Source organism: Podarcis vaucheri (assembly GCF_965113315.1).
Source record: "Podarcis vaucheri genome assembly, chromosome: Z".
Classification (NCBI taxonomy): domain Eukaryota; kingdom Metazoa; phylum Chordata; class Lepidosauria; order Squamata; family Lacertidae; genus Podarcis; species Podarcis vaucheri.
In genome coordinates, this window is record NC_138758.1 from 215,001 (window position 1) to 746,942 (window position 531,942).

The 531,942-nt window shown below is 46.9% G+C and overlaps 16 protein-coding genes and 1 pseudogene across 63 annotated transcripts in view; 10 read left to right on the plus strand and 7 right to left on the minus strand.

The window, feature by feature from the left end:
* Positions 1-29,596: 29,596 nt before the first annotated feature.
* LOC309524254 (trypsin-like) lies at positions 29,597-51,524 on the minus strand (annotated as a pseudogene). Its single transcript, XR_014224661.1, has 5 exons — positions 51,443-51,524; positions 32,336-32,486; positions 31,854-32,103; positions 31,336-31,475; positions 29,597-30,305 (listed from the first exon to the last, which is right to left on the minus strand). The product of XR_014224661.1 is annotated as a trypsin-like (transcript).
* Positions 51,525-71,287: 19,763 nt separating this feature from the next.
* Positions 71,288-113,642, minus strand: LOC309524017 (maestro heat-like repeat-containing protein family member 7). Of its 8 annotated transcripts, XR_014215749.1 has the most exons (11): positions 113,396-113,642; positions 113,036-113,183; positions 112,555-112,736; positions 111,613-111,750; positions 110,384-110,498; positions 107,052-107,122; positions 93,168-93,236; positions 77,740-77,964; positions 76,459-76,679; positions 71,923-71,987; positions 71,288-71,465 (listed from the first exon to the last, which is right to left on the minus strand). XR_014215749.1 is itself a non-coding variant. In XM_082208325.1 (6 exons), exons 1-6 carry the CDS (start codon positions 113,542-113,544, stop codon positions 107,084-107,086), a joined length of 771 nt encoding a protein of 256 aa, XP_082064451.1. In that variant the 5' UTR covers positions 113,545-113,642; the 3' UTR covers positions 106,976-107,083. The 8 variants fall into 8 exon arrangements, 1 of the variants encoding a protein (XP_082064451.1); XR_014215747.1 differs by lacking the exon at positions 77,740-77,964; XR_014215748.1 differs by lacking the exon at positions 76,459-76,679.
* A 30,082-nt stretch (positions 113,643-143,724) lies between these two features.
* On the plus strand, positions 143,725-146,456 carry LOC309524074 (uncharacterized protein). 3 transcript variants are annotated; one of them, XR_014215775.1, is made up of 4 exons: positions 143,725-144,079; positions 144,582-144,710; positions 144,896-145,222; positions 145,301-145,323. XR_014215775.1 is itself a non-coding variant. In XM_082208453.1 (4 exons), the coding sequence occupies exons 1-3, from the start codon at positions 143,911-143,913 to the stop codon at positions 145,462-145,464; spliced, it is 315 nt and encodes a 104-aa protein (XP_082064579.1). In that variant the 5' UTR covers positions 143,725-143,910; the 3' UTR covers positions 145,465-145,587; positions 146,016-146,456. The 3 variants fall into 3 exon arrangements, 2 of the variants coding, with proteins under 2 accessions (XP_082064579.1, XP_082064580.1); XM_082208453.1 differs by lacking the exons at positions 144,896-145,222; positions 145,301-145,323 and adding exons at positions 145,448-145,587; positions 146,016-146,456; XM_082208454.1 differs by having other exon boundaries at positions 144,896-145,317.
* A 136-nt stretch (positions 146,457-146,592) lies between these two features.
* Positions 146,593-156,562, plus strand: LOC309524073 (small ribosomal subunit protein eS4). Its single transcript, XM_082208452.1, has 7 exons — positions 146,593-146,683; positions 147,084-147,161; positions 154,380-154,560; positions 154,703-154,800; positions 155,175-155,346; positions 155,619-155,776; positions 156,396-156,562. The coding sequence occupies exons 1-7, from the start codon at positions 146,681-146,683 to the stop codon at positions 156,495-156,497; spliced, it is 792 nt and encodes a 263-aa protein (XP_082064578.1). The 5' UTR covers positions 146,593-146,680; the 3' UTR covers positions 156,498-156,562.
* A 2,115-nt stretch (positions 156,563-158,677) lies between these two features.
* On the plus strand, positions 158,678-186,276 carry LOC309524015 (phosphorylase b kinase regulatory subunit alpha, skeletal muscle isoform-like). Of its 2 annotated transcripts, none has more exons than XM_082208322.1 (30): positions 158,678-158,823; positions 160,671-160,829; positions 162,450-162,497; positions 162,707-162,875; positions 163,489-163,571; positions 164,996-165,076; positions 165,171-165,269; positions 171,663-171,809; positions 172,236-172,289; positions 172,436-172,558; positions 172,639-172,734; positions 172,810-172,917; positions 172,994-173,072; positions 174,551-174,685; positions 175,291-175,400; positions 175,675-175,819; positions 177,987-178,065; positions 178,274-178,353; positions 178,753-178,929; positions 179,009-179,091; positions 179,495-179,631; positions 179,947-180,103; positions 180,226-180,305; positions 182,242-182,320; positions 182,535-182,664; positions 183,460-183,561; positions 183,649-183,878; positions 184,262-184,315; positions 184,757-184,957; positions 185,301-186,276. In XM_082208322.1, the coding sequence occupies exons 1-30, from the start codon at positions 158,746-158,748 to the stop codon at positions 185,472-185,474; spliced, it is 3,477 nt and encodes a 1,158-aa protein (XP_082064448.1). In that variant the 5' UTR covers positions 158,678-158,745; the 3' UTR covers positions 185,475-186,276. The 2 variants fall into 2 exon arrangements, with proteins under 2 accessions (XP_082064448.1, XP_082064449.1); XM_082208323.1 differs by lacking the exon at positions 158,678-158,823 and adding an exon at positions 158,850-158,980.
* Positions 186,277-187,097: 821 nt separating this feature from the next.
* Positions 187,098-195,850, minus strand: LOC309523869 (gamma-aminobutyric acid receptor subunit beta-4-like). 2 transcript variants are annotated; one of them, XM_082208051.1, is made up of 9 exons: positions 195,737-195,850; positions 192,351-192,439; positions 191,617-191,684; positions 191,189-191,409; positions 190,480-190,562; positions 189,841-189,978; positions 189,505-189,657; positions 188,675-188,892; positions 187,098-188,556 (listed from the first exon to the last, which is right to left on the minus strand). In XM_082208051.1, the coding sequence occupies exons 3-9, from the start codon at positions 191,662-191,664 to the stop codon at positions 188,239-188,241; spliced, it is 1,179 nt and encodes a 392-aa protein (XP_082064177.1). In that variant the 5' UTR covers positions 191,665-191,684; positions 192,351-192,439; positions 195,737-195,850; the 3' UTR covers positions 187,098-188,238. The 2 variants fall into 2 exon arrangements, with proteins under 2 accessions (XP_082064177.1, XP_082064176.1); XM_082208050.1 differs by lacking the exon at positions 195,737-195,850 and adding an exon at positions 193,425-193,667.
* Positions 195,851-195,985: 135 nt separating this feature from the next.
* LOC309523867 (FERM and PDZ domain-containing protein 3-like) lies at positions 195,986-212,130 on the plus strand. 9 transcript variants are annotated; one of them, XM_082208038.1, is made up of 15 exons: positions 195,986-196,611; positions 198,526-198,787; positions 198,906-199,008; positions 199,234-199,279; positions 199,410-199,496; positions 199,999-200,127; positions 200,733-200,864; positions 201,242-201,361; positions 201,670-201,806; positions 202,323-202,440; positions 202,541-202,630; positions 203,025-203,204; positions 204,928-205,057; positions 207,206-207,763; positions 210,339-212,130. In XM_082208038.1, exons 1-15 carry the CDS (start codon positions 196,114-196,116, stop codon positions 211,787-211,789), a joined length of 4,041 nt encoding a protein of 1,346 aa, XP_082064164.1. In that variant the 5' UTR covers positions 195,986-196,113; the 3' UTR covers positions 211,790-212,130. The 9 variants fall into 9 exon arrangements, with proteins under 9 accessions (XP_082064164.1, XP_082064165.1, XP_082064169.1 ...); XM_082208039.1 differs by having other exon boundaries at positions 200,020-200,127; XM_082208043.1 differs by having other exon boundaries at positions 196,271-196,552.
* Positions 212,131-215,409: 3,279 nt separating this feature from the next.
* Positions 215,410-222,824, plus strand: LOC309524016 (ribose-phosphate pyrophosphokinase 1). Of its 2 annotated transcripts, none has more exons than XR_014215746.1 (7): positions 215,410-215,693; positions 218,437-218,620; positions 219,314-219,412; positions 219,843-219,967; positions 220,405-220,578; positions 220,816-221,018; positions 221,730-222,824. XR_014215746.1 is itself a non-coding variant. In XM_082208324.1 (7 exons), the coding sequence occupies exons 1-7, from the start codon at positions 215,572-215,574 to the stop codon at positions 221,820-221,822; spliced, it is 957 nt and encodes a 318-aa protein (XP_082064450.1). In that variant the 5' UTR covers positions 215,430-215,571; the 3' UTR covers positions 221,823-222,824. The 2 variants fall into 2 exon arrangements, 1 of the variants encoding a protein (XP_082064450.1); XM_082208324.1 differs by having other exon boundaries at positions 215,430-215,693; positions 220,859-221,018.
* Positions 222,825-225,250: 2,426 nt separating this feature from the next.
* On the minus strand, positions 225,251-232,699 carry LOC309523570 (myelin proteolipid protein-like). 3 transcript variants are annotated; one of them, XM_082207501.1, is made up of 8 exons: positions 232,555-232,699; positions 230,136-230,222; positions 228,794-228,980; positions 228,361-228,517; positions 227,103-227,271; positions 226,469-226,542; positions 226,277-226,342; positions 225,251-225,997 (listed from the first exon to the last, which is right to left on the minus strand). In XM_082207501.1, the coding sequence occupies exons 1-8, from the start codon at positions 232,556-232,558 to the stop codon at positions 225,926-225,928; spliced, it is 816 nt and encodes a 271-aa protein (XP_082063627.1). In that variant the 5' UTR covers positions 232,559-232,699; the 3' UTR covers positions 225,251-225,925. The 3 variants fall into 3 exon arrangements, with proteins under 3 accessions (XP_082063627.1, XP_082063625.1, XP_082063626.1); XM_082207499.1 differs by having other exon boundaries at positions 228,262-228,517; XM_082207500.1 differs by lacking the exon at positions 230,136-230,222 and having other exon boundaries at positions 228,262-228,517.
* Positions 232,700-237,279: 4,580 nt separating this feature from the next.
* LOC309523579 (protein bunched, class 2/F/G isoform-like) lies at positions 237,280-240,954 on the plus strand. Its single transcript, XM_082207517.1, has 3 exons — positions 237,280-237,856; positions 239,861-239,906; positions 240,027-240,954. Exons 1-3 carry the CDS (start codon positions 237,654-237,656, stop codon positions 240,354-240,356), a joined length of 579 nt encoding a protein of 192 aa, XP_082063643.1. The 5' UTR covers positions 237,280-237,653; the 3' UTR covers positions 240,357-240,954.
* Positions 240,807-278,512, minus strand: LOC309523546 (H(+)/Cl(-) exchange transporter 5-like). Of its 6 annotated transcripts, XM_082207418.1 has the most exons (15): positions 278,434-278,512; positions 275,406-275,562; positions 274,768-274,922; positions 273,486-273,585; positions 270,904-271,094; positions 258,633-258,755; positions 253,135-253,341; positions 248,160-248,240; positions 247,403-247,632; positions 246,183-246,492; positions 245,743-245,929; positions 243,859-244,263; positions 243,453-243,669; positions 242,893-243,002; positions 240,807-242,070 (listed from the first exon to the last, which is right to left on the minus strand). In XM_082207418.1, the coding sequence occupies exons 2-14, from the start codon at positions 275,542-275,544 to the stop codon at positions 242,912-242,914; spliced, it is 2,436 nt and encodes an 811-aa protein (XP_082063544.1). In that variant the 5' UTR covers positions 275,545-275,562; positions 278,434-278,512; the 3' UTR covers positions 240,807-242,070; positions 242,893-242,911. The 6 variants fall into 6 exon arrangements, with proteins under 6 accessions (XP_082063544.1, XP_082063545.1, XP_082063543.1 ...); XM_082207419.1 differs by lacking the exon at positions 240,807-242,070 and having other exon boundaries at positions 242,659-243,002; positions 274,768-274,919; XM_082207417.1 differs by lacking the exon at positions 240,807-242,070 and having other exon boundaries at positions 242,659-243,002; positions 278,434-278,503.
* Positions 278,513-278,885: 373 nt separating this feature from the next.
* Positions 278,886-334,135, plus strand: LOC309523569 (ras-related GTP-binding protein A). 2 transcript variants are annotated; one of them, XM_082207497.1, is made up of 11 exons: positions 278,886-278,904; positions 279,524-279,617; positions 283,658-283,691; positions 284,931-285,030; positions 302,677-302,743; positions 313,794-314,016; positions 324,447-324,542; positions 330,574-330,696; positions 331,890-331,981; positions 333,608-333,723; positions 333,895-334,135. In XM_082207497.1, the coding sequence occupies exons 3-11, from the start codon at positions 283,665-283,667 to the stop codon at positions 333,990-333,992; spliced, it is 942 nt and encodes a 313-aa protein (XP_082063623.1). In that variant the 5' UTR covers positions 278,886-278,904; positions 279,524-279,617; positions 283,658-283,664; the 3' UTR covers positions 333,993-334,135. The 2 variants fall into 2 exon arrangements, with proteins under 2 accessions (XP_082063623.1, XP_082063624.1); XM_082207498.1 differs by lacking the exons at positions 278,886-278,904; positions 324,447-324,542 and having other exon boundaries at positions 279,465-279,617.
* Positions 334,136-335,736: 1,601 nt separating this feature from the next.
* On the plus strand, positions 335,737-345,843 carry KLF8 (KLF transcription factor 8). 6 transcript variants are annotated; one of them, XM_082207493.1, is made up of 6 exons: positions 335,737-335,815; positions 338,222-338,539; positions 342,902-343,386; positions 343,754-343,856; positions 344,378-344,517; positions 344,739-345,843. In XM_082207493.1, exons 3-6 carry the CDS (start codon positions 342,924-342,926, stop codon positions 344,918-344,920), a joined length of 888 nt encoding a protein of 295 aa, XP_082063619.1. In that variant the 5' UTR covers positions 335,737-335,815; positions 338,222-338,539; positions 342,902-342,923; the 3' UTR covers positions 344,921-345,843. The 6 variants fall into 6 exon arrangements, with proteins under 6 accessions (XP_082063619.1, XP_082063617.1, XP_082063622.1 ...); XM_082207494.1 differs by lacking the exon at positions 335,737-335,815 and having other exon boundaries at positions 337,294-338,351; positions 338,458-338,539; XM_082207491.1 differs by lacking the exons at positions 335,737-335,815; positions 338,222-338,539 and adding an exon at positions 335,862-336,019.
* Positions 345,844-346,110: 267 nt separating this feature from the next.
* LOC309523574 (Krueppel-like factor 5) lies at positions 346,111-351,927 on the minus strand. Of its 2 annotated transcripts, XM_082207506.1 has the most exons (4): positions 351,207-351,910; positions 349,449-349,989; positions 347,561-347,620; positions 346,111-346,716 (listed from the first exon to the last, which is right to left on the minus strand). In XM_082207506.1, exons 1-4 carry the CDS (start codon positions 351,312-351,314, stop codon positions 346,538-346,540), a joined length of 888 nt encoding a protein of 295 aa, XP_082063632.1. In that variant the 5' UTR covers positions 351,315-351,910; the 3' UTR covers positions 346,111-346,537. The 2 variants fall into 2 exon arrangements, with proteins under 2 accessions (XP_082063632.1, XP_082063633.1); XM_082207507.1 differs by lacking the exon at positions 347,561-347,620 and having other exon boundaries at positions 351,207-351,927.
* Positions 351,928-353,350: 1,423 nt separating this feature from the next.
* LOC309523558 (BTB/POZ domain-containing protein KCTD16-like) lies at positions 353,351-374,701 on the minus strand. 5 transcript variants are annotated; one of them, XM_082207455.1, is made up of 5 exons: positions 373,910-374,701; positions 371,181-371,987; positions 359,149-359,205; positions 354,415-354,549; positions 353,351-353,989 (listed from the first exon to the last, which is right to left on the minus strand). In XM_082207455.1, exons 2-5 carry the CDS (start codon positions 371,974-371,976, stop codon positions 353,454-353,456), a joined length of 1,524 nt encoding a protein of 507 aa, XP_082063581.1. In that variant the 5' UTR covers positions 371,977-371,987; positions 373,910-374,701; the 3' UTR covers positions 353,351-353,453. The 5 variants fall into 5 exon arrangements, with proteins under 5 accessions (XP_082063581.1, XP_082063579.1, XP_082063580.1 ...); XM_082207453.1 differs by having other exon boundaries at positions 373,901-374,701; XM_082207454.1 differs by lacking the exon at positions 373,910-374,701 and adding an exon at positions 373,702-373,880.
* Positions 374,702-377,628: 2,927 nt separating this feature from the next.
* Positions 377,629-457,901, plus strand: LOC309523538 (UDP-N-acetylglucosamine--peptide N-acetylglucosaminyltransferase 110 kDa subunit). 3 transcript variants are annotated; one of them, XM_082207382.1, is made up of 22 exons: positions 377,629-377,916; positions 388,590-388,770; positions 398,982-399,225; positions 402,334-402,402; positions 406,572-406,688; positions 416,394-416,473; positions 418,174-418,369; positions 421,212-421,352; positions 422,118-422,218; positions 425,515-425,668; positions 431,327-431,428; positions 432,271-432,450; positions 434,512-434,670; positions 437,005-437,094; positions 440,063-440,188; positions 442,945-443,115; positions 443,228-443,344; positions 446,585-446,746; positions 450,252-450,404; positions 454,079-454,331; positions 455,006-455,129; positions 455,997-457,901. In XM_082207382.1, exons 1-22 carry the CDS (start codon positions 377,880-377,882, stop codon positions 456,169-456,171), a joined length of 3,132 nt encoding a protein of 1,043 aa, XP_082063508.1. In that variant the 5' UTR covers positions 377,629-377,879; the 3' UTR covers positions 456,172-457,901. The 3 variants fall into 3 exon arrangements, with proteins under 3 accessions (XP_082063508.1, XP_082063509.1, XP_082063510.1); XM_082207383.1 differs by having other exon boundaries at positions 377,630-377,916; positions 388,620-388,770; XM_082207384.1 differs by lacking the exons at positions 377,629-377,916; positions 388,590-388,770; positions 398,982-399,225; positions 402,334-402,402; positions 406,572-406,688 and adding an exon at positions 415,992-416,011 and having other exon boundaries at positions 416,347-416,473.
* Positions 457,902-516,951: 59,050 nt separating this feature from the next.
* LOC309523544 (ensconsin-like) overlaps positions 516,952-531,942 on the plus strand; it is a 90,138-nt gene continuing 75,147 nt past the window's right edge. For 2 of the 7 annotated variants that reach the window (XM_082207408.1, XM_082207409.1), the window contains exons 1-5: positions 516,981-517,318; positions 524,173-524,274; positions 526,634-526,714; positions 527,439-527,602; positions 531,604-531,715. In XM_082207408.1, coding sequence (XP_082063534.1) covers positions 517,096-517,318; positions 524,173-524,274; positions 526,634-526,714; positions 527,439-527,602; positions 531,604-531,715 — 682 coding nt within the window. In that variant the 5' untranslated portion in view covers positions 516,981-517,095. Of the gene's footprint in view, positions 517,319-522,954; positions 523,004-524,172; positions 524,275-526,633; positions 526,715-527,438; positions 527,603-531,603; positions 531,716-531,942 lie in introns of those variants that run through there. The other 5 variants (XM_082207406.1, XM_082207410.1, XM_082207411.1 and 2 more) reach the window with 4 other exon arrangements.

A 531,942-nucleotide genomic window follows, 5' to 3' on the forward strand; every position in this document is an offset into this window, starting at 1 on the left:
AGGGTTAGGGTTAGGGTTAGGGTTAGGATTGGGGTTAGGGTTAGGGTTAGGGTTAGGGTTGGGGTTGGGGTTGGAGTGAGGGTTGGGATTAGGGTTAGGGTTAGGGTAAGGGTTAGGGTTAGCATTTCGGTTAGGGTTAGGGTTAGGGTTAGGGTTAGGGATAGGGATAGGGATAGGGATAGGGATAGGGTTAGGGTTAGGGCTAGGATTAAGGTTACGGTTAGTGTTATGGTAAGGTTTGGGTTTAGGGTTAGGATTGGGGTTAGGGTTAGGGTTAGGGTTAGGGTTGGGGTTAGGGTTGGGGTTTGGGTTAGGGTAAGGGATACGGTTAGGAATAGGGTTAGGGTTAGGGTTAGGGTTAGGGTTAGGGTTAGGATTGTGGTTAGGGTTAGGGTTGGGTTTAGGGTTAGGGTTAGGGTTAGGGTTAGAATGTCGGTTAGGGTTAGGGTTAGGCTTAGGGATGGGGATAGGGATAGTGATAGGGATAGGGTTAGGGTTAGGGTTAGGGTTAGGGTTAGGGTTAGGGTTAGGGTTAAGGTTAGGGTTAGGGTTAGGGTTAGGGTTAGGGTTAGGGTTAGGGTTAGGGTTAGGGTTGGGGTTAGGGTTAGGGTTAGGGTTAGCATTTCGGTTAGGGTTAGGGTTAGGGTTAGGGTTATGGTTAGGGTTAGGGTTAGGGATAGGGATAGGGATAGGGATAGGGATAGGGTTAGGGTTAGGGTTAGGGTTAGGGTTAGGGTTAGGGTTAGGGTTAGGGTTAGGATTGTGGCTAGGGTAAGGGTTGGGTTTAGGGTTAGGGATAGGGTTAGGGTTAGGGTTAGCATTTCGGTTAGGGTTGGGGTTAGGGTTAGGGTTAGGGATAGGGTTAGGGTTAGGGTTAGCATTTCGGTTAGGGTTAGGGTTAGGGTTAGGGTTAGCATTTCGGTTAGGGTTAGGGTTAGTGTTAGGGATAGGGTTACGGTAAGGGTTACGGTTAGAGTTAGGGTTAGGGTTAGCATTTCGGTTAGGGTTAGGGTTAGGGATAGGGTTAGGGTTAGGGTTAGGGTTAGGGTTAGCATTTCGGTTAGGGTTAGGGTTAGGGTTAGGGTTAGGGATAGGGTTAGGGTTAGGGTTAGGGTTAGGATTGGGGTTAAGGTTAGGGTTAGGGTTAGGGTTAGGGTTAGTGTTAGGGATAGGGTTAGGGTTAGGGTTACGGTTAGAGTTAGGGTTACGGTTAGGATTTGGGTTAGGGTTAGGGTTAGGCTTAGCGTTTCGATTATGGTTAGTTTTAGGATTGGGGTTAGGGTTAGGGTTGGGGTTACGGTTAGCGTTAGGATTTGGGTTAGGGTTAGGGTTAGGGTTAGCGTTTCGGTTATAGTTAGTTTTAGGATTGGGGTTAGGGTTAGGGTTAGCGTTTCGATTAGGGTTAGGGTTAGGGATAGGGTTCGGGTTCGGGTTCGGGTTAGGTCTAGGGTTAGCGTTAGGGTTAGGGTTAGGATTAAGGTTACGGTTAGTGTTACGGTAAGGTTTGGGTTTAGGGTTAGGATTCGGGTTAGGGTTAGGGTTAGGGATAGGGATAGGGATAGGGATATGGTTAGGGTTAGGGTTAGGGTTAGGGTTAGGGTTAGCATTTCGGTTAGGGTTAGGGTTAGGGTTAGGGTTAGGGATAGGGATAGGGATAGGGATAGGGATAGGGATAGGGTTAGGGTTAGGGTTAGGGTTAGGGTTAGGGCTAGGATTAAGGTTACAGTTAGTGTTACGGTAAGGTTTGGGTTTAGGGTTAGGATTGGGGTTATGGTTAGGGTTAGGGTTAGGGTTAGGGTTAGGGTTAGGGTTAGGGTTAGGGTTGGAGTTAGGGTTGGGGTTAGGGTTAGGGTTAGGGTTAGCATTTCGGTTAGGGTTAGGGTTAGGGTTATGGTTAAGGTTAGGGTTAGGGATAGGGATAGGGATAGGGATAGGGATAGGGATAGGGTTAGGGTTAGGGTTAGGGTTAGGGTTAGGGTTAGGGTTAGGGTTTGGGTTAGGATTGTGGTTAGGGTAAGGGTTGGGTTTAGGGTTAGGGTTAGGGTTAGGGTTAGGGTTAGCATTTCGGTTAGGGTTAGGGTTAGGGTTAGGGATAGGGATAGGGTTAGGGTTAGGGTTAGGGTTAGCATTTCGGTTAGGGTTAGGGTTAGGGTTAGGGTTAGTGTTAGGGATAGGGTTAGGGTTAGGGTTAGGGTTAGGGTTAGGGTTAGGGTTAGGGTTAGGGTTATGGTTAGCATTTCGGTTAGGGTTAGGGTTAGGGTTAGGGATAGGGTTACGGTAAGGGTTACGGTTAGAGTTAGGGTTAGGGTTAGGGTTAGCATTTCGGTTAGGGTTAGGGTTAGGGATAGGGTTAGGGTTAGGGATAGGGTTAGGGTTAGGGTTAGCATTTCGGTTAGGGTTAGGGTTAGGGTTAGGGTTAGGGTTAGGGTTAGGGTTAGGGTTAGGGTTCGGGTTCGGGTTAGTGTTAGGGATAGGGTTAGGGTTAGGGTTAGGGTTAGGGTTAGGGTTAGGATTGGGGTTAAGGTTAGGGTTAGGGTTAGGGTTATGGTTAGCATTTCGGTTAGGGTTAGGGTTAGTGTTAGGGATAGGGATAGGGTTAGGGTTAGGGTTACGGTTAGAGTTAGGGTTAGGGTTAGGGTTAGGGTTAGGGTTAGGGATAGGGTTAGGGTTAGGGTTAGGGTTAGGGTTAGGTTAAGAGTTACGGTAAGGGTAAGGGCTAGGGCTAGGGCTAGGGTTAGGGTTAGGGCTAGGGTTAGGGTTAGGGATAGGGTTAGAGTTAGGGTAAGGGTTAGGGTTAGGTTTAGCGTTTCGGTTAGGGTTAGGGTTAGGGTTAGGGTTGGGGTTAGGGCTAGGGCTAGGGCTAGGGCTAGGGCTAGGGCTAGGGTTAGGGTTAGGGTTAGGGTTAGGGTTAGGGTTAGGGTTAGGGTTGGTGTTAGGTTTAGGTTTAGGTTTAGGGTTAGAGTTAGGGTTAGGGTTATGGTCAGGGGTCGGTTTAGCATTTCGGTTAGGGTTAGGGTTAGGGTTAGGGTTAGGGTTAGGGTTAGGGTTAGGCTTAGGCTTAGGGTTAGGGTTAGGGTTAAGGTTAAGGTTACGGTTAGGGTTAGGGTTAGGGTTAGGGTTAGGGTTAGGGTTAGGGTTAGGGTTAAGGTTACGGTTAGTTTTACGGTAAGCGTTAGGTTTACGGTTAGGATTCGGGTTAGGGTTAGGGTTAGGGTTAGGGTTAGGATTGTGGTTAGGGTTAGGGATAGGGTTATGGATAGGGTTAGGGTTAGGGTTAGGGTTAGGATTGTGGTTAGGGTTAGGGTTAGGGTTACGGTTAGGGTTAGGATTGGGGTTAGTGTTAGGGTTAGGGTTAGCGTTTCAGTTAGAGTTAGGGTTCGGGTTAGGGTTGAGGTTAGGGTTAGGGATACTGTTCGGGTTAGGGTTAGGGTTAGGGTTAGGGTTAGCGTTAGGGTAGCGTTAGGGTTAGGGTTAGGATTAAGGTTACGGTTAGTGTTACGGTAAGGGTTAGGTTTAGGGTTAGGATTGGGGTTAGTGATAGGGTTAGGGATAGGGTTAGGGTTAGGGTTAGGATTGTGGTTAGGGTTAGGGTTAGCGTTAGGGTTAGGGTTACGATACGGTTACGGTTAGGGTTAGGATTGGGGTTAGGGTTAGGGTTCGGGTTACGGTTACGGTTATAGTTAGGGTTGTTGAATGGTTTCTTTAAATGTAAAGGTTCATCATTGTTCCACTCCATGTGTATGTCTTTAAGGGGCCAGAGCAAGGGCCAGAGCAAGATAACGAGACCCAGCTTTACAGCTGTAAAACATAGCAGGTGCTGCTGTGTTGTATTTGATTAAGGCGTGTCAGCATCTGGGTAGAGTATATAAGGAGCAGCTCCTAGCTCTCCCATAACCCTGGGGGATGGGTTGGTTGTTGGGTCTGGTTTGGTTTGGTTTGTTAATGTATTTAGTGTAAATGGAGTTTTTGTTTTTCTTATTAAAACCTTTAAGTACTTTTTGAGTCCTTTCATTTTAATGCATGATCTCCCCAGCAAGCTCTCTGCAGCGTTACTATACTGCAAAAAGCCAACAAGGGTTAGGGTTAGGGTTAGGGTTAGGGTTAGGGTTAGGGTTAGGGTTAGGGATAGGGTTAGGGTTAGGGTTAGGGTTAGGGTTAGGGTTAGGGTTGGGGTTAGGGTTAGGGTTAGGGTTAGGGTTAGGGTTAGGGTTAAGGTTAGGGTTAGGGTTAGGGTTAGGGTTAGGGTTAGGGTTAGGGTTAGGGTTAGGGACAGGGACAGGGATAGGGTTAGGGTTAGGATTAGCGTTTCGGTTAGGGTTAGAGTTAGGGTTAGGTTAAGAGTTACGGTAAGGGTAAGGGCTAGGGTTCGGGTTACGGTTAGGGTTATAGTTAGGGTTAGGGTTAGGGTTAGGGTTAGTGATAGGGTTAGGGTTAGGGTTAGGGTTAGGTTAAGAGTTACGGTAAGGGTAAGGGCTAGGGTTAGAGTTAGGGTTAGGGTTAGGGTTAGGGTTGGGATTGGGTTTAGGGTTAGGGTTAGGGTTAGGGTTGGAGTTAGGGTTAGGGTTAGGGTTAGGGTTAGGGTTAGGGTTATGATTAGGATTAGGGTTAGGGTTAGGGTTAGGGTTAGGGTTAGGGATAGGGATAGGGATAGGGATAGGGTTAGGGTTAGGGACAGGGATAGGGTTAGCGTTAGGATTAGCGTTTCGGTAAGGGCTAGGGTTAGAGTTAGGGTTAGGGTTAGGGTTGGGATTGGGTTTAGGGTTAGGGTTAGGGTTAGGGTTAGGGTTAGGGTTAGGGATAGGGATAGGGATAGGGTTAGGGTTAGGGTTAGGGTTAGGGTTAGGGACAGGGATAGGGTAAGGGTTAGGATTAGCGTTTCGGTTAGGGTTAGGGTTAGGGATAGGGTTAGGCTTAGGGTTAGGTTAAGAGTTACGGTAAGGGTAAGGGCTAGGGTTAGAGTTAGGGTTAGGGTTTGGGTTAGGATTGGGTTTAGGGTTAGGGTTGGGGTTAGGGTTAGGGTTAGGGTTAGGGTTAGGGATAGGGGTAGGTTTAGCATTTCGGTTAGGGTTAGGGTTAGGGTTAGGGATAGGGATAGGGATAGGGTAAGGGTTGGAGTTAGCTTTAGGGTTAGGGTTAGGGTTAAGTTTAGGGATAGGGATAGGGTTAGGGTTGGGGTTAGGTTTAGGTTTAGGTTTAGGTTTAGGGATAGGGATAGGGATAGGGATAGGGATAGGGATAGGGATAGGGTCAGGGTCAGGGTTAGGGTTAGGATTAGCGTCTCGGATGAGGTTAGGGTTACGGTTAGGGTTAGGATTGGGTTTAGGGATGGGGTTAGGGTTAGGGTTAGGGTTAGCGTTTCGGTTAGGGTTAGATTTAGGGTTGGGGTTAGGGTTAGGGTTAGGGTTAGGGTTAGGGTTAGGCTTAGGGATAGGGATAGGGATAGGGATAGGGACAGGGACAGGGATAGGGATAGGGATAGGGTTAGGGTTAGGGTTAGGGTTAGGGTTAGGGTTAGGGTTAGGGTTAGAGTTAGGGTAAGGGTTAGGGTTAGGTTTAGCGTTGCGGTTAGGGTTAGGGTTAGGGTTAGGGTTAGGGTTGGGGTTAGGGCTAGGGCTAGGGCTAGGGCTAGAGTAAGGGTTAGGGTTAGGGTTAGGGTTAGGGTTAGGGTTGGTGTTAGGGTTAGGTTTAGGGTTAGAGTTAGGGTTAGGGTTAGGGGTAGGTTTAGCATTTCGGTTAGGGTTAGGGTTAGGGTTAGGGTTAGGGTTAGGCTTAGGGTTAGGGTTAAGGTTAGGGTTAGGGTTAGGGTTAAGGTTACGGTTAGTGTTACGGTAAGCGTTAGGTTTACGGTTAGGATTGGGGTTAGGGTTAGGGTTACGGATAGGGTTAGGGATAGGGTTACGGTTAGGGTTAGGGTTAGGGTTAGGGTTAGGGTTAGGATTGTGGTTAGGGTTAGGGTTAGGGTTAGGATTGGGGTTAGGGTTAGCGTTTCGGTTAGAGTTAGGGTTCGGGTTAGGGTTGAGGTTAGGGTTACTGTTCGGGTTAGGGTTAGGGTTAGGGTTAGGGTTAGCCTAAGGGTTAGCGTTAGGGTTAGCGTTAGCGTTAGGGTTAGGGTTAGGGTTAGGATTAAGGTTACGGTTAGTGTTACGGTAAGGGTTAGGGTTAGGGTTAGGATTGGGGTTAGGGATAGGGTTAGGGTTAGGGTTAGGGTTAGGGTTACGGTTACGGTTAGGGTTAGGATTGTGGTTAGCGTTAGGATTAGGGTTAGGGTTGGGGTTAGGGTTAGGGTTAGGGATAGGGATAGGGATAGGGTTAGGGTTAGCCTTAGGGTTAGGGTTAGGGTTAGGATTGTGGTTAGGGTTAGGGTTAGGGTTAGGGTTACGGTTACGGTTAGGGTTAGGATTGTGGTTAGCGTTAGGATTAGGGTTAGGGTTGGGGTTAGGGTTAGGGTTAGGGTTAGGGATAGGGATAGGGTTAGGGTTAGGGTTAGGGTTAGCCTTAGGGTTAGGGTTAGGGTTAGGATTGTGGTTAGGGTTAGGGTTAGGGTTAGGGTTAGGGTTACGGTTAGGGTTAGGGTTAGGATTGGGGTTAGTGTTAGGGTTAGGGTTAGCGTTTCGGTTAGAGTTAGGGTTCGGGTTAGGGTTGAGGTTAGGGTTAGGGTTAGGGTTACTATCCGGGTTAGGGTTAGGGTTAGGGTTAGGGTTAGTTTTAGTTTTAGCATTAGGGTTAGGGTTAGGATTAAGGTTACGGTTAGTGTTACGGTAAGGGTTAGGTTTATGCTTATTCCTGGCATTGACAGAGCCTATTCATTAGCTTTTTGAAGCCTTCTTGTACTGATAAAAAATAACCTTTTGCTTATGCAGCAGCATCTTGTGAGAAAGCAGAGAAGAGCAGAGAAAAGCTGTTGTAGACGAGAGAAAGGGGAAATTTGGTTTTGAGGCCTGGGGTGACTTCGGGCCTAGGGGGGGTCACCTGTCCTCACCTCCTTCACTCCCTGGCTTCTCCCCCCCCCGGAGAAAGGGGAAGGCATGTACCACAGACAGTCACTTCAGGACACCGATCCGCTCTAAAGAAGCCTGCGCATGGGAAGAGCCACACCCCATCAGCTGCAAGCAGTACCTGTTCTGCCTCCAAATAATCATTTGGGCTTCTGTGTATATTCCCAGGTTGTACTTTCAGTTAGTTGGAAAAGGGGAGGGCGGTTCTCTAGCAGATGCAGGAGTGAAACACCATCCCTTTTGTTGTGTTGAAAACAACAACTCATCTGTGGGAGCCTCAGCTTCTGATCCTAAGGATGAGGCTAATGCTTCTGGTCCTATCACTGAAGTTCTTTTATAGGTACTGAAGATTGACTGGATATTCTGTTTATTGGTTTGGTAATGCTGTGTGTCATTTAGAATGTGGTTGAACAACTCACACCGCTCATATGATGGCTCTCTGGGAAGTCAGCCCAAATCACGGCCTGCACCACATCCCAGAGAAAAAGGGTACGTGAGCCTTAAAACCCCTTTTGGATCTCTATCCCAACAGAACAGCTGCATTATTTCTATGGGAAGGTTTTAGTTTAGGTTTTAGGATCCCAGTTGCTTTCCCCCCAAATCAGGTGACCCACCAAATCAGAAATCAGTTAGAGAGATGCCCGAAGTGGCGCGCAAGAAAATACTTAAAGAAATTAAGGCAGGGAGGGTAGCCGGCCCCTTTTCTGTCCCTCCCATAGAGGGTTTGCATATATCCCCATTAGGCATCATCACCAAAAAGGCACCTTGTGAGTTTTGCATGATTCACAACCTATCCTACCCAAAGGGAGGGTCCATCAATGATGCGATACCTCAGGAACTTTGCTCTGTGAGGTATGCCTCCTTTGACCAAGCAGTTAAACTTATTCGCAAATTTGGAAAAGGCGCGTTGCTGGCGAAATGTGATATAGAGTCTGCTTTCTGACTCCTGCCAGTCCACCCGGAAGATTTCCAGTGGCTGGGTTTTAAATTTGACAGGGCATACTTTGTAGACACGGGACGCGGCTGGCGCTGTGGGTAAAACCTCAGCGCCTAGGCCTGTCGATCGTATGGTCGGCGGTTTGAATCCCCGCGGCGGGGTGAGCTCCTGTCATTCGGTCCCAGCTCCTGCCCACCTAGCAATTCGAAAGCACTCTTAAGTGCAAGTAAGTAAATAGGTACCGCTTTATAGCGGGAAGGTAAACGGCGTTTCCGTGTGCTGCGCTGGTGCTGGCTCACCAGAGCAGCTTCGTCACGCTGGCCACATGACCCGGACAGCGCTGGCCCCCAGCCTCTTAAGCGAGATGGGCGCGCAACCCCAGAGTCAGACACGACTGGCCCGTACGGGCAGGGGTACCTTTACCTTTACTTACTTTGTAGACAAAGCAATGCCTATGGGTTGCTCAGTGGCCTGTGCAGCCTTTGAGGCATTTAGTACCTTTTTGGACTGGGCGCTTCGTTTTAGAACAGGGTCTGAGGGTATGTTGCGCTACTTGGACGACTTTATTCTTGTAGCTGATAGTAGGCATAAGTGCTCGGCCCTTCTGGAAGCCTTCACATCTTTAGCAGGAGAGCTGGGAGTACCTTTGGCTGCAGATAAAATGGAGGGCCCAGCTACAACTATGGTTTACCTAGGCATTGAGCTGGACACAGTCGCCCAAACCTCAAAACTTCCTAGTGAAAAAATGGTTGCGCTTAGGGACCTCATTCAGCAACTTCTCCCTCTAAGAAAAGTTACGCTCAGGCAGATTCAGTTGTTGTTAGGCCATTTGAACTTTGCTTGCTGAGTGGTTTCCCCAGGCCGCCCATTTTGCAGCCGCCTCGCGAGGTTGTCAGCAGGCTTGCGGTCACCCCATCACAGGGTTCGCCTATCTAAAGAGGTAAAATCCGATCTGGAAGTCTGGCTGAAGTTCTTGGAAAGGTATAATGGTGAAGAAGCAACCGTTGGAACGCAAAGGCAAAGCGGCCAGTACCAAATGCAAAGGGGTAGCGACAAAGACGTGTCCTTTTAAGCCTCCCTCCTTTTGCTCCACCAAGCCCCCCACAAACGTTAAAGGTGCCCCACCACCCTGCAAATGCGGCTAGAAATAAGAACCCCCAGTCTAACCTGATCCGTCAGGCGAGCTGTGCACTTCCGAGTAAAAGGACTAAACAGCGATGGGCTGGCGCTGAACGTGCAAACCGCGTTCCGCAAAGCTCCGCTGCAGAGAAGCCACCCAGAGAGAAGGGAACACTCGGCCGATGGGGTTTTCCAGCGCGGTTTCAGCCCTGCTGCTCCGGAGCTAAATGGCTCTGGCTGCCGAAGCGGCTGCCTGGAACACGGGTGGGCAATCCAATGGGAGGCACAACACCGATGCGCGGGTAAATCCAAGTGAAAATCGATCACCGAAGGAATTGAGATACACAGCCTAAAGAAAAGGTAAGAGACAAAACAACCTTAATACAAACCAAAGCGGGATGGCTGGCGAGGCGAAAAGAGGGCGAGCCCCGGCCACGCCGGCCCTAAATAGGGCAGGCTATGCCCCCCCCAGCCACCCAACTGGCTGGCTGGGTTGACGACGCGGCCGGGATTCCCTCGGTCTCACGGGGGCTGGAAGCAGCCCCCGAGCACATGGAGTAGGCGTGAAGCCCGCAACCCCAACTTCTCGCCAGGTTCGGAAGTGGCTTTGTTGTGTTGAAAACAACAACTCTCATCTGTGGGAGCCTCAGCTTCTGATCCTAAGGATGAGGCTAATGCTTCTGGTCCTATCCCTGAAGTTCTTTTATAGGTACTGAAGATTGACTGGATATTCTGTTTATTGGTTTGGTAATGCTGTATGTCATTTAGAATGCGGTTGAAAAACTCACACCACTCATGTGATTGTGTGATAGGCGCACGTACATAGATCAGCACAAGAAGACCGACCTGAAGCCATTTTGATTCCTAAACTGAGCAAATGTTTTCTCTGCAAGGTCAAACTGGAAAAGCCTCCCCATTGTCTTTTCCTTCACAAATCCTGTCTTAAGGGTATGTCTGTGTTTGAATAGGGTGTGAGCCTGTGACCTGGCCCAGGAACTAAGTATTTATCATTACAAAAGACTGGCCAGGCTCCCCAGGCAATCCAATCAAGTAACCTGCCAGACAGGAGATAAACAAGGACAAAAACAACATTAAATTTATGTTTAGACCGCCTTGTCTGTGATGTAGGTGTGATGTATCTGAGGGGTGGTCTTAGGTTACACCCCTTCTGTGATGTATGTATGATGTTCCAGGGGGTGGTCTTGGTCTACAGGGTGGCAATTTCAAGAGTCCATATAAGGCCTTGCGCACCATTGTTCTGGGTTCCTCGTCTATCCTGCGGGTGAGGGGAGCACCCTGTTGCAACAGATCAATAAAGATCAAGCTTACTAGCTGCCTTGCTTTTCAATATTCTCTGGTTGGCCTCTGTTATCTTCTCCTACCAATAGGGAACCTATGTAAGGACTCTATATGGGCTCTTGGATACCCCATAAGGGAAAGGGGCAATTTTTATTTACAACAGAGGCTCTCTGGGAAGTCAGCCCAAATCACGGCCTGCACCGCATCCCAGAGAAAAAGGGAACGTGAGCCTAAAACGTACAGGGGAGGGAACCAAGCAAGCTGTTAGGGGCCAATTCTCATTTACTGCACCCTCATGGTAAGACCTTGGGGAAATGCCACCTTTTCCCAGACATGAGCTATATAGAGCATGGTTATTCCTCTTGTGAAATCAGGGAGACATTTAATTAGTAAGGAATTCCATGGGTTGTAATAACACCACCACAAATAGCTCTGAACAGGCCTCTGTCTCCAATTTCTCCATTTTACCCTGGCCAGCTCCTGAAAGAGCTGAATGGTTCTGGCTTTGGAACAAAATTCTGCCTAAAAGGTCCTTCCTGGGTTTTTTTTATTATGTTAGCCGCTCTGAGCCCGGCCTCAGCCGGGGAGGGCAGGATACAAATAAAAAATTCTTATTCTTATTCTTATTCTTATTCTTATTCTTATTCTTATTCAAAGGGAACACAAATGCCAAATTAAAACTAAATATACCACACTGACTTTGGGGAGAAAAAGAAAACACACTCACTCTCTCAGGAGGTCGCTGTGTACCAGCGTTGCTAACGGCCGCCAAGCCCCTGGAGACATGAGGTCACAGCACTATGACAACATGATGGAATGATGATGTCAGTGGAAAGGAGACCTCTTGCTCATCTCTTTTTCTATTTACATTCTATTTGCTGATTTATGATCCGGCAAACCTTCACTGAAGATGAACTAAGAACTTCTTAATGGATTGAATATTTTTAAAATTAATTCTCCATTAGTAACATTCTAATGATAACAAATCAAATCAAATCTTGCCACATCATAATACAAACAATAAAGCCAATTATACATTCCAAACTAAAAATTTTGGGGAGGCCTTTCCATGTTCTGGCTGTCGGGAGAAAGCTTCTTTCACTTGTTCCTGCGTTCTTCTCTCTTGTTTCCCCCCAGATTCAGCTAGGTCAGGGGTCTGCAACCTTTAAGACAAAAAGAGCCACTTGGACCCTTTTTCTGAAGGAAAAAAAACTGGGAGCCGCAAAACCGGGAAGGTGACGTCGGGACAGTGCACTGCCCCCATGCGACGTCACAGCCAGTACAGCACCCGCCACAGTGGGGAGTTTTGGGGCGCACAATGCACCTCCTCCCCTCGCTAGTATCCGCTCCGGAGCCGCGGCAAAGGTGTAAAAGAGCCACATGCAGCTCCCGAGCCGCAGGTTGCAGACCCCTGAGCTAGGTAGACCAACTACCTACCTCTAAGGGGCTACTGTACAATTTTTTAATTTTTTGGAAAGGATTCTTTTAAATACTTTTTTAGGACTTTTTTTTAAAAAAAGACTTGATTCTTTTAAAGGGATTTTTGGAAGAGTTTTTTAAATATATTTTCCCCAAGTTTCCCCCCCATTTCATAATTTACCGGATTTTTCGCTCTATAAGACGCACCAGACCAGAAGACGCATCTAGTTTTTGGAGGAGGAAAAGAAGAAAAAAAATATTCTGAATCTCAGAAGCCAGAACAGCAAGAGGGATCACTGCGCAGTGAAAGCAGCAATCCCTCTTGCTGTTCTGGCTTCTGGGATAGCTGCGTAGCCTGCATTTGCTCCATAAGACGCACAAACATTTCCCCTTATGTTTTAGGAGGGGAAAAGTGAGTCTTATAGAGCAAAAAATACGGTAATTTTCCGGTCTTTTTAAAATATCCTTCTTTCCAGAACGCTCCTGTTTCTTTTCTTTTTTTTAATAGATATTTATTGAAGATTTTCCATTTTAGTAGATTAAAAAGCCAAAAAGAAAAAAGAAAAAGAAAAATTAAAAACATATACAGTTTACAATCCTTATTTTCAATAACATATTTCCCTGACTTCCCCACACCTCCCCTTCTTATATTCCAGTTCAAATTGTTAGTTCAACAAGTTCTTATCCCCAATTTTTTAACCTTTTTATGTTTAATTCATTATAAAAAACCGATTTTACCTTATAAACATCAAAATTTATACATCAGTACTCATTCTTAAATCCTTTTTCTAAAGTCGACCCAAATTCCCTTCCACGAATTCCCCATTTTTCATACAAATAACAAAACAGAATAAAAATAAAAAGACAAATTATAATTATACACCCTTTGGATCCCCAAACCCCACCCCATCCCCTTTCCCGGTTTCAATCCCCAACAAATGTCCATCAGTCTTAATCTACTATAAGCCTGGGGATCTCAAGTCCGAGGCTCTTAATTGTCTCTCAGTTCCCCTCTGCCAGTTTTTTTGATAGTCCTTAATATTGAACACCAGATCTCGGAGAAGCTCTGGCCCAACAGAATCCATGTTTCTTCCAGCCAGACCTTCATGCTTAAAAGTGGAGCCCAAATCACTTCCGGGGTTGACGCGATCTGGGAATGGCGGATTCCCTCCGAGCTCCGGAGGGAATCGGCTCAGCAGGGGACGGGTCTTTGCCGTGCCGGCGACACGGGGACCCTTAAAACCGCAGGCGCGGTGCCTGCGGACTGAAGACTCGGCGGGTGCCTTAAGCGCCCCCCCTGATTCGCGAAGAGCCTTTTTAAAGGCTGCGGAGGGGATACGGGGGGTGGCGCGGCACTGAGAGTCCATCGCTACCTCTGCTGAGCGAAGCCGCGAGCCATGACCGGAGAGCGCTGACTTCCTTCCTTGAAATTCGGCTGAAAAAACAACCCGTGAGTAATTTGGACTTGGCTTTTAAGAAATTTATCCACTGAATTTGAGACGATCGGGGGATGTGCTAAAAGGAAGTCCGCACCCCCTACCTTGCAGACGATCTAGAGCAACGAAAAAAGAACTAAGCTGGAGTGCCTACCCTGTAAAGGGTGAGTTTTAAAAAAAAGACAGTGACTTCCAAGATTTGGAAATTTTGAGCAGGAGAGAGGAGTGTTGGATGTTTTATGCTCTGTTGTAAACAACCCCCCCTCCCGGGCCCGGGAGCGTCCTGCTTTGGAGCTGGTTTAAGAAGTGCAGAGTTTGACAGCTGTCAAAGCTGTCAAACGGACTGTTAATAGTGGAAAATTGCTACCTAAGTTACCTCTGGATTAAAAAGAGTTACAATTGATCTAAAATTGTTGGAAATAAAGAAACAATAACAAGACAGAGGACTGTTGGGGAAAAGAATACTAAGTAACCAGATTCCCTCTAGAGGGAATTCTGTGGAACTACAATGGCTGTGGATGGAAAGATACTGGGAGAAATCGAAAGGATGTTTTATTTGGTTGGAATCTTACAAGAGCAGACTACGGCTATGAGTGAACAATTGATGACCTTGACTTCTGAAACAAGTAGTCCTGCTGAATGTAACGAGGACCTCAATGAGAAAGAATCCACAGCTGAACCAGAAATGATAATAAAAGAAGAGGAGAAGACAAAACAAGAAAGAGAAGAAGTGATGTGGGAAAATACTGAGCAGAAGCTGACGCCTGTGGAATACAAACAAGGAGATTATTGGAGTAAATCTACTATAAATCCACGAAAGATGCAGAAGACGAAAGTGGAGGCCCTGGGAGTCTATGAAATTAAGGAATTTAAAATAAAGAAATATAATCGGGGCCTCCACATAGACTCTGACTTTGATTACCTTCAAGATTCATGCCTTGTGGAAACTCTTCAGCAGCTGTTTGCAAATATGGGAAGAGACTTTGGACTGATGGTGAAAGAACTCTTTCGAGATGTGACGACTGGCATAAAGGATTACCAACAAGACCGGCGGAGAGGGACTGAAAGAGACTGGAGGGCCTCGGACGTGAGGAACCCGGGCTAATAACTGTTATTTTGGACATGCTTTGGGAAGGGACGCAAACCGGGGATGGGAGGGAGGGAAAAATTAAGTTCTAACAACACTCATGATTATGGGATTTGGTTAAAAAGATCATTATTCAAGACAAAATGGGAAATCGATGGAAGGGAATTGAGGTCCAACTTAGAAAAAATTAATTTTGTTTGCTTTTATAAAAGGACTAATATTAAGACAGGGAAATGCCAATTTGCTGACATAAATTTGGAAATGGGGATGCAAGAGAGGGGGTAGGGGGAAGTCAATGACCAGGGTTAGGAAATAACATTTTCGGGAAAGTATATATGTTTGTTGTTGTTGTTTTTTTTCTTTGTTTATGTGTTTATTTGTTTTTTGTGTTTTTGTTTTTGTCTATATAAAATGTGAAAACCCAATAAAAATTTTATAAAAAAAAAAAAGTGGAGCCCAAATCTTGTTTCTTACTCCTTTCAAATCCAAATGTCCCCAAAGCTCCAACTTTCACCTTAATCAAATTTGTAATCCTTGGGTCTTCAGATCTCCACAGAGAGAGATCTCTCCATTCTTCAATCACCAATTCAGACCAGATTTTCATCATCAAGTTCTTATTTTCCTTTATAACCATCATGTCAGGCCTCTGGCTCTCCTTTGCCATCTGCAACATTATATCTCCTCCTTCCTTTTCCTCAAAAACAACATGTGTCTCTTTCTCCACACTCTCAAAGTTCTCAAATTTCTCCTCTTGTCCAGCTGCTTGGGCTTCCTGGATCAAATCCTTATCAGATTCAATGAACTTATTTACTGTTAAGTCCAGAGTTGCAACATTGGTAGCCAAAACATCAATTTGGCCTTGTAACTTTCCCAAGAGAAAGAAAACTCTGTCCAATTTTGCTTGAGTTTTGCCTCCTTCAGCCATTCTTGTAATGTCCCAAAACCCCCTCTAGAGGGATTTTGGTTACTTAGTATTCATTCCAGTTCAAATCCAACAATCAAGTTAGTTTGTGTCAGTTCTTCCTTGCAGAACGCTCCTGTTTCTTAGTCCAAATTCTAATAATTTTTGAAGAGCTGAGTCCAGGGGTTGTACATTGTCCTGGGCAAAGGTGGTTGGCATTGCAGGGTAAATATTAGGCTCAAGTGGCATCGCAAATTTTGCACACAGTGATCTCTAGGATAAGCCAGGCATGTGTTGCACTGGGATCTATAGCACTGTGTTTAGAGATCAACTACAGTTCCCATGATTCTTGGGGGGAAGGAGTCATGTGCTGTAATATTATGGCATGTCCACAGCCACTAACAACAACCAAAGTGAATAGTTTCTGATGAATTTTCCTTAAATTGTCTTGTCTCAATTATATTTTTAGAGTTTATCATTGCAATGGTGAGCTAGATACTGCAGTTTTTGGTTGTGGTGACCTGCTATTCGATATAATTAGTTAAAGATGTGTCTATATGTAACAGCAGCAGGTATGATTCTATATGCGCTGAAATGGAAGGAAAAAGAAGTTCCAAAGAAGGGATAAGTGAGATAATGGACTATGCAGAACTAGCAAAATTAGCAGTTTTGTGGACAAATAGGCCTTTTTCGGATTATAGTACGCTGAACTCGTAAGGAGGATTTGAGCTATGAGCAACATAAATAATTGGATTATAATACTGGAGTTATGATTTGACAAACAGAAGACGGGGTGCAGCAGGAGAGAAACAACAACTCCATGGAAAACAGGGTGGGAAGTTGACGAAAATTAAGAGAAAAGTCAAAATTGTGTTTTGACTGTAAATGATTTTTAAAATATTGAAACAATAAAATATAATTGTAAAAAAAAGAAGAAGTTGTAACCACTTTTGAGCTTCTGGGTAGGCAGCCTCAGAATGGCTTGTAAATGTACTTCGAAGAAGCCAGCTTTGGCAGAGGCCACTGTGACTTCAATGCCAGCCCATAATAGGCCTTACGGCAGATGGAAGCTGGGCTCTCTTCCGGCACCTCGGAATTCAAAGAGGTCAGCTCAAGCCCTGCTGTTTCCTAGCTCAGGGCGCCATATCACCAAAGTCTACCCCTGGGGGGGTTTTGGGGCGGGGGGGGGTATTTTGTTGAGTGCTCTCTTGTTGCCACACCTGCTCCTTGCATTTGCTCCTGACCTGAGCACAAGGAGACCCTTTTGTTTCTGGCGGACCACCCGATACAAGCGTTTCCTCACATGCGCAAGCAGACAAATACCTCTGCGCATGCGAAATGCTTTGCTCTGCCTCCATGCTTCTGAATCGCAGTTGCTGGAAACCTCAGGAGCGGGGAGGGCTCATGCTCTTGGGTGCTGGTTTCCCACGGCCATCCAGTTGGTCACTGTGAGAACAGGAGGCTGGACTAGATGGGTCATTGGCTTGACCCAGCACAGCCTTTTCTTCTGTTCTTAAGCAACCATCATGAGATATAAGGTCTGATTGAAGTGGAAGAAGGTTGCGCTCCATAGACAGAGGGGCATGGAGCTGAGCATGGCTGCGAGGCAAAAGGCTGGGGCAAGGTTTTGGAAAATGCTCCATTCAGTTCTGCCAAGCTCCACCTGGAAACCCAGATCCCCTCTATCGTAGGGCAGCAGTGTTGGGTGTAGTGAAGGGTTAACCTTCTGTGTCTCGAGGCTGAGAGGAGGCGCTTACAAGGGAAGTAAGCCAGGACGTGAAGAAAGCTGCTTGGAATGCTGTGAGCTGAGTGAAAAGTGAAAGCAGTTTTGTTTCAGCTGCTGCACTGAGAGAGAAGGACGCTGAGAAAATGCAGCTACAATCTGATGGTCTTTATGAATGGTAAATATGCTACTTTTGAGCAAATAAAGGGACATTAGGACAGAAGAAACGTGTGGGACTTGCTTTACTGCCCTTTCAACACGACCGCTGGGCAACTTTGCTAATTGCTTTACGACCTGCAGAGGCTCGCAGGGGGAAGCGTGTTGGACGCCGAACAATAAAGCAATAAATCTACCTAACAAGCAGTATTCTGAGGGCATCTTCCATGGGCCAGGGGCCTGATCCAGAAGCCTCTTCTTGTGTTCTTAGTGTAGAACGGTAGCAGAGGAGGGGAATCAAGGTTTCCAGGTGAAGCTGACCTTCTGATCAGCAAGTCCTAGGCTCTGTGGTTTAACCCACAGCGCCACCCGCGTCCCTTTGTAGCAATATAGCAAGTGGGGAAATGAAGAAGGGAGAATCAACAAAGGATCCATGAAAATGTCAATGAATATCAAGCAATACTCATTGGTTAAAATCATGATGCCTGTTTAAGCAAACCAACAAAGTTTTCCAAAGATCTCTGAAGGAAGGGAGGGCTGCTCCTTGACAATATCCGCCCTCCCTTCCCCACAGGTGGGCAGGGTTTGTGGCACCGAGTGAGGCTCACCTGGGCGGGTGCCACCCACCTGCTTGAGCTGGCCTTTGACCCGCCCTCTGCCAGGGAGGAGAATGGACGGTGGGCCTAAGGCCAAAAGAGGCTGACTCCTGGGCTCAAGCCTCTTTTGCTGTTCTTACGCAAAGCCTTATCTGCTTGTGGTGTTAGTCCCCAGGAATATTCCGGGCACTCGTTCCGTATCGGGGCTGCCACTTCAGCGGCAATACAGGGTTGGGGCCCTGCACACATCAAAACACTGGGCTGCTGGCGCTCAACAGCCTACAAAAGTCACATTTGTCCCGGCTCCTCCTCCTTATCACTTGCAATTTAATTGTCTTACAGGTTTGCCCACCATAGAATCATAGAATCATAGAGTTGGAATAGACCACAAGGGCCATCGAGTCCAACCCCCTGCCAAGCAGGAAACACCATCAGAGCTCTCCTGACATATGGTTGTCAAGCCTCTGCTTAAAGACCTCCAAAGTAGGAGACTCCACCACACTCCTTGGCAGCAAATTCCACTGTCAAACAGCTCTTACTGTCAGGAAGTTCTTCCTAATGTTTAGGTGGAATCTTCTTTCTTGTAGTTTGGATCCATTGCTCCGTGTCTGCTTCTCTGGAGCAGCAGAAAACAACCTTTCTCCCTCCTCTATGTGACATCCTTTTATATATTTGAACATGGCTATCATATCACCCCTTAACCTCCTCTTCTCCAGGCTAAACATGCCCAGCTCCCTTAGCCGTTCCTCATAAGGCATCGTTTCCAGGCATTTGACCATTTTGGTTGCCCTCCTCTGGACACGTTTCAGTTTGTCAGTGTCCTTCTTGAACTGTGGTGCCCAGAACTGGACACAGTACTCCAGGTGAGGTCTGACCAGAGCAGAATACAGTGGCACTATTACTTCCCTTGATCTAGATGCTATACTCCTATTGATGCAGCCCAGAATTGCATTGGCTTTTTTAGCTGCCGCGTCACACTGTTGGCTCATTTCAAGTTTGTGGTCAACCAAGACTCCTAGATCCTTTTCACATGTACTGCTCTCAAGTACTGCCCAAGTGCAATACTTTACATTTCTCCCTGTTAAAATTCATCTTGTTTGTTTTGGCCCAGTTCTCTAATCTGTCAAGGTCGTTTTGAAGTGTGATCCTGTCCTCTGGGGTGTTAGCCCAATAAAAATAACAACAAATTGTTACCTTGTTTCATGCGTTTTTCTTTTTTCGTCTAATTATATTTAGATTTAGAGTACTTATTATTATTTCATTTTTCCCCATCATTGGTTTTAAAATAAAGACATTACTCTAAACTTTGGTTCTTTCATAATTATAACCTAATTTCCACCATTCTCAAATTTAATTACTGAAGCTGATTTCACCCAAACTTAGCAAATTTTCAACATTCATATAACTTATGATGTTTTTGTAAGTAGTCCTTAAATTTTTTCCAATCCTCTTCTATTGTTTCTTCTCCCAGATCTTGGATTCTGCCAGTCATTTCAGCCAATTCCATGTAGTCAATCAGTTGCGTCTGCCACTCTTCCAGCGTGGGTAACTCTTGTGTCTTCCAATGTTTAGCTATAAGGATTCTTGCTGCTGTTGTTGCATATAAAAAGAAAGTTCTGTCCTTCTTTGGCACTCTCTGGCCCACAATGCCCAAGAGGAAGGCCTCTGGTTTCTTGTGAAAGGTATACCTAAATACCTTTTTCAACTCATTATATATCATTTCCCAGAAGGCCTTCACCCTCGGGCATGTCCACCAGAGGTGAAAGAACGTTCCTTCAGCCTCTTTACATTTCCAACATTTATTATCAGACAAATGATACATCTTTGCTAACTTGACTGGGGTCATGTACCACCTGTATACCATTTTCATAATATTTTCTTTCAGGGCATTACATGCCGTGAATTTCATGCCGGTGGTCCATAACCTTTCCCAGTCTTCAGACAAAATGTTGTACCCAATGTCTTGTGCCCATTTTATCATGGCTGATTTAACTACCTCATCTTGTGTATTCCATTTAAGCAGCAAGTTATACATTCTCGAGAGCACTCTCGTCTTTGGTTCAAGTAATTCTGTTTCTAGTTTTGATTTTTCCACCTGGAAACCAACCTTCTTATCCTTTTTAAAAACCTCTTGAATTTGGGCATAGTGTAACCAATCTCGCACCTTGTTTTTTAGTTTTTCTAAACTCAACAATCTCCAATTATCTCCGCATTTTTCTATTATCTCACAGTATTTTGCCCAGCCCACCTCCATATTCAGTCTTTTAAAGGCCTTTGCCTCAATTGGTGAAAGCCACCTCGGGGTCTTATTTTCAAGTAAGTCTTTATATTTAGTCCAGACAATAAATAAAGCTTTCCTGACAATATGGTTTTTAAACATTTTGTGACTCTTCGCCTTGTCGTACCACAGGTAAGCATGCCAACCAAAAGCATTGTTAAACCCTTCCAGATCTAGGACATCAGTGTTTTCTAATAAAAACCAATCTTTCATCCAGCAGAAGGATGCAGCCTCATAGTATAACCTTAAGTCCGGCAGGGCAAATCCCCCTCTTTCTTTTGCATCTGTTAGTATTTTAAATTTTATATGGGGCTTTTTGCCCTGCCAGACAAACTTCGAGATATCCCTCTGCCATTTTCCAAAACATTCCACTCTGTCCACGATCTGTAGGGTTTGAAACAGGAATAGCATCTTTGGCAATACATTCATCTTTACAGCTGAAATTCTTCCCAACAAGGAAAGTTTCAATCTTGACCAAATTTCTAGATCCTTTTTAATTTCTGACCAACATTTTATATAGTTATCTTTAAATAAATCCAAGTTTCTACCAGACAAATTAACCCCCAGGTATTTCACTTTTTTAACTACATTTAACTCCGTTTCCTTCTGGAACCCATCAATTTCTGAAGGTGTCAAATTTTTTGCCAAGACCTTAGTTTTTTGTTTGTTCAACTTAAATCCCGCCACCCGACCAAACTCATGGATTAGTTCTAAAACTCTTTTTGTGCTAGACTCTGGCTCCTGTAATGTTAAAATCAAATCATCTGCAAAAGCTTTCAGTCTATATTGTTTTTCTCCGACCTGTATTCCTTCTATCCGCTGGTCCTTCCTAACCAAATTCAGCAACACCTCCAGGACAGAGATAAATAACAGAGGTGATAGGGGGCACCCCTGTCGTGTCCCTTTTTCAATTTTGAACTCTTCTGTCACCACATTGTTCACAGTTTGGCCTTTTGCTCTGAATATATTGCTTCTATACCATTTTGGAACGCCCTTCCCACTCCCATCCCTTCCAAATTTCTCTTCATAAATTTCCAAGATATATTGTCAAAGGCCTTCTCTGCATCTATAAAAATTAATACTGCTTTCGTATTCATGTTTGTCTGCAACAGCTCCAAAACATCAATAATGTTCCTTGTATTATCAGACAAATGTCTACCAGGGAGAAAGCCTGCTTGATCTTTATGAATAACTTCATTTAATACTTTTTTAAATCTGCTTGCCAAAATATCAGCGAAAATTTTATAATCCACATTCAGAAGTGAAATGGGACGGTAGTTCTTTAGTTGGGTCTTTTCAGATTCTACTTTTGGTATCAAAGTGATGAAAGCTTCTTTCCACGATTCTGGTGCCCCCTTCCCCTCCAAAATTTGATTGCACACCTCCAATAGCGGCTGGATCAGATAGTCTTTTAATGTCTTATAGTACTTGGAGGTAAGCCCATCTGGGCCTGGGGACTTGCCTAATTGCATGTTCTGGATGGCACTTTCAATTTCCTGCTGTGTTATTCTATAATTCAGGATTGTTTGTTTGTCTTGGGTTAATTTTTGCAGTCCATTTCTCTTTATAAACTGGTTTATCTCTGTCTCTACCTGGGGCCCTTGGGTAAACAATTTCCTGAAATATCTCTGGAAACACTTTCTAATTTCTTCTGGTTTCTGAATACATTCGCCTTCAACCTCCAGATTGGTAACAAAGTTCAATTTTTGTCTCTTTTTCAGCTGCCATGCCAGCAGCTTCCCACATTTATTCGCCGGTTCAAATGATCTTTGTTTCATTTGTTTAATTTTCCATTCCACTTCTTGGTTTATCAATTTCACATATTGTGCTTGATGGAATTTGATTTCTCTTAAGACTTCTTTTGATTTTGGATTCAATCTCAGCCTTTTCTCTCCATCTCTTATCTTCTCTAATATCTTGTCCTTTTTACCATTCCAGAGTTTTTTCTTAATGATGTTCTGTTGTATCAGAAAACCTCTCATAACTGCTTTACTCGCGTCCCAGATTGTTTTCTTTTTCACAGAAGTGTTCAAATTTATTTCAAAATAATCCTTCACCGTTTTTTGGGCCTTCTTCACAATCTCCTGATCTCTGAACAAAGTGTCATTCATTCTCCATCTGAAGGATCCAGCTGAAGTAAATCTCAAGTCCATTTTCAAGGCATTATGGTCGGAGCAAGTTTTAGGGCAGATCTCTATTTTTTTAATCTTAGGTGCCAGTCCTCTAGATGTCCATATTTGGTCGATTCTTGTCCATGATAGATGGGCCTCAGAAAAGAATGTCCCTTCTTTACCTAATGGGTTTTTTGTCCTCCAAATGTCAATTAAGTCCATATTGTCTGTTAATTCAAAGAAAGTCCTAGGTAGTCTGCCGTCTTTAGTTAAATTTTGATTTTGTGACTTATCCATAAAGGTGGAGACCACCCCATTCATGTCTCCCATCAAAATGATGTTAGTGTAGTCAATATGGTCCAGCATTATCTCATGCAGCTTCTTATAGAATTCCGATTTCCCCTCATTTGGTGCATATATTCCTACTATCAAAAATTTTTCTCCTTGTAGTTAAATTTCAATCGCCAAAATTCTCCCTTGTTCGTCTTTAAACACAAACTTCGGTGCTAGGTTCTCCTTTGCATAGATCACTACTCCTCTTTTCTTGACCTTGTCTGATGAAATAAATTCTTGGCCTAACCTTTTATTGATTAACACTCTCCTGTGGAGCCTAGTCACATGTGTTTCCTGCAGGCAAATAATATCCAGTTGTTCTTTCCTCAATATATGGAAGATCTTTTTCCTTTTCTCAGGGGAATTGGCGCCATGAATAGTCCAACTGAGAAGCTGCAGAGACATCCTGGATCTGTTTGTCAGCCAATGGGGGTGTCTCCCTTGTCGTCTTTGTCTGGAGGTGAAACCGGATTAGAACCAGGCGGAGGTGGTGGCCAAGCTCCTGCTACTCCTTTCCGTAGGTCCTCCCCTTGGTCGTTCAGGAACTTTTCTTGCTCCTCTGCTGTTCTGATTCTTACTTTTTTCCCTTTCAAGTTGAAAGATAGTCCTTGAGGAAATTCCCACCTATAAGGAATTGTGTTGTTTCTCAGTAAGCTTGCGAGGTCTTTGTATGTGGTTCTCAAGTCTAACAGTTGTTTCGGTATATCTCTGAAGATTTCTGCTGTCTTTCCTTGCATCACCAATGGATTTTTGAAGTGTGGGCCGAGTATGTTGTCTCTTTCTTGCTTAGATCTCAAAATGATCAAGCAATCTCTTGGTCTATCCTTTTTAGCCACTCTTCCCAATCTAAAAGCGGTCACAATTTTAAAATCCTTTTCTTCTACCAAACCCCAGAATTTTGATAATTCTGCAGTCAAAAAACTGATCAGATCTTCTTTCTCAATTTCTGGGATATTTCTAAACCTGAGATTGCTTTCCCGGTTCTTCAATTCCGCCATGGACAGATATGCTTGTTGTTCATTGATCTGTCTGCTCAGTGGTCTCACTTCCCCTCTTAATTCCTCTATTTTCTTTTTATTTTCCTCTGTTTTAAGATTTACTTCTTCAGCTAATTTTCGATTTTCTATTGTTGTTGATTGGATATTTCCAATTGCCTGTGTGTTTTGCGAGACTTGATCAGTCAATTTATTAATTGTAGCTGTCACTTGGTCAAATTTCTTGTTTAATGCTGATAGCTGGTCTAATATTTCTTTGGAAACTGGGTCTAGCCCTCCTGCGGCCATATCCCCAGCAGCTGACTGTTTGGATTGTTCTTCTTGCAGGCCTGTCACAATTGGGACCGAAGATCTACGTGGCTGCACAGGCAAAGTTGATTGCAACAGTTCAGTTTGTTTTGCTTTTTTGGCAGCCCTTGTTTTTGGTGCACCACTCATTCCACAGCTGTCCAAGTCTCAAGGTCAAACTGTAAATCCCATGGGAAAGGCAGTCCAGGATGTGAAAGTCCAAACATAAAATTTGCAAAACCACCAGCAGTTCTCAGAGACTAGAAATTCCACAATCCAGTAGGGGGAGCTCCCCAGAAAGTAGGGAGAAAAAAATAAAAAGTTTCCACCATTCAATTCCCAAGTAAAAAAAATTTGTAAAGTCCAGATAAAAGCTAAAACACAGGAGAGAACTTCAGAATTCACTTTAAATTGGAGAGAGTAGAAGTTCTTAACAATGGTGCATGCAACAGTTTCTTATTTGTAACTTCCACAAAAGCCCCAATGCAACTTTGAAAACTTTATATACAGTAACCGCAATCTGATGATTCTCTTGTATCCAGGCAGCCCTGGAGCTGGGTTTCAAAGTTTTGTAATCCACAGAAAGAAGAGAAAAAAGTCACTGTCTATATCCACTTATTTAAGTACAATTTCTTTAATTTTCAGTAATCCAGTCCAAATTTGCAAGGTATACTCCAATTTCTTTAAAACCCCTCTCAGCGCTTCAGCTTTGAAGTCTCTTTGCTTGCTATTTTAAGCAGAGTCGGAAGACGGACTTCCTTTTAACGTCTCCCGCTTTCAGCCGAATTTCAGAAAATTTAGACTTAAAATCCCAAGTTTCTTACTCACGAGTATGTTGTTTCTAACCGGTTGATCAAGAGAAGAAAGGTCAGCGCTCATCGGCAGCAGCCGCGCGGCTTCGCTTCCACGGAAAGAGCGATGAACTCACAGCACCGCTACCCCCTCCACGTTCCGGAGCCCCTTACGAGGTCCCTTCTTCGTTTCCGAGGTCGCTGTTGGTGCCCGCCGAGTCCCACGACCCCAGGCTCACTCTACCTGGGGTTTTACTTAACGGGTCTCCGCTTTGCCGCAGCGGACGACCCTTTTCCACGGAGCCCCTCTTCACCGAGTAAAGAGGACCGCCATTGCCGTTTCGCACCGCCTCCGGAAGTTGCACCCCTCCCAGTTTGGTGTCATCTGCAAATTTGATCAGGATGCCCTTGAGTCCATCATCCAAGTCGTTGATAAAGATGTTGAATAAGACCAGGCCCAAGACAGAACCCTGTGGCACCCCACTAGTCACTCTTCTCCAGGATGAAGAGGAACCATTGATGAGCACCCTTTGGGTTTGGTCAGTCAGCCAGTTACAAATCCACTGAGTGGTAGCATAGTCAATACTGCATTTTACCAGCTTCTTTATAAGAATATCATGGGGCACCTTGTCAAATGCCTTGCTGAAATCAAGGTAGGCTACATCCACTGCGTTCCCTTCATCTACCAGGCTTGTAATTCTGACAAAAAACGATATCAGGTTAGTCTGACATGACTTATTTTTCAGAAATCCATGCTGACTATTGGTGATCACAGCATTCCTTTCTAGGTGCTCACAGACTGTTTGCTTAATGATCTGCTCCAGAATCTTCCCTGGTATTGATGTCAGACTGACTGGGCGGTAATTATTTGGGTCCTCTCTTTTCCCCTTTTTGAAAATAGGGACAAAATTTGCCCTCCTCCAGTCTGCCGGGACTTCGCCTGTTCTCCAGGAATTCTCAAAGACGACTGCCAGTGGTTCTGAGATCACATCTGCCAGTTCTTTTAATACTCTTGGATGCAGTTCATCTGGCCCTGGAGACTTGAATACATCTAAACTAGCCAAGTATTCTTGTACTATCTCCTTAGTTATTTTGGGCTGTGTTTCCTTTGCTGAATCATTTGCTCCAAATTCTTCAGGTCGGGCATTGTTTTCTTTATCGGAGAAGACTGAGGCAAAGAAGGCACTGAGGAGTTCAGCCCTTTCTGTGTCCCCTGTTTGCATTTCACCATCTCCTCTGAGTGACCCCACTGTTTCTTTGTTCTTCCTTTTGCTACGGACATACCCATAAAAGCCTTTTTTGTTGCTTTTATCCTCTCTAGCAAGTCTGAGTTCATTCTGTGCTTTAGCTTTTCTGACTTTGTGTCTACACGTGCTGGCTATTTGTTTTAATTCCTCTTTGGTGGTTTCCCCCTGTCAGGGAACTGACATCAGAGCAGAGGGGAGAGGCGAGGCTCCCAGATTCTGCAGGAGAGGGAACGAGTAAGGGAAGAGAGAGAACATCATCTGGGGAAGGAAGTCCAGGTGACACCAGGAAGAAGGGAGAGGCAGAGAGCATCTCGGAGGTGAGGCTCCGAGACTCTTCCAGTGAAGTCAGTGAGGAGGGTGGAGGACCACCACTCGGCACGCCCACTCTGCGCAGAAGGCTTCCGCGCAGAGAGGCGAGGCGGAGGTTGTCCGTTAAGGAATTCTTATGCTGGAGGAAATTTAGGAGACGCCCACTCACGGATTCTGCTAGCGACTGAGCAGCAGCGCCAAGGGCTGCTCAGTCAGGGGAAGACACAACCACCCCATAAGCAGTTTGGAACAGCTGGAGGTTTACACACAAGCAACCCCAATTCCCCTTGACACCCCCCTTTTCCATTTTTTAAATCCTTTCCATTTTTAAATCCATCCTTTTTAAATCTTAACTCAGTTAAAAGTTCTTTAGATAGCCACCCTGGCTTCTTTAGGCACCTTCCATGTTTCCGTCTCATTGGTATTGCCTGAAGTTGTGCTTTTACTATCTCCCTCTTAACAAACTCCCAGCCATCATGAACTCCCTTTCCTTTTAGTATTACTGTCCATGGGATCTCACCCAGCACTTCCCTAAGTTTTATGAAGTCGGCTTTCTTAAAGTCAAGAAATTGAGTCCTAGTATGCTTGGCTGCTCCTTTCCGCTGTATAGTAAACTTCAGAAGAGCATGATCACTCGCGCCTAATGATCCTTCTACTTCTACCCCACTAACCAGGTCATCAACATTGGTTAGGACCAGATCTAAAATGGCTGTTCCTCTTGTTGCTTCTCCCACTTTCTGGACAATGAAGCTGTCTGCAAGGCCAGTGAGGAATCTGTTTGACCTTATGCTCTTGGCTGAGTTTGACATCCAACAAATATCCGGGTAATTGAAGTCCCCCATTACTACTATCTCCCTTCCTTTTGCATGCTTGGCCATCTGTTCCAGGAAGGCATCATCTATGTCCTCCGTTTGGCTTGGGGATCTATAGTAAACTCCCACAATGAGATCTCTGTTATTCTTCTCTCCCTTAATTTTGACCCAAATGCTCTCACATTGGCTTTGAGGTTCTAAATCTTGGATCTCTTCACAGGTATACACATCCCTGACATATAACGCCACTCCTCCTCCTTTCTTGTCTGGTCTGTTTCTCTGAAATAGATTGTATCCTCCCATTATTACATTCCAATCGTGGGACTTATCCCACCAGGTTTCAGTGATGCCTATTATGTCATATTTAGTTTGCTGTACCAAGAGCTCAAGCTCATCTTGCCATGTCGAATAATTGTTTTGATTGGAAATGATTATTTTAATGACAAGAAGTATTCAGGTTCGATAGTTCTGGGTGATTATGTCGAAAAGGGATCAATTTGAAGCCATAAAACCTCGAAATCTTCCATAAATTGGTGCGGCAAAGCATAAAGTTGGGCGATCAAAACCCCTGGCTCACTCGAGTACACTGAAGGAGAACTATGAAGGGGTGAAGTATGTGCTGGAGAAAATTGGTTATGATCAGCATGATCAGCCTAGCTTCCTTCTGGGCTTGAGAATCTCCGCAGTCAGTTATTTCCTCCCAGCCTAACCTGCCTCGCACCATACAGTTGTGCTGCGCTTGCCTGTGCTTTTGCTGGTTTTGTAAACTGCTTTGAGGTTTTTTGTTCTACAATCAAACAACACATACTTTTCATGAAATAGTGAAATAGAAACATGGCCACCTGCCCAACCTGAGGAGGTGTGTGCAGATCAGGAAATCTCCAAAAACAGATTGGGTTTTCGTTGGAAAGGGACAACACCTGCTTCTGGTACTCGTGAGCAACGGTGAGTGAGTGTCAGTTGCAATCAAAGTGTACTTCCTGCATTGCAGGGGGTGGGCTGGATGACCCTTGGGGATCTCTGAAGCCTACAATTCTCTAGAATCTGAGGCAATCTGACAGAGTGTTTAGCTTGGGTGTTGGTGCCAAATGAAGGCCTTTCTGTGGCAAATAGCCTAGATTGGCATAGATTTTTTCTTTGGGCCTTTCCCTGAACCCATAAATTTGGGACTTGCTTCCAGAAAAATGTGCAGGACAGACCTGCAGCCATTCCATGTAAAGAGAAAAGACAAAAAAAAGAGAGAGAGAGACCTCTATGCCGACTTGCCCGTTTCAGGATAGTTTCATAGTTTCACCTAGGTTCCAAAATGTCACATTGATCTCAACAAAATTCATTTCAAGTTAGTGTGCATATAACCATAGCCTTGTATTATTGTTAAGTTTGCTTCAGATGATTCACTTGGTTTCACTTCTGCCCTGTGTGTTTGCCAAAGGACTGGCAGTGGACTTTTTCGCCTGTTCTTAAAGACCACAAAGACCACAGAGAGCGACCTGCGTAGGGGAAACTTCTGCACCAAACACATCAGCGAACCCAATGCACCCAGGTATCTCTGCCCTGTGTGAGAAAGAGAGTGGTTGCCAGTCAGTGCAGAGCAGCCTTTCTCCACCTTGGGTCACCCAATGTTGTGGGAGTACAAGGCCCATCATCCCTGACCACTGGTCCTGCTAATGGGGTCCTGACCACTGGTGGCTTGGGCATGCTGCAGGCCCTGTGGGGAGTGCCTCCCAGCATTTCGTCACCCTCCTCCGTGGTGACGCCCAGGGTGGCACACACCCACCGCACCCCCTTCCTCTGCCCTTGCCTGCAGAGACAATGGAATGCATCCCTCCTGTCATAACCCTGTTTTTATCAAGGGGCAGAGTTAAGAGCTTTCAGCAGCACTAGCAACCTCCAAGGATGCTGTGTTTTGATCATCAGTTGGTCTTTGTTTCAGGCTGCTTTGGGCACCATTCAGTGCAGTGACATAGCGTATGAGCACACTCAACTAAACTTGCCATTTGTGGGCACTCTCAGTTGGCATCTCTGTGGTTGGCAATGATGGGAAAACAGAACTGAGATGTCTGTAAGAAGCTGGTGAGGTGGGCAAGGGGGCTTGGCTTAGCTCAGGCAAGGGACTGTTGGATGGCTTCCTTAAGTACAACTGATAGCCAGTTTTGACGAAGAGCAAAGAACTGAAGAGGTTGTGCCTCAACCTACCAGGCACTTTCTTGGCAGAAACAGTGACGTCGCAGAGCGGTGTGTGAAATGGGTACCTTAGGGGGTATGGAAATCAGCAGCTCTGCAACTTACATTCGTTGGAGGGGTCGGGCCTCTGAGCACCCCAAGTGCCTCACTTCACAAACAGGCAGACTTCAGAGCCAGCTCTAGGTGGGTGCTGGTGTGGTGGGTTCTTTCATGGAGCTTTGACTGCGTTAGGCCTTGGAAGGCTGGGATGCTAACGAAACTGCTCCATGGAGTAAATATTGTGGGAGTTTAGAAATCAAATCTAAAAATGCATATTCTTACTAGTAAGCAAGTGTGGGGATTAAAATCACAGAGCAGTATTGCTGTTAGGTGGACTCAGATCAATGCAATTGGTAGAGAAGGCTCTGTGTTATTTCATTTCCCCTCCTCTCTTGGTAGGGAAGAAGGAAAAAAGTATTTTCTGTTCCTTCTCTCTCTCTCTCTCTCTCTCTCTCTCTCTCTCTCCAACCAGCCGATGGGAGAAGACTTGCATCTGCTTGCTCCAGCATCAGGCTCATGCCTGAGGCTGCTTTCACTGTAAATACAAGTATTTTACCTGCATTTATTTTTACTGCTGTTGTTGCTAAGGACAGGTGCTTGACTGTGAGTAAACTATATGTTTTAACCATACTTTTCAGTCGGTGGCCTGTTTCTATAATAAACAGGGTAACAGAAGGGGAGATCAGCCTAAAGGCTTTTGTTTTTACTGTTTAAGATGCTTGGCACTGTGCTTCTAAACACAAGCAATAAGCTGATGTTTTGTCTGTTGGTCAGGTTTGTGGAGGAATAAAATATAGTTAACATATTCCCTCACCTACATGGTAAACCCTAACCAACATCTACCATAATGTGAAATCAAGCCATTCCAGGAGGTGTGCCGGAAGCTGAGGAGTGAGGGAGCAAATCATTCGATTCTGCTCCCTTGCCTCAGCCATGACCCCTCTGGTGGTGGGCAGACTGGGGGGTAGACTTCCTAGAAGCCTTCTCTTCCACAGTAGCCAGGCCTGTACAGTCATTGCATTGCTGGTGGTGTCAGATCACAGGGTCTTTCTCAGAGCAGCGAGATACCAGGTCAGATCTCAAACTGGCTTTATTGCTCTTCAGTTGCTGGCAATTGTGTAGTGGATCCAGTCTTCAAAGATGCAGACCTTGGTGTACAGCCCCAGCCGGTTCTCTTCACTGCAGCTTTTCTTCCAGGACAGCAGTCCCTGGAGGGCTTCTTCACACACCAAGGGGCTGCCCACATCTCCCTAAGACATAGACAACAGCTTTGGGACTCTCCAGGGGACAGGATCAAATCATGGCAATTTCTCACTGTCGTTATTTGAACTCTCAGGCCCTGAAGCACTGCCTGCAGCAGGAGAGAGGGAGCTGTGTGAGGCTTTCCCCAGCCACAAGTACCTCCTGAGTGGTCCCAAGAGGTTGGCTCTTGCAGCTGGAGAATTTCCCTTCCCGTTGGGGTGGGTGTGCGCTTGCGCTTACAGCCCCTCTGGCCCTCTCAAGAATGTGGGAATGACATAAATGCTATTTAACTTTGATATGGGGAGGATTTGGCACATGGCTTTTTATTGTACTTTTCAAATATATTATGCTTTGTTGTTTAGTTCTGGTTAATGTTCGGCCAGTAGCTACTAGCCTGCCTATGGAGAATGCTTGTGAGTGATTTGGTTGGAGACAGCTCTAGTCTGAAGGGAAGCATTCATCTATATGGTGTGTGTGGATGCACATAATTAGACCATGTTACTGAACTCAAAGTCAGGGACACCTATACAACCTTACCTCCCACCAAAAAGTGCAGGCTCAGGGGGGCACCAAAACCACACCTCTCACCCATGGCTTGGAGTGGCTAGGAGCACACCTGCCCATCTGGGAGGCCAGGCAAGGCATGCAGGCTCCTCTAGGCACCCATCTCATCAGCCCTGCAGGACCATCTCCCAGGTTGGCCAGTGGTGCTATTGGAACTGTGAGTGGAGCGCCAAGTGGCGCTTGGATAGAAGAAAGATGGAGACAGCAGGTGAGAGTTGCAGGAAGAGAGGGAGGGAGAGAGGAAGAAGAGCAGTCCTGATGGTCATGGAGGAAATCACAGGCAGAGCGTGAAAGGTGACAAAAAGCAAACTTTTGGAGTTTCTGGTCCATGGTCTCTCCCAGCTTCAGATGTACTGATACAGCTTCTGGCCAAGATCACAAGGGAGTCAAGGTATGCCTCTGCTTGTTTGCTCCACCCCCACCCACCCCCCACCCCAATCACTGGACTTGCCAGTAAAAGGAGAAGAGCCTCACCTTGCAGGCATCTTGGCTGCTGTCCAGCTGTCCAGCACAAAGCATCCTGTCAGTGAACCGTCCTGGGTAGACATTGTTGCAAGTGGCATCAGATGTGACTGGAAGGTAGGAGCACTGCAGAAGGTTGTCTGTTCCATCAGCTGTAAGCCCAAAATATGTTGATCCTGAGCAGCTGCCTGGGGCAAGGCAGGAGGGAGACTCTTATGCTCAGGCCTCACCCCTCTCTCCTTGAGCTCTTTCTGCTTCAAGGGGGCACTGCCACCTGCCATGAATCTATCATAGTACAATGAATTGTTGGTGCCTCCCTCCCACCATTTGCCGTTCATCTACCCTTCCCTTTTTTGCATGGTGTCATTTATCCCATGCATCACTAAGGAACTTCAGTGCCCCCTTGCGTGTCCCCACCATAATCCCCCACGGCCATGAAGAGGGGCATCTTCCAGCAGCCCCCTGCTCCAGTCTGTCATAGTTGTTGCTTGTCCTGGTTAGTCTCTCAGCACCACCCTCTCTGTACTCACAGTTGCTGCTGATCCATTATGAAGCCAGGTACTGGGTCCCAGCTATGGCACATTGGCTGGGCAAACTGATGGGCTGCACTAGCTCACCCAGGACAGCTGGTTGTGCAAGCTTGATGATCATGATGTCATAGTCCAGTGTGTAGTTGTTGAACTGCTTATGAGGGACCAGCTTGGCAGCATGACCTGTTGCTTCTCCTTAGGAAGAGTCTCAGGGACTTGTAGGCCAAGCCAGACCTCCATGTGATCTGGGCTGCTGGAAGAAGAGCAGGTGGGTCAGTAGTGTTCTCCCTAGAGTTTTTCTGCCTCAGCCTGGGTTGAAAGATTCCTTGCTCACCCTCAAGGATTCTTGTAGGCAGGCAGGCAAATGCACAAGTTGCCCTCCTGTTTCAAATGAGAACAGAGCAGCCAACAGCAGAGAATGGACTTCATTCCCTGTGGGAAACAGATTGTGTGCAAAGGGTGTGAAGCAGGCTTATACCCACCTCCTGCTGCACTGAGTTGAGGACAACACCCATTCTTGGCTGATGAGGGCCCCACTGCAGACATGGTGCACTGACTGGAGGGAGACTTGCCACGGCACAGAATCTTGTTGGCACTTGGCACTACCAACCAACTTCTCACCAGCTGCAACAGCTCAATATATAATTGGTAGAGGAAAAAATCAAGACTTCTTCAATGGTTAGGAACATGCTAAAATGCAATGTGGCCTCGTGAACTCAGGAAATGGTATCCAGCCTATCCCATGACATCTGTCAGCCAGACTACGGTAGCTAGATGAGGGCACTGCATGCAATCTCTTCCTGCTAGTAAACAAAGGCTCAACTTTTTGCCACCATATCCTGCTTTCCACCTCCATCTCCCTGCATAGGAATCCTTTGAATTATTGGTCTCATATTGCAAGTAAGTGTGGCTGGCAACTGTTCCTGATTAATTTCTGCCAGAGTTCTACATACCATCACTCATACTGCTAAAATAAAAGCCACAGTTTTAAACCACAGGAAAGATCATAATGTATTATTGTAGACTATTCCAAACAGTACTATAACAAGTAACACTGCTGGTTTGCCCCATGTAACAGTGACATTTCCTCTTTGTACAATCAGCCCAAATAACTGACTGCTTTTGATTATTCTGATATGAGCTGTTAATTTATTTTCTTACCACCATATATATGTACTGTATATGTGTATTATTATATATGAGAATAAAATCAGCATGAAAACATCATTAAAATGCCAATAAATACTAATTAGTTAACAGAGCTGAGATTCCTGCATGGCAGGGGATTGAACTAGATGACCCTAGGGGTCCCTACCAACTCTACAATACTATGAAATGAGATACATGTTACAAAGGCTTCTCTAAACATTAAAGTTTTCAAAAGATGTCTGAAGGGAGGGGTGGCTCTTGGTGGCAGGGAGTTCCACAGGGCAGTGGCTGCCACACCAAAGGCTCAATCCCTAATGACGTCCAGCTAAACCTCCGGGTTCATTGGGGTGAGGAGACCAACAGAAGTGCCCCATCAACAGATCTGGGTGGTCAAGTTGGAAAGTAAGTACTTTGGGGTCTCATGGTACTTTGGGACCAAGTTGCTTAGGGATATGTCAGTTTCACACACTGTTACAGAACAAATTCAGTTAATAAAGTGGGGCTGGGTGAATAGTCTGAATGGTCAGTGTAGAGAGTGGGTTTTTGGGTTGTATCCAACTAAGTAATACTCAGAGTAGTCCCACTGAAATCAGTGGACTTAAATTAGGCATGCCCCATTAATATCAGTGGGTTAAATCTGAGTATAACTGACAATGGTGATAGCCCGCCTGCATTTCTGTTTCCTGGCTTAACTGCCTGGTTCTCCTTCCCCTCCTCTGTTGCCAGGACACCTCTACTTGCACCCTGAAATCTTAGCCCTCTTCTGGATTGATGGCCGTGGATTTGCATTCCAGCTTCTGTACTACAGTTTTGTTCATCCTCACCCAACATTTCATGACTATTCTTGGGCAGATAAACTGTCCAGATTTGGGGGGGGGGTTGTACCTGCAAGAGCCGCCAGCAGTAAACTGCAACCCAGCCACAGCATGTTCTCTTCTCTCAAACTGGCCTCACTGAGAATGCGGAGTCCTGTGTGCACCTGGAAGTCGTCTAATCTCCCAGAATGGAGAGAAGAGAAGAAAGAATGTTTGCACAGCTTTCACATTGACTCTTGTCCATGCAGTTAGGCCATTTTTAGTAACATTTCTGAAGGAGATAAGATTGCTGCTCCTTTGGGTTTGTAGGAGGTCTGGGCTGTAGGTTCCCCAAGTTTTCAGAGTGTTTTGTGTTCAGACCCAGCACTGGGGCATTGAGCAGCTCTTTCAGCCTAACAAATCATCAGTAAAAACAATTACAGCCTAGAAAACACAACAGTGGTACCTGAGGCGCGCTTTCCCGCTGGTGCGCGATTTCCATTCTCATCCTGGGGCTAAGTTCTCAACCCAAGGTACTACTTCCAGGTTAGTGGAGTACAAAGTGTTTGTAACCTGAGGTACCAGTGTATTAACAAAGCGGCAACAAAAATATGCTAAACATTACAATTACAGCAAAAGTCATATTATATGATTAACAAAGCATTTATAATCTATAAAACAGTATTAGCAACTAAAAAAATAAGCCAAGCGCTGTTAATACATGCACTCTCCATGCCCCCATTCAGTTCATTGAAATAAACATAATGTCCATTGCTTAGCCAGCCTAGCCAGATGCTGCAGCAGCTGGTATCCTTAGGTGGTGGGCCAGGGAGGAGACGGTGGGACATAGACCAACACCTACCTTTGGGTAGCTCTTCCAGAGGCTGTTGATGTGGAACATGTTCATGTCACCTTCAGAAGGTCAATTCCCACGCAAGGAAGTCCGATGAGCCTGTCCCTCCAGAGCAGCAATCCTGCTGACATGTGCTTGAACAACTTCTTCTAGCGGCAATATAGGTGTTCTATGAATTTGAGAGGGGAACCCCCCCCCAACCCCAAGAAAGTAATAAATGATAGGGGTTTGATTCATAGGGTCATTGTCCAACCCCTTGCGATGCAGGAATCTCAAATAAAGCATCCATTTGGAATATGAAGGGAAAATACAAACTGCAGAGGAATTATGGGCAAGCTTATGCAAAACAACCTGGCTACGCTAGGGCTACTAAGAAGTGATGCAGGGTCACGGGGGGCCATTGGTAATGCAAGAGAACTGTCCTTCCCCCCTGCCCAGATGTACAGAGACAGGAGATTTGGAAGGTTACCGGGGTAGCAGAGCATGATGTCATATGTAGAGTTGGGGGCTGAGAACAAAGGAGAGAACCATTTTGGCAGGATGGCTGAAGCGAGGCTGGGAGAGATGCCTTGGACTCCACTGCTGCACTGCTGTGGGGAACATACCCCTCTTGGATGACCACGTTGTTAGATCTGGACTCCTTCCATCCAAATTCAGGTGTAGATATGTCAATATATCATATTTCTTAAAGCTACAACAGCCTCCTCCATGCCTTCATTCTCAAGGGAACACAGACCCTGGGTAAGTGCCTGGGACTCCTCTGGAATCTTGCCAAACCTCAGCAGAGATTGTGGGTGGCATCCAACCAACAGGTGTTATATAGATGTATTTATTTTGTGGAAAGATAACAAAGCAGTTCTGGTATGTTTCAGGGACTTTCCTCTCTCAGTTATTAAGCTGGCATTAGGGAATGCTACAGGCAAGGTTTTCCAGGCCCCCATATGCATCAGGCATCTTCCATATAAAAGACTGAGAGCCAGTGTGGTGTAGTGGTTAAGAGTGGTAGACTCGTAATCTGGTGAACCAGGTTCGCTTCCCCGCTCCTCCACATGCAGCTGCTGGGTGACCTTGGGCTAGTCACACTTCTCTGAAGTCTCTCAGCCTCACTCACCTCGCAGAAAATTTGCTGTGGGGGGGGAGGGAAAGGAGATTGTACGCCACTTTGAGGCTCCTTACGTAAAGGTAAAGGGACCCCTGACCATTAGGTCCAGTTGTGACCGACTCTGGGGTTGCGGCACTAATCTCACTTTATTGGCCAAGGGAGCCGGCGTACAGCTTCCGGGTCACGTGGCCAGCATGACTAAGCCACTTCTGGTGAACCAAAGCAGCGCACAGAAATGCCGTTTACCTTCCTGCCAGAGCGGTACCTATTTATCTACTTGCACTTTGACGTGCTTTTGAACTGCTAGGTTGGCAGGAGCCAACTCCTTAGGGTAGTGATAAAGTGGGATATCAAATACAAAATCCAATCTCTCTTTTCTTCCTTCCAAAAATAATCTACAGTTTGCAGCCCACTAGAGCTCAGAATTGCTGGCAGTCCGTGAGTGCCATTGGGATGGTCTCATATTCCTGTTGCAACTGCAGTGTGGCTTTGGCACTGGCTGCAGCTGCAAACCTACTTCTCCTCCAGCTGCTGCTTCATTATCTTCATGAGGCACTGTGACACTTCTGTAACCGGGACCAAACCCTGCAGTTTCTGCACACAGAGTAGCAGACCATGGTGGACAGCTTGGAAAAGGGTCTATAGCAGCTCAGGACAGGAGCCCAGCAAGGGGCTCACAAGCTTTTGGTTGAAGGCCACAAGCAGTTAATTGAAATCAGAAGCCCCCAGCTTTGGCATCCTCAGAGGATGCAAGTGCACCGCCTCCTATGCCTCTCTCAGGATTTCCTCATGCACAGAAGTCACAAGCAGAAGGTAGCTTTTCTCCATTATTTCTTTCCTCAACAGGAGGGCCTTTGGGTCCCAACTCCAAGAGTGACATTTAAACAGTTAAAAATTAAACAACTGTCCCATCCATTCCCACTTTCCCATCATTCTCTTCACACTCCCAAGTCTCTTCCTGAAAGGGGAAGGGGTGGCTTTTGTCTCTCCCTTCTGCAAGTACCTGATGAATCTTCTCTTTATTCAGGAAGAACTTTCTGATAGCAAGAGCTATTTGACAGTGGAACACTCTCCCTCAGGAGAATGTGGACTCTCTTTCATTGAAGGTTTTTAAACATTGGTCATCTGTCATGGGTCCCTTGCAACTTTACAATTCTATGATTCTATCATTCTGCCAGAGGTGTACTGGGGAGAAGGGGAGTCCCAGGGCTGCAGGGGGAGGATGCATGGATCTCCTGCCCTTCCCATGTAGGAGAGAACTAAGTCAGGGAGCCAAGGTTCCTCCCTCTCTTCCTCCCTGCAAGGCCTGGGAGGGGGCAAGTTTGCAGGAGGTCTGCAATGATATTCTTCATTTGTATCAATATGCTGCTTGCAGGGGAAAACTAGGCTTTTTTTGTGAGCCAGTGTGGTGTAATAATATAATAATAATAAATTTTATTTATATCCCGCCCTCCCCAGCCAAAGCCGGGCTCAGGGCGGCTAACAACAATCAAATAATCAGTCAAATAATCACACAATCTAAAAATATTTCATTATAAAATTAATTAAATCAAATTGATGGCAACCAATTAAGCAAAATTCTGTGCAGGTTGCCAGAGGAGGGAGTCAGGCTGCGCCCTGACCAAAGGCCTGGCGGAACAACTCTGTCTTGCAGGCCCTGCGGAAAGATGTCAGGCCCCGCAGGGCTCTAGTCTCTTGTGACAGAGCATTCCACCAGTTTGGAGCCGCAGCCGAGAAGGCCCTGGCTCTAGTTGAGGCCAGCCTAACCTCTCTGAGGCCTGGGACCTTGAGGATGTTATTATTTGCAGACCGGAGGTTTCTCTGTGGGGCATACCAGGAGAGGCGGTCCCGTAGGTACGAGGGTCCTAGGCCGTATAGGGCTTTAAAGGTTAAAACCAGCACCTTAAACCTGATCCTGTACTCCACCGGGAGCCAGTGCAGCTGGTATAGTACCGGATGAATGTGCTCTCGCAGCGAAGACCCCATAAGGAGTCTTGCCGCGGCATTCTGCACCCGCTGGAGTTTCTGGGTCAGTCTCAAGGGCAGCCCCACGTAGAGCGAGTTACAATAATCCAGTCTGGAGGTGACCGTCGCATGGATCACAGTGGCTAGGTCAGGACGAGAGAGATAAGGGGCCAACTGCTTAGCTTGGCGGAGATGAACAAATGCCGCCTTTGTTATAGCTGCAATCTGCGCCTCCATGGAAAGGGAGGTGTCGAGGATTACACCCAAACTCTTAAAGGACGGTGCTGGCACTAATTGCACCCCTGCAAGAGATGGGAGTTGCCCCCCCCAACCCCATATCGTCCCGTCCCAGCCAGAGGACCTCTGTCTTCGAAGGATTTAACTTCAACCAGCTCCCACGTAACCATCCAGCCACAGCTTCCAAACATCTGGTCAGTGTGTCTGGGGCCGAGTCAGGATGGCCATCCATCAACAGATAGAGTTGGGTGTCATCGGCATACTGATGGCAACCCAGCCCAAAACTCTGGACAAGCTGGGCGAGGGGGCACATAAAGATGTTAAAAAGCATCGGGGAGAGAATTGCACCCTGAGGCACTCCACACACCAAGGAGTGGCGTGATGACAATTCCCCCCCAAGCGCCACCCTCTGTCCCCGACCAGAGAGAAACGAGCGCAGCCATTGAAGGACTGTGCCCTGGATCCCCACATCGGCAAGGCGGTGGTCCAGGAGTTCGTGATCGACCATGTCAAAGGCTGCTGACAGATCTAGAAGAATCAGCAGCCCCGACCCGCCTCGATCCAGCTGCCTGCGGAGATCATCTGTTAGGGCGACCAGAGCCGTCTCGGTCCCATGACCAGCGCGGAAGCCGGACTGGAATGGATCCAGAGCAGATGTTTCATCCAGAAACCTACCAAGCTGTTCAGCAACCGCTCTCTCAATCACCTTACCCAGGAATGGAAGATTCGAGACCAGGCGGTAATTGGATAGATCTGAGGGATCTAATGATGTTTTCTTTAAGAGCGGACGCACCACCGCCTCCTTCAGTTCCCCTGGGAATATCCCGGTGCCAAGGGACAAATTGATGATATCCCCCAGGGGGCCCCGCACCTCGTCTGGACACGCTCTAATCAGCCATGACGGGCACGGGTCAAGAGGACAGGTGGTGGGCTTTCCAGCTTGGAGGAATCTGTCCACATCGGCTGGAGATATCCGGTCAAAGTGGTACAATACTGGACCCGAGGACAGTTGAGGGGCCTCCAGTTCCTTTATTGTATCCAAATTGGCAGCGAGGTCATGGCGGAGCAACAGGACCTCCGCAAAAAAGCTCACAAATGCCTCACAGCTCTGTGTCAGATTGTTATTTAAATTTGGCTGTCCTTCAAGGGACGTTAAAGACCGAATTATACTAAATAATTGCGCCGGGCGAGAGCTAGCGGATGCAATGGAGGCCGAGAAGTAAGACTTCTTAGCGGCCTTCACTGCCATCTCATAGGTTTTCATAAAAACCCTATAAGATGTTCTTGAGGCTCCATCACGGGCACCCCGCCATACTCGCTCTAGCCGTCTGAGGTCCCGCTTCATTTTCCGAAGCTCCTCGGTAAACCAGGGAGCCCGGTTTCTGCAGGGTCGCAGAGGGCGGTTAGGTGCGATCTCATCGATGGCTGCCAGGAGCTGGGTATTCCAGCCCTCAACAAGCTCAGTCAATGAGTCGCCAGGGGGAGCAAGGTAGTGTAGTGGTTAAGAGTGGTAGTCTTCTAATCTGGGGAACCGGGTTCGCGTCTCCGCTCCTCCACATGCAGCTGCTGGGTGACCTTGGGCCAGTCATACTTCTTTGAAGTCTCTCAGCCCCACTCACCTCACAGAGTGCTTGTTGTGGGGGAGGAAGGGAAAGGAGAATGTTAGCCACTTTGAGAGGCGGGATATCAAATGCAAACTCTTCTTCTTCTTCTTCTTCTTTCTTTCTTTCACCAGGGTAAAAAATGCTTAGGATTCTGGTAAAAGACTGCAAGCCTTTACACAATGACCTGGGAGTAAGCTCCATTGAATTCAGTGGGGCTTACTTCTGAGTAGACATGTTGCAGTGAAAGGCTCAATTTACAATAAATACTCCACAAGTTTCCTTTAAAAATTGCTGGTTGTGCTGAACCATTCCATTTAAAAAATGTGAGGTAGACAGAGTCTTGAAAGGAAGCTTACATTACACTTATACCGAAAACAGAGTCAGAGAAGACACAGCTTAAGAACTACCGCCCCATATCTCTGCTTAATGTGGATTATAAATTTTTTGCAGACATTTTGGCTAAAAGATTTAAAAAGGTATTAGTAGAAGAAATTCATAAAGAATCTGAACTTATTTAAGGACAACTATGAAAAATGTTGGATGGAAGTGAAAAAGTATTTAAAAATATGGTCAAACCTGAAGTTATCATTATTAGGCCGAATTGCTGCAATAAAAATGAATGTATTGCCAAGGATGCTGTTTTTGTTTCAAACATTGCAAATTTTGGATAAAATGGAGTGTTTCAAGAAGTGGCAGAGAGATATTTCCAGATTTGCCTGGCAGGGCAAGAAGCCTCGAATAAAATTTAAGATATTAACTGATGCTAAAGAAAGAGGTGGATTTGCCCTGCCACACTTAAAACTTTATTATGAATCAGCCGCTTTTTGTTGGCTGAAAGAATGGATGCTTCTTGAAAACACTGAAGTGCTGGATTTAGAAGGTTTTAACAATGTATTTGGGTGGCATGCATCTCTGTGGTATGACAAGGTTAAAGCACATAAAGCGTTCAAAAACCATATTGTTAGAAAAGCACTATTTAATGTCTGGATAAGATACAAGGACTTGCTTGAAAATAAAACCCCAAGGTGGTTGTCACCAATGGAAGTGAAGTCTCAGAAAAAGCTCAATATGGAGGCCAAGTGGCCGAAATATTGGGAAATTTTGGAACAAGAGGGAGACATTAAAATTGCAGAGTTTTGAAAAATTAAAAAATAGACTGCAAGATTGGCTTCATTATTACCAGATAATGGAGGCATATAACTTGGACAAAAAAATTGGCTTCCAGGTGGAAAAATCAAAATTGGAAACAGAACTGTTAGCTACTAAAATTAAGAATCTGTCAAGAATGTATAACTTGCAGTCTTCCGGGTTGGCGCCATCGGTAATGGCCGATTCCCTCTGACTCTCTGAGGGACCAGCTCCGCGGGATCGGGTCTTACTGCTGCGGCGAAGCGGGGGCCCTTTAAAAAATCACAGGCGGGCGAAGCCTGTGAATGTGGGACTCGGCGGGCACCCTTTGCGCCCCCCCCCAATTTGCGAAGGAACCCATCTATGGGTTCCGGAGTGAGACGGGGTGAGCGGTGCGGTGCTGAGAGTCGTCTGCTTCTTCCGCACAGTGAAGCCACACAGCCATTATCGGAGAGTGCTGACTTTTTCCTGGGACAATTTGGTTTCAAAAGTAACTACCCGTGAGTAGGATAAAATTGGATTTAAAGGGAGAAAAACAATTAATTTGGCACCGAAGCGGGGAGGCATAAATAGGAAGTCCGCCTTCCATTTCTTGTAAACAGATCAAAGCAAAGAGACTGTAAGCGGAAACTTTGAAAGACGATTGAAAAAGGACTCAAATTCTAACATCAGATAAGCGATCTCCCCTCTGGATTGCAGGAGAGGAAGGGGGAAAGGTTTGAACTGTTTTTTTCTGCAAAAAAAAAGAGAGGATAGGAAGCTAAAACCCACCGCTTAGAGCCTGGGAACGAACTGCCTAGGGACAATAGGAATGCCATTTTGTGAAAGCACCACTGGCAAATAGAGTACTGTTGACAGCTAACTCTGCAAAAGAAATACAGTGTTTCTGGACTTCTCCTGGTTTCAAAGTAACTGGAGATTAAGTGCAATTGAAACTGTCGTCTTTTGGTGAATTGGGGGATTTCAAAAGGTTATTTTCTTCTTAAAGTTACAAGTTTTGACTGTTACTGTGTCCCCCTAGAGGAGGTTTGACATTGTTACAATAACAACTGGGCCAGGGGAATTTTCCACTTCAAAACAAATCCTAGCCGTGGGACTGACCTTGGATTCTAACTAGAGTGTTATGGCAGATGGAAAAGGAAAGTTAGAGTTGCTTCAGGAAAAAATAAAAAAATTCCTTCCAGTAGCACCTTAAAGACCAACTAAGTTAGTTCTTGGTATGAGCTTTCGTGTGCATGCACACTTCTTCAGATAACAAGAAGAAGTGTGCATGCACAAGAAGTGTGCATGCACACGAAAGCTCATACCAAGAACTAACTTAGTTGGTCTTTAAGGTGCTACTGGAAGGAATTTTCTTATTTTGACTATGGCAGACCAACACGGCTACCTATCTGTTTCAGGAAAAAACTACGAGGTCTGGTAGATCCTTTCGTACAGATACTGGGTCGCAGCGGAGAGCATCAACATCTGGTCCTTCTGGACCATCTGGATTATCAGGGGCTGCACCTGTACAAGTTAAACCAAAAGGAATGTCGTCTGAAGACATTCTAGCTTTGGCACTAGGAAAAATTAATGAATCTTTGGAAAACCTAACTAAACAAGTAGCTGAAACAAATAAACAAGTAGCTGAAGAATCAGTTAAAATTGATCAAAATACTACAAGTATTAATAATTTGGGACAGAAGGTGAATACCAACACAGAGACTATTGAGAAATTGTTACAGGAATCTACTTTGACCCGAAAGACAGCTGAAGAAGCAAAGGACATAGCAATTGCTACTGAAGAGAAGACACCACCGATATATAAGCAACTCGAGGACCACAGGTTGATGTTGTAGAATCATAGAATCATAGAATCATAGAATCATAGAGTTGGAAGAGACCACAAGGGCCATCGAGTCCAACCCCCTGCCAAGCAGGAAACACCATCAGAGCACTCCTGACATATGGTTGTCAAGCCTCTGCTTAAAGACCTCCAAAGTAGGAGACTCCACCACACTCCTTGGCAGCTAATTCCACTGTCGAACAGCTCTTACTGTCAGGAAGTTCTTCCTAATGTTTAGGTGGAATCTTCTTTCTTGTAGTTTGGATCCATTGCTCCGTGTCCGCTTCTCTGGAGCAGTAGAAAACAACCTTTCTCCCTCCTCTATGTGACATCCTTTTATATATTTGAACATGGCTATCATATCACCCCTTAACCTCCTCTTCTCCAGGCTAAACATGCCCAGCTCCCTTAGCCGTTCCTCATAAGGCATCGTTTCCAGGCCTTTGACCATTTTGGTTGCCCTCTTCTGGACACGTTCCAGTTTGTCAGTGTCCTTCTTGAATTGTGGTGCCCAGAACTGGACACAGTACTCCAGGTGTGGTCTGACCAGAGCAGAATACAGTGGCACTATTACTTCCCTTGATCTAGATGCTATACTCCTATTGATGCAGCCCAGAATTGCATTGGCTTTTTTAGCTGCCGCGTCACACTGTTGGCTCATGTCAAGTTTGTGGTCAACCAAGACTCCTAGATCCTTTTCACATGTACTGCTCTCAAGCCAGGTGTCACCCATCTTGTATTTGTGCCTCTCATTTTTTTTGCCCAAGTGCAATACTTTACATTTCTCCCTGTTAAAATTCATCTTGTTTGTTTTTGCCAAGTTCTCTAATCTGTCAAGGTCGTTTTGAAGTGTGATCCTGTCCTCTGGGGTGTTAGCCACCCCTCCCAGTTTGGTGTCATCTGCAAATTTGATCAGGATGCCCTTGAGTCCATCATCCAAGTCGTTGATAAAGATGTTGAATAAGACCGGGCCCAAGACAGAACCCTGTGGCACCCCACTAGTCACTCTTCTCCAGGATGAAGAGGAACCATTGATGAGCACCCTTTGGGTTCGGTCAGTCAGCCAGTTACAAATCCACTGAGTGGTAGCATAGTCAAGACCGCATTTTACCAGCTTCTTTACAAGAATATCATGGGGCACCTTGTCAAATGCTTTGCTGAAATCAAGGTAGGCTACATCCACTGCGTTCCCTTCATCTACCAGGCTTGTAATTCTGTCAAAAAACGAGATCAGGTTAGTCTGACATGACTTATTTTTCAGAAATCCATGCTGACTATTGATGATCACAGCATTCCTTTCTAGGTGCTCACAGACTGTTTGCTTAATGATCTGCTCCAGAATCTTCCCTGCTATTGATGTCAGACTGACTGGGCGGTAATTATTTGGGTCCTCTCTTTTCCCCTTTTTGAAAATAGGAACAACATTTGCCCTCCTCCAGTCTGCCGGGACTTCGCCTGTTCTCCAGGAATTCTCAAAGATGACTGCCAGTGGTTCTGAGATCACATCTGCCAGTTCTTTTAATACTCTTGGATGCAGTTCATCTGGCCCTGGAGACTTGAATACATCTAATCTAGCCAAATATTCTTGTACTATCTCCTTAGTTATTCTGGGCTGTGTTTCCTTTGCTGAATCATTTGCTTCAAATTCTTCAGGTCGGGCATTGTCTTCTTTATCGGAGAAGACTGAGGCAAAGAAGGCATTGAGGAGTTCAGCCCTTTCTGTGTCCCCTGTTTGCATTTCACCATCTTCTCCTCTGAGTGACCCCACTGTTTCTTTGTTCTTCCTTTTGCTACGAACATACCCATAAAAGCCTTTTTTGTTGCTTTTAACCTCTCTAGCAAGCGAACTAGCCTCCTTCTCAGGGGAGTCCCCTGTCTCCTCCCTGGTGGAGACGGTGTGCTCTGTTGCTTCCAAGAAGAGCTCCAGCTCTCTAATTCTTTGGAGCGTAGCTACACGTTCCTCCAGTTGCTGGACTTTGTCTTTTAAAAGGGCAATCAACATGCAATTGCTGCAGGTAAAGCTGCCTGCAACCTTTGGCAAGATGGCAAACATTGCGCAGGAATCACAGGCGACTGCAGCTGTTCCCTCCCCTTCCATCTTGAGATCGTGTCGTTGGGGGTGGCTACAGAGGTCCTCCATCATAAAAAGCTTGAGGACAGGACAAATAACTTCTATGATTGAATTGAAGGAGAAACAAACGAATCTGAGAATCAGGGCCGTACCTGAACTTGAGAAAGATAATTTGATTGACTTTCTTACGCAGAATAAAAAAATTCCTTTCAGTAGCACCTTAAAGACCAACTAAGTTAGTTCTTGGTATGAGCTTTCGTGTGCATGCACACTTCTTCAGATACACTGAAACAGAAGTAGCCAGATCCTTCTATATAGTGAGAAAGTGGGAGGGGTATTACTCAGAAGGGTGGTGGGAATGGGAGATTGGCAGATAGCTGAGATGAGCCTGTTGACGACTCTTAACGACTGCAATAGGTCTTACAGGAAAAGGCAGGGGGTGAGAAGGTGAAAAATGGCTTAGTCATGTATAATGAGATAAGAATCCAATGTCTCTGTTCAGACCAGGTCTCTCCATGGTTTTAAGTTTGGTAATGAGTTGCAATTCAGCAGCTTCTCTTTCCAGTCTATTTCTGAAATTCCTTTGTAGTAAAACAGCTACTTTGAGATCTTGTATAGAATGTCCTGGGAGATTGAAGTGTTCTCCTACTGGTTTCTCTGTTTTGTGATTCTTGATGTCAGATTTATGTCCGTTTATTCTTTGGCGTAAGGTTTGGCCTGTTTGTCCAATATAGAGAGCTGAAGGACACTGTTGGCATTTGATGGCATACACAATGTTAGACAATGAGCAATTAAATAGTCCCGAGATGGTAAGTGTGATGTTGTTGGGGCCAGTAATGGTGTTGTCCGGGTGTATGTGGCAGCAAAGTTGGCATCTGGGTTTATTGCAGGCTCTGGTGCCAGTGTCCGCGTTAAGTCTGGTTGTAGTATTATTGTGGGTTAGGAGTTGTTTAAGATGGGGTGGCTGTCTGTAGGCAATGAAAGGTCTTCCTCCCAGATCTATGCAACACTTTCTCTAGGAAGCTGCTCAAACATCTGATCAGCGTTCTCTACTCTAAACAGAAGCTAATAAAGGAGGAACTCCTTGTATTAGATAACTCTATCAGGAACCACCAAGCTTGGCAAGAGTTCCAAAAGGAAAAACAAAACATTTACCACTCTCAATTGGAGCTACTGAAAAAACAGAAAAACAAGAAACTCTCTAACCTTTCCAACCTACAGGCTACTAATCAAAACAAGATCAACAATATTGTCAATCTCTCACAGCAAGCACTCAGCCCAGCCGAGGAATCAGTCCTTTCACGTGGACTGTCATTCTGCCCTGCCAAATCTCCACACATGATTCAGTTCTACGGGGACTTGGAAGCATTTTTCCGCCGTTTACGCCTGAAGGAGTATTTTCAACACACACAACAACAAGACAAATCAGAACAAACAACAACACCTGTCAGCGCTGCCTCAGGTCCTAGCTCACAGAGGACCAACGCCAGTTGCTCTTTATAAACAAAAGTCTTTATTGTGGTTCATTGTTGGTTTGACATCCGTGGCGCTCAGCGCTACGTCTGAGTCCTTAGACCGGCGAAGCTCCGTCTGACTCCTCCCCGCTCATACACCAGTTCAAGAGCCGAGCTTTGCTCCACCTTTTCCTCTCCTCCTTCTGCTCCTTTCTCCTCCGGGTCCTCCTGCCCTCTGGGGTTACCTCCTTCCTACTTTCTTCGGAGGCGGATTCTTCTGACTCCTCCCCACCCTTCCGGCGGGCTTTAGGACCTGGCTCCCAATCCTGGTTTTCTGCTGGCCCGCGCGCCTCCACATTTGAACTTGGCGCGCGCGCCCAGCTGCCTATTTTCCTCCTAACGGCTACACTGCTCCCCTCACTGCTTTCTCCTTCAGGGAGGCTGGCCGGACCTGCTCTTCCCTCCGCCCCTCCACTCTCTGACGGAGGCGTGGTCAGTCCAGCCTCACTCTCTCCTCCTGCAGGAGGCTCTTGTTTTAACCCTTGGGATTCTTCCCCCCCCGCTACGCTCTGGTGGGGAAGCTACCCCTGATTTCCAGCTGCCGCTTGGAGACTCCCCACTGGCCCCCCTTGCCCTGCCTCTGGGGGCCCCCTTCTGGGAATCCTCTGATTCGCTAGAGAGACTCATGGAATCTCTCTGATCACTGGCATACCCTCCTGAACTCCCCTCAGATTGTTCCCCTTCGCTCTCCATCTCCTCCTTCCCCTGTGGCTCAGCCCCTGAGCCCATGACAACACCTCTCAACCCACTGGAGAACAACAACCACCCTCCCAACAGAACACTGACCACCAACTACCACCGAAAAAGTGTTACACAAAAAGGGACTCCACATGGACCCCTCCTGATGGACGCAATACCACACTGGACTTGTACATTGACTGCTTCCGCCACAGAATCCAAACAGATGTGACCAGAAAACACCATCGCTTACAACAAAATCTAAACCATGCTGAAAGGAGAGCCATAGATAATCTCAGAAACAACCCAGACATTATAATTAAAGAAGCAGACAAAGGTGGTGCTTGGAGATGCTAGAGGAATTTGGCAAATTATCCGGTTTTAAATTAAACAAATTAAAGACAAAAATCCTGACCAAGAATGTGGGAAAGGAGGAAAGTGAAAAATTGGAAAGGGAGTATGGAATTAAAGTGGCAAAAAAAGTAAGATATCTGGGAGTTTGGCTAACTACAAAAAATATAAATTTAATCCAGGACAATTATTTTACAACATGGAAGGAGATTAAGAAAGACCTAGAAATATGGAACAGAGTGAAGCTTTCGTGGAGAGGAAGAATGGCAGCGATAAAAATGAACTTACTTCCGAGAATGTTATTTTTGTTCCAAAACATCCCAGTAATTAGAGGTTCCAAAATATTCAAGGAGTGGCAAAGAACCCTTTCGAAATTTATATGGCAAGGTAAAAGGCCAAGATCAGTACAACGCATCATCAGAGATCTACAACCCCTCCTGGACAATGACAGTTCTCTTTCTCAAGCTCTGGGAGGAAGACCTTTCATTGCCTACAAACAGCCACCCCATCTTAAACAACTCCTAACCCACAATAATACTACAACCAGACTTAACGCGGACACTGGCACCAGAGCCTGCAATAAACCCAGATGCCAACTTTGCTGCCACATACACCCAGACAACACCATTACTGGCCCCAACAACATCACACATACCATCTCGGGACTATTTAATTGCTCATCGTCTAACATTGTGTATGCCATCAAATGCCAACAGTGTCCTTCAGCGCTCTATATTGGACAAACAGGCCAAACCTTACGCCAAAGAATAAACGGACATAAATCTGACATCAAGAATCACAAAACAGAGAAACCAGTAGGAGAACACTTCAATCTCCCAGGACATTCTATACAAGATCTCAAAGTAGCTGTTTTACTACAAAGGAATTTCAGAAATAGATTGGAAAGAGAAGCTGCTGAATTGCAACTCATTACCAAACTTAAAATCATGGAGAAACCTGGTCTGAACAAAGACATTGGATTCTTATCCCATTTTACATGACTAAGCCATTTTTCACCTTCTCACCCCCTGCCTTTTCCTGTAAGACCTATTGCAGTTGTTAAAAGTCGTCAACAGGCTCATCTCAGCTATCTGCCAATCTCCCATTCCCACCACCCTTCTGAGTAATACCCCTCCCCACCTTCTCACTATATAGAAGGATCTGGCTGCTACTGTTTCAGTGTATCTGAAGAAGTGTGCATGCACACGAAAGCTCATACCAAGAACTAACTTAGTTGGTCTTTAAGGTGCTACTGGAAGGATTTTTTTTATTTTGACTATGGCAGACCAACACGGCTACCTATCTGTTTCTTACGCAGGAATTTGCAGACTTCTGGCAACTGGATTTGGGGAAGGAAGAATTTAAGATAATGCGTGCATTCAGGCTTGGAAGAGGAGGAAAGAAGAACAAGGTGAGAGACTGTTTGATTACCCTTCGAACAAAAGAGGGGAGAGACAAAATCTTAAATCTGCATTTCTGAAAGACTCTGGAAATACATCAGTCAAGTGTGAGATATTTAAGGACATCCCAAGATATCTTTTGGATTTAAGGTTTAACTACGGAGATCTGGTTGCCCTGTTGAGAAGCAATAGAATCATCTTTAGGTGGGAATTTCCCCAAGGCTTGTCTTTTAAATATAAAGGAAGAAAGATAAAAATAAGATCAGTCGATGACAAAGATAGATTTCTGAAAGATCATGGAGAAGACTTACAGAAAGAAGTGGAATCTGGAGAAGAGCCAAGAACACTGGAAAGAGGAATACTAGACATAGCAAATTTATCGTTTGGATTGCATGGTTTAGAGAAAGTGACACCACCGACAGAACAAGAACAAACACTTGGTGCAGTTGGAGGTAAAGCAAAGTAATTACATCATGGCTCTGCAACTATTAAGTTGGAATTCTAATGGCCTCAACTCTCCTCAGAAAAGGAAAAGTGTTTTTCATTTATTAAAAAAGGAACAATTTGACTTGATTTGCTTACAGGAAACACATGTGATAAGGCTACATAGAAAAGTATTGATTAACAAGAGATTGGGACAGGAGTTTATTTCATCTGACAAAGTTAAAAAAAGAGGAGTAGTGATTTATGCAAAGGAGAGTATCACCGAAATTTATCTTTAAAGACGATCAAGGAAGATTTGTGGCAATTGAAATTCAAATACAAGGAGAGAAATTTTTGAGCCCCATATCATTACTTAATGTGGATTACAAAAATTTTGCAGATATTTTAGCCAAGAGATTGAAAAAAGTGTTGATGGAAGAGATTCATAAAGACCAAGCAGGCTTTCTCCCGGGTAGACAAGTCTGACAATTTGAGGAATATAATTAATATTTTGGAAAAACTAGAAGTGAATATCAACACTAAGGCAGTTTTGATATTTGTGGACGCGGAGAAAGCTTTTGATAATATTTCCTGGAATTTTATGAAGAAGAACTTACAGGGGATGGGGGTGGGTGAAGGATTTGAAAATGGTATAGGTGCAATTTATTCTGAACAAAAGGCCAAGTTAATTGTTAATTATGAGGTGACGGAGGAATTTAAGATAGAAACAGGGACACGACAAGGCTGCCCAATTTCCCCATTGCTTTTTATATCAGTCCTGGAGGTTTTGTTAAATATGATTAGAAGGGACCAGTTGGTTAAAGGTATACAAGTCGGAGCTAGACAGTATAAATTGAGAGCTTTTGCAGATGACTTAGTATTGACATTACAGGAGCCAGAATCTAGTACTAAAAGAGTTTTGGAATTGATTCAAGAATTTGGTCAAGTTGCAGGATTTAAACTGAACAAGTTAAAAACAAAGGTTTTAGAGAAAAATTTAGCAGCGATTGAAAGAGAAAGGTTTTAGAATGAGACAGGTTTAACAGTGGTTAAGAAAGTGAAATACCTTGGGATTAATATGACAGCTAAAAATGGGAACATATTTAAAGACAATTACGAAAAATGTTGGACGGAAGTGAAAAAAGACTTAGAAATTTGGTCAAATTTGAAGCTTTCACTGCTAGGCCGTATTGCTGCGATAAAAATGAATGTATTGCCTAGAATGTTATTTTTGTTTCAAACATTGCAAATTTTGGACAAAATGGACTGTTTCAAGAAGTGGCAGAGAGAGATCTCTAGATTTGTCTGGCAGGGCAAGAAGCCTAGAATATAATTTAAAATATTAATGGATGCAAAGGAAAGAGGCGGTTTTGCCCTGCCAGACCTTAAACTTTATTATGAATCAGCAGCCTTTTGCTGGTTGAAAGAATGGCTGCTTCTTGAAAACACAGACATCTTGGACTTAGAAGGTTATAACAATGTATTTGGATGGCATGCATATTTGTGGTATGATAAGGTCAAAGCACATAAAGCATTTAAAAATCATATTGTCAGGAAAGCATTGTTTAATGTCTGGATAAGATATAAGGTGTCAGCGCTGCCTCAGGTCCTAGCTCACAGAGGACCAACGCCAGTTGCTCTTTATAAACAAAAGTCTTTATTGTGGTTCATTGTTGGTTTGACATCCGTGGCGCGCAGCGCTACGTCTGAGTCCTCCCCGCCCATACACCAGTTCAAGACCCGAGCTTTGCCCCACCTTTTCCTCTCCTCCTTCTGCTCCTTTCTCCTCCGGGTCCTCCTGCCCTCTGGGGTTACCTCCTTCCTACTTTCTTCGGAGGCGGATTCTTCTGACTCCTCCCCACCCTTCCGGCGGGCTTTAGGACCTGGCTCCCAATCCTGGTTTTCTGCTGGCCCGCGCGCCTCCACATTTGAACTTGGCGCGCGCGCCCAGCTGCCTACTTTCCTCCTAATGGCTACACTGCTCCCCCCACTGCTTTCTCCTTCAGGGAGGCTGGCCGGACCTGCTCTTCCCCTCCGCCCCTCCACTCTCTGACGAAGGCGTGGTCAGTCCAGCCTCTCTCTCTCCTCCTGCAGGAGGCTCTTGTGTTAACCCTTGGGATTCTTCCCCCTTGCTACGCTCTGGTGGGGAAGCTACCCCTGATTTCCAGCTGCCGCTTGGAGACTCCCCACTGGCCCCCCTTGCCCTGCCTTTGGGGGCCCCCTTCTGGGAATCCTCTGATTCACTGGAGAGACTCATGGAATCTCTCTGATCGCTGGCATACCCTCCTGAACTCCCCTCAGATTGTTCCCCTTCGCTCTTCCCCTGTGGCTCAGCCCCTGAGCCCATGACATCTATCCCCCCCTCGAAGCCCCCCTTCCCTCCTCCCCCTCTCCGGGCGTGGGTTCCGGGCGCTCCAGTGCGTCGGGGGCGAGAGCTGGATACTGTTCGTTGCCCCTGTCGTGCAGCCCTCCCGCTGGCTCCAGCCAGTCCTTACTGTGTTCATCGACGTCTATCTCCTCCGCTTCCATCTCTTTGCATTCGTGCTCAAACCCCTGTTCCTCACCCCACTCGTCCATGTTTGTCCCACCCTCCAATCCCTCGGGTCACTCTGCGTGCCAAGGTCCCTTCAACCATTTCCGCCTCCATTGCTCCTCCGGTTGATTGTCCCACCAATAGGAGCGGTCAGTGTCGACCCCCAAACAAGATCCCCTTGGTGTGCTCCATCCCGGCTCCGCCTCCTCGTCTGATGAGAACCCCTGGAACGTGCTGGTGGAAAGTGTGGGTGTGAAAAGCCAGTCATCGAAAAAATCAGCTGGCATGGGTTTTTGGGAGAAGAGTGCATGAAACTCGTCCTTGAGATAGCGCTCTTCCAGGGCATAGTCCGGTACCCATCTGTTGGCACTAGCCGGGGTACCCTCCCTGGTGAGGAAATATTCTACTCCCTCTTCCCCCCATCTGGAGTCCAAAATCTCCGTGACCTCTGTGACTCCCCTCGCTCAGGTGATTTTCTGCTTGGGGCTGGTGCTGACCCTTGTGCCTGAAACCTGTGTGGTGCCTTGTAGGGTGTGAGCACCGACCTATGAAAGACCGGTTGCATCCTGGAACCCTCCGGAAGCGCCAACCTGAAGGCTACTGGATTGATTTGTGCCTCCACTTGGTAAGGCCCCAACTGCTTGTGTCCTAGCTTCTGTTTGGCTAACGATTTGGCCGGCACTGCCTGGGCCGCTAGCCATACCCAGTCCCCCACCTGGATGTCTTCCCCTACCCTCCTGTGCTTGTCTGCCTGCACTTTGTAGGCATGTTTGGCTAGTTCCAAATGCCTCTGGAGCTGCTCATGTACCTCCTGTAACTCTGCTGCCAAATGCTCAGCTCCCCCTCGTGACTCCCCCTCCCCCGTCTTCTCAAACCCCGGGAAGGTTCTGGGATGCCGCCCATTGTTGGCGAAGAACGGTGTCACCCCTGTGGACCCGTGCTTCGTGTTGTTGTAGGCAAACTCGGCCAGCGGTAGGTAGTCCACCCAGGTTGAGGGCTGTTGATTCGCGTAGCATCATAGATACTGCTGCATGATGGCGTTGACCCTCTCCACCTGCCTGTTGGTCTGCGGGTGTCGCGCCGACGCTAAGTTGATCTTGACATTCAGGATGCCCAGGAGCTTCCGCCAGAAACTCGAGATGAACTGGCGCCCCCTGTCAGACAGGATGGACCGTGGCAAGCCGTGAACCCTGAACACGTGGTCTATGAACAGCTTGGCAGTTTGTTCCGCCGTGGCTACCTTTGCGCATGGGATGAAGTGCGCCATCTTGGTGAACAGGTCTACGACCACTAGAACCGCTGTCTTGCCTCGCGAGCTGGGCAGATCCGTGACAAAGTCCAGTGCCACCTGCTCCCATGGTTCGAACGGCGTCTGTAGCAGTTCCAGCAGTCCCGCCGGTTTCCTGTGCACTGGTTTGGCTCTTTGGCACGTGTCACACCTGGCGACGTAATCTGCTACCTCCCCTCGCATCTGGGGCCACCAAAAGTCTCTGGCCACCAATTCTGCCATCTTTTCCTTGCCAAAGTGTCCAGCACTGGGCGCGTCGTGCAACTGCTGCAGGACTTTTGCACGGAGGTCATCTCCCGGTATGTAGAGCGCCCCTTTGCGGGTGAGCAGTCCGTCACGTATCTGGAACTCGTCGTCCTTCGCTGTGCCCCTTCGCACCTCTTCCATCTTGGATTACGCGAATGGATCCGTCTGTAGCGCTCGACGCACCGCGTCCAGGTCGACGGTGGCTGCAGAGCACGTCCACACTTCCGGTGTGAAAATGTGTTTAGCTGCCGCCGGGGCCACTTCCTTGAGATACTGCGGTTTCCTGGAAAGTGCATCCGCCATGACGTTGTTGTCTCCCGGGATGTACTCTATCCTGAAGTCGAAATCCGCAAAGAACTCCGCCCATCGGATGTGTCTCTGGTTAAGGAACCTCACCGTGCGCCAGTACTCCAGGTTTTTATGGTCTGTGCGAACTTGCACAGTGTGTCGGGCTCCTACGAGGAAATGCCGCCACGCTTTGAAGGCTGCATGAATGGCCAGCAACTCCCTGTCCCAGATGGTGTAGTTCTGCTCCGACTTGCTGAGCTTCCTGGAGTAAAATGCGCAGGGCCTCCAGTTCTCTTGCGGATCTTGCTGCAACAGGACCGCCCCCACCGCTCTGTCTGATGCGTCAGTCTCAATTCTCAGCGGGTTGCCGGGGTTGACGTGCAGCAGCTGTTCCTCGGACGCGAAAAGACGCTTGAGCCTCTGAAAAGACTGCTCCGCCTGTTCCGTCCAGATGAACTTCTTCTTGGAGCTGAGGGTGTCCGTGATAGCCGCCGTCTCCTTCGCAAATCCCTTGATGAATTTGCGGTAGAAATTGGCGAAGCCGACGAACTTCTGGACTTCCTTCCTGTTACGTGGGCTCTTCCAGTCCAGCACCGAGCGGACTTTGGTGCTGTCCATTGCGAGCCCCTTGTCCGACAACTTGTATCCCAGGAAATCCACTTCCGTCACGTCGAACTGGCACTTTTCCAGCTTGGCGTAGAGCTTGTGCTCCCGTAGTCTCTGCAGGACCTCCCTGACGTCCTTCTCGTGAGCTCCCTGCGATTCCGAGAAGATCAGGATGTCGTCCAGGAAGCAGACGCACATCTTGTAGAGGAGCCCCGCCAACACGTGGTGCATAAATTTTTGGAAAGTGTGAGAGCCATTTTGCAATCCGAAAGGCATGACTCTGTATTCATAGGTGCCTAAGGGTGTAAACATGGCTGTCTTCCACTCATCGCCCTCTCGCATGCGTATCAGATTGTATGCGCTTCGCAGATCCAGCTTAGTGAAGATTCTCCCCTTCCTCACCGCCGTCAGCAGATCGTCTATCTTGGGCATGGGGAATGCAGTGGGCTTTGTCCTCGAGTTTAAAATCCTGAAATCAACTACAAGTCTCCGTTGGGTCGTGTCTCTCTTCTTCACGAAGAACACTAGACTGCCCCCTACTGCTTTGGATTCTTGGATGAATCCCCGCTTCAAATTGAGCTCTGTGAACTCCTTGAGTTCTTGCAGTTCGTCCTCAGACATGGAATACAGCTTCCCCGTTGGCAGCTTCGCTCCTGGTAGGAGGTCAATCGTGCAGTCGTAGGGCCGATGAGGAGGTAGCTTGTCAGCTTCTTTCTCGCAGAACACGTCCAAAAACTCCTTGTATTTGTTGGGTACCGCCTGCACCATGCTGAAATGTAGCTGTTGTGCTTCCTCCTTTCCCTCTTCCTTACCGATCTGGATGCAATGTTCCGCGCAGTAAGAGGAGCAGAAGGTCAGTTGCCTCTGGTACCAGGCTAGCGCTGGGCTGTGCCTATCCAGCCAACTCATGCCCAACACTATGGGCGTTTCGGCTAGGTGGGTGACATTGAAACTGATGACTTCGCGGTGATTCCCAATCTGCATCACCATAGGTGGTGTCTGCTGTACCACTTGCCCCCCCCCAGCAGCTTCCTGCCATCGACTGTGACGACGTTCAGGGGCAGCGTGGCAGGTAGGAGTGCTATGCCGTGCTGCTTGACAAATTCCTCCCCCACAAAGTCTGCATTGCTGCCAGAATCAATTGTAATAGGAACCTCTAAGAGGAATCCATTGGGCAGTTGAAGTGAGGCAGTGAGCTGCACCACTGGTTTGGGCGGGAGGGGTTCCTTGGGCTTCAGAATCTCTGGGGACTGCTTCAAAACCTTGCCTGGCTGGGCCCCAGCGCTTCTGCTTCCAGCCAGGCTTGATCGTTTCCCTGCTGCTCCCCCTCCTGCTGAATTCCCCCTTTAATAATTGTGGAGGCTGCAGTGTGCTTCTGGCTCCTCTGGGGACACTCTTTGACCAAGTGTTGTGCACTGTCGCATAAGAAACACTTCCTGTTCCCTCTAGGATTTTTCGGCTTGACTGCTCCTGGCGTTAGGGCTCTGGCCGCTGTCTGAGCCTTAGCAACACCCAATTCCATTGGTTCTACTCCCTCCCCCAAAGGAGGCGTGGAGTGGGCGCGTCCACTCTCCCTGGGCATGAAAGGAGGTGCTTTGGCCGGTGTGCGTGCTAAGCGACCCTCATCTCTGTTCCATGGGCGTTCCTCCATTCTCACTCCTATTGTGAGTGCTCTCTGGACCACTTCTGCCGTGGTGCTGGGTCTATCGCCCCTGGCCAGCTCATCTTTCACGGAAGCGTTTAGCCCCTCCCAGAAGAGATCTCTTATAACCACAGAGTCCTTTTCCCAACGCAGCGTATTCACCAACGCAAAAAACCTGGCATGGTATTGTCTTACTGTTGCCTTCCCCTGCCGCAAACCGTGCATCTCCTTTCTAGCCATGTCGACATCAGTGGTTGATTGAAAACAAGCGTCCATAGCCTTCATAAAGGCGTCCGCATTCTGGAGGGCTGGATCATTGTCGCGCCATAAATTGCGCAGCCAGGATCTTGCTTCTCCAGAGCCAGTGTGGTGTAGTGGTTAAGAGTGGTAGTCTTCTAATCTGGGGAACCGGGTTCGCGTCTCCGCTCCTCCACATGCAGCTGCTGGGTGACCTTGGGCCAGTCATACTTCTTTGAAGTCTCTCAGCCCCACTCACCTCACAGAGTGTTTGTTGTGGGGGAGGAAGGGAAAGGAGAATGTTAGCCTCTTTGAGACTCCTTAAAGGGAGTGAAAGGCGGGATATCAAATCCAAACTCCTCCTCTTCTTCTTCTTCTTCTTCTTCTTCTTCTTCTTCTTCTCCATGCAAGTGCGTTATGATAAATCCTACTTTCTCCTCCTCATCCCTAAAGTCCTTCCGAAGCAGCCTGAGCGCGTAAACTACATCAGCTCTGAAATTAGGATACTGCTGCAGGTCTCCGTCAAAATGGGCTACTAGGCTGCCCCCCCTCTTTGCAAGAGCAATCCCCTCTGTTGCTCTGGGTCCCGGCAGCCCCTCCTTGCCCAATCTTTCCCACCTGGTCTGCAGATCCTCGCAGAACTTCGCTGCTTCCTCCTCTCTCTTCCTGGAAACTGCCAGTTCTGCGTAAAGCGCCTCAACTGCTTTTTCCAGCTGTTCCATCTTCCCTTCTGAAGTCATCTTTGTCTCTCTTCGTGAGCTCGCAAAACACCAAGTCTTGCCCCTCGCTGCGCCAACTCGCGCTGCTAGGGTTAAATTTTTTGTGAGACGGAGCTTACTGTCAGCGCTGCCTCAGGTCCTAGCTCACAGAGGACCAACGCCAGTTGCTCTTTATAAACAAAAGTCTTTATTGTGGTTCATTGTTGGTTTGACATCCGTGGCGCGCAGCGCTACGTCTGAGTCCTTAGACCGGCGAAGCTCCGTCTGACTCCTCCCCGCCCATACACCAGTTCAAGACCCGAGCTTTGCCCCACCTTGCTCCTGGCTCCCAATCCTGGTTTTCTGCTGGCCCGCGCGCCTCCACATTTGAACTTGGCACGCGCGCCCAGCTGCCTACTTTCCTCCTAATGGCTACACTGCTCCCCCCACTGCTTTCTCCTTCAGGGAGGCTGGCCGGACCTGCTCTTCCCTCCGCCCCTCCACTCTCTGACGGAGGCGTGGTCAGTCCAGCCTCACTCTCTCCTCCTGCAGGAGGCTCTTGTGTTAACCCTTGGGATTCTTCCCCTCCGCTACGCTCTGGTGGGGAAGCTACCCCTGATTTCCAGCTGCCGCTTGGAGACTCCCCACTGGCCCCCCTTGCCCTGCCTTTGGGGGCCCCCTTCTGGGAATCCTCTGATTCGCTGGAGAGACTCATGGAATCTCCCTGATCGCTGGCATACCCTCCTGAACTCCCCTCAGATTGTTCCCCTTCGCTCTCCATCTCCTCCTTCCCCTGTGGCTCAGCCCCTGAGCCCATGACATAAGGATTTATTGGAAAACAAAACCCCAAGGTGGTTGTCACCGATGGAAGCAAAAGCTCAGAAAAAGCTCAATATGGAGGCCAAATGGCCAAAATATTGGAAAATTCTGGAACAAGAGGGAGATAGACTGAAACTGCAGAGTTTTGAGAAACTAAAAAACAGAGACTGGCTTCATTATTATCAGATAATGGAGGCATACAATTTGGACAAGAAAATTGGAAAATTGGTTCAGCAAATTCATAACCCTTGGTTTGTCTATTTATTAATTTAGTCTTAAATTTTATCTTATTGCTAGAGCCCCCACAGTTCATTTCAATGTCATCAACATTCAGAAATTTTACAGTGTTTCTGCAGATAAATTTTAAATTTCCCCCAATCTTCTTCCACTTGCTCTTCTCCCTGGTCTCAAATTCTGCCAGTCATCTCCACCATCTCCAGGTAGTCAATTAGTTGCATCTGCCAGTCTTACACGGTGGTTAGATCTTCTGTCTTCCAATGTTTTGCTATAACAATTCTTGCTGCTGCTGAGGCGTACATAAAGAAAGTTCTATCCTTCTTTAACACCGATTGGTCAACTATGCCCAGGAGAAAAGCCTCTGGTTTCTTCAGGAAGGTATATTTACCCTTTTCAGTTCATTATATATCATTTCCCAGAAAGCCTTGATCCTTGGGCACGTCCACCAAAGGTGGAAAAAAGTACCTTGAATTTCTTTGCACTTCCAACATTTATTATCAGGCAAATGATATATCTTTGCCAGCTTGACTGGGGTCATGTACCACCTATACATCATTTTCATAATATTCTCTCTTAAGACATTACATGCCGTGAATTTAATTCCGGTGGTCCACAACTTCTCCCAGTCAGCGAACATAATGTTATGACCTATGTCTTGTGCCCATTTTATCATTGCCGATCAATCCCTGGCTACCATTTTATCATTGCCGATCAATCCCTGGCTACCAAGTCCGCCGTCTTCTCCTATTGTGAGGGCTCTGCACGATGTCCGCAAGGGTTTGAGGTCTGTCCCCCCTTGCCAATTCATCTTTCACGGAGCCAGAAAGCCCCTCCCAGAACAAATTTCTTACTGCCAAGGAGTCTTTCTCCCAGCCAAGCACATTCAGCAATGCAAAAAAGCGAGAATGGTACTGACGGACTGTAGTCTTTCCTTGGCACAATCCATGCATTTCCCTGCGTGCCAAATCCACGTCCACGGTGGACTGGAAGCAAGCGTCCATGGCTTTGATAAATTCATCAGAATTCCTGCGCGCAGGACCATCTTCGCACCACAAATTGCGTAACCAGGCTCTAGCGTCCCCATGCAAGTGGGACACAATGAAACCCACTTTCTCCTCCTCATCTTTAAAGTCCGCCCGAAGCAAATGCAGCGCATATACGACGTCTGCTCTGAAACTGGGATATTGCTTCAGGTTCCCATCGAAGTGGGCTACTAAATTGCCCCCCCCTCCGTCCAAGAGCAATTCCCTCTGATCTGGACCCCGGGAGCCCCACTTTGCAGGCATGATCCCACCTGGCTTGCAGATCCTGGCATCGCTTTTCTGCGTCGTCAACCTTCCGCTGAGAGACCACTACCGCAGTGGAAAGCTCTGTGACTGCGTTGCGCAGGGCTGTTATCTGCTCCTCCATACTCATGGCTGCCAAACTTCGTGAGCTTTGCAAAAAAATATTTTGCGTACTTTGAGAAGGGACTTACTGTCACGGCTGCCTCAGGTCCCAGCTCACAAAGGACCAACGCCAGTTTCTCTTTATATACAAAGGTCTTTATTGAAGTCCATTAGTTGTTCCACAGTAGCGGCGCGCAGCCGTACGTCTGTTAGCTTAGACCGTAGAAGTCCCTTCTGAGTCGGTGCCCCCACTACACCAGCTTAAGATGCTGGCTTTGCTCCACCTCCTCCTGTCTTTCCTTTTCCGCAGGGTCTTTCTGCCCGCTGGAGTTCCGCCCCTCCTAGATTCTTCTGACGCTGAATCTCCCGACGGCTCTCCCTCCCTCCTGCTGGCTTTGGGACCTGGCTCCTCCCCCGGGCTCTCCGTTTCCCCGTGCACTTGCACATTTGAACTTGGCGCGCGCGCCCAGTTTCCAACCCTTCTCCTGATGGTAACGTCACTCCTCTAATTGCTCCCCTCCCCTTCCGGGAGAGTGGCTTGTTCTGACCTCTCCTCCCTTCCAGCCAATGGAGCTGCTTCTCCTGACACACTGGAACTCCCCCCCCCCCCGCTTCGCTACGCTCTGGAGGGGAAGCCGTCTTTGATCTCCAGCTGCTGCTTCGGGATTCCCTGTTGGCTCTTTCCCCCTGATGAGTCCCGCCTGGGGCTCCTCTCGCCCTGGCTACAGGCGCCCCCTCCTGGGAATCCCCCGATTCGCTGGAAAAGCTCATGGAGTCCCTTGGGCCACAGTCCACCTCCTCCTCGCTGTCCTCGGACTCTGCCCAATGGTCCTCCCTCTCCTGCCTCCCATGTGCCTCTGCCCCTGAACCCCTGACAGTTACTGTCAGAGCTGCTTCCAGATCCGAGCTCACAGAGGATCACGCTAGCCAGCATTCACTGTATAAAAGTCTTTATTGATTTACAGTTTCCATTCTCAAGCTGTAGCGCGCAACTCTACGTCTTATAAGCTAGACCGGCGAAGCTCTGTCTGAGTCTCCGCCTCCTGTACACCAACTTAATACCCTAGCCTTACTCCACCTTTTCCTCCTGACCGTTCTTCTCTGGGTCCCTCTGCCCCCCGTGGTCTCTTCCTTCCGGGACTCTTCTGACGCTGACCCCCCGGACCCTTCTGTCTCCTTGCGGCGGGCTTTAGGACCTGGCTCCCTTTCCGGGCTGCTTACTGTGCCGCCTTCCTGTGCATTTGAACTTGGCGCGCGCGCGCCCAACCTCCCACTTTCCGATTGACCGTTTCTTCTCTCTCCGATGGAGGTGTGGCCACTCCTGACTCATGTCCTCCCCCCTGCGGCGAGCCGCCTGATCCCGATGCCTGGCGCCCTTCTCCCCCACTGCGCTCTGTTGGGGATGTTGGCCCCGATTTCCAACTGCTGCTCTCTGAACCCCCTTTTGTCCCTTCTTCCTGGGGTGTCCCCCTAAGCTCCCCCCTTGCTCTGGTCACTGGCGCTCGTTTCTGTGAATCTTCCGATTCACTGGAAAGACTCGGAGATCTCGGGTCGTCGTCATCGCTCATCTTTCCTTCTGACTCCTCCCCTTCACTCTCTGTTTCCTCCCTTGCCCTCGCCTCTGCTCCTGAACCCCTGACATCCATCCCCCCCTCGAAGCCCCCCCTTTCCCCCTCCCCTCCTTCAGGTGTGGGTGCTGGGTGCTCCATCGTCATGGGGACGAATGCCGGATACAGTTCGCTTCCTGTGGTGGGCATCCAGCTGAAGACTTCCGGTTATTCCTCCCTGCGTTCGTCGACGACGGTCACCTCCTCTTCCATCTCTGTGCCGCCGTGCTCGAACCCAAGATCCTCCCCGAACACGTCCACGTCAGTCTCTGCGTCGGTCGCTCCCGGGTCCGTCGCTCGAGCTGGACCCTCCAGCCACTTCCTGCGCCACTGCTCCTCTGGTCGATCATCCCACCAATACGAGGGTTCTGAGGCAGATCCCGAGGGTGACCCCTCCAGGGAACGCGTTTCCAGTGTCGGTTCCTCGTCCGAGTCGAACCCCATGAACGTGCTGGCGGAAAGCGTTGGTGTGAAAAGCCAGTCGTCGAAAAACTCGGCTGGCATGGGCCTGTGCGGGAAGAGGGCATGAAACTCTTCTTTGAGCAGAGGTTCCTCCAAAGCGTAGCCTGTTGACACTGGCTGGGGTGCCCTCTCTGGCGAGAAGGTATTCTACCCCCTCTTCCCCCCATCTAGAGTCCAAAATCTCTGTGACCTCGTTGAGGGGCTCTTCCTGCGGTACTCCCCCCTGCTCGGTCCCCCTCCGGAGCGGACTCGGTGCCGTTCCCGGTTCCTGAAATCTGTGAGGAGCCTTGTAGGGAGTGAGCACCGATCTGTGAAACACCAGATGCATCCTGGATCCCTCCGGAAGAGTCAGCCGGAAGGCCACCGGGTTGACCTGTGCCTCGACTTGGTAGGGCCCCAGTTGCTTATGCCCAAGCTTCTTCTTTGCCAACGATCTGGCCGGCACTGCGTGGGCTGCCAACCAGACCCAGTCTCCCACTTGGATCTCTTCGCCGACCCGCCTGTGTTTGTCCACTTGCACCTTGTATGCATGCTTAGCTAGCTCCAGCTGCCGCCTGAGCTGATCGTGGACCTCCTGCAACTCCGACGCGAACGCGTCTGCTGCCTGTGGCTCCCCCTCCCCCATTCTTTCCAGTCCCGGGAAGGTTCTGGGGTGCCTTCCATTGTTGGCGAAGAACAGCGTCACCCCTGTGGACACGTGCTTCGTGTTGTTGTAGGCGAACTCGGCGAGTGGCAGGTAATCCACCCACGTTGCAGGTTGTTGGTTTGCATAACATCTCAGGTACTGCTGCATGATGGCATTGACTCGCTCCGCTTGGCCGTTGGTCTGCGGGTGTCTCGCCGACGCCAGGTTGATCTTGACGTTCAGGAAGCCCATCAGCTTCTGCCAGAAGTTCGAGATGAACTGTCGCCCCCGGTCGGACAGTATAGACCGCGGCAGACCGTGAACCTTGAACACGTGATCTATGAACAGTTTAGCGGTTTGTTCCGCCGTGGCCACCTTCGCACACGGAATGAAATGTGCCATCTTGGTGAACAAGTCCACCACCACGAGCACCGCTGTCTTGCCCCTCGAGCTGGGTAGGTCCGTGACAAAGTCCAGGGCCACCCTCTCCCACGGTTCGAACGGGGTTTGCAGCGGTTCCAGCAGTCCGGCCGGCGGTCTGTGCACTGGTTTGGCCCTCTGGCAGGTGTCGCACCTCGCCACGTAGTCCGCGACTTCCCCTCGCATTCTGGGCCACCAGAAGTCTCTAGTGACTAATTCCATCGTCTTCTCCTTGCCAAAGTGCCCGGCAGTGGGCGCGTCGTGCAGCTGCTGCAGTACCTTGGCGCGAAGTTCGTCTCCCGGTACGTAGATGGCCCCTTTACGGATGAGCAATCAATCGCGCACCTGGAACTCGTCGGTTGCCGCCGTGCCCCTGTGCACCTCTGCCATCTTTGCTTGCGCAAAGGAGTCATCCTGCAACGCTCGCCTTACCGCATCCAGGTCTACTGTTGCCGAAGCGCACGCCCACACTGTCGGTGCGAAGATGTGTATGGCCGCCGCTGGCGTCGCCTCCTCCAGATACTGCGGTTTACGGGATAGGGCATCCGCCATGACGTTGGTGTCTCCCGGGACATACTCTATGCAGAAGTCAAAGTTTGCAAAGAACTCAGCCCAACGTATCTGCCTCTGGTTCAGGAACTGCGCCGTGCGCCAGTGCTCCAGATTCTTGTGGTCCGTGCAGACCTGCACCGTGTGCTTGGCGCTGATCAGGAAGTGCCTCCACGCCTTGAATGCTGCATGAATGGCAAGCAACTCCCTGTCCCAGATGGTGTAGTTCTGTTCCGATTTGCTGAGCTTCCTGGAGTAGAACGCTCCCGGCCTCCAAGCCCCCTGCGGGTCTCGCTGCAACAGGACTGCTCCCACGGCTCTGTCTGAAGCGTCCGTCTCCACCCTCATCGGCCTGCTGGGGTTGACATGCAGCAGCTGCTCTTCCGACGCGAAGAGACGCTTGAGTGCCTGAAAGGACTGCTCTGCCTGTTCCGTCCAGATGAACTTCTTCTTCTTGGAGCTGAGAAGTTCGCAAAGCCGACAAACCGCTGGACCTCCTTCCGGTTGCGCGGGCTTTTCCAATCCAACACCGCGCGAACCTTGGCGCTGTCCATGGCGAGCCCCTTGTCGGACAACTTGTAGCCCAGGAACTCCACCTCCGTCACGTCGAACTGGCACTTTTCCAGCTTGGCGTACAGCCTATGCTGCTGTAGCCTGCTCAGCACTTCCTTGACGTCTCTCTCGTGATCCTGTTGCGATTCAGAAAATATCAGGATGTCATCCAAGAAGCAGACACACGTCTTGTAGAGGAGCCCCGCTAACACGTGATGCATGAAAGCTTGAAAACAGTGGGAGCCATTTTGTAGTCCAAAAGGCATAACTCTGTATTCGTAGGTGCCTAGGGGCGTGAACATGGCTGTCTTCCACTCATCTCCTTCCCGCATGCGAATGAGGTTGTACGCCCCTCGCAGGTCCAACTTGGTGAACACGCGGCCCTTGCGCACCGTCGCGAGTAGGTCGTCGATCCTGGGCATGGGGAAGTCCGATGGCTTGGTCATGCTGTTCAAGTCCACTACGAGCCTTTTTTGGGGCGTGTCCTTCTTCTTAACAAAAAATACAGGACTGCCCCCCACTGCCTTGGACTCTCGGATGAAACCGCGCTCCAAATTATGATCTATGAACTCTGAGTTCCTGTAGTTCGTCCTCAGACATGGAATACAGCTTCCCTTTTGGTAGCGCCGCCCCTGGCAGTAGGTCAATTTTGCAGTCATATGGTCTGTGGGGGGGTAGCCTGTCCGCCTCCTTCTCGCAGAAAACCTCTAAAAATCCTGCGTATTTGTGGGGGACTGCTTGCAGCGTCCCCAACTGCAGCTGTGACTCCTCTTCCTCTCCCTCCTGCCGGGGCAGGATGCAGTGTTCAGCACAATAGGAAGAGCCGAAGATCAGCTGCCGCTGGTACCAAGCCAGCGTTGGGCTGTGCCTGTCCAGCAAACTCATGCCCAAGACAATAGGCATGTCCGACAGTCTGGTGACATTAAAACTGATGACTTCCCTGTGATTTCCAAGCCGCATCACCATTGGTGGCGTTTGCTTCACCACCTGCCCCCCTAGCAGCTCCCTGCCATCCACTGTGATGACCTGCAGGGGCAGTGTGGCAGGCAGCAGCTGTATAGCGTGTTTATCGACAAAGTCCTGCCCTACAAAGTCCGCATTGCTTCCTGAGTCAACGGTGATTGGCACGTCCAGAGTGAGGCCATCGGGTAGCTGAAGCGATGCAGTGAGCTGCACTACTGGTTTGGGCGGGAGGGGGTCTGTGGGCTGCAAAATCTCTGGGGACTGCTTCACTGACTCGTCTGGCTGGGCCCCAGTGCCTCTGTCTCCAGCCAGACTCCGTCGTTTCCCTGCTGTGAGTCTCCGTGCTGAGTAGCTGCAGTCACCGTTGCAGAGGCTGCATTGAGCTTGTGGATCCTCTGGGGACACTCTTTCGCCATGTGTTGAGGACCTTCGCAGATGTAACATTTCCGGTTCCCTCTAGGAGGCTTCGCTTTGACTGCTCCCGGCGCTAGGGCTCTGGTTGCTGACTGAGCCCTAGCACCGCCAACCTCCATAGGTTCCGCTCCCCCTCCTGGCGGAGGCGTGGATTGCGCACGCGCTGCTTCTCTGGGAACGAAGGAGAACCCTCTCGCTGGTTCGCGCCCTCCACGCCCTTCGTCCCTGCTCCATGGACGTTCCTCCAGCCGCACCCCAACCGTCAGCGCCCTCTGAACGACCTCCTGCGTGGTCCGGGGTCTCTCCCCCCTCGCAATTTCGTCTTTAACCGCTCCGCTCAAGCCTTCCCAAAACAGGTCTCTGACTGGAGCCGAATCTCTGTCCCATTCCAGGGCACTGACCAGTGCAAAAAAGCGGGCATGATACTGCCTTACACTGGCCCTCCCCTGCTTCAGTCCGTGCACCTCTTTCCGGGCAAGATCCACGTCTATGCTTGATAAAAAGCATGCATCCATCGCTTTAAGGAAGGCATCTGCACTTTGGAGCGCTGGATCCTTATCTCTCCACAAATTGCGCAGCCATACTTTAGCATCTCCATGCAAATGGGACATGATAAACCCCACCTTCTCTTGCTCATCTCTAAAGTCCTTGTCCAGCAGTTGCAGCGCACACTGTACATCTGCTCTAAAGTTGGGGTACTGTTGTAAATTCCCATCGAAGTGAGATACTAGACCGCCTGCTCTTCTCCCCAACCCAATTCCCTCCGGTTTGGGTGTCAGTTGCCCTTGCTTCGTAAGCATTTCCAACCTGACCTGGAGATCTCTGTTTCCTCCCTTGCCCTCGCCTCTGCTCCTGAACCCCTGACAGTTACCCAATTGCATAGTGACCGTGGAGGCGAGTTCATGTCTGAAGCTCTCCACGTCTGGTTGAAAAAGCGTGGTATTAGTCACCGTAAATTGTGTCCTTATTCGCCTGAAGAAAATTCAGTTGCAGAACGCAAGATAAGGTCTTTACAAACAATGCTAGATTCTATGCTATGTGATTCTGGCTTATCCATGAAGTATTGGGGGGAAGGAATTCTGTGTGCTAACTACATACAGAACAGATAGGTAGCCGTGTTGGTCTGCCATAGTCAAAATAAAAAAATTCCTTCCAGTAGCACCTTAAAGACCAACTAAGTTAGTTCTTGGTATGAGCTTTCGTGTGCATGCACACTTCTTCAGATACACTGAAACAGAAGTTGCCAGATCCTTCTATATAGTGAGAAGGTGGGGAGGGGTATTACTCAGAAGGGTGGTGGGAATGGGAGATTGGCAGATAGCTGAGATGAGCCTGTTGACGACTCTTAACGACTGCAATAGGTCTTACAGGAAAAGGCAAGGGGTGAGAAGGTGAAACATGGCTTAGTCATGTATAATGAGATAAGAATCCAATGTCTTTGTTCAGACCAGGTCTCTCCATGGTTTTAAGTTTGGTAATGAGTTGCAATTCAGCAGCTTCTCTTTCCAGTCTATTTCTGAAATTCCTTTGTAGTAAAACAGCTACTTTGAGATCTTGTATAGAATGTCCTGGGAGACTGTTCTCCTACTGTTTTCTGTTTTGTGATTCTTGATGTCAGATTTATGTCAGTTTATTCTTTGGCGTAGGGTTTGGCCTGCTTGTCCAATATAGAGAGCTGAAGGACACTGTTGGCATTTGATGGCATACACAATGTTAGACGATGAGCAATTAAATAGTCCCGAGATGGTATGTGTGATGTTGTTGGGGCCTGTAATGGTGTTGTCCGGGTGTATGTGGCAGCAAAGTTGGCATCTGGGTTTATTGCAGGCTCTGGTGTCAGTATCCGTGTTAAGTCTGGTTGTAGTATTATTGTGGGTTAGTTGTTTAAGATGGGGTGGCTGTCTGTAGGCAATGAAAGGTCTTCCTCCCAGAGCTTGAGAAAGAGAACTGTCATTGTCCAGGAGAGGTTGTAGATCTCTGATGATGCGCTGTACTGTTTTAACTTGGGAGCTGTATGTGATGACTAGAGGTGTTCTGTTGTTTTCTTTTGGGGGTCTGTCTTGCAGCAAGTTCTCTCTGGGTATCAGTCTGGCTCTGTTGGTCTAACTTCATCTGCTGGGTATTTTAGTTCTAAAAAGGTTTGCTGTAGATCTCTTAGGTGAGAGTCTCTGTCTGTAGAATTGGAACAGATGCGGCTGTAACGTAGTGCTTGGCTATATACAATGGACTGTTTGGTATGTTTGGGATGGTAGCTAGAGGCATGTAGATATGTTTGTCGGTCAGTTGGTTTACGGTATAAGGTGGTGTCTATGCGCCCATCCTGTATTTTTATAGTAGTGTCCAAAAAATGTATTTCTTGCATAGATTGATTCATTGTAAGGTTGATTGTGGGGTGAAAATCATTAAATTTCTGGTGAAAGGTGTCCAGGGTCTGTTGACCATGTGTCCAGATGATAAAAATATCGTCAATGTATCGCAGGTACAAGAGAGGTTTGAGTGGGTAGGAATTTAGGAAACATTGTTCTAGAACGTGTTGATCAATCTCATGTTGAGTTTTTGGCAAATTTACAATATGGTGGATAAGTGGAATTGGAGGTGCTTCATTCTTAAAGTACCTTGAGATTCTTATACCACTCGTCTCCAGATGTTCTCTACATTTGTACACTAGTTTTGCCAGTCTCCCCTCGTAGAATGAGACCACCGCTCTGGCAAGGAATCCGTTGAAGTATAGATATTCCACTTGGGCCAAATCAGTAGGGTTATTAAGAATACCCGGCATATAGATCTTTAAAAGGTTCAATAGATGGGCTTTACGCTCTTCTTGTGACAGGAGTCCTGGGGGTTTAGGATAATTTGATAAAACGAGTTTGTTTTGGTACAGCACCAGATTCCAGTTTTTATTTGTTAGATTTGTCAGATTTCTCTTCTTAGAGGGATTGGTTTCATCTACAGATAGAATGTAAGACCATGGATCTTGGATCAAAATGTCTTGCTTGGAGTTAGGTGTTGGGGTAGGTGTTAAGGGTTCCAAGCAATCCATCGCAGCGTCAGGGCAAGGGTTTATAGAACGTTCTTGCTTAGAAGATTTCCTACTTAGAAGTTTCTCAGTGTTCCCACTGGTCTCGGTTATTGGGATACTCTTGAGAAGATTAAAGAGCTTTTTAAAATCCTTTTTTTGTAACGCACTGCCTTAATTTTTTTAACATTTCTGCTCTTTTTTACCCTTATGCGCCTCTTTTTCAAGGCAGTAGCCCTACAAGATCTCTTGGCCTTCCTTGGTGATCTGTTTTTGCAGGTGGTAGGAAGGAAGTTGTTATTACTTTCCAATTCTACAGTCACCCCGCTGGATTCCCTTCAGAGAGTTTTGCAAGTGTCCATTATTATAGTGAGGATTTTTGTACAGGTGGCCAGATGAGATTTTATATTTTCAATATCCTCAGTTAAAAGCACAAGCCATTTGATAACTGATAAATCCTCATCCTCATTTGTCTCAAGTTGGAAGCAGGAGTCTCTTGATGTTTTAGGGTTTCCCGAAGACATCTCTGCAATTTGTTTTAACATCAGTTCTTCCACTTCTCGGACTCGGGATGGTTCAGGAGAAGCTTGGGATTTAAGTCTCTGTTTTGGGAGTACTTCGGTGACTGTACCAGTTATTTTTGGATTTACTTTGGGCTTTATTGGACCTTTGTTGTGGCATTCTTCTACACAATCCTCTCTCTGCACAGCCGGCCCTTCAGTGCAGGAGGGAGAAGTTTCAGTTTCCTGCTGATTCTCACTCGGCTTGACTTTACCCCTATTCTTAAAGGGCCGAGTGTTTTTTGTTTGAGCTCCCTTTAGGGTAGCTCTTTTAGAGAGAGGTCTTAGATCACTCCGATGAAAGCCTGGTGTTCTACCGCCACTCCTGGTCATCACCATTATTTATCTTGTAAAGGTCAAGTTGGTAAAAATCTCACCACGGTTCATTGGCTCCGTCGGGTGTTGCAGGAGGGTTCTCCACGGGACTACTTCCAAGGTAGGCAGGTAATTGAGACCAATTTGCTGAGCTCCTTTGCTGTGGCGGTGGAGGCCGCGGCGGCGTCAGCGGCGCCTTTCTGGGCCGTGTCGCCCTCCAAGCTCAGTGGGAAGGCATCCGAGATAGGGCAGTAAAACAATAAAAGGACCATAAAACTATAAAATGGCGAGAGCAGCTGCCTCACAGATCAGTCGAAAGCTGTGGGAGTGTTTTGAAAGGCATAGCTCAGGTCCTCAGTTGATATACCAGCTGAAAGGGAGCCTCTCCCTGCACTCCTAGAATAACATGACTGCCACTGCAAGGAGAAAACTAGTTTTGTTTGTGAAGGCATATGCTGTTCAGCAAAGGCATCTGAAAGTCCCCACAGTAAGGGCCTTTTTCCCCAAGTGCCAGGTTTTGAGGCAGGCGAACAGAATTCTGTATATAGGCTGAACAAAGCAATTTATGGGCTCAAACAGTTAGCTAGAAATTGGAACGAGTGTCTTGATAATGCTTTAAAAAATCTTGGCTTTAAAAGAAGCTTAGCTGATAACTGCTTGTACACTAAAGGAAAGGGTGATAAACAAGAATTATGTCTGTCTAATGTTGATGATTTGCTTTACTCTACAAAAGGTGACAAGCAAGTGGAAAAGTTTGCAGAACAACTAAGAAAGGAATTTAAAGTAAGAGATTTGGGTCCAGTAAAAAATTATCTCGGTCTAGAAATTCAAAGAACAAACGATGGAAGTTTTTTGTTGAGTCAAAAAGACAAAATAATGGAGTTACTTGAAAGAAACAATATGCAAAACTGCAAGGGAGTAAAACCCCAATGGAAATAGGTTTTTTCAAGGATGAAGGAGAATGCACAGAACCTGTAAGTCCTGAAATGTACCATTCAATAGTTGGAAGTTTACTATACATTTCATTGTGGAGTAGACTAGATTTGAGTTATGCAATTGGAATACTGAGCAGACTAGTAAGCTGTCCCTCAGAAAATGCCTGGAAAGGTTTAAAACGTATTTTCCGGTATTTAAAGCAAACACTTATTGTTTAAGACTACCATCTTCAGGGTCTACAAAATTGCAGTGTTACGTTGACAGCGATTCGGCCAACCTGCCTGATAGAAAATCAATTTCTGGAATGGTATTTCAGTTTGGGGATTCCTTGATCGGTTGGAAGTCCAAAAAGCAAGGTATTGTGGCCACATCTTCAACAGAGGCTGAATACTGTGCTTTATCAGAGTTGTGTAATGAAATAAAATTTTATGTTCAGATCCTCAAGGATTTAGATATACAATGTGATTATCAAGTTCAAATATGGGAAGACAATCAAGCTGTAATAACTTTGGCTGGGTCTGAGCAGTTTAGAAACAAATCCAAACATTTAGAAATTAAATTTCAAAATGTGGCTGAGAATGTGAAGCAAAACCTGATAATGCTGAAGTATTGTTAGAGTATGCAAAATGTGGCTGATGTATTTACAAAAGCACTAACTTTTGAAAAACATGCACAACTGGTGACAAAATTAGGAATTGTTGTGTGTGATGTGTAAATGTGTCTGTATATGTTTAAAGTACTGTTTCTGTTTCTGTTCGAATGAGAGGGGGTGTTAGGGGACATTCGGCACAGAAACATGTGTGTATACCTTTAAGAAGTTTCTGGTATTAATTGGCTGCAGCTGGCCGTTGCTATAAAGGAAAAAAGCTGAGTTTTGTAGCCTGCCTGCAGGAATAACACCCACCAGAGTTTGTGTTTATTATTTTGTAATAAAGTCTTCGTTTTAGTTTGGGTTTTTACACCTATGTCTCCTGGAGTCACTCTGTCCTCTGCCACCAGCTGGAAATCTCCCCCTCCAACATACAATTCAGTCTGTCTCAGATTGAATTGTACGTTCCTGGTAACTTCCCTTGAATTCCTCTTAAAAGTATAAAGATGCCACAGTCTTATTCAAAGATGATGAAAGACGTTTACTCACATCAGTTCACAGTTGGATTCCTGAAGGCAGACTTAGTTACAAATATGTACATGTGGATCTACCCCATATGGGGGAATAATCCCAGTGCTTCTGCTAGCTGACAGCTAGCAGAGCAGTCCTAGCTAGAAGCTGGTCAAACAAAGATGGGAATCGAAAGGACAGAGGTGATTCGTCCTTTCGTTACCTGGACAGGTTTGCTGAAGCCCACCTTTAGTCACATGCAAAGCAAGAATGCTCCAGCCAGGAGGAACAGGAAGTTTCAACTGGCTGGACCAAACATTCCCCTGCATGTCTTCTCTAGCATTAGAATGAACGTTGTACTTGACTGCCTCTCATGGATCACATATCACAGCCTCTCTGGATTCTGCAGCAGCCTCTTGAACCCACTCCTCTGCTCTAGCCTCAGAGTCTGAACTGTCCCCTGTCACAGGTTCTTCCTGCTCACTAAACCCTGTTGCCCCTTCAGCACCCAGCACCACCTCCCAATTCTTTCTTTTAAGGAGACACTTTGCAGCTCAAAAGGATGAGGCATCTAAGCTCCCCACAAACAGATCAGAAGGAAGGCTCCACCAAGAGAGGATCTCGTATTAATTACCCGTGAGCAAATTGGGGGTATTCTCCATGAGCAGAGCAAGCCTGGGTGAGCTTCAAATTTGCCCCCACCCTCCCACTGCTGCCTCTGGGAATAAGGGGAGCCTCTACCCTTAGACACCAGCAAGAGGGAAATGGCAGCCCCTGGCCTCCCATCCCAGCCCACCTCTAAGCCTCTCCCTGGGAGGTACGCTCTTTGGATAGGGGCCTCACCTGTGGCTGCGCAGGATAGAGTACCAGGGCTGCTGCTTCACATACAGGAAGGCGAAGAGCTGGATGGTGAAGGTGAAGAGGACGTTGAGGATGATGCAGAGCAGGAACGGCGGGGAGAGGAGCCGCCCGGGGGGTCGGTAGGGGGCCAGCTTGGGGTAGGCGTGGGTCAGGCTCACTGTGGGGAGGAAGAGATGGCATGGAGAAAGCAAAGAGTTTAGAAAGGTTGCCCTTCCCTTTATTGGCCGAGGGATCCGGCGTACAGCTTCCAGATCATGTGGCCAGCATGACTAAGCTGCTTCTGGTCGAACCAGAGCAGCACACGGAAACGCCATTTACCTTCCCACCGGAGTGGGACCTATTTATCTACTTGCACTTTGACGTGCTTTCGAGCAACAGGAGCTCACCCCGTCACAGGAATTTGAACCGCCAACCTTCTGATCGGCAAGCCCAAGAGGCTCAGTGATTTAACCCACAACGCCACCCGTGTCCCTTGCTCATTCAGGTTGGGGTAAGTCAAATTCAGGCTCCCTTCAGCTCAAGAGGGAATTGGCGTGTTTCACATCTGACTGCGCACCTTCCTTGTAGCAGCTGCCCCAAACCCAAACCCAAACCCCATAACACAGTGATCTGACTTGTTAGGCACACGACTAGGGTGATCTTGAAGGAGGTACTGGATATTCCCAAAGATCTGTATTTGCTAAAAGTGGGGCAGAGAGAGAGAGAGAGAGAGAGAGAGAGAGAATGAGTTCACGGAGGGCTCTCAGTCCTGCCGCTTGTGGACAGCTTGTCACCCAGATTGTTACTTCAGATTGTTACGGAATTAACTCAGACCGAGTGGGAGAGTCTACGGGACTTTGCAATGGTACCCAAAGATGTTTTGCTGGGACTGGATTCACACACGGGTCCATGCTCCATTGCGGCAAAATCACTTCCCTGCCTTACAGGATCCCAGGCAACAAACACGTTGCTCCTTTAGGTGGAGGCTTTTTATAAAGACGGGACCCACTGTGGATCAAGGATCTGGCTGTGACCTGGGGAGAGACCAGGGTTCCAAATCCCTCACTCAGAAATGCAGCTCGCTGTGGGTGAGGAGGAGGAGATAGAAACCACCTTGAGCTCCTTGGAGGGAATGTAATTAATAGTATTAGTATATTAATTAATTACAATAATAAAAATAAAGAAAGGACTCTCTTCAACTGAAGCCATTGTCTACCTCCAAGTTAGAACTACAGTTTAGGGGCACATGCTGTCAGTCACCCACCATTTGGCCTTTGGATGAAGCTACTGTTAGAATTCCCCTTCATGGATCACTGCCTTGCCGTGGCAAAGGGGCTTGAAGAACTCAGAGAAGCTATGAACTACGCCGAGCAGGGCACCCAAGATGGACAGGTCATAGTGGAGAGTTTTGACCAAACGTGATCCACCTGGAGGAGGAACCGGCAAGCCACTCCAGTATCCCTGCCAAGAAAACTCCATGGACAAAGACAACAGGCATATAAAAGTTATGACGCTGGAAGATGAGCCTCTCAGATCGGAAGGCGTCTAACATGCTACTGGGGAAGAGCGGAGGACAAGTACAAGTAGATTCAGAGCTGATGAAGCGGCTGGGCCAAAGCCGAAAGGACGCTCAGTTGCGGATATGCATGGAAGCAAAAGAAAAGTCCAATGCTGTAAAGAAAAATATTGCATAGGAACCTGGAATGTAAGAGCCATGAACCTGGGTAAGTTGGATGTGGTCAAAAATGAGATGGCAAGAATAAATATTGACATCCTGGGCATCAGTGAACTAAAATGGACACGAATGGGCAAATTCAGTTCGGATGACCATCATATCTACTAGTGTGGGCAAGAAACCCATAAAAGAAATGGAGTGGCCCTCATAAGAGGCCACAAAAGAGTGGCAAAAGCTGTACTGGGATGCAATCTCAAAAATGATAGAATGATTTCGATACGAATCCAAGGCAGACCTTATAACATCACAGTAATCTAAGTTTATGCACCAACTACTGGTACTGAAGAAACTGAAATTGACCACTTCTATGAAGACTTACAACACCTTATAGAAGTGATACCAAAGAAGGATGTTCTTCTCATTATAGGGGATTGGAATGCTAAAGTAGGGAGTCAAGAGATAAAAGGAACAACTGGCAAGTTTGGCCTTGGAGATCAAAACGAAGCAGGGCAAAGGCTAATAGTTCTGTCAAGCGAAAAAGCTGGTCATCACAAACACTCTTTTCCAACGACACAAGAGACGACTCTACATATGGACATCACCAGATGGGCAGCATTGAAATCAGATTGATTATATTCTCTGCAGCCAAAGATGGAGAAGCTCTATACAGTCAGCAAAAACAAAACCTGGAGGTGACTGTGGCTCAGATCATCAGCTTCTTGTAGCAAAATTCAGGCTTAAAATGAAGAAAGTAGGAAAAACCACTGGGCCGGTAAGATACAATCTAAATCAAATCCCTTATGAATACACAGTGGAAGTGAGGAACAGGTTTAAGGATTTAGATTTGCTGGACAGAGTGCCTGAAGAACTATGGATGGAGGCTCGCAACATTATACAGGAGGCAGTAACGAAAACTATACCAATGAAAAGGAAATGCAAGAAAGCAAAGTGGCTGTCCAACAAGGCCTTACAAATAGCGGGGGAGAGAATGCAAGCAAAATGTGAGGGAGATAGTGAAAGATACAGGAAATTGAATGCAGATTTCCAAAAAATAGCAAAGAGAAAGGCCTTCTTAAATGAGCAATGCAAAGAAATAGAGGAAAACAACAGAATGGGAAGAACCAGAGATTTGTTCAAGAAAATTGGAGATATGAAAGTAACTGTCAGGGGTTCAGGAGCAGAGGCAAGGGCAAGGGAGGAAACAGAGAGCGAGGGGGAGGAGGCAGAAGAAAGGATGAGTGATGACGACGACCCGAGATCTCCGAGTCTTTCCAGTGAATCAGAAGATTCACAGAAAGGCGCACCAGTGGCCAGGGCAAGGGGGGAGCCTAGGGGAACACCCCAGGAGGAAAGGGCCAGAGGGAGCTCAGAGGGGAGCAGTTGGAAATCGGGACCAGCGTCACCAACAGAGAGCAGGGGAGAGGAAGGGCGTCAGGTATCAAGCGCTGGCAGCTCACAACAGGAGGGAGGGCACGAGTCAGGAGTGGCCACACCTCCATCGGGGAGCGAAGAAACGGTCAGACGGAAAGTGGAAGGTTGGGCGCGCGCGCCAAGTTCAAATGCACAGGAAGGTGGCGCAGTAAGCAGCCCGGAAAGGGAGCCAGGTCCTAAAGCCCGGCGCAAGGAGGCAGGAGGGTCCGGGGGGTCGGCGTCAGAAGAATCCAGGAAGGAAGAGACCCAGGGGGGCAGAGGGACCCAGAGAAGAACAGTCAGGCGGAAAAGGTGGAGTAAGGCTAGGATATTAAGTTGGTGCATAAGGGGCGGAGACTCAGACGGAGCTTCGCCGGTCTAACCCATAAGACGTAGAGTTGCACGCAGCAGCTGGAGAATGGAAACTGTAACTCAATAAAGACTTTTACAAAGTGATTGCTGGCTAGCGTGATCCTCTGTGAGCTAGGATCTGGAAGCAGCTCTGACAGTAACACTTCGCCCAAAGATTACCATAATAAAGGACAAAAGTGGTAAGGACCTAACAGAAGCAGAAGACATCAAAAAGAGGTGGGAAGAATACACAGAGGAATTATACCAGAAGGATATGGATGGCTCGTACACCCCTTGAGGCAGACATCCTGGAGAGTGAAGTCAAATGGGCCTTAGAAAGCACTGCAAATAACAAGGCCAGTGGAAGTGATGGTATTCCAGCTGAACTGTTTAAAATTTTAAAGGATGATGCAGTTAAGGTGCTACACTCAATATGCCAGCAAGTTTGGAAAACCCAGCAGTGGCCAGAGGATTGGAGAAGATCAGTCTACATCCCAATCCCAAAGAAGGGCAGTGCCAAAGAATGCTCCAACTACCGCACAATTGCACTCATTTCACACGCTAGCAAGGTTATGCTTAAAATTCTACAAGGAAGGCTCAAGCAGTATATGGACTGAGAACTCCCAGAAGTTTTTTACTTTCTTGGGCTCCATGATCACTGCAGATGGTGAGAGCAGCCACGAAATTAAAAGGCGCCTGCTTCTTGGGAGAAAAGCAATGACAAACCTAGACAGCATCTTAAAAAGCAGAGACATCGCCTTGCCAACAAAGGTCAGTATAGTTAAAGCTATGGTTTTCCCAGTAGTGATGTATGGAAGTGAGAGCTGGACCATAAAGAAGGCTGATTGCCGAAGAATTGATGCTTTTGAATTATGGTGCTGGAGGAGACTCTTGAGAGTCCCATGGACTGCAAGAAGATCCAACCTCTCCATTCTGAAGGAAATCAGCCCTGAGTGCTCACTGGAAGGACAGATCCTGAAGCTGAGACTCCAACACTTTGGCCACCTCATGAGAAGAGAAGACTCCCTGGAAAAGACCCTGATGTTGGGAAAGATGGAGGATGCAAGGAGAAGGGGACAACAGGACGAGATGGTGGGACAGTGTTCTTGAAGCTACCAGCATTAGTTTGACCAAACTGCGGGAGGCAGTGGAAGACAGGAGGGCCTGGCGTGCTCTGGTCCATAGGGTCACGAAGAGTCGGACACGACTAAATGACTAAACAACAAAAATCCATTAGTCTTTAAAGCAGGAGTTGCGAACCTTTGGCCTGTGAGCCAAATTTAGGCCAGCACAGGTCTCAATTTGACATGTAAGGCTGTTTTCTCCAAACCACACCCACCTGTCCTATAATATGCGACATCAGGTGTGGGGCACACAGAGACGTGGCTCCTGCGGAAAGCAGGGTTGAAATCACCATCCATCACGTGATGGGTGGTAAAGTTCAAGTCCGATGTATCTACTGCAAGATCACAATGTGGTGGTCAAAAAACGTGTTGTCCCTCCTACCGGACAAAAGTGGCCGACAATTCCGGTCCATCTGTCCCCCACATATCCCATGTTCTTTGGTTTTTACGTGAACGGGGCAAACACATGATGAAACAAAACACGACTGCTGCCATCATGTCCATAGCTTAGCCCTCAAACACCTCTGGGTCAGTTCCCATTCTCTTGACCATATGCAGCAAGGGTCCTTTGCATGATGCAAAAAATCACTTTCATGAAACAAGCATCTTACCTGGATGAGCTTGTCTCATGTGGTACGTCACTCGGTATGGGTGGGATTCCCCACACAGTTCACAGATGGTCTCTTTCACCAAAGAGATTTCCATTCAGTCTAGCCTCATTCCGTCTAGCCTTTTCTTTCTTCTTCTTTTCCTTTTTCGACTTCTTGTTATTTTTGTCACTTTCTTTCTTCTTCAACACTGCACAGGACCCGGTGCTTGGATAAATCATGCTCTGAAGAAAAAGAAGAAGAAGAAAAACGAGTTTGGATTTGATATCCCGCTTTATCACTACCCTAAGGGGTCTCAAAGCGGCTCACAACCTCCTTTCCCTTCCTCCCCACAACAAATACCCTGTGAGGTGAGTGAGGCTAAGAGACTTCAGAGAAGTATGACTGGCCCAAGGTCACCCAGCAGCTGCAGGTGGAGGAGCGGGGAAGTGAATCCGGTTCACCAGATTACAAGTCCACCGCTCTTAACCACTACACCACATTGGCTCTCATTCTGAGAAGATGCCTTGATCATTGCCAAAGAAATGTCTTCTCAGAAGGCTACCAGGGGTTGAAGGGTTAATGGAAGAGGAGACTTGGAATTCATAGTATGGTGACAGGTAGTTTCAAAAGAGGTAGCTTCACCTTTTCCATCCTCACACCGTTCATGTAGAGGAGGCTCTTTAAGCATAGAGAGGATCTTGTTTTTGTTTATGCTGCCCCTTTTCGATATGTCAGGCCCACGGCAGGGCTGGGGGGCGGGCTATGTTAAACATATTCAGAGCAGGAGATATTTCCAGGGAATGTCTATTCTCCAGCTTGGTCTGGAGCCACCGCCTTTTCTTTTTGGGGTAGTGTATGCCTATTTGCTATCATATCCTGTGTGCTGTTTGAGAAAAAACCATAGCATAGCATGACACACGACATCCTCAAGCCCATTGCAAGAAGAGACCACCCTAGCATAGTCAACTGCAGGCAACAGCTGAATGAATACCAAGAAATAAGAGTTCTGTTGTATCCCCAAAAATAATTCATTGGTAAACTCTGAAAAATGCATTAAACATAGTCCCTTAATAAACCCACGTTTTAAGCAGGTGTACAAGTTCAATCAATGCCCAATAATGAAATATGTGACCAAGGCAAAAGTGGTTTGCATCAGTTTACAACATAAACCACCTTTAGGAAGTTAACAGCAACCAAGGGTGGAAAAGCAAACCTTGCGTAGGATAGCTGCTTTTCTCACGACTGCTACTATTATAAACCAGTATCTAAGAAGATAAGAACTGAAACGACAAGGATTCATACCTCGCCCACTGCCTTGACTTTGTGTCCCAGAACTAACATTCCATTGGGGATACCTCTAAGGTTGGGACAGCCTCTGATGGCATGACCTAAGGGGCCGGTCTTCACTACCTTGTATATTCCAGGCCCACCACGAATGAACGGCATTTCTGGTCCCTGCATTCCCCCTTCCTGAGGGCAGTGTGAGTTGAGGTCTTTGAAAAAGTCAGCTGTGTTAGATCTAGACTCCTGAAAAATTTAGAGGGGAAAAAACAAACAAAACAAATTCCTCTTAATAATGCCTTTGTACTTTCCAACTAAGCCCACCTCTTTGTTAGGCCTGAAATAACTAAGGTCTAACGCACTTAATAGAGCATATGTTAAGCTATCATTTTCCATATAAGACAGGAACTGAACTTGCAGTATTCACTATATTACTGCTGAATATGAAGAATGAGCGATATGAGTGTATATAAAAAAATAAAAGGCGCACATTTGCAACATGAACATTTGGAGGAATTCTTCAGGTGTGATTAAGAAAGATAATGCAAAGACAGGACCAACACACCAGACTTTGGCCAAGTAAAAGGATTCATGCAGGAGAGTGCAAGAAAGAAGGGGGGATAGAGGCTATTTATGGATCCGGGTTGGCGCCTCTGGCAATGGCGGATTTCCTCTGATTGGGAGGAACCCGGTCCGTGGAAAACAGGGTCTGAACCGCCATGACGAGGCGGAGACCCATCAAAAACCACAGGCGGGAGAAGCCTGTGGACGTGGGATTTGGCTGGCACCTTTGCGAGTTTCCACTTGCGGGGAAACCCAGTTTTGGGGATCCGGAGCGACGTGGGGTGAGTGGCACGGTGCTTTGAATCGACTGCTTCTTTCACGGAGTGAAGCCGCATTGCTGTTGCCGGAGAGCGCTGACTTTTTCCTGTGGACAATTGGATTTCAAACAACTGCCCGTGAGTAGAACGGAAAATTGGACTGCGAAATTTCTTAATTAGGCACCGAAAGCAGGAAGAGCTAAACAGGAAGTCCGTCTTCCGCTTTTGTAGATAGATTGAAGCAAAGACACGGCAAGCTAGAGTTTAGAAAGTCGTTTGTAAAGGACTAACTTTTCATCATTTAAAATTATTGAACCCCCCTTGGAAGCAGGAGAAGAGGGGGGAACCTTTTTTAGACTGTTTAAACCTGCAGAAGAGAGAGTAAAGAAAGGTAACTTTCCACCGTCTTGAACCTGGGAGCGGGGTGTCAAGACAGACGTTTTGGAGAAGCCCATTGACTATGGACAAACGTTTTTGACAGATAGTTAAAAGAACAGAAACATATTGATTCCATTGTTCCCTTTCGCCTTTAAAAGGAACAAAATATTGACAAAATATCCAAAAAAGGAAAACTTTGTTGCTAAATCTGCCTTTTTAAAAAAAGGAAAAAAAGATGGATACAAATAGAAATTGTTCCCCCTAGAGGGAGCTTGTGAAACTGTTTTTAAAGCCGAACTGGGGAGTTTTGCAGCTGTAAAAGATTAAGATCGTGGGACCAGACTTCGACCTTGAACAATAATGTGCTCAGAGGCTCTGGTGCTTGCCTTTTGCAAGACAAGTGCTTTATTGGAATAGTTACATGAGAAAATGGATTTGATGACAGCTGCGATAGGAAATTTTGGACAGGCAGTTGGTATCTATATAGAACCTACTCAGGAATTAATCCAGGAATGTGCTTTGACAGATGAGATGAGGGAGGAGGCTGTTGCTGGACCTTGGGTGGCAGAAATGGAGGGAGCTGTGGCCCAGCAGGAAAATGAGTCGTTGGATTTGATGAATGAACCTGGAAGAAGTCAGGTTTGGAGAGACGGAGATCTGCTTGGTTTGGAGGTGGGGATGGACCCCCCTATGCAGGGGGATGGACCCCCCTATGCAGAGATGTTTTGATTTTTCAAGTCTGGCTTTAGGCCGGGGGGAGCTCGGAGTTGTGGGGGCCCCTAATTTTGGAGGGGCCTTGAAACATGCTTTTAAATACCACATGGATTTAAGTGTTGACTATGGAAAAGGGGCTGACTTGTCGAGAAGGGACAAAAATATTGTCAAGTTGGAGTCTCCCAGAGTGAAAGGAGCAGAAGACAAAGTAAAGTACAGGTATAAACATGAAGAAGACCTGCGGAAGGGACATGGAAAAGACTTAAGAGCCTCGGATATAAGGTCACCAGGTTGATGGACTAGATGGATGGGATAGAAAGGACTGACAAAACCCGAGACCAGGAGAAGAGACGATGGATGAAGATTGAAAGAAAGTTTTTAAAATTTATTTAGAAAAGTATTGTAAAATTAATGAGTATCAGAAAAATGTTGAAATGAAATTAATTGGCTTTAGCAGAAATGTTAAAAAGAATGCTGTTGCTGCTCTAGTGAGTGCTGGGTGGGCCGCTCCCTCTCCTGCCAACTCCATCTGGCCTAGGGGGCGGGGCCTGCACTACCACTACAGTTTAGAGGACTGAGCAGCTACCGGCAGCAATGGACAAAATGGTTTTAAATGTTTTAATTGCTTTTAATTTGCAGCACATTAAATGGTGGTTGTTTTTTATAATATTATATTATTTCATTATTTTATTTTTGCTTGGGGTGAGATAAGCATTTAGTCAGCGCTATTGTTTCTTGCTTTGTTTTGTTTTGTTTTGTTCTGTTCTGTTCTGTTTTGTTTTATTATTATTATTATTCTGTTAAATTATTATATAGTTTGTATTTTGCTTTTTTATAATATTTTTATTACATTTTTTCAGATACAAATATATAGTCGGATATAAGAAGAAAATTACAGAAAAAAGAAGAAAGAATTAAGAAATCCAAGTCCAAAACATTTTTCCATAACCAACCGAACTTCCCCACATCTCCCTCACCCTGCATTCTTTACAATAAAGATATCAGCAAATTATTACCTTGTTTCATACATTTCTTTATAGTTCCAAATAGTTATATTTTAGGTTTAAGATACTTGTTGTCAATTTACTCTTACCGTAAAGTAAATATAATGTTACCTTAAACTTTAGTCCTTTCATAATTGTAACTTAATTTCCCATATCATCAAATCTTATTGCTAGTTTCTCCAATTCATGCAAGTTCTTAGAGTTCATATAACTTATAATATTTTTGTAAATAGTCCTTAAATTTTTTCCAATCCTCCTCCACTGTTTCTTCTCCCAAATCTCGGATTCTGCCAGTCATTTCGGCCAATTCCATATAGTCCATCAATTGCGTATGCCACTCTTCCAGTGTGGGCAAATCTTGTCCCTTCCAATATTTTGCGATGAGAATTCTTGCTGCTGTAGTTGCATACATAAAAAAGGTTCTATCCTTCTTTAACACTTTCTGGCCGACAATGCCCAGAAGGAAGGCCTCTGGTTTCTTGGGAAAGGTATACTTAAATACCATTTTTAACTCATTGTAAATCATTTCCCAGAATGCCTTCACTTTTAGACAAGTCCACCAGAGGTGAAAGAATGTCCCTTCAGCCTCCTTACATTTCCAACATTTATTATCAGACAGGTGATATATTTTGGCAAGCTTGACTGGGGTCATGTACCACCTATATATCATTTTCATAATATTTTCCTTCAAGGCATTACATGCCGTGAATTTTATTCCGGTGGTCCATAACCTTTCCCAGTCTTCAAACATGATGTTATACCCAATATCCTGCGCCCATTTTATCATGGCTGATTTAACTGTCTCATCCTGCGTGTTCCATTTAAGCAGCAAGTTATACATTCTTGAAAGTACCTTAGTTTTTGGTTCCAACAACTCTGTTTCTAACTTCGATTTTTCCACCTGGAATCCTATTTTTTTGTCCATTTTAAAAACCTCTTGAATCTGAGCATAGTGTAACCAATCTTGCACCTTATTCTTTAATTTGTCCCAGCTCTGCAGCCTCCAATTGTCTCCAATTTTTCTATTATCTCCCAATATTTTGGCCAAACGGCCTCCATATTGAGTCTTTTTCGGGCCTTAGCCTCTATTGGTGATAGCCACCTCGGGGTCTTATTTTCTAATAAGTCCTTGTATTTAGTCCAGACAATAAATAATGCTTTTCTGACAATATGGTTTTTGAACAATTTGTGAACCTTTACCTTGTCGTACCACAGATATGCATGCCATCCAAAAGCATTGTTAAACCCTTCCAGATCTAGGACATCAGCGTTTTCTAATAAAAACCAGTCTTTCATCCAGCAGAAAGCTGCAGATTCATAATATAACCTTAAGTCCGGCAGGGCAAATCCCCCTCTTTCTTTTGCATCTGTTAGTATTTTAAATTTTATCCTGGGCTTTTTGCCCTGCCAGACAAACTTAGATATATCTTTCTGCCACTTTCCAAAACATTCCACTCTGTCCACAATCTGTAGGGTTTGAAACAAAAACAACATCTTTGGCAATACATTCATTTTTACAGCTGCAATTCGACCTAACAAGGAAAGTTTCAATCTTGACCAAGTTTCTAAATCTTTTTTGATTTCTGACCAACATTTTTCATAGTTATCTTTAAATAAATTCAAATTTTTAGCAGACAAATTGACCCCTAGGTATTTCACTTTTTTAACCACATTTAACTCTGTCTCCTTCTGAAACCCATCTGTTTCTAAGGGTGTCAAATTTTTCCCCAACACCTTGGTTTTTTGCTTGTTCAACTTAAATCCCGCCACCCGACCAAATTCATGAATTAATTCTAAAGCTCTTTTTGCACTAGATTCTGGCTCCTGTAATGTTAAAACCAAGTCATCTGCAAAGGCTTTCAATTTGTATTGTTTCACTCCGACCTGTATTCCTTGCACCAAACGGTCCTCCCTAATCATGTTCAATAATACCTCCAGGACTGAAATAAATAACAGAGGGGATAAAGGGCACCCTTGTCGTGTTCCTTTTTCAATTTTAAACTCTTCTGTCACCACATTGTTCACTATCAGCTTAGCTTTTTGCTCTGAATAAATTGCCTCTATGCTGTTTTGAAACCCCCGTCCCACTCCCATCCCATCCAAATTTTTCTTCATAAACTTCCAAGAAATGTTGTCAAAGGCCTTCTCCGCATCGATAAAAATTAAAACTGCTTTTGTGTTGATATTAGTTTGCAGAAGCTCCAGAATGTCAATGATTTTCCTAGTATTATCAAACAAATGTCTACCTGGGAGAAAGCCTGCCTGGTCTTTATGAATTACTTCATTTAACACTTTTTTAAATCTGGTTGCCAAAATATCTGCAAAAATTTTGTAATCCACATTAAGGAGTGAGATGGGACGGTAGTTCTTCAGTTGAGTCTTTTCAGATTCCAATTTGGGTATCAATGTGATGAAAGCTTCTTTCCACGATTCCGGTGCCTTCTTCCCCTCCATAATCTGATTACAAACCTCCATTAATGGTTGTATCAATAAATCTTTCAATACCTTGTAGTACTTGGAGGTAAGTCCATCTGGGCCCGGAGATTTACCTAATTGCATGTTCTGAATGGCACCCTCAATTTCTTGTTGTGTTATTCTGTGATTCAGGATTATTCTCTTATCCTGGGGTAATTTTGGTAATTCATTAATTTCTAGAAATTGGTTCATCTCAGTCTCTTCCTGTAGCCCTTGTGTATAAAGTTTCTTAAAATATCTCTGGAAACACTTTCTAATTTCTTCTGGTTTCTGAATGTTTCTCCCCTCAACCTCCAGATTGGTAACAAAGTTCAGCTTTTGTCCCTTTTTCAACTGCCATGCTAGCAGTTTCCCACATTTGTTCGCAGATTCAAATGAACTTTGTTTCATTTGTTTAATTTTCCATTCTACTTCTTGATTTATCAATTTCGCATTGATGGAATTTAATTTCTCTCAATACTTCTTTTGATTTTGGATTTAATCTCAGTTTTTTCTCGCTGTCTCTTATCTTTTCTAATATCTTATCTTTTTTTCCATTCCAGAGTTTTTTCTTGATCGTATTTTGTTGTATCAGAAACCCTCTCATTACTGCTTTGCTTGCGTCCCAGATTGTCCTCTTTTCCACCGAAGTGTCCAAATTTATTTCAAAATAATCTTTTAAAGTTTTTTGGGCCTTCTTCACGATCTCCTGATCTCTCAACAGGGTGTCATTCATTTTCCATCTGAAGGAACCGATTGGAGTTAGTCTCAATTCTACTTCCATGGCATTATGGTCGGAGCAAGTTTTTGGGCAGATTTCCACTTTCTTAGTCTTAGGTGCCAGCCCTCTAGTTGTCCATATTTGGTCGATTCTTGTCCATGACAGGTGGGCCTCAGAGAAGAATGTTCCTTCTTTACCTAAGGGGTTCTTCGTCCTCCAAATGTCAATCAAGTCCATACTGTCAGTTAGTTCAAAGAATGTTTTAGGTAGTCTGCCGTCTTTTGTTAAATTTTGATTTTGTGACTTGTCCATATTTGTAGAGACCACACCATTCATATCTCCCATCATAATGATGTTGGTATAATCTAGGTAGTCCAGCATTATCTCATGCAGCTTCTTGAAGAATTCTGATTTCCCCTCATTTGGTGCATAAATTCCTAATATCAAAAATTTTTCTCCTTGTGTCTGAATTTCAATTGCCAAAATTCTTCCTTGCTCATCTTTAAATAAAAATTTTGGTGACAGGTTCTCCTTTGCATAAATTACCACTCCTCTTTTTTTACTCTATCAGATGAAATAAATTCTTGGCCTAGCCTTTTGTTAATTAACACTTTCCTATGGAGCCTAGTCACATGGGTTTCCTGCAAACAAATAATGTCCAATTGTTCTTTTTTCAATATGTGAAAGATTCTTCTCCTTTTCTCCGGGGAATTTCCGCCATTGATGTTCCAACTAAATAGCTGCAGAGACATCCTGGCAGTTTATTAGTCTTATAGTGTCGTCTCTTCCTTTTCCTCTGAACCCAAGGGTGCAGGTGTTGGTACAGATCCAGGCAAGGGCGGTGGCCAAGCTACTGCTGCTCCCTTCTGAAGGTCCTCTCCGTGGTCATGCAAAAACTTATCTCGGTCTTCTGCTGTTCTAATTCTGACTTTCTTTCCTTTGAAGTTGAAGGATAGTCCTTGAGGGAACTCCCACCTATAAGGAATTGTATTGCCTCTTAATAGTCTTGCAAGATCTTTATATGTGGCCCTAAGGTCCAAAAGTTGTTTCGGTATATCTCTGTAGATTTCTGCTCTTTTGCCTTGAATTTCCAATGCTTTTCCAAAGTGTAGGCCCAATATTTTGTCTCTTTCTTGACTCGATCTCAGGATAATCAAACAGTCTCTGGATCTGTTCTTCCCCACCACTCTTCCCAATCTAAAAGCAGTGACAATTTTAAAGTCTTTATCTTCTTCTATACCCCAGAACTTTGATAGTTCTGATGTCAAATAACCAATCAAATCTCCTTGTTCAAGTTCTGGGATAGCTCTTAATCTGAGGTTTTTTCCCGATTTTTCAATTCCACCATAGACAGATAGGCCTGCTGTTCACTAATTTGCTTGCACAGTGGTCTTACCTCCCCTTTAATTGCTTCGGCCTTCTGATTGGCTTGTTCGGCTTTTTGATTGGCTTCCTCAGCCAGCTTGCGATTTTCTGCAGTTGTTACCTAAAGATTCCCAATTGCTTGTGTATGTTGAGAGACTTGCTCGGTCAATTTATTAATAGTGGCTGTAACTTGATCAAATTTTGTCGACTGTTCATCAGCCTTTTTATTTAAAGCTGCCAGTTGTTCCAAGATTTGTTTTGAGACTGGATCAATCCCTCCTGAAGCCATATCCCCTAGGGCTGGCTGCTCAACTTCTCCTTCTTGCAAGTTTAAAACAGTTGGGACAGATGATCTACGTGGCTGAGAAGTCAAAGTTGTTTGTAACAATTGTTGTACAGATTGTTGTACAGATTGTTTAGCTTTCGATTTGGCCGCCCTTGCTTTTCCACAGCTGTCTATGCGTCAAGGTCAAATTGTAAGCAATCCCATGGGAAAGACAGTCCAAAATGTAAACAACAAGGCAAAAGATAACCAAAATAATATGCAGTTCCCAGAGACTTGTTAGTCCTAAATCCTCTAGGGGGAGCAACCCTGAAGTTCAGGAAAAGAAAGAAACTTTTCCCACCATTAAAATCCCAGCAGTCCAAAATAGATTACAAAGGCACCTTCAATATCCCTTTAGACTTGCGGAGCTTTTCCCAGTAAAAACAAAGTTTCATAGATGGTGCAAGTAACAGTTTCCTTATTTGTATCCAACAATAGCGCTCAAAGTAGCACTTTCAGCATAGAATACAGTTTCCGCAATTTGACAGTTCTCTTGTATCCTGACAGTCCGCAAATTTGGTTTCTCAATCTTTTATAATCCACCAAGAAAAGGGGGGAAATTTCAGTCTGAATCCAATTGATTTGGCACAAAACTTGTCCTTTTAGCTCTCAATAGCAAATTCGAGCATTGCACAATAAAATCAACTTCTTTTATAATCCCTTTCAAGACGCTTCCTGCTTGTCGGGGTCTTCGCTTTGATCTTTAAGCAGAATCGGAAGACGGACTTCCTTTTAACGTCTCCCGTTTTCAGCCGAATTCATAAGTTTTAGTCCCGAAAATCTTATAATCCTTACTCACGAGTATGAAGTTTTAGGGTTCAATGTTCCAGGAAGAAAGGACAGCGCTATCAGCAGCAGCCGCGCAGCTTCACTTCCGCGGAAAGAGCGATGAACTCACAGTACCGCTCCCCCTTCCACGTTCCGGAGCCCCTTACGGGGTTCCTTCTACGTTTCCAGGGTTGCTTCTGGTACCCGCCGAGTCCCACGGCCACAGGCTCGCTCTGCCTGTGGTTTTTCTTGATGGGTCTCCGCTCTGCCGCAGCGGACGACCCTTTTCCGCGGAGCCCCTCTTCACAACGCGAAGAGGACCGCCATTGCCGTTTCGCGCCGCCTCCGGAAATCTGTTTGTATTTTGCTTTTTAAGGGGAAGGGTCATGGCTGCCTGGGAGTGGGCCTCAGCCAATAGATTGGGTGGGGCAGGTTCCACAGGGGGGGATGTATTGGGACACCCGATCTCAGTGATCACGGGCAGGAGGAGGAGTTATGCTAAGACCAGACCATGTCATTACCGAGGAGGCAGGTTTAGTCCTTGTTTGAGGACTATCCCTGCTTCCAGGTCTGGTCCTGACCGGAAGGATACAGGAATCAGCAAGGGAAACCCACATGACCTGAAAGTGTTGCTGTGCAATGCCAGGTCAATGATGAATAAAACCACTGCCATCCACGACCTGATTGTGGATGGAGGATTTGACCTGGCATGTGTGACAGAGACCTGGTTGGATGAAGCAGATGGGCCAGTCCTTGCTGCTGCTTGCCCACCAGGTTTCTCTTGCGCACAGCAACCCAGGTCATGTGGGCGGGGAGGGTCAGTGATTTTTAGTGATTTTTAGGAAGTCATTAGTCTGCACCAGGCGTCCTATTGGGAAGACCCAGTTTTCTGAGTGCATGTTCTGGAAGTTGGGCAATAGGGGCAGTACAGGATTCCTACTGGTGTACCGACCTCCCTGCTACACCAAGGATTCCCTGCCCGAGCTACTTCAGGTCGTGGCGGATGTTCTCCTGGAGACACCTAGTTTGGTTGTCCTAGGGGATTTTAACATCCATGCCAAAAGGACCTTACAAGGGGCCGCTCGGGACTTCGTGGAAAGCATGGCCTCCATGGGGCTGTCCCTGAATAAGTTTGGCCCAACTCATAGCCGTGGACATGCCTTAGACTTGGTGTTCACCTCTATGGATGTTGGTGATCTGACACTAACTAAAAGCGAAACAAAAGAAGTGCCATGGTCAGATCACTTCCTGGTGCAACTAGACTTCTCCGCAACCCTTCCCCTCTGCAGGGAGGTGGGACCGATTCGGATGGTCCGCCCCGCCACTTAATGGATCCAATTGGCTTCCAGAGAGTGGTAGGGGATGCTTTATCCGAAGTTGATGGCCTTTCAGCTGATTCCCTGGTGGCCTGGACAGCCCCGTGGTTCTCCCCGGAGCTGAGGGTGATGAAACAATCGTTGAGACGGCTAGAGCGCCGGTGGCGGAAAACTCATTCTGAATCAGACCGGACACGGGTTAGAGCTCAATGTCGAGCCTACCAAGTGGCAATGGCGACGGCGAAGAGGGCCTTCTTCGCCGCCTCCATTGCATCTGCACAAAACAGCAGCAGGAGACTTTTTCAGGTGGTTCGCAATCTATCGGAACCACCTGTACCACCGGGGCCTGGTAGGGACCCCAAGATCTCCTGCAATGCTTTTGCAAAGTTTTTTGCAGATAAAATCGCTCAGATTCAGAAGGAGGTAGACTCCACTGTGGGAGCAGGGCCAGGACGGGAGAGTGCTAGAGTTCTGTCTGGTCCTGTTACATGGGATCAATTCCAATCTGTTACCTCCGAGGATGTGGACAGGCTGCTTGGACAAGTGAAACCGACCACCTGTCTCCTTGAATCTTGCCCATCCTGGCTGATAAAAGCGAGCCAGGAAGGGCTGGGCGATCGGCTCTGCGGGGTGGTGAATGCTTCCCTCTGTGAGGGAGCCTTCCCAGACCCGCTGAAAGAGGCAGTCATTAAACCGCTTCTTAAAAAAACATCTTTAGACCCGGCCAATTTGGCCAACTATCGGCCAGTCTCGAATCTGCCATTCTTGGGCAAGGTGATTGAGCAGGTGGTTGCCAGACAACTCCAAGCACGCCTGGAGGAAACGGACCATTTGGATCCCTTCCAATCGGGATTCAGTCCTCACCATGGGACTGAAACTGCCTTGGTCGCGCTGGTTGATGATCTCCGGCGGGCTAGGGACAAAGGTGAGAGCTGTTTCCTAGTTCTGCTGGATCTCTCAGCGGCCTTTGACACCATTGACCATAACATCCTTCTGGACCGTCTTGAGGGGCTGGGAGCACTGTCATACAGTGGTACCGCTCCTTCCTCCTGGGCCGTGTCCAGAAAGTGGGGGGGGATGAGTGTTCAGACCCCTGGGCTCTCAGTTATGGGGCACCTCAGGGTTCTGTCCTCTCCCCCATGCTTTTTAATATCTATATGAAGCCGCTGGGAGAGATCATCAGGGGGTTTGGACAGGGTGTTCATCAGTATGCAGATGACACCCAGCTCTACCTCTCCTTTAAATCAGAACCAGTGAAGGCGGTGAAGGTCCTGTGTGAGTGCCTGGAGGCGGTTGGAGGATGGATGGCGGCTAACAGATTGAGGTTGAATCCTGACAAGACAGAAGTACTGTTTTTGGGGGACAGGGAGCGGGTTCGTGTGGGGGATTCCCTGGTCTTGAATGGGGTAACTGTGCCCCTGAAGGACCAGGTGCGCAGCCTGGGAGTCATTTTGGACTCACAGCTGTCCATGGAGGCGCAGGTTAACTCTGTGTCCAGGGCAGCTGTCTACCAGCTCCACCTGGTACGCAGGCTAAGACCCTACCTGCCCGCGAACTGTCTCGCCAGTGGTGCATGCTCTAGTTATCTCACGCTTGGACTACTGCAACGTGCTCTATGTGGGGCTACCTTTGAAGGTGACCCAGAAACTGCAATTAATCCAGAATGCGGCAGCTAGAATGGTGACTGGGAGTGGCCGCCGGGACCACATAACACCGGTTCTGAGAGATCTGCATTGGCTCCCAGTACGTTTCCGAGCACAATTCAAAGTGTTGGTGCTGACCTTTAAAGCCCCAAACAGCCTCGGTCCTGTATACCTGAAGGAGCGTCTCCACCCCCATCGTTCAGCCCGGACACTGAGATCCAGCGCCGAGGGCCTTCTGGCGGTTCCCTCATTGCGAGAAGTGAGGCTACAGGGAACCAGACAGAGGGCCTTCTTGGTAGTGGCGCCCGCCCTGTGGAACGCCCTCCCATCAGATGTCAAAGAGATAAATAATTACCTGACATTCAGAAGACATCTTAAGGGAAGTTCAGGGAAGTTTTTAATATGTAACGCTGTACTGTTTTTAACACTGATTGGGAGCCGCCCAGAGTGGCTGGGGAAACTCAGCCAGATGGGCGGGGTATAAATAATAAATTATTATTATTATTATTATTATTATTATTATTATTATTATTATTATTAAAGAATATGTTATGGTTAAAAGAATTCGGTATAAATAAGATTTAAGTTTTAAGGTTTTTATGGTAAGATAAGGTTAAAATAGATCAAGGTAATTTAATGACAGAATATTGTGAAAGATGGAAAGGATTTGCTGAGATAATTAACAACTAGAATACCAAAAAGGGAGGTGTGAGGAGGTCGATGAAATAAGTTAATAAAAGTTAAGGATTTGGGAAAATTGGATTTGTTTTTAAATATGTTGTATATTTTTGTTTTTTGATTGTTGTATTGTGTGTTTTGTTTTGTCTTTTAGATTTTGGTTTTTATTGATTTGTATTGTTTAATTGTTATTTTTATCTATTGTCAGGGCTGCCTCAGGTTTCAGCTCACAAAAGACCAACGCCAAGCTCTTCTTATATACAAGGATGTTTATTGCAGTTCATTATTGGTTCCACAACCGAGGCGTGCAGCCCCACGTCTCTTTCTCCTAGACATTAGAAGTCCCCTCTGAATCGGTCCCTCCCCTACACCAGTTTAATAAGCTAACGCTGCTCCACCTCTTTCTCTCTCTCCTTTTCCGCAGGGTCTTTCTGCCCGTCGGGGTTCCTCCCCTCCTGCTTTCTCCTGAAGCGGAGTCTCCAGACTGCTCCTGCCCCCTCCTGCGGGCTTTGGGTCCTGGCCCCTCCTCCTCCGGGCTCCCTGTTCTCCCGCGCGCCTCCTCATTTGAACTTGGCGCGCGCGCCCAACTTCTGACCTTCCTTTTGACAGTTATGCTACTCCCCTCACTGCCTTCCTCCCCTTCCGGGAGAACGGCTTGCTCTGATCCCTCCCCTTTCTCTGTCGCCGGAGCTGCTCCCTCTGACACACTGGAACCTCCCCCTCCCTCGCTGCGCTCTGGTGGGGAGGCTGGCCCTGATTCCCAGCTGCCGCTTTGGGGTCCCCTGCCGGCCCCCCGCTCCTGACACTTTCCCCCCGGGGCTCCCCTTGCCCTTACCACAGGCACCCCTTTCTGGGAATCCTCTGATTCGCTGGAGAGACTCATGGAATCCCCTGCGTCATTGCTATCCTCTTCCTCGCTCTCCTGGGATTCCTCTCCATCGCTCTCCATTTCCTGCCTTCCCTGTGCCTCTGTCCCTGTACCCCTGACATCTATTCTTTTCTTTCTTTTTCTCTTTTTCTTATTTTTTCATTCTTTTTTCTTTGTAACTTTAAAATTCTCAATAGATATCATTTTAAAAAAATAGAGGCTATTTATGCAACTGCTGGAGACATTCAGTACCAAGCTATACAGCATCCCATATCAGCCTTCTTCTGCAGAACGTAAATTGATATTACCAGCTAAGTATGGAGACCTAAATGAATGAAGGCTGCATATTCTCTGCACTTTGGCGAACAAAGATGCTACAGTATTCCGAAGTTTGTTAACCAATTCTTCCAGGTAGGCAAGCTTGCCAAAGAATAGCTTGCCAGTCACTGCCAGTTTTCTGCTGCTGTGTGCAGCTCCAGGCAAGTGTGCATGTGTTCTAGGGAGGGGCCCTCAATTCCTGCAGCTCGACGGTGGGATCGAAGAGGATTGGTAAGGAGCAATGCATGCTAAGCGTGAGCGCCAGAACACGTCAGAGTCTCCAGCAGCGCGAAGCAATTGCTCAGCAGATGTCAGTGTGGAAATAGTATCCTTGAAAGGCTGAAAACCACCAATTTGAAGGTTAGATGGCTCATACTCCACAAGGCCCAAAATACTTGTACACAAGAGACTGGTCCTGACTGATCCTATTTGCAACTGGAAAGGTTTAAAACGTAGCTTATCAGTACTCAGAAATCTTTGGAAAGCACAAAACGCCATGTGACCAAAACCACAGCAACAAAATACATCAGCATGTGAAACACAGAGTACTCTAAAAAAAATTATCTATTTTTGAAAATAAAAGAAATGTACTTACCACATTAAGATGGATAAAGGATGCACACATTAAAATATGTTGATTTTGGTACCTTGTGGTGGGTTTTTGTACTAGTCTAATATATTTGGAAGAAAGACTGTTATTTAGATCAGCCATTTCCCCATTTATTTTTAAGGAATGACATTAAACAGACGGGAAAACATACCAAACACTTTAACCAGCTTTAAAAATGAGTAACACATATAATAAGGAATTTGGCAGTTTAAGTCAATCTTCATTTTGTTACAACTGGGGTCATGTTCAGGTCATATATCATTTCTCTCTAAATACATGTTTTTCTAAGGAAAAGTATCCAGATTAGTCTGAAGACCTTTTTTGGCAAAAAAGGAATTGCCCAGCACATACCTTTTGGATGAGATCCTTGTAGATATGCATCATATTCCATGCAGGCACTGAGGTCTCACATCCCCGGGTTTGGGGGGGAAATGCTCTTGAGGTTCAGGGGACCCTTCCGAGCAGGACTGAGAAGGTACAAAGAGTTGAGATTGAAAATAAAAAAATGGGAAATCCCTCTCCCCTACCCATCAGAAGCATTTTCCACTCACAAGTGGGGCTGTTTTGACCTTGTAAATAAATCCAGTACTTACACAAATAAGGTGGCTGATGACCTTTTTGTTCAAATGGGTCAATGAAATATATCAATTTTGTACAGATTTAAAAATACAACATTTGTTAGAGTAAGTTGTGGAAATTTTAGATGAGATTTAATCAAAAAAATGGAATAAGAGCTTATAGAGCAGATTTTCCACACCTAAAACAACATCAAAATATTGTCCCAGTGCTCTTTGCAACATACACTTTTATTATTATTGTGATATATGAATTATGCAAAAAGCAATGAAAATGAAATTAGCAGGTCAGAAGCAAGTGGTGAATGCAATGAGCATTCAAAATGAATGCACTTATTTGTGTAAGCGTTAGGATTATGTTAGAAATAACGCTTATTTGTGTAAGTATTATTTCTAACATATAATCTTCTCCGTCACTTTAAAGAATGTGCATGCATCAATCACAATAGAAAGCTTCCAATATGGAACTGTCATTCCTGCTCATTCAGTGTTAGTATTTGCCAGATACCTTTAAGTTGTCAGTATACCGTATTTTTCGCTCTATAACACGCACCAGACCATAACACGCACGTAGTTTTTAGAGGAGGAAAACAAGAAAAAAATATTCTAAACAAAATAGTGGATATATGATTTTTGTGGTACATGCTGTGGCCACAGACATGTGATCTGACAGTGAGTTTGGAGTAGCCCAATGCAAAAATCCTGAGGATCCATGTGGATCCATGCTTTGTAACCACAGAGGAGGGAAGGAAGGGGAACCATGGATCCTTTGCTCACGACGGCAGGAGATCCCCCTCCATCCGTAGGCATTCGCTCCATAACACGCACAGACATTTCCCCTTACTTTCTAGGAGGAAAAAAGTGAGTGTTATGGTGCAAAAAATACGGTACCTTCTTTACAAACCCAATCTGCAAAGAAGCGCTCCTAGTCATCAATTTCTCACAAATATTTGATGTTATCTAAAAGATAAACAACAGAGATAAACAACAATGTTTGCCTTCAACACAGCATCAATAAACTACAGCACAGTGCTTTTATTTCAGAATTTGCATAGTGCAACCCTGTTTTTACAACAGCTTTCCTCTGAAGAGATCTAGATACAACCACACTTCCAGGTCTGTGTGCCACTAAGGGTTGGTTTTTTTGTACAGAAATCAAGATACCTAGGAGTGCTACAGATCTGTACAACTCTTAACTAAATAGTAGTATAAGTACTGCATTTGAAGCCCTGTATTTCAACATATCATATCTGCCCTGTTTTTGTAACATAACACAGGTAAATGTGTTGTAAGGAGGGCTTACTAGCAATTCAATATTTTCTGCCCGACGATTGGGACTGCTAAGGAAAGATCTCAAATCAATAAAAGTCTCTTGCCCCTGCCCACCTTTTCAAGGATAAAAATCTATACCACGTTCAAGGGCACATATTATGTCCCTGATCAGCAAATATTGGAGTGTTGTGGGTGCAAGTCGCAGGGAGGATTGTGGGAGTTAGCCACATGCACATCCAAAACTCTTACCAGGTTGATTCAGTGGTACCTCGGGTTACATACGCTTCAGGTTACAGACTCCGCTAACACAGAAATAGTGCTTCAGGTTAAGAACTTTGCTTCAGGATGAGAACAGAAATCGTGCTCCAGCGGCGCGGCAGTAGCAGGAGGCCCCATTAGCTAAAGTGGTGCTTCAGGTTAAGAACAATTTCAGGTTAAGAACAGACCTCCGGAACGAATTAAGTACTTAACCCGAGGTACCACTGTACTTTGTATCTGAAGAAGTGTGCATGCACATGAAAGCTCATACCAGTAACAAGCTTAGTTGGTCTCTACGGAGCTACTGGAAGGATTTTTTTTATTTTGTTTCTTACCAGGTTGATAACTGAAGTCTGGAAACTGAAATCTGAAGTTTGAAGCCAGAAGGTGCTGCGGCAACAGCACAGGTCATCGAGCAGAGGAGGCAGAGGCAGCAGCGCAGGTCGTCGAGACTTTGACAGCCAGAAGAGGCAGAGGCAGCAGCACAGGTCATTGAGGCTTTGACAGCCAGAAGGGGCTGCAGCAGCAGAGCAGGTCGTCGAGGCTTTGACAGCCAGAAGGGGCTGCGGCAGCAGAGCAGGTAGTCGAGGCTTTGACAGTCAGAAGGGGCAGAGGTAGCAGCGCAGGTCATCGAGGCTTTGACAGCCAGAAGGGGCTGCAGCAGCAGAGCAGGTCGTCGAGGCTTTGACAGCCAGAAGGGGCTGTGGCAGCTGAGCAGGTAGTCGAGGCTTTGACAGCCAGAAGGGGCAGCGGCAGCAGAGCAGGTCATCGAGGCTTTGACAGCCAGAAGGGGCAGTGGCAGCAGAGCAGGTCATCGAGGCCTTGACAGGCAGAAGGGGCTGCGGCAGCAGAGCAGGTCATCGAGGCTTTGACAGCCAGAAGAGGCAGAGGCAGCAGCGCAGGTCATCGAGGCTTTGACAGCCAGAAGGGGCAGCAGCAGCAGAGCAGGTAGTCGAGGCTTTGACAGCCAGAAGGGGCAGCGGCAGCAGCGCAGGTCATCGAGGCTTAGACAGCCAGAAGGGGCAGCGGCAGCAGCGCAGGTTGTCGAGGCTTTGACAGCCAGAAGGGGCAGAGGCCGCAGAGCAGGTCATCAAGGCTTTGACAGCCAGAAGGGGCAGAGGCAGCATAGCAGGTCATCGAGGCTTTGACAGCCAGAAGAGGCAGAGGCCGCAGCGCAGGTCATCGAGGCTTTGACAGCCAGAAGAGGCAGTGGCAGCAGAGCAGGTCATCGAGGCTTTGACAGTCAGAAGAGGCACAGGCAGCAGCGCAGGTCGTCGAGGCTTTGACAGCCAGAAGGGGCAGCGGAAGCAGCACAGGTCATCAAGGCTTTGACAGCCAGAAGAGGCAGAGGCAGCAGAGCAGGTCATCGAGGCTTTGACAGCCAGAAGGGGCAGAGGCCGCAGAGCAGGTCATCGAGGCTTTGACAGCCAGAAGAGGCAGAGGCAGCAGAGCAGGTAGTCGAGGCTTTGACAGCCAGAAGGGGCAGCGGCAGCAGAGCAGGTCATCGAGGCTTTGACAGCCAGAAGAGGCAGAGGCAGCAGAGCAGGTCATCGAGGCTTTGACAGCCAGAAGGGGCAGAGGCAGCATAGCAGGTCATCGAGGCTTTGACAGCCAGAAGGGGCAGAGGCCGCAGCGCAGGTCATCGAGGCTTTGACAGCCAGAAGAGGCAGAGGCAGCAGAGCAGGTCATCGAGGCTTTGACAGCCAGAAGAGGCAGAGGCAGCAGAGCAGGTCATCAAGGCTTTGACAGCCAGAAGAGGCAGAGGAAGCAGAGCAGGTCATCGAGGCTTTGACAGCCATAAGGGGCAGCGGCAGCAGCGCAGGTCATCGAGGCTTTGACAGCCAGAAGAGGCAGAGGCAGCAGCGTAGGTCGTCGAGGCTTTGACAGCCAGAAGAGGCAGCGGCAGCAGCGCAGGTCATCGAGGCTTTGACAGCCAGAAGAGGCAGAGGCAGCAGAGCAGGTCACCGAGGCTTTGACAGCCAGAAGGGGCAGCGGCAGCAGCGCAGGTTGTCGAGGCTTTGACAGCCAGAAGGAACAGTGAGAGCAGCACAGGTCATCGCGGCTTTGACAGCCAGAAGAGGCAGTGGCAGCAGCACAGGTCATCGAGGCTTTGACAGAGAGAAGGGGCAGCGGCAGCAGCGCAGGTCATCGAGGCTTTGACAGCCAGAAGAGGCAGTGGCAGCAGCACAGGTCATCAAGGCTTTGACAGCCAGAAGGGGCAGTGGCAGCAAAGCAGGTCATTGAGGCTTTGACAGCCAGAAGCGACTGCAGCAGCAGCGCAGGTTGTCGAGGCTTTGACAGCCAGAAGGGGCAGAGGCCGCAGAGCAGGTCATCGAGGCTTTGACAGCCAGAAGGGGCAGAGGCAGCATAGCAGGTCATCGAGGCTTTGACAGCCAGAAGAGGCAGAGGCCGCAGCGCAGGTCATCGAGGCTTTGACAGCCAGAAGAGGCAGTGGCAGCAGAGCAGGTCATCGAGGCTTTGACAGTCAGAAGAGGCACAGGCAGCAGCGCAGGTCGTCGAGGCTTTGACAGCCAGAAGGGGCAGCGGAAGCAGCGCAGGTCATCAAGGCTTTGACAGCCAGAAGAGGCAGAGGCAGCAGAGCAGGTAGTCGAGGCTTTGACAGCCAGAAGGGGCAGCGGCAGCAGAGCAGGTCATCAAGGCTTTGACAGCCAGAAGAGGCAGAGGCAGGAGAACAGGTCATCGAGGCTTTGACAGCCAGAAGGGGCAGAGGCAGCATAGCAGGTCATCGAGGCTTTGACAGCCAGAAGGGGCAGAGGCCGCAGCGCAGGTCATCGAGGCTTTGACAGCCAGAAGAGGCAGAGGCAGCAGAGCAGGTCATCGAGGCTTTGACAGCCAGAAGAGGCAGAGGCAGCAGAGCAGGTCATCAAGGCTTTGACAGCCAGAAGAGGCAGAGGAAGCAGAGCAGGTCATCGAGGCTTTGACAGCCAGAAGGGGCAGCGGCAGCAGCGCAGGTCATCGAGGCTTTGACAGCCAGAAGAGGCAGAGGCAGCAGCGTAGGTCATCGAGGCTTTGACAGCCAGAAGAGGCAGCGGCAGCAGCGCAGGTCATCGAGGCTTTGACAGCCAGAAGAGGCAGCGGCAGCAGAGCAGGTCATCGAGGCTTTGACAGCCAGAAGGGGCAGCGGCAGCAGCGCAGGTCGTCGAGGCTTTGACAGCCAGAAGGAACAGTGAGAGCAGCACAGGTCATCGCGGCTTTGACAGCCAGAAGAGGCAGTGGCAGCAGCACAGGTCATCGAGGCTTTGACAGAGAGAAGGGGCAGTGGCAGCAGCGCAGGTCATCGAGGCTTTGACAGCCAGAAGAGGCAGTGGCAGCAGCACAGGTCATCGAGGCTTTGACAGCCAGAAGGGGCAGTGGCAGCAAAGCAGGTCATTGAGGCTTTGACAGCCAGAAGCGAGAGCTGGTCATCAAGGCTTTGACAGCCAGAAGGGGCTGCGGCAGCATAGCAGGTCATCGAGGCTTTGACAGCCAGAAGAGGCAGAGGCAGCAGAGCAGGTCATCGAGGCTTTGACAGCCAGAAGGGGCAGAGGCAGCATAGCAGGTCATCGAGGCTTTGACAGCCAGAAGGGGCAGAGGCCGCAGCGCAGGTCATCGAGGCTTTGACAGCCAGAAGAGGCAGAGGCAGCAGAGCAGGTCATCGAGGCTTTGACAGCCAGAAGAGGCAGAGGCAGCAGAGCAGGTCATCAAGGCTTTGACAGCCAGAAGAGGCAGAGGAAGCAGAGCAGGTCATCGAGGCTTTGACAGTCAGAAGAGGCACAGGCAGCAGCGCAGGTCGTCGAGGCTTTGACAGCCAGAAGGGGCAGCGGAAGCAGCGCAGGTCATCAAGGCTTTGACAGCCAGAAGAGGCAGAGGCAGCAGAGCAGGTCATCGAGGCTTTGACAGCCAGAAGAGGCAGAGGCAGCAGAGCAGGTAGTCGAGGCTTTGACAGCCAGAAGGGGCAGCGGCAGCAGAGCAGGTCATCGAGGCTTTGACAGCCAGAAGAGGCAGAGGCAGGAGAACAGGTCATCGAGGCTTTGACAGCCAGAAGGGGCAGAGGCAGCATAGCAGGTCATCGAGGCTTTGACAGCCAGAAGGGGCAGAGGCCGCAGCGCAGGTCATCGAGGCTTTGACAGCCAGAAGAGGCAGAGGCAGCAGAGCAGGTCATCGAGGCTTTGACAGCCAGAAGAGGCAGAGGCAGCAGAGCAGGTCATCAAGGCTTTGACAGCCAGAAGAGGCAGAGGAAGCAGAGCAGGTCATCGAGGCTTTGACAGCCAGAAGGGGCAGCGGCAGCAGCGCAGGTCATCGAGGCTTTGACAGCCAGAAGAGGCAGAGGCAGCAGCGTAGGTCATCGAGGCTTTGACAGCCAGAAGAGGCAGCGGCAGCAGCGCAGGTCATCGAGGCTTTGACAGCCAGAAGAGGCAGAGGCAGCAGAGCAGGTCATCGAGGCTTTGACAGCCAGAAGGGGCAGCGGCAGCAGCGCAGGTCGTCGAGGCTTTGACAGCCAGAAGGAACAGTGAGAGCAGCACAGGTCATCGCGGCTTTGACAGCCAGAAGAGGCAGTGGCAGCAGCACAGGTCATCGAGGCTTTGACAGAGAGAAGGGGCAGTGGCAGCAGCGCAGGTCATCGAGGCTTTGACAGCCAGAAGAGGCAGTGGCAGCAGCACAGGTCATCGAGGCTTTGACAGCCAGAAGGGGCAGTGGCAGCAAAGCAGGTCATTGAGGCTTTGACAGCCAGAAGCGAGAGCTGGTCATCAAGGCTTTGACAGCCAGAAGGGGCTGCGGCAGCATAGCAGGTCATCGAGGCTTTGACAGCCAGAAGGGGCAGAGGCAGCATAGCAGGTCATCGAGGCTTTGACAGCCAGAAGGGGCAGAGGCCGCAGCGCAGGTCATCGAGGCTTTGACAGCCAGAAGAGGCAGAGGCAGCAGAGCAGGTCATCGAGGCTTTGACAGCCAGAAGAGGCAGAGGCAGCAGAGCAGGTCATCAAGGCTTTGACAGCCAGAAGAGGCAGAGGAAGCAGAGCAGGTCATCGAGGCTTTGACAGCCAGAAGGGGCTGCGGCAGCAGCACAGGTCACCGAGGCTTTGAAAGCCAGAAGGGGCAGCGGCAGCAGCACAGGTCGTTGAGGCTTTGAGAGCCAGAGAGGCAGCAGCAGCAGGGCAGATCTTTGAGGCTTTGAGAGCCAGAAGAGGCAGGGGCAGCATAGCAGGTCGTGGAGGCTTTGACAGCTAGAAGGGGCAGCGGCAGCAGCACAGGTCTTTGAGGCTTTGAGAGCCAGAGAGGCAGCGGCAGCAGCGCAGATCGTTGAGGCTTTGACAGGCAGAAGAGGCAGTGGCAGCAGCACAGGTCGTTGAGGCTTTGACAGGCAGAAGAGGCAGGGGCAGCAGCGCAGGTCATCGAGGCTTTGACAGCCAGAAGGGGCTGCGGCAGCAGCGCAGGTCATCGAGGCTTTGACAGCCAGAAGGGGCAGTGGCAGGATAGCAGGTCATCAAGACTTTGACAGCCAGAAGGGGCAGCGGCAGCAGCGCAGGTCATCGAGGCTTTGACAGCCAGAAGGGGCTGCAGCAGCAGAGCAGGTCATCGAGGCTTTGACAGCCAGAAGGGGCAGTGGCAGCAGAGCAGGTCATCGAGGCCTTGACAGGCAGAAGGGGCTGCGGCAGCAGAGCAGGTCATCAAGGCCTTGACAGTGAGAAGGGGCTGCGGCAGCAGAGCAGGTAGTCGAGGCTTTGACAACCAGAAGAGGCAGAGGCAGCAGCGCAGGTCGTCGAGGCTTTGACAGCGCGCAGGTCGTCGAGGCTTTGACAGCCAGAAGGGGCTGCAGCAGCAGAGCAGGTCGTCGAGGCCTTGAGAGCCAGAAGGGGCTGCGGCAGCAGAGCAGGTAGTCGAGGCTTTGACAGCCAGAAGGGGCAGTGGCAGCAGCGAAGGTCGTCGAGGCTTTGAGAGCCAGAAGAGGCAGGGGCAGCATAGCAGGTTGTGGAGGCTTTGACAGATAGAAGGGGCAGCGGCAGCAGCACAGGTCTTTGAGGCTTTGAGAGCCAGAGAGGCAGCGGCAGCAGCGCAGATCGTTGAGGCTTTGACAGGCAGAAGAGGCAGTGGCAGCAGCACAGGTCGTTGAGGCTTTGACAGGCAGAAGAGGCAGGGGCAGCAGCGCAGGTCATCGAGGCTTTGACAGCCAGAAGGGGCTGCAGCAGCAGCGCAGGTCATCGAGGCTTTGACAGCCAGAAGGGGCAGCGGCAGGATAGCAGGTCATCGAGACTTTGACAGCCAGAAGGGGCAGCGGCAGCAGCGCAGGTCATCGAGGCTTTAACAGCCAGAAGGGGCTGCAGCAGCAGAGCAGGTCATCGAGGCTTTGACAGCCAGAAGGGGCAGTGGCAGCAGAGCAGGTCATCGAGGCCTTGACAGCCAGAAGGGGCTGCGGCAGCAGAGCAGGTCATCGAGGCCTTGACAGCCAGAAGGGGCTGCGGCAGCAGAGCAGGTAGTCGAGGCTTTGACAACCAGAAGAGGCAGAGGCAGCAGCGCAGGTCGTCGAGGCTTTGACAGCGCGCAGGTCGTCGAGGCTTTGACAGTCAGAAGGGGCTGCAGCAGCAGAGCAGGTCGTCGAGGCCTTGACAGCCAGAAGGGGCTGCGGCAGCAGAGCAGGTAGTCGAGGCTTTGACAGCCAGAAGGGGCAGCGGCAGCAGCGCAGGTCATCGAGGCTTTGACAGCCAGAAGAGGCAGAGGCAGCAGCATAGGTCGTCGAGGCTTTGACAGCCAGAAGAGGCAGCGGCAGCAGCGCAGGTCATCGAGGCTTTGACAGCCAGAAGAGGCAGAGGCAGCAGCGCAGGTCATCGAGGCTTTGACAGCCAGAAGGAACAGTGAGAGCAGCACAGGTCATCGCGGCTTTGACAGCCAGAAGAGGCAGTGGCAGCAGCACAGGTCATCGAGGCTTTGACAGCCAGAAGCGACTGCAGCAGCAGAGCTGGTCATCAAGGCTTTGACAGCCAGAAGGGGCTGCTGCAGCATAGCAGGTCTTGGACGCTTTGACAGCCATAAGGGGCAGTGGCAGCAGAGCAGGTCATCAAGGCTTTGACAGCCAAAAGGGGCAGCGGCAGCAGCGCAGATCGTCGAGGCTTTGACAGCCAGAAGAGGCAGGGGCAGCAGCGCAGGTCATCGAGGCGTTGACAGTGAGAAGGGGCTGTGGCAGCAGTGCAGGTCATTGATGCTTTGACAGCCAAAAGAGGCAGTGGAAGCAGCACAGGTCGTTGAGGCTTTGACAGGCAGAAGAGGCAGGGGCAGCAGCGCAGGTCATCGAGGCTTTGACAGCCAGAAGGGGCTGCGGCAGCAGCGCAGGTCATCAAGGCTTTGACAGCCAGAAGGGGCAGCGGCAGGATAGCAGGTCATCGAGACTTTGTTTTTTGTTTTTTTTATAAAATTTTTATTGGGTTTTCACATTTTATATAGACAAAAACAAAAACACAAAAAACAAATAAACACATAAACAAAGAAAAAAACAGAAAACAACAACAAACATATATACTTTCCCGAAAATGTTATTTCCTAACCCTGGTCATTGACTTCCCCCTACCCCCTCTCTTGCATCCCCATTTCCAAATTTATGTCAGCAAATTGGCATTTCCCTGTCTTAATATTAGTCCTTTTATAAAAACAAACAAAATTAATTTTTTCTAAGTTGGACCTCAATTCCCTTCCATCGATTTCCCATTTTGTCTTGAATAATGATCTTTTTAACCAAATCCCATAATCATGAGTGTTGTTAGAACTTAATTTTTCCCTCCCTCCCATCCCCGGTTTGCGTCCCTTCCCAAAGCATGTCCAAAATAACAGTTATTAGCCCGGGTTCCTCACGTCCGAGGCCCTCCAGTCTCTTTCAGTCCCTCTCCGCCGGTCTTGTTGGTAATCCTTTATGCCAGTCGTCACATCTCGAAAGAGTTCTTTCACCATCAATCCAAAGTCTCTTCCCATATTTGCAAACAGCTGCTGAAGAGTTTCCACAAGGCATGAATCTTGAAGGTAATAAAAGTCAGAGTCTATGTGGAGGCCCCGATTATATTTCTTTATTTTAAATTCCTTAATTTCATAGACTCCCAGGGCCTCCACTTTCGTCTTCTGCATCTTTCGTGGATTTATAGTAGATTTACTCCAATAATCTCCTTGTTTGTATTCCACAGGCGTCAGCTTCTGCTCAGTATTTTCCCACACCACTTCTTCTCTTTCTTGTTTTGTCTTCTCCTCTTCTTTTATTATCATTTCTGATTCAGCTGTGGATTCTTTCTCATTGAGGTCCTCGTTACATTCAGCAGGACTACTTGTTTCAGAAGTCAAGGTCATCAATTGTTCACTCATAGCCGTAGTCTGCTCTTGTAAGATTCCAACCAAATAAAACATCCTTTCGATTTCTCCCAGTATCTTTCCATCCACAGCCATTGTAGTTCCACAGAATTCCCTCTAGAGGGAATCTGGTTACTTAGTATTCTTTTCCCCAACAGTCCTCTGTCTTGTTATTGTTTCTTTATTTCCAACAATTTTAGATCAATTGTAACTCTTTTTAATCCAGAGGTAACTTAGGTAGCAATTTTCCACTATTAACAGTCCGTTTGACAGCTTTGACAGCTGTCAAACTCTGCACTTCTTAAACCAGCTCCAAAGCAGGACGCTCCCGGGCCCGGGAGGGGGGGTTGTTTACAACAGAGCATAAAACATCCAACACTCCTCTCTCCTGCTCAAAATTTCCAAATCTTGGAAGTCACTGTCTTTTTTAAAACTCACCCTTTACAGGGTAGGCACTCCAGCTTAGTTCTTTTTTCGTTGCTCTAGATCGTCTGCAAGGTAGGGGGTGCGGACTTCCTTTTAGCACATCCCCCGATCGTCTTAAATTCAGTGGATAAATTTCTTAAAAGCCAAGTCCAAATTACTCACGGGTTGTTTTTTCAGCCGAATTTCAAGGAAGGAAGTCAGCGCTCTCCGGTCATGGCTCGCGGCTTCGCTCAGCAGAGGTAGCGATGGACTCTCAGTGCCGCGCCACCCCCCGTATCCCCTCCGCAGCCTTTAAAAAGGCTCTTGGCGAATCAGGGGGGGCGCTTAAGGCACCCGCCGAGTCTTCAGTCCGCAGGCACCGCGCCTGCGGTTTTAAGGGTCCCCGTGTCGCCGGCACAGCAAAGACCCGTCCCCTGCTGAGCCGATTCCCTCCGGAGCTCGGAGGGAATCCGCCATTCCCAGATCGCGTCAACCCCGGAAGTCTCACAGGTCATCGAGACTTTGACAGCCAGAAGGGGCAGCGGCAGCAGCGCAGGTCATCGAGGCTTTGACAGCCAGAATGGGCAGCGGCAGCAGCACAGGTCGTTGAGCCTTTGAGAGCCAGAGAGGCAGCGGCAGCAGGGCAGATCTTTGAGGCTTTGACAGCCAGAAGAGGCAGTGGCAGCAGCGAAGGTCGTCGAGGCTTTGAGAGCCAGAAGAGGCAAGGGCAGCATAGCAGGTCGTGGAGGCTTTGACAGCTAGAAGGGGCAGCGGCAGCAGCACAGGTCGTTGAGGCTTTGAGAGCCAGAGAGGCAGCGGCAGCAGCGCAGATCGTTGAGGCTTTGACAGGCAGAAGAGGCAGTGGCAGCAGCACAGGTCGTTGAGGCTTTGAGAGGCAGAAGAGGCAGGGGCAGCAGCGCAGGTCATCGAGGCTTTGACAGCCAGAAGGGGCTGAGGCAGCAGCGCAGGTCATCGAGGCTTTGACAGCCAGAAGGGGCAGCGGCAGCATAGCAGGTCATCGAGACTTTGACAGCCAGAAGGGGCAGCGGCAGCAGAGCAGGTCATCGAGGCTTTGACAGCCAGAAGAGGCAGGGGCAGCAGCGCAGGTTGTTGAGGCTTTGACAGCCAGAAGAGACAGCGGCAGCAGCGCAGGTCGTCGAGGCTTTGACAGCCAGAAGGGGCAGCGGCAACAGCGCAGGTTGTTGAGGCTTTGACAGCCAGAAGGGGCAGTGGCAGCAGCGCAAGTCGTGGAGGCTTTGACAGCCAGAAGAGACAGCGGCAGCAGCGCAGGTTGTCGAGGCTTTGACAGCCAGAACGGGCTGCTGCAGCAGAGCAGATAGTCAAGGCTTTGACAGCCAGAAGGGGCAGAGGTAGCGTGATAACACAAGAAATATAGTTAATATCATCGAATTTCTATCCAGTAGGTGTGATAAACCAGCATGTTTAATTTTTGTAGACGCGGAGAAAGCGTTCAATAATGTGGTCTGGGATTTTATGATGAAAAACTTAGAGGTTATGGAGGTGGGCCAGGAATTTTTGAATGGCATAAGGGCAATCTACACAGAACAAAGAGCAAGATTGATAGTCAATAATGTTATATCTGATGATATTAGAATAGCTAAGGGAACAAGACAGGGGTGCCCGCTTTCGCCACTGCTATTTATAGTAATTCTGGAAACCCTATTAAATGCAATAAGACAAAACAAACAAATTAAAGGGGTGACATTAGGTGCTAATGAATATAAAGTCAAAGCTTATGCAGATGATGTGGTCCTGACGGTGGAAGAACCGATAGAAAGTATAAAGGAGATTTTGGACGAGATGGGGAAATTTGGTAATATAGCAGGATTTAAATTAAACAAAGGGAAAACAAAAATGATTGTTAAGAATTTGGATCAGGATAAGATTGAATTACTGCAGCAAAGAACAGGGATTGAGGTAGTTAGAAAGGTTAAGTACTTGGGAATATGGCTCTCTGGAAAGAATATTGATTTATATCAAAACAACTACACCCCAGTTTGGAATAGAATAAAAAAAGATATGGAGACCTGGGCCAGAATGAAATTATCATTCTGGGGACGAATATCAATGGTTAAGATGATGGTGCTCCCTAAGTTGTTATTTTTATTTCAAACTATACCCATTATAAAAGGTACAAAAGATTTCAGAGATTGGCAAAAGATGATTTCAAGATACGTCTGGGAAGGGAAGAAGCCCAGAATTAAATTTAAATTATTGACAGAAATAAAAGAAAGAGGTGGCTTCTCCCTACCGGACATGAGACTGTATTACGAGGCAGCATGTTTGTGCTGGTTGAAAGAGTGGGTAAAGTTGGAAAATAAAGAACTTCTAGATTTGGAAGGATATAATAACAGATTCGGGTGGCACGCGTACCTATGGTGCGACAAAAAGAAGATCCACAAGGGGTTTGGTGACCATGTTTTCAGAGGCGCGTTAATAGAGGTCTGGGATAGATATAAAAATATACTAGAACCAAAAACCCCCCACTGGCTATCCCCGTTAGAGATAATGGGGGTAAAGAAAATCAATATGAGAGGAAAGTGGGGGAAATACGAAGAAATGGTGACCAACGAAGGAGGAAAGTGGAAAATAAAATCATACGACCAAGTCAAAGGTTTTACATACGATTGGCTGCACTATTTTCAGATTAATGAAATGTTTAAAAAAGAGGTGAAGGAAAGGGGTTATGAGGAAAAAGAATCTAGATACCAAAAAGAGATAATAAATAATGAACATAAAAATCTGTCAAAAATGTATAAAATACTGCTGGAATGGAATACGAAGGACGAAGAAGTGAAATCAGTGATGGTTCAGTGGGCGAGGGACTTTGGATACAGTATCCAATTGGAAGACTGGGTTAGATTATGGAAGGTGAATATAAAATTCACGGCGTGTACCCTACTGAAAGAAAACATGATGAAGATGCTTTACAGGTGGTATATGACACCAGTGAAGCTGGCAAAGATGTATAAGGTAGACAATAAATGTTGGAAGTGTAGACAGAAAGAAGGGACATTCTACCATCAATGGTGGGAATGTAAAAAAATTAAAAGTTTTTGGGAGGAGATTTACAACGAAATGAAAAAGATGCTGAGATACACCTTTGCTAAAAAACCAGAAACCTTCCTACTGGGTATTGTAAGAAAGGATATTGAAAAGAAAGATCGCAAGCTTTTCCAGTATGCGGTAACGGCTGCTAGAATTGTGTTAGCTCAGAGATGGAAGCAGGAGGAAATCCCAACTGTGGAAGAGTGGAGAGAAAAATTGACAGAATATGTAGAACTTGACAGGTTAACAGGGAAAATTAGATATACTAAAGACCAAAAGTTTATTCAAGACTGGGGGAAATTTGTGGGTTATCTGGAAAATAACTGTGATGTAAATACAACGCTAGTGGGTTTTAAAGAGGCACTGTAAAGACTTAATAAGTATTGTCTATTAGAAATAATGAATGAAGGGAGGAAAAATGGCAATATGTAAGAATGGAATGTGTAAGAAAGGATAACTACGAATGATTGTCAGTAACGTTGAAGGAAGTCAAAAATGGATAAGAATGTTGTAACATGGATAAAATGTATAATTGGTTGGAAACCAATAAAATTTTAAAATGCAAAAAAAAAAAAAAAGGGGCAGAGGTAGCAGTGCAGGTCGTCGAGGCTTTGACAGCCAGAAGGGGCAGCGGCAACAGCGCAGGTTGTTGAGGCTTTGACAGCCAGAAGGGGCAGTGGCAGCAGCGCAAGTCGTGGAGGCTTTGACAGCCAGAAGAGACAGCGGCAGCAGCGCAGGTCGTTGAGGCTTTGACAGCCAGAAGGGGCTGCTGCAGCAGCACAGGTCGTTGAGGCTTTGACGGACAGAGAGGCAGAGGCAGCAGCGTAAATAGTTGAGGCTTTGCTGGCCAGAAGAGGCTGTGGCAGCAGCACAGGTTGTCGAGGCTTTGACAGCCAGAGGGGGCTCCAGCAGCAGAGCAGGTCATTGAGGCTTTGACAGCCAGAGAGGCAGCGGCAGCAGCGCAGATTGTTGAGGCTTTGACAGCCAGTAGAGGCAGTGGCAGCAGCGCAGTTCATCGAGGCTTTGATAGCCAGAAGGGGCTGCGGCAGCAGCGCAGGTCGCTGAGGCTTTGGCAGCCAGAAGAGGCAGTGGCAGCAGCACTGGTGGTCTAACTGGCAGAACAGCGGCAGCAGCACAGGTGGTCTAACTGGCAGAACAGCGGCAGCAGCACAGGTGGTCTAACTGGCAGAGCAGCGGCAGCAGCACAGGTGGTCTAACTGGCAGAACAGCGGCAGCAGCACAGGTGGTCTAACTGGCAGAACAGCGGCAGCAGCACAGGTGGTCTAACTGGCAGAACACACAAAAATCAATCTTTAAAGCAGGCAAAAATAAATACATATGAATTTATACCAGCTTTAAGGTGTTTCCAATAGTACATATAAAAATGTAATTTTAAGAAAAATCTTAGCCTTCCAAAGGTGAAGACTTGTCCATCCATTAACGGAATACCTGTATGATTGCTGCCTGCAGTAACTTGCGCACTAGGTCATGGAAGTGTCCGTATCGGAGTCAGACATCCCCTAAGTTGGAGCAAAGCCACTGTAAGTGCATCTTTTATTATGTATGCATTCATCTTCTATCAAAAAAACATTGTCCATATATATTAGACATGATAGCAGTTGTCAGGGGTACAGGGACAGAGGCACAGGGAAGGCAGGAGATGGAGAGCGATGGAGAGGAATCCCAGGACAGCAAGGAAGAGGATGACGATGACGCAAGGGATTCCATGAGTCTCTCCAGCGAATCAGAGGATTCCGAGAAGGGGGCGCCCATGGTCAGGGCAAGGGGAGCCCCAGGGGGAGAGTGTCAGGAGCGGGGGGCCAGCAGGGGACCCCAAAGCAGCAGCTGGGAATCAGGGCCGGCTTCCCCACCAGAGCCCAGCGAAGGGGGGGGAGGTTCCAGTGTGTCAGGGGAAACAGCTCCGGCAGCAGAGAAGGAGGAGGGCTCAGAGCAAGCCATTCTCCCGGAAGGGGAGGAGGGCAGTGAGGAGACTAGCATAACTGTCAAAAGGAAGGTTAGAGGTTGGGCGCGCGTGCCAAGTTCAAATGTAGAGGCGCGCGGAAGTACAGGGAGCCCGGGGGAGGAGCCAGGGCCCAAAGAACGCAGGAGGGGGGGAGAGCAGTCTGAGGATTCAGTGTCAGGAGAATCCCGAAGAAGCGGAACCCCAGCGGGCAGAAGGACCCTGCGGAAAAGGAAAGAGAGAAAGAGGTGGAGCAGCGTAAGCCTCTTAAACTGGTGTAGGGGAGGGACGGATTCAGAGGGGACTTCTGCCGTCTAAGGTTAACAGACGTGGGGGCTGCGCGCCTCGGTGGTGGAACTTACTATGAACTGCAATAAATGTCCTTGTATATAAGAAGAATTTGGCGTTGGTCTTTCGTGAGCTGAGACCTGAGGCAGCCCTGACAGCAGTGAATGCAGCTGAAGTTGTACAATTAAATAAAAAATGTGTAAATGCTAAAGAACATTTGACAGTTAAATTGCGAGGAATAAAGAAACCATAAGAAACATTAGAAATAATTGCCTTTTATATCGGTCCTGGAGGTTTTGCTGAACATGATTAGAAGGGACCAGCTGGTTAAAGGGGTACAGGTCAGAGTTAAACAGTACAAACTGAGAGCATTCGCAGATGACTTGGTACTTACATTACAAGAGCCAGACACTAGTACTAAAAGAGTCTTAGAATTAATTCAAGAGTTTGGTCAAGTCGCAGGATTTAAACTGAATAAATTAAAGACTAAGGTATTAGAGAAAAAATACTGAAAGGGAGAGGTTCAAGAATGAAATGGGTTTAACTGTGGTTAAGAAAGTGAAATACTTGGGGATTAACATGACAGCTAAAAATGTGAATTTATTTAAAGACAATTATGAGAAATGCTGGCCGGAAGTAAAAAAGGATCTCGAAATATGGTCAAATTTGAAGCTTTCACTGTTGGGCCGTATTGCTGTGATCAAAATGAATGTATTGCCTAGAATGTTGTTTTTGTTTCAAACATTGCAAATCGTGGACAAGATGGATTGTTTCAAGAAGTGGCAGAAAGATATCTCGAAATTTGTCTGGCAGGGCAAGAAACCCAGAATAAAACTTAAGATTTTAACTAATGCAAAAGAAAGAGGGGGATTTGCCCTGCCGGACTTTAAACTTTACTATGAATCAGCAGCTTTCTGCTGGTTGAAAGACTGGCTGCTTCTTGAGAACACAGACATTTTGGATTTAGAAGGTTTTAACAATATTTTTGGGTGGCATGCATATTTATGGTATGACAAGGTTAAAGCTCACAAAGCTTTTAAAAATCATATTGTCAGGAAAGCATTATATAATGTCTGGATTAGATATAAAGACCTGTTGGAAAATAAAACCCCAAGGTGGTTGTCACCAATGGAAGCTAAGGCTGTGAAAAAACTCAATATGGAGGCCAAATGGCCGAAATATTGGGAAATTTTGGAACAAGAGGGGGATAAATTTAAATTGCAGAGTTTTGAGAAATTAAAAGACAAAGTGAGAGACTGGCTCCATTATTACCAAATAATGGAGGTTTTTAAGTTGGACAGGAAAATTGGCTTCCAGGTGGAAAAATCAAAATTAGAAACAGAACTGATAGAACCCAATACTAAGAACTTGCCAAGAATGTATAACTTGCTGTTGAAATGGAATACACAAGATGAAACAGTGAAATCAGCTATGATAAAGTGGGCACAAGATATTGGTCATAACATTATGTTTGCTGACTGGGAACAGTTGTGGAACACCGGTATGAAATTTACGGCATGTAATGCCTTAAAGGAAAATATTATGAAAATGATTTATAGGTGGTACATGACCCCAGTCAAGCTTGCAAAAATTTACCACTTGCCTGATAATAAATGTTGGAAATGTAAAGAAACTGAAGATACTTTTTTTCACCTTTGGTGGACATGCCCAAAGATTAAGGCTTTCTGGGAAATGCTATATAATTAAATGAAAATGGTATTTAAATATACCTTCCTTAAGAAACCAGAGGCCTTTCTCCTGGGCATTGTCGGCCAATTGATGCCAAAGAAAGATAGAACATTCTTTATGTATGCTACAACAGCAGCAAGAATACTTTTTTTCACCTTTGGTGGACATGCCCAAAGATTAAGGCTTTCTGGGAAATGCTATATAATTAAATGAAAATGGTATTTAAATATACCTTCCTTAAGAAACCAGAGGCCTTTCTCCTGGGCATTGTCGGCCAATTGGTGCCAAAGAAAGATAGAACATTCTTTATGTATGCTACAACAGCAGCAAGAATACTCATCGCGAAGTATTGGAAGACACAAGATCTACCCACCTTGGAAGAATGGCAGATGAAGGTGATTGACTATATGGGACTAGCAGAAATGACTGGCAGAATCCGGGACCAGGGGAAAGAGACGGCAGAAGAAGATTGGAAGAAATTTAAGAACTATCTTAAGAAACATTGTAAAATTAATGAGTGCTAGAATGATGTGGTTTTAGAAATTAAATGGAGTACAGCAGTAAAGATTAAGTTAAAAGAAAAGAAAGGTCGACAATTAGATAAAATTAAGGGTGAGGATTTGCTGAACTAAATATTTGAAATGGGAATGCAGAAAGGGGAGGTATGAGGAGGTCGGGGAAGTAAGTTTTAAGAAAATAAGGTTTTGAAATTATACTTGTTCTTTTTTGTGTTTGTGTGTATTGTTTTGTTTGATATAATTTGTAAAATCTTAATAAATATTTATATATATATATATATATAAAAGAGACATTAGAACAGGCATTCCCTGTTTCCAGTTCCTACCTCAAAGTAAAACGCCATGCCGATGGCTCTCTTTTTATTGTTTGGACTGCACATATATTCTCTTGCCAATCGGGAAATCCTCCTGTACTCTTTGGTCGAGGAGGTGAACAAGGTCCTGAAACATAAGAGTAAGAGCAAAGGATTCACAAGCCTGAAGCTGGCAGGAAGAACCGCTCAGTGTTCCTGCGCAACAACCACCACCACCAGGTTACTTGAACGCTGAGCAGAGCCTCCCACCTGCATTCGCTCCATAAGACGCACACACATTTCCCCTTACTTTTTAGGAGGGGAAAATTGCGTCTTATAGAGTGAACAATATGGTACTGTCAGCGCTGCCTCAGGTCCTAGCTCACAGAGGACCAACGCCAGTTGCTCTTTATAAACAAAAGTCTTTATTGTGTTTCATTGTTGGTTTGACATCCGTGGCGCGCAGCACTACGTCTGAGTCCTTAGACCGGCGAAGCTCCGTCTGACTCCTCCCCTCCCCTACACCAGTTCAAGACCCGAGCTTTGCTCCACCTTTTCCTCTCCTCCTTCTGCTCCTTTCTCCTCCGGGTCCTCCTGCCCTCTGGGGTTACCTCCTTCCTACTTTCTTCGGAGGCGGATTCTTCTGACTCCTCCCCACCCTTCCGGCGGGCTTTAGGACCTGGCTCCCAATCCGGGTTTTCTGCTGGCCCGCGCGCCTCCACAGTTGAACTTGGCGCGCGCGCCCAGCTGCCTACTTTCCTCCTAACGGCTACACTGCTCCCCTCACTGCTTTCTCCTTCAGGGAGGCTGGCCGGACCTGCTCTTCCCTCCGCCCCTCCACTCTCTGACGGAGGCGTGGTCAGTCCAGCCTCACTCTCTCCTCCTGCAGGAGGCTCTTGTTTTAACCCTTGGGATTCTCCCCCCCCCCCCGCTACGCTCTGGTGGGGAAGCTACCCCTGATTTCCAGCTGCCGCTTGGAGACTCCCCACTGGCCCCCCTTGCCCTGCCTCTGGGGGCCCCCTTCTGGGAATCCTCTGATTCGCTGGAGAGACTCATGGAATCCCTCTGATCACTGGCATACCCTCCTGAACTCCCCTCAGATTGTTCCCCTTCGCTCTCCATCTCCTCCTTCCCCTGTGGCTCAGCCCCTGAGCCCATGACAGGTACATTTTCTGAAATAAATAAGAAGTTTATCCCCATTTCCCCCAGAAAGCAGGCCTTGCTCTTCATGCCTCACCTGCCAGTCCTTTTCACCTTCTTACCTTGCCAGAAGACGAATGCCTTTGAAAAAGCTTTCTGGACTTGACAGCATATCCCAGCAGCTTTGCAACCCCAAAAACTCCAAATCGTCAAGGTATTCAAGACGCCCAATCAGTTGTTTCAGGGCCTGCACAGCGATCCTGAGTCAAGTGAAGGAATTAAGAAGATTATATTTTAAAAATTTGTATACTGCCCTTCACCTGTAGATCTCCGAGCAGTTCACAACATAAAAATGCAAGTTAAAAAGCACAAAATACAGAATAAAAACAAGAACCAAAGCAAACCAATAACTCCTCTCCCTCCAACAAACACAGTTGAAAGGGCATAGGAGGTTAATCAGCCAATGGCCTGATTGAAGAGGACCATTTTTGCCTGGCATCTAAAGGCACCAGGCAAGCCCCTCTGGGGAGAGCAACCCACTAATGGGGAGCCACCACAGAAAAGGCCCCTTCTTGTGTGGAGGAGGCACACGTGAAGAGGGGCTTCCGATGATGAGCACAAGGTCTGGGTATGTTCATCTGGGGAGTTTTAGGTCCTTGACATCTTGCAGTCCAACCCCAACCATCACCCCCTGCAGCCTCCCCCATGTTTCCAGCACAAGCGGCAACCTTTTGGCTGTGATGGAGACTTAAGGTTTCATGACACGTGAGTCCCACCACACCCAAATCAGCCCATCGTGCGGGAGAGCCTCCAGCATCCTCTCCCATCCTAGTGTCCTTGGCTACAACTCCCATCTTCAGCCCAGTTATGCTGGCTGGGGCTGGTGGCAGTTGTGGTCCAAAGCGACTGAAGAGCACAGGGGTTGGGGAAGCCTGGGTCTCCTAGCTATCTAACCTAAGCAGAACCTCCATGTCCAAATGAAGCCTATCTCTTGGGGGAGGGCTGAGCCTATGGGTCAGAGAGAGAAGGGAGGGCCCCCCCAAATACATTAGCAGGTCCCTCACGTCAGCAGATCGAGATGCGAAGAGGGCTCGGGGATTAGACTTGTCGCCCTCGAACCTCTTCTTCTCGCCTCATGGACAAAACAGATCTGAGTGCTTAGTGCAAACAGCAGGTGGTGGAACTTGCTCTTCAGGATACCTGCAGCCTCAGGGAACGACAGGATATGACACAGAGCGTTGGTAGCCTGGAGGGACAAGGAGAGGAGAACGGCATTCAGCAGAGGTCATCATCAGATCAAGATCTCAGACTCAGACGCGACTCAGAGCCTCGGTCCATCTCACTCAGTGTTGTCTACACTGACTAGCAGTGGCTGCCCAGGGTTTCAGGCGAGGGACTCCCCGACATGGAGATGCTGGGGCCCTTCTGCATACAAAGCAGGTGCTCACAGGATGGACCACTTATGAAGATGCACCCCCCTCCCAGCAAGAAGCCCCCAGCCCCATCCAGCTCCCATTCAAAACAATCCAGGAGAGAGAAACTGACCGCCATTGGCATTTGAGAAGTGCTGCGTCGCCTGGAAGTGACTTCCGCTTTGGGGTCTGCATCCTGCAGCCTTTTCAGGAGGGGTCTCAGCAGCTTGACGCTGGAATACGGATTGGCAACCAACGCCTTCCAGATCTCTGCGGCACTTCTGCAATTTTTCAAAACAGAATTTTTCATTTTTCCTTTTCTTAAAAAAAGTCAGGCCTTTGATATTTTCTTTATATTGCACATACATTAGCAAAGAAAGAAACCACAACTTGGAGCACAATTTTTTGCAAGTACGAAATTCAATATAAATAAATATAAATTAAGAAACCCCTTAAATCTAGCCCTCCCCATTTTCACATCACAAAAACTTACTCATCACACTCCATCGAGCAGTCCAACAGGCTGTCTACGACTGGCTGCAGGCGCTTGGTGGCTAGGCTGACAAGAGCCGAAAGCGTCTGATCCTTAGTGTGGGTGTCGAGGATCTGATGGAGATGGTTGTAAATCTCCTTCACAACCATAGGCAGCTGAAAGAAGATAAAAGAAGACCAGCATGAGAAAGTGTGGTGAACCTGTTTCTATTTTGCTTAATGTATGTAGGGTTTGGTGTCAGCGTTACTCGTGCCAGTTCTCTGCTGTTCACTTGTGTGTTTTTTATAATAATTTTTATTGATTTACAACACAGATATACAATTTTATCCAATTTTTAACAAATAAATTCTCTCTTTTTGGACTTCCTTCAGCTTCTCTGACAATCATCCATCATTACCTCTTAATTACACATTCCTTCTCCTTAGTATTGTCTTTAGTCTTCCCTCCCACTTCTATTATTTTTTTATAACAATACATCTCAAATTTCACAGTGCTTCTTGAAATACAGTGGTGCCTCGCAAGACGAAATTAATCCGTTCCGCGAGTCTCTTCGTCTTGCGGTTTTTTTGTCTTGCGAAGCACGGCTATTAGCGGCTTAGCGGCTTAGCGGCTATTAGCGGCTTACCGGCTTTAAGAAAAAGGAAACAAACTCGCAAGAACTCGCAAGACGTTTCGTCTTGCAAAGCAAGCCCATAGGGAAATTCGTCTTGCGGAACGACTCAAAAAATGGAAAACTCTTTCGTCTAGCGAGTTTTTCGTCTTGCGAGGCATTCGTCTTGCGGGGCACCACTGTATCACTAACGTTGTTTGCACATCACATGTATTTTTCAGATATTCTACAAATTTCCCCCAGTCTTCGATGAACTTTTGGTCCTTAAGATATCTAATTTCCCCAGTTAGCTTGTCCAATTCTGCATAGTCTGTCAGTTTCAGTCTCCAATCTTCAATAGTCAGCATTTCCTCTTGTTTCCATTTCTGGGCCAGTAAAATCCTTGCAGCTGTAACTGCATATTGGAAGAGTTTACAGTCATAGAATCATAGAATCATAGAGTTGGAAGAGACCACAAGGGCCATCGAGTCCAACCCCCTGCCAAGCAGGAAACACCATCAGAGCACTCCTGACATATGGTTGTCAAGCCTCTGCTTAAAGACCTCCAAAGTAGGAGACTCCACCACACTCCTTGGCAGCAAATTCCACTGTCAAACAGCTCTTACTGTCAGGAAGTTCTTCCTAATGTTTAGGTGGAATCTTCTTTCTTGTAGTTTGGATCCATTGCTCCGTGTCCGCTTCTCCGGAGCAGCAGAAAACAACCTTTCTCCCTCCTCTATGTGACATCCTTTTATATATTTGAACATGGCTATCATATCACCCCTTAACCTCCTCTTCTCCAGGCTAAACATGCCCAGCTCCCTTAGCCGTTCCTCATAAGGCATCGTTGCCCTCCTCTGGACACGTTCCAGTTTGTCAGTGTCCTTCTTGAACTGTGGTGCCCAGAACTGGACACAGTACTCCAGGTGAGGTCTGACCAGAGCAGAATACAGTGGCACTATTACTTCCCTTGATCTAGATGCTATACTCCTATTGATGCAGCCCAGAATTGCATTGGCTTTTTTAGCTGCCGCGTCACACTGTTGGCTCATGTCAAGTTTGTGGTCAACCAAGACTCCTAGATCCTTTTCACATGTACTGCTCTCAAGCCAGGTGTCACCCATCTTGTATTTGTGCCTCTCATTTTTTTTTGCCCAAGTGCAATACTTTACATTTCTCCCTGTTAAAATTCATCTTGTTTATTTTTGCCCAGTTCTCTAATCTGTCAAGGTCGTTTTGAAGTGTGATCCTGTCCTCTGGGGTGTTAGCCACCCCTCCCAGTTTGGTGTCATCTGCAAATTTGATCAGGATGCCCTTGAGTCCATCATCCAAGTCATTGATAAAGATGTTGAATAAGACCGGGCCCAAGACAGAACCCTGTGGCACCCCACTAGTCACTCTTCTCCAGGATGAAGAGGAACCATTGATGAGCACCCTTTGGGTTCGGTCAGTCAGCCAGTTACAAATCCACTGAGTGGTAGCATAGTCAAGACCACATTTTACCAGCTTCTTTACAAGAATATCATGGGGCACCTTGTCAAATGCCTTGCTGAAATCAAGGTAGGCTACATCCACTGCGTTCCCTTCATCTACCAGGCTTGTAATTCTGTCAAAAAACGAGATCAGGTTAGTCTGACATGACTTATTTTTCAGAAATCCATGCTGACTATTGGTGATCACAGCATTCCTTTCTAGGTGCTCACAGACTGCTTGCTTAATGATCTGCTCCAGAATCTTCCCTGCTATTGATGTCAGACTGACTGGGCGGTAATTATTTGGGTCCTCTCTTTTCCCCTTTTTGAAAATAGGGACAACATTTGCCCTCCTCCAGTCTGCCGGGACTTCGCCTGTTCTCCAGGAATTCTCAAAGATGACTGCCAGTGGTTCTGAGATCACATCTGCCAGTTCTTTTAATACTCTTGGATGCAGTTCATCTGGCCCTGGAGACTTGAATACATCTAAACTAGCCAAGTATTCTTGTACTATCTCCTTAGTTATTCTGGGCTGTGTTTCCTTTGCTGAATCATTTGCTCCAAATTCTTCAGGTCGGGCATTGTTTTCTTTATCGGAGAAGACTGAGGCAAAGAAGGCATTGAGGAGTTCAGCCCTTTCTGTGTCCCCTGTTTGCATTTCACCATCTTCTCCTCTGAGTGACCCCACTGTTTCTTTGTTCTTCCTTCTGCTACAAACATACCCATAAAAGCCTTTTTTGTTGCTTTTAACCTCTCTAGCCAGCCTGAGTTCATTCTGTGCTTTAGCTTTTCTGACTTTGTGTCTACACGTGCTGGCTATTTGTTTTAATTCCTCTTTGGTGGTTTCCCCCCTTTTCCATTTTTTGTACACATCCTTTTTTAATCTTAACTCAGTTAAAAGTTCTTTAGATAGCCACCCTGGCTTCTTTAAGCACCTTCCATGTTTCCGTCTCATTGGTATTGCCTGACGTTGTGCTTTTACTATCTCCCTCTTAACAAACTCCCAGCCATCATGAACTCCCTTTCCTTTTAGTATTACTGTCCATGGGATCTCACCCAGCACTTCCCTAAGTTTTATGAAGTCGGCTTTCTTAAAGTCAAGAAATTGAGTCCTAGTATGCTTGGCTGCTCCTTTCCGCTGTATAGTAAACTTCAGAAGAGCATGATCACTCGCGCCTAATGATCCTTCCACTTCTACCCCACTAACCAGGTCATCAACATTGGTTAGGACCAGATCTAAAATGGCTGTTCCTCTTGTTGCTTCTCCCACTTTCTGGACAATGAAGTTGTCTGCAAGGCCAGTGAGGAATCTGTTTGACCTTATGCTCTTGGCTGAGTTTGACATCCAACAAATATCCGGGTAATTGAAGTCCCCCATTACTACTATCTCCCTTCCTTTTGCATGCTTGGCCATCTGTTCCGGGAAGGCATCATCTATGTCCTCCGTTTGGCTTGGGGATCTATAGTAAACTCCCACAATGAGATCTCTGTTATTCTTCTCTCCCTTAATTTTGACCCAAATGCTCTCACTTTGGCTTTGAGGAGCTAAATCTTGGATCTCTTCACAGGTATACACATCCCTGACATATAACGCCACTCCTCCTCCTTTCTTGTCTGGTCTGTTTCTCTGAAATAGATTGTATCCCCCCCCCCCATTATTACATTCCAATCGTGGGACTTATCCCACCAGGTTTCAGTGATGCCTATTATGTCATATTTAGTTTGCTGTACCAAGAGCTCAAGCTCATCTTGTTTATTTCCCATGCTTTGCGCATTAGTGTACAGACATTGAAGTCCATTAATCATTCCCCCGTGTCTCTTATTTAAGGATTTTTTCCTCCCATCACTAGGTCTGCGTGCTGTTTCCTCCATTTGGTCTATGACATTTGGATGATCATCTTCATCAACTGATAGACTCCTACCTTCAGGAGCACTGTCTCCCTCCCCCACATTAGTCAGTTTAAAGCCCTCCTGATAAGGTTTCTGAGATTTTTGGCAAAAACATTTCTCCCAACCGTTGTGAGGTGCCCATCGCTTGCCAGAAGTCCATCTTCAAGAAACTGCAGTCCATGATCTAAGAATCCAAACCGTTCCTGTTTACACCATTTGCGAAGCCAGCTGTTCACTTCCACGATTTTTTCCTCTCTCCCTGGGCCATGTCGTTCAACTGGGAGGACAGATGAGATGACAATTTGTGCATTTAGTTGCTTCAATTTCCTGCCAAGAGCTTCCTAGTCTCTTTTGATCTTCTGGAGGCTATAGCTTGCAGTGTCATTGGTTCCCACATGAACCAAGAGGAAGGGGTATTCGTCAGTGGGTTTTATGATTCCTTGCAGTCGTTCAGTTACATCTTGGATCTTAGCCCCGGGGAGACAGCACACTTCCCGAGACATCTTGTCAGGCCCACAGATCACTGCTTCTGTTCCCCTCAGTAGGGAATCCCCTATCACCACTACACGCCTCCTCTTAGGTTTGGTCGGGGTTCTTCTGTGAGCTGTCCGTTCCAAGGTCGCCTGCACATTCCCTGAGGACTGACTTTGCTGCTCGTCTTCATATACCTGATCGACTGTAATGAGGGAGAGATCCTCAAATGGAGTCTGCTCTTCGTCTTCCATGCTAGGGGAGAGGACCTCAAAGCGATTGTGTATTTCTAAACAATCAGAGCAAACCCTGGGCCTCCTACGTCTTAGAGTCACGTTTCTCCATATATCTGGCTCCTGTGTTGGTGAATTAGCCTCCTTCTCAGGGGAGTCCCCTGTCTCCTCCTTGGTGGAGACGGTGTGCTCTGTTGCTTCCAAGAAGAGCTCCAGCTCTCTAATTCTTTGGAGCGTAGCTACACGTTCCTCCAGTTGCTGGACTTTGTCTTTTAAGAGGGCAATCAACATGCAATTGCTGCAGGTAAAGCTGCCTGCAACCTTTGGCAAGATGGCAAACATTGCCCAGGAACTGCAGGCGACTGCAGCTGTTCCCTCCCCCTCCATCCTGAGAACGTGTTGTTGGGGGTGGCTACAGCGGTCCTCCATCATAAAAAGCGTGAAGACAGGACAAATAACTCCCCCCACAAGAAAAAAACCTAGGTCTCCCCCAACAAACGTTTGAGACTAGCTCCCCTAAATCTAAAAGATGGATTGAACTGCGCACGCCACTAGGCGCGCGCCACTGCCCTGCTAGGTCTGATAAGCTCCTCCCACAGCTAATCCCCTGCCTTAACAGAAACCCTGCCCCCTCTGACCTTTGCACAGGGAGAACAGCTAATCAGCCACAAAGAAACACACACACACAAGAAAACCTTTTTTGCTCTTTCTTCAACTGCTGCCCTGCTAGGTCTTAAACTGGTGTCTGGGAGGAATGGACTCAGACGGAGTTTCAGCGGTCTAGAGTTTCAGACGTAGGGCTGCGCGCTGCGGCTGTGGAAACGGAAATGAACTCCAATAAAGACTTTTGTACATAACAACGGAGTGGCGTTGGTCCTTTGTGAGCTGGGACCAAGGGCAGCCCTGACCCTAACCCTAACCCTAACCCTAACCCTAACCCCGAACCCTAACCCTAACCCTAACCCTAACCCCAACCCCAACCCCAACCCCAACCCTAACCCTAAACCTAACCCTAAGACTTACCCTAACCCTTACCGTAACACTAACCGTAACCCTAACCCTAACCCTAACCCTAACCCTAAATCCTAACCCTAAACCCTAACCCTAAACCCTAACCCTAACCCTAACCCTAACCCTAAACCCTAACCCTAACCCCTAACCCCTAACCCTAACCCCAACCCCAACCCCAACCCCAACGCCAAGCCCAACCCCAACCCCAACCCCAACCCCTAACCCTAACCATAACCCTAACTGTCAGGGGTTCAGGGACAGAGGCACAGGGGAGGCAGGAGATGGAGAGCGATTGGGAAGAATCCCAGGGCAGCGAGGATGAGGATGGCAGGGACCCGAGGGATTCCATGAGCCGAGGATTCCCAGGAGGGGGCACCTGTGGTCAGGAAAAGGGGGGTCCCAGGGGGACGTATCAGAGACAAGGGGACAGCAGGGAATCCCAAAGCGGCAGCTGGAAATCAGGACCAGCTTCCCCACCAGAACGTGGCGAGGGGGGGGGAGCTCCAGTGTGTCAGGGGAAGAAGCTCCGTCAGCAGGAGTGGAGGGAAGGTCAGAACAGGGCATCCTCCCGGAAGGGGAGGGGAGCAGTGAAGGGAGTAATGTAACGATCAGAAGAAAGGTTGGGAGTTGGGCGCGTGCGCCAAGTTCAAATGTACAGGCGCGCGGGAAAACAGAGAGCCCGGATGAGAAGCCAGGTCCTAAAGCCCGCAGGAGGGAGGGGGAGCAATCCGGGGATTCGGCGTCAGACGAATCCAGGAGGAGCGGAACCTCAGCGGGCAGCAAGACCCTGCGGAAAAGGGAGGAGAGAAGGAGGTGGAGCAGAGCAAGGCTCTTAAGCTGGTGCAGGGGAGGGTCTGATTCAGAGGGGACTTCAATGGTCTAGGGTTACAGACGTAGAGCTGCGCGCCGCGGCTGTGAAACGGACAATGTACTTCAATAAACACTTCTGTATATAAAGAGCAACTGTCGTTGGTCCTTTGTGAGCTGGGACCTGAGGCAGCTCTAACACTAACCCTAACCCTAGCCCTAACACTTACCCTAACCCTTACCGTAACACTAACTGTAACCGTAACCCTAACCCTAACCGAAACGCTAACCCTTACCCTAACCCTAACCCCAACCCCAACCCCAACCCCAGCCCCTAACCCTAACCCTAACCCTTACCCTAACCCTTACCGTAACACTAACCATAACCCTAAGTGTAACCGTAACCCTAACCGTAACCCTAACCCTAACCGAAACGCTAACCGTAACCCGAACCCGAACCCAACCCTAACCATAACCCAACCCTAACCCTAACCCTAACCCTAGCCCCAACCCCAACCCCAACCCCAACCCCAACCCCAACCCTAACCTTAACCCTAACCCTAACCAAAACCCTAACCCTAGCCCTAGTCCTAACCCTAACCCTAACCCTAACCGTAACGCTAACCCTAACCCTAAACCTAAACCAAAACCCAAAACCCTAACCCTAACCCTAGCCCTAGCCCCTAACCCTAAACCTAACCCTAAACCCTAACCCTAGCCCTAACCCTAACCCTAACCCTAACCCCTAACCCTAACCCTAACCCTAACCCTAACCCTAACCCCTAACCCTAACCCTAACCCTAACCCTAAAACCCTAACCCTAACCCTAACCTAACCCTAACATAACCCTAACCTAACCCTAACCCTAACCCTAAACCTAACCCCAACCCTAACCCTAACCCTAACACTAACCCAACTCTAACCCAACCCCAACCCTAACCCTTACGCAACCCTAAGCCTAAGCCTAACCCCTAACCCTAAACCCTAAACCCTAAGCCCTAAGCCCTAAACCTAAACCCTTACCCTAACCCCAACCCCAACCCTAACCCTAACCCTAACCCAACCCTAACCCTAACCCTAACCCTAACCCTAACCCAACCCTAACCCAACCCTAACCCTTACGCAACCCTAAGCCTAACCCTAACCCTAACCCCTAACCCTAACCCCTAACCCTAAACCCTTACCCTAACCCTAACCCTAACCCCAACCCTAACCCTAACCCTAACCCAACCCCAACCCCAACCCCAACCCTAACCCTAAACCTAACCCTAAACCTAACCCCTAACTCTAGCCCAACCCTAACCCAACCCCAACCCTAACCCTTACGCAACCCTAAGCCTAACCCTAACCCTAACCCCTAACCCTAACCCTAATCCTAACCCCAACCCCTAACCCCTAACCCCTAACCCTAACCCTAACCCTAACCCCTAACCCCTAACCCCAACCCCTAACCCTAACCATAACCCTAACTGTCAGGGGTTCAGGGACAGAGGCACAGGGGAGGCAGGAGATGGAGAGCGATTGGGAAGAATCCCAGGGCAGCGAGGATGAGGATGGCAGGGGCCCGAGGGATTCCATGAGCCGAGAATTCCCAGGAGAGGGCGCCTGTGGTCAGGAAAAGGGGGGTCCCAGGGGGACGCATCAGAGACAAGGGGCCAGCAGGGAATCCCAAAGCGGCAGCTGGAAATCAGGACCAGCTTCCCCACCAGAGCGTGGCGAGGGGGGGAATCTCCAGTGTGTCAGGGGAAGAAGCTCCGTCAGCAGGAGTGGAGGGAAGGTCAGAACAGGGCATCCTCCCGGAAGGGGAGGGGAGCAGTGAAGGGAGTAATGTAACGATCAGAAGAAAGGTTGGGAGTTGGGCGCGTGCGCCAAGTTCGAATGTACAGGCGCGCGAGAAGACAGAGAGCCCGGATGAGGAGCCAGGTCCTAAAGCCCGCAGGAGGGAGGGGGAGCAATCCGGGGATTCGGCGTCAGAGGAATCCAGGAGGAGCGGAACCTCAGCGGGCAGCAAGACCCTGCGGAAAAGGGAGGAGAGAAGGAGGTGGAGCAGAGCAAGGCTCTTAAGCTGGTGCAGGGGAGGGTCTGATTCAGAGGGGACTTCAATGGTCTAGGGTTACAGACGTAGAGCTGCGCGCCGCAGCTGTGAAACGGACAATGTACTTCAATAAACACTTCTGTATATAAAGAGCAACTGTCGTTGGTCCTTTGTGAGCTGGGACCCGAGGCAGCTCTGACACTAACCCTAACCCTAACCCTAGCCCTAACACTTACCCTAACCCTTACCGTAACACTAACTGTAACCCTAACCCTAACCCTAACCGAAACGCTAACCCTTACCCTAACCCTAACCCTAACCCTAACCCCTAACCCCAACCCCTAACCCTAACCATAACCCTAACCCTTACCCTAACCCTTACCGTAACACTAACCGTAACCCTAACTGTAACCCTAACCCTAACCGAAACGCTAACCATAACCCGAACCCGAACCCTAAACCTAATCCTAACCCTAACGCAACCCTAACCCAACCCTAACCCTAACCCTAGCCCCAACCCCCACCCCAACCCTAACCTTAACACTAGCCCTAACCAATACCCTAACCCTAACCCTAGCCCTAGTCCTAACCCCTAACCCCTAACCCTAACCCCTAACCCCTAACCCCTAACCCTAAACCTAAACCTAAACCCTAACCCAAAACCCTAACCCTAACCCCTAACCCTAACCTAACCCTAACCTAACCCTAACCTAACCCCTAACCCCTAACCCCTAACCCTAACCCAACCCCAACCCTAACCCTTACGCAACCCTAAGCCTAACCCTAACCCCTAACCCTAAACCCTAAACCCTAAGCCCTAAACCTAAACCCTTACCCTAACCCTAACCCTAACCCTAACCCCAACCCTAACCCTAACCCTAACCCAACCCCAACCCCAACCCTAACCCTAACCCTAACCCTAAACCTAACCCCTAACTCCTAACCCCTAACCCAACCCTAACCCTTACGCAACCCTAACCCTAACCCTAACCCTAACCCTAACCCCAACCCTCGACTTCTCTGTGACCCTTCCCCTCTGCAGGGACCAATTCAGATGGTCCACCCCCGCTACTTAATGGATCCAATTGGCTTCCAGAGAGTGGTAGGGGATGTTTTATCCCAAGCTAATGGCCTTTCAGCTGATTCCCTGGTGGCCCACTGGAATGCGGAGTTAACCAGGGCTATTGACTGTCTGGCTCCGACGCGCCCTCTCCGATTGCATGGAGCCCAGACAGCCCTGTGGTTTTCCCCAATCACTGAGATGGCTAGAGTGCCGGTGGCGGAAAACTCATTCTGAATCAGACTGGACACGGGTTAGAGCTCAATGTCGAGCCTACCAAGTGGCAATGGCGACGGCGAAGAGGGCCTTCTTCACTGCCTCTATTGCATCTGCAGAAAACAGCAGCAAGACTTTTTCAGGTGGTTTCAGAACCACCTGCACCACCGGGGCCTGGTAGGGACCCCAATATTTCCTGCAATGCTTTTGCAAAGTTTTTTGCAGATAAATTCGCTCAGATTCAGAAGGAGGTAGACTCCACTGTGGGAGCAGGGCCAGGGCAGGAGAGTGCTAGCGTTCTGTCTAGTCTTGTTACATGGGATCAATTCCAATTTGTTACCTCTGAGGATGTGGACAGGCTGCTTGGACAAGTGAAACCGACCACCTTGATCCTTGCCCATCCTGGCTAATAAAAGCAAGCCGGGAAGAGCTGGGCGATGGGCTCTGTGGGGTGGTGAATGCTTCCCTCTGTGAGGGAGCCTTCCCAGACCCGCTGAAAGAGGCGGTCATTAAACCGCTTCTTAAAAAAACATCTTTAGACCCGGCCAATTTGGCCAACTATCGGCCAGTCTCAAATCTTCCATTCTTGGGCAAGGTGATTGAGTGAGTGGTTGCTGAACAACTCCAAGCACGCCTGGAGTATGCGGACCATTTGGATCCCTTCCAATCGGGATTCAGGCCTCACCATGGGACTCAACTGCCTTGGTCGCGCTGGTTGGTGATCTCCGGCAGGCTAGGGACAAAGGTGAGAGCTGTTTCCTAGTTCTGCTGGATCTCTCAGCAGACCATAACATCCTTCTGGACCGTCTAGAGTGGCTGGGAGCTGGGGGCACTGTTATACGGTGGTTCCACTCCTTTCTCCTGGGCCGTGTCCAGAAAGTGGTGGGGGGGATGAGTGTTCAGACCCCCGGGCTTTCACTTGTAGGGTGCCTCAGGGTTCTGTCCTATCCCCCATGCTTTTCAACATCTACATGCAGCCGCTGGGAGAGATCATCAGGGGGTTTGGGCCGGGTGTTCATCAGTATGCAGATGACACCCAGCTCTACCTCTCCTTTAAATCAAAACCAGTAAAGGCAGTGAAGGTCCTGTGTGAGTGCCTGGAGGCAGTTGGAGAATGGATGGCGGCTAACAGATTGAGGTTGAATCCTGACAAGACAGAAGTACTGTTCTTGGGGGACACGGGGCGGGTGGGTGTGGCCAACTCCCTGGTCCTGAATGGGGTGCACAGCCTGGAAGTCATTCTGGACTCACAGCTGTCCATGGAGGCACAGGTTAATTCTGTGTCCAGGGCAGCTGTCTACCAGCTCCACCTGGTACGGAGGCTAAAACCCTACCTGCCCGCCGACTGTCTCACCAGAGTGGTGCATGCTCTAGTTATCTCCCGCTTGGACTACTGCAATGCACTCTATGTGGGGCTACCTTTGAAAGTGACCCGAAAACTGCAATTAATCCGGAATGCGGCAGCTACACTGGTGACTGGGAGTGGCTGCCGGGACCACATAACACCAGTCCTGAGAGATCTGCATTGGCTCCCAGTACATTTCCAAGCACAATTCAAAGTGTTGGTGCTGACCTTTAAACCCTTAACGGCCTCGGTCCTGTATACCTGAAGGAGCGTCTCCACCCCATCGATCCAGCACCGAGGGCCTTCTGGCGGTTCCCTCATTGAAAGAAGTGAGGTTACAGGGAACCAGACAGAGGGCCTTCTCGGTAGTGGCGCCCGCCCTATGGAACACTCTCCCTTCAGATGTCAAGGAAATAAGTAGTTATCCTATCTTTAAAAGACATCTGAAGGCAGCCCTGTTTAGGGAAGTTTTTAATATTTAATGCTGTATTGTTTTTAACATGTGATTGGGAGCCACCCAGAGTGGCTGGGGAGACTCAGCCAGATGGGCAGTGTAGAATTTTTATTATTATTATTATTATTATTATTATTATTATTATTATGTCATGTGCCAGTCTGGAAATGGGCTCCAATTGCTCCTTGGAGGATGTGAACAAGGTCCTGAAACATCAGAGTAAGAGACAAAGGATGCACAAGCCTGAAGCTGGCAGGAAGAACAGCTAAGTGTTCCTGCACAACCACCACCACCAGGTTAGTTGCACCCTGCCCCCTGATTGGGTTGCCCCAGTCACTACCCTCTGCTCCTCTCCAATTTCACCCAAGTCGTATCCCAAGTCATATCTAGCTCTCTCTGTCAAGGAAGGGATGCTTGAGAGTGCATTGCTTTGATCTTGCAAATCAATCTCGAAAGCCAGGAGAGATTGCTGAATATGATTTCCAGTGCTCTGCAGAACTCGGAGCTGGCAGGAAACAACCCAGATATAAATTGTGCAAAACAAGAGTTCTTCATTTGCCTTTCTTTTTAGCCAACCCCAGAATCCAGATTTGCTCTTGCGGATTTCATTCCACCCTCCCTGAGCATTATCTGCTCTGCCCTGTTCTTATGAAACAATGATGAATGCAAACAGATTTAGAGAAGAGTGGTAAATTGTAGAATTCGCTCCCCACAGAGGTGTGTTGCATGCTGAAGGTGTACCTCTTTACCCCGGCCTGTGACGCCTGAGATATGTATTTTCAGGACGCAGTCTCTTCCTGCGTTTGCAATTTGTTTCAACTGATTCTGATTCTGAATTTTAAATGGCTGTGATCCACCCCAGGACCTGCTGGAGAGATGCAGCTATAAATTGAATTGTAATAATATTACCATTACCCCATATGCACCCACTCGACCTCTTGGATTGGTGGAATTGGCACTATTTCAGGCACCACATAATACCTGCTCTGCATTTGTAAGAACGTTTAGTGTGTCAGCACCTAAATTTTAGAACTTCCAGCCTATTGATATGAAACAGGTGCCTTTACCTCGGGTTACAGATGTTACACTCCACTAACCCAGAAATAGTACCTCGGGTTAAGAACTTTGCTTCAGGATGAGAACAGAAATCATGCAGCGGCAGCGGGAGGTCCCATTAGCTAAAGTGGTACCTCAGGTTAAGAACAGTTTCAGGTTAAGAACAGACCTCCAGAGCGAGTTCAGTTCTTAACCCAAGGCACCACTACTCTTTTTGGCACCTGCTAAGAACATTCTTGTTTTGACAAGCCTACCCAGGTGTTTGGAAAGCTGGTGCAAATGTTAATCTGGTTTTAGTCTATTGTTATTTTAATTTTTCAAAAGTCTCAAATTATTATTGTTAGCTTTCTAATTGATATTTTATTTTATTTTTAACCGCTTTGAAGTTTGTTTGTTTTATTACAATCAAACAGCATATACCGTATTCTTTGCTCTATAAGATGCACCAGACCATAAGACACATCTTTGGAAGAGGAAAACAAGAAAAATTCTGAATCCCAGAAGCCAGGGCAGCAAGCAGGATCGCTGCGCAGTGATCCCGCTTGCTGTCCTGGCTTATGGGATAGCCGCGCACAGCCTCCCCCGGGCAAGGGGAGCCTTCATCCCCTGCCCGGGAGAGGCTGCACGCGGCTAAGGCTCCCCCATTCCCTTTAAAGAATGTGCGGAGGGCTTTTCCCTCCCCAGGGTCAGAGAGAGAAGGGGAGAGGAAATGATCAGCACCCAGCAGTCCATAAACCTGGTGTCAGAGCTGCCCGAGGTCCCAGCTCACAAAGGACCAACGCTGGTTCATAGAATCATAGAATCATAGAGTTGGAAGAGACCACAAGGGCCATCGAGTCCAACCCCCTGCCAAGCAGGAAACACCATCAGAGCACTCCTGACATATGGTTGTCAAGCCTCTGCTTAAAGACCTCCAAAGTAGGAGACTCCACCACACTCCTTGGCAGCAAATTCCACTGTCGAACAGCTCTTACTGTCAGGAAGTTCTTCCTAATGTTTAGGTGGAATCTTCTTTCTTGTAGTTTGGATCCATTGCTCCGTGTCCGCTTCTCCGGAGCAGCAGAAAACAACCTTTATCCCTCCTCTATGTGACATCCTTTTATATATTTGAACATGGCTATCATATCACCCCTTAACCTCCTCTTCTCCAGGCTAAACATGCCCAGCTCCCTTAGCCGTTCCTCATAAGGCATCGTTTCCAGGCCTTTGACCATTTTGGTTGCCCTCCTCTGGACACGTTCCAGTTTGTCAGTGTCCTTCTTGAATTGTGGTGCCCAGAACTGGACACAGTACTCCAGGTGTGGTCTGACCAGAGCAGAATACAGTGGCACTATTACTTCCCTTGATCTAGATGCTATACTCCTATTGATGCAGCCCAGAATTGCATTGGCTTTTTTAGCTGCCGCGTCACACTGTTGGCTCATGTCAAGTTTGTGGTCAACCAAGACTCCTAGATCCTTTTCACATGTACTGCTCTCAAGCCAGGTGTCACCCATCTTGTATTTGTGCCTCTCATTTTTTTTGCCCAAGTGCAATACTTTACATTTCTCCCTGTTAAAATTCATCTTGTTTATTTTTGCCCAGTTCTCTAATCTGTCAAGGTCGTTTTGAAGTGTGATCCTGTCCTCTGGGGTGTTAGCCACCCCTCCCAGTTTGGTGTCATCTGCAAATTTGATCAGGATGCCCTTGAGTCCATCATCCAAGTCATTGATAAAGATGTTGAATAAGACCGGGCCCAAGACAGAACCCTGTGGCACCCCACTAGTCACTCTTCTCCAGGATGAAGAGGAACCATTGATGAGCACCCTTTGGGTTCGGTCAGTCAGCCAGTTACAAATCCACTGAGTGGTAGCATAGTCAAGACCGCATTTTACCAGCTTCTTTACAAGAATATCATGGGGCACCTTGTCAAATGCCTTGCTGAAATCAAGGTAGTCTACATCCACTGCGTTCCCTTCATCTACCAGGCTTGTAATTCTGTCAAAAAACGAGATCAGGTTAGTCTGACATGACTTATTTTTCAGAAATCCATGCTGACTATTGGTGATCACAGCATTCCTTTCTAGGTGCTCACAGACTGTTTGCTTAATGATCTGCTCCAGAATCTTCCCTGCTATTGATGTCAGACTGACTGGGCGGTAATTATTTGGGTCCTCTCTTTTCCCCTTTTTGAAAATAGGGACAACATTTGCCCTCCTCCAGTCTGCCGGGACTTCGCCTGTTCTCCAGGAATTCTCAAAGATGACTGCCAGTGGTTCTGAGATCACATCTGCCAGTTCTTTTAATACTCTTGGATGCAGTTCATCTGGCCCTGGAGACTTGAATACATCTAAACTAGCCAAGTATTCTTGTACTATCTCCTTAGTTATTCTGGGCTGTGTTTCCTTTGCTGAATCATTTGCTCCAAATTCTTCAGGTCGGGCATTGTTTTCTTTATCGGAGAAGACTGAGGCAAAGAAGGCATTGAGGAGTTCAGCCCTTTCTGTGTCCCCTGTTTGCATTTCACCATCTTCTCCTCTGAGTGACCCCACTGTTTCTTTGTTCTTCCTTCTGCTACAAACATACCCATAAAAGCCTTTTTTGTTGCTTTTAACCTCTCTAGCCAGCCTGAGTTCATTCTGTGCTTTAGCTTTTCTGACTTTGTGTCTACACGTGCTGGCTATTTGTTTTAATTCCTCTTTGGTGGTTTCCCCCCTTTTCCATTTTTTGTACACATCCTTTTTTAATCTTAACTCAGTTAAAAGTTCTTTAGATAGCCACCCTGGCTTCTTTAAGCACCTTCCATGTTTCCGTCTCATTGGTATTGCCTGACGTTGTGCTTTTACTATCTCCCTCTTAACAAACTCCCAGCCATCATGAACTCCCTTTCCTTTTAGTATTACTGTCCATGGGATCTCACCCAGCACTTCCCTAAGTTTTATGAAGTCGGCTTTCTTAAAGTCAAGAAATTGAGTCCTAGTATGCTTGGCTGCTCCTTTCCGCTGTATAGTAAACTTCAGAAGAGCATGATCACTCGCGCCTAATGATCCTTCCACTTCTACCCCACTAACCAGGTCATCAACATTGGTTAGGACCAGATCTAAAATGGCTGTTCCTCTTGTTGCTTCTCCCACTTTCTGGACAATGAAGTTGTCTGCAAGGCCAGTGAGGAATCTGTTTGACCTTATGCTCTTGGCTGAGTTTGACATCCAACAAATATCCGGGTAATTGAAGTCCCCCATTACTACTATCTCCCTTCCTTTTGCATGCTTGGCCATCTGTTCCAGGAAGGCATCATCTATGTCCTCCGTTTGGCTTGGGGATCTATAGTAAACTCCCACAATGAGATCTCTGTTATTCTTCTCTCCCTTAATTTTGACCCAAATGCTCTCACTTTGGCTTTGAGGAGCTAAATCTTGGATCTCTTCACAGGTATACACATCCCTGACATATAACGCCACTCCTCCTCCTTTCTTGTCTGGTCTGTTTCTCTGAAATAGATTGTATCCCCCCCCCCCATTATTACATTCCAATCGTGGGACTTATCCCACCAGGTTTCAGTGATGCCTATTATGTCATATTTAGTTTGCTGTACCAAGAGCTCAAGCTCATCTTGTTTATTTCCCATGCTTTGCGCATTAGTGTACAGACATTGAAGTCCATTAATCATTCCCCCGTGTCTCTTATTTAAGGATTTTTTCCTCCCACCACTAGGTCCGTGTGCTGTTTTCTCCATTTGGTCTATGACATTTGGATGATCATCTTCATTAATTGATAGGCTCCTACCTTCAGGAGCACTGTCTCCCTCCCCCACATTAGTCAGTTTAAAGCCCTCCTGATGAGGTTTCTGAGATTTTTGGCAAAAACATTTCTCCCAACCGTTGTGAGGTGCAGCCCATCACTTGCCAGAAGTCCATCTTCAAGAAACTGCAGTCCGTGATCTAAGAATCCAAACCGTTCCTGTTTACACCATTTGCGAAGCCAGCTGTTCAACTGGTAGGACAGATGAGATGACAATTTGTGCATTTAGTTGCTTCAATTTCCTGCCGAGAGCCTCGTAGTCTCTTTTGATCTTCTGGAGGCTATTGCTTGCAGTGTCATTGGTTCCCACATGAACCAAGAGGAAGGGGTATTTGTCAGTGGGTTTTATGATTCCTTGCAGTCGTTCAGTTACATCTTGGATCTTAGCCCCGGGGAGACAGCACACTTCCCGAGACATCTTGTCAGGCCCACAGATCACTGCTTCTGTTCCCCTCAGTAGGGAATCCCCTATCACCACTACACGCCTCCTCTTGGGTTTGGTCGGGGTTCTTCCGTGAGCTGTCCGTTCCAAGGTCGCCTGCACATTCCCTGAGGACTGACTTTGCTGCTCGTCTTCATATACCTGATCGACTGTAATGAAGGAGAGATCCTCAAATGGAGTCTGCTCTTCGTCTTCCATGCTAGGGGAGAGGACCTCAAAGTGATTGTGTATTTCTAAGCAATCAGAGTGAACCCTGGGCCTCCTACTTCTTTGAGTCACGTTTCTCCATATATCTGGCTCCTGTGTTGGTGAACTAGACTCCTTCTCAGGGGCGTCCCCTGTCTCCTCCTTGGTGGAGACGGTGTGCTCTGTTGCTTCCAAGAAGAGCTCCAGCTCTCTAATTCTTTGGAGCGTAGCTACACGTTCCTCCAGTTGCTGGACTTTGTCTTTTAAGAGAGCAATCAACATGCAATTGCTGCAGGTAAAGCTGCCTGCAACCTTTGGCAAGATGGCAAACATTGCGCAGGAATCGCAGGCGACTGCAGCTGTTCCCTCCCCTTCCATCTTGAGATCGTGTCGTTGGGGTTGGCTACAGAGGTCCTCCATCATAAAAAGCTTGAAGACAGGACAAATAACTTCCCCCACACAAAAAAACACCTAGATCTCCCCCCACAAACGTTTGAGACTAGCTCCCCTAAATCTAAAAGATGGATCTAACTGCCGCTGCCCTGCAAACTCTGATAAGCTCCTCCCACAGCTAATCCCCTGCCTCAACAGAAACCCTGCCCCCTCTGACCTTTACACAGGGAAAACAGCTAATGAGCCACAAAGAAACACACACACACAAGAAAACCCTTTTTGCTCCTTCAAGTGCTGCCCTGCAAACTCTGATAAGCTCCTCCCACAGCTAATCCCCTGCCTCAACAGAAACCCTGCCCCCTCTGACCTTTACACAGGGAAAACAGCTAATGAGCCACAAAGAAACACACACACACAAGAAAACCCTTTTTGCTCCTTCTTCAACTGATGCCCTGCAAACTCTGATAAGTTCCTCCCACAGCTAATCCCCTGCCTCAACAGAAACCCTGCCCCCTCTGACCTTTACACAGGGAAAACAGCTAATGAGCCACAAAGAAACACACACACACAAGAAAACCCTTTTTGCTCCTTCTTCAACTGATGTCCTGCAAACTCTGATAAGCTCCTCCCACAGCTAATCCCCTGCCTCAACAGAAACCCTGCCCCCTCTGACCTTTACACAGGGAAAACAGCTAATGAGCCACAAAGAAACACACACACACAAGAAAACCCTTTTTGCTCCTTCTTCAACTGATGTCCTGCAAACTCTGATAAGCTCCTCCCACAGCTAATCCCCTGCCTCAACAGAAACCCTGCCCCCTCTGACCTTTACACAGGGAAAACAGCTAATGAGCCACAAAGAAACACACACACACAAGAAAACCCTTTTTGCTCCTTCTTCAACTGATGCCCTGCAAACTCTGATAAGCTCCTCCCACAGCTAATCCCCTGCCTCAACAGAAACCCTGCCCCCTCTGACCTTTACACAGGGAAAACAGCTAATGAGCCACAAAGAAACACACACACACAAGAAAACCCTTTTTGCTCCTTCTTCAATTGCTGCCCTGCAAACTCTGATAAGTTCCTCCCACAGCTAATCCCCTGCCTCAACAGAAACCCTGCCCCCTCTGACCTTTACACAGGGAAAACAGCTAATGAGCCACAAAGAAACACACACACACAAGAAAACCCTTTTTGCTCCTTCTTCAACTGATGCCCTGCAAACTCTGATAAGCTCCTCCCACAGCTAATCCCCTGCCTCAACAGAAACCCTGCCCCCTCTGACCTTTACACAGGGAAAACAGCTAATGAGCCACAAAGAAACACACACACACAAGAAAACCCTTTTTGCTCCTTCTTCAATTGCTGCCCTGCAAACTCTGATAAGCTCCTCCCACAGCTAATCCCCTGCCTCAACAGAAACCCTGCCCCCTCTGACCTTTACACAGGGAAAACAGCTAATGAGCCACAAAGAAACACACACACACAAGAAAACCCTTTTTGCTCCTTCTTCAACTGATGCCCTGCAAACTCTGATAAGCTCCTCCCACAGCTAATCCCCTGCCTCAACAGAAACCCTGCCCCCTCTGACCTTTACACAGGGAAAACAGCTAATGAGCCACAAAGAAACACACACACACAAGAAAACCCTTTTTGCTCCTTCTTCAACTGATGCCCTGCAAACTCTGATAAGCTCCTCCCACAGCTAATCCCCTGCCTCAACAGAAACCCTGCCCCCTCTGACCTTTACACAGGGAAAACAGCTAATGAGCCACAAAGAAACACACACACACAAGAAAACCCTTTTTGCTCCTTCTTCAACTGATGTCCTGCAAACTCTGATAAGCTCCTCCCACAGCTAATCCCCTGCCTCAACAGAAACCCTGCCCCCTCTGACCTTTACACAGGGAAAACAGCTAATGAGCCACAAAGAAACACACACACACAAGAAAACCCTTTTTGCTCCTTCTTCAACTGATGCCCTGCAAACTCTGATAAGCTCCTCCCACAGCTAATCCCCTGCCTCAACAGAAACCCTGCCCCCTCTGACCTTTACACAGGGAAAACAGCTAATGAGCCACAAAGAAACACACACACACAAGAAAACCCTTTTTGCTCCTTCTTCAATTGCTGCCCTGCAAACTCTGATAAGCTCCTCCCACAGCTAATCCCCTGCCTCAACAGAAACCCTGCCCCCTCTGACCTTTACACAGGGAAAACAGCTAATGAGCCACAAAGAAACACACACACACAAGAAAACCCTTTTTGCTCCTTCTTCAAGTGCTGCCCTGCAAACTCTGATAAGCTCCTCCCACAGCTAATCCCCTGCCTCAACAGAAACCCTGCCCCCTCTGACCTTTACACAGGGAAAACAGCTAATGAGCCACAAAGAAACACACACACACAAGAAAACCCTTTTTGCTCCTTCTTCAACTGATGTCCTGCAAACTCTGATAAGCTCCTCCCACAGCTAATCCCCTGCCTCAACAGAAACCCTGCCCCCTCTGACCTTTACACAGGGAAAACAGCTAATGAGCCACAAAGAAACACACACACACAAGAAAACCCTTTTTGCTCCTTCTTCAACTGATGCCCTGCAAACTCTGATAAGCTCCTCCCACAGCTAATCCCCTGCCTCAACAGAAACCCTGCCCCCTCTGACCTTTACACAGGGAAAACAGCTAATGAGCCACAAAGAAACACACACACACAAGAAAACCCTTTTTGCTCCTTCTTCAATTGCTGCCCTGCAAACTCTGATAAGCTCCTCCCACAGCTAATCCCCTGCCTCAACAGAAACCCTGCCCCCTCTGACCTTTACACAGGGAAAACAGCTAATGAGCCACAAAGAAACACACACACACAAGAAAACCCTTTTTGCTCCTTCTTCAACTGATGCCCTGCAAACTCTGATAAGCTCCTCCCACAGCTAATCCCCTGCCTCAACAGAAACCCTGCCCCCTCTGACCTTTACACAGGGAAAACAGCTAATGAGCCACAAAGAAACACACACACACAAGAAAACCCTTTTTGCTCCTTCTTCAACTGATGCCCTGCAAACTCTGATAAGCTCCTCCCACAGCTAATCCCCTGCCTCAACAGAAACCCTGCCCCCTCTGACCTTTACACAGGGAAAACAGCTAATGAGCCACAAAGAAACACACACACACAAGAAAACCCTTTTTGCTCCTTCTTCAACTGATGTCCTGCAAACTCTGATAAGCTCCTCCCACAGCTAATCCCCTGCCTCAACAGAAACCCTGCCCCCTCTGACCTTTACACAGGGAAAACAGCTAATGAGCCACAAAGAAACACACACACACAAGAAAACCCTTTTTGCTCCTTCTTCAAGTGCTGCCCTGCAAACTCTGATAAGCTCCTCCCACAGCTAATCCCCTGCCTCAACAGAAACCCTGCCCCCTCTGACCTTTACACAGGGAAAACAGCTAATGAGCCACAAAGAAACACACACACACAAGAAAACCCTTTTTGCTCCTTCTTCAACTGATGTCCTGCAAACTCTGATAAGCTCCTCCCACAGCTAATCCCCTGCCTCAACAGAAACCCTGCCCCCTCTGACCTTTACACAGGGAAAACAGCTAATGAGCCACAAAGAAACACACACACACAAGAAAACCCTTTTTGCTCCTTCTTCAACTGATGCCCTGCAAACTCTGATAAGCTCCTCCCACAGTTAATCCCCTGCCTCAACAGAAACCCTGCCCCCTCTGACCTTTACACAGGGAAAACAGCTAATGAGCCACAAAGAAACACACACACACAAGAAAACCCTTTTTGCTCCTTCTTCAAGTGCTGCCCTGCAAACTCTGATAAGCTCCTCCCACAGCTAATCCCCTGCCTCAACAGAAACCCTGCCCCCTCTGACCTTTACACAGGGAAAACAGCTAATGAGCCACAAAGAAACACACACACACAAGAAAACCCTTTTTGCTCCTTCTTCAACTGATGTCCTGCAAACTCTGATAAGCTCCTCCCACAGCTAATCCCCTGCCTCAACAGAAACCCTGCCCCCTCTGACCTTTACACAGGGAAAACAGCTAATGAGCCACAAAGAAACACACACACACAAGAAAACCCTTTTTGCTCCTTCTTCAACTGATGCCCTGCAAACTCTGATAAGCTCCTCCCACAGCTAATCCCCTGCCTCAACAGAAACCCTGCCCCCTCTGACCTTTACACAGGGAAAACAGCTAATGAGCCACAAAGAAACACACACACACAAGAAAACCCTTTTTGCTCCTTCTTCAATTGCTGCCCTGCAAACTCTGATAAGCTCCTCCCACAGCTAATCCCCTGCCTCAACAGAAACCCTGCCCCCTCTGACCTTTACACAGGGAAAACAGCTAATGAGCCACAAAGAAACACACACACACAAGAAAACCCTTTTTGCTCCTTCTTCAAGTGCTGCCCTGCAAACTCTGATAAGCTCCTCCCACAGCTAATCCCCTGCCTCAACAGAAACCCTGCCCCCTCTGACCTTTACACAGGGAAAACAGCTAATGAGCCACAAAGAAACACACACACACAAGAAAACCCTTTTTGCTCCTTCTTCAACTGATGCCCTGCAAACTCTGATAAGCTCCTCCCACAGCTAATCCCCTGCCTCAACAGAAACCCTGCCCCCTCTGACCTTTACACAGGGAAAACAGCTAATGAGCCACAAAGAAACACACACACACAAGAAAACCCTTTTTGCTCCTTCTTCAACTAATGTCCTGCAAACTCTGATAAGCTCCTCCCACAGCTAATCCCCTGCCTCAACAGAAACCCTGCCCCCTCTGACCTTTACACAGGGAAAACAGCTAATGAGCCACAAAGAAACACACACACACAAGAAAACCCTTTTTGCTCCTTCTTCAAGTGCTGCCCTGCAAACTCTGATAAGCTCCTCCCACAGCTAATCCCCTGCCTCAACAGAAACCCTGCCCCCTCTGACCTTTACACAGGGAAAACAGCTAATGAGCCACAAAGAAACACACACACACAAGAAAACCCTTTTTGCTCCTTCTTCAACTGATGCCCTGCAAACTCTGATAAGCTCCTCCCACAGCTAATCCCCTGCCTCAACAGAAACCCTGCCCCCTCTGACCTTTACACAGGGAAAACAGCTAATGAGCCACAAAGAAACACACACACACAAGAAAACCCTTTTTGCTCCTTCTTCAACTGATGCCCTGCAAACTCTGATAAGCTCCTCCCACAGCTAATCCCCTGCCTCAACAGAAACCCTGCCCCCTCTGACCTTTACACAGGGAAAACAGCTAATGAGCCACAAAGAAACACACACACACAAGAAAACCCTTTTTGCTCCTTCTTCAACTGATGTCCTGCAAACTCTGATAAGCTCCTCCCACAGCTAATCCCCTGCCTCAACAGAAACCCTGCCCCCTCTGACCTTTACACAGGGAAAACAGCTAATGAGCCACAAAGAAACACACACACACAAGAAAACCCTTTTTGCTCCTTCAAGTGCTGCCCTGCAAACTCTGATAAGCTCCTCCCACAGCTAATCCCCTGCCTCAACAGAAACCCTGCCCCCTCTGACCTTTACACAGGGAAAACAGCTAATGAGCCACAAAGAAACACACACACACAAGAAAACCCTTTTTGCTCCTTCTTCAACTGATGTCCTGCAAACTCTGATAAGCTCCTCCCACAGCTAATCCCCTGCCTCAACAGAAACCCTGCCCCCTCTGACCTTTACACAGGGAAAACAGCTAATGAGCCACAAAGAAACACACACACACAAGAAAACCCTTTTTGCTCCTTCTTCAACTGATGCCCTGCAAACTCTGATAAGCTCCTCCCACAGTTAATCCCCTGCCTCAACAGAAACCCTGCCCCCTCTGACCTTTACACAGGGAAAACAGCTAATGAGCCACAAAGAAACACACACACACAAGAAAACCCTTTTTGCTCCTTCTTCAAGTGCTGCCCTGCAAACTCTGATAAGCTCCTCCCACAGCTAATCCCCTGCCTCAACAGAAACCCTGCCCCCTCTGACCTTTACACAGGGAAAACAGCTAATGAGCCACAAAGAAACACACACACACAAGAAAACCCTTTTTGCTCCTTCAAGTGCTGCCCTGCAAACTCTGATAAGCTCCTCCCACAGCTAATCCCCTGCCTCAACAGAAACCCTGCCCCCTCTGACCTTTACACAGGGAAAACAGCTAATGAGCCACAAAGAAACACACACACACAAGAAAACCCTTTTTGCTCCTTCTTCAACTGATGCCCTGCAAACTCTGATAAGCTCCTCCCACAGCTAATCCCCTGCCTCAACAGAAACCCTGCCCCCTCTGACCTTTACACAGGGAAAACAGCTAATGAGCCACAAAGAAACACACACACACAAGAAAACCCTTTTTGCTCCTTCTTCAACTGATGCCCTGCAAACTCTGATAAGCTCCTCCCACAGCTAATCCCCTGCCTCAACAGAAACCCTGCCCCCTCTGACCTTTACACAGGGAAAACAGCTAATGAGCCACAAAGAAACACACACACACAAGAAAACCCTTTTTGCTCCTTCTTCAACTGATGTCCTGCAAACTCTGATAAGCTCCTCCCACAGCTAATCCCCTGCCTCAACAGAAACCCTGCCCCCTCTGACCTTTACACAGGGAAAACAGCTAATGAGCCACAAAGAAACACACACACACAAGAAAACCCTTTTTGCTCCTTCTTCAACTGATGCCCTGCAAACTCTGATAAGCTCCTCCCACAGCTAATCCCCTGCCTCAAGAGAAACCCTGCCCCCTCTGACCTTTACACAAGGAAAACAGCTAATGAGCCACAAAGAAACACACACACACAAGAAAACCCTTTTTGCTCCTTCTTCAACTGATGCCCTGCCCTTCGTTGTTATATACAAAAGTCTTTATTGAAGTTCAGTTTCGCTTTCACAGCCACAGCGCGCAGCTCTACGTCTGAAACTCTAGACCGCCGAAGCTCCGTCTGAATCTCCTCCCCCCAGACTCTAGCCTTGCTCCACCTCTTCCTCTGCTCTTTCCTCCTCTGGTTCCGCCTGTCAGCTGGGGTCTCGCCCTTCCTAGACTCTTCTGACGCTGAGTCCCCTGAGTCTTCCCCCTGCCTCCGGCGGGCTTTAGGACCTGGTTCCCAATCCGGGTTTTCTGCTGTCCCACGCGCCTGTACATTTGAACTTGGCGCGCGCGCCCAGCCAGCAACCTTCCTCCTGACCATTACACTGCTCCTGTCACTGCTTCCCCCTTCGGGGAGGCTAGCTGGACCTGACCTCCCCTCCGTTCCCCCACTCTCCGACAGAGGCATGGTCAGCCCTGACTCATCTTCTTTCCCTGCTGGAGGAGACGCTGGCCCTGACACATGGGACTCTTCCCCCCCATTACGCTCTGGTGGGGAAGCTGGTCCTGATCTCCCGCTGCTGCTTTGGGAGTCCCCGCTGGCCCCTTGTTTCTGTTGTGTCTCCCCTGGGACCCCCCTTGGCCTGACCATTGGCGCCTCCTTCTGGGAATCTTCTGATTCGCTGGAGAAGCTCATGGAATCTCTCGGGCCCCGGGCCACTGTCATACTCCCCTACGCTGCCCTCAGATTCTTCCCCTTCGCTCTCCATTTCCTCTCTCCCCTGTACCTCTGTTCCTGAGCCCGTGACACCAAGTTTTGGTGTATTTATGTTCTTGGGCGTGATCCAAATACCCAGGTATTTCGCTTTTGAGGAGATTTTCAGGCCCAATATTTTTTCTAAATCATCCTTTTCTTCTGTGGTTACATTTTTAACAAGCATTTTTGTTTTTGTTATATTCAGCTTAAAGCCTGCCACTTCTCCAAATTCTTTAATCAATTCCAGCACTCTTTTCAGACTTTCTTTAGGGTTTTCAGTCATAACAAGTAAGTTGTCTGCAAAAGCTTTAATTTTATATGTTTTGCTTCCCAGAGTGATGCCTTTAACAAGCTGATCCTTTCTTATCTGATTGTTCAAGACTTCCATCACCAAGATAAATATCAGTGGTGACAGTGGGCAGCCCTGTCTGGTTCCCTTGTTTATTTTGCACTCTTCAGTAATTCTTCCATTGATGATCAGTTTTGCATATTGTTCCGAATAGATGGCATTTATTCCTTTACAAATATTTTCTCCCAGTCTGATTTCTTCCATTAATTTTTTCATAAACTTCCAGGACACATTATCAAAAGCTTTTTCAGCGTCCACCAACATAATAACTGCTGGTTTGTCAATTTTAATATCCAAATATTCTAATACATTGATCACACATCTAATATTGGATTGCATAAATCGTCTGGGAAGAAATCCAGTTTGATCTTTATGAATTATCTCTTTCAGCACCATTTTTAATCTATTTGCAAGAATGTCTGTGAATATCTTGTAATCGTTATTTAACAGTGCAATGGGTCTGTAATTGGCCATGTTTGAGGCATCTGTTTCCTGTTTGTGGATAAGAGTAATAAAGCTGTCCCTCCAGGTTTTCAGTAGCTTTCCATTTGCCAAAATATTATTCATTAGGTCTTTCATGGGAAGAAATAATGCTTGTTCTAACTTTTTATAGTAATTAGCTGGGAGACCATCTGGGCCCAGTGTCTTTCCTAATTTTGATCTCTGTATAGCTTGTTGCACCTCCATAGCTGTTATTGAAAAGTTCAAGATTTCATTTTTTTCCTTGGGTATTATTGGTAGTTTATTTTTGCCCAAATAATCAATTATTTTTTCTAGAGTCTCTGGACCTTCTTTATATAGTTTTCCGAAAAAACTAGCAAAGTTTTTACTAATTTCCTTCGGTTCTTGAATCCATTTGTCTTCAATTTTAATTTTATTGATAATTCTATCTTCCTTTTTCCTTAGGGCCTGGGACCACTAGGGTGTTGCTATTTATGGACCTTGTCCTCCGTGGGACATACCGGGAGAAGCAGTCCCATAGGTACGAGGGTCCTAGGCCGTGAAGGGCTTTAAAGGTCAAAACCAGCACCTTAAATCTGACCCTGTACTCCACTGGGAGCCAGTGCAGCTGGAAAAGCACTGGGTGAATATGCTCCCATGGCAGAGACCCCGTGAGGAGCCTCGCTGCAGCATTCTGCACCTGCTGGCAGAATTTTAGTGCTGTCCACTACAGCAGGGGCTGATCCCCATTTATTCTTGTGGTGTTCAATTCAGAGTATCTGTTAACTGTATTCTTGTGGTGTTCAATTCAGAGTATCTGTTAACTGTATTTTTACTGTATTTTTACTGTACTGTGCTGTGCTGGTTAGGGGGGTTGGTGTGATATATCAGGACTGGGGTTGTTTAAAAATATTCTTAAGTGTTATATGTCAATTTCTATTTATATTTTCCCCCTTTTACCTTCATGCCTGCAGCTGACTTTTCCTCTACCTCCTCTTCTCCCTTCATCAGACGAAGCTTCCTCCTCCTCCTTTTCAGAGCAGGAATTCAACAGAGCCCATACAGACCTAAGAAATATCAGTAGGGTCTATTTAGATTTAGATAAATTTATTGTCATTGTCCGTATATACACAGTATACACAACAACGAAAATCAAACACCCACCCAAGACCGGGTTCACATATACATTTGCACGTATCTCTGAACTCTCATCCTATTTAGACATAATCTATAAAACATAACATAATCCAGAATATAGCATGACCTATTAAAAACATAACATAACCTAAAACCTATCTCATTCCTTCCACTCCCTACTTACTAAACCTTGCAACTGGCCCTGAGATCATTATTTAGTGCAATCAGAGCTCTTGGATAGAAACTATTCAGAAGGCGTGTGGTTCGTGTTTTCATTGTCCTATATCTTCTGCCCGAAGGCAATAGTTCAAAGAAGTTGTGAGCAGGGTGGGTGGGATCTCTCAGAATATTATGTGACTTCTTCAAGATGCGAGACGTGAAGATCTCATCCAGGGTTGGTAGTCGGAGCCCAATAACGTTCTGGGCAATTTTAATTGTTCGCTGTAAAGCTTTTTTATCCGTTTCAGAGCTGCTCCCATACCACGATAATATACTATAGGTTAGGACACTCTCGATGGTACTATGATAATAGGACAGGAGTAGGTGCTGGGATAGATTCAGTCCCCTGAGCATTCTCAGGAAATACAACCTCCCCTGCACCTTCCTCACAACCATATTAACATTTGCAGTCCATGAGAGGTCCTCTGAGATATAAATGCCCAGGTATTTAAAACTACCAACCCTCTCCACTTCCTCGCCATTTATGTGCAATGGTAACAATACACTTTTCTTTCTCCTAAAGTCAATTATGAGTTCTTTGGTTTTTTTGGTGTTAAGCATAAGATTATTTTCTTTACACCATTGAATTAACCCCTGTACTTCTTTCCTATAAGCAGTCTCATCGTTCTCACTGATGAGCCCCACCACTATTATTTTCACAAGAAGGGAAAGAGGGGGTCCACGTAAAAACAGGCATATAATATGTCAAGCACAGATAGCAGTGTAAGAAATAATAAAGTGGGAAAGGAGCCTCCCTTCCCTATGAGCCATCATACGACTAACTGGAAGAAATGTGGTTTTCCCCAAGAGCCACACACACGCTCCATGCGGCTCTTTAAAGGGGCACGGCTCTTGGGGGCTTTTCTGGTAGGTGGGGGAAGGAACTGATGGGCTGCCCTCTGTCCCTTCCCCCACCTCCCGGAAAAGCCAGCAAGAGCCACACACACGCTCCGAGTGGCTCTTTAAAGCGAGTGCTGAGCAGAGCCTGGGATGCATACAAGCTCTGCTCAGCGCTCCCTTTAAAGAATATTTTTTTCTTGTATTCCCCTCTAAAAACTAGGTGTGTCTTTATGGTCAGGTGCGTCTTATGGAGCGAAAAATATGGTGCCTGGTTACAAAACCACTGCTTAAAGAAGTGCTTCATCTGAACAATACTTTGTTTCAGATACACTTTTTCAATATATTGTTTCAGATACAGTTTTCAATACACTGCTTGGTCACCCTTGGTTAGGCTCACAAAGGCGGCCTGAGGGGGAAAGCAATGGAGATCTGAACAGCCAGTTACTCTGGAGTTGCTGTAGCCAAGGGGAGCTTCCCCGCCCCAATTCAAATAAATAAAAATACTATGCTGTTAAGGCTAAGGGGGGAAGAGGCCATGTCTCACTTGGGTGGGTGTGATTTATAATAATAATAATAATAATTTAACATTTAATGATAATGATAATTTATTTCTATTTCCCAGGCACCAACAGAATACTTAAAAAAACGATAAAACATAATATACTACAAACTTCCCTAACCCTTTTATAAGAATAACAATTATAATAATGATAACAATTTAAAAATTAATGATAATCATAATTTATTATCCTTCCCCAGCCACTGTGGGCTGCTCCCAACAGAATATTAAAAACGCGACTGTCAGGGCCTCAGGAACAGAGGCACAGGGGAGAGAGGAAATGGAGAGCAAAGGGGAAGAATCGGAGGGCAGCGTAGGGGGGTATAGCAGTGACCCGAGAGATTCCATGAGCTCCTCCAGTGAATCAGAAGATTCCCAGAAGGAGGCGCCGATGGTCAGGGCAAGGGGGGCCAGCGGGGACTCCCAAAGCAGCAGCTGGAGATCAGGGCCAGCTTCCCCACCAGAGCGTAGTGGGGGGGAGGAGTCCCAGGTATCAGAGCCAGCGTCTCCTCCAGCAGGGAGAGAAGAGGAGTCGAGACTGACCACACCTCCCCTGGGGAGTGGGGGAAGCAGTGACAGGAGCAGTGTAACGGTCAGGAGGAAGGTAGCCGGCTGGGCGCGCGCGCCAAGTTCAAATGTACAGGCGCGCGGGACAGCAGAAAGCCCGGATCGGGAACCAGATCCTAAAGCCCGCCGGAGGCAGGGGGAAGACTCAGGGGAATCAGCGTCAGAAGAGTCTAGGAAGGGCGAGACCCCAGCGGGCAGGAGGACCCAGAGGAGGAAAGAGCAGAGGAAGAGGTGGAGCAAGGCTAGAGTCTTAAACTGGGGTATGGGGGGAGGAGACTCAGACGGAGCTTCAGCGGTCTAGAGTTTCAGACGTAGAGCTGCACGCTGCGGATGTGAAAGACAAACTGAACGTCAATAAAGACTCTTGTATATAACAACGAAGTGGCGTTGGTCCTTTGTGAGCTGGGACCTAGGGCAGCTCTGACAGCGACAAAATAATATATATTACAAACTCCACTAAGCCTTTTATTATAATAACTAAAAAATAATAATTTAAAAAGTAATGATATTAATAATTTATTACTATTCCCCAGCCAACAGAATACAGTATTAAAAACATGACAAAACTTACCAGCTTCCTTCGCGTGTGAGAAACACTGAGGAGAAAACAGGTGCAGAGAAAAAGCGCCAAATGGCTGGCTCCGCCCACAGCCCGACCTGTGATTGGCCAAAAGGCCAACCTATTGCTGCCGAGATTTTGATTGTTGCTGGGGGAAGAAAGGGCAGAAGACTTGCCATCACCGCCATGTTGGTTGAGGGCAGCGGGGCCTGACCTGACCGTTGGGTGGCGCTGGTCTCCCTCGTTAGTTGGGCCCACCGTTGGGGGTCCCTGCGGAGAAGGAAGGCCGGAGGCCCCCCCCAATCCCCAACAGTGCCTGAGGGGCCTGGTTTCGCCTTATTATTATTAATGATTATCCTCATTATTCGCCTTCTCCTTATTCTCCTCCTCCTCGCAGCGTTTCCCTGAGCGCTGCTTCCAAGCTCCCTCAGGAGCAGCCCAGGTAGACTGCCTCTGGCCCAGGAGGCTCCGCCAGAGCAGAAGAGGCGCCTGGGGTGCCAGGGGAGCCCCACGTCTTTTGGGGTGCAGGGGCCAAAGTCCTGGTTTCTGCCTCCGCCCCGGCGCGCAGGTAAGTTGGGGGCTTATCTGTCCTACTGGGCGCTGCTGGGAGGATGGCGTGCCTGTGGGTGCTGTGGGGTGCCCTGCTGGGCTGCGGTGAGCCGGGGGGGCGAAGGGAAACGGGGGCTGCGAATCCTGTCCCTCTCTCTCTTCCCTCTCTCAGTTTCCAAAGTCCTGGGAATTATAGCTCTGAGCAGCGGGTTGGACTAGATGACCCTTGAGGCCCTTCCATCTCTCCCATTCTAGGATGCTCCCTGTCTCTCTCACGCTTCCTCCCCTTTTAATGGCGCTTTCCCCTCCGCCCCCCCCCCCAGCTGGGCCTCCATTTCCTAGCTGGGGCGCCTATGGGAACTCAAGCGTGAGCACCTGCAACTTTGCCTGCGACCGCTGGGATTGCTCTGACGAGAGCCGTTGCAGTACGTTTTGGCGTCGCCAAAGGAATCGGGGAGACGTGCCTCAATTCCCCTCGTAGAGAGTGATTTAACCCATCTTAGCATCCCTCAAAGCACCCCGGGAACTGTAGTTTCCTATGGAAGGAGACTATTCTGCACAGCCTTTCCAAGGAAACTGGGAGTTATAGCTCTGAGAGGGTCTGCTTGGGAAACTGAACAAGCTACAGTTCCCACAATGTCCCCCAAAGCACCCTGGAAATGATTGCTTGCTCTGGGCATCGAGGGTTGCGATTCCCTTGACAGAACTACAATTCCCAAGCCCATTTCTCTTCCCAGGGAACTCTGGGAACTGTAGCTCATGGAGGGAACAGGGGTCTCCTAAGGGCACTTGGTGCCCAGAATGCTGGGAACTGTAGCTTGCTCGCTGGGCACCGACCAGGGTAAACATGCTTCATTTGAAGGGAGGGGAAGTATGGCTTAGCAGTTAGAGCACCCCTTTGACCTGGTGCCCCCGACCTCCCCTCAGGCTGGTACATGAGCACCTCAGAGCAGCGAGCCAAGCCGCCTGCCGCCCCTGCCCGACTCCGCTCCCCCACCCTGAGCGACGCAGCCTCAACCTGTGAGCTCCGCGCCTGGTACAGCATGGCCGAGACAGGTAAGCTTGGGGCGCTGGCGGTCAGAAATCCAACAGGTGCAGAGCCACCTGCCCGGCCTTTTCCCCGGTGTGGTGGGGGAAATGCCGCCTAGCCCGGTTCTCATAATTCCATATCAATATCACATAATATGTTTCTAAACTGCAGGACATATCGTATCAGATAATTATTATTTATTGATTTCCAGACTACTGACCTGCCTGTTAAGGAAAATAAATACCATCCTGACCATTCTTATCATTTACTGATGCCCACCTTCCTGTCCCCCATTGGGGACTGATAAAAACGAGAGCGGCTGAGACGAGATGGCAATTAGCAATCCTCTCCGGGTTCAGACTCGATGACCCCTGGATTCCTCACCCCTCCGCCCTTCCCCTGCAAGACTCAACGGGAGCTTCTCATTGGAGCTGAGCCACGGCGGCCACATTGTCCCCTGTGGCGAAGCCCCGCCTCGCCCTCTAGTGCTTGGCACCCCCTGCTGGCCTACACTGGAAGAGTCCGCGGCCCTTTCCAGGTGGGTCATGGGCGCCTCGCTCTCCCTGGCCGGCTCCTTCTCTGGAGCATGTCAAGAGCACTGCCTCCCCCTCCACAGGTGACCTTCTCCTCAGTGGCGAGGAGAAGACACGGGAAGACACCCGAAGACACCAAAACCTATATAATATATAATATATACGGATATATACGTCCATAGACAGACGGAAATCAACCATCTTGGGATAAAATGCGTGTGTCTTTATAGATGACACAGAATCATAGAATTCTAGAACTGCAGAGTTGGAAGGGACCCCTCGGGTCATCTAGGCAGGAATCTTTTGCCCAAATTGGGGCTCGAACCCACAACCCTGAGATAAAGAGGAGAAACCCAGCCAGATGGATGGGGTATAAATTTATTATTATTATTATTATTATTATTATTATTATTATTATTATTATTATTATTATTACTACTACTACTACTACTACAGTCTTGTACTCTATCAACTGAGCTATACATATATTTATAGATTTTGTGATTGTATAACAGCTTTGAAAACTTTTACGATGGGTCACAGTGATGAATACATCTTGCCTGCCTCAGCTCCCTCTTTTGTGCTCCTCTCTCACAGGGTACTTCATCTACGTCGCCGCCACCCACCTGGGTCGAGCTGAGCTAATCCCCCGTCCCACCCCCAGCCTCGTCCCCCTTCCACATGCCAGAGGCAGTCTACCTGCCTCCCTGTGATAAGCGCTGGAGTCCCCAGGACCAGACGCAGCCTACCCTTGTGAATTCCATGCCTTGCCATGAACTAACCGCTTTGCATTCGCAGGACCAGGTCCGGATCGTGGAGCTGCCCGTCGGCGCGCCTTTCTCCCCAGAAGGATACCTGCCTTGCTGGTGGGTTGGACTGGATGACCCTCCGATCCCTTTCTGACTGGGCACGATTTCTCAGGACGCGCCGAAGGCGGACGACACAAAACAAAGGAGAAAAGCGTGGTGTTATTTCCGTAGCCGCTCTCGTCTTCCGTGAAATAAAACGGGATTTCATCCCCCGAAAATTGTGTCGGGGTGTCTGTGCACGAACAGGGCTCAGAGAGTTTGGGACGGAGGCGGGGGGGGGGGGGACAGCCTGCTCCCGAGGCCGAGGAAGAGATCCGTCTTGGTCCCTGGTTCGTGGGGGACTGGACTGGATGCCTCTTGGGGTCCCGGCTCTATCTTTTGGGTGAAGATTCCTGCATTTCAGGGGTCAGACTAGATGCCCTTGGGGGATCCCATTTTTCCATTTCAGGGTATCCTAATAGATGCTTCTCGGGATCCCATTTTTCCCCATTTCATTGGCTGCGAAGCCCCCGCGCGGTGCGATGCCTCTCCCATCCACCAGGCGTCGCTGCGGGCTGCGCTATGCTTCGTCACCCCGCCCTTTCCGACCCGGATATATAACCCCCGGCCGGCAGAAGTGCTCCCCTTTTGCGTCGAGAGCGAGAGCCCGCAGCCATGGTGAGTGCTTAGGGTATGGGTCGGTGGAGCGATCTGTCGCCGTCCGAGGCGGTGGGGCTGGGGGCGCGGGAGACGCCGCTCTTCCGTGGGGCGGGGAAACGGAGGCGCCGCGTCTGGGCTCTCTCGGTCTTGGGGGGGGGGTGCGAGCATGCGCAGTGCGGGCCGCAGGCTGGGGAGGTTGCCCTAAGGGAGAAGGGAACCTAAGGATGCTCGACTAGAAACTAAATGGGAATAAATTAAAATGGCGATTACTGAAGAGTTGGGGGTGGATTCATAGAACAGGGGCGGCTGGAAGGGGCCCGAGGGTCATTTAGTGCAACCCACCGCCTTGCGAGAATGATCTGCTTAAACATCTGGGCTGATTCGAACCCATGCCCTTTGCCTGCTTTCGCCCCCTCAGGCTCGAGGACCCAAGAAGCACCTGAAACGGGTGGCAGCCCCCAAACACTGGATGCTGGACAAGCTGACGGGAGTCTTTGCAAGTATCTTTTTGTAATTACCTTTTACAAGCCTTTTTAAAAGGGGAGCCTTGCACTTCAGGCGTTAGTTTGCACCTGGGCTTCTTTGTTTTACCTTATTTATAAAACACCGTACCCTTAATTCCCCCCCTTATTTACATATTCAATTCCTTGTGGTTGTTTATTAAATCTATAAATTTCTTGTAGTTTCTAATTAAATCCTGCCGTTCATCCCAGGATAGTTTATAGCAGAAAAATGCAAAATTAGAACACAATGCATAATAACAAGTTATAGAGAAACTAACACAACATTATAGTTCAAAATAACAATATGTAGAAAAATAAAGGATCTTGGGGAAGGATAAGTTAGTGAGTCGGTCGAACATTCTGACAAAACAATGAAGGGATGTAAAATAACATCTGGGAAAATGCATGAATAAAACACTAAATAAATAAATAGATTATTGAGCTTGCATGCCCAGTGGAAGTCTGTCTATATTTTATAAATAGATTTTTTAAAAAATAATACACATGGAAAAGCTTCCCTAGAGATGGCTGCCTTCAGATATTTTCTCACGGTTGCATCATCATCATAATAATAGCAACAAGGCCAACCGGATTCTGGGAGTTGCAGTTTCAGGCGCTCTAGGTTTTGCCGCTGTCAGGGGTTCAGGAGCAGAGGCAAGGGCAAGGGAGGAAACAGAGAGCGAGGGGGAGGAGGCAGAGGAAAAGATGAGTGATGACGACGACCCGAGATCTCCGAGTCTTTCCAGTGAATCAGAAGATTCACAGAAAGGAGCACCAGTGGCCAGGGCAAGGGGGGAGCCTAGGGGGACACCCCAGGGAGATAGAGCCAGAGGGGACTCAGAGGAGAGCAGTTGGAAATCGGGACCAGCGTCACCGCCAGAGAGCAGGGAAGAGGAAGAGAGCCAGGGATCAAGCGCTGGCAGCTCACAACAGGGGGGAGGGCATGAGTCAGGAGTGGCCACACCTCCATCGGGGAGCGAAGAAACGGTCAGACGGAAAGTGGAAGGTTGGGCGCGCGCGCCAAGTTCAAATGCACAGGGAAGTGACGCAGTAGGCAGCCCTGAAAGAGAGCCAGGTCCTAAAGCCCGGCGCAAGGAGACAGGAGAGTCCGGGGGGTCGGCGTCAGAAGAATCCAGGAAGGAAGAGACCCCGGGGGGCAGAGGGACCCAGAGGAGAACAGTCAGGCGGAAAAGGTGGAGCAGGGCTAGGATATTAAGTTGGTGCGCAAGGGGCGGAGACTCAGACGGGACTTCGCCGATCTAGCCATTAGACGTAGAGTTGCACGCAGCAGCTTGAGAATGGAAACTGTAACTCAATAAAGGCTTTTACTTAATGATCGCTGGCTAGCGTGATCCTCTGTGAGCTAGGATCTGGAAGCAGCTCTGACAGTAAGCTCCGTCTCCAATTGTGGGCATCTACGGCCTCGCGGAGAGGAGAGAAGGCGGGTGCCTACTAGCGAGCTCACGAACGGCAGACAATATGACGGCCGAACAGCAAATAGCGGAACTGAGAGAAGCAGTGTCACAACTGAATGCCGAGGCTCTCGCATCCAGGAAGAGAGAGGAGGACGCAGCTGCCGCCTGCAGGGATCTCCAGATCAGGTTGGACATGCTTACTAAGCAAGGGCAACTGACACCCAAACAGGAGGGAATTGGGTTGGCGAGACGAACAGGCGGTCTGGTCTCTCACTTCGATGGGAATCTGCAACAGTACCCCAACTTTAGAGCAGATGTAATGTGTGCACTGCAACTGCTGAAAAGAGACTTTAGAGATGAGCAAGAGAAAGTGGGATTCATCATGTCTCATTTGCATGGAGATGCTAAAGCATGGCTGCGCAATTTGTGGAGGGATGGGGATCCGGCGCTCCAAAATGCGGATGCCTTTATTAAAGCGATGGATGGATGTTTCTTATCAAGTATTGACGTGGATCTTGCTCGGCAGCAGATACATGGATTGAAACAAGGGAGGGCCAGCGTAAGGCAGTATCATGCACGCTTTTTCGCCTTGGTCAGTGCCCTGGAATGGGACAGAGATTCGGCTCCTGTAAGAGACCTGTTTTGGGAGGGATTGCACAGCTCGGTTAAAGATGAAATTGCGAGGGGGGAGAGACCCCGGACCACGCAGGAGATCGTTCAGAGGGCGCTGGCGGTGGGGGTGCGGCTGGAAGAACGTCCGTGGAGCAGGGACGAAGGGCGTAGCGGGCGCGAACCAGCCAGGGGCTCCTCCTTCCTTCCCAGAGAAGCAGCGCGTGCGCAATCCACGCCTCCAACAGGGGGAGGGGTGGAACCGATGGAGGTTGGAAGTGCAAGGGCTCAGTCAGCAGCCAGAGCCCTAGCACCGGCAGCAGTGAAAGCGAAGCCTCCTAGAGGGAACAGGAAGTGTTATATCTGCGAGGATCCAGGGCATATGGCGAAAGAGTGTCCCCGGAGGCTCCACAAGCACACTGCAGCCTCAGCAATGGTGACTGCAGCAACGCAGCAAGGAGAACCACAGCAGGGAAACGACGATGTCTGGCTGGAGGAAGAGGCACTGGGGCCCAGCCAGACGTGTCAGTGAAGCAGTCCCCAGGGATTTTACCGCCCATGGACCCCCTCCCGCCCAAGCCAGTAGTGAGGCTCACCGCATCGCTCCAGCTACCCAATGGAATCACCATGGATGTGCCAATCACCGTCGACTTGGGAAGCAATGCGGACTTCATAGGGCAGGACTTTGTCGACCGGCACGCTATACAGTTGCTGCCTGCCACGCTGCCCCTGCAGGTTGTCACGGTGGATGGCAGGGAGCTGCTAGGGGGGCAAGTGGTGAAGCAGACGCCACTTATGGTGCTGCGGCTTGGAAATCACAGGGAAATCATCAGCTTCAACGTCACTCAACTGTCGGACACGCCCATTGTATTGGGCATGAGTTGGCTGGACAAGCACAGCCCGACGCTGGCTTGGTACCAGAGGCAGCTGACCTTCGGCTCTTCCTTTTGTGCTGAACACTGCATCGTGCCCCAGCAGGAAGGAGAGGAAGAGGAGTCACAGCTGCTGCTAGGCACGCTGCAAGCGATTCCCCACAAGTACGCAGAATTTTTGGAGGTTTTCTGCGAGAAGGAGGCAGACAAGCTACCCCCCCACAGACCATATGACTGCAAAATTGACCTGCTGCCGGGGGCGGCGCTGCCCAAAGGGAAGCTGTATTCCATGTCTGAAGACGAACTGCAGGAACTCAAAGAGTTCATAGATCATAATTTGGAGCGCGGTTTCATCCGGGAGTCCAAGGCAGCGGGGGGCAGTCCTGTATTCTTTGTTAAGAAGCGGGACACGCCCCAAAAAAGGCTTGTAGTGGACTATCGCATCTTAAACAGTGTGACCAAGCCATCGGACTTCCCCATGCCCCGAATCGACGACCTCCTCGCAAAGGTACGGAAGGGCAGCGTGTTCACCAAGTTGGACCTGCGAGGGGCATACAACCTCATTCGCATGCGGGAGGGAGATGAGTGGAAGACAGCCATGTTCACGCCACTGGGCACCTACGAATATAGAGTTATGCCTTTTGGATTGCAAAATGGCTCCCACGTTTTTCAAGCGTTCATGCATCACGTGTTGGCGGGCCTCCTCTACAAGACGTGCGTCTGTTTCTTAGATGACATCCTGATCTTTTCGGAATCGCAGCAGGAGCATGACAGACACGTCAAGGAAGTGCTGAGCAGGCTGCAGCAGCATAGGCTCTACGCCAAGCTGGAGAAGTGCCAATTCGACGTGACGGAGGTGGATTTTCTGGGCTACAAGTTGTCTGACAAGGGGCTCGCCATGGACAGCGCCAAGGTTCGAGCGGTGTTGGATTGGAAAAGCCCGCGCAACCGGAAGGAGGTCCAACGATTTGTCGGCTTCGCGAATTTCTATCGCAAGTTCATCAAAGGCTTCGCTATGCAGACAGCGGCCATCACGGACACGCTTAGCTCCAAGAAAAAGAAGTTCATCTGGACGGAGCAGGCGGAGCGGTCCTTTCAGGCACTCAAACGTCTCTTCGTGTCGGAAGAGCAGCTGCTGCATGTCGACCCCAGCAGGCCGATGAGGGTCGAGACAGACGCCTCGGAGAGAGCCGTGAGAGCAGTCCTGCTGCAGAGAGACCCGCAGGGGGTTTGGCGGCCGGGGGCGTTTTACTCCAGGAAGCTCAGCAAGTCCGAACAGAACTACACCATCTGGGACAGGGAGTTGCTGGCCATTCATGCAGCATTCAAAGCGTGGAGGCACTTCCTGATCGGCGCCAAGCACACGGTGCAGGTCTGCACGGACCACAAGAATCTGGAGCACTGGCGCACGGCACAGTTCCTGAATCAGAGGCAGATACGTTGGGCTGAGTTCTTTGCGAACTTCGACTTCCGAATAGAGTATGTCCCGGGGGACACCAACATCATGGCGGACGCGCTCTCCCGTAAGCCACAGTATCTGGAGGACGCCACGCCAGCGGCCGCCATGCACATCTTCGCACCAACAGTGTGGGCGTGTGCTGCGGCGACAGTGGACCTGGAGGCGGTGCGACGAGCGTTGCAGAATGACTCCTTCGCGCAAGCAAAGATGGCAGAGGTGCAAAGGGGCACGGCAGCGACCGACGGGTTCCAGCTGAGAGATGGATTGCTCATCCGTAAACGGGCCATCTACGTGCCGGGAGACGAACTTTGCGCCAAGGTACTGCAGCAGCTGCACGACGCGCCCACTGCCGGGCACTTTGGCAAGGAGAAGACGGTGGAATTAGTCGCCAGGGACTTCTGGTGGCCCGGAATGAGAGGGGAGGTCGCGGACTACGTGGCGAGGTGCGACACCTGCCAGAGGGCCAAACCAGTGCACAGACCGCCGGCCGGACTGTTGGAACCGCTGCAAACTCCGGTCGAACCATGGGAGAGAGTGGCCCTGGACTTTGTCACGGATCTGCCCAGCTCGAGGGGCAAGACGGCCGTGCTGGTGGTGGTGGACTTGTTCTCCAAGATGGCACATTTCATCCCGTGTGCGAAGGTGGCCACGGCAGAACAAACCGCCAAACTGTTCATAGACCACGTGTTCAAGGTTCACGGTCTGCCACGGTCTATTCTGTCCGACCGCGGGCGGCAGTTCATCTCGAACTTCTGGCAGAAGCTGATGGGCTTCCTAAACGTCAAGATCAACCTGGCGTCGGCGAGACACCCGCAGACCAACGGGCAAGCGGAGCGGGTCAATGCCATCATGCAGCAGTACCTGAGATGCTATGTGAATCAACAGCCTGCCGCTCGCCGAGTTCGCCTACAACAACACGAAGCACGTGTCCACGGGGGTCACGCCGTTCTTCGCCAACAACGGGAGGCACCCCAGAACCTTCCCGGGACTGGAAAGAATGGGGGAGGGGGAGCCGCAGACAGCAGATGCGTTCGCGTCGGAGTTGCAGGAGGTCCACGATCAGCTGCGGCGGCACCTGGAGCTGGCCAAACACGCATACAAGGTGCAGGCGGACAAACACAGAAGGGTTGGCGAAGAGATCCATGTGGGAGACTGGGTCTGGTTAGCAGCCCACGCAGTGCCGGCCAGGTCGTTGGCGAAGAAGAAACTAGGGCATAAGCAACTGGGGCCCTACCAAGTCGAAGAGCAGGTCAACCCGGTGGCTTTCAGGCTGGCGCTTCCAGAGGGTTCCAGAATGCATCCGGTGTTCCACAGATCGGTGCTCACTCCCTACAAGGCACCGCACAGGTTTCAGGAACCCGGAACGGCGCCGAGTCCGCTCAGGGAAAGAACCGGGCACGCGGGAGTGGCACAGGAGGAGCGCATCAACGAAGTCACGGAAATTTTGGACTCCAGGTGGGGGGAAGAGGGAGTAGAATACCTTCTCGCCAAGGAGGGCACCCCGGCCAGTGCGAACAGCTGGGTGCCGGACTACGCCTTGGACGAACCTCTGCTCAAGGACGAGTTTCATGCCCTCTTCCCACATAGACCAATGCCAGCAGACCTTTTCGACGACTGGCTTTTCACTCCCACACTTTCTGCAAGCACGTTCCGGGGGTTCGACTCGGACGAGGACCCGATACGAGATGCCCGTTCCCCGGAGGGGTCACCCTCGGGATCTGCCTCAGAACCCTCGTATTGGTGGGACGATAGACCAGAGGAGCAGTGGCGCAAGAGGTGGCTGGAAGGTCCCGGACGAGCAACGCCGCCAGGAGGCAGTGAGGGAGAGACTGACATGGACGTTTTCGGGGATGACCTTGGTTTCGAGCATGGCGGCACAGAGATGGACGCGGAGGTGACCGTCGTCGACGAGAGCAGGGAGGAAGAACCGGGAGACTTCAAATGGAGGCCCACCACGGGAAGCGAACGGTATCCGACGTTCGTCCCTCTGCCGCAGCAGCACCCAGCTCCCGCACCGGAAGGAGGGGAGGGGGGAACGGGGGGCTTCGAGGGGGGGATGGATGTCAGTGGTTCAGGAGCAGAGGCAAGGGCAAGGGAGGAAACAGAGAGTGAGGGGGAGGAGGCAGAGGAAAAGATGAGTGATGACGACGACCTGAGATCTCCGAGTCTTTCCAGTGAATCAGAAGATTCACAGAAAGGAGCACCAGTGGCCAGGGCAAGGGGGGAGCCTAGGGGGACACCCCAGGGAGATAGAGCCAGAGGGGACTCAGAGGAGAGCAGTTGGAAATCGGGACCAGCGTCACCGCCAGAGAGCAGGGAAGAGGAAGAGAGCCAGGGATCAAGCGCTGGCAGCTCACAACAGGGGGGAGGGCATGAGTCAGGAGTGGCCACACCTCCATCGGGGAGCGAAGAAACGGTCAGACGGAAAGTGGAAGGTTGGGCGCGCGCGCCAAGTTCAAATGCACAGGGAAGTGACGCAGTAGGCAGCCCTGAAAGAGAGCCAGGTCCTAAAGCCCGGCGCAAGGAGACAGGAGAGTCCGGGGGGTCGGCGTCAGAAGAATCCAGGAAGGAAGAGACCCCGGGGGGCAGAGGGACCCAGAGGAGAACAGTCAGGCGGAAAAGGTGGAGCAGGGCTAGGATATTAAGTTGGTGCGCAAGGGGCGGAGACTCAGACGGGACTTCGCCGATCTAGCCATTAGTCGTAGAGTTGCACGCAGCAGCTTGAGAATGGAAACTGTAACTCAATAAAGGCTTTTACTTAATGATCGCTGGCTAGTGTGATCCTCTGTGAGCTAGGATCTGGAAGCAGCTCTGACAGCCGCCCTGTAACCTTCCCTTTTCTTTTTGGGGTTCTAGGCGCCGCGCCCGTCGACGGGACCCCACAAGTTGCGCGAGTGCCTCCCGCTCGTGATTTTCCTCCGCAACAGGCTGAAATATGCCCTGACGGGCGACGAGGTCAAGAAGATCTGCATGCAGCGCTTCATCAAGATTGATGGCAAGGTTCGCACCGACATCACCTACCCGGCGGGCTTCATGGGTGAGGCCCTAGGTTTCTAGTAGCGGGGTTTGAAATGCTCGATTTCCAGCAGTGGGACATTCTGCAGGGTGGAAAACTGGGTTTACGTGACAGTTGCACCACACTGGCATCCCACTGTAACGACCGCCCTCTCTCCCCGCAGACGTGATCAGCATCGAGAAGACGGGCGAGCACTTCCGCCTGGTTTATGACACCAAGGGGCGCTTTGCCGTGCACCGCATCAGCCCCGAGGAGGCCAAGGTGAGAATCGGGGAACTCGATTTGAATCCTTTTCTTACCGAAAGACTCAGCCTTGCTGGCTTAAGATGGACAACCAGAGGAAGGAATGATCAGTGCTCGGAGTGCTTTTGTGATTTAAATCCCTCATGAGTTAGACCAGATTCAAATCCAGTTTTTACAGAAAGACTCACCTTTCTGGTATCCTCTTAATCAGGCTTCCTCAACTTCTGCCCTCTAGATGTTTTTGGCCTACAACTCCCATGAACACTAGATAGCAGGACCAGTGGTCAGGGGTGATGGGAATTGTAGTCTCAGAAACATCTAGAGGGGCAAGGTTGAGGGAGCCTTTTCTTAATATTGACATAAGGACTGATTTCTCCCATTCCTCCCGGCAGTACAAGCTGTGCAAGGTGCGCCGCATCCTGGTGGGCACCAAGGGCACCCCCCGCCTGGTGACGCACGACGCCCGCACCATCCGCTACCCGGACCCCCTGGTCAAGGTCAACGACACCGTCCAGGTCGACCTGCAGACGGGCAAGATCACCGACTTCATCAAGTTTGACACAGGTAGCGGTTCCTCTGAGCGCGTCAAGAGCGCCAGAATCCTTCCCCAATGGGGGGAGACTGCCTCTGGCCCTGGAGGCTCCCAGAACACCCATATTTTTTGAAGCAGTTTTATTTTATTATTTCCATATACATGCATATGTATGTCTGTCTGTCTATCTATCTATCTATCTATCTATCTATATCTGTCCCCCCTGCCAGTCCCAATTCCGCCTCGCAGGACCATTGTTGCCCAGGCACCTTCTGACCCTTTCCCTCCCTCTTCTCTCTGACAGGCAATCTCTGCATGGTGACGGGGGGTGCCAACTTAGGGCGCATCGGGGTGATCACCAACCGCGAGAGGCACCCTGGTTCCTTTGACGTGGTCCACGTCAAGGACACCAATGGCAACAGCTTCGCCACCAGACTCTCCAACATCTTCGTCATTGGCAAGGTGGGCACTGGCCATATTATTTCCATTTTTGAAATTATTTTAATTCATTCTCTCCTCTGCATTTTTTTATTAAAAAATTATTTCCATTTTAAAAAATTCTTATTTTATTATTCTCCTGTTGTTTTTATTTTTCAAGGATTTGTTTCCACAGCTATTCCAAATAAATCACCACCCAATTGATTCAGTTCAGTGCCATTTCTGTTCTTGCATGTAATTCTTTTTTTTTTTTTAAGCAAGTATACTGTAATGCAAGGATATTTGTGAGGCATGACCTGATATTAACGGGGGGAATGTGATGCGACACCAAGGAGAACCAACTTCATCAAAATAAAAAAAATCCTTCCAGTAGCACCTTAGAGACCAACTAAGTTACTTTTTTTTAATTTTGTTTTGAATACGGCAGACCAACACGGCTACCTACCTGTAACTACGATTTCATCAAGTTCGGGGTTCTCCTGAGCACGTTAAGAGTGCACTGAGCTGGAGTCTCTTTGGGGCGTGAAATTTGGATTTGGTTTAAATTGCACTCAGTTTGTTTCAATGAGAGTGCAGGTTGAAAAAGATTGGTCTAATCAATCCAATAATAATAATAATAAGTGCCTCTTATCGCTCCTTCCAGGGCAACAAACCGTGGATCTCGCTGCCTCGTGGGAAAGGCATCCGCCTCACTATCGCCGAGGAGCGGGACAAGCGGCTGGCGGCCAAACAGAGCAGCGGATGAAGACGTGTGCGGAGGAATGAGGAAAGCAGAATTATTTTTCACCAATAAAAGCATCTTGCAATGTGGCTCTGGGGCTCCTCTTCTCTTGAGTGGCTTTATTCTTATTTCCGCCTGGAAACATTTGGGGCTGGCTCCTACTTGGCCCTTGGAAAAATAATTTCAATTATTATTACAATAACGGTTACAGTTATTACAATAACGGTGGCAGGTATTATTACAAAAAAATAATTGCATACAATAATGATTGCCATTATTATCGCAATAATGATCGCCGTTAGTACTACAATGATGGTTGCCATTATTGCAATAATTGCAGTTATTATTACAATAACTATTGCAGTTATTGCAACAACGAATGCAGTTATTATTGCAATAATGATTGCAGCTATTATCACAAATAACGGTTGCAGTTTTTACAGTAGCAAACGTAATTATTGTCGTTTAGTCATGTCTGACTCTTCATGACCCCATGGACTAGAGCACTGTCTTCCACTGCCTCCCGCAGTTTGGTCAAAATGCAATTATTAGCAGCCAACAAAAAGGCCTTTTGAGTTACAGGGAAGGGAGCTGAATATCAAGTGACAGCTCCAGGGGTGGCCCTTAAAGAGAGAGGAATATCAAGTGACAGCCGCCGATGCCTTTTGGAGGGACTCCTTGCTCTGATCTAAATCCGAACCCGAGACCGAAATATAAGTGGCAGGCTAAATATAAGTGGCATTTCCCGGGCATTTCTCCTGACTAGCTGACTGCCTATTCTATGCTGCAGTTCCTGCATTTCAGCAGGTTGGGATAGATGAACCTTGAGTCCCATCTCTGCCCATCATGGTGGGTTATTGCTTTCTTACTGTTAAGAAGGAAGGAATAAGAAAGCCATACAATACTAAGAAGAAGAAAGGAGCAGTAAGAAGAAAGCATTAATATTATTGCTTTTTTCTTAATAATAATAAAATCAATAATAATAATGCTTTCTTATTGCTCCGTCTTAGTGCTGCTTTCTTATTGCTTCCTTCTTAACAATAAGAAAGCAATAATAAGAAAAAAGTAATAATAAAGCAATGTTATTGCTTATTAAGAAAGCAATAATAGGAAGAAAATTTGAAGGGCTCTTAAAGCACTCCACGGCCTAGGACCCTCGTACCTACGGGACCGCCTCTCCTGGTATGCCCCATGGAGGACCTCAAGGTCCATAAACAGCAACACCCTAGAGGTCCCGGGTCCTAAGGAAGTTAGATTAGCCTCAACCAGAGCCAGGGCCTTCTCAACACTGGCTCCGGCTGGTGGAATGCTCTGTCTCTTGAGACCAGGGCCCTGCGGGATCTGATCTCTTTCCGCAGGGCCTGTAAGACAGAGTGGTTCCGCCTGGCCTTTGGCTCAGAATCAGTTTGATTCCCTCCCCCTTTTTCTTTTTCCTTTCTCCCCCTATGATGAGATTGCTTCCTAATTGTTTTAATGTTGTATCTTAATCTTTTAAATTGTATTTTCATCAACTTGTTTTTATTATTGGTTGTTAGCCTCCCTGAACTCCCAAGACTCTCTTAGTCTTGGCTGGGGAGGGTGGGGTATAAATAAAATTTTATTATTAGTAGTAGTAGTAGTAGTAGTAGTAGTATCAGTAAGAAGGAAAGAATAAGAAGAAAACAAAGCAGCAAAAAGAAAAATTGCTTATTAAGAAGAAAGCAATACTAATAATAAAGCAACTTAAGAAGAAAATAATAAAAAGAGGAAGAAGGCGTTATTATGACTGTTTTCTTATAATTATTAGGAAGAAAGCAATAATAACAAATAAAAACTAGTAAGAAAACGCGAAGGAGTAGACGCAGTTCCTTCTCTGCCCGCAAGGGAGAACGCCTTTCCCGAAACGCTCCAGGCCAAACAGCTCAGTATAATAGGAGCTATCCGGAGACGCCGCGTGCAGGTCCTGGCAGGGCGCTAGTCCACACTCCGAGGGGCGGGGCGGGGCGGAGGTGAGGATTCGGCGCAGAAGCCCCGCTTCTTCTGGTGGAGCGGCTGCTCCCAGGAATCAGTCTGAGCCCCGCTTTTTTTTTTTTTTTGTAAGGGTTTCGGTCTCTTGGGCTACCGCGCTGCCAGGGTCGGCAAGAGGCGGTTTAACCCCTTTTCTGCTGGGCAGCGTCGTATAGAGCGGGTGAATCGGGAGTTCGGTGTCTGCAGAGGAGGGGTTAAGTAGGCGGGGCCAGGAGAGGTTGGTTACGTTGGCGCACCAGCTGGGCTCCAGAGCAGCTCGAGAGTCATGCGGAGCAGGAGCAATTCTGGGGTCCGCTTGGACGGCTATGCCCGCCTCGTTCAGAAAACGATCCTCGGGCACCAGGTCAGGCAGGCGGAGGTTCAACGGATGGAGCGGAGCGTAGGGTTTGGGGTGTAGGCGGGCAGGTGGGAGTTCAACAGGTGGTGCAGCGAACAGAGCTTTTTTGCCTTGATTGCAGGCGTGGAAATGTTCGGCCTGAAAGCCAACGGAAGTTCAACAGGTGGGTGGGTTTTTTGCAGGGAGGCAGGCGGGAATTCAATAGGCGGAGCAGTGGTTGGCTTTTTTGCAGGCAAGAAGGAGTTCAACAGGTAGAGCGGCGGACGGGTCTTTTTTGTATGTCGGGCAGGCATAGAAATAGGCAGGCATAAGTTCAACAGGTGGGTGGGGCTTTTGGGCAAGTGGGAGTTAAACAGGCGGTGCGGCAAACGGGGCTTTTTTGCATTGAATGCAGGCATAGAAATGTTCGGGGTGCAGCAGGTGGGTGGGTTTTTTGCAGGCAGGCGGGAGCCCAACAGATGAAGCAGTGGGTGGGGGTTGGAATGGAAATGTCCAGAACGCAGGCAGGCTGAAGTTCAACAGATGGAACTATGGGTGAGGTTTTTTGCGGTGCATAAAGCCATGGAAATGTTCTGCATGGAGGCAGGCAGAAATTCAACAGGCGGAGCAGCAGATGGGGCATTTTCTAGGACAAGTAGGCGGGCGGGAGTTACAGGTAGAGCAGCGGATGAGGTATTTTTCAGGGTGTGCAGGCAGGTGGGAGTTCAACAGTTGCAGCAACGGATGAGGCTTTTTCAAGTATGGGCAGGCATGGGGATGTTCAGCACACAGGCAGGCAGAAGTTCAAGAGCTGGAGCAGCAGATGGGGCATTTTCTAGGGTGAGTAGGCAGACGGGAGTTAAACAGGTTTAGCAGTGGATGGGTTTTTTTGCTGGGCGTAAACATATGGAAATGTTCAGCACATATGCAGGTGGACGTTTAACAGGTGAAGTGGCATATGAGGGCTTTTTCAGGGTTTGCACACAGACGGGAGTTCAAGAGGTGGAGTGGCGGACAGGGCTTTTTGCATTGTGTGAGGGCAGGTGGGAGGTCATCCGGTGGAGCAGCGGATGGGGCCTTTTTGCACGGCGGGAAGACTTTGGAAATGTTCAGCATGCAGGCAGGTGGATGTTCAACAGGCAGAGCAGTGGGTGACAGGTATGGAAATGCTCAGCGTGCAGGCAGATGGGAGTTTGACAGGTGGAGCGGCAGACTAGGGCTTTTTGCAGTGCATGAAGCCATGGAAATGTTCAACAGGCAGACAGAATTTCAACGGGTGGAGCTGCGGATGGGGCATTTTCAAGGATGAGTAAGCAGGCAGGATTTACAAGTGGAGAGGTGGATGAGGGAAATATCAGGATGTGCAGGCAGATGGGAGTTCAACAGGTGGAGCGACAGATGAGGCTTTTTGCAGGGCTTACAGGCATGGAAATGTTTCGCACATTCAACAGGCGGTGTGGCAAAGACGGGCTTTTTGCAGGATGGGAAGGCATGGGAATGTTCAGCATGGAAGCAGTTGGACAGCACTTTTTGCAGGACATGAAGGCATGGGAATGTTCAGCACCTAGGCAGACAAAAGTTTAACAGGTGGAGCAGGGAACGAACAGCCTTTTGCATTGTGTGAAGGCATGGGAATGTTCAGCAGGCAGGCAGGCAGGAGTTCAAGTCAGAGCAGCAGACGGTGGCTTTTTCTACGACGGGCAGGCATGGAAATGTCCGGCACCCAAGCAGTTGAAGTTCAACAGGCGGAGCAGTAGGTTTTTTTTTTAAGGGTTTGAAGGCATGGAAACGTCTGGTAGGCAGGCAGATATTCAACAGGGCTTTTTACAGGGTGTGCAAGCAGGCAGGCGTTCAAGAGGCCCATCTCTCTGCAGAACCCCGTGACGGGCCTGCTGCCAGCCAGTGCTGACCACCCGGACGCCTGGGTCCGCGACAATGTCTACAGTGTCCTGGCAGTTTGGGCACTGGGATTGGCTTACCGCAAGAATGCTGACCGTGACGAGGACAAGGCCAAGGCGTATGAGCTGGAGCAGGTAACTAGGGCAAAGTTGGAAAATAATATAATATAATATAATATAATATAATATAATATAATATAATATAATATAATATAATATAATATAATATAATATAATATAATATAGGGAGGGAAAGAAATTAAAAGAAAAGAAAAAAAGAAATAAATAAATTGAAAGGAAAGGAAAGAAATTAAGATAAAGGAAATGAAAAGAAAATAACATGGAAAGGAAAGAAATTAAATGAAAAGAAAAAAAAGAAAAGAAACAGAAAAACAGAAAAAAATAGAAATTAAAAGAAAAGAGAAAAATGAAATAATGTAATGTAATAAAGTCCAATAAGATAGAAATGGAATATAATAATTAAGTAAAAATAAAAAATAATAATAGTAAGATAAAATAAAATACAATAAAAAATACAATAATAAATTAAATTAGGAAGAGAGAAATGGAAAGAAAATTAAAAGAAAAGAAAAATACAATACAATAAGATAGAACACAATAACAAAGTGAAAATGAAATGAAATTAAAATAATATTTTCCAAGGCGCCGAGCATATTGCTAGGCTGCCGCCCCTCTGGCCTGAAGGCTTCCTGGCGGGTAAAGAACTTGCACCCACAACCCAAAAACCCATTCCCCAAAAGACTGGCTTTTCCCTCCCTCCCCCCCCCCCGAACCCTGGGGTGGGGAAGCACCCTTCTTGGGAATCCTCTTTTGGGTCCTCCTTGCTGGCAATACATCTCCCTACCTCACGCTGTAACCTGAGAGCCGCAGCGCCTCTCAGATGGGGCAGCTGTTTTCGGCCTGTCCTGACATGACCCCGGGGCGGGGGTGGGGGCGAGATCGAAACCCGATTCCTAGGCCGAATGCCTGAAATGCCAAGTCGAAAAGCAGAGCGGAAAAAACGAGATACAGACAAACAAACTCATAGAATCATAGAATGATAGAGTTGGAAGAGACCACAAGGGCCATCGAGTCCAACCCCCTGCCAAGCAGGAAACACCATCAGAGCACTCCTGACATATGGTTGTCAAGCCTCTGCTTAAAGACCTCCAAAGTAGGAGACTCCACCACACTCCTTGGCAGCAAATTCCACTGTTGAACAGCTCTTACTGTCAGGAAGTTCTTCCTAATGTTTAGGTGGAATCTTCTTTCTTGTAGTTTGGATCCATTGCTCCGTGTCCGCTTCTCTGGAGCAGCAGAAAACAACCTTTCTCCCTCCTCTATGTGACATCCTTTTATATATTTGAACATGGCTATCATATCACCCCTTAACCTCCTCTTCGCCAGGCTAAACATGCCCAGCTCCCTTAGCCGTTCCTCATAAGGCATCGTTTCCAGGCCTTTGACCATTTTGGTTGCCCTCCTCTGGACACGTTCCAGTTTGTCAGTGTCCTTCTTGAATTGTGGTGCCCAGAACTGGACACAGTACTCCAGGTGAGGTCTGACCAGAGCAGAATACAGTGGCACTATTACTTCCCTTGATCTAGATGCTATACTCCTATTGATGCAACTCTATTGGCTGCGGATCTCCAGGTCGACAATTTGAACCCCTGGCCTCGGGTTGGAGGAGCTTTGGGGTAGTTCGTCCCGAGTTCGAGTTTTGAGTTTACAGCGGCGTTTTTCTTCTCCCCGCAGAGCGTGGTCAAGCTGATGCGAGGCCTGCTGCAGTGCATGATGAGACAGGTAGGGGGTCTGGCTTGATGACCGCTAGGTGTACCTTCCCATGTTTTTGCAACATTTCCCGGATCTGATATTTGGGGTCCGGATAAATGACCACTGGGGTGTCCCATCCCTCAATTCCCTGCCATTTTATGGACCACACAGGGAGGTTTTTCCAGCATTTCCCAGAGCTGATATTTGGGGTCATGTTAGATGTCCCATTTTTCTTCCAGGTGGACAAAGTGGAGGCCTTTAAATATACCCAGAGCCCCCGCGATGCTCTGCATGCCAAATTCGCACCCGGAACCTGCGCCACCGTCGTCGGTGACGACCAGTGGGGTCACTTGCAACTGGACGCCACTTCCTTGTACCTCCTAATGCTGGCCCAGATGACGGCATCAGGTGAGATATTTTATTTTATTTTATTCTTTTATTTTAATTATTTATTTTATTTTATTTTATTATTTTATTATTTTATTTTATTATTTTATTATTATTTTTTATTATTATTAATTTATTATTATGATCATTATTATTGCTTGGTTTTGTTTTTATTTTATGTTTTTCTATTATTATTTTATTTATTATTCTGTTTTTATTATTGTTTTTTATTTTTATTATGCTATATATATATATATATTTATATATATAGTATACTATATATATGCTTTCGTAGATTTTCACGGGTATAGGAATGCAGGTTTTGGTGTCTTCGGGTGTCTTCCCGTGTAAGAGTCGGGGTGTCTGTGCGACGTTTCGACGAGGTCTCACTCGTCATCTTCAGGCTGGTGCTTTCGGCTTCTTGTTACTGGAACAGAGAAGTAACAAGAAGCCGAAAGCACCAGCCTGAAGATGACGAGTGAGACCTCGTCGAAACGTCGCACAGACACCCCGACTCTTACACGGGAAGACACCCGAAGACACCAAAACCTGCATACTATATATATATATATATATATTAAAAATGCATTTTTCATTCTTTAATTTTATTCTATTATTACCTTTCTTTTTGCAGGGCTGCATATCATCCACAGCCTGGATGAAGTAAACTTCGTGCAAAACCTGGTTTTCTACATAGAAGCAGCGTATAAAACGGCGGTGGGTTGGGGTGGGTGGCACCGAGTGCAGCCCCTGAGAAAAATAATAACAATAAAAATAGAAACCGATAAGAACCCATTATGATAAGAACCGTTCAGAATAACAAACCCATAATAGGAATCTGTAAAAATAACAACCCCTAACACTAAGCCATATAAAACATAACAACCATGATAATATTAAGCTGTAAGAATAATCCTTAATAAAAATAATAATCCATAAAAATAACCCATAATAACAACCCACAATAAAAATTATAAATAATAATTACCCATTAGAATAAAAGCCCCTAAGAACAACCTATTAGCATAATAAACCATAGTAGGAATCAATGAAAGTAATAACCTTTAATACTAACACATAATAATAATAATCAGCCATAAGAACAACCCATTAAAATAAATTATAATAAAAATAATAGACCCTTAATCCGAGCCCGTGATCATAATAACTCCTAATAATAGCAAGAAAAATAACCCCTAATAAAAATTGTAACCCCTAATAAGAATAATATAAGAATAATACCTCATAAGAATAATAACCCATATTAGTAATCCATAAAAATAATAACCCCTAGTACTAATCCATAATAAAGATAACCCATAATAACCCATGATAATAATAAGACATAAGAATAACCCATAAAATAACCAAAAAAATAATAAAAATAACCCATAAAATAATAACCCCTAATAATAGCAATACTAATTGCCCCTAATAAGAATAATAACCCCACAGAATAAGAAACCCCAAAGAATCACACCTAAGAAGAAGAACCCCTAATAAAAATAATAAACACTTGATCCGAACCCATGACTGTAATAAGTCCCTAATAATAGCAATAATAATATCCCCTAATAAAAACAGTCACTCTTAATAAACCACAATAATAATAACCCCTATGAGTAAGAAACCTAAGAAGAATAAACCCACTAAAAAATAAAAAATTATAGGAACCCATTATCATAATACAGTGGTACCTCAGGTTAAGAACTTAATTCGTTCTGGAGGTCCGTTCTTAACCTGAAACTGTTCTTAAACTGAAGCACCACTTTAGCTAATGGGGCCTCCTGCTGCCACTGCACCGCCAGAGCACGATTTCTGTTCTCATCCTGAAGCAAAATTCTTAACCTGAGGTACTATTTCTGGGTTAGCGGAGTCTGTAACCTGAAGTGTCTGTAACCCGAGGTACTACTGTAACTCCTAATAATATCAATAATAATAACCCCTAATAAAAATGGTCAACCAAATAAGAATAACAAACCCCTAAGAATAACAAACACCCCTCAGAAGAATTCCTCATAAAAATAATAAGCCCATAATTCGAACTCAGGATCATAATAGCTGCTAGTAATAGCAATAATAAAAACAGTAGCCCCTAATACCCCCAATAATAATAATAACCCATGTTTTTTGTGGGGCAGGATTTCGGGATCTGGGAACGTGGCGACAAGACTAACCGGGGCATCACAGAGCTCAATGCCAGCTCAGTCGGCATGGCCAAGGTGAGGTGCACGGGGCAAGGCGGGATCAGGTGCCCACTCAGGGGGGCCTCATCCATGGGTGCCTCATCCACGGGTGCTCTTTCTCCCTCTGCAGGCGGCCCTGGAGGCCTTGGACGAGCTGGACCTCTTTGGCGCCAACGGAAGCCCCCAGTCAGTGATCCATGTGTTGTCGGACGAGGTGCAGCACTGCCTGGTACAGACCTGGGTTCGGTGGGGGGGGCGAGTTACCGAAATACTTTAATTTCTGAAAATTTTGAAAATTTTCAATTTAGAAAATTCCCAAAATTAAAATCCAGAGGGTTCTAGGTAGCCTCCTCCTCAGGGTGTTTGTTTTGAACGCAGAGCTTGGAGGGCCACCCGTCCCGGATGCCCAAGACTTTTAAAATTGAAAATTGAAATTGAATAGAAATGGAAATTTTAAATGGACATTGAAACTTTACAATTTTAAATTAACAAGGAAAATGGAACAATTAACAAAAAAATGGCATCAAACTAAATTATTAACATTAAAATTTTAAATTAACATTTAAAACTTAAAATTAACATTTAAAATTTAAAATAAAGAAAAAATAAATTAACTGTCAGGGGCTCAGGAACAGAGGTACAGGGGAGAGAGGAAATGGAGAGCGAAGGGGAAGAATCTGAGGGCAGCGTAGGGGAGTATGACAGTGACCAGAGAGATTCCATGAGCTTCTCCAGCGGATCGGAAGATTCCCAGAAGGAGGCGCCGATGGTCAGGGCAAGGGGGGCCAGCGGGGACTCCCAAAGCAGCAGCTGGAGATCAGGACCAGCTTCCCCACCAGAGCGTAGTGGGGGGGGGAGAGTCCCAGGTGTCAGGGCCAGCGTCTCCTCCAGCAGGGAAAGAAGATGAGTCAGGGCTGACCACGCCTCTGTCGGAGAGTGGGGGAATGGAGGGGAGGTCAGGTCCAGCCAACCCCCCCTATTAAGTTGTGGGTTGACATAGCAGCCGGCACAGCGATTCCTTCAAGTAGCTCTTTATTAAGGTAAGCTGGAACAGAACTGACTGCGAACAGCTCAGCCGGCTTGTATTTATAGGCAGCCAGCTGTCAACATTGTAACCACAACAGCCCAGAGTTCCCGCCTAAAATAACTGCCACGGACCTGAGTGAAAACTATCTACAGACCTGAGTGAAAACTATATACAATATCCCCCTGTTGGCCCAGGGTGAAACTACACTACATAACACCCCTCCCCACCGAGATAAGGCGTTAGTTACAATCGTAATGGTTTCCTTATATACAGCACTACGCGTAATGGTTCAATTAGGCACAAAAGCATATCGGTTACATTTCCCCTACTTAGACCAACAGTGATACCTGTCCAACAACATAGTCCTTTAAATAAGTTGGGCGCTTGGAAACTCTGCCAGACCGCCGGGGACTGGTAGCCAAGTCCGGAGGGCCACACAGTTCTCGCTGAGGCTGTGGTGCGACCCTAGGTGGCGTTGGAACCAACTCCCCTGGATCCGCTGCTGTGGGTGGAGCCTCCGCAAGTGGAGTGGTCTGAGTCCGTTCTGAAACGGCTTGGTTCGGCTCCACGCTGGCAGTTTGCGAGGGAGGTGTAGGTGGGGCCTCGCCATCTGTACGTGTCTCTTCTGGAGCCGCAAGCGCAGTTGGGGGCACCACGGTAGCGTCCAAGTCGCCAACCCTGCGCCTAAGCTGGTCTATGTGCCGTCGCCACAAACGTCCGTCTTCGAGTGCCACCTGGTACGAGCGAGGTCCAGTGACTCCCACTACTGTGGCTGGCACCCAAGGGATGTCCCCCACATAGTTCCGGGCAAAGACCTGGTTTCCTGGGACAAATGACCGTGGTGCGTTGGCACAGCCTGGGGGTTCAGCCACGGCAAAGTCTGGGTGTAGCCGGTCGAGCGGTGACCTGAGGCGGCGGCCCATAAGCAGTTCAGCAGGACTCCTCCCTGTGGCCGCATGAGGGGTGATGTGTTGCACGAACAAGTATTCGGCGACCCGCTCATGCCAGTCTCCCCGGTCCAGGCGCGCCAGTGCCTCTTTTGTTGAGCGCACCATTCTTTCCGCTTGCCCGTTGCTGGATGGATGAAAAGGTGCCGTTAGGGCATGGCGGATGCCCAGTCCCAAAAGATACCACTCAAACGTGCCTGACGTGAACTGCGGTCCGTTGTCAGAGACAAGGACATCAGGACACCCATGCGTTGCAAACAGGCCTCGCAGCACCCGGATGACAGCTTCGGTAGTGGTGGAGGGCATCAGGGCGACCTCCAGCCATTTGGAATAGGCGTCCACCACTACCATAAAGGTCCGGCCGTGAAAGGGGCCAGCCAGATCGATGTGCACCCTCGACCAGGGTGTCTTTGGCGTCTCCCAGGTGTGTCCCTTAGCTGCCGGTGGTGCAGGCCTCGACTCTTGGCACGCTTGACAGGCGGACACCCAGGCAGTGATGGCATCGTCCATATTAGGCCACCAGACGTAACACCGAGCCAACGCCTTCATTTTGACAATTCCCGGGTGGCCAACGTGCAGAGCCTCCAGGACGCGCTGACGGAGTCCCTGGGGAATCACGACGCGGTCTCCCCACAGCAGACAGCCGCGATGAGCTGAGAGTTCATGTTGTCTGGTTGCGAAGGGCTGGAACTCCGATGCAAAAGGCCCTTGTGGCCACCCCCTCCACACCCAGTTGAGCACCCGGCTGATGGTGCGATCCTGGGCAGACGCGGAGGCCACAGTGGCAGCCGATACAGGCGCTGCCGGAAGATCCTCAATCAGAAGGAGCGATGAAGCTGAAGCCGGGTCTTCCACAAATGCTGGAAGAGGGCAACGGCTGAGGGCGTCGGCATGGCCCATCGATTTCCCCGGGCGATGGATGAGCCGGTAGTGGTAGGCAGCCAGGAAAACAGTCCATCGCAGCATGCGTGGTGAGAGGACCGGTGGAGTTGGACGATCACCGGCGAGGAGGCCCAGGAGTGGCTTGTGGTCAGTGATGAGGTCAAAGGTCCTGCCATAGAGGTATTCATGGAACCTCTTCACTCCAGCCACAAGTGCCAATGCCTCCTTGTCGAGCTGGCTGTAATTCCGTTCCGTCGGAGATAGTGTCCTGGAAAAGTAGGCGAGCGGTGCTTCTCTTCCATCTGGAAAACGGTGACCAAGGACAGCACCGATGCCAAAAGGTGAGGCGTCGCAGGCAAGGACCAGCGGCCTGGATTCACTGTACTGTACCAGCACACTGTCTGAAGAAAGGAGGGCCTTGACCGCGTTGAAGGCCGCCGTCTCTCGATGACCCCAGGCCCAAGGCGTCTTAGTGCTAAGGAGTCGGTGAAGAGGCTCAGCCACTGTGGCTTTGTGGGGCAGGAACATGTTATAAAAGTTCAGCAGCCCCAGGAATGCCTGCAACTCCGTTTTGTTTTTTGGGGTGGGGGCCTGCTGGATAGCGCGGATCTTGGATGTGGTTGGATGAAGGCCGGAGGCATCGATAAGATAGCCCAGGAACTCTACCTGTGGAACGGCAATCTGGCACTTCTCCCTCTTTACCTTGAGCCCGGCCTCCTGGAACCTGGTCAGCACGGCACGGAGGCGCTCGAACAGCTGCTGGTGTGAGTCTGCAGACACCAAGACGTCATCAAAATATGGTACCACGCCAGGAAGCCCTTGCAGGAGACGCTCCATAAGGCTTTGGAAGATGCCAGGAGCCACACTCACCCCAAACTGCAACCGGCGGCAACGGAATGCCCCCCGGTGGGTGACGATCATCTGGGCTTCAGCAGTGGCATCATCGACTGGCAGTTGTTGATAGGCTTGGGCAAGGTCCAGCTTAGCAAAGACCTTACCCTCACTCAGGGAATGCAGCAGGTGTTGGACAACAGGAACCGGATAAGCGTGCTGCGGAAGTGCCTTGTTGATCGTGCACTTGTAGTCAGCACAGATTCTCACCGACCCATCTGGCTTGACAGGTGTGACGATGGGGGTTTCCCACTTTGCGTGGTCAACCGGCTCCAAAACTCCTTGGGCGATCAGTTTGTCCAGTTGTTCGTCCACCTTAGCCTTGAGCGCAAAGGGAACCCAGCGTGGCTTTAGCTTGATGGGGGCGACTTGTGGATCAAGGCTAAAGGAGATGGGCGTACCTGTATATTGTCCCAAGGTGCCGTCAAAAACCTCGGCAAAGTCTTTGACCAGACCCTCAGTCTCTGCGTTAGAGATGCAGTTGATGCCGGTGACTTCCAGGCCGAGGGCATCAAACCAGTCTAGCCCTAGGAGGCTTGGCCGCTGACCTTCGACCACCACCAACCGGAGCAGGCCCGAAAAATCCTTGAAGGCGATCCGGAACCGGCCAACTCCTACCACGGGAACGTCGTTTCCCTGGTAGTCTCTCAGGTGTACGCGGTGAGAGTCGAGTTGCCTTTTGGACACTCTGGGTACCAGTCTTTTGATGGTGCTCCATGACACGATGGACAGGGCAGACCCGGTGTCGATCTCCATGTCACATGGAGCTCCTTCAATGAGCACCGTGACGTTCAGCTTGCGTCGCGTAGGCGAGTTGGTTTGGCCAATCGTGGTTCCAGACGGGCAGCGGCAGTTGGTGAGAGCGAAACAACTTTCCTTGGCAGACTGGAGTGAAGACTTGAACTTGCGAGTCGATGAAGGGGCGGTGTCAGACGGAGCCGATCGGCAGACCTTAGCGATGTGGCCCCTTCTGGAACACTTCCTACAGATGGCGTCTCTGAATCGACACTTGGCACGGGAATGGTTGCCTCCGCAGCCAGCACATTCAGGTTGGCCCTTGGACTTCTGTTGGAACTTCCTGCGCTCCCGCTTTGTCTGGTGCACGTCATCGTCTTCACTGGAGGATGCCTCATCACTGCTGGCCTCTTCATGATGCACCGGAACTGGCTCCCTAGCAAGACGCGGGCTGCTGGACTTGCGGATCTCCTGGGCAGAGCGTTCAGCAGCTTCTGAGGCCACAGCCTCCTCAATGGCTTTCTGTAGCGTGAGGTCTGGCTTGGCTAGGAGACGCCGTTGCAGATGGATGTCCCGGACCCCGCAGACGATTCGATCCATCAGGGCATCGTCTAAGTCTCGGAACTCACAGTGCATTGCAGCCTGTCGCAGGGCGGTGGTGTAGTTGTTGATTGACTCCCCCTCTGCCTGGTTCCGGTGGTAGAACGCATGGCGGGCAGCAATCTTGGACGGCTTCGGTGCGTAGTGGTTGCGGAGCTTCTCTTGGATCATGTCCCATGGTGTTGCCTGGACTGCTTCAGGCGCAACCAATGCTCGGGCCGTCTCAAACACCTCAGGCCCACAGAGGCTGAGGAATAGGCCCCGCTTCCGATCCGTTGATACTGCTGTCAGCTCGTTGGCTTGGAGGTAGCAGTCGAACCGAGCGAGGTAGGAGTCCCATGATTCAGAGGCTGGCGCAAACGGCGGTAGAGGCACAAGTGAAGCCATGATTCCGATGCCGACGTGAAGGGCGATGGATGGAACACAGTGCTCTAGCCAGAACAGTCAGCTCTGAATTGGTTCTGCCCAGTGATTTCGCTCAGTGATTTCGCTCTGTGATTCAGCTCAGTTCAGAGGCTGGCCGCATCTGGCTCTGCTCCATCCATCACATCCTCGTCGCCAGTATTAAGTTGTGGGTTGACATAGCAGCCGGCACAGCGATTCCTTCAAGTAGCTCTTTATTAAGGTAAGCTGGAACAGAACTGACTGCGAACAGCTCAGCCGGCCTGTATTTATAGGCAGCCGGCTGTCAACATTGTAACCACAACAGCCCAGAGTTCCCGCCTAAAATAACTGCCGCGGACCTGAGTGAAAACTATCTACAGACCTGAGTGAAAACTATATACAATATCCCCCTGTTGGCCCAGGGTGAAACTACACTACATAACACCCCCGAAGGGGGAAGCAGTGACAGGAGCAGTGTAACGGTCAGGAGGAAGGTTGTCGGCTGGGCGCGCGCGCCAAGTTCGAATGTACAGGCGTGCGGGACAGCAGAAAACCCGGATGGGGAACCAGGTCCTAAAGCCCGCCGGAAGCAGGGGGAAGACTCAGGGGACTCAGCGTCAGAAGAGTCTAGGAAGGGCGAGACCCCAGCTGACAGGCGGACCCAGAGGAGGAAAGAGCAGAGGAAGAGGTGGAGCCAGGCTAGAGTCTTAAACATGTGTCAGGGGGGAGGAGACTCAGACGGAGCTTCGGCGGTCTAGAGTTTCAGACGTAGAGCTGCACGCTGCGGATGTAAAAGAGAAACTGAACTTCAATAAATACTTTTGTATATAACAACGAACAGGCGTTGGTCCTTTGTGAGCTGGGACCTCGGGCAGCTCTGACATTAACATTTAAAATTAACATTAAAAAATTTAAATTTAAAACTAACATGGGAACTTTGAAATTGAAAACATTTAAAATTTTAAATTAACATTAAAAGTTAAAAATTTTAAACTCACTTTCACAATTTGAAATTAGCCTTGAAATTTGGTGGCTCTCGGGTCTCTTCCGGCTCTATGATTGCATCCTGCTTTCCTGGTCTCCCTTTTCTTGAGGGGGTTAGACCAGATGACCCTTCTAGGATGGTGCTCTATGATTTGTCTTCCTCTCCCCGCAGTCCATCCTCCATTCGATGCTGCCGAGGGCGTCGGCTTCCAAGGAGATTGACGCCAGCCTCCTGTCCATCATCTCGTACCCAGCCTTTGCCGTCGAGGACGCTGAGGTGGTGGAGAAAACCAAGCAGGAAATCATCGACAAGCTGCAGGCAAAAATTTTCAAAAAATATTCCATTTCCTGGGGGGGGGGAAAGATTCAAAGAATTTTCGGGGGGGGGGATTTTTTAAAATTAATTTTCAGAAAAGATTCAGAGTTTTTTTTGGAATGGCCGAAATCATTTGGAAACCATAAGGATTTCTCAAAACAATTAATTCTTTTCAGGCAAAAAAAGCATTCAAAGAAAATGAAATTTCTCCCCCCAAAAATCAAAGAATTTTTCAGGGGGAAAATTGGGGGAAATCAGATTTTTTTGGGGGGGGGAGATGTAATTTTTTAAAGAAAAAAACCAATAAAACAAATATGTTTTTAATTTTTTCTTTAAAAATTAATCATTTTCTCATTTCTTTTTTAAAAAGTCACATTGGGAAAAATCAGTAAAAATTATTTGTAAAGCAGTTTCCCTCCTCTTCCAAAGGGTCGCTACGGTTGTTGCCGGTTCCTCCGCGATGGCTACCGGACTCCCAAAGAGGTGAGTTTTGTTCTGTTTTGTTTTGTTATTTTATATGTTTTTCAATTTTAATTTTGTTTGTTTGTTTTTAATTTTTATTTTATTTGTTCATTTCATTTTTATATTTATTTCTTTACTTTAACTTATTTATTTTCTTATTTTCCCAGGACCCCCAACGCCTCTACTACGAACCCTCCGAGCTGAAGCTTTTTGAGAGTATCGAGTGCGAGTGGCCACTCTTTTGGACCTACCTGCTGATTGATGGAATCTTTCGCGGCAATGACGAGCAGGTGGGGGGGGGGCTTTGATGACCCGGGTTGGGTTCAGGGTTCAAATTCCGATTCCCTGATTGATGCATGTCTGTCCAAAGGTCCAGGAGTACCGGGAAGCCCTGGAAGGCATCCTCATCAAGGGGAAGGACGGGATCCGCTTGATCCCAGAACTCTACAGCGTCCCATCGGACAAGGTGAGTGGTTTTATTTAGGGGGGGTCTGCCGTCTGGGTTCCCATTTCTAGAACCCGCAACCTTCTCTCCCTGCAGGTCGACGAGGAATGCCAAAACCCTCACACGGTGGACCGGGTTCCGATGGGGAAGCTGCCGTTGATGTGGGGCCAGTCCTTGTACATCTTGGGGTGCCTCCTTTCCGAGGTGAGCACCCTTGGGTGCCCGGGGTCCCAGGTTCAGGGTCCTGCTCCGGAATCAAACCCGTCTCCCCCCTCCTTAGGGCTTCCTGGCGCCGGGCGAAATTGATCCTCTCAACCGGCGCTTCTCGACCGTCCCCAAGCCAGACGTGGTGGTCCAAGGTAAGCCCATTCGGGGGGGGGTTAAAAATAAAATTAAATTATTTAATAATTTTTTGATACAAACATCAACCAATTAATTTGAATTAATTTGTTAAAATTTGGATAAAATTGTATAATTTTGCTGGAAAATTAATAAAAATTTATTTGGGGAAAGAAACATCAACCACAAAAGACACATATAACAAAAACCATAATAACAATAATAACACAGTTTGACAATTCAGATTTGGATACATTGATATACCTATGACCACCTTTTTAACAATATTTCCCCGCCTCTCTCTCTTCCCCCTACTTCCCACCACTATCCGCCTTATCGCTTAAATATTCCTTCCAGAGTTATTGATATTTATCCATTCTTAATTTGCACCGACATGCAATTTGTTCGTATGTAGCTAGTCTGTCCATATTATCAATCCATGTGCTCAATGGAAACTTTTTGCGTCTAGTCCAATTCATCAAAACAAGTTGTTTTGCTTCTAACATAGCACGGTACATCCATTTTTTTTGACCCCTTGAAATCTCCCATATTTCTGGAATATAATTTAGAATTTAATTCAGTTCCCCTAAATAACAATTTCTTTTTATTACTCTTGCTATAAATATCCTCATCTCGCACTAAAATGATCTTATCATCGGGCAGTTAATCAACATATGTACTAAGTTCGCATTTTTACTCCCACATCTCCAGCAGTTGTCTGCATTTGTTATTTTCTTCTGGTATAGTTTTGCTGGAGTCCAGTGGACTCTGAATATTACTATTTTCTGCTGAATAAGTCTTAGTCTTAGATCCATGGAGACTATTTCTGTTGACTTGACTCCCATATATTATTTGTTATCTGTACCCCCAACTCTTCACTCCATTTTTGTCTATCATTTTCTAAATCATGTTTCTTCCTGTTGAGTAGGGTTTGATATAGTGCAAGTGTATTTTTGTATATATAGTACAAGAGCTTTTTGTTTTTGTTGCACAAATTGAATCTTGTAGCAGCATGGGTGTTTCCGATGCTGCTATAGCCAAACTGCCTTTCCAACCTATGTTTCAATTGGATGTATTGTCATGGTGTTTCACTGGTTAATCCATACTTTACTTGCAGTCTTATATTCCACAAATTTTTAATTTTCATCAATTAATTGATTCAATGTCAAAATACCTTTTTTCATCCAATTTTGCCAAATTATTACTTGATTTCCAATTTTTAATTTTGAGTTGGCCCATATTGTTAGTTTCTCATGTTGATAGGGGTCATCCTTATTATTTTTATTTATATTCATCCAAATTTTTATTGGTGCTTTAATAGTCTCCAGGATAATAGGATATTTCATAAAATTGGAGCCGAGTTTAGTCCCGGAGGCTTTGACGACCCAGGTTGGGCCAGACTTGGGTTTGGGGTTTGAATTCTGATTCCTTGATTGATGCCTGTTTCGGGGTTTTCCGGGACCGGAGCGGCTCCAGATTAACTCCGGTTTCCCCACAGTTTGCATCTTGGCCGAGACGGAGGGGATCCAATCGGCTTTGAGGAAGGAGGGAATTGAGGCGGAGACGGTTTCTGGCGTCTGTCCGATCCGGGTGCAACCGGCGAGGATCCTCAGCCATATCTACGCCCGATTAGGTGATGTGGAAAGGGAGCCCAGGTCATTTAGTCTGACCCCAAAAAAATTCAAATTGGAGGAACAGTGGAGAAAAGGCATTCGAGTGGGATTATGGGAAATAAAATAAAAATAAAATGAGCAAGATAGAATTGGAAGAGGAGAAAGGGACTCTTGGGTCATTTAGTCTGACCCCAAAACATGTGTGGTAATTGATTCCGTTTAGAAATAAAGGGGAGGAACGGCAGAGAAAAGGTATTCAAGTGGGATTATGGGAAATAAACATAAACTGAGCAGGATAGAATCAGAAGATATGTGGGACGCCTTTAAGGCAACATCTAAGGTGCGGGTTTGAAACCCTATAACATTTCCTTGAATGACATTTTAGGGAAGTTTTAAACAACTGATGCTTTGTTGTTGTTTAGTTGTTTAGTCGTGTCCGACTCTTCATGACCCCATGGACCAGAGCACGCCAGGCACTCCTGTCTTCCACTGCCTTCCGCTGATGTTTTAATGTATTTCTATTTTCTTTTGTTGGAGTGGCTAGGGAAACCCAGCCAGATGGGCAGGGAGTAAATAATATATTATTATTATTATTATTATTATTATTATTATTATTTCTCCACAGGCCGTAACCAGCGCATGACCCTCAGTGGGCGCCCCTTCCGCCACATGGGCGTTCTGGGCACCTCCAAGTTCTACGATATCCGGAGCACCATCTTTGCCTTCACGCCACAGGTGGGAAGTTCCCTGGCTGTCATCCAGTCCAACCCCCTTCAAATTTCTCCACCCCCCGCCCCTCAAATTTGGTGAATCAGGAGAACGCCGCCAATTAGTTTATCCTCTTAACAAAAAATCCCCAATTTGATCATAGCTGTTATTTCCCCCTCTGGGGGGAAAGCACCGTTTTCCATTCTCCTCTTTCATGGATACAACAATCAAAGAAAGGTTTCAATATATCCCCCCTTCCCCTCCCCCCCTTGTTTACCCACCTCTCCCTCCCTCCTCACAGTTCCTTGACCAGCAGCAATTCTTCCTGGCGCTCGATAACAAAATGATCGTTGAAATGCTCCGGACGGATCTCTCTTACCTGTGCAGCCGCTGGAGGATGACAGGGCGTCCCACCATCATCTTCCCCGTCTCGCACATGATGCTTGGTGTGTCTCATGCTGTTTTAAATTTAAAATAAATTTGTAAAAAAAATTAATAAATTGAAATTTCAGAAATTTCAATTGAATTTCAGAAATTTAATTTTGGAATTTTCAACTAAATTTCAATTAAATTTCTGACATTTAAAACCCTTTTGAAATTTCAGAAAGTTCAATTAAATTGCCTGAATTTTAACAAATCAACTTTTGTACACGTTTCCCTTTTAACAATTTTTAACAACTTTGCTTCAACTTTCATACATATTGCCCTTAACAGCTCAAATTGGATCTTTATTAAAAATCAGAAGTTTTGGCTTCCTGTTTCTGGCGGTGGGAAATGGCAGATTCCCACACGATCGGACTCCAGCCGTTCCGATAATTCAGGGCTGATATGGGGGTAATTAGCCCTGGCAGCCTCCCCAGGGCAAGGGAGGACTGTCTCGATTACCCGCGGTTTGCCTCAGGGGCAGGGCCACTGGGTCACGGAGCAAGGGGCGGACGGACACTCCTGTGATGCCACCCCATAGCCAGAGGCATCTGTTTGGGAAAATATAAAGATTTGAAAACCAAACAGACATGCTCTGAATTGATGAAACTGGAAAAAAAACCTGCAGTATGTACAGTCTCTGGTGTAAAAGACCGAAGTTCAAAGAGATCCTCATCATGATGTTTGGGATCTGGAGGGGCTTGGTATGTTTTTTCTTCTTCTTCTAACATTAACAATTCGTTTTGCATGCCAAGCCTCATTAAGAACCTAAATTGCTCTTCAAAAAGTGACTACAGATGGACTTTTATATGTAATTGGGACCTATTCGCAGCCACCTTTCTTTCGAAATGCCCATTAAAGACGAAAACAAAGAACAAAATGGCGTCCACCCACTACGCACTTATGGAATATCTGAAATACCTCCCTGATTAAGAGAAACAGGAGCTAACTGATGGTTGGTCATAAAGACTGGAAACAATATTATATATACAACTGTTTTGCAAAAAGAAGTTTTTTATTATGAGCAAGAGAAAGGGCTAAATGGATGTCTGGCAGCCCCCCTCTAGGGCCCGGAGAGGGGACTGGGTGGATTCCAAAGGCTACATTGCAAACAGTCTGCTTAAGAATAAATCAACAAGGAGTTTTAGAAGGAGGTTTCTCTCTGTTTCTTTGATAACAGCTTGACAGGAAAGATTAACAATTTGGGAGCTGCCAAAATAACAATTCTCAAAGAGTCTGGAATGGATGCAATCAAATGAAGCGGTGTGATGAAAAACAAAAACAGCTGAAAGAATATAATATACGGACAAATCTGCACTCCATAGAAAAAAAAGTGTCTGTTTTCTGACATGAATGAGGATCACAGAGCCAGAGACAAAACGTGGAGGATAAAATCGCGATATGGAATTATGAAAACCACTGATGATGATGAGAGGCAGGACTATGATGTTGAAAACGCTTCAGAATTCAGACCGTGGGAAGCCAAAACAAAAATTATTACAATTTGGAAGACAATTGGAAATTTTTTATTTTAGTTTTTGGGGTTTTTTGGATTTGATATGTTAATTGGATGTTCTTATTGGAAAATTAATAAACACTTTAAAAAAAAGTTAGAAGTTTAAAGAAATTCACTTCAACTTTGATATGTATTTCCCTTAACAGCTTGACTTTAATTCATATTACATTTCAGAAATTTTAACAAATCAACGCATCTTTCCCTTAATCTTTTGACTTCCATATTTTTTGAAATTTCAATTTCAGGAATTAATTAAATGTTATAAATCTTAACAAATTCAACTTTAGTCCGCATTTCCCTTAACAGTTTGTCTTGAATTTTTATGACATTTCAGAAATGTTAACAAATCAATGCGCATTTCACTTAACTTTTGAACCTACTTTTTTTTAACGTTTCAGGAATTTAAATTTCAAAAATGTTTTAAATATCATACTTTTTAACAAATTAACTTGAACTTTCCTTCAACTTTCTCTCAACCTGTTGACTTCCTTTAAAAAATATAATTCAGAAATTCCACTGAATTTCAGGGATTGATTTGACTTGAATTTTCATGGCCACCCTTTTACGCTGCTTATTTCGATCTCGTTCTTCTATTCTGATGGCTGCCATTTCCCATCCTAACTTCTCTCTCCTTCCCTTTCTTCCCTTTTCATTCCTTTCTTCCGCCTGGCCAGATGACAGTGGTGATGGCATCCACCCGGCCGTTTTTGCCATGCTGCGGAAATTGCAGGACGGATATTTCGGAGGAGCGAGGTGAGGATTGCAGGAATCGTTTAATGCTGTCAGATGGGAGGCATCCAAATAATTAAATTATTATTATCGTTATCATTATCAGCCCAACAGAAGAATCTGGCTCTGGGTTGATTTATCTATGGGAAGCTTTTGCCAGGATATCATTCTTAGGATGGTCGATTTCGGAGGGATCCCTCGGGGGTCACCTATGATTCTCTGATCCTTGCAGGATCCAGACCGGTCGCCTGTTGGACTTCCTCACCACCTCGTGCCACTCCCACCTGAGTTTCATGGACGCTGGGCCGGATGGTAAGCCCTTGGTGTGTTCCCATGCCGCAGCTTTTTTGAAGCCATCCTGGCTTGTGATTCAAACCCGGAACGATCAGAGGGCATTGGTGGCTTGAACCCGGAACATACCCTCCGGACGTCCCTCTTTGCAATCGCTCGCTCGGACTGGAGACAAACCTTATTGTTCTGATCGCAGACTTAAAAGCATCCCAGTCGGAGTGCTGTCCCATGTCATCGGAGAAAAGCCGGAGGGGATGGAATAGGACATCCCCATTTTTGGCAAAGGGTTCAAATCCAGACCTTCTGGGCTACACAGACGCTGCCTTAAAGGTGTCCCAGATCCCATCGGAGAGATGTCAGAAGGGATGGTAGGATGTCCCCTCTTTTCACAGAGAAACATAACCCCTCTCTCTTTTCCAGCGGACATCTGTGACGAGGTGGCCCAATACCTGGACCATCTCCTCCAACAGGCGGCTCCCAAGGCCCACCTCCCACCCGTGGGTCAGAAAGCCGGCTTGCACCGCTTCCGGGCGGCGGTGCGCACCACCCAGGACCTGGTGTCTCTGCGGTCGAAGGCGAAGGAGCTCCATGTGGAGAGTAAGTATGGCCTCCCAGAAGTGGGTCAGACTGGATGGCCTCTGGGTTCCAGCCCAACCGTTCCACCTTCTCCTTTCAGACGTCGACATGTACATCCCTTCCAGCCTCTTCCAGGAGTCACGCCACTCAGTCCACCTTCTGGGGTCGCCGCCAGATGGCAAGGTGAGTAGCCAGTTCTGATTGGGTTTGGGGGCGGGAAAAGCCATGCAAGAGGGAGAGCTTTTCAATTCTGCAGAAAACACTCGTTTCTCAAAGCCAACCCATAGAAGGTAAAAATCCCTTTTCCCCTCCCTTTCTTTAAAGCCACGTAAGAGGGAGGGCTTTCCCCTCCTGCCCGAACCTCCCATTTCTTGAAGCCCATTGGGAGCGAGGCTTTTCCCTCGCAATGCCAAACTCCCATTTCTCAAAGCCAAGCCAGAGGGAAGGTTTCTTTCCTTCCCTTTTTTAAAAGCTACATAAGAGGGAGGGCGTTTTCCCATTCCATTTTGAGACCCCTCATAGTGGGTTTTGCTGGGTGACATTTGGGGTGCCTCCTCACTCAACCAGCCTCCCTCCCTGCCCCCAGACGCCTTTCCCCGCCGAGGCAGACCTCCCAAAAGATGCCGACGGGAACGTGGACTGCCGGTCATTGGTGGATCAGCTCCGGGCTTGCGCCACCCTGCAGGATCAGGCCAACTGCCTATCCATATTGTACAGCCTCAAGTAGGAACTAAAGTTTTCTTCCATTGGCGTTTCCTTCATGAGAACTTCGGGCCTCGGTCAATTGATTAAATCTGTATATCGCCCTGCGTTGCGGGGAGTTAGACTGGATGACCCCGGGTCCTTTCTCTGGGATTTAAGACCACTTGCACAGGATCCCTTCTCTCTTCCCTCCTTCCTTATTTTATGTTATTGTTTCCCATAATCTTTCCCATAATCCCACTCAAATGCTATTTCTCTGCCATTCTTGGCTTTTAAGATGGTGTTGGACTGGATGACCTTCTGGGGTCCCCTTCCGACTTGGACACTTCCTTTTAGGGGTCCCGATTGGGAGACGGAGCTATATGGTGAGGCGGGAGCCACCGTGGGTGACCTCCTCACGGAGCTGTATTCGAAAGCTGGCACCGCTCGGCAGTGGGGCTTGATCCGCTACATTTCCGGTGTCCTGAGAAAGAAGGCGGAAGCTTTAGATGAGGTTGGGATATTTTGAAAAAATATTAAAATTTTGAAGAAAAAAATAGGGTTCTGGGCAGCCTCCTTTTGGGAAGAGTTCAAGGGGGTCAATGTAGATGAGAAGGTGCCCTTTTCTCTCCCCAGGCCTGTACCAGCCTCCTGTCACACCAGAAGCACCTCACCGTGGGTCTCCCCCCGGAGCCTCGCGAACGGACCATCTCGGCGTGAGTTTTTGGGGTCACCACTCGATTCCGGCACTGGGCCATCCCAACGGGGAAGGCAATCGGGGGGCAATCCCAACTGGGGAGATAATCGGGGGCAAAATGGGAGGTATCTGGACCTCCAGAAGGGGTCAAACCCATGTCTCTTGCACCAGGGGCACTTTGGCCTTAGTCCCAGTATCCTTACTGGGAGCTGGAGGATGGGCTCAGTTTTAATTTCCTAGGTTAATCAATCAATCAATTAATTAATTTGATTTTCTTGCATTCTCGTACAAAAGTCATCTCTCCTTTCAGAGACTTAATTTAATTTAATTTAATTTAATTTAACTTAAAGCTTTTTAATTTGCTGGTACAGGCCAACTGAAAATGGGCCATGACAGGTAGAATACTAAAGGTATGAATTTATTGTTATTACTGATTGAATTTTTAAATTTAATATTAATTTTAAATTATAAATTATTGTCATTTTTCATTTTCATTTTAATTGATTTAAATTTAATGCTAATTTTGTTTTAAATTACTAATAAAATTTCTAAATTTAAGTACAATCCAAATTCAATTTGCTTAAAATTTTGTAATTTTAATAATAATAATAATAATAATAATATTTTTTATTTATACCCCGCCCTCCCCAGCCAAGGCCGGGCTCAGAGCGGCTTACAAGCAATAATAAAAACAAGCTGAATGATTACAACTTAAAAACAAAATGATTATTATTGAATGTTTACATTTACATTTAATTTGAATTTAAATTCTACATTTAAAATTTCAAATTAAAGTGGTTAGGTATTAAATATTTAAATTCAATTTCAGATTTAAATTAAATGTAAGCTTAAATTTTTTGACTTACCATAATGCCTTATTTTTAAAATTTAAATATTTACTTTCCATAAATTTAAATCATTTAAATTAAATTAATTTTTTTAGATTTGCCAATGTAAGTTCAGATTTAAATTAAATGTAAGCTTAAAATTTTTAACTTACAGTGGTGCCTCGCAAGACGAAATTAATTCGTTCCGCAAGTTTTTTCTTCTTGCGAGTTTTTCGTCTTGCGATGCACGGTTTCCCATAGGAATGCATTGAAAATCAATTAATGCGTTCCTATGGAAACCGCTTGCCAGGCTGGCGGTGCGGAGAAGGGCTTTTCTCCCCACCGCAAGCCTTCAGGACAGGTACGGAAACAGAGGGGAAGGGGCGCAGCGCTTCTCCTCTGTTCCCGGGGCTTGCGGTGGGAGGAGGGTTTTTCCTCCCCACCGCAAACATTCAGAACAGAATTCTGAATGTTGGCGGTGGGAAGGAAAACCCTCCTCCCACCGCAAGTCTTCAGGACAGCCTTCTGAAGGCTGGCGGTGGGGCAGAGAGCCCTCCTCCCGCCGCCAGCCTTCGGAAGGATGCTCCGAAGGCTGGCGGCGAGGTCTTTCCGCCCCACCGCCAGGCTTTGGAGCAGGCTTCCGAAGGCTGGCGGCGGGAGGAGGTCTCTCCGCCCCACCGCCAGCCTTCGGAGGAGGTCCGAGGACAGTGGGGAAGACGCGCTGCGCTTCCCCGCTGTCCCGGAGATTTCCCTATGGGCTTTCGTCTTGCGAAGCAAGCCCATAGGGAAATTCGTTTTGCGAAGCGCCTCCAAAACGGAAAACCCTTTCGTCTAGCGGGTTTTCCGTCTTGCGAGGCGTTCGTCTTGCGGGGTCCCACTGTAGTATTATCACTTTTTAAAAAATTATTCTTAATTTCCGTAAATCTAAATTATTTAAATTTAAATTATGATCCTTATTAAATTTGTCATTGAAATGTTGCATAAAAATGCAAAACAGTTGGTAGAGCTGGTGACTCTCGATCCCAGTGTCCTGGATTCAATTTTCATATCGGGTGAGACATTATTCCCTTCATCGGGGTCAGACTAGATGACTCTCGGCTTCCCAACTCTGCTGTTTTTCCCTGCCAGCCCCCTTCCGTATGAGGAGCTCACGCGCCTGATCGAGGATGCCAGTGAGGGGAACCTTAGCGTCTGCATCTTGACCCAGGTGAGTGCTGGGTGCTGGGGAGAACAGTGGCGGGGACCCCGTTTTCCAGGAACTCTGGGCACCCGGCTTTCCCGGGAACAGTGGTTTGTTCCCCGGAAATTTGCTCCCTGGGAACCATAGTCCTCCAGGAGTCGTAGTTCATTCCCTGGAGATTTACTCTCCAGGAACCGTAATCCTCTGGGAGTCGTAGTTTCTCCCTCTCTTCTGGTTCCAGGAAATTATGGTTTACCTGGCCATGTACATCCGGACGCAGCCAGCCCTCTTTGCTGAAATGTTCCGCCTCCGCATTGGGCTCATCATCCAGGTGATGGCGACCGAACTGGCGCAGTCACTGTCGTGCTCAGGTAGGCAGGAGCCTAGTCACAAGGCCACCAATTCCATAAAATAGGCGAAATTGTCCCATATAATAGGAGAAATACGGTATTTTTATCATATAATGGATATACGGCATTGTGCCATATAATAGGAGAAATACAATATACCCCCTCCCTCGCATAATAGCAGATGTAGGGGATTGCTCCGTATAATAGGAGAAATACTGTATTTTCCCCATATAATAGCAGATATATGGCATTGTCCTTCTCTTTCTTTCTCTGCTTCTTTCTCTTCTTCCTCCCTCTGCTTCTTTTTCTTTCTTTCTTTTTCTTTTTTCTTTCTTTATATTCATTCCTTCTTTCTGCTTTCTCTTCCTTTCTCTTTCTGCTCTTTCTGCCTTTCCATTTTCCTTCTTCCTCTGCTTTGTCTTCTTCCTTCCTTCATCTCCTCTCTCATTCCTTCCTTCTTTCCTTCCTTCCTCTACTTTCTCTTCTTTATCTCTTTCTTTCTCTTTTTTCTCTTTGTAATGTTTTTTTCTTTCTCTGCATTCTCCTTTCTTCCTTTCTCATTCTTCCTTTCTCTGCCTTTTATTTATTCCTCTCTTCTTTCATTCTTCTTTCTCTTCCTTCTTCCTTTCTCTTCATTCTTTGTTCTTTCTTCTTCCTACCTTTCTCTGCATTTTCTTGTTGCTTTCTCTTCTTTCTTCTTCCTTTCTCTGCTTTCTTTGCTTGCTCTTCTTTATTTTCTTTCATTCTCTGCTTCTTCTGCCTTCCTTGCCCTCTTCCCTTCTTTCTTCCTTTCCCCTCTCGCTCCCTATCTCCCAGCCGACGAAGCCACGCAGACCTTGATGAACCTCAGCCCATCAGACGTCAAAAGCCTCCTGCACCACATTCTGAGCGGAAAGGAATTCGGCGTCGAGCGCAGCGGTCAGTCCTTGCAGTGTCAGACTAGATTCCTCTGGTGGCTTCCTTCCACCCTGATCCAGCACTGAGAACCCCGCTGTCTCCCTGCAGTGCGGACCGCTGACTCGGCACCAGGTGTCTCCATCCACGAAATGGCTGGTGCCACCAAAACAGAGCGTGCCGGAATCGCCCAGCTCCGGAGCAAAATCCAGAAGGGGGGTGATTGGCGCCCCACCAAGGAGACGCGTCAAGGTGGGTGGCGACGGCGACGGCGTCTCGACGGCGCCCTCAACCGGGTGCCAGTGGGCTTCTATCCGAAGGTGTGGAAGGTCCTGCAGAAGGTGAGTGCCAAATCTGGTGTGACTCCAGAACAGGATCGAATCTCCCAGATTTGAGTTTTATGAGGCCAAATATGGAATGAATGCGAATCTCCTGGGTTTGGATCTGAAGTGTGCAAGGTCGAATCTGGTGTGTGTGCAAATCTGAGCATGACTCTGGAGCAGGCACACATCTGAGTATGAATCCAAAGTGTGCCAGGCCGAATCTGGAGTGAATGCGGATCTCCTGAATTCAAATCCTAAGTGTATGAGGCTGAATCTGGTGCTTGCGCTAGTCTCTTTGAGTCTGAATCCAGAGCGAGCACAATTCTGAGTGTGACTCTTGAGCAGGTCCTGGGTGCAAATTTGTCAAGAGGGTGACTTCATTTCCACTCTTTTCTTCCTAGTGCCACGGTCTATCCATCGGTGGCTTTGTCCTCCCGTCTTCTGCCACCCAAGAGGTAATGGCAACTCGGTTTCCCTACTGGCGCATAATAGTAATACTGATGATGATGATAGAAAGATGGAAACAGAGAGAGGCAGAGAAATTGAAAGACAGATAAAGAGAGAGAGGGAGAGAATGAGGGAAAGATGGAGACATAGAGAGATGGAGAGATTGAAAGAGAGAGAAAGATGGAAAGATTGAGAGAGGTTGAAAGAGTGAGAAAGAAGGAAAGAGACAAGAGATAAGAGGGAGAGAAAGAGGGAGACAGATGGTGATGTAGAGAGAGAGAGACATCAAGAGAGAGATGGAGAGAGATTGAAACAGAGTTAAAAAAAGAGGGATCGAAACAGAGATGAAAAGAGCAAGAACGAGAGAGAGGAGAGTCTCCCCTGGTTTCTTTACCGTTTCCCGCTGGACACGGGTTCAAATCCTGACGCCCATTTTCCATTTTTGACAGATGACACCGGGTGAGATCAAGTTTGCCGTTGGCGTCGAGTCGGCGCTGAACAAGATCCCGCAGCCAGAATACCGGCAGCTCTGCGTGGAAACCATCTGGGTGTTGACCCTGTTGGCTGAGGTCGACTTTGATGGAGCCGGGAGGTTTGTCAGCATCGATGACATCATCAAGATGGCGGATGAAGCGTTCCGCCAGGAGCAGGTGAGGGCGGGCACCCTTGGGTGGGGCAGTTGATTGATCACCCGGCCCCACAGCACCATTCCCAGGGAAACAGAGCAGCGTTGCTTGCAAAATTGGTGTTAGAAGTGGGATCACGGCGCCGAACGGCGACATCTCACCCGTATTTTTGGCCGATTGTCTTTATTGATTTTCTGCACCTGTTTGGGATGATTTATTGATCGATCACCTGGCCCCACAGCATAGTTCCTGGGGAAACGGAGCAGCTAAGCTGGTGACATTGGTGTCAAAAATGAAATCATGGCACAGATTTCTGCTCTCTGGCCTTGACTCTTGTCTCCTCTTTCCTTTTTTGCACCAAATGCAGAAAGTCCTGGGTGCAGATGACGCCATGCTGGAGAGGGACCCCGCCACAGGCATCTGCACCTTGCTCTATGACAGCGCCCCCAGCGGGCGCTTTGGCACCATGACTTACCTGTCCAAAGTGGCCATCACCTATCTGCAGGAGTTCCTCCCCGAAGCCGGCTGCAGCATGCAGTAGCCAAGAACGAACAAATCTCTCAATAGTCTTTCTATCTTGCCTTTGCCTTGCAAATTATATGCAAATTAGGTTTCCCAACACAATTAAAGGGAGTTTTTTATGCAGGGAGGGAAGATTTTTCAAGGCTGTGTGGCATTGGAAGGCTTGAAATTATGAAAAGTATGGTTTTAATTGTTGAATTTTAAAAATCATTTACCCGGTAATCATTTCAATGATTTTTAAATTTAACAATCATTTAATCATTTCAATTATCAATTTTAAAATGATTTAATCATTTCAATGTTTGTTAAATTTAAAAATTATGTAATCATTTCTATAATTATAAATTTAAAGATTATTTAATAATTTAAATGATTTAAATAAATGCATGGGTTTTTAATTTTTTTTAATTACATCAATCCTTTAATTATTCAAAGTATTTAATCATTTTAATAATTCTTAAGCATAATAATTTAAATGATTATTAAAAATCAAAAATACCATGCGCCAAGGAAGGTGATGGAAAGTCCCAAATAAAATGTATTCCTTTCCTTTTGGTTTTGAAATGATTTTGATAACTTCTATAAAATGTCCTTTTTATGTTGGAAATGATGATTTTGTAGATTGAAAGTCTCCAATTAAATGCCTTAATTCCGTTTTCCGATCTAAAATTATTTTGGTTTTGAAACAATTTTGGCGATCAAAAGTTTCCCAATAAATGCCTTAATTTTGTTTTCTGATTTGAAATGATTTTGGTTTTGAAATGATTTTGGCAATCAAAAGTCTCCAATAAAATGCCTTAATTTCGTTTTTCGATTTGAAATGATTTTGCTTTCAAAACGATTTGGGGGAATGAAATCCTACTATGAAATGCTACTAAATGTGTTGCATATTTAGATATCTTGTATCCATTTCCTGTCCACATCTCCGAGTTCGAATCCTCTCCACAGCCTCTTCATTTCTCTACTCTTCAATGGAAAGTTTATTCACTTATTCGTAATTTTAATGATATTGCCCAATATTGCCCAAAATTTCTCATACAAATCACAATTTTCTCCCCCCCACCCAAAAACCCCACACACTTCCCCTCCTGTTTTCATTTTAGAAGTGAAAAAGTTTGTTGCTTGTAGCTGATTGTAAATATGGGTAGATAGAAAGATGCAAATCAATATAAATTATATAGCTAATTTAGAGATACATTATGATATATTATACATATGATATAAAAGTATACACACATATATACTTAGTGGTCTCAGGGCGGTTCATGGAAAATAATTATAATTAATTATAAATATAAATGGTAAGTAAAAATAATATATATAGAAATATTAAATGATCTATACATCTATATTTCACTGCATAGTGGTTGCATTTCTTCTACCAATATTTATATATTATATATATAAACAAGATAAATAATATTATGCAACACATCATTATATTATTTATATATATCTAATAATATATTGAATATAAATATATATCAATAATATAAGGATATATCAATAATATGTCTAAGCATGTGTGTATATCATATAAATATAAATGAGATCTAATTAATATCTATATATTATAGATGATGTTTTATAATAAAACATAGCCCCGCAGCCCTGTTTTTGAAAGGAAAGAAACGGACACCGGTTGTTGTTTTTCTTCCAAGGCCGTATATTTAAAGTGAAATTCTCCCGATTTTATAAGGGGGAAAAAAAAGACGAGAAAGATTCCCAACCGACGGATATCGAACAGTTTCCAAAATGTGTTTTTTTAAGGTTCATGTACATTGCTTAGGGGGGGGAAAGGAACTCTGCACACGCTCAGGAGCACTTTCCCCAAATCCCTCCCAGAACAACAAGGGGGAAAAAACCCAAAATGTGAGAACGGAGAGATCCCATTGGTCAGTCGGTCGCTAGGTAGAAAACTGTAAACTCGGTTCAAGTCGGTTCCGGAAAAGTCCGTCCACCGGAACCTGTAATGGCAGAAGCAACGGAAGGGAAGTGGCCGGTGGGAAGGAAGCCCAGCCGGTCCGAGGAGGAGGAGGAAGAGAAAGTACTGGAAGTTGGGAGGCGTGGCTTGTTCCTCGTTTCCCGTTACTCGAAACGGTGGGTTCTCCATGGCTGGTTTGGGGACAGGAAGTGGCTGCAGGGGGACAGGAAGTGGGGAGGGAAGGAGAGGGGAAGGGACAGAAAGGTGCTGTGAGGGAACAGGAAGGAACTTTTAAGGGAACAGGAAGGAGCTTTTAAGAGAACAGGAAGGGACTGAGAGAGAATAAGCAGGGACTGTGAGAGAACAGGAAGTCCCTGAGAGGGAACAGGAAGTGGCTGTGAGGGAGAAATGAAAGGGACTTTAAGGGAACAGGAAGGGACTCAGAGAGAATAAGAAGGGACTGGGAGAGAACAGGAAGGGACTGTGAAGGAGATGAAAGGGACTATGAGGAAACAGGAAGTCCCTGAGAGGGAACAGAAGTGGCTGTGATAGAACAGGAAGGTACTCTGAGGGGACTGTGGGGAAACTGGAAGTGCCTGAGAGCAAAGAGGAAGTGAATTGGAGGGAACAGGAAGGGACAGGGGTAAAACTGGAAGGGGCTGTTCAGGAAGGGGCGGTGAGAGAACAGGAGAGGCCTGTAAGGGAACAGGAAGTGCCTGAGAGTGTACAGGAAGTCTCTTAAGGGAAGAGGAAGGGACAGTGAGGGGACAGAACAAATGGGAAGCGGAGAGGAGGCAAGGCTGGGGTAGGAGTGGGGGCAGAACCTGAACCCGGCGCCTGGAGCTCTCCCTGTTGGATGTCAGTTGACATAGTACAACCAGTAGAGAAGGTTGAAGAAGCCGAAGGTGATGGGGAATAGAACCCGGGACCACTTGTCAATGGTGCTGACGTCGGCCAGGTCGGGGATCTTCAGCTTCAGCTTGGAGGACCTCCGGCGCAGGCGGCAGTTGGCCCGGGCAGTGCGGCAGGCGGGTGCCTTCCGGGAGTGTAGGGCGGTGCCTGAAGATTCGAACCCGCGCAGGCCACAGGGGCGTGGGTCTGGCGAGGGTGACGTGGAGAAGAGCGGGCAGTTGCTGTCGGAGACGCCGGCTAGGAGGAGGTTGCTGTATGGGTCGGGCTGGAAGGAGAGAAGGGAGCTCAGGGTCATCTATCGCAACCCACGGGGATCCCGGCCTCAAATACAGGACCCTGAGGTTCACCCATCCCCACCCACTTTTTAGGCAGGAATCTCGCACCTGAGTCCGGGGCTCCAGGCGCCGGGCGCGTCTCTTCTGCTGGCGGGGCCCTCGCCCAAAGAAAATGTAGTTCACCAGGGCATATTCCAGCAGCGCCAGGAAGACGAAGACGAAGCAGCCCATCAGGTAGACATCAATCGCCTTGACGTATGGGATCTTGGGCAGCGTTTCCCGGAGGTGGGTGTTGATGGTTGTCATGGTGAGGACGGTCGTCACCCCTGGGTGCCGCGGCGGGTGGGAGAAGAAACAGGGTTAGTTGGGTGGCCGAGAATTATAGCGCAGGGAAGGCACCATAATTCAAACCTCCGTCACGATCAACAATCAAAATATTTTTGTAATATCCAAAGATGGGACTGATATATTGAAATCAAACGTTTTCATACTCTGAAATCAATCGATATCATGACTGAAGACGGATATATAGAAACGCCTAGTGAAAACAAACCTTTTCATACTAGAAGTCAAGCGATATTGTGACTGAACATGAATATATAAAAACATCCATGGAAATCCAATGATTTCATATTGAATCTGGATTCCATATGACCTTAATGGGTTGGAGAACTGGGCACCACTTCACCAAATGGGATCAAGGTCGGGTCCTGCCTTTAAGGAAAATCAGATGGACCAAGAGAAGGATGGTGGACCTCAGGGTCTTGGTGGACCACCAGCTTGCTACCGGGATATGGGAGAAGGTTCTCAGTGGCTTGGTGGTCCTCCAACTTCACCTGAATCCAACCCAATAAATGTCAAGAGGTTCCTGCATTTAGGGAGGATCACATGGACCCTTGGTAGCAGGACCCCAGAGCAAGATCTCAGGATCTCCTCACCTAGGGCCACCCGGGCGGCTGAAGCATCGTAGTTGATCCAGAAGGAGACCCAGGAGAGGATGGTGATGAGGATGGAGGGCATATAAGTCTGCAGGATGAAGTAGCCGATGTTCCTCTTGATGCGGAAGCTGAGCGACAGGCGGAGGTAGGAGCCTGTTGGAGAAAGAGGAGATGGTCAAGCCGGACAGTACCCCAGGATCCAGCTGAATCAGTGAGGATATCTCTGGTATCTTCAGCAGAGGGTGGACTGGAGGACCGTGGTCTCCCACCCTGTGTCTGACAACCCCAGGATTTCAGGCAGGGGGTTAGACTAGATGACCCGACAGGACAACCCACCAGTGGTGAAGACCACCTCACGGGTGACCAGCTTCTGCTCGATGATGGTGAACTGGGGCAACTCCAAGACCTCCATCCCCGTCACGGCCGAAGAGTTTCCTTGCCAGAAGAAGACAATGTCGTCAACGGTGTAGCCATCTGGGAGGAAAGAAAATAAGAAATAATGAGAATGATTCCTGGTTGAAAACTATTCCCATCTTAAAATTATTCCTGGGTTAAAATTAATCCTGGTGAAAAAGTATTCCTGGTTTTAACATTATTCCCGGATTAACATTATCCCCCAATTAAAATCCTCCTGGTTTAAAATTAACCCTGGTTTAAAATTATTCCTGGATAATACTTTTCCTTGATGAACAAGGAATAATTTTATTTTATTCCTGCCTTAAAATTATTCCTGGTTTAAAATAAACCTGGTTTAAAATTATTCCTGCTTTAAAGTTAAATTCATTTTAATTATCCCTTGATTAACAAGGAATTATTTTATTTTAATTTAGTTTATACTTATTCCTGTTTCAAATTAATCCTGGCTTAAAATTATTCCTGCCTTAAATTATTCCTTGATTTTTCCTGGATAATACTTTTAATTATTCCTTGATTAACAAGCAATAATTGAATTGAACTGAATTGAATGATACACACAGCTCTCAATTTCCAGGGTGCAATTCTGCTGATCCAGGGGGTATCTCCGGAGATCCATCATACAGGCAGCGGTTGTCGTGATCCTGCAGAAAGAGAGAGAGAGAGAGAGGATTCCCAGGATCCATTATGGGGATCCCTGATTGACGGATGCAGGGAATGCTATATATTGATTTTGGGGGGATTTTTCAACCCCTTTTTGGATGATATTCCTGGTCCAATGACTGAACTCGCAAATATTTCTCTAATTTTGCCTATTGATAAGTATTAATTGATAAGTATTAATTGGATGGTTAATTTTATGGACTATTAATGTGTATTAATTGATAAGTATAAGTATTTATGTAAGTATGTAAGTATTTATCGGATGGCTAATTTTTATGGACTATCAAAATATATTGAAATTGATAATATTTAACCGTGATCACTATGCAAGGATGAAAGCCGTCATTAATCATGATCCATCCAGTAATCATGATCTGTCCATTAATAATCATTAATCATGATCCGTCCATTAATAATGACCCGTCCATTAATCGCCCCGCCCTGTTATGATCAACACGCACAATAAAAAACTGATTAGCACCCAGTTTGCGGTGATCATTAGGCGAGAACGAAACCACCCATTAATTGACCGTATTTGCAATAACGAACTGGCAGGAGCGAATCGGTTCTTGATTATTGGTGATTAATATCATTAATATCTGCCCACCTCAGGCCGTAGAGGACGGTGCCATCTGGGTGCAAGCGGATCATGCGGTTCTTGACGGTGACCCCATGCAGGAAGGACTTTTTGTCATTAAGAAAGTAGGTGTCTGGGAGCCAGAGCTGGTCGGCGACTCGGTTGTCGAGTGTCAGGTTGAACGGCAGATCGCCGTAGGCAAGCCGCTTGTCCCGCCAGCTCTGCTGGAAGTACATGGTTATGGTATAGTCCTGGCAGAGGAGAAAAGAAAGAGAGAGATGGGGAAAATTGGAGGAAAGAAGGATAGGAGGAAAGAAGGAAGAAAGGAGGATAGGATAGCCGGAAAGAAGGATAGAAGAGGAAAAGGAAAGAAGGGTAGAAGGAAAGAAGGACAGAAGGAAATCCATCTTTTCCAGCAGGATTCGAATCTGGATCCAGTGGAAGTTCGTCCAACTTACCATGTTGACTTCAGAAATCTGGTCGATGCTTGAGATGTGGATGCTCATCCCCACCACCACAGGGTTCCCTGAAATAATAACAATAACAAAACAACACCAAAGCAACAGATATATTATGTTATTTTATTATATTATATCATATATTACAATAATAGATTATTATATTAAAATGAAGTAATAAAATTATTAATTGCTAATGAAACTCATAATTGGTTAATTTATTGACTTGTGATAAAATGATAAAGATGATCACATGATGAAACCATAAAATCAATTCCTCAATGGGAAGATGAGATAATAAAAGGAAATAATAAAATAGTCATAAAAAATAACCCCATAAAATTAAGAAATTAAATTATAAACAATAATCATAACTTTAGATAATAAATAATAAATAAAGGCTAAAAGTCAATAAGGAATAACAGCAAATCGAACAATAGATTATAAGAAAATGATAAAAGAGATAATAAAAGGGGATAAGAAATAATCATTTATTAATTTATGCCCTAACTTATTATTTATGATTAATTATCTAATTTACTATCAATTAGATTTATGCTCTTTTAGGCGGCATTGCCTTAACTCCGAAATAAAACCAAACCATAGATTAATAATAAAATAATAAAAGTGGATAAAAGGTAATCATTTATTTATTTATGACCCAGCATATTATTGATTACCTGATTTATTATCAATTGGATTCATGCTCTAACCTTTAGGCCACGCTGCCTTACCTCCAAAATCGGGCCGCAGGCGGACATCATAGCCTTTGAGGAGCTTGTCCACAATGTCCTTGACCACCGATATGTTGCCAGTGGAGGGGCTGCAAAACAGGAGAAGACAATGGTTGGTCCTCAAAGCAGTTGAGATAAAATTTTGGGGGGTCCCCATTGAGCCCCACCCCATATGGCACCCTATACATTTTGGGGTCCTTTGTATATTGGGGTGCCCAGCTGGTTTAAAACATGGAGGGTCCCACATGGCATCATTTAAACCTGCCCCCGAATCTATTATATTGGGGTTCCCAGCTGGAATGAAATTTTGGGAGAAGATATTGGGAGCCCCAATAAACTTGGCGGGGCCCATCATATATTCTATTGGGGTGTCTAGCTGGAATAAAATATTGTGGGGCTCATATAGATTTGGGGCAGTTGATATTGGGCATCATGCTTCATGCATCATGCTTCTCACTGCCTCCTTTAAACTTGCCCCCCTGAATTCCAGCTGGGAACCACAATATAATATATTATATGAATTTCATGTAAATTGGGGGGGGGGGTTTGAAATATGGGGACATCATGCTTTTTGTGGCAATTGGAGGGGTCTCTTCCCTATTCTGTGGGGGGCAGCTAGGGGACCCCAGAACCCCCCCACAAGTGAGCCTCTTCAGGTTAGCCTACCTGTGCACCCCCTAAAAAACCCAGATGATCCCCACAGGTTAACCTACCTGTGTGCCCACTAAAACCCCCACAGGTGAACCCTCTGCTACCTTGTCGGCCCCCCCAAACCCCAGGGGAGCCCCCCAAAGTTAACCTACCTGTGCCCCCTTAAAACCCCACAGGTGAGCCCCCACTACCTGTCTGCCCCCCAAACCCTAGGGAAACTCCCGCTACCTGTCCACCCCCCAAAAACCCCAGGGGGGCCCTGCTGCCTGTCCACCCCCTAAAAAAAACCACAGGTGAGTCCTCCGCTACCCGACAGCCCCCCCAGGGGAGCCCCCCACTCCCTGTGCACCGCCCCCAAACCACAAGGGAGAACCCTGCTACGTTTCCACCCTCCAAACCCCCCAGGTGAGCCCCCCAACCTACCTGTGCGCCCAGCAGCAGCAGCAGCAGAGGAGGAGACACAGCGCAACCCATGCGCCGTCGCGCAGTCCCCGCATTTCCGAGGGGTGGGAGGTCGGGGTGGGGTGGGGGGCAGCACCCCCAAATCGGGACAGCGGTGGGGCCGGCCGGTTCACCTGAAGCGAATGGAAATCCGAATCGAAGAGTGGCTCTCAGCAGGCGCTGGAAAAGGCTCCTCCCGGCAGCCTCGCCATGGCGCAAAACGGACGGGAGCCAACGGAGTCTCCGGCGAGCGGGCGCACGTGGAAAAGGCGCTTTGGGAGACGGCGGCGGGACGCGGAAGTTGCGCTCCAGAGGCCGCAATCCGAGACGCTGGGGAATATGGGGAATGCGCTTTGGGGGGCGCAGGCGAGAATCGGCCAACGGGATTGAGCGTGGAGACGAGGAAAGGCTGCGCGCCAACGGAGGGAGATGCGCTTTGGGGGTCGCAGGCAAGGATCGGCCGCCGGCGGAGACTGTCTGAACAGACGAAGAAAGGCTAAGCCCAAATGCAGAAGTGCGCTTTTTAGAGACGGTCAGAAGGAAAATGCGCCGTCGGGCGCGCAGGCGAGGATGAACGGGCGCGCAGACCAACGGGAAGGACTGATGCGAGGAAAGGCTGCGCGCCCAAAGGCGGGAAATGCGCTGTCGGGGCCGCAGGCCGCGAATGGAGACGCTCCGGCCCACGGGAAGGATGCGCTGGGGGGAAAGGCGCCCAAAGGTGGGAAATGCGCAGGCGAGGACGGCGGGACGGATCCGAGGAGGAGAAGCTGCGCGCCAACGTGAAAATGCGCCCAGGAGAAGCCGCCCGAGGGTCCTGCTTTTGGAGGAGGACAGACCCCCAATGGAATCTGCGCGCAAGGTGGGAAATGCGCCTTCGGGGGGTGCAGGCGAGGATGGCGGGACCGGGGCCGGATCCGAGGAGGAGAAGCTGCGCGCCGACGTGGAAATGCGCCAAGGAGAGGATCCCGCCTTTGGAGAGGAGATGCGCCTTTGCAGGAGGAGAGTCTGCGCGTAGCGTGGGAAAATGCGCTTTCAGGGTGGGGGGGGGTGTGCAGGCGAGATTGACGGGACCACGGACGGATCCGACAAAGTGGAAGTTGCGCTCCCGAAGGCTGTAGAGCGGGAAATGCGCCGACCTCCGGGAAAAGGTGGAATCCGGTCTCGGGGGGAGGAGTGGAGGAGGACGAGGACGGATCCCTGGATCCCTCCGGCGGCGAAATGCGCTCTCGGGGGGCGCAGCCAGGCCGCGAAATCCTCACTCGGGCCCAATCCGCAGGGGGTTCCCGATGCCTTTTGGGAGTGGGCACAAATACCCGCACTTGGGGGGCGCCGGTGGACGATGCGCTCCTGGAGGGTGGCGTAGGGCTGGGGTCGCCGCCGGATCCGTCTGGATGCGTAAAAATGCGCGTTTTCGGGGGGAAGGGCGCGCAGGCCTCGAAATCCGCGCTCGGGGGGCGCCGGGGAGGGGGTGGGATCCGCTCCGGGGGGGGGGCGCAGGGAGGCCCTCGCCTCTGTTTGGCCCGGCGGCCGCTGCAGAGGATGCTCCGCGCTCCGCCTTTCCGAGAGGAGGAGGGAGGGAGGGAGAAGGAATCACGTGATAGGAAGAGCAGTTTTGGGGGGGAGAACCCCAAAAATAAAGGAAATGAGAATCCGGAAGAAAAAAGCATTTTTTCCCTCCAAAATAAAGGGAAATCGCCCTCAAAGCGCAGAAAGGGGGGGCGGGGAGACAGAAAGAGAAGGGGGGAAGAGAGAGAGGGAGACGAGAAAGAAAGAGAATGAGAGGGAGAGATGAGGGAGAAGAGAGGGATGGGGAAAGAGAGAGGAGAAAGGAAGAGAAAAGAAAGGAAGGAAGGGAAGAGAGAGAAGAGAGGGATGGAGGAAAGAGGGAAGGAGAAAGAAAGAGAGGAGGGGAAGAGAGAGAGAGAGAGAGAGAAGAAAGAAAGAAAGAAAGAAAGAAAGAAAGAAAGAAAGAAAGAAAGAAAAGAGAGAGAGAAAAAGAAAGGAGAAGAAAGAAAAGAAAGGAAGGAGAAAAAGAAGAGAGAGAGAGAGAGAAGAGAGGGATGGGGAAAGAGACAGATGAATGGAGACGAGAGAAAGATGGGGGAAGAGAGAGAGAGTACAGAAAGAGAAGAAAGAGAGAGGAGAAAAGGGCCGATGGGGTCATCTAGTCTGACCCGCTTCCGCCTCCGCCATTCTAGGGTTATTTCCCGGGTATAGGGTGGTATATTATTATTATTATTATTATTATTATTATTATTATTATTATTATTATCAATCTCTCATGAGATTCATGACTTGCTCGGGGTCCGACTGGATGACCCCTGGGATCCCCTTCCAGCCTGGCCCTTCTAGGATTTTCTCTTCGCTTCTCCAATTCTCCTACGTTCAGACGGGAAAAAAGAGCATCCTCTGCTGCCTCGGTGGTCAGTTGCTAAGCAACCCCGCATTCCAGGGATTCTCCCACAATGCTTCGCTCCATTCTGGCGAGGCCCGAAACTTCCCATTTCCACCCGCCGCCGCCCCCCCCCCAAAAGATGTATAGCGGGAAAATCTGACAGCCGGACTAGATCCGGTTTCATCTAGTTTGACCCCCCCCCCAGCAAGGCAGGAATCTCATCATCATCATATTATTATTATTAGAATCTATATACAACCGGGGGGGTCAGACTGGATGACTTTTGAGGCTCCCTTCTGGGTCCCCCATTCTAGGTCCCTGCATTACAGGAGGGTCATACTGGATGACTTTTGGGGCTCCCTTCCAGCTCCCCATTCGAGATCCCTGCATTGCAGGGGGGTTAGTCTGGATGACTTTTGGGGCTCCCTTCCAGCTCCCCATTCGAGATCCCTGCATTGCAGGGGGGGTCAGACTGGATTACTTTTAGGGCTCCCTTCTAGCTCCCCCATTCTAGGACCCTGCGCTCCGTTTCCCGCCTCGCGGGGGGGGGTCAGTCTGGATGACTTTTGGGGCGCCCCTCCCCCTCTTCGCTTCCCCCCTCCCTTCCCGTGTACTGCAGTGACGACGAGCGCCGCGAGTGCGCAGGCGCGGCCGGAGCTGCCCCCCCCCCCCGCCGTCTTCCCGGCCCGATTTCGGGGGGCCGCAGGGAGTCCCGGTAAGGCCCGCGACCCCCATAAAAAAACCACAACAAGGGGGGGTCTGCTTGCGCCCGAGGTGTACGCCCTCCCCCTTCTGGTTTTGGGGTTCCCGACGGAACAGGTGGAGGGGCCCCCAAGTTCTCCTAATGCCCCCCAAACGGCTCCCTCCCTCTTCCTGCCCCTCTTTTCTCGAAAGATGGGCGGCCCCGTAGCAGTTTGGAGGGTATGTGTCCCCCCCGCCAGGCGGGCAAATCCCTTTGGTTCCCCACCCCGCTTTCACAAAGTGGGATGCAACGGCCCCGGCGCCCCATCTCGCCTCGTGCTTTTGGGGGGCTACGGATGGCGACGGTTGTGGGGCGAATGTGGGACGTGGGAACCCCCATTGGGACAGATGGGGGACAAGATTCCCCCCAAAGTCCTCCTTACACACACACCAAGCGGGTAAGTCCATTTCGATCCTTTCCCCGGCACCAGTGATTGCCTGGCGAATGGAAGGTTCGGATGGGAAGGTACCTGAGGGTCATCCAGTCTGACCCGTTGCTCGTAGCACGTGTGAAAAGGACCTCGGGGTTTGGGGGAACCACGAATGTCACCTCACTGGATTCCAGGCTTCTCTCTTGAGATCCCTGCCGCCGCGAATGGTCCGTTTCCAAGAATCTCCACCCAACCACCCGACCTCCGAGGAAGGAGAGGAAGGTATCAAAGGAGAGAACGACGAAATGAGAGGAGGAGAGGAGAGATGGGGGGGAAGGAGAGAAGAGGAGAATAATAATATGGCGGGAAGGGACCGCCAAGGCTACTTTGGATGGAGTTACAAGCTTGGTGGGTCAGAGGAACGCCTATTATTATTACTGTATTATTATTACTATTATTAGTAATAGTATTAATTGTCAAAAACAGGTCATGCCGATGCCGGATGAATCTCAGGCCTCCTTCTCTTTCTCACCTTCTCCGTCTCTCTCCTCTCTTTCTTTCCCTCCTTCTTTCTCTCCCTCTCCATTCCTCTCTCAAATCTCCCTTCCTCTATCTCTCTTTCCCCCCACCTCTTTTTCTCTTTCCCTCCCTCCCCCTCCCTGGACTCCTTCTTTCTCTTCCCTATCCCCCCCTTCTGCTCTCTTTCTTTCTCCTCTCCCTCCAGTGTCGCATCTCTCTCCCCCCTTCCTTCCTCTCTTCCCCATCTCCCCTTACCCTTTCTCTCCATCTCCTCTCTCTCTCTCTCTCTCTACTTTCTTTCTCTGCCTCTCCATTCCTCTCTCAAATCTCCCTTCCTCTCTCCCTCTCTTCTCTCCCCCCCCCCTCTCTTTTCCCATCCCTTTCTCTGGGACCAGGCCAGCAGCCAATTTCTTTCATATTCTTGATCTGCTGAATTCTTCCCTCCCTCCACCCCCCCCCTCTTTCTGGCAGGAGAAAAGGAGGAGGTGACATGGCCAGAGGGCATCTCTCCCACCCACAGTGAGTAGGGTTCTCCTCCTCTGAGACAGGATCAGGCCCTGCAGCTGCTGCTGGATTTTCCTGGATCTGAAGGCCAACTGCATACGAAAAAGCAATATTTTGAGCTCTATTGTGAATGTTAAAAGAGGTGGTGCCTTAACTGGACATTTACGTTTGCATTATTTGTGGGGCCTTTTTGTGGAGAAGCTGTGTCCCAACGAATAAATAAAATGGTTCTGGTTTAAAAATAAAATAAAAATGCAATCAGTTATTGAATTGCAGATGATTACAAAATGGCAAAGGAAAGCCAAAATGCTGCACCTGGTTGGCGAAAATGCAGTGTGCAAATCGATGCCAACTTTGCAGTTGATGAAGGCTGAAATGCAGGGAAGAGATAAGGGTTAGGGGTTGAGGATAGGAATAGGGGTTGGGGGTTAGGCATGAGGTTGGGGGTTAGGGGTAGGGTTAGGGGTTAGGGGCAGGGCCATCTTAAGCATATCAATAATAATAAAATAATAAAAAATAATAATAAAATAATAATAAAATCCATTTTTTACAGAAAGGTTCAACCTTGCTAGCATCCCAGATTCTGTGCATTAGGATAGAGACCGAGGATAGGATTCTTCCCTCCCTGTGTCCTGGAATCCTGTCTTCTCCCGCCGCTGGAGATGCAATGCCAGAGGAAAGCTGGGATGCTATGGAATGGGGACCGCCGCCTTCCGAGGCCTTCCGACAGGTGACGATCCGGCGCCACCCGGACAGAGGGTTTGGCTTTGTGGCCGGTGGCGAGAGGCCCGTGGTGGTGCGTTCAGTAGTGGCAGGTGAGGATTCCGGGGATAAATCTCAGCATCGGATCATCGAGTTGGAAGGGGGTTGGACTAGATGACGCTGAGGGTCTCTCTCCCCCCGACAGACACCAGCTGCCCCTTCCTTTGGCAGGCGGACCCTCGGAGGACAAACTCTTTCCCAGGGACCAGATCTGGGCCATCGGTGACGAAGACGTGAGTGATGTTGCCCGGGAGAGATTCATCGAAATTGTGAGGTGAGGAAGGAGGAAGCAGGTTCAAGACACGCTGGTCGGACTGGGTGACCCTTCTGAAATTTAAGAGCTGCAGTTCCTGCCTCCTCTACAAATCCACAGATGCTTTTTGGAGGAATTTCAACGCAGGGGAGCTGGGACCCCCGAGGGTCATCCAGTCCAACTCCCTGGAGAGGCAGAAATATCAAGGAAACCCTAAATGTTTCCTTTGTTCCTTTCCTGCCACAGAAGCGCCAAGGAGTCCGCTGTCTTCACCGTGCTGCAAACCCATCAGGTGAGATCCCCGGGGGTCATCCATCTCAACCCTCACCCCCTGGCAAGTCGGGAATCTGCTTTTCCAGCTGAGATTTTGGAAGGCGGCTGACCTCTCCCACAAGGCCCATCTTTTCCTTCTCCCCTTCCAGTCGCCCAAGTCGGCCTTCATCAGTGCTGCGAAGAAGGCCAAGCTGAGGTCCAACCCTGCCAAAGTGCGCTTCTCGGAGCCGGAGCCGGTGAGTTGATGGTGTTTCCTGCTTGGCAGGGGGTTGGACTCGGTGGCCCTTGTGGTCTCTTCCAACTCTATGACTCTATGAGTTCTGGAAAGTTCTGGAAGGGTGGGGATGTGGTCGTCTCCTTTCTTCATGTCTCCGTTGCCTCTTTGGGCTTGTTACAAGATAGCTAATGTGCTGCACAGAGTGAATGGGGAGGCCCGGCCAGGTGGGCGAGGTATAAGTAATAAATAATAATAATAATAATAATAATAATAATAATAATAATAATAATAATAATAAAAAAATAATTTATATTTATATTTATACCTGGCCCATCCAGCTGGGTGATTAAAAACAGATTAAAAACAGAATAAAACATCAAACCTTAAAACTTGCCTAAACAGGGCTACTTTCAGATGTCTTCTAAAAGTCAGGTAGTTGTTTTTTTTTTATTATTATTATTATTATTATTATTATTATTATTATTATTATTATTATTTTATTATTATTATTATTCCGCCAGCCTCTGCTTTTCCGCCCGCAGGAGATGCTGAAGAAGGAAGCCCTCCTCCTCATCCCCAACGTCCTAAAGGTTTTCCTCGAAAACGGGCAGGTCAAGTCCTTCACCTTCGACAGCCGCACCACCGTCAAGGTAGAAAGGGAAGCAGTGTCTAGTGATTAGAGCAAGGGGCTGGGAAGCAGCGCCTAGTGGTTAGTGACTTGTAAAATGCTTTCAGAGGAAAAATATTTCTAGAGATTTTCTATTATGTTACATTCTAGTCCAAAGGATTGTATTGAAGTTACATTCTATTTTATTTCTTTAATTCTATTTAAGTTACATTCTTAATTCTTGATACATTGTAATTCTTAATACATCAGGAAAGAAGGATTTATTTTAAGTTTTTAATGTGTGCTAAAACAGTCCTTTTTTATCAACATCAGTTAACAAACATGGATACATATGCTATCATGTTATTGTTTGAGTTAAATAATTGTTATTAAGGAAATGATTCTTCTTCTCCTTCCAGTAAAGTAGAGCAAAACAGTTGTCCAAATAAAAAGTTAACTTATTAAACCTCAACATCATTTTATAATTATCGGTCTGTGTATTTCTAATAGTAGAACCAAATCAGTCATTTTTGATAGAACTGTAAAAATTGATTATTCCAAAAAGGAAACCTCCCTCCGATTGTCACTATTGTCGCTGAACCTTACTGTCTTATTCTTTCAAAAATGCTTTTCTCTCAACCCTCCCAGGATGTGATGGCAACCCTCCAGGATCGCCTTTCCCTGCAACGGATTGAGCATTTTTCCCTTGTCTTGGAATACCGCAGCCCCGAGCATAGCCACCAGTTCCTCCTCCTACAGGAGAAGCAGCCTTTGGCCCACGTGAGTCAGGAGGGAGCCAGGGGTCATCTAGTCCAACCCCCCCACCAGAGCTTTGAAATCCTTCCTTCCTCCCTCCCTCCCATCCATCCTTCCTACCTTCTTTCCTCACTCCCTTTCTCTGTCCTTCCCTCCTTCTTTCCTGCCTTCTTTCCTTCCTTCGTCCCCCCCTCTCTCTCTTTCCTTCCTTCCTTCCTTCTTTCCTTCTTTCCCTCCCTCCCTTCGACTTTCCCTCCTTTTCTCCTTCCTTCCATCATCCCTCCCACCCTCCCTTCGTCCCTCCCTCCTTTTCTCCCAAATCCCACAAGGATGGACAGGGGAAAGGGACCCCAGGGTCATCTAGCCCACCCCCTTGCCAGAGCTCTCTTTCCTCCCCCCAGGTCGTTCAACGGACCCACTACCAAGGAATGCGGTGCCTTTTTCGGGTCAGCTTCTACCCCAAAGACCCTGCCGAACTGTTGCGGCGAGACGCCGCCGCCTTCGAATACCTCTACATCCAGGTCAGCGGGGGGGGGGGGGTGTGAATGTGTGATTAGAGGGTCCCAATCCTTCCTTCTAGCTGGCTGCTCCACCTAGTGATCCTCACTGCTCCTCAAATGGGCGGAGTATAAATTTATTATTATTATTATTTTGCTGGGGGTAAGCACTAGTTCCAGCTCACTAGTCTTCCTAGTCCCTCGATCTAACCACTAGGGACTGCTTGCAACTCACAAACCACTAGGTGCTGCTTTCTTGTCAATAACAACTAGTCACTGCTTCCCAGTCCCTCGCGGTAACCACTAGGTGGTGCTTATAATTCCCTCTCCAGAGCCGCAACGATGTCATCCGGGAGCGGTTTGGTGCCGACCCCGATCCGGAGTCGCTCCTGGTCCTGACGGCGCTCCACATCTATATCACCGTCTCAGCCACCCGTCCCAGCCACAAGGTGGCGCTCAGAAACGTCGAGTGAGTGAGTTCTGGGGGGAACCCTGAGGGTCATCCTGACCAACCCTTGTTCCCACACCCGGGACAGCCAACCGTCCTTCCTTCCTTCCTTCCTTCGTCCCTCACTCCCTTTCTCTGTTCTTTCTTCCTTCCTTCTTTTTTTCCTCCCTCCTTTTCTCTTAGGAAGGAAGAAAGGAGAAAGGAAGGAAGGGGGAAGGAAAAACAAAAAGGGAGGGAGGGACAGCAGAAAGAAGGGAGGGAGAACAGAGAAAGGAAGGAGGGAAACAAGGAAGAAAGAACAAAGAAAGGGAGGGAAGGAGGATAGAGAAAGGGAAGGAGGAATGAAGAAATGAACAAAGGAAGGAATCAGGGAAGGAAGAGCAAAGGGAGGGAGGGGGAGGGAGGGAGGGAGGGAGGAAGGAAGAACTGAGAAAGGGAGAGAGGGAGGGGGGAGGAAGGAAGGAAGGAAGGAAGAACAGAGAAAGGTAGGCAGGAAGTAAGTAAGTTGGAGTGTGTGCGTTTCCTTTTTCTCCCCAGGAAGGAGTGGGGTCTGGAGCCCTTCTTGCCTCCCTCTCTGTTGCCAGCTACCAAGGACAAGCTCCTGCGCCGGTCGCTCTCACAACAGCTGAAGGCGCACCAGCGGCGTGGCGCCCAGGTGGGACCCTAACCCCGGGATGGGTCCCTAACCCCCGTCTTGAGCCTGGGGTCAGACTGGATGACCCCAAGGACCCCCCCCCCCGATTCTCTCCTCGCAGGTCTCCCCTACCCGGGCCAAGCTCCAGTACCTACGCCTCCTCGACCGGCTGCCCACCTTCTCCGGTGTCATCTTCCAGACCGTTGGGATGGTAGGGCTTCCGGGTTCTGGTTTGGTTTCTGTTTCAGGTTCTGGGCTCAGATTCTGGTGCAAGGTTCTGTTTTCTGGTTCCCAGTTCCGGGCTCTGGGTTCCGGGCTTGTATTCTGGGTTCCAGTTTCTGGTATGGTTTCCAGTTCCTGGTTCTGGTTTCCAGTTCAGTTTGGTTAGGGTTCCCGGCTTTGATTCCGGTTGCGGTTCCTGGTTCAGTTCCAGTTCCTGGATTCTGGTTCCAGGTTATGGGTTTTGGTTTCCGGTTCCTGGTTCTGGTTTCCATTTCAGTTTGGCTAGGGTTCCAGGCTTGGATTCTGGTTCCAGGTTCCGGTTTGGTTCCGGGTCCTTATTCTGGGTTCCAGGTCTGAGTTTGACTACTCTGACTCTCTCGTAGGACGGCCAGGACACGGCCCCCACCCTCCTGGTGGGCCCCCGCCATGGCGTGAGCCACGTCATCGACCTCCGCACCAACCTGACCACTGTCCTGTGCGAATTCAGCCAGATCAGTAGAGTCCAACTCTTCCGGGAGAACCCGGGTGTGGCAAGGGTGGAGACCGGCATTGTGGATGCAAAGGTGGGCGGGCTAGAGGGCCGCCTGGGGGCCATCCCGTTGCTCGGATTTTCTTTGTTTGTTTGTTTTTTCTATCAGATTTTCAAAATTTTAAATCTGAATTTAAAAAATTTAAATCAGATTTTTAAATTTTAAATTTGGTTTTTGATTTAAATCACATTTTTATTTAAATCACATTTTTAATTTAAATCACATTTTTTTCTATTTAAATTAAAAAAATTATTCAAAGAATCAGATTTTTTTATTTAGATCAGATTTTAATTTAAAGCACATTTTTAAAAAAATCTGATTATTTCAATTTATATCGGATTCTTTTGATTCAATTTATATTGTGATTTAAATTAGATTTTTATTACTTAAATCAGATTTTTCATTTAAATAATATTCAGGTTTTATTATGATGAGAACAATAAGAATACAGTGGTACCTCTGGATGCAAATGGGATCTGTTCCTGTAGCGTTCCCAAAGCAAAGAAAGGATTAGACTCTGATTAATAACACACAGAGGCTTCAACCAGCAAGACTCTGGGAGGAGTGCAATATAATAATAATTCCTGTCCACCCTTCAGCCCAGGTCGTTTTATTCACAAAACAACTTTTTACCCAGTTTTCATAAGAACCAATCAGATTTCCTCTGAGCACTTCAAAAAACCCCACGTGGGTACAAAGCTACACTACAAAACTACCGTATTTTTCGCTCTATAAGACGCACCAGACCACAAGACGCACCTAGTTTTTGGAGGAGGAAAACAAGAAAAAAAATATTCTGAATCTCAGAAGCCAGAACAGCAAGAGGGATCACTGCGCAGTGAAAGTAGCAATCCCTCTTGCTGTTCTAGCTTCTGGGATAGCTGCGCAGCCTGCATTCGCTCCATAAGATGCACACACATTTCCCCTTACTTTTTAGGAGGGAAAAAGTGAGTCTTATAGAGCAGAAAATACGGTAAGTTAAGCATGCATACTTCTGGGGTAAATAAAACAGAACTAAAAAGGAAGAATGCATTCAGCAAACTCTGAGGTCATATACAGCAATAAAGGAAGGAAAGACTGGTAGTATTTACCATCTCTTTGTAAACACTCTTCCTGGCCCTTAAGCTCTATCTAAAGATTAAAAAACTACATCAAAAAAGCTACCTACTATCTTTTATGGCTCAGGATGCCTGATGAAGCAACTGGCCTGTGTATTTAGAATGCTGATATGTGCCTGTCAGGCGTAGAAAATGAACAGTAGAGAAAATGGCCAGAAATGCAGAGGCTTGTGGGATTTGATCAGAAATTATTGTCAATGAATCTAACCCAGTCAATGCCATGCTTTCATAGCGGACACAATGGCTTGATGCATATTTTATAATTCCTCATAGTAATCCCATTTGATCCTCACACTCTGGAAATGTGCACTCCTACAGTTCCAGAGCCCCATTCGCATCCTGAAGCGAACACAACCCGTGTCTGCACGTGTCGCGATTTGCCATTTCCGTGCATGCGCATGACGTCATTTTGAGCATCTGAGCATGCGCGAGTGGCGAAACCCGGAAGCGCGTGCTCTGTTACTTCCGGGTCGCCGCGGAGCACAACCTGAAAATATTCATCCTGAAGCTACTTCAACCTGAGGTATGACTGTATAGTAATAGACTAGAATATTGTATGGTCCTATTATTCCAATAATAATAATAATAAAGATCAATATTTTATGATTTTATGATTCCAATACTACTTCTCTCCCCAGCCGCTGGTGCTTCTGATGGAGTGGCCAGAAGCCACCAATTTTGCTGGCCTCATTTCTGGTTACTGCCACCTACTGGCCGACTCCAGAAGGACGCTTTTCCCGGTCGCACCACCTCCCATGACCAAGGCAGGTACGTTTCCAAGCAAGGGAAATTCCAAGCAGCTGAAAGTCAGATTTTTCTGGAGGGGATGAAATCCCAGAATCCCAGATTGAAGGAAGCCAGCCTGGGCCCCTATTATTATTATTATTATTATTATTATTATTATTATTATTATTAAATTTACTCTTACATTTCTTCAACAAAAAGGGACAATCTTAATAATAATAATAATAATAATAATAATAATAATAATAATAGTCTTACATTTCTCCTATGAAAATAGGCATATGCTAAATAACAACAACAAAACAACAATAATGCTTTTACATTTCTCTGTTGAGACGACAACAACAATTTTACATTTCTCCTATGAAAATAGGGACATCCTAAATAACAGCAACAATAACAAGCAACAGCATCAAAACAACAACAATCATGCTTTTACATTTTTCTGCTGAGAATAGAGACATCAATAATAATAATAGAATTATTAATTGAATTTATATACCGCTCAATTCCTGGGTCCCCCTGTTGTTGTTGTTGTTATGTTATGTTATGCCATGCTATGCTATGCTTTTTTATTCTTTTCTTTTCTTTTTAATTAATTGAATGTATCTACCGGCCTACATTCTGGAGTTTCCAGATAAATAATTTACTATATATAGTATTCAAATATTAATATGAATATTAATACTTATATTATTATTAGAATGAGAATGAGAATTTATATACAGTGGTGCCTCGCAAGACGAAATTAATTCGTTCCGCAAGTCTCTTCGTCTTGCGAGTTTTTCGTCTTGCGATGCATGGTTTCCCATAGGAATGCATTGAAAATCAATTAATGCGTTCCTAGGGAAACCGCCTTCAGACCAGGTCCGGGGACAGTTTGTCCCCCGACCTCTTCTGAAGGCTGGGGGGGGGACAAGGGCTTTTCTTCCCACCCCCAGCATTTTAAAAAACCCCGGGACAGCAGAGGACTTCTCTGCTGTCCGGGCGATCTTAAAATGCTGGCGGGCGGCATTTTAAAATCGCCCCGGGACAGCGGAGGACTTCTCTGCTGTCCGGGGCAATTTAAAAGCCCCTGGGAAGGCAGGCAGGGGGGACAAAGACTTTCGCCCCCCGCCCGCCTTCAGAAGGTGTTCCCGCCCCCCCGCCCGGCTTCAGAGCAGCGTTCCGAAGCCCGGCGGCGGCGGGAGGAGGCGTTCCCGCCCCACCGCCCGGCTTCGGAGGAGGTCCGAGGACAGTGGGGAAGACGCGCTGCGCTTCCCCGCTGTCCCGGATATTTCCCTATGGGCTGTCGTCTTGCGAAGCAAGCCCATAGGGAAATTCGTCTTGCGAAGCGCATCCAAAACGGAAAACCCTTTCGTCTAGCGGGTTTTCCGTCTTGCGAGGCGTTCGTCTTGCGAGGTACCACTGTACCAGCTCCCATGACCAAGACAGGTACATTTCCAAGCTCAGAAAATTCCAACCAGCTGAGATGTCTGATTTTTCCAAAGGGAATAAAATCCCAGATTGAGGGAAGCCAGCCTGGGTCCCTGTTAACAAAAACAACAACAATTGATTTATATCCCGCCAATTCGTCCACTCTTATATTTCTCCAATGAGAAAAGGGACAATCATCATCATCATCATCTTACATTTCTCCAATGAAAATAAGCATATCCTAAATAACAACAACAAGAAAAGAACAATAATGCTTTTATGTTTCTTCGCTGAGAATAGAGACGTCAATAATAATGACTACAATAATTTTACATTTTTCCTATGAAAATATGGATGTCATTAACAACAACAACAATTTTACTTTTTCGTTTCTCTAACGAAAATAGGGACAATCTTAATAATAATAATAATTTTACATTTCTCCTATGAAAATAGGGACATCCGAAATAACAGCAACAGCAACAAAACAACAACAATCATGCATTTATATTTCTCTACTGAGAATAGAGACGTCAATAATAATAATAATAGTAATAATAATAATACATTTAGGTGCAGAAAATAATACATTTAGGTGCAGAAAATCTGAATGCCCTACGGACACGCAGGAGGTTCCAGGTTTGAATCAGGCCAATCACGGGTCAAGAGGGTCAAGACCATCACGGGTCAAGACTATACAACGCCGGAGCACTTTCCCTGGCAACCATCCTCACCCTGTGGTCTCTCCTTTTCCAGGCAGAGAGAAGGAGGCTGGGAACCGTAGTGCCTGGAGCATCCGCCGTGCTATGCCACCAGAGCTGCCACGCCGCCGCCACCCCAACCTCAACCAGAACCGGATCTTTGGAGATGGGGAAACGCGGCCCAGGACCAAGTCGGATCCAGTGCTGAAACTCCCGGGTGCCGAGGGCGAGGGCTGCGGTGCCAGGCGCGCCCGAGCCCGCTCGGTGGACGGTCCCGGACGGAGCCTGGGCCGTGCTGGCCTGGACCTGACAGCGCTGCCGCCGCCGGGCAGCGAGGGCGATGAGGACGACCCCACCACCGCCCTGGCCATCGCGGCACCGCCACCTGGCTTCGGAGACAATAGCTCTGATGAGGATGACACCCGATGCCAGTGGGCGGTACCAAGTGAGGATGCCGGGTGCCAGCTACCAGTGACCTTCGTCGAGGCGATGGTGCCGGGGTCCCGGACAGTCCGGGAACGAGCCCAGGATCTCGACGAGGCGCTGGTGTCGACCCTGCAGGCCCTGGAAGCCCTGGCGGAGGCGGAGGATGGACCACCGGCGTCAGCCACGGGTATTGAAGAGGGCGTCGAGCCCACCCCCTGAAATAGGGATTAGGAATAGGGTTATTAGTATTAGTAGTAGTAGTAATAGTAGTATTGAAGAGGGTGTCAAGTCCACCCCCAGATTAGGGATAGAGTTATTATTATTATTATTATTATTAGTAGTAGTAGTAGTACAGTGGTGCCCCGCAAGACGAATGCCTTGCAAGACGGGAAACTCGCTAGACGAAAGAGTTTTCCGTTTTGGAGGGGCTTCGCAAAATGAATCTCCTATGGGCTTGCTTCCCAAGACGAAAATGTCTTGCGAGTTCCTGCGGGTTCCCCCCCCTTTTTCTAAGCCGCTAAGCCGCTTATCAGCTGATCCGATAAGCTGATAAGATGCTAAAAGCCGCTAATAGCGCTAATCCGTCAATGGGCTTGCTTCACAAGACGAAAAAACCACTAGACGAAGAGAATCACAGAACGGATTCTTTTCGTCTTGTGAGGCACCACCGTATTGAAGAGGGTGTCAAGTCCACCCCCAGGGATAGGCATAGATTATTATTATTATTATTATTATTATTATTATTATTATTATTAACATCATCATCAATATCATTATTATTATTAGTGGTAGTAGTATTGTAGGTGCCGAGTGAGGTGTTCTCAAAGTAAAGGAAGAATTGAACTCTGATCAATAAGAATACACACAGATGCAAGACTCTGGGAAGGGTGCGTATAATAATCTGTCTCTCCACCCTCCGGCCCAGGCCCAGGTCGTATTATTCACAAAAGAACTTTTTATAGAGTGTTCGTAAGAACCAATCAGATTTCTTCTGAGCATTTCAACAAATCCCATGTGGGGACAAAGTTAAACTACTAAAACTAATTAAGCACACATATTTCTGGGGTAAACAAAACAGAACTACAAAGGAGTGCATCTGGCAACCCCGGGAGATGATAAACAAGCAATATACATAAGGATGGCCAGGAAGACAGCGATCATCACCTCCTTCAGGTGATATCTGTTTCCAGGCCCTAAGATCAACATCCTGAGATTAACATTTCAGAAAAACTACATCAAAGAAACTTGCCCACTGTCTTTATGGCCCAGGACGCATGCCTGACAAAGCAATTGGGCTGTGTACGTGACTTGTCAAGCAAGAGAAATGGGCAGTAGAGGAAATGGCCAGAGATGCAGAGGGTTGTGGGATTTGGTCAGAAATTATTGTCAATGAATTAAACCCAGTCAACACAATGCATTCATCGTGGACACAATGGCTTGATGCATATTTTATAATTCCTCATGGTAATCCCATCTGATCACTACAGTTAAATCCATCCCTTGGGATAGGGATTAGAGATAGGATTATCATCATCATCATCATCATCAACATTACAGTGGTGCCTCGCAAGACGAAATTAATTCGTTCCGCAAGTTTTTTCTTCTTGCGAGTTTTTCGTCTTGCGAAGCACGGTTTCCCATAGGAATGCATTGAAAATCAATTAATGCGTTCCTAGGGAAACCGCCTTCAGACCAGGTCCGGGGATAGTCTGTCCCCCGACCTCTTCTGAAGGCTGGGGGGGGCAAGGGCTTTTCTTCCCACCCCCAGCCTTCAGAAGGCTGTTCGGAAGGCTGGTGGTGGGAAGAAAAGCCCTTCTTCCCACCTCCCGCCCCGCAAGCTCCGGGGAAAGGAGGGCTTTGCTGCCGACCGCCAGCATTTTAAAATCTCCCCGGGACAGCAGAGAAGTCTCTGCAGTCCCGGGGAGATTTTAAAATGCTGGCGGGCTCCTGCCATAGGCGCGCGTCACCTCTCCAGCCGGGAGAGGGTCGCAGGGGGCTGCTTTAGCCCCGCGCGCGCTCTCCCAGCTGGAGAGGTGACGCGCGCCTATGGAGGCTCCTGCCATAGGCGCGCGTCACCTCCCCAGCCGGGGGAGGGTCGCAGGGGGCTGCTTCTCTGCTGTCCTGGGGAGATTTTAAAATGCTGGCGGGCGGGAACGAACGCTTCGCTCCCGCCCGCCAGCATTTTAAGATCGCCCGGGGCAGCGGAGAAGTCTCCGCTGTCCTGGGAAGGCAGGCGGGGGGAGCAAAGACTTTTGCCCCTCGCCGGCCTTCAGAAGAGGTCCAGGACCTCTTCTGAAGGCCGGCTGTGGGCGAAAGTCTTTGCTCCCGACCGCCAGCAATTTAAAACAGGTCCCCGGAGATTTCCCTATGGGCTTTCGTCTTGCGAAGCAAGCCCATAGGGAAATTCGTCTTGCGAAGCGCCTCCAAAACAGAAAACCCTTTCGTCTTGCGGGTTTTCCGTCTTGCGAGGCATTCGTCTTGCGGGGTACCACTGTATTATTATCATTGTTGTTGATGATTATGTTTATCATCATCATCGTTGTGTTTTGGGAGCTGCCCAGAGTGGCCGGGGAAACCCAGCCAGATGGGCAGAGTAGAAATAATAAGATAATAATAATAATAATAATAATAATAATAATAATAATAATAAGGGTTAGGGATAGGGGTTCAAGATAGGGATAGGAGTTAGGAATAGGGATTAGGGATAGGGTTGTTGTTATTATTCAACATCCTAATGCTCCCGGCCCTTGTGGTTTCTCCAGGTCTCATCGTCCTGGCTGCCCTCGACCCCGACTCCGGCCGTGACGCAGACGCTTCCCCCAACGCCACCTACTTCTTGGCACAACGGGTCGACCCGGATGGCTTCCTGGTCCAGAAGGACCTACCTTTCCGCTTGAGAGGCTGTGGGGCGCCCACTTGGCAGGCGAAGACTGGGAAGTCCTCACCAGCGTGGCTCGCCGAGGCCAAACCAAGTCCCAATGCTCAGCCTTGCCCCTCGAACCCTGAACCAGAGTGTCCCCAGAAGGAGACAGAGAGCTGCCAGGTGCTGGCGGATAGGATCCGGAGAGATACTATGGTTCCCCCACCCCAGGAAGTGTCTGATCTCGAACCCAAGGTGCCACACGGAGAGGATCTGGAGGTCCCGGCGCAGCCGCGGGTGCCCCGGCCGGCGTTCCGCTTCCGGAAGCTCTTCTCAGCGACATTCCCAGCACGGCTCAAACGGGAGACGGATGAGCGCCAGGCGCAACTCCGGAAAGTGAAGCAGTTTGAACTGGAGTTCCTGGAGCAACTCCTGAAGGGTCCGGCGCCGGGGGGCTGTGGTTGCCCACCTGGCACCAGCCCTGTGCCAACAGCGCCCAGTGTGTCGCGGTGGGACTGCAGAGGGAGAGAGAGTTGCCCGCAGCGGGTGGCACAAGGATTCCCGAGTCGACGGGTGCGCTCAGCCAGCCCAGAGCCGAGAGTTGTGGAAAAGAGCGCCTCCTGCCTGGGGACCGAGTGCGTGGTGGCAGCAGCGCCACGCTACGAGAAGCTGCAGCGCCGAGCTAGCGGAGAAGGAGCAGTTCCAGAAGAGGGTGATCCAGCGCCGCGTTTCCCGGATGACGTGTGCCCACAGCAACTGGGGCCGGGTGGAGAGGGCTGCTGCTCAGTGCGCTCCTGTTTCTCAGTGCGGGGAGGTGACGATGAGGCCGATGAGTTGTGCTACTCGGTGCCGCCAATGCCGGATGCAGCAGCCCGGACACAGGAGATTGACCTACGGGCAGCATCGGGCCTCGACCGCATCCGGGAACTGTGCGGGCGGGAGTACGCCTTCCCCGGTGGGTTCTCGGCGGTGAGGCTCGACGCTGAACGGCTGCTGGGTGCCCTGCGGCAATGTGCAGCAGCGGCAGGGAATGGGGCATCGGTGCCAGATGAGGGCCGGCGGGAGCTGGCACTGGCCTTCCGGGAACTGAGGGCTGCCTGCCGGCGGGTGGCAGGCGCCGAGAAGAGCCCGGCACGGCTGCTGCCAGCCGTCGCCGGGAGCTTCCGGGTGCTGGCGCGGTTGGCGGAGATGGCAGCGGTGGTGGGCAAAGAGGCACGGCGGCGGGCACTGCTGGCTCAGGTGGAGGAGGTGGCGAGGAACTACACTGCCCTGGCAAGGGCGGCGGAGGAGTCAGCAGCCAGGCAGACATGCGAGGAGCCAGTGCGCCCATTGACGGCACTGGCGGCAAAGTGAGGCTTGCTGAGAGGACGTTCAGGGAAGTGTGACGAGGCAGCTGTTTTGCGGGGAAGGCGGAGGGCGGCAATTTTCTCGCAGATGGCTGAAGTACCCTGGGCTCCATTGGCGGGAGCCCGGTCATGTAGTCCAACTCCTTGGCTCTGAAAGCCGGGATGCGGTTGGGTGACCCCACCCACTGCAAGAATTGGCACAGGACCGTCCAGTGGAGAGAGGGAGGAAAGAAGGAAGGGAGGACAGAGGAAGGGAGGAAGGAAATGGGGTAGGAAGAACGGATAAAGGGAGGGAGGGATGAAGGAAGGATGGAAAGGAAGGACAGAAAAGGAGGGGGGACGAAGGAAGGAAGGGAGGGAGGAAGGGAGGGAGGGGGGAGGAAGGATAGAGAAAGGGAGGGAGGGAGGAAATGGGGAAGGATTAACGGAGAAAAGGAGGGAGGGAGGGAGGGAGGACAAAAGGAAGGAGGGACGAAGGAAAGAAGGAAGGACAGCGAAAGGGAGAGAGAGACAAAGGAAAGAAGGAAGGAAGGAAGGAAGGACAGAGAAAAGGAAGGAGGGAGAAAGGAAGGAACACAGGAAGGAAACAGGGAAGGAAGAACTGAAGAACAGAAAGGGAGGGGGCAAAGGAAAGAAGGTAGGAAGGACAGAGAAAGGGAAGAAGGAAGGAAGGAAGGTAGGAAGGAAGGAGAAAAGGAAGTAGGGACAAAGGAAGGAAGAATGGAAATATGGAGGGACGAAGGAAAAGAAGGAAGCTGGGAGATGGTTGGATGACTGGCAACCACAATGGTTGGTACCACAATGACTGGCACTGAGGTGGCCTTGCCTGGGGTTGGGCTGGATGGCCTTTGCGGTTCCCTCTGGACACAGAAAACCCCCCTTTTTTACATGCCTGTATATATTATACATAATAAAGACTATATATGTATAGATATATGGAAATTATATCTGTAAATTTGACCTGAGATTGTCTATATAGAAAGATGTGAAACCTATATGCAAATTTATGCCAATACACGAATCTTCATATCGATCTTGTGTTTGTGACATCTCTCCCCCCTAAAAAAATTTGATAATAATATTTATTTTAAAATATGGACTGTTCCTAAAGAATGATATTAATTAATATTAATCCAGAATAATGTTGGCTAAAATTAATATATAATGATATTAATGTGGACTATTAAATAACTAATCAAGTAATAATATTAAGTAATATTAAGTAGCAAATAATAGTAATAATTGATATTAATATTAATAATAATGTTAATTTTGAAAAGCGGACCTAATCCGAGTCCTTTCTTGACTCTTTATTTCTTTATGAAATTTGGGGGAAATAAATAATAATATAAACATAAAAATGTAACAACAATATATACCAATATCCATTTTATTGTTTGTACTAGCCCATCTGAGAGGAATACCTGAAAATAATCATGAAAATTCTTCCTTGATTTATTTCTGTATGAAATGGGTGGGATATAAATAATACAGATCTGGAACGCCATGGAGTTTGGACATTTTGGCTCCTGAATTTAACAACAACAACAAAAATTATTATTTGTCCTGTGTTGCCCCAAAACCATCATATTTTTTCCTTGATTTATTTTTTATTTCTTTATGAAATGGGTGGGATAGAAATAACAGCAATACTCATATAATCATATAATACAAATACTGATAATGATAAAAATGCTAATAATCACTAATAATGATGAGATACAATGAAACAATAACATAAAATTAACAAATAAAGGAATTCACCCAAGATTAGAGAAGGAAGGCCTGGGGAAAAAACTTTTTTTCCTGTTTCCCCCCAAACCTGTCCACCCCAGGGGAATTGGAAAAAAACAGTTTGACATAGTTTGAATATCCCCCTCCCCATTTATAGAAAAAACAGTTTTAAAAAAAGAGGAAAAAACCTGGTTTCCCGCAGGCCTTCCCGTCCCTGCCCAAGATCTCTGGGCGGTTTGGGAAAGCTTCCGAGAATTGCAGCAAGGAGTTCTGAAGGGTTAGAGATGTGGAGGCTGGGGGGGGGGACTGGAAAATTGGGTGGGAGGGGGTTATGGTGGGGGTTTTTAAGCCTTTGCCCACTGGAAAAATGTGGGGGGAACCCAGCCCGATGGGCATTGTATAACTAATAGCATTATTATTAGGGATAGGAGTTAGGGATAGGGATTGGATAGGGTTATTTTTTATTATTATTATTATTAATAATAATAATATTATATTGGGAGCCGCCCAGATGGGCAGTGTATACATACACAAATTATATGTGTGTGTGTGTCTATATGTGTGTGTGTGTGTGTGTGTGTATATATGAACGATATCAATCCATTTATTTCGAACAAAGGAAACCATAATTATAATCATTGTTGCTGGAAATGTAATCGGAAGGGAGGTTTTATGTTTTATCATGTTTTAGATATTCTCTTGGGAGCCGCCCAGAGTGGCTGGGGAAACCTGGCCAGAAGGGTGGGGATATAAGTAATAAATAAATAAATAAATAAAATATTGATACCTGCTCATCTGGCCATGTTTCCCCAGCTACTCTGGGAGGCTCCGAACAGAATAATAATAATAATAATGATAACCCTATCCCTAATAAGAATAACAACAACCTTATCCCTAACTCCTATCCCTAACCCTTATCCCTAACCCTAATAATAATCTCAAGTTTAGAGATGGGAAGGCCTGGAAAAAACCTGGTATTATTATTATTATTATTATTTAGTAATAATAATAACAAGCCTATCTCTAATTCCTATCCCTAATTCCTATCTCTAACCCTAATTATTATTATTATTAATAATAATAATAACTCAATTGGTTACAAAATGACAAGGCTCTATCCGATATTGCAAGTTCCTTTCGCTTCTTCTCACTTTCACTGGCGCTGCGCAGGGGTCCTGCAGAAGAACTAAGGAATGTCAAGGGATCGCTATAGATTATTATTCTTTATAAATAAATAAATAAATAAAAGGCAGGGAATTAAGGCGCTGGTGAGGTTTATTCCTCCGTTGTTTTCCCGGAAAATAACTTTCCCATCCAGGAAAGTCTCCCTAAGAAATGGAAGCTGAGCGCTTTGCAACTGACCGGTTGGACTGCTGCCTGTCTCGAGCCCCTCGAAGCCGCGCAGGGCGGCAGCTTCTGCACTTCGACTCTCGTCGACCAATCACGCGCCTCCTCCGGCAGCGCAAGCGCAAACTTGCACTGGATACTCCTGAAGAGGCTCTCTGCACAGCCGTCCGTCGCCGGTGGGGGCGTGTCTCGCTCGCTGAAGAGGCGCGCGTTGCCTGGCGACCCATTGAGGAGACTCCGTTTCAAGGAGCCGTGTGCGCAGACGTGCTTTTTTAGCGGAGGGGCGTGTTTTGCCCTCTGCGCACCCGCCTCCCGGCCCTTTTCACCGCCTCTTTTCACCCTCGCGAAAGCGGGCCCGTCTCTGCTTCTGCGCAGGCGCGCCTCTCCAAAGTGGGCTTGTCTCAGCATTCACGCAAGCGCCCCTCGCTCGAGTGGGCGTGCCTTTGGCGAGCCGCGCCTGCGCGCGCCGCCCGAGATGATATAAAGGCCCGCTCCCAAGATGGCAGCGCAGTGCGGCTCCGTCGTCTGAGGCGGCGGGCGCGGCCTGCGCTCCCGGACGCGTTCCTCGGCCTGCTGGAGCGGCGCGAGGCGGCCGAGGGCGAGCGGCGAGCCGCCCGCGGCGGGCCTGTCCCCGGGGTGGAGGTGGGCGAGGCCTCGACGTCGCGCTCGGGCACGTCGTTCTCGCCGGCGGCTTCGCTGGCCAGCAGGATGCCCAACATCAAGCTCTTCAGCGGCTCCTCGCACCAGGACCTGTCGCAGAGGATCGCCGACCGGCTGGGCCTGGAGCTGGGCAAGGTGGTCACCAAGAAGTTCTCCAACCAGGAGACGTGGTAGGTTGTGCGCATGCTTGGCCACCGCGGGGCAACCTGGGAAGGGTAGTTCCATGCTGGGTGCGAGGGACGTGATGGGTTTGACGCATGCGCGGCCGCGGAGCAGGCTGGGAAGGGTAGATCTCCGAGACGAGCGAGCCAATGAGTCTGAGGGGAGCGCTGGGGGAATGATGGGAGGTGTGGTTCCCGCAAGGGACGTGGTAGGATGGGCGTATGCGTGGTCGCGGAACAGCCTGGGAAGGGTAGTTTTCCGAGGCCACGGAGCCATTGGGTCTGAGGGGAGTGCGCGGGGCAGGCTGGGAGCTGTAGTTCCTCCAGGCTGTATGTAATGCTGCGTCTCTAGGGGACTGGGGGCATGTCCGCAACTGTAGTTCTCCAAGCAGGAGACGGGGCAGCACTCTGGGAACTGTAGTTTTCCATGAAAGAAATGTGGAGCATCATAGAATCATAGAGTTGGAAGAGACCACAAGGGCCATCGAGTCCAACCCCCTGCCAAGCAGGAAACACCATCAGAGCACTCCTGACATATGGTTGTCAAGCCTCTGCTTAAAGACCTCCAAAGGAGGAGACTCCACCACACTCCTTGGCAGCAAATTCCACTGTCGAACAGCTCTTACTGTCAGGAAGTTCTTCCTAATGTTTAGGTGGAATCTTCTTTCTTGTAGTTTGGATCCATTGCTCCGTGTCCGCTTCTCTGGAGCAGCAGAAAACAACCTTTCTCCCTCCTCTATGTGACATCCTTTTATATATTTGAACATGGCTATCATATCACCCCTTAACCTCCTCTTCTCCAGGCTAAACATGCCCAGCTCCCTTAGCCGTTCCTCATAAGGCATCGTTTCCAGGCCTTTGAGAGCCAGTGTGGTGTAGTGGTTAAGAGCGGTAGTCACGTAATCTGGGGAACCGGGTTCGAGTCTCCGCTCCTCCACCTGCAGCTGCTGGGTGACCTTGGGCCAGTCACACTTCTCTGAAGTCTCTCAGCCCCACTCACCTCACAGAGTGTTTGTTGTGGGGGAGGAAGGGAAAGGAGAATGTTAGCCGCTTTGAGACTCCTGAAGGGGAGTGAAAGGCGGGATATCAAATCCAAACTCTTCTTCTCTTCTTCTTCTTTGACCATTTTGGTTGCCCTCCTCTGGACACGTTCCAGTTTGTCAGTGTCCTTCTTGAATTGTGGTGCCCAGAACTGGACACAGTACTCCAGGTGAGGTCTGACCAGAGCAGAATACAGTGGCACTATTACTTCCCTTGATCTAGATGCTATACTCCTATTGATGCAGCCCAGAATTGCATTGGCTTTTTTAGCTGCTGCGTCACACTGTTGGCTCATGTCAAGTTTGTGGTCAACCAAGACTCCTAGATCCTTTTCACATGTACTGCTCTCAAGCCAGGTGTCACCCATCTTGTATTTGTGCCTCTCATTTTTTTTGCCCAAGTGCAATACTTTACATTTCTCCCTGTTAAAATTCATCTTGTTTGTTTTTGCCCAGTTCTCTAATCTGTCAAGGTCGTTTTGAAGTGTGATTTTGTCCTCTATGAGAACTGTAGTTTTCCATGACAGAGATGGGCATCACTGTGGGAACTGTAGTTTTCTGCAGGGTGGATTTGATTTAAAACAAATCGATTTAAATCCCTAGTCAGTAAGAATTGATTTAAATCATTTTTTAACAGAAATACTCATTCTTGCTTGTGTAATCTTCCTATTGACAACCAGATGAAGTTTTCCATTTAGGAATGATACATTTTCAGAGTCGTTTTTACAGTTATATCAAAAATGACTGATTTTGTTCTACAGTGGTGCCTCGCAAGACGAAATTAATTCATTCCGCGAGTTTTTTCGTCTAGTGAATTTTTCGTCTTGAGAAGCACGGTGTCGGAAAAGTTTTGGAAAAGCTTCAAAAATTGCTAAAAACCTCAAAAAAGGCTACCACACCGTGTTCTATGAGTTGCTCCTCGAAGTCAAGTCGCAACTGTATTAACGGTGTTAAGAAAAAGGAAACAAACTTGCAAAAAACGCAAGACGTTTTCGTCTTGCGAAGCACGCCCATAGGGAAATTCGTCTTGCGAAGCAGCTCAAAACCCGCAAAACCCTTTCGTCTAGCGAGTTTTTCGTCTTGCGAGGCATTCATCTTGCGGGGCACCACTGTACTCTTAGAAATAAACTGACAGATAATTATGAAATTCTGGTGAGTTATATTAAGTTAACGGTTTCTATTTGGACAACTTGATTGATTGGAAGGAGAAAAATAATTGTTTCCTTAATAACAATCAAAACTATTTATTTCACTAAAACAATAACATGATAGTATATGGATCCATGTTTGTTAACTGATGTGATTTAACAAATTTTTTTTAAAAAAAGACTGTGTTTTAGCACACATGATAAACTTATTTCCTGATATTATATTATTATTATTATTATTCCTAATCCCTAGCCCTAAGTCCTATTGTTACTTCTAACCCTTATCCTTAACCACCACCACCACAGCAACAATTATAGGCTACAACTGAACCGGTTCCAAAATAACAGTCAAAATAATAAATCCTAATTTCCTGCTGAATAGCCTTTGGACTGGAATGTACTTTAAAAAGAAAATATTTAGAAAGCATTTTTTTTAAAAAAAAAAAGCCAATTTAAATCAAAATCATCTAATTTGAATCGAAAATATCCCTTTTAAATGGAAAATATCCAATTTAAATCGGGGAAAAAATCTATTTAAATCGGGGGGAAATGCAATCTCCACAGCGTGGAGATCGGTGAGAGCGTGCGCGGCGAGGACGTCTACATTGTCCAGAGCGGCTGCGGCGAGATCAATGACCACCTGATGGAGCTGCTGATCATGATCAACGCCTGCAAGATCGCGTCGGCCAGCAGAGTAACGGCCGTCATTCCCTGCTTTCCCTACGCCCGGCAGGACAAGAAGGACAAGGTTTCCGGGGAGACGGGATTAATAGCACACTTGGGAGGGGGTGAAGCTGCTGGGTTGACTGGACTGAGGGCGGCGATGCCCCGGTCTTGCTAGTTAGGCTGGGTTATAGGTGGAATGAATTGGAGACCTGCCTGCTAGGCATTCTGGGAAGTGGAGTCTTTCGAGCTGGGCATGCTGGGAGTTGGAGTCTGGCTAGCTAGGCTGGATTATAGCTGGGACCCTGGGAGTTGTAGGCCAGCCTGCGAGGCATGATGGGAGTTGGAGCCTTGGTAGCTAGCCTACTTGGGATGCTGCCTGCTAAGCAGGATGGGAATTGGAGTCCTGCCTGGTATGATGGGCAAGGAGTCTTGCTAGCTAGGCTGGAAGGATGGCAGCAGGGATCCTGGCTGCTAGGCAGGATGGGAGTTGTAGGCCGGCTGGCGAGGCATCATAGGAGTTGTAGGAAAGCCGCCCAGGCCTGATTGTAGCTGGGATCCTGGCTGCTAGGCAGGATGGGGAGTGGAGTCTTTTGAGCTAGGCATGCTGGGAGTTGGAGTCTGGCTAGCTAGGCCTGATTGCAGTTGTGATCCTGGCTGCTGGGCAGGATGGGAGTTGGAGTCTGGCTAGCTAGGCTGGGTTATGGGTTACCTGCCTGCTAGGCAGGATGGGAGTTGTAGCGCAGCACCCGATTCAGCGGCCCCCTTTCCATTGCAGAGCCGGGCGCCTATCTCCGCCAAGCTCGTCGCCAACATGCTCTCGGTGGCCGGCGCTGACCACATCATCACCATGGACCTGCATGCCTCTCAGATCCAGGTGGGGCCCCCAGGGCTGATCCTGTCCAGCCTGCATGGCCATGTGTGAACTTTCTGAATATTTTGACTAGTCAACACTTACGTTAATAATGTTGTTTTAAATTTTAATATGTTGTGAAATATTTGAGCGCTTTTTTGAAGGTAAAAAGCGAGGCTTATATTCAGGTCAATATGGTACCATATTGGCCTGAATATAAGCCACCCTTTAACTTTTTACGGTCGGAATTTGGGGGGTGAGTCTTATATTCAGGCCACTACAGTATTATTACGTTGACCATGTTATTATGGTCTGCTTTTTATGCCATTTTCCAACTGCTTTTATCAGATTAATAATAATGATGATTATTGGGAACCACCCAGAGTTGCTGGGGAAACTCAGCCAGACGGATGGGGTTATAAATATATTCTTCTGCTTCTGCTTACTGGCCCAGGGTTTCTTTGACATCCCCGTCGACAACCTGTATGCCGAGCCGGCTGTTCTGAAGTGGATCAAGGAGAACATCGCCGAGTGGAAGAACTGCACTATCGTCTCGCCAGACGCCGGGGGGGCCAAAAGGTGACCCCAGAATTTCCAAAAATTTCTCACAGGTCCCTTCCAGCTCTACCATTCGGGGATTCTGCGTTGAGATTCCTGACTTACTGGACTGGATGACCCCCCCCCCCCCGGGGACCCTCCCAGCTGCTCCATCCTTTTAATCTCCCATTCTACTACTACTACCAGTAGTAGTAGTAGTAGTAATAACAACAAGAACAACAACAACAATTTATTACTTATACCCTGCTCTTCCTCTGCTCGTCAATATTTGTAGGATGCCAGCAAGGTTGAACCTATCTGTAAAAAAGGGATTTTATTATTCCAAAAAGGAAACCTCCTTCCGCTTGTCCATATTAAGAGGATGCCAGCAAGGCTGAACCTTTTCATAAAAAGGGATTTTAATAATAAAAAAAGGATTTTAAATCAAGACATCTCAACCTAGAACCTCCTTCTCCCAGGGTGACATCAATCGCTGACCGCCTGAACGTCGACTTTGCCCTCATCCACAAGGAGCGCAAGAAGGCCAGCGAGGTTGACCGCATGGTCCTGGTGGGCGACGTCAAAGACCGGGCAGCAATCTTGGTGGATGACATGGCCGACACCTGCGGGACAATCTGCCACGCCGCGGACAAGTGAGTCTGATTTAAGTGGGGGGAAGTCCAATTAAATTTTTTTAAAATCCAATTTAAATTTTAACAATCTGATTTAAATTTTTAAAAACCCAATTTAAATTTTAACAATCTGATTTAAATGTTTAAAAAATCTTATTTAAATGTTTGAAAACAATCAGATTTAAATTTTAAAAATCTGATTATTATTGTTATTATTATTTCAAAAAATCATTGATTTTTACCCACCCTGCTTGGAAGGCAACCCCTGTGGTCATCCAGCCCAACCCGCTTTCCCCCGCAGGCTCCTCTCGGCAGGTGCTACCCGGGTCTACGCCATCCTGACGCACGGCATCTTTTCCGGCCCGGCCATCTCCCGGATTAACGGTGCAGGGTTTGAGGCCGTCGTTGTCACTAACACCATCCCGCAGGAGGAGAAGATGAAGCACTGCCCCAAAATCCAGGTAGGGGGGGATTATTATTGTTATTGTTATTATCTCTCTGGCACGTTTCTGACTATTCTCATACCTTCCATCGACATCCTCAGTTGTTGTTATTATTGTTATCATCATCATCATCATCTCTGGCAACTTTCTGATCATTCTCACACCTTCCATTGTCATCATTTATTATTAGTATTGTTGTTGTTATTATCTCTGTGACACGTTTCTGATCGTTCTCACACCTTCCATCGTCATCTATTATTAATATTATTATTATTATCATTATCATTTTATTATCATCTCTCTAGCACGTTTCTGATCATTCTCACACCTTCCACTGTCATTTATTATTATTATTATTATTATTATTATTATTATTATTATTATCTCTATGGCCTGTCCCAGATTATTTGGCCCCCTCCTCGCTCCACCTTGCCGCATCGCATTTCTATTCTTTGTCTATCGTCTTGTTGTTTTATTGTAATGGCAGAGGGCTGGCACAAATCAAGATTCAGTCATTCACAGCTTGACTGGCAGGTGAAGATTGATTGATTGATTGATTCATTGATTCATTCATTCATTCATTCATTCAAAGCTTGACTGGCAGGTGAAGATTTATTCATTCATTCATCTTGTTTTATTGCTATGGCCAAGGGCTGACGCAAATACTAATTCATTCATATAACTCCTGGTGCCCAGTTAACCCTGCCTCTCCCTCTCTCCCCCCCCCAGGTGATTGACATCTCCATGATCCTGGCTGAAGCTATCCGCCGCACCCACAACGGCGAGTCCGTCTCCTACCTGTTCAGCCACGTCCCGCTATAGTTCCCGACCCTGGCGCACAAATTCCCTTTGGGGGAAAACAGTCCTCTGTGCATGTACAGAGTGCTGAGTTGGCTTTATCCCACGATTCCCCCTTTTTCATTTGGGGCGCTGGTGGATGGGAATTCTAGCGCGGGTCTAATTTGGGGCTCATTCTATCCACTCATTTCTCTGGTCCTTTCACTTCCCGAAATCCTTTGAATTGGGGGTGCCTGGCGGCCGGAATTTAAAACACAATTTAAAATGGGGTATTTATTGTTCATATCCGATGGGGCAATCCAATTACTTGGTGTCAGCGCTACAATTCCCTGCCCCTTGATTTGGGGTTTTAAGGCTATCACTCCCAGCCCCAAATCCCATTTGTTCCCCCCTTTTCTCGTACCCCATGCTAGTTTCCTTCCCCAGAAAAAAACAACTTTTTGGGGGAATCGGGGTGCCTCGTGTTGGTGCTAGAATTCCCTCAGGCGCCCAGTGGTGCCACAACTCTCCTAAACCCCATTCATTTTGTTATGTCTCCTATCGCCCCCCCCCCATACACTTAATTTTGAGCTCGGATGCAGGTGCCCGGCAGCACTACAACTCCCCTAAACCCCATTCAAAAATACACTTAATTTTGAGCTTGGATTCCCTTTCTTCGCGTCTATTCATTTCATCCGATCTCAACTTTCGATTCCCATTATTCCCCCCCCCCAAAAAAAATAACCCCAATTTTTTCGGATTCTGGTCTCAGATCCCGGGTGGCAGTATGGGAATTCTAGCGTGCTTTAAATGAAAAAAATATTAACCTGCGGGTTTATATAGGATGTGTCCTGTTCATTTCAGAGGGGGGAATTGCTGCTACAGTTCTCCCCACTCAGAAAAAATCCTGTTTATTTCAACCCTTCGCCCTCGGGCGCCCAGTTGGGAATTATAGACTCCTGAAGCTCCTGTTCCCCACCTCTAGTTCCAGGTTCAACTCCTGATGATGGACGAATGAATAATAAACTCTTATTTAAAAGCCCAAAATCTCCTCTATTGCTTCATTTTCAGGGGGTGGGGGTGGATCGCAGCTTGGCTTGCCACGAGTTGTAGTTTCTTCCTCTTCTACGATTTACTTGAGATAGGGAAGCTCTTTATATTTGATGAGTTATTGTATTAATGAGACCTTCGGGTATAGGGCGGTATAGAAATAATATAATATAATTATAATATAATATAATATAATATAATATAATAATATAAAATATATAATAAAATATAAATAAAATAAAAGTATTTTGCTGGAGAAGGGACGCGGGTGGCGCTGTGGGCTAAAGCCTCAGCGCCTAGGGCTTGCCGATCGAAAGGTCGGCGGTTCGAATCCCCACGGCGGGGTGCGCTCCCGCTGCTCGGTCCCAGCGCCTGCCAACCTAGCAGTTCGAAAGCACCCCCGGGGGCAAGTAGATAAATAGGTACCGCTTACCAGCGGGAAGGTAAACGGCGTTCCGTGTGCGGCTCTGGCTCGCCAGAGCAGCGTTGTCACGCTGGCCACGTGACCCGGAAGTGTCTGCGGACAGCGCTGGCCCCCGGCCAATAGATGTGAGATGGGCGCACAAACCCCAGAGTCTGGCAAGACTGGCCCGTTCGGGCAGGGGTACCTTTACCTTTACCTTTATTTTGCTGGAAGCCAGATAGAGTCGGAAGGGGCTCCAGTGCCATTTTCAATAATAATAATAATAATAATTAATAATTTTATTTCTGTTCTGTTGAAAGCCGCCCAGACTACTACTATCACTACTACTACTACTACTACTACTATTAGGGATAGGGCTGTCTTATAGAGGGATAGGGCTGCGTCTTATAGAGCGAAAAATATGGTAATTGGAATGAAGGTTGATTTCATGAGGAATATTTTAAAACACACAGAGAGAAACAGAGACAGACACAGATGGATCATAATACATATATATAAATATGGATATATACCGTATTTTTCGCTGTATAAGACGCACCAGACCACAAGACGCACCTAGTTTTTGGAGGACGAAAACAAGAAAAAAAATATTCTGAATCTCAGAAGCCAGAACAGCAAGAGGGATCGCTGCGCAGTGAAAGTAGCAATCCCTCTTGCTGTTCTGGCTTCTGTTATAGCTGCTCAAGCTGCATTCGCTCCATAAGACGCACACACATTCCCCTTACTTTTTAGGAGGGAAAAAGTGAGTCTTATAGAGCAAAAAATACAATATATATTATTCCTTCCAGTAGCACCTTAAAGACCAACTAAGTTAGTTCTTGGTATGAGCTTTCGTGTGCATGCACACTTCTTCAGATGCCAAGTGTGCATGCACACGAAAGCTCATACCAAGAACTAACTTAGTTGGTCTTTAAGGTGCTACTGGATGGAATTTTTTTATTTTGACTATGGCAGACCAACACGGCTACCTATCTGTAATTAGTATATATTTATATAAGCTATCATATATATATACAGTGGTCCCTCTGGTTACGAACTTAATTCTTTCTGGAGGTCCATTCTTAACCTGAAACTGTTCTTAACCTGGGGTACCACTTTAGTTAATGGGGCCTCCCGCTGCTGCCGCGCGATTCCTGTTCTCATCCTGAAGCAAAGTTCTTAACCTGAGGTACTATTTCTGGGTTAGCAGAGTCTGTAACCTGAAGCGTATGTAACCCGAGGTACCACTGTGTGTGTATGTATACATATATATGCGTATATTCACCGTATTTTTCGCTCCACAAGATGCATCTGACCATAAGACGCACCCAGTTTTTAGAGGGGGAATGCAAGGAAAAAAATATTCTTTAAAGGGAGCGCTGAGCAGAGCCTGTAAGCATCCCAGGCTCTGCTCAGTACTCCCTTTCACGAGCCGCGTGGAGCGTGTGTTTAGCGCTTGCAGGCTTTTCCCCTAGGAAAAACAGGCTGCCCTTCTCCCTCCTCGGCGAAAAGCCCCCAAGAGCTCTTTAAAGGGAGCGCAGCTCTTGTGGGCTTTTCCGGGAGGTGGGGGAAGGGACTGAGGGGCTAAGCCAGAAGCTAGAACAGCAAGAGGGAGCGCTGCGCAGCGCTCCCTTTCGGTGTTCTGGCTTCTGGGGTAGCCGCGCAGCCTGCATTCACTCCATAAGACACACACACATTTCCCCTTACTTTTTAGGAGGGAAAAAGTATGTCTTGCAGAGCGAAAAATACGGTATATCGGTATGATTTTCCTCCCTTTATTTCGAACCAAGTTAACCAGAATTGTAATATCCTTGTTGCCGGAAATGTAATCATTGTGTTTTCTTTGTTGCGTTTGACAGATTGTTGGATGGGTACCGTATTGGCCTGAATATAAGCCACGCTTTTAACTTTTTCCGGTCAGAATTTGGGGGGAAAGGGAGGCTTTTATTTAAGGCAATATGATAGTTTCATCCCATTTCCCCACTGAAACAAAGTGAAGCATTAAAAAACCGACAAGCTCTTCTCGTGAAATTCACCCTTCGTTTTTATTTCAATATTATCCTTCGTTATTTGTCCTTCGTTATTTATTTTCGACATTATCCTTCGTTATCTCAGCTTTCCACACGCCGTGTTAAGAACAGTCGGTTTTCACATTATATATATATATATATATATATATATATATATATATATATACGTGTATGTTTTTATTAGCCTCTTACAAAAAAATGGTGTCATCCCATTGAATGATTTCCCGCCGTTTGGAGCATAAAACTGCAATTATTTTTTTTCCAAAAAAAGGACTTTCTTTTGGGGATCTTCAAGGGGCTGGAGTGATTTTTCCTCCGAAAAGCAGGACTAACAGGTTGGAGGACCTCCTCTCTCTCGCTCCGACATCGGTTTCCTGCGCCGACGAAATCCCCGGACTGGGAATAATCCCATTTTTGGGTCCGGCTGGGTCGAGTGAGATCATAGAATCATGGTTGCTTTTGAAAAGGGACCCCGGGGTCATCTAGTCCAACCCCGGCAAATGGGGATGAGCCGATTGGCTGGTGGGCAGTTAGAGCAGGAGGTCGGCAGCCGCCTGGTTAGAGCCTCGCGGTTAGAAGACCAGTCCAGGGTGCAAATAATACCGATTGTTATTATTATTATGAAGAGTGAGTGAGGGAGTCTCTCGGCCCGGGCGGGTGCCAGGTTAGAATTTTGTTCCCCGGCCCATCAGCCTCAGGACAGCGAAGTTGTAGGTGGCCGCAATGATGAACGTCACCTACGGTGGAAGGGGAACAGAAGCAGAATTGCTAAAACCCATTCCTCCTGGTTCCCCTGATATCTCAGCAGTTTTGAAGACCATCAACCATGGTCTGCTGCCCATTCCTCCTGGTTTCCCTGACAGCTCGGCAGGTCTACCAGGACCATCGGAAGGAGTCAGCAGCTGAGTCCTGCTGATTTTCCAGGGTTCTGCTGGAGACCTCCATCCCATCCTTTGCCCCATGTGTGGTTCAAACCCTCCACCCAGAGATGAAGAGTTGTGGGAAGCTGTCCTTACCAGAGCCACCAAGGTGATTGCCGCTCCCACGAAGGCCGCGATGAACAGGTGGAACGTCATCTGGAACTGTAGGATGAGGAGAAGAGGGAGGAGGAGGAGGAGAATGTGTCATCCATTGAAGGAACTCAATGTAGAAACAGAATGGTAGAAAGGAACATGAAAGTCCTCTAGTCTGGACCACTGAGAACTCACCTCGGATGTCTTGCAGATGGAGAGAAGGCTCTGGCCACACACTCTTCCCGGGGAGGCATTCCACGGCAGGACACCTGTGGTGGGGCACCAAAACACAGAACAGTTGAGAGCTGAAGGGCCACCTCACCCCACCTCCTTGGCCCCTCTTGAAATGTGAAGATGGAAGCCCACCAAGACCCTGAGAACATCCTCCCATATCCTGATAACAAGTTGGTGGTCTACAAAGACCCTGAGCCCACCATCAGGGTCCATAGGATTCTCCCTAAAGGCAGGACCTGACCTTTCCCCCCCTTGAAAATCCCTTGGGTTGACTCATGTGACGTTGGAGGACCACCAAGCCTCCTGAGTTCCTTCTCCAAGGTCCTGATGGCAAGCTGCTGGTCTACCAAGACTCCAAGATCCTTCCTGACCTTCATCCCTCTGGAAATTCATTGGGTGAGACTCGTGGGAAGATGGGGCTCCCCCAGGACCTTGAGATTCTCTCAGGTCCTGCTACCAACTTGGTGTTCCAACAAGACCTCAAGAACCTTCTCCATGTCCTAGTCCACCAGGACCTTGAGAACCTTCTTCCTGGGAGACCCCTCATGAAATTCTTCCTCCCCAAGGTGGCCCAGGAAACTAGGTTCTTCCTCACCATACATCCGGGCGTCTGTGCAGAGGTTCCCGATGCCGGCGGCCGTCTTGGTGGGGTTGGCGATGGAATTACAGGTGGTCCAGGCCGTAAAGTAGACATAGACAGGGACGGCCGAGCAGGCCAGGACCAGGAGCCAGAGTACGGTCAGGACATAAGTGATGCCCACGAACTGAAAGGGGGAGAAGAAACGAGAGTCAGTGATTCGCCAGGAGCTTCCAGAGGACGGGGCATGAGACTGGAGACCTTTGGGACCTGAGGAACTCCCAGCCACTTGGACCTTCCCTCCAGATATTCCCACGAGGGGTGGGCAGATGATCCATTAAATTCCTATTTTCAGGGGCGGCTTATATTTGGGTAATTCTCAGGTGAAGATGGAGACCTCCTATTCCATCTCCTAAAATGGAAATAGAGACCTCCTATTCTATCCCCTAAAATGAAAACAGAAACCTCTTCCATCCCACAAATATTTATCTGATTAAAACAGGGATCTCCTATTCCATCACCCAAATATTTTATCTAATGAAATAGGGATCTTCTATTCCGTCCCACAAATTCCCACAAATCCATCCATCTATTCCATCCCACAAGTATTAATCTGATTGAAATACAGACCGCCTATTCTGTCCCATAAAATGAAAATAGCGACCTCTTCTTCCACCCCTCCTAAGTCAGATCTGGAACTGGGAAAGCAGGAATATTCGGACGGCCCGGGATTGGGGGGGGGGGGGCTCCATAGGCACAGCAGGTGGTTTTCTGATGGCACCATGTGTCACAAGTGCGAGTCCCTTGGTGCCAGGAGTGTCCTTCCAGGATGGAGGCCCAAAGGCAGGAAGGGGTTAAAAGTGCCCTGCTGGATTCCTTAGACGTGGAATTTCCTCCTTTTTGGCCAAGGACCTTGGAACTAGTAAGTAAAGCCATTCCCAATTACTGCACCTAGAATCAAGCGGAGGAAGGTTTCCATTTTGGAAGGATAAAATCCTTTCTTTACAGAAAGGATCAGCCTTGCTGCCTCCTCTTAATATGGACAACCAGAGGAAGGAAGGACAAGACTTATTCAATATATCCTGGTCATACTCTCCGTAACGCCCCCCACCGTCAGCAGTCTCATGCCCCGGGTTCGAACGGCAGCAGTGCTGGCTGCGAAAGAGGAGAAGATCACCTTATCAGGATGGCCCAGCCATTTTCCCACACAGTGACACACCAGCTCCCAGGAGCGGCCGGGCCGGTGTCCTCGGGGCCCCCTCCCCTTGTGGCCTACCGTGGCGCCCAGGCCCTTGCCGCAGACAGTGGCCCGGTAGTCGCCGAAGACCTGCCGGACAGCGCCAGTGGTGTAGAAGCCTTCAGCCAGCAGGAGGGCACCAAAGAGGAAGAAGAAGCCGGCCACCCCATAGATGGCGTACTGGAAATCGTGGATCCTGTGGGGGAGAAAAGAGAGGGGGCCATCGGTACAGTGGGGGCACCCCGAGGGTCATCCAGTCTGACCCACCAGAGCTAGGAGGAATATACGGTTGAAAAAGGACTGCAGAATATTATTCTGATAGAAGATGGATTGTGTGGTCGCGGTTTAACTTGATGTGGACATGCAGTGAAAAACAGATTGCAGAATATGAATGGGAGAATGTATCGGTAAACGAACAGGGGAACGGGCGAGGGAACGAAGGCGAAGAAAAGGAACGTCGGGAGGTGCTTACACATCGACCAGGTACTCGTAATCCTGGTAGTTTTTGGAGAAGTAGGTCTCGATCAGGTGCTCGGTGCCGGTCAGGGCTTCGTGGCCGCAGCCGCAGAAGAGCGCCACCCCCAGGAAGCACAGGGCCGTGGCCACCAGCGAGGCAAAGGGCGCCCCCACCAGGCAGCGGGCACAGCACTCTAACAGACCTGTAAGGGGGCGGGAAGAAGGAAGAAGGATAGAAACCTATTGAGGAAGAGTTGCCTAACCCCTATCGCTATCATCCAGTCCAGCTAGGCAGGAATCTCGGCGTCGAATTACTGGCGGTGCCAGTGCCAGATTTATGTCTAAGCTCAACAAGCCGTAGCTTGGCGGCCCCCCTCTCTTGGGGGTCCTCCAAAAAATTCAAAGGGGGGGGAACCTGGATGTACATTTCCAAAAGAGAAGATAAAAAAACAAATAAAACCGACATACAGCAACCGTGTTTTGTGTTGTGTAGGCTCCTATGATGTAAGTCATAGGCCCTGCCTGCTCCCCTGCTCCTCAAACTATCACTGCTTTGCTCATTTCTATATATAGGGTGCCGACATTCTGTATGGACTGGTTGTCTGGCAACATGTGCAAATGGCTTGAGATACCTATGAGTTCCATCAATTACCATATAGCATTTATTCAACACAAAAAAGTAGCAATTTGTTGTGGACAAAGGACAGTTGGACATATAAAGGGCCCTGTTACCTTCAGGAGCTGAGGGCCACATCAAACCTCAATCCCCCTGAAACGCATTCGCTGGACCCTGGAATCGGTAAGGAAAGTCTTTTCGACTTGCTTCGCAGCAGGGTGGATTTGATTTGAAATCAAATCAATTTCAGTCACAATTTAAATCACAATTTAAATCACTAGTCAGTAAGACTTGATTGAAATCCATTTTTTACAGGAAGGGTTCAGCCTTTCTGGCATCCTCTGAATATTGACCACCAGAGGAAGGTTTCCTTTTGGGAATCATAAATTCGTTTTTACACGTCCATCAAAAATGACTGATTTGGTTCTATTATTAGAAATACATAGACCGATAATGATGAAATTCTGGTGAGGTTTAAGAAATTCTATTGGGACCACTTTTCTGTTGCATTTGATTGTTAGGAGAAAAACCATCATAACAATTTAAACCATTTATTTCACTAAAACAATAACATGATAGCATATGTATCCACATTAACTGATGTGGTTAAACGATATTATTATTATTATTATTATTATTCAGTCCCACCCCTGAAAGGCGGGAATCTCAGCGTGGCCTTGCATCGGAGGGCAGCCCAGCACTGCTTGGCAGGCTCTGGGTTTCTCAGGCTTCAGATGGCTACCTGGAGAACCGGCTCGGGGAACTGGATCCGGGTTCGAGTTCTGCGGAGCCGTGGTTGGTTGGGGTTCAGGCCCGCCGCTAACATTATCTACATTGCGAAAAATACAAGGGTCAGCAGGACGGGCAGGCCTCCCTGCGGCTCCTTCCTCTCCCATAATAATAATAATAATAATAATAATAATAATAATAATGTTGTTATTTATACCCCACCCATCTGGCTGGGTTTCCTAGAATGCTGAGACACGCCCCCCCTGCCCCAAGGGTCGTTGAATCGGCAGGAATTTCAAAATAGGAGCAGAAATCTGGATTTGACCCCGATGGTCAATTGGTCCAATGTTCTGCTTTATCTCTGCTGGGAACAAGCAGCTCTGAGATGCCAGTAACAGTGTCAGGTTTGGATTCGAACTCTCAGCTCATCCTGAATTGTCCATTGTCCTTGGGACAATGGAGCCTTGATCTCTGAGTCCTGGGAAGAGGGCCTTGGGTTCAAATCCCCGAGACCTACCTGGCCAGGTGAAAATAGGGACCTCCCCAATTCTATCCCCCCAATCTTTTGCTGGTGAAAAGACAGACCTCCTGTTCTATCCTCTAAAATGAAAATAGAGAACTATTCCATCCCCTAAAATGGAAATAGAGACATCCTATTCCATCCCCTAAAATCAATATTTTTTTAAATGATTTATTGGTTTTAAAACTGTATAAGAGAAATAATCAAGAAATGTAAAAGACAAGGTAGAATTTTTTAAAAAATCCTACATTTCTGAATGGATACTTTTGTACATTAATTAACGTGACCTTCGATCTTCCCATTATGTTTCCAAATTAGGTTCTTTAAATATGCACAACTTTCTTTCCTCTCCTTTTATTTCACCTTATATCAAACCTTATTTGATAAGGTTTTCCTTTTTACAAACAGCTCAGTCGAAACCTGATATTTTGAACATGTTCTTTTACGCAGACTCTGTATATTTCCCATTCTCTGGTAAATTTTTTGTCTGTCACCTTGCTGATAGTCTCGCTAGTTCAACATCCTCTCTTAATTTATTTAAATTAATTAATTAATTAATTAATTAATTTAGTTAGTTAGTTAGTTAGTTGGTTTATTTGTTTAATTGATTTTGCTAGCCTGATTTGATTGTGATATCCTCTTCCCAGGACTCTAACTGGACCATTCCTCGCCTCTTCATCTGGGGGGTGGGGGTGGAATGGATGGAGGGGATGTGGGACGAAGCAGAGCGCAGAGATTAAAAGGCTCCTATTGTCCCGAAGACAATGGACAATGAGGGATGGGCTGTGAGTTTGAAACAATGCTCTCCTTCATGCCGCCTCCCAGAGAGTGGTCCCGGCTGGTACAGAAAACACCAGAACTGAAAGGGATCCCCGCGGTCATCCAGTCTGACCCGGGAATTTCAGGGCAGTTTTGTGAAAAGAAACGTGGGTCGTTAGGATTTTCGGGGGCCCATTAATGGACAGCTTTATTTCACAGGAGCATTGTTTTTTACTCTGTATATATGGCACAGATGGGAAGGCCTGGGATAAAACCAGGAAAATTTGAAATAAAAACCAGTTTGATAGTTTTAATATTCCACACTCTTTTTTCCCTTCAGTTTTTTAGGGGGGAAGTGGCTTTGGGGAGAAAAGGGGGGGAAATGGGTTCCCCCCAATTTTCCGGTTTCCCCCCAGGTCTGGGTGAATCTCAGGGTCCCTTTGACTGCCAAGCCGATCTCCTGGGTCCCATTCCCTCTGGTTGGCTACAGCTCCAACTCTCTGGCTGTGTAGCAGTTGGTGTCCTGGGTTCGAACCCCTCCCTTCTCAGCCGAGAGACCTACCTGGCCAGGTCGCAGTGAAAGGGAGGTGAGGAGCTGGAGGGGTCTAGCCCACCTACCCAATATTTCTCTTGTGAGAATACAGACATCCAATTCTACCCCCTAAAATGAAATTTTATTTTCTATACCCCAAATATTCCCCTTATTCAACCCCCCAAATATTTCTCTGGTGAAAACGGGGGAGGTGGGTCCTTTTCTTCCATCCCTCCAACATTTCTTTTGTGAAAATGCGGACCTGCTATTCTATCCCCTAAAATGCAAATAGAGACCCCAATTCTGTCCCCCAAATATTTCTCCAGTGAAAATACAGATCTCCTATTCCATCTCCTAAAATGAAAATACAGACCTCCTCTTCTATCCCCTAAAATGAAGATACAGACCCCCTTCTTCCAGTCCCCCAATATGTCTCTGGTGAAAATAGGGAGGTCCTCTTTCCCACCCCAGAAACACATCACTTTTCAGAGGTCTCAGGACAAGTGGGACAGCCCGGGGTGAGATCAGAACCCGGGACGGCTTCCCAAATCCCTGATATCCGCCATGGCCAAATTAATGGGTGATGGAGATACTGATAAATTTCCCCCTGGTCCAACTCACCCATCGCCTTGGAGTTCAGGTGGAGTGCAACTGGTCTCTTCTTCAGCTAGGACAACCCGGTCTTCTTCTTCTCCTCCTCCTCACTTCGCTGGATTTCTCTCTGCCCCCTCAGATCCTCCAAAGAAAAAGGGATCTGTTGTGTAGAGCCATGCCCCTTAAAGGAGAAGCCGGCCCTGTCTCCTCCTGCTCCTTCTCCTCCCTGTTAACTCTGAGATGGACAAGATCTGCTTGATGGAAAGTCCTAAGATCTGTGGGAGCTTCCAGCTTTGGTGGAAAGTTCTGAGCTCAGGCTAGAGGACCCGTGGCTCATGGTCTCTGTGGACCACCAACTTTTGCTAGCAGGGCAAAGGAGAAGGATCTCAGGGTCTTGGTAGACCCCTCCCCCCATCTTCACCTGAGTCCAACCCAAAGGATTTCAAAAGGAACAAAGGTCATGTTCTGCCTTTATGGAGAATTAGGTGGACCAATAGAAGAATGGTGGAGCTCAGGGTCTTGGTGGACCACCAGATGGCCACCAGGATATGGGAGAAGGTTCTCAGGGGCTTGGTGGAGCTCCGTCTTCACATGAGTACAACTTAATGGGTTTTAAGAGGGACAAAGGCCAGCTCCTGCAGGATCACATGGATTCTGAGGGTGGACTCAGGGTCTCGGTGGACCACCTACTTGCTAGCAGGGCAAAGAGGAAGGTTCTCAGGGTCTTGGTGGTCCTCCATCTTCACCTGAGTCCAACCCAATGGGTTTCAAGAGGGACAAAGGTCAGGTTCTGGAGAATCAAGTGGAGCAACAGAAGGGTGGTTGACATCAGGGTCTGGGTCTTGGTGGACTGCCAGCCTCACATCAGTCTCACCAATTGAATTTCAAGAAGGAGGAAGGTCAGGGTCTGCACTGAGGTAGGAGTTACCAGATCTAAGATAGGGGACATCTAGTTTTCTAGAAAAACAGTGAAGAATCTGCCCTGCTCACCACAATTTCATTGTGATTGGTCGATGTCTTCCTAAGAGCAGAAGTAATTAAGTTACTATTCCAGAAATGAATTTCCCAGATTGGTCAATAGGAAGGTGATGCCAGCATGGCCAAGTATTTGCGTAATGAAAAAAGGGATTTGTCAATAGGAAGGTGATTGGAAACTGGGATGGCTTCTTTAAATCAGAGACTTCTCCAGGAAATATGGATACCTGAAGGGATCTCGCCTATCTCAGAGGAAAATAGGGCTTCTATCCGGGCCAATAAGGTATATTCTTCTATTGGAGAACCGCCTTGACCAAAGGAGTCATGGGCTTTGAAGACACTTGAACTCGGGACGTGAGGGAGAAACGGGTGAAGAGGAAGGAACCTTCACTGGGAAACTCCATTGTGGAAAGAGGTGCGGATCCAGAATTGGCCTCCACAGTCCCTTACGGAATCACCATTAAAGGGAGGAGGAGGAGGAGAAGAAGAAGATTCTATTCTTCTATATCCTATCCTTCCACCCTCCCCAGTTTGGCCCAGTTCCCCCAGCAGGTGCCGCGAGGGATGCCTTTGGCCCTCTATGGCCTCCTTCAGGATTCGGGGACCGCCTGGCAGGGCCGGCGCGGAGAGGAGCTGGCTGGCGGAGCTGCCCAGGGGGGAAAACAAGACCCTCTTTGTCTATTCCCAACAATGGAGAATGGAGAACATCTGAACAATGAGGACCATAGATCCTCCAGCAGGAGGGCAGAGAGGTCTTTGTCCCTCAGCAAAGAAGGAGAGGCATTGTGGGGAGAAGGAAGGGACCCCTGAGGGTAATCCAGACCAACCCCACTTCCAATGCTGCAAGGCGACAGTTCCTTCTCCCTCAGCCTCACTGGCATCCCCTATTTTAGAATGTATTTTTCTTTTTACGTGTTTGATTATGTATTTTTTATTTTTTACATATTTCATTTTATTTTTTGTGTATTTTATCATGCATTTATTTGATTCCATGTTTGAGAATGTATTATCATTTTTACATCTTTTATTGACTGTCACCAGGACATGAACCCGGGGCGGGAATCTCAGGAATGTCAACATTGAAGCATGGAGCTGGAAGGTACACCCAGGGTCATCCAGACCAACCCCCCTTCCGACACTGATTTCTTCCCCCTTTTACACACAAAGGTTCAGCCTTGCTGGTATCCCCTTCATCTTGACCAACCTGGAAGACATAAACTGATAATGATGAAATGAGGGTGAGCAAGACAGGTTTGATTTAAACCCCATTGATTTAAATCCCCCTCTTTTTTGCAGAAGGATTCAGCCTTGCAATTATAATAATCATTAGAATTTATATACCCGGAGGTCTCAGGGCAGCTCACAAATCAATGCTTCATTTGTGACCTTCTCATCAGCTGTATTTTAAATGAATTTCATATTTTTGTTGGGGGGGGGATAAAAAGCAAGAATGCGGAGTTGTATGCAGTCTGGACCCGTTGGGACCCCCAAGGGTCATCCAGTCTGATCCCCTGCAAGGCATATTTTTTTTAAGAAAAATATTTTATAGATAGAATTGGGTGTGGCCATCTTTCAGCAGGAGTTCTATGATTCTCAAGTAGAAATACTAAAAATTAAAAAATAGGTTGTTACATGCCAACCCTTAAAAAATAAAATTAAAAAATGTTAAAATATATATTAAAAAATAAATTAAGAAATTATGAGCATATGAGGTTTAGCATCTTTAAAAAAAAACTTACTTAAAACATAGTGCACTGTGAATAGAGGAATAAAATGGGGTTTGCGTCTGCTACCCTAATGCTAAACATACTGGGAGTGGGGGGACACTATTTTGTTGCAGAAAATGATAACAGATTTTAAATGTAAAAGACCTAAATTTTTCTCCTAGGAGAAAAACACTATTTTGTTTAAAAGAGTGCTTTTGCCCTCGTCAAACATGGCGCCGCCGCCTTCACTCCCCCCTTTTCGCAATCACTTCTGTCCTCTTTTCCTTTCGTTGCCCCCGCGCTTTAATGGACCTCCGCCTGCCCTCGTCGAAGATGGCCGGGCCGGCTTCGCTCATCCGCTACTACGACTCCTTTTGCCCTCACTTCCTCCCACGCCTGCCAGAGTCTTTTTACCAGAGATGATAGGAGGCGAGGGCGACCATGAGCATGTGCAGAAGGCCCTGCCCACGGGAAGCCCCTTCAGCCACTTACCCCAAAGTCCTTCTGCACCCCGCCCTTCTTCCCTCCAAAGGTCCTCCTTTTGGGGGAAGGAGCCTCCATGGCCCAGCGCAGTCGACCTTGGGACCGGCGCTCTGCACGCGCCAGAGGCTTCCCTGGAGGCTTCAGCTGGAAGACTGGATCGTATCCACGAGTTGCAGGGATCCCATGGGTCAGTCATGCTTAGGACAGCATTTTATCCTCTTGTCAATTGTGCCGTTTTCATTGGAAGAAAAAGAAGAGGGAGGTGATTTTTTTTCTGGGGGGACGCATACCCCCAAACATTTTGCGAATCTAAGTTTGGCCTCATGGAGTGGCAGTACAGTATTTCAATAGGAGTAGGAAAAGGAGAGTAGCCCTGATTTATTCTTTTTTTAAGAAAGAAAGAAAAAAAGCACAAATAGTAATAGTTCAACCCGCTGCACCGCACTATCCACGGACCGTCTGCCACTGATATTTATTTCTAGGATAAATGTCTCTCTCGCCTGTCCCTCGGGGTTATTTCCAACTCTCCCATTCTATCCTCTCCTTCCTTGAGCTGGAAATTTGGTAAGAGATTTTCGATGATGATGAAGTTGATGTTGATGTTAATACTACTACTACTACTACTAATACTAATAGGGACGCGGGTGGCGCTGCGGGCTAAAGCCTCAGCGCCTAGGGCTTGCCGATCGAAAGGTCGGCGGTTCGAATCCCCGCGGCGGGGTGCGCTCCCGCTGCTCGGTCCCAGCGCCTGCCCACCTAGCAGTTCGAAAGCACCCCCGGGGGCAAGTAGATAAATAGGTACCGCTTACCAGCGGGAAGGTAAACGGCGTTCCGTGTGCGGCTCTGGCTCGCCAGAGCAGCTTTGTCACGCTGGCCACGTGACCCGGAAGTGTCTGCGGACAGCGCTGGCCCCCGGCCAATAGATATGAGATGGGCGCACAAACCCCACAGTCTGTCAAGACTGGCCCGTTCGGGCAGGGGTACCTTTACCTTTACCTTTACTACTACTAATAATAATAATAACTGATTAGAATAAACTCTCCCATTTTACCCTCTCCTTCCTTGGAGATTTGCGAGGAGAGTTTCGAGGGTCGTCATCATCATCATTATTATTATCATTATCATTATTATTATTATTTATTTATTTATGACCCGCCTATCTGGGGTATCTCGAACTCTACTTCGGGGACTTCAGGGCGACCTCCCCGGCGCACCCAACCCTGCCGAGAGGCCACCACGACCACCAAGTCCTGGCTGCCTTGCCTCTGGGTGGCGCGCGCGGCGGTGGCGCTGGTGGCAGTGGCGTAGCGTGGGGGGTGCAGGGGGGGCCGGCCGCACCGGGCGCAACATCTGGGGGTTAGGGTTAGGGGGCGCAAATCCGCGGGTAAGGGGACGCAAATGACTTGCCTTGCCCCGGGTGCTGACAACCCACGCTACGCCACTGGCTGGTGGCTCCCCCGGGTCCTCCCCTTGGGCCGCCCTCTCCCAGCGAGCAGGGGGCAGCGCCACCGAGATCTGGCTGGATGCCACGGAGGGACAGCTGTTGGGCAGCTCGAGCGAAGGCTTGGTGGTTGGGGTGTGTGCCAAGGAGGAGGTAGCTCCCGAATCACGAAGACAGCGGGTTGGCTGGTTGGAGGGGCGTGGGAAGCGGGCACACCTCGGAGATCTCGGCAGAGTTGGCCGCGCCCAGGAGATCGCTGGGTTCTTCTGGCTCAGAGGAGACCTCTTCTGCTCAGGAGCAGCTGCTGGACTGCTTGGACAAGTGGAAGAGCTTGGTGGTGGACATCTCGGCAGGGTTGGTGGTGGCCAGGTCTTCTGGAACCCTCCGAGATATACTGGTTGGCTCCTTGCGGCCCGGCGCGCTCAGCTGGGAGCAGCGGGACCAGTTTCTCCTGGACCACTGCTATCTCCACTGGTGTCTCCTCACCAGTTCCCCACCTCTCCTGAGTCCTGCCCAGCGCCATGTCGACCTCCTCTGAGGAGGAGTGGAGCCTGGACCCCTTGGCCAGCCCCGAGGACAGCCCGCGGCGGGGCTACCAGCGCGGCCCCAGGGGCAACCTCACCATGACCACCACCAACCAAGCCTTGGTGCAGCTGGTCTGCCAGAAAAACCTCCACCAGCCCGCCGACACGACCCTCCTTTCCATCCTGCTGTTCTTCCGCAGGTGGGTGCTGTTAGGGGGGGGGGCGCGTTAGGTTCCACGCCAGACCAGGGCCACCTGTCCTCCTGGGTGCTGGGGCTGAAAGACGTGGCTTGGGGTTGGATGACCACCACTGATGGCCCCATCCATCTTCTCGGTTCTGCGTCCTCGGCCGTTGCTGGGCGGGCGCTTCCCCAGAACGACAGGAAGCATGCGAGCCGACACGTGTCGTGTAAGCGTGTCTGGGCGTGTCTTGCCGCACGTGTCTCCGCACGTCGGGGGCCCAGAAGCAGCTGGAAGATCCCCCGAGGAATGGGAATGTAGATTCAGAGGGTCCCAGGGGTCATCTAGTCCAACCCCAAGCAAAGCATCATGAAATCATAGAACAGTCGGGTTCGAGGGAGGCGGGGAACCCAGCCAGATAGGCGGGTTGTTGTTGTTGTTGTTGTTATTGTTGTTGTTATTCAGTCATGATTCCAGAAATGAATTCGCCAGGTGATGCCTGCAAGGCTGAGTCTTTGCATAAAACCGGGGAAGAAATCATAGGGTTGCAGCGTCGGAAGCGGGTTAGACTGGATGACCCTGGGTGTACCTCCTAGAAAAGACATCAAAATAAAAATACATTAAAAATACATAAAAATAAAAATGCACAATTGCATGGCAGGGGGTTGGGCTAGATGACCCTGGGTGCCCCTTCCAGCTTCATGCTTCAATGTTGACATTCCTGAGATTCCCGCCCCGGGTTCGTGTCCTGGCGTGCCGGCCAGCAGGGAACTGGGAGTCCTGCCAGGACCAGTATCCGCCCAGCAGCTGGAACTGGGTGCCTGCCAAGCCGGGAGAAATACAAATAGAAATAGAAATAGAAATTTGGATCAGGAGAGGCTGAGAAGAGAACGGCGTGTTCCTCTTCCCAGGAAAGAAGGAGGAGGCGGCGGGTTCGAGGTCCGTGCTCCAGCATTATCTGATGTTCTGGTGCATTGGGTGTGTGTGTGAGGTGGATTTGGTTTTTCTATACTGAGATGCCTGCTTTTGGGGGGTTAGTCGGAATAACCCTGGGTGTCCCTTTTGTATGGAGATTCCTGCATTGCAGGAGTTTGGGCTAGATGCCCCTGGGTGTCCCTTCTATTGCATAAGAAAATACATTAAAATAATTATATATAATAAAATAGATAATAGTAAAATAAAACATCTAAAAATAAAAAATACGTAAGAATATGTAAAAATATGTAAATATAAAAATACATTAAAAATTATATAATAAAAAGGCATAAAAATAAAAACACATGACAAAATACATAAAAATAGAAAGGCATTAAAAATACATAAAAAATAAAAATACATAATGCAATACATCATAAGAAAAGAATGAAATACATATTTAAATGAAATACATAAAAATAAAAATGTACAATTGCATTGCCTAGATGACCCTGGGTGTCCCTTCTCTTGGGGGATTCCTGCTTTTTTGGGGTTGGGCTGGGAGAGGGTGCTAGAAGGGAGGTTTTTGGCGTGGTCTGAGCCACAACATATTTTGCTCCCTCCTTATGTAATCTTGACATGCCCACGAGGTTTTGGCATCTCTCGAACCCTCTTCCTGTTTTTCTAGTCCTGCGTCTGCTGGCAGCCATGCCCGATCTCTTGCCAGGGAGTGAGAAACAGGCATGTAGCGATCCAAGAATGATGGACAAGGGAAGGGGACCCTCAGGGTCATCTAGCCGAACCCCATGCAACGCGGGACCCCCTGGAATGCAGGAATCCCCCAAGAGAAGGGATACCCGGGTCATCTAGCCCAACCAACTGCAATGCAGATACGAGGTTGGCAGTTGGGGCCAAGTGGGCGGAGCTTGTGCTTGGGTGGGCGTGGCCTCCCCCAGGTTAGAACATCAGGTTAGAGCCCCACTTAGTGGCCATTTTTTCCAGCTCTCAAAATTCCCCCTCGATCCAGGTGGGAGACAGGTGCGCCTCGGAAAAAGAGCCGATCTGGGTTTCACTCCACTTTCCCTTCTTCTTTCCCCCCTCTTGCTGCAGCGATCCGGATTCGAGAGCCATCGGCGACAAGATCGAGCAGGCCCTGGTGAGTGTCGCCTTGAGGGGGCCGGCGCCCGCCCGCCCCGCCCCCATCCGTGCCGCCCGCCCCGCCCCCATTCTGGTTGAGATTCCTGTCCTCGACTCAACCCCAATCTCTCCCTGGCAGGACCTGGTGAAGACCCATCTGGTGTACGCTGTGCGAGAGGAGGTGGACCTCCTGAAGGACCAGATCCAGGAGCTTCTGGAGAAGAACGGGCGTCTGCAGCGGGAGAACCACCTGCTCAAGAACTTGGCCAGCCCAGAACAGCTCCAGAACCTCGAGTCCCGTCAGCCCCTGCAGGTCCGGCCACCCTGTCCTGAGGACCCAAGAGCCCGGAAGATGAAGGTCCACCAAGACCTTGAGATCCTTCTCCCAGGCCCTTCTAGAAAACCAAACTCCCATCTTAGATCTGGTTCCTCCTCCCTCAATGCCGAACCTGGCATTCCTCCCACTTGAAATAAACTTGGGGAGATTCAGGTGAAGTTGGTGGTCCAAGAAGACCTCAAGAACCTCTTCACAGGTCCTGCTACTAACTTGGTGGCCCATCATGACCTTAAGATCCCACCCCCAACCGATTAACTCCAACTTGGGGACTCCTTCCCTCTCTCTCAGTCTGCTAGAGATCGGGCTGGACTCAAACTCAGGACCGTCCTGGGACGAGAGGACCTAGTGTGGGGCATCATGATGAAGACCTGGGTTTCTCCACTGACGTCTTCTGGGGAGGGAGATATCGGCTGGCTGGATCAGGGGAACGCTCTGGATGTAATTTATATTGTAATTTATCAAAGCTTCTCTCTTTGAAATTGGAAGTTTGGCATTTACATGGGTAGAGTTTCTATAATCTATCTATCTATCATCTATTAGTGTTCTTGCTAAAAGTTAATAAATAATAATAGGGTTTTGGGGGGGTGGGGGGTGGGGAAAGAGGGCTGATTATTTTTCTTCCATTAATGATTTTTGCATATTCTGCATTTGGAGATTCTGCGTTTTGCGTATTGTGATTTTTATACCTGCAGGGATCAGGTGGCCTAGCAATAAATGGAAAAGGAATCTTCTTCTGTATGCTGCTTTGTTGGGTGAGGGCAAACTGGAGCATGTGCAGAGGGCAGCCAATCAGGAAGCCATCCTTAGCTCCTCCCTTTTCCATAGGGTGGCTCTGGGCAATGGTACTCTGCACGCAGCCAAAGGTGCCTTTGCCACTGCCAGGAGAGTGCCAGTTCAAAGGGGTCTATTGTGGGATCATAGAATTGGCAGGGTGTAATTAACAAATTTAAGAATGAATCATAATGAGGTGAATATAATCTTCATAAAATTTCATAAAAAGAATGATTTTAACATAATCGTTGCAAAATGTAATAACAAATCATAATGATGTGAATATAATCATAAGATTGAATAAAAACAAGAATTTTAATATAATTGTTGCAAAATTTAATAATAACAAGGTGAATATAATCTTCGTAAAGTTTAATAAAAATAATAAATTTACCACAATCGTTGAGAAATTTAATAATAAATAATATGTGAATATAATCTTCATAAAATTTACCAAAGTAATAATGTGAATATCATCATTGCAAAATTTAATAATAAATAGTAATAATTTTAATAGACTATCATAGAACCGTTGTAAAATTTAATGATAAATAATAATAATAATAATATGAATATACTATAAAATAGTCATCATAAGATTTAATGATAAATAATAAGTTTTAATATACTATGATATAATAATCATAATCATTTTATATTACTGTAATTAATTATGTACAAATACATAATCATAAACAAGCAGCATGGGACGCATGGGTTAAACCACAGAGCCTAGGGCTTGCGGATCAGAAGGTTGGTGGTTCGAATCCCCGTGACGGGGTGAGCTCCCATTGCTCAGTCCCTGCTCCTGCCAACCTAGCAGTTCGAAAGCACCTCAAAGTGCAAGTAGATAAATAGGTACTGCTCAGGCGGGAAGGTAAACAGCGTTTCCGTGCGCTGCTCTGGTTCGCCAGAAGTGGCTTAATCATGCTGGCCACATGACCCGGAAGCTGTCTGCGGACAAACGCTGGCTCCCTCGGCCCATAGAGCGAGATGAGCGCTGCAACCACAGAGTCATCCGCAACTGGACTTAATGGTCCGGGGTCCCTTTACCTTTAAACAAGCAGCAGCAGACCTGAGTAGAGGGGCACAGGGAGAGATGTAATAAATAATAAGGGTATAAATAATAAAATCATTATTATTGTTATGGTTATTATTATTACCTACTCCTATTGAACTCCTGCCCCTCCATGAGACCAAACTCCATGAGGCCAAACTGCCATATTGGAAAAGGGAAGGCACCCTTTGGGCAGCAGGCAAAGGAAGTGAGGGCAGAAGCTAAGGCTTTCAAGAGCCGAAGGCACACCTGCCATCTTTGACAAGGGCACTGGGGCCATTTTTGAAGCTGAAGCAAAGGCGCCATTATGATTAGCAGCAAGAGATGAGGGAATTTTCAGAAGTGGGCAGAGGCAATTATGGAACAGGGCGGTTCCTAAGTGGGCAGAGGAGGCACGGGCGCCATTTTGGAAAAGGACAAAGGCACCATATGAGCGGGAATTGCCACGTGAAGTGGGCAGAGGAGGCACGGGTGCCATTTTGGAAGAGGGCAAAGGCGCCATAATATGAGCAGAGAGTGGGCAGAGGAGGCTTGGGCGCCATTTTGGAAAAGGGCAAAGGCACCATATTATGAATATGGATGAAAAGAGAAAGCTGTCAAGATCTATTTCCAGTTTATTTCCTTTATTCCTTCCCAGAATCTCGCTTCCAAAATCTAAATTCAATTAGGTCTCTTCTTCTTCAAGTGAAAGCAAAATCTCTGCCAAATTTTCATAGTGCAATTTTGTAGAAAAAGAAAGAAAGAAAGAAAACATGATTATCATTTGCTTGATCTGGATTTTCCGTAAGAAAAACAAGAGGAATCTTGGCTAGAGGTTCATGTGGGAGACGGCATTTGCACCTGGCTCCCGAATCCGCTTTCAATTGAAAAGGATGGAATCTGGATCCTGATTAGCCAGTTGTGCGATGTGTTTCAAAACATCCTTTTTGGTGATGATTCCCAGGAGTTTCCTAGAAAAGAAAAGAACAGTTAATTTGGAAGAGAATGGTGGTGTAATTCTCAAACTCAAGTCTTCAGCGAGGTCCCTATTCTGGGGTCAGGGTGGGTGAAAACTAATTTTAATAAACTCAATTTAAATCCAATCCACCCTGGTCTGAAAAACCTTCCTCTGCTTGTCCATATCGCACCCAGCACCCACGTTTCTAGCACCCGGCACCCCTCACACCCAGCATTCACATGTCCCGCACCTGGCACCTCTCACACTCAGCACCCGCATCTTTTGCACCCAGCACCCGTGTGTCTCACATCCCTCACATCCAGCACCAATGTATCTTGAACCCAGCACCCCTCACACCCGACACCTGCATGTGTCACACCCATCATCTCTCACACCCAGCACCTGTCTTGCACCTGACACCTCTCGTACCCATTGCACACCCGTCTTGCACCTGGTGCCTCACCCATTGTGCGTCACCAGGCACTGTCGGAGGCCCAGCTTCCGGAAGATGTCCACCACGATTTCCATGGGTGTGTGGTCAGTGACGGTGAAGGGGCTGAGGTCGAGGATGGGGCGCAGATTCAGGATGGGTGGCGAGTTCGGGGGCAGCGGGGGCGAGTGGTCGGAGAAGGAGACCATTGAGGAGGTCACGATCCCCTCTTGGGTCTGGCGGGCGTTTTCTGGAGGTGGGGTAAAGAGAGAGGATTGGTCCGGGTGCAAAACTCAGCCAACTGAAATTCCCCCCTTTTATGGAAACGCCTTGCTGGCGTTTCAATCGATCCCAATGGGGATTCGAACCTGGACCTTGACCAGAAACTGAGAGGAAGAGGATAATGCCAGCGAGGCTTAACCTTTCTCGAACCCCTCACCAATGGAGATGAGCAGGTCCCTCCGTAGCACGAAGCCCACCAGGCGCTGTGACTCCCGGGAGAGCACTACCGGGTACCCGCTGTAGCCGGTGGAACCCAGCACCCCCTCTACGTCTCCCAGGGTCATGGCGTCCTGCGGAAGAGCAGTCAGAGGCGGGTCGGCGGGTCGGCGGGGGCGCATGGCGTCGGCGGCCAGGGTTTTGTGTGTGAATTCCTCCTTAGCCTCGAGGAAGGGGTAGCCGTTGAGGCGGATGTGGGAGTCGTAGATGCCCTGGCGCCCGGCTGCCGCGTCGGCCACCCACTTGCTGGTCACGGTAGCAGCCATGAGGGGGACAATGTACTCCAGGCCGCCGGTCAGCTCAAACATGATGACCACCAGGGAGACGGTCATGCGGGTGACGCCGCCTGGAAGGGGGGAGATGAACCGGCAATTATTTAAAATCAATATTATTATGAAACCAAATTTTTAAAATTAAAATTAAAAATGAAATCAAATTTTTAAAATTTGAATTCTGTTTTAAATTGGACTTTTAAAACATTTATATTAGATTCTTAAATATTTAATTTGGATTTCTTTTTGGGTTTTGTGGGTTTAAATGGTTTTTTAAAATTTAAATTGGGTTTTTTAACATTTAAATTGGGTTTTTTAACATTTAAATTGGATTTTTTTGCTCGATTTAAATGGGATTTTGTTGATTTACTGTATTTTTGCACCATAACACTCACTTTTTTCCTCCAAGAAAGTAAGGGGAAATGTCTGTGCGTGTTATGGAGGGAATGCCTACGGGTGGCGGGGGGGATCTGCTGCAGTCGTGAGCAGAGGATCCATGTTTCCTTCTTTCCCTCCTCCGTGGCTCGCTTTGAAACAGCAAAGCGGGAGAAGAGCCGCTGAGTGGGGAAGAGAGAGGGACAGAGAGCCTGCTTCTTTAAAGGAGCAAAGCAGGCTCCTGTCTGGTTGTTTCCTTTAAAGCAAGCAGGCTCTCTGTCCCTCTCTCCTCCCCACTCAGCTCGCTAAATAGCAGCAAAGTTTTTCAGCTTCTAAGCTGGGGATGAGCGGGGAGGAGGGAGAAAAACAGAGCCTGCTTGCTTTAAAGGAGCAAAGCCCTCTTCTTCATTATTAGCAGCATCCTTCTCCACCCACCCCACACATGCTCCTTGTCCCTTGAGTGCTTTTCCTTCCCTCCCCACTTAAAACGTGGTTACAAAGCACGGATCCACATGGATCCTCAGGATTTTTGCATTGGGCTACTTCAAACTCACTGTCAGATCACATGTCTGTGGCCACAGCATGAACCACAAAAATCATACATCCACTGTTTCGTTTAGAATATTTTTTTTCTTGTTTTCCTCCTCTAAAAACTACGTGCGTATTATGGTCGGGTGCGTGTTATAGAGCGAAAAATACAGGTAAGTTGGATTTCTTTTATTTAAATGGGATTTTTAAAAATTTAAATGGGTTTTTTAAAAAAAATTGATGGGATTTGATATAAATCGGCCTTTTGATTCAAATCTGATATTTCTAATTAAGTCTGGATTTTTCAATTTAAATCAGATTTTTTCAATTTTGGTTTTTCTATTCAAATCAGTTTTTTTTATTTAACACTATTTTTAAAATTTAAATCAGATTGTAAAAAAATTAAATCGGATAAGTTTTTGATTTAAATCTGATTTAACCTCTAGCTGCTTGCCAAAAGAAAGATTGTGCCAACAAGACTGAATCTTTCTGTAAGAAAGGATTTAAATCAAGCCTGACTGATTCAAATCACGACTGAAATGAATTTTATTTAACTAAAAAAAGACAGAAAATTTACAATTCCAAAAAGGAAACCTTCCTTGTCAAAATGAAGAGGATGCCAGCAAGGCATAACTCCAGCCGCCACTCACCCAAGCAGGCGGCCGCACCCACCATGGCATAGAGGCCTGGGGTGATGCAGTCGGCGCCCGGTTGGCACCAGCCTTCGAAGAGCACCCAGTCAGGGTGGTGGAGGGCAAGCTGCTCCATGCCAACGCCCAGCAGGCGCCCCACGATGGCGCCCACCGCCATGCTGGGGATGAAGAGCCCCGAGGGCACCTGAAGGAGAAAGCGGGAGGGGTCAGTGGTCTGGGAAAGGTAGTGCCCAGCTGTACCCACCACCAGCCCACCAGCAGAATCGGGGTTTGGGGGAAGGCAATGTTCACGGCACCCCCCCAGGCATGTGCAGCAGCGCAATATTAGCACAATCAGCACAATATCAACACAATCAGCGCACAACCAGCGAAATATGAGCACAATCAACGCAATCCCAGTGCAATCTCGGCGCCACACCTGCCCGGCCGGCTCTCACCTTCATCCCGAAGGTGAAGACTGTGATGACGCCCTTGAGGGCCAGTGCCAGTGCCAGCTGCCACATGGCGCTTTGCACCCTGGGGCCGGCTAGGCGGTCGGGCCCCCCACCCTCCCCGGGGGTGCCATTGCGGACGTAGTCACAGAGCTGCGAGGAGTCGAGGCGCCCGCAGTCATTGAAGAGCTCCGAAATGAGTTCGCTGGTGCTCATGCGCGTGTACTGGTTAGGGAAGGCCAGGACGGCTGTGGCCGCCGTCACCACCAGGACCTCAGCCACTGGATAGTGGCCTAGCCGGGTGGTCTTACGCCGCCTGCAGGGGGAAAATCCAGGAAAAGTAAATTAATTTTCCAGAATTTTAAATGGAATTTTCAATTAAATTTCCCAGAAATATACACTGCATGTTCACTCAAGAAGAGACATGCAATGGCATGTAGAAGAAATATGACATTATTATTATTAAAATTTATATTATCATAGAATCATAGAATCATAGAGTTGGAAGAGACCACAAGGGCCATCGAGTCCAACCCCCTGCCAAGCAGGAAACACCATCAGAGCACTCCTGACATATGGTTGTCAAGCCTCTGCTTAAAGACCTCCAAAGGAGGAGACTCCACCACACTCCTTGGCAGCAAATTCCACTGTCAAACAGCTCTTACTGTCAGGAAGTTCTTCCTAATGTTTAGGTGGAATCTTCTTTCTTGTAGTTTGGATCCATTGCTCCGTGTCCGCTTCTCTGGAGCAGCAGAAAACAACCTTTCTCCCTCCTCTATGTGCCATCCTTTTATATATTTGAACATGGCTATCATATCACCCCTTAACCTCCTCTTCTCCAGGCTAAACATGCCCAGCTCCCTTCCTCATAAGGCATCGTTTCCAGGCCTTTGACCATTTTGGTTGCCCTCCTGTGGACACGTTCCAGTTTGTCAGTGTCCTTCTTGAATTGTGGTGCCCAGAACTGGACACAGTACTCCAGGTGAGGTCTGACCAGAGCAGAATACAGTGGCACTATTACTTCCCTTGATCTAGATGCTATACTCCTATTGATGCAGCCCAGAATTGCATTGGCTTTTTTAGCTACCGCGTCACACTGTTGGCTCATGTCAAGTTTATCTCAGGGCGCAATCTGAATGCGTGTGCATGTTCACTCGAGACGAGACATGCAATGGCACACAGAAAAAGTGGCATTATTGTTTTTAATTCTGGGGTTTCCCACGCACCTGCACCAGGCGATGTTGGCGCGGATGAAGGCAGCCCCCCAGAGCCCGCCGAAGACGCCCAGCAGGACAAAGGGCGCGAGTTCGAGGAGGTGCCAGGGGGCGTGGAACTCAACATAGAAGAGGACCAGGCGGCTGTTGCCAAAGGGATTGATGGAGCGCAAGGTGAAGGCGGCCACCAGAGCAGCGAAGAAGGAGCGCCAGAGCGTCTTCAAGGGGAAGTAGTAGCTGACCTGGGATCATAGAGTCGTATAAATGAGAATAGTATGTAATTATAATTTAATTTGTCCTTGGTTCTTGTAAACAATGATTATTTTATATAACTATTAATATATTAATATATAATATCGTCATGCCATTGAATAATGAATCATCATAATTTTAACATAATCATATATAAAATAATATAATTATCATACCATTTGATAGAAAAGAATAATGCGAATATTATCATCATACAATTTAATAATGAATAATAATAATAGGAATATAATCATCGTAAAATTTAATAATAAATATGATAATGATAATGTCAATATAATTATCATAACATTTAATAATGAAGAATAATAATGTTAATATAATCATCATACAATTTGAAGATGAAGAAGAAGAAGAAAAGTTGTTGGAAGCTTCTCAGGGTTGCAGTCAGATGGGCAGAGAAAATTTTAGCAACATTTTTAGATTAAATGAAATTTTCCATAAATTTAAATCAGGTTTTACCGTAACAACCTGATTGATTGATTGATTGATTGATTACCTCTTCCAGGCTGAAAAGGACACCTCCTATGGGAGCTCCGAACGCCACGGAGACCCCAGCAGCTGCAGCGGCTGACAGGACCTAAATCAGGAAAGTTGAGAAGGTTAAAAGAGGCCAATGTTCAAAGATATAAAAATGGATCAAAAATTGGTCTTTTGGATTGTATTATAATTAGGAATGGGACGTGGGTGGCGCTGTGAGTAAAACCTCAGCGCCTAGGACTTGCCGATCGCATGGTTGGCGGTTCGAATCCCCGCGGCGGGGTGAGCTCCCGTCGTTCGGTCCCAGCTCCTGCCTACCTAGCAGTTCGAAAGCACCCCTAAGTGCAAGTAGATAAATAGGGACCGCTTTATAGCGGGAAGGTAAATGGCGTTTCCGTGTGCTGCTCTGGTGCCGGTTCGCCGGAGCAGCTTTGTCACACTGGCCACGTGACCCCGGAAGTGTCTGCGGACAACACTGGCTCCCGGCCTCTAGAGTGAGATGAGCGCACAACCCTAGAGTCTGTCAAGACTGGCCCGTACGGGCAGGGGTACCTTTACCTTTACCTATAATTAGGAATATTTTTCATGGGGTTATTATTTGACAGTTAAAATGGAAAATTTAATACATTTTTATTTTTCTTTAAAAAGGGCACATTTTCTTTCCCGGTATATAAGATTGTTTTGCGTATTTACGAGCAGGAATAGATCAGGTTGGATAATGGGAATGGACTGGGTGGATTTGATTGGAATCCAAGTGACTGAAATCAATCTGTCAGACTGGATTCAAGTCCTTTCTTTACAGAAATGTTTCTTTATGGAATATCAACAACCAGGGAAAGCCTTTGGAATCATAATTTTTCAGACTTTTTAAATATTTGAATCATGATTGAAATCATCATTAAATCAGTAGTCTGCCTTGCTGGCATCACCACTGAATCAGATCAGTGTATATCATATCATTGTTTTATTGCTATGGGCGATGGCTGACGCAAATAAAGATTCATTCATTCACTTAATGGATCCAAATGGTTTCCAGAGAGTGGTAGGGGATGTTTTATTCCAAGTTGATGGCCTCTCGGCTGATTCCCTGGTGGCCCGCTGGAATGCGGGGTTAACCAGGGCTATCAACTGCTTGGCTCCGAAGCGCCCTCTCCGATTGCATGCAGCCCGGAGAGCCCCGAGGGCAATGAAACTAAGGAGATAGTACAAGAATATTTGGCTAGTTTAGATGTATTCAAGTCTCCAGGGCCAGATGAACTGCATCCAAGAGTATTAAAAGAACTGGCAGATGTGATCTCAGAACCACTGGCAGTCATCTTTGAGAATTCCTGGAGAACAGGCGAAGTCCCGGCAGACTGGAGGAGGGCAAATGTTGTCCCTATTTTCAAAAAGGGGAAAAGAGAGGACCCAAATAATTACCGCCCAGTCAGTCTGACATCAATAGCAGGGAAGATTCTGGAGCAGATCATTAAGCAAACAGTCTGTGAACACCTACAAAGGAATGCTGTGATCACCAATAGTCAGCATGGATTTCTGAAAAATAAGTCATGTCAGACTAACCTGATCTCGTTTTTTGACAGAATTACAAGCCTGGTAGATGAAGGGAACGCAGTGGATGTAGCCTACCTTGATTTCAGCAAGGCATTTGACAAGGTGCCCCATGATATTCTTGTAAAGAAGCTGGTAAAATGCGGTCTTGACTATGCTACCACTCAGTGGATTTGTAACTGGCTGACTGACCGAACCCAAAGGGTGCTCATCAATGGTTCCTCTTCATCCTGGAGAAGAGTGACTAGTGGGGTGCCACAGGGTTCTGTCTTGGGCCCGGTCTTATTCAACATCTTTATCAACGACTTGGATGATGGACTCAAGGGCATCCTGATCAAATTTGCAGATGACACCAAACTGGGAGGGGTGGCTAACACCCCAGAGGACAGGATCACACTTCAAAATGACCTTGACAGATTAGAGAACTGGGCAAAAATAAACAAGATGAATTTTAACAGGGAGAAATGTAAAGTATTGCACTTGGGCAAAAAAAATGAGAGGCACAAATACAAGATGGGTGACACCTGGCTTGAGAGCAGTACATGTGAAAAGGATCTAGGAGTCTTGGTTGACCACAAACTTGACATGAGCCAACAGTGTGACGCGGCAGCTAAAAAAGCCAATGCAATTCTGGGCTGCATCAATAGGAGTATAGCATCTAGATCAAGGGAAGTAATAGTGCCACTGTATTCTGCTCTGGTCAGACCACACCTGGAGTACTGTGTCCAGTTCTGGGCACCACAATTCAAGAAGGACACTGACAAACTGGAACGTGTCCAGAGGAGGGCAACCAAAATGGTCAAAGGCCTGGAAACGATGCCTTATGAGGAACGGCTAAGGGAGCTGGGCATGTTTAGCCTGGAGAAGAGGAGGTTAAGGGGTGATATGATAGCCATGTTCAAATATATAAAAGGATGTCACATAGAGGAGGGAGAAAGGTTGTTTTCTGCTGCTCCAGAGAAGCGGACACGGAGCAATGGATCCAAACTACAAGAAAGAAGATTCCACCTAAACATTAGGAAGAACTTCCTGACAGTAAGAGCTGTTCGACGGTGGAATTTGCTGCCAAGGAGTGTGGTGGAGTCTCCTACTTTGGAGGTCTTTAAGCAGAGGCTTGACAACCATATGTCAGGAGTGCTCTGATGGTGTTTCCTGCTTGGCAGGGGGTTGGACTCGATGGCCCTTGTGGTCTCTTCCAACTCTATGATTCTATGATTCTATGATTCTATGAAACCATCGCTGAGATGGCTAGAGCGCCGGCGGCAGATAACTCATTCTGAATCTGACCGGACACGCATTAGAGCTCAGTGTTGAGCCTACCAAGTGGCGGTAGCGACGGCAAAGAGGACTTTGCCCAGAATGCGGCAGCTAGCCTGGTGACTGGGAGTGGCTGCCGAGACCACATAACACCGGTCTTGAAAGACCTACACTGGTTCCTAGTACGTTTCCCAGCACAATTCAAAGTGTTGGTGCCTAGCCTGAAAGCCCTAAATGGCATCAGTTCAGTATATCTGAAGGAGCGTCTCCATCCCCATCGTTCAGCCCAGAAACTGAGTTCCAGCACTGAGGGCCTTCTGGCAGTTCCCTCACTGTGAGAAGCCAAGTTACTCAGTAGTGGCACCCTCCCTGTGGAACACCCTCCCACCAGATGTCAAAGAGAAAAACAACTACCAGACTTTTAGAAGACATCTGAAGGCAGCCCTGTTTAGGGAAGCTTTTAATGTTTGATGCATTATTGTATTTTAATATTTTGTTGGAAGCCATTCAGAAGGGCAATAAATAAATAAATAAATAAACAAATAAATAAATAATATTTATTATAATAATAATAATTATTATTACTATTATTATTATTATTATTATTATTATTATTATTATCACAATTCATTCATAGCTTGACTGCAATGTGAAGCTTCATTCCTTCATTCAAATACTGAGCGGAAGGTGAAGCTTCATCCATCCATCCATCCATTCATCACCACTGGAATCACAATAATAATAATAATAATAATAATAATAATAATAATAATAATAATAATTTATTATTTGTACCCCGCCCATCTGGCTGGGTTTCCCCCGACACTCTGGGCGGCTTCCATAGAAACCAAAAATATACTAAAATATCACACATTAAAAACTTCCCTGAACAGGGCTGCCTTAAGATGTCTTCTGAATGTCAGGTAGTTGTTTATTGCTTTGACATCTGATGGGAGGGCGTTCCACAGGGTGGGCGCCACCACCGAGAAGGCCCTCTGCCTGGTTCCCTGTAGCTTTGCTTCTCGCAATGAGGGAACCGCCAGAAGGCCCTCGGCGCTGGACCTCAGTGTCCGGGCAGAACGATGGGGGTGGAGACGCTCCTTCAGGTATACTGGGCCAAGGCCGTTTAGGGCTTTAAAGGTCAACACCAGCACTTTGAATTGTGCTCGGAAACGTACTGGGAGCCAATGTAGGTCTTCCAAGACCAGTGTTATGTGGTCTCGGCGGCCGCCCCCAGTCACCAGTCTAGCTGCTGCATTCTGGATTAGTTGTAGTTTCCGGGTCACCTTCAAAGGTAGCCCCATGTAGAGCGCATTGCAGTAGTCCAAGCTGGAGATAACTAGAGCATGCACCACTCTGGCGAGACAGTCCGCGGGCAGGTAGGGTCTCAGCCTGCGTACCAGCTGGAGTTGGTAGACAGCTGCCCTGGATACAGAATTGACCTGCGCCTCCATGGACAGCTATGAGTCCAAAATGACTCCCAGGCTGCGCACCTGGTCCTTCAGGGGCACAGTTACCCCATTCAGGACCAGGGAGTCCTCCACACCAGCCCGCCCCCTGTCCCCCCAAAATAGTACTTCTGTCTTGTCAGGATTCAACTTTAATCCATTAGCCGCCATCCATCCTCCAACCACCTCCAGGCACTCACACAGGACCTTCACCGCCTTCACTGGTTCTGATTCGAAAGAGAGGTAGAGCTGGGTATCATCTGCATATTGATGGATATCCAGTCCAAACCCCCTGATGATCTCTCCCAGCGGCTTCATATAGATATTAAAAAGCATGGGGGAGAGGACAGAACCCAGAGGCACCCCACAAGTGAGAGCCCAGGGGTCTGAACACTCATTCCCCCCACCACCACTTTCTGAACACGGCCCAGGAGGAAGGAGCGGAACCACTGTACCCCCACCTCCCAGCCCCTCTAGACGGTCCAGAAGGATGTTATGGTCGATTGTATCAAAGGCCGCTGAGAGATCCAGTAGAACTAGGAAACAGCTCTCACCTTTGTCCCTAGCTCGCCGGAGATCATCAACCAGCGCGACCAAGGCAGTTTCAGTCCCATGATGAGGCCTGAATCCCGATTGGATTCAGGAATCCAATCCACTATTTACACAAAGGTTCGGCCCTGCTGGTAACCTGTGAATATTGACAACCAGAGGATTTCTGCACGTGCCCCAGGGGTCCCTCACCTCTCTCCGCTTGGCTTCGTTCTTCCGGTACTTGGTGAAGAGGTGGCAGAGGATGTTCCCGCAGCAGCAGGCCACGTGGACCAGGGGCCCCTCCTTGCCCAGGCTCAGCCCCGAGGCCACGGCCAGGACCAGAGTGACTGTTTTGACCAGCAGAGTCCACTTCCCTAGGTAGCCGCGGATGATGAAGCCACTCAGGATGGTCTTGATCTGGAAAAGGGAGGGGGAGAAATGTCAGTTTGGGGATTTGCACTCGAGGCCTGGAGGAAGGGAGGGGCATTGGCGGCATGGCCAGAGGGACAGGGTGCAAAGAATAAAAGGATTACTGTTTATATTTTTAGGATGATGATTCTTTATGTTATTTATATATTTTTTATTCATCCTTTTTGTTAAGTTGTATCAGACGACACAGTGATTCTTCCAAAGCAGCTCTTTATTTGTAAGCTGTAACTGAACTGAACTTAGGAGCTCAGAGACTTCCGGGGTGGCGCCACCGGCAATGGCGGACTCACTCTGAACTGGAGGGACTGGCTCCGCAGTAAACAGGGTCTTCTCCGCTACGGCGAAGCGGGGACCCTTTTAAAATCACAGGCGGATGAAGCCTGTGACTGTGGGACTCTGCGGGCAGCTCTAGCGCCCCCCAATCCGCTAAGGAGCCCACTAAGGGGCTCCGAAGTGAGGAGGGGGAAGCGGCGCGGTGCTGTGAGTCAATCGCTATTTCCGTGGAACGAATCCGCATAGCTGTTGCCAGAGAGCGTTGCCAGAGAGCGCTGCTTGAGAGCCAGTGTGGTGTAGTGGTTAAGAGCGGTAGTCACGTAATCTGGGAAACCGGGTTTGAGTCTCCGCTCCTCCACATGCAGCTGCTGGGTGACCTTGGGCCAGTCACACTTCTGTGAAGTCTCTCAGCCCCACTCACCTCACAGAGTGTTTGTTGTGGGGGAGGAAGGGAAAGGAGAATGTTAGCCGCTTTGAGACTCCTTAAAGGGAGTGAAAGGCGGGATATCAAATCCAAAACTCTTCTTCTTCTCTCTTTTAAATCAGGTATTAAATCAGGAGTGTGTTTTGACAGAACAGACCCAACAGGAGTATGATCTTTTGGATTGTACAAATGAATTTGGAAAAAGCCAGATCTGGAAAGGAAAAGTTTGGTGTGGTTTGGAAATGGGGGGCTGGATTGACCCCCCCTATGTTGGGATTTCTGGACTTTTTAAATATGGTAATGGGCTGCGAAATGTTTGGGACTACGGGGGCTCTCAATTTTGAAGGGCCCTTGAAACATGCTTTTAAATTCTACATGGAATGCACCGACAAATACGGAAAAGGGTCTGATCTGTCGAGACGGGTTAAAAACATTGCCAAGTTGGACCTACCGCGAGCAAGAGACATTGTCAAGCTGGAGTTACCACGAGCAGGAGATAAGGGAAATTACAGCTACAAATATGAAGAAGAGCCGCGGAAGGGCCATGGAAGTGACTTGAGGGCCTCGGACATAAGGCTACCAGGTTAATGGGCTAGTCTGATGAGAATAAGGACTGACAAAACCCGGAACCAGGAGGAAGGGACGTTGGAAAAAAATGGATTTGTTTGTACCTTTCTTTTTTTCTTATTACTAGAATGTTTTATAAAGTTGATGGATGATAGAAAAAATGTTGGAAGAAATTACCTGGCTTTAGCAAAGATGCTTAAGGAATTATGAAAGAATATTATGATTATAAGAAGCTGGTAAGGTTACGACTTAAGTTTTAAATTTTAAGGTTTATTCTATTATAGAAAGATAAGATCAAAATAGTCTAGGGTAATGTAATGACAGAATTTTATGAAACCTGGAATGGAAAGGATTTGCTGGGATAATTAATAACTAAGATACAAAGGAAGGGAGGAGGAGGAAGTCTAAGAAAGAAGGCTATGACAGTTAAGGGTCTGAAAATAAAGGTTTTTAAAGGTTAGTGTTTTTTGTATTTTTGCCCCTTTTTGTTTTCTTTTTATTGAATTTTTTTCTTCTTTTTTCTTCTTTTTTACACGGTGGGAAGGGGTTTGCTTTTTTCTTTTTCTTTTTACTCTGTTAATTATTATTATTATTTTTATAAAATATTTATTAAATTTTCACAAATTATATAAACAAACAAAACAATTCAAACAAACACACATACAAGAAAAAACAAGCATAATTTCAAATCCTTATTTTCTTAAAACTTACTTCCCCGACCTCCTCGTACCTCCCCTTTCTGCATTCCAATTTCAAATATTCAGTTCAGCAAATCCTCACCCTTAATTTTATCTAATTGTCGACCTTTCTTTTCTTTTAACTTAATCTTTACAGCTGTAATCCATTTAATTTCTAAAACCGCATCATTCTAACACTCATTAATTTTACAATGTTTCTTAAGATAGTTCTTGAATTTCTTCCAATCTTCTTCCGCCGTCTCCTTTCCCTGGTCTCGGATTCTGCCAGTCATTTCTGCCAGTCCCATGTAGTCTATCACCTTCATCTGCCATTCTTCCAAGGTGGGTAGATCCTGTGTCTTCCAATACTTTGTGATGAGTATTCTTGCTGCTGTTGTAGCATACATAAAGAATGTTCTGTCTTTCTTTGGCACCAATTGGCCGACAATGCCCAGGAGAAAAGCCTCTGGTTTCTTAAGGAAGGTACATTTAAATACCTTTTGCATTTCATTATATATCATTTCCCAGAAAGCCTTAATCTTTGGGCATGTCCACCAAAGGTGAAACAGGTACCTTCAGTTTCTTTACATTTCCAACATTTATTATCAGACAAGTGGTAAATTTTTGCAAGCTTGACTGGAGTCATGTACCACCTGTAAATCATTTTCATAATATTATCTCTTAAGGCATTACATGCCGTAAATTTCATACCGGTGGTCTACAACTGTTCCCAGTCAGCAAACATAATGTTATGACCAATATCTTGTGCCCACTTTATCATAGCTGATTTCACTGTTTCATCCTGAGTATTCCATTTCAACAGCAAGTTATACATTCTTGACAAGTTCTTAGTATTGGGTTCTAACAGTTCTGTTTCTAATTTTGACTTTTCCACCTGGAAGCCAATTTTCCTGTCCAATTTAAAAACCTCCATTATCTGATAATAATGGAGCCAATCTCTCACCTTATCTTTCAATCTTTCAAAACTCTGCAATTTCAGTTTGTCTCCTTCTTGTTCCATTACTCTGTTAATTATTTTTATTCTTTGTATTCTCTTTTGATTCTACTTTGTTTGTTTGTTGTTTTTTTGTAATATATTGAAAACTTTAATAAATATCTTATAAAAAAAAAGAACTGAGGAGCTCAGTCAGCCTGCATATATAGAGCTCCAGAACAATGTAACTGTTGCCATTTTCTAAAACTATCCAATCACTGAACGTCACTTTCGATCCTTCATTTGCATACAAACTGTCCAATCACTGAACGTCACTTTCGATCCTTCATTTGCATAACTATCTACAGTATCCCCCTGCTGGCCCAGGGTGAGAACTTCAGTACATAACACTTTTTTATAATTTATCTTTTTAATTACCGTATTTTTCGCACCATAGGGCGCACCGGACCATAGGGCGCACCCAGTTTTTAGGGGGGGAATTCAAGAAAAAAAATCTTCCCCTCCCCCGCAGCCCCAAAGAGCAGCGTACAGGCTGCACACAACCTCTCCCTGCCGGAGGGGTTGCGCGCAGCTATGGAGGAAGCCAAGGCAGCGAGCGGGATGGATTCCGCTCGCTGTTTTGGCTTCCCCTTTAGCCCTGTGCAGCCTCTCCTTGGCGGAGGGGCTGCACAGGGCTTTACTGGGAGGTGGGGGGATTCCCTCACCTCTCCCAAAAGCCCACAGAAGCCGTGCAAACCCTTTAAAGGGATCGCGGCTTCTCCTGGCTTTTGTGAGAGGTGAGGGAATTCCCCCACTTCCCGCAAAACCGGCAGAAGCCGCGCGCCATTTAAAAGGGCTGCACGGCTTCTCCTGGCTTTCCTGGGAGGTGGGGGGATTCCCCCGCCTCCCGCAAAACCGGCAGAAGCCGCGCGCCATTTAAAAGGGCTGCACGGCTTCTCCTGGCTTTCCTGGGAGGTGGGGGGATTCCCCCGCCTCCCGCAAAACCGGCAGAAGCCGCGCGCCATTTAAAAGGGCTGCACGGCTTCTCCTGGCTTTCCTGGGAGGCGGGGGGATTCCCTCACCTCTCGCAAAAGCCCGCAGAAGCTGCGCAATCCCTTTAAAGAGATCGCGGCTTCTCCTGGCTTTTCTGGGAGGTGGGAGAAGGTACTGATGCCGCCAGTCAGTCCCTTCTCCCTCCTGTTGAAAAGCCCGCAAGAGCTCACAGAGCTTGCGTGCGGCTCTTGGGGGCTTTTCCCGCCTGCCTCCCCCCCTGCATTCGTTCCATAGGACGCACACACATTTCCCCTTGCTTTTTAGGAGGGAAAAAGTGCATCCTATGGTGCGAAAAATACGGTATAATTTATACTTATTATTTTTTATTTATCATTTTATTATCATTTACACTCTCTCATTTTTTATCATCATTTCAGTTCTTTCATTATTTTTTATTTATCATTTTATTATAATTTATCATTATTTTTATTTATCATGTTATCATTTATGCCAGGCATAGGCAAACTCCGGCCCTCCAGATGTTTGGGACTGCAATTCCCATCATCACCAAATGTTTGTCTAGAATGTCCCTTCAGAAAAATCCAGAATGTGTTTTCATAGGTGAAGAACTTCTTGCAAAGTCTCCAACATTACCATAATGGGTCAGCTGCCAAATACTAAATATCAAAGTATGAACTGAATAAAACATCCAAACAGATCTATAGAAGACATTGATGATGGGAATTGCAGTCCCAAACATCTGGAGGGCCAGAGTTTGCCTATGCCTGATGTATGCTCTATCATTATTTTCCAATTTATTATGGTTTGTAATTATAAAGAATATAAGTATAAATAAATAAAAATTAATATTGATTATTATTTATTTTATTTATATTAATATTTATCTTCTTCATCGAGGTTGTTATTACTTATTTTATTTATATAATAACTTGTACTAGGCATAATTTTTTATTTCTTATCTTCTCATTATTGAAAGTCATGTTGCTTATAATGATAATAATAATTACTAATTATTATAATGAACCCCAGCCACATTTCTAGTTGAAAAGATCCCGGCGATTTAAATCCCCAATCAGATTTTGAGAGCAGGAGGGAAGGGAATCCCCGCAGCTAGAAATCTAGGGATCCATATTTCTTGTATATTTCAAGTATAATAGTATTATTCATTTTATTTATATTAATATTCATAATAATTTGTACTTATTTAATTTATATAATTATTGCATTATGAGCTATTATTATTTATTAAGTTCATACTGTTGATAGTCATGTTATTTACAACAATTATTCAGATTTTGGGAGCACGAGGAGATGAAATCCCTGCAGCCAGAAATCTAGCATGTGGAAAGTCGCACCAAAGTTGACTTGATACTCGATTAGCTGGCCTTACCTCGGGGATCCCCGACCCACAGGCGTAGGGTGCAAAACCGCGAACGAGAAGCACGGCCAGCAGTGAGAAGAGCAGCGCCCAGGTGGCGTAGATGAAGTAGTTGAGGCTGTAGGCAAGGGCGCCCTAAAATTGGGGGGATAAAAATAAACGATTTTCTTAAAAAATAAAAATAAAATCAGATGCCAGCAAGTTTGACCCTTTCATTAAAGAGATAATCTCAATCAAGTCTGACTGATGGTGGATTTCAACTGATTGGATTGAAATAGATTAAAATATTTATAATTAATATTTATAATATTATAAAATGAAAAATATATAATATAATAATAAAATATGTAATATTATAAAATAAATATTATAGACTAAAATCAAATAAAATATTATATAGTAAACAAAACATAATATAATAATAAAGTAAAATACATATTATAATATAAATAAATAAAACAAAACAAAACAAAAATAAAATCCACCCTGCTCTGAAAACGATACAGTCTGTATTAAGAGGATGACAGCAAGGCTGAATCTTCCTATAAAGAAAGGATGGAAATCCAGTCTGATGGACAAGGGATTTCCATTGAGATTGAAATCACGATAGAAACTGCAACTGAAATAGGATTTAAATCTTTAAAACGTGAATGGCGTTATGTACTGAAGTTCTCCCCCTGGCCACCAGGAGTATTGTGTATATAATTTTCACTGTGGTCCTCATCAGTTAATTTAGGCGGGAAACCCTGGGCTGTTGTTGCTACAGTGTTGACAGCCGTCTGCCTATAAAAGCAGGCCGGCTGAGCTGCTTGCTGTTCAGTTCAGTTCAGTTCCAGCTTACTATAAAGAACCACTTGGAGAAATCTCTGTCGTCTGCTATGTCCACCCACTACTTAATACTGGCAACGAAGGTAGGATTGGATGGACACAGATTCGGACGCTCACTGAGTGGAATCACTGAGCTGAATCACTGAACAGAACCCAATTCAGAGCTGACCGTTCTGGCTAGAGCACTATGTCCCATCCGTCATCGGAACCATGGCTTCACTCGTGCCTCTATTGCTCGGTTCACCTGCTTCCTCCAAGCAAACGAGCTGACAAAGGGTCAGAGGAGCATAAGTGCCTGTTTACCTGCAGCTTTACCTGCAGCAATTGCATGTTGATTGCCCTCTTAAAAGACAAAGTCCAGCAACTGGAGGAACGTGTAGCTACGCTCCAAAGAATTAGAGAGCTGGAGCTCTTCTTGGAAGCAACAGAGCACACAGTCTCCACCAAGTAGGAGACAGGGGACTCCCCTGAGAAGGAGGCTAGTTCACCAACACAGGAGCCAGATATATGGAGAAACGTGACTCAAAGAAGTAGGAGGCCCAGGGTTTGCTCTGATTGTTTAGAAATACACAATCGCTTTGAGGTCCTCTCCCCTAGCATGGAAGACGAAGAGCAGACTCCATTTGAGGATCTCTCCCTCATTACAGTCGATCAGGTATATGAAGACGAGCAGCAAAGTCAGTCCTCAGGGAATGTGCAGGCAACCTTGGAACGGACAGCTCATGGAAGAACCCCGACCAAACCTAAGAAGAGGCGTGTAGTGGTGATAGGGGATTCCCTACTGAGGGGAACAGAAGCAGTGATCTGTGGGCCTGACAAGATGTCTCGGGAAGTGTGCTGTCTCCCCGGGGCTAAGATCCAAGATGTAACTGAACGACTGCAAGGAATCATAAAACCCACTGACAAATACCCCTTCCTCTTGGTTCATGTGGGAACCAATGACACTGCAAGCAATAGCCTCCAAAAGATCAAAAGAGACTATGAGGCTATCGGCAGGAAATTGAAGCAATTAAATGCACAAATTGTCATCTCATCTGTCCTCCCAGTTGAACGACGTGGCCCAGGGAGAGAGGGAAAAATAGTGGAAGTGAACAGCTGGCTTCGCAAATGGTGTAAACAGGAACGGTTTGGATTCTTAGATCACAGACTGCAGTTTATTGAAGATGGACTTCTGGCAAGCGATGGGCTGCACCTCACAACGGTTGGGAGAAATGTTTTTGCCAAAAATCTCAGAAACCTCATCAGGAGGGCTTTAAACTGACTAATGTGGGGGAGGGAGACAGTGCTCCTGAAGGTAGGAGCCTATCAACTGATGAAGATGATCATCCAAATGTCATAGACCAAATGGAGCAAACAGCATGCAGACCTAGTGGTGGGAGGAAAAAATCCTTAAATAAGAGACACGGGGGAATGATTAATGGACTTCAATGTCTGTACACTAATGCGCAAAGCATGGGAAATAAACAAGATGAGCTTGAGCTCTTGGTACAGCAAACTAAATATGACATAATAGGCATCACTGAAACCTGGTGGGATAAGTCCCACGATTGGAATATAATAATGGGGGGATACAATCTATTTCAGAGAAACAGACCAGACAAGAAAGGAGGAGGAGTGGCGTTATATGTCAGGGATGTGTATACCTGTGAAGAGATCCAAGATTTAGAACCTCAAAGCCAAAGTGAGAGCATTTGGGTCAAAATTAAGGGAGAGAAGAATAACAGTGACCTCATTGTGGGAGTTTACTATAGATCCCCAAGCCAAATGGAGGACATTGATGATGCCTTCCTGGAACAGATGGCCAAGCATGCAAAAGGAAGGGAGATAGTAGTAATGGGGGACTTCAATTACCCAGATATTTGTTGGATGTCAAACTCAGCCAAGAGCATAAGGTCAAACAGATTCCTCACTGGCCTTGCAGACAACTTCATTGTCCAGAGAGTGGGAGAAGCAACAAGAGGAACAGCCATTTTAGATCTGGTCCTAACCAATGTTGATGACCTGGTTAGTGGGGTAGAAGTGGAAGGATCATTAGGCGCAAGTGATCATGCTCTTCTGAAGTTTACTATACAGCGGAAAGGAGCAGCCAAGCATACTAGGACTCAATTACTTGACTTTAAGAAAGCCGACTTCATAAAACTTAGGGAAGTGCTGGGTGAGATCCCATGGACAGTAATACTAAAAGGAAAGGGAGTTCATGATGGCTGGGAGTTTGTTAAGAGGGAGATAGTAAAAGCACAACATCAGGCAATACCAATGAGACGGAAACATGGAAGGTGCCTAAAGAAGCCAGGGTGGCTATCTAAAGAACTTTTAACTGAGTTAAGATTAAAAAAGGATGTGTACAAAAAATGGAAAAGGGGGGAAACCACCAAAGAGGAATTCAAACAAATAGCCAGCACGTGTAGACACAAAGTCAGAAAAGCTAAAGCACAGAATGAACTCAGGCTTGCTAGAGAGGTTAAAAGCAACAAAAAAGGCTTTTATGGGTATGTTCGTAGCAAAAGGAAGAACAAAGAAACAGTGGGGTCACTCAGAGGAGAAGATGGTGAAATGCAAACAGGGGACACAGAAAGGGCTGAACTCCTCAATGCCTTCTTTGCCTCAGTCTTCTCCGATAAAGAAAACAATGCCCGACCTGAAGAATTTGGAGCAAATGATTCAGCAAAGGAAACACAGCCCAGAATATCTAAGGAGATAGTACAAGAATATTTGGCTAGTTTAGATGTATTCAAGTCTCCAGGGCCAGATGAACTGCATCCAAGAGTATTAAAAGAACTGGCAGATGTGATCTCAGAACCACTGGCAGTCATCTTTGAGAATTCCTGGAGAACAGGCGAAGTCCCAGCAGACTGGAGGAGGGCAAATGTTGTCCCTATTTTCAAAAAGGGGAAAAGAGAGGACCCAAATAATTACCGCCCAGTCAGTCAGGCATCAATACCAGGGAAGATTCTGGAGCAGATCATTAAGCAAACAGTCTGTGAACACCTACAAAGGAATGCTGTGATCACCAATAGTCAGCATGGATTTCTGAAAAATAAGTCATGTCAGACTAACCTGATCTCGTTTTTTGACAGAATTACAAGCCTGGTAGATGAAGGGAACGCAGTGGATGTAGCCTACCTTGATTTCAGCAAGGCATTTGACAAGGTGCCCCATGATATTCTTGTAAAGAAGCTGGTAAAATGCGGTCTTGATTATGCTACCACTGAGTGGATTTGTAACTGGCTGGCTGACCGAACCCAAAGGGTGCTCATCAATGGTTCCTCTTCATCCTGGAGAAGAGTGACTAGTGGGGTGCCACAGGGTTCTGTCTTGGGCCCGGTCTTATTCAACATCTTTATCAACGACTTGGATGATGGACTCAAGGGCACCCTGATCAAATTTGCAGATGACACCAAACTGGGAGGGGTGGCTAACACCCCAGAGGACAGGATCACACTTCAAAACAACCTTGACAGATTAGAACTGGGCAAAAACAAACAAGATGAATTTTAACAGGGAGAAATGTAAAGTATTGCACTTGGGCAAAAAAAATGAGAGGCACAAATACAAGATGGGTGACACCTGGCTTGAGAGCAGTACATGTGAAAAGGATCTAGGAGTCTTGGTTGACCACAAACTTGACATGAGCCAACAGTGTGATGCGGCAGCTAAAAAGCCAATGCAATTCTGGGCTGCATCAATAGGAGTATAGCATCTAGATCAAGGGAAGTAATAGTGCCACTGTATTCTGCTCTGGTCAGACCTCACCTGGAGTACTGTGTCCAGTTCTGGGCACCACAATTCAAGAAGGACACTGACAAACTGGAACGTGTCCAGAGGAGGGCAACCAAAATGGTCAAAGGCCTGGAAACGATGCCTTATGAGGAACGGCTAAGGGAGCTGGGCATGTTTAGCCTGGAGAAGAGGAGGTTAAGGGGTGATATGATAGCCATGTTCAAATATATAAAAGGATGTCACATAGAGGAGGGAGAAAGGTTGTTTTCTGCTGCTCCAGAGAAGCGGAGACGGAGCAATGGATCCAAACTACAAGAAAGAAGATTCCACCTAAACATTAGGAAGAACTTCCTGGCAGTGAGAGCTGTTCGACAGTGGAATTTGCTGCCAAGGAGTGTGGTGGAGTCTCCTACTTTGGAGGTCTTTAAGCAGAGGCTTGACAACCATATGTCAGGAGTGCTCTGATGGTGTTTCCTGCTTGGCAGGGGGTTGGACTCGATGGCCCTTGTGGTCTCTTCCAACTCTATGATTCTATGAAATCCCTTTTTTCAGAAAGGTTCCGCCTTGCTAGCCCCCTCTGAAATGGCATGAAATTGCCTCAATTGGTTGCCCAGCCTGGAAAATTGATAATAATAAAAAACTTTTATTTGTATCCTGCCCTCCCCGACTGAGACCGGTCAAACCTGTTTAGAATTGGCATAGAATTGAAATTTGAAACTGCTTTTTTAACTGGGATAAAATGATTTAAATCCCCCGGTTTTCTCAGCCAGGACACCTTCATGGAGAACTACTTCACCAGCCAGAGGGACAACATCTTCCGCAACGTCGAGGTTCTGATTTACGTCTTTGACGTCGAGAGTCGGGAGCTTGAGAAGGACATGCACTACTACCAGTCGTGCCTGGAGGCCATCTTGCAGAACTCGCCTGATGCCAAAGTCTTCTGTCTGGTCCACAAGATGGACTTGGTCCAGGAGGATCAGCGCGAGCTGGTGAGCGAAAAGGAGACCCCTGGCTTTAATTCTACCAAAGGTTTCCAGTGTCATGGGGGTTGCCAGCAAGGCTGAACCTCTGTAAAGGAAAGGAAACCTGCCTCCAATTTGCCGTATTGAGAGGGTGTCAGCGAAGCTGGGATGAGGGATAGGGTTATTATTATTATTTTATTTTATTTTATTTTATTTTGGGAGCCGCCCAGAGTGGCTGGAGTATAAAGAATAAATTATTATTATTATTATTAGAAATAGGGATAGAGATAGGGATAGGACTTGGTATTAGGGATAGGGTTCTTCCTCTTCCTCTTCCTCCCCTTCTTCTTCATCATCATCATCATCATCATCATCATCATCTTGTGTTGGGAGCTGCCCAGAGTGCCTGGGAAAAGCCAGCTGGATGGGCAGGTTATTATTATTAGGGATAGGGATAGAGATAGGGGTTAGGGGTATCGGTTTTAGGAGGGTTGCCAGCAAGGCTGAACCTCTGCTTAAAGAAAGGAAAGCTGTTTCTGATTCTATGATTCTATGATTCTATGATTCTATTCCTCAGTCTTTGTGGGCCCGAGGTGTTTAAGACGGCCCGAGTTTTGGTCTCGCCACTAGCAGTCCAGGCAGCGCCATGGGACATGCTAAAAGAAAAGCTAAAAAACCACTACGCTCCAAAGCCGTCCAAAATTGCTGTCCACCATGCGTTCTACCACCGGACCAGGCAGAGGGGGAGTCGATCAACAACTATATCGCTGCCCTCCGAAAAGCTGCGCTACACTGTGAGTTCTGAGACATAGATGATGCCCTGATGGATCAAATTTTCTGCGGTGTTCGGAACAACCATCTGCAACGGCGTCTTCTCGCCAAGCCTGACCTCATACCGCAGAAGACCATCGAGGAGGCTGAGGCCTCAGAAGCTACTGAACTCTCTGCCCAGGAGATTCGCAAGGGCAGCAGCCTGCATCCTGCTAAGAAGCTAATCCCAGTGCACCATGAGGAGGCCAGCAGTAACAAGGCGTCACCCAGCGAAGTCGATGACATGTACCAGACGAAGCGGGAGCGCAAGAAGTTCAAACAATGGTACAAGGACAAATTAGAATGTGCTGGGTGTGGAGGCAATCATTCCCGTGTCAAGTGTTGATTCAGAGACGCCATCTGTCAGTGAGGCTCCAGAAGGGGCCACATTGCTAAGGTCTGCCGATCTGCTCCATCCGACACGCCACCATCACCTTCTCGCAAGTCCAGGTCTTCACCCTGGTCCGCCAACGGAAGCTGTTTCGCCCTCACCAACTGCCACTGCTCGTCCGGATTCACGATTGGCCAAACCAACTCGCCTATGTGTCACCGTGCTCATCGAAGGAGCTCCGTGTGACATGCAGATTGACTGTCTGCCTTGTTTGTCGTATCCTGGAGCACCAACAAAAGACTCATACCCAGAGTGTCCAAGAGGCAACTCAACTCACACCGCATACATTTGAGAGACTACCAGGGAAACAACATTCCTGTGGTAGACGTCGGCCGGTTCCAGGTTGCTTTCTAGGATTTTTCGGGCCTGCTCTGACTGGTGGTGGTCAAAGGCCTGCGGCCTAGCCTCCTAGGGCTAGACTGGTTTGATGTCCTCGGCCTGAAAGTCACTGGCATCAACTGCATCTCTGACGTGGAGGTTGATGGCCTAATCAAAGACTTTGTTGAGGTTTTCAATGGCACTTTGGGCCAATATACAGGAACGCCAATCACCTTTAGCCTTGATAAGCAAGTCGCCCCCATCAAGCTAAAGCCACGCCGGGTCCCATTTGCTCTCAGAGCTAATGTGGACGAACAACTTGACAAGCTGATCGCCCCAGGCGCTTTGGAGCCGATTGACCACACCAAGTGGGAAACCCCCATCGTCACGCCTGTTAAGCCGGATGGGTCGCTGAGAATATGTGCAGTCACCTGCTGCATTCAGTCACCTGCTGCATTCCCTGGGTGATGGCAAGGTCTTTGCTAAACTGGACTTTGCCCAAGCCTATCAACAACTGCCTGTTGACGATGCCACCGCTGAAGCTCAGACGATCGTCACCAACTGAGGGGCATTCCGGTGACGCTGGCTACAGTTCGGGGTGAGTGTCACTCCTGGCATCTTTCAAAGCCTCATGGAGCGTCTCCTGCAGGGGCTTCTGGGCGCGGTGCCATATTTCGATGACGTCTTGGTATCCGCAGACTCAAATCAGCAACTGTTCAAGCACATCCGCACCATGCTGAACCGGTTCTAGGAGGCTGGGCTCAAGGTGAAAAAAGAAAAGTGCCAGATCGCCGTTCTACAGGTGAAGTTCCTGGGCTACCTTATCGACACCTCCGGTCTTTACCCAACGGCATCCAAGATCCGGGCCATTCAGCAGGCCCCGATTCCAAAAAGCATGTCAGAGTTGCAGGTGTTCCTGGGGTTTCTGAACTTGTACAACATGTTTCTGCCCCACAAAGCAACACTAACCGACCCTCTACACCGCCTCCTCAGCACAAAGGTACCGTCGTCCTGGGGTCATCGGGAAACGGCGGCTTTCAATACAGTCAAAGCCCTCCTCTCAGCGGACAGTGTGCTGGTACAGTACAGTGAAGCCAGGCAGCTGGTCCTCGCCTGTGACGCCTCGCCCTTTGGCACTGGCGCTATCCTCAGTCACCAGTTTCCAGATGGTAAGGAAGCACCGCTCACCTACCTCTCCCAGACGCTGTCTCCGAATTTCAGCCAGCTTGACAAGGAGGCACTGGCACTTGTGGCTGGAGTAAAGAGGTTCCATGAGAACCTTCAACCTCAACACTGACCACAAGCCACTCCTGGGCCTCCTCGCTGGTGACTGACCAACTCCACCGGTCCTCTCGCCACACATGCTGTGATGGACTGTCTTTCTGGCAGCTTACAGCTAGCAGCTTGTTCATCGCCTTAGAAAATCGATGGGCCATGCCGAGGCTCTTCAGTCGTTGCCCTTTTCCAGCACTTGTGGAAGACCTGGCTCCTGCTTCATTGCTTCTCCTAATTGAGGACCTCCCAGCAGCTCCAGTATCAGCCGCCAATGTAACCTCCACATCTGCCCAGGACCACACCATCAACCGTGTACTCAACTGGGTGTGGAGGGGATGGCCGGAAGGGTCTTTCGTACCAGAGTTCCAGCTGTTTGCAACCAGACAGTTCCCCAAAGACTCTGCCAACATGTCCTTGAGGCTCTGCACGTTGGCCACCTGGGAATTGTCAAAATGAAGGTGTTGGCTCGGTGTTACGTCTGGTGGCCTAACATGGACGATGCCATCACTTCCTGGGTTGCCTCCTGTGAAGCATGCCAAGAGTTGAGACCTGCACCACCGGCAGCTAAGGGTAACACCTGGGAGATGCCCAACGCACCCTGGTCGAGGGTGTGCATCGATCTTGCCGGCCCCTTTCACGGCCGGACCTTTATGGTAGTGCTGGATGCCTATTCCAAATAGCTGGAGGTGGCCCTGATGCCCTCCACCACTACTGAGGCCGTCATCCGAGTGCTGCAAAGCCTCTTTGGGACACATTGGTGTCCTGATGTCCTTGTCTCAGACAACGAACCTCAGTTCACATCAGGCACCTTTGAAAGGTACCTCTTGGGGCTGAGCATCCACCATGCCCTAACGACACCCTTTCACCCGGCCAGCAATGGGCAGGCCGAGAGAATGGTGCGCTCAGCAAAAGAGGCACTGGCGCGCCTGGAACAGAGGGACTGGCACAAGCGGGTCGCTGAATACTTGCTCATGCAGCACATCACCCCTCATGCAGCCACAGGGCGGAACCCGGCTGAACTGCTAATGGGCTGCCACCTCCGGTCTCTCCTTGACCAGCTGCACCCGGTGTGGCCGAGCCCCCGGGCTGTACTAACGTGCCACGGTCCTTTATTCTAGGGGATCAGGCTTTTTCCCAGAACTTTGTGGGGGGCATTCCTTGGCATAGCTGTCAAGTGTCCCTTATTTGGAGGCACAGTCCCTTATTCCAGCGCCATGTCCCGCTGCTGTCCCTTATTGATGGATGTCCCTTAAATTTCAAAGGAAGAAGGGAGGCTCCAACTGTGTTGCTGGGCTGTGTTGCTGACCCAATAAGAAGTCTAAGAACGACGGGGGGGTGGAGCTTGTATGCCTTGTGCTGATCAAATCGGCTCCGTTGCCTGGGGACTCGCCTTTGCTCAGCGCTTCCCAGCGGAGAGGTGACAGTGGCTTTCCTTGAGGCTTCGTTTGGCTGCTGGCTGGGCTTTCTGCCTTTGGCTCAGAAGTTGAACATACCTTTGCTGAGTGCTCAGATCGGAATCGGATGGACACGTCATCAACGGCCCACTCACCCTTGCTGGTGAAAAGGTCTATCTGGAGCGGGGGCACATGGTGGGGGAAAAGGAAAGGAGATCTTGTGGGGGGGGGCTTTTGAATTTGTTTTGGAGGCTCCTTCAATTGACTTATGGGGGAAAAGAAAGGAGCTGGTTGACTAAAATGGTGGGTGACTGGCAATCTTGTGGCGAGGGGGGGAGGCTGTGTGTGTGTGGCTAGTTACTGCAAGCTGAGGGGTTTTTTGAATGCTGGATGCCATTTTGTTGCACATGCTGCTGCAAACTTTACAGTGCAAAGCCAGGCCGGGGAGCCATCTTAAGTTGAGGCTGCATAGGCCTTGTGCTGCATGTGATTCAGATTCTATTCAGTTGAACCTCTGGTTACAAAGTTGGCTGGACAGTGTTCTTGAAGCTACCAGCATGAGTTTGACCAGATTGCAAGACTACAGGAAGACTGGAGTGCCTGGAACAGGTGAGGCTGCAGGTCCCTTATTTTCGCTGCTGGTCCCTTATTTCAAGGCTACTGGTCCCTTATTTTCAAATCTGTAAGTCGACAGCTATGTTCCTTGGGTGCCAGCCACGGTAGTGGGAGTCACGAGGCCCCGTTTGTACCAGGTGGCACTCAAGAACGGATGCTTGTGGCACTGGCACATAGACCAGCTAAGGTGCAGGGTTGGGGATTTGGACATTACCGCTGTGCCCCCAACTGTGGCCCCAGCTACGGAGCGGATGCTAATGGAAGGCGAGGCTCCACCTACATCTTCCTTACAAACTGAGGGCGTGGAGCCGAACCAAGCCGTTTCAGTGGGTCTGCCTGGCTCCCCAGAGACTCGGCCTCTGACCGTCCACCGAGTCCGCTTGCAGGTTCCTTCGACAGCAGCAAAGCCAGGGAACTTGGGGAACATTTGGTCGCACCACAATCGCAGCCAGAATTGGGTGGCCACCTGGACTCTGGTACTGGCCCTCGGTGGTCCGGCAGGGTTTCCAAGCGACCAGTTTACTTAAAAGACTGTGTTCACTGGACAAACTGCACATGTAAAGCTGTATGGTGAATGGGGTCAATTAATATGTGATAGTGAGTCTTACAGACAATATAGTTGATAGTAAAACAGTTATACCTGCAAATTCGTAAAACTGGAATCGATATGCTTATGTGCCTTATTGAAACCAATAAGGGTACTGCTGTATGTAATGGAACCACTATGATTGTAATGAATGCCTTATCTCAGTGGGGTGGGGTGTTATGTATTGAAGTTCTCACCCTGGCCACCAGGGGGTATTGTGTACAGTCATACCACAAGATAGATACGCTTCAGGATAAGTATTTTTGGGTTGCGCTCCGTGGTGACCCGGAAGTAATGGAGCGTGTTATATCCGGGTTTCACCGTTTGCGCATATGCAGACGCTCAAAATGACGTCACATGCATGTATGAAAGCGGCAAAACCTGACATGCGCAGATGCCCTGTCGCATCTTACGTTCTATTCAGGATGCGAATGGGGCTCCGGAACCGATCCCGTTTGCATCCCAATGTACCACTGTATATAGTTTTCACTCTGGTCCACGTCAGTTAATTTAGGCGGGAAACCTTGGGCTGTTGTTGTTACAATGTTGACAGCCGTCTGCCTATAAAAGCAGGCCGGCTGAGCTGTTTGCTGTTCAGTTCAGTTCCAGCTTACTTATAAAGAACTACTTTGAGAAATCTGTCGTCTGCTATGTCCACCCACTATTTAATAAATTAAATTGTGTATTAAATCATGACTAAAATTGTGACTGAAATCGCGATTGGAATGACTCAAATCTTTAAATTGTGAATTAAATTGTGATTTAAACCTTTAAACCGTGAATTACCGTATTTTTTGATCTATAGGACGCATCCGACCATAGGACACAACTTGTTTTAGAGGGGGAGAACAAGAAAAAAAAAATTCTCCCCCTCTCTGCTCAGCGCACCTCCACCGAAGCGGCAGGAGAAACGGAGCCCCTTCCATTTCTCCTGCTGCTTCGCTGAAGGGGCGCTGCGCAGCTCTCCCTCTCTGCTGAAGCTGGGAGAGTTTTGCTCTCCCAGCTTCAGCAAAAGGAACCCGAATACTCCGGAGCGCAGGGGGAGCTGCCGCTGCGCTCGGGAGGCTTCAGGTGGCTATCCCTGAAGCCTGGAGAGTGAGAGAGGTCAGTGTGCAACGACCCCTCTCGCTCTCCAGGCTTCAGCGAAAGCAACGCGAAGCCTCCGGAGTGAGGAGGGAGCGCTCCCTCTGCGCTTCAGAGGCTTCATGTTGTTATTGCTGAAGGCAAGGAGCCTGCATTCGCTCCACAGGACGCACACACATTTCCCCTCAATTTTTGGAGGAGAAAAAGTGTGTCCTATAGAGTGAAAAATATGGTAAATTGTGAATTAAATCGTGATTTAATTTGCAATTATTTCTGGGGACATTCGGGGGAAGCCACTCACCCCGTTCTTCTTTCTGGTCAGAAGCTCCGCCCATGTCTGCCACTCCGGACATTTGTCCCGGTCCTGGAAGGTGATATTTTGGGAATTCCAGCAGCAATGTTCATGGTTGTACCAAAACCCGTTGAGGCACACACCTTCCTTCAGATCCGTCAGCCAACGGGTGGAGATGTCAATCAAGCCAGCCAAGGCCCCTGTGTATTTTGATTCTTTATTTTAAAAAAACACCACATATCTATTCTATCTATCTATCTATCTATCTATCTATCTATATCACCCAATGGGCCGAAGGGACAATTGAGCCAACCAAAGCCCCTGTGTATTTTCATTTTTAAAAAAAGAATATTGCATTTTAATTTTCAAAAAAATCAAAATTCTCAGTTTTCCCCATTTTCACTTTAAATTTAAATTTTTTAAAAAGTCCTTTAAATTCCTTCAGGTTAATTTTCATTTTTTTTAAAAAAAAGCACCTTGACATCTCTCCATTACTATTTAATTTGGTATTGGAAGTCGTTGCAAGAACAATTAGGGAGGAGGAGAGAATAACGGGCATAATAGACATGGGAAGGCCTGGGGAAAAAACCCGAAAAAATGGAGGGAAACCAGGTTTTTTTTACCGGGAAAATGGGAAAAACCAGTTTGATATAGCTTTAATATTAAATGTACCTCTGGTTTTTTCTGGAAAAAACCTGGTTTCCCCCCTAGGTTTTCCAGTTTCCCCCAGACCTTCCCATATTAAGAGGATGCCAGCAAGGTTGAATCTTTCAGTAGAGAAAACCTAAATTCAGTAAATTCCAGTAAAGTAAATTCTGTAAATCCAGTCTGACGGATGAGGGATTTAAATGGTGATTTAAGTGCTGATTTAAATTGATTTGAATAGTGAAAGTCCGGCTAATGTTCGGGCCAATGCGGATTATTATTATTATTTCACCCAACCAATTTATCCCATATAAAACATCAAGAGCATAGTGTTTTTATATGTATGGCAAGCCGCCTGGAGTTGCTGTAAAAAGATGATTATATCTAATAATAATAATTTATCATTTATACCCTGCCCATCTGGCTGGGCTTCCCCAGCCACTCTGGGCAGCTTCCAACAAAATATTAAAATACAGTAATGCATCAAACATTGAAAGCTTCCCTAAACAGGGCGGCCTTCAGATGTCTTCTAAAAGTCTAGTACAGTGGTACCTCGAGTTAAGTACTTAATTCATTCTGGAGGTCCGTTCTTAACCTGAAACTGTTCTTAACCTGAAGCACCACTTTAGCTAATGGGGCCTCCTGCTGCCGCTGGGTCGCTGGAGCACAATTTCTGTTCTTATCCTGAAGCAAAGTTCTTAACCTGAAGCACTATTTCTGGGTTAGTGGAGTCTGTAACCAGAATTAACTGTAAAATGAAGCGTATGTAACCCAAGGTACCACTGTAGGTGTTTTTCTCTTTGACATCTGCTGGGAGGGCGTTCCACAAGGCAGATGCCACTACCGAGAAGGCCCTCTGCCTGGTTCCTTGTAACTTGGATTCTTGCTGTGAGGGAACCGCTAGAATGCCCTCGGCGCTGGACCTCAGTGTCCGGGCAGAACGATAGGGGTGGAGACGCTCCTTCAGGTCTACTGGACCGGGGCTGTTTAGGGCTTTAAAGGTCAGCACCGACCCTTTGAATTGTGCTCGGAAACGTACTGGGAGCCAATGTAGGTCTTTCAAGACCGGTGTTATGTGGTCTCGGTGACCGCTCCCAGTCACCAGTCCAGCTGCTACATTCTGGATTAGTTGTAGTTTCCGAGTCCCGTTCAAAGTTCTGCTGGATCTCTCCCAGTGGCTTAAAAGCACGGGAGAGAGGACAGAACCCATAATGAGGCCTGAATCCTGACTGGAAGGGATCCAGATGGTCCACATCCTCCAGACGTGCTTGGAGTTGTTCAGCAACCACTTTCTCAATCACCTTGCCCAAGAATGGAAGATTTGAAAGTGGGCGATAGTTGGCCATATTGGCTGCATCTAAAGATGGTTTTTTAAGAAGCAGTTTGATAACCGCCCCTTTTAGCGGGTCTGGGAAGGCTCCCTCACAGAGAGAAGCATTCACGACCTCACAAAGCCCGTCTCCCAGCCCTTCCTGGCTAGCTTTTATCAGCCAGGATGGGCAAGGATCAAGAATACAGGTGGTTGGTTTCACTCATTCAAGCTGCCTGTCCACATCCTTGGAGGTAACAGATTAGAATTGATCCCACACAACTTGACTAGACAGGACACTAGCACTCTCCCGCCCCGGCCCTGCTCCCACAGGGGTCTACCTCTTCCTGAATCTGAGTGACTTTATCTGCAAAAAACTTTGCAAAATCGTTGCAGGAGATCATGTGACCCATACTGGGCCCCGATGTAGCAGGTGGTTCTGCTAAATTGCAGATAAAATTCACCCCATCAATTTATCCCATTTATAACATCAAGAACATAGATTTTTTGTACTTATTGGGTTGATGTAAAAAGATGATTCTATCTAATAACATTATAATTAATAGTAACTTTTAATAACAACAACAACAACAACAACAACTTTATTATTACTCTTTTTGGTTTGTTGTTTTCTCACCTGCCGAGAGTCCGATGAGGAGCATGAGCAGCCACCCTGAAAAGGCATCGCTGATGCTGTGGATGAGGGCGAAAGTCGACTCTTTGCTCCTGTTGGTAATCTGGGCAAGGAAAAAAAATGGGATTAGATTGGCCATAATTGGGAAAAATTGGGAAAATAAAGATAAAAATAACTGTCCCAAAAATGGGCTGTTTCTTCTCCTGATTTGAACCCGTTTCCCAAAGCTTCTGGGCTGATAAATGTCATGGAAGGGGATGCAAAGAATTTATTGTTCCCAAAAGAAAACTTCCCTCCGATTCTCAATATTAAAAGGAGGCTAGCAAGGCTGAGCCTTCCTGTAAAAAAAGAAGTATTTAAATCAAGTCTGGCTGATTTAAATTGGGATTTGAACAGGGATTTAAGTAAAAATTCAATATGAAGAGGATGCCAGCTGGGTTGAATCTTTCTGTAAAAAAAGGATTTAAATCAAGTCTGGCTGATTTACTGTATTTTTCGCCCTATAGGACACACTTTTCCCCCTCCAAAAATGAAGGGGAAATCTGTGTGTGTCCTATGGGGAGAATGCAGGCTTTCACTGAAGCTTGGAGAGCGAGAGGGGCCGGTGCACACCAACCCCTCTCGCTCTCCATGCTTCAGGAAGCTATCAGCAAGCCTGGGGAGCCCGCGGGAGTTCCCGCAGGGCTCCCTAGGGTGCGGATAGCAGCCTGCCACCCGGTGAGTGGGGCGCCCTGAAGCAGAGTGCCCTGCGCTTCCGGCAGATATCCGCAAGCCTGGGGAGCCCTGCAGGAGTTCCCGAAGGCTCCCTAGGCTGTGGATAGCAGCCTGCTGCCCGGAGCGCGCTGAAGCTGCGGCTGGGGGGTGAATAATTCCCCCCCCTTTATTCCCCCCCCCAAAAAACTAGGTACGTCCTATGGGCCAGTGCGTCTTATAGAGCGAAAAATACGGTAAATCAGGATTTACATGGAACATCAATGCCAGCAAGGTTGAATATTTCCTTTAAAAAAACAAGGATTTAATCAAGTCTGCATGATTATGGAAAGATTCAACCTCCCAGACACTGATCTTTAATTTAAATACTGGTTTTGAATCCTGATTTAAATCAGCCAGACTGATTTAAATCGGGATTTAAATGGAACATCAATGCCAGCGAGGTTGAATCTCTTTGTAAAATAGGGAAAAGATTGGAACTGCAAGCCCGACAGGATTTGAATCTGGATCTCAGCTGATTGGAAGAGAGCCATATCCACTCGCGAAGACCTAGATTCAAACCTGGAACCCTCACCTCGCGGTGCCGGTCTCGATCTCGGGATTTTTCTCGCACCCAGTCGATAGTGTTGAAATCTTCGTAAGTCCCGACTCCAGGAAGCGGCTCTTCCAGGAAGTCGCGCATCCGGCTGATTTTGTCAAACCCGTTGCCGGCATACGAGGGGAAACCTGCTGAGAGGATTTAAACTTTATTCTTTCAAAATATTGTCAATATTAAGAGGATGATTTTATTTTTAATTTTTTGTAAAGATTTTTTCCTCCAAAAGCATTTCGTTTTAAATCTCCATTTTAAAGAGAAAAGAAATCCAATTTAAATTTGATTTTTTTTAAAAATCTATTAATTTCCCTTAAAAAAATATTGATTTCTATTAATTTTCACATATAATCACAATAAATTGCTTCGTGTCCTCTTATTAAATCTGTTGGCACAACCCTTCTTCTAGGAGGCAACAGTCCTGGGTTTGAGATCCCACCAGCGGCTCCCTTGCCAGCCAATGCATCACGAGCCTCAAGTGCGAATGGGGTTGAAGGGGCAAAGTCCCGGGAGAGCAAAGTCATTTCGCCAGAGAATGGGTTGATCTTTAAGCAGGTGAGGAAAATGCCAAAAACGTCTGAGGGAAATCAAATGTCAAATGTTGTGTGATACACACACACCTGGCGCCATTTCTTGGTCCAGAGGGGGCACGTCGCCCGCCAGGGAGAAGTCGAGAGTCCCACCGTCGCCGACCTCCACCAGGTCCTTGTCGCTGGTGCTGCTCTGGAAGCTCCCGCACCGGAAATGGCGGCCCTCCATCGGCCACCAGTCCAGGATCTGTGGCGAGAGAGAAGGAGAGGCGAGTCTTTCCTATAGGAAGGTTGGAAGGGACACCGGGTGGTCATCCAGCCCAACCCATGGCCAGGAAGGAATCTGATTGGTGGAGCTGGTCATCTAGTCCCACCCCCCTGCTAGGATGATAGACAGGGAAGGTTCCAGGGTCATCCAGCCCAACCTGCAGCTGGAAAGGTATCTGATTGGTTGAGCTCGCCATCTAGTCCATCCCCCTGCTAGAATGATAGACAGGGAAGAGTTCCAGGGTCATCTACCCCAACTCCGATCCAAATGTGATTGACAGGGGGGATTTTTGAGTTGCCCAAGGGTGGACTAGATGCCTCTCGGCGTCCCTCCCAGCTCTTCCTTCCTTGGAGAGTATTTCAGCTGAGTTCGGAGGGCTCTCGGCCTCCATGCAAGGAGCTCCTTGTGACGATTGTGCAAGGCACCACCCTTCCTTTCTGCAGAACTGTTTTTTTTTCTTCCGCTGTGGCAGCTAAATTGCGCCGAAAAGCAGAAGTCGGGCTGAACATCCACTGTCAACGCCTGGCCAGAGGCACCTTGCCCCCACTGACCTAGCTGAATTGTTGTTGTTGAATTGTTGTTGTTAACAACAACAATAATAATATTTGAATGCTTGCACCAATAAGAATGTGCACGCATGAGTGCCAGAAACACAACTCATGCTTGCCTCTCCCAAAATGCACAAATCAATTGTGCATTTGCAAGGGCGGCCACAGAACCGGAAACGCAAGACAGCTGGCCAAGGCGGGACAGGAAAAGCTTGCGCCACTTCACCGCCGACGCAGCCTTTCCAATGAAACCTGGCCCATGTTTTTCTTGCTTCTGAATCTAATTTAAATTGAATTGGACAAGACAGTCTCTCTCTTGTGAGCATCCAATCTATGGAAGGGACCCGGAGGGTCATCCAGCCCAACCCCCGACAAGGCAGCAATCACGGCTCGTGATGTTAAATTCTCAAGAATAAAAAAGACTCTGAAAATTCATTATTCCATAAATGAAACCTTATTCCGATTGACCATATTCAGAGGATGCCAGCAAGGTTGAACCTTTCCGCAAAAAGGATTGAAAACTAGTCTGGCAAAGGAATGATTTCCATTGTGATTTCAATCTATTTGATTTCAGTCCACCCAGAGTGCAATCCACTGCAATACCCCACACACGTTTCTCACCCCATTGATTGTAACCCGCAGCACATTTTATAAACTTCTCTTCTTCCCTGGGGTAGCAGCGGGGGCCAAAGATGGGGAAGGGGCAATAGGAAACTGGGGTGTGTGTGTCTGGGGAGCAATAGGGAACTGGGGAGTCTGGGGGTAGTGGGAGTCTGGGGGGGCAAGGAACCTGAGGGGTGTAAGAGGCAATAGGAAACTGGGGGCATGTGGGGCAAGAGAAAGCTGGGAGGGTGTGGGGGGCAATAGGGAACTGGGGGGGTCTGGAGGGCATTAGGGATCTGGGGGGTCTGGAGGGCAATAGGAAGCTGGGGGTGTCTGGCGGGCAATAGGGATCTGGGGGGTCTGGAGGGCAATAGGAAGCTGGGGGGGTCTGGAGGGCAATAGGAAGCTTGGAGGGGGCCTGGAGGGCAATAGGGAACTGGGGGGGGGGTCTGGAGGGCAGTGGGGTTCTGTGGGGCAAGGAACCTGGGGGCGTCTGAGGCTATAGGAAACTGGGGGTGTGTGGGGGGCAATAGGGAACTAGGGAGTCTGGGGTGCAGTGGGGTACTGAGGGAGAGGAACTTGGGGTGCAAGGGAACTGGGGGGTTTGTGGGCAGTGGTGGTCTGTGGGGCAAGGAACCTGAGGGGTATACGAGGCAATAGGAAACTGGGGGGGTCTGGGGGCAAAAGGGATCTGGGGGCGTTCTGGGGGACAAGGAACCTGGGGAGTGTATGAGGCAATAGGGAACTGGGGGCATGTGGGGCAATAGGAAGCTGGGCGGTCTGGGGGCAGTGGTGGTCTGTGGGGCAAGGAACCTGCAGGGCGTATGCGGCAATAGGAAACTGGTGGGGTCTGTGGGGCAATAGGGAAATGGGGGGAATCTGTGGGGCAATAGGTAGCTGGAGGGACTGGAGGACAAGGAACCTGAGGGGCATATGAGGAAATAGGAAACTGGGGACATATGGGACAATAGGGAAATGGGGGTTCTGGGGACAGTGGGGGTCTCGGGGCCAAGGAACCTGGGGGCGTATGAGGCAATGGGGAACTGGGGGCAATAGGAAGCTGGTGGGGGTCTGTGGGGCAATAGGGAACTGGGGAGGAGTCTAGGGGGCAATATAAATTTAATAAATGATATTAATATTATTAATAATAGGATACTGGAGGGGGCCTGGGGTGCAATATAACTTTAATAAATGATATTAATATTAGTGGAGGGGGGCAATGGGGAACTGGGGGAGGAGGTTGGGGGCAATATAACTTTAATAGAATATATATATATTAACGTTAATAGGAAACTGGAGGGGGTTTTGAGGGCATTGGGGAATTGGAGGGGGGGTCTGTGGGGCAAAATAAATTAAATAAATTATATTAATAGGAAACTGGAAGGGGTTTGGGGGAAAAGGGAAGTGGAGGGGGTCTGGGGGCAACATTAATAAATATTCTTAATATTAATAAAACGTAATAGGAAACTGAAGGCGCCTTTGGCTTTGGATAGTAATATTAATGTTAGTAGGAAAGTGGAGGGACTTTGGGGGCAATGGGGAACTGGAGGGGGGCTGGGGGGGACATAAATAAAATAAATGATATTAATATTAGTAGGAAAATGGAGGGGTCAGGGGGCAACATAAATCTAATAAATATTCTTAATATTAATAATAATAATAATAATAATAGGAAACTGTGAAGGCGCCTCTGGCTCACCTGCGAGAAATCCCGACTCTCCTCAGCGAGCGGGCGCCGCCATCTTGAACTCTCATGTGATGCGGGGCATCACATGACGCGAAAAAAGAACAGGAGGGCAGGGACAGGGCGGGGTTTGTCACAGGAGGAGAGAGGAGGAGAGGGGATTGGAGAGCGAGAGAGCGCTCCGCTGATGCTGGAGGCGGGAGGGGGCAGAGAAAGGGCGGGGCTTACTTGCTGGGGGGGGCCAGTAAAGAGGCGGGGCTTCCTTTCAGGAGGAGGAGCAACCGCTCAACTGATGCTGGTACTGGGAGCGCTAGAGAGGCGGGGCCAGAGAAGGGGCGGGCCTTCTGTGCAGGAGGAGGAGGAGGTGATAGGGGATGGCGGCTGTTGCTGGAGGGGCGTGATTGATTGATTGATCTTCCCGCTTTTCCTCTCAGGAGCTCCCGGTCCTTCCCTGCCTTGGAACCCTTTTCACAACAGCCCTGCTCGGTAGGCCGTTATAGGCCGAGCGAGTTCACACCACGTGACTGTGATCTGTGACCTGCGTTTATAGGCTCTGAAACGGAGTAATCGAAACGTAGGAGCTCTCATTACTTGTTATTCGTCTTCCATAGCTTTTAAATGATTTATTTCAGATAAGGAAAATAATAATAAAAAAATGGCTATTTCCCATACCGGGAGTCGAACCCGGGCCGCCTGGGTGAAAACCAGGAATCCTAACCGCTAGACCATATGGGAAACTGTAACTCTTTCCTTCTCTCTTACCATCTATGGTTGTGTTTCCCGCGATTTCCTTCGCACGTAACCCGGCGTTTCTCCCTGTCAATTACTCCGTCATTCAAGAGCTGAGATTGGTGCCTGGCAGGTGGTTGGGCTAGATGACCCCTAGGCTCCCTTCTTTGTCCATCAGTCTTGGCATTCGAAGACCTCCTTTTCTCCCTGCCCTTTTTGAACATGGCCGCCTCGGCTTCGGGACGCCGCGACGTCCGCTCTCCTCGCTTGACCCTGCCCTTCCTTCACGTGTCGTCGCGACGCTACGACGTTCGTTCGCCACGCGTGACTCTGCCCTTCCTTTGCGTCCCTTCGTCACGCTGCCGTTCGGCTGAAGTCGCCTGAGCCTCCTGCGACGTCGAGGGAGAGGTCGCTCAGGTCGCTTCGTCTCCTCCGCCGATTCTCCCCCGGGCGCGGCCGTCTGTCGCCGTGTGAGTGGATCACGCGAGGCCGGGGCTTTTGCGGCCCAGTCGGGAAAAGGGAAAAAGAAGGGAGGGTTCGTCTTCCCGAGAAGCGGGAAGCGTTCTGCACTAGCTCAGAGGAACTCTGGTTCCTGAGGGGAATGTGGCGCTGGGGAAGGGCTGGAGGGCCCCGAATACTACTACTACAGTACTACTAATTATTATTATTATTTGTTATTATTATTATCATCATCATTATCATTATTCTAACTCTAGCCAACGTCGGTAATAATTATAATAATATCATTCTATCCAACTTCCCTAATGAAAATACTAATGATAATAATTATACTATTATCACTCTAGCCAACTTCAATAATAATAATGCTATTATCACTTGTTAACAGAGAAATCTGAGGGCTCCCTTGGACAAAAAAACAAGGACACCAGCCAGGAATACCAGAGCAAAACAGCAGCCAGTAGGCTTGGTCTTTATTGAAGACGGTCGTGACAGGACTCCCACCTGCCACCAGGTGAAACAAGATGGAAGCCCCAAACAACAGAGCCCCCGAACTTTTATTAGCTGCTCATCCCCATGTAACACCCCCCCCAAACTACATCACTCATACATCCCGGTTACATCATGAAAGGGAAGGTCTGGTGGCCGTAATCTGAGCATCCTGGACCCTGCCCCATGGTTCCCCTTGCCCTCCACCAAACACCCATCAAGTGTCACAAAACAGATATTCACCTTTCCCACTTTCCCAGCCAAGTGAATCCCACCCTTTTGTCTTCATCTGGGTTTGTTATTTCTGGAATGGCTACCTGTCTGGCACTCAGGTACAGTGGTGCCCCGCAAGACGAATGCCTCGCAAGACGGAAAACTCGCTAGATGAAAAGGTTTTCCATTTTTGAGCTGCTTCGCAAGACGAATTTCCCTATGGGCTTGCTTCGCAAGACGAAAACGTCTTGCAAGTTTGTTTCCTTTTTCTTAACACCGTTAATACAGTTGCGACTTGACTTCGAGGAGCAACTCATAGAACACAGTGTACTTAGTACTGTACTGTTTTAACTTGGGAGCTGTATGTGATGACTAGAGGTGTTCTGTTATAAAAAGCAAACCTTGCTTTTTAGAACTAAAATACCCAGCAGATGAAGTTAGACAACAGATCAACAGAGCCAGACTGATACCCAGAGAGAACTTGCTGCAAGACAGACCCAAAAAAGAAAACAACAGAACACCTCTAGTCATCACATACAGCTCCCAAGTTAAAACAGTACAATGCATCATCAGAGATCTACAACCTCTCTTGGACAATGACAGTTCTCTTTCTCAAGCTCTGGGAGGAAGACCTTTCATTGCCTACAGACAGCCACCCAATCTTAAACAACTCCTAACCCACAATAATACTACAACCAGACTTAACACGGACACTGGCACCAGAGCATGCAATAAACCCAGATGCCAACTTTGCTGCCACATACACCTGGACAATACCATTACTGGCCCCAACAACATCACACATACCATCTCGGGACTATTTAATTGCTCATTGTCTAACATTGTGTATGCCATCAAATGCCAACAGTGTCCTTCAGCTCTCTATATTGGACAAACAGGCCAAACCTTACGCCAAAGAATAAACGGACATAAATCTGACATCAAGAATCACAAAACAAAGAAACCAGTAGGAGAACACTTCAATCTCCCTGGACATTCTATACAAGATCTCAAAGTAGCTGTTTTACTACAAAGGAATTTCAGAAATAGACTGGAAAGAGAAGCTGCTGAATTGCAACTCATTACCAAACTTAAAACCATGGAGAGACCTGGTTTGAACAAAGACATTGGATTCTTATCTCATTATACATGACTAAGCCATGTTTCACCTTCTCACCCCTTGCCTTTTCCTGTAAGACCTATTGCAGTCGTTAAGAGTCGTCAACAGGCTCATCTCAGCTATCTGCCAATCTCCCATTCCCACCACCCTTCTGAGTAATACCCCTCCCCACCTTCTCACTATATAGAAGGATCTGGCAACTTCTGTTTCAGTGTATCTGAAGAAGTGTGCATGCACACGAAAGCTCATCCCAAGAACTAACTTAGTTGGTCTTTAAGGTGCTACTGGAAGGAATTTTTTTTATTTTGAAGTTTTCCAGTGAGCCAGTACATTTATCAGTGAATTCTTACATTTGGTATCGTGCAGAAAAGGCCCTTTGAATAGATAGGAAGAAACTGTGATGCAGTGTTTTGTGGGGACAAATCACAAAAGTCACAAAAGCAATTGTGCTGCTTTGGGTAGTGGTGCCTCGCAAGACGAAAAGAATCTGTTCTGTGATTCTCTTCGTCTAGCGGTTTTTTCATCTTGCGAAGCAAGCCCATTGACGGATTAGCGCTATTAGCGCTTTTAGCAGCTTTTAGCGGCTTATCTGCTGATTGGATCAGCTGATAAGCGGCTTAGCGGCTTAGAAAAGGGGGGGGGAGGAAGAAAAAACAGCAGGAACTCACAAGACATTGTCGTCTTGCGAAGCAAGCCCATAGGAAATTCGTTTTGCGAAGCACCTCCAAAACGGAAAACTCTTTCGTCTAGCGAGTTTTCCGTCTTGCGAGGCATTCGTCTTGCGGGGCACCACTGTAGTGGGCTACATGTGCATGATATCTGCTGGAGGGGCACCCCCCCCCCCACCTATACATAAATTCCTGCAACAAACTCTAACCAACTTGCCTTCTTCTTTTTCTTCTGCTTCTTTTTCTGCTTCTTCTTCTATTATCACTCTAGCCAACTTCAATAATAATAATAATAATATTACCACTGTAGCCAACTTCCCTACTAATGATGATGATGCTAATAATCTAGCCAACTTCACTTATTATTATTATTATTATTCTATTATCACTCTAGCTAACTTCCATAGTAATAATTATATTATTGCTATTATCACTCTAGCTAACTTCCCTTATTTATTATTATTATTATTGTATTATCGCTCTAGCTAACTTCCATAATAATTAGAATTATGCTATTATCACTCTAGCCAACTTCTCTAATAATAATTATTATTATTACTCTTGCCAAATTCCATTATTATTATTATTACTTCTACTACTACAGTATTCCATAATCTCTCTAGCCAACTTCCCAGTAATAATAATTACTATTTTATATAATATGTATAATATATAATGGTATAGTGTTGTACTATATACTAATATACTTATCGTATATACTGTACTCATATGTTGTTGTTGTTGATTAGTCATTTAGTCGTGTCCGTTTAGCCTGAGAGAAGGGACTGAGCTATAAGAGGAAAAAAGCCCCTCTCTTAGCAGCCCCGCCAACAGCTTGAGATTTTAAATCTTGAAATCTTTAAATCAGTCGCTCACATCAGGATAGCTCCTTCGGCCTGCTGACAAGCTGCTGGAGAATAATAATAATAATAACCCTATCCCTAATGTTGTTATTGTTTAGTCGTTTAGTCGTGTCTGACTCTTCATGACCCCATGGACCAGAGCATGCCTGGCACTTCTGTCTTCCACTGCCTCCTGCAGTTTGGTCAGACTCATGTTTGTAGCTTCAAGAACACTGTCCAACCATCTCGTCCTCTGTCGTCCCCTTCTCCTTATGCCCTCCATCTTCTTCTTGCAGTCCATGGGACTCTCAAGAGTCTCCTCCAGCACCATAATTCAAAAGCATCCATTCTTCGGCGATCAGCCTTCTTTATGGTCCAGCTCTCACTTCCATGCATCAATACTGGGAAAACAATATTAGGGATAGGGGTTAGAGATAGGAATAGGAATTAGGGACAGGATTAGGGATTGGGTTGTTGTTATTATTATTATTAGGGTTAAGGGATAGGGTTGTTGTTATTATTATTATTATCATTATTATTATTATCCTCATCCTATTCCAACACTGGCTGAGGGCCTGCTGCTTTTGCCTCACCTTTTCCACACCAGGTGACTTCTATAATAATAATAATAATAATGTTCTAATGGGTGGGGTCATATTATATTATTAGTATTGTATTGTATTGTTATATTATAAAATATATATTTTTTCTCCTTGCAGGCGTGTGATGCCAAACGCAGCCATGAAGAAGAAGGTGAGGGCTATAGTTTCTCTTGGCCTGCTGCTTATACAGTTAAACCTTGGGTCCCAAACACCTCCGTTTTGTAAAGTTTCGGCTCCCAAATGCCGAAAAAACCCGGAAGTAAATGTTCCAGTTTTCGGAAGTTGGATGTCTGATGTGAAGGAAGGATAATAAAACAACAACAAAGAAATCAATTTTTAAAAAATTTAAATCAGATTTTTTTGATTTAAATTGTATTTTTAAAGTGAATTGCTTTTGGAGGAAAAAATCTTCCTCAAGATTTTCTCTTTTCAGTTACTTTGTAGTGAAAAGGCTGTTTATCAGGAAATAAGGATTCATTTAAAGTTTATCAAGTCATAAGTTTTTTTTATTTAAAAAAATTGTTTCAGCACATCAGCTAACAAACATGGATACATATGTGACCATGTTTTTGTTTGGGCGAAATAAATTGTTTCAATTGCTATGAAGGAAATGATTATTTTTTTCCTTCCGATCAAGTACAGCAAAAAAAACTTGTCCAAATATAAGTAGTTGACTTATTAAACCTCACCATCATTTCATAATTATTGGTCTATACATTTCTAAGAGAAGAAGCAAATCAGTCACTTTTGAGATAATATCAAATTCACCCTGGATATACCGTAACTATGAAAACTACACTGAAAATATATTATTCCAAAAAGGAAAGCTTCCTCCGGTTATCAGTATTAGGAGGATACCAGCAAGCCTAAACCAGAAACAGGATTTAAATCCAGTCTTACTGACTTGTGGTTTCAATCCTGATTTAAATCGTGATGCTATAACGTTCTAGTTTTAGTGAAATAAATTGTTGAGTTATGAAGGAAATGATTCTTTTTCTCCTTACAATCAAGTGCAGCAGAAAAGGGGTCCAAACAGAAGCAGCTGAGTGATGAAACCTCTCCATAATTTCATAGGATGCCAGCGAGCCTGAAGCTTTTTTGTAAAAGGGGTTTTTAATCAAATCTTACTGACGAGGTTTTTAAGTTGTGATTTAAATCGATTTGATTGAAATCAAATCCACCCTCAATAATAAATAATGTAATTATTTATACACTGTCTATCCAGATGGGTTTCCCCAGCCACGCAGGGTGGTTCCCAACAGAATAATAATAATAATAATAATAATAATAATAATAATAATAATAACAACCCTATCTCTAACCCCTAACCCTAACAACAACAACAACAATTTTATTAATAATTTTATGATTTATTCTTTATTCGCCCCAGGTTCTCCTTATGGGCAAGAGCGGCTCTGGCAAAACCAGCATGAGGTCCATCATCTTTGCCAACTACATCGCCCGCGACACCCGCCGACTGGGCGCCACAAGTAAGAGGAAGGGTGCTGGGTAGAGATGGGGAAAAAATAAAATAAAAATGGAGGGGGGACTTTCCCCCCAAATTCATTTGATTTCATTCAAGTTAATTTAATAGCACAAATTCATTGGATTTCAATCAAGTTACGTAATTCAATTTCTTCTTGTTATTATTACTACTACTGCTGAGAACCTTGCAACCTTTGCTGTCGCTTGCTCATTTTTTTATTATTATTAGGGAAAGAACCGTGCCAGAATAATAAAAAGAATGAACTTTTTCTGCTTTTTCAGCTCATTCTTATTATTCATGCTCATTCTTTTTCTGGTGCTGCTGTTCTTGGCCAGATGATGATAATAATAGGAATAATAATGGGAATAATAATAATAATAGGAATAATAATCTCATTTTCTTCTTCAGTTCGTTCTTATTCAAGCTCCTTCTTCTTCTTCTGGTTCTGCTGTTCTTGGCCTGATGATGATGATGATGATGATGTCAGGGAAGAGTTAGAGTTAGAAGATTCCAGTTTCCCTGGGGGAAAAAGCATTCCCCAAGGGGGCGAGGAGAGCAGTGAATTGAAGAGAAGAGAGCAAGAGGAACAACAGGGAGGGACCGGCTGTTCCCAGGAAAGGCAAGGGTTCAGTTCTAGCTCAGATTGGGAGGAGGGGAGATACAAGCCAGCTCTAGCCAGGAGGGTAGGAAAAAGAGCAGGAAAGCGAAGGGAAGGGCGCCTTCGCCATTTTGAGAGTGGCTGGTCATGGAGAAGCAGAGCTCAGAAGGTAGCTGAAAGAAGTGACGCTGAGGAATTGAGGAAGAAGAGTTAAAGATAAGGAGCATTTAAAAGTTTGTTTGTTAATACGCAATAAAAAGTTTTATAAAAGAACAAGAAGCGTTTGTGTGGTGATCTGAAGAGGACAACGACCAGTCCTGACAGAATACCTTCTGCTCTGCGCCTCTTCACTATAAGTAAAGAAGGAGAAGCCAAAATGGAGGGAGCTGTGGCACCAGTTGGGCAAGGAGAAACCCCAGCACTCCAGCTAACATTACAGGACTTATGGCAACAGAACTTACAGTTGAAAAGTCAAGTCGGCATACTATCAGCAGCATTGGGAGAACATAGAGCCATGTTGCAAGCGACGCAGGGAGATAGAGTGAGTAAAACATTTACTGTACATCAGCGTAGCTTCAAGGGAGAAAGCTCTGAATACATGGCTTTCAAGACAGAAATTTCTTACATAATTGAGATAAAGGATATAGAGTTTCAATCTGAGCAAGAGAAGGTTGCTTGCCTTATGTGATTAATTTCTTGGAAGGGAGGGCTAAGGACTGTGTTATACCCCTAATATCTAGGAGGGATGCCACCCTAGGAAATCTTCGAATTTTTCTGCACTATCTAGACGCGATTTTCTTTGACCCTGCGCATAAAACAACCACAGCTAGGCAGCTGCTGAGAATGAGACAAGGAAAAGACACTGTGGGAGTTTATTGGTCCAACTTTAGTTTGCTGGTGCAGAAATTAAAATGGGATCTGAATTCCCCAACAGTTGCAGCCCTTTTTAGGGAAGGACTGAATAATGAGATTTTAGACCAATTGACCCAAATGCCAGAACCTAGTTCCTTGGACTCTCTGGTCCGAACGTGCCTGCAATTGAGCCTATGCGTGGAACGGAGGGCTAGTGAAAAGAAGGAACAATGGCGAGCACGGTGGCGGGAAAACAATCTTACCGAAAGTACAGAGAGCAACGTGCCAGGACGAGAGCTGCCAGAGCCCATGGATGTGGGGCAGCCAGACCCCTCCCAGTGACTACCACTTCCATAGTAAGAGGAAATGCAGGGAGAGGAAGAGACACAAGACGTTGCTTCGTCTGTGGAAAACCAGGGCATCTAGCACGACAATGTCGCAATCGTAAAGGATGGGAGTCTATCTGGAGCAGACATGAGAGAAGAAAATTGCCCGAAGGAACTGCATCAGGGAAACGAATGTCCCCGGCTGGAAATGGGAGCTTGCAGCTGGGTGGAGAAGCAATAGAAGGCTCTCACGCGGAACCACCTATCCCAGGACTAACGGTGAAGGTGCAACTACAACTATCCAATGGACATAAGGTCCAGGTAGAGGCGCTGTTAGACTCAGGAGCATCAGCAGATTTCATAGACCAGAAATTTGTACAGGAACACAAAATCGCTTTGTTACCTTTGAATTTCCCACTGCGAGTGAAAACAATCGACGGCAGACCGCTACTGTCAGGAGAAGTGACTTACGAGATGCCACCAATGAGAATGGATATGGGTCATCACTCAGAGACCAGGGCATTTCATGTGACCAAACTAGCTGGGCACCCGATGGTGCTGGGCATGAGTTGGCTCAATCGTCACAATCTGGTGATTGCCTGGCATCAAAGGTCTTTGGTTTTTGGTTCGATCTATTGTATGACACATTGTTTGGGGGGAAAGGGAAAAATTTCAGTGGAAGTAATGGGAACAGAGGTGGAAGGGAAGTTGATGGGGAATGAAAGTGAGATTCCGTCACAATATATTGCTTATCGGGATTTTTTTGTGTGAAAAAGAAGCGGATAAACTTCCGCCACATAGGCCCTATGATTGCAAGATAGATCTGGTCCCTGGGGCACAGTTGCCACCAAGCAAAATATATGCCATGCCGGAAGTAGAATCTGCAGCATTGAGGGAGTTCCTGCAAAAGAATTTGCAGAGAGGTTTTATTAGAGAGTCCACGGCCTCTGGGGGTGCTCCTGTCTTTTTTGTCAAAAAGAAAGGGGAGGAAGGGGCACCGAGATTAGTATGTGACTTCAGAATCCTTAACAGCCAAATGAAGCCTCGTGTGTGCCCACTGCCACGTATTGATGACCTCTTAGAAAGAGTAAGGTCAGCCAAAGTCTTTACCAAGCTTGATCTATGAGGAGCATATAATCTGATAAGGGTGAGAGATGAGTGGAAAACCAGTTTTTGTACTAAGTATGGTGCATTTGAATTCTTGGTAATGCCTTTTGGCTTACAAAATGGCTCAGGGGTATTTCAAACCTTCATCAATCACGTCTTAGCAGGTATACTGGATCAGTTCTGTGTCTCTTATTTAGATGACCTCTTAATATATAGTGAAAGTATGGAGGAACAAGTAAAACATGTCACACAGGTGTTAGAGAGATTGAGGACCAACAGGTTATATGTGAAGTTAGAAAAGTGTAAGTTCCACACACAAAATTTGCTGCCAAGGAGTGTGGTGGAGTCTCCTTCTTTGGAGGTCTTTAAGAAGAGGCTTGACAACCATATGTCAGGAGTGCTCTGATGGTGTCTCCTGCTTGGCAGGGGGTTGGACTCGATGGCCCTTGTGGTCTCTTCCAACTCTATGATTCTATGAAAAGGTGGAGTTCCTGGGATATTGCATTTCCCACAAAGGAGTGCACATGGTCCCCAGTAAAGTTCAGGCAGTGGTGGAATGGGAGGCACCTAAAAATAAGAAAGATCTACAGAGGTTTTTAGGATTTGCTAATTTCTATCGTAAATTCGTAGGTAATTACTCCAAAATCACAATGCCACTGACTGATTGTCTAAGAGGCAGGGGGCCATTCAGATGGTCTGAGGAAGCACAGAAGGCCTTTGATAAATTAAAGGCGTTGTTTGCTTCAGAAAAATAACTTATGCACCTAGATCCAAGTAAACGTATGAAGGTAGAAACTGATGCCTCTGATAGGGCTATTGGGGCTATTCTGCTGCAACAGGACAAGGAAGGGGACTGGAGACCCTGTGCATTCTACTCTAGAAAATTAAATCAATCAGAACAAAACTACACCATATTTGATAAGGAACTTTTAGCTGTGCATGCTGCCTTTAAAGTGTGGAGACATTTTTTGGAAGGGGCGTCACATCAGATGGTGGTACAAACAGATCATAAGAATTTAGAGTATTGGAGAACTGCTAGACAGCTAAACCAAAGGCAAATTAGGTGGGCGGAGTTTTTTGCTGGGTTTAATTTTAGGATTGAGTACATACCTGGGCATAAAAACATTCATGCAGACGCGCTATCGCGCAAACCTGAGTATATGGAAGGGGAAGCACCTCCCAAGTTGCGAGAAATGCTGAGATTGGATCAGTGGGGGTGTGCAGCCGTAGTAGTGGACGGCAGGGAATTCCAGCAATTGACAGTAACAGATGAGTTTGCACAAATGAAAATGGAGGAACTGAGAAAAGGTAGAGGGGAAGAGGAAGGTTTCAAGGAAAAAGGTGGATTGTTGTACAGGAGAGGGGTGCTGTATGTACCTGCAGGTGAATTAAGAGGTAAAGTGTTGAGGCAACATCATGATAACCCGACTGCAGGACATTTTGGTAAAGAAAAAACCCTGTATCAGATAACACGGCAGTTCTGGTGGCCAAAGTTGAGGGAGGAGGTAATGCAATATGTAAGAGCTTGTGAAGTATGTCAACGAGCTAAGGCACCTAGAGCAGCTCCCGCAGGGTTGTTGCAACCTATGCCCACGCCGGGAAGGCCTTGGGATGTGGTGTCTATGGATTTTATAACAGATCTACCATCATCGCATAGGCAAACAGTGATATTTGTGGTGGTTGACATGCTAACCAAGATGGTGCATTTCATACCATGTGCCAAAATTCCACGCAGGAAACTGCAAAGATGTTTTTAGATAATATTTTTAGGTTGCATGGTATGCCATCACAAATCATTTCAGATAGAGGGGCCCAATTTACATCACAATTTTGGAGAAGGTTAATGCAGTTACTAGATGTGGAGCTAAGCCTCACGTCGGTGAGACACCCGCAAACCAATGGGGAAGCTGAAAGAACGAATGCAACACTACAACAATATCTGAGGTGTTATGCTAGTTATCAGCAGAGCGGGTGGTTAGAGAAGTTGAGTCTAGCAGAGTTTGCGTATAATAATGCAATGCATGTGTCTACGGGCAGAGCCCCATTTGTGGCAAACTATGGCTTGCACCCAAGGGCATTCCCAGGTCAAGAGGAGCAGTTAGCAGTACCAGCAGCAGAACAAATGATAGAGGAGTTGAGGTGCATTCATGAGATATTAAAAGAGGATTTGGAAGAAGGTAAAGAGGCTTACAAGAGAGCTGCAGACAAGAACTGGCGAGTTCGGGAAGAAATCCAAGTAAGGAGCTGGGTATGGCTGTCTACCAAGGGACTACCAATACGAGGGAGGTGTTAAAAGCTAGAACCAAGGATATTGGGACCTTTCCAAGTAAAGGCTCAAATTAACCCAGTAGCTTTCAAGCTTCATTTACCTGAAAATATGAGAATACACCCTGTATTTCATAGATCTTTATTGTCAGTGTTTGTACCAGCGCATAAGTATCAAATTTCAAGGGAACCATCTCCTTTTCCCACCATGATGGGGGAAGAGGAGGCTGAAGTGGAAGAGATATTAGACTCGAGAATAAGTAGGAGGAAATTACAGTATTTGGTTGCATGGAAAGGGTTAGATGAGTCTGAGAACTCATGGGAACCAACAGAAAAAAATTAACCTTCCGGAATTGCAGAGAGAATTTCATAGAAAATATCCCCACAAGCCAAAACCCCATAACTGGCATCTTCAAGAAATTTTTGAAGAGACAGCGAGGAAGAATTTGTGATTCTATGATTCTATGAAGAGGAGTTCATAGGGTTCGGTCCTTCAGAAACAGAGGAGAGCGAGGAGGAGGAAGGGGGGCTTAGGGGAGGGGGTGATGTCAGGGAAGAGTTAGAAGTTTCCAGTTTCTCAGAGGAAGAAAGCATTCCCCAAGGGGGGGAAGAGAGCAGTGAATCGAAGAGAAGAGAGCAAGAGGAACAACAGGGAGGGACCGGCTGTTCCCAGGAAAGGCAAGGGTTCAGTTCTAGCTCAGATTGGGAGGAGGGGAGATACAAGCCAGCTCTAGCCAGGAGGGTAGGAAAAAGAGCGGGAAAGCGAAGGGAAGGGCACTGTAATGGTTTTAGGGGTTGCTCGTTCATAAGTTGCTGCCACTCTTGGCGAGGTTACCTGGTTAACCCTTTTTGACTGAACAGCCTCCAGCATCGTGACTGTCTCAGTCGCTGGCAGAATCCGTCAGTGGGCGTTTCTTGAACCTTTTCCAGCATAAAAGTTGTTTGACGCCAAGTCTCCTCCTACTCTCCCTGCGCGGAAGTATTCTGTGCAGGGAGGGGTTTGGCAGCGGAGTACCCATACTCTCTCCGCTGGTCTCCGGCGAGGAGTCTTGGAGCCTCCTCTCCGATTCCCCCACCTGCCCCCCTTCTCCACTGGTGTTACGCTGATTTCCTTCCCCAGCGGACGGGCTGCCTCTCTCCCTACTGGGACCCTCTCCGCCATCACTCTGGAGCCTTCCCTCCGCCTCTAGCTCCGATGGCAGTTCCCTGACAGGCGCGTTCAACATTTTGAGGGTGGCTGGTCATGGAGAAGCAGAGCTCAGAAGGTATCTGAAAGAAGTGACTCTGAGGAATAATATTTAAGAACCGTTTATAAGATTGTTTTGTTAATACGGAATAAAAAGTTAGAAAAGAACAAGAAGCGTTTGTGTGGTGATCTGAAGAGGACAACGACCAGTCCTGACAGATGATAGGAATAATAATCTCATTTTCTTCTTCTTCAGCTCGTTCTACTTATTCAAGCTCATTTTCATTCTTATTTTGTTGCTGCTGTTCTTTGCCAAATGATGATGAAAATAACGATAATAATAGTAATAATAATTTCTTCTTTTTCTTCTTCATCATCTTCATTTTCAGTTCATTTTTCTTATTCAATCTCATTCTTCTCATTCTGGTGCTGCTGTTCTTGGCCAAATGAAGATGATGATGATGATGATAATAATAATAATAGGAATAATAATTTCTTCTTCCTCCTCCTCCTCCTCCTGCTCTTTTTCAGCTCATTCTCATTCAAGATCCTTCTTATTCTGGCACTGTTGTTCTTTGATAAATGAGGATCATAGGCGCCGACTCCATGGGGCCTGAGGGGGCCTGAGCCCCCTCAAAAATTCGTTTGGGGGGCTCTGCCCCCCCAATAATCTTGGGCGCCCCGCCAGCAGAGCGCCACCGCCGCCCCTCCCCCAGCCCAAAATGCACAGGGTCGGGCTGCATGCCTCCTGCCCTCCCTCCCGAGCAAAAGCTCCACCCAATTTCCTTCGGAGCTGATTAATAGGCGCAGCACGCTCTCCTGTAATCGCTCACGAGGCGGAGGCGCCACTTTATCTGCATATTCATGAGCTTATTTATTATTCATGAGCTTTCGCGGGCTCCCCCAATATTTTTTATAAGTCGGCACCCCTGATGAGGATGAAAATAATGAGAATAGTAGGAATAATTATCTCAATTTCTATTTCTTTTTCTTCTTCAAGCTCATTCTTCTGCTGCTGTTCTTTGGCAAACGATAATAATTCTTCTTTGGAAATCACTTGTAGCCGAGTAAGATTGTCTTCCATAAACATGGTTTTAACAATGAGTCCGTAAGTGACTGTGGAGGCCAATTCTGGATCTACACGTCCTTCCTCAGTGGGGACATTGGCTTTCGGGTGAGAGCTGACCACGGTGAGGGCTTGCCAAGCATGCCTTCCTCTTAGCACGTTTCTCCCTTGCGTCCTGAGTTTGAGTGTCTTCAAAGCCCATGACACCTTTGGTCAAGGCTGTTCACTGGAGTGCTCACAGGCCAGTGTTTCCCAGTTGTCAGTGTTTATACTACATTTTTAAAGATTTGCCTTGAGACAGTCTTTAAACCTCTTTTGCTGACCACCAGCATTATGCTTTCATTTTTTAAGTTCGGAATACAGTAGTTGCTTTGGAGGATGGTAATCAGGCATCCCCACAACATGACCAATTGTTGAAGAATCATTGCTTCAACACTGGTGACCTTTGCTTCTTCCAGTACACTGATATTAGTTTGCCTGTCTTCCCAAGTGATGTGTAAATTTTTTTGGATATACTGTTGATGGAATCTTTTGAGAAGCTGGAGGTGGCATTTATAAGTGGTCCATGTTTCACAAGCATATAGTAAGGTTGGTAGCACAATAGCTTTGTAAACAAGCATTTTGGTTTCTCTGCCAATGTCCCAATCCTCAAACACTTGGCACTTCATTTGGGAGAAAGCCGCACTCGCAGAGCTCAGGTGATTCTGGATTTTGGAATCAATGTCAGCCCTTGTGGAAAGATAACTCTCTAGGTAGGAGAAGTGATTGACATTTTCCAACGTTACACCACTGAGTTGGATTTGTGGCACTGCAGAGGGGTTATTTTGTACTTGTTGGTGCAGCACTTTGGTTTTTTGGATATTGAGTGACAGGCCAAGCTTTTTGTAAGCTTCTGCAAAGGTATTTAGGATGGTTTGGAGGTCATCCTCTGAGCGTGCGCACACTACATTGTCACCAGCATATTGAAGCTCTATGATGGAAGTTATGGTAACCTTACTTTTTGCTTTCAGCCTGCTCAGATTGAAGAGCTTTCCATCTGTTCGATATATTATTTCTACTCCAGTGGGGAGTTTCCCTTAAACAAAGTGTAGGATCATGGCAATGAAAATAATGAATAGAGTTGGGGCGATAACACAACCCTGTTTAATACCTGATCCCACTGTGAATGGTTCACTTTGAGAGGCATTGTTATCTGTGATTGTTGCTGTCATATGCTGTATTTTTTGCTCTATTAGACGCACTGGACCATAAGACGCAATTAGTTTTTAGGAGAGGAAAACAAGAAATAATTTGCGCCGCCAAGGCAGAAGCTAAAACAGTTAGAGGGAGCACTGTGCAGCACTCCCTCTAGCTGTTCTGATTTCTGGGGTAGCCCGCGAAACCTCCTCAGGGCAGCAGGGAGCCTTCATCCTGCTGCCCTTCGGAGGCTTCACAGGCTACCCCAGAGCTGCTCAGGGCTGGAGGGGGAAGCCCGCCCTCCCCCCAGCCACAAAGAGCAGCTCAGGGAGCAGTGGACAGGCTGCACGCAGCCTTCCCGCTGCTCCCAGAGCTTGTCGGGGCTGGCGAGGGAAGCCCCAGTTGATCTGCCGGCACCCGGGGTTTCACCAGCCAGCCCCAAAGAGCAGCTCAGGAGTGTGCCGCATTCCGGCAGTTTAGCTCCAGGGACCACACACTCCATAAGACACACAGACCATTCCCCTTAGTTTTTAAGAGGAAAAAATGCATCTTATGGAGCGAAAAATATGGTAATCATAGAGGAGCCGAATGAAGGAGGGCAGCCAATCATGGAGGGCAGCCAATTTTCAGAATGACAGTCCACAGAGCATTATGATTTACAGTGTTGACGGCTTTAGTCAGGTCAATAAACGCCATATACAGGGGTTGGTTTTGCTCTCTGTATTTTTCTTGAAGCTGTGGAGCAGTGAGAATCATGTCCACTGTCTCCCTAGAACAGGGGTCTGCAACCTTTAAGACAAAAAGAGCCACTTGGACCCGTTTCCGAAAAAACAACAACAACTGGGAGCCGCAAAAACATTGCAACATTTAAAACAAATATAACACTGCATATATTGTTTCTAGCCTTAATGCTATATATACAGGATCGTGCAGTCAGCTGTCAATCTCAAGAAAAAAGGACAAATTAATAGTTGTCAGGGGTTCAGGAGCAGAGGCGAGGGCAAGGGAGGAAACAGAGAGCGAGGGGGAGGAGTCCGAAGGAAAGATGAGTGATGACGACGACCCGAGATCTCCGAGTCTTTCCAGTGAATCGGAAGATTCACAGAAAGGAGCGCCAGTGGCCAGAGCTAGGGGGGAGCCTAGGGGGACATCCCAGGAAGAAGGGACCAGAGGGGATTCAGAGAGCAGCAGTTGGAAATCGGGGCCAGCGTCCCCAACAGAGCGCAGTGGAGAGGAAGGGCGCCAGGTATCGGGATCCGGCGGCTCGCCGCAGGGGGGAGGGTATGACTCAGGAGTGGCCACACCTCCATCGGGGAGCGAAGAAACGGTCAAGCGGAAAATGGAAGGTTGGGCGCGCGCGCCAAGTTCAAATGCACAGGAAGGCAGCACAGTAAGCAGCCCGGAAAGGGAGCCAGGTCCTAAAGCCCGCCGCAAGGAGACAGAGGGGTCCGGGGGGTCAGCGTCAGAAGAGTCCAGGAAGGAAGAGACCACGGGGGGCAGAGGGACCCAGAGAAGAAAGGAAAGGCGGAAAAGGTGGAGTAAGGCTAGGGTATTAAGTTGGTGTACAGGAGGCGGGGACTCAGACGGAGCTTCGCCGGTCTAGCTTCTAAGACGTAGGGCTGCACGCTGCAGCTTGGAAATGGAAACTAACTCAATAAAGACTTTTATAAAGTGAACGCTGGCTAGCGTGATCCTCTGTGAGCTAGGATCTGGAAGCAGCTGTGACAGTAAGCTCCGTCTCCAAAGTTTTGGCACCTAAAGCCTCGCAGCGAGGGGTGAAGACTGGTGCCTACTCACGAGCTCACGAACGGCAGACGAGATGACTGCCGAACAGCAGATAGCGGATCTGCAAGACGCAGTGACACAACTGAATGCCGAGATACTCGCATCCAGGAAGAGAGAGGGGGAAGCAGCTGCCGCCTACAAGGATCTCCAGATCAGGTTGGAAATGCTTACGAAGCAAGGGCAACTGGGACCCAAACCGGAGGGAATTGGGTTGGGGAGAAGAGCAGGCGGTCTAGTATCTCACTTCGATGGGAATTTACAACAGTACCCCAACTTCCGAGCAGATGTACAGTGTGCGCTGCAACTGCTGGACAAGGACTTTAGAGATGAGCAAGAGAAGGTGGGGTTTATCCTGTCCCATTTGCATGGAGATGCTAAAGCATGGCTGCGCAATTTGTGGAGAGATAAGGATCCGGCGCTCCGAAGTGCGGATGCCTTCATTAAAGCGATGGATGCGTGCTTTTTATCAAGCATAGACGTGGATCTTGCCCGGAAAGAGATACATGGACTGAAGCAGGGGAGGGCCAGTGTAAGGCAGTATCATGCCCGCTTTTTTGCACTGGTCAGTGCCCTGGAATGGGACAGAGATTCGGCTCCAGTCAGAGACCTTTTTTGGGAAGGCTTGAGCGGCGCGGTTAAAGACGAAATTGCGAGGGGGGAGAGACCCCGGAGCACGCAGGAGATCGTTCAGAGGGCGCTGACGGTTGGGGTGCGTCTGGAAGAACGTCCATGGAGCAGGGACGAAGGGCGTGGAGGGCGCGAACCAGCGAGAGGGTTTTCCTTCGTTCCCAGGGAAGCAGCGCGTGCGCAATCCACGCCTCCGCCAGGAGGGGGAGCGGAACCTATGGAGGTTGGAGGTGCCAGGGCTCAGTCGGCAAACAGAGCCCTAGCGCCGGGAGCAGTCAAAGCGAAGCCTCCTAGAGGGAACTGGAAGTGCTACATCTGCGACTGTCCTCAGCACATGGCGAGGAGTGTCCCCAGAGGATCCACAAGCACACTGCAGCCTCTGCAATGGTAACTGCAGCTACTCAGCACAGAGAACCACAGCAGGGAAACGACGGAGTCTGGCTGGAGACAGAGGCACTGGGGCCCAGCCAGACGAGTCAGTGAAGCAGTCCCCAGAGATTTTGCAGTCCACAGACCCCTCCCGCCCAAACCAGTAGTGCAGCTCACCGCATCGCTCCAGCTACCCAATAGACTCACGATGGACGTGCCAATCACCGTTGACTCAGGAAGCAATGCGGACTTTATAGGGCAAGACTTTGTCGATCGGCACGCTGTACAGTTGCTGCCTGCCACGCTGCCCCTACAGGTCGTCACGGTGGATGGCAGGGAGTTGCTAGGGGGGCAGGTGGTGAAGCAAACGCCGCCAATGGTGATGCGACTTGGAAATCACAGGGAAGTCATCAGTTTTAATGTCACCCAACTGTCGGACACGCCTATTGTATTGGGCATGAGTTGGCTGGACAGGCACAGTCCGACGCTGGCTTGGTACCAGCGGCAGCTGATCTTCGGCTCTTCCTATTGTGCTGAACACTGCATCCTGCCCCGGCAGGAGGGAGAGGAAGAGGAGTCACAGCTGCAGTTGGGGACGCTGCAAGCAGTCCCCCACAAATACGCAGGATTTTTGGAGGTTTTCTGCGAGAAGGAGGCGGACAAGCTACCCCCCCACAGACCATATGACTGCAAGATTGACCTCCTGCCAGGGGCGGCGCTACCGAAAGGGAAGCTGTATTCCATGTCTGAGGACGAACTACAGGAACTCAAAGAGTTCATAGATCGTAATTTGGAGCGCGGTTTCATCCGAGAGTCCAAGGCAGTGGGGGGCAGTCCTGTATTCTTTGTGAAGAAGAAAGACACGCCCCCAAAAGGGCTCGTAGTGGACTATCGGACCTTAAACGCAATGACCAAGCCATCGGATTTCCCCATGCCCAGGATCGACGACCTCCTCGCGACGGTGCGCAAGGGACGCGTGTTCACCAAGTTGGACCTGTGAGGGGCGTACAACCTCATTCACATGCGGGAAGGCGATGAGTGGAAGACAGCCATGTTCACGCTCCTGGGCACCTACGAATACAGAGTTATGCCGTTTGGACTGCAAAATGGCTCCCACTGTTTTCAAGCTTTCATGCATCACGTGTTAGCGGGGCTCCTCTACAAGAAGTGTGTCTGCTTCCTGGATGACATCCTGATATTTTCTGAATCGCAGCAGGCCCACGACAGAGACGTCAAGGAGGTGCTGAGCAGACTACAGCAGCATAGGCTGTACGCCAAGCTGGAAAAGTGCCAGTTCGACGTGTCGGAGGTGGATTTCCTGGGCTACAAGTTGTCGGACAAGGGGCTCGCCATGGACAGCGCCAAGGTTCGTGCTGTGTTGGATTGGAAAAGCCCGCGCAACCGGAAGGAGGTCCAGCGGTTTGTCGGCTTTGCGAACTTCTATCGCAAGTTTATCAAGGGGTTTGCAATGCAGATGGCGGCCATCACAGACACGCTCAGCTCCAAGAAAAAGAAGTTCATCTGGACGGAGCAGGCGGAGCAGTCCTTTCAGGCACTCAAGCGTCTCTTCGCGTCGGAAGAGCAGCTGCTGCATGTCAACCCCAGCAGACCGATGAGGGTGGAGACGGACGCTTCAGACAGAGCCGTGGGAGCTGTCCTGTTGCAGCAAGACTCGCAGGTGGCTTGGAGGCTGGGAGCGTTTTACTCCAGGAAGCTCAGCACGTCGGAACAGAACTACACCATCTGGGACAGGGAGTTGCTTGCCATTCATGCAGCATTCAAGGCGTGGAGGCACTTCCTGATCGGCGCCAAGCACACAGTGCAGGTCTGCACGGACCACAAGAATCTGGAGCACTGGCGCACGGCGCGGTTCCTGAACCAGAGGCAGATACGTTGGGCAGAGTTCTTTGCGGACTTCGACTTCCGAATAGAGTATGTCCCAGGAGACACCAACGTCATAGCGGATGCACTATCCCGTAAACCGCAATACCTAGAGGAGGTGACGCCAGCGGCGGCCATGCACATCTTCGCACCGACAGCGTGGGCGTGCGCTTCGGCAACAGTTGACTTGGATGCGGTACGGCGAGCGTTGCAGGACGACTCCTTCGCGCAAGCAAAGATGGCAGAGGTGCACAGGGGCACGGCGACGACCGACGAGTTCCAGGTGCGCGATGGGTTGCTCATCCATAAAGGGGCCATCTACGTGCCGGGAGATGAACTTCGCGCCAAGGTACTGCAGCAGTTGCACGACGCGCCCACTGCCGGGCACTTTGGCACGGAGAAGACGATGGAATTAGTCGCTAGAGACTTCTGGTGGCCAAGAATGCGAGGCGAAGTCGCGGACTACGTGGCGAGGTGCGACACCTGCCAGAGGGCCAAGCCAGTGCACAGACCGCCGGCGGGACTGCTGGAACCGCTGCAAACCCCGTTCGAACCATGGGAGAGTGTGGCCCTGGACTTTGTCACGGATCCACCCAGCTCGAGGGGCAAGACAGCAGTGCTAGTAGTGGTGGACTTGTTCACCAAGATGGCACATTTCATTCCGTGTGCGAAGGTGGCCACGGCGGAACAAACCGCCAAACTGTTCATAGATCATGTGTTCAAGGTTCACGGGCTGCCGTGGTCTATACTGTCCGACCGGGGGCGACAGTTCATCTCGAACTTCTGGCAGAAGCTGATGGGCTTCCTGAACGACAAGATCAACCTGGCGTCGGCGAGACACCCGCAGACCAACGGGCAAGCAGAGCGAGTCAATGCCATCATGCAGCAGTACCTGAGATGTTATGCAAATCAACAGCCTGCAACGTGGGTGGATTACCTGCCACTCGCCGAGTTCGCCTACAACAACACGAAGCACGTGTCCACAGGGGTGACGCCGTTCTTCGCCAACAATGGAAGGCACCCCAGAACCTTCCCGGGACTGGAAAGAATGGGGGAGGGGGAGCCGCAGGCAGCGGACGCGTTCGCGTCGGAGTTGCAGGAGGTCCACGATCAGCTACGACGGCAGCTGGAGCTAGTTAAGCACGCATACAAGGTGCAAGCGGACAAACACAGGAGGGTTGGCGAAGAGATCCAAGTGGGAGACTGGGTCTGGTTGGCAGCCCACGCAGTGCCGGCCAGATCGTTAGCAAAGAAGAAGCTAGGGCATAAGCAACTGGGGCCCTACCAAGTCGAGGCACAGGTCAACCCGGTGGCCTTCCGGCTGACACTTCCGGAGGGATCCAGGATGCATCCGGTGTTCCACAGATAGGTGCTCACTCCCTACAAGGCACCTCACAGATTTCAGGAGCCAGGAACGGCACCGAGTCCGCTCCGGGAGGGGACCGAGCAGGGGGGATTGCCACAGGAAGAGCCCATCAACGAGGTCACAGAGATTTTGGACTCTAGATGGGGGGAAGAGGGGGTAGAATACCTTCTCACCAGAGAGGGCACCCCGGCTAGCGCCAATTGCTGGGTGCAAGGCTACGCTTTGGAAGACCCTCTGCTCAAGGACGAATTTCATGCCCTCTTCCCACACAGGCCCATGCCAGCCGACTTTTTTGACGACTGGCTTTTCACACCGACGCTTTCATCCAGCACGTTCCACGGGTTTGACTCGGACGTGGAACCTTCACTGGGCACACGCTCCCCGGAAGAATCACCCTCGGGATCGGCCTCGGAAACCTCGTATTGGTGGGACGATCGACCAGAGGAACAGTGGTGCAGGAAGTGGCTGGAGGTTCCAGGTCGAGCGACGGACCCGGGAGCGACCGAGGCAGAGACTGACTTGGACGTGTTCGGGGAGGATCTTGGGTTCGAGCACAGCGGCACAGAGATGGAAGCGGAGGTGACAGTCGTCGACGAGCGCATGGAGGAAGAACCGGAAGTCTTCAGTTGGATGCCCGCCACGGGAAGCGAACTGTATCCGGTATTCGCCCCCATGACAATGGAGCACCCAGCACCCACAACTGAAGGAGGGGAGGGGGAAGGGGGGCTTCGAGGGGGGGATGGATGTCAGGGGTTCAGGAGCAGAGGCGAGGGCAAGGGAGGAAACAGAGAGCGAGGGGGAGGAGTCCGAAGGAAAGATGAGTGATGACGACGACCCGAGATCTCCGAGTCTTTCCAGTGAATCGGAAGATTCACAGAAAGGAGCGCCAGTGGCCAGAGCTAGGGGGGAGCCTAGGGGGACACCCCAGGAAGAAGGGACCAGAGGGGATTCAGAGAGCAGCAGTTGGAAATCGGGGCCAGCGTCCCCAACAGAGCGCAGTGGAGAGGAAGGGCGCCAGGTATCGGGATCCGGCGGCTCGCCGCAGGGGGGAGGGTATGACTCAGGAGTGGCCACACCTCCATCGGGGAGCAAAGAAACGGTCAAGCGGAAAGTGGAAGGTTGGGCGCGTGCGCCAAGTTCAAATGCACAGGAAGGCAGCACAGTAAGCAGCCCGGAAAGGGAGCCAGGTCCTAAAGCCCGCCGCAAGGAGACAGAGGGGTCCGGGGGGTCAGCGTCAGAAGAGTCCAGGAAGGAAGAGACCACGGGGGGCAGAGGGACCCAGAGAAGAAAGGAAAGGCGGAAAAGGTGGAGTAAGGCTAGGGTATTAAGTTGGTGTACAGGAGGCGGGGACTCAGACGGAGCTTCGCCGGTCTAGCTTCTAAGACGTAGGGCTGCACGCTGCAGCTTGGAAATGGAAACTGTAACTCAATAAAGACTTTTATAAAGTGAACGCTGGCTAGCGTGATCCTCTGTGAGCTAGGATCTGGAAGCAGCTCTGACAATAGCTAATTAAAATATTTAATTTACAACCAGGTAACCAGGTTAATGGGACTTTTGCTCCTGAACCTCAGTGCTCAGTGTCTGCACATCAGGGCTGTAAGACGTCACCTTCATTTTCACACAGGCTTGCAAACTGTCATCTGTGAAGCGTGATCGGTGTTTGTTTTTAATATAGTTCATGTTGGAGAAGACCTGCTCACATACATATGTGGAAGAGACCCCAAGGGCCATCGAGTCCAACCCCCTGCCAAGCAGGAAACACCATCAGAGCACTCCTGACATATGGTTGTCAAGCCTCTGCTTAAAGACCTCCAAAGAAGGAGACTCCACCACACTCCTTGGCAGCAATTCACCAAACTTTCACCAAACTTTCCCCTGCTTAAGTTTAAAAAGGGGCTTCGCTTAAAAAGGGGCTTCAGGCAACTAACTCCACGTGGAATTCCATGTGACCGCGACTGCATAATCAATGCCACAAAATGCCAAAGAAAATTAACCAGGGCCCCAGTGAACCATAAATCATAATCAGTGCCTGATGTAAATAATAATTAATAATGAGGGCCCAATGTCAGCCTCGTCATTATAAAAATAATCTCTCTCTTCGCGCCGCCCAGCCTCCCAAGAAAAAAAACCCACTTCAAACGGTCACAAAGCACAAATTCCACGCGACCGCAACTTGCTGTGCCCAATAACCAATGCCCCAAAATGCCATAGAAAATTAATCAGGGCCCCAGTGTACCATAAATCATAATCAGTGCCTGATGTAAATAATATATAATAATGAGGCATTCGTCATTATAAAAATACCTTTTTTGACACTTTTTATTATTTCTTTGTTTGACCCCTCAGAATTACTCCTCCTCATAGAAATAAACATTAAATTAACAAGTTACCTTTTTTTGAGTGTGTGTTCTTCACTCCCCTTCAAAACAGTGACCAGTTTTGAACAGTGGCTTCAGGCAACTAACTCCTCCGCCTCCTCCCCTCGCGCCCTCCCCTCGCCCCCGCCCCTCACCCTCGCCCTCGCGCCCGCCCCTCGCCTCCTTCCCTCGCGCTCTCCCCTCGCGCCCTCCCCTCGCGCCTCCGCCCCGGAGCCGCAGCAAAGGCTTTAAAGAGCCGCATGCGGCTCTGGAGCTGCAGGTTGCCGACCCCCGCCCTAGAAGGCCGAAAACAATTTTGGGATTCAGGAAGGGTCACCTTGGATATTGTTACAAGACAGTTTGCTAAGATCCTTGCAAGAATTTTGCTGGCCGCAGCTAATAGAGACATGCCTCGATAATTTCCACAATCAGTTCCGTTACCTTTTTAAAAAGAGATTGATAATTTTGGCATCCCTAAAGTCTGCTGTGATTTCTTCTCTTTCCCAGATTTTTTTGATGAGTTTGTGAAGTTGTTGTGTAAGTTCCACCCACTTTTAAGATTTCGGCAGGTATCCCATCAGGTCCACTGGCTTTGTTGTACTACTACTACTAATAATAACATTATTCTTTATACACTGCCCATCTGGTGTATATTATTATTAATAATAATCTCATTTTGCCCCTTGCAGTCGACGTGGAGCACTCGCATGTCCGCTTCCTGGGCAACCTGGTCCTCAACCTCTGGGACTGCGGCGGGTAAGTACCTCTTGCCCCCCTCGCCATGTTAAAAGGGACCCCCAGCAGTCATCCAGTCTGACCCGCCGCCAGGCGGGACTCTCGCCTCAAACATCCTGGACAGACGGCCGCCTGCCCTCCACTTGAAATCCAGACAATGGAAATCACAATTTAAACCCCTCGCCAGGACAGCTCAGATTTTGCTGGCATCCTTCTCATCCTGATTTTTCTCATTTCAATCCCCATTCGATTCCGGATTCAAATCAGCCAGACTTCCCTAAACATGGCTGCTTTCAGATGTCTGGGGAAACCCAGCTGGATGAGCGGGGTATAAATAAAATACTAATAATAATAATGATGATTTAAATCAAATTGATATAAATCATGATCTAGATCAGTAGTCAGCAAGGAATTAAATCCTTTTTTACAGAAAGGTTCAACCTTGCTGGCATCCTCTTAATATGGACAACCATAGGAAGGTTTCCTTTTTGGAATACAGTGGTACCTCGGGTTACGTACACTTCAGGTTACATACGCTTCAGGTTATACAGGCTCCATTCACCCTGAAATAGTACCTCTGGTTAAGAAGTTTGCTTCAGGATGAGAACAGAAATCGTGCACCAGCAGCGCGGTGGCGGCAGGAGGCCCCATTAGCTAAAGTTAAGAACAGTTTCAGGTTAAGAACAGACCTCCAGAATGAATTAAGTACTTAACTCGAGGTACCACTGTAATAAAATCCCTTTTTTTACAGAGAGGTTCAACCTTGCTGGCCTCCTCTTAATATGGACAAGCAGAGGGAGGTTTCCTTTTTGGAAGAATAAGATGCCTTTTTTAGCAGGAAGACTCAGTCTTGCTGGCATCCTCTGAATATCGACAAGCGGAGAAATGTTTCCTTTATGGAATCCTCAATTCACAGAGTGGTTTTTACACTGATATGCTGGGTGGATTTGATTTAAATCACCATTTAAATCCCTGGTCCGTAACATTTAAATCCAATCAAAACCTTCAGCCTTGCTGGCAACCTCTGAATAGGGACAATACTTTTTGAAATAAAAAAAATCCTAGCTAGCAGGGCAGCAGTTGAAGAAGGAGCAAAAAGGGTTTTCTTGTGTGTGTTTCTTTGTGGCTGATTAGCTGTTCTCCCTGTGCAAAGGTCATAGGGGGCAGGGTTTCTGTTGAGGCAGGGGATTAGCTGTGGGAGGAGCTTATCAGAGCTAGCAGGGCAGCAGTTGAAGAAGGAGCAAAAAGGGTTTGATCCATCTTTTAGATTTAGGGGAGCTAGTCTCAAACGTTTGTTGGGGGAGACCTAGGTTTTTTTTCTTGTGGGGTGAGTTATTTGTCCTGTCTTCACATTTTTTATGATGGAGGACCACTGTAGCCACCCCCAACGACACATTCTCAAGATGGAGGGGGAGGGAACAGCTGCTGTCGCCTGCGGTTCCTGCGCAATGTTTGCCATCTTGCCAAAGGTTGCAGGCAGTTTTACCTGCAGCAATTGCATGTTGATTGCCCTCTTAAAAGACAAAGTCCAGCAACTGGAGGAACGTGTAGCTACGCTCCAAAGAATTAGAGAGCTGGAGCTCTTCTTGGAAGCAACAGAGCACACCGTCTCCACCAAGGAGGAGACAGGGGACTCCCCTGAGAAGGAGGCTAGTTCACCAACACAGGAGCCAGATATATGGAGAAGCGTGACTCAAAGAAGTAGGAGGCCCAGGGTTCACTCTGATTGTTTAGAAATACACAATCGCTTTGAGGTCCTCTCCCCTAGCATGGAAGACGGAGAGCAGACTCCATTTGAGGATCTCTCCCTCATTACAGTCGATCAGGTATATAAAGACGAGCAGCAAAGTCAGTCCTCAGGGAATGTGCAGGCGACCTTGGAACGGACAGCTCATGGAAGAACCCCGACCAAACCCAAGAGGAGGCGTGTAGTGGTGATAGGGGATTCCCTACTGAGGGGAACAGAAGCAGTGATCTGTGGGCCTGACAAGATGTCTCGGGAAGTGTGCTGTCTCCCTGGGGCTAAGATCCAAGATGTAACTGAACGACTGCAAGGAATCATAAAACCCACTGACAAATACCCCTTCCTCTTGGTTCATGTGGGAACCAATGACACTGCAAGCAATAGCCTCCAGAAGATCAAAAGAGACTATGAGGCTCTCGGCAGGAAATTGAAGCAATTAAATGCACAAATTGTCATCTTATCTGTCCTCCCAGTTGAACGATGTGGCCCAGGGAGAGAGGGGGAAATGGTGGAAGTGAACAGCTGGCTTCGCAAATGGTGTAAACAGGAACGGTTTGGATTCTTAGATCACAGACTGCAGCTTCTTGAAGATGGACTTCTGGCAAGCGATGGGCTGCACCTCACAACGGTTGGGAGAAATGTTTTTGCCAAAAATCTCAGAAACCTCATCAGGAGGGCTTTAAACTAACTAATGTGGGGGAGGGAGACAGTGCTCCTGAAGGTAGGAGTCTATCAATTGATGAAGATGATCATCCAAATGTCATAGACCAAATGGAGCAAACAGCACGCAGACCTAGTGGTGGGAGGAAAAAATCCTTAAATAAGAGACACGGGGGAATGATTAATGGACTTCAATGTCTGTACACTAATGCGCAAAGCATGGGAAATAAACAAGATGAGCTTGAGCTCTTGGTACAGCAAACTAAATATGACATAATAGGCATCACTGAAACCTGGTGGGATAAGTCCCATGATTGGAATGTAATAATGGGGGGATACAATCTATTTCAGAGAAACAGACCAGACAAGAAAGGAGGAGGAGTGGCGTTATATGTCAGGGATGTGTATACCTGTGAAGAGATCCAAGATTTAGAACTTCAAAGCCAAAGTGAGAGCATTTGGGTCAAAATTAAGGGAGAGAAGAATAACAGTGACCTCATTGTGGGAGTTTACTATAGATCCCCAAGCCAAACGGAGGACATAGATGATGCCTTCCTGGAACAGATGGCCAAGCATGCAAAAGGAAGGGAGATAGTAGTAATGGGGGACTTCAGTTACCCAGATATTTGTTGGATGTCAAACTCAGCCAAGAGCATAAGGTCAAACAGATTCCTCACTGGCCTTGCAGACAACTTCATTGTCCAGAAAGTGGGAGAAGCAACAAGAGGAACAGCCATTTTAGATCTGGTCCTAACCAATGTTGATGACCTGGTTAGTGGGGTAGAAGTGGAAGGATCATTAGGCGCGAGTGATCATGCTCTTCTGAAGTTTACTATACAGCGGAAAGGAGCAGCCAAGCATACTGGGACTCAATTTCTTGACTTTAAGAAAGCCGACTTCATAAAACTTAGGGAAGTGCTGGGTGAGATCCCATGGACAGTAATACTAAAAGGAAAGGGAGTTCATGATGGCTGGGAGTTTGTTAAGAGGGAGATAGTAAAAGCACAACGTCAGGCAATACCAGTGAGACAGAAACATGGAAGGTGCCTAAAGAAGCCAGGGTGGCTATCTAAAGAACTTTTAACTGAGTTAAGATTAATAAAGGATGTGTACAAAAAATGGAAAAGGGGGGAAACCACCAAAGAGGAATTCAAACAAATAGCCAGCACGTGTAGACACAAAGTCAGAAAGGCTAAAGCACAGAATGAACTCAGGCTTGCTAGAGAGGTTAAAAGCAACAAAAAGGGCTTTTATGGGTATGTTCGTAGCAAAAGGAAGAACAAAGAAACAGTGGGGTCACTCAGAGGAGAAGATGGTGAAATGCAAACGGGACACAGAAAGGGCTGAACTCCTCAATGCCTTCTTTGCCTCAGTCTTCTCCGATAAAGAAAACAATGCCCGACCTGAAGAATTTGGAGCAAATGATTCAGCAAAGGAAACACAGCCCAGAATAACTAAGGAGATAGTACAAGAGTACTTGGCTAGTTTAGATGTATTCAAGTCTCCAGGGCCAGATGAACTGCATCCAAGAGTATTAAAAGAACTGGCAGATGTGATCTCAGAACCACTGGCAGTCATCTTTGAGAATTCCTGGAGAGCAGGCGAAGTCCCGGCAGACTGGAGGAGGGCAAATGTTGTCCCTATTTTCAAAAAGGGCAAAAGAGAGGACCCAAATAATTACCGCCCAGTCAGTCTGACATCAATACTAGGGAAGATTCTGGAGCAGATCATTAAGCAAACAGTCTGTGAGCACCTAAAAAGGAATGCTGTGATCACCAATAGTCAGCATGGATTTCTGAAAAATAAGTCATGTCAGACTAACCTGATCTCGTTTTTTGACAGAATTACAAGCCTGGTAGATGAAGGGAACGCAGTGGATATAGCCTACCTTGATTTCAGCAAGGCATTTGACAAGGTGCCCCATGATATTCTTGTAAAGAAGCTGGTAAAATGCGGTCTTGCTACCACTCAGTGGATTTGTAACTGGCTGGCTGACCGAACCCAAAGGGTGCTCATCAATGGTTCCTCTTCATCCTGGAGAAGAGTGACAAGTGGGCTGCCACAGGGTTCTGTCTTGGGCCCGGTCTTATTCAACATCTTTATCAATGACTTGGATGATGGACTCAAGGGCATCCTGATCAAATTTGCAGATGACACCGAACTGGGAGGGGTCGCTTGTCACGGCTAAAATGGCCACTGTTTCTTTAATGCGAATAAAGCTGGGTCAGCATGACTCAGCGGTCTGCATCAAGTTGTATATTTAAGTGAGAAATGTTAGTTTGGGGTGTGGCTGGTGTTTGGGTTGGTTGGTGCTGGTGTGTATAGTTATTCAGTCGTGTTTTGCACAAGGACTTTTAAGAATAAAACTCTGCAAGGATATCCTCGTGGACTCTTTTATGCCGACAAGGGTCTGAGGACCAGGCTGAGGAGACAAAAGGAGGTCAGAACCCTTTCCTTCTTTTTTTTACTTTTTTACAAACACTGACAGGTTATGGGCCCAGTGTTTCTGAGCATGTGCAGAGTGCAAAATGACTAACAGCATTTCAGCAAGGAGCTGGTGAGTCCTGGTGGTGCCTGGAGCCAGTGGCTGTGCGTTGGAGCAGTTGGTGGCAAGCTGTAACTGTCTGCAGTGACGCTGGAGAGGCTAGGATCTGAGGATCAGGAAAGCACTCAGCATCGGCTACTGGAACAGTTTGAACTGCTAGAGGACCACAGGCGACTCACAGAGCGGTTACACCAGTTGCGGAGCCAGGCGGGACCTGAGGGTCAACAGAGGCAGCAGCTAGAAGCCGGTGAGTGCCAGCCAGGACCATCTAGTTGGACTCTAAAGAGAGAGTCAGGAGAGATTGCTGGAGACCCCACAAAAGGGGCTCAACAAGCAGCAGCAGAGATGGCAGATTTCCAGTCTTCCCAAGTTGTAAATATTGGGGGAGGCATCCCTTTTGAACCTCTCTCAGAAAGCAACTGGCTGAGTTGGTCAATTAAAATGCAGCAGTTGTTAAGGAGAGATGGACTATGGGACTGTGTTGAAACTGAGGTTTTGAGACGGGACACTGCTGAGAAAAAACGGCTGGATGAAAGGGCCCGTGCCCAAATTATGCTATGTTTGAGCAACTCTCAGTTATTGCATGTAGCAAATGCCAGCACAGCGTTTGAGTGCTGGAATTTATTAAGGGCAATGCATGTCAGAGAAACTGCTGAAACTATCATTTCTCTGACCAGAAGGCTGTTCAGGACTGTTATGAAAGAAGGTGAGAGTTTGGCAACTCATCTTCAAACGCTGAAATCTCTGTTTCTTCAACTACAACAGAGAGGTAAGCGTTATGATGAGACGGACCAAACCTACATTATCCTTTCAAGTTTGCCTGAAAACTGGTTGCCTGTGATTAACAGCATGGAGAGTATGCGTCCCCGAGATCTGACCCTTGAGTATGTGGTTGGCAGATTGACTGAAGAAGCAGAAAGAAGGTCAGATAGACAGGCTGAACTCCAAGAATGGAGGAGTTACAGACGAGGGGGCCAGCAGCAGAATCTGCCAATGGAGCAACGCCAAGGTTTGGACTTGGCCATGGCGGTGAGGAGGTGCTATAAATGCAACCAACCCGGGCATCTCCAACGTCAATGCAGGGCAAGACTTCCAGGAGACGACATGGAGCAGAGACAGCAATCGACGCAGAAACGTAAGCAGAAGGGGTTCTCTTCAGGGAAGAAGAACACACGTTCTGCTCAGTTTGTGTCTGCATTTTCTCGGGAGGAGAGGAAGATACCTCGAGGAACGTGGCTGCTGGACTCTGGGAGCAGCAGGATTATCTGCAATAATCAGGAGGACTTTAAGACCCTGGGGAAGCCAGCTGATGGAAAAGACTCAATCTATCTTGCTGATGGTCATAGAAGCAAGATTGATGGCCAGGGAACATGTTTCCTGCAGTGCTTGAACACTACTCTACCAGAGACTCTGTTTGTCAGCAGTTTGGACTACTGTTTACTGTCTGTAAGCTGTTTGATTAACGCAGGGTATAGTGTTAAGTTCACGCAGGATGGCTGTCTGATAAAGAATGGAACTCAGGTATGTGGCCATGCAAAGATGGAAAATGGGTTATATGTAATGCAGGACAAGCCTGTTAAAGCAGCCCAGGTGGTTCAGGATAATTTGCCAGTTCATAAGGGGTGTGTACATCAACTGCACAGAAAACTGGGTCATGCCAATTTCTGTGTGCTTTCAGAGATGCAAAATGTGTGCAAGAACCTAAAAGTAAATAGCTGTAACTGTTTCCTAGATTGCAATGTATGTAAAATGGCCAAATCTAAGAGGAAGCCTGTGGCTTCTAAAAGCGACAGAGTATCTAAAGAGGTTTTAGAACTTGTCCATTGTGACGTGATAGGCCCTTTCCCACAGAAGACTGAAGGGGGCGCCAGATATGCTTTTCTGGTAATAGATGATAAATCACATTTCAGTTGGTTGTTTTTGTTAAAGCAGAAATCTGAGTGTTTCCCCACATTCAGAGAATGGGTTGCCCAAGCTGAAAAGCTCTTCGCTCGGCCTGTTGTGCAGCTGCAAACAGATAGGGGCAGAGAATTTCTGAACAAACAATTTGGGGCATGGTTGCGACGTAAGGGGATCACTCACCGTTTGACTAACCCTTATAGCCCTGCTGAAAATGGTCTGTGTGAAAGACGTGGGGCTGTAATACAGTCAGTAAAGGACTGCCTGCTTGTGGATGCAGGATTGGGCCACAATCATAGGCTGTGGGGCGAGGCTTTTCTGACTGCGAACTTTTTGATTAATAGAACCTGGTCTAGCTCTATAAAAGATATACCATATCGTGTGTTGTTTGGGAAAGAACCAGAGTGGACAATGCTCCATAATTGGGGTTCTTGGGCACATGTAAACATTCCCAAAGTTCAGTGTCAGAAAGGGGGCGCTAGAGCGCAGAAACTGCGGTTTGTGGGATACCAGTCCTATGGCAAAGGGTGGCGTTTCAATTTACGCCCAGGACGCGTGGTTCTGTCACGAAGTGCAGACTTCGCTGACCAGGACAGATGGACTGCGATCCATGCCAACCCTGATTGCCTACTGCCCCTGCAAGTAAGAGAAGAGACTCCTTCTCAGTCATTGGCAACACAGGAGCAGAATGAGGAGGAGGCACAGATTTCCCCAAAAGATGTGGCAATAGATAATACTTCTCTAGAGGAAGAGGAAGAAGAGCCAGAGATAAGGGGGGAAGAAGAAGTAGTTGTGCCTAGGCGCTCCCAGCGTTCAAACAAGGGTGTACCTCCTCAGCGTTTGACCCTAGGAGGAGTGAGAGTATGCAATGTGAGTTGTGTGGAACCACAAAGTTATAATGAAGTCTTAGACTTACCCCCTGGGGAACGTGCTTTGTGGGAACAAGCTATGAAAGAAGAAATGGACTCTTTTAAACGTAACAAAGTGTTTGAGGTCATAATGCCGCCACCTGGTGGCAGAGTGGTGTCATGCAAGTGGGTTTATAAAAGGAAAACCCTTGCATCTGGGGAACCACGTTTTAGAGCCAGATTAGTAGCCAGAGGGTTCACTCAGATTAAAGGGGAGAGTTATGATGAAGTGTTTTCTCCCACGGTAAAGAGTGAAACTTTTCGTTTAGTGCTTTCCATTGCTGCTGTAAGACAACTAGCAGTGCACCATTTTGATGTTGATGCTGCATATCTGCATGCAAATTTAGACCATGAAGTGTTAATGAGACAACCCCCTGGGTTTGAAGAGGAGAATGGTGCAGTCTGGCGTTTGAGAAAGGCTGTTTACGGTCTCAAACAAAGTGGAAGGTGTTGGAACCGGTGTTTAAATGAAGCCCTTGTAAAACTTGGTTTTAAAAGGAGTGTGGCTGATCCATGCTTGTACACCAAGGGGACAGGCAACAAATATCTAATGCTCTTAGTCTTTGTTGATGATTTGCTTGTGGCAGGGAGTTCCACAGATGAGATCCAGAAGCTCACAAGTCAACTGGAAAAGAGGTTTAAGCTTAAAGTCTTAGGGCCTGTAAGCAATTACTTGGGAGTAGAAGTAAGGCAGGAAGCAGATGGAAGCTTCCTATTGAGCCAGAAAGAGAAAATTCTTCGTTTGATAGAGCAGTTTGGCATGGAAAACTGCAAGCCAGTTCAGACTCCCATGACACCAGATTTCCCAAAGACAGTGTGTGATGATGAATTTGATCAGCCTGAGTTGTATCACTCAAAAATAGGATCCCTGTTGTATTTAAGCCAGTGGTCAAGGCCAGACATTGCATGTGCTACAAATGTTCTGAGCCAACGTGTATCTAAACCCAGTACTGCCCATTGGTGTGCTTTGAAAAGGCTTATCAGATATCTAAAGGGGACATTAAATGTATGTTTAAAGATATCTAGTACACAAGATGAAAAACTAGAAGTATTTGTTGATGCGGACTGGGGAAGCTGTGTAGCTACTAGAAAATCTACAAGTGGAATGGTTATGATGTTTGCCAATTCCATAATTGGATGGAGGTCAAAGAAACAAGGATTTGTTGCAACCTCATCCTGCGAGGCAGAATATGGGAGCCTGTCGCTAGCATGCAATTAAATCATATGGTTTATACAGATACTAAAAGATCTAGATTGTAAAGTAGATTTGCCTATCCAAGTGTATGAAGATAGCCAATCGTGCATTGCATTAGCGGGCTCAGAAATAATGAAATCCGCATCAAAACATATTGCTATCCGTCATGCGAATGTGAGAGATTGTGTACAGAATGGGGTAATCAAACTGGAGTATTGTCAATCACAAGATAATATTGCTGATTTGTTTACTAAGCCTTTGCCAGCAACATGCCATAATGAATTGAGGACAAAACTGGGTTTATGTATATAATGCATGTATGTATTGTTTCTGTTGGGGTTTTTCGCATTTAAGAAACAGAAGGGGTGTCACGGCTAAAATGGCCGCTGTTTCTTTAATGCGAATAAAGCTGGGTCAGCATGACTCAGCGGTCTGCACCAAGTTGTATATATATAAGTGAGAAATGTTAGTTTGGGGTGTGGCTGGTGTTTGGGTTGGTTGGTGCTGGTGTGTATAGTTATTCAGTTGTGTTTTGCACAAGGACTTTTAAGAATAAAACTCTGCAAGGTTATTCTCGTGGACTCTTTTTGTGCCGACAAGGAGACTGAGGAGACAAAGGGAGGTCAGAACCCTTTCCTTCTTTTTTTGCTTTTTTACAAACACTGACATGGCTAACACCCCAGAGGACAGGATCACACTTCAAAACGACCTTGACAGATTAAAGGTAAAGGTAAAGGTACCCCTGCCCGAACGGGCCAGTCTTGACAGACTCTGGGGTTTGTGCGCCCATCTCACATCTATTGGCCGGGGGCCAGCGCTGTCCGCAGACACTTCCGGGTCACGTGGCCAGCGTGACAACGCTGCTCTGGCGAGCCAGAGCCGCACACGGAACGCCGTTTACCTTCCCGCTGGTAAGCGGTACCTATTTATCTACTTGCCCCCGGGGGTGCTTTCGAACTGCTAGGTGGGCAGGCGCTGGGACCGAGCAGCGGGAGCGCACCCCGCCGCGGGGATTCGAACCGCCGACCTTTCGATCGGCAAGCCCTAGGCGCTGAGGCTTTAGCCCACAGCGCCACCCGCGTCCCTCTTGACAGATTAGAACTTGGCAAAAACAAACAAGATGAATTTTAACAGGGAGAAATGTAAAGTATTGCACTTGGGCAAAAAAAATGAGAGGCACAAATACAAGATGGGTGACACCTGGGTTTGAGAGCAGTACATGTGAAAAGGATCTAGGAGTCTTGGTTGACCACAAACTTGACATGAGCCAACAGTGTGTCGCGGCAGCCAAAAAGCCAATGCAATTCTGGGCTGCATCAATAGGAGTATAGCATCTAGATCAAGGGAAGTAATAGTGCCACTGTATTCTGCTCTGGTCAGACCACACCTGGAGTACTGTGTCCAGTTCTGGGCACCACAATTCAAGAAGGACACTGACAAACTGGAACGTGTCCAGAGGAGGGCAACCAAAATGGTCAAAGGCCTGGAAACGATGCCTTATGAGGAACGGCTAAGGGAGCTGGGCATGTTTAGCCTGGAGAAGAGGAGGTTAAGGGGTGATATGATAGCCACGTTCAAATATATAAAAGGATGTCACATAGAGGAGGGAGAAAGGTTGTTTTCTGCTGCTCCAGAGAAGTGGACACGGAGCAATGGATCCAAACTACAAGAAAGAAGATTCCACCTAAACATTAGGAAGAACTTCCTGACAGTAAGAGCTGTTCGAGAGTGGAATTTGCTGCCAAGGAGTGTGGTGGAGTCTCCTATTTTGGAGGTCTTTAAGCAGAGGCTTGACAACCATATGTCAGGAGTGCTCTGATGGTGTTTCCTGCTTGGCAGGGGGTTGGACTCGATGGCCCTTGTGGTCTCTTCCAACTCTATGATTCTATGAAATCCCTTTTTTCAGAAAGGTTCCGCCTTGCTAGCCCCCTCTGAAATGGCATGAAATTGCCTCAATTGGTTGCCCAGCCTGGAAAATTGATAATAAAAAAAAACTTTTATTTGTATCCTGCCCTCCCCGACTGAGACCGGTCAAACCTGTTTAGAATTGGCATAGAATTGAAATTTGAAACTGCTTTTTTAACTGGGATAAAATGATTTAAATCCCCCGGTTTTCTCAGCCAGGACACCTTCATGGAGAACTACTTCACCAGCCAGAGGGACAACATCTTCCGCAACGTCGAGGTTCTGATTTACGTCTTTGACGTCGAGAGTCGGGAGCTTGAGAAGGACATGCACTACTACCAGTCGTGCCTGGAGGCCATCTTGCAGAACTCGCCTGATGCCAAAGTCTTCTGTCTGGTCCACAAGATGGACTTGGTCCAGGAGGATCAGCGCGAGCTGGTGAGCGAAAAGGAGACCCCTGGCTTTAATTCTACCAAAGGTTTCCAGTGTCATGGGGGTTGCCAGCAAGGCTGAACCTCTGTAAAGGAAAGGAAACCTGCCTCCAATTTGCCGTATTGAGAGGGTGTCAGCGAAGCTGGGATGAGGGATAGGGTTATTATTATTATTTTATTTTATTTTATTTTATTTTGGGAGCCGCCCAGAGTGGCTGGGGTATAAAGAATAAATTATTATTATTATTATTAGAAATAGGGATAGAGATAGGGATAGGACTTGGTATTAGGGATAGGGTTCTTCCTCTTCCTCTTCCTCCCCTTCTTCATCATCATCATCATCATCATCATCATCATCATCTTGTGTTGGGAGCTGCCCAGAGTGCCTGGGAAAAGCCAGCTGGATGGGCAGGTTATTATTATTAGGGATAGGGATAGAGATAGGGGTTAGGGGTATCGGTTTTAGGAGGGTTGCCAGCAAGGCTGAACCTCTGCTTAAAGAAAGGAAAGCTGTTTCTGATTGGCCGTATTAAGAGGGTGCCAGTGAGGCTGTACTTAGGGATTAGGGATAGGGTTATTACTATTATGCTGTTGGGAGATTTCCAGAGTGGCTGGGGAAACCCAACCAGATGGGCGGTGTATAAATAAATCATCATCATTATTATTGAGGATGGATTTGATTTCAGTTGAGTCAATTGAAATCACTATTTAAATCACTAGTCAGTAAGACTTGATTTAAACCCTTTTTATTTTGACACAAATGTTCAGCCTCACTGGTACCCTCTCAATATGGCCAATCGGAGGCGGGTTTCCTTTTTGGAACCGTGAAATCCTTCCCGAACGTCCGCATAAAGGAAGGATTTTACAGTTCTGGAAAGGAAAGCTGCCTATGATTGGCCATATTAAGAGGGCCATATTAAGAAGCGCTGCCAGGGTAGAAGAGGGAGAAGTGAGGCAAATATTAAAGGAGGTAAACACAAGAAAGGCTATGGGCCTGGATGGAGTGGCTGGCAGGGTGCTAAGAGATTGTTCCGACCAACTGGCAGGAATCTTTGTGAAGATTTTTAACCAGTCTCTGGCCCAAGCCACCGTTCTACCCTGTCTGAAATCCGCTACCATTATACCCCTGCCAAAAAAACCAAAGATAGTCTGAATGATTTTCGCCCTGTGGTGTTGACACCCATTATAATTTAATATTTCGAAAGTCTGTTGAGGAACCGCATCATATCTTGTTTGCCAGTGGGACTTGACCCTTACCAGTTTGTGTACAAGGCAAAGGGATCCACAGAGGATGCTGAGGCAAATAGTTTTACATGCTGTCCTGACTCATTTGGAGAAGCAAGGGCGAGATTGTTATTTGTAGAGTTTACCATTGTACTGATGAGGGTGTATTAACTTACGGTCTGTGTGTGCGGTTTGGGAGCAGCACGGTCGGGGGGGGGGAGCTGTCCAGGATTTGTAAAGATTGCAGAGAGAATAACTGGGTGCACTCTTCCCACCTTGGATCAAATCTATGCTTCCAGGTGCCATAGGAAACTGCAGAGATAGTGCAGGCTAGTGCGCACACAGGGTTATAAAGACTAGGACTAGCCTCCTGAGAAACAGTTTCTATCCAAATGCTATTTTGGTTTCAAACGCAGTGTAAGGTAATCTCTATGGGAGTATATTGTATTTAATTATGGGAGTTAAGTTGTGGGTGAACATATCAGACGACACAGCGATTCTTCAGACAGCTCTTGTTTATTCACAGCCCAGAACAGAACTGAACCGAAGGGTTCAGCCAACCTGCTTATATAGAGCTCAACTACATGGCAACAGTAACAATTTTCTGTAACTATCCAATCACTGAACGTCACTTTCAATTCCTTATTTGCATATGCGGACCTGAGTGAAAACTATCTACATTATCCCCCGCTGGCCCGGGGTGAGAACTTCAGTACATAATAATATAATAATAATAAAAATTTTTATTTATATCCCGCCCTCCCCAGCCGAAGCCGGGCTCAGGGCGGCTAACAACAATAAAACAGTACAAAAGTACAACACAAACAACACTCTAAAATCATTCATTATAAAATTAATTCAAATCAAGCCACTGGCAACCATTGGGCCAGAGCTCCGCGAAGATTGCCGAGGGAGGGAGTCAGGCTGTGCCCTGGCCAAAGGCCTGGTGGAACAGCTCTGTCTTGTAGGCCCTGCGGAAAGATGTCAAGTCCCGCAGGGCCCTCGTCTCTTGTGACAGAGTGTTCCACCAGATCGGAGCCACAGCCGAAAAAGCCCTGGCTCTAGTTGAGGCCAGCCTAACCTCTCTGTGGCCTGGGACCTTCAAGATGTTTTTATTTGAAGACCGTAAGTTCCTCTGTGGGACATACCAGGAGAGGCGGTCCCGTAGGTATGAGGGTCCTAGGCCGTGTAGGGCTTTGAAGGTTAAAACCATCACCTTAAACCTGATCCTGTACTCCACCGGGAGCCAGTGCAGCTGGTATAGCACCGGGTGAATGTGCTCGCGCAGCGAGGACCCCGTAAGGAGTCTCGCTGCAGCATTCTGCACCCGCTGGAGTTTCTGGATCAGTCTCAAGGGCAGCCCCATGTAGAGCGAGTTACAATAATCCAGTCTGGAGGTGTGGATCACAGTGGCTAGGTCAGGGCGAGAGAGGTAAGGAGCCAACTGCTTAGCTTGGCGGAGATGAACAAATGCCGCCTTTGTTATAGCTGCAATCTGCGCCTCCATGGAAAGGGAGGTGTCGAAGATTACACCCAAACTCTTAAAGGATGGTGTGGCACTAATTGTGCCCCCGCAAGAGATGGGAGTTGCCCCCCCCAACCCCATATTGTCCCGTCCCAGCCAGAGGACCTCTGTCTTCGAAGGATTTAACTTCAACCAGCTCCCACGTAACCATCCAGCCACAGCTTCCAAACATCTGGTCAGTGTGTCTGGGGCCGAGTCAGGATGGCCTTCCATCAACAGATAGAGTTGGGTGTCATCAGCATACTGATGGCAACCCAGCCCAAAACTCTGGACAAGCTGGGCGAGGGGGCACATAAAGATGTTGAAAAGCATCGGGGAGAGTATCGCACCCTGAGGTAGTCCACACACCAAGGAGTGGCGCGATGACAATTCCCCCCCAAGCGCCACCCTCTGTCCCCGACCAGAGAGAAACAAGCGCAGCCATTGAAGGACTGTGCCCTGGATCCCCACATCGGCAAGGCGGTGGTCCAGGAGTTCGTGATCGACCATGTCAAAGGCTGCTGACAGATCTAGAAGAATCAGCAGCCCCGACCCGCCTCGATCCAGCTGCCTGCGGAGATCATCTGTTAGGGCAACCAGAGCCGTCTCGGTCCCATGACCAGCGCGGAAGCCAGACTGGAATGGATCCAGAGCAGATGTTTCATCCAGAAACCTACCAAGCTGTTCAGCAACCACTCTTTCAATCACCTTACCCAGGAACGGAAGATTCGAAACCGGGTGGTAATTGGATAGATCTAAAGGATCTAATGATGTTTTCTTTAAGAGCGGGCACACCACTGCCTCCTGCAGTTCCCCTGGGAATATCCCGGTGCCAAGGGACAAATTGATGACATCCCCCAGGAGGGCCCGCATCTCGTCTGGACAGGCTCTAATCAGCCAAGACGGGCACGGGTCGAAAGGACAGGTGGTGGGCTTTCCAGCTCGGAGGAGTCTGTCCACATCGGCTGGAGATATCCGGTCAAAGTGGTCCAATACTGGACCCGAGGACAGTTGAGGGGCCTCCAGTTCCTTTATTGTATCCAAATTGGCAGGGAGGTCATGGCGGAGCAACAGGACCTCCGCAAAAAAGCTCGCAAATGCCTCACAGCTGTGTGTCAAATTGTTATTTAAATTTGGCTGTCCCTCAAGGGATGTTAAAGACCTGATTATACTAAATTATTGCGCCGGGCGAGAGCTAGTGGATGCAATGGAGGCCGAGAAGTAAGACTTCTTAGCGGCCTTCACTGCCATCTCATAGGTTTTCATAAAAACCCTATAAGATGTTCTTGAGGCTCCATCACGGGCACCCCGCCACACTCGCTCTAGCCGTCTGAGGTCCCGCTTCATTTTCCGAAGGTCCTCGGTAAACCAGGGAGCCCGGTTTCTGCGGGGTCGCAGAGGGCGCCTAGGTGCGATCTCATCGATGGTTGCCAGGAGCTGGGTATTCCAGCCCTCAACAAGCTCAGTCAATGAGTCGCCAGGGGGAGCAAGGTCCCGCAAGGCTTGACGGAATCTATCCGGGTCCATCAGCCTCTGCGGGCGAGCCCAAATCGGCTCGCCACCTAAGCAGGGTGGGGGTGGAAAGTCAATCCAGGCTTTCAGAGCGTAGTGATCAGACCATGGCACCTTCATCGAAGGAGACATGATCACATCTATACCTACGCCAAAGATCAAATCCAGCATGTGGCCTGCTTGATGTGTGGGGCCCGAAACAAACTGGGAGAGCCCTAGTGTTGCCATGGAAGACACCAGGTCCAGAGCCTGTGAGGAGGGAGTGGCATCAGCATGGATGTTGAAGTCCCCCAATACCAATAGGTTAGGGAACTCCAAGGCCCAGGCGGCCACCGGCTCCAATAGGCTGACAGGGTGGCTGCTGGTGCGCTAGGTGGCCGGTACACCAGCCAGACAGCTAAGCTCTCCTCGGAGCCCCACACTAGGCCAACACATTCAGTGCCGGGGATCGATGGCGATGGTAGAGCCCTGAAAGGACAATCTTCCCGGATTAATAATGCCACCCCTCCCCCCGGCCCACAGTCCGCGACTGGTGGAGGACGGAGAAACCCGGGGGCGCCATCTCTCGTAAGGTAACTGTTTCCCCTTTGCGCACCCAGGTCTCCGTCACACAAGCCAGGTCGACCCCCTGCAAGTTAAAGAAATCTCACAGGGTGGTGGTTTTGTTGCCTATAGACCTGGCATTGCACAACACCAGTGACGGAGGTGAGTAATCCTTGCTCACCCTACCCTCAGGATGAGGCGCAGATTGGAAGGGGTACGAGCATATCCATACCCATATCTCGATCCCCTTCGCCTATAACATCTGCCCCCACCGCCATACCTCCCTCGCCCCTCCACGGTAGCAATCCCAAGCCTCATATTAGCCTTCATTGATGGCAATTAATGTTATTCTTTCGCAGCCTAAAACAATAAAAACAAAAGCGACCCAGAAAACAATAAAACAATACAAATAAAAACTACAAAAATTACAAATCCATCAAAATCTAACAAATTCCCAAGCCCACCCAAACATCCATAACATCTATAACACCCCTCCCCACCGAGATAAGGCGTTAGTTACAATCGTAATGGTTTCCTTATGTACAGCACTACACGTAATGGTTCTTGGAACAAAGGACCGTGGCGCATTAGCACAGCACGGGGACTCAGAGCCACGGAAAGTCTGGGTGCAGCCGGCCAAGTGGAGATCTGAGGCGGCGGCCCATAAGTAGTTTGGCAGGACTCCGCCCTGTGGCCGCATGAGGGATGAGGCGTTGCACGAACAAGTATTCAGCGACCCTCTCGTGCCAGTCTCCGTGGTCCAGTGCCTCTTTTGCCGAGCGCACCATTCTCTCTGCTTGCCTGTTGCTGGATAGGTGAAATGGTGCCGTTAGAGCATGGCGGATACCCAGTCCCAAAAGATACTGCTCAAAAGTGCCTGATGTGAACTGCGGTCTGTTGTCGGAGACGAGGACATCAGGACACCCATGCATTGCAAAGAGGCCTCGCAGCACCCAGATGACGGGCTTGGTAGTGTTGGAGGGCATCAGAGCCACCTCCAGCCATTTGGAATAGGTGTCCACCACTACCATAAAGGGCCAGCTGTGAAAGGGGCCAGCAAAATCGATGTGCACCCTCGACCAGGGTGTCTTGGGCGTCTCCCAGGTGTGTCCCTTAGCTGCCGGTGGCACAGGCCTCAATTCTTGGCACGCTTGACAGGCAGAAACCCAGTAAGTGATGGCATCGTCCATGTTAGGCCACCAGACGTAACACCGAGCCAATGCCTTCATTTTGACGTTTCCCGGGTGTCCAGTGTGCAGAGCCTCAAGGATGCGTTGACGGAGTCTTTGGGGAATCACAACGCGGTCTCCCCACAGCAGACGGCCGCAATGAGCTGAGAGTTTGTGTTGTCTGGTTGCAAACAGCTGGAACTCTGATACAAATGGCCCTTGTGGCCACCCCGTCCACCCCAGTTGAGCACATGGCTGATGGTGCGATCCTGGGCAGATGCAGAGGCCACTGTGGCAGCCGATACAGGCTATGTAGGAAGATCCTCAATCAGGAAGAGCGATGAAGCAGGAGTCGGGCCTTTCACAAACACTGGAAGAGGGCAACGGCTGAGGGCATTGGCATGGCCCATCAATTTCCCTGGGTGATGGACGAGCTGGTAGTGGTAGGCAGCCAGGAAAACAGTCCATTGCAGCATACGCTGCGAGGAGGCCCAGGAGCGGCTTGTGGTCGGTGATGAGGTTGAAAGTCCTGCCGCAGAGGTATCATGGAACCTCTTCACTCCAGCCACAAGTGCCAGTGCCTCCTTGTTGAGCTGGCTGTAATTCCGTTCAGTCGGAGATAGCATCCTGGAAAAGTAGGTGAGTGGTGCTTCTCTTCCGTTTGGAAAACGGTGACTGAGGACAGCACCGATGCCAAAAGGTGAGGCGTCGCAGGCAAGGACCAGCGGCCTGGATTCACTGTACTGTACCAGCACACTGTCCGATGAAAGGAGAGCCTTGAGCGCATTGAAGGCCGCCGTCTCCCGATGACCCCAGGACCAAGGCGTCTTTGTGCTGAGGAGTCGGTGAAGAGGCTCAGCCACCATGGCTTTGGGGGGCAGGAACATGTTATAAAAGTTCAGCAGTCCCAGGAACGCCTGCAACTCTGTCTTATTCTTTGGGATGGGAGCCTGCTGGATAGCGCAGATTTTGGATGTGGTTGAGTGAAGGCTGGAGGCGTTGATAAGATAGCCCAGGAACTCCACCTGTGGAATGGCGATCTGGCACTTCTCCCTCTTTACCTTGAGCCCGGCCTCCTGGAACCTGGTCAGCACAGCGTGGAGGCGCTCAAACAACTGCTGGTGTGAGTCTGCAGACACCAAGACGTCGTCGAAATACGGCACCACGCCCGGAAGCCCTTGCAGGAGACGCTCCATAAGGCTTTGGAAGATGCCAGGAGCCACACTCACCCTGACCTGCAAATGGCGGCAATGGAATGCCCCTCTGGATGACGATCGTCTGAGCTTCAGCGGTGGCATCGTCGACGGGCAGTTGTTGATAGGCTTGGACAAGGTCCAGCTTAGCGAAGACCTTACCCTCAATCAGGGAATGCAGCAGGTGTTGGACAACAGGAACCGGGTAAGCGTGCTGCTGAAGTGCCTTGTTGATCGTGCACTTGTGGTCGGCGCAGATTCTCACCGACCCATCCAGCTTGACAGGCGTGACGATGGGGGTTTCCCACTTAGCCTTGGTCAACCGGCTCCAAAACTCATTGGGTGATCAGCTTGTCCAGTTGTTCGTCCACCTTAGCCTTGAGAGCAAACGGAACCCAGCGTGGCTTTAGCTTGATGGGGGCGATTTGTGGATCAAGGCTGAAGGAGATGGGCGTACCTGTATATTGATTCAAACTGCCGTCAAAAACCTCGGCAAAGTCTTTGACCAGACCCTCAGTCTCTGCGTTAGAGATGCAGTTGATGCCGGTGACTTCCAGGCCGAGGGCATCAAACCTGTCTAGCCCTAGGAGGCTTGGCCACTGACCTTCGACCACCACCAGTTGGAGCAGGACTGAAAAATCCTTGAAGGCAATCCGGAACCGGCCAGCACCTACCATGGGAATGTCGTTTCCCTGGTAGTCTCTCAGGTGTATGCGGTGAGAGTCAAGTTGCCTCTTGGACACTCTGGGTATGAGTCTTTTGATGGTGCTCCAAGACACAATGGACAGGGCAGATCCGGTGTCGATCTCCATGTCACACGGAGCTCCTTCAATGAGCACAGTGACATTCAGCTTGCATCGTGTAGGAGAGTCGGTTTGGCCAATCGTGATTCCAAACGGGCAGTGGCAGTTGGTGAGAACGAAACAGCTTTCCTTGGCGGACTGGAGTGAAGATTTGGACTTGTGAGACGGTGAAGGGGGGGTGTCGGACGGAGCCGATCAGCAGACCTTAGCGATGTGGCCCCTTCTGGAACATTTCCAACTGATGGTGTCTCTGAATTGACACCTGGCACTGGACTAGTTGCCGGCACATTCCGATTGGCCCTTGGACTTCTGTTTGAACTTCCCACGCTCCCGCTTCGTTTGGTGCACGTCATCGTCTTCACTGGAGGATGCCTCATCACTGCTGGCCTCTTCATGATGTACTGGAACTGGCTTCCTAGCAAGACGCGGGCTGCTGGCCTTGCGGATCTCCTGGGCGGAGCGTTCAGCAGCTTCCGAGGCCACAGCCTCCTCAATGGCTTTCGGCAGCGTGAGATCTGGCTTGGTGAGACACCGTTGCAAACGGATGTCCCGGACCCCGCAGATGATTCGATCCATCAGGGCATCGTCTAAGTCTCGGAACTCGCAGTGCATTGCAGCCTGTCGCAGGATGGTGGTGTAGTTGTTGATTGACTCCCCCTCTGCCTGGTAAAACGCATGGCGGGCAGCAATCTTGGACGGCTTTGGCGCGTAGTGGTTGCGGAGCTTCTCTTGAATCGTGTCCCATGGTGTTGCCTGGACTGCTACAGGCGCAACCAATGCTCGGGCCATCTCAAACACCTCAGGCCCACAGAGGCTGAGGAATAGGCCCCGCTTACGCTCCTGTGATACTTCCGTCAGCTCGTTGGCTTGGAGGTAGCAGTCAAACTGAGCGAGGTAGGCATCTCATGATTCAGAGGCTGGGGCAAACGGCAGTAGAGGCATGAGTGAAGTCATGGTTCTGATGCCAAGGTGGAGGGCGATGGATAGAACACAGTGCTCTAGCCAGAACGGTCAGCTCTGAATTGGTTCTGTTCAGTGATTTTGCTCCGTGTTTTAGCTCAGTGATTCAGCTCAGCTTAGAGGGTGGCCGTGTCTGGCTGTGCTCTGATTTCCATCGATCCCATCCTTGTCGCCAGTGTTAAGTTGTGGGTGAACATATCAGACAACACAGCAATTCTTCTGACAGCTCTTGTTTATTCACAGGCCAGAACAGAACAGGGCTGAAGGGTTCAGCCAACCTGCTTATATAGAGCTCAACTACATAGCACCAGTAGCAACTTTCTGTAACTATCCACTGACTGAATGTCTTTTTCAATTCCTGGGTGAAAACTATCTACAGTATCCCCCTGCTGGCCCAGGGTGAGAAATACAGTACATAACAATGGGGTATCAGAGTTTTTAGGGGGCTAACCAGGCTGGGATAACAGGCTTGTTGGTTTTTGAATGTATGGTGTAGATTTTGTAATTCGTTCTGGAGGTCCATTCTTAACCTGAAACTGTTCTTAACCTGAAGCACCACTTTAGCTAATGGGGGCCTCATGCTGGTGCTGCGCCGCTGCCTCGCAATTTCTGTTCTCATTCTGAAGCAAAGTTCTTAACCCGAGGTACTATTTCTGGGTTAGCAGAGTCTGTAACCTGAAGCGTTTGTAACCCGAGGTACCACTGTATTATGTTGGGAGCTGCCCGACACCCAGCCAGATGGGCAGGGAATTATAGGGATAGGGATAGGGGTTGGAGACTCAGGTTTTCGGTCTTAGGAGGGTTGCCAGCGAGGATTTAAGGGTTCTGGAAAGGAATTCCGATTGGCCATATTGAGAGGGTGTCAGCAAGGCTGAACCTTTCTGTAAAAAAGGGATTTTATTATTCCAAAAAGGAAACCTCCCTCTGATTGTCCAAATTAAGAGCAGGCCAGCAAAGCCTGACTGTGACTGATTTAAATCTGGATTTGAATCGGGATTTCAATGAGAAAAATCAAGATGAAGAGGATGCCAGCATGGCTGAGCTGTACTGTAAAGAAGGGATTTAAACCCAGTTGGACAGGCGAGGGGTTTAAATTGCGATTTCCATCCATCGCTTAGATTTCAAGCAGAGGCTGGGTGGCCATCTGTCCAGGCTACTTGAGGAGAGAGTCAGACTTGGTGATCGCCAGGGGTCCCTTTTAACTTGGTGAGGTACTTATCTGTCACATTCCTAGAGGTTGAGGAGCAGGTTGCCCAGGAAGCAGACGGACGAGTGCTCCACGTCGACTGCAAGGGGCAAAATATGATCATGATCATGATTATCATTCTGTTGGGAGCCACCCAGATGGGCAGTGTATTTATAACATTATTATTATTTTATGATTCTGAAAAGTATTCTCCCTCTTGAGAGGCTGAACCTTTCTGTAAATAGATTTAAATCAAGTTTGATAGGCGAGGGATTTCAATGGGGAAGGGGCACCAGGCTCATCTAGTCCAACCCGCTGCCAAGATGGATTTTGTCTCCTGCAGATTTTCAAGGAGAGGGAGGAGGATTTGAAGCGGCTCTCACGCCCGCTGGAGTGCGCCTGCTTTCGGACCTCCATCTGGGATGAAACTCTCTACAAGGTGTGACCGAAATATATATATATACATTTTGCTCATACAGTTGTACCTTGGTTCCCAATGCCCTCAAACTCTGACCTTTCAATTCTTCAGTTCAACTGAATAACACAATTTCCTTGAAGTTAATTTCCTTGAAATTCATTTAAATTTCATAGCACAAATTCATTCCATTTGATTTAAACTCCATTGAAATTCAACTTAATTTCATAGCACCAATTCATTCGATTTCATTCGATTTCATTCAAGTTGATTCAGTTTCATTCAAATTAATTCAATTTCATTCAAATTAATTCAATTTAAAAGCACCAATTCATTTGTTTTCATTCAATTTCATTCAAATTAATTCAGTTTAATAGCACAATTTCATTCGATTTCATTCAAGTTAATTCAATTTCTGTAATGGATTTAGGGGTTGCTCGTGCGTAAGTTGCCGCCACTGCTGGCGAGGTTACCTGGTTAAACCCTTTCTGACTGAGCAGCCTCCAGCATCGTGACTGTCTCAGTCGCTGGCAGAATCCGTCAGTGGGTGTTTCTTGAACTTATTCCAGCACAAAAGTTCTTTGACGCCAAGTCTCCTCCTACTCTCCCTGCGCAGAAGTCTTCTGTGCAGGGAGGGGTTGGGCAGCGGAGTACCCATACTCTCTCCGCTGGTCTCTGGCGAGGAGTCTTGGAGCCTCCTCTCCGATTCCCCCATCTGCCCCCCTTCTCTACTGGTGTTACATTGATTTCCTTCCCCAGCGGACGGGCTGCCTCTCTCCCTACTGGGACCCTCTCCGCCATCACTCTGGAGCCTTCCCTCTGCCTCTAGCTCCGATGGCAGTTCCCTGACATCCATCTCCCCCCCAGGATCCACCCTCGGCCCGACCTGATCCAACCTCGTCCCTTTCCTCAGCCGATGATGCGGGGAATCCCCTGAAGGAGCTGTCGCCATCCTCTGAGGATTCAAAACCCGCTTCCCACCCGCTCCGATATCTTGCCACAGGGTGCGCCTCCCAGTCTGATTTTTCTCCCTCTGACACTTCCCCTCCTTCCTCTTTGGAGGCAGGAAAGCCCACAAATTCCTCTTCATCGTCTGTGGTTCCAAATTCTTCCTCCCAGAATCTCGCTAGTGGTTTTGGTTTATCTGGGAACAGGCTGTGGAATTCTTCCACTAGATACCCATCATTGACCGCCTCAGCGGGGACCCACGTGTTTTCTGACCCGGGTTCTCCTTCCCACGCCACTAAGTACTCCACCTGGCACCCTTGCCACCTTGAATCGAGTATTTCCGTGGCTTGGTTGTGGAGTTCCCTCTTCTCTACCCGCAGGTGGGTGGTGACTCCTCCCTCCCGCCCCGGGAATTCCCGTCCCTCCCTGTACGGTGAGAGTAGGGACCTATGGAACACCGGGTGTATCTTCATGCTGTCAGGCAACTTGAGCTTGAATGCCACAGGGTTCACCTGCTGTGTTACCTCAAAGGGTCCCAGCCGCCTTGGCTGCAACTTCTTGCACCCTCCCTTTAGGGGCAACCCTTGGGTTGACAACCACACTCGGTCTCCCACCCGTATGGCATCCCCATACGGGGAGAAGAAGCCCACCTCTACCTGCAGCAACCTCATGAGTTTCCTCCAGAACCGGGAAGTAAATTGTTTCCCGCGATCTGAGATGACCCTCGAGGGCACCCCATGCAACCTGAAGATGTGATCCACAAACAACTTGGCTGTCTCCTCTGCCGTCACCGCATGTGAGCAAGCTATGAAATGGCACATCTTCGTCAGTAGATCGACTACTACCATGACTGCTGTCTTCCCCCTTGGGCAAATCTGTCATAAAATCAATGGACACCACCTCCCAGGGTTTTCCTGGCATGGGTAAGGGTTCCAGTAACCCTGCGGGGGCAGCCCTCTCCCCCTTTGCCCTTTGGCAGCGGTCGCACCCCCGTACATATTCCCGTACATCCTCCCTCACCCTTGACCACCAGAACTGCCTGGTGACGAGCATCGTGGTTTTGTGCTGTCCAAAGTGCCCAGCTGTGGGGTTGTCATGGAGTTGTTTGAGTACCTTCCCCCTCAAGGTCTCCCCCGGTACATACAGCGCCCCCTTATAGTACAGCACCCCTTCCTTTTCCTCAAACCCTCCATGGTTTTCCCTTCCGTCTCGGAGTTCCCTGATTTTAGTTTGGGCGAACACGTCGTTTCTAGTAAGTTCTCCTTGCCCCACCAAGGCTCCCCCCCCCCACACCCATCGGTCCTCGGGGATCACGTGTCGGATCTCCGGCGGTCCCTCTCCTTCCATGTACTCCGGTTTCCGGGAGAGAGCATCTGCTCTTACGTTTTCCTCTCCTGGCACATATCAGATCTCGAAGGAAAACTTGGAGAACTCCTGTGCCCATCGAATCTGTCTCTGGTTGAGCACTCGCGCGGTCCTCCAGTATTCCAAGTTCTTGTGATCAGTACAAACCTGGATCTTGTGCTGCGCCCTTATTAACAGATGTCTCCATCGGCGAAACGCCGCATAGTTCGAGGTCATACACCGTATAGTTTTGCTCCGACTTGCTCAGCTTCCTCGAGAAAAAGTCACACGGCTTCCAGTCTTGCTTGCCCCCCCCCCCCCGGCTGCAAAAGTATCGCCCCAATGGCTCGGTCGGACGCTTCGGTCTCTAGCCTCATGGGTTTCTCCAGATTAACGTGCAGGAGCTGCTCTTCTGAAGTGAGCGCCTTCTTCAGTCTTTCAAAGGATTGCTGGGCACTTTCTGTCCAGGCAAATTTCCTTTTGCTACTGAGACAATCTGTGATGGGCGCCGTCAAGTGGGCGAAGTTCTTGATGAACTTCCTGTAGAAGTTGCTGAACCCTAGGAACCTCTGCACATCCTTCCGGGTTTTGGGGGCCTTCCATTCCAGCACTGCCTGCACCTTGCTTGGGTCCATCGCTAGGCCTTTGTCTGACAGCTTGTACCCCAGAAACTCGACCTCTCTGGTGTGAGATTGGCATTTTTCCAGCTTGACCCACAACTGGTGCTTCTGCAGCCTCTTTAGTACTTCCCTGACGTCTCTGACATGTTGCTTCTCATTGTCTGAATAGATCAAGACGTCGTCCAAGAAGGCTACGCAGTTCTTGTACAGCAGGGACTCCAACACGTGGTGCATGAATGCTTGAAAGCAGGCGGAGCCCGATTTTAATCCAAATGGCATGACTAAGTACTCAAAAGCCCCCAGGGGGGTGAACATGGTGGTTTTCCATTTGTCCCCCTCCCTTACCCTGATCAAATTGTACGCTCCCCTAAGGTCCAGCTTGGTAAAATATTTCCCCTGCCTCACCATTGTTAAAATCTCGTCAATCCTGGGCATTGGGAAGGTCATGGGTTCTGATACCAGGTTTAGGGCCCGGTAGTCCACGACCAGTCTGGGCTGATCCGTCCCTTTTTTGTCCACAAAGAACACTGGACTGTCCCCCACTGCCTTTGATTCCCTTATGAACCCCCTCTTCAGGTTCTTGTCAATAAACTGCCGTAACTCCTGCATCTCCCGGTCTGACATGGCATACAGCTTACCCACAGGCAGCTGAGCCCCTGGGATTAAGTTGATTTGGCAGTCAAAGGGCCTATGGGGGGGTAGTCTGTCTGCCTCCTTCTCGCTGAAGACTTCCTTTAGGTCAGCGTATGGTGGTGGCACCTCTCCCTTTGTTTCCACCGCCAACCCAGCCACCCTGGCCACTGTCATTCTTGTTGTTTCTCCCCCCCCCCAGACAGTGTTCCCAACAGTAAGCTGACCCAAAGGAGACTGACCGCTGCTGCCATGACACTACTGGATCATGCAGTGCCAGCCAGCTCATTCCCAATATTATTGGGGGTCCTGCCAGTGTGGCCACGTGAAAGGCAATGGTCTCCGTGTGCCTGGAAACCCTCATTTGCATTGGCGGGGTCTGGTGTGTCACTTCCCCTCCCAGAAGTTCCCTGCCATCGATGGTGGTCACTTGCAAGGGAAAATCCAGGGGCAGCAGGTGTAGTTGGTGCTCCAGAGCGAAGTCCCTGCTGAAGAAATTGCAGGAGCTGCCCGAATCCAGCAGCCCCTCAACCTTGACTGGGTGCCCATTCGGGAGCTCTAGCACCACTTCTATGGCTATAGCTGCCCGGGGGGGGGGGTCAGGCTGGGGCACTTCTATTGGTTGCTGGCCTGGCTGCTGGCCCCGCTGGTTGGCAGCCAGGCGTTGTCGTTTCCCTGCGCCTGCCCTTCGTCCCCCTTCTCCTCACAGCCAGCAGCCCCCACTATCCCTTGCCAGGCCTTTCTTTGAGGGCAGACCCTGGCAAAATGTCCTGGCCGTTGGCAGAGGAAACACTTCTTGGTGGTTTTCCAATCCTTCCCCTCCCTCTTGCGACCTTCACTGGAGTCCTTCACCGTTGGGGACAACCCCTCCTCAAACAACATTTGAATAGGCTCAGAGTCCAGATCCCACCCGAGACGGCGGATCAACATTGCAAAGCGCGACCAGTAGTCTCTAACTGACTGGCTCCCCTGCTTGCACCCCATCAGTTCTCGCCGAGTCACACTTTGCTGGACTTCACTGGAATACATCGCATCCATCGCCTGAAAGAATTTATTAAGGTCCTTCAAGGCATGATTTTGCGTCGCCATAAGGGGCCTGATCCATTCTCTTGCCCCATCCTCCAGATGTCCCACAATGTAGGCTACCCTTTGCTCATTGTTAACAAAGTCATCATGCTGCAGTTCCAAAGCGTACTCTATTTCCGTTCGGAACGCATTGTAGTCCTGGGGTTTCCCCCCAAACTTGTGTACCAGCCCCGGTACCTTCCTTGCGATGGGGGTGGGTCTGACCTGAGCACCCTGAGCTCGTTTTTCGTCCAGCCACGCCGTCAGGAGAGCTACATGCTGTTCCAAATCTCGGTTTCTCTCTACCAGCCCTTGTACTGCAGCCGCTTGCTCCGTCTCTCCGGCTCCTCTGGTCTGGCTCATGGTGCTGCCTCTCTGGAGCTGCGCACACGCAACGTCGGTGACTGACGGATTGCTGTAATGGATTTAGGGGTTGCTCATGCGTAAGTTGCCACCACTGCTGGCGAGGTTACCTGGTTAACCCTTTCTGACTGAACAGCCTCCAGCATCGTGACTGTCTCAGTCACTGGCAGATTCCGTCAGTGGGCGTTTCTTAAACCTTTTCCAGCATAAAAGTTCTTTGATGCCAAGTCTCCTCCTACTCTCCCTGCGTGGAAGTCTTCTGCACAGGGAGGGTCTGGGCAGCGGAGTACCCGTACTCTCCGCTGGTCTCCGGCGAGGAGTCTTGGAGCCTCCTCTCCGATTCCCCCATCTGCCCCCCTTCTCCACTGGTGTTACACTGATTTCCTTCCCCAGCGGACGGGCTGCCTCTCTCCCTACTGGGACCCTCTCCGGCATCACTCTGGAGCCTTCCCTCCCCCTCTAGCTCCGATGGCAGTTCCCTGACAATGTCATTCAAATTAATTCAATGCAACTGCTTCCAGACCTCCATCTGGGATGAAACACTCTACAAGGAGTGCCCGAAATCTTTTATTTTCTTTCTTTTTTTGCCCATATAGTTGTACCTCGTACCCCCTCAAACTCGGGCCTTTGGTACGGGATGGTAGCAAGGTTGAGCCTTTCTGTAAAAAATGTATTCATCATCAATATTATTATTATTATTATTATTATTATTATTATTATTATTATTATTATTATTATTCCTTCTTGCGATTGTCACTATTAAGAAAATGCAAGCAAGGTTGAAACTTTCTGTAAAAAGGGATTTTATCAGGAGCTCCCTGCTGCCAATTGGAAACTGTGCTTTAGTTTCTGTGCGGACTTCTGGAATGGACCCTGTACGACTTGCCAACGTGTGACTCGTTTTTGCAAAGGAAAAGAGCTACCTTAATTCAAGTGAATTCGGTTTAGTTTAATTTCATAACACCAATTCATTCAATTGCGTTCAACTGAGTTTCATTTAATAGCACAAATTTGTTTGATTTCATTTGTTAATTTGATTTAATAACACAAATTAATTTGATTTCATTCGATTTTTCACGGGGCAGGCGTGGTCGAGTATAGTCTACCAGCTTATCCCCAATGTTCAGCAACTAGAGACCAACCTGAGGAATTTTGCACAGATCATTGAAGCCGACGAGGTCCTTCTTTTTGAGCGGGCAACTTTCCTGGTAAGATTATTGTTGTTGTTGTTGATGATGATGATGTTATTAGGGTTAGGAATAGGGATTAGGGATAGGGTTGTTATTATTATTATTATTATTATTATTATTATTATTATTATTATGTTGGGAGCCGCTGTCAGGGCTACAGATAGTCTTCCTGAGCAGCTGCCAGCCCGGGCAGAGAGCCAAATGCAGATAAGAGAGGTGGCTGTGGAAACTCATTCCCAGGAAGTAGGAGAAGGGTCATCTCCCAGGCTAGAGGAATCTGCAGATAGCCTTTCAGAGATGGCAGGTCAGCCTTTCAGTATTCCCGAGCGTAGAAAAGAGGGAGTACAGGATAGGCGGCAAACTATGTCACAATATGCTAAGAGAAGGTTACTCTCACGTTGCTTTTGTCGAAGGAAATGCGACACTTCGCACTCAGTCGAGTCATCATCTTAAAGTGGAGAGGGAGGGGAGCGCTCAGCAATCTGTAATCTTTTTGGAATAAAACCAACCTTTTAATGAACTACGATCACTCACGTTTCACTGCTGCTACCGCCGCCTAGAGTGGCTGGGGAAACCCAGTCAGATGGGCGGGGTATAAAGAATAAATTATTATTATTATTAGGGTTAGGGTTAGGGACAGGAATAGGGATTAGAGATAGGGTTGTTGTTATTGTTATTATTATTATTTATTATTATTATTAGGGTTAGGGATAAGGTTTAGAGATAGGGATAGAAGCTGGGGATCTGGATTCGGGATAGGATTATTATTATTATTATTATTATTATTATTATTATCATCATCATCATCATTTGTTATTATTATTAATAATAACAAATAGTAAAATAAATGGTTTAAATTCTATTAAGGAAATGACTGTTTTTCTCCTTCCAATAAAGACTTGATTTAAATCCTTTGCTGGCCTCCTCTTAATATCAACAGTTGGTGGAAATCCTTAACTGACAAGCGATCTAAACCGTTATTTAAATTGATTTGATTCAAATCAAATTCACCCTGCTCTAAAAATGTATCATTCCGAAAAGAAAACCTTCCTTTGCTCGTTGATATTCAGAAGATGCCAGCAAGTCTGATCCTTTCTGTAAAAAAAGATTTTATTTTGTTTGCCTCTCCAGCAAAGCATTCTGGGAAAGGAATTGGGCAATGCTTTCTGTAGAAATAAAAGAAATTTATTATGGTTTTCCCCTCCCTACAGGTGATTTCCCACTATCAGTGCAAAGAGCAGCGAGACATCCACCGATTTGAGAAAATCAGCAATATCATCAAACAATTCAAACTGAGCTGCAGGTGAGAAACATGTTACTATAGACGGCCGTTTCGGGGTGGGGGTGGAATTCTGGAAAATAGCTTGGCAGCTGTGACATGGAAATTAGGTCTGTCTCATTATTATAATCATGTATAAGCTTAATTGGTAACATCAAATATAATCCTAAAATTATAATCTTCAAATGTAAAATTCTTCAAATGCAAGTTTTAATTTAGTTGATCATTTAATTTTAAAATAAAATAAAATAAAATGAGGTGATAATGTTGTCGATTAATTGACAAGTCTAAAATGTATTTTTTTATTTTTTTATGATTCATACCTTCTTATATTTTTTTTAAAATGTGACAATTGAAATGATGAAAGATAAGTAGGAAAAATTACAAATGCTATTACGTAGAAAGGAAATACGGTAACCATGAGGCTGGAGGAAGGGAAGTCGATTAACTGACAAGTCTAAAATGTCAATTTAAACTGTTTCCCAAATACAGTTCACAAGATTGGCAATTAATTGATAATATTTCTAAGTTTAATACAGATTTAATGCAGTATTTGTATTTGGTTTATTCTATTTATAAATTTAGTACAGATTTAATATAATATTTATCTTTGTTTTATGATTCAATTTATATTTACAAATGTAGCTTAAATGTGATATAATATTCATGCTTAATTTGCACTATTTATAAATTTAAAACTGATTTAATTTTTATATTTATTTCATAATATTGATATATTTTATATATATTTAATTTGCACTATTTATAAATTTAAGACAGACTCAATATAATATTTATATTTAATTTATTCTATTTATAAATGTAAGGCAGGTTTAATATAATTTTATTTATTTTATAGTATAATTTATAAATATGATAGAAATCTAATAAAGTTATATTTAATTTATACTATTTATAAATTTGATACAGATTTAATATATTTATTTGATAATATTTATAAAATTTGATATAAATCAAATATTTATATTTAAATTACAATACAGTGGCACCTCTGGTTGCGAACAGGATCCGTTCTGGAGCCCTGAGCAGAAAGCAACCCGCCTCGTGTGTGTGTGTGTGTGTGTGTGTGTGTGTGTGTCGTGATTCGCCGCTTCTGCACATGCGTGTGACGTCATTTTGAGCATCTGTACATGCGTGAGTGGCGAAACCTGGAAGTAACCCTTTCTGTTACTTCCGGGATGCCACGGGATACAACCTGAAAACGCTCAACCTGAAGCGTCTTTAACCCCCGAGGTATGAATGTATTTATAATTTTAATACAGATTTAATATATTTATATTTAATTTATTGATAGATCTAATGTAGATAGATCTAATGTAGATTTAATATAACATAACATTTATATATATTTTTATATATATTATAATAAAATTTATAAAATTTAATAGTTTTAATATATGTCTATTTTATAATCTTTTTCAGTTCGATAAAATTTTAATATATTTTTAAATTTAATGCAGATTTAATACTTATATTGAATTTATAAATTTGATGTAAATATATTCTACTATTAATACTGAATTTATGACATTAAAATCCATATAAATATCAATTTGTAAAATCAAAAACTGCAAATCTGAATCCTGGAATGTTTGAGCTGTGTTCATAAATGTCCTCCCCCACCACCAGCAAATTGGCTGCCTCTTTCCAGAGCATGGAGGTGCGCAATTCGAATTTCGCTGCCTTCATCGACATCTTCACCTCCAACACCTACGTGATGGTCGTCATGTCTGACCCTTCCATACGTAAGTTTGAAAGGCTCGTGTTCAAATCCTCCGCAAATCCAGTGGCAGGGAGTTCCATGGGTATCAGAAAGGTGGGAAAGCGCTCCAGTGCTGGGGGAATCCAATGGTGGGGAGTTCCGCAGGTATGGGGAAGCCAGGAAGCTCATCCCTCCTCTCCCGGCTCACTTCCAGCTTCTGCCGCCACCCTGATCAACATCCGCAACGCTCGCAAGCACTTTGAGAAGCTGGAGAGGGTGGACGGGCCCAAGCACAGCCTCCTTATGCGCTGAGCGGCACAGCGCCGACTGCTTCTGCCCAGGGAGGCTCAGCTGACGCTGGAAAAGGGTGCAACCGTCTGCAGCTCTGGAAATGGCAATTAAATTTGGAATGTTATGAGATAATAAATGCACATCCTGTATGTCTAATAAATGCACCACTGTCTGTCTCTTCTGTTGTTGCTTAAAATCTTCGCCAGATGAAAACTGTTCTCGCGGCGCTATCACCTTTGCAAACAGCGCTCCTGTTTTCCCTTCTGGAGTTCTGCAGAGCCCAAATTAATAATAATAATAATAATAATAATAATAATAATAATAATAATAATAATTTATGATTTCTACCCCGCTCATCTGGCTGGGTTTTCCCAGCCACTCTGGGTGGCATCCCACAAAAGATGAAAAATACATTCAAAGGTGAACCGGGGTGGGGCTCTGCAGACGTCCGGAGGGCTTAGTCCTGAGCCGGATCGGGCGCTGGAACGGGAAGCAGGTTGGCTGCCTGCATTTTCCACATCAGGGAAAAGCCACATAACTCACAGAAACTGGTTTTCTGGGTCCATTTCCACCGGGGTTTCGGCCTGGTTTCGGTTTCCCAAACACCAAAAAGCCCAAAGGAAGTGTTCCAGTTTTCGGACATTTTCCAGAAGCTGAGTGTTCGACGCGGCTGCCAGCAATTGTTTCTGGGGTGCCTGCGCCAATCTGAAGCCGCGTCTCGGTTTTTGAACATTTCAGAAGTCAAATAGTACTTTGCTTATTGCTCTTGATTTGGTGTTTTTGTGGCTTTTTCGGTTCCTCTTTTTGTGGCTGTGTGGAACCCAGTTCAGCTCCTGATGGATTGACATTGTGACTGCGGAAATGGCTAGAAGCATCCAAACAATGACTTATCAGTGCAGGTAAGGAAAAAAATTAATTTTCATTTTTATCATCTACAATATCTTATTTATTTTACCGTATAGTACATTAGTGATTGCTTTCATTTTATGGATCAGTGGTCTCATTAGAAAGTAAAATTCATGTTCAGATTGCTGTTTTTAAAAGTCTGGAATAGTTTAATCTGTTTGGAATTCCTTTGCATGGGAAAGTGTGCTTTGGCTTCGGAACGGATTACGTTTGAGAATCCAGGTACCACTGTATGTTGGCAACCAGGAAGAGGGCCTTCTTGGTGGTGGCGTCCGCCTTGTGGAACGCCCTCCCATCAGATGTCAAAGAAATAAACAACTAAATTAGACATTTGGAAGACATCTGAAGGCAGCCCTGTTTACGGAAGTTTTGAATGACATACATTCTAATGTTTTTTTAATATTTTGTTGGAAGCTGCCAAGAGTGGCTGGGGAAACCCAGCCCGATGGGAGAGATAGAAATAATTTGTTGTTGTTGTTATTAATATTATTAGAAAATTGTATTAGATTAAAATAATTAGGTTTGATTCGTATTCATTTGGGAAGCCAATAAAAGGACTTGGGAGGCTGGAGTCCCTCTGCGAAAGGCTGCCTGCCTCCTGTCCGCGGGAAGGTAGAGTCAGAAAGGGCGGAGCAGCCCAACCCGGATCGGCTCCTGCTGGTGCGGGGAGGGGGGATTGTAAAAGGGTGGAAAAGGAGGGGAGAAGGAAGGAGGGCGGCGGCGGCTGCGCCCTCCGCCGCGCAATTTGGCCACCTGCCTCCTCCCCTCCCCCCACCGTCGCTGCTGATTGACAGCCCGTGGAGTCGCGACTGGGTGGAGCCGCTGGGTGGGGTCAGGCAGTTGGGTGGGGGAGAGAGGAGCCGCCGCCACCGGCGCCGCGTCCAGCAGCCAGGCTCGCTTTTGCACACACGGCGAGGGGAGCGCACTGCGCGGAGGCGGTGAGCGCGCGGGGAAGCGGTCCGGGGCAGTGGGCGGTGGGTGGAGGCGGTGATGGGTGGGGTCAGGGACGGGCAAATGGGTGGGGGAGCGCGGCTCTGCAGAAGAGAGCCGCCGCCGCCCCCGGCGCATCCAGCCAGGATTGGGTACCCCCAGCAAGAGGTGAGCCCTGCGCGGAGCGGGCTGGGAGGTGGTCCTGCAGGGCGGTGGGTGGCGGCGGTGGTGGGTGGGGTGAGGGACAGGCAGATGGGTGGGTGAGCCCGGCTCGTCGGAGAAAAGCAGCCAGACAGGCTCGCTTTGCGCACGGGGACCGCCGGCGAGCGGAGCGGGCAGGGAGGTGGTCCAGCAGGGCGGTGGGTGGAGGAGGTGACGGGTGGGTGGGCAGGGAAGCGGTCAAGGGCGGTGGGCGGAGGAGGCGGAAGCGCGGAGGAGGCGCCAGCCTCCCGCAAACGGGAGCGGCAGAGGACGCAGCCGAGCCCGCCGGGAAGAGGAGGAGCTGGAGGCGTCTGTTACTAACGGAGGAGAGCCTCGGCTGGGCGTCTCCCGAGGGGGTGTGGCGGCTGTGGGGGCTTTCTGGCGTGGCCCTGCTGCTTCCCCCTGCCCCGCCGCCGCCCCCGGTTCTGGGGCTCGAGCAAGCTCCGTGAGCCGATCCCGCGGGTGATGGAGCCAGGGTGGCGGCCGCTGCGCCCCTGGTGGCGGCGGATTGGCGGGGGGGGGAAGGCTGACTCGGGCTCGGGTTGACAGGTGGGGGCGGGGGCGGTGGGTGGAGGCGGTGGTGGGTGGGGTCAGGGACGGGCAGACGGGTAGGGGAGCCCGGCTCGGCGGAGAAGAGCAGCCTCCGCCTCCGCCACCATCACCACCGGCGCGTCCAGCCAGGCTGCCTTTGCGCACGGGGACCCGCGGAGAGGTGCGCCCGCCGCGGAGGCGCTAAGCGGGCAAGGAAGCCTCGGTCAAGGGCGGTTGGCGGAGGAGGCGGAAGCGCGGAGGCGCCACCCCCCGAGGAAACGGGAGCGGCAGAGGGCACAGTCGAGCGCGCGGGAAAGAGGAGGAGCTGGAGAGGCCGGGCCGCTGCGCCTGTTACTACGCACGGGAGAGCCTCTGCTGGGCGTCTCCTGAGGTGGGGTGGCGGGGTGGGGGGCTTTCTGACGCGGCACTGCTGCTCCCTAGTCCCCCTGGTTCTGGCTGGCAGCGAGTCGGGGAGTGGGGGGCTGGAGCAGGCTCCGTGAGAACGATCCCGCGGGTGGAGCCAGGGTGGCCGCTGCGCTCCCGGAGGAGGCGAGGGAGCGAGGCTGGCTCCGCGTCGGCAGGTGGGGGCGCCCCCGGGCGGTGAGTGGGTGGAGGAGGTGGAAGCGCGGAGGCGGCGCCCCCCGAGGAAATGGGAGCGGCGGACAGCGCGCAGGGAAGAGGAGGAGCTGGAGGACCGGCAGCCGCGACTTTTACGCACGGGAGAGCCTCTGCTTGGCGTCTCCCGGGGGGTGCGCGCTCGAGCTCCGTGAGAACGATCCATGGGTGGCCACTGCGCCTCCGGTGTCTGCGAGGCGATGGAGTGAGACTGGCTCCGGGTTGACAGGCGGGGGCGCCCCCGGGTAGTGGGCGGAGGAGGCGAATGCGCGGAGGCGGCACAACACCAGGAAACGGGAGCGGCAGAGGGCGCAGCCGAGCGCGCAGAGAGGGTTCCGGAACGGATTAAGTTTGAGAAGCAGGGTACCACGCGGCTGGCTTCGTCTGAACTCAGATTCCCCCGTCTAATATCCCTAGTGCGAAAAGATTGTCATCAGAGCGCCTGGACTGAAATTGTCTTTCCAAAACTTCACTCTTGTGAAGCTAATCACTTTGGGTTTTAGTCAAGCAAACAAGCTAAACAATCTCGAGCATCAGATCAACTTGGCCACAATCGGGAAATTTTTCCCATGGTATCACTACTTTCCACCTATTCGACTCTTTCGCACCCTATTTGCACAACTTTGATACAGTGGTACCTCGGGTTACATACACTTCAGGTTACATACGCTTCAGGTTACAGACTCCACTAACCCAGAAATAGTACCTTGGGTTAAAAACTTTGCTTCAGGATGAGAACAGAATCGTGCGGCAGCAGGAGGTCCCATTAGCTAAAGTGGTGTTTCAGGTTAAGAACAGTTTCAGGTTAAGAACGGACCTCTGGAACGAATTAAGTACTTAACCCGAGGTACCACTGTAATTCCAAAATAGTGACACGCTTCTACTCTCGCAAGATTGAATGTACCACCTTACCTTCGGCTGTCCTCGAGAGACAATTCCAAAAAATCTCACTGGGAAAAACTGTGGAGATGGCAGGACTGAATTGGTGGCTCATGTCCTTCTGGCCTGCGCTCTTTTCAAAGATTTCCAGAGCGGGGTTATCACCCCTCTTTTCTTGTCCATTCCAGGTCGCACCCCCACTGTTCCAGTGTTCTTCTGTTTTGCGGCTGCCAACAAAATATTAAACAGACTAAAATGTCAAACCTTACAAACTTCCCTAAACAGGGGTGCCTTCCAATGTCTTCTAAAAGCCAGACAGTTGTCGATTTCCTTGACATCTGATGGGAGAGGGCGTCACCACCGAGAAGGCCCTCTGCCTGGTTCCCTGCAGCCTCACCTCTCACAGGGAGGGAACTGCCAGAAGGCCCTCGGGAGAGGGACCCCAGTGTCTGGAGTGGAGACGCTTCTTCAGGTCTTCAGGACAGAGGCTGTTGAGGGCTTTCAAGGTCAGCACCAACACTTTGAATTGTGCCCAAAAATGTCCTGGGATCTAATGTAGGTCTTTCAAAACCGGTGTTATGTGGTCTCGGCAGCCGCTCCCAGTTGCCACATTCTGGATTAATTGTAGTTTCTGGGTCACCTTCCAAGGTAGACCCACATAGAGCGCATTGCAGTAGTCCAAGTGGGAGATAACCAGAGCATGCACCACTCTGGCAAGACAGTTGGCGGGCAGGGAGGGTCTTATCCTGCATCCCAGATAGACCTGACCTGGACACAGAATGGACCTGCACCTCCATAGGTCCAAAATGACCCCCAGGCTGCACACCTGGTCCTTCAAGGGCACAGTTGCCCCATTCAGGACCAGGGAGTCCCCCCACTCCCCCCCCCACAACTGGACTTCAGTCTCGTCCAGATCTGTTAGCCGCCATCCGTCCTCCAACCGCCTCCAGGCACTCACACAGGACCTTGACTGCCTTCACTGGTTCTGATTTAAAAGGGAGGCTGAGCTGGGTATCAGCCGCATACTGGTGAACCCCCAGCAGAAACCCCCTGATAATCTCTCCCTGCAGGTTCATTTAGAAGTTAAAAAGCATGGGGGGGGGAGAGACATTCCACAAGTGAGAGCCCAAGGGTCCAAAGACCGCTTATTGCTTTCCTTTTAGGTCTCGTTAGATAGAGAAATTCATGTTAAATTGCTGTTTTAGGGTTTTTTTTAAAGTCTGGGAGGCACACCCGGAGAGCGAGCGGCAGCAGGAACGCCCACATTCTTCCACTCTGGGCAGGGCCTGGGTAGCGCCAGGTCATGGAGAGGTTGCAAAGGGGATGGGTGGGTGCCACGCCTTGCACTTGGCTCTGGGCCAGATTCGCCTCCTTGCTTAGGGCTTGTCAAGGCAGCTGAAGCTGGGCGGAGAGTGCCAGATGGGCGGAGTAGAAATAATAAAATGATCCTTATTATCCAGGAAAGCTCTGGCCGGCCTAAAGAGCTGGCAAGATGGGGGCACACCCAGCCGCCTGCAGCCGTGTCCGCACCTATGGCAGGAATTTCCTCCGGGCCTCGCCCTTCTCTGCTGGCAAATAAAGGGGGGGGGGAGAGAGAGAGGAAGAAGTCCAGGGAGGAAGAGGGAGAGAAAGAGAGAAGAGAGGATAGATGAAGGGAGATTGGAGAGAAAGAGAAAAAAGTAGAGAGAAAGAGAGGGGAGAAAGAGAGAGAGAAAAGAAGAAGTCTAGGGAGGGAAAGAAAGAAGAGGGATAGAGGAAGGGAGATTTGAGAGAGGAATAGAGAGCATAGGGGAAAAAAGTAGAGAGAAAGACACACAGAGAGAGAGATGTGAAGGCAGGGCTTGCTTGAGCATCACAGGGAAGCCAGCCTGCAGGCTCTGTTGCCACGGCAACGAGATGCACCCGATAGAGCTTGGTACCTGGCAGCATCAGCACCAGCAGCCTCAGACCAGCAGGGAGACCGGGTCCCTCTTGGCCCCCCTGGTGGGCAGGCGGGCAGTGGAAGGGTCCCTTCTCCCTGCGAGGGGCCAGAGGGGAACTCTCCGTTGCCCCAGAGGCCGAGCTCTGGGCCCTCCGTCCTCTCGTCGCTGCCTCGTGCGCAGAGAGACTTCTGCCGTCCCGCCCGCCCCCCAAAATTCGCACTCAAATTCCAAAAGTGAGGTGCGCTTTCCCCTAGAAAGAGATGCGGGCCTGGGTACCAGCTCCATCCTCAGGTGCATCCAGTTGCCATGGCAACAGAGCCTGCAGGCTGGCTTCCCTGTAATGCTCCAGCAAGCCTTGCCTTCACATCTCTCTCCCTCTCCCCCCCCCTCTCTGAGCTGCCTTAAATCGGATTTTTAAAATAAAATGCTTTGGGAGGAAAAATCTTTCTCAAGATTTTCTCTTTAAGCTAGTCCAAAGGCTATTCATCAGGAAAGAAGGATTTGTTTAAAGTTTTTCATGAGTGCTGAAACTCAGTTAGGCTTCCTCAAAATCAGCCATCCAGATGTTTTTGACTTACAACTCCCATGATCCGTAGCTAGCAGGTCAGGGATGCTGGGAATTGTAGTATCAAAACATCTGGAGGGCTGAGGTTGAGGAAGCCTGCCCTAAATTTTTCTTTTAAAAAAAGTTTAAGCACATCAGTTAACAAACATGGATACATATACCATAATGTTGTTTTAGTTATTGTTTTAGTTAAATAAATTGTTTAAATAGTTATGAAGGAAATGATTCCTTTTCTCCTTCCAATCAAGCACAGCAGAAAAGTTGTCCAAACAGAAACAGTTAATTTATTAAACCTCCCCATAATTTTATAATTATTGGTCTAATAGTCTATGCATTTCTGAAAACTTATGACTCCAAAAAGGAAACATTCCTCCGGTTGTCCGTATTAAGAGGAGGCCAGCAAGGCTGAACCTTTTTGTAAAAACAAAAAACAACAACACAGATTCTATCATTCCAAAAAGGAAACCACCTTCTGCTTGTCAATATTTAAAAAAGGATGCCAGCAACATCTTTATCAACGACTTGGATGATGGACTCAAGGGCATCCTGATCAAATTTGCAGATGACACCAAACTGGGAGGGGTGGCTATAACACCCCAGAGGACAGGATCACACTTTAAAATGACCTTGACAGATTAGAGAACTGGGCAAAAACAAACAAGATGAATTTTAACAGGGAGAAATGTAAAGTATTGCACTTGGGCAAAAAAAATGAGAGGCACAAATAGAAGATGGGGGACACCTGGCTTGAGAGCAGTACATGTGAAAAGGATCTAGGAGTCTTGGTTGACCACAAACTTGACATGAGCCAACAGTGTGACGCGGCAGCTAAAAAAGCCAATGCAATTCTGGGCTGCATCAATAGGAGTATAGCATCTAGATCAAGGGAAGTAATAGTGCCACTGTATTCTGCTCTGGTCAGACCTCACCTGGAGTACTGTGTCCAGTTCTGGGCACCACAATTCAAGAAGGACACTGACAAACTGGAACGTGTCCAGAGGAGGGCAACCAAAATGGTCAAAGGCCTGGAAACGATGCCTTATGAGGAACGGCTAAGGGAGCTGGGCATGTTTAGCCTGGAGAAGAGGAGGTTAAGGGGTGATATGATAGCCATGTTCAAATATATAAAAGGATGTCACATAGAGGAGGGAGAAAGGTTGTTTTCTGCTGCTCCAGAGAAGCGGACACGGAGCAATGGATCCAAACTACAAGAAAGAAGATTCCACCTAAACATTAGGAAGAACTTCCTGACAGTAAGAGCTGTTCGACAGTGGAATTTGCTGGCAAGGAGTGTGGTGGAGTCTCCTACTTTGGAGGTCTTTAAGCAGAGGCTTGACAACCATATGTCAGGAGTGCTCTGATGGTGTTTCCTGCTTGGCAGGGGGTTGGACTCGATGGCCCTTGTGGTCTCTTCCAACTCTATGATTCTATGGTTCTATAAGGTCGAACCTTTCTGTAAACACAGGGTGCCCTGGCTGGGCTTTCCTTTTGACTGTGGGTGGAGGTGGGTGGGTGCATTTTGGAGGGGTGCCCCACACCTGAGTCAGTTCTCCGGGGCTGCCCTTTGCCAACTCTTGGAAAGGCCTTGGGGGTCCGGCTGCAGCCAGGGGGGCCCTTTTTGCAAAGCTTTTGGCGGCACTTGCAACCCCCAGCTTTCTGTTAAAAAAAGCATCTTCAGTTTTATTTGGGCAGGGAGCATCATGAGTGCTCACAGTCTTGGCCTTAGGACATCATCATCATCATCATCATACTACTACTATAGGGTTGTTGTTTGTATTTTGATTTCATGTATGCAATATTTTATGTGAACCGCCCTGAGACCTTTGGGTATAAGGCGGTATAAAGATAAAATTAATAATAATAATAATAATAATAATAATAATAATAATAATAATGAAGAATTTCATTAAGAATTTTATGATTCCCAAAAGGAAACTTTCCTCTGCTTTTTGTAAAAAAAAAAGAGGGATTTTATTATTCCAAAATCGAAACCTTCCTCCAGCTGTCCATATTAAGGGAATGCCAGCAAGGTTGAACCTTTCTGTATAAAAAAGGATTTGATGATTCCAAAAAGGAAACCTCCCTCCACTTCGCCATATTCAGAGGAGGCCAGCAAGGCTGAACCTTTTTGTAAAAAAGGGATTTTACTATTCAAAAAAGGAAACTTTCCTCAGCTTGTCTAAAAGTACGTGGATGCCATCTAGGTTGAACCTTTCTGTATTACTGCAGAAAGGAAACCTTCCTCCGATTGTCAATCAGAGGATGGCAGCGAGGCTGAACCTTTCTGTTAAGGCAAAAGGGGGTTTATGATTTCAATGAGGAAACCTTCCCAAGGTGTTCAGGAATCCAGACCTGACTGGCCCTTCTCTTCCCTTCCCCAGGCTCCCGGCACCTCTGTCCACCATGAGTTCCTCGCCACTGCTGGGTGATGGCGAGCTGCCGGCCGCATTGCTGGGTGACATTAAGACTGAGCCCCCCGAGGAGCTGCTGGCCGAGCCGGTGGATCTGTCGGTCCACAAAACCAAGGTGCCACCAGTGCCCCAGATCCCTCTATCCTGCTTCCGGACCGGTGCACCGCCCGCCGTGTCACCGGCGCCACTGGGCTCCGCGTCCTCAGCCATCCCAGCTGTCCTGTCTCCGGGCTCCATCCTGGCCTCAAGCCAGGGCAGCGGCGGGCAGCAGATCCTGCACGTGATCCACACGATCCCCTCGTTCCAGCTGCCCGGCAAGATGGGCAAACTCCAGACCATCCCGCTGGTGGTCCAGTCGCTGCCGGTTGTCTATGCTGCCGTGCCGGCCGACGGGGTGGCGGCAGCCGCCGTGACGGTGCCCCTCATCGGGGGTGACGGGAAGGACGCCGGGTCCGGTGAGGGTGCTGCAGGGTGGTCATAGATCATGACAATATTAAGAGCATGCCAGCAAGGCTGAACCTTTCTATAAAAGAAGGATTTTATCAGCTTCCACCGATTCTACATATTGAGAGGATGCCAGCAACGCTGAACCTTTCAGTAAACGAAGGATTTCATTGTTCCAAAAAGGAAAGCTGCTTCTGATTGTCCATATTAAGAAGATGCTGAACCTTTCTGTAAAAAAAGGAATTCATTATTCCCCAAAGGGGAAGTAAACAAGGCAGGGAGAAATGACCATGTTAGATCACTAAACTCCAGGAAACTACAAATATCTCCCGGAAAGTCTTGTCCTTTTTCTGAATGCGCCTTTGTTTTTTCCTGCAGTGAAAGTGGACCCCGGTTCCATTTGCCCAATTGGCATTGGCAGCGAGAGCGACGACAGCGCTTCGGAGAGCCGCCCAGCCTCCTTCCCCGAGCTCCAGAGAGAGTGAGTTTCCTGCCAGAGGATGCCAGCAAGGATGAACCTTTCTGTAAAGAAAGGATTTAAATTAAGTCTTACGGACTAGGGATTTAAATCGTGATTTAATTTGATTTAATTTATACTGTTATTATTATTAGGATTAGGGTTAGCAATAAGGTTAGAGATATGGATAGGAGTTAGGGACAGGGATTAGGGATAGAGTTGTTGTTAGTTGAATCTTACTCTCAGGTTCTGCTGTTTCTCGTCCTTGATTTTGACTGTTTTTTTTCATTGTTATTTTATTTTTAACAATGAGTGCCCAGATGGGAGGGTATGGATCATATAATAATAATAGGACGTTGAGTCTTACTATCAGGTTCTGGTGTTTGTCATGTGTCTGTTTTTTACTGTTTTTTCAATTGTTATTTTATTTCTAACAATGAGTGGCGAGGTGGGCGGGGTAGAAATAATAAACAAATAGTAGTAGTAGTAGCAGTAGTAGAAGTATTTTGTTACCCCCCCCCTCCTCTCTGCCAATCTCTTGCCAGGCCTTCCTCTGTGAGCCAGATGCAGCAGAGCGACTCCCCGGACCTCAAGAAGAGGCGCATTCACCAGTGCGACTTTGAGGGTTGTAGCAAAGTTTACACAAAGAGCTCACACTTAAAAGCGCACAGAAGAATACACACAGGTAGGGTCAACCTTCCTGGCATCCTCTTAATATTGACAATCAGAGGAAGACTTTTTTTTATCATAATAAATTCCTTGCTGGCATCCTCCTAATACTGATAATGGGAGGAAGGGTTTCTTTTTGGAATAATAAAATCCCTTTGTTAAAAGGAAGGGACAGCCTTGCTGGTATCCTATTTATTTCATGTTACTAAAACAATAACCCTCTGTTGCCCCCTGCAGGAGAGAAGCCGTATAAGTGTACCTGGGAGGGCTGTACCTGGAAATTTGCCCGTTCGGATGAATTGACCCGGCATTTCCGGAAACACACAGGCATCAAGCCCTTCCGCTGCTCGGACTGCGACCGGAGCTTCTCGCGCTCGGACCACCTGGCTCTCCATCGCCGGAGACACATCATGATGTGAAATTGGAGGGCCGGCGGTCACCCTCGGATCCCCCCCCCAAATATCCAGAGGTCAAAGGAGAAACTTTGGCAGAGTGAAGAACCATGACAGCGAGTTTGATACCCAAGCCAAGATGGGTGGAGTCTCTCGGACCTTTACCGAAAGGTTCCGCCTAGCTGACATTCTCTGAATAGGGACAATCGAAGGAAGGTTTCCTTTTGGGGATAAGAGGAATAACCTCAATTGACGGGTGCCATTCCCCTTTGGCAGAAGGGGTCGAGCTGGACTTGAACCTGGAACCTCGTTCGACCGATGGGGGTAGTTTCCCCTTTGGTGGATGGGGGGGTCTGGGGGCAACAGAGGAGGGTCTTCCTTGCACGGATCAATATATGAGATTTTGGGTGGGATATGGACATGAACATCTCCCCGGGTTCCGAGTGCGAGTGGCGCATTCCCATAGAAAGAGATTGATTGAGAGCTGTTTGTGGATTTTCCTCTCGAGCGAGAGCATTGATCGCCGAAACGAAAGCAATCATCAATGGACCTTTCGATGAAGTAAATAAGACAGGACAGCATTACTTTGAGTCTCAAACTTCAGTCCAAAGCGTTCCATGTGCGAGTCATGCTTTCCCATAGAAAGGAATGCAAAACAGATTAAGACAGCAATTTAACATGAATTTTGCTCTCTAACAAGACCATTGATCCCCAAAACGAAACCAATAATCAATGGACTGAACTATGAAATAAATAGGATCTTGTAGATGATAGAAACTAAAATTAATTTTTTTCCTCACCTGCACTGACCTGATTGATCCATTCCGGACTTTTAAAAACAGCCATTTGAATGTGAATTTTGCTCTTTATTGAGAATTTGATCCCCGAAATGAAACCAATAATCAATAGACTGTACAATAAAATAAATAAGATCTTGTAGATGATAAAAATTGGAATTTATTTTTTTCCTGACCTGCACTAGTGATAGTCATTGTTTGGATGGGGGCGGGTTTGATCCGTTTCTGCAATCACACAATCAATCAATCAATCAATCAATCAATAGCTGAACTGGGATCCACACAGTCACAAAAACCAATGAGCCACAGGTTGGAATCAGTACCAACAAAATGAAGTGTTCAAAGCAGATAAAAAAACAAAACAGGTTTTCCAAGTGAAATTTCAATATTAGATAAAGAATTATTGCAAGACAAAGGTGATTTCTAAAATATATGGAATTTTATTGCAATGGGATGTAAAAGAGGTAATGATCCAATAGGCTATGGATATCGGTAGTAAACTGATTCGATTATCATCATGGGGGAAACTATGGATGGAGAGTTGGAGATTTGCGGCTTGCGAGGCGATAAAGGAAAATGGGATAAAGATGTTTATCAGATGGCATTTAACACAAAATCTTACACAGTGACAGATGGTATTTAAGCAAAGCATTAAAAATGTATAAAACAAAATAAAAAATGGGTCCGAGGGGAAACCAAGTAGGTGGGGCACTCTTACAGGGCGTTTGAGCACCAAAGAAGGTTTCCTCTTGAGGATAATAAAATCCCCTTTTTTACAGAAAGGTTCAGCCTTGCTGGCATCCTCTTAATATGGACAATGCGGCTGTTTGGCTGGGGGCCTCCATCTTTAGTTCTGGTGCCTTTTCATGTGCAGCGCCAAGTGGTCTGATCGGGAAAAACATCGCCCACAGGCGAGGCACCCAAAGGGTTTGGCACCCGTGTGTTTCCGGTAGTGGCGTGTCAGCTCGTCAGATCGGGCGAAGCACCACTCACACCCGTCCCAAGCGCACCGATATGGCTTCTCGCCTGGAAAGGGGGCAGAAGAAAGAAGGAAAAGGAGCGGCGTTAGAAACATCTGCCCAGCCTTTCTCCTCCCAGGGCTCATTTTCGCAGCAGATGCCCAGGGGTTGGCGCTGCGGGTTGAATGGCACCCAGAAATCGGAACCAGCAAAGGTGCTGGGTATGCCTGGAGGTGGTTGGAGGATAGATGGCGATTGAAATCCCTAGTCCGTAAGCCTTGATTGAAATCCATTTTTAACGGAGAGGTTCATCCTTGTTGGTATCTTCTTAATGTGGACAAGCAGAGGGAGGTTTAATTTTTGGAATAATAAAATCCTTTTTTTAAAGAAAGGTTCAGCCACTTAATATGAACAAGTGGAGGAAGGTTTCTTTTTTGGAATAATAAATTTTCACAGTAGTTTTTACAGTGTTACTGTAAGGAAAAGGACTTAATTCAGGTCTTACTGACTAGGGGTTTAAATTGTGATTTAAATCGAAATTTAAATCAATTTGATTTAAATCAAATCTACCCAGGATATAACTGTAAAAAACTACTCTGAAAATGTATTATTCCAAAAATGAAACCTCCCTCCATTTGTCGATATTAAGAGGATTCCAGCAAGGTTGAACTAAAAAAAAGTAATTTAATCATTCCAAAACAAAAACCTTTCTCCAGTTGTCCATATTAGGATACCAGCAAGGCTGAACCTTTCTATAAAAAAATTGATTCTTACTGACCAGGTATTTAAATGGTGATTTAAATCGACTGCATTTAAATCAAATCCACCAGGGGGCGGGGGACATTTCTAATTCCACCCCAATCATCTCCCTTACAAGCCGCCCTCAGGTTTAGCCGCAGCCAATCACATACCTGTGTGAGTCCTCTGATGTGCTTTCAGGTGAGAACTTTTGGTGTAAACCTTTGTGCAACCTGTGAAGAGATCGGGATGAATTGGTGGGGTGAAATAGTAGTAGTAGTAGTAGTAGAGGGCCTTTTTCACCACCTCTATTGCATCTGCAGAAAACAGCAGCAGGAGACTCTTTCACGTGGTTCGCAATCTATCGGAACCACCTGCACCACCAGGGCCTGGTAGGGACCCCAATATTTCCTGCAATGCTTTTGCAAAGTTTTTTGCAGATAAAATCGCTCAGATTCAGAAGGAGGTAGACTCCACCGTGGGAGCAGGGCCGGGGCGGGAGAGTGCTAGAGTTCTGTCTGGTCCTGTTACATGGGATCAATTCCAATCTGTTACCTCCGAGGATGTGGACAGGCTGCTTGGACAAGTGAAACTGACCACCTGTCTCCTTGATCCTTGCTCATCCTGGCTGATAAAAGCGAGCCGGGAAGGGCTGGGCGATGGGCTCTGCGGGGTGGTGAATGCTTCCCTCTGTGAGGGAGCCTTCCCAGAGTGGGGGATGAGTGCTCAGACCCCTGGGCTCTCACTTGTAGGATGCTTCAGGGTTCTGTCCTCTCCCCCATGCTTTTCAACATCTACATGCAGCCGCTGGGAGAGATGATCAGGGGGTTTGGGCTGGGTGTTCATCAGTATGCGGATGATACCCAGCTCTACCTCTCTTTAAATCAGAACCAGTGAAGGTGGTGACGGTTCTGTGTGAGTGTCTGGAGGCAGTTGGAGGATGGATGGCGGCTAACAGATTGAGGTTGAATCCTGATAAGACACAAGTACTGTTTTGGGGGGAAAGGAGACGGGTGGGTGTGGGGGACTCCCTGGTCCTGAATGGGGTAACTGTGCCCCTGAAGGACCAGGTGTGCAGCCTGGGAGTCATTTTGGACTCACAGGAGACGGTCAATTCTGTGTCCAGGGCGGCTGTCTACCAGCTCCACCTGGTACGCAGGCTGAGACCCTACCTGCCTGCGGACTGTCTCACTAGAGTGGTGCATGCTCTAGTTATCTCCCGCTTGGACTACTGCAACGCGCTCTACGTGGGGCTACCTTTGAAGGTGACCCGGAAACTGCAATTAATCCAGAATGTGGCAGCTAGACTGGGGACTTGGAGCGGCCGCCGGGACCACATAACACCCGTTCTGAGAGATCTGCATCGGCTCCCAGTACGTTTCCGAGCACAATTCAAAGTGTTGGTGCTGACCTTTAAAGCCCTCAACGGCCTCGGCCCAGTATACCTGAAGGAGCGTCTCTACCCCCATCATTCAGCCCGGACACTGAGGTCCAGCTCCGAGGGCCTTCTGGCGGTTCCCTCATTGCAAGAAATGAGGTTACAGGGAACCAGACAGAGGGCCTTCTCGGTAGTGGCGCCCTGTGTCAAGGAAATAAGCAGCTATCCTATCTTCAGAAGACATCTGAAGGCAGCCCTGTTTAGGGAAGTTTTTAATATAATGCTGTATTGTTTTTAACACTTGATTGGGGGCCACCCAGAGTGGCTGGGGAAACTCAGCCAGATGGGCGGGGTATAAATAATAAATTATTGTTGTTGTTGTTGTTGTTGTTGTTGTTGTTGTAGTAATAGCAGTGGCAGTAATAATAATAATAGTAGTAATAACAATAACAATAATCCGTATCAGCCTGAATATAAGCCTCACTTTTTCCCCAAATTCCGACCGCGAAAAGTGAAAGTGCAGCTTATATTCAGGCCACTTGTCAATTTTAAGAGGATGCCTGCAAGGCTGTACCTTTGTCTAAAACGGGATTTTATTATCCCAAAAAGGAAACCTTCTCCTTGTTAATATTCAGGGGATGTCAGCAAGGCTGAACCTTTCAGTAAAAGAGGATTGGTCCTACCGGAGTAGTCACAATGATGGACCCTTCTCTTCTCCAGCTCCGGGTTGTTCCTCTGGCTGTACTTGGGGATCGGCATGGCGAGGGTCCGCAATCCACCATGCAGCGTTGGCATTTGGCCCTGGAGGGGTCCTTTCACCGACGAGGCAGCCTGGTCCTGCCTTTGAGAGATGCCCTTGGCAACCTCTGGGCTGCCAGGCTGTGAGTTTGGTGGTGACGGCGGCAGGCCCAGGGACAGGCACCCCAAGATCCGACCCGGGTTGGAGAAGACGTGGAAGGCGCTGCCAAAGTCGGGGAGGGTCTGCCATGCCCCGGCTGGGCCTGGCCTGGCCAAGAAGGTGCCGGGTTCCGATTTGACCCGGGCGAAGGGGGCGAGGGGCTTGGGGGGCCTGTAGAGGCCCGTGCGAAGGTGGGCAGAAGGTGGCTTCTCTGCGGAGAAGTATTCGTCGACCACGGAGGCGCTTTCCCGGCGGTACTTCTGCCCGACGTCCAGGGGGGTGGCGGGCAAATGTCCTGAGAGGTACTGGTCCATTTCGAAGGGGGCCTGGAGGAGAAAGGGCAGTTAGTGGAATAATAAAATCCCCCTTTTTACAGAAAGGTTCAACCTTGTTGGCACCTTCTTATATGGGCAAGCAGAGGAATGTTTCCTAATTGGAATAATGAAATCATTTTTTTTACAGAAAGGTTCAACCTTGCTGCCATTCTCAATATTGGCAACCAGAGGAAGGTTTCCTTTTTGGAATCATAAATTTTCAGAGTCGTTTTTACACTTCTATCAAAAATTACTGATTTGGTTCCACTCTTAGAAATACATAGAGCGAAGATTATGAAATGACGGTGAGGTTTAATAAGTTAATTATCTTGTTAATAATAAGTTAATTAATAAGTTAATTATCTGCCAATATCTGGACAACTTTTCTGCCATACTTGATTGGAAGGAGAAAAATAACCATTTCTTTAATAACCATTTATTTAAGTAAATGAATAATATAGTACCATATGCATCCATGTTTGTTAACTGATGTGGTTAAACAATTTTTAAAAAATGAAGTGTAGAAATGACTCTGAAAATTTATGATTCCACAAAGGAAATCTTCCTCTGCTTGTCCATTTAAGAGGATGCCAGCAAGGCTGAACCTTACTGTAGAAAAAGAATTTTATTATTCCAAAAAGGAAACCTTCCAGTGATTCTCCATATTAAGTGGATGCCACAGCAAGGTTGAAAAAGGATTTTATATCAAGTCTCCCGGACTAGGGATTTAAATCGATTCAATTCAAATCAAATTCACCCTGCTTTTGCCCTCTTATCCTCAGAGTGTTCTCGAAGGAAAAAGAACAAGCATCTTGAACCCGGGGTCAAGACCAAGATTGAACGATCTGAGGAGCAAATATTGACCTTGGTCAATAATTTACTAGGGAGACAATAAAAAATGACATTGAGCCAAGTAAGTATGTACCGTATTGTCCCAAATATAAGCCTCATATTTTCCCCAAAATCCCAACCGTGAAACGCTAAAGGGTGCCTTATATTCAGGCCAATACGGTACCATATTCAGGCCAATATACGCCAATTAGGCAGGGGGTGTTTACTGAATTATTGTTTTTATTTCAATTTTACGTATTTGATATTTTACGTGAACGGCCCCGAGACCTTTGGGTGTAGGGTGGTATAAAAATTAAGTAAGTAAGTAAATATATAAATGAAAAAATGAAAAATAAATAAAAAACCCAGAACGTGGGGTTTTCCTGCAGCTCACTTACCTGAGCCAGAGCCTGTTGACTTTCCGAGGTCTGTGCCGTCGGCTGGAGGTCTTCGAAGACATCTGTGTCTTCCATGTTGGCGGGTTTCGAAACTGGGCAGCAGCTCATCCTACCCACCCTGCCCTTCTTCTACTTGGCAGAGTTGCGGGAAAAACTCAAATCCGAGAAAAAAAATGAGATTTTGGGGACAATTTGGCCCCTCAGAAAGCTGACTCGCCCGTTGATAATTTGGAGCAAGAATCCCAAATCTGTTGCACAAAAAATTCCCAATTTACAGTGTTGTGAAACTCAAATCAAAGAAGAAAATCAAGTTTTTTGGACAATGCAAAAATAAGGCCCTCTTCCTAATCTTGAGGAATCCAGTTGCTCTGCAGTCTCAAGAATCCCAAATCTTGTTGAACGAAAAATTCCCACTTTGCAGCTGCAAAAAAACTCAAATCCGAGAAGAAAAACCAGGTTTTTTTAACGATGCAGAGAATCAGGCACCCGGAAGCATCTAATCTGCAGCTTTAAGAATATCCCAATCCGCAGCAAGAAAAATTTACCTGTCTGAAAGTGGGCAGGTCTTTCCCTCTGTCAGCCAATCAGGAGAGATCTCACTCAACTCCGGCCAATGAGAGGGCCAGAAACCCTCTTCTTTAAAGGAACACAAGATAGAAGGATTTTTTATTTTTTGTTGGAGAAATAGAAAGAAAGAAGGGCATGTTTGGTGCCGTCTTTCCAGGCTGAATCTCCTCAATTCTCGGTGGTTCCCAGGCTATTTGGACCATTCCACTACTGAAGTACAACAACAACAACAACAACAACAACAACAATAATAATAATGGTAATACAGTATTCAAGTATATAATCTATACCCCGCCCATCAGGCTGGGCTTCCCCAGCCACTCTGGGCAGCTCCTGACAGAAGAAAAACAGAATAAAACCCTGTAAGATTTAAATCCCTTTTTTACAGAAAGGTTCGACCATGCAGACATCCTCTTAATACGGACAAGCAGAGGAAAGTTTGCTTTTCCTTTTTTTACAGAAAGTTCAGCCTTGCTGGCATCCTCTTAATATGGACAAGCGGAGGAAGATTTCCTTTTTGGAATCATAAAAGCCTCTTTTTTGCAGAGAGGTTCAACCTTGCTGGCATCCTCCGAAAATTGACTGTATTTCGAGATGAGTCGGGAAATGAGAGTACTCCTAAACATTAAAAAATAAAATAAAATAAAAAGCACTGGTTCAATGAATATATGTTTGTGTGTAACGGTTTTTTTCTTCCTGAAACATTGAGAGTATCTAAAAAAACTGACGTCATCTTGCTCAGTGGCTGCCACAGCATGGAAACAGTTAATATAGTGTACGTGTTTTGTGCTGGATTGCGCCTATTTTTCCACCCACCACTGGCCTCCTTGGTGAGGTGTGTTTGCTGAGCAGGGTTTTCCTGGCAACCATTCCTGGAAAGCAATGAAGCTGCAAAATACAGCCTTTAACAGTACAATAACAGCATTTCCCTTGGCAGACTGTCTTGGCCACAACCAACATGCTGGGACAATGCGCTGGAGCATGCAGGGAATCACAATGGACCGGAAAATCGAATTAATCCGAAATGCATTCCTGCGAACACACCCAGGGATGCTCTGCATGCCAGAGGCGATAACCTTCGTACTTCCAACAAACATCGACCGCATCAGCCCTGGTTCCCAAGCACCCTGCTTCCCAAACGCCTTGGTTCCCAAACACCCTGGTTTCTAAACACCTTGGTTCCCAAACACCCTGGTTCCCAAATGCCTTGGTACCCAAACGCCTTGGTAGCAAACGCCCTGGTTTTCAAATGTCTTGGTACCCAAACACCCTGGTTCCCAAATGCCCCAAACCCAGAAGTAAGTGTTCTGGTTTCTGGAAGTTTTTTGGAAGCTGAATGTCCGACGCAGCTGTTGGTGGTCCTTTCCGGGGTGCCTGTGCCAACTGGAATCTGCGTCTCGGCTTCTGAACATTTCGGACGTCAAACAGACTTCCGGAGCAGATTCAGTTTGCCGCTTTTTTGGTTTCTTTGTTTTCGCGACTGTGCGGAACCCGGTTCAGCTCCAGATGGATGGATGGCATTACCAAAATGGATCAAAGCCCCCCATCCAAACAACGACTATCACCACTGCAGGTCAGGGGGGAAATCCATTTTTATTTTTCTCATCTACAACTGTCTCCTTTATTTTATAGTACAGTCCATTGATGACTGCTTCCGTTTGATGGATCCACGAGAGTCCCTCAGAGCTGGTATTTCTGGAGCAGCTCGCTTTGCCACGCCCGTTTCTTGTTGGGGAACGAGGCGGGCACTCGGATTCTCCGAAAGTCCTCAATGCATTTGCCCAGCTCCAACTGCAGAGCCTTCCTCTCTTCGCCGGGAGGCGGCGGGCCACGCTCCAGCCCGTTCTCCTCAACGCCCACCTGCTTCACCTCCTCCAGCTTCTGGAGGGGCTTGGAGAAGTCCAAGGTGGTGGGCCGGGGCGGGCCGCACTCTTCAGGGGCCTCCGGCCACGGCAAGGACCCCCAAGATCCCCTGGTTTCCGGGAGGGGGTCTTGATCCGGAGGAGGGGGCAAAACCGGATCTGGGTCGGGGGAGAAGTTGGCGGAAGAGAAAGGTCTCTCCTGGGTGGCCTCCTTGGAGCTCTGGGGTAGGTCTGGTGGGGCCGGTTCAGTGGTGGCCCCGGCTGGGAGCACGGGGGATCTTTTGAGGGTGGTGGTGGGGTGCTCCGTGGCAGTTGGCGGGGCGGTTGGTGTGGTGCTGGTGGGGATGGTGGACGCTGGAGGAGAGAAGGAGGAGGAAGAAGCAGGAGAAGGAGGAGGAGAGGAGGAGGAGAAGAAGAGATGAGTAAATAATAACCCACTCATAGAATCATAGAATCATAGAGTTGGAAGAGACCACAAGGGCCATCGAGTCCAACCCCCTCCTCCTACTTCTTTGTAACCCCCAGCCTGCCTTCAGCCAGCGGGGGGGGGGGGGGCTTTAGCTTCTTACTGTTCCTTATGCCCAAGACTGGCGCATCTTTATTCATTGAGGAGGGCATCCCATGGGTCTTAGCCGGAAGCCTTGAACTTCAGATATTCAAACGCACCTGTAACCAGCTTCCTGCCATGTGATTTCCTCCTCTTGAGAATCTTTTGTCCGTCTACTGCGTTTATTTCTCCCAATTTAAACTCTAAAAGGGTATTTTCTTGAGCATCTCACCTGGAAGCACGGATGCCGCATCTGTCCGGAGGTCCAAAATGGGCTCAGAGGAAGAGGCGAGGCTTTTCCGGACGTCCTTCTCTGTTCCCACCGGTGCTGCAGAAGGCAGCTGAGCCACGCTGAGCCAGAGGCTTCCTGGGGGGGGGGTATAAATAATAATAAATCACTACTACTACTACTACTACTGAGAGAGAGAGGACTAAGACAAGCATCTCCCTCCCCAACTTTATTTCCAAGTTGCTGAAAATACATGTAACCAACAATCGTCATATCCAGGCATGTCCAACTTGAAGTCGGCTGCGATCTACAATCTAATATCAAAACTGGCAGGGACCAACCAGGGTAGATTGTTGTTGTTGTTATGGATAAGGGTTAGAGATACGGATAGGAGTTAGGGACAGGTATTAGGGATAGCCCCTTCATGGATCACTGCCTTGCTCCCCTTTATGGATCACTGCCTTGCCGTGGCAAAGGGGCTTGAATAACTCAGAGAAGCTATGAACTATGCCAAGGAGGGCACCCAAGATGAACAGGTCATAGTGGAGAGTTTTGACCAAACGTGATCCACCTGGAGGAGGAACTGCCAATCCACTCCAGTATCCCTGCCAAGAAAACTCCATGGACAAAGACAACAGGCATATAAAAGTTATGACGCTGGAAGATGAGCCCCTCAGGTCGGAAGGTGTCCAACATGCTACTGGGGAAGAGCGGAGGACAAGTACAAGTAGATCCAGAGCTGATGAAGCGGCTGGGCCAAAGCCGAAAGGATGCTCAGTTGCGGATATGCCTGGAAGCGAAAGGAAAGTCCAATGCTGTAAAGAAAAATATTGCATAGGAACCTGGAATGTAAGAACCATGAACCTAGGTAAGTTGGATGTGGTCAAAAATGAGATGGCAAGAATAAATATTGACATCCTGGGCATCAGTGAACTAAAATGGATGGGAATGGGCAAATTCAGTTTGGATGACTAACATATCTACTACTGTGGGCAAGAAACCCGTAAAAGAAATGGAGTGGCCCTCATAGTCAACAAAAGAGTGGCGAAAGCTGTACTGGGATGCAATCTCAAAAATGAAAGAATGATCTCGATGTGAATCCAAGGTAGACCTTTTAACATCACAGTAATCCAAGTTTATGCACCAACTACTGGTGCAGAAGAAACTGAAATTGACCAATTCTATGAAGACTTACAAGACCTTATAGAAGTGACACTAAAGAAGGATGTTCTGCTCATTATAGGGGATTGGAATGCTAAAGTAGGGAGTCAAGAGATAAAAGGAACAACTGGCAAGTTTGGCCTTGGAGATCAAAACGAAGCAGGGCAAAGGCTAATAGAATTCTGCCAAGAGAACAAACTGGTCATCACAAACACGCTTTTCCAACAACACAAGAGACGACTCTACACATGGACATCACCAGATGGGCAGCATCGAAATCAGATTGATTATTTTCTCTGCAGACAAAGATGGAGAAGCTCTATACAGTCAGCAAAAACAAGACCTGGAGCTGACTGTGGCTCAGATCATCAGCTTCTTATAGCAAAATTCAAGCTGAAACTGAAGAAAGTAGGAAAAACCACTGGACAGGTAAGATACAATCTAAGTCACATCCCTTATGAATACACAGTGGAAGTGAGGAACAGGTTTAAGGATTTATATTTGCTGGACAGAGTGCCTGAAGAACTATGGATGGAGGCTCGCAACATTATACAGGAGGCAGCAACTAGAATCATAGAATCATAGAATCATAGAGTTGGAAGAGACCACAAGGGCCATCGAGTCCAACCCCCTGCCAAGCAGGAAACACCATCAGAGCACTCCTGACATATGGTTGTCAAGCCTCTGCTTAAAGACCTCCAAAGTAGGAGACTCCACCACACTCCTTGGCAGCAAATTCCACTGTCGAACAGCTCTTACTGTCAGGAAGTTCTTCCTAATGTTTAGGTGGAATCTTCTTTCTTGTAGTTTGGATCCATTGCTCCGTGTCCGCTTCTCTGGAGCAGCAGAAAACAACCTTTCTCCCTCCTCTATGTGACATCCTTTTATATATTTGAACATGGCTATCATATCACCCCTTAACCTCCTCTTCTGCAGGCTAAACATGCCCAGCTCCCTTAGCCGTTCCTCATAAGGCAACTAAAACCATCCCAATGAAAAAGAAATGCAAGAAAGCAAATTGGCTGTCGAATGAGGCCTTACAAATAGCGGGGGGAGAGAAGGCAAGCAAAATGTGAGGGAGATAGTGAAAGATACAGGAAATTGAATGCAGATTTCCAAAAAATAGCAAGGAGAGACAAGAAGGCCTTCTTAAACAAGCAATGCAAAGAAATAGAGGAAAACAACAGAATGGGGAGAACCAGAGATCTGTTCAAGAAAATTGGATATATGAAAGGAACATTTCGTACAAAGATTACCATAATAAAGGACAAAAGTGGTAAGGACCTAACAGAGGCAGAAGACATCAAGAAGAGGTGGCAAGAATACACAGAGGAATTATACCAGAAGGATATGGATGTCCCGTACACCCCAGGTAGTGTGATTGCTGACCTTGAGCCAGACATCCTGGAGAGTGAAGTCAAATGGGCCTTAGAAAGCACTGCAAATAACAAGGCCAGTGGAAGTGATGGTATTCCAGCTGAACTGTTTAAAATTTTAAAAGATGATGCTGTTAAGGTGCTACACTCAATATGCCAGCAAGTTTGGAAAACTCAGCAGTGGCCAGAGGATTGGAGAAGATCAGTCTACATTCCAATCCCAAAGAAAGGCAGTGCCAAAGAATGCTCCAACTACCGCACAATTGCACTCATTTCACATGCTAGCAAGGTTATGCTTAAAATTCTACAAGGAAGGCTCAAGCAGTATGTGGACCGAGAACTCCCAGAAGTGCAAGCTGGATTTAGAAGAGGCAGAGGAACCAGAGACCAAATTGCAAACATTCGCTGGATTATGGAGAAAGCTAGAGAGTTCCAGAAAGACATCTACTTCTGCTTCATTGACTATGCAAAAGCCTTTGACTGTGTCGACCACAGCAAACTATGGCAAGTTCTTAAAGAAATGGGAGTGCCTGATCACCTCATCTGTCTCCTGAGAAATCTCTATGTGGGACAAGAAGCTACAGTTAGAACTGGATATGGAACAACTGATTGGTTCCAAATTGGGAAAGGAGTACAAGAAGGCTGTATATCGTCTCCCTGCTTATTTAACTTATATGCAGAATTCATCATGCGAAAGGCTGGGCTGGATGAATCCCAAGCTGGAATTAAAGTTGCCTGAAGAAATATCAACAACTTCAGATATGTAGATGACACAACCTTGATGGCAGAAAGTGAGGAGGAATTAAAGGAATTTAATGAGGGTGAAAGAGGAGAGTGCAATATATGGTCTGAAGCTCAACATCAAAAAAACAAAGGTCATGGCAACTGGTCCCATCACCTCCTGGCAAATAGAAGGGGAAGAAATGGAGGCAGTGAGAGATTTTACTTTCTTGGGCTCCATGATCACTGCAGATGGTGACAGCAGCCACGAAATTAAAAGATGCCTGCTCCTTGGGAGAAAAGCAATGACAAACTTAGACAGCATCTTAAAAAGTAGAGACATCACCTTGCCAACAAAGGTCCGTATAGTTAAAGCCATGGTTTTCCCAGTAGTGATGTATGGAAGTGAGAGCTGGACCATAAAGAAGGCTGATCGCCAAAGAATGGATCTTTTTGAATTATGGTGCTGGAGGAGAGTGTTGAGAGTCCCACGGACTGCAAGAAGATCAAACGTATCCATTCTGAAGGAAATCAGCCCTGAGCGCTCACTGGAAGGACAGATCCTGAAGCTGAGACTCCAATACTTTGGCCACCTCATGAGAAGAGAAGACTCCCTGGAAAAGACCCTGATGTTGGGAAAGATGGAAGGCACAAGGAGAAGGGGACGACAGAGGACGAGATTCTTGAGGCTACCAGCATGAGTTTGAGCAGACTGCGGGAGGCAGTGGAAGACAGAAGTGCCTGGCATGCTCTGGTCCATGGGGTCACAAAGAGTTGGACACGACTAAACAACAACAACATTAGGGATAGGGTTGTTGTTGTTGTTGTTGTTGTTGTTGTTGTTGTTGTTATTATTATTCTCCAGCAGCTTGTCAGCAGGCCGAAGGAGCTATCCTGACGTGAGCGACTGATTTAAAGATTTAAAATCTCAAGCTGTCGGCGGGGCTGCTAAGAGAGGGGCTTTTTTCCTCTTATAGCTCAGTCCCTTCTCTCAGGCTAATAGGATTATGGGAAGGCAGGAGAAGAAGTGGCCCCGGAGAAGCTGGAATGACCTACTAAAAACACTTGGCGGGTTGAACATGAGACCCAGCTCTACATCTCTTTTAAGCCAGACTTTTCCTTAATTGAAAAGATCACTGTACACATTAAAAACCTCTGGCAAGAATGTGAAGGTGCTTGTTATGTCAAATTTTATTCTATCTTTATATGTGATTTGTATAATTATTTGGAAAATGCGGAGATGCAGTTAATTGTGGGATATGGTAAGAACTCATGAAGGAAAGAAGGGAAGAGAGAGAGAGAGAAAGGAAGAAAGAAAGAAAGAAAGAAAGAAAGAAAGAAAGAAAGAAAGAAAGACACGGAGAGAGCGACAGAGAGAGAAAGAAAGAAAGAATCTGGCTTGCACTTTTTATAGAGACTTGAGAGAGAGAGAGAGAGAGAGAGACAGACAGAGAGAAAGAGAAAGTGGAACTCTTCTTACCTGGGAAATGGGGGTGTTCTCCTGACAAGTTTTGGGAATCCTGACAAACCGGAGGACCTGGAGGAAGGAAGAAAGGGAGAGAAAGTAATCAGCAAATGGCAGCTTTAGAGAAGATCAATCTCATAACATAACAATCTCCTATTTCAGTTCAAGCCGGCTGCTATTATTTAAATAAAGGCTGGATAGTGATTTTAGGAATTCCCGTTGCTATTTTGAAACACACTGGTATCTTCTTCTTCTTGTATTAAATGCTTTATTGGAAATAATAATAATAATAATAATAATAATAATAATAATATTAATAATAATAATAATAATAATAATAATAATAATAATAATAATGTAATTTATTATTTCTACCCTGCCCATCTGCCTAGGTTTCCCCAACCCCTCTGGGGAAATTAAAGAAAAGTGTATGAAAACCCCAAACGAAAATACCAAAGAATATCAACATTTGCTCAATCCATTCTTGTTAAATTCCTATGACCTCCTGCCATTGAGGCATCAGATCAAGGCCTGCATTTTAAAATGAGCTTTAAAATATATTTGCAAATGTCTGTATGTTTTATGCCAGGCATAAAGCAGCTGGCTGGGTGCTTTGGCAGATATTTATCTTCCTAAACAGGGCCCTTCTGATCTATAGCAGTGCCTCAGGGTTGTAAAAGGAAATTACAGGCTGGGAGCAAAAGGTCACACTGACCATACAAATTACAGAATACAATCAAGCTGCAAAAACACTAATTGAGAGTTGGTAAATAGTAAAATTTATTGTAATACCATGTGCCTCCCATTAGACTTGAGCCACATCTTCCTAAGGTTAAACGGCAAGAGCTAATAGAAACAGCAGCTGGCTTGAAAGGGGGTGTAGATCTAAGATCTAAGCTTTTGGATACTGTTTTTATTAAAGTTCCTTTTTACTTTGAAAAGGCCTTTCCTTCTAAAAATCTATCTATGTTATGTATGAAATATATTGGCTTAAATGTAATTATGCAAAGGATTTAGAAAGTAAGAAATGTTAGATTCTTATGTTAGATTCTTATTTCATTGATGGTGTGTGAGAAGGTGAACCCAAGATCTCTGTTTAAGATAAAAATTAAAACCATTAGCCATCTGTTTTGGAGTGAATAGGGCAATAGGGCAAAGATAATCTGATAATTAAGGTGCCTGGTCGAGGCAAATGTAAGATATATGGCTGCCATGGGAGCATATTCATCCAGTGCTTTACAAGCTGCACTGGCTCCCGGTGGAGTACAGGGTCAGATTTAAGGTGCTGCTTTTGACCTTTAAAGCCCTCCACGGCCTAGGACCCTCGTACCTACGGGACCGCCTCGCCTGGTATGCCCCACGGAGAGCCTCAAGGTCCATAAATAACAACACCCTAGTGGTCCCAGGCCCTAAGGAAGTTAGATTGGCTTCAACCAGAGCCAGGGCCTTTTCAGCACTGGCCCCAACTTGGTGGAACGCTCTGTCTCATGAGACCAGGGCCCTGCAGGATCTGATTTCTTTCCGCAGGGCCTGTAAGACAGAGTGGTTCCGCCTGGCCTTTGGCTTGGAGCCAATTTGATTCCCTCCCCCCCATTTTCTTTTTTCTTTTCCTTCTCCTGCAATGAGGCTACATTTTAATATTTTAATGTTCCATTATTTTAATGTTGTATTTTATTTTTGTTTTTAAGTTGTAATCATTCATCTTGTTTTTATTATTGCTTGTAAGCTGCTCTGAGCCCGGCCTTGGCTGGGGAGGGCGGGGTATAAATAAAAAAAATTATTATTATTATTATTACTTGTCTGCCATTTATGGATAGAAGGAAATATAGCACTTTGTCTCCCATAAAAGGTAATAGGAAATGGGTGTATCTTTTATGATTGGTTCTAGCAAACAGCCAATAGGAATTTCAACCAGGCTGATTGGACAGAGGCAGCCAAAGGAGGAGCAAGGGGGCTGGGCTGAGGGAATATAAGTACTGGCCATCAGGGCTGGAGTGGGCAGAGCTTTGGTAACCATATACCACTGTGTTTCTCATTTATTTGTCCGACAAATAAAATATTATTTTAATTTCTCTATTGCTGCGTTGAATATTTCATTCCAGCTAAGCGTTAACCACAAGCAGGGTGCTACACCACCTCACCATGTATTTCCTGATCTGAAAAACTATTAATCTCTATTTTCTCCCTTTTTAGATTGCTTTTTCAAACTTCAAAAAAAGGCAAAAAATCAAAGTTATCTGTCTTAAAAAATAGACAACAAAAATTATTTCTATTTTCTTTTTAATAATCTTTGCCAATGTTATATTCTCTTATATTTGCACATCCAAACACAGGAGTTGTTCGAACATTGCCGCTGATGTCATCTTACTGCAATAATCCTCTAGTTATTTTCTGAACACGTCCCATTTTTTAATAAATCTCAGTATTACCTCTGTTTTTGTCATTTTTGCAAACTCCAATGACTTACTTTGCCACTCTCATTTTGTTTGGATTTTCTCTCCCTTCCAATTTGTTGCGATGAATATTCTTGCTGTTTCTGTCGCATACAAGAATATTCCTTTTTGCATTTTTTTGGTATGTCTGGGCCTGGAATCCCCAGGAGAAAATGGGAAACTGAATAAATATTATTATTATTATTATTATTATTATTATTATTATTATTATTATTATTTAAAAATCAAATTGATGAAAGCCGCATCAAGCCCACCAGGCGCTTTCTTAGCATCCTATACCCTTTAAAAAAATGCTGGCTCTTCTAGGTTTTTTTAATTGGGTTGTTTTTTTTTTTTTTTTTTTTTTTTTTTGCATTTTAAAATTTTATTCGTATTCCATATATATACATTATATACGTATTGCGTACATCTCATACATTTTAGACTTCCTTCAGCGTCGTTGACATTCATTCGTATTTGTTTCTTTATAACACATTCCGATCGTTCATACTGCCATTTATACCTCCCATCATACATTATTTCCAATAAGCAGTACCTCTTAATGCTTTACAGTGCCTCTTTAAATCCCACTAGCGTTGTATTTACAAGACATTTGTTCTCCAGATAGCCCACAAATTTCCCCCAGTCATTAATAAACTTTTGATCCTTAATATATCTAATTTTCCCTGTTAATTTATCCAGCTCAGCATATTCAATCAATTTTAGTCTCCACTCTGCTATCGTTGGGCTTTCTTCCTGCTTCCACTTCTGCGCTACCACAATTCTGGCTGCCGTTACCGCATACTGGAAGATTTTACAATCCTTTCTTTTAATATCTTTTCCCACCAGGCCTAATAGAAAAGCTTCAGGTTTCTTTACGAAAGTATAGCTTAGTATTTTTTTGATTTCATTATAAATTTCATCCCAGAAGCCTTTAACTTTCGTACATTCCCACCATAGATGATAGAACGTTCCTTCTTTTTGTCTGCATTTCCAGCATTTGTTATCTGTTTTATACATCTTAGCTAATTTTACAGGTGTCATATACCATCTGAATAGCATCTTCATCATATTTTCTCTCAGTAACACACAAGCGGTAAACTTTATATTCACTCTCCACAGTTTTTCCCAATTCTCTAGTTGAATATCGTAGCCGAAGTCCTTTGCCCATTGACTCATCACCTTTTTAACTTTCTCCTCTCTCGTATTCCATTCTAACAGTATATTATACATTTTTGACAGGTTTTTACAATCATTATTTATTATCTCTCTCTGAAATATCGATACCTTTTCTTCATAACCCCTTTCCTTCACCTCTTTTTTAAATATTTCATTTATCTGGAAGTAGCTCAGCCAGTCATATGTAAATATTTTAACCTGATCATATGGTTTTATTTTCCACTTCGCTCCTTCCTTCATTACCATATCTCCATACCTGCCCCATTTTTTCTCCATATTAACTTTTTTTACACTTATCAGCTCTAATGGGGACAACCAATGTGGGGTTTTTGGTTCTAATATATTCCTATACCTATTCCAGACCTCTATCAAGGGTCCTTTAAAGATATGGTTGCAAAATCCCTTATGTGCTCTTATTTTATCCCTCCACAGGTATGCATGCCACCCAAATCTGTTCTTATACCCTTCTAGATCCAGTAACTCTGTGTCTTCCAGCTTTATCCACTCTTTTATCCAGCACAGGCATGCAGCCTCGTAATACAGTCTCATATCTGGTAAGGCAAAGCCCCCTCTTTCCGTTGTGTCTGTTAAAAACTTGAACTTAATTCTGGGCTTCTTTCCTTCCCAGACATATCTGGAGATCGCCTTTTGCCATTCTTTAAAGTTTTTAGTGCCTTTTATTATGGGTATCGTTTGGAATAGGAATAGCATTTTAGGGAGTATCATCATTTTCACCATAGATATTCTTCCCCAGAAAGATAGTTTCATCCTGGCCCAGATCTCCAAATTTTTTTTAATTTCGTTCCAAACCGGGATGTAGTTATTTTGGTATAGATCAATATTTTTATTAGTGAGCCAGAGACCTAAATATTTTACCTTATTTACGACTTCGATTTCTGTTTGTTGTTGTAATAGTTGTATCTTATCTTGGTCCAGATTTTTAACAATCATTTTAGTCTTGCTCTTATTCAATTTAAATCCTGCTAGCTTCCCGAATTCCTCCATCTCTTCTATAATTCCCTTTATGCTATCTATAGGTTCTTCTACCGTTAAGACCACGTCATCAGCATAGGCTTTAACCTTGTATTCATTTGAGCCTAATGTTATTCCCTTAATTTGTTTATTTTGCCTTATCGCATTTAGAAGAACCTCCAAAACAATTATGAAGAGGAGTGGCGAAAGCGGGCAGCCCTGCCTTGTTCCTTTGGAAATTTTTATGTCTTCAGTGATGACGTTATTTATTATCAACTTCGCCTTCTGTTCTGTATATATTGCCTTTATCCCATTCCAAAACTTTTGACCCACATCCATAAATTCCAAATTTCTCAACATAAAATCCCAGGCTACGTTATCGAAGGCTTTCTCCGCGTCTACAAAAATTAAACTAGCTGGTTTGTCATATCTATCCGATAAATATTCTATTATGTTAATTATACTTCTTGTATTGTTTTTTATTTGCCTTCCCGGTAGAAAGCCCGCTTGGTCTTTGTGGATGGTCTTTATTAATATCTTTTTTAATCTTTTTGCTAAGATTCCAGCGAAGATCTTATAGTCTGTATTTAATAAAGAAATGGGTCTGTAATTTTTTACTTGAGTTAGATCTGCGTCTTGTTTTGGAATTATTGTGATAAATGCTTCCTTCCAAGTACTTGGGATCTCTCTTTCTTTTAAGATGTTATTCATCACGTTAACTAACGGAGTCATCAATATATCCTTCATTTCTTTGTAATAACTTGAAGTAAACCCATCCGGGCCAGGAGCTTTCCCTCTTTTCAATTCCTTTATCACTTCTTCCACCTCTTCTCTGAGAATTGGGGCATTTAACCTTTCTTTTTGCTCTGTCGAGATTTTCCTCACCATTTTTTCTTTTAGATATCTTTCTATTTTCCTATTGTTGTTTTTGTCCTTGTTTCTATATAGTTGCTCGTAAAAATCCACAAATCCTTTTCTAATTCTTTTTGGATCTATTACCTCTTCTCCATTTAATTGTATTTTGTTAATTGTTTTTTGTTCCTTTTTCTTTTTGACTTGCCATGCAAGCCATTTCCCTGACTTATTGGCAAATTCAAAATTTTTCTGTCTTAGTCTTTTAATATTCCACTCCACCTCCTTATTTATTAACATTGCAAATTGTGTTTGGAGGGACTTTATTTCCTGCAGTAGCCTTTCATTGTTTGGTTTTTTAGTCAATTTTTGTTCATAATCCATAATCTGTCTCAAAATCTCCTTAGATCTTCTTTCTTTGTTGTTTCTTTTCCACACGTTTTGTTGAATAAACAGGCCCCTCATTACAGCCTTACTGGCATCCCATACCACACTTGTTTTTACCCCTTTGTCTAAATTATCTGTAAAATATTCAAATAGTCTCGTCCGTATTTTTTCCACAAATTTTTGGTCGTCCCATAGATTATCATTTAGTCTCCATCTAAAGGTTCGTTTTTCAACTCCTCTCATCTCCATTGTTATGGGGTTGTGGTCAGAGATAACTTTAGCCTGGATTTCAATTTTTGTAATTCTTATTGTCAGTTCATTTGATATCCATATTTGGTCTAATCTTGACATCGATTGATTTGGTTCGGAGTGAAATGTATATTGTTTCTCCAAGGGGTGTCTCAATCTCCATATATCTACTAAGTTACAGTTCTTGACCATTTCAAAAAATGTCTTAGGTAATTTCCCTCCTTCTGTCTTTGTTTTTCTTAGTCTATCTATTTCCGTTGAGACCACCCCGTTCATATCCCCCATTATTATAATTTTTTGATCTAAGTATTCAAATAATCTCTCTTCCAATAGTCTGAAAAATTCCGTTTTATTTCCATTTGGCGCGTAGATCCCCACTATTATCAACGTTTCGCCTTGCCATTTAATGCGAACTGCTATTATTCTCCCTTCCTCGTCCTTAAACAATTGGTGTGCTTCGATGTTATTTTTGATATAGAGTATTACTCCTCTTTTTTTCTTTTTATCCGAAGAGATAAATTCATTCCCTAGCCTCTTATTAATAAGGATTTTTTTATGTTTGCTGGCCACGTGTGTTTCTTGGAGGCATATAATATCTAAATTTTTCTTTTTTAAAATGCGTTCGATTCCATTCCGTTTTTTCTTGTCGTTCATTCCATTAATATTCCAATTCCATAATTTTAAAGACATGTTAATTAAGTGTTGCTCTAATTTAGGTGTTACTCTATGTCCTTTCTATCTCCTCTCCTTCTTCCTCCTCTTCGTCTTCTTCTAATTCTCCTCTGTTTTGATCTTCCTCTTCCCCTAACTCTAGTTCTTCCCTCAAATTAAGTCCCCCTTCTGCACCTTTCAACTCCTCCTCTCCCGGCTGAAGCTCTTTATATCTTCTTATAAACTTTCCTATTTCCTCGGGGCTGGTTAATCTTCTTTTAACCCTTTTATAAAAAAAGGAGACACCTTCCGGAAATTCCCATCGGAAGTCAATCCTATTCTTTTTGAGCAATTGCACTAATGGTTTATAGGGTTCTCTTCGTTTTAACAGCCTTATTGGAATATCTTTAAATATGATTATGTAATGTCCGTCAATATATAATCTCTTTTCCCTGTTTCTTTGCAAAATCAGGTTCCTCATCTCTCTATCTTTAAATGTGACTAAACAGTCCCCTGGGAATTTCCTGGCTTTACTTGATTTTATTTTCATTCTATATGCATTTATAATTGTCCTTGCCACATCTTCCTCCTCTACCTCCATCCACTGTGCTATTTCTTTTACTAATCTTTCCTTTATATTTTCATTTTGTACTTCCGGGATTTGCCTCAGTCTTAAATTAATCTCTCTCTGTTTTAATTCATTCATTGCAATGGAGTCTTTTATTTCTTCCTGTATTCTGTTTAGATCTGCTATCTCATTCCTCATTCTTTCTTCTTCTCGCTTCATTTCTTTCATTTCCTGCTTTGTCTTCTTTAATCCCTCATCCACTCTTTTTGATACCTCTTTAATCTGTCCTTTTAACTCACTTACTGTCTCCTCAATCTTTTTATCCATTTTTCCAATTTTATTGTCCACCTGTTCCAATTTTGTCTCTAAGTTCTTTTCGCTTTGCTTTATTTCTGCAAACATCCTCAATATTTCTGTTTTAAATTGGGTTGTTGGTTTCGTTTTGATTTTATGCATTTGGTATTTTATGCAAACCACCCTGAGACCTTCGGGTATCAGGCAGTATAGAAATTAAATAAATAAATAAATAAATAAAAATAATAATACTTGTCTATGATTTGTGCTAGAACAAAGCAATAATAATAATAATAATAATAATAATAATAATAATAATACTTGTCTATGATTTGTGCTAGAACAAAGCAATAATAATAATAATAATACTTGTCTATGATTTGTGCTAGAACAAAGCAATGATCTTTAATAATAATAATAATAATAATAATAATAGGCAAAGTTAACAGAGAAACCAAGAAACTCTCCTGATCAAACCTTTATTAGAAAACGGGACATGTATGAAAAATATATCATGGATTATTGTAGGTATATGGTGTCTGTGGCAGCCTTTGAAGAACTTCTGTGATCCAAGATCAGATATTATCGTCAAAATTCAACTGAGAGAACAGAAATACATAGTGCGTTAGACAAAGAAATGTTGAGAGACGATAGATGTTAGAATGTGATGTAATGGAACAAATATCCCAATTTTCCTTTTTGTTATGGACAAACCTGGTTTTACTTTTTTATTTTTTCCCCAGATCCGGACAATCTTTTATTTGCATCAGCCGCTAGCCATAGCATTAAAGTACTGAAGATAGAAGTTGAAACCTGATGGTACAAAATGCCTTTTGGAGGTTTACATCAACAATCAAATAATAGATCTTACAATAAATAAATAAATAAATAAATAAATAAATCTTGTCTATGAGACGTGCTAGAACAAAGCAATGATCCTAAAGAATAAGAATAATACTTGTCTAAGAGAGGTGCTAGAACAAAGCAGTGATCTTAATAATAGTAATAATAATGATAATAATAATAATAATAATAATAATAATAATAATAATAATACTTGTCTATGAGATGTGCTAGAACAAAGAAATGATCTTTAATACAGTGGTACCCCGCAAGACGAATGCCTCGCAAGACGGAAAACCTGCAAGACGAAAGGGTTTTCTGTTTTGGAGGCGCTTCGCAAGACGAATTTCCCTATGGGCTTGCATCGCAAGACGAAAGCCCATAGGGAAATGCTGGCGGTCGGGAGCAAAGACTTTCGCCCACAGCTGGCCTTCAGAAGAGGACCTCTTCTGAAGGCTGGCGGGGGGCAAAAGTCTTTGCTCCCCCCGCCTGCCTTCCCCCCCCCGCCTGCCCCGGGCGATCTTAAAATGCTGGCGGGCGGGAGCGAAGCGTTCGCTGCCGACCCCCAGCATTTTAAAATCTCCAAGGGACAGCAGAGAAGTCTCTATCCCGGGGAGATTTTAAAATGCTGGGGGTCGGGAGCGAAGCGCTGCCGACCCCCAGCATTTTAAAATCTCCCCGTGTCCCGGGGAGGTTTTAAAATGCTGGGGGTCGGCAGCTCGACCCCCAGCATTTTAAAATCTTCCCGGGACACGGGGAGATTTTAAAATGCTGTTCCGAAGGGGGGGCGCGGACGCTGCCCCAGCCGCCCCACTTTGGAAAGCCTTTCCGAAGTGGGGCGGGGGGGCGGGGATACCTGCCCCAGCCGCCCCACTTCGAAAAGCCGTTCCGAAGTGGGGCGGGGGGTGGGGACACCTGCCCCAGCCGCCCCACTTCGGAAAGCTGTTCCGAAGTGGGGAGGGGGGGCGGGGACACCTGCCGCAGCCGCCCCACTTCGGAACGCTGTTCCGAAGCGGGGAGGGGGGGCGGGGACACCTTCTGAAGGCGGGCAGGGGGCGAAAGTCTTTGTCCCCCCTGCCTGCCTTCCCAGGGGCTTTTAAATCGCCCCGGACAGCGGAGAAGTCCTCCGCTGTCCCAGGGTTTTTTAAAATGCTGGGGGTGGGAAGAAAAGCCCTTGTCCCCCCCCCCCAGCCTTCAGAAGAGGTCGGGGGACAGACTGTCCCCGGACCTGGTCTGAAGGCGGTTTCCCTAGGAACGCATTAATTGATTTTCAATGCATTCCTATGGGAAACCGTGCATCGCAAGACGAAAAAACCGCAAGACGAAGAGACTTGCGGAACGAATTAATTTCGTCTTGCGAGGCACCACTGTAATAATAATAATAATAATAGGCAAAGTTAACAGAGAAACCGTGAAACCGCCCTGATCAAACCTTTATTAGAAAATGGGACATGTATAAAAAATATTTCATGGATTATTGTAGTGATATGGTGTCTGTGGCGTCCACCATGTTGCCTCACTAGAAATCCCCGTATGATGTGTCTTGTGCAGTTGAACCAATCACACAAGATTCATTCCCTATTCATAGATCTAGAACACTGACAACAGAAATCCAGGGACATGAAATGAAATCTAGGGATGGATTTGTAAACCCCGAGACTGTCCCTGGGAAAGGCTGACATCTGGCCCCGGAAACGGGGGATTAGGCCCCCAAAACAGATTTTGGACATAAGGGGTGTCGGGAAAGGCATATGATATTGAACTTGCGTTACCCCCGTATACCCCTCCCCATTTGCGACGTGCTAGTGATGTCGTGATGATGTCTCAACGATGCTATGTGAAGTGTACAGTGTTACTTTGATTTAAGACCGTAATCCATTCCGGAAGTCTGGTCTTAAAACGAAGCGGACTTAAAACAAAGCATGCTTTCCCATAGAAAGTAACTGAAAACAGATTAATCCGTTCTAGACAATGGAAAACACATCTGCTAAGACAGCAATTTAATGTGAATTTTACTGTCTAACGAGACCATATATCCATAAAAAGAAGGCAATACTCAATGTAAAGGTAAAGGTAAAGGGACCCCTGACCATTAGGTCCAGTCGTGGCCGACTCTGGGGTTGCGGCGCTCATCTCGCTTTATTGGCCAAGGGAGCTGGCGTACAGCTTCCAGGTCATGTGGCCAGCATGACTAAGCTGCTTCTGGCGAACCAGGGCAGTGCATGGAAACGCCGTTTACCTTCCCGCTGGAGCAGTACCTATTTATCTACTTGCACTTTGACGTGCTTTCGAACTGCTAGGTTGGCAGGAGCAGGGACCGAACAACAGGAGCTCACCCTGTCGCGGGGATTCGAACTGCTGACCTTCTGATCGGCAAGTCCTAGGCTCTGTGGTTTAACCCACAGCGCCACCCGTGTCCCTATAATAATCAAAGTACTGTGCTATAAAGTAAATAAGACAGTAGTGTAGATGAAAAAAATTAACTTTTTTTCCCCTTACGTGCACTGATGATAGTCATTGTTTGGATGGGGGGCTTTTATCCATTTCTGCAGCCACACAATCAACCAGTTCCACACAGTCACAAAAACAAGTCACAAAAACGAAATCACAAGCCACAGTCACAGATCAGTCCCATAAAATGAAGTCACAGTCAAAAAGCTGAAAAAGCCACACAAACCAAAATGCAAAAAAAAAAAAAGCAAAAACTAAACCTCCAAATATCACCTCTGTGTTGCATGGGTGCTCGAGACTCAACAGCTGGCAGACTCAACAGGAAGCCTCTGATTAGCAGCAAGGGACTCAATTAACAAACGAAACACACTCAACAGGAACCAGATAATAAAAAGCAACCCCTAAAACAGTCGCCGGGCCCGACTTATATCAAAAAAATGACTCAGCCCGGAGCAGTCATTTCCGGGTTGCAATTGGACTTAGTACAAAACGGAGTTATAATAGACTGGACTTTAGTCAAGGTACCACTGTATTCTGGGGGGAAGAAGGAAGTTTTAAAAGTTGACATCGCCCCATGCTCGGGGTTCTTACTCCTGGGGGGACCTGTGGCGCAACAGTAAGAATCATGGTCTACTGACCACTGTTTTGCTCCAAATTACCGGGCTGGGACTTCCTCCTTTTACTGACCGCATGGACCCATGGGGGACAGCTAGGCTGTCAAGGAGTCACTCACCCTGGAATTTCCCCCTTTACATGACATATGCATGATGTATCTGTGATGGGTGCATGCTGCTTCCCCAGGGGAGAAAGGGAGAACTTTGTTCCCTTTGTTTGGGGTGCGAGTCCTGTTGCAACTGTCTTTCGAATCAAGACCACCGTTTTGCTCCTATATTCCTGGTAGGCATCTCGGTTTGGTGATCCGAGGGAATTCCCCTCGGCAAAATGGATACATCATCACAGACATACCCCACGTGTCACAGCGTCCAAGTCCATGATTCAGAGAAAGCCGGGGAGGACGGTCGCACTACTCAGAAGGCTCCAGAGAGGGTTCGGTTTGGGAAGCGAGGGAGGAGAGGCCAGAGGGTTTGTTGGTTTGTCTACACTCTACAGGGAGGATCGAGGGAGGGTCGCTTTTGCGTGTGTTTGGGTTCGGCCGGAGCGTCACTCACGGTAGAAGACGTATTCGGCATATGAGGTCCAGATCTTGCCGTCCGCCGGCTCGATGGTACAGGTCCCCGTCGAATTGCTGGCCACCATCTGGAACCCGGCGCTGGCCAGCCGGTCAAAGGCTTGCTCCAGGAATGTGAACTTGAGGTAGTAGCGGGACGTGTAGCGCCCCGGCGCCCGGTCGGGGTCCCGACTCTCGTTTAGCGCCTCACCGAAGACCTCCCTGGCCAATGCTGTCTTGCCGCAGACCGTGATCCTTGCCACCCGGCGAAATTTGGCGTCTGCCTGGCCATCCCGGCCCAGGGCGTACGAGCCCCGGTAGGCGATGGTGATGAAGCCGGGTATCCTTGTGTTTTGTCCGTCAGGCAAGATTCCCGGGGCGTCAGGCCCAGGGGAAAGTTCCTCGGAGTCACTTTGGCCCTCCTCGTCTGAGTCCTGCTGGCCGGTTTTGGGCGCCAATGTCCGGGCCAGCTCAGGGAGTTGGAAGTACTCGGCTTCGCGCCGCAGCCGGCCCCTCTCCGGGAAGTTTTCCGGCAGCACGAGGCACCGGTCTCTCATGTAGTCGAGGATGTAGCGGAAGAGGAAGCCGTCTCGGTCGACGAAGACGCGGTTCTTGCTGTCGCGGGCCAAGGGCCGGGCACCGTTGTGGGCAAACATCTCCCAGAGCAACGAGTTAGGGACGCTCAGCAGAGTGCTGCGGCGAGTCAGGTAGACTTGACCGCCAACATTCAGCTCCACAATCTCCGGGAAGTCTGAGCCGGGTTGGGCGCTGCCACCGCCGGGGTCTGCCAAGGCCATTTCCTACTCACCTGAAAAAGAACCAGCCAGAGAAGAGGCATTAGGGCGGCCAGATGCTGCGACCCGAAGGCCGTTTGAATGAACAAATGAATATTTGCGTCAGCCATCAGCCAGTGCTGGATTTATGTATAAGCTCAACAAGCTCTAGCTCAGGGCCCCACTCTCCTGGGGGGGGGTCCCCAGAAAAATTTAAAAGAAAAACAACTGGATGCACATTTCCAAAATATAAGATAAAAAAACAAATAAAAGTATTGTAATTTAGATCATGTTTGTGTGCTATTTGTATACACAGTATACAGTACAATGAATTGCAATAAAATTATACAATTGAATGGGTTTTGGGTAGATGCATTAATATAATTAGTCCTGTTGAATAATTTTTTTATGGACAGGCGTGTATAGTATTGGCATTATTTATGAATGGGACATATTACTAGAAATACCATATTTTACACTCACTAAGTGTCACAAGGACACAAAGGTCTGCTGTCCCCATGAACAGTGTGGACTACAATAGTGATATTGATACTATATAAAAAAACGCCATCAAACCTCACTCTGCTTGTCAATATTCGGAGGATGCCAGCAAGGCCGAACCTTTCTGTAAAAAAAGGCTTTTCTTATTCCTTTTTGTTTATTTATTTATTTTATTTATTATTTTATTATTCCAGCGCCAAGGGCCTTCTGGCGGTTCCCTCACTGCGGGAAGCGAAGTTACAGGGATCCAGGCAAAGGGCCTTCTCTGTAGTGGCACGCCCACCCACCAGATGTCAAAGGAAAAAACAAAAAAACAACTACCAGACTTTTAGGAGACATCTGAAGGAAGCTGTGTTTAGGGAAGCTTTTAATATCTGAAGGACTATTGTATTTTAATATTTTGTTGGAAGCCGTCCAGAGTGCCTGTGGATATGCAGCCAGATGGGCAGGGTAGAAATGATAAATTATTATTATTATTCCAAATAGGAAACTGCCTTGCATTAACTACAATTGCATTGTACAGGTTATAACACTTAATTCCACATTAATAAAGATATTTATAATTATTAGTCATTTGCCTCATAGATCATCGATTATTCTTTCATGTTATAACACATTTCTAGAGACTAAACTAAGAGTCTTTGTAAATGGTGTTTCTAAAGGAACTTTTGTTATTGCCCAGTGGGTTTGCATTATTAAGTTTATGAATAAAAAAAATTCAGCACACGTGGATTTAAGCGCCCAGCCACCCCCACCCTGCCCTCCGCCTTGAGCCGGCCTGCAAAAGAGCCACGTGTCCCGTCGTCACGTGTGATCTACAAAGAGCCGAGTCTCCCAAGAAGAGGGGATTTTGCGCCGCGTCTCAAGCGGCTCCCCCCCTCGGGTCGCTTGGTTCCTCGCGCAGGATGCGGCCGCACCCGTCGGAACGCCCTGACGCGCGCACGGTCTCCGGGCAGGCGAAAGGGTGCAGCGCGCGTGTGAATGGCGGCGAGTTTGGGGTGCCTTTCTTTCTTGCCCCCTCGAGGAACTGCTCCCACAGCTCGGGGTTCCACCCAGGACTTGTGTGGCAGAGAGTTCCTGGCATCCTGCGGCGCAAAAGACCCCGTGGGAAAGAGCTGGGGAAGACCGAGGGGGCGCCGGTTTGGGTCCACATGCTCCGCCGCCGCCCCGCACCCACCCAGCAACTCCGAATTCTCTCCTTTCGGATCCTGCGGCGCCTGACTGCGCCAGACGCGCGTCCGTTCCCACCTTGCCAGCGACTGGTCCTCTCAAAGGGAGCGCGCCCAAGCGGCACCCTAGGAACCGCCGCGGGTGCTCATCCCGCCTCGGCCCCCCTCCTACTGGAGCCGCTACCCCCGTTCCACACCGGTTTGGGATCACATGCCCCAACCCCCGCCCCCACCGAATTCTCTCCTTTCGGATGCGCCAAACGCGCGTCCGGTCCCACCTTTCCTACCGGTCCTCTCCAAAGCGAGCGCGCCCACGCGGCAGCCTAGGATTTGCCGCCGCCGCCGCTGCTCTTCCCTCCTTGCCTCCCGCCACTGGAGCGGCTAGCCCCGCGCCGCCCCCGAGCGGGGAGCATCCAGAATGGGGAGCCAGGAGGGATGGAGAGGCGCGCCGTGCGACTCAGCGGCGAGGGCGCGTAGATGGCAAGCGGCCTGCAACGTCCACGCTCCGCGCTCGCTCCCGCGACCCCGGCGCGTCTCCTCTGGCCCCCAGCCCGGTCTGGCCCCGTTTTTATCCGCTGTAAGCCTCGGCAGCCCCCCCTCGCCCCCTCCGCTCGATGACGGCAGGCTCGGGGACGGAGGCGCATCATCCAACAGCCGCCTCGGGTACCCAAAGAGGGCAGCCGAGCGCTCGCTTTTCTCCGCGCTAACTGGGCTAGGACTAGGGGTTACGGATAGGGATAGGGGTTTAGGATAGCAATTAGGGATGTACAAAATTTTATTTATTTTATAGCTCATTCTCTGGAGGATCACTTTTGTTTGAGGGATCAGCTGTCTCGTTAGAGGATAATTCACCTTCAAATGGCAGTTTTCAAAAAAATCTTTAAAAACCAATTTAATATATTTTTTTTAAAAAACACCTCATTGAATTTTAAAAATCCGAGTTTCATTTTAAAAAATCTGTGTCCTGGGCATGGAAATCGTTTCCTTTCAGGTGATGGGAATGGCCACCCATTTATCATCTCCCAGGATTTTTTTATTTTATAGTATGGTCCATGGAGGATCGCTTTTGTTTTAGGGAGCAACATAGGCGCCGACTCCATGGGGCCTGAGGGGGCTCGAGCCCCCTCAAAAAAATTTTTTGGGGGGCTCAGCCCCCCCAATAATCTCGGGCGTCCTTCCAGCAGAGCGCCGCCGCCGTCCCCCGCCTCCTCCCCACCTGCTCCCTCGCCAGCCAGCCAGCCAGCCAGCCGCGCGCCCTAGTCGGAGAGCCCCGGCCGTCCCCCGCGAGATTAGGGAATCCCCGGGGGCGGGGGCTCCTGCCTCGCTGCTTCGCAGCACCACCGCCACTGGCAAGGCACTGCCGGGGGGAATTTCCTTCCTCCTGGCGGTTTCAGCGGTTTAGGGCCGGAGCGGAGGGGGCTCGCCCTCTCTTCTCCGGCTAGCCCCACATTTCCCGCATATCAGCTGTTCCGGAGCTGATTAATAGGCGCAGCACGCTCTCCCCTATTCGCTCACGAGGGGGCGGTGCCACTTTATTTGCATATTCATGAGCTCATTTGCATATTCATGAGCTTATTTACATTTCACGAGCTTTCCCGGGCCCCCCCAATATTTTTTATAAGTCCGCGTCCCTGGGGAGCAAAATTAGAGAGCAAATTCTTTTTAAAAGTAAAATAAAACATTTATTGCATTTTTTCTTAATTTATAAACAATAACCAAAAAAAGGTGAAAATAAATTAATCCTTACACCCACATATATAAAAAATAAAATAATGCATTTAAGAAAAGATGGAAAAGAAAAAGAGTATGAAATATTTTTTTCGTTTGACGGATTGACAGACTCATTAGAGAGCAAAATTATTTTCTTTTTTTACAAAATAGTCTATTGCATTTTTTAAAAAAATTACAAACAATAACAAAAAAGTGAAAATAAATTAATCTTTATACCCACATACACGAGAAATAAAGTAATTTTGTTTAAGAAAAAAGGGGAAAGGAAAATAATAAAAAAGATTGCTTTTGTTTGAGGGATTGACAGTCTCTTTAGAGAGCAAAATTCTTTTTTAAAAAAGAATCCTTAGTGCATTTTTAAAAATATTTTTTTAGAAACAATAAGAATATTTTTTTAGAAACTCCCTCCTCTATGTGACATCCTTTTATATATTTGAATATGATAGCCATGTTCAAATATATAAAAGGATGTCACATAGAGGAGGGAGAAAGGTTGTTTTCTGCTGCTCCGGAGAAGCGGACACGGAGCAATGGATCCAAACTACAAGAAAGAAGATTCCACCTAAACATTAGGAAGAACTTCCTGACAGTAAGAGCTGTTTGACAGTGGAATTTGCTGCCAAGGAGTGTGGTGGAGTCTCCTACTTTGGAGGTCTTTAAGCAGAGGCTTGACAACCATATGTCAGGAGTGCTCTGATGGTGTTTCCTGCTTGGCAGGGGGTTGGACTCGATGGCCCTTGTGGTCTCTTCCAACTCTATGATTCTATGATTCTAAGGGACGCGGGTGGCGCTGTATGGCGTTTTCATGTGCTGCTCTGATTCGCCAGAAGCAGCTTAGTCATGCTGGCCACATGACCCAGAAGCTGTATGTCGGCTCCCTCGGCCAATAAAGCAAGATAAGCGCCGCAATCCCAGAGTTGGCCATGACTGGACCTAATGATCAGGGGTCCCTTTACCCTTACCTTTTAACCATCCTAAAGGGTGAAAATGAATTAATCCTTACACCCATGTATACCAAAAATAAAGTAATGCATTTAAGGAAAAAATGGAAATGAAAAGAATAGGGCAGAACATACTGATAAAAGAAAAAAGAAAATACACAGAATCGAGAGTAAAATTATTTTTAAAAAATCTTTATTGCATTTTTTTTTGACAAACTATAACAAAAAAAGAGGTGAAAATGAATTACAGTACTGTTTTTAATGTTCAGTTGGAAGCTGCCCAGAATGGCTGGGGAAACCAAGCCAGATGGGCGGGGTATAAATAATAAATTATTATTATTATTATTATTATTATTATTATTATTATTATTATTATTATTATTATTTCTTCACAGGGAAACTGCCCAGCTCTGCATTTTAGCCACCAGAAGTTCAACCTCTGGGTGGGGAAGGATTTGAATCCAGAGCCCACGGGCTGACCCCTGGATCTTTGGACATCTGCCTTGTCACAAGAGATGCCTCTGGAACAGCTGATGGAACACCTGAAGGGGCTGCAATGAATTCTTTTTTTAAAAATTGATTGGTTCTGGTGTTTCTTGTGGTTTTTTGTTTTTTTAACTTTAAGGTTATTTTTAACAATGAATGGAATAGTTGTAACACTTAAAATCTATTTTTTTAAAAAAAGGCGTTGGAAATTATTATTTTTGTGATGTTGTGAATGGCCCTTGGTGGAATTTCAGCCTCCCCCCCCCCCGAAATCGCTTTCTTACTGGTTTGTGGGGCCAGCACTGAAGAAGGGGCGCTTGGCCCCATAAAACCGTTTATTTCCGAGACCCAGACCATAATCTGCTGGAAGTCTGCAGCTACAGTGGGACCGACATATGAAATTTCCAATTTTCCAGAAATACTGTAATCGAAAGAGGCACTGAATGACTATCAAAAATGTATCACTTAATGAATGAATGCATGCACAAGTCTTTGCGTCAGCCCTCGCCCGTCGCAACAAAACAACAATGCGAATGAATGAATCCTGATTTGCCTCAGCCCTCGGCCATCGCTTTCCCGCCCTTCCCCCCCTTCCCGCCGGCCCTTGCGCGCGGCACCCCTCAGCCTTTCGCTGAGGCGAGCCGAGTGTCCTCCAGAGCGCGTGCGCGTCAGCCGATGGAGCGCGCGCATTTCTTTCGCGGAGGCGAGTGTCCTTCAGAGCGCATGCGCGCCAGCAGACGGAGCGCGCGCATTTCCTTAGGTGAGGCGCCAGTGTACTCCAGTGCGCATGCGCGCCTTCCAATTTACTGCAGTGTGTTGGCTTTCTCGCGGAGGAGGGATACACGCGGAGGAGGGATACAGCCGTTTCGGCTTCTCTAGCCCTGGATACTTCGGCGTCTCGCCTCCCTTCTTCTTTTCAACTTCTCATCCGGCGGCAGGGAAGCGCGCCGCCCCCCCCCCTCCGAGTCGCGGGAAGCGGTGGGACTACATTGTCGAAAGGAGATCCGGTTCTGGCTAGCGCTTTCCTCCGCGCGCGCCCCGACCGCCATTTCGCAAGTTGCCGCTGCCGCTGCCGGACGGGAGCTGAGTCGCCGGAGCCATGGCAGCCTCCGTGGGCAACGTTGCCGACAGCACAGGTACTGGAGGAGAAGGAGGCGCTTAGCCCCTCAGGGGAGAGCCACGAGGCGCGCGCGAGTCCCCGGATGTGACGGGGTCTTTCCCCTCAGGCGGCCGGCCTGGGCCCGGTAGGCCCGAGCGCCTTTTGGGCCCCGGAAGGGCGCAGAGCAGCGAAGGAGCCTCTCCGTCGGGGTCGGACTGAGGAGGAGGAGGAGGCCGGGGGGGAGGTACGCAGGCTTGGCCCCCGACGGGGAGAGGGCCGGCCCGCGGTGTGGCGGGTGGCGCCGCCTTGGCTACCCCCCGGAGGCCGAGGCCCTCCAGCTGTTTTGGGACTACACCTCCCATCATCCCTAGCTAACAGGACCAGTGGCCAGGGATGCTGGGAATTGTGGGCTCAAATCATCTGGAATTCGCCTATGCCTGGTCTAGTGACAACCACAACAACAGTTGATGGTGATGATTATAAATTAATGATTTATACCCCGCCCATCTGCTTTTTAATAATAATAATAATAATTTTTATTCATTTGACATGCAGTCGCATTGCATGACCTCATGTCCTCGTATCAAATCTCTTTGGCTCTGCTGAGCCTCCCACCTGATGGTTTTTACAAACTTCCATTTTGCCTCCTATGCATTTCACGTCCTTTCCTATTCTTGTGATGTCGTTCCCGAAGTTATTCCATTATGCATCCTGAATTCGATCCCAGTTTCTTCTGGCAAATCTTCAGATCACCCTGCTAATGATGTTGATTGCTTACAGTTGTCTTTCAAATGTAATGTAAATTTATTCCAGTCTTTGTGGAAGGCTTGCTGGTTCCGGATTCTTCCCTGTCAGTTTCACCTATACCAGGCATTGCCAAACTTGACCCTCCAGCTGTTTTGGGATTATAATTCTCATTATCCCTGACCACTGGTCCTGTTACTAGGGATGATGGGAGTTGTAGTCCCAAAACAGCTGGAGGGCTGAGTTTGGGGATGCTTAACCTATACCCTGCCCATCTTGCTGGATTTCCCCAGCCACTCTGGGCGGCTCCCAGCAAAATATTAAAATACCCATTTTGTCTGGCTGCAAATCTTACTTTTTAGGGGATCTTCTTCTTTTCACTAAGCCAAATAAATAGGAGTAGGAGTAGGCGCTCTTGCTTCTTTCCGCTCTCTTATTGTTTGCTCTCTCTCCCTTTCACGCTTGTTTTGACGCGGGTGATGCACAAGGAGAGCCTGTGTTGAGTTCACTTTGCCTATAGAACCTATGCCCAGTAGGCCTGAAAGAACGTCTCCACCCTGGAGGCCAGGTTTCCTTTCCAGAGGGCCTTTCCAGGGAACCAGGTAGAGGGCCTTCTTGGTGTTGGCCCCCCGCCCTGTGGAATGCCCTCCCATCAGATGTCGAGGAAATCAAGAATTAAAGAAATTGGGGGAAATACAGTCTTATACACGGAAAAATACAGTCACTAGGCAGGGTAGCAGCTGTTTGTTGGGGTGGGCGGGCAGCCTCTGTTCCTATCTGCAGCCCTATAACCCAGCTTGATCAAACCACCCCCTGGGGCAAATAGATAAGCAGATTTACGCTTCTTAGATCTGCTCATCTGGGGTTGCTGGTTCACCCCCCCCCAAAAAAATCTGAATATCCTAAATTACCTGGCTGAAGACCGTTGGTTTATTGAGGAAAGACAGTCGCACAATCTAGTCCAGGGATCAGCAAACTTTCTAAGCTGACGGCCGGTCTACTGTTCATCAGACCTGGGGGAGGGGGGACTAAAAAAATTTTTGGGGGGGTGGGGAATGAATGAATTCCTATGCCCCACAAATCACCCAGAGATGCATTTTAAATAAAAGGACACATTCTACTAATGTAAAAACATGCTAATTCCCGGACAGTCCACGGGCCAAATTGAGAAGGTGATTGGCCTGGATCCAGCCCCTGGGCCTTAGTTTGCCTACCCATGATCTAGTATTTGGATACCATTAGTGTTTGTTTTTTCTCTCCACCCCAAGCTGCACCTCTTTGTTCCTACCTCTATTGTGGACCAGCAAAGCGGGATGGAATTTTTTTACCGTTTTGTTATTTTCCTTAGAGAAATTTCCATTTCTAAAAATGCATTGCTTTGTAAAGAGGAAACAGAATGAATGGATGTCAACCACATGAGGCAGTTCAGATTCACTTTTTGGAGATCATTATCCACAGCAAGCATGTACTGTATAGTGCTGTACGAAACTCAGGTGTTCTCAGCTCCTAGTAGATTTGGGGCACTGGAAAACCTTCGCATTCAAAATTTCCCAGAAAACTTAGATTAATTACCGTATTTTTCGCACCATAGGACGCACCGGACAATAGGACGCACTTTGTTTTAGGGGGGGGGGGGAGAACAAGAAAAAAAATTCTCCCCCTCTCTGCCCAGCGCCCCTTCAGTGAAGCGGCAGGAGGCGCTGCACAGAGAGGGGGAGAACTTTCCCCCTCTTGTTTTCTCGCTCTAAAACAAGGTGCCGTTTAAGGTGCGTTCAAGCGGCTACCTTGGAAGCCTGGAGAGCGAGAGGGGTCGGTGTGCACTGACCCCTCTCACCCTCCAGGCTTCAGGTTCCTTTCGACCTGCTCTTTGGGGCTGGCGGGGGGAAGCCCACCACCAGCCCCAAAGAGCAGGTCAGGGAGCAGCGGAAAGGCGCAGCGGAGAGGCTCCTCCCATAGCCTCACGTCATTTCTCCAGCCGGGAGAGGGTCGCGGGGCTATGGCGTCTTTGCTCCATAGGACGCACACACATTTCCCCCTTCATTTTTGAAGGGGGAAAAGTGCGTCCTATAGAGCGAAAAATACGGTACCTTCTATTTTGGAAATGTACATCCAGGTTTTTTTCCTTTAATTTTTTTGGGGGCCCCCCAGGAGAGTGGGGCCCTAAGTTAGAGCTTGTTTAGCTTATACGTAAATCCAGCACTGGCATAGAGAAAGAAATGGATAGATAAGATGGATGATAGATAAATAATAGATAGATTGATAGATAGATTAAATAGATGATTGATTGATGATAATAGATAGAGGGCTGGATTTAGGTTTGATGAGGGCCTAAGCAACTGAAGGTAATGGGGCCCTTTCTGTGTCCAGCTGTCCTTTGTCAACAACAAATTGTTGCTGTTTTTTGTGTTGAATACATGCTATATATGGTAACTTATGGACCTGATAGGTATCTAAAGCCATTTGCACATCACAAATAGGAGCCGACACAACACCAAACACTGTTGTTTTGTGTCAGTTTTATTTTATTCGTTTTTTATCTTATATTTTGGAAATGTATATCCAGGTTTTTTCCCTTTAATGTTTTTTGGGGCCCCCAAGAGAGGGGGGCCCTATGCTAGAGCTTGTTGAGCTAATACGTAAATCCGGCCCTGGGTGGTTTATTTGCAAAGGCCCTATGTAAGTAGTGTGACATGTGAATGTGATGTAGTCTAAATCTCAGCTCATACCCGAGTGCTGTGCCTGGTCATTGGCAGCACATGAAAATAAAAAAATACGTCTACGCAGTTGAAATTCAGCTCTAGGTGTCAACCTGCTCTGCTGATCTTGTTTACTGACCTCGTAATAAGTAGCCGGCTTGAAAGGAAAATTACAGAGAAGTCGATGTTGTGCAAGATTACATCCAGCCTGAATGATAGAGGTCATGTTCCTAACTCCTTAAGAAGTCATCTCCTCATTCCATATTCTCATTTAACTACAGCAGGCTTCCTCAAACTCAGCCCTCCAGATGTTTTTAGCCCACAACTCCCATGATCCCTAGCTAGCAGGACCAGTGGTCAGGGATGATGGGAATTGTAGTTTCAAAACATTTGTTCAAACATTCTTTGAACAAAAGAAACAGACATATTTGAAACACAGTTGCAGTCAGGGGTTCCACAAAGCCCCTCTCAGGAGCAGCAGAGAATATAGGTATAATAATCGTAATACAGTGGTGCCTCGCAAGACGAAATTAATTCGTTCCGCAAGTCTCTTCGTCTTGCGGTTTTTTCGTCTTGCGATGCACGGTTTCCCATAGGAATGCATTGAAAATCAATTAATGCGTTCCTAGGGAAACCGCCTTCAGACCAGGTCCGGGGACAGTCTGTCCCCGGACCTCTTCTGAAGGCTGGGGGGGGGGGGAAACAAGGGCTTTTCTTCCCACCCCCAGCATTTTAAAAAACCCTGGGACAGCGGAGGACTTCTCCGCTGCCCGGGGCGATTTAAAAGCCCCTGGGAAGGCAGGCAGGGGGGACAAAGACTTTCGCCCCCTGCCCGCCTTCAGAAGGTGTCCCCGCCCCCCCCTCCCCACTTCGGAACAGCTTTCCGAAGTGGGGCGGCTGGGGCAGGCGTCCCCGCCCCACTTCGGAAAGCTGTTCCAAAGTGGGGCGGCTGGGGCAGGCGTCCCCGCCCCCCTCCCCACTTCGGAACAGCTTTCCGAAGTGGGGCGGCTGGGGCAGGCGTCCCCGCCCCCCCTCCCCACTTCGGAACAGCTTTCCAAAGTGGGGCGGCTGGGGCAGGCGTCCCCGCCCCCCTCCCCACTTCGGAACAGCTTTCCGAAGTGGGGCGGCTGGGGCAGGCGTCCCCGCCCCCCCTCCCCACTTCGGAACAGCTTTCCGAAGTGGGGCGGCTGGGGCAGGCGTCCCCGCCCCCCCTCCCCACTTCGGAACAGCTTTCCGAAGTGGGGCGGCTGGGGCAGGCGTCCCCGCCCCCCGCCCCACTTCGGAACAGCTTTCCGAAGTGGGGCGGCTGGGGCAGGCGCTTCGCTCCCGACCCCCAGCATTTTAAAACCTTCCCGGGACACGGGGAGATTTTAAAATGCTGGGGGTCGGCAGCGCTTCGCTCCCGACCCCCAGCATTTTAAAATCTCCCCGGGACAGAGACTTCTCTGCTGTCCCTTGGAGATTTTAAAATGCTGGGGGTCGGCAGCGAACGCTTCGCTCCCGCCCGCCAGCATTTTAAGATCGCCCGGGGCAGGTGGGGGGGGCAGGCAGGCGGGGGGAGCAAAGACTTTTGCCCCCCGCCGGCCTTCAGAAGAGGTCCTCTTCTGAAGGCCGGCTGTGGGCGAAAGTCTTTGCTCCCGACGGCCAGCATTTCCCTATGGGCCGCTCCATAGGGCGCACCTAGTTTTTTTTTGGGGGGGAATAAAAAATCCCCCCCCAGCCCCAAAGAGCAAAGAAGCCAAGACAGCGAGCGGGATCCATCCTGCTCACTGTCTTGGCTTCCTCTTTAGCCGTGCGCAACCTCTCCAGCCGGGAGAGGCTGCGCGAGCTTGCGGGGCTGGCGAGCGGCAACCTCGCCTTTGCTCCCAGAGCTTGCGGGGCTGGGGGCTTCAGGCTGCTATCCGCAAGTCTTCGGAGCTCTCCAAAGGCTTGCGGATAGCTGTCTGAAGCTAGGAGAGCGAGAGGGGTCGGTGCGCACCAACCCTTCTCACTCTCCAGGCTTCAGCGAAAGCCTGCATTCGCTCCATAGGATGCGCGCGCGCGCACACACACACACACACACACACATATTTCCCCTTCATTTTTGGAGGGGAAAAAGTCTGTCCTATAGAGCGAAAAATATGGTACATTAAAACATCAGTCACTCAAAACTCAAAGGGTGGGGATTGATCTCCCTTTACTTTGCCTGGAAGAAAGAGACGAGTTTGTGGTCAATATTTGCTATATGTCCTAATGTCAACCACTAGAACTTTTTGATCTCGGTTGGAAAATGGTTCAAAGTGTCCAAACGAAAAATTCTGTATATACAGGCAATTCTCAACTTAGCTTGGGGGTTACGTTTGCTCAAACGGCATCTTGTGAAACCACCTTGGGGATGATGGAGAGTAGGATCGCCAGAGGCACATGGCCCTTTAATTTTTTTTAATTCCGGGAAGTTTTAAATGACTGATATTTAAAAGTATTTTTAATCTTTTGTTGGAAGCTGTCCAGAGTGGCTTACTATTATTAGCCAAGCATGTCAAGCTGAATGTGTGCAGGTGAAATGTGCGTCAGCTGTGAGTTACATCTTTTATGGCAAAAGTCTGCTTCAGAGTATATGATGAAGTGTGTTTTACACATGAAAGCTCATATCTTGAAAGGTTATGTTTAGTTGATCTTTAAGGTTGCCTACCCCTGCTCTTATTATTGACAAGTGGAGGAAGGTTTTCTTTTTGGAGTGATAAAATGTGTTTTATTTACAGAAAGGTTCAACCTTGCTGGCATCCTCTTAATATTGACAATGGGGAGGAAGGCTTCATTTTTGGAATAATAACTTTTCAGAGTCCTTTTTACAGTTCTATCTAAAATGACTGATTTGGTTCTACTATTAGAAATACATAGACCGATAATTATGAAATAATGGTGAGGTTTCATAAGTTAACGGTTTATATTTGGACAACTTTTCTGCTGTACTTGATTGGAAGGAGAGAAAAACATTTCCTTCATAACAATTTAAACAGTTTATTTAACTCAAAAATAACATGGTAGCATATGTATCCATGTTGCTTAACTGATGCGGTTAACTTTTTTTAAAAATAAAAACAACAACAACCTTAGACTGAGTTTTAGCACACATGGAAATCTTTAAACAAATCCAGTCTAAGTTTATAGCCTTTGGACTATAACTTAAATAGAAAACTATCTTTAGAAAGATTTTTCCTCCAAAAGCATTTTATTTTAAAAGTCTGATTTTTATTTTATTTTTTAAATCATTGATTTTTATCTACCCTGAGTAGGAGCAGTTGCCCTTAAGAAAAAGAGGCCGGAATGGGCCTGTATATATATGGCTTTTTTTCTTTCAATTCTCAAAGATCTTCACCTAGCTCAAGATTGTCATCTGAACAAGCCAAATGTTCAGCTCAGAATCAATCACTGTCAATCCATCGTTTGAAAAATAAGACTTTGGAGCCTTTTTGCCCCCAAATGAGAACTAGACGTTCCGTTTTGTTGACTGCAACTTTGGTCTAAGGAGCCATTTGGCGCCTAGCTTATATATCTGAGTTTCGAACACTATCTGGTATAGTATCAAATTGGTTGGGGTGGGCTGTATGTTCAGATTCCTGAATTTTGGCATTTGGACTAGAGGACTCTTCCAACTCTAGAATTCTAGGATTTTATGGCACTGGAAGGGATCGAATGAAATGAAAGGTGACTGATCCTTTTGACCATGGGTAGGCAAACTAAGGGCCAGGGGCTGGATGCGTCCTAATCACCTTCTCAATCCTGCCTTCGGATGGTCTGGGAATCAGTGTGTGTACATGAGTAGAATGTGTGCTTTTCTTTAAAATGCATCTCTGGGTGATTTGTGGTGCCTGCTTGGTGTTTTTGACATGAGTAGAACATGTGCTTTTATTTAAAATGCATTTGTGGGGTATAGGAATTTGTTCATTCCCCCCCCCCCAAAAAAAATATAGTCCTGCCCACCACATGGTCTGAGGGACAGTGGACCAGCCCCCTGCAGAAAAAGTTTGCTGACCCCTAACATAAGAAGTGCCATGGTCAGACCACTTCCTGGTGCAACTTGACTTCTCCGCGACCCTTCCCCTCTGCAGGGAGGTGGGACCGATTCGGATGGTCCGCCCCCGCCACTTAATGGATCCAAATGGTTTCCAGAGAGTGGTAGGGGATGCTTTATCCCATGTTGATGGCCTTTCAGCTGATTCCCTGGTGGCCTGCTGGAATGTGGAGTTAACCAGGGCTATTGACTGTTTGGCTCCGAAGCGCCCTCTCCGATTGCATGGAGCCCGGAGAACCCCGTGGTTTTCCACGGATCTGAGGGCAATGAAACAATCGTTGAGACGGCTAGAGCGCCGGTGGTGGATGACCCATTCTGAAGCTGACCGGACACAGGTTAGAGCTCAATATCGAGCCTACCAAGTGGCGGTAGCGACAGCGAAGAAGACCTTCTTCGCCGCCTCTATTGCATCTGCAGAAAACAGCAGCAGGAGACTTTTTCAGGTGGCCCGCAATTTAGCGGAACCACCTGCTACATCGGGGCCCAGTATGGGTCACATGATCTCCTCCAATGATTTTGCAAAGTTTTTTGCAGATAAAGTTGCTCAGATTCGGGAAGAGGTAGACGCCACCGTGGGAGCAGGGCCGGGGCGGGAGAGTGCTAGAGTCCTGTCTAGTCAAATTGCGTGGGATCAATTCCAATCTGTTACCTCTGAGGATGTGGACAGGCTGCCTGGACGAGTGAAACCAACCACCTGTCTCCTTGATCCTTGCCCATCCTGGCTTATAAAAGCTAGCCAGGAAGGGCTGGGCGATGGGCTTTGTGGGGCGGTGAATGCTTCCCTCCGTGAGGGAGCCTTCCCAGACCCTCTGAAAGAGGCGGTTATTAAACCGCTTCTTAAAAACCATCTTTAGATGCGGCCACGATGGCCAACTATTGCCCAGTCTCAAATCTTCCATTCTTGGGCAAGGTGATTGAGCGAGTGGTTGCTGAACAACTCCAGGCACGCCTGGAAGAAGCGGACCATTTGGATCCCTTCCAGTCGGGATTCAGGCCTCACCATGGGACTGAAACTGCCTTGGTCGCACTGGTTGATGATCTCCGGCGGGCTAGGGACAAAGGTGAGAGCTGTTTCCTAGTTCTGCTGGATCTCTCAGCAGCATTTGATACCATCGACCATAACATCCTTCTGGACCGTCTTGAGGGGCTGGGAGCTGGGGGTACAGTGGTTCCGCTCCTTCCTCCTGGGCCATGTTCAGAAAGTGGTGGTGGGGGATGAGTGTTCAGACCCCTGGGCTCTCACTTGTGGGGTGCCTCAGGGTTCTGTCCTCTCCCCCATGCTTTTCAACATCTACATGCAGCCGCTGGGAGAGATCATCAGGGGGTTTGGGCTGGGTGTTTATCAGTATGCGGATGATACCCAGCTCTACCTCTCTTTAAATCAGAACCAGTGAAGGTGGTGACGGTTCTGTGTGAGTGTCTGGAGGCAGTTGGAGGATGGATGGCGGCAAACAGATTGAGATTGAATCCTGACAAGACAGAAGTACTGTTTCTGGGGGACAGGAGGCGGGCAGGTGTGGAGGATTCCCTGTTCCTGAATGGGGTAACTGTGCCCCTGAAGGACCAGGTGCGCAGCCTGGGAGTCATTTTGGACTCACAGCTGTCCATGGAGGCACAGGTTAAATCCGTGTCCAGGGCAGCTGTGTACCAGCTCCATCTGGTACGAAGGCTGAGACCCTATCTGCCCGCGGACTGCCTCGCCAGAGTGGTGCATGCTCTGGTTATCTCCCGCTTGGACTACTGCAACGCGCTCTACGTGGGGCTACCTTTGAAGGTGACCCGGAAACTACAACTAATCCAGAATGCAGCAGCCAGACTGGTGACTGGGAGCGGCCGCCGAGACCATATAACACCGGTCTTGAAAGACCTACATTGGCTCCCAGTACGTTTCCAAGCATAATTCAAAGTGTTGGTGCTGACCTTTAAAGCCCTAAATGGCCTCGGTCCAGTATACCTGAAGGAGCGTCTGTCTCCACCCCCATCGTTCTACCCGGACACTGAGGTCCAGCACCGAGGGCCTTCTGGCGGTTCCCTCACTGCGAGAAGCCAAGTTACAGGGAACCAGGCAGAGGGCCTTCTCGGTAGTGGCGCCCTCCCTGTGGAACGCCCTCCCACCAGATGTCAAAGAGAACAACAACTACCAGACCTTTAGAAGACATCTGAAGGCAGCCCTGTTTAGGGACGCTTTTAATGTTTGATGTATCACAGTATTTTAATATTCTTTTGGAAGCCGCCCAGAGTGGCGGGGTATAAATAATAAATTATTATTATTATTATTATGAAATAAGCATTTAATCAAGCACAGTTGTCTTTTGTGTTTACTTGGGGAGTTCGACTTATCGCAGAGTTTCACTTACAAAATTGAGTCAAATGAAGCTTTCAAATCGATGAAGGCTGCGTAAAGCCCACCACACAGTTTCTTAGCATACTTTTCTATGAGATGTGCAGCAGCAGCAGCAGCAACAACAACAATTTATTATTTATACCCCACCCATCTGGCTCAGTTTCCCCAGCCCAGACTCAGGCCCAGTTCATCATCATAATAATAATTTATTATTTCTACCCCACCCATCATCCCCCCCCAAAAAATATAGTCCACCCCCCCACAAGGTCTGAGGGACAGTGGGCCGACCCCCTTGCTGAAAAAGTTTGCTGACCGCTGGTGTAGCCTGTATGGCTTCCCCAGCTGCCTACATGCAGCTCATTCCTGTTGCCCTCTTCCCAATGCTTCTACGTCAAAGAAGGTCAGAAGGCGCCCAACATGATCGCGCCTTCCAGATTATACCTTAAAGTAGGCCTCCTCAAACTTGGCGCTCCAGATGTTTTTGGCCTACTACTCCCATCATACCTAGCTTGCAGGACCAGCAGTCAGGGGTGATGGGCACTGTAGTCTCCAAACAGCAGGAGGGCCAAGTTTGGCTGCCGCTGCTCTAGATCAGGCATGGCCCAACTCGGCCCTCTAGCTGTTTGGAGACTACAACTCCAATCGACCCTAGCTAACCGGACCAAGGGTCAGGGATGATGGGAATTGTAGTTTGCTGGCCCCTGCTTTTGACATTTAGCTGATCTGTTTGTGTTCACCTGGCAGACCCCCTTAGGGTTTTGCATCACGCCAAGCATTTCACCTTTTTATTTGCACACTGCCATCTGTCCTCTTTTGCCTCCCCTCTTCTAACTTTTTGTTTCCCCCCTCCAAATGTCTTGGTGATCCTTCAGAACCAACAAAACGTCTGCTTTCCTTCCAAGGGCTGGCAGAGTTGGCTCACCGGGAGTACCAGGCAGGAGACTTTGAAGCGGCTGAGAGGCACTGCATGCAACTGTGGAGACAGGAGCCCGACAACACCGGCGTCCTGTTGCTGCTCTCATCCATTCACTTCCAATGTCGCAGGCTGGACAGGTAGGAGGTTGGGGCCTTTCAAAGTAATAATAATAAAACCATAATACATTTCATTTGTATCCCACCCTCCCCTGCCGAAACTGGGCTCAGAGTGGCTAACAGGCGTCCTCAATCTCAGCCCTCAGATCTTTTTTGGCCTACAACTCCCTAGTTAGCGGGACCAGTGGTCAGGGATGCTGGGAATTGTAGTTTCAAAACAGCAGGAGGGCCGAGGTTGAGGAACCCTGGATTAACATCATAGAAATAATAAAATAAAATAAATGGTCCAGTGGCACCTTAGAGACCAACTCAGTTTGTTCTGGGTCTAAGCTTTACGTGGGCATGTGCCCTTCTTCAGATACACAGAAACCGAAGTCTAGTATGAAAGAGGCCTCCCAGCGTTCTCACAGGCCCATATAAGAGCAGCGCAAACAGTTGGGGCTGATGAGCATTTACTGTTCCCAACCCTAATCCTGCGGAAAGGCATCTAATTGGATTTGAATTTGATCCTGACTTGTTTTCAGGAGGTAATTTCGTTATTGCTTGATTTTATACCAGTGTTACCTATTTGGTGTTAGCCTCCCTGAGCCCAGGTTCGGACGGGGAGGGCAGGATACAAATAAAAGTTTATTATTTATTAATATTAACCAGACCCTGATAGATAGTGGGAGGGTGGGGCGGGGTTTTCCCCCAAAGGGTAGTAGGACTCAATGGGTATGGTCAACCTGTGGGCGACTGTGAATGACTGCAATTAGTCCGATAGGAAAAAGCAAGGGAGAGTACGCAGATGACCAAAAATAGCCGAAAATAAATAAATAAATAAATAAAATTGTCCAGTAGCACCTTAGAGACCAACTCAGTTTGTTCTTGGTTGAAGCTTTTGTGTGCAGGCGCCCTTCTTTAGATACAGTGAAACAGAAGTAACCAGACCTGATATATAGTGGGAGGGTGGGGTGAGGTATTTCTCAGAAGGGTAGTAGGAGATGGGTGATTTTATGGTTCCCAAAAGGAAACCTTCCTCTGCTTGTCCATATTGAGAGGATGCCAGCAAAGCTGAACCTTTTCCTAAAAAAGGATTACAGACCTGTGCCTCCATGATTGACATCTTCTTAATACTTGTAGTCAATAATAATAACAACACTTGGCTGTTGTGCGCAGGCAGACTTCTTCAGATACACTGAAGCGGAAGTCCCCAGACCCTTATATATAGTGGGAGGGGAGTCCCCAGACCCTGATATATAGAGGGAGGGGAGTCCCTAGACCCTGATATATAGAGGGAGGGGAGTCCCCAGACCCTGATATATAGAGGGAGGGGAGTCCCCGGACCCTGATATATAGAGGGAGGGGAGTCCCCGGACCCTGATATATAGAGGGAGGGGAGACCCCGGACCCTGATATATAGAGGGAGGGGAGCCCCCGGACCCTGATATATAGAGGGAGGGGAGTCCCCGGACCCTGATATATAGTGGGAGGGGAGTCCCCGGACCCTGATATATAGAGGGAGGGGAGTCCCGGGACCCTGATATATAGAGGGAGGGGAGTCCCCGGACCCTGATATATAGAGGGAGGGGAGTCCCCGGACCCTGATATATAGAGGGAGGGGGTCCCCAGACCCTGATATATAGAGGGAGGGGAGTCCCCAGACCCTGATATATAGAGGGAGGGGAGTCCCCAGACCCTGATATATAGAGGGAGGGGAGTCCCCAGACCCTGATATATAGAGGGAGGGGAGTCCCCAGACCCTGATATATAGAGGGAGGGGAGTCCCCAGACCCTTATATATAGTGGGAGGGGGGTCCCCAGACCCTGATATATAGAGGGAGGGGAGTCCCCAGACCCTGATATATAGAGGGAGGGGAGTCCCCAGACCCTGATATATAGAGGGAGGGGAGTCCCCAGACCCTTATATATAGTGGGAGGGGGGTCCCCAGACCCTGATATATAGAGGGAGGGGAGTCCCCAGACCCTGATATATAGAGGGAGGGGAGTCCCCAGACCCTGATATATAGAGGGAGGGGAGTCCCCAGACCCTGATATATAGAGGGAGGGGAGTCCCCAGACCCTGATATATAGAGGGAGGGGAGTCCCCAGACCCTTATATATAGTGGGAGGGGGGTCCCCAGACCCTGATATATAGAGGGAGGGGAGTCCCCAGACCCTGATATATAGAGGGAGGGGAGTCCCCAGACCCTGATATATAGAGGGAGGGGAGTCCCCAGACCCTGAAATATAGTGGGAGGGGAGTCCCCAGACCCTGATATATAGAGGGAGGGGAGTCCCCAGACCCTGATATATAGAGGGAGGGGAGTCCCCAGACCCTGATATATAGAGGGAGGGGAGTCCCCAGACCCTGTTATATAGAGGGAGGGGAGTCCCCAGACCCTGATATATAGAGGGAGGGGAGTCCCCAGACCCTGATATATAGAGGGAGGGGAGTCCCCAGACCCTGATATATAGAGGGAGGGGAGTCCCTAGACCCTGATATATAGAGGGAGGAGAGTCCCCAGACCCTGATATATAGAGGGAGGGTGGGGCGGGGGTTTTCTCCAAAGGGTAGTAGGACTCAGTGGGTATGGTCAACCTGTTGGCAACTGTGAACGACTGCAATTAGTCCTGCAGGAAAATGCAAGGGATGGTTTGCAGATGACCAAAAATAGCTTTAGCTTATGCAATGAGACAAGAATCCAATATTTCTAGTCAGACCAGGTCTCTCCATAGTTTTCAGTTTAGTAATAAGTTGCAATTCAGCAAGTTGTAAACTCCATAATTTGCCGTTTAGTTATAAGTTGACTTACCATCAAACTGCAAACTATGGAGAGACCTGGTCTTAATAGAGATATTGGATTCCTGTCTCATTACATGTGCTAATCATTTGTATACTACAGTGGTGCCCCACAAGACGAATGCCTTGCAAGACGGAAAACTCGCTAGACGAAAGAGTTTTCCGTTTTGGAGGTGCTTCGCAAAACGAATTTCCTATGGGTTTGCTTCGCAAGATGACAATGTCTTGCGAGTTCCTGCGGGTTTTTTTCCCTTCCCCCCCCTTTTTCTAAGCCGCTTATCAGCTGATCCGATCAGCAGATAAGCTGCTAAAAGCCGCTAATAGCGCTAATCCATCAATGGGCTTGCTTCGCAAGACAAAAAAACTGCTAGACGAAGAGAATCACAGAATGGATTATTTTCGTCTTGCGAGGCACCACTGTATTCCTTGCTTTCTCCTGTACGACTAAAGTGGTACCTCGGGTTAAGAACTTAATTTGTTCTGGTGCTCCATCCTTAAAGTGAAACTGTTCTTAACCTGAAGTACTGTGTCCAAATTAACAAAAATTTTGTCAAAGAGATGTAAAACAGCAAGAATTGTCTCAAAATCACATGATTGCCTCAAGATATCCAACTGGTGTGGGATTATTTGTATGTTGTGTGCATTATGAGTTATTATGTAGGAATGCTAAAATGTGTCTGACAGTATGTCATTTCCACAAAGGGGGGGACCCAATTATTGTGTCTTTATGGTGTCTTATTGTTTACACCCCAATGGAGGATTCTCGTGCAGTTTATGCTTTCTAATAGATCAGGCTATTGCGTAGTCCAATATTATGACCACATTTCCTTGTCCACCTGGCACTTTGCCAACCTTCCCTACCCATTTTAAAATGGGTTAAAACTCGCTTTACCAAGGAGAAGCTTCAAGATCCATGAAACACCAGATTCATGAAGGCATATATGCCTTGATTTAGCAGGAATGATCCCTTATAGAGTTAAATTGACTAATTTGGACAAGTACCCTTTTTCCGGAATAGTGTTTTTTGTTTTGTTTGTTTGTTTTACAGATTGATTTGAAAAGTTGAGAACCATGGGGCTATATAAATTCTAATTGGACTTAGTTTGAATAAGGCAAGTGTATCCAGGCTGCAAGGGGACATGGGTGGCGCTGTGGGTTAAACCACAGAGCCTAGGACTTGCCGATCAGAAGGTCGGTGGTTCGAATCCCCGCGACGGGGTGAGCTCCCATTGTTCGGTCCCTGCTCCTGCCAACCTAGCAGTTCGAAAGCACCTCAAAGTGCAAGTAGCTAAATAGGTACCGCTCCGGTGGGAAGGTAAACGGCGTTTCCATGCGCTACTCTGGTTCGCCAGAAGCGGCTTAGTTATGCTAGCCACATGACCTGGAAGCTCTCTCGGCCAATAAAGCGAGATAAGCAACGCAACCCCAGAGTCGGTCACTACTGGACCTAATGGTCAGGGGTCCCTTTACCTTTTTATCCAGGCTGCAACTAGCTTTTTGGTCCCTTAAGAGCAAGTGAGCAATTTCCCATGAGTGGAAGACATGAGCCTTTGATAATAAAATCCCATAGAAAGGCCAATGCAAAGACAAGGCTACGTGGCCAAAATGAAGGGGATTCATCAGGGATTGTTGTTGCTGTGGTATGGTGAAGCTAACTTTGACGCCTGAGAACATGCAAAAAAAGGCAGAAACAAAACAAACTGCATTTTTCAGTCATTAGTGGACCTTCCTGCTAAGTGTATAAAGCATAGACCACTATTGAGTAAATGTTTCTCCCAAAGTGTTAGAATGCCACAAGTAATTTAGTAACAAAATGCAACATGTGTTATTTTTATGTGATATCCTATATTTACACAAAGGTATCCACTTACAACGTGCCATGTTTTTATTTGTGGGGCAAAATTTTTTAAGAAAAAATAACATCCTCAAAGAGGGGAATTGTTATAAGAATTTTAAGGTCTTAGATACATAATAAATGTTCATAAATGTACCAAAGAAACATGTACATAAATATATAAACCACATGTCTGGAGCAGCACAGGAATACAGTCCTGAAGCCATTTTGACTCCCAAACTGACCAAATGTTTCTCTGCAAGGAGGGAGAGGGTGAGGGAACGTTCCCATTGTCTCATGAGTTAAGTGATTACCATCTCAAAGGAATGGCCAGACTATCAGGAAAGGCAATCAGATAAGGCAGTGTTTTTCAACCACTGTTCCGCGGCACACTAGTGTGCTGCGAGATGTTGCCTGGTGTGCCGTGGGAAAAATTGAAAAATTCGAAAGATTAAAAAAAAAAATTCAAATTTTCACCCACTAGGCGGGCGCCGGACTGTGTCCTGGGTATGGGGGGTTGGGGTTTTTGACCCCACCCTCGGCCAGCAGGGGCGCCGATTGGCGCTCCTCAGGGGGACACCCTCCACTTTTCTGATGTCCGGGCTGTGATTGGTCCAGACTCCAGCCTGGACCTATCACAGTAGGACATCATCTTCCAACTTCCTTCCCGCCCGAGCACAGTGGCGCAGCAGCGGAGAGAAGAAGACGTCGCGACTCGAGTCACCAGGAGGACCGGAGAAGTTGTCATTTTATTTCTCTTCAGTCTCCACTGAATGCCTTGACTGGGTTAGGGACCCTTATAGCTCAGCAGGAGGAACTAACTGAACTGACACAAAATCGTGGTTTCAAGTTAAGATTTGCTGATCTACCTTTGGACAGTTTTTGGTTGGATACTGCCAAGGAGTTCCCCCTTCTGGCAAACAAAGCTATTTTCACATTGCTCCTATTTTCCACTACATATCTGTGTGAGATGAGCTTTTCAAGAATGATTGCTATAAAAACTAAATACAGAGAGAGACTGAGAGCTGTTGACGAAGAGCTACGTGTGTGTCTTTCTTCGATTCCAGCCAGAATATCAGCTTTGTGTTCAGCCAAACAGGCCCAGGTTGCGCACTGAATAAAGTAATTTATAATTTTTCATATTTCTGTTTACTTACTATTTCATAATAAAGTAATTATAAAATACTTTCTTTGTGTTTATTTGATTCCTATTCAAGAGAATTACTTTATATATAGTCAATATAGGCACAGTTAATTTTTTTAACATTTTCTAATGGTGGTGTGCCTCGTGATTTTTTTCATGAAACAAGTGTGCCTTTTCCCAAAAAAGGTTGAAAAACACTGAGATAAGGCATTATCAGATAACCTGGCATACAGGAGATAAACGAAGCACTCAGATTTCTGTTGTCCGCCTTTTCTATGATGTAGGTATGATGTATCTGGGGGGTGGTCTTGGGCTACACACCTTCTGTGATGTATGTATGATGTTTCTGGGGGTGGTCTTAAGCTCCAGGGCAGGGAATTTCAAAATGTCTATATAAGGGGAGGCACATCTTTGTTCTGGGTCCTCCTCACCTCTCCTGTGTGTGAGGGGAGTACCCTGTTGCAACAGTTTTCATAAAGATCAGGCTTACCAGCTGCTTTACTTCTCAATATTCTCTCATTGGCCTCTGTTATTTTCTCCTACTGATGGAAAACCTACAAAGGACTCTATATGGGCTCTTCTGTACCCCATAAGGGAATAAGGGCAGGTTTTGTTTAAAACAGTACCACTTTAGCTAATGGGCCTCCCGCTGCTGCTGTGCCGCTGCCGTGCATTTCTGCTCTCATCCTGAAGTAAAGGTCTTAACCCGAAGTACTATTTCTGGGTTAGCGAAGTCTGTAACCTGAAGCGTCTATAACCTGAAGCGTCTGTAACCCAAGGTGCCACTGTATTTGCAGTCCTTAACAGTCCTCAACAGGTTTACCATACCCATTGAGCCAATCACCCATCTCCTACTGCCCTGACTTCTCTTTCAGTGTATCTGAAGAAGTGTGCATGTACACGAAAGCTCATACCAAGAACAAACTTAGTTGGTCTCTAAGGTGCTACTGGACAATTCTTTTTTATTTTTATATATATTTCGACTGTGTCAGACCAACACAGCTACCTACCAACGATTAAAATGCATCCTAAAATTAATTCAAATAAATTGAAATTAAGATTAGACTGGATAAATGGCAATCCTCAGGTTAAAATGGAAAGCGGTTAATACTTGCCTGGATCAACTGTTTCCACTGATATTATAAGGACCTGTGAGTGGCCTGGGAAACCTCCTTAGTGTTTGTTCTTATACAAAGAGAAAATGAGTCAGGCTGAACCGTGGTGGAACAGCTCCGTCTTCCAGGCCCTGCAAAAAGATGTCAAGTCCCGCAGGGCCCTGGTCTCTTGTGAGAGAGTGTTCCACCAGGGCCACGACCGAAAAGGTTCTGGCTCTGGTCAAGTCCAGTCTAATCTCCCTGGGGCACGGGATCTTCAGGGTGTTGTTATTTGTAGACCGTAAGGTCCTCTGTGGGGCATACCAGGAGAGGTGGTCCCATAGGTACAAGTGTCCTAGGCCGTATAGTAAAAGTAAAAAGTAAAGTAAAAGCATGTTGGGATATGATCTATAACAGGGATGTCCAACAGGTCTTGCATGATCTACTGGTAGACCCCCGGGAGGGTTTGGTCAATCGCTGCTGATAGCTGGGTCCCTTTCCTTTGGTAAATTAGATCCCTAGCTAACAGGACCAGTTGTCAGGGGTGATGGGAATTGTAGTCCAAAACATCTGGAGGGCTGAAGGTTGAGGATCCCTGTTCTAGGGCATCTCCCCCCATATTCTTAAATCTGAGTCCCCCAAAATAGGCGTCTTATACAGTGGTACTTCTGGTTACAAATGCTTCCGGTTACGAACATTTTAGGTTATGAGCTTTGCTAACCTGAAAGTGGCTACCCCTGGTTGCGAAGTGTGCGCAGCGGGAGACCTCTTTAGTGAAAGTGCACCTCAGGATAAGAACAGTTTCAGCTGAAGAACAGACGTCCGGAACGAATTAAGTTCATAACCAGGGGTACCACTGTACATGGGGGCGTCCTACAGACGGAAAAATACGATCGATTATCCAACAACCAACATGAAAACAAGATTCCAAAGAATCTCCTGGGCTTGCCTTCTCCCCTTTGAGGGTCCTTTTGTTAACCATTTCCTCTGGCATATTTTATAATAATCCACATCTTTTACATCTCCATTATGTCCAGAAGTCAACATTAAACTACAAGTGTCATAGTCATCCTGCTAATGATTTTAGGCAGGGGTCAGCAAACTTTCAGCCGGGTGCCGGTCCACCCACCCTCAGACCTTGGGGGGGGCTGTATAATTTTTTTTGGGGGGAGAACGAATTCCTATGCCCCACAAGTAACTCAGAGATGCATTTTAAATAAAAGGACACATTCTACTCAAGTAAAAACACACTGATTCCTGGACTGGGCTGGATTTAGAAGGTGATTGGGCTGGATCTGGCCCCCAGGCCCTAGTTTGCCTACCCATGATTTTAGCTGTCTACAATGGTTTTTAAGATATAGTAAATTATATATTTCCTCCATTCCTTATTGAAATTTTGGTCTTCCTGTTTTCTGATCTTCTGGTCATTTTTGCCAATTTGGCATTAATAATAATAATAATAATAATAATAATAATAATAAATATTTTTACCCTGCCCATCTGACTGGGTTTCCCCAGCCTCTGGGTGACTTCCAACAAAAGATTAAAAATACATTAAAACATCAGTCCTTCAAACCTTCTCCAAACAGGGTTGCCTTCAGGTGTCTTCTAAATGTCCTATAGTTGTTTATTTCTTTGACATATGATGGGAGGGCATTCCATAGGGCAGGCGCCACCACTGAGAAGGCCCTCTGCCTGGTTCCATCAACTTAATCTGCCATTCTTCTCTGCTAGGGACTTTGTCTTCTTTCTGTCTTTGGACCATTAAGATCCAAGTAGCTGTGGTTGCATACATCAGTAATCTTTTCTGCTCCATTGGGATTTTGGCACCTAATTCAGAAGGTTTTTGACAGCGTGGTTGCAAGTGCAGGTGGATGTGGCAGAGAGCAGAGAAATGCAAATATTAAACTGAACATTCATCACCTGGAACTCCCAATGGGTTCAGATGAAAAGAGTGGGCATCTTGTCAGGTTGCACAAAATGCAATTTACTTCTCCCACTGCTCAAGCAGAATTTGTTTGCCTCATGCCAGGAATCATGGTTTTGTGTGGAAGTTCTGTAGATTTCTGTACACCATCAAATAATGTGATGGTGATGGTACCAAAGAGGGTTGAAAGTACCTATTAGATAAGGCACTTTTTATCATATGTGGTAGGAATGTAAAATACTTAAAAACGTTTGGGAAATGATATATAATGAATTGAAAAAAGTGTTCAAAATGACATTTGTTAAAAAGCGAGAAGCCTTTTTGTTAGGCATCTCAGCTCAAGAACTAGTGAAAGAGAAATGGAAAATACAGTGGTGCCCCGCAAGACGAATGCCTCGCAAGACAAAAAACTCGCTAGACGAAAGGTTTTTTCATTCGCGATTTGCCTCGCAAGACGAATTCCCCTATGGGCTTGCTTCGCAAGACGAAAACGTCTTGCGACTTTGTTAAACCGTTTAAACCGTGCTTCGCAAGAAGAAAAATTCGCTAGACAGCAAAAATTGCGGAACGAATTAATTTCGTCTTGCGGGGCACCACTGTATTCATGTATGCTACAACAGCAGCAAGAATTTTATTAGCTCAAGGTTGGAAGACTGAAGAAGTACCAACGAAAGAGCAGTGGCAAGAAAAACTAATGAACTATGCAGAATTAGCAAAGTTAACAGATAAGTTGCATGAAAAAGACAATAGAGATTTTAAAAATGAATGGGAATCTTTTACAACCTATTTACAAAAACAACGTAAAGAAATGGATTCATTGGCAGGTTTTGAATAAACATTCACAATTTTATTTCATCATATGGAGGAAGATAAGGTAACAATATTTAAAGCACCGTATTTTTCGCCCTATAGGACGCACCTGCCCACAGGACGCACCTAGTTTTTTGGGGGGGAAATAAAAGTAAAAAAAAATTATTTCCCCCCCTCAAGCACGGGGCTAGGGCGGGGGAAGCCCGAGCTTCCCCAGCCCCCAGAACAGGCAGCACTCCGCAAGCCGTGGGAGCCCACGCCGGGCTCCCACGGCTTGTGGAGAGCTGCGCGAAGCCTGGAGAGCGAGAGGGGTCTACGCGCACCGACCCCTCTTGCTCTCTATGCTTCAGCGAAAGCCTGCATTCGCCCCGTAGGACACACACGCATTTCCCCTTCATTTTTGGAGGGGAAAAAGTGCGTCCTATAGGGTGAAAAATACGGTACATCAACATGCAGAAAACAACACTGTTTGTAACAAACCAGAAATGGAAGATGAGGGAAGTTGCGGGGCGGGACAGAATGTAAAATTGAATCATTGTTGATTGTAATTGGTTATAAAAGAGGAAATTTTATATATATACAAAAATGAAAGTACCTATTAGATTAAATGCCAGATGATATTGCGTCCCCCCCCCCCCCAGGTCTGCTCACTTCAGCACTTTGGCAATCAAGCAGAATCCGCTGCTGGCCGAAGCCTACTCAAATCTGGGGAACGTGTACAAGGAACGGGGCCAACTGCAGGAGGCGATCGAGCACTATCGGCATGCCCTGCGCCTCAAGCCGGACTTCATTGACGGATACATCAACCTCGCCGCTGCTTTAGTTGCCGCAGGCGACATGGAAGGAGCGGTGCAGGCCTATGTCTCTGCCCTGCAGTACAACCCTGTAAGTTGAATTCCTCCGAGAGAAGGCTGAGTCCCCTCCGAAATCTTAAGTTGTGGTTTGAACAGTGCGATTCCGAAAGCAATTCCATTTTCAGATTCGAAAGCTTTACAGCTGGCTCTTCTTATTCAGAAAGGCCAAGACTCTTAGGAAGTGGGACGCGGATGGCGCTGTGGTGCAAACCACAGCCTCTTGGGCTTGCCAGTCAGAAGGTCGACCAGTCCGAATCTCCGCAACGGGGTGAGCACCCGTCGCGCAGTCCCAGCTCCTGCCGACCTAGCTGTTCGAAAGCACGTCCGAGTGCAAGGAGATCAATAGGCACCACTCAGGCAGGAAGGTAAACGGAGTTTCCGTGCGCCGCTCTGCTTTCTCCAGAAGCGGCTTAGTCTTGCTGGCCTCATGACCCGGAAGCTGCACACCAGATCTCTTGGCCCGTAAATCAAGATGAGTGCCGCAACCCCAGAGTCATTCGCGACTGGACTTAATGGTCTGGGGTCCCTTTACCTTTACCGTTTAAGCCTCTTAGGTATTCTCGAGGCTGTAGTGGTACTGCGCTGTAATGATTTCACCTATGTCTAAAGGCTTGAACTCCCCTCAGTAGTTTCCTAGTCTTTTTTTGAAGCAGGTTTGCTGATGCATAGAAATATGAGATCGCTTTTGCTCTGACTGTTTGAAAGAGCGTTTTTAAACACTCTTAAACAAGTGCCCAGGTGATGGCTTACACTGCCCATCTATCATAACAAATAACAAGATGAAAGACAAAAAATCTTTTTTAGTTCCAGTGGCACCTTAAGGATCAACTAAATACAAGGTATGAGCTTTCATGTGTAATAGACACTTCGTCAGATACTCAGATTTTATATATTTATTTCAACTATTAGATGAGTTACTGGTTGTTAGAGGGCCCCGTGCCCAGTTTGCATCAGAAGGGTGTCAAAAGCAGTCAGTTGAATTCTCAAAAGAGTGTAAGAGGGAGGTTGCCAGAATACATTTCCCTAATACGGGGTCATTTTCATTCACGACTCAGGCAACCCCTATTTGCCCCGGGGAAGAGTATTCTGCCTTAAAAGATGCCACAGCATTTTCTTTCAGCAAACTGCAAGCCGTCAAATTAATTCCCTCTTTCCATAATCGTTCCCCATCTTCTAATTGTATATCGGGGTGGCCAACTCCCAAAAGGCTGTGATCTACTTACAGAATTAAAAACTGGCAGTGATCTACCCCTATTTGGGGGGGGGGTCAAAGTTGTTGACCTTCTTTGGGGAAGGAAAGCCCTGTTATGGGGGGGTACAGGTCAAAGCTCATACCTTGAAAGCTTATATTTAGTTGATCTTTAAGGTGGCACTGGAATTATTCAAAAAGAATTTTTCATCTTTCATCCTGTTATTTATTATGACTATTACAGATCATAGTCATAGTCATAATATGACAGTGCCTGGCGTGCTCTGGTCCATGGGGTCACGAAGAGTCGCACACAACTAAATGACTAAACAACAACATGACAGATCAACACGGCTATCCACCTGAAACTGGCCATCTATGCTACTCTCCTTTCATTGCTTATGTCTTCCCCCTGTTGTTAGTACCAGTCCAGGAAGATCAGAGTCCATACAGCCACATATATTAATCTGGGGCAGCGCTTTGGGGGTCTTAAGTGGGGCTGACTTTGTCCCCACGTTGAATCAACAAAGGAGTGCTACCTGCTGTGTTATTTTTGGTGGTGTTTTCAAGACCTGTCCATTTCCGCAAGGTTCTGATGTTTAAAGGAACCAAGCATAGGAAGGACGAAGATAATGAGAGACTGTACAATTTCTATATACAGTGGTACCTTGGTTCTCAAACTGAATCCATTCCGGAAGTCTGTTCCGAAACCAAAGCATTCCAAAACCCAGGTGCACTTTCCCATAGAGAGGAATGCAAAACGGATTAATCCGTTCCAGACTTTGAAAAACAACCCCTAAAACAGCCATTTCACATGCATTTTACTATCTAATGCAGAGATGGCCCAACTTGGCCCTCCAGATGTTTTGGGACTACAACTCTCTGGGCCCTGTAGGATCTGATTTTTTTCCGCAGGGCCTGTAAGACAGAGTTGTTCCGCCTGGCCTTTGGCTTGGAGCCAATTTGACTCCCTCCCCCTCTTTCTTTTTTATTTTCCTTTCTCCTCCTGTGATGAGGCTGCATTTTAATATTTTAATGTTTCAATATTTTAATGTTGTATTTTAATCTTGTTTTTAAGTTGTATTCATTCAACTTGTTTTTATTGTTGCTTGTTAGCTGCCCTGAGCCCAGCCTTGGCTGGGGAGGGCAGGGTATAAATAAAAATTATTATTATTATTATTATTATTATTATTATTATCCCTAGCTAACAGGACCAGTGGTCAGGGATGATGGGAATTGTAGTCCCAAAACATCTGGAGGGCCAAGTTTGGCCATGCCTGATCTAACGAGACTATTGATCCATAAAATGAAAGCAATCATTAATGTTCTGTAGTATAAAAGAAATAAGACAGTATCGTAGATGATAAAAATTAAAATATTATTTTTCTGACCTGAACTAATGATAGTCATTGTTTGGATGGGATGCTCTGATGCATTTCTGCATCAGTCACACAATCAATCAGTCATAAAACGAAAAAACAAGCCACAGTCACAAAAATGAAAAAGCCACAAAAACGCAAAAAATAGCAAAAACAAAAGCACCAAATATTGCCTCAGAACATGGCAATCAGAAACAGAAGGATTTAATTATAATGCGGGGTGGGGGACTTGAATTATCTGTGTGGGTACAACAGGATGAAAAAAGCCTTAATTACCCAATGGGGGGGAACTTAAATTTGCTGCGCAAGGGTAAAACAGGATGAGAAACCTTAATTACAATTGTGGGGGGGACTTAAATTTGCTGCACAACAGTAAAAACAGAAGCTCAGGAACCCGTTCAGCTTCTGAGGCAAAGTTCGAAAACCGGAACTCCCCCTTCCGGGCTTGTAGCCTTCAGGTTCCAAGTTGTTCTCAAACTAAGCTGCTCAAGAACCGAGGCCCGACTGTATATGATCTTTTGACATTGCCATTTCCTCTTTTGGGGACTGACCCGATGCGTTTAATTTCCAGGACTTGTACTGTGTGCGTAGTGACCTGGGGAATCTGCTCAAAGCCCTGGGTCGCTTGGAAGAAGCCAAGGTAGGTGTTCTGTAGAATGAGTTTTAAAACATCAGTCTTTTGAGAATGTGAACGCTTGCGCCAAGTCTTCGATGCTCCGCTGACCTGCGAGACTCCCGAGAAATGGCTGAGAAGCCGAAGGCCTTGAATTCCCCCAGCGTAGTTGCGGGGCCAGATCTGGCAAGCCCCCGTTAATACTTGGTTTTAAGACGTTGAGTCTTGCCGCAGAACGAGACTACCCATTATTGTGATGTGACTCAGGGGCGTCACCATTCTCTGATCTGGAAAGAAACATTCCTTCCAAACTGAGGCTTGCCTGCTGACTTAGCCCGTGGTTCCTGTGAGAAGCAGGCGCTCTTCTAAAGTCCTTTGCGGCTTGTAAGTGGAGAAGAACCTTATCGAATGTTACCTTCTGAATATGGCATTGAAAAAAAGACGATTCTTTAAACTCCCCCCCCCCCCGTCTCCACAGTGGAAGAAAGGCTGGCAAGTAGTCCTGGTCCTGGTTTGCTTCCTTCGAACAATTTGTCTTTGTCCAAAGGGTCATGTGACGTGGCTGGTTTGCTCGGGAGATGAGCTGATCAAAGAAAAACGTGCGGCCGAGAGTGGGAAGGTGGCTTCTAGCAGTCCGGTTTCCAGCCGAGAATTCGAACCCCAAAACGGCTCTCCGCCAAGGGGGGCTTTCCAACGGGACCCAAAATTGCCTTGTTACAAGCCACCTTAACGCAGCTGCCGGGGCGCGGAGGAACGAGGAGTAGCTCCGGAGGTCCTTCGCTTCCAGCCCCATGCGCGTGCGTTTGAGTGGGGTGCGTCAACAGTGTAGCTTCCGACTGGTTGCCATTCTGGGCGGGGGGACGGACGGACGGACGAGAAAAGCCGATTTCCAGGAGAATCCGCTCTCGGGTTCTGGGAATGGACAAATTCCAAGCGCAGATTGGGCAGGCAGCCGCTCCAGGCAGCCCCATTGTGCCGACTCTAAATAGGGGCATCCAAATGCCTTCTCCAAAGCGCCAGGCGGACAGCTAACTCGAATCGCACGCCACCGCGGCTTCTAGCGTGACTGGTCACCAGCTGAGATACCGCGCCTGCCTTAGGTTGCTGACTTCTTTGTTTCAGAGCTCTGGAGAGACACGCCTAGCTTGAAAGTGTTATTCCGTTTTTCGCGAGAACTCCATTAAACCGGGGGGGGGGGGGATACATCTATATATATTCTGGACAAACGGCAATGTATTTCTTTGGCCATCAGTGCATTTGCAAGACCAAACCAGCACAGTCTTTACCACCTGAATTGAAATTCAATTGTTGCGGGAGTTTCGGAGCCTTTCTTCCAGTTTGCTGTTGCTCCCCATTAACCCCTTTCCCTTCTGCATGCCCCCCCCCGATACAGACCAACCGCCCCCCACCCATCCACCCCCCGTGTTAAGACGTACCCAGAGATTTTCGATTGCTTTGTTGGAACTTTTTACTAATGATCTTGTTTTATTTTCTCTCTCGTTTTTGGTTTTCCACCACTGATATTACATTTAGAAGGTTTCAGGTGGGGGAAACCTTTTCCATGCGTAAGGAGAGGGAGCTCGAGGGCTGGATCTAAAGCAGAAACTCTCCTCCTCCTCCTCTTCCAGGAAGGAACGCACCGAAAACTCACATGAGAAATATGGTAACGGGTTTGTAACTGCCACGACAAAAACCATTTGCTCCATGCCTGAATCTTCTGTCTTGTGGCTTCGGAAACTGCTTAAGTATTTTCTGTACGAGCGAGTAACGTTAGAGAGCAATTGATAGTCCTAGCCACGTTTCTTTCTGAGAAATAAACGTAAAAAAAGTACCTTAAGATTTAAAAGAGATAATTGGGAAAGGACTTAGTTAAAAGTATCTAACTCTTCCCGGTGGTTCATTTTTTATCCTTTTTCCTTCTTTGTTTGGATTGCAGCGTTCTGCTCTGCCGATGACGCGCTGTGGTCCTGCGGTAGCGCAAGGGCGGCGCAGCGGAAATGCGCACGGCGTGTGATGGGGCCCTTGTGAATGGTGGACTAGACGATTCATCTCCATGTGGGCGGCTCCTCTAGGCCTCTCGGCAAAATTGGGTTGCAATGCATTGAGGTTTTTGGCACAAATTTAAGACTCCCCACCCCCTGAGTTTCTGCATGGGCCTATCCGGCAGATGAATCAGTCTGGTTGGCCACTCATAGCACCCAGGGGCGTTGCGGCAATGCGCGGCAGTTGGCAGCGAGGGCGCAAGCGGCGTGCTGTTAGGGGCGCCGGCGACTTCTCGCGCTCGCATTGCAGGGACCGGGACCTTTGTGCAAAGCTGTCATTTGAGGTTGTGAAAGTAACATTCAGGTGTGTGTCCTGCACAGGTGAGTTCAGGGTTGGAGAGCCAAGTTTTTGCTCTTTAAAAAGAGAGACCGTGTCTTTCATGGTGTATTCTGGATCTTCTAATGTAATTTCTACTTACAGTAGTCCCTTGGTTCTGAAACGGAATCGGTTCCAAAACCAAGGATGCCGGCAAGGCTGAACCTTTAGGGAAGTTTTTAACGACCGGTTACCACGGTTCTCAAACTTCATTCGCTCTGGAAGTCAGTTTCAAAAGCGTTCCAAAACCAAGGCGTGCTTTCCCATGGAAAGGAATGCAAAATGGATTTGTCCGTTCCAGACTTTTACAAAAACAGCCATTGAACACGAATTCTGCTATGTAACAAGACCATTGATCCATAAAAAGAAAGCGATAGTGTACTGTTATATACAAGAAATAACAAAAGCACAAAATTAATTGCAAAAACCAAAGCGCCAAACTTAATCCATTCCGGAAGCCTGTTGGACTTCCAAAATGTTTGGAAACCAAGGCGCAGCTTCTGATTGGTGCAGGCGCCGCAGAAACAATCGCTGACATCTGGCTTCCAAGAAGCTCCAGAAACAGGAACGCTTCCTTCCAGGGTTTTGGCGTTTCGGAACCAAGGTGTTTGAGTAGCAGGGATTTTGTGACTCCCAAAAGGAAACCGCCTATCCATTAGGGCGGTTCATATTAACTTTTTTTTTTTTTTTGAAAATGCCTTTTCCAAAGGTATTTTCTTACTACGCTAGGGATTACAGTATATAGCTATATCTGAAATTTCATGCATATTAGTTAATATCTTGACCCATCTCCACTGAATTGACATTTCAGCCTTCACGATATATGAAAACGGCTATTTTCATGAAGGATGGTCCCTCGTTTAGTACCTTTGGAGAAGGCATTTTAAAAAAAAAAGTTTTTTTTGAACCGCCCTACTGAACACCCAATGCTTTTCAGTGGAGTAGGGTCAAGAACTGATAATGCATGAAATTTCAGAGATAGCTATATAATCCGTAGTGTAGTAAGATAAGATCTCTGCAGCAGACATTTTCCAAAATTTCTTTTTCATAAACTGCCCTATTGTCCATATGAACCTTTCTGTAAAAGAAGAATTAACCCTTCCTTCTGGGTTTTCGGCGTTTGAGTAGCAGGGATTTTGTGGCTCCCGAAATGAAACCTCCTCTTGTCCGTGTGAAGAGGATGCCAGTAAAAGTTGAGCCTTCCTGTAAAACAGCCTTTCTCAACCTTGGGTCCCCAGATGTTCTTGAACTACAACTCCCATCATCCCTGATCACAGGTCATGCTGGCTAGGAATTATGGGAGTTGTAGTCCAACAACATCTGGGGACCCAAGGTTGAGAAAGGCTATTGTAAAAGAAGAATTTGAAGCTTCCTTCTAGGTTTTCGGCGTTTGAGAACCAAGGCCCTGCTGTCATTTTGACAACTGGAGAATATTTGGGTGAGTCTGGCCCCAAGGTCATCTGACCTCAGCCAGGATGCTATCCAAACTGTGTCACAATCCAAACTGTTGCAATCCAAACGGCGGCGTATTGGAAGCCGATTGCGAGCAGGAAAGCAACTGCCCTGGCCTTGGCCAAGGAATTGCTTGCTAGGAAAGAATTGTTATATATCGAAGGGTCAGCATAACTGACAATGGTGGATTTGCACTTGGGTCCTGGTTTGCGCTGGCGCAGCATCACCCGCCAGCATGCTAGTTTTGGCGCCAGCGAGCGAGCCTCTACCGCAGGATCACTTTTGGCCGGTCAGAGGAGGGATACTAACTGGGACTTTTCTCTTGCTTTTCTTTTGTGCAAATACCCCCTTCCCCCTGTACCTACCTACCTCTCGACCCTCCCAAGGCCTGCTACCTGAAAGCCATCGAGACCCAACCCAACTTTGCTGTGGCGTGGAGTAACCTCGGCTGTGTGTTCAATGCGCAAGGGGAAATCTGGCTGGCGATTCATCACTTTGAGAAGGTAACTGTTACAGAGTTTCTGGGCTCTAGATGGGAAGGCCTGGAAAAATAATGATAATGATAACAATCCAATATAAGCCCCATTAATTGGGCTAGTAGCGTTCTCTCTTCTTCTGTTAAATAATGCTTTATTAATTTTTCATTAATCACAATCCAATATAAGCCCCATTAATTGGGCTAGTAGCATTCTCTCTTCTTCTTTTAAAGAATTTATTATTATTTTCATTCATAGCAATCTGATTTAAACCCTATTAATTGGGCAAGTGGCATTCTCTTTTTAAATTATTTTTTATTAATTTTTTCATTAATAAGCCAGTGTGGTGTAGTGGTTAAGAGCGGCAGTCACGTAATCTGGGGAACCGGGTTCGCGTCTCCGCTCCTCCACATGCAGCTGCTGGGTGACCTTGGGCCAGTCACACTTCTGTGAAGTCTCTCAGCCCCACTCACCTCACAGAGTGTTTGTTGTGGGGGAGGAAGGGAAAGGAGAATGTTAGCCGCTTTGAGACTCCTGAAGGGGAGTGAAAGGCGGGATATCAAATCCAAACTCTTCTTCTTCATTAATAACAATCAAATATAAGCCCCATTAATTGGGCTAGTAGCATTCTCTCTTCTTTTAAATATTTTTTTATCATTTATTTCATTAATAACCCGATCTAAGCCCCATTAATTGCGCAAGTAGCATTCTCCTTTGAAATTTTTTTTACTAATTTTTTTCATTCATAACAATCCAATCTAAGCCCCATTGGGCTAGTTGCATTCTTGCTGCCGTTGTTGCAGACATAAGAAGTCTTATACCTAGTGAGAAGGCTTCTGGCTTTTTGACAAATGTATTTTCAAACATTTTCTTTAAACTCATATATTATTTCCCAGAAAGCCTTGACCAATGTCACATAATAACAGATGCATATTAGTATATCGCTGCTTCGCAAGATGTTGCAGGGCTGAATGAAGTGGTTTGTAATAACACTGTCAAAATTGGATGCAATTTTTAAATATATACAGTGGTACCTCGTTTTACATACACTTCAGGTTATACACTCCGCTAACCCAGAAATCGTTGCTTCAGGATGAGAACAGAAATCGTGCTCTGGCGGCTCAACGGCAGCAGGAGGCCCCATTAGCTAAAGTTCAGGTTAAGAACAATTTCAGGTTAGCAAAGAAGGAAAACTACCCAAGACTTTCTTTTTAATGACGAAAAACTGTAATCTAATTGATGTTTGGAGACTTAGACATCTACTGGAGAAACAGTTTACATTTTATTCGGAACCAAATCAGTCAATGTCAAGAATAGATCAAATTTGGGTCTCGAACTCCAAGAATTCGGCAAATTGAAATTCAGCCAAGAGTAATTTCAGACCACAGTCCAATAAAATAGGAAATTAAAGGTTATGAAGAAAGATCATTTAGATGGAGAATTAACGATTACCTCTTGGATGATCAAAAAATCATACAAGAGGCGCAAAAGAAGTTGATGGAATATTTTATGGACAATGCCAATAAGTCAGGTAAATGGCTTGCATGGCAAATTAAGAAAAGAAAGGAACAAAACATAATCAACAAAATTATTGTGGATGGAGAAGAGATTGAGAACCCGAAAGGCATTAGAAAAGGATTCTTGGACTTTTATAATCATTTGTACAGCAACAGAGAAAAGAACAATTTGAAGAGAATAGAAAAATATTTAAAAGAAAAAAAGGTGCAAAAGATCCCGACAGAAAAGAAAGACAGACTGAATGCCCCAATTGAGAATGAGGAAATAATAGAGGTCATAAAAGAATTGAAAAAAAGGAAAGGCTCCAGGACCAGATGGATTTACAGCCAGTTATTACAAAGAATTGAGGCACACCCTGACGGTACCACTGAAAGAAGTTATGAATAATATTTTGAAGGGAAAAGATATTCCGGAAACTTGGAAAGAAGCCTTCATCACACTTATTCCCAAGCAAGATTCTGATTTAACACACGATCTCATTGTTGAACACAGACTATAAGATTTTTGCTGGAATATTAGCAAAAAGATTAAAAAAGGTATTGAGAGAATTTATTCACGATGTTCAAGCAGGGTTTCTTCCAGGCAGGCAGATGAAAGATAATGTGAGAAATATAATAAATGTTTTGGAATGTCTGTCTGCTAGGAATGAAAAACAAGCTATACTAATGTTTGTAGATGCGGAGAAGGCATTTGCTAATGTATCATGGGAATTTATGTTAAAAAATTTAGAATTTATGGAGGTGGGGAACGCTTTCTATAATGGAATAAGGGTGATTTATACAGAGCAAAGAGCTAAATTGATTGTGAATAATGTAATAACAGAAGAAGTGAAGATACGGAAAGGTATAAGACAGGGTTGTCCTCTCTCGCCACTGTTATTCATAATGGTTCTGGAAGTCCTCTTGAGTGCAATTAGATGAAATGAATTAATAAAAGGGGTGACAGTAGGTCAAAACGAATATAAAGTTAAAGCCTTTGGTGATGACCTGGTAATAACGATAGAAGATCCTTTAAAGAGTTTAAATGTGGTGTTAGAGGAGATGGAACAATTTGGCAAGGTGGCCGGGTTTATATTAAATAAGAAAAAAACCAAAGTAATGGTTAAGAATATGGACCAGAGTGTAATAGAAGTAATGCAACGAGAATCAGGGATTGAAGTGGCGAAGAAGGTAAAATATCTGGGAATATGGTTAACTCCAAGAAATATTGATTTATTTCAAAACAACTATATGTGGAACAGAATCAAAAAAGATTTGTAAGTTTGGGGAAGGATGAAACTTTCTTTTTGGGGTAGAATCTCAACGATCAAAATGAGTGTGCTTCCAAAGATGTTATTTTTGTTCCAAATGATTCCTATAATTAGGGGGACAACGACTTTCAAAGAGTGGCAAATTCAAGATATATCTGGCAGGGCAAAAAGCCAAGAATACAATTTAAGTTATTGACAGATGCAAAGGAAAGAGGAGGCTTTGCCCTGCCAGATTTGAAATTATATTATGAAGCGTCTTGTCTCTGCTGGTTAAGGGAATGGATAAAATTAAAAAACAATAAACTGTTAGATTTAGAAGGATTTGATAATAGGTTTGGATGGCACGCGTATTTATGGTTGGAGAAGAAGAAAAGTCACAAGGGTTTTGAGAATCACATTTTCAGGAGCTCCATAATAGAAATATGGGATAGTTATAAAAATATATTAGAACCCAAAGTTCCACACTGGTTGTCTCCATTAGAGGTTATGAGTGTAAAGAAAATCAATATGAGAGGGAATTGGATCACTTATGGAGAGCTAATAATTAAAGAAGGGGGGAAATGGAAAATGAAGCCATATGAACAAGTAAAAGAACGTGTTTGATTGGTTGCATTATTTTCAGGTAAATGAAATGTTTAAAAAGGATTTAAAAGAGAGTGGATATACGGAAAAAATTAAAATTTCAAATAGAGATAATAAACAATGATTATAAGATATTGTCAAAAATGTATAAAATGATGTTGGATTGGCAAACAAAGGACGAGGAGGTAAAGTCGGTTATGATACATTGGGCCAGAGACTTTGGTTATAATATACAATTGCTGACTGGGGAAAAATATGAAATGAAAATATGAAATTTACTGCATGTACGGCGTTAAAGGAAAATATTATGAAAATGGTGTATAGATGGTACATAACACCGATTAAGTTAGCAAAAATGTTCAAAACATGTGATAAGTGTTGGAAATGTAAAGAAAAAGAAGGATCTTTTTTCCATATGTGGTGGGAATGTAAGAAGGTAAAGCGTTTCTGGGAAATGATATATAATGAGTTGAAGAAGATGCTTGAATACACATTTGTAGGGAAACCAGAAGCCTTTTTGTTAGGAATAACTGGAAGAGAGATAAATAGAAAGGATTACAAACTTTTCCAATACGCAGTAACAGCGGCAAGAATATTAATGGCCCAAAAATGGAAACAAGAGGAGCTACCGACCCTTGAAGAGTGGAGAATGAAACTTATGGACTATGCAGAACTGGATAAACTGACTGGGAAGATTAGATATCAATGGGATCACAAGTTCATCGAGGACTGGGGAAAGTTTACAGATTATCGGAAAAGCATATGTGATGAACAGACAACGCTAGTGGGATTTAAAGAGGCTTTGTGAAAGTTAAAGATGTATTGTAAAAAAGAAATAGAACTGAAAGGATAATGTTAAATGGCAATATAAATTTAGAGAATGCATAAAAATAGAAAATATGGATGATTGGTGGAAAAGCTGGTGGAAGTCCAAAAAGTTGAAATTTGTGAATACTGTTTGGGATGGCGAATTTGTAAAAGGAAAATTTAATAAAAATTATTATTATTATTTTAAAAAAAGAACAATTTCAGGTTAAGAACAGACCTCCGGAACGAATTTAGTACTTAACCCAAGTTACCACTGTATAATATTTTTTTAGTTTTCACAAAAAACCAAATCATTAAATTAAATAATATTTTTTTAAAAAAACAACTGTATACACAATCAATGTTAATCCCACATTATGGGATTATTTGACTTGCCTCCCCTGGTTCCTTTGTATTATCATTCATTATCATCACTGGAGAGCCAGTGTGGTGTAGTGGTTAAGAGCGGTAGACTCATAATCTGGGGAACCGGGTTCGTGTCTCCGCTCCTCCACCTGCAGCTGCTGGGTGACCTTGGGCCAGTCACACTTCTCTGAAGTCTCTCAGCCCCACTCACCTCACAGAGTGTTTGTTGTGGGGGAGGAAGGGAAAGGAGAATGTTAGCCGCTTTGAGATTCCTTAAAGGGAGTGAAAGGCGGGATATCAAATCCAAACTCTTCTTCTTCTTCAATAAAATCATCATCACTAATTTAAGGTTATCAGATTTTTTTTCAATGAGTCCGGGGATACTTTTCAACTTAAATAGATTTTGTATGGGGACTGATTTGTAAATCCGGGGACTGTCCTTACTTTAAATTTAACCATTACAGGTGAGTTTTTTTAAAAAATTAATCCTGCTAATGTATTAACCTGTGTGCACTGCTTTTGTCAATATGCAATAAACGTTTCCCATTCTTTTTTATATTAAAACTGGAGGCATTTTTTCAGCTGCAATGGGCCTCCGGTGTCCTGTTAGTACCATTAGGTGGTGCCATTTCTCATACAGTTGATATTCCTTGCATAGATAGATAGATTAGATAGATGATAGGTAGTTAGGTTAGATTAGATTAGATTAGATAGATTAGGTAGGTAGATTAGATCATAGAATCATATAGTTGGAAGAGACCACAAGGGCCATCGAGTCCAACCCCCTGCCAAGCAGGAAGCACCATCAGAGGACTCCTGACATGTGGTTGTCAAGCCTCTGCTTAAAGACCTCCAAAGTAGGAGACTCCACCACACTCCTTGGCAGCAAATTCCACTGTCAGACAGCTCTTACTGTCAGGAAGTTCTTCCTAATGTTTAGGTGGAATCTTCTTTCTTGTAGTTTGAATCCATTGCTCCGTGTCCGCTTCTCTGGAGCAGCAGAAAACAACCTTTCTCCCTCCTCTATGTGACATCCTTTTATATATTTGAACATGGCTATCATATCACCCCTTAACCTCCTCTTCTCCAGGCTAAACATGCCCAGCTCCCTTAGCCGTTCCTCATAAGGCATCGTTTCCAGGCCTTTGACCATTTTGGTTGCCCTCCTCTGGACACGTTCCAGTTTGTCAGGGTCCTTCTTGAATTGTGGTGCCCAGAACTGGACACAGTACTCCAGGTGTGGTCTGACCAGAGCAGAATACAGTGGCACTATTACTTCCCTTGATCTAGGTGCTATACTCCTATTGATGCAGCCCAGAATTTCATTGGCTTTTTTAGCTGCCACGTCACACTTTTGGCTCATGTCAAGTTTGTGGTCAACCAAGACTCCTAGATCCTTTTCACATGTACTGCTCTCAAGCTAGATGTCACCCATCTTGTATTTGTGCCTCTCATTTTTTTTGCCCAAGTGCAATACTTTACATTTCTCCCTGTTAAAATTCATCTTGTTGGTTTTTGCCCAGTTCTCTAATCTGTCAAGGTCGTTTTGAAGTGTGATCCTGTCCTCTGGGGTGTTAGCCACCCCTCCCAGTTTGGTGTCATCTGCAAATTTGATCAGGATGCCCTTGAGTCCATCATCCAAGTCGTTGATAAAGATGTTGAATAAGACAGAACCCTGTGGCACCCCACTAGTCACTCTTCTCCAGGATGAAGAGGAACCATTGATGAGCACCCTTTGGGTTCGGTCAGTCAGCCAGTTACAAATCCACTGAGTGGTAGCATAGTCAAGACCGCATTTTGCCAGCTTCTTTACAAGAATATCATGGGGCACCTTGTCGAATGCCTTGCTGAAATCAAGGTAGGCTACATCCACTGCGTTCCCTTCATCTACCAGGCTTGTAATTCTGTCAAAAAACGAGATCAGGTTAGTCTGACATGACTTATTTTTCAGAAATCCATGCTGACTATTGGTGATCACAGCATTCCTTTCTAGGTGCTCACAGACTGTTTGCTTAATGATCTGCTCCAGAATCTTCCCTGGTATTGATGCCAGACTGACTGGGCGGTAATTATTTGGGTCATCTCTTTTCCCCTTTTTGAAAATAGGGACAACATTTGCCCGCCTCCATTCTGCCGGCACTTCGCCTGTTCTCCAGGAATTCTCAAAGATGACTGCCAGCGGTTCTGAGATCGCATCTGCCAGTTCTTTTAATACTCTTGGATGCAGTTCATCTGGCCCTGGAGACTTGAATACATCTACACTAGCCAAGTATTCTTGTACTATCTCCTTAGTTATTCTGGGCTGTGTTTCCTTTGCTGAATCATTGGCTCCAAATTCTTCAGGTCGGGCATAGTTTTCTTTATCGGAGAAGACTGAGGCAAAGAAGGCATTGAGGAGTTCAGCCCTTTCTGTGTCCCCTGTTTGCATTTCACCATCTTCTCCTCCGAGTGACCCCACTGTTTCTTTGTTCTTCCTTTTGCTACGAACATACCCATAAAAGCCTTTTTTGTTGCTTTTAACCTCTCTAGCAAGCCTGAGTTCATTCTGTGCTTTAGCTTTTCTGACTTTGTGTCTACACGTGCTAGCTATTTGTTTGAATTCCTCTTTGGTGGTTTCCCCCCTTTTCCATTTTTTGTACACATCCTTTTTTAATCTTAACTCAGTTAAAAGTTCTTTAGATAGCCACCCTGGCTTCTTTAGGCACCTTCCATGTTTCCGTCTCATTGGTATTGCCTGACGTTGTGCTTTTACTATCTCCCTCTTAACAAACTCCCAGCCATCATGAACTCCCTGTCCTTTTAGTATTACTGTCCATGGGATCTCACCCAGCACTTCCCTAAGTTTTATGAAGTCAGCTTTCTTAAAGTCAAGAAATTGAGTCCTAGTATGCTTGGCTGCTCCTTTCCGCTGTATGGTAAACTTCAGAAGAGCATGATCACTCGCGCCTAATGATCCTTCCACTTCTACCCCACTAACCAGGTCATCAACATTGGTTAGGACCAGATCTAAAATGGCTGTTCCTCTTGTTGCTTCTCCCACTTTCTGGACAATGAAGTTGTCTGCAAGGCCAGTGAGGAATCTGTTTGACCTTATGCTCTTGGCTGAGTTTGACATCCAACAAATATCCGGGTAATTGAAGTCCCCCATTACTACTATCTCCCTTCCTTTTGCATGCTTGGCCATCTGTTCCAGGAAGGCATCATCTATGTCCTCCGTTTGGCTTGGGGATCTATAGTAAACTCCCACAATGAGGTCTCTGTTATTCTTCTCTCCCTTAATTTTGACCCAAATGCTCTCACTTTGGCTTTGAGGATCTAAATCTTGGATCTCTTCACAGATATACACATCCCTGACATATAACGCCACTCCTCCTTTCTTGTCTGGTCTGTTTCTCTGAAATAAATTGTATCCCCCCATTATTACATTCCAATCGTGGGACTTATCCCACCAGGTTTCAGTGATGCCTATTATGTCATATTTAGTTTGCCGTACCAAGAGCTCAAGCTCATCTTGTTTATTTCCCATGCTTTGCACATTAGTGTACAGACATTGAAGTCCATTAATCATTCCCCCGTGTCTCTTATTTAAGGATTTTTCCCTCCCATCACTAGGTCTGCATGCTGTTTGCTCCATTTGGTCTATGACATTTGGATGATCATCTTCATTAATTGATAGACTCCTACCTTCAGGAGCACTGTCTCCCTCCCCCACATTAGTCAGTTTAAAGCCCTCCTGATGAGGTTTCTGAGATTTTTGGCAAAAACATTTCTCCCAACCGTTGTGAGGTGCAGCCCATCGCTTGCCAGAAGTCCATCTTCAAGAAACTGCAGTCCGTGATCTAAGAATCCAAACCGTTCCTGTTTACACCATTTGCGAAGCCAGCTGTTCACTTCCACTATTTCCCCCTCTCTCCCTGGGCCACATCGTTCAACTGGGAGGACAGATGAGATGACAATTTGTGCATTTAATTGCTTCAATTTCCTGCCGAGAGCCTCATAGTCTCTTTTGATCTTCTGGAGGCTTTTGCTTGCAGTGTCATTGGTTCCCACATGAACCAAGAGGAAGGGGTATTTGTCAGTGGGTTTTATGATTCCTTGCAGTCGTTCAGTTACATCTTGGATCTTAGCCCCGGGGAGACAGCACACTTCCCGAGACATCTTGTCAGGCCCACAGATCACTGCTTCTGTTCCCCTCAGTAGGGAATCCCCTATCACTACACGCCTCCTCTTAGGTTTGGTCGGGGTTCTTCCGTGAGCTGTCCGTTCCAAGGTCGCCTGCACATTCCCTGAGGACTGACTTTGCTGCTCGTCTTCATATACCTGATCGACTGTAATGAGGGAGAGATCCTCAAATGGAGTCTGCTCTTCGTCTTCCATGCTAGGGGAGAGGACCTCAAAGCGATTGTGTATTTCTAAACAATCAGAGCGAACCCTGGGCCTCCTACTTCTTTGAGTCTCGTTTCTCCATACATCTGGTTCCTGTGTTGGTGAACTAGCCTCCTTCTCGGGGGAGTTCCCTGTCTCCTCCTTGGTAGATAGATACATACATAAGAAAGGTTGGTAGATGGATAGATAGATTAGATAGATAGATAGATAGATAGATAGGGTAGGTAGATAGATTCAGGCATGGCCAAACCTGGCCCTCCAGCTGTTTTGGGACTACAACTCACATTGTCCCTGACCACTAGTCCTGTTAGGTAGGGATGATGGGGGTTGGAGGGCCAAGTTGGGCCACACCTAGATTAGATGGTAGGCAGGTAGATAGATTTGATAGATAGGGTAGGTAGGTAGATAGATAGATAGATAGATAGATAGATAGATAAGAAAAGTAGGCAAGTAGATAGATAATAAGATAAAGTCGGTAGATAGATAAGGTAGGTAGGAGGCAGCCTAGGTCAAAGTTGACCCACTTATTTAAAAGTAACCATGCTGTTATACAGTGGTACCTCTGGATGCGAACGGGATCCGTTCCGGGGCCCCATTCGCATCCTGAAGCGAACATGCTCGGGTCACAATTTGCTGCTTCCGTGGATGCATGTGGCATCATTTTGAGCGTCTGTACGTGCGCAAGCTGCAAATCCCGAAAGTAACGCGCTCTATTACTTCTAGGTCGCCATGGAGCACAACCCGAAAATGCTTAACCCGAAGCTACTTCAACCTGAGGTATGACTGTATTAGTAACAAAAATCTATTATTTTAAATATTTTCAGGCGGTGACCCTGGACCCCAACTTCCTGGATGCTTACATTAATCTGGGGAACGTCTTGAAGGAGGCGCGTATATTTGACAGGTAAGCAAGTAGGCATAGAGCTTATATTCTCTTTTTTATATAAATGGTTTTTATTGGTTTTGCGTATAATCACATTACGTCTTATATTCTCAGTTTAGTGGTTGCATCCATACCCAAACTAACTCCCATTGTTGCCTAGAGGGTTGATTTTATTTAAAGCAAATTGATTTAAATCCCAAATCCATAAGACTTGGTTTAAATCCCCCTTTTACCGGAAGGTTCAGCCTTGCTGGCATCCTCTTAATATTGACAATCCGAGGCAGGTTTCCTTTTTGGAATCCTAACTTCAGAGTCTTTTCTACAGTTATATCAGAATGATTTGGTTCTGCTATATACAGCCCGATTGTGACGAAATGATGGTGAGCTTTAATAAGTGAACACTTTTTATTTGAACAACTTTTCTGCTGTACTTGATTGGAAGGGGAAAAGAAACATTTCCTTCATAACAATTTAAGCAATTTATTTCACTAAAACAGTAACATGGTAGCATATGTATCCATGTTGCTTAACTGATGTGCTGAAACATTTTTCCCCCAAGAAAAACTTGGACTGAGTTTTCGCACACATGAAAAACTTAAAACAAATAATTCTTTCCTGAATTATTTATTTATTTATTTATTTATTTCTACCCCGCTCTCACTGGCCAGGCCCGGGCTCAGGGCGGCTAACACCAAATATAAATTACAATAAAATATAATAGGAAAAAACCCCAGTTAATTAAAATACGGCTTAAAATACTGCTTAAAATGCAGCCTCATCAAGACTATAAAGGGAGGAAACATCAGCTATTCACCCAAGCCAGCTATCCATGCTGGTCCTACATGGGCCAGCAAAAAAGCCACGGGAAAATTTATATACCAAATCCCATATAGGGTGTCAGAGTGAGTCTAAGCATAGAGCGAGTTAAAATAATCAAGCCTGGAGGTGACCATTGCATGGATCACTGGCCAGATCAGGGCGAGAAAGGTAAGGAACCAATTCCTTAATACGGCGGAGATGGAAAAATGCCACCTTTGCTGTGGCTGCAACCTGCGCCTCCATGGAAAGAGAGGCATCAAAGGTTACACCCAAGCTCTTGACAGAAGGCTCTGGCACTAATTGTGCCCCCGCAAGAGATGGGAGTTGGCCCCCCAACCCCATGTTGTCCTGACCCAGCCAGAGGACCTCTGTCTTCGAAGGATTTAACTTCAACTGGCTCCCACGCAGCCACCCAGCCACGGCTTCCAAGCATCTGGTCAGTGTGTCTGGGGCCGAGTCAGGGCGGCCGCCCATTGACAGATAAAGTTGGGTGTCATCAGCATATTGACGACAACTCAGCCCTAAACTCCGGACAATCTGGGCAAGGGGGCGCATAAAGATATTGAAAAGCATCGGGGAAAGGATTGTGCCCTGCGGCACTCCACACAACAAGGAGTGCCGCAGCGACAACTCCCTCCCTAGCGCCACCCTCTGTCCCCGACCTGAGATAAAGGAGCACAGCCATTGTCTGACTGTGCCCTGAATCCCCACGTTGGCAAGGCAGTGGTCCAAAAGTTTGTGATCGACCATGTTGAAGGCTGCTAACAAATCTAAAAGAATCAGCAGTCCCGGCCCGCCTCGATCCTCTTAATCGTCCTCCCAAAGCATTTTGTTTTTTAAAAAACAGATTTTTATCCACCCTGGTGACAATGAAACTGAACCAGTCCTTGATCTCATTTCAGAGCCGTTGCAGCCTACCTACGGGCCCTGAGCCTGAGTCCCAACCACGCTGTTGTCCACGGCAACCTGGCATGTGTGTATTACGAACAGGGGCTGATCGATCTGGCAATCGATACCTACAAGAGGGCCATTGAGCTCCAGCCCCACTTCCCCGACGCCTACTGCAACCTGGCCAACGCGCTGAAAGAGAAAGGCAGCGTAAGAAACTGGTCCCTTTTGCCTTGGGGTGGGGGGAACATCTATATAAAAGATGTTTTATAGATGGTACTTAACACCTGCCAAAATAGCTAAAATGTATAAAACAAAACAAACAAAAAACCTGTGCTGGAGGTGCAGTAAAGCAGAAGGGACACTTATACATGTCTGGTGGGCCTGTGGAAAAAAAATACAGAAGCTTTTCTATTAGGCAGTGGTGTCCAAACTTTTTTCAAAGAGGGCCAGATTTGATTAAGTGAAGGGCCATAAGGGCCGACCAAAGTTGTTGACTTTTTTTAAGGATTGAAGTTGTTGAGCTCTTTTCTTAGGGTTTTACCCCATGCTGAATTGGCCAGATTAACAGAGACAATTAGGGCACAACCCAGACAAGAATTCCAAAAGGAATGGGAAAAATGCAGAGAATACTTTCCCAAAAGTCTTTTATTTTTATGTTATGTTTTCTTTGTGTAAGGGGATAGGAGTTTAATTTTGATAATTAGTCAATGGTGGTGGGTCTGTTTGTATGTATGAGTTGTTGTGGACTATGTTATAAATAAAATAAAAATTAAAAAAAGAAAATGAAACCGGTCCCTTTTGCTTTCTGTATGGCAGAGGGTTTGCTGAAAAAAGCCTTTGGATGATGGTGACCTCGAAATTGGGCTTTTTTGGGGGGGATTTGGGGTACAGAACCTAGAAGAAGTCCTCTTTTATTTTTTCCTTTGTCACGTTCATGTCAAATCATATCGTCACATACAACTTTGCTCATGCCAAGCGTCGACTCCCCCCCCCCCCGCTCCCACTCCCTGGCTTTCTTAAGCAGTCACGATCCTCTTAGCATTTCTATATCACCCTTTAAAAATTGTCCAGTAGCACCTGATGATAATAATAATAATAATATAATTTATACCCTGCCCATCTGGCTGGGTTTCCCCAGCCACTCTTAGCAACAAAATATTAAAATACAATAGTCCGTCAAACATTAAAAGCTTCCCTAAACAGGGCTTGCTAAACTTGGCTTCTTCTTGGTATAATTTTTTGTGTGCAGGTCCACTTCTTCAGATACAAAAGCTTCTACCAAGACCAAACTGAGTTGGTCTGTAATGTGCTACTGGACAATTTATATATTTTTTTCTATATTTCAACTGCGTTAGACCACCACGGCTGCCTACCTGAACATATATCGCCCTATTTACCTTCTTACTCTACTTAAAACAATTTACTTTAGCATTTGTAAATCACTTTCAAAAATTATCATGACAAAATATTTTAAATCAAACCAGCAAATATTCTCAGATGTTCTTTCACATCTTTTATAAATTTACTCCAGTCCTTTTAAAACAGTTTGTCGCGCCGATTTTGGATTTTCACTGCCAGCTTTGCCAGTTCTGCATATTCAATTGTTTTTCTCTGCCATTCTTCCAAAGTTGGAAGTTCCTGCCGCTTGCATTTCTGGGCTAAAAATGTCCTTACAGCTATGGTAGCATACATAAGTCTACTTTTGGAATTTCTTCTCCCACAATACCCAATAGAATAGCCTCTGGTTTTTTAATAACAGTATATTTAAAGATCTTTTTCAATTCTTTGTAAATCATATCCTAGTAGACTTTGACTTTAGTGCACATCCACCACCTTTGGACGAAATTCCCTTCCTTCTCCTTGCATTTCTAGCGTGCCTTATCTTGAGTTATATATATTTTAGCAAGTTTAGTCGGCGTCAAATACCACCTATACGTCACCTTCATTAAATTTTTAGTTAGTGCTGTACATGCAATAAATTGTTTTTGTCCATAATCTTTCCCACTTATCTAATTCAATGTTATGACCAAAATCTTGAGCCCATTTAATCATAACCGACTTAACTTCTTCATCCTTTGTATGCCATTCTTATATGTTTTTGGCAATGATTTTCTTTTACTATCTAGCAACTCTGTCTCTTAATTTTGATTTAGTATGACCAAAACCATTTCCCTTACTGTCTTCCTTAAATATATCTTGCAAAAGACGGTAAGTGTGCGGGAAAGAGAGTTTGAATCGGATTAGTCTGCTCTTGTATTTATGTTCCCCTAAACCAAGCATGTCTAAAGTCCACTTTGGGGGCCTTCCACCCATCTCTTCTAGATCTCAAAATGCATTGGTTTTGTCATATTTCCTGCTATCCTGCCAAAGAATTTAAATTTTCCCAATGTTCTTTTAGACCAGGCATGTCCAAAGTTCAGTTCAGGGGCCTAATCTGGCCCTCTGGTCGATTTAATCCGGCCCTCGTGGCGGTTTATTTACTAGGGCAAAACTTCCCCCAAAAAAGCTCAAGAACTTTAATCCTAAAAAAAGGTCAGCACCTCTGGGGTCAAATCCTTAAAAAAGGCTCAACAATTGTGGGGTTTCACTGTTAATATGCTTCTTCTTTATTGCATTTCACTATTAATATACTTCTTAATTGTATTTCAGTTCAACAATGACTTTGATAAAATACATCTTTTGTGATGTGCAGAAGGCTTGAGATACCTATGAGGTGCAACAGTTACCATATAGCATATATTCAATATAAAAAACAGCAACAATTGGTTGTTGACAAAGGACAGCTGGCATATATATATAAAAGATATTAACTGATATGCATGCCATTCCAGATATAGCTATATAATCTCTACTGTTGGTAAGAGAAGAACTTTGGAGCAGGCATTTTCAAAAAAAGAGTTTTTTATGAACTGCTCTAATACCAAGTTACCTTCAGGAGCTGAGGGCCGTATCAAACCTCAATCGGGCCATCACATCACAGAGCAGCCTTTTGGGCTCCTGTGAAAGACATACTAATATTCGTGTAAAAACTCTGTTTTGTGTTTCGAAGGTTGCCGAAGCCGAGGAATGCTACAATACAGCTCTCCGTTTATGTCCGACTCACGCGGATTCTCTTAATAACCTGGCAAACATCAAGCGAGAACAAGGGAATATTGAGGAGGCTGTCCGCCTCTACCGGAAAGCTCTTGAGGTACGTGCGTGGAGAATTACAACAATTAAATTGACATATAAGGGTTAGGCATGCGTACCCTGGACTCCTAGTCTGGGTCTTTTTAAAAATCGCCGATCAAATTTTTCTTGATCAGTAACGGAAATAATGGTGAAGAACTGAAAGTGAAGTAACATTTTGAGGCTCGATAAAGCATGGTCCAATAAGTCCCTTTTGGAAGGAAGAGGGTCTGTCCCCCTTTTTATATTCCTGGGCCTCCTGGAATGACCAAAAATCTGCTTTTTCATCAGAAGAACAAAGCAAGGTGTTAAGGAACGGTACAGAAATTGAAATAAAAGCTGGGCACATGCTGTTCTCTGTGTCGGCTGAGCTTGATCCCCTGACAGTCTTATTTTCTAACAGTATTTCCTATGTGTACGAAAAAGGCAGTTCATAGGCCCATTATTATTATTATTATTATTATTATTATTATTATTATTATTACCACAAGTCATTCCAAACGGTGATTTATTTTGCAGCCAGCCCCTGCCACATTTGAGCATCAAAGAGGGGCTCTTTAAAATACGGCATTGGTCATTTGACAGTCTGATCTCCCAACAGTATTTCCTACGCATGCTAAAAAGGCAGTCCATAGGTTCCTCCTCCTCCTCCTCCTCCTCCTTAATTTTTGCAAGTCAATCCAAATGAGGATTTATTTCACGCCCACAACCTTTGAGCCTCAAAGAGCAGCCTCCGTCTCTTTAGAATGCTTCTCAGGGAAACTAAGAGTGAGCTTCTTCCCCGCAGGTCTTCCCGGAGTTTGCAGCTGCGCATTCAAATTTAGCCAGTGTTTTGCAACAGCAGGGGAAGCTCCAGGAGGCCCTCATGCACTACAAGGAGGCCATCAGGTGAGCTTCCAAAGCCATGGGGGAAATAGATTGAAAGAGCTCCTCCTTACTGTATTTTAATCTTTTGCTGGAAGCCGCCCAGAGTGGCTGGGTATAAATAATAAATTATTGTTGCTGTTGTTAATAATTATTATTACTCCTCATGCGCTGGTCTGGTGCCTGTGGGAAAGCTCTTCTCTTGTGAATAAAGCACTTTCTCTTTTAGGTTTTTTTCTTTTCAGTTTTTTTTTATTTTAACATTTTTTTTCCATACACTCCAAACATTTTCAATATATACAATACTGGGATTATACAAACCCCTTGGACTCTCCCCCCATTCCCCCCCCCCGTTTCCATATTTTGCCATCTTGCATGTAATTACAATGATCCGTTCTATTCCATTTCCTTATTTGCTACTTTGGCTTCATCAATGTTATATCAATCCTGCCTGCGGAAAACCATCTAATTCGATTTTAATTTGATCCTGATTTGTTCTTAGGAGGTAATTTAATTATTGTTTGATTTTATACTAATGTTATATATTTGATGTTAGCTGCCCTAAGACCGGTTTCGGCCAGGGAGGGTGGGATACAATTATTATTATTATTATTATTATTATTATTATTATTATTATTATTATTATTATTATTATTTCTAAATATGTATCTTTAAGGTATTCAATAAATTTTTCCCATTGTTTAATTTTTATATATATATAAATAGTTTTTATTAAGTTTTAGCATTTTATATTCAACACAAACATCATTCTTGCAGACAGCATAGGTGAATCCCAATCTCCCCCAGCTTCCCTCTTCTGGTTTTTTAAATATTTACTTCTCCTGCCTATCTCATTCTCCCTTAATTTTGCCATCTTTGAACTAATGATGGTTATATCCTTAAGGTTTTTGCACCATGCTTTTTCACATTTCATCTTCATTATTTTCCCCATTTTGTCCTTTTAACTTTTTTCTTTGCTTAAATTTCCTATCATCTTGATGTCTGATCTTCACGGTCATTTTCATAATCCACTCTTCTTTTGTTGGGACCTTCTATTCCTTCCACATCCGGGCTAAGAACATTCTGGCATAAACAGAATACCCTGTCTTTTTAGGTCTCTTGGTATTTCTTCACCCGTTAAACCTATTAGAAAGGCTTCTGGTTTTTACACAAATGTTCTCCCCCCGCCCCCAGTTAATTATACAGTGGTACCTTGGTTCTCAAACTGAATGTGTTCCAAAACCAAGGTGCACTTTCCCATAGAAAGTCATGCAAAACGGATTAATCCGTACCAGACTTTGAAAAACAATCCCTAAAACAGCCATTTAACATGAATTTTACTATCTAACAAGACCACTGATCCCTAAAATGAAAGCAGTCATAGAATCATAGAATCATAGAGTTGGAAGAGACCACAAGGGCCATCGAGTCCAACCCCCTGCCAAGCAGGAAACACCAGCAGAGCACTCCTGACATATGGTTGTCAAGCCTCTGCTTAAAGACCTCCAAAGTAGGAGACTCCACCACACTCCTTGGCAGCAAATTCCACTGTCGAACAGCTCTTACTGTCAGGAAGTTCTTCCTAATGTTTAGGTGGAATCTTCTTTCTTGTAGTTTGGATCCATTGCTCCGTGTCCGCTTCTCCGGAGCAGCAGAAAACAACCTTTCTCCCTCCTCTATGTGACATCCTTTTATATATTTGAACATGGCTATCATATCACCCCTTAACCTCCTCTTCTCCAGGCTAAACATGCCCAGCTCCCTTAGCCGTTCCTCATAAGGCATCGTTTCCAGGCCTTTGACCATTTTGGTTGCCCTCCTCTGGACACGTTCCAGTTTGTCAGTGTCCTTCTTGAATTGTGGTGCCCAGAACTGGACACAGTACTCCAGGTGTGGTCTGACCAGAGCAGAATACAGTGGCACTATTACTTCCCTTGATCTAGATGCTATACTCCTATTGATGCAGCCCAGAATTGCATTGGCTTTTTTAGCTGCCGCGTCACACTGTTGGCTCATGTCAAGTTTGTGGTCAACCAAGACTCCTAGATCCTTTTCACATGTACTGCTCTCAAGCCAGGTGTCACCCATCTTGTATTTGTGCCTCTCATTTTTTTTTGCCCAAGTGCAATACTTTATATTTCTCCCTGTTAAAATTCATCTTGTTTATTAACAGGGAGAAATGTAAAGTATTGCACTTGGGCAAAAAAAATGAGAGGCACAAATACAAGATGGGTGATGGGTCATCCATGTACTGTACTCTAAAATAAATACAACAGTCTTGTAAATGATAAAAATGAAAATTATTTTTTTTCCTCACCTGCACTGATGATAGTCATTGTTCGGATGGGGACCGGGGCTTCTATCCGTTTCCGCAATCACACAATCAATCAATCAGTAACTAAACTGGGATCCGCACAGTCGCAAAAACAAATGAACCGAAAAAGCCTCCGAAACAGAAACACCACATAAATTGCAAAAACCAAAGCACCAAACTTAATCTGTTCCCGAAGTCTGTTTGATTGGTGCAGGCGCCCCAGAAAGAATAGCCGACAGCCAAATTTGATGTTTGGCTTCCGAAAAACGCCTGGGAACTGGAACTTTTTCTGGGTTTTCTGCATTTGGGAACCAAAGCGTTTGAGTAGTAGTAGTAATAATAATAATAATAATTTGTTTGTTTGTTTATATCCCACCCTCGCCGGCCAAGGCTGGGCTCAGAGCAGCTAACATCATAAAAACAACACAACGAGCCTAAAAGCAGACATCAAGTAATTCAAGTAAAAATTAATTCAGACAAGTTAAAATCCGGGCAGGTGGCAATTATTAGGGTGGAATTGAGAGTGATTAATAATTGCCAGAATTGAGGAGCAGGGATTTCCCAAAAGGAAAGTGCTGCTTGTCCGTATGAAGAAGATGCCACAATGCTGAACCTTTCTGTATAAAGAAACCTGTATAAAAAACATTTGAGAACCAAGGTCTCACTGTCTCACATGACCACTAGGGTGGTTCATAAAAAACACTTTTTTGAAAATGCCTGCTCTCAAGGTCTTATCTTACTACACTAGGGATTATATAGCTATATCTGAAATTTTGTGCATATCAGTTAATATCTCAACCCTCCATGAAAATAGCTGTTTTCTTGGACGTTTTCCTATTTTGTGAAGGCTTTGGAGAAGGCATTTTTTAAAAAAAGTTTTTTTAATGAACTGCCCTAAAGACCACTGTATAGGATAGAAAGAGCCTTCTTGACCCTTACATTTCCAGCGTAACTTCAGTGTATTTTTGTACCAAAATTGCACTTTTTCTCTCGCCCTCCATGTCAGAATAAGCCCCACTTTTGCAGACGCCTATTCCAACATGGGGAACACCTTGAAGGAAATGCAAGATGTCCAAGGAGCTCTGCAGTGCTACACAAGAGCAATCCAAATAAATCCTGCATTTGCCGATGCCCACAGCAACCTCGCTTCCATCCATAAGGTAAGCTTTGTGTCTCTGCTAAATCTATTTAAAAACAAAAACAAAAAACCGGGGGGGGGCAGCAGGGGAATCTTAGTTTTTACAAAGGAAAACAACTGGCAAAAGCCGTCCCAAACCAAGATGGGGCACAAAAAGAAAAAGGGGAGAATTGGAATTTATGCTGGAAGTGTGAGGAGGCAGAGGGCACGCCGATACGTTTATGGTGGGGCTACGGAAACGTTAAAAAATTCATGAGGAAATAAAAAAGATGATCAGAATTAATTTAGAAGGGAAAACCAGAGGCATATTTACTGAGTATAAGAGGTAAAGAAATGCCACAAGATGGGAAGATATTATTCTTATACGCGACAGCTGCAGCAAGGCTACTCCTTGCACAAAACTGGAACAGGAAATATATACCCACAAAGGATGACTGGATAAAGAAACTAATTGAATTTATAGAACTGGCAAGGTTAAGTGCAGTAATAAGGTACCAATCAAACTGGAAAATAAAAATATAATGGAAATGGTTTGAAGATTATGTGTTCAAGTACTGCTCAAAAACTAACATGTTGATATGTTTGGTTTAATGTTTGTAAATCTGGTTTATAATAATAATAAATAGTAAGTTAAAAGAGTTAAGAAATATAAATTTAGATAAAAATTGCAATGTGAATGTGAGTGAAGGAAGTCACATGGGTATTTGGGTAAATGGTGAGTTGGGTATAGGGTTAGTTAGATGTGGGGAATCCATATATGTAATGTATAGTGTTGAAAATGTACGGCAACTAGCATGTAAAATGAAATCATAAATAAATAAATAAATGGGGGAAATAAAAATGGCAATGTGAAATATTATATAGGAGGGTGAGGGGTGGTGGAGGGAAGCCACAAGGGTGGTTTTAATGTCTGAAATTTTGGGTGGTAGGGTAATACGAATTTTGTTTTGTGTCTATGTGTTTGTTTGTAAATAATTTTTTAAAAAGGAAAATGAAAAAATCGCTATTTTTACTTTGGAAAAAAAATGGGGGGGAGGTCTTATATGGGTGATTGGGTGGGTGAATGGCTCATTTTCTTAAATTTGAGCCCCCCCAAATAGAGGGTGGCTTATATAGACGGAAAATATGGTGGAGTTCCACACCCAAAAATCTCATTGTGACTTCCAATCACCCCTACGTCACATTTCCGATGGCGCCCTTTCGCTCGTCTCTCCTAGATCTCAAAATGCATTGGTTTTGTCATATTTCCTGCTGTCCTTTGTCAATCCACACCTGCCAAAGAATTTAAATTTTCCCAACATTTTTTTTTAGACCACACATGTCCAGCGTGTGGCCGGGGAGCGTAACCTGGTTTACTTACTGGGGCAACCCCCCCCCCCAAATGCTCAACAACTTCAATCCTAAAAAGAGCTCAACAACCTTGGGGTTAAATCCTAAAACAGCTCAACAAATTTGCCCCGCCCTCATGTCAAATCTGGCCCTCTTTGGGAAAATTTGGGCACCCCTGTAAATTTAGACAGTACAGTCCTATCTCGGGTTAAATATGCTTCAGGATGAATATTTTTGGGTTGCGCTCTGCAGTGACCCAGAAGTAACGGAGCACGTTACTTGCGGGTTTCGCCGCATACACAGACCCTCAAAATGACGTCATGCGCAGAAGCGGCGAATTGCGACGTGCAGATGCGGGTTGCATTCGCTTCAGGATGCGAACGGGGCTCCGGAACGGATCCCATTCACATCCAGAGTTACCACTGTACTCTGCAAGTGTCCTGTTCTCTATGAAACGTTTCTTCCAAAACCTCTCGTAATTCTGCCTGTATTATAATATTCTTGCTAATTCTGCGTATTTTAGCCTTTTTGCTAGCTATGGCAACTTAGTAGGGATGGGATTCTCTTTCCATCCTTTGTCTGTTAAGATTTTCGCTGCGGCTATTGTAGACACTGTGACTTGCCGTTGTTTTATAACCATTTATTGTAACATTTATTCTATGATCAATTACAATAATCATTCATTGTAATAATCAGTTATTGTACGATCAATTACAATTTATTGTAATTGTTAAGAGTAGGTTTCTGTTGAATTTTTACATGCTGATACTCAATATTATTCTATAGCATGGGGAGGCAAACTACGGCCCCATGGCCTTCTCAATCTGGCCGGGAGTCGGCATGTTTTGACACGAGTATAATGTGTCCTTTTATTTAAAATGCACCTCTGGGTTATTTGTGGGACATAGGAATGCGTTCCTTTTCCCCCCTCCCCAAAATCTAGTCTGGCCCCCACAAGGTCTAAGGGACAGTGGACGGCCCCCTGCTGAAAAAGTTTGCCGACCCCTGTTGTATTCCAAAGAATTAGAGAACTGGAGCTCTTGGAAGCAACAGAGCACACCGTCTCCATCAAGGAGGAGACAGGGGACTCCCCTGAGAAGGAGGCTAGTTCACCAACACAGGAGCCAGATATATGGAGAAACGTGACTCAAAGAAGTAGGAGGCCCAGGGTTCATTCTGATTGTTTAGAAATACACAATCGCTTTGAGGTCCTCTCCCCTAGCATGGAAGACGAAGAGCAGACTCCATTTGAGGATCTCTCCCTCATTACAGTCGATCAGGTAAATGAAGACGAGCAGCAAAGTCAGTCCTCAGGGAATGTGCAGGCGACCTTGGAACGGACAGCTCATGGAAGAACCCCGACCAAACCCAAGAGGAGACGTGTAGTGGTGATAGGGGATTCCCTACTGAGGGGAACAGAAGCAGTGATCTGTGGGCCTGACAAGATGTCTCGGGAAGTGTGCTGTCTCCCCGGGGCTAAGATCCAAGATGTAACTGAACGACTGCAGGGAATCATAAAACCCACTGACAAATACCCCTTCCTCTTGGTTCATGTGGGAACCAATGACACTGCAAGCAATAGCCTCCAGAAGATCAAAAGAGACCTCGAGGCTCTCGGCAGGAAATTGAAGCAATTAAATGCACAAATTGTCATCTCATCTGTCCTCCCAGTTGAACGATGTGGCCCAGGGAGAGAGGGGGAAATAGTGGAAGTGAACAGCTGGCTTCGCAAATGGTGTAAACAGGAACGGTTTGGATTCTTAGATCATGGACTGCAGTTTCTTGAAGATGGACTTCTGGCAAGCGATGGGCTGCACCTCACAACGGTTGGGAGAAATGTTTTTGCCAAAAATCTCAGAAACCTCACCAGGAGGGCTTTAAACTGACTAATGTGGGGGAGGGAGACAGTGCTCCTGAAGGTAGGAGTCTATCAATTAATGAAGATGATCATCCAAATGTCATAGACCAAATGGAGCAAACAGCACGCAGACCTAGTGGTGGGAGGAAAAAACCCTTAAATAAGAGACACGGGGGAATGATTAATGGACTTCAATGTCTGTACACTAATGCGCAAAGCATGGGAAATAAACAAGATGAGCTTGAGCTCTTGGTACAGCAAACTAAATATGACATAATAGGCATCACTGAAACCTGGTGGGATAAGTCCCACGATTGGAATGTAATAATGGGGGGATACGATCTATTTCAGAGAAACAGACCAGACAAGAAAGGAGGAGGAATGGCGTTATATGTCAGGGATGTGTATACCTGTGAAGAGATCCAAGATTCAGAACCTCAAAGCCAAAGTGAGAGCATTTGGGTCAAAATTAAGGGAGAGAAGAATAACAGGGACCTCATTGTGGGAGTTTACTATAGATCCCCAAGCCAAACGGAGGACATAGATGATGCCTTCCTGGAACAGATGGCCAAGCATGCAAAAGGAAGGGAGATAGTAGTAATGGGGGACTTCAGTTACCCGGATATTTGTTGGATCTCAAACTCAGCCAAGAGTATAAGGTCAAACAGATTCCTCACTGGCCTTGCAGACAACTTCATTGTCCAGAAAGTGGGAGAAGCAACAAGAGGAACAGCCATTTTAGATCTGGTCCTAACCAATGTTGATGATCTGGTTAGTGGGGTAGAAGTGGAAGGATCATTAGGCGCGAGTGATCATGCTCTTCTGAAGTTTACTATACAGCGGAAAGGAGCAGCCAAGCATACTAGGACTCAATTTCTTGACTTTAAGAAAGCCGACTTCATAAAACTTAGGGAAGTGCTGGGTGGGATCCCATGGACAGTAATACTAAAAGGAAGGGGAGTTCATGATGGCTGGGAGTTTGTTAAGAGGGAGATAGTAAAAGCACAACGTCAGGCAATACCAATGAGACGGAAACATGGAAGATGCCTAAAAAAGCCAGGGTGGCTATCTAAAGAACTTTTAACTGAGTTAAGATTAAAAAAGGATGTGTACAAAAAATGGAAAAGGGGGGAAACCACCAAAGAGGAATTCAAACAAATAGCCAGCACGTGTAGACACAAAGTCAGAAAAGCTAAAGCACAGAATGAACTCAGGCTTGCTAGAGAGGTTAAAAGCAACAAAAAAGGCTTTTATGGGTATGTTCGTAGCAAAAGGAAGAACAAAGAAACAGTGGGGTCACTCAGAGGAGAAGATGGTGAAATGCAAACAGGGGACACAGAAAGGGCTGAACTCCTCAATGCCTTCTTTGCCTCAGTCTTCTCCGATAAGGAAAACAATGCCCGACCTGAAGAATTTGGAGCAAATGATTCAGCAAAGGAAACACAGCCCAGAATAACTAAGGAGATAGTACAAGAATACTTGGCTAGTTTAGATGTATTCAAGTCTCCAGGGCCAGATGAACTGCATCCAAGAGTATTAAAAGAACTGGCAGATGTGATCTCAGAACCACTGGCAGTCATCTTTGAGAATTCCTGGAGAACAGGCGAAGTCCCGGCAGACTGGAGGAGGGCAAATGTTGTCCCTATTTTCAAAAAGGGGAAAAGAGAGGACCCAAATAATTACCGCCCAGTAAGTCTGACATCAATACCAGGGAGGATTCTGGAACAGATCATTAAGCAAACAGTCTGTGAGCACCTAGAAAGGAATGCTGTGATTACCAATAGTCAGCATGGATTTCTGAAAAATAAGTCATGTCAGACTAACCTGATCTCGTTTTTTGACAGAATTACAAGCCTGGTAGATGAAGGGAACGCAGTGGATGTAGCCTACCTTGATTTCAGCAAGGCATTTGACAAGGTGCCCCATGATATTCTTGTAAAGAAGCTGGTAAAATGCGGTCTTGACTCTGCTACCACTCAGTGGATTTGTAACTGGCTGGCTGACCGAACCCAAAGGGTGCTCATCAATGGTTCCTCTTCATCCTGGAGAAGAGTGACTAGTGGGGTGCCGCAGGGTTCTGTCTTGGGCCCGTTCTTATTCAACATCTTTATCAACGACTTGGATGATGGACTCAAGGGCATCCTGATCAAATTTGCAGATGACACCAAACTGGGAGGGGTGGCTAACACCCCAGAGGACAGGATCACACTTCAAAACGACCTTGACAAATTAGAGAACTGGGCAAAAACCAACAAGATGAATTTTAACAGGGAGAAATGTAAAGTATTGCACTTGGGCAAAAAAAATGAGAGGCACAAATACAAGATGGGTGACACCTGGCTTGAGAGCAGTATACAATCTATGATTGTTGAATGTTACTTTATAAGTCTACCAGGTGTGGATCATCGTGCCTTCTGTCTGTTCTTCATCTGTGGTTTTGATGGTTGAGAAAAAAAGCTAGTGGCAATTGCTGAAATATCCCTCCCTTTCTAGGATTCCGGAAACATCCCAGAGGCAATTGCTTCGTATCGCACTGCCTTGAAACTGAAGCCGGATTTTCCTGACGCTTACTGCAACCTGGCGCACTGTTTGCAGGTGAGGCAGAGTTTTGAGGGCCAACACTCCCAGGGTTTCCGGCATTTGGGAACCGAGGCATTTGAGTCCCAAGGTACCACGGTAATGGTAAAAGCGTCACCTAATTCAGGAATTGTCCAATGTTACCTTAGAGACCAACTCAGTTTGTTCTGTGTCCAAGCTTTCATGTGCAGGCAGACTTATTCAGATACACTGAAGCGGAAGTCCCCACACCCTGATATTTAGAGGGAGGGTGGGGCGGGGTATTTCTCTGAAGGGTACTAGGACTCAATCAGTATGGTCAACCTGTGGACGACTGTGTCTCATTACATATCCTAAAACTATTTCAGGTCATCTGCATACCATCCCTTGTTTTTTCAGTCATTCACAGTTGCCAGCAGGTGGACCATACCCATTGACTCCTACTACCCTTCGGAGAAAAACCCCAACTCACCCACTATATATCAGGGTCTGGGGGGCTTCTCCTTACTCTTATATAGCAGGGTCTGGGGACTTCTCCCTCTGTATATCAGGGTCTGGGGACTTCCGCTTCAGTGTATCTGAAGAAGTGTGCATGCACACAAAAGCTTATATCAGGCATCCCCAACCTGCACCCCCCCCAGATGTTTTGGCCTACAACTCCTATGATCCCTAGCTAACAGGACCAGTGGTCGGGGATGATGGGAATTGTAGTCTAAAACATCTGGAGGGCCGAAGGCTTGGGGTGCCTGGCTTATACCAAGAACAAACTTTGTTGGTCTCTAAGGCGCTACTGGGCAATTTTTATATATATTTGGACTTCATCAGACCAACACGGCTACCTACCTGAATCTAGAACCCTGGTTTTCTTTGCCCCCTTTCAGATCGTCTGTGATTGGACCGATTACGACGAGAGAATGAAGAAGCTTGTCAGTATTGTGGCTGACCAGCTGGAGAAGAACCGGCTCCCTTCGGTGCACCCCCATCACAGCATGCTGTATCCACTGTCTCACGGCTTCCGAAAGGCTATTGCCGAGAGACATGGGAACCTTTGCCTGGACAAGGTGGGTCTATGCTGTGAAGAGGTGTGCGCCGCTCCATTCCGTCAGAGTTTGAATGCTTTCATGTTGGTTTTGGATATATAATAATATATAATAATTTATTATTTCTACCCTGCCCATCTGTCTGGGTATCCTCAGCCACTCTGGGTGGCTGCCAACCAAATATTAAAAACACAAGACAGCATTAAATATTTAAAAACTTTCCTAAACAGGGCTGCCTTCAGATGTCTTTTAAAAGTGAGAGAATTGCTTATTTCTTTGACATCTGATGGAAGGGCGTTCCACAGGGCGGCCGTCACCACGAGAAGGCCCTCTGCCTGCTTCCCTGTAACTTGGCTTCTTGCAGGGAGGGAAGTGCCAGAAGGCCCTCGGGAGAGGGACCCCGGTGTCCGGGGTGGAGATGCTCCTTCAGGTCTACTGGGCCGAGGCCATTGAGGGCTTTCAAGGTCAGCACTGACACTTTGAATTGTGCTTGGAAACGTACTGGGAGCCAAAGCAGATCTCTTGGGACCGGTGGTATGTGGTCTCAGTAAGACTGGATTTAAATCCTTTATTTTACAGAAAGGTTCGATCTTGCTGGCATCCTCTTAATATTGACAACCAGAGGAAAGTTTCATCTGCTGGGCTGTTTAGGGCTTTCAAGGTCAGCACCAACACTTTGAATTGTGCCCGGAAACGTACTGGGAGTCAATGCAGGTCTTTCAAGACTGGTGTTATGTGGTCTCTGCGGCTGTTCACGGCCCCCAGTCTGGCTACCACATTCTGGATTAATTGCAGTAAGGTAGCCCCACATAGAGCGCATTGCAGTCGTCCAAGCTGGAGATAGCAAGAGCAAGCGCCACTCTGGCAAGAGAGTCCGTGGGCAGGGAGGATCTTATCCTGCATCCCAGATGGAGCTGCCCTGGACACAAAACAGACCTGTGCCTCCATGGGTCCAAAATGACCCCCAAACTGTGCAGCTGGTCCTTCAGGGGCACAGTTGCCCCGTTCAGGACCAGGGAGTCCCGCCCACACACCACAGAACTTCAGTCTTGTCAGGGTTCAACCTCAACCAGTTAGCTGCCATCCATCCTCCAACCGCCTTTGCCGGCTCTGATTTGAAAGAGAGGTAGAGCGCTCTATCAGGCTTCCTCAACCTCGGCCCTCCTGATGCTTTTGGCCTACAGCTCCGTGGTCCCTAGCTAGCAGGTCTAGTGGTCAGGGATGATGGGCACTGTAGTTTGAAAACAGCTGGAGGGCCAAGGTTGAGGAAGCCTGCTCTATATTGGTGCCAATGGCTGTTAAGCGAAAAAATTCCAGGGTGAGTGACTCCTTGACAGCCTAGCTCACTGGGGCACTTGTCCCCCATGAGTCCATGCTGTCAGTAAAAGGAGGAAGTCCCAGCCCGGTAATTTGGAGCAAAACAGTGGTCAGTAGACCATGATTCTTACTGTTGCGCCACAGGTCCCCCCAGGGGTAAGAACCCCGAGCATGGGGCGATGTCAACTTTTAAAACTTCCTTCTTCCCCCCAGAATACACTTCAAGCAGCATCGTTGATACATCATCACTACATCACTAGCGCATCACAAATGAGGAGGGGTATACAAGGGTTATGCATTCACTATGAGGTCCCTTTATCAGACCCCTTAAATCTCCATCACTGAAAGAACAATAAAACTCTTGACACGTCCTTTCCCACTGGACTTGTCTGGAGATGGGCATTCAGAACACCTGCCCTGCTAAACGGCCTTGGCGGGTGTCTATGGTTGCCCCCTTGGCCCCTCCCTCGGTGGGGGGCTGTGTATGTGCTCTCAGGCTTGGGGGATTCAGGCGGGATGCCCTGTTCCTGCTGCCTACATGACTTCCTGCTTCTTGGCTCATGGAGGGAGGTGGAGCCCAAATTCGTTCAAATGGCGGAATGAGGAGAGTCGGTTAAAGCATAGATTTTCTGTGTGTCTTTCTTGGGCTGTCAAGTCAAAGGTATGTATATTTGTAACATTGGAACAACTTCAAAGATGTGGCCTCATGTTTCCCCCCCCCCCATGTCATTTCCGTAACCCGGCTTTCTTGAATCCCCTTGCCAGATCAACGTGCTCCACAAGCCGCCTTACGAGCACCCCAAGGACCTGAAAGGCAGTGAGGGCCGGCTCCGCGTTGGCTACGTGAGCTCTGACTTTGGGAACCACCCCACCTCCCATCTCATGCAGTCAATCCCAGGCATGCACAATTCGGACAAATTTGAGGTGAGGTGCACAAGAGGGCAGCTGTGTGAGTAGCTCAGGCGGCAGAGTGCTGAGACTCTGAATCTTGGGGTCATGGGTACGAGCCCCACGTTGGGCCAAACGAATGAATACAGCCTAGGACCACCTCTCCTGGTATACCCCACGGAGGATCTAACAGTCTGCAAATAAAAAAATGTTGGAGGTCCTGGGCCTCAGGGAGATTAGGCTGGCCTCGACCAGGGCCTGGGCCTTTTCAGCCTTGGCCCCGGCCTGGTGGAACTCTCTGCCACAAGAGATCAGGACCCTGTGGGATCTGACATCTTTCTGCAGGGCCTGTAAGATGGAGTTGTTCCGCCGGGCCTTTGGTTCAACCTGACTCCCCTTCTCTTTTTGTGTAAGAACTAGTATGAAAGAGGCCTCCCAGCGTTCTCACAGGCCCATATAAGAGCAGCGCAAACAGTTGGGCCTGATGAGCCTTTACTGTTCCCAACCCTAATCCTGGGGAAAGGCATCTAATTGGATTTGAATTTGATCCTGGCTTGTTTTCAAGAGGTAATTTCGTTATTGCTTGATTTTATACCAATGTTACATATTTGGTGTTAGCCTCCCTGAGCCCAGGTTCGGACGGGGAGGGCAGGATACAAATAAAAGTTTTGATTATTATTATTGTTATAATTATCATCATCATTATCCTCTTAATTTGCATCAGCCCTTGGTTGTAGCAATATAAAACAACGAGATGATCTGCAAGGAATAGAAATGAAAAATCAATGATATCAAATACATTTGAGGGTTTTGAATTGAGAGTGGACCTTATTCTGACTGCCCCAGCTCAAAACCTGGCCACCTTTGCCGTCACCTGCTCCTCTTGATCTGCCAAGAGAGGACTCTGGGGTAGTGGTTGGGCAACCCGGAACGGGCAATAAAGGAGGGGTAATCATCTCACGACAAACCTAGACAGCTTCTTAAAAAGCAGAGACATCACCTTGCCAACAAAGGTCCGTATAGTTAAAGCCATGGTTTTCCCAGTAGTGATGTGTATGGAAGTGAGAGCTGGACCATAAAGAAGGCTGATCGCCGAAGAATGGATGCTTTTGAATTATGGTGCTGGAGGAGACTCTTGAGAGTCCCATGGACTGCAAGAAGATCAAACCTCTCCATTCTTAAGGAAATCAGCCCTGAGCGCTCACTGGAAGGACAGATCGTGAAGCTGAGGCTCCAATACTTTGGCCACCTCATGAGAAGAGAAGATTTCCTGGAAAAGACCCTGGTGTTGGGAAAGATGGAGGGCACAAGGAGAAGGGGACGACAGAGGACGAGATGGTGGGACAGTGTTCTCGAAGCTACCAGCATGAGTTGGACCAAACTGTGGGAGGCAGTGGAAGACAGAAGTGCCTGGCATGCTCTGGTCCAGGGGGTCACGAAGAGTTGGACACGACTAAACAACAACACAATCATCTCCTCAAGGCTTTTTATAAAGCACATGCACTACCGATTTGGTGCTACATGGGACATGAGCGTTTCCCATGTGGAATCTGTCGGAATCGTCCCTCGAGTCCAGTCCAGGGCGAGACATTTGATCTTGCGAGGTTCAAAGCTGTCTGCATTTTGGGATTGCTCGGTGATGCAGATCAGGTGCTGGAGAGTCGAAATGGGACGGTGGGAAATTTCCTGATGGCAGTCAAGTTGTTCTGACACTTGAGATCATTTAGGCACTGACAGATTAGACCAGGCATCCCCAGCCGTCGGCCCTTCAGATGTTTTGGACTACAATTCCCATCATCCCTGACCACTGGGGATGCCTGGTCTAATCTGTCAGTGCCTAAATGATCTCGTTTGACCTGTGAGGTAGGGATCATGGGAGTTGTAGGCCAAAAACATCTGGAAGGCCGCAGGTTGGGAATGCCTGGATTAGACCGTTTGCTTGACTAAAACCCAAAGTCAGTAGCTGTTGTGGCCACAAGAGGGAAGCTCTTGGGCAAAGATTCCCACATTGCAGGGGGTCAGCCTAGATGAGCCTCGTGGCCCTTTCAAACTCCCTAGTTCTATGATTATATATTAGCAATTGCTTCATCATTGAGGAAAGCTGTGATGGTTCATGCGCTTCGTAAATTCTGGCCTTTTCCTGCGATGTTTGGGAAAGATGGGCTTTGTCTACTGTTTATCGGCCTGTGTTTTGCTGCGCCTCACGTGCTCCCTGCTCAAGTGATCCTCAAATGTATTTTATACAATGGATTTTTTATTTCCATTCTTTGTATATTGTATTGTTTTATTGCGATGCCCGACGCGAATAAAGATTCCTCCATTCAGTGACTCTGGTCAGCCTCAGTTCTAAGCAATTCCTCTCTTTCCTAGGTCTTCTGCTATGCCCTCAGCCCTGACGACGGCACAAACTTCCGGGTCAAGGTGATGGCTGAAGCAAATCACTTTATTGACTTATCTCAGGTGAGAGCTCTTCCCCCCCGTATATCCTAAATACGCTCTTGCCCAGGCAACCTTTTCCGGAAGATATTTGTCATTTTGAGGAGTTTAGTGATCTGATATAAGAATAAGAATACAGTGGTGCCTTGCAAGAAGAAATTAATTCGTTCTACGAGTTTTTTTGTCTTGCGAATTTTTCGTCTTGCGAAGCAATGCACCCTGGGGATTAACGGTTTTAAGAAAAAGGAAACAAACTTGCAAGACGTTTTCGTCTTGCGAAGCAAGCCCATAGGGAAATTCGTCTTGCGAAGCAACTCAAAAAACGAAAAACTCTTTCGTCTTGCGAGTTTTTCGTCTTGCGAGGCATTCTTCTTGCGAGGTACCACTGTAAGAATAAGAATAATAAATTTTATTTATACCCCGGCCAAGACCAAGCACAGGGTGGCTAACACCAAATATATAATACATTAAAAACACAAAATCAAACGATTGGTTTAAAATACAATTCAAATCACATTTAAAATCAAAATAAAATTCAGAGATACAGTCATCTCTTCCTGCCTCTGTTTACTTCTCTATCTTTTGCTAAAGCTCTTTGATGGCAGAGAACAGACTTTTAATGCATAATCTGTCGGAAGGAAGAAGCTATAATGCAGGATACCATCTGTTCTTGGATGCTATACGTTGTTTGGACGAATGCGCAATATCAGAAGAGGGGGCTAAATCATGAATAATCAGCACTAGTAGATTCTTCAGGTATCTGAAGAAGTGTGCATGCACATGAAAGCTTATACCCAGAACAAACTTAGTTGGTCTCTAAGGTGCTAAAGGTAAGGGGATCCCTGACCATTAGGTCCAGTCGTGACCAACTCTGGTTGCGGCGCTCATCTCGCTTTATTGGCCGAGGGAGCCGGCGTACAACTTCCAGGTCATGTGGCCAGCATGACAAAGCCGCTTCTGGCGAACCAGAGCAGCACACAGAAACACCGTTTACCTTCCTGCCAGAAGAAGGTACCTATTTATCTACTTGCACTGGCATGCTTTCGAACTGCTAGGTTGGCAGGAGCAGGGACCGAGCAATGGGAGCTCACCCCGTGGTGGGGATTCGAACCGCCAACCTTCTGATCGGCAAGCCCTAGGCTCAGTGGTTTAGACCACAGCGCCACCCGCGTCCCTCTCTAAGGTGCTACTGGACAATAATATATATATATATATATATATAGAGAGAGAGAGATGTATAGATATATAGATATATAGATATATATAGATATATTTTGACTGCGCTAGCTAGTGAGGCAAACCATCCAGGCCAGCAATCAATAACCTATAAATCAGACTTTTGGGCATAGCTCAGAAAATCATGTCTGAAGTCATGTCTGAAGGGTTGTGCAACCGGGGGCGGGGGGGGGTCACTTAGCCGCTTCTCAGGGGCTTCCCAGTGGCAGGTCGAAGTGCTTGCTTGGTAATGTATATAACAGGGTGGATTTGATTTAAATCACTAATCGGTGTCCAAACTCTTTTCAAAGAGGGCCAGATTTGATGAAGTGAATATGCACAAGGGCCAGCCAAAGTTGTTGAGCTTTTTTTAGGATTGAAAGGATCTAGTGCTTGCCTTTGCCCTAGCTGTAAGCCCCAAACCTTAACTCTTAACAATAAACAGTAATTCTTAGCCTAAGCCTAACCCTACCTCCAGCCTTAGCCTTTGCCCTAATTCTAAACCCTAACCCTAAACCTAAACTACATTTCAGATGATTCCTGGATGCTCTCAAGTCATGGGTGCAGAGTAGTGCTTCAGATACCCTGCCCACTTTTTGTCACGGAGCACGTATCCCGAGCTTTGGCAATCTGGCCAAAACAGCTCACTTTACTGCAGTGTGGGATTTTGCCAAAGCAACGGCAAGTGCACTGTATGAGGGAAAGAAGCTCAGAAGGACCATTCGAGGGCTCGGACATCATCGCCAGGTTGTCAAGTCAACCTTAGCAGATGTACTACTACTACAGTAGTACCTCGGGTTACATATGCTTCAGGTTACAGACTCCGCTAACCCAGAAATAGTGCTTCAGGTTAAGAACTTTGCATCAGGATGAGAACAGAAATTGTGCTCCGGCGGCAGCAGGAGGCCCCATTAGCTAAAGTGGTGCTTCAGGTTAAGAACAGTTTCATGCTAAAGCTATTTTGGGTCATCTGCATACCATCCCTTGCTTTTTCAGTTGTTAACAGTCGCCGGCAGGTTGACCATACCCACTGAATCCTACTACCCTTCGGAGAAAATCCCCAACCCACCGTCCCACTATACAGTGGTACCTCGGGTTACATACGCTTCAAGTTACATACGCTTCAGGTTACAGACTCTGCTAACCCAGAAATAGTGCTTCAGGTTAAGAACTTTGCATCAGGATGAGAACAGAAATTGTGCTCCGGCGGCAGCAGGAGGCCCCATTAGCTAAAGTGGTGCTTCAGGTTAAGAACAGTTTCATGCTAAAGCTATTTTGGGTCATCTGCATACCATCCCTTGCTTTTTCAGTTGTTAACAGTCGCTGGCAGGTTGACCATACCCACTGAATCCTACTACCCTTCGGAGAAAATCCCCAACCCACCGTCCCACTATACAGTGGTACCTCGGGTTACATACTCTTCAAGTTACATACGCTTCAGGTTACAGACTCTGCTAACCCAGAAATAGTGCTTCAGGTTAAGAACTTTGCTTCAGGAAGAGAACTGAAATTGTGCTCCGGCGGCAGCAGGAGGCCCCATTACCTAAAGTGGTGCTTCAGGTTAAGAACAATTTCAGGTTAAGTACGGACCTCCGAAACGAACTAAGTACTTAACCTGAGGTATCACTGTACTACTACTTTATTACTTAAAGTACCCCACCCATTTGGCTGGGTTTCTTCAGCCACTCAGGGCGGCTTACAACAAGAGATGAAAAACACATTAAAACATCAGCCATTCAAAACTTCCATAAACATGCTTCTAATGTTTGTGTTTTAGGTCCCGTGCAACGGCAAGGCGGCAGACCGCATTCACCAAGACGGCATACATATCCTGATCAACATGAATGGCTACACCAAAGGAGCCCGCAACGAGCTGTTTGCTCTCCGGCCGGCACCGATCCAGGTAAAGGATGTCACAGTGAAATGTTCATCATACAGTGATCCCTTGATTCTCAAATTTCATCTGTTCTGGAAGTCCATTCCGAAACCAAAGCGTTCCCAAACCAAGGCGCGCTTTCCTATAGAAAGGAATGCAAAAGGGATTAATCTGTTCCAGACTTTGAAAAACAACCACTCAAACAGCCATTGAACATGAATTTTATTCTCTAACAAGACCATTGATCCCTCAAATGAAAGCAATCATCAATGTTCTGTACTATAAAATAAATAAGACAGTATGGTAGATCATAGAATCATAGAGTTGGAGGAGACCACAAGGGCCATCGAGTCCAACCCCCTGCCAAGCAGGAAACACCATTATTCAACATCTTTATCAACAACTTGGATGATGGACTCAAGGGCATCCTAATCAAATTTGCAGATGACACCAAACTGGGAGGGGTGGCTAACACCCCAGAGGACAGGATCACACTTCAAAACGACCTTGACAGATTAGAGAACTGGGCAAAAACAAACAAGATGAATTTTAACAGGGAGAAATGTAAAGTATTGCACTTGGGCAAAAAAAATGAGAGGCACAAATACAAGATGGGTGACACCTGGCTTGAGAGCAGTACATGTGAAAAGGATCTAGGAGTATTGGTTGACCACAAACTTGAGATGAGCCAACAGTGTGACGCGGCAGCTAAAAAAGCCAATGCAATTCTGGGCTGCATCAGTAGGAGTATAGCATCTAGATCAAGGGAAGTAATAGTGCCACTGTATTCTGCTCTGGTCAGACCACACCTGGAGTACTGTGTCCAGTTCTGGGCACCACAATTCAAGAAGGACACTGACAAACTGGAACGTGTCCAGAGGAGGGCAACCAAAATGGTCAAAGGCCTGGAAACGATGCCTTATGAGGAACGGCTAAGGGAGCTGGGCATGTTTAGCCTGGAGAAGAGGAGGTTAAGGGGTGATATGATAGCCATGTTCAAATATATAAAAGGATGTCACATAGAGGAGGGAGAAAGGTTGTTTTCTGCTGCTCCAGAGAAGCGGACACGGAGCAATGGATCCCAACTACAAGAAAGAAGATTCCACCTAAACATTAGGAAGAACTTCCTGACAGTAAGAGCTGTTCGACAGTGGAATTTGCTGCCCAGGAGTGTGGTGGAGTCTCCTACTTTGGAGGTCTTTAAGCAGAGGCTTGACAACCATATGTCCGGAGTGCTCTGATGGTGTTTCCTGCTTGGCAGGGGGTTGGACTCGATGGCCCTTGTGGTCTCTTCCAACTCTAGGATTCTAACAGCTAAAGCCATTGTTTGGATGGGGGGCTTCTATCCGTTTCCGCAGTCACACAATCAATTCATCAGTAGCTGAACTGGGTCCACACAGTCACAAAAACAAATTGACCAAAGAACAAAAATACAAAATAGCAACAACAAAAGCACCAAACTTAATCTGTTCTGGAAGTCTGTTTGACTTTCCAAAAAATGTTTGAAAACTGGAACGCTTCCGGGTTTTCAGAGTTTGAGAACCAAGGTACCACTGCCTGCCCAAAATATTCTTCACCGTAGTTGTAAGATGTTAACGCTGTGATGTTAAAAAATGTGATTAAGACATTAATATTTACAACCAGAGGAAGGTTTCATTTTTGGAAGAATAAATTTTCAGAGTGGTTTTGACAGTCCTATCAAAAATGACTGATTTGATTCTATTTGGACTGCTTTTCTGCTGTACTCGATTGGAAGGAGAAAAAGACTCATTCCCTTCATACCATTTAAACAATTTAAGTAAAAGAATAGCATTATGGCACATGTATCCATGTTTGTTAACGGATGTGGTTAAACAATTTTTAAAAAACAACAATTTAGGCTGAGTTTCTGCACACATGGAAAACTTTAAACAAATCCTTCTTTCACAATGGCTTTCGATGGAACTTATACAAAAAATCTTTAGAAAGATTTTTCCTCCCAAAGAACTTTATTTTAAAATCCGCTTTAAATTGAAAAAATCTGATTTAAGAAAATCCTTAATTATGTGATCAACTATCTTGTTTTATGCGGCCTTTTTGTAGATCTTGCCGAAAGACACAGTCCTCTTTAAGAAGGTGGGGTGTTTTGTTTTGTTTTGTTGTTTTTAGCAAACTCTGGATAGCTTGCCAGAGGCCTTCCTCTTAAAAAAGAGACTGCATAAATTTAACCCAAGCTTAATTTTTGGGAATTTATAGAATAAGATTTGCACATGGACACTTCCTTTTTTGTCAAATTAAGCGTATGTATATTATTTATTCATTTAGGTAGCCAAGTTGGTCTGACACAGTCAAAATATTATTACTCAGTGTATCTGAAGAAGTTTGTTCTTTATATTATTTATATTAATATATTATATTATATTATATTATATTATATTATATTATATTATATTATATTATATTATATTATATTATATTATATTATATTATATTATATTATATTATATTATATTTCAGTGTATCTGAAGAAGTGTGCACGTACACAAAAGCTTATACCAAGAACAAACTTAATTGGTTACTGGACACTCTCTCTCTCTATATATGTAATTCTTGAATAAGTTTTTATAAAAAAGAAGCTCTGGATATCTTGCCTTGCTGCCTTATTGTATTTTAATCTTTTGTTGGAAGCCGCCCAGAGTGGCTGGGAAAACCCAGCCAGATATAGGCGGTGTAGAAATATAATAATAATAATAATAATAATAATAATAATAATAATTAACAACCCTCATTTGTTTGCCTTCCAGGCAATGTGGCTGGGCTACCCGGGAACCAGCGGGGCCTTATTCATGGATTACATTATTACTGACCAGGAAACATCCCCGGTGGAAGTGGCGGAGCAATATTCAGAAAAACTGGCTTACATGCCGAATACCTTCTTCATTGGTGATCACGCCAATATGTTCCCGCACCTGAAGGTATTTGGGAAGAGGGGAACAGCCTGCTTCATATTGCGGTCTTTTTTTCTTGGAAAAAAGCCCAGATCCAAATTACCGTGTTTTTCAGATGCATTATATGTCTTTTTTTCAGAAAAAAGCCGTCATCGACTTCAAATCGAATGGTCACATCTACGACAACCGGATTGTTTTGAACGGTGTCGACCTGAAGGCATTCCTCGACAGCCTGCCTGACGTGAAAATAGTGAAGGTCAGGAAAATCCAGGCGTGTGTAGGTGGTTTTGGTGTCTGGCTCTCAATAATAGCAGTAGTAGTAGTAGTAGTAGTAGTAATAATAAACTCATTTGTATCCCGTCCGAAACCGGACTCAGGGTGGCTAGCATCAAATACATCACATTAGTATAAAATCAAACTATTATTATTAATAATAATAATAATAATAATTTTTACTGCAAAGTAAATACATCAAAACAAAAGCATACATAAAGAATAATATCCAATAAAACAGAAAGAAGGAAAAAGTAAAGGAGGAAAAGAAAAGAAATGCAAAGAAAAGTAGAGTCAAAGAATAAAGAAAAGCATATTTCATTACAATAAACACTGTTTTACAAAATAATAATAGACTTCCATCACTCTCACAGCACTTCCTTTCACCTTTCATATTTTATCTGTATTTCAGTATTATTTTCATCTGAATATATAGATGTGTATATATGTATATTTCCCCTTTTCCATTCACCAGGTCATTCTAGGCACAGCCAAATTTTTACATTTCATAGAATCATAGAATCATAGAGTTGGAAGAGACCACAAGGGCCATCAAGTCCAACCCCCTGCCAAGCAGGAAACACCATCAGAGCACTCCTGACATATGGTTGTCAAGCCTCTGCTTAAAGACCTCCAAAGTAGGAGACTCCACCACACTCCTGGGCAGCAAATTCCACTGTCGAACAGCTCTTACTGTCAGGAAGTTCTTCCTAATGTTTAGGTGGAATCTTCTTTCTTCTTTCTTGTAGTTTGGATCCATTGCTCCGTGTCCGCTTCTCTGGAGCAGCAGAAAACAACCTTTCACCCTCCTCTATGTGACATCCTTTTATATATTTGAACATGGCTATCATATCACCCCTTAACCTCCTCTTCTCCAGGCTAAACATGCCTAGCTCCCTTAGCCGTTCCTCATAAGGCATCGTTTCCAGGCCCTTGACCATTTTGGTTGCCCTCCTCTGGACACGTTCCAGTTTGTCAGTGTCCTTCTTGAATTGTGGTGCCCAGAACTGGACACAGTACTCCAGGTGTGGTCTGACCAGAGCAGAATACAGTGGCACTATTACTTCCCTTGATCTAGATGCTATACTCCTATTGATGCAGCCCAGAATTGCATTGGCTTTTTTAGCTGCCGCGTCACACTGTTGGCTCATGTCAAGTTTGTGGTCAACCAAGACTCCTAGATCCTTTTCACATGTACTGCTCTCAAGCCAGGTGTCACCCATCTTGTATTTGTGCCTCTCATTTTTTTTGCCCAAGTGCAATACTTTACATTTCTCCCTGTTAAAATTCATCTTGTTTATTTTTGCCCAGTTCTCTAATCTGTCAAGGTCGTTTTGAAGTGTGATCCTGTCCTCTGGGGTGTTAGCCACCCCTCCCAGTTTGGTGTCATCTGCAAATTTGATCAGGATGCCCTCCCAGTTTGGTGTCATCTGCAAATTTGATCAGGATGCCATTTGAACCTTGTCTTTCTAAGTAGTCATTCAAGCAATTCCATTCCTCCTGGACTTTATTCAGTGGCTTTAGTCTTATTATATCCGTCCATTTGGCCAGTTCCAAATATTCACATAATTTATATAGCCACTCCTCTTTGGTCAGTAGCTGGTTACCCTTCCAGTACTTAGCCACTAGAATTCTTGCCGCTGATGTTGCATACAGAAAAAATTGAGTTTTTTCTTTTAGAATATCACTGTTCAATATTCCCAAAAGATATGTTCCTGGTCTTCTACTATGTGAAGTTCTTAGTAACTTTTTAAAAAATCAAATAATAATGAAATTACCTCCTAAACCAGGCTTCCTCAACCTTGGCCCACCTGCTGTTTTGGGACTACAATTCCCATCATCCCTGACCTCTGGTCCAGTTAGCTAGGGATCATGGGAGTTGTAGTCCCAAAACATTTGGAGGGCCGAGGTTGAGGAAGCCTGCCCTAAAAACAAGTCAGGATCAAATTGAAATTGAATTAGATGGCTTTCTGCAGGCAGGATGGATATATCATTGATGAAGTGATATGAATTAGAGTAGTAAATAAGGAGATGGAATATAACTGATTGTTATAATTACATGCAAGAAAAGATGGCAAAATATGGAAACTGGGGTGGGGTGGGGAAATCCAAGGGGTTTGTTTAATCCCAGTATTGTATATATGGAAAATGTTTGGAGTGTATGGAAATAAACATAAAAGATTGAAAATAAGAAACTTGAAAGAAAAAAGAGAAAGCATGTTACAGTCGCATCTCGGGTTACAGACACTTCAGGTTACAGACTCTGCTAACCTGGAAGTAGCACCTCGGGTTAAGAACTTTACCTCAGGATGAGAACAGAAATTGCGAGCCAGCGGCGTGGGGGCGGCGGGAGGCCTCATCAGCTAAAGTGGTACCTCAGGTTAAGAACAGTTTCAGGAATGGACCTCCGGCACGAATTAAGTTCTTCACCTGAGGTACCACTGTATCCACAAGAGAAGAGCTTTCCCACAGGCATCGGACCAACACATGAGGAGAAAATAATAATAATAATAATAATAATAATAATAATAATAATAATAATAATAATAATAATATATTATTTATACCTCGCCCATCTAACTGGGTTTCCCCAGCCACTCTGGGCGGCTTCCAAGAGGAGGAGGATGATAATAAATTATTTATACTCTGATTGGGTTTCCCTTCTAACAGGATGATATTATTATTATTATGCCCAGCCACTCTGGGCGGCTTCCAGCAAAAAATTAAAATACAACGAGGAGCCTTTTCAATCTATTTTTTCCCATGGCTTTTAAAATTGTGACATCTTGCCAAATGCAAGATGGTTCTTTTAAAATCACAGTGGTCCCTTGGTTCTCAAACTTCATCTGTTCCAAAACCAAGACGTTCCAAAACCAAGGCACACTTTCCCATGGGAAGGAATGCAAAAGGGATTAATAATCCCCCCTCTCCGTTCATTATATATCATTTCCCTTTTTTATAATCACCTTGCAATCTTCCCGCGTACGATAGCTCTCTCTCCCCCCCCCACACTTTAAAATGCCTGAAATGCAGACACAATAAAGCCACAAGAGGGGTTGCTGTGTTGAAAACCTGATTGTAGCCGACTTTGTAGCAAAATCCATTTCACTTCTAATGCATGCTTCTAATGCACAGGAGTGGCAGCGAGGTGGTGAACATGGGGCTGGATGGGCGGGGTGTAAATGATAAATTATCATTATTATTCCATTATCTTGGCTTCCAGATGAAATGTCCGGATGGCGGGGACGATGGCGCCGCTGGGCTCAGCATGCCAGTCATTCCCATGAACACCATTGCTGAAGCCGTGATTGACATGATCAATCGTGGGCAGATTCAGATCACCATCAACGGATTCAACATCAGCAACGGGCTGGCAACGACTCAGGTGAGAGGATTGGGTGCTGTTTCCCCAATGTGTATAGTCTTCCTTTTGGTTATATACAATTGTGTATCCCCAACCTTCGGCCCTCCAGATGTTTTGAACTACAATTCCCATCATCCCTGACCACTGGTCCTGCTAGCTAGGGATCATGGGAGTTGTAGGCCAAAAACATCGGGAGGGCCGCAGGTTGGGGGGGGGGTGCCTGGTTTATTCAAACCCTGCCAATGAGTCCAATTCTTTATGTTGCCCCTTCATATATATGTTGTAAATGGTTCCCATTCTCTTTTAAAGTCTTTTCTATCCTTTTCATGTAATTTATCTGTTAATTTTGCCAGTTCTGCATATCCCATAAGTTTCCCTTGCCATTGTTCTTTCGCTGGTATTTCTTCTGTCTTCCATGCTTGTGCTAATATAATTCTTGCTGCTGTTGTTGCATTGATAAATCATTTCTAATTTTCTTTTTCTAAATCTTGATCTAAAATTTCTAGGAGGAATGCTTCTGGTTTCTTAAGAAAAGTCTTTTTAAACATTTTTTTCCTAATTCAATATATATCATTCCCCATTTATTTCTAACCCTTTTGCATTCCCACCATATATTATAAAATGTACGGGATGGAGGGACTTTCGAGGAGCCATGGGGCTGGGACTGCCCAGAAGCAGAATCCGCCTGCATTTCAACGAGATGATGATGATAATTGATTAAGGAATGAATGAAAGAAGAATTTATTATGATTTATATCCCGCCCATCCAGCTTGCACAGAACTTGCACAGCCCTGAGCCTCTGTTTCCAAAAAGCAAGCTTGACCTTCTGAGAGAGTCCTGGGAGATTTGGCCCCCCAAAACAAGCTCAACAGCTTCAGCTTGGCCCCCTAAAAAAAGCCCAACAGCTTTGGCTCCCTAAAGAAAGCCCAACAGCTTCGGCCCCTTAAAAAAAATCTCAGCAGCTTGGGCCCCCTAAAAAAAGCTGACTGCTGAAAACACGGACAATTAACCCCAGGAACAATAATGGTTGCGTTATTACAGAGACAGAGGGAGAGCTGATCAAAATTTGTCCCCCACAATGAAGCCAAGCCAATGACTGATTGAGCAGCCGCAATATTTTCTCATGGAATGTAGCAGGTTGGGCCAACAAACTAGGGGACGAGACATTTTGTGAATACATAACGTGTTTTGATGTGATAACGTTGCAGGAAACCTGGGCAACTGACAACATAGTCCTTGATGGTTACTTTGCCTATGAAATTAAGGCCTCTAAACTGCACGAAAGGGGAAGCCGGGCGGGGGGGGGGGCTAGTAACTCTGGTCTCCACTTCCTTGATGTCATAGGTTACTGAGTGTTCAGTTCTCGAGCACCTGGTGCAGGGGATCACCTTGCACTATGAGTCCAAGAGTATCGTCTCGGCTTACATTCCATCATACAAAGTGCAAGCACAGATTGAGAGTACATGGCATAAATTCCATCGTTTCCTTTACTCTCTTCAAATTAAGTACCTTCAAATTAAGTACCTTTTTACATATCAATAATACAATGTCCATAAAAAGAAGCAATTGATCAATTAAAATGCACCCCAAAATTAATTCAAATAAATTAAAGTTAAAAGGGGACAAATGGCCGTCCTCAGGTTAAAATGGAAAGTGGTTAATACTCACCAGAACAAACTGTTTCCCCCAATATTATAAGGACCTGTGAGTCTCTTTGTTATTCTACAAAGAGAAAATGAGTCTTAAAAAAAAGCTCCACAACTTCTGGTCGATCCAGTGGGCAGTGTTTTGTTTTGTTTTAATAGTGGAAATAGATTTCAGTCCCTTGGAAGTTGGACATGCCCGCTTTAAATCTTTTAAGAGTTCAGTGTAATCTATAGCAACTTGGATGCAAATTAAATAAAAAGGAGTTACTTCATAAAATAGCACCATTCGCAAATAACCAAAATGCAGGGGGCTTGAAAAGGTCTAGTGTTGTTATTCAATGTTCCTCTTTTTATTTCTATACTGCTTTATGTTTTTAAGGGGGGAAATCCCAAAGCAGTTGATGTTAAAACATCAAATTAAGCACTCCAGGATAAAACAGCACGGAATAAAGTCAGGTGTAAAGTATTCCAGGTATAGGGCCTTCTCGGTGCTGGCGCCTGCACTGTGGAACGCCCTCCCATCAGATGTCAAGGAAATAAGCAACTATCTGACTTTTAAAAGACAACTGATGTTTTTAAAGTTTGATGTTTTATTCTGTTCTCGATGTTCTGTTGCCCAGAGTGGCTGGGGAAACCCAGCCAGATGGACGGGGTAGAAGTAATAAATTATTATTATTGTTATTGTTACTGTTATTGTTATTATTTATCCACAGGCTCCTTCACAAGCGCTTTCTCTATGGGGAAGCTAAGTTACTAGCTAAGCTATTATTATTATTATTATTATTATTATTATTATTATTATTACTACTACTACTACTACTACTACTACTATTATTATTCAGAGCAGCATAATTAATATGAATCTAAAACATTAGCTTAAAGATTTCAAGATAAAACATTTCAAGAGAGGTCAAGTATAGATTGCACACATTTAATGCAGCAAAGTTAAAAAAATCTTAAGACTTAAAACAATATCATTACTGAAGTAGTCGAATATAAAGTGCATATTTAAAACAGCACGATTGGCAAAAGAATGAAATATCACCTGAAGCATAAAAGAGATCTGCTGCTAATATGCCAGCGTTGTGAGCAGCAACTGTGGAACTGAGTCTGTGAGGAGAGACAGCCAAGATAGTAACTTTTAAACAAAAGTTATTTTTTTAAAAAAATTGATTTCATTATAGATAATTTCCCAATAATTCTTTATAATTTTGTAATCCCACCCCATTTGAAAAATGTCCCTTCTATTGTTTTGCATTTCCAACACTTGCTTTCCTTTGCTAATTTAACTGGAGCTAAATACCATCTAGACATCCTTTTCATATAATTTTCTTTAACCGCCACACATGCTGTCAATTTTATCTCATCCTTCCATCGTTTTCCCCATTCCTCCATCTGGATATTGTGTCCCATCTCTTGTGCCCATTTAATCATAACCTTTTTTAAAAAAAAATATTATTATATACAAACATACATTTCATACAATCCTTAAAAGTGTTCAGATATAATTACACTCAATCCCACAAATAATTCCTTTTCCCATCACCATCCACCACCCCTCACCCCACCCCACCTCTATATGTAACCCATTTAGTGCCCATATTTATCCCCCCCGCGCTGTTGTTTCTAATGTTTTTAATAGGACACCATGGTGTCCTCTCTTTCCAATAAATAAAAGTTCTTGCCTATTGATTGGGTTCATGTCCAATCACCAAAGGCAGAAGTTGCCCCAGTGAAATCAATGAGAGACAGCCAATATGCTCAATAAATAAACGTTCTGGCCTATTGATTGGGTTCTGATCTGACGCTGCATTGTGTTGAGTCAAAGCTCTGCCCCTTGAGCTTCCTTCCAATCTTTCCTTTCTGGCTTCTCTTTCAGATCAACAACAAGGCGGCGACGGGTGAGGAGGTGCCGCGCACCATCATCGTCACCACCCGCTCCCAGTACGGGCTGCCGGAGGACTCTGTCGTCTACTGCAACTTCAACCAGCTTTACAAGATTGACCCAGCCACCCTGCAGATGTGGGCCAACGTGAGTAGCTCCCTGCGGCGAATCAGAAGTCACACTGGGCGCCCACTTGGGAAGACCCACTCCTCTGAGTGCATGTTCTGGAAGCTGGGCAATAGGGGCAGTACAGAATTCCTTTTGGTGTACCGACCTCCCCGCTGCACCAAGATTCCCTGGCCAAGCTGATTCAGGTCGTGGTGGATGTTCTCCTGGAGACCCCTAGTTTGGTTCCCCTCTGCAAGGAGGCGCAACTGATTCGGATGGTCCTCCCCTGCCACCTAATGGATCCAAATGATTTCCAGAGAGTGGTAGAGGGTGCTTTATCCCATGCTGATGGCCTTTCAGCTGATTCCCTGGGGGGCTGCTGGAATGCGGAGTTAATCAGGGCTATCAACCGCCTGGCTCCGAAGCACCCTCTCCGATTGCATGGAGCCCGGACAGCCCCATGGTTTTCCCCAGAGCTGAGGGTGATGAAACAATCGCTGAGACGGCTAGAGCGCTGGTGGCGGAAAACTCATTCTGAATCGGACCAGACACGGGTTAGAGCTCAACGTCAAGCCTACTGAATGGTGATGGCGAAGAGGACTTACTTCACCGCCCCATTGCATCTGCAGAAAACAGCAGGAGGAGACTCAGGTGGTTCACAATTTCACAGAACCACCTTTGCCACCGGGGCCTGGGAAAGACCCCAAGATCTCCTGCAACGATTTTGGAAAGTTTTTTGCAGATAAAGTCGCTCAGATTCAGAAAGGGATAGACTCCACTGTGGGATCAGGGATTGGGCAGGAGAGAGCTAAGAGTCCTGTCTAGTCGAGTTGTATGAATTAATTCCAATCTGTTCCACTTGCTTGGACGAGTGAAACCAACCACCTGTCTCCTTGATCCTTGCCCATCCTGGCTCATAAAAGCGAGCTGGGAAGAGCTAGGTAATGGGATCCACTGGGTGGCAAATGCTTCCCTCTGTGAGGGCCACTAAAAGAGGCAGTCATTAAACCGCTTCTTAAAAAACATATTTGGACCCGGCCAATATGGCCAACTATCGCCCAGTCTCAAATCTTCCATTCTTGGGCAAGGGGATTGAGTGGGTGGTTGCAGAACAACTCCAGGCACGCCTGGAGGATGCAGACCATTTGGATCCTCTCCAATCGGGATTCAGGCCTCATCATGGGACTGAAATTGCCTTGGTCGCGCTGATCAAGGATCTCCAGCGGGCTAGGGACAAAGGTGAAAACTGTTTCTCCTTGCCGATGTAGACAGATTCCTCTGAGCTGGAAGGCCCACCACTTGCCCCCTTGACCTGTGCCTGTCCTGGCTGATTAGAGCATGTCCAGACGAGGTGCAGCCCCCCGGGTGAGATCATCAATCTGGCACAGGGACTTTCCCAGGGGAGTTGAAGGAAGCAATGGTGTGTCTCCTCTTAAAGAAAACATCTCTAGATCCTTTAGATCTATCCAATTACTGCCCGGTTTCGAATCTTCCGTACCTAGGTAAGGTAATTGAGAGAGTGGTTACTGAACATTTTGGTAGGTTTCTGGATGAAACATCCAGGAAGGGAGTTGTCGCTGCGGCACTCCTTGTTGTGTGGAGTGCCGCAGGGCACAATCCTTTCCCCGATGCTTTTCAATATCTTTATGCGCCCCCTTGCCCAGATTGTCCGGAGTTTAGGGCTGAGTTGTCGTCAATATGCTGATGACACCCAACTTTATCTGTCAATGGGCGGCCGCCCTGACTCGGCCCCAGACACACTGACCAGATGCTTGGAAGCCGTGGCTGGGTGGCTGCGTGGGAGCCAGTTGAAGTTAAATCCTTCGAAGACAGAGGTCCTCTGGCTGGGTCAGGACAACATGGGGTTGGGGGGCCAACTCCCATCTCTTGCGGGGGCACAATTAGTGCCAGAGCCTTCTGTCAAGAGCTTGGGTGTAACCTTTGATGCCTCTCTTTCCATGGAGGCGCAGGTTGCAGCCACAGCAAAGGTGGCATTTTTCCATCTCCGCCGTATTAAGGAATTGGTTCCTTACCTTTCTCGCCCTGATCTGGCCACAGTGATCCATGTGATGGTCACCTCCAGGCTTGATTATTTTAACTCGCTCTATGCCCTTGAAGCTGACCCAGAAACTCCAGTAGGTGCAGAATGCCGCGGCGAGGCTCCTTATGGGGTCCTCGCCGCAGGATCACATTCAGCCACTGCACTGGCTCCCGGTGGAGTACAGGGTCAGGTTTAAGGTGATGGTTTTGACCTTTAAAGTCCTATGTGGCCTAGAACCCTCGTACCTACAGGACCGCCTCTCCTGGTATGCCCTGCAGAGGACCTTAAGGTCCACAAAAAACAACACTTTGGAGGTCCCGAGCCACAAGGTGGTTAGATTGGTCTCAACTAGGGCCAGGGCCTTTTCAGCTCTAGCCCCGACTTGGTGGAACGCTCTGTCACAAGAGACAAGAGGGATTTGACATCTTTCCGCAGGGCCTGCAAGACGGAGCTGTTCCGCCTGGCCTTCGGCTTAGACTCACTCTGACACCTTGTATGGGATTTGGCATATAAATTTTCCTGTGACTTTTTTGCTGGCCCATCCAGCATGGATAGCTAGCTCTGGTGAATAGCTGATGATTCATCCCTTTATAGTCTTTATTTATGGGCTACTACTAAAATGAGGCTGTATTTTAAGCCGTATTTTAATTAATTGGGTTTTTTTTCTATTACATTTTATTGTAATTTATATTTGGTGTTAGCCGCCCTGAGCCTGGCCCTGGCCAATGAGGGCGGGGTATAAATAATTTGTTATTATTATTTATTGGTTCTGCTGCATCTCTCGGCGGACTTTGATACCATCGACCATAACATCCTTCTGGACCATCTAGAGGAGCTGGGGGCACTGTTATACAGTGGTTCTGCTCCTTCCTCCTGGGCTACATCCAGAAAGTGGGGGGGGATGAGCGTTCAGACCCCTGGGCTCTCACTTGTGGGGTGCCTCTTCCCCCATGCTTTTTAACATTGGTATGAATGCACCGGGAGAGATCACCAGGGGATTTGAGGCTGGGTGTTTCCATCAGTATGCGGATGATACCCAGCTCTACCTCTCCTTCATATCTGAACCAGTGAAGGTCCTGTGTGAGTGTCTGGAGGCGGTTGGAGGATGGATGGTGGCTAACGGATTGAGGTTGAATCCTGACAAGACAGATGTCCTGTTCTTAGGGGACAGGGGAGAGGCTGGTGTGGAGGACTCCCTGGTTCTGAACGGGATAACTGTCCCTGAAGGACCAGGTGCACAGCCTGGGAGTCATTTTGGACTCACCTCTGTCCATGGAGGCGCAGGTCCATTCTGTGTCCAGGGCAGCTCCGTCTGGGACACAGGCTAAGACCCCACCTGAAGGAGCATCTCCACCCTGGACTTTGGGGTCCCTCACCCAAGGTCCTTCTGGTGGTTCCCTCCCTGCGAGAAGTGAGGTTACAGGGAACCAGACAGAGGGCCTTCTCAGTGGTGGCTCCCTCTCCCATCAGATGTCAAAGAAATAAACTATCAGACTTTTAGGAGACATCTGAAGGCATCCCTCTTTAGGGAAGCTTTTAATGTTTGATGTTTTATTCTGTTTAATATTTGGTTGGGAGCCACCCAGAGCGGCTGGGGAAACCCGGCCGGATGAGCGGGGTAGAAATAATAAATTATTATTGTTATTGTTAATGTTATTGCTATTACTTGCAGATTCTGAAACGTGTCCCAAACAGCGTCCTGTGGCTGCTGCGTTTCCCAGCTGTGGGGGAACCAAACATCCAGCAGTATGCGCAGAACATGGGCCTCCCCCAGAACCGGATCATCTTCTCTCCAGTCGCCCCCAAAGAGGAGCATGTGAGGAGGGGGCAGCTGGCCGACGTCTGCCTGGACACCCCCCTTTGCAATGGCCACACCACCGGGATGGATGTCCTCTGGGCTGGAACCCCCATGGTGACCATGCCAGGTGAGATGGCGGCTCGAGTCGATATTGTGATGATTACGATGGTTATGCATGTTGTTCTGGTATTGGGTGCCGAGACACGTTGTTTGAGTTGGACCTGGGATTCCCACCAGGGGGGTGTTCTGGGGGATTGTCAGGAGGTTGGCCTATGTATCCCAAGGGTTGGTTGTGAGCCAGATGGTTACGCTAGTGGGAAGGAAGGAAGACTTGGGCTATCCAGTTTGGACAGTGGGCCCTTCCCTTAATCCACCAAGAAGATGTTCCTCAACAACAGGGGTCTGCAAACTTTGTCGGCAGGGATTAGGGATAGGGCTTAGGGTTAGGGGGTTAGAAATAGGGATAGGGGCTAGAGATAGGAGTTAGGGATAGAGGATAGGGCAGGGGTCAGCAAACTTTTTTTCAGCAGGGGGCTGGTCCACTGTCCCTCATACCTTGTGGGGGTCAGGAATATATTTTGGAAAAAAGAAATGAACGAATTCCTATTCCCCACAAATCATCCAGAGATGCATTTGAAATAAAAGAACGCATTCTACTCGTGTCAAAACGCATGTCCGCGGGCTGGATTAAAAAGGCGATTGGGCTGGATCCAGCCCCTGGCACTTAGTTTGCTCAACAAGATGAGGACAGACCATGCTTGCAACGGAGCTTTGTATGACCTGCCGCCCTCCGTTTTGCAGGGGAAACCCTCGCCTCACGCGTCGCTGCCTCCCAGCTCACTTGCCTTGGGTGCCCTGAGCTCATCGCGAAGAGTCGACAGGAATACGAAGACGTCGCCGTGAAACTGGGGACCGACCCAGAATAGTAAGTAGACATGCAACTGGGTTTGGGAGAGGCTGCGGCGTTGGTTGTGCAGCTCACGAAACCCGAAGGTAGCATTCAGCATCATGTTTCTTTGGAGAAAATCTTCCTAGAATACAGTGGCACCTTGGCGCTCAAACACCTTGGCACTCAAACGACCTAGAATCTAAACGCTGCAAACTCAGAAGGAAGTGTTCTGGTTTGTGGACTTTTTCTGGAAGCCAAACGTACTCTGTTTTGAGTGCCACGCTTCCAATTTCAGTGCCACGCTTCCGTTTGCAAAGAGCAGTTGCTAAAGACAGGCACTCATTGAGACATGCTCTTTGCATACTTCATTATTGTTATTATTGTTATTATTGTTATCATCATCATCATCATCATCAACAACAACAACAACAGTTTGCAAAGAGCAGGTGCTAAAAACAGGCGTCTTATACGTGGATAGTGCCGAGGGTGGACTGGCAATTGGTTGTTGCTGCAAAAATGGGGGGCGTCTCATAGACAGAAAAATAATACGGTATATAAGATTTTATGGACGTGCATGAACACGTATATTAGAAAGGAACCAAGAGGGGGGATTCCTTTTGGGAATCGTAAAATCCTTGTTTTACAGAAAGGTTCCACCTTGCTGGCGTCCTCTTAATTTGGAAAATTGGAGGAATGTTTCCTTTTTGCAATAATAACTATATAAGTATTAGAATGGAACTGAGGGGGTAGCGGAGGGAGGTTGACCCCACCCAAATTACCGTTTAATTTGTTTGTGATTTCCCCTGTTTTTTCCTTTTCTTTTCGGGAAAATCAATGAAATGTTGATTAATAAATGGATTACTAATAATTAATTAATAATAAACGGACATTTCTGTCACGTAGCCTGAAGAAGATCCGTGGCAAGGTGTGGAAGCAGAGGATATCCAGCCCGCTCTTCAACACCAAGCAGTACACCCTGGAACTGGAGCGGCTCTACCTCCTGATGTGGGACCACTTCTCCGCCGGCCACAAACCAGACCACATCCTCAAACCCGCCGAGACTGGGGAATCAGCCTAAAGATCCGGAGCCACGGAATATAAATCCTTCAGGATATGTGCCTCCTTCCGGAGCAGAGGGAAGCAGGAGCCAAGGATGTGATTTGGGTGGCAACCGGTGACTCTAGTTCTTGCATGACGGGGAGGCCAGCAATTTCCGACCCCCTGAAAAAAACCCTCTTTTCTGGATCTTCTTGCCGCGGGGAGGCGTGAACGGATGGTCAGTTGATTTGGATTTCCCATGAACAAGTCTCTTTTCTCCCCCCCCCCCTTCCTACACAAATCTGGAGCTTTTAAAGATAACGTTAAGAATTCCTCTTGGTCCGTCAGTGGCTCTCTTTTAACAGCATTTTAAGTCCGCATCCTTCTTCCAAGGTTGATGGAAGGGATAAACGCGCCGCAGCTTTTACGGGTTTTATAAACCACTCAAACCAACATCCGCTTTCTTAATCTTGGACTTCTCTCTGGGGCTACTGTTGTTTGTTTTTTGCTTCAATTTATGCCGGGTCGACTGTGCAGAAAAAGCAAGCACAATTTAAGACCTAAAGTTTTGTTTCTTTCAGCTTCAATTCATGCCGGGTTGATTGCACGGAAAAAGCAAATGCAATTTAAGACGTAAAGTTTTGGCTTTTTCAGCTTCAATTCACACCAGGTTAACTGCGCCAAAAAAATGTGTAAAGTGGGGGGGGAGGATAGCAACCCGGTGCCAAACCGCGCATCCTTCCAGGGAGGCATCAAATTATGTACAGAGGCGCAGGCCTGCACACCGCCATCAAGGCTGAAAACTGAATAGAAGAGTGTTGGGTTTTGCCCAGGTTGGCGCATTCGGACGTGCGCTTCTCAGTTGATGGAACAATTATGTGCTGGGCCGCCGGCGCTTTGACTTTGTCAAATGCAGCTCTTCCAGGTAAGTATGGGTTTCCGCCTCCACTTCAGCAAGCTTTTTGGAAATATCACGGTCAAGCGCAAACCTTTTTCACATCCAAAGTATCGCTGACCAGCTTTTAGCCCATAAAATGATTGATTGGAGGGCAAAGCTTGTATGTGATGGGTTGTTTTCCAAATTGCTTCCCTGCCCAACGCCGAAAATATTAAGAGTGGTGCATTTTCTGTGCTCGCGGTGGTGCTGCACATGGATCCGTGCCAATAATTTATATCTGTGGCCGGCCTCACGCGCCTTTCGTTGTATTCCGAATTTGGTCCTCAGGTACCGTGCGCTGAGCTGTGCTTAAACCTTTGCAGTTCCCTTCGTTTGGGCTTAATATGGGCTGGATTGTATCGATGATCTATATATAGATAATATCAGCAAGAAGCATTTGTCCCGGGCCCTGAGGTTAAATCTTCAATCTTTGCAGCGCCAGTTCTCTTCATTTGTGCTTATTATGGGCTGGGTTATATTGATTCTCTAGATATAGATAATAATATTGACGAGAAGCATTTAGTTGCCCCCGTGCCCGGCGCTTTCTTTCATGGCAAAGAATTCTGAATTTTGGCGCCGGTGGAAAAAGGCTACACATCTACTTGGGAGTAAACTAGGGAGTTGAGCTTTCGCTTTCAGTCCGGAGATTAGGGAGTTGAGCTTTCGCTTTCCGCCAGAAGAAGATGTCCTGAAAAGGTTAACCACTGTGTGTAGTTTTTAAAAAGGCGAGGGAAGAAAGGGTCTTCCCTCCCGTTGTGTTTCTTTCTGCTTGCTCACTGTAACGGCTTCTATTTCCAGATAAGTGTCGGACAAATAAAAATGAAAATCACTGACTTGGAGCGTTTCTTCGAGTTTGCTTATTAGTGTGGTTATTGGATTCATTCTTCAAAATGAGAGGCTGCTTGGCAAAGGAACCTGCCCCAAAATCAGCCCATAAAAATCATCATCATCTAATAATAATAATAATAATAATAATAATTCATACCCCACCCATCTGGCTGGGTTTCCTCAGCCACTTTGGGCGACTCCCTACCGAAAAATAATTTGTTGTTGTTGTTGTTGTTGTTACTACTACTTATTCTCCAGCCACTTTGGGCGGTTTGCAACAAAGATTAAAAATACATTAAAATGTCAGTCATTAAAAACTTCCCTAAACAGGGCTGCCTTGAGATATTACTATTACAGGTGCTTTTTTTTTTTTAAGGGTTAGGGTAGACGGGGGGCTGGTCCACTGTCCCTCAGACCTTGTGGGGGGCCGGATTATATTTTGAAATAATAATAATGATGACGACGATGAACAAATTCCTATGCCCCACAAATCACCTAGAGATGCATTTTAAATAAAAGGACACATTCTACTTGTGTCAAAATACGCTGATTCCCGGACCATCCGCGGGCCGGATTGAGAAAGTGATTGGGCCAGATCCGGCCCCGGGGCCTTAGTTTGCCTACCCATGTCTTAGACCTTATAATTCTCATAACAGCAGAGTGGTGCAGGGTGCTATTTTTGCAATATTTGTAGGAGCTGATCCAGGCTCGCAGAGAGGAGGAGGAGGAGAAGAAGAAGAAGAAGAAGAAGAAGAAATTAATTAATGTGAAGAAGGAGAAATTAATTAATGTTATACCCCAGCCAAGACTGGGCTCAAATATATAATACATTAAAAACACAATATCAAATGATTATTTTAAAAAACATAATATCAAACGATTAGTTTAAAATACAGTTTCACTCACATTGGAAATCAAAATCAAATTAAATGGGAAACCACGAACCATAACTGTTGGGGAAAGAATTAAAAGTTCACCAGGTTTATGCTGATTTTTGTGGGGCATAGGAATTTCCCCCCCAAAAAAATCTAGTCCGGCCCCCCACAAGGTCCAAGGGACAGTGGACTGGCCCCCTGCTGAAAAAGTTTGCTGCCCCCTGCTATATGCAATCACAGCAGCTGGAAGAACTGGAAAGGAAATCACACACATGGGGATGCGAAAAAGTTTTTTTTTAAAAAAATGGAGCAGCATCCATGAAGAATTAAAAGAATACAGTACAACGCATCATCAGAGATCTACAACCTCTCCTGGACAATGACAGTTCTCTTTCTCAAGCTCTGGGAGGAAGACCTTTCATTGCCTACAGACAGCCACCCAATCTTAAACAACTCCTAACCCACAATAATACTACAACCAGACTTAACACAGACACTGGCACCAGAGCCTGCAATAAACCCAGATGCCAACTTTGCTGCCACATACCCCCGGACAACACCATTACTGGCCCCAACAACATCACACATACCATCTCGGGACTATTCAATTGCTCATCGTCTAACATTGTGTATGTCATCAAATGCCAACAGTGTCCTTCAGCTCTCTATATTGGACAAACAGGCCAAACCTTACGCCAAAGAATAAACGGACATAAATTTGACTTCAAGAATCACAAAACAGAGAAAACAGTAGGAGAACACTTCAATCTCCCAGGGCATTCTATACAAGATCTCAAAGTAGCTGTTTTACTACAAAGGAATTTCAGAAATAGACTGGAAAGAGAAGCTGCTGAATTGCAACTCATTACCAAACTTAAAACCATGGAGAGACCTGGTCTGAACAGAGACATTGGATTCTTATCTCATTATACATGACTAAGCCATTTCTCACCTTCTCACCCCCTGCCTTTTCCTGTAAGACCTATTACAGTCGTTAAGAGTCGTCAACAGGCTCATCTCAGCTATCTGCCAATCTCCCATTCCCACCACCCTTCTGAGTAATACCCCTCCCCACCTTCTCACTATATAGAAGGATCTGGCAACTTCTGTTTCAGTGTATCTGAAGAAGTGTGCATGCACACGAAAGCTCATACCAAGAACTAACTTAGTTGGTCTTTAAGGTGCTACTGGAAGGAATTTTTTTATTTTGACTATGGCAGACCAACACGGCTACCTATCTGTAATTCAAATAGGTTGTGATCTACTACTCAGTATCAAAAAATGGCAGTGATCTACCCATTGTCATACTTAAACATACTCTCCCCGCCCCCTCCCTTGACACTTGTTTTAAGCTGTGTTTATTTTACACCCCCTCAGGGCCAAACTGTTCTGTTTGTTGATCTCTCCCACCTGCCCCACCCCAGAAGGTCATTGGCCGGGTTAGTGGAGTGCGCTGCAGAGCTCTCACCGGGTGCTGCTTCTCTCCCGGGCAGTAGCCAGGGCTAGAGAAAGAAGCTCTGAAGTGGGCCAGTGATGTCTGTGTTGTCTGCTCAGGGCAGCAGCAGCACCATCCAAACCATCCAAATACAGACCCAATTAACACTTGCGTGCAGGGTGTGCTTGTGTGGAAGGAGGTGGCTAACTCAATGCGGGAGGGGGGAGTTTAAAGCAGCTCTCTCCCCTCAAGCCCCACACAACAGCAGCAACACACACACTACTCTGGCCACAAACAACAAGCCAGGATGGTTGCTTGGTCCCATCCTGCCGCCGCCGCCACCATCACTTTTCCTGGTGAGGCTCCCCACAGCTCTGGGACCAAGTGCAGGGGACTGGCTCGGGAGGTTCTCTGACAGCACCTTCTAGCAGCATCAGGGTTTCCCCAACCCAGAGAAAGGGGCTTCTGATGACAAAAGTGCAGAATGCGTGTGCACAGCTGTCTCCTGGGGGCAGAAGGATCTGAACCAAACAAAGAAAAGGCTTTGACAATATTTCCTGGAGTTTTATGAAGAAAAACCTTCAGGAGATGGGGGTTGGACAAAACTTTGAAAATGGTATAGGTGCGATTTACTCTGAACAGAAGGCAAAATTGATAATTAATGGTGTGGTGACAGAAGAGTTTAAAATAGAGAAAGGAACACGACAAGGCTGCCCAATTTCCCCATTACTTTTCATTTCGGTTCTGGAGGTTTTGCTAAATATGATTAGAAGGGACCATTTGATCCAAGGTATCCAGGTCGGAGTTAAACAATACAAACTTAAAGCTTTTGCAGATGACTTGGTTTTGACATTACAGGAGCCAACATCTAGTACCAAGAGGGTTTTGGAAATAATCCAGGATTTTGGGCAGGTGGCAGGTTTTAAACTGAATAAATCAAAAACCAAGGTTTTGGAGAAAAATTTGACGCTGATAGAGAGAGAGGGGTTTCAGAAAGAGACAGACTTAACATTGGTTAAGAAGGTAAAATACCTGGGGGTGAATATGACCTCTAAGAATTTATTTAAAGATAACGATGAGAAATGTTGGTCAGAAGTGAAAAAAGATTTAGAAATTTGGTCGAATTTGAAGCTTTCCTTGCTGGGCCGAATTGCTGTTATCAAGATGAATGTATTGCCAAGAATGTTATTTTTATTTCAATCATTGCAAATCATTGATAAGATGGATTGTTTCAAGAAGTGGCAAAGAGATATATCTAGATTTGTCTGGCAGGGCAAAAAGCCCAGAATAAAATTTAAGATACTTACTGATACCAAAGTCAGAGGGGGGTTTGCCCTGCCAGACCTTAAACTTTATTATGAATCAGCAGCTTTTTGCTGGCTGAAGGAATGGCTGCTTCTTGAAAATACAGATGTTTTGGATCTTGAAGGTTATGACAATATATTTGGGTGGCATGCATATTTGTGGTATGGCAAGGTAAAAGCACATAAGGCATTTAAAAACCATATTGTCAGGAAAGCATTGTTCAATGTCTGGATAAGATATAAAGACTTTCTGGAGAGTAAAACCCCAAGGTGGCTTTCACCTATGGAAGCGAAAGCTTTGAAAAAACTTAACATGGAGGCCAAATGGCCAAAATACTGGGAAATTTTAGAACAGGAAGGTGACAAATTGAAATTGCAGAGTTATGAGAAGCTTAAAGAGAAGGTGCGAGACTGGTTACATTATTTTCAAATAAGAGAGGTTTATAATTTGGATAAAAAAATTGGTTTCCAGGTGGAAAAATCAAAATTAGAAACAGAACTGTTAGAACCCAATGCTAAGATACTATCAAGAATGTACAATCTGCTGTTGAAATGGAATACTGAGGAAGAAACGGTAAAATCTGCAATGATAAAATGGGCACAAGATATAGGATATAATATTATGTTTGCTGACTGGGAGAAGTTGTGGACCACCGGGATTAAATTTATGGCATGTAATGCCCTAAGAGAGAATATTATGAAAATGATGTACAGGTGGTACATGACTCCAGTCAAGCTTGCAAAAATATATCATTTGCCCGATAACAAATGTTGGAAATGTAAAGAAATCGAAGGTACATTCTTTTACCTTTGGTGGACGTGCCCAAGGATTAAGGCTTTCTAGGAGATGATCTATAATGAAATGAAAAAGGTATTTAAATATACTTTCCTGAAGAAACCAGAGGCCTTTCTCCTGGGCATAGTTGGCCAATCGGTGCTAAAGAAGGATAGAACTTTCTTTATGTATGCTACAGCAGCAGCAAGAATTCTCATTGCAAAGCATTGGAAGACACAAGACTTACCCACCTTGGAAGAATGGCAGATGCAACTAATAGACTATATGGAAATGGCGGAAATGACTGGCAGAATCCGAGACCAGGGAGAAGAGTCGGTGGAAGAAGATTGGAGGAAATTTAAAACTTATTTGCAGAAATATTGTAAAATTTTTGAATGCTGATGACATTGAAATGAATTGAAGGGGTTCTAGCAACAAGGTAAAATGTAAGATGGGATTGATAATAGATAAACTAATAGGATATGAATTTGCTGAACCAATTCTTAAAAGGGATACAAAAAAGGGAGGCGTGAGGAAGTCAGGAAAATAAGTTAACTAAAGATAAGAAATCAAAAAAGAGGGAGTTTTGTTTTCTTTTATATGTGTTTTTTCTTCTTTTTTGTGTTTAATCTTTGTATTTTTTATTTTGTAATTTTATATTTTTCTGTTTTTGTATTTTTCTGAACTTTTCTATTGATAAAACTTAATAAAATATTAATGAAATGAAAAAAAAACAAAGAGAAGAGGCCATGCCAATGTCCTAGCAAACCCTCCGCTGCTTAGGAAGGCATGTTTGCCTCTTGTGATGTTACTTTGGTGTCAACTCCAAAGAGTAATTTGGAGCCCTATCCATCTCACTAATTTGTCGCTTGCTTTTAATGCGCCCTGATCTGTTGCCCGCTTTGCAACTTGCTGGCAGGAGACGGAAAGCTCCAACATTAAACTGTTGCTCCATCAATTGCCTCTTTCAGGGGAGGGGGCTGGGGGTGCTGGACCCTCCAGTCTCTCCCTCAGTGAGGAGACCCTCCAAAATCAGCAAGCCTCCAAAGGGAAAACTTGATATCGGGCAACATCTTGACGTTACCCCACCGCTGCCATCTGCCCATTGCCAGCCCTCTATTTGTCCTCGTTCACAAAGCTGTGTATCCACCCGGGGTTTTCAGGGTGGGGGGATCCACTGTTGCTCTCCCTCCCTTCCTCCCTCCAGCTCTCCCTCTGTGAAGGCAGCATCCCCCTCCCTACTGTCAGGAAAAAGCAGCAATGCGAGAGCGAGCTGCAGGTGTCTGGAATGCAAAACAGGATGTTGATGTTTGGGACTGTACCATGGGAACAAAGGGGCAGTCTATTCACTGTACTGAGCACCGGATGTTAGCTCAGAGTGTCATATGGCCTGTACTAGAAGTACAGGGATGGAGTTTATCTCTCTACTGTTGGAGACTGGAGAGTGCAGACGTGTTTCTCTGTACTGCTGCAATGACAGAAATAAAGACATGTAAATAGATTTCTGTCTGTCTCTTTCCCCTCCCTGAGGGAAGCAGGGAGGAGGGAGGAGAGGTGTGGCCCTCTCACGCTGAGTGGGATCACCGATAGTGACCTTGACTGTATCCTGCCGGGAGACGCAGACGGGGAGGTCAACAAGGATCTCAAGCCGAATGCCTGGAGAATGGCCAGTTTCCTCTGACTGCGGCCTGAGAATCCGACAGTTCAGGAAGACATCGGGCAACATCTTTACGTTACCCCACCGCTGCCATCTGCCCATTGCCAGCCCTCTATTTGTCCTCGTTCAGGAAGAGCCTCTTTCACAAAGCTGTGTATCCATCCGGGGTTTTCAGGGTGGGGGGATCCACTGTTGCTCTCCCTCCCTCCCTCCCTCCCTCCAGCTCTCCCTCTGTGAAGGCAGCATCCCCCTCCCTACCACACTATCCCCCAAGAGCACAGCGGGAAGGATGGCAAGCCAGCTTCGGAGGAAGGAGCATGAGAGAGAAGGAGGAGGACAAGACTTGCAGCTCAAGCTTGCAGCGCTGTGGAGAATGGCAGCAGCAGAGGTTGCAGAGAAAGGCCCTGCGATTGACCAGAAACAACCCCAGGATGGACTGGGGGCTCAGGATCAATGCGTTGTACACCTGTGCTATAAGCCACGGGTAGGCAAACTAAGGCCCGGGGGTCAGATCCGGCCCAGTCACCTTCAGGATCCAGCCGGCAGACGGTCTGGGAATCAGCGTGTTTTTACATGAGTAGAATGTGTCATTTTATTTAAAATGCCTTTCTGGGCATAGGAATTGGTTTAGATTCCCCACCCAAAAAATATAGTCCGGCCCCCACAAGGTCCTAGGGACAGTGGAATGACCCATGGCTGGAAAAGGTTGCTGTGATGAGTATGGGTTGCTCGTGCGTAAGTTGCTGCCTCTCCTGGCTATGTTGCCTAGTTAAACCTTTCTGTCTGGACAGCCCTTCACTTCATGGCTGCCTCAGTCGCTAGCAGAATCCGTCAGTGGGCGTTTCTTAAACCTTTTCCAACATAAAAGCTACCAGGGCAGCAGTTGAAGAAGGAGCAAAAAAGGTTTTTCTTGTGTGTGTGTGTGTGTTTTTTGTGGCTGATTAGCTGTTCTCCCTGTGCAAAGGTCAGAGGGGGCAGGGTTTCTGTTGAGGCAGGGGATTAGCTGTGGGAGGAGCTTATCAGAGTTTGCAGGGAAGCAGTTGAAGAAGGAGCAAAAAGGGTTTTCTTGTGTGTGTGTGTGTGTTTCTTTCTGGCTCATTAGCTGTTTTCCCTGTGTAAAGGTCAGAGGGGGCAGGGTTTCTGTTGAGGCAGGGGATTAGCTGTGGGAGGAGCTTATCAGAGTTTGCAGGGCAGCACTTGAAGAAGGAGCAAAAAGGGTTTTCTTGTGTGTGTGTGTTTCTTTGTGGCTCATTAGCTGTTTTCCCTGTGTAAAGGTCAGAGGGGGCAGGGTTTCTGTTGAGGCAGGGGATTAGCTGTGGGAGGAGCTTATCAGAGTTTGCAGGGCAGCACTTGAAGAAGGAGCAAAAAGGGTTTTCTTGTGTGTGTGTGTTTCTTTGTGGCTCATTAGCTGTTTTCCCTGTGTAAAGGTCAGAGGGGGCAGGGTTTCTGTTGAGGCAGGGGATTAGCTGTGGGAGGAGCTTATCAGAGTTTGCAGGGCATCAGTTGAAGAAGGAGCAAAAAGGGTTTTCTTGTGTGTGTGTGTGTGTGTTTCTTTGTGGCTCATTAGCTGTTTTCCCTGTGTAAAGGTCAGAGGGGGCAGGGTTTCTGTTGAGGCAGGGGATTAGCTGTGGGAGGAGCTTATCAGAGTTTGCAGGGCAGCACTTGAAGAAGGAGCAAAAAGGGTTTTCTTGTGTGTGTGTGTTTCTTTGTGGCTCATTAGCTGTTTTCCCTGTGTAAAGGTCAGAGGGGGCAGGGTTTCTGTTGAGGCAGGGGATTAGCTGTGGGAGGAGCTTATCAGAGTTTGCAGGGCAGCACTTGAAGAAGGAGCAAAAAGGGTTTTCTTGTGTGTGTGTGTTTCTTTGTGGCTCATTAGCTGTTTTCCCTGTGTAAAGGTCAGAGGGGGCAGGGTTTCTGTTGAGGCAGGGGATTAGCTGTGGGAGGAGCTTATCAGAGTTTGCAGGGCATCAGTTGAAGAAGGAGCAAAAAGGGTTTTCTTGTGTGTGTGTGTGTGTGTTTCTTTGTGGCTCATTAGCTGTTTTCCCTGTGTAAAGGTCAGAGGGGGCAGGGTTTCTGTTGAGGCAGGGGATTAGCTGTGGGAGGAGCTTATCAGAGTTTGCAGGGCAGCACTTGAAGAAGGAGCAAAAAGGGTTTTCTTGTGTGTGTGTGTTTCTTTGTGGCTCATTAGCTGTTTTCCCTGTGTAAAGGTCAGAGGGGGCAGGGTTTCTGTTGAGGCAGGGGATTAGCTGTGGGAGGAGCTTATCAGAGTTTGCAGGGCATCAGTTGAAGAAGGAGCAAAAAGGGTTTTCTTGTGTGTGTGTGTGTGTTTCTTTCTGGCTCATTAGCTGTTTTCCCTGTGTAAAGGTCAGAGGGGGCAGGGTTTCTGTTGAGGCAGGGGATTAGCTGTGGGAGGAGCTTATCAGAGTTTGCAGGGCAGCACTTGAAGAAGGAGCAAAAAGGGTTTTCTTGTGTGTGTGTGTTTCTTTGTGGCTCATTAGCTGTTTTCCCTGTGTAAAGGTCAGAGGGGGCAGGGTTTCTGTTGAGGCAGGGGATTAGCTGTGGGAGGAGCTTATCAGAGTTTGCAGGGCAGCACTTGAAGAAGGAGCAAAAAGGGTTTTCTTGTGTGTGTGTGTTTCTTTGTGGCTCATTAGCTGTTTTCCCTGTGTAAAGGTCAGAGGGGGCAGGGTTTCTGTTGAGGCAGGGGATTAGCTGTGGGAGGAGCTTATCAGAGTTTGCAGGGCATCAGTTGAAGAAGGAGCAAAAAGGGTTTTCTTGTGTGTGTGTGTGTGTGTTTCTTTGTGGCTCATTAGCTGTTTTCCCTGTGTAAAGGTCAGAGGGGGCAGGGTTTCTGTTGAGGCAGGGGATTAGCTGTGGGAGGAGCTTATCAGAGTTTGCAGGGCAGCACTTGAAGAAGGAGCAAAAAGGGTTTTCTTGTGTGTGTGTGTTTCTTTGTGGCTCATTAGCTGTTTTCCCTGTGTAAAGGTCAGAGGGGGCAGGGTTTCTGTTGAGGCAGGGGATTAGCTGTGGGAGGAGCTTATCAGAGTTTGCAGGGCAGCACTTGAAGAAGGAGCAAAAAGGGTTTTCTTGTGTCTGTGTGTTTCCTTGTGGCTGATTAGCTGTTTTCCCTGTGTAAAGGTCAGAGGGGGCAGGGTTTCTGTTGAGGCAGGGGATTAGCTGTGGGAGGAGCTTATCAGAGTTTGCAGGGCAGCACTTGAAGAAGGAGCAAAAAGGGTTTTCTTGTGTGTGTGTGTTTCTTTGTGGCTCATTAGCTGTTTTCCCTGTGTAAAGGTCAGAGGGGGCAGGGTTTCTGTTGAGGCAGGGGATTAGCTGTGGGAGGAGCTTATCAGAGTTTGCAGGGCATCAGTTGAAGAAGGAGCAAAAAGGGTTTTCTTGTGTGTGTGTGTGTGTGTTTCTTTGTGGCTCATTAGCTGTTTTCCCTGTGTAAAGGTCAGAGGGGGCAGGGTTTCTGTTGAGGCAGGGGATTAGCTGTGGGAGGAGCTTATCAGAGTTTGCAGGGCAGCACTTGAAGAAGGAGCAAAAAGGGTTTTCTTGTGTGTGTGTTTCTTTGTGGCTCATTAGCTGTTTTCCCTGTGTAAAGGTCAGAGGGGGCAGGGTTTCTGTTGAGGCAGGGGATTAGCTGTGGGAGGAGCTTATCAGAGTTTGCAGGGCATCAGTTGAAGAAGGAGCAAAAAGGGTTTTCTTGTGTGTGTGTGTGTGTTTCTTTCTGGCTCATTAGCTGTTTTCCCTGTGTAAAGGTCAGAGGGGGCAGGGTTTCTGTTGAGGCAGGGGATTAGCTGTGGGAGGAGCTTATCAGAGTTTGCAGGGCAGCACTTGAAGAAGGAGCAAAAAGGGTTTTCTTGTGTGTGTGTGTTTCTTTGTGGCTCATTAGCTGTTTTCCCTGTGTAAAGGTCAGAGGGGGCAGGGTTTCTGTTGAGGCAGGGGATTAGCTGTGGGAGGAGCTTATCAGAGCTAGCAGGGCAGCAGTTTGATCCATCTTTTAGATTTAGGGGAGCTAGTCCCAAACGTTTGTTGGGGGAGACCTAGGTTTTTTTCTTGTGGGGGGAGTTATTTGTCCTGTCTTCACGCTTTCTATGATGGAGGACCGCTGTAGCCACTCCCAATGACACATTCTCAAGATGGAGGGGGAGGGAACAGCTGCAGTCGCCTGTGGTTCCTGCGCAATGTTTGCCATCTTGCCAAAGCTTTACCTGCAGCAATTGCATGTTGATTGCCCTCTTAAAAGACAAAGTCCAGCAACTGGAGGAACGTGTAGCTACGCTCCAAAGAATTAGAGAGCTGGAGCTCTTCTTGGAAGCAACAGAGCACACCGTCTCCACCAGGGAGGAGACAGGGGACTCCCCTGAGAAGGAGGCTAGTTCACCAACACAGGAGCCAGATATATGGAGAAATGTGACTCAAAGAAGTAGGAGGCCCAGGGTTTGCTCTGATTGTTTAGAAATATTTTTTTAAAAATTTTTTATTGCTTTCCAGATACAATTGTAAAGTCAGATATAAAAAAAGAAGTAACAGAAAGAAAAATAAAGAAGAAAGAAGAAAAAACCCATCTTTCAAAGACATTTTTTCATCACCTATCGGACTTCCCCACATCTCCCTCACCCTGCATTCTTTACAATAAAAATTGCCGCAAATTGTTACCTTGTTTCATGCATTCTTTTGTACTTTCATAATAATATATTTTAAGTTTAAGGTACTTATTATCAGTTTGCTTTTACCCTGAATTAAATATAATATTGCTTTAAACTTTAGTCCTTTCATAGTTATAACTTAATTTCCAATATCACCGAATCTTATTGCTGAAGCTAGATTTCCAGATCATGCAAATTCTTAACATTCATATAGCTTATAATATTTTTGTAAATAGTCCTTAAATTTTTTCCAGTCCTCCTCCATTGTTTCTTCTCCCAGATCTCGAATTCTGCCACTCATTTCAGCCAGTTCCATATAGTCCATCAATTGCGTCTGCCACTCTTCCAGTGTGGGTAGATCTTGTGTCTTCCAGTATTTTGCGATGAGAATCCTTGCTGCTGTAGTTGCATACATAAAGAAAGTTCTATCCTTCTTTAGCACTTTCTGGCCAACAATGCCCAAGAGGAAGGCCTCTGGTTTCTTGGGAAAGGTATACTTAAATACCTTTTTTAACTCATTGTAGATCATTTCCCAGAAGGCCTTCACTTTTAGACAAGTCCACCAGAGGTGAAAGAATGTCCCTTCAGCCTCCTTACATTTCCAACATTTATTATCAGACAGGTGGTATATCTTTGCAAGCTTGACTGGGGTCATGTACCACCTATATATCATTTTCATAATATTTTCTTTCAAGGCATTACATGCCGTGAATTTCATACCGGTGGTCCATAACCTTTCCCAGTCTTCAAACATGATGTTATACCCAATATCCTGCGCCCATTTTATCATGGCTGATTTGACCGTCTCGTCCTGTGTATTCCATTTAAGCAGCAAATTATACATTCTTGAAAGGACTTTAGTCTTTAGTTCTAACAGTTCTGTTTCTAGTTTCGATTTTTCCACCTGGAATCCTGTTTTTTTGTCTAATTTAAAAACCTCTTGAATTTGAGCATAATGAAACCAATCTTGCACCCTATTTTTTAATTTTTCGAAGCTCTGCAACCTCCAGTTGTCTCCAGTTTTTTCTATAATTTCCCAATATTTTGGCCAAACGGCTTCCATATTGGGGGTTTTTCGAGCCTTAGCCTCTATTGGTGACAACCATCTCGGGGTCTTGCTTTCCAATAAGTCTTTGTATTTAGTCCAGACAATAAATAATGCTTTCCTGACAATATGGTTTTTGAACATTTTGTGAGTCTTTACCTTGTCGTACCACAAATATGGATGCCATCCTAAAGAATTATTAAACCCTTCCAGATCTAGGACATCAGTGTTTTCTAGCAGAAACCAATCCTTCATCCAGCAGAAGGCTGCAGCTTCATAATATAACCTTAAGTCTGGCAGGGCAAATCCCCCTCTTTCTTTTGAATCAGTTAGTATTTTGAATTTTATCCTGGGTTTTTTGCCCTGCCACACAAACTTAGAAATATCCTTCTGCCATTTTCCAAAACATTCCACTCTGTCCACAATCTGTAGGGTTTGGAACAAAAACAACATCTTTGGCAATACATTCATTTTTATAGCAGCAATTCGACCCAACAAGGAAAGTTTCAATCTTGACCAAGTTTCTAAATCCTTTTTAACTTCTGACCAACATTTTTCATAATTATCTTTAAATAAATTCAAATTTTTGGAAGACAAATTAACCCCTAGGTATTTCACTTTTTTAACCACAGTTAATTCTGTTTCTTTCTGAAACCCATCTGTTTCTAAAGGTGTCAAGTTTTTTCCCAAAACTTTGGTTTTTTGCTTATTCAACTTAAATCCCGCCACCCGACCAAACTCATGAATTAGTTCTAATACTCTTTTTGTACTAGACTCTGGCTCCTGTAATGTTAAAACCAAATCATCTGCAAAAGCTTTCAGTTTATATTGTTTCACTCCGACCTGTATTCCTCGCACCAACCGGTCCTCCCTAATCATATTCAAAAGTACCTCCAGGACTGAGATAAATAAAAGAGGGGAAAGAGGGCACCCCTGTCGTGTTCCTTTTTCAATTTTAAACTCTTCTGTCACCACATTGTTCACTATCAGTTTAGCTTTTTGATCTGAATAAATTGCTTCTATTCCATTTTCAAACCCCCGTCCCACTCCCATCCCTTCCAAATTCTTCATAAACTTCCAGGAAATGTTATCAAAGGCCTTCTCCGCATCAATGAAGATTAACACTGCTTTAGTATTAATGTTGGTTTGTAAAAGTTCCAAAATGTCAATAATGTTCCTGGTATTATCAAACAAATGTCTACCTGGGAGAAAGCCTGCCTGGTCTTTATGAATTACTTCATTTAGCACTTTTTTAAGTCTACTTGCCAAAATATCTGCAAAGATTTTGTAATCCACATTTAGGAGTGAGATGGGACGGTAGTTCTTAAGCTGAGTCTTTTCAGATTCCAATTTGGGTATCAATGTGATGAAAGCTTTCCACGTTTCCGGTGCCCTCCTCCCCTCCATAATTTGATTACAAACCTCCATTAGTGGTTGTATCAAATAGTCTTTTAATGTCTTATAATACTTGGTGGTAAGTCCATCAGGGCCTGGAGATTTGCCTAATTGCATGTTCTGAATGGCACCCTCAATTTCCTGTTGTGTTATTCTGTAATTCAAGATTGTTCTCTTCTCCTGAGATAATTTTGGTAATCCGTGGGCTTTTAAAAATTGGTCTATCTCAGTCACTTCCTGAGGTCCTTGCGTATAAAGTTTTTTGAAATATCTCTGGAAACACTTTCTAATTTCTTCTGGTTTCTGAATATTTCTCCCTTCAACCTCCAGATTGGTAACAAAGTTCAATTTTTGTCTCTTTTTCAACTGCCATGCTAGCAGTTTTCCACATTTGTTCGCAGATTCAAATGATCTTTGTTTCATTTGTTTTATTTTCCATTCCACTTCTTGGTTTATCAATTTCGCGTATTGTACTTGATGAAATTTGATTTATCTCAGAACTTCTATTGATTTTGGTCTCAATTTTTTCTCTCCATCTCTTATCCTCTCTAATATCTTGTCCTTTTTACCATTCCAGAGTTTTTTCTTGATCGTATTCTGTTGTATCAGAAACCCTCTCATAACTGCTTTACTTGCGTCCCAGATTGTTCTCTTTTCCACCGAGGTGTTCAAATTAATTTCAAAGTAGTCTTTTAGAGTTTTTTGGGCCTTCTTCACAATCTCTTGATCTCTTAATAGGGTGTCATTCATTTTCCATCTGAAGGAACCAGCTGTAGCAAGTCTCAGTTCCATTTTCAAGGCGTTATGGTCGGAGCACGTTTTTGGGCAGATTTCCACCTTTCTAGTCTTAGGTGCCAGCCCTCTAGTTGTTCATATTTGGTCGATCCTTGTCCATGACAGGTGGGCTTCAGAAAAGAATGTTCCTTCTTTACCTAAGGGGTTCTTCGTCCTCCAAATGTCAATCAGGTCCATACTGTCAGTTAGTTCAAAGAAAGTTTTAGGTAGTCTGCCGTCTTTAGTTAAGTTTTGATTTTGTGACTTATCCATGTAGGTAGAGACCACCCCATTCATATCTCCCATCATAATGATGTTAGTATAGTCCAGATAGTCCAGCATTGTCTCATGCAGCTTCCTGTAAAATTCTGATTTCCCCTCATTTGGTGCATAAATTCCTAATATCAGAAATTTTTCTCCTTGTGTTTGTATTTCAATTGCCAAGATTCTTCCTTGCTCATCTTTAAAAAGAAACTTTGGTGACAGGTTCTCCTTTGCATAGATCACCACGCCTCTTTTCTTGACTTTGTCTGATGAAATAAATTCTTGGCCTAGTCTTTTGTTGATTAACACTTTCCTGTGGAGCCTGGTCACATGTGTTTCCTGCAAGCAAATAATGTCCAATTGTTCTTTTTTCAATATATGAAAGATTCTTCTTCGTTTTTCCGGGGAATTCCCGCCATTAATATTCCAGCTAAGGAGCTGCAGAGACATCCTGGATCAATCTGATGGTACTATGGTGATGTGTCTTCTTTTTCGTCTTGACCCAGAGGTACTGGTGTTGGAACCTTTACAGGCGGAGGTGGAGGCCAAGATGCTGCTGCTCCCTTCTGGAGGTCCTCTCCGTGGTCATTGAGAAACTTTTGTTGGTCCTCTGCTGTTCTAATTTAAACTTTCTTTCCCTTGAAGTTAAAGGATAGTCCTTGAGGGAACTCCCACCTATAGGAAATTGAGTTGTTTCTCAATAGTCTTGCTAGTTCTGTATATGTAGCTCTAAGATCCAAAAGCTGTTTCGGTATGTCTCTGTAAATTTCTGCCCTTTTGCCTTGAATTACTAATGATTTTCCAAAATGTAAGCCTAATATTTTGTCTCTTTCTTGCCTAGATCTTAAAATGATCAGGCAATCTCTTGATCTGTCTTTCCTCACAACTCTGTCTTTCCTCACAACTCTTCAGTCAGTCCTCAGGGAATGTGCAGGCGACCTTGGAACGGACAGCTCACGGAAGAACCCCGACCAAACCCAAGAGGAGGCGTGTAGTGGTGATAGGGGATTCCCTACTGAGGGGAACAGAAGCAGTGATCTGTGGGCCTGACAAGATGTCTCGGGAAGTGTGCTGTCTCCCCGGGGCTAAGATCCAAGATGTAACTGAACGACTGCAAGGAATCATAAAACCCACTGACAAATACCCCTTCCTCTTGGTTCATGTGGGAACCAATGACACTGCAAGCAATAGCCTCCAGAAGATCAAAAGAGACTACGAGGCTCTCGGCAGGAAATTGAAGCAACTAAATGCACAAATTGTCATCTCATCTGTCCTCCCAGTTGAACGACGTGGCCCAGGGAGAGAGGGGAAAATAGTGGAAGTGAACAGCTGGCTTCGCAAATGGTGTAAACAGGAACGGTTTGGATTCTTAGATCACGGACTGCCCTTGTGGTCTCTTCCAACTCTATGATTCTATGATTCTATGTGTCAGGGGTTCAGGAGCAGAGGCGAGGGCAAGGGAGGAAACAGAGAGCGAGGGGGAGGAGGCAGAAGAAAGGATGAGTGACGCCGCCGACCTAAGCATAAGGCGTAGGGTTGCACGCAGCAGCTCAAGAATGGAGACTGTAACTCAATAAAGACTTTTAATCAACAACCGCTGGCTAGCGTGATCCTCTGTGAGCTAGGATCTGGAAGTAACCCTGACAGTAAGCTCCTTCTCTTCAAATTGTGGACATCCACGACCTCGCGGAGAGGAGGGAAAGCGGGTGCCTACAAGAAAGCTCACGAACGGTAGACAATATGACGGCCGAACAGCAAATAACGGAACTCAGAGACGCGGTTTCACGACTGACTGCCGAGGCGGTGGCGTCCAGGAAGAGAGAGGAGGACGCAGCGGCCGCCTACAGGGATCTCCAGGTCAGGTTGGACGTGCTTACGAAGCAGGGGCAACAGACACCCAAATCAGAGGGGATTGGGTTGGGGAGACGCACAGGCAGTCTGGTCTCGCACTTCGATGGGAATTTGCAACAGTACCCCAATTTTAGAGCAGACGTAATGTGTGCACTACAACTACTGCACAAAGACTTTAGAGATGAACAAGAGAAAGTGGGGTTCATCATGTCCCATTTGCATGGAGACGCTAAAGCATGGCTGCGCAATTTGTGGAGGGATAAGGATCCTGCGCTCCAAAATGCGGACGCCTTTATTAAAGCGATGGATGGCTGTTTTTTATCAAGCATTGACGTGGATCTTGCCCGAAGGGAGGTGCACGGACTAAGACAAGGGAGGGCCAGCGTGCGGCAATATCATGCCCGCTTTTTCGCTTTGGTCAGTGCCCTGGAATGGGACAGAGATTCGGCTCCCGTCAGAGACCTTTTTTGGGAGGGCTTGAACAGCTCGGTGAAAGATGAGATTGCGAGGGGGGAGAGACCCCGGACCACGCAGGAGATCGTTCAGAGGGCGCTGGCGGTGGGAGTGCGGCTGGAAGAACGTCCGTGGAGCAGGGACGAAGGGCGCAGCGGGCGCGAACCAGCCAGGGGCTCCTCCTTCCTTCCCAGAGAAGCAGCGCGTGCGCAATCCACGCCCCCAACAGGGGGAGGGGTGGAACCGATGGAGGTTGGGAGTGCAAGGGCTCAGTCAGCAGCCAGAGCCCTAGCACCGGCAGCAGTGAAAGCGAAGCCTCCTAGAGGGAACAGGAAGTGTTACATCTGCGAGGATCCAGGCCATTTGGCGAAAGAGTGTCCCCGGAGGCTCCACAAGCACACTGCAGCCTCAGCAATGGTGACTGCAGCAACGCAGCAAGGAGAACCACAGCAGGGAAACGACGATGTCTGGCTGGAAGAGGAGGCACTGGGGCCCAGCCAGACGTGTCAGTGAAGCAGTCCCCAGAGATTTTACCGCCCATGGACCCCCTCCCGCCCAAGCCAGTAGTGAGGCTCACCGCATCGCTCCAGCTACCCAATGGAATCACCATGGACGTGCCAATCACCGTCGACTCGGGAAGCAATGCAGACTTCATAGGGCAGGACTTTGTCGACCGGCACGCTATACAGTTGCTGCCTGCCGCGCTGCCACTGCAGGTTGTCACGGTGGATGGCAGGGAGCTGTTAGGGGGGCAAGTGGTGAAGCAGACGCCACCTATGGTGCTGCGGCTTGGAAATCACAAGGAGATTATCAGCTTCAACGTCACTCAACTCTCAGACACGCCTATCGTATTGGGCATGAGTTGGCTGGACAGGCACAGCCCGACGCTGGCTTGGTACCAGAGGCAGCTGACCTTCGGTTCTTCCTTTTGTGCTGAACACTGCATCATGCCCCAGCAAGAAGGGGAGCAAGAGGAGTCACAGCTGCTGCTCGGCACGCTGCAAGCGATTCCCCACAAGTACGCAGAATTTTTGGAGGTTTTCTGCGAGAAGGAGGCAGACAAACTACCCCCCCACAGACCATATGACTGCAAGATTGACCTGCTGCCGGGGGCGGCGCTGCCCAAAGGGAAGCTGTATTCCATGTCTGAAGACGAACTGCAGGAACTCAAGGAGTTCATTGATCATAATTTGAAACGCGGTTTCATCCGAGAGTCCCAGGCAGCGGGGGGCAGTCCTGTATTCTTTGTGAAGAAGCGAGACACGCCCCAGAAAAGGCTCGTGGTGGACTACCGCATTTTGAACAGTGTCACCAAGCCGTCGGACTTCCCCATGCCCCGAATCGACGACCTCCTCGCGAAAGTACGCAAGGGCAGCGTGTTCACCAAGTTGGACCTGCGAGGGGCGTACAACCTGATTCGCATGCGGGAAGGAGATGAGTGGAAGACAGCCATGTTCACACCCCTGGGCACCTACGAATATAGAGTTATGCCTTTTGGATTGCAAAATGGCTCCCACGTTTTTCAAGCTTTCATGCATCACGTGTTGGCGGGGCTCCTCTACAAGACGTGCGTCTGTTTCTTGGATGACATCCTGATCTTTTCGGAATCGCAGCAGGAGCATGACAGACACGTCAGGGAAGTGCTGAGCAGGCTCCAGCAACATAGGCTTTACGCCAAGCTGGAGAAGTGCCAATTCGACGTGACGGAGGTGGATTTCCTGGGATACAGGTTGTCTGACAAGGGGCTCGCCATGGACAGCGCCAAGGTTCGAGCGGTGTTGGATTGGAAAAGCCCACGCAACCGGAAGGAGGTCCAACGATTTGTCGGCTTCGCGAACTTCTATCGCAAGTTCATCAAAGGCTTCGCTATGCAGACTGCAGCCATTACAGACACGCTCAGTTCCAAGAAAAAGAAGTTCATCTGGACAGCGCAGGCGGAGCAGTCCTTTCAGGCACTCAAGCGTCTTTTCGCCTCGGAGGAACAGCTGCTTCATGTCGATCCTAGCAGGCCGATGAGAGTTGAAACAGACGCCTCGGACAGGGCCGTCGGAGCAGTCCTGCTGCAGAAGGACCCGCAGGGGGTTTGGAGGCCCGGAGCGTTTTACTCCAGGAAGCTCAGCAAGTCCGAACAGAATTACACCATCTGGGACAGGGAGTTGCTGGCTATTCATGCAGCGTTCAAAGCATGGAGGCACTTCCTGATTGGAGCCAAGCACACGGTGCAGGTCTGCACGGACCACAAGAATCTGGAGCACTGGTGCACGGCACAGTTCCTGAACCAGAGGCAGATACGTTGGGCTGAGTTCTTTGCGAATTTCGACTTCCGAATAGAGTATGTCCCGGGGGACACCAACATCATGGCGGACGCGCTATCCCGTAAGCCACAGTATCTGGAGGACGCCACGCCAGCGGCCGCCATGCACATCTTCGCGCCAACAGTGTGGGCGTGCGCTGCGGCGACAGTGGACCTGGAGGCGGTGCGACAAGCGTTGCAGAATGACTCTTTCGCGCAAGCAAAGATGGCTGAGATGCGAAGGGGCACGGCAGCGACCAACGGGTTCCAGCTGAGAGATGGATTGCTCATCCGCAAAGGGGCCATCTACGTGCCGGGAGACGAACTTCGCGCCAAGGTACTGCATCAGCTGCACGACGCGCCCACTGCCGGGCACTTTGGCAAGGAGAAGACGGTGGAATTAGTCGCCAGGGATTTCTGGTGGCCCGGAATGAGAGGGGAGGTCGCGGACTACGTGGCGAGGTGCGACACCTGCCAGAGGGCCAAACCAGTGCACAGACCGCCGGCCGGACTGTTGGAACCGCTGCAAACTCCGGTCGAGCCATGGGAGACAGTCGCCCTGGACTTCGTCACGGATCTGCCCAGCTCGAGGGGCAAGACGGCCGTGCTGGTGGTGGTGGACTTGTTCTCCAAGATGGCGCATTTCATCCCGTGTGCGAAGGTGGCCACGGCGGAACAAACCGCCAAACTGTTCATAGACCACGTGTTCAAGGTTCACGGTCTGCCACGGTCTATTCTGTCCGACCGCGGGCGGCAGTTCATCTCGAACTTCTGGCAGAAGCTGATGGGCTTCCTAAACGTCAAGATCAACCTGGCGTCGGCGAGACACCCGCAGACCAACGGGCAAGCGGAGCGGGTCAATGCCATCATGCAGCAGTACCTGAGATGCTATGCGAATCAACAGCCTGCGACGTGGGTGGATTACCTGCCGCTCGCCGAGTTCGCCTACAACAACACGAAGCACGTGTCCACGGGGGTCACGCCGTTCTTCGCCAACAACGGGAGGCACCCCAGAACCTTCCCGGGACTGGAAAGACTGGTGGAGGGGGAGCCGCAGACAGCAGATGCGTTCGCGTCGGAGTTGCAAGAGGTTCACGATCAGCTGCGGCGGCTCCTGGAGCTGGCCAAACACGCATACAAGGTGCAGGCAGACAAACACAGAAGGGTTGGCGAAGAGATCCAGGTGGGAGACTGGGTCTGGTTAGCAGCCCACGCAGTGCCGGCCAGGTCGTTGGCCAAGAAGAAACTAGGGCATAAGCAACTGGGGCCCTACCAAGTCGAAGAGCAGGTCAACCCGGTGGCTTTCAGGCTGGCGCTTCCGGAGGGTTCCAGAATGCATCCGGTGTTCCACAGATCGGTGCTCACTCCCTACAAGGCACCGCACAGGTTTCAGGAACCCGGCACGGCGCCGAGTCCGCTCCGAGAGGGAACCAGGCAACGGGGAGTGGCACAGGAGGTGCGCCTCAACGAAGTCACGGAGATTTTGGACTCCAGATGGGGGGAAGAGGGGGTAGAATACCTTCTCGCTAAGGAGGGCACCCCGGCCAATGCCAACAGCTGGGTGCCGGGCTACGCTCTAGATGAACCTCTGCTCAAGGAAGAGTTTCATGCCCTCTTTCCCCATAGGCCAATGCCGGCAGACTTTTTCGACGACTGGCTTTTCACGCCCACGCTTTCAGCCAGCACGTTCCGGGGGTTCGACTCGGATGAGGAACCGACACGAGACGCCCGTTCCCTGGAGGGGTCACCCTCGGGATCTGCCTCAGAACCCTCGTATTGGTGGGATGATCGACCAGAGGAGCAGTGGCGCAGGAAGTGGCTGGAGGGTCCAGGACGAGCTACGCCTATAGAAGGAAGCGAGGGAGAGACCGACATGGACTTTTTCGGGGACAACCAGGGTCTCGAGCACGGCGGCACGGAGATGGAAGCAGAGGTGACCGTCGTTGACGAGAGCAGGGAGGAAGAACCGGGAGTCTGCGGATGGAGGCCGGCCACGGGAAGCGAACTGTACCCGACATTCGTCCCTTTGACACTGCAGCACCCAGTTCCCGCACCGGAGGGAGGGGAGGGGGGAAGGGGGGGCTTTGAGGGGGGATGGATGTCAGGGGTTCAGGAGCAGAGGCGAGGGCAAGGGAGGAAACAGAGAGCGAGGGGGAGGAGGCAGAAGAAAGGATGAGTGACGACGCCGACCTAAGCATAAGGCGTAGGGTTGCACGCAGCAGCTCAAGAATGGAGACTGTAACTCAATAAAGACTTTTAATCAACAACCGCTGGCTAGCGTGATCCTCTGTGAGCTAGGATCTGGAAGTAACCCTGACACTATGATTCTATGATTCTTCCCAATCTAAAAGCAGAAACTATTTTAAAGTCCTTGTCTTCTGCTATATCCCAGAACTTTGATAGTTCTGATGTCAAATAACCAATCAAATCTTCTTGTTCAAGTTCTGGAATAGCTCTCAATCGTAAGGTTGTTTTCCCAATTCTTCAATTCCACCATAGACAGGTAGGCCTGCTGTTCATTGATTTGCTTACACAGTGGCCTTACCTCCCCTTTTATTGCCTCAACCTTCTGGTTTACTTGTTCTACTTTTTGGTTGGCTTCCTCAGCCAACTTGCGATTTTCTGCAGTTGTTGTTTGAAGGTTCCCAATTGCTTGTGTATTTTGGGAGACTTGCTCAGTCAATTTGTTAATAGTGGCTGTAACTTGATCAAATTTTATCACCTGTTCATCAGCTTTTTTGTTTAAAGCTGCCAGTTGTTCCAAAATTTCTTTAGAGACTGGGTCAAGCCCTCCCGAAGCCATATCCCCTAGGGCTGGCTGTTTAACTTCTCCTTCTTGCAAGCTTAAAACAGTTGGGACAGATGATCTACGTGGCTGCACAGTCAAAGTTGTTTGCAACAGTTGCTGTTCAGATTGTTTTGTTTTTGATTTGGCAGCCCTTGTTTTTCCTGAGCCACTCATTCCACAGCTGTCTATGTGTCAAGGTCAAATTGTAAATCCCATGGGAAAGACAGTCCAGAGTATAAACAACCAGGCAAAAGATGAACAAAACAATATACAGTTCTCAGAGACTAAATATTCCACAGTCCCATAGGGGGAGCTCCCCTGTAGTTAGAAAAGGGAAAAACTTTTCCGCCATTAAATTCTCAGTGGACCAGAAAAAGAAAGAAAGGAGAAACACCTTCAATATCCCTTTAAACTTGCAGAGCTTTACCCAAGTTAAAAACAAAGTCTCAATAATGGTGCAAGCAACAGTTCCTTATTTGTATCCCACAGTAAGGCTCAAATGTAGCACATTCAACTTTAAATACAGTTTCCGCAATTTGACAGCTCTTTTGTATCCTGACAGTCCACAGATTGGTTTCTCAAAACTTTTGTAATCCACCCAGAGAAGGAATAATCCCAGTCCAAGTCCAGTCAATTTACACGAAAGTAGTCCTTTTTACTTCTAAATAGCAAATTCAGAATTTGCACAATAAAAGCCAACTTCCTTTAAAATCCCCCTTTCAGCGCTTCCCGCTTATCAGGGTCTTTGCTTTGATCTTTAAGCAGAATCGGAAGACGGACTTCCTTTTGACGTCTCCCGTTTTCAGCCGAATTTAATAATTTGGTTCCCAAAATCTTGTGATTCTTACTCACGAGTATGTTGTTTAAGATCTGATGTTCAAAGAAGAAAGGTCAGCGCTCATCAGCAGCAGCCGCGCGGCTTCACTTCCGCGGAAAGAGCGATGAACTCACAGCACCGCTCCCCCTTTCACGTTCCGGAGCCCCTTACGGGGTTCCTTCTTCGTTTCCAGGGTCGCTCTTGGTGCCCGCCGAGTCCCACGACCACAGGCTCACTCTGCCTGTGGGTTTTCTTGACGGGTCTCCGCTCTGCCGCAGCGGACGACCCTTTTCCGCGGAGCCGCTCTTCACAGCGCGAAGAGGACCGCCATTGCTGTTTCGCGCCGCCTCCGGAAGTCTGATTGTTTAGAAATACACAATCGCTTTGAGGTCCTCTCCCCTAGCATGGAAGACGAAGAGCAGACTCCATTTGAGGATCTCTCCCTCATTACAGTCGATCAGGTATATGAAGACGAGCAGCAAAGTCAGTCCTCAGGGAATGTGCAGGCGACCTTGGAACGGACAGCTCACGGAAGAACCCCGACCAAACCTAAGAGGAGGCGTGTAGTGATAGGGGATTCCCTACTGAGGGGAACAGAAGCAGTGATCTGTGGGCCTGACAAGATGTCTCGGGAAGTGTGCTGTCTCCCCGGGGCTAAGATCCAAGATGTAACTGAACGACTGCAAGGAATCATAAAACCCACTGATAAATACCCCTTCCTCTTGGTTCATGTGGGAACCAATGACACTGCAAGCAATAGCCTCCAGAAGATCAAAAGAGACTACGAGGCTCTCGGCAGGAAATTGAAGCAACTAAATGCACAAATTGTCATCTCATCTGTCCTCCCAGTTGAACGACGTGGCCCAGGGAGAGAGGGAAAAATAGTGGAAGTGAACAGCTGGCTTCGCAAATGGTGTAAACAGGAACGGTTTGGATTCTTAGATCACGGACTGCAGTTTCTTGAAGATGGACTTCTGGCAAGCGATGGGCTGCACCTCACAACGGTTGGGAGAAATGTTTTTGCCAAAAATCTCAGAAACCTCATCAGGAGGACTTTAAACTGACTAATGTGGGGGAGGGAGACAGTGCTCCTGAAGGTAGGAGTCTATCAGTTGATGAAGATGATAATCCAAATGTCATAGACCAAATGGAGCAAACAGCACGCAGACCTAGTGGTGGGAGGAAAAAATCCTTAAATAAGAGACACGGGGGAATGATTAATGGACTTCAATGTCTGTGCACTAATGCGCAAAGCATGGGAAATAAACAAGATGAGCTTGAGCTCTTGGTACAGCAAACTAAATATGACATAATAGGCATCACTGAAACCTGGTGGGATAAGTCCCACGATTGGAATGTAATAATGGGGGGATACAATCTATTTCAGAGAAACAGACCAGACAAGAAAGGAGGAGGAGTGGCGTTATATGTCAGGGATGTGTATACCTGTGAAGAGATCCAAGATTTAGAACCTCAAAGCCAAAGTGAGAGCATTTGGGTCAAAATTAAGGGAGAGAAGAATAACAGAGACCTCATTGTGGGAGTTTACTATAGATCCCCAAGCCAAACGGAGGATATAGATTATGCCTTCCTGGAACAGATGGCCAAGCATGCAAAAGGAAGGGAACTAGTAGTAATGGGGGACTTCAATTACCCGGATATTTGTTGGATGTCAAACTCAGCCAAGAGCATAAGTCAAACAGATTCCTCACTGGCCTTGCAGACAACTTCATTGTCCAGAAAGTGGGAGAAGCAACAAGAGGAACAGCTATTTTAGATCTGGTCCTAACCAATGTTGATGACCTGGTTAGTGGGGTAGAAGTGGAAGAATCATTAGGCGCGAGTGATCATGCTCTTCTGAAGTTTACTATACAGCGGAAAGGAGCAGCCAAGCATACTAGGACTCAATTTCTTGACTTTAAGAAAGCCGACTTCTTAAAACTTAGGGAAGTGCTGGGTGAGATCCCATGGACAGTAATGCTAAAAGGAAAGGGAGTTCATGATGGCTGGGAGTTTGTTAAGAGGGAGATAGTAAAAGCACAACGTCAGGCAATACCAATGAGACGGAAACATGGAAGGTGCCTAAAGAAGCCAGGGTGGCTATCTAAAGAACTTTTAACTGAATTAAGATTAAAAAAGGATATGTACAAAAAATGGAAAAGGGGGGAAACCACCAAAGAGGAATTCAAACAAACAGCCAGCACGTGTAACTGGCTGACTGACTGAACACAAAGGGTCCTCATCAATTGGTTCCTCTTCATCCTGGAGAAGAGTGACTAGTGGGGTGCCACAGGGTTCTGTCTTGGGCCCGGTCTTATTCAACGTATTTATCAACGACTTGGATGATGGACTCAAGGGCATCCTGATCAAATTTGCAGATGACACCAAACTGGGAGGGGTGGCTAACACCCCAGAGGACAGGATCACACTTCAAAACGACCTTGACAGATTAGAGAACTGGGCAAAAACAAACAAGATGAATTTTAACAGGGAGAAATGTAAAGTATTGCACTTGGGCAAAAAAAATGAGAGGCACAAATACAAGATGGGTGACACCTGGCTTGAGAGCAGTACATGTGAAAAGGATCTAGGAGTCTTGGTTGACCACAAACTTGACATGAGCCAACAATGTGACGCGGCAGCTAAAAAAGCCAATGCAATTCTGGGCTGCATCAATAGGAGTGTAGCGTGTAGATCAAGGGACGTAATAGTGCCACTGTATTCTGCTCTGGTCAGACCTCACCTGGAGTACTGTGTCCAGTTCTGGGCACCACAATTCAAGAAGGACACTGACAAACTGGAACGTGTCCAGAGGAGGGCAACCGAAATGGTCAAAGGCCTGGAAACGATGCCTTATGAGGAACGGCTAAGAGAGCTGGGCATGTTTAGCCTGGAGAAGAGGTTAAGGGGTGATATGATAGCCATGTTCAAATTTATAAAATGATGTAACATAGAGGAGGGAGAAAGGTTGTTTTCTGCTGCTCCAGAGAAGCGGAGACGGAGCAATGGATCCAAACTACAAGAAAGAAGATTCCACCTAAACATTAGGAAGAACTTCCTGACAGTAAGAGCTGTTTGACAGTGGAATTTGCTGCCAAGGAGTGTGGTGGAGTCTCCTTTCTTTAAGCAGAGGCTTGACAACCATATGTCAGGAGTGCTCTAATGGTGTTTCCTGCTTGGCAGGGGGTTGGACTTGATGGCCCTTGTGGTCTCTTCCAACTCTATGATTCTATGATTCTATGATTCTATTCTATGATTCTATAAAAGTTGTTTGACGCCAAGTCTCCTCCTACTCTCCCTGTGCGGAAGTCTTCTGTGCAGAGAGGGCATGGGTAGCGGAGGACCCGTGCTCTCCCTGCCGGTGTCCGGTGAAGAGTCCTAGAGCCGTCTCGCCGATTCCCCCATCTGCCCCCCTTTATCCCTGGTGTTGCGCTGATTTGCTTCCCCATCTGCTGAGCTGCTTCTCTCCCTGCTGGGCCCTTCTCCAGCATCATTTGAGAGCCTTCCCTCCGCCTCTAGCTCTGATGTCAGTTCCCTGACATCCACCTCCCCCCCCCCAGGACCCCTCCACCCCCGGCCCAACTTGTTGACCCAACTTCGTCCCTTTCCTCGGCCGACGATGTGGGGAACCCCCGGAAGGAGCTGTCGCCATCCTCTGAGAATTCAAAACCCGCTTCCCACCCGTTCTGATCCCTTCCTGCGGGGTGGGCCTCCCAGTCTGATTCTTCTTCCTCCGAAGCCTCTTCTCCCTCCCCTTCGGAGGCAGAAAACCCCACAAAATCCCCTTCATCGTCTGTGGTTCGAAATTGCTCCTCCCAGAATCCCGCTAGTGGTTTGGGTTTGTCCGGGAACAGGCGTTGGAATTCCTCCACCAGATACCCGTCAGTAATTGCCTCCGCGGGAACCCATGTGTTTTCCGACCCGGGTTCTCCCTCCCAAGCCACCAAGTACTCCACCTGGCGTCCTCACTGACGGAGCCAGCCGTCACAAATGGCGCAGTTTAGCATAAAACAAAGACACAGAGAGCCAGCAATATTTTCAGGATGGTATGAGCAGCTCCTTTTCGAACTTCTCTCCTCTCCCATAACTTTTATTATCCTTTGTTCTCTCCTCTCACATGGCCGTTTGCCAATATCTCACGTTACCTACATCGGTCATGGCTTAAACCCACCCACAACCATATAAGGTTATACTGCCCAGAGGGGGAACATAACTCCATATAAGGCTATGCACTTAATACACTGCAAGGCACGAACATGCAGGTCACCGAGGTCAGCGAGGCACCAGGTGGCGCTACAAGCCTTTGCCATGCTTCATGGCTCCCACATGCCCTCTTTATTTTATTAATCAGAGTCGTATATATCAGTACAAATACGGTTATATCAAGTGCGATAGGCGACTCTTGTGAGGCCAGAGAACCATGCTGTACATATAGAAATTAAGGAAGGAATACATTGGATACAGCAACACAAAATAATGTAAATAACTACTATAAGGATCACTAAAATCAATAAATGTCGAAGCCAACTTCCATCCGGAAGCCAAGAATATAAGAATTCTGATTCCAATCTGCGTGGTAAGCTTCCTTTCTAGTTTATTGGCCATGCACTGGTGTCAATCCTATAGCACTGAGATTGGTCACTGTATGTTCGTGTAAGAGAACAAGAGCTATTAAAAGTGAAATTCAATGTATATTGACAGTTTGGATATATGCCCATGACTCTTTCCCCTCTTTAATTTGAAAATAAATGGGGGCAGGCTCATGGAGGGTCAATTGTACTGGAGGCCAAAAAGTTTGCTTAGGGGATATAATATTAGTAAATTGAAAAGATCCATTGACAGGCACACCATGAAGCATTATGCCTGAATGACTAGCAAAAGAAGGCATGTGCATACACAACCAACATTTAGAAGCATGCAATAAACTGGTAAACATAATCATATCTTGTACAAAAATATTATCCCTCCATATCTTATGATAATTTCCTCCCCTAAAAGTCTTATTCAACAACGCTGTTCTTCTAGTTCGAAAGTGGCTGAGCCGTGGATACTGCCAGCCAGAGTAGGAAGCTGACAACAGCTTCTTGCCAGCCGATGAGGTGAAATATGGTGGTTTTAACTGGACTGGGTCGTCTGCTTCTCTTCCTTGTATAACGGTGCAGCAAAGGATGGCAAGGCAAATGGTTAGGAAGGCAAACACTGCCAGATGCAGCTCGTGTGCAGCACCTCTAGGTGGCGCATGCGGAAAAGTTTCAATGCTTCACCCACAAAATGTTGACAAAGTGCAGGGGAGTTCCGCATGCCTTGAGGCAGGACAACCCACTGATATTGCTGGGTGGGCTGCGAATTGTTATATACTGGCAATGTAAAAGCAAACCGTTCCCTGTCTGCTGGAGCCAGTGGGATGAAGATGGTTCAATGTGGCCGAAAGTCAATTGTTCAGAAATAAGCTGTTCAGAAACAAGCTGGTGCCGCTGCTAATTTTTCTTTTGGTAGAGGCCACTATTCTACCCAAACTGGGGTATCGGTGATCCTGGTTTGCCACACTGGAAACAAGTTGTATCGGTGGCTTCAGGCTGGTTTTCATTTAGCGCTGCAGCCAGCAGATGAGCCTTGTGGGCGGCTGTACCTACAGACTGACAAATGCGAAGCATAGCTGCTGTGTCTGTGGCAGGATTGTGTATTATCGGTTGTAACACAACCTTACAATCCTCATTGGCATTTTCAAAGGCCAATTGTTTGATAATTCATAGAATCATAGAATCATAGAGTTGGAAGAGACCACAAGGGCCATCGAGTCCAACCCCCTGCCAAGCAGGAAACACCATCAGAGCACTCCTGACATATGGTTAAAGACCTCCAAAGTAGGAGGTCCTCCCACACCTCGCCACCTTGAATCAAGTATTTCCGTGGCCAAGTTGTGGTGCTCCCTCTCTTCTATCTGTGGGTGTGTGGTGACTTCTCCCTCTCACCCCGGGAATCACCGTCCTTCCCTGTACGGTGAGAGTAGGGACCTATGGAACACCGGGTGTATCTTCATGCTGTCAGGCAATTTGAGCTTGAATGCCACGGGGTTCACCTGCTGTGTTACCTCAAACGGTCCCAGCCGCCTGGGCTGCAACTTCTTGCACCCTCCTTAAAAGGTAATCCTTGGGTTGACAACCACACCCGATCTCCCACCCATATGGTCTCCCCTTCCCTACGGCGCTTGTCTGCCTGCCTCTTGTAAATTTCCTTGGCCCGCTCCAAGTTCATCTTGAGTTGCTGGTGCAAGGCCTCCGTTTCTTCCACAAACTGCTCTGCCGCAGGTACACTCCCCCCTTCCTCCCCCCTCCCCGGGAAGGCGCTGGGGTGACACCCATAATTGGCCATGAACGGGCTCATTCCTGTGCACACATGTTCAGCGTTATTGTACACAAATTCAGCCAGCGCTAGTTTCTCTACCCAATCGTTCTGCCTCTCACTGACGTAGCAGCGTAGGTATTGCTGGAGAATACTGTTCGCTCTTTCTGCTTGCCCGTTGGTTTCCGGATGTCTCGCCATTGAGAAGCCCACTTCGACCTGCAGCAAGCTCATGAGCTTCCTCCAGAAACGGGAAGTAAATTGTTTCCCGCGGTCGGAGATAACCCTCGAAGGAGCCCCATGCAACCTGAAAATGTGATCTACAAATAACCTGGCTGTTTCCTCTGCCGTGACCGCATGTGAGCAAGCTATAAAATGGCACATTTTTGTTAGTAGATCGACCACTACCATGACCGCTGTCTTCCCTCGGGACTTGGGCAAATCGGTCATAAAATCAATCGATACCACCTCCCAAGGTTTCTCCGGCGTGGGTAAGGGTTCCAGTAATCCTGTGGGGGCAGCCCGCTCCCCTTTGCCCTTTGGCAGCGGTCGCACCCCCGTACATATTCCCGTACATCCTCCCTCACCCTGGGCCACCAGAACTGCCTGGTGACGAGCATCATGGTTTTGTGCTGTCCAAAGTGTCCAGCTGTGGGGTTGTTGTGGAGTTGTTTGAGTACCTTCCCCCGTACGGCCTCCCCCGGTACATACAGCGTCCCCTTATAGTACAGCACCCCTTCCTTCTCCTCAAACCCTCCTTGGGTTTCTCTTCCGTCTCGGAGTTCCCGGATTTTAGTTTGTGCGAACACGTCGTTTCTAGTAAGTTCTCGTTTCCCCACCAAGGTTCCCCCCCACAACCATCGGTCCTCGGGGATCACGTGTCGTATCTCCGGCGGCCCCTCTCCTTCCATGTACTCCGGCTTCCGGGAGAGAGCATCTGCTCTCACGTTTTCCTCTCCTGGCACGTATCGGATTTCGAAGGAAAACTTGGAGAACTCCTGTGCCCATCGAATCTGTCTCTGGTTGAGCACTCATGCGGTCCCCCAGTATTCCAAGTTCTTGTGATCTGTACAAACCTGGATCTTGTGCTGTGCCCCTATTAGTAGATGTCGCCATCGATGAAACACCGCATAGATCGCAAGCAGTTCGCGGTCATACACAGTATAGTTTTGCTCCGACTTGTTCAGCTTTCTCGAGAGAAAGGCACACGGTTTCGATTCCTGCTTGCTCCTCCCTGGCTGCAAAAGAGCCGCCCCAATGGCTCTGTCGGACGCTTCGGTCTCTAGCCTCATGGGTTTCTCCAGATCCATGTGCAGGAGCTGCTCTTCGATGCAAACGCCTTCTTCAGTTTTTCAAAGGATTGCTGGGCCTCCTCTGTCCATACAAACTTCCTTTTGCTACTGAGACAATCTGTGATGGGTGCTGTCAAGTGGGCGAAGTTCTTGATGAACTTCCTGTAGAAGTTGCTGAACCCTAGGAACCTCTGCACGTCCTTCCGGGTTTTGGGAGCCTTCCACTCCAACACTGCCTGCACCTTGCTTGGGTCCATCGCTAAGCCTTTGTCTGACAACTTGTATCCCAGAAACTCGACTTCTCTGGCGTGAAACTGACATTTTCCCAGCTTGACCCACAACTGGTGCTTCTGCAGTCGTTTTAGCACTTCCCTGACGTCTCTGACATGTTGCTCCTCATTATCCAAATAGATGAAGACATCGTCCAAGAAGGCTACGCAGTTCTTGTACAGCAGGGACCCCAACACATGGTGCATGAAAGCTTGAAAACAGGCGGAGCCCGTCTGTAATTCAAAAGGCATAACTAGGTACTCAAAGGCCCCCGCAACTCCTTCATCTCCCTGTCCGACATGGCATACAGTTTACCCACCGATAGCTGCGCCCCAGGGAGCAAGTTGATTTGGCAGTCAAAGGGCCTATGGGGTAGTCTATCTGCCTCCTTCTCGCTAAAGACCTCCTGCAGGTCAGCATATTGTGGTGGCACCTCCCCTTTCGGCTCCACAGCTATCCCAGCCACCCTGGCCACGGTCATTCTTGGGGGTTTTCCCCCTAGACAGTGTTCCAAGCAGTAAGCGGACCCAAAGGTGACCGTTCTCTGATGCCATGCCACCACTGGATCATGTTATGGTAGCCAGCTCATCCCTAATATTATTGGGGGCTCTGCCAGTGAGGCTACGTGAAAGGCGATGGTCTCCATGTGCCTGGAAACCCTCGTTCTCCTTGGTAGGGTCTGGTGCGTCACTTCCCCTCCCAGAAGCTCCCTGCCATCAATGGTGGTCACTTGCAAGGGGAAATCCAGGGGGCGCAGGTGGAGCTGGTGCTCTAGTGCAAAGTCCTTGCTGAAGAAATTGCAGGAACTGCCTGAATCCAACAGCCCTTTCACCTTGACTGGGTGCCTATTCGGGAGTTCTAGCAACACTTCTATGGCTATAGCCACGATGGGGGGGGGTCTGGTTGGGGCACTTCTATTGGTTGCTGGCCTGGCTGCTGTGCCCGCTGAGTGGCAGCCAAGCATTGGCATTTCCCTGCTCCTGCCCCTTTACCATCTCCTCCTCACCCCCTGCAGCTCCCACCATCCCTTGCCAGGCCTTTCTTTGCGGGCAGTCCCTGGCAAAATGTCCTGGCCGCTGGCAGAGAAAACACTTCTCCCGTGCGCGCACCCCATCTATTTCCATTGGCTCTGCCGGCGGGGAAGGCTGCCTTGGTATTTCAGGAACGCGGTAGTCATGGTAACGTTGCTCTCTCCCTTCCCCCTTCTCCTGGGCCCGCGCTTCCTGCCTTACACCAATCGCAAGCACAGCCTTGGTCAGCTGATCCATCGACTGCGGGCGGGGTGCGTGGGAAAGCTCGTCCTTCACCGTTGGGGACAACCCCTCCTCGAACAGCATTTGAATGGGTTCAGAGTCCAATTCCCACCCGAGCCGGTGGACTAACATGGCAAAGTGTGACCAGTAGTCTCTAACTGACTGGTTCCCCTGTTTGCAGCCCATCAGTTCCCGCCGAGTCACACTTTGCTGTACATCACTGGAATACATCACATCCATCGCCTGGAATAATTTCCTCAGGTCTTTCAAAGCGGCATTCTGCGTTGCCATTAGGGGCCTGATCCATTCTCTGGCCCCATCCTGCAGATGTCCGACAATATAGGCAACCCTCTCCCCATCGTCTGCAAAATCATTCTGTTGCAGTTCCTACGCGTTACTCTATGTCTGTTCGGAATGCACTGTAGTCCTGGGGTTTCCCTCCAAATTTGTGTACCAGTCCCGGTACCTTCCTTGCTACGGGGGTGGGTCTGATCTGAGCATCCTGAGCCCGCCTTTCGTCCAGCCACGCCGTCAGAAGAGCCACATGCTGTTCCAAATCTCGGTTCCTCTCCACCAGATTTTGCACTCCAGCTGCTTCTCCGGTTTTGCTCATGATGCTGCCTGCCTGTCGCTGTGCACGAGCGACGTCAGGGACTGACGGATTGCTGTGATGAGTATGGGTTGCTCGTGCGTAAGTTGCCGCCTCTCCTGGCTATGTTGCCTGGTTAAACCTTTCTGTCTGGACAGCCCTTCACTTCGTGGCTGCCTCAGTCACTAGCAGAATCCGTCAGTGGGCGTTTCTTAAACCTTTTCCAACATAAAAGTTGTTTGACGCCAAGTCTCCTCCTACTCTCCCTGCGCGGAAGTCTTCTGCGCAGGGAGGGCGTGGGTAGCGGAGGACCCGTGCTCTCCCTGCCGGTGTCCGGTGAAGAGTCCTAGAGCCCTCTCGCCGACTCCCCCATCTGCCCCCCTTTATCCCTGGTGTTGCACTGATTTGCTTCCCCATCTGCTGAGCTGCCTCTCTCCCTGCTGGGCCCTTCTCCAGCATCATTTGACAGCCTTCCCTCCGCCTCTAGCTCTGATGTCAGTTCCCTGACAGTTGCTGACTCCTGTCTTAGACCTTTTAATTCTCAGAACAGCAGACTGGCGCAAGGTGCTATTTTTTGCAATATTTGTAGGGGCTGATCCAAACTCGAATAATAAGAATAAGAATAAATAAATAAATTTTTACACCTGCCCATCTAGGTCTAGTGGTGGTTTTAATTTTTTAAAAAAATAAAAATTATTTGAATTTTATTTACAACATTACACAACCCCCTCCCAACCAATACACAAATTCATCCTCTTTAAACATGAACATAACACAGTGGGCATAACATACAATAATACAAACAACCAAATAAAAGACTTCCTTTATCCTGTACAGTGGTGCCTCGCAAGATGAAAATAATTCGTTCCACGAGTCTTTTTGTCTTGCGATGTTTTTCGTCTTGCGAAGCACGGTCCGTCGCAACTGCGCCTCTTCAAGCGGCTTTAAGAAAAAAGCGCAAGACGTTTTCATCTTGCGAAGCAAGCCCATAGGGAAATTCGTCTAGCAAAGCAACGCAAAACCGAAAAACCCTTTCGTCTAGCGAGTTTTTCGTCTTGCGAGGCATTCGTCTTGCGGGGCACCACTGTATCTGGCCACCTTCTTTACTTATAAACTGTTTCCTTTATGAATAATTATTAAGATTTTTCTAATTATAACCTAAATATCCACAAAGTCTCCTGCAGACATTAATTGAAACAAGTCCAGGTATGTATACTAGGGCACTGTTTTGTGAAGTTTTCTCTGCATTTTCCCCATGCTTTTTAAAAACTCTTGTCTAGTGTGATCTCTGTCTCTGTTAATCTAGCCAGTTCAATATACTCTTAACAGTTTATCTTGCCATTCCTTTTTTGTTGGCACAGTTTCTTTTTTCCAGTTTTTAGCAATTAGGATCCTTGCCGCTCCTGTGGCATAGAGGAATATTTTCTGATCTAATTGGAAATTAAAGGTTATGAAGAAAGATCATTTAGATGGAGAATTAACGATTACCTCTTGGATGATCAAAAAATCATACAAGAGGCGCAAAAGAAGTTGATGGAATATTTTATGGACAATGCCAATAAGTCAGGTAAATGGCTTGCATGGCAAATTAAGAAAAGAAAGGAACAAAACATAATCAACAAAATTATTGTGGATGGAGAAGAGATTGAGAACCCGAAAGGCATTAGAAAAGGATTCTTGGACTTTTATAATCATTTGTACAGCAACAGAGAAAAGAACAATTTGAAGAGAATAGAAAAATATTTAAAAGAAAAAAAGGTGCAAAAGATCCCGACAGAAAAGAAAGACAGACTGAATGCCCCAATTGAGAATGAGGAAATAATAGAGGTCATAAAAGAATTGAAAAAAAGGAAAGGCTCCAGGACCAGATGGATTTACAGCCAGTTATTACAAAGAATTGAGGCACACCCTGACGGTACCACTGAAAGAAGTTATGAATAATATTTTGAAGGGAAAAGATATTCCGGAAACTTGGAAAGAAGCCTTCATCACACTTATTCCCAAGCAAGATTCTGATTTAACACACGATCTCATTGTTGAACACAGACTATAAGATTTTTGCTGGAATATTAGCAAAAAGATTAAAAAAGGTATTGAGAGAATTTATTCACGATGTTCAAGCAGGGTTTCTTCCAGGCAGGCAGATGAAAGATAATGTGAGAAATATAATAAATGTTTTGGAATGTCTGTCTGCTAGGAATGAAAAACAAGCTATACTAATGTTTGTAGATGCGGAGAAGGCATTTGCTAATGTATCATGGGAATTTATGTTAAAAAATTTAGAATTTATGGAGGTGGGGAACGCTTTCTATAATGGAATAAGGGTGATTTATACAGAGCAAAGAGCTAAATTGATTGTGAATAATGTAATAACAGAAGAAGTGAAGATACGGAAAGGTATAAGACAGGGTTGTCCTCTCTCGCCACTGTTATTCATAATGGTTCTGGAAGTCCTCTTGAGTGCAATTAGATGAAATGAATTAATAAAAGGGGTGACAGTAGGTCAAAACGAATATAAAGTTAAAGCCTTTGGTGATGACCTGGTAATAACGATAGAAGATCCTTTAAAGAGTTTAAATGTGGTGTTAGAGGAGATGGAACAATTTGGCAAGGTGGCCGGGTTTATATTAAATAAGAAAAAAACAAAAGTAATGGTTAAGAATATGGACCAGAGTGTAATAGAAGTAATGCAACGAGAATCAGGGATTGAAGTGGCGAAGAAGGTAAAATATCTGGGAATATGGTTAACTCCAAGAAATATTGATTTATTTCAAAACAACTATATGTGGAACAGAATCAAAAAAGATTTGTAAGTTTGGGGAAGGATGAAACTTTCTTTTTGGGGTAGAATCTCAACGATCAAAATGAGTGTGCTTCCAAAGATGTTATTTTTGTTCCAAATGATTCCTATAATTAGGGGGACAACGACTTTCAAAGAGTGGCAAATTCAAGATATATCTGGCAGGGTAAAAAGCCAAGAATACAATTTAAGTTATTGACAGATGCAAAGGAAAGAGGAGGCTTTGCCCTGCCAGATTTGAAATTATATTATGAAGCGTCTTGTCTCTGCTGGTTAAGGGAATGGATAAAATTAAAAAACAATAAACTGTTAGATTTAGAAGGATTTGATAATAGATTTGGATGGCACGCGTATTTATGGTTGGAGAAGAAGAAAAGTCACAAGGGTTTTGAGAATCACATTTTCAGGAGCTCCATAATAGAAATATGGGATAGTTATAAAAATATATTAGAACCCAAAGTTCCACACTGGTTGTCTCCATTAGAGGTTATGAGTGTAAAGAAAATCAATATGAGAGGGAATTGGATCACTTATGGAGAGCTAATAATTAAAGAAGGGGGGAAATGGAAAATGAAGCCATATGAACAAGTAAAAGAACGTGTTTGATTGGTTGCATTATTTTCAGGTAAATGAAATGTTTAAAAAGGATTTAAAAGAGAGTGGATATACGGAAAAAATTAAAATTTCAAATAGAGATAATAAACAATGATTATAAGATATTGTCAAAAATGTATAAAATGATGTTGGATTGGCAAACAAAGGACGAGGAGGTAAAGTCGGTTATGATACATTGGGCCAGAGACTTTGGTTATAATATACAATTGCTGACTGGGGAAAAATATGAAATAAAAATATGAAATTTACTGCATGTACGGCGTTAAAGGAAAATATTATGAAAATGGTGTATAGATGGTACATAATACCGATTAAGTTAGCAAAAATGTTCAAAACATGTGATAAGTGTTGGAAATGTAAAGAAAAAGAAGGATCTTTTTTCCATATGTGGTGGGAATGTAAGAAGGTAAAGTGCTTCTGGGAAATGATATATAATGAGTTGAAGAAGATGCTTGAATACACATTTGTAGGGAAACCAGAAGCCTTTTTGTTAGGAATAACTGGAAGAGAGATAAATAGAAAGGATTACAAACTTTTCCAATACGCAGTAACAGCGGCAAGAATATTAATGGCCCAAAAATGGAAACAAGAGGAGCTACCGACCCTTGAAGAGTGGAGAATGAAACTTATGGACTATGCAGAACTGGATAAACTGACTGGGAAGATTAGATATCAATGGGATCACAAGTTCATCGAGGACTGGGGAAAGTTTACAGATTATCGGAAAAGCATATGTGATGAACAGACAACGCTAGTGGGACTTAAAGAGGCTTTGTGAAAGTTAAAGATGTATTGTAAAAAAGAAATAGAACTGAAAGGATAATGTTAAATGGCAATATAAATTTAGAGAATGCATAAAAATAGAAAATATGGATGATTGGTGGAAAAGCTGGTGGAAGTCCAAAAAGTTGAAATTTGTGAATACTGTTTGGGATGGCGAATTTGTAAAAGGAAAATTTAATAAAAATTATTATTATTATTTTAAAAAAAGAACAATTTCAGGTTAAGAACAGACCTCCGGAACGAATTAAGTACTTAACCCAAGTTACCACTGTATAATATTTTTTTAGTTTTCACAAAAAACCAAATCATTAAATTAAATAATATTTTTTTAAAAAAACAACTGTATACACAATCAATGTTAATCCCACATTATGGGATTATTTGACTTGCCTCCCCTGGTTCCTTTGTATTATCATCATTCATTATCATCACTGGAGAGCCAGTGTGGTGTAGTGGTTAAGAGCGGTAGACTCATAATCTGGGGAACCGGGTTCGTGTCTCCGCTCCTCCACATGCAGCTGCTGGGTGACCTTGGGCCAGTCACACTTCTCTGAAGTCTCTCAGCCCCACTCACCTCACAGAGTGTTTGTTGTGGGGGAGGAAGGGAAAGGAGAATGTTAGCCGCTTTGAGATTCCTTAAAGGAAGTGAAAGGCGGGATATCAAATCCAAACTCTTCTTCTTCTTCTTGCTATACCTGTGTCTGTTATCCCTAGTAGAAAAGCTTCTGTATTTTTCATAAAGTTACACTTAAACATTTTCTTAAGCTCATCATACACTGTGTTCCAGAAGCTTTTGATTTTTTCACAGGTCCACCAAACATGTATAAGTGTCTCCTCTGTTTTACCACACCTCCAGCACAGATTTGTTTTTGTCTTAGCTATTTTGGTAGGTGTTAAGTACCATCTATAAAACATCTTGATTAGGTTTTCCCTCAATACTTCACAGGCTGTAAATTTCCAGTTCTTTCTCCATATTTCTTCCCATGCTGATAAGTTAATGGTTTTTCCAATATCTAAAGCCCACTTGATCATTACCTGCTTGACCTGTTCATCTTTTGATATTACCTTGGTTTTGTTTTGTAGTAACACTTTTTCTAATCATGAAAGTTCGTTTGAGAAACCTTTTTTTTAATATGTCCTGAACACTTCATGTAATTGATGGTACTGGATCCAACTCGTAAGGTCTTGTTTAATTTCCTCATAATCTTTAATTACCAATTTATTGTCTTTTCCCCTAATCAGATCTTTATATGTGGCCCATTCTAATTCCATATTTTTCTTTTTTATTGTAATTGCTTCTAGAGGTGATGCCCACCATGGTGTTTTCGGTTCTCGGAGATCCTTATATTTTGTCCATGTTTTATATAATGATTTCCTTATAACATGATTCATAAATCCCGTGTACTTTCCCTGGTGGTGTTTTTTTTAAGGAACCAAACACATTGCAAATATGGATTCCCCAAATAAATAATAATAATAATAATAATAATAATAATAATAATAATAATAATTTATTTATACCCTGGCTGAGACCGGGCTCAGGGCAGCTAACATCAAATATATAATACATTGAAAACACAAAATCAAACGATTTAAGTTTAAAATATAATTCAAGCCACATTGAAAATCAAAATAAAATCAAGTGGGAAACTACGAACTGTAGTTTCGTAGGTGTAAGGAATTAAAAGTTCACCAGGTTTATGCTGTACATTTCCACGACTGCTTTGCTTTGAATGGCAGGACAACCGGCTGTAGAGAGCTGGCAGTTCCTGTGCCTCCCAGGATTATTAAAACCGTTTGCCTCTCTTGCCAGGCTCTGGGTTGCAAAAGAAAGATGGGTGTCAAGTCAGAATCCATTTGTAAATGCAACACCTGCCATGGAGGAGGAGGAAGTTGAAAGGGGGGAGCCCAAACGAAAACGCCAACAAGACTGGGGAAAATACAGAGAATACATTCCAAAGCAGTGCCCTCCGTTCAGTACTTGGGGACTTGTTTCACTGAGCTTCTGCCAAATCAATGAAGGCACGCATAGGCAAACTCGGCCCGCCAGATGTTTTGGGACTACAATTCCCATCATCCCTAGTTTACAGGACCAGTAGCCAGGAATCATGGGAATTGTATTCCCAAACATCTGGAGGGCTGAGTTTGCCTATGCCTGGTTTACCCAAAACAAAAAGAAGGAAGCCAACTGGAAAGAAGAAATTAAATATGGTACATATTAAGGCCCCCCAAAGAATTTAAAGGGGGGGAAAACTGGATGTACATTTCCCAAATATAAGATAAAAAACAAATAAAATAAAACCAACATACAGCAACCGTGTTTTGTGATGTGTCGGCTCCTATTTGTGATGTGCAAATGGCTTTAGATACCTATCAGGTCCACCAGTTACCAAATACAGCATATATTCAACAAAAATCTGGTGACAATTTGTTGTTGACAAACGACACCTGGACATATCAAGGGCCCCATTACCTTCAGGAGCTGTGGGCCTCATCAAACCTAAATCTGGCTCTGTATCTATCTATCTATCATCTATCTATCTATCTATATCATCTATCTATCTATCTATCTATCTAATCTATCATCTATATGTACCTAATGTATCATCTATCTCATCTCTCAATCATCTATCTATCAATTACCATCTATTTATTAAATCTATCAATCCTCTATCAATCATATCTATCTAATTGTTAAATAGTGGGTAGACATAGCAGACGACACAGCGATTTCTCCAAAGCAGCTCTTGTTTACAGAACTGAACAGCAAACAGCTCAGCCGGCCTGCTTTTATAGGCAGCCGGCTGTCAACACTGTAACAACAGCCCAGGGTTTCCCGCCTAAATTAACTGACGTGGACCAGAGTGAAAACTATATACACGATACTCCTGGTGGCCAGGGGAAGAACTTCAATACATAACTGTCAGAGCTGCCCTAGGTCCCAGCTCACAAAGGACCAACGCCACTTCGTTGTTATATACAAGAGTCTTTATTGAAGTTCAGTTTGTCTTTCACATCAGCAGCGTGCAGCTCTACGTCTGAAACTCTAGACCGCTGAAGCTCCGTCTGAGTCTCCTCCCCCCATACCCCAGTTTAAGACCCTAGCCTGGCTCCACCTCTTCCTCTGTTCTTTCCTCCTCTGGGTCCTCCTGTCAGCTGGGGTTTCGCCCTTCCTTTTTTTTTTATTTAAAATATTTTTATTACATTTTTCAGATACAAAGTCAGAGATATACACAGAATATAAGAAATATAAAAAAGAAATAAAAGAAAAAAAGAAAGAAGAAAGAAGGAATCCAACTTTCCAAAACATTTTTACATAGCCAACTGGACTTCCCCACATCTCCCTCACCCTGCGTTCTTTACAGTAAAGATATCAGCAAATTATTACCTTGTTTCATGCCTTACTTTGTACCTTTCAAATATTGTATTTCTGGATTTAAAGTACTTTTTATCAATTACTTATACCTTGAATTAAACATAATATTACTTTAAATTTCAACCTTTTCTTACTTATAACTTAGTTTCCTGTTCACCAAATCTAATTGCTGAAGCTAAAGTTTCCAAATCGTGCAAATTCTTAACATTCATACAACTTATAGTGTTTTTGTAAATAGTCCTTAATTTTTTTCCAGTCTTCTTCCATTGTTTCTTCTCCCAAATCTCGGATTCTGCCAGTCATTTCAGCCAGTTCCATGTAATCCATCAATTGCGTCTGCCACTCTTCCAGTGTGGGTAGATCTTGTGTCTTCCAGTATTTTGCAATGAGTATTTTTGCTGCTGTAGTTGCATACATAAAAAAAGTTCTATCCTTCTTTAACACTTTCTGGCCAACAATGCCCAAGAGGAAGGCCTCTGGTTTCTTGGGAAAGGTATACTTAAATACCTTTTTTAACTCATTGTAGATCATTTCCCAGAAGGCCTTCACTCTTGGACAAGTCCACCAAAGGTGAAAGAATGTCCCTTCAGCCTCCTTACATTTCCAACATTTGTTATCAGACAGGTGATATATTTTTGCAAGCTTGACTGGGGTCATGTACCACCTATATATCATTTTCATAATATTTTCCTTCAGGGCGTTACATGCCGTGAATTTCATTCCAGTGGTCCATAACCTTTCCCGGATGTCAGGGGTTCAGGAGCAGAGGCGAGGGCAAGGGAGGAAACAGAGAGCGAGGGGGAGGAGGCAGAAGAAAGGATGAGTGATGACGACGACCCGAGATCTCCGAGTCTTTCCAGTGAATCAGAAGATTCACAAAAAGGAGCACCAGTGGCCAGGGCAAGGGGGGAGACTAGGGGGACACCCCAGGAAGAAAGAGCCAGAGGGGACTCAGAGGGGAGCAGTTGGAGATCGGGACCAACGTCACCGCCAGAGAGTAGGAAAGAGGAAGAGCGCCAGGGAGCAAGCGCTGGCAGCTCGCAACAGGAGGGAGGGCACGAGTCAGGAGTGGCCACACCTTCATCGGGGAGCGAAGTGACGGTTAGACGGAAAGTGGAAGGTTGGGCGCGCGCGCCAAGTTCAAATGCACAGGAAGGTGGCGCAGTAGGCAGCCCGGAAAGGGAGCCAGGTCCTAAAGCCCGGCGCAAGGAGACAGGAGAGTCAGGTGGGTCAGCGTCAGAAGAATCCCGGAAGGAAGAGACCCAGGGGGGCAGAGGGACCCAGAGGAGAACTGTCAGGCGGAAAAGGTGGAGCAGGGCTAGGATATTAAGTTGGTGCGCAAGGGGCGGAGACTCAGACGGAGCTTCGCCGATCTAAGCATAAGACGTAGGGTTGCACGCAGCAGCTCGAGAATGGAGACTGTAACTCAATAAAGACTTTTATTTAACGATCGCTGGCTAGCGTGATCCTCTGTGAGCTAGGATCTGGAAGTAACCCTGACAGTAAGCTCCGTCTCCTCAAATTGTGGGCATCCACGGCCTCGCGGAGAGGAGGGAAAGCGGGTGCCTACAAGAGAGCTCACGAACGGCAGACAATATGACGGCCGAACAGCAAATAACGGAACTCAGAGAAGCAGTTTCACGACTGAATGCCGAGGCGCTGGCGTCCAGGAAGAGAGAGGAGGAAGCAGCTGCCGCCTACAGGGATCTCCAGGTCAGGTTGGACGTGCTTACGAAGCAAGGGCAACAGACACCCAAATCAGAGGGGATTGGGTTGGGGAGACGCACAGGCGGTCTAGTCTCGCACTTCGATGGGAATTTGCAACAGTACCCCAACTTTAGAGCAGACGTAATGTGTGCACTGCAACTACTGCACAAAGACTTTAGAGATGAACAAGAGAAAGTGGGGTTCATCATGTCCCATTTGCATGGAGACGCAAAAGCATGGCTGCGCAATTTGTGGAGAGATAAGGATCCTGCGCTCCAAAATGCGGACGCCTTTATTAAAGCGATGGATGGCTGTTTTTTATCAAGCATTGACGTGGATCTTGCCCGAAAGGAGGTGCATGGACTAAGGCAAGGGAGGGCCAGCGTAAGGCAGTATCATGCCCGCTTTTTCGCTTTGGTCAGTGCCCTGGAATGGGACAGAGATTCGGCTCCTGTCAGAGACCTTTTTTGGGAGGGCTTGCACAACTCGGTTAAAGATGAGATTGCGAGGGGGGAGAGACCCCGGACCACGCAGGAGATCGTTCAGAGGGCGCTGGCGGTGGGGGTGCGGCTGGAAGAACGTCCGTGGAGCAGGGACGAAGGGCGCAGCGGGCGCGAACCAGCCAGGGGCTCCTCCTTCCTTCCCAGAGAAGCAGCGCGTGCGCAATCCACGCCTCCAACAGGGGGAGGGGTGGAACCGATGGAGGTTGGGAGTGCAAGGGCTCAGTCAGCAGCCAGAGCCCTAGCACCGGCAGCAGTGAAAGCGAAGCCTCCTAGAGGGAACAGGAAGTGTTATATCTGCGAGGATCCAGGGCATATGGCGAAAGAGTGTCCCCGGAGGCTCCACAAGCACACTGCAGCCTCAGCAATGGTGACTGCAGCAACGCAGCACGGAGAACCACAGCAGGGAAACGACGATGTCTGGCTGGAGGAAGAGGCACTGGGGCCCAGCCAGACGTGTCAGTGAAGCAGTCCCCAGAGATTTTACCGCCCATGGACCCCCTCCCGCCCAAGCCAGTAGTGAGGCTCACCGCATCGCTCCAGCTACCCAATGGAATCACCATGGACGTGCCAATCACCGTCGACTCGGGAAGCAATGCAGACTTCATAGGGCAGGACTTTGTCAACCGGCACGCTATACAGTTGCTGCCTGCCACGCTGCCCCTGCAGGTTGTCACGGTGGATGGCAGGGAGCTGTTAGGGGGGCAAGTGGTGAAGCAGACGCCACCTATGGTGCTGCGGCTTGGAAATCACAGGGAAATCATCAGCTTCAACGTCACTCAACTCTCGGACACGCCTATTGTATTGGGCATGAGTTGGCTGGACAAGCACAGCCCGACGCTGGCTTGGTACCAGAGGCAGCTGACCTTCGGCTCTTCCTTTTGTGCTGAACACTGCATCATGCCCCAGCAGGAAGGGGAGCAAGAGGAGTCACAGCTGCTGCTAGGCACGCTGCAAGCGATTCCCCACAAGTACGCAGAATTTTTGGAGGTTTTCTGCGAGAAGGAGGCAGACAAGCTACCCCCCCACAGACCATATGACTGCAAAATTGACCTGCTGCCGGGGGCGGCGCTGCCCAAAGGGAAGCTGTATTCCATGTCTGAAGACGAACTGCAGGAACTCAAAGAGTTCATAGATCATAATTTGAAGCGCGGTTTCATCCGAGAGTCCCAGGCAGTGGGGGGCAGTCCTGTATTCTTTGTGAAGAAGCGAGACACGCCCCAAAAAAGACTCGTAGTGGACTACTGCATTTTGAACAGTGTCACCAAGCCGTCGGACTTCCCCATGCCCCGAATCGACGACCTCCTCGCAAAAGTACGCAAGGGCAGCGTGTTCACCAAGTTGGACCTGCGAGGGGCGTACAACCTCATTCGCATGCGGGAAGGAGATGAGTGGAAGACAGCCATGTTCACGCCCCTGGGCACCTACGAATATAGAGTTATGCCTTTTGGATTGCAAAATGGCTCCCACGTTTTTCAAGCTTTCATGCATCACGTGTTGGCGGGGCTCCTCTACAAGACGTGCGTCTGTTTCTTGGATGACATCCTGATCTTTTCGGAATCGCAGCAGGAGCATGACAGACACGTCAGGGAAGTGCTGAGCAGGCTCCAGCAACATAGGCTTTACGCCAAGCTGGAGAAGTGCCAATTCGACGTGATGGAGGTGGATTTCCTGGGCTACAAGTTGTCTGACAAGGGGCTCGCCATGGACAGCGCCAAGGTTCGAGCGGTGTTGGATTGGAAAAGCCCACGCAACCGGAAGGAGGTCCAACGGTTTGTCGGCTTCGCGAACTTCTATCGCAAGTTCATCAAAGGCTTCGCTATACAGACAGCGGCCATCACGGACACGCTCAGTTCCAAGAAAAAGAAGTTCATCTGGACAGCGCAGGCGGAGCAGTCCTTTCAGGCACTCAAGCGTCTTTTCGCGTCGGAGGAACAGCTGCTTCATGTCGACCCCAGCAGGCCGATGAGAGTTGAAACAGACGCCTCGGACAGGGCCGTCGGAGCAGTCCTGCTGCAGAAGGACCCGCAGGGGGTTTGGAGGCCCGGAGCGTTTTACTCCAGGAAGCTCAGCAAGTCCGAACAGAACTACACCATCTGGGACAGGGAGTTGCTGGCTATTCATGCAGCGTTCAAAGCATGGAGGCACTTCCTGATTGGAGCCAAGCACACGGTGCAGGTCTGCACGGACCACAAGAATCTGGAGCACTGGCGCACGGCACAGTTCCTGAACCAGAGGCAGATACGTTGGGCTGAGTTCTTTGCGAACTTCGACTTCCGGATAGAGTATGTCCCGGGGGACACCAACATCATGGCGGACGCGCTCTCCCGTAAGCCACAGTATCTGGAGGACGCCACGCCAGCGGCCGCCATGCACATCTTCGCACCAACAGTGTGGGCGTGCGCTGCGGCGACAGTGGACCTGGAGGCGGTGCGACGAGCGTTGCAGAATGACTCCTTCGCGCAAGCAAAGATGGCAGAGATGCAAAGGGGCACGGCAGCGACCGACGGGTTCCAGCTGAGAGATGGATTGCTCATCCGCAAAGGGGCCATCTACGTGCCGGGAGACGAACTTCGCGCCAAGGTACTGCATCAGCTGCACGACGCGCCCACTGCCGGGCACTTTGGCAAGGAGAAGACGGTGGAATTAGTCGCCAGGGATTTCTGGTGGCCCGGAATGAGAGGGGAGGTCGCGGACTACGTGGCGAGGTGCGACACCTGCCAGAGGGCCAAACCAGTGCACAGACCGCCGGCCGGACTGTTGGAACCGCTGCAAACTCCGGTCGAACCATGGGAGAGAGTCGCCCTGGACTTCGTCACGGATCTGCCCAGCTCGAGAGGCAAGACGGCCGTGCTGGTGGTGGTGGACTTGTTCTCCAAGATGGCACATTTCATCCCGTGTGCGAAGGTGGCCACGGCGGAACAAACCGCCAAACTGTTCATAGACCACGTGTTCAAGGTTCACGGTCTGCCACGGTCTATTCTGTCCGACCGCGGGCGGCAGTTCATCTCGAATTTCTGGCAGAAGCTGATGGGCTTCCTAAACGTCAAGATCAACCTGGCGTCGGCGAGACACCCGCAGACCAACGGGCAAGCGGAGCGGGTCAATGCCATCATGCAGCAGTACCTGAGATGCTATGCGAATCAACAGCCTGCGACGTGGGTGGATTACCTGCCGCTCGCCGAGTTCGCCTACAACAACACGAAGCACGTGTCCACGGGGGTCACGCCGTTCTTCGCCAACAACGGGAGGCACCCCAGAACCTTCCCGGGACTGGAAAGACTGGCGGAGGGGGAGCCGCAGACAGCAGATGCGTTCGCGTCGGAGTTGCAGGAGGTCCACGATCAGCTGCGGCGGCACCTGGAGCTGGCCAAACACGCATACAAGGTGCAGGCAGACAAACACAGAAGGGTTGGCGAAGAGATCCATGTGGGAGACTGGGTCTGGTTAGCAGCCCACGCAGTGCCGGCCAGGTCGTTGGCCAAGAAGAAACTAGGGCATAAGCAACTGGGGCCCTACCAAGTCGAAGAGCAGGTCAACCCGGTGGCTTTCAGGCTGGCGCTTCCGGAGGGTTCCAGAATGCATCCGGTGTTCCACAGATCGGTGCTCACTCCCTACAAGGCACCGCACAGGTTTCAGGAACCCGGAACGGCGCCGAGTCCACTCCGAGAGGGAACCAGGCAACGGGGAGTGGCACAGGAGGTGCGCCTCAACGAAGTCACGGAGATTTTGGACTCCAGATGGGGGGAAGAGGGGGTAGAATACCTTCTCGCTAAGGAGGGCACCCCGGCCAGTGCCAACAGCTGGGTGCCGGGCTACGCTTTAGATGAACCTCTGCTCAAGGAAGAGTTTCATGCCCTCTTCCCCCATAGGCCAATGCCAGCGGACTTTTTCGACGACTGGCTTTTCACGCCCACGCTTTCAGCCAGCACGTTCCGGGGGTTCGACTCGGATGAGGAACCGACACGAGACGCCCGTTCCCCGGAGGGGTCGCCCTCGGGATCTGCTTCAGAACCCTCGTATTGGTGGGATGATCGACCAGAGGAGCAGTGGCGTAGGAAGTGGCTGGAGGGTCCAGGACGAGCAACGCCTCCAGAAGGAAGCGAGGGAGAGACGGACATGGACGTTTTCGGGGACGACCAGGGTCTCGAGCACGGCGGCACAGAGATGGAAGCAGAGGTGACCGTCGTCGACGAGAGCAGGGAGGAAGAACCGGAAGACTTCGGATGGAGGCCCGCCACGGGAAGCAAACTGTACCCGACATTCGTCCCCTTGACACGGCAGCACCCAGCTCCCGCACCGGAAGGAGGGGAGGGGGGAAGAGGGGGCTTCGAGGGGGGGATGGATGTCAGGGGTTCAGGAGCAGAGGCGAGGGCAAGGGAGGAAACAGAGAGCGAGGGGGAGGAGGCAGAAGAAAGGATGAGTGATGACGACGACCCGAGATCTCCGAGTCTTTCCAGTGAATCAGAAGATTCACAAAAAGGAGCACCAGTGGCCAGGGCAAGGGGGGAGACTAGGGGGACACCCCAGGAAGAAAGAGCCAGAGGGGACTCAGAGGGGAGCAGTTGGAGATCGGGACCAACGTCACCGCCAGAGAGTAGGAAAGAGGAAGAGCGCCAGGGAGCAAGCGCTGGCAGCTCGCAACAGGAGGGAGGGCACGAGTCAGGAGTGGCCACACCTTCATCGGGGAACGAAGTGACGGTTAGACGGAAAGTGGAAGGTTGGGCGCGCGCGCCAAGTTCAAATGCACAGGAAGGTGGCGCAGTAGGCAGCCCGGAAAGGGAGCCAGGTCCTAAAGCCCGGCGCAAGGAGACAGGAGAGTCAGGTGGGTCAGCGTCAGAAGAATCCCGGAAGGAAGAGACCCAGGGGGGCAGAGGGACCCAGAGGAGAACTGTCAGGCGGAAAAGGTGGAGCAAGGCTAGGATATTAAGTTGGTGCGCAAGGGGCGGAGACTCAGACGGAGCTTCGCCGATCTAAGCATAAGACGTAGGGTTGCACGCAGCAGCTCGAGAATGGAGACTGTAACTCAATAAAGACTTTTATTTAACGATCGCTGGCTAGCGTGATCCTCTGTGAGCTAGGATCTGGAAGTAACCCTGACAGTAGTCCTCAAACATGATGTTATACCCAATATCCTGAGTCCATTTTATCATGGCTGATTTGACTGTCTCATCCTGAGTGTTCCATTTAAGCAGCAAATTGTACATTCTCGAAAGTACTTTAGTCTTTGGCTCAAGCAGTTCTGTCTCTAATTTTGATTTCTCCACCTGGAATCCTATTTTTTTATCCAGTTTGAAAACCTCTTGAATTTGAGCGTAATGAAACCAATCTTGCACCCTATTTTTTAATTTTTCGAAGCTCTGCAACCTCCAATTGTCTCCAATTTTTTCTATTATTTCCCAATATTTCGGCCAGCCGGCCTCCATATTGAGTCTTTTTCGGGCCTTAGCCTCCATTGGTGATAACCATCTCGGGGTCTTATTTTCTAATAAGTCTTTATATTTTGTCCAGACAATAAATATTGCTTTTCTGACAATATGGTTTTTGAACATTTTGTGAACCTTTACCTTGTCGTACCACAAATATGCATGCCATCCAAAGGCATTATTAAACCCTTCCAGATCTAGGACATCAGTGTTCTCCAAAAGTAACCAATCCTTCATCCAGCAGAAAGCTGCAGCTTCATAATATAACCTTAAGTCCGGCAGGTCAAATCCCCCTCTTTCCTTAGCATCAGTTAGAATTTTAAATTTTATCCTGGGCTTTTTGCCCTGCCAGACAAACTTAGAAATATCTTTCTGCCATTTTCCAAAACATTCCACTCTGTCCACAATCTGTAGGGTTTGAAACAAAAACAACATCTTCGGCAATACATTCATTTTTATAGCTGCAATTCGACCGAACAAGGAAAGTTTCAATCTTGACCAAGTTTCTAAATCCTTTTTAACTTCTGACCAACATTTTTCATAATTATCTTTAAATAAATTCAAATTTTTAGCAGACAAATTAACCCCTAGGTATTTCACTTTTTTAACCACATTTAACTCTGTCTCTTTCTGAAACCCATCTGTTTCTAAAGGTGTCAAGTTTTTCCCCAAAACCTTGGTTTTTTGCTTATTCAACTTAAATCCCGCCACCCGACCAAACTCATGAATCAGTTCTAAAACTCTTTTTGTACTAGATTCTGGCTCCTGTGATGTTAAAACCAAGTCGTCTGCAAAAGCTTTCAGTTTGTATTGTTTCACTCCGACCTGTATTCTTTGCACCAACCGGTCCTCCCTAATCATGTTCAGAAGCACCTCCAGGACTGAGATAAATAAAAGAGGGGATAAGGGGCACCCTTGTCGTGTTCCTTTTTCAATTTTAAACTCTTCTGTCACCACATTATTCACTATCAGTTTGGCTTTTTGCTCTGAATAAATTGCCTCTATTCCATTTTCAAACCCCCGTCCCACTCCCATCCCTTCCAAATTTTTCTTCATAAACTTCCAGGAAATGTTGTCGAAGGCCTTCTCCGCATCAATAAAAATTAACACTGCTTTCATATTGATATTAGTTTGTAAAAGTTCCAAAATGTCAATAATATTCCTAGTGTTATCAAACAGATGTCTACCTGGGAGAAAGCCTGCCTGGTCTTTATTAATTACTTCATTTAGCACTTTTTAAAGTCTATTTGCCAAAATATCTGCAAAAATTTTGTAATCCACATTTAGGAGTGAGATGGGACGGTAGTTCTTAAGTTGAGTCTTTTCAGATTCCAATTTGGGTATCAATGTGATGAAAGCTCCTTTCCACGATTCCGGTGCCTTCTTCCCCTCCATAATCTGGTTACACACCTCCATTAGTGGTTGTATCAAGTACTCTTTCAATGTCTTATAGTACTTGGAGGTAAGCCCATCTGGGCCTGGAGATTTGCCTAATTGCATATTCTGAATGTCCCCCTCGATTTCTTGTTGTGTTATTTTATGATTCAGGATTGTTCTCTTTTCCTGAGATAGTTCTGGTAGTCCATTAATTTTTAGAAATTGGTCTATCTCGGTCTCTTCCTGCGGCCCTTGCGTATAAAGTTTTTTGAAATATCTCTGGAAACACTTTCTAATTTCCTCGGGTTTCTGGATGTTTCTCCCTTCGATTTCTAAGTTAATAACCGTATTCAATTTTTGTCTCTTTTTCAACTGCCATGCTAGCAGTTTCCCACACTTATTCGCTGATTCAAATGATCTTTGTTTCATCTGTTTGATTTTCCATTCCACTTCTTGGTTTATCAATTTAGCATATTGTGCTTGGTAGAATTTAATTTCTCTCAGAAACTCCTGTGATTTGGGTTTTGATCTCAGTTTTTTCTCCCCATCTCTTATCTGGGGGAGCTGGGCATGTTTAGCCTGGAGAAGAGGAGGTTAAGGGGTGATATGATAGCCATGTTCAAATATATAAAAGGGTGTCACATAGAGGAGGGAGAAAGGTTGTTTTCTGCTGCTCCAGAGAAGCGGACACGGAGCAATGGATCCAAACTACAAGAAAGAAGATTCCACCTAAACATTAGGAAGAACTTCCTGACAGTAAGAGCTGTTTGACAGTGGAATTTGCTGCCAAGGAGTGTGGTGGAGTCTCCTACTTTGGAGGTCTTTAAGCAGAGGCTTGACAACCATATGTCAGGAGTGCTCTGATGGTGTTTCCTGCTTGGCAGGGGGTTGGACTCGATGGCCCTTGTGGTCTCTTCCAACTCTATGATTCTATGATCTTCTGTAAGATCTTATCCTTTTTTTCATTCCAAAGTCTTTTCTTTATCGTGTTCTGTTGTATCAAAAACCCTCTCATAACTGCTTTACTTGCGTCCCAGATTGTTCTTTTTTCCACCGTAGTGTTCAAATTTATTTCAAAATAATCTTTTAAAGTTTTTTGGGCTTTCTTCACAATCTCCTGATCTCTTAATAGGGTGTCATTCATTTTCCATCTGAAGGAACCGATTGGAGTAAGTTTCATTTCCACTTTCATGGCGTTATGGTCGGAGCAGGTTTTTGGGCAGATTTCCACTTTTCTAGTCTTAGGTGCCAGCCCTCTAGTTGTCCATATTTGGTCGATTTTTGTCCATGACAGATGGGCTTCAGAAAAGAATGTTCCTTCTTTACCTAGGGGGTTCTTTGTCCTCCAAATGTCAATCAAGTCCATACTGTCAGTTAGTTCAAAGAAAGTTTTAGGTAGTCTGCCGTCTTTAGTTAAGTTTTGATTTTGTGACTTATCCATGTAGGTAGAGACCACCCCATTCATATCTCCCATCATAATGATGTTAGTATAGTCCAGATAGTCCAGCATTGTCTCATGCAGCTTCCTGTAAAATTCTGATTTCCCCTCATTTGGTGCATAAATTCCTAATATCAGAAATTTTTCTCCTTGTGTTTGTATTTCAATTGCCAAGATTCTTCCTTGCTCATCTTTAAAAAGAAACTTTGGTGACAGGTTCTCCTTTGCATAGATCACCACTCCTCTTTTCTTGACTCTGTCCGATGATATAAATTCTTGGCCTAGTCTTTTGTTAATTAACACTTTCCTATGGAGCCTAGTCACATGTGTTTCCTGCAAGCAAATAATGTCCAATTGTTCTTTTTTCAATATATGAAAGATGATTCTTCTTTTTTCCGGGGAATTTCCGCCATTAATGTTCCAACTAAGCAGCTGCAGAGACATCCTGGATCGATCTGTTAGTCCTGTATTGGTGTCTCTTTCTTTTGATCCTCTGGTCCCGAGGGTGCAGGTGTCGTTATGAGTGCAGACGGAGGTAATGGCCAAGCTGCTGCTACTCCCTTCTGAAGGTCCTCTTCGTGATCGTTCAAAAACTTTTGTTGATCTTCTGCTGATCTGATTTTAACTTTCTTTCCCTTGAAGTTAAAGGATAATCCTTGAGGGAATTCCCACCTGTAGGAAATTGAATTACCTCTCAGTAATCTTGCTAGTTCTGTATATGTAGCTCTAAGGTCCAGAAGTTGTTTTGGTATGTCTCTGTAAATTTCTACCTTGCTGCCTTGAATATCCAGTGATTTCCCAAAATGAAGGCCTAGTATTTTATCTCTCTCTTGCTTAGATCTCAGAATGATCAGTCTCTGGATCTGTCCTTCCTTACTATTCTTCCCAATCTGAAAGCACTTACAATTTTAAAGTCGTTGTCTTCTTCTATACCCCAGAACTTTGAAAATTCTGATGTCAAGTAGCCGATCAAGTCCCCCTGTTCCAGTTCTGGGATAGCTCTTAATCTGAGATTATTTTCCCTATTTCTCAGTTCAACCATAGACAGGTAGGCCTGTTGTTCAATGACCTGTTTATGCAAAGGCTTCACCTCCACTTTTATTGCCTCAGCCTTCTGATTGGCTTCCCCAGCTTTTTGAATAGCTTCCTCGGCCAATTTACGGTTTTCTGTAGTTGCGTCCTGAAGATTCCCAATTGCCTGAGTATGTTGAGCAACTTGGTCAGTCAATTTACTAATGGTGGCTGTAGCTTGGTCAATTTTGGATGAATGGTCATCCGCCTTTTTATTTAAAATTGCCAGTTGTTCCAAAATTTGCTTCAAAACTGTTTCAGATCCTCCTGCAGCCATGTCCTCTAATGTTGCCTGCTCAGGTTCCCCTTCTTGTGTCCCTAGAACAGCTGGGACCGATGATCTGCGTGGCTGAGAAGTCAAGGTTGTTTGAACCAATTGTTTTGCTTTCATTTTGGCCAGTCTTGCTTTCCCTGTGCCACTCATTCCAATCCTGTCTACGTGCCAAGGTCAAATTTCCTGCAATCCCATGGGAAAGGCAGTTCCAGAGAATAAACAACAAGGCAGCAAAGAATCAAAACAAAGTGCAGTTCCCAGACAATTGTAAATCCAAAGTCCTCTAGGGGGAGTACAACTGTACTTCAGAAGAAAGAAAGAAACTTTTCCGCCATTAAAGTCCCCGCAGTCCGGAGCAAATTAAAAAGGAACCTTCAACTTCCTTTTAGCATGTAGAGCTTTTCCCCAAGTTGAAACAAAATCTCGAAAAAGGTGCAAGAAACAGTTTCCCTATTTGTATCCAGACAGTAACGCTCACATGTAACACTTTCAGTATTAAATACAGTTTCCGCAGTTTGACAGTTCTCTTATAGCCTGACAGTCCGAGTCTTTGGTTTCTTAATCCTTTATAATCCACAAAGGAGAGGAAAGTTCCAATCAAGATCCAACGAATTTAAAACAAGGTTATTTCTTGTAGTTTCTTAGAAACAAGTTCAGTTATTACACGATAATCCAAACTTTTTGTAATCCCTTTTAAAGCGCTTCCCGCTTGTCAGAGCCTTTGCTTTGATCTCTTAAGCAGGATCAGAAGACGGACTTCCTGTTTGCGACTCCCGTTTTCAGCCGAATTTAATAGCTTTAGTCCCGAAAATTTTATAATCCCTACTCACGGGTATGTAGTTTGAAGTCTGATGTTTCAGGAAGAAAGGTCAGCGCTCATCAGCAGCAGCCACGCGGCTTCGCTTCCGCAGAAAGAGCGATGAACTCACAGCACCGCTCCCCCTTCCACGTTCCGGAGCCCCTTACGGGGTTCCTTCTTCGTTTCTGGGGGGGCTTCTGGTGCCCGCCGAGTCCCACGGCCACGGGCTCGCTCTGCCCATGGTTTTTCTTGATGGGTCACCGCTGTGCTGCAGCGGACGACCCTTTTCTGCGGAGCCCCTCTTCAGAGCACGAAGAGGACCGCCATTGCTGTTTCGTGCTGCCTCCGGAAGTGCCCTGGGGTTTCGCCCTTCCTAGACTCTTCTGACGCTGAGTCCCCTGAGTCTTCCCCCTGCCTCCGGCGGGCTTTAGGATCTGGTTCCCGATCCGGGCTTTCTGCTGTCCCGCGCGCCTGTACATTTGAACTTGGCACGCGCGCCCAGCTGGCAACCTTCCTCCTGACCGTTACACTGCTCCTGTCACTGCTTCCCCCACTCCCCAGTGGAGGTGTGGTCAGTCTCGACTCCTCTTCTCTCCCTGCTGGAGGAGACGCTGGCTCTGATACCTGGGACTCCTCCCCCCCACTACGCTCTGGTGGGGAAGCTGGCCCTGATCTCCAGCTGCTGCTTTGGGAGTCCCCGCTGGCCCCCCTTGCCCTGACCATCGGCGCCTCCTTCTGGGAATCTTCTGATTCACTGGAGGAGCTCATGGAATCTCTCGGGTCACTGCTATACCCCCCTACGCTGCCCTCCGATTCTTCCCCTTTGCTCTCCATTTCCTCTCTCCCCTGTGCCTCTGTTCCTGAGGCCCTGACATCCATCCCCCCTCGAAGCCCCCCTTCCCCCCTCCCCCTCTTCGGGTGCGGGTTCCAGGTGCTCCAGTGCTGTGGGGGTGAGTGCGGGATACAGTTCGTTCCCCCCGTTGTGCAGCCGGCCAGCTGAATCCGGCCAGTCCGTAATGGGCTCGTCGCCGTCGATCTCCTCTGCTTCCATCTCTCTGCACTCGTGCTCGAACCCAGGATTCTCCCCCAACACGTCCATGTCCGTCTCTCCCCGTTACCTCGGGTGATGCTGTGTGTAAGGGCCCCCTTAGCAGTTCCCTGCGCCACCCCACCTCCGGTTGAGTGTCCCACCAATAAGAGCGGTCCGTGGCAGACCCCGAGAGTGATCCCTCCGGGGAGCTTGTGTCTGGCGCCGTTTCCTCAGCCGATGAGAACCCCTGGAACGTGCTGGCTGAAAGTGTGGGTGTGAAAAGCCAGTCGTCGAAATAATCTGCCGGCATAGGTCTGTGCGGGAAGAGTGCATGGAACTCGTCTTTGAGGTAGTGCTCCTCCAAGGCATAGTCCGGCACCCACCTGTTGGCGCTGGCCAGGGTACCTTCCCTGGCGAGGAGATATTCAACTCCCTCTTCCCCCCATCTCGAGTCCAAAATCTCCGTGACCTCGTTGAGTGGCGCCGCCCTCGGTGACCCCTCCCCCGTTGGCGACTTTCTGAGTGGGTGAGGTGCGGTCCCTGGTGCCTGAAACCTGTGGGGTTCCTTGTAGGGTGTGAGGACTGACCTATGAAATACCGGGTGCATTCTGGAGCCCTCCGGGAGTGTCAACCGGAAGGCCACTGGGTTGATTTGTGCCTCGACTTGGTAAGGCCCTAGCTGCTTGTGTTTGAGCTTCTTCTTAGCTAACGTTCTGGCCGGCACTGCCTGGGCCACTAACCAGACCCAGTCCCCCACCTGGATGTCCTCCCCGACTCTCCTGTGCCTGTCTGCCTGCACTTTGTAGGCATGTTTTGCTAGTTCCAAGGTCCTGCGGAGTTGCTTGTGGACCTCCTGTAACTCTGCTGCCAAGTGCTCTGCTCCCCGTGGCTCCCCCTCCCCCTTCGTCTCTAACCCCGGGAAGGTTCTGGGATGCCGCCCATTGTTGGCGAAGAACGGTGTCACCCCTGTAGACCCGTGCTTCGTATTGTTGTAGGCAAAGTCGGCCAAGAGTAGGTAGTCCACCCAGGTCGAGGGCTGTTGATTCGCGTAGCATCGCCGGTACTGCTGCATGATGGCGTTGACCCTCTCCGCTTGTCCGTTGGTCTGCGGGTGTCGTGCCGACGCTAAGGTGATCTTGACGTTCAGGATGCCCAGCAGCTTCTGCCAGAAACTCGAGATGAATTGGCGACCCCGGTCGGACAGGATGGACCGTGGCAAGCCGTGAACTTTGAACACGTGGTCTATGAACAGCTTGGTGGTCTGTTCCGCTGTGGCCACCTTCACGCAAGGAATGAAGTGTGCCATCTTGGTGAACAGGTCTACGACCACGAGTACCGCTGTCTTGCCTTGCAAGCTGGGCAGATCTGTGACAAAGTCCAGGGCCACCCTCTCCCACGGTTCGAGTGGCGTCTGTAGCGGTTCCAGCAGTCCCGCCGGCTTCCTGTGCACTGGTTTGGCCCTTTGGCATGTGTCACACCTAAAGACGTAATCTGCGACTTCTGCTCTCATCTGGGGCCACCAAAAGTCCCTGGTCACCAATTCCGCCGTCTTGTCCTTGCCGAAGTGCCCCGCAGTGGGCGCGTCGTGTAACTGCTGCAGGACCTTCACTCGGAGGTCGTCTCCAGGAACGTAGAGAGCTCCTTTGCGGGTGAGCAGGCCGTCGCATATCGGAACTCGTCTTCCTTCGCTGTGCCTCTTCGCACCTCCTCCATCTTGGATTGCGCGAAGGCATCCGTCTGCAGCGTGCGACGCATTGCGTCCAGGTCCACGGTGGCTGAAGCGCATGCCCACGCTGTCGGTGCGCAAATGTGTTTGGCCGCCACCGGTGCCGCTTCCTCGAGATACTGCGGTTTCCTGGATAGTGCATCTGCCATGTTGTTGTTGTATTCTATCCGGAAGTCGAAATGCGCAAATAACTCCGCCCAGCGGATGTGTCTCTGGTTCAGGAACTGCGCCGTGCGCCAGTACTCCAGGTTCTTATGGTCCGTGCGGACCTGCACAGTGTGTCTGGCTCCGATGAGGAAGTGCCGCCACGCCTTGAAGGCTGCATGGATGGCCAGCAACTCCCTGTCCCAGATGGTGTAGTTCTGTTCCGACTTGCTGAGTTTCCTGGAGTAGAATGCGCAGGGCCTCCAGTTCCCTTGCGGATCTTGCTGCAACAGGACCGCCCCCACTGCTTTGTCGGATGCGTCAGTTTCAACCCTCATTGGTTTGCCAGGGTTCACGTGTAGCAGCTGTTCTTCGGACGCGAAGAGACGCTTGAGTCTCCGAAAAGACTGTTCCGCCTGGTCCGTCCAGGTGAACTTCTTCTTCTTGGAGCTGAGGGTGTCCGTGATGGCCGCTGTCTCCTTCGCGAACCCCTTGATGAACTTGCGGTAAAAGTTGGCGAAGCCGACGAACTTCTGGACCTCCTTCCGATTGCGCGGGCTCTTCCAGTCCAACACCGAGCGGACCTTGGTGCTGTCCATGGCGAGTCCCTTGTCGGACAGCTTGTAGCCCAGGAAATCCACCTCCGTCACGTCGAACTGGCACTTCTCCAGTTTGGCGTAAACTCTGTGCTCCCGTAGCCTCTGCAGGACCTCCTTGACGTCTCCCTCGTGAGCCTCCTGCGATTCCGAGAAGATCAGGATGTTGTCTAAGAAGCATACACACTTCTTGTAGAGGAGGCCCGCCAACACGTGGTGCATGAAGGCTTGGAAACAGTGGGAGCCATTTTGCAGACCAAACGGCATAACTCTATATTCATAGGTGCCCAAAGGCGTAAACATGGCCGTCTTCCACTCATCGCCCTCCCGCATGCGTATAAGGTTGTACGCCCCTCGTAGATCCAACTTGGTGAAGATGCGTCCCTTCCTCACCGTCGCGAGCAGGTCGGCGATCTTGGGCATGGGGAATGCTGTGGGCTTTGTCCTGGAATTTATGATCCTATAATCAACTACGAGCCTGCGTTGGGGCGTGTCTTTCTTCTTCACAAAAAACACGGGACTGCCCCCCAGTGCTTTGGATTTCTGGATGAATCCCCGCTTCAAGTTGTGATCTATGAACTCCCTGAGTTCTTGCAGTTCGTCCTCACACATGGAATACAGTTTTCCAGTCGGCAGCATCGCCCCCGGCAGGAGGTCAATCGTGCGGTCGTAGGGCCTATGGGGGGGGCAGCTTGTCCGCTTCCTTCTCGCAGAAGACCTCCAAAAAGTCTTGTACTTGTTGGGTACCGCCTGCACCATGCCTAGGTGTAGCTGTGGTTCCTCCTCGTGCCCCTCCTCCTCCTGGCTGGGCCGGATGCAGTGTTCTGCGCAGTAGGAGGAACAGAAGGTCAATTGCCGCTGGTACCATGCCAATGCCGGGCTGTGCCTATCCAGCCAGCTCATGCCCAACACTATGGGCGTGTCCGACAGGTGGGTGACATTGAAGCTGATGACTTCGCGGTGGTTCCCAATACGCATCACCATAGGCGGTGTTTGCTGTACCACCTGTCCTCCCAGTAGCTCTCTGCCATCGACCGTGACGACGTTTAGGGGCATTGTGGCTGGTAGGAGCGCTATGCGATGTTGCCTGATGAAATCCACCCCCACAAAGTCTGCATTACTACCAGAGTCAATGGTAATAGGAACTTCCAGGGTGAATCCATTTGGCAGCTGGAGTGATGCGGTGAGTTGCACCACTGGTTTGGGTGGGAGGGGGTTAGTGGGCTGCAAAACCTCTGGGGACTGCTTCACTGACTTGCCTGGCTGGGCCCCAGTGCCTCTGCTTCCAACCAGGCTTCGTCGTTTCCCTGCAGCTGTTCCCCCTGCTTCACTGCTCCTCTTACTGTTGCTGAGGCTGCAGTGTGCTTCTGGATCCTCTGGGGACACTCTTTGGCCATGTGCTGTGTACTGTCGCAGATGTAACACTTCCTGCTCCCTCTAGGAGCCTTCGTTTTGACTGCCCCTGGTGTTAGGGCTATGATGCTGCCCCCCCCTCTTCCCGAGGCCAACTCCCTCCGGCTTGGGTGCTGGCAGCCCCTCTTTGCCCCAACGTTCCCATATAGATGGCCATATTAAGAGCATGCCCCCAAGGCTGAACTTTTCAGTTAAAAAGGGATTTAAATCAAGTCTTACCAAGACCATACAGCACTGGTCCTGAAAGACCGCCTGCTAGCCTGCCCCCTAAAATATCACTGGTTTGATGTGCAGGCATGTATAGTATTTCTTATTTAGTATTTGTATTATTTAGGAATGTGACATATTACTAGAAATACTGTCTTTTACACTCACTAAGTGTCACAGGGTACAAAGGTCCGCTGTCCCCATGAACAGTGTGGACTGTGATGGTGGTATTGATATTATATTAAAAATTCCATCAAACCTCCCTCTGCTTGTCAAGATTAGGAGGATGCCAGCAAGGCTGAACCTTTCTGTAAAATGATTTTATTATTCCAAATAGGAAAATGCCTTGTATTAACTACAATTGCATTGTACAGGTTATAACACTTCATTTCATATTAATAAAGCTATTTATAATTATTAGTAGTTTGCATCCTATCTTGACACCTTTTATTATTTCATGTTATAGCAAGTTTCTAGAGACTAGATGATGAGTCTTTGTAAATGGGGTTTCTAAAGGATCTTTTGTGATTGCCCAAATGAATAAAAATAATTATTAATAATGATTTCATTATGAATATGCTTCTTCTGAATTGTATTTCAGTTCAACCATTGCTTTGATAAAATACATCTTTTGTGATGGGCAAATGGCTTGAGAGACCTATGAGGTCCATCAATATAGCATATATTCAACAACAAAAACGGAGACAATTTGTTGTGGACAAAGGACAGCTGGACATATAAAGGGCCCCATTACCTTCAGTATCTTAGGTAAAGGTAAAGGACCTTCTTTTTCTTTGTATGTTCTTTTCTATTCCTTTAAGAAGTGTGACTGGCCCAAGGTCACCCAGCAGCTGCATGTGGAGGAGCAGAGACGTGAACCCGGTTCCCCAGATTACGAGTCCACCCCTCTTAACCACTACACCACACTGGCTCTCAGTGGTATGAATATATTATTATTATTATTATTATTATTATTATTATTATTATTATTATTATTTATTGGCTGAGGGCCTCATCAAACCTAAATCCAGCCCTGGGGGGGGGTGCCGCACCGCCGAAAGCGGCTGGCTTTCCACGACCAATCCTGGGACGTGCAGTGGGTGCCAGCGGCTGGGAACCGTAGCGCGCCAAGGAGGAAACTACAGTTCCCGGGAGTCCTGGAGACGAAGCCACGGGCTTTCCACGTGAGGATGACCGGACACGTGTACACTCACGGGTCCTCCTCCAGGGGAAAAGAAGCGACGCGCAACGCCGCCTCCTAAGGGGTCGCGCCTTTTTTTCGGTTTTCAGTTTCACGGATCTGAGGTAAATTTTGGTGGGGAAAGGGAGGATTCGAATCCGCCGCTCCAGAGGGGGTCGGGAGAGATAGAGAGAGAGCACGCTGAGGGGGAACGCGCGCTCCCGCTCTCTCCCTCCATTGAGGAGCCGCTCGAAGGCGCCAAGTGGGAGCGCGTGCGCGCCGCTCCCTCCCTCCCTCCCACAGGCGCCGCCTGGGACGGAATTAGGCGCGCGCGCCACCCTCCAGACGCACGGGGGACGCTCAAGGGCGGGCGCGAGGCCCGGCCACCCTCCCTACCCGGCGCATGCGCCTCCAGTCAGTCCTCCGAAGTCGGGTCTGAGACTTTTGGCGGGAAAGGGGGCCTAGCGCCGCTCCGAGGGGCAGGGGGGGCGAAGTACGGGGCTCGAGCGTGCGCCGCTCCCTCCCTTGAGGTGCCGCCGGGGGCGGTGTCAGACGCGCGATCGAGTGGGGGAGGGAGCGCGCGTGCGCGACCCGCCTGACGGACGGGGACGCTCAAGGGCGCATGCGCAGCGCCGCCGCGCCTCAAGTCAGCTTGCCGAAGTCGGCCCGCCCGAGTGGGAGTCCGGGAGCAGCGGAGCGCGCGCCTGCGAGTGGGGCTCGCGCCCCCCCCCACCGCCTCAGTGGTCCGAAAATGGCGGAGGGCAACGGCGCCGCCACGGGCCCCGAGACCCTCGCCGCCTCGCCTCCGCCTCTGCCGCCCCTGAGGGGGCTCCGAGAGAAGATGGGTGAGGGGGCGCAGGGAGAGGGAGGGGAAGGGGTAGGGCAGGCTCCTCCTATTCTCACCCCCTCGCAAGACACCTCGTACCCCCCCCTTCCCGTGATATGCAAAAAAATTCAGATACATCTATATAATCCCTAGTGTAGTAAGATAAAACCTTTGGAGCAGGCATATTCATTAAAAAAAAATTATGAACTGCCCTATTGCCCCTTAAGATCATCATCATCATCATCACTTTTAATTTGTATACCGTCTTTCTATCTTACGTTACTCAAGGCGCTTTACAAGTTGAAGAAACAAAGATGACTTTTAAAGCCCTATTTCCTGATACTTCTCCAACCTAGCTCCTCCGTTTTGTCTTGGTCCTCTCCCTCCTCAGTTGGGTCATTCTCTTCTACCCTTTTTCTGATTTCCCTCCATCCTAGACAGATGCTCACTGGTTCTGCCTCTTTTTAGCATGTGTGTGTGTGTGCTTGTGAAATTTATTGATTTAAATATCGCCTTTTTATTAGTTTTCCAGCAGCTTCAGAGTCAGTTCACAAGTTAGCTGAGCAAACTGCAAGCATGTTAGTATCTAAGGCGCTACAAGATCTTTAGTTGTCATTTTAATGTACATCATGTATTATTTTCGGTTTGTGGGTGATTCTGGTACCAGTCACTGTCTACTCCTATTCCCCCCCCCCCCGGTCGAATAGGCAGCACAATGAAACTGGCAGATCCACAGCTGAGACTGAAATCTGCGAGCAGCAATGAAATTGACAGTTTTCTCTGTCTTTAGCAGACCAGCTGATCAGTTTGCTAGAGAGGAAAAAATGGCTTTTGGAGTTTTCCAAACAAATTACCGTATTTTTCCATGTACAAGATGCCCCCATGTCTAAGATGACCCCTATCTTTTGAGCCCCAAATTCAGAAATAATTAATTGCAATAATAATTAATTACATTCCGTGTATAAGACGACCCCCAATTTAAAACTTAATTGGTGGGGGGATATAGTCTTATGCATGGAAAAATACAGTATATCTGCTACTGAATCAAGGGTATCTTTTGTCTCAGTCTTAGCACAAAACTTACTAGTGCAGCATTTTTTCCACAAACGCCCTCCCTTGTACCTATGATATATCGAGGCATACTGGTACCCTGGAATTTAAAAAGAAGTGGATATTTAAAACAGCTTCCTGGCCTGATCTCCTGACAGGCAAGCCCCCCTCTTCATTGATCACACAGAAAGCAAATTGTTTAGTTGTGGAGGTGGGTGGGTGGCTAGCCTCTCACAACCCCAAAGGTGGCGCTGTGGGTTAAAGCCTCAGCGCCTAGGGCTTGCCGATCGAAAGGTCGGCGGTTCGAATCCCCGCGGCGGGGTGCGCTCCCGCTGCTCGGTCCCAGCGCCTGCCAACCTAGCAGTTCGAAAGCACCCCCGGGGGCAAGTAGATAAATAGGTACCGCTTACCAGCGGGAAGGTAAACGGCGTTCCATGTGCTGCGCTGGCTCGCCAGATGCAGCTTTGTCACGCTGGCCACGTGACCCGGAAGTGTCTCCGGACAGCGCTGGCCCCCGGCCAATAGATGTGAGATGGGCGCACAAACCCCAGAGTCTGTCAAGACTGGCCCGTTCGGGCAGGGGTACCTTTACCTTTACCTTTATATATCATACAGGAGGTCACATTATGAATTGTGCCATTTTGGACAGGAAGACAGCCCTTTTGTGGGCTTCCCTGCATTAAAAAATATCTGAAAATGGAAGCCTAACGTCGTTGCCTTCTTCTTCTTTGGCAATCCCTCGTAGCCGAGTCAGATTGTCTTCCATCAACACGGATTTTAGCAGTGAGCCCATAAGTGGCAGTGGAGGCCAATTCCGGATCCACACGTCCTTCCACAGTGGGGTTTCTGGGCGGGAGTTGATCCCGGTGAAGGTTCCTTCTTCCTCGCCCGTTTCTCCCTCGCAACCCAAGTTTGAGTGTCTTCAAAGCCCAGGACGCCTCTGGTCAAGGCTGTTCTCCAACTGGAGCTCTCGCAGGCCAGTGTTTCCCAGTTGTTGGTGTTTATACTACATTTTTAAAATTTGCCTTGAGATCTTTCAACCTCTTTTGTGGACCACCAGCATTACACTTTCCATTTTTAAGTTTGAAAGAGATCGTTTCTTTGGAAGGCAACATGACCGGTTCAAAGTTGATTGTCGCTTCGACACTGACAGTCTTTGCTTATTTCAGTACACTGGCATTAGTTATAGCAGGCATGTCCAAAGTCCTAAAAAAAGCTCAACAGCTTTGGTTGGCCCTCACAGTCCTTCACTTCATCAAATCCGTCCGTCTTTGAAAAAGGTTTGGACACCACTGAGTTATAGTGAGCACAGGAACTCCCTTATCCTGAGTCAGACCTATTGGTCAATCCAATGCAGTATTGCCGATGAAAATCTCCAGGGTTTCAGGCAGCCCTGTGTGGAGATATTGGATATTTGAGCCTGGGACTTTCTGCAGCCTTTCTGTATTAGTGATGGCATATTTGTTAACTATCTGAACCTTACAGACTTGGCAGTGCTGTAGAGTCGAGCGAAGTGGTACCACGAACATGAATGCATGGGCAGCGGAAGAATGCAAACTCTCTTATGAAGGAAGAAGCTCGGGGGGGGGGTCTAAATACAATAGCAATGCTTTTTTCCACTTGCATGATAGAGACATCATTGTGTCTTTCGGAGACGCAAGTTATTTCAAAGTTGGACTGGGAATCCGTTGTGATTTGCAGCGCTAGGATCTATTGTCTCGGGAAGTTTCAAACGGATGTTTTCATGCATTTTTAATCTTACTAAAATTAAAACCGTTTGAGATGGGGGGAGGAATTAAGGGGGTGTCTTTCAACTGTAAGGGAAGGGAGTACACCAAGCTTCGTTCAAATCTGATATGGCAGGTGATGAAACCCTTGGGGTTTTTTGCGTCAATTTGATGTGGAATGATCCTACTTGGAATTACTGTTTAATTTAGGTTGGCAAGTCTGAAATTATAAAGATTTTCTCTACTCCACATGTTATACTAAAATGGAACAGTTCTACTGTCACACCTTCTGAATGAAACAGCCTCAGACTTCTTACATATGAACTGACATTTTACCAGTAATTTCAAATGCAGTCAGAACCGAGACCCAAAAACTAGACCTGAAACAGGACATCTGTTAATGGATATCCCAGGGTCTTTTTCTTTTATTCCAAGAAGCTGGGGGAGTCTCCCATTTGGACTGCAGTCATGGCACTAGGAGAGAGTCCAAATGTTTAGGGAAGCTTTTAATATTTATTATTATTATTAATATTATTGTATTTTAATATTTTGTTGGAAGCCGCCCAGAGCGGCTGGAGAACCCCAGCCAGATGGGTGGGGTATAAATAACAACTTCTTCTTCTTCTTCTTCTTCTTCTTCTTCTTCTTCTTCTTCATACATGGGAAAAAGTTCCCACTGAGAGGGAAGGCAATTTCCTCACATAAAGGGGCGGGGAAGAGGGGAAGAGGAAACTAGTCTACTTCCCTGCGTTGTGAGCAAGCAAGGAAAAACAAAGAAACATGAAAAAGGAAGCATAATTTCTCAATGCAGTGAGGTGGGGGAGCATGAAAACAGGAAGAGATCAACATCTGTTTTAGTATACTATATATGCAGGGCACAGAGAATATTAGATCTATATTTGGCCTCTGTGTTCTTGAATGAATTTCCATTAATTTTAATGTCAGTCTGTGAATATGCTGTCTTCTTACTCCAGGTCAGTGAGACAAATTGAGTGTCGAGAGGGTCTGATTTCTTTCCAGTGATGTTTTAATGTATTTTTAATCTCTTGTTGGAAGCTGCCTAGAGTGGCTGGGGAAACCCAGCCAGATGGGCAGGGTAGAAATTATTATTATTATTATTATTATTATTATTATTATTATTATTAACTGCATCCCCCTTGAAGCAAGTGTTGTGACAATGGCATTTGTTCAAGGGGAGAGGGATGCAGCCAGGATAATGCCATGCGCCACACTTAGATAATGATGAGTTAAGATCCTTATGCTGGGGGAGGAATTAGTTCAGAGGGGTCTTTTTTATCATTGTGTTGTCAATTTAAAGCCTGTTGCAGTTATTTGGTATCTTGCACAAGGAGATCAGCAGTTCGGCGCTTGTTATTCTATAAAGCATGATGTAAATATCCATAGCAGGGTGGATTTGATTTCAATCACGAGTCTGTAAGACTTGATTTAAATCATTTTTTATTAAAGTACTTGGAGGTGATTGTTTTTGGTGCAGCCTGGGGAGGATTATTGCCATGGCAGAACAGTTGTCATGGAGAGGGGAAATGCTTTTCCTTCTTCCTCCTTCCCTCCCTTCCACAGTGCTGAGTTCGAGTGAGGACCGAAATCGGGGACAAGGAAGCCAGCTGCCTTGTTTTGCTTACAGAATCCTTAGTGTTGGTTGTAGAAATGTAATTTCTTTTGATCAGCTGCTGAAGAAGCATCTTTCCCTATGAAATCAGGAGATGATGATGATGATCATCATCATTTATTATTTCTACCCTGCCCATCTGGCTGGGTTTCCCCAGCCACTTGGGCAGCTTCCAGCAAAAGATTAAAAATGCATTAAAACACCAGTCATTAAAAACTTCCCGAAAGAGGGCTGTTTAAAGATGTTGCATTGTGCCTGAACTTTGACATTCCTGATTTGCTGTGTTGTGTATGTTTTGCATTCCCAGCATCTATTCCTTTGTGTCGGTTGTAGAAACCAACTGCATTTTCCCATGCATAAGACTCTTATTTCGCCCCCAATTTTTGAAGTTTAAAATTGGGGGTCATCTTAGACTCGGAATGTGCCATCTATTCAGACCAGGTCTCTCCATAGTTTTCAGTTGAGTAATAAGTTGCAATTCAGCAACTTCTCTTTCAAGTCTATTTCTGAAATTCTTTTGTCATAAGACAGCTGCTTGGAGATTCTGCGTTGAATGTCCTGGGAGATGGAAGTGTTCTACTGCAGTGATTGGGCAAACTCGGCCCCCCAGCTGTTTTGGGACTACAATTCCCATCATCCCTAGCTCACAGGACCAGGGGTCAGGGATAATGGGAATTGTAGTCCCCAAACAGCTGGAGGGGCAAGTTGGGCCACCACTGCTCTAGATCAGGCATGGCCCAACTTGGCCCTCCAGCTGTTTGGGCACTATAACTCCCATCAAAACTAGCTCACAGGACTGGCGGTCAGGGAGGATGGGAGTTGTAGTCCCCAAACAGCTGGAGGGCCAACTGGCTTCTCTGCCGTGTGATTCCTGATTTCAGATTGATGCCCATTTATCCTTTTGCATAGAGTCTGGCCTGTTTGCCCAATATAGGGAGCCGAAGGGCACTGCTGGCATTTGATGGCATACACAATGTTAGAAGATGAGCAATGAGATAGGCCTGAGATGGGATCACGTTCTGATACCCGTGTCCATGTTAAGTCTGCTTTCTGTATTATTGTGGGTGAGGAGTTTTAGAACTATGAGCTTTTGATTTTTTAGAGACATCTCTGCACAAGGAGCAGGTTTGAATACTGTCGTACCAGCAAGTTTCTCCCCCCTTTTTTTATTTAGCCAAAAAAAATCACACATATAATATGTATATATTACATATCCAACAAAAGAAGGAAAGATAGAAAAAAAGAAAATTGAAAGAAAAAGAAACTAGAAATGAAACAGTATCCAATAAACTTCTTTGTAAGGAATACAAGCCATCCTTTCTCCTATTAGTTATTTCTTACAGGATTTTATAATTATAACATTTCCTCTTATGACTTCAGGCTCGACTCCCTAATTCGTATCTTGACTTCCTTCCCCACTCACCAGCGGTTCCTAATAAATCATATTTTGTTTGTCTGTTTTCTCTTAGTAAGTCTATGGATTGCCTGTGGTATTTTAGGCTACGCCAAGCCAAGAGAAGTACTGAGAACCACCTTTTTTCATGTAGTTTATAAAAACAACCCATTCTCTCTTTATTCTCACATTTGAGTGATTTCTTATTGATTCTGTAAGTTGAGCTAGTTCAAGGGAAGTAATAGTGCCACTGTATTCTGCTCTGGTCAGACCTCACCTGGAGTACTGTGTCCAGTTCTGGGCACCACAATTCAAGAAGGACACTGACAAACTGGAATGTGTCCAGAGGAGGGCAACCAAAATGGTCAAAGGCCTGGAAACGATGCCTTATGAGGAACGGCTAAGGGAGCTGGGCATGTTTAGCCTGGAGAAGAGGAGGTTAAGGGGTGATATGATAGCCATGTTCAAATATATAAAAGGATGTAACATAGAGGAGGGAGAAAGGTTGTTTTCTGCTGCTCCAGAGAAGCGGAGACGGAGCAATGGATCCAAACTACAAGAAAGAAGATTCCACCTAAACATTAGGAAGAACTTCCTGACAGTAAGAGCTGTTTGACAGTGGAATTTGCTGCCAAGGGGTGTGGTGGAGTCTCCTTTCTTTAAGCAGAGGCTTGACAACCATATGTCAGGAGTGCTCTAATGGTGTTTCCTGCTTGGCAGGGGGTTGGACTCGATGGCCCTTGTGGTCTCTTCCAACTCTATGATTCTATGATTCTAGATACTCGCTAAGTTTTAAGAGCCATTCTTCTTTTGTCGGCAATATGTTGTTTTTCCAGGGTTTTGTAATGATGATCCTGGCGGCCCCAGTCGCATATAGAAAGACTCTTTTTATTGTCCTTTGGAATGTACATTGTGAAAATTCCTCATAAAAATAATTCTGGTTTTTATGACATGATATATGAAGAAATTTTAAAAAATGATGAGACATACCAGCAAGTCTTGCATGAAGCCTGCCGCTGGAAATACATTGTGGATTTTCGCTGTAATAACTGTGATTGTGGTCTGTTTTACAGTCGCTGCAGCCCAGGTGTTAGCAGAAGAAAGAAGAAGCCAAAGTGGTGCTAGTCCTGTTCCACTCCAATCTCCAGCTGGTATGAAATCTTCAACCAGGCCAGGTAAAATTCTTGCTTTAATAATAATAATAATAAATCCATTCCTGTGGCTACCTTGGTTGTGGCTCTTCGCATCCTTCCGCTTTTTAGTTCACGAATCTGTGCTGCTACTTTTTAAGACTTTTTAAGTTGCATATTCCCCTTCTCAAAAGAGTCCCATTTTGACGTATTTCAAAAGCTTGGTAGGAATTGGTCTACTTGGGCCAGTGAAGATGCTGTTTTTGTTTTGCAAAGCAGGAAATGACCACATGGGTAAGCAACCTAAGGCCTGGGGGCCGGATCCAGCCCAGTGGCCTTCTCAATCCAGCCCACAGATGGTCCAGGAATTAGCGTGTTTTTACATGAGTAGAATATGTGCTTTAATTTAAAATGCATCTCTTTTTTGTGGGGCATAGGAATTTGTTCAATTTTTTCCTCCAAAATCTAGTCCGGCCCCCACAAGGTCTGAGAGACAGTGAACCGGCCCCCTGCTGAAAAGGTTTGCTGGCCCCTGCACCAGGGCATTTACTTTTCTCTTAAAATAATCTTTATTATACATCAGTTTACATACTGCTTAACAAATATGATACAATACATTACATACATTACATATACCGTATTTTTCGCCCTATAGGACGCACTTTTTCCCCTCCAAAAATGAAGGGGAAATGTGCCTGCGTCCTATGGGGCGAATGCAGGCTTTCGCTGAAGCCTGGAGAGCGAGAGGGGTCGGTGCGCAGATGGCGGCGCAGAGCTGCCTGCAGTCCCCGGCTCAGCGCAGCTCTGTGCGGCCACCGTGAGCCGGGCGCGAAGTCCCGCCCCGCTCCGGATGGCGGCGCAGAGCTGCCTGCAGTCCCGGGATCAGCGCACTTCTCCCCATCGCCAGCCCCACAAGCTCGGGGGACAGCGGGGAGGCAGAGCGTGCCTTCCCACTGTTCCCCGACCTGGTTCTTCCAGCCCCGCACCTGGGGGGGAAATAAAAATTTTTTCCTTTATTTCCCCTCCAAAAAACTAGGTGCGTCCTATGGGCCGGAGCGTCCTATGGGGCGCAAAATACGGTAATACATACCCAGCACACCTACAAATCCTACGTGAACACCACAAATATTCGACTTCCAACGCTTCTCTTTATACTTTGTTGCCAGTCTTACCTCTACCAGACATGGCCCAACTTGCCCCTCCAGCTGTTTGGGGGCATCATTCCTAGCTAACAGGACCAGTGCTCAGGGATAATGGGAATTGTAGTCCCCAAACAGCTGGAGGGCCACATTTGGCCATGCCTGAGTGAATATCTTGACCCTGCTCCACTGAAAAGCATTGGGTGTTCAGTAGGACGGTTCATTAAAAAACTCTATTTTGAAAACGCCTGCTCCAAAGGTCTTATCTTACTACACTAGGAATTATATGGCTATATCTGACGCGGGTGGCACTGTGGATAAAACCTCAGTGCCTAGGACTTGCTGATCGTAAGGTCGGCGGTTCGAATCCCCGCGGCAAGTAGTGCAAGTAGATAAATAGGTACCGCTTTATAGTGGGAAGGTAAACGGCGTTTCCGTGTGCGGCGCTGGTGCTGGCTCGCCAGATGCAGCTTCGTCACGCTGGCCACGTGACCCGGAAGTGTCTTCAGACAACGCTGGCTCACGGCCTCTTGAGCGAGATGAGTGTGCAACCCTAGAGTCGGACACGACTGGCCCGTACGGCCAGGGGTACCTTTATCTGAAATTTCATACATATCAGTTAATATCTTGACCCTCCTCCATGAAAATAGCTGTTTACTTGGCCATTTTCCTATGATGTGAAGGCTGAAATGTCAATTCAGCGGAGCAGGGTCAAGATATTAACTGATACATTTTGTATATTTCAAATATACACCTGGACTTGTTTTGATTAATTTCTACAGGAGACTTTGTGGTTTTTTAAGTCATAATTAGGAAAAATGGTAATAATCGCATATAAAAGAAACAGTATACAAGAAGTAAATAGGATAAAGAAAGTCTTTTATTTTTATGTCATGTTTTCTTTGTGTAAGGGTATAGAAGTTTAATTTTGATAATTAAATTGTCAACGGTGGTGGGTTTGTATGTACAAGTTTTTGTGGGCTATGTTGTAAATAAAGTATTTAAAATTTTAAAAAAAGTTATTAACGATATGCACGAAATTTCAGATATAGTTGTATAACCCTTGGTGTAGTAAGATAAGACCTTTGGAGCAGGCATCTTCAAAAAAGAGCTTTTTATGAACCACCCTAATTCTGATGTTAACCAGCATCTCTGCACATCAGGCTGGAGTTGCACTCCTGGGAAAAGAAAATTGCACCCATTGGTCACTTGTTCCTCCAGAAATCTCAGCCCTGTAACCAGTTCAACTTTGCCGTCCTTTCCAGTGATCGATGGTTCCACTTTGAGAACAGAAGAGAGGCAAAGGCTGGCCAGGGAACGGAGAGAGGAGCGCGAGAAGCAGCAAGGTAGGCATATATTTAAAAGTATGGATAAAAAACGCAGCCTGTTGCATTTGTGTGGCAGACAGGGTGGATCTGATTTCAATCAAATCGATTTAAATCACTAGTCAGTAAGGCTTGATTCAAATCAATTTATTTTACAGAAAGGTTCAGCCTTGCTGGCATCCTCTTAATCTGGACAAGCAGAGGAAGGTTTCATTTTTGGAAGAATAAATTTTCAGAGTGGTTTTGACAGTTCTATCAAACATGACTGATTTGGTTCTAATCTTAGAAATACATTGACAGATAATGATGAAATGATGGTGAAGTTTAATAAATTAACTGCTTCTATTTGGACAGCTTTTCTGCTATACTTGATTGGAAGGAGAAAAAGACGCATTCCCTTCATAACCATTTAAACAATTTATTTACCTAAAACAATAGCATCATGGCATCTATGTTTGTTAACTGATGTGTTTAAACATTTTTTTAAAAAAAGTCTTAGTTTTAGCACACATGAAAAACTTAAAAGAAATCCTTATTTCCTGATGAATAATTGCCTTTGGACTAGAATGTCACTTAAATAGAAAATATTTAGAAAGATTTTTCCTCCAAAAGCATTTTATTTTAAAAATCTGATTTACATTTTTTAAAAAATCTGATTTACATTTTTTAAAAATCTGATTTAAATCAAAAAAATTTAAAACATTTTAAATCATTGATTTTTAACCACCCTGGTTGAAATTTGCAGCTGCCAAAGAAACTCAGATATTGGAAAAGGAGAAGAAGGCCAAGCTCCAGTATGAGAAGCAAATGGAGGAGAGGCAGAGACGACTGAAGGAACAGAAGTTGAAGGAGCAACAAAGGAGAGTAGCAGTAGAGGAAAAGCGGAAACAGAAGCTGGAGGAGGACAAGGTATTGTAGAGCTGGCCAAACTTGGCCCTCCAGTTGCAGTCTCAAAATAGCTGGAGGGCCAAGTTGGGCCATGTCTGCATTAGAGAGACACTATGATAGTGGCACTAGTTATAGCTGTCTTAATCGTCTTTTAGAGTATAAGGCAGGGATGTCCAACTGGCTGCCCGCAATTTATTGCAATTTCTCACACTTTCCGTTTTATTTTTGTTTTAATTTTTAAAAATCTTTATTAAACATTCAAACATTACATACATAAAAATAAACAATGTAACCTGTATACAAACTCCATGTACAAACTCCATATACAAACTTTGCTAAGAAAGGGAAAAAAAGGAAAAGGAAAAAATAGAATAAAAATAGTAATAATAGTAATAATAATATATCATTTCTCCCTCACCCATCTGGCTGGGTTTTCCCAGCTACTCTGGGTGGCTCCCAACATAATAATAATAATAATAATTATTATTATTATTATTTAAAATTTATACCCCGCCCATCTGGCTGGGTTCCCCCAACCACTCTGGGCGACTTCCAACAGAATATTAAAATACGGATCAAGGATGAAATCAGTAAAACAGAATTCTGCTTATTCTCATTATACCATATTTCAATTTGTAATTTTACACACAGTGTCTTTTTGCGATTTCTTAGTTCTTATCAAAAGGTCCTTTTATTTGTCACCTTTCAGTTACAAGAGTTAATCTATGTCTGCCAGAAGTTTTTTGTTATCCCCATCAGTATTCAAATATTCTTTCAATACTACCCATTCTTTATTCACCTTCTATGTCGAGTATCCTCGAAGTCTCCCTGTCATTTTTGCTAGTTATATATATTCTACCATTTGGGCCTGCCAATTGGTTTTTGTGGGAATAGTTTCACTTTTCCAATTCCTCACCACTCAAATTCTGGCTGCTGTCGGTGCATACATGAAGAGTGGTCTAACCTTTTTCTTAATTTCTGTTGGCATGATTCCTAATAGGAGGGCCTCTGGTTTTTTTGTAAATGGGAATTTGAGTATCTTTTTCAGTTTATTTTATATATATATATAGTGACTATTTCCTCCTTGCACTAAACTGGGATTCCCAGAAGCAACTGGCTGCCCAGTGCCCAGAACAAGATGACTAGATGGGCCATTGGTCTGATCGAGCAAGTCTGTTCTCCATTTTTTTTGTAAATGGGAATGTGAGTATTAAAAAAAAATCATTATATATACCGTATTTTTTTCATCTATAAGACATCCCATTTATAAGATGCCCCTTATTTTGGGGGGACTCAGATTTAAGAAAATGGGGGGAGATGGCCCCGTATATTCTGTCAGGACTGGTCGTTGTCCTCTTCAGATCACCACACAAACGCTTCTTGTTCTTTTATAAAACTTTTTATTGCGTATTAACAAACAAACTTTTAAATGCTCCTTATCTTTAACTCTTCTTCCTCAATTCCTCAGCGTCACTTCTTTCAGCTACCTTCTGAGCTCTGCTTCTCCATGACCAGCCACTCTCAAAATGGCGAAGGCGCCCTTCCCTTCGCTTTCCTGCTCTTTTTCCTACCCTCCTGGCTAGAGCTGGCTTGTATCTCCCCTCCTCCCAATCTGAGCTAGAACTGAACCCTTGCCTTTCCTGGGAACAGCCGGTCCCTCCCTGTTGTTCCTCTTGCTCTCTTCTATTAGATTCACTGCTCTCTTCCCCCCCTTGGGGAATGCTTTCTTCCTCTGAGAAACTGGAAACTTCTAACTCTTCCCTGACATATAAGATGCCCCCTAATTTTTGACATTGTTTTTTAGGGGAAAAACCTAGTCTTATACACGGGGAAATATGGTAATGTTCCCATCACATACTTAAAAAGCTTTCTTTGACCTGCCCCCTTAAGAAAAGTTCAACAACCTTGACCTGCCCCCCCTAAAAAAACTCAACAAATTTGGTCTGCCCCCCTAAATAAACGCTTGTCAACTCTGAACACCCCCCTAAAAAATGGGTAGATCACTGCCAGTCTCCCCCCCCCCACCCCTGGAAGTAGATCACAGTCTCTTGGGAGTCGAATGTCCCTGGCATAAGGGACAACTTGGAAGGGGTCACAATTGCCCACAATCATCCCTTCATTGCACCGTGTGTGTGTGTGTGTGTGTGTGTGTGTGTGTGTGTGTAAAATTAATCAAGAAAAAAAGAGAGAAAGAAAATCCATATATACAAAAATAAAAAACTCGTTTACACCCTTGTGGCTTCCCTCCACCGCAACCCAACATCTTGTATGTTATAAATGCTTTAACATTGTGTCTTGTAGGAATCAATGTAAAGCCATTACAGTTGTACCTCGGGTTAAGTACTTAATTCGTTCCGGAGGTCTGTTCTTAACCTGAAACTGTTCTTAACCTGAAGCACCACTTTAGCTAATGGGGCCTCCTGCTGCTGCCGCACCGCCAGAGCACGATTTCTGTTCTCATCCTGAAGCACTATTTCTGGGTTAGTGGAGCCTGTAACCTGAAGCGTATGTAACCTGAAGCGTATGTAACCCGAGGTACCACTGTATTAATTTTGCCTTAGTTTCGAATATCTTGACATGCTTATTCTATGCATATCAATATGTTATCCTTAGAACAGTGTTTTTTCATATTAACAGGTTGGTCATTACATCCCTTAAAATGTCTAGAAGTGGTTGCAGTTACAACGCTCCATTAATCATTCCATTCGGACTAATTCAGTTCACAACTAGTGAATGTGGAAGATGTTTTGCTTTTGTGTGTGTATGTGTATTGGGTTTGACAGTTTAATCAACATAAATCACAGAAAGAAATAAACATATTTCCCTTTCTGCCAGCCCAACTTCCCCTTCTGATTCTTTCTAATCTTTTATCCTTCTGCCTATTTTAAACAAGATTAGTTTAAAATATTCAGAATGAGAAAATATTAGAAAGAATATTTCTAATTTCTAAGAATAATATCATTCCCAAATCCTCTATTTTTTTTCAAAAAAATTATACCAAGCCATTAAAATCCTTTATTATGCTACAATTTATGCATGTACACTACACAGAAAAAAAGAAAATAAAGAATAAAGATAAGAAAGATAAAATAAACTTCCGATTGTTCTCAAAAAACTGAATCTCATTTGTTATTTTTTACACAGTATCATGTTCTTTTACTTTGTTTCCTTAATTTTCTTCAGAGAAAAATTATTTAGTTTATTATTTATACATTACAAGAATCATTCAAGGTCTGCCAGGAGATTTTTGCTATCATAGTAGTTTTTCAAATATTCTTTATTTGAGCGTGGAAACAAACAAGCTTAAAGAATATTTAAGCTTGTCTGTTTAAGCTTAATATTTTAAATTTTTAAAAAAATCTGATTTAAATTTTAAAAATCCAATTTTTTATTTTTAAAATCATTGATTTTTATCCACCCTGTTAAAACTCCTCTGGAGAGGGATTCTTACCCTGTTTAGGGAATTTTTAAACGTTTAATGTTGTATTGTGTTTTTGATATTCAATTGGGAGCCACCCAGAGTGGCTGGGGGAACCCAGCCATATGGGTGGAGTATAAATAAATTATTATTATTATTATTATTATTATTATTATTATTATTATTATTACATATATTTTATATCTATAGCAATATCTTATCTATCATCTCTATCTATCTATCTATCTATCTATCTATCTATCTATCTATCTATCTATCTAATGACTTCATTAAATAAATTTTAACATAATCAAACATTCAAATTACATTTTACAATTTCAGTGAACCACCCCCTGCCATGACTTCCCCCAACTTCCCTTTCTGATTTATAACATCTCTGTTTCATCTGCTTAAATTTTTGTATTCCTTATCTGTTAAAATTAAGGTTGGAACATTTGTCTCTTCTTCTCATTTTTAACCTCATAATTGTATTTTCTGTTTATATTTGTCATATATTATATATGCATTCATCATAATAATTTTCCAGAGAGTGACACGCTCACAGTTTCCGCTGCCTAACTCCAGAGATTTTTTTGATCAATAGGAGCGTTATGAGGCAGTGCTGCATCGCACCCTGGAGCGGAGCCAGCGGCTGGAAACTCGACAGAAGAGATGGTCCTGGGGTGGCTCTGTGACTGATTCGGACGGCAAGCCAGGTAGGTGTCTGGGGCTACCTTTCTGTTGGCCTGGAGAGAGACTGCCAGCCAGAGGATTCTTCTTCTTCCTCTCCTCCTTCTTCTCTCCTCCTCCTCCTCCTCCTCCTCTTCTTCCTCTTTTCCTCTTTCTTCGCCTCTCCTCCTCCTCCTCCTCTTCCTCTTTTTCCTCCTCCTCTTCCTCCTCTTCTTCTCTCCTCCTCCTCTTCTTCTTCTCTTCTTCTTTTTCT

Bases quoted from the DNA above. Each gene is read 5' to 3' on its own strand.
- LOC309524017 (XM_082208325.1), bottom strand. From the start codon at position 113,544: ATGGTTGTGAAGGAGATTTACAACCATCTCCATCAGATCCTCGACACC. The intron at 112,737-113,035 runs GTCAGTTTCTCT...TTGTCCCTCCAG, and splicing joins CTTCTCAAATGCCAATGGCG to GCTACCAACGCTCTGTGTCA. The intron at 111,751-112,554 runs GTGAGGGACCTG...CACTTGACTCAG, and splicing joins TCGCATCTCGATCTGCTGAC to GATCGCTGTGCAGGCCCTGA.
- LOC309524074 (XM_082208453.1), top strand. From the start codon at position 143,911: ATGCTCCCTGTCTCTCTCACGCTTCCTCCCCTTTTAATGGCGCTTTCC. The intron at 144,080-144,581 runs GTACGTTTTGGC...ACCTCCCCTCAG, and splicing joins CTCTGACGAGAGCCGTTGCA to GCTGGTACATGAGCACCTCA.
- LOC309524073 (XM_082208452.1), top strand. The intron at 147,162-154,379 runs GCAAGTATCTTT...TTGGGGTTCTAG, and splicing joins ACAAGCTGACGGGAGTCTTT to GCGCCGCGCCCGTCGACGGG. The intron at 154,801-155,174 runs GTGAGAATCGGG...TCCTCCCGGCAG, and splicing joins TCAGCCCCGAGGAGGCCAAG to TACAAGCTGTGCAAGGTGCG.
- LOC309524015 (XM_082208322.1), top strand. From the start codon at position 158,746: ATGCGGAGCAGGAGCAATTCTGGGGTCCGCTTGGACGGCTATGCCCGC. The intron at 180,104-180,225 runs GTTGGGATATTT...TTCTCTCCCCAG, and splicing joins AGGCGGAAGCTTTAGATGAG to GCCTGTACCAGCCTCCTGTC. The intron at 183,879-184,261 runs GTGAGTGCCAAA...TTTTCTTCCTAG, and splicing joins TGTGGAAGGTCCTGCAGAAG to TGCCACGGTCTATCCATCGG.
- LOC309523869 (XM_082208050.1), bottom strand. From the start codon at position 193,498: ATGCGGGGACTGCGCGACGGCGCATGGGTTGCGCTGTGTCTCCTCCTC. The intron at 191,685-192,350 runs GTAAGGCAGCGT...TTATTATTTCAG, and splicing joins CCTGCGGCCCGATTTTGGAG to GGAACCCTGTGGTGGTGGGG. The intron at 190,563-191,188 runs GTGGGCAGATAT...CTCTTTCTGCAG, and splicing joins ACCGTCCTCTACGGCCTGAG to GATCACGACAACCGCTGCCT.
- LOC309523867 (XM_082208038.1), top strand. From the start codon at position 196,114: ATGACTTTTGAGGCTCCCTTCTGGGTCCCCCATTCTAGGTCCCTGCAT. The intron at 198,788-198,905 runs GTGAGGATTCCG...TTCCTTTGGCAG, and splicing joins GGTGCGTTCAGTAGTGGCAG to GCGGACCCTCGGAGGACAAA. The intron at 201,362-201,669 runs GTCAGCGGGGGG...TTCCCTCTCCAG, and splicing joins TCGAATACCTCTACATCCAG to AGCCGCAACGATGTCATCCG.
- LOC309524016 (XM_082208324.1), top strand. From the start codon at position 215,572: ATGCCCAACATCAAGCTCTTCAGCGGCTCCTCGCACCAGGACCTGTCG. The intron at 215,694-218,436 runs GTAGGTTGTGCG...CAATCTCCACAG, and splicing joins TTCTCCAACCAGGAGACGTG to CGTGGAGATCGGTGAGAGCG. The intron at 219,413-219,842 runs GTGGGGCCCCCA...TTACTGGCCCAG, and splicing joins TGCATGCCTCTCAGATCCAG to GGTTTCTTTGACATCCCCGT.
- LOC309523570 (XM_082207499.1), bottom strand. The intron at 226,543-227,102 runs GTGAGGAAGAAC...GCCCCACCACAG, and splicing joins CACAGACGCCCGGATGTATG to GTGTCCTGCCGTGGAATGCC. The intron at 226,343-226,468 runs GTGAGTTCTCAG...CTCATCCTACAG, and splicing joins CCATCTGCAAGACATCCGAG to TTCCAGATGACGTTCCACCT.
- LOC309523579 (XM_082207517.1), top strand. From the start codon at position 237,654: ATGTCGACCTCCTCTGAGGAGGAGTGGAGCCTGGACCCCTTGGCCAGC. The intron at 237,857-239,860 runs GTGGGTGCTGTT...CTCTTGCTGCAG, and splicing joins ATCCTGCTGTTCTTCCGCAG to CGATCCGGATTCGAGAGCCA. The intron at 239,907-240,026 runs GTGAGTGTCGCC...TCTCCCTGGCAG, and splicing joins ACAAGATCGAGCAGGCCCTG to GACCTGGTGAAGACCCATCT.
- LOC309523546 (XM_082207418.1), bottom strand. From the start codon at position 275,544: ATGGAGGGCCGCCATTTCCGGTGCGGGAGCTTCCAGAGCAGCACCAGC. The intron at 247,633-248,159 runs GTAATCAATCAA...CTATGATCCCAG, and splicing joins TCCTTTTCAGCCTGGAAGAG to GTCAGCTACTACTTCCCCTT. The intron at 243,670-243,858 runs GTGAGGGGTTCG...CCCCACCTCCAG, and splicing joins GGACCTGCTCATCTCCATTG to AAAACGCCCGCCAGACCCAA.
- LOC309523569 (XM_082207497.1), top strand. From the start codon at position 283,665: ATGCCAAACGCAGCCATGAAGAAGAAG. The intron at 283,692-284,930 runs GTGAGGGCTATA...TATTCGCCCCAG, and splicing joins ACGCAGCCATGAAGAAGAAG to GTTCTCCTTATGGGCAAGAG. The intron at 324,543-330,573 runs GTGTGACCGAAA...TTCACGGGGCAG, and splicing joins GGGATGAAACTCTCTACAAG to GCGTGGTCGAGTATAGTCTA.
- KLF8 (XM_082207491.1), top strand. From the start codon at position 335,868: ATGGGTGGGGTCAGGGACGGGCAAATGGGTGGGGGAGCGCGGCTCTGC. The intron at 343,387-343,753 runs GTGAGGGTGCTG...TTTTTCCTGCAG, and splicing joins CGGGAAGGACGCCGGGTCCG to TGAAAGTGGACCCCGGTTCC. The intron at 344,518-344,738 runs GTAGGGTCAACC...TGCCCCCTGCAG, and splicing joins GCACAGAAGAATACACACAG to GAGAGAAGCCGTATAAGTGT.
- LOC309523574 (XM_082207506.1), bottom strand. From the start codon at position 351,314: ATGAGCTGCTGCCCAGTTTCGAAACCCGCCAACATGGAAGACACAGAT. The intron at 349,990-351,206 runs GTAAGTGAGCTG...TTTCTCCTCCAG, and splicing joins GTCAACAGGCTCTGGCTCAG to GCCCCCTTCGAAATGGACCA. The intron at 346,717-347,560 runs GTATGTGATTGG...CCCCCTTTCCAG, and splicing joins ACATCAGAGGACTCACACAG to GCGAGAAGCCATATCGGTGC.
- LOC309523558 (XM_082207455.1), bottom strand. From the start codon at position 371,976: ATGGCCTTGGCAGACCCCGGCGGTGGCAGCGCCCAACCCGGCTCAGAC. The intron at 354,550-359,148 runs GTAAGAAGAGTT...CCCCCCCCCCAG, and splicing joins AGAACACCCCCATTTCCCAG to GAAGCCTCTGGCTCAGCGTG. The intron at 353,990-354,414 runs GTGAGATGCTCA...TCTCTCCTCCAG, and splicing joins TGCGGCATCCGTGCTTCCAG to CGTCCACCATCCCCACCAGC.
- LOC309523538 (XM_082207382.1), top strand. From the start codon at position 377,880: ATGGCAGCCTCCGTGGGCAACGTTGCCGACAGCACAG. The intron at 377,917-388,589 runs GTACTGGAGGAG...GTGATCCTTCAG, and splicing joins CAACGTTGCCGACAGCACAG to AACCAACAAAACGTCTGCTT. The intron at 450,405-454,078 runs GTGAGTAGCTCC...TATTACTTGCAG, and splicing joins CCCTGCAGATGTGGGCCAAC to ATTCTGAAACGTGTCCCAAA.